Below are 576,716 nucleotides of genomic sequence, written 5' to 3' on the forward strand. Positions count from 1 at the left end.
ATAATCCAAAAGGTATGCCTTGAAGCAACAAAATTTCCAGTGTTTTAAAAGAATTAAGTCTGGATAACCTATAAGGAATTCAGATTTCTAGTTAAGAAGAAGTACAAAGTGGCAATATATATAATGTACAAAACACTACTAATTTCTTATGTTACTTTTTTTTTTTTTGCATTCATATTTTCTGTTGCAAGTACAAGAAGTAATGCAAGCAACATCTTACACAGCAAACAAAAGTGTTAATGCTTAAAAACGTGTTTTCTCCCCGTATAGTATGTCCGCATAAAACATGCCTCTGAGATAACACCACTGTTGGCTATTTAGGCTTGAATTGCAGTGTTATCATCTTCTTTTATGTTTTGATTGATTGATTGTTTCCCTGTCACACATACTGCTAAGGGAGTCTTAGCCTAGGAAAGCCCATACCCCCTGACAGTGCAACTGCACCATTAGAAACCAACAGTACAAATCAGGAGCTGAAGCTACAAGAATAACTTCAGTAATTCAAAAGTAGGGAAAAAGGTGAGACCAAATCATTCAGGCTTGGCAGGAATTAGACAGGGAAAACTAGAAAATGACGCCTTGAAAAGGCAGAGGACGTGTTCACACCTTCACGAAAGAAGGTTGACTGCATATGCTTATCTGCAGAGGTTAAGTATCATAGCACATTTATAGTGAAGATTTTGTTTTGTGGTTATTTGATATTGGCAATAAGGCAACAGTATGGTAAGGAGAAGACGCTGTGGAAAATGTATTTAATTCTTTCTCAAACTTTACAAGATGTTAATAGTATATTCACAGCACAAGAGGGTAACAAAGTCTAAATGCCATTTCATCGTGCTGTATATGCAATTAGCAATGTTTTTTAATAAAAATAACAGGAGTAACTTACCTAAATCCTCACATACAATAAACTGACAGATATACCTGATTTGTTTTATTTTCTATTGCATAAGAGTATTTCTCTTTGTAAATATTATTTTGAATTCACAAAGGGAATAACACTTTCCAGACTTGAGGAGAAAAAATGAAGACAAATTCAAGTAAAATCCACTTACATTAAAAATAATCTTCATCATATTCTATTTTGATAAAGAAAGTTTATGTATTAATTAGCTTCATAATTAGACTATCATATTCAGATTACTTTAATCAGACTTCACATAATAATCTGAAGCACTGGAACAAAGATGAGTAAGTCAACACATTTTTAAAGTTGCATTAGAAAAAAACAATATTTGGATTCTTCCAGAAAATAGACTATAGTAGTTGGGGAGGCCATATATACACATAAATCATTATATTATTTGAACATTTAAATCCAACATATTAGATATATTGTAAACTGTATTAAAGATTGCATTTTAGAGACAGAGCAGATTTCTTCCTCAGACTGTCAAGACTATTTTCTTAAATTTTATTAAAAAACCCAGTCTTTTTAAATACCCAAATGACAACAAATTATTTTTTTAATCATAGAGTCATAGAATGGTTTGGGTTGAAAGGGACCTTAAAGACCATCACCTTCAAAATTCCCCTGGGCGGGGACACCTTCCACTAGACCAGGTTTGTCAAAGCCCCACCCTGTGGAGACAGTGTTCTCACAGGAGAATGGATAATTGGTACATAAATTCTGAATAATCCTGAAAGATACAGCAAGACCATGAGAGGCCCCGAGGAAGCCTAAACAGACAAGGTAAGAAGAAGCTCGATTTCACTGAGTTAATGAGCAAGCTTTAGAGGTCAAGTTCCCACACCTGTGCTTAACCAATTATATGTTAGTTGCAAAGGGTCTTCAAGGCATGTATCCAATCATAATATGCCAAATCACTGTAAGTGCATGTAAGAAACAGTATTTAAGGGGTTAAGGCTTTGTAATAAACAGCTTTTGTCTGATCATATTGATCTCTGACTGAGTCCATATATTCTCTGCAGCACCACCCAACCTGGCCTTGAACACATAAGAAACTGAGTATTGCTGCTATTACCCTATTTTGAAAATCTGTAACAGCATGGAAGATAGACAGTTCAAGCTATCAATCACTGTACATTGTGAATGACCATTTAATCCAATAAACCCCCCTTTTCCAGTGAATGCACTTACTGAAAAATATTATTGCCAATCAATCTCAGCAATCATGAAGGCAGTACAGATCAAGTTTTACTGTTTGACAAAACCATCTAAGGTCAAGAATGACATTAAGAGGATGATGAAATTCATGCATCTTATGGTTCTTCAAGGGATGTGTCAAATGCTTCCTAATATACTACACTTAGTCTTTAGACTTAACTGTCTGTATCAAAAGCAGTATGAATGAGGGAAAATATTACTTATTTCATGCTTGCTGACTGACAAACATCTATTTTCTGGAAAGGTAAACACATTAATGTTCATTTTGTTTTTGAATATAAGTTACATGCTGCTTCTGTTCGAAAGGGTAAAATTCACCTATGCTAAGATTTGCATGGAAGGTGCACCTGAAGTACCTTTTCAGGCAAATAAATCATAAATACTTGAGCATTCAAAAACCCACCATGCAAATCCAGGCACTGCTTTAATACCCAAAGAATCAACACCTCAGGGGAAAAAACAAAAGCAAAACCAAAAATAAACAAACCCACGCTCTGAATTTAGGATGTTTTAGGAAGAAAACAAATATTTTTTTTTAAAAATCATCTTCAAGCAATATTTTAACAGCTTTCCAGTAGCAATTGTTGCAGAAGCTGAGCTATTTTCTATCTTACAGAAGAAAAAAGAATATGAGGTGTACAGTCTACCTACCCGTCTGCTCTCCATTGATTCTTCATCAATCCCCAGGAGAGCTCCATGCATTACTGGTGCTCTTTCACACACAGGGCAATTTCTTTCCTTACCTTTCTTGTTTGCCCTTCCTAAAAAGCATGTATCCATCCATCACAGTGCACCATCCATGTGACTATGTGTTAATAAATGTCCAGTGAAGTGAAATGTTACAGATTTTGTTAGGCCCTTGAAAGTACTAACATACTGAATTAAGAAAAAAGATAAAGTACCCAAGAGATACCACAGATTAGCATACTGGTACTTCATGAAAAGTAATAAAACACTAATTTCATGATTAAGTCCTCCTCTCTACCTGGTGCCATTCTGAAGTCTCCATCTTAAGCATTCTTTTCTCATTTGAACACACACTCTCCTATCCAGCCTTCCTTAGATGAATGACACAGAAAATTAAAAACCACGTTCAGAAACTGCAATCTTTCCTTAAAAGTGACTGTTTTTTCTCTATAAAAATCTGTGGCCCCCAGTCAGGAAATTACTGACTGAAAAGTCTGATGCATCACCAAAATACCTATCAAAATTAGTAAAAATAGTTCTATTTTAAAATTTAAAATAATATTTTGGAAAAAAAAATCATATGAACTGTAATGTTTCATGGCCATTATGGTTTGAATATAAAGTAAATAATTTACCTTTCTTGATTTCAAAAAATTCAAGAAAAAAAATCAAACCTTCATGTTTTCAGAGGATTTCCTTTAATGTGTGGTATACCTGTATCTAAAGGATACTTTCCAACAACTTGCAATGAAAATAATCTTTTTTTCTTCTGGAAAGAGTGAGAACATGTGGGGTTTTATTACAGCAGTACATGCCAGATCTCTGAGCCGTCAAGACTCATAATTCTACCTGTGCATGTTCTCCTTCAGAAAAAATCTTAAGGGATTTAAGTAAAATAGACACAGTGTGGAAGAAGTCTGCCATATTTCACTGCCAGCGTTCAGCAATAAATCAGGGAACATGTGTTTATGTCCAGCTTAAGGTTTTAACAGCACATCTTCCATTAATTGATTTTATTCTCAGTTGCACCAAAACCCTGTCATGGGAAAACGAAAAAAAACCCAAAAAAACAAAAAACCAACCTAAAAACCAAACAACAAAAAGAACAACAACAACAAAAATGCAAAAACAAACAAAAAACCAAACAAAACAAACAAAAAAAAAAAACCCCACCTTTACCTTTGAAATCATAAATATCTTGGTAGCCTATTTAAAACCTTAATACCTTAAATAATGCAAAAAAGGCAGTTGTCATTATGTCAGTTACAATAATATCATCCAAAACAGAAAACCTTTACAGATAAAACCATCTTTAATATTATTAGAATAGAAAATTTACTAATACCTTTTTCTCTGTTGCTACACTCATATTTCTAATACCTATCTGGGTCCTAAGGCTGACAGGGTCACCTTTCTAAGGGATAGTGTAAGGGGAGGAGTGTCAAGATGACTTGTCACTGTCCTCAAGCCTCAGTAAGGATACATTCAATGCTGTTGGTGAGGTCTTTTCCTCCTCAGCTGTGGAGCTCCTTTGACTTTCTTTTCATGCATTTTCTTTTTGTCTTATATATTCTACCATGCTCCCTGAGCCCTGGACTCTCAGAGAAGGTGTGGAAGCTGTCCCACAGCATCCCCACAGGGTCTATTTGTCCCCCAGGCACCACCTGGGTCTGTCAGCCCCTTCCACAGCAGCATCCTCAGAACTGGAGCTTAGACAGGCTGGAACTCAGACAGGTTGGGCAACAGGCACTTGGCCATGGGATGCCTGGAAAACCCAGCTCAGCCCTACTCAGACCAAGGACAGTTCAAACACTCCCCTGGGACCTGCTGCAGCCTGAAGCATGCTCCCAGCAGTGGCAAAAATCTAGCGCAGCACATCAATCAGACAAGCTTTGAAGAGTAATAGAAGAATCATCAGCAAAGTGAGAACATGTCTTGTTAACATGACTAAGATCTTTCTGAGAGGATAAGACAAATATCTTTAAGTTATTTCAGCACTAATCCTGCAAGTGTTCAAATATATATTTCCCTAAACTGCTGGAAAACATGACCCTCTGATCATTTAAATGTTTTTAAGTCAGCACCTTTGTCTTTCTGACAACATTAATAAACTAATGCTGGCATTCATGTTATAGGAAATAATTATCTTTAACATGATGACCAGTTGTACTAGTACCATGTCATATGTCAAAGAATTTCAAGAGTGTCAAAATTCTCTCACTCAACCCAAGTGCAGTCACTCTTTAGCATCTGAGGCAAGAAAACAGCTTAAACCTAGCACTTGGATTAATCTAGACTCCACTTGTCTGACAGAAAGAGGTTTATGAAATGTCACCTAGCCTTTTTTCTACCATGGTTTTTTCTTTGTCCTCATTTAGGATGCTGCTAGTGCCTTGGTGGTGTTGTTGATTTTTGTACATGCATACATACACATATTTATATTTGTAAAATAATATGAAGATTTTGGCAAGTGAGACATGTAGTCTGGAGATTTCTCATCAGGTATTTCTTGATTTTTCAACACTAATATTTTCAGTCTGATCATAGCATTTATCACAACATTCAGATAATCTTTTCTATGATGAAGGAATACACTGAAAAAGACCACTGAACAAAAATAGATGGAAATTAATTCAGAAAATAGCCCTTCTCATAAATAGCTGTTCCCAAACCTGCTTCTGTTTCCTATCAATAGTCTCTCTTCCTCCACTCCCACCCCCTACTCTCACTCCTCCTCCACAAATAAGAGTTTTAAGAGCACTAATTGGTTCACTTCAGGCAAAAAGAAAAAGCTTCCATCTGCCTATAAGCTACATGTAGGACGTGTCATGCTGGGTGGTTATTGACAGAAGTGGAAGTGGGTGATGGTCTCTGCTGCTGCACTCCCCAAATCTTTAACACATCATTTAGCTTAATCTGCCCCCAGGTCTTTCCCTCATGTTTCTAAGGAAGAAGTGTTTCAGTTTGGTCTCCATATCACTGAGGTAAAAACTTAAATTTTGTCACTGTACTGTTAAGATTTTGAGATATTTAAATTCTTCCTGTCATCATATCTCAGCAAGTAAAAGAACTAACAGATCATCAACTAAAATATGTTTGGGAGTGAGCAAAATGACAGAAATAGCACCCCATTTTATTGGTCTGTTTTTGTCTAAAGCAAAAATTAGCCTTATTTAATAGCATTAATTTAATATTATCAGTTAGATCACCTCAGCATTTTGAAGACCTGGGTTCAGCTGTAACTGCTGAAACCAGGACAACCATAACTGCAGCTATCACCAAATGAGGAGGAAATAGTTTTTCTTTTTACATGTGCTAAATATCAACCGAATTTAATTCTGTCACTTTAGCCAAAAGTCCTACTTAGTTTTTTACCCTGACTAAAACAAGTGAACTCATTTTTTTAGGACAACAATGATGATAACAAGCCAAGAACAGGGTAAAATTTGAAAGCAACTATTTCATGCTTATGTCTTTAGGGGAATTATTGATAAGGGAAACAAATCTAGATAATGATCATTAACAGTGGTATGCAGTTACTGTCATTTGTACATATTTTCTTATAGAATGAGGTTCCCTAAAAGGTGACAGGAAAAAGAATCTAGTGTTGATTTGAAACAGATTAATTTGTGTTATGTGGGGACAAGACGATGTTTATATACAAAATATTTTACTCAAATACATAAGCTTTCACGTTGTTATTAACAAGACAAATAAAAATTGATCTCTGAAGACTTCATTCCTCCCCTTTTGTGTCTCTTCACGTAAAATCTATTTTGCACAGGTAGGATAGTCACTGAGCATTCCTTTTCTTTTTCCTTGAAGTGGAGAAATTGGAATTGCTTTCTAAATGAAAAGTAAAACCTCTCTTTTGTTGTCACCGTGCTTCAGATTATTTCAATTGCTTTTTCTATGGTTTAGTTATATTGACCAAAACTTTCAGACTTTAGTCCTGTAAACTGTTAAAGAAGTTTAAAGTTTATTTAATTTGAATTATTAACATAAGCATAAATAAATATATTAACCTGTATTTCCATAATAGGTCTACAGACCTAATTTTTTTTTATTACAATAAATTATTAATATAAACAGTATTTAAGATGTCAAGATTCCCTATATACATTTTTATGATAAGAACTATTATGATAATACCAACCACATTATTTATAAGCCTAGTGAATCTGAATGGAAAAGCATTCAATTCTTCCCAAGAAATGGTCATTATAACTAATCAACATTAGTCCCGGAAAAACTTCAAAATGAACAGAAATACTTCTTTGATAAAAGAATACTGTAGATCCATACTTTTTAAGACAAAACTCTCTTCCTGAAATTTCAATAGAAGTGTTACATCAAATTGCTTTTCAAAACTGTCATTAATGCAGTATCAACTCTTTTGGTTGTGATACATGCAACTTTAGAGCAGAAAGACTAAGGCTGGCATTAATATTTCACTTACTCTTGAAGATTTCTCATTAGTTCCTTTGTGTTCAATTTTAAGTAACAGATTCATAGAATCATACCATCATTTAGGTTGGAAAAGATCTTTTAAGTTTATCAAGTCTAACTGTAAACCTAACACAGCACATGAATAACCATGTCCCTAAGTGCCACATCTACACATTTTTTAAATACCTCCAGGGATGGTGACTCAACCACTTCCTTGCGCAGCCTGTTCCAACTCTTGACAACCCTTTCAGTGCAGGATTTTTTCCCTAATATCTAATCTAAGCTCCCCTTGTGCAACTTAAGGCCATTTCCTCTTGTGCTATCACTTTTTATCTGGGAAAAGAGATTGACACCCACCCTACTTTCAGGTAGTTGTAGAGAGAAATAAGGTCTCCCCTCAACATCCGTTTCTTGAAGCTAAACAACCCTAGCTCCCTCAGCCACTCCTCAAAAGACCTATCCTCTAGACCCTGCACCAGCTTCACTGCTCTTAGACATACTGCATCACCCTCAATGTCTGTCTTGTATTGAAGGGTCCGAAACTGAGCACAAGATTAGAGGCATAGTCTCACCAGTGCCAAGTACAGAGGGACAATAACTTCCCTGGTCCTGCTGGCCACAATATTGCTGATACAGACCAGGATGCTGTTGGACTCCTTGACCACATGGGCACAAGCTGGCTTATGTTCAACTGGCTGTGGACCAACACCCCAGGTCCTTTTCCACTGAGAGCTTTCCAACCACTCTTCTGAAGCCTATAGCATTGCATGGGGTTGTTGTGGCCCAAGTGCAGAAACCAGCACTTTGCCTTCTTATAGCTCATGCAGTTGGCCTCAGCCCATCAACCCAACCCATCCAGATCGCTCTGGAGAGCCTTCCTACGCTCCAGCAGATCAACACTCCCACCCAACTTGGCGCTGCCTGCAAACTTACTGAGGATAGACTCAATCTCCTCATCCAGATCATTCATAAATATATTAAACTGGCTTCAATATTTAGCCCTGGGGAACATCACTTGTTACTGGCTGTCAACTGGATTTAACTTCACTTATCACCTCTCTTTGGGCTCGGCCATTGAGCTAGTGCATTACCAATGGAGCATATACCTGTCCAAGCCATGAACAACCAGTTTCTTCAGGAAAATGCTGCCATAAACAGTGTCAAAGGCTTTACTAAAGTCCAAGTAGACAAAATCCACACTCTTTCCCTCATCCACTAAATGGGTCACCTTGTCATAGAAGAAGATCGGCTTAGTCAAGCAGGACCAGCCTTTCATAAACCCAAATTGACTGGGTCTTATCACCTGATAGTCTTGTATGTGCCATGTGATGGCACTCAAGATGATCTGCTCCATAACATTCTGTGGCACTGAGGTCAGACTAACAGGCCTGTAATACCCTTAACCCTCCTTCCAGCTGTTTTTGTAGGTGGGCATCGCATTTGCTAACCTCCAGTCAACTGGGGCCTCCCAGGTTAACCAAGACTGCTGATAAATCATGGAAAGTGACTTGATGAGCACTTCCACCAGCTCTCTCAGTACTCTTGATTGGACCCTGTCTGGCCCCATAGACTTGTGTGTCTCTAAGAGGTGTAGCAGGTCATTGACCATTTACCCTTGGATTATGGGGCTTCATTCTGCTCCTCATCCCTGCTTCCAGCTTGGGGGCTGAGTTCCTGGACAACAACTGGTCTTACCATTAAAGACTGAAACAAAGAAGTCATTAAGTGCTTCATCCTTTATCTCATCCTTTGTTGCTATGTTTCCCCATATATCAAATAAAAAACGGAAATTCTCCTTTGCCCTGCATTAGTTGCCAATGTATTTATAAAAATTTTTTTTTACTTTCTTCTGGAGCAGTAGCCAGATTAAGTTCTAGTTGGGCTTTGGCCTTTTCAATTTTCTCTCTGTGGAACCTCAAATTATCTTTGTAGCCCTTCTGGGTTACCTGCCCCTTCTTCCAAAGGTCATAAACTCCCCATTTCTTTCTGAATTCCAGTCAAAGCTCTCTGTTCAGCCAGGCAGGTTCTCTTGCCTGCCAGTTCATCTTTTGGCACATGGAGACAGCCTGTTCCTGCACCTTTAAGATTTCCTCCCTGAAGAATATCACAACACTATAATACTAATGAGGGGGCGGAAGGAGTAGGAAGCATTTAGGAGACAACAACCATTACCTCTCATTTCAAATTATTGTCTTTTGATTCTGAAGGCACAATTAGTATGTTCTATTAAAATCATGACTTTCATTTACCTGTTACTGTCTCCTAGTATACTTCCTGTATCAGATAAAGCATGAACAGTCAAATATTAAATGAATATATGCTGCACCTGAAATTTATACAACACAGTTATTAAACTAAAAGGAAATAAAAGCAGTTGCAAGATAACAGTTGAAATAATAGGTTGTTGCAGAATTCCTGTTTCCGTTTGTGAAGCGAGTAAACAGATACTGGTTTTATATGTTCTGTATCCAGGTCTGTGAAGTAATTTTTATGTAAGCTAGTCATACCATCACAATAATCAGTGGTGCTCAGCCACCAATACTGAAAATGAAACTGTGGTGTAAGCATCAGCATCTAGGAACATCCACCAACCTCAGTCTCTATGCACAGAGTAGATGCACAGATCATATAATGATAACAAAACCTTTCCAACAAATCATACAACAAAACCCTTCTTAAACACAGAAGCTTAGAGACTGCCTCTTAATCTTTTCTTAGGTTTCAGAAACATCTACATTACTGTGCTTTTTTAGGTCAAGCGTTAATTTGGTTGCTTTTCTTTCCTGATAATTTTTGCTTGCACTTCTGAAAAGATCTTTTGAGATATCCATCTAGTTGGCCACTAAAGACTGCATACAAAAGACTAGCAAATAACATCATTTTGAAAATTCAGAACTGAAGTACATATGCAGAAAATTCTTTTTTTATGAGTAAGTTTAACATATAGATAGTTTCACACAAGGCAAAGGGACCTCATGTCCTGTTACACCAACTGCATACTTGCATTAAACCACCAAACCTCCAATTTCAGTTGTGCTACAAGTGCATAGAGAAAAGTTACTTTTTCTGCCCCTGAATTTGCAAAATCTATTGTGCTTTCTCAGATATTAGAAAGCTTCCATAAGATAATTCCTATCTGTTCCAGGCAAGAAACCAAACAAACGGGGAGTCTTCTGTAGCTGACTACTTCAGGAAGCTTTCAAAAAGTAGGAAAATTCTTTCCAATTTGTATATATTTTTTAAAAGAAACTAGAAGAAAACAACAAGGGTAGTATTGTTTCAAAGGCAGAAAACAAAAAACAACTCTTGGATCAAGGAGGTGGTTCTAAATTGTTTTATTTAAACTTCTTCTCAGTGAGGGTGACGGAACACTGGAACAGGCTGCCCAGGGAGGTTGTGGAGTCTCCTTCCCTGGAGAAATTCAAAACTCGCCTGGACACATTCCTGTGTAACATTATCTAGGTGTTCCTGCTCCGGCAGGGGGATTGGACTAGATGATCTTTCGAGGTCCCTTCCAATCTCTAACATACTGTGATACTGTGAAATAAAACAAAAACACATAATTCCTCTCTAACTAGTAAAATCATACAAGTGCAAAAATATTTTTTACCTAAACCCATCTGCTTGCTGGAATTTGTGTGCAGGTGCTTGTTTTGTGACTTGTTTTTCTTTTTTTTATTAATGATTTGTTTTCTTTACATTTACTAAGGACTTCTGAGGTTTAGAATTCTGCCATGTCACTCGTACCTGGTTAGGTTACGTAGAATAATCAATGCATCATTATAACTCCATTTCTGGATGATGTATTAATGTCTGCCATAACTGACAGAAATACATTAGGATATTTCTGCTTAAATTTGAGAAAAGGAAACCTGAGACAAACTTAAGAACTGTTCACACTTTACAAATCAGAAGTATTTGTCTGAAGTTTGACCCATGTATGCCTGAAGCACTGGTTTCAAGGAAAGCTAAAACACTTTTTCCATTTGCAAAGTTTTAGAAACTGTAGGAAAACTATGGAGACTTAAATTTGAAAATTAAATCCTGATGCTGTGAAAACATACAATTGCTTAACTATGCATCTGTAGATTTTCTACTATTCCTGCATATAATGACAAGCACAGGCACATTTCTAGAGCTTTTAATTGATTCAAGTACTTAACTCTAAGAACCTTAACGAAATTTGGATGTAAGAGATTTTTCAATGACATACACAAGATTGAATTTAGGATTTTGTTATGTTATGAATGATACTATTTTACTGTAGTGTATGGAATTTCACATACTGAAACCAGAATACCTGCATTAAATTTGCTGAATTTAAAATTAGGCTGGTAAATTCTATTGGTCATTTTAACATTATTGCATAAAAAAACCCAAAAACAAAACAAAAAAAACAACAAACACCAAGATTCTGACATGGTAATCTGTTAAAAGCCAAACACCTCTCTTCATACTCTTAGTTTTAACCTTCTTGGACCTCTTGTCCTGTAGTCTGTCTCCTGTTGAAGTGTCTTCCCTCCTCAGCTGTAAATTTGATTTGCTATCAGAATTTTAACTTGATTTTCTTTGTCATTCAGACCACCTAACAAACAGTGAAACACCAGCTTATTGTTGGTCAAAAGAACAGAACCTTAGGAAAGAGCTACCTAGCAGATGCAGTCCTAAAGACTGATTCCCCTCATACACACTGCAAATGCTCTTAACCATACAGTGTCTACTAGAGATTACCATTAGCACACATTCATGTAACTCATGCTACCATAAGTAGCATGAGTCACATGCTAAGCATTTTCATCATTAAAAAATTCAGTCTGTTATATCCCCTTCAAGAAGGGGAAAATGGATGACCCGGGGAATTACAGACCAGTCAGTCTCACCTCTGTGCCTGGCAAAATCTTGGAGCAGATTTTCCTGGAAGGCATGCTAAGGCATGGTGGAGTTTTTGTTTGAAGTGATGACAAACATACAGAACTGGGTTTCTGTCAAGAGATAGAATGAAAGACTGGACTTTAGCCTTGAACTACATGGGTATCAGTTTCAGAAGAAACACTGAAGGGGCAGGAAGGGGAGAGGAGGGGAGGGAAAGGATAATTTTATACAGAATCAGAGAAACTTGCTTAAAAAAGAATAGCCTATTTACACTTTAGTATTTGGAAAAGTGTGCAATCTCTTGCTGACTTCCTAAGCATGCCGTTAGAAGTCTTAATGAAATCAGTAAGGCTATTTATATAAGGAACATAATGAACTTTTTTTTCCCTGCTTCTCATACAACACTAGAAATTGTTTCCATATTACATAAGAAATACAGCTCATTTTTTTCCTTGTGTGCATAATATGAAGCTTAGAAATACCTAGCCTCGCACATACACTTGTTTGTTAGAAATATTTTTTAAGCATTCAAAATGCCTTGTCTCTTCTGTTCTGGCATTTATTCTATCCATTACCTATACTGGTTTTCCTTGTGTTTTAAACTCCTTTAAACTAGTTTAAATAGCACATAGTTTACCAGTTTCAGATTTGCAACCATTATATTTCAAGAGATATAAAAAAAGCTAAAAATAGTTTAGCTTTTTATAACTATCATTTTTAGATCTCCATTTGTCTACAAGGTGTTTGCAACAAAATATTAAGCTGGCAACCAAAAGCAATGAAGTAAAAGACCCCTGGTTTTATTTTCATCTAACTATACACTTTAAAACAAGTGGAACATGTACATGAAATAGAAACTGTTAAATTTTACTTAGTATTCATTGTTCAGGCTTCAGATTTGCACTTGGATAAGTTGCAACAGAGAGCTCACAATTCAAAGGTAATGAATATTAGTCAACTATTGTGAAGCCAACCGTATCCTGGGCTGCATCAAAAGGAGTGTGATCAGCAGGTAGAAGGAGGTGATCCTGCCCCTCTACTCTGATCTTGTGAGACCTCACCTGGAGTATTGTGTGCAGTTCTGGTGTCCTCAACATCAAAAGGACATAGAACTGTTGGAACAGGTCCAGAGAAGGGCCACGAGGATGATCAGGGGACTGGAGCGCCTCCCGTATGAAGACAGGCTGAGAAAGTTGGTGCTGTTCAGCCTGGAGAAGAGAAGGCTGCGTGGAGACCTCATAGCAGCCTTCCAGTATCTGAAAGGGGCCTATAGGGATGCTGGGGAGGGACTCTTCATTAGAGACTGTAGTGACAGGAAAAGGGGTAACGGGTTAAAACTTAAACAGGGGAAGTTCAGATTGGATATAAGAAGGAAATTCTTTCCTGTTAGGGTGGTGAGGCACTGGAATGGGTTGCCCAGGGAGGTTGTGAATGTTCCATCCCTGGCAGTGTTCAAGGGCAGGTTGGACGAGGCCTTGGGTGATATGATTTAGCATAAGGTGTCCCTGCCCACGGCAGGGGGGTTGGAACTAGATGATCTTAAGGTCCTTTCCAACCCTAACGATTCTATGATTCTATGATTCTATAAATGTACATAAATTACCTCTTACCATAACACTTTTAGGGAGTTTCAGTCTAGAAAATCGTATTTAATGGTGAATTTTAATACATTTATGAATACTGATACTATTGTTAGAAAAAAAGCAAATATCAGACAAAAGCATCCTTTTTAGTTATGTTACTACATGACACTATGTACTAGCAGGAAACGGGGCAGACCTACCTGATATTCTGCCTGCAAAAGGCCTGTCCCATGTAGCATGTATCTTGAAATTTTAAGGCCTCCTTCAAAAAAAGCCATAACTTTCTGAAGTTGTGACATTTATGTGCTTAAAGTCTACAGCGCTGTCACTGAACGAAGCTACCTAAAGAAGAAAAAAGAATACCGTTATCATCAAAACTTATGATACTCATTAAGTCTTTTGATGAGCATAGGTGAATTTAATTGCTCTTCAGAGCCTGAAAGATAAATCATAAAACCTGCAGACAAAATTAACAAGATCACCTCAAGAAACTGGTGGCTCCTTATTGACATCCCTGAAAATAAAATGGTCTTCATATATCACCTGGGAATTCATCACTTTTGAGTAATGCATTCACCATCTGTGCTCATCCCAAACTGCTTCTGATAGATTGTCTGAACTTCATAAATATTCCTGAGTAAACAACTCTCAGGCTTCCCCAGATAAGTGAACAGAGAATTATTCACAGCCCTATTTTTCTAATACAGAAATAGTAAAAGTAATTAGCTAGACTAAAAGCATACTTCAGATCAATAAACACTCCTTAGGCTCATATACAAGGTCTCCAGGTTGCTGTATGAAACCAGCTGGGATATTGCATTCTTCAAAACCTGCTAGGACAGAGTAATATTCAGATTCTATCTTCAGTTTTTATCTGTTTTGGAGGTGAATGCTCCATGTCTGGCATTCTCCCTTATGATCTACTTCTCCAGTCATCTGAACAACTGAACAATTAAACCTCTCTAGGGAGAAAGCAATAGTGCAAAGAATGCAAGAGTTAGTTTAACAATGAACTTACTAAAAACTTTACTTTGGGTATAAAAACAGAGGGAGGACAGGAAAATAAAACAAATATCATGATTCTCATTGTTTCCTTAACCTTCCAAGAAGCCTTCTGGAGTTTTCAGCACCTTGTCCGAAGCTTATAGACTCTCCTTACCACTTTTCAACTCTGATAGTGGCATCGCACCAGAGAAACTTCACCTCTTAAACTTGTTGGTGGCCATCCTGCTTTTAATGCTATGATATTCCATCATAAGAAGCCCTATTGAAAGTGCTGGCAATTAATATAACTGTCTTGCCGCTAACCTTCACTGCCTCCCAAAGTGACATTACTTACCAGTGATAACTTCTACATTGTTGTTATGAGACCTCCCCCACATGCTGCATTCAGCTCTGAGGCCTCCCAAAAGGACATGGACCTGTTGAAGTAAGTCCAGAGGAGGCCCACAGAGATGGTCACAGGGATGAAACACATCTCCTGTGAACAGGCTGAGATTTGGGCTGTTCAGCCTGGAGAAGGCTCTGGGAAGACTTTATAGCAGCCTTCCAGCATCTAAAGGGGACCTACAAGAAATATGGAGAGGGACTTTTTAGAAGGGCATGTAGTGATAGGACAAGGTGGGATAGTCTTAAACTGAAAGAGGGTAAATTTCAATTAGGTATTGAAAAGTTGTTGTTTACTGGCAGTCTGGTGAGAGACTAGAACAGGTAAGACCAAAATGTTGCTAAAAAAGTGATGCTATTTTTCAGTATTTCTAGAAAAGAGATTTTAAGGTGAAGTTTTAATGATATGTAAAAGAAAATACTGCAAGTTCCATCAGTTTCGAAAAACATGGCTTGGAAGTCAATACATAGCTCTTTGCCAAACGTAAGGTCCACAGCTTCAACACAGACAAAAAAGCTACCACACAGGGGTCCGTATTATGAAAAATCATGGTCTTGGGTCTTTCCAGATAATAAAGGGAGTTGGTCAAGCATTTACACATTACAACAGAGCACCTTGGAGAAAGAAAAGATGTAACTACCAAAGTTTGAAGCATCAGAGTATGTTAACACTGTCAAATTCCTCTCTTACAGAGTACACTATTACTCATGCCTCCATTCAGATGGAAGGAATTATACCTATTCAGAATAAAAGTAGTTATTTTGTACAAATAAGGCTATAGAAAAATAAATGTCATATCTAGCACTGTCAATACGTAATGGCACTGCCATATCAGCTATCAGATAAATCTATTTTAGAAATAATATTCAACCAAAGCACACTAAATAGTAAACACATCCAAGCAAGCCCAGAGTACTTTTAGATTTTGAGGAGAGAAATATTCTTACTCTAAGCTAGTTAGATCCGTAAACTGAGAACAGAATTAATTTTATGCCAGGAAATTACTGTTTTGAACAGGTTATACAAGGCACAGAACCATATAATTACCTTACACTTGAAATAAGCTCTCATTCAAATAGAGGGAATGAAGTTAGCTGAAGGTACAGTGTATGCAGGAGGGGGGAAAGCACATCTTATCTGTGCAATAACTTGTACTTTACAGGTGGTTGGTTAGAAAATTAGCAGCTATTATTTCCTGCAGTAATAAATTCTAATATTTGAAGAAAGCAAGAACAGATGTATTGTCAGTTCACTGCTACTTGCCACAGCACAATGAAGATTTAATCTTTATGAAGAACAATTCACCCTTTACATAACCATTGTACTAGCATTCTAGTATTAAGTTTCATTATTCCATTTTAAAGGAGAGTAGTTTCCCACACTCTTCAATTTAAAGTTTGGTTTTATTTCTCTTGATACTATACACAAATTGCTCTAAGACATTTTAGCCTTACTTAAAATACATGTTACCCATCAAATAACTAGTAAAATCACAGAACACTAATATGGTTACAGTGACTTGTGTGCTTATGTGCAGAGATTTTAATCAAAGAAACTAAAAGTCCCTTATCTTTTGGGCACAATTCACTCATTTTTATTTTGCAGAAGTAAAAACAAACAAAAAAATATTTATATTTACAACCATAACTTCTTTTGCTTTAATGAGAATGGTTTCATAGTCTTAATTGAGGAACATCTTCCACTAAAATATACTGGTAGATGGGCAAGCACATCTGTTCGTGACTAAAGTAATATTTTATCATTCCCTAAAATATCTTCCATTTTGCAGTCCCCTACTGTAAAAAAGGACAGAAACATGTAACAGGGGAACTCCTGTAGCTCAGTAGCATTCCAAACTCTGAATCTGAGCCATATGCTTTCTGAATTAATAATTTTTTTTCAATCTGACTTTCTAAAAATCTTTGCAACAGTACAAAACCCCTTGCATGTGACTATTTTTTCCTCAGAGTCACTTGAGCAAACATTTTCCACTATAGTTGCAACTTTGTTTGCAATATTGGTATTCTATTACCAGGCTTTTTGTACACAATGTGACAAAAAATACAGGAATTTAGTCAGCAAACAACAGTGGAAAAAGTAAAATATATATTATTAAAAAGTGAGCAAAGTACAGCATAAGAATTTTCATAGTGCAAAATGTGATATGAAACAGTTTTTACTTTGTTACTTGTTTTTCCTAGAGTTTCCCTTTACTTCCTTGTGCTTGGTTTCCTAGGAATAGTCTTACCAAAAGCAGTAGGGTCCCTTCAGCCCTTGTCTTAGTCTCATTGCATTTTGTTTTGTTGTGGAGCTCAGCCTGCTTGCATTTTCAGCATAACTCCTCTGATTTCAAACCTTATACAGCAGAATTATTAATCTAGAGACAGCTCTGGTGTCTGCCTAAATAGGTCCTAGCTCAACATTCGGGGGCAACTGCTCAGTAAAACTGTATACAAACAGGCTCCATCATCCAGATAGAGACACACTTTAAAGGCACGAAAAAGATAAAGGAAGAGAACTCTGTGAAGTTAAATGCAGAAACTTGAATTAATTCATGACTGGAATCTGGATAGAAAAAAAAAAAAAAGAAAAACAACCCACAGATAAAACCAAAACACGCTATTTTTTTTTTTTTTGCGCTTCTTATGTGGCTTGCTGAAATTTTGCTTCAGGACTGCTTTATTCCCATGAACAATTACAAGACCAGTAGAGGGTGCTGAATAATACCCAGCATAGCTTTAGGCTTTGTAAGAGCAAGGAAATATGACCTTGTTTTTACATTGCAAATAGCAGCTTCTCTTTAGCCTGTACATCAGTTCTTACAAATTCAACTCATAGGATAAAAGTAAGCAAATCACATTACCCAACCTATTTGCACTTCTGCCTTTTTTTCTCAAGTCTCAGTTTTCATCTACTCAACTTAAAAAACCTTTCAAATATTCACACCAATCCGCAAATGCACAGACCACCTCCTGAAACCCTGTAAGCGTGTGAAACAAGCTGAAAAGAAGCACAGATTGAAAGCCTTTTAAATTTCAGCAAGGTCATGATGAGTCATCCTCTGTACACTGTTCTCAATCAAGGCACTGTTCAATCATCCTCTGGATATTTAAGAAGGAGAAAGAAGCACAAATTTATGTACTTCATCAAATGTGCTTTTGGTTCTTTTACACCCATATCAATCCATATAAATTAGAGAATAAATGAGAACATGAATTAGTTTCTTGCTTAAACAAATTCAAAAAGAACTAAAAGGATACACTGTATTTTGAAACTACTAAAATAAATAAATTTTCAATATAGTAAAATCTTAAACTTTGGGGGCTGCCTGAAATCACAATTATTTTTAACAGAAAAATAAGTAATAGAAAGAATTTTAATAATCTCAACAGCTAGAGCCACTAAAAATACTGTAATATGTTGACAATGTATAGAAGAAATATTAATTTTAAACAATCTTTTCTGATCACAGAAACACTCTATTCCCTGTCATCACTTCTGGGAATAGTAAATTACCATAGTCCTATGAATTGAGAAATATGATCACCCTGCAAAATACAGGAAAAATTTTGAGGAAAATCTGCTCTTATATGCTCAACAGCAACATACTTCCAAGAAGGAATTTTAAGGTATGCATTGTGCATTTTGCAAACAAATTTAAAATGTCATTCTGATTGAGTATCCTGATATAGAGGCTGGGCCCAAGACCAAAATTGTATTTTTCAACTGATCAGATCATTGATGTAAGCCTTTGAAAAATAAGAACTTGTTTGATTCCTTGTTGAAACAATCATTAGCCTAGCTTAGAAATATGAGCACCTAATGACATCTGGGGAGAACATGAGCCTGCATCTCTACAAAAACATCAGGTTTTGCAGCTCAGTGACATTTTACACTAAGAATTTTTGTTATTACTGGGTGGCATGCAGTATTCAGATGTTCATTTGATTCCCATTTCAAGGTGCTCTTTTCAGACCCAGTTATGGAATTATCTTTGATTCGGCAGTTCAATAACTGCTGAACTTTGACATTTGCACAGGAAGCATCTGGATGGGGGTAAAAATACCTTTTTCTCCCTTACAGAAAAACAGAAAAGAACTTAAATGTTTCTTGCATAACATGATCAAATGTGGAAAACATTAAGAAAGACAATTATTTAAAAGCTGAGGAAATTGAAACAGAAAAGACATGTGGCTAGAGTAGAACTGTCTTTTTCAGGTATAAAAAAGATCTTCCAAATCAAATATGGCCACTAAATTAAGTTAACTTTAGTAGTATAATACTAAAAAATTATCAGATCATCCAGCTTCTCAAGTTTGGGTGTGTTAAGACATTCATGAAAAAAAATAACACTCTGCTTTCCTAGCAGCATTGTGGCATATGGAAGAAGACTGATACAGGACTCAGTATTTTACCTTTTAGGTTTTACCTCCTTTAAGTCATTTCCTCTTGTAATCAATATATGCAAGATTATGCAGCAAGACCACATATACAACAAAGTCTATGGACTATAAACTGTACAAAAGACAGAGGAGATAGAAATTTCAGATTACAAACATGCAGCAGTAGGAGGAACTCAAAAAAAGGCAAGAAGTTGAGAAAATGGTATTTGAAAAAGATTAAGGTATATAAAACCCTCATTTTGCTATTCAAACCAATAATTAAATTCATTCCATTATAAGCATTGGCATCATGCTTCAAAGATCTACTTTGATCCTAATGACTGGAATGAAATCTATCACTTCATTAATGATGTTTAATATGTACCAATACCCAACTCATTTTCTAGTTCATTTTTAAATGAAATCATAAGATCTGCTGTGTTAACAGTCAACATCATCTATTACAAGTTTCTTAACATCAATACTATAACACTACTTTTCTAGGATTCAGCTTTATAAAAATATTATAGCTGCTCCATGGATTGTTTTACTCTGAAATTGGTGTTGGTTGTGGTTTTTATTTTAAATTGTGAAATTTTTGTCAGTTGAATTCCATATGGACAAATAGGAATTTTGCCTACTGCTCCGTTCTGTGTCTTTTAGCACTACCAACAAACCAGTAGCCTTAAAATTTTATTTATATTCTGTTCCTTTGTACATAGCATTGTTCACAATTTCTTTACCTCTTGAAGCAGAGGTTGTTAAGTCATAAAAAGACAGCAAGTGTGTAGAACTGGTCAGTCTTATGAATTCTCCTCAACATTTTGAGTTTCTCTTGTATTTGAAAGTCATTTCATATTTTGGCAAGTAGATATGATATCGCAGTAGTTCTTAATAGAAAAAGAGATTATTAGCTACCATGTGTCCTGAGTTATGTTATATATGTTATATATATGTTATATATGCTCTGAGTTACCGGCTGGGCTTAAACCACGACACCATATAACTTGCATAAAGTGGAAATATATTTAGCAAAAAATAGTCTTATATGTAGAAATTACAAATTCTTCAGTTTTGTTCTTAAAAAGAAAAATTAATGACATATAAAAAGATTTTGCTTAGAAAAATCAAGGGAGAAGTAATGGGGAAGACACACTATTTCCTAATCTTTCATACTATTTTTTCACCAACTGGTAAGTGATATAATTTCTTTCACCATCAGAGACTTCTTTTTTTTTTTTTTTCTGAATGAGATCATGGTCAGAAATAAAAGTGAATAAGGACAGTAAACTTACTGGTGGTCAGATAAGATAGATTCTTGCCACTTTAATGGTACCTGATTTAATTGATGTTTTCAATTAACATATTACCATTTGATTCAAGATTCATCCTTTTCATTCACCTTCATCTTTTAAACAGCTATCAGCAATACAAAGAACTGACATTTTCAAGTATTCTGCATGCAATATGTTGGTTTATATAAATAAATAAATAAATCAACTGAAAACAAAGGTGCTTACTAAATATTTTCTAAATATATGCAACAACTCAAAAGAAAACTTTATTCTCCAGCAGATATAAAGGATAATCTAAGGTATCTGAGACATGATGAATTATGCAAAGTAAGAACAAGCAATTACAGTTCCCTGTTTGCTAATCAAAATTAAAATTCTTAGAGTGCATATATTTAACCATGCAGCTGTCTACAAAGCATCTGCCCGAGGTACAGCAATCTCACCAACTTTGAATCCTCAAAATCCAGAAAACAGAACCTGAAAAACAAATCATTACATCATTCTAAAAGTACTAATGTTTTAAAATGTGTGTTGGGAACAACCCGCTTGCCCTTCATTTTTTGAGTGTTTACTTGCAGCAGGGTAAGATCCCCACACAGACATAGGGGCAAAAGTTTGAATTTAACACTCAATCCAGAAAGCACTGCAAAAAATCAAGACTTTCATATAACTATTCGAGTAGCTGAGTATTTCTAAAAAGCACCAAAGAGGATGCATTTATCTAAACTCTGGATACCAACATGTAAAGCTCCATGTCTGAGGTAGCTACACTCCATGTTGCTAAAACCTCTGCATGTAATCAACAGAAAGAAATGGGCAGTGTGAGTCTGCAAGACATTCAACCTAGCATCAGACTTCAAAGTGCACGTTTTCTCCTCATTAGTATAAAAGGAAAATAATGGCAGCTCAAATGTAGATGTGGTGAGATAAAATTATTGAATTAGATGAATGTCAATAATCTGGATTTCCAGTTTTGGGGACAATTTTTTTGTGCAGTTACTAGAGAAGATGATGTTCTTGATCTGCTAGTCATAAATAAGCAAGCAGTCTCTAGTGATGTAATAGCTAAAGGCATGCTTGACTGTAAGGACCATGAGACAGTATAATTTAAAGATACAAAAGGAAGACAGCAGACTTTGTCTTGTTCAGTGAACTGATTCAGATGGATGTCATAGTAGGTTGTCCTGCAGGGCAAATGAGTCAGCAACAGGTGTTTGATCTCCAACAACAGTGTTTTCAACCACAAGAACAGCCCCTTCTGATGTGGAAGAAAACAAGCAGATATGGCTTGGCTAAATGAGGAACTCCTAACCATGCTCAAATGCAAGGAAAAAAATGTTTCCAGACAGTAGAAATGGGAACAGGCTGCTTGGGAAGAACACAGAAACATCACCCAGACATGATGCAACAGAATGAGGAAAATCAAACTGAAGTAAAAATTAAAAATAGTGAGGGACATGAAGGAGAATAACAGCTTCTAGAAACAAATTAGCACAAAAATTAAGACAAAGTTGGTATGGTGCTGAATGAAGGAGTTAATCTAACTGACAGAGAATATGGAAAAGGGTGAGATACTCAGTGCCTCAGTCATTTCTACCAGGGTCTGTTCTTAGATCTCACAGGTCCCTGGTGATAATAAAACTTAGGGAAGAATGGTACTCCCCACTGTAGAAAAGAAGCAAGTTAGGTTCTACTTAGGTAAACTGATCATACATTAGGCCTGAGATCCAGAACAATTATATCTGGAGGTGCTGAGGTGTCACTGACTTTGAGATCATTCTATCATCTCTGACAGATTGTTGTGACTGGGAGGCTCCTGATGACTAGAAATAGGCAAAAGTTACACTCTGAGGTAAGAAAGAAGGTCAAGATAGCTACAGGCTAGTTCAGCTCATCTCAGTCCTGGGAAGACTATGGAATAGATCATCATAGAAGCCATTGCCATATATATGAGTAAAGAGGCATGACTGAACAAAGCCACCCACTGAGGGAAAGTAGAGTTCTGAGCTTCATTCTCAACACAACCCTAGACTTCTTATACAAGTTAGCCAAGCCACTTTTCAGTTGCTCAGTTTCTTTTTCTGTATAAGGAGTATTGCATTACCCATCACTCACTGGTGTTTTAAACTAACTTGATTTGTACTGATAACATTATCCAGCTCTTCAAGAAAGGATCTCAAAACTCTCCCCAGTGTCATTACCTGAAGGTATACGTCCTTCAGACACCTTTTTCTCTATCACATTAAATAATGACCTTTATAGAGGAGAGTTCTGTAACTCATGAACTTCAGTTGGTTTAGCACATCTCTTGCTGAAATGTCACATTTAAATTAATATGCACACCATAACAGCAGCCTCAAATCATTAAAGAATTCATATTCAAAATAATTTCAAAGTTAATAGGAGCTGATACCCTTGACTCATCCCCTACTCCAGAAGAATGTACACCGGCATTATAAAGACAGACCGTTTCAAACTTGTGTGGATCATTTCAGAACCAAGAGCTTTTCCAAGCACCTAACATTTTCACTCATGGTAGTCATTCAAGGTCTGTCACTTGACTTTGAAGCACTACAGTCATCCACAAGCTTATCCCTTAGGCACTTGATAAGAGTCATGCTCTGGGTAGTCGTCAGAATAATTTGGTTCATGCCTACTTTCACCATGTATAGGTTTAACATGTGTTTTTTACTTTTCTGACTGTGCTAGGCTACTGTGAGATGCAGTTCTGTGTCAGCTCAAAAAGAAAACGCTCTGCTTTTTCAAAACCAGCTGTTTATAGTCAGGTGGTTTAACTGGCGCTGCCTAGAAAGAAAAAGTACTGTAATCTCAGTTAAACATTGATTTCAGTTTTCCCAAGAGTACTGTACTTTCCAAGACCTGCTATTGCTTGTCTTCCATGGGAAAAAAAAAAAAAAATAGCTAATGATAACAGTTAAGTGCCACAACTGTCATTTCTCCAGCTTTGTTCTGTTTCAGATCAGCAAGATTGCAACTGGAAAACAAACACATAAAAACTTTAAAATAGTTTAAGGGAAAAAAAATTCTTTGCAAAATAAAAATACTACACAAAATTTAAGTGCAGTGAATCAAAAAATGCTCTGACAAATGAGCTGACCCAAGGTATTCATGGTTTATGCTGCGTTTTTTTCACGGGAGCCCAGGCAGTGCTTTGAAATGGACATGCCATTTTACCCATTACCTTCAGTCTTTGCAATTGCTAGATACAACAAAAGTGTATTATGAAAATTGGCAGCTCTCAATTAATTTTGATTTATTTTCAATTATTTCAATTTTCATACATAATTAGTTTTATAATTCCTTCAATATGCTTGAAAATTAGAGTTCTGTTTTCAACTTTCCTTGAATAAAAAACGAGTCTTGAAAATTACATTTCTGTTTTCAACTGTCCTTGAATAAAAACTGAATCTTTTTTCTATTAAAAGCTACAACTCCTTACTTGTACTGGAAGAAAAGAACATTTGGCTTTTATGGCATACTTCTCTACTTGCCATAGCAGTAAACACACTTTTTTGGTCACACAGCCAAGAACTTGTACTTCCTTTTTATGACATAGGTAGACAACTGTGCTAGATTTCTTGTTTGACCTTACCTTGACTGTGTGAAATATTAGTGTTTGCCACCATATTGCTTTTCCTAGCGGTCTCCTCACAAGTTTGTATACTACTAGATTGTTCTCTTTAGTTTAGCATCACCTGAAATTGATTGAAAACAGATCAATCATGAAGAGGCAACTACAAAATAAGCTTGGTGTGATTTTGTACTGGGGGGCTTAAATGTATGCTGCTTACAGGGTGAAACACTATTAACAATAAGAAAATACACATATGATTAAAGATATATGAATATATAAATGACAATGTGAGTTTAAAATTTTATTTAAGCTGATGTTTAGTATTTTTAATACTGTAACCATATGGTCAGGTCAGGGGTTCTCCCATGACTTCTAACTGCATATTTCCCTCCAGGTTGTTGATTTTTGTTTTTTGGGTGTTTGTTTTTTTTCGTTGTTTTTTTTTTTTTGGGGGGGGGAAGGGGTTTTGCTTGTTTGGTTTTTTTTTTGTTTGGTGTTTTTTTTGAGGCATAAGGTAGTGACAGTCTCCAGTAATAACCTTGTTATCGGTGCGAGCTGGAGGTATGAACATATTCTTCTCATTTTATCTTGGGACAGACTGAAAGAGGAAAAAAAAAACAAACTAACCTTGCTTGCTAGTTACAAACACATGGAGAACAGGTTTCCTTTGTTTTCCCTGTACCCATTTGTTTAGGAATTTAAAAATCTGAGGGCATTAATAACAGAGGGACCAGAAAACCACATGGTTATAAAATATAGAAAAAGATGCACAAAATCAAAGGGAAAATAGACAATCACAAGAAATATTAGTAAAGTGTAAAGCTCTCATAAATGTAAGTGAAACGTAGGGTACTAAGAAAGTGAGTGTGTTGTAGAAACTAGGATGGTTTTCATGGTCAGCATGAAAATTTCTCTAACCAACCATGGAAAGAAAGTTTCTTTATAAAAAGAACTAGAGATTTCTTATACCAAAGAGATTCTTTGGATTTAAAATAACTTCACGATTCTTACTTAGCATGCTGAATTGTCAGATCTGATATCATTCCAAGCAAGTCTCACTAACTTACTGACAACCTGAGAGAAGAACATACCCTATCTGGCCATGCCCTGGACAGAACCACAACTGCTGTTGAGCCAGAGAGGACACATTTTTGCTGTCCATAAAGCAAAGCACAGATCACATTCGTCACTAGTTCACAGCTGGTATAAATACCTATTATTCCCTGTTCTTTCTGCTACATGATCATCAGAACACCACATTCCCTTCGGTTTTAACGTAAACAATAGGGTTATTTGCTTTTTTGTAAGGTATTTGCTGTCACTACACATCCGTCTGTACTGTCCAATATCTCCCTAAAAGAAGAGAGAGATGAGAATCAAAAGTAGGTATATGAATGGACACCTTTATAATACAGAAGCAGAAAACCACAAGGACGGTCGGATGCACTCAGCAGCTATACACACACAAACACACACATACGTATCCTCATCACATCACTAAAAAGAGCCTGGCTCTATCCTCTTTGTACCCTCCTTTCAGATATCTATATACATAAATAGGATCCCTCAGAGCCTGACCTAGTCTAAGCAGTTCCAGCTCTCTCAGCCTTTCCCCATATTAGAGATGCTTCAGTCCCTTAATCTTCTTAATAGCCCCTTTCTAGACTTTGCCCACTATGTCCTTCTCTTCCCTGTAGTAAGGAGCCCGGAACTGAACACAATACTTCAGGTAGGAACTACTTTAATTTAAAAAAAAAAAACAAACAATAAACTTAATGTTCTTTAATGTTGGACAGTTGGATGTTCCTAGCCAGTGAGGGAGGTGCTGCCTTTTCTGCTGTAACACTTTCCTCCAAGCTCACTGCAAAACCAGTTTTGAGACTTAAGCATCTTACTCAAAAATTAATTTCAATGAAACGTACTGATCAAGACATTAAGCAGTCAAGGGGAGCACTGCCACTCACCTGGAAATAGGATCCTACTGATTAGGCAAATAAGTCCGGTAGAAAGGAAATAGGAAAAGCAATCTCATCTATCACAACTCAGCATCAATGAATAGTTACAAGACACCTCATAAGTATAACCTGAGGGGCCCATACAGATTGTTCCCCATTCAGAGCTCACCAACAGGCACTTCCTGAGTACAATACCACCTACAAGCAGTCCTCTCCACTGCTGTCAGCAGGCCACAATTTCCATCCTGTGCCCATGTATTGAATAAGATGCACTCCACTGATTCACGTATTGGCACATAGAAATAGCTTTGGTAGCCATAATGCTTATTTAAATAATCACACTGAATCAAGCTGAGTTTTAACTAATTTTGCTTCTGAGAATGGAACAGAAATGCACCACAGCACACCTGTTTACCCAAAACCAAACAAGTCTAAAGAGGCAAACCACATCAGAACTAAAGCTGCTGCTGTCAGAATTTGTTTACATTGTCTGATCATACGGTCAATGTGTCACTCAGAGTTCAGTTCACAACACAAATACATAGGAAACTACCAGTAAATTAGTGTAGGTTTCATTCACTCAAGCACATCTGTCATATCATCACATTTATACTGCTCTTATTGCCTTTTTAGACAAGTGTGATTTTTTGTTTTAATGATTCTATAAATAATTCCTTAAAACATGAGATAGCTAATATATTTTCTGGGTCATTTATTAGGCACAACAAGGGTTAGCCAAAAGCTCAGCAATATCCACAGAGGAAAAAGAAGATAAATCACCCTTTAATAATCACCCTCCTTCACTAGCTGTCTGAATCAGTACATCAAACTGTGGCAAGACAAAGAATTCAGACAAATGAAGCACCACACCACCCCCATTTTAATCTACTAATGTGTAAGCAATCCTTATATTTGAAAGGTTTTTCTGCTTGTGCAACTTGATGCACTGAAGAGGATGACATTGAAAACTTCTTTTTCCTTGTCATTTACTCCCATCACATAATGATGATGGAAATTTCAAATTAACTTCAACACTGTGTGCTTGGCTATTCCCAGAAGATATGATGTTTAAGCAGTCTTAAGCATTATTTTTTTACAGCTATTTTGCAGAGGAAAGAGTGAATAAATTTGAAGCAAGCATGCCCCCTTTCCCAGCTTTCCTCTCCTCCTGAGCAGCCACTCAGGTGTGGAATAACTTTAAAGCAATAACAGAAAAAGAAGGAACTGAATCAGGTCTCTATCAGCCCTTTGATGACCATTTTGGTGTTTTGTCACACTCTTACTCATAGAAAGTATATATCTGTCAGTTTCATAATAGGGAATTTGAGGACCTTGTATTAGCCACTGCTATTTCTGTAGTCCTACTGCCATAGAAACATATTTTACATTTAACTATTAACTTTATGTATCATTCAATAATCCCAGAAAGTAACAGATTTACATTCTAAATCAACTGGAAAACTAACCACTTTGGAGTTCTGTAGCCTCTGGAAACCTACATCCACGGTAAACTCTTCAAGCCCCATGTTTACCACCTCCCATGCTTGTAGTCCTGAGAAAGCAGAGGCAAAAGAACTCATACAGAGTATCCAGCTACCTCAGTAGGACTGGCAACAACAGACAGGCTACATTCTTGTTTTTAATCCCCAGGGTAGGTATACAGTTTCTTGTGACATTATGAATGTATATCTAAATTACTGGGTTTGTATCCCTTATCATAGTGCAAAACACAGGACTAGATCACATCGTGTATCGTGCTTTAAACTCAGTGACAACTCTGTTTCACTAAAACTCTAGAAGAAAATTCAAGAACAAAACACTTCCGATTAGATTTATGAGCAACAGAAAATAGCTTGTTTAGAAGAACTGGTTGTTTTCATAGAGAAGGTATTTGAAACAAAGTCTGCCCAAACACAGCCAAGAAACTCTATGATATAAAGAACAAATAAGGGGAAATATTAAAAAATGAGGACCATCTTACAGAAAATCCTGTCTCTAGAGGTCCAAATTTACATATAATTCAATGAGTTATTAGTGAGATGCTGTAGTTAAAAAAAAAAAAAAAAGCAGATGGGGGTGCTTATAAGCACTGCATATTCCTCAGAACTGTCACAAGGAAAAAAAAATTGTTCCATGCCCTTATCCTAGCATTCCTTTATAGCTTACGTATGGAAAGCAATACAGTAACCTTTATCCAGACTGAAGAACAAATAGATGGTCTTAGGCTGTCTGATTAAATCCTGATCTATCAAGCAGAGGTAGTGCTTAATATTCATGAAACACTTAGGCTATTTTAAGCCTGGGAAATATTCTACAACACTGAGTTAGGCATTAATTGTACATTATGTTGCTTACAGAGGAAAATATTAAAACAATATATTGTGGCTTTTCACCTAGAAGAATTACTCATGACAGGAAAACCCTACACTATATACCTCTCCTGTTAAAATGGATTTTAGCATTGGTTCTACTTGCTTATTCCAAGGATTCAGTAATCATACATTTTGATTGCTATAATTTACATGTACTTAAGCACTAGCTAACTCTCCAAGAGCAAAATTGCACTAACTCATCTTGAAGAAACTTTTCTTCTAAATCACAAATGTACCGGCATACAAATTAATACCACATACATAACAGAAAAGTTTTCACTCCTCATCCACATTATATGCAACAACATAAAAGGTAATATCTTTTGTTTTCCCCACCCCCCAAATAAAATATTAAAGCACTGTAAAAGCAAATTAGAAATTACCAGGTTTATCCTCTATTCCTTTCCACTTCTTAAAGGCATCTTTCTTCTTTTCAGTCTACTACATTTGAATACTTTTAGTTTTGCCATACAACAAATCAGCCCAAAGCCACTAAATCTCTAGGAGCTCAATCAGTGGCCTCTTATGGATAGGACAGCTGGTAAAACTTCTTCCCAAAAAGCTGCACTAAGTTATTGTGCAGCTGGATTTTAACAACTTGACATTTTAAAAAGGGGGAAAACTGAATGAGAATGAAATTAGTAAATTTTAATATCTATTAATTCTGCTTTTCACTGCAGGAATGTCATGGACCTAAGAGGACATCTAGTGAAAGAAGATTCCAGCATGACTTCTGCCTTTGCCTTTTTTATGGGGGTAGATAGATGAGAACCCTCTTGGGATACATAAAAAGAACAGAAAAGAAAATTGTATCTAAAATGAGGTGCTGAAAGACACCTAGTTGTCAGCGAAAGCAAAATAAGTCCCAAAATAAACCTATACTATTTAAAAAGGAAAGAGTACTGTTGGATGAGGCCAAGGTAACTAAAACATGTAGGAGATAGAAGCCTGTGACAGCTACTTATGGGAAGATGATAATAAGTTCTGTAATAACACTTGCAGTAATACTTGCAGATAAAAAGAGAAAGTCTTTTTGTCAAAATTCCAAAACTCAGTTTAAACCTCTCTATTTCTCAACATAAATGGAGAACCAATAAATATCATCCACTTGATCTGTGTAGATGTTGGTGATATTGGTAAAAACCTCGCTGAACAGTATTGAGGTATAGTTCAATAGTAAAAAAAAAATGTAACTGGACAAAAAATACCAACTGCAAGATAGGAGACAAATTGGAAAGAAATTTAGAATATTTAGAAGAAATCTGAAGTGCCTAGGTGAAATATTCATTCCCCCAGAAATTTATGACCTTAGGGAAGAGAGCACTTTTTAGTTACTATCCAAGTAACACAAACAGTAGCCATAACAAAAGAAACAACTGGAGGAACCCCGCAATGAGTTTATACAGACTGAAATGGCTTTTAAACTAGGGTGTGTCATTAATTATGGCCCATGTAAAAACGCCGTTTGAAGGAGATTAAGAGGCACCACAATTTGACAAAATTCCATAGGATTTCAAAAGAAATCAACTTGGAAAAAGAGTGGATATGTTAAGGCAATGACCATTTATGACTGCAAGAGCTGGACCTTCCTGAGACAGCTTCCCTAAATTCCAGGCAGACACTAGACAAGGAGAAAGCAAATATGTTTTCTAGAGGAAGCTTGAGAAAACAGATCAGAGAAGACACCAGGTGCGAGATGTGAGAGACAGAACACATGTTTAAAATTACCTCAGCAACCCAAACCTTGCAGGTCCCTATCCAACAAGGACTTGTGACCAGAATTCTTCCAAGCAGAAGAAACCAATCATATATAACTTTTCCAGTTTGCAGGAATCAGGTTTTGCCCTTGCAATAGCACCTTCATGAACCTATCTTGCCTTAACATTGTTATAAAAAAGCACTACTTCTAAGTTTCAGATTATCCCTAAAAATCACACAAAATTCCTTTGGAAAGGATTTTTACCTTGTTTGTAATGATTGCTATTTCTTCTGCACAAGTGCACCAAGTGTTACCATCAAACAAACAAACAAAAAATCTGAATGATGGGCCAAGTAGCAACATTCATTTTTTTGTCTGCTCGGGAATTCCCACACCTGAGGTTGAAAATGGGAAGGTACTCAATATTTTAATTCTTGGTTAGTCTCTTCACTGAGCTGACCATATTTCTTAACTGCAGTTTGTTTTTTTTTAATTTTAGTGAGGCTTGTGTACATCATACTGTCAGCTTCTCAGCATAAATGGCTTGCAAAAAGCCCCATATAAACTGATTGATGAGTTCCTTATGAAAAACTTACTGTCAACACATTTTCTTATTTTATGTTCTAATTTGTGTCAACTGACGTTGTCAGAAAGCTGAAACAGAATAAAATACAGAGACTGCTGTGGGAATTTTAAATAATTTATTAAATTTATTAAATAATTTATCATCCAGATCTTGGAAGAACAGTCTTCATTGTCTTAACAGAGAATTTGTTACCCAAAGATTGTAAGTGAAGTGAGAAACTACAGAGAGAAGAAAGATTTATGCAAAAGTACTTTAATGTTCACAGGGAAACAGAACACCTGGGTCAGAACAATCCCAGGCACAGCTGCAAGCTGGGCAAAGAGATTCAGAGCAGCCCTGTGGAGAAGGAGTTGGGGGTGCTGGTCCATGAGAAAATGAACATGAGCCGGTTTCAGTGTGTGCTCACAGCCAGAAAGCCAACCATATCTTGGGCTGCATCAAAAGGAGCGTGACCAGCAGGTAGAAGGAGATGATCCTGCCCCTCTACTCTGCTCTCATGAGATCTCACCTGGAGTATTGTGTGCAGTTCTGGTGTCCTCAACATCAAAAGGACATGGAACTGTTGGGGCAAGTCCAGAAGAGGGCCATGAGGATGATCAGGGACCTGCAGCACCTCCCGTATGAAGACAGGCTGAGAAAGTTGGGGCTGTTCAGGCTGGAGAAGAGAAGGCTGCGTGGAGACCTCATAGCAGCCTTCCAGTATTTGAAGGGGGCCTATAGGGATGCTGGGGACGGACTTTTCTTTAGGGACTGTAGTGATAGGACAAGGAGTAATGGGTTAAAACTTAAACAGGGGAAGTTTAGATTGGCGAGGGTGGTGAGGCACTGGAATGGGTTGCCCAAGGAAGATGTGAATGCTCCATCCCTGGCCATGTTCAAGGCCGGGTTGGGCAGATCCTTGGGTGAGATGGTTTAGTGTGAGGTGTACCTGCCCATGGCAGGAGGGTTGGAACCTGGTGATCTTAAGGTCCTTTCCAACCCTAACTATTCTGTGATTCTGTAATTTTCCTGTTCTATTTACTTCGTCTTTTTGCTGAAAGTATGGAGAATTCTTAGAGCAAATAAAAGAGATTACCTCATCTTCATTAGTCTACCAACAATTCTATGTCAAAGGAGCACAAAAAAAAGGTTTTCAACTCATGCATTTGTGAAAGTGTTAATTGCTGTCTGTAAGTGATTTGTTGAGCATAAATCTGTTTAAACTACTCTATTTCTTAATATAAGACACACATCTAGGACAACATTTCCAAGAACAACATTACCTAAGCAACCAAACATTAGCTATTTTTTGCTGTGTTTTTTCAATACTGTCCGCACTTATAAAATTCAACACTCAAAATGCAATTAAGCAAAGAAGAAAAGTGTCAGAGCTGAAAATATATTCCAAAAGATGCAATACAAATCTTTAAATATTTGCATAAAGGAATTATGTATATGAGCAGCATTAAAAAGCTATACCTGGAGGGTATAGACTGTGAATTCAAAAATTACTTTCAACATCATCTACATTCCGGAGGCTATTAAAACTCACACAAAACTGCAGTTTTGCTAGGCTTGAAAACTCACATTAATGTTCTTTCCTTTTTTTATGCATTGTGTGAACAGCAGCAAAGAAAATATTATTGAATGATCATTAAACAACTGAGGAAGATTATGTATAGACTGTGTGTTTTCAGGAAAACGTTTTACTGTTTCTCTTTCTAATATCTCTTGTTCTTACTTCATGGTTAAGAATTAATAATAGGCTTAATCAAAATTGTCAAGAATTTAATATTATTGCTGAGGAAAAACTGTGAGGAAAACAAATTAGTTGTAATATTAAATTATGCAAATAATAAAAGTAAAATAAAATTGCAAGTCATGTATCTTTTTTAAGTTGTTCTTAAACAGGAAAAATGTTCTAAAGTCACCACTCAACATGGGATTTGTACATTCTAATCAATTAAGAAAAATTTTCAACTCCTCAGCAACCTAGTTTCCTAGACACTAAACATGCTTCTTTTTACATCTTACTGTTCAACCACCAAGGGCAGTAACAGTCATTAAAAACTTAAATTGAAAGAAATAAAAATCAAACTTCATAAATAATCTGTAAGATCTAAAGTGAATTGCAGCAAGAATTTATCTGAATAGACACTGATCAGACTGTCATTTTACACAAGCATTAACTGTAAAGAAATCCAAATATATAAAATATACATTGAAAAAGTATTTGAAACATCCACACCAAAATTAAAACCCATTAATTTCATTTAAACTAATTGTTCATGATTTCCCTTCCCCCTGAATGTACATAAATTTAGGACACAAATTTTTATTTCTGCTGGATATTTTGACATGTGCGACAACTACCGCATCACTAAACAGCCAAATCCAAACAAATGCGGCACAAGTGCCATTATTCTTTCATGTTTTAAATCAGGCTGGCAATACATGTATGAAGTTGAAAATCTTGAGTATCAGGTTCAGCTCCCTCTCTTCCTTAAAGACAAAAAAGGAAAGGCTATACAAATTACTTGATACATTTAAATCTATGGAGGACACATGCACAGAGCAACTACAAAGGTTAGAGAAAACTTAGTGTGAAACAGTCTGGGCAGTCATAGAAGACAAAGAAATAGTTGTAAAGCAAAAAAAAAAAAAAACAAAAAACAAACAAACAAAAAAAAGAAACAAAAAAACACCAAATCAAAACCGAAAAAAATAGAAGCATACAAGATCCTATAGGTCAAATTGTATCTCTAAAGCTAACAGTTTCAAAATTCCACTTGTCAATAAAAGGAGGATACAAAGTTCAGAGTTACATTTGAACTTGTCCTTTGAAACCAATGTGAAAAAGAGCTCGATGTGAAGTAAAGAAGGAAATGCCAACTCTTACTTCCTCCTGAAACATGCCATTACAAGCGGAAATTGGGAAGAAAACAAGTCTGATATTTCACAATCTTCCTCTATGCTATACTGCAATATGTGGACAGCAACAACAAAGGGAAATTTCTCTCTGACAGAGGTCTAAGAATGTCACCTTGGGGTCCAATTCTCCCTCTTTAGACTGCAGGCTTGGGGAAGACAAGTTCAGATGAGCATGATGGCAGTGACTTAAGGAACAAATTACTATAGAACTAATACATCAAATAACCAATAACCTAGTGATTAGTAAACACAACACCACTTTTCATTTACAGATACATAACTGTGCATGCTATCATCTCACACAGTTACAAAGCTACTAATTATCAGTCTTAAAGCTTACAAACCACACACAACAAATACCCAAATACAAACCTCTCTCGTGTGTGGAGACCTGCTCCACCTGATCCTCTTAACTCTAGCCTTCCACACTAAGTCTTTCAAAAGCAGACCTGCTTGACAGTGCAGTAGGTTAACCAAGAAGGAGTTACTCCAGGTGGGCTTGGATCTGAGTTGCCCTCTTCAAAAACCTGCACTTCTACCACCAGAAAGTCATCATCTTCTGTTCATCAGCTGACTTGATTTCACCTTCACTGGTATGGGAAATTATTTTTTTAGAATATTCTTTTTATGGGGAAATATTTTTTGGGGGGGAAAAATGTTGGTTTTTTTTTTTTTTCCCATTTCTGGACTGTCCTTTTTGACTTCCTATGCCACCACGTCTCTTGACAAATAAACAACCTGTCCTAGTTTTTCCAATTTTTCTATATCTGTACCTCAAATCTGGCATTTCTTATGCATTAAATGGATAATCACAGCTTTATATGATATTACTGATACATAGTAATACAGGTGTAGTTGCTTTTATGGTGTAGAATGGGGCCAGCTTCTGCCTTAAAGTAGTGGCGAAACTCAGAGCCAAGAGTGAAATCCCTGGGCTGCCGGAGCATAGACTTGCCACCTAGGGCCCATCCCTCATGGTAGGGAGGGAGCAGGACAGGTTGGGTGGAGGGGGGCAAGCCTCAAGTCCAGATCACCATGAGAATCAATAATAAGGCATGTCTGACATCAGACTGGGAAGTCAGGACCAGATCAGGGTTCAGACAGTCAGGTGACTGTCAGGTAGGTCAACAGCAATGAGGCAGGTCCAACATCAAGCTGGGAAGAGAGTTCACAGGTCCGAACAATAAGGTTCACAGCCAGGCAATAGGCACAGTTGTGACAGGGCTGCAGACAGACCCACCTCCAGTGTCAGTGGGCTGATGGCTCCAGCCTGAGCTGAAGTAGGGGCTGCTGGTCCTACAGCAGCACTGGTGGAGGTTTCAGGGGAGAATGCTCAGGGCCAGGAAGCCCCTCTTGGTACCCTCAGAGCTCTGACAGTTACCTAGGCACTGTCTGCTTTTTCTGGTTCTACTGCCCCCAAAAGGTCTCCAAACCATCTGGGTCATATTGGTTATGTTACAGTTTGCCTTACTTGTTCCCCTGGACAAACCATGTTATTTTTTGGTAAGGCACTGGAATGGGTTGCCCAGGGAGGTTGTGAATGCTCCATCCCTGGCAGTGTTCAAGACTAGGTTGGACAAAGCCTTGGGTGATATGATTTAGCATAAGGTGTCCCTGCCCACGGCAGGGGGTTTGGAACTAGATGATCTTAAGGTCCTTTCCAACCCTAACGATTCTATGATTCTATGATTCTATGATTTAGCCTTGATACCCATACCCATCTTTAATTAAGTTTAAATCTTTTGTTACCTTATACACACAGAATCTACATACCTGAATAACATGGTTTTCACACACTTTTGTGCTCCCAAAGCATCCTGCTTTCTATGGTATCTATTTGAATAGGGATCATTGACCTTGAAACACTCCTTGGGCAGCAAACTGGTTCCTTCAAAGGATCTTAGTTGATGCCCGATACTCCATAGGGACCTTCTTGCTCACAAAGTCAAAATGGCCTTCAGAACGTGGCCTGCTGGTTATCTGCCACTGGAGACATAACTGGTATTTGCTCGAAGTTTTTCCATTAATATCTATGTGACCTATGAACATCATGAAAACAACATATGTATTTCAGAACTGAAAAGCAAGCACTCCAGAACCTCATTCTTAACTTGAATTTTACTCCTATGAAACATGAATTGCTTTAAATAAAATATGAAGTGTATTTACAGACAATTACAATGTTTGTAACAGATGAGAAAAGGAAAATTCTCTTTAATATTTTTTCCAAGAAGTTCTCTTGACTTTTTTCAGCCTAATATAGACTTCTAGCAATGATTAATATTTCCAGACTTTTTCCTCCAAAAAAATGATCAGCCCTTCATTCAATGAAAAGATAAAACTACACACCCAGTCAATAAATATTTATTTGGCAATGGCAAGTTAATAAGGAATCAGCTCAATGACACTTATCAGCATTGGCAATTCTCTGCTTCTCTAACAATGTTAAACTTAATTAAGAAATAAAATGTGGTTATGTTTTCAAGAGTCACCCCTCTTCTCATTAGATCCGAACGTCTAGTCACATCATAGTCTAAGTATGCTGGTGGAATGTTAGACCTGCAAAATAGATCAGGAGGATGCTCAAAACCACATTAAATAATCTTTTCATTTACCAGGGGAAGCATTAACTATTTCTTTAAGGTATCTATCCACTCCAGGGGACACACCTGTTTCACAAGGGTTCATGTAACTAGATTGGAAAGCTCTGTTCTTTGCACCCTTGTTTAAACTTCTGTTTCAAATAATACAGAGTCACAATGTCTATTAAGTGTATGGAAAATGTTCTCGACCATCTTAAATTATGCAGTGACCCCCATGACATTCAGGTAATCAACACTGCTTTAATTTCTGTGTAATCTTCATTAATTAAAGAGGTCAATCTTTCCACTGAGAGACAAAGTTGCAGCATCTTCAAGAACAGATTCAACAACAGAGGACAGTGACAAAACAGACTTCTGTATGCAAATACTACAAAATCAAAGGAAATGAAAAAATTAACAAACTGTCCAAATTTTTAGCTAAGGGAGAAAGCAAAATGCAACCTCTGTCTTCAAAAGCATATTTGACAATTGAGCTATGCAGTTACTTCAACTTCAGTTCTTTTTCTAATTATTTTATTATTATTATTATTTGTTTGTTTTTTTTTAGTACAGCTGTAGTTATTTCAGATTAGTTAAAACAATCAAAGTCAAGCCATTACCTTCCTGAAGTACAAACAACTTTAGTAAATATTATTCATGTCCCAACTATATCTGGGAGACAAGAAATGTAACAAAACATACCCAAGAAGAAGAAAGAAAGGGAAAATGATGTTTCTAAGAAGTGCTGCTGAAACGACTTTCTGAAAAATCCTGAAGATCTAGAACTGCCATCCTACTAAAATTTTTGGACATGACAATCCATTTCCCTCTGTGGTGTCCAGACCTCTGATCTTTTTATTAAGTAAAAACCTCCCAAGACTAATGAATTGATTACTAACAGAGATCTAAGAAACAAAGGATTCTAGAAGAAGCAGCGGGAGAAAGGACAGTTTAAAAAACATTCTGCAGATATTCTTACCAAATACCATGTAGCAATTCCAATCTGTGAAACCCCAATGAATAGAATAAATTTACCCCAAAGTCCCAGATTACTTTTCCCCAAGTGCCGCAGCCAAGAAATACTGATCGGTTTGATATACTATATGCATAATACCACATAAAGTTCGCAGTTGATACAATGAATAGAGCTTTGCGATGTACTTGTGGGAATATTACCACTGGAAGTGGAGACGTTCCCATCACCACAGAATCATTGGGGTTGGAAGGGACCTCTGGAGATCTTCTAGTCCAATACCCCTGCCAAGGCAATACATGCAATACATGTTGAACAGCTCAATGTATGGAAAACCATTACCTATGAAATTTCTATTTAGAATCATAAAATCATTTAGTCTGGGAAAGACTTTTAAGTTCATTGAGTCCAACTGATATCCTAGCTCTTTAACATTCACCATTAAACCATGTCCCTAACTGCCATGTCTACCCATCTTTTAAACACCTTCAGGCATGGTGACTCAACTACTTCCCTCAACAGCCTGTTTCAATATTTGACAGTCCTTTCAGTGAATAAAATTTTCCTTATACTCAATCTAAAGCCCCCCTGGCACAACTTGAGGCCATTTCCTTTTGTCCTATCACTTATTACTTAGAAGAGACTGACACCCACCTCACTACAACCTTCTTTCAGGTAGTTGTAGAAAGTGATAGGGTCTCCCCTCAGCCTCTTTTTCTCCAGATATTACTACACAGGTTTCAGAGATACTGCTGGAATTTACACTCTATCATGTTGATTCTCAAAACAGCACACTTTCTACCAAGATACAGAAACCATAAAGATGAGAAAGGAATGAGACAGGGAAATGCATGTATAACCGTCTGCATTTTATAAGAACCAAGGCACAGAAAAATAAAAGTGATTCTTCCATTTAACTGAGCACAGAAGTCAGCAAATTTCTGCCTCCTACAGAAAGTAAAAATAAAAGATGATGAAAAATATTAATCATTTCACAGCATGGAATTAGAGGCCTGACTAAAGTTCAATTGGGTGTTCTGATCAGAAAGGACTTCAGACCTTGATACTATATTTTTGTAGAAAGAAGGAAAATAAAAGCATAAATATAAAATGTTCTCCAATCCTTTTAAAATTTGTATAACAGAAAACTTTTAATCAGTGTCTGGAACATACTGCCTAGGTCTTTACTGGACATCCTTAGTACTATATCTTTCCTCAGTCTGAGGAAACTTTTCTCAACTTGGAATGTAAGGGAAATACTTTTCTCAACTTGCTTCAGTGACTGCTTTCCCTTCAAAGAACAGCTAGACTAAAAATTCAGCTTATATTTTCAGCATTTTCTGCTCTGATACAGAGAGAAGTGTGTTTGGTGCTAGCAGGGAACAATGCATATAGTTAAAGAGGCAGGTGAAACCATTAATCTGCTACCTAGCAGAGTCTCTGTCTTCGATACCAAAATAAAATTCACGTATGGGCTATAAAATTAATATTAAAACTCCCAGCAGAGAAAATGTGCTCAAAGAAAAGTAATTTTTTTTCATTAGCGTAGGTACAGACAAGGAATCAAATTCTGGCCAGGACACAGAGGAAGGGTTGAGGAAAGAGCACCATTTTAAGATGCTTTCCCAGATTCTTCCTCTGTTACTTCAACATGCTCCTTAACCGGTTCTTATAAAAGACACAAAGTAGAAAGAGAAAAGGAGGAAAGAAAGAAAGTAGCAAAGAAAACAGAACTAGCACCACCCACCCCATGGATCCTGAGATGTCTTCTCAGTCAGCGAGTGAAGCCTTTTCAGCTGTGGTCCTTCCAGTTGTAGTACTTTTGTCTGTGGTCAGTGACCCCACTCGGGTCCAGGGTGGAGGAACAAACCATGCAGTTGCAGGACAGTGCCTTTTTACAGGGTCCGGCTCTCCGAGAACCCTCCCACAGGTCAGACTCACCCTCAGGGATCTGGTCATCCCCAGACTGAGCTCACGTTGTGCCCTGGCATGCGCTGCAGCCTGTGCCGCTGTCTCCAGACAGTGTTTGTTGCCCAGGCGGTTGATATTCACGGCCTCAGGGCAGGCAACACAGGGCAGCATCCTCCACCTTCGTGGAGCAGGATACCCCATCTGTCCCCCGGCCGTGTTCCCAAGAGACAACGAGCTGCCAGGTCCTTTGTTTTTTGAGTTGTTCTGAGACACACGCAAAAAAGGTCTCTTGCCCTTCACAATGCTGTGTAGGTGATCACGCAGAGATTATCTACATCACAGAGTGTTGCTGGAGCAGAGACTCTGAAACCCTGCAGAGTCTGGATCATCACTACAGAGGCTATGCCCGCTAGACTAAGCTTCACAGTATATTCGGTGTACATTTGGCATTGCAACATTTCTAATTCCTTTCCTAAATGTTTGGCAACTCCAAAAAATGTAGCTTTGTGATTAACAAAAAAAAAAAAAATCCCCACATCTAGTTAAGAAAAACATACACACCATAAACCAAAATGAATCGACTTAGGAGGTGTCCTGGATTTAGCAGTAGCAGTCTTTTTTTTTTCCCTCCCTTTCTTAGTAGCTGGTGCAGCACTATGTTTTGACTTTCAGAATGGGAACAGAGCCGATAACTCTGACGTTTTTAGGTACTGCTCAAATGTTTAGGCTGGCCAAAGGACTTTGTGAGTCTCATGCTCTGCCAGGGAGGAGGGGAAGCTGGGAGGAAGCAGAGACAGGACACCTGACCCAAACTGACCAAAGAGGTATTCCATACCACAGCACGTCATGCCTGGGAGGTAACTGGGAGTTACCTGGAAGGGCACTCTCTTCTTGGTCGGGTTTGTTTTGGTGGGTGGTATTATATTTTCTTCACTTGTTATTTCCCTTATCATTATTGTTATTGGTGGTAGCAGTAGTGATTTGTGTTATACCTTAGTTACTGGACTATTCTTATCTCAACCTGTGGGAGAAAGAAAAGTGGGGGTGGTGGGAGTAGAAACTGTGTGGCTGACTGACTGGGTTTAAACCATGACAGGAAGGCAGAACAAAATTTTGCTCCAAATAGATTTTATTTAAAACAATTTCATCTGTTTTGGATGTTTTGATCAGCAATACAATAAAAATAGTTATAAATTTAATCGGGACTTTATACTGAGCAAACTTTTTACAACCAATGGTGGAGCAGAATCATACTTATAAAGCTAACAATTCAGGCCATCTGCAAAGTCATGCAGGTGGTTTCTTACACTATTATAAAAACCATACATATTTATACTTAGCTTTTTTAAGTACTCAAAAAGGAATGGAGTTCCATTACTGCTCACCAGCATGAATACTGACCTAAAAGGATTCATAAATATTAAGCTTTATTTCTGGGACTTGAGCCACACTGATTCCAAATACCACGTCCTAATCCACTAGCACCTCTGTTTCTGATCCAACAGAGTGCTCTTTATATTAAGTGCTACCCTTAATATCTCACAATTGAATATGTGAAAATTCTTAAAAATGAATGGGAAAAACAGAGTAACGTAGGATGGGAGCTAACACCAACAAAAGAATATTTAATTTGTAACAGAGCAAAATATTCTGAACCCTTGCTATTTAATGTAGTTTAAAAATGATTTATCATTTATTTTATATACACACTATCTTTAAGAAGTTATACTTTCGTATAAACATGATCACATATGCCCTTATCCATTTCAGAGTGAGAAATAAAACCTACCAGTTACACCAATTCATAAACTGCAATCAGACCAGTTTCTTTGCTGTAATTGCTATTAAAAACAAACAAACAAAAAAAACAACAACAAAAAACAAACAAACAAACAAAACCAAAAGAAAATCTCAGGCTCAATACTTCTTTAGTTTCATCTGAAAAGCAGATTGATACAGAAAAAATTATAGAATCATCAAATGGTTACAGTTAGAAGGGACCTCAAAGATCATCTGGTTCCAACTGCTCTGCCATGGGCAGGGACACCTTGTATTAGACAAGGTTACTTCAAGCTCCATTCAGCCTGGCCTTGAATGCTTCCAGGGATGGGGCATCCACAGCTTCATTGGGCAACTTGTTCCAGTGCCTCACTATCCTGACAATAAATAATTTCTTCCTAATATCTAATCTAAATCTCCCCTCTTTCAGTTTAAAACCATTCTTCCTTATCCTATAACTACATGCCCTTGTAAAAAGTCCCTCTTCAGATCTCCTGTAGGTCCCCTTTAGCTGTTGGAAGACTTCTGTAAAGTCTCCCCTGAGCCTTCTCTTCAAGCTGAACAAGCCCAGTTCTCTCAGCCTGTCTTCACAGGAGTGGTGCTCCATCCCTCTAATCTTCATGGTCTCCTCTTGACTTGCTCTTGATCTAAACATCCTTGGTAATTCTTTTTTTTTTATTATTTTTTTGAACAGACATCACAAACACCTGTTTGATATATTTGTAGAGCCACAAAGTATAGGGACATATTGCCATTTGAAACAATTACTAACATACTTGCACTAGCATAGTAACAAGATACCTCATTGTGTCAGCACTGCCTGTATTTCAGTGAAATTTGGCAGGAGCGGTTGCTACAGATCATCATGTTCAGTGAAAGATGCAAGATCTGTTGTGACATAGGATGTGCCACATGTAAGAGTAATAGAGTATATGTAAGAGTATAGAGGAGGAAAGAAGACATGCACTGTAATGATTTAGAGCAAGGCTTCCTGTTTGCCATTTAGAATAATAATTTGAACAGAACAGTTTCAGAAAAGGCACACGTTCTGACAACCCTGTTCATGCTGGCACTGTTTTATGTCAGGAGCATTCAAATGAGATTCTGAGGTATTATTTGTACTTAAAGCAGTGTTCAAAACATAGACTCTGGCCCACAGCACTTTGGGGTTTAACTGACAGGAAGGCTAGCTTAAAGTATGCAATTAATTCCTAGCCCTGGTCAGTGCAAGGAGAAACTAAATCTGTTTAGTTTATCTGTACAGTCTACCACTGTACCAGATTTAGTATTATGGCACTTGTGACGGGACCTTTCCTTCCTCAAAAGTTCCTACGCAGTGCAAGACCATAGCTTTCCATTCACCCCAAGTACAGGTTCAAGGGGAACGCACACAAGCTGAAGCTCAGCACCAGAAATGCCACTTGCTACATTACCATAGTTCATAAAGCACATAAAGCTTTTGTTGCACACAGTCACCAGTTACTGAACCAAGGATAGCCAAAGTCTTCTTTCACTTCTCTTGTTTTCAGAAGAAAGACATTAATAAAATAGTTGTCTTCTCAGTTCTCCATGCCAGCAGGTCATTCAGATACACTCCACACAGTAACTATCCTTCAGTGACTAGCCAGCCTTGCTCTGATTTATTTTGAGAGTTATACAGCTATCTAGTGAAGTGCTCATTTTATTCAAAGCATTTTACAGAGCTGGTTTTTGAGTAGGTTATGTCAGACATCTTCTCCAAGAGAAACTTATTCTACCCCTTCATCCCCAATAAGGAAAATGTCTTTATTTGAGGTTACCATGAGTTTGTACTTTTTACTAACTAAACTTCACTTTTTCTGGGGTTTAGATGTAACACCAGCTACAGCATCCCAGCCTGGTGCAGCTTAAGATCAAGAATCTTCTTGTGTCAAAGTAACTGAAAATACCTCACCTAGCTGTTCTTCCACTCAGTATCATCTGAAACTAATAAGTCACCCTACATTATCTTCCATATCACTAATTAACACAAAACATAACCAAAGAAAGGTTGTCACAGAGCTTCTTTTGTTATATTGTTTCAGAAGGTGAGTATTCCAAACAAATTTTCTATTTGTTCTTTTCCTCATCTTGAAGAAGTTTCAAATAGAGTATGGTCATGAAAAACATGGTAAATTCTACAGGTATACCCTGTACTAGTTTTCTTTTCTGTTTCCAAAGCTTTCATATGGCCTTCTTTTGTAAAATTTTATTTTCTGTTGTTATTTTCACTAAGTTTTAGCACTACAGCTCAATTTTGTGATTGTTTGTTCTGGTACTTTATTGTATATTCTACAGAAGGATTTATAACACCTTAGTTCACCCCCCTCTTTTCTGCCTCAAAAAGCAAAACAAAACAAAACAAAACAAAACTAAACCAAAACCACTCAACCAAACAAACAAATAAACAAAAAAAGCAAAATATTGCCTATGGCAGGGGGGGGTGTTGGAACTAGATGACCTTAAGGTCCTTTCCAACCCTAACTATTCTACAATTCTGTGATTCTATTTCTCCTCTTCCTTAATGTGGCATTTTACTTGAGATTTCACAACTTTATTAAATATCTGGAGATGATGTTCAACAAGCTCAACTAACTTAAAAACCTTTAACTGACTTAAGCATTTTCTAAATCCTTTTGCCTTAGATAAAAATGACAGAAGCTTGTTGTCAGCATTTGTTCTGTTAGACACCAGTCGTAACCTATTAGTACAGACTGGAGCAGAGCAGCATTAAGCACATCAGCCTTCATCCCCTTATGCACAAAGAGACGTCACATTCTGCAGTCCCACACTGTGGCAGTGCCTAACACTTGCTGGTTAGTCATTTTACTGCTAATGTGCTTTTAGATTAAATGGGTTGTTTTCTTGAGTTTTGTTCTTAATCTTATTCTGTGCTTTGATCATCTCAATGTTGAAATTACAGAAAAAAAAATGAAAAGAAAGGATTAATTTACTGTCCATTATTTGCTTTTCTCTCTTTATAACTCTCATTCTGTTGATAACCGGTTATATACCTTTGTAGTGCTGAAATACATAGACACTTGATAATCATTTATTTGTAGAGAGCAACGACACTGCAACAGGGAAGTGCCAGATCCCTCATGAGTTAACATACTCATGCAATATGCAACACTGCAGTTGGCCAGACTGTACACTGGCAAAACAAATTTTTGAAGATACAAATGTAAACTACTTTTTCAGTTGGAAAGAGAGGATTAGTTCTGAGTTTATATTATCAATTGCCTCCAGCATTACTTTTGAAACCCATTCTTTTATAATATATTATTGCTTCAGGCCCAACAGTTGTGTCTAACAAATTATCATAATTCCCTGAACCCATTATTTACCAAATATCTCTTCTGTCTTAGCACTGACACTGTCTCTGGTGTCAAGCTGGCAAAGTCTAACACCTATGTCAGATATCACTGATAACCCATTTTGCATTAGCAATAACCTTCCCCATTAGCCTGTCTCAGCAGCTGAGGTATGCTCTTCATAAAATTAAAAAAAAATCTATTTGGGATTAGGCACGTAGCACCACTGTTGGTTATCACTCCGAACACACAGCTATTTGCACAGCTTGATGCTCTCTCACACTTTGATAACTGTCCTCACTAGAAGCCTTTGGTCAGTCCACAATCTATAGGAAGATGTGTTCCCTCGACGACATTGCTCCTCTTGAACACCAAATGCTATTTATAGCTCCAAAGAATCAAAGATTTTTATTTCAAATCTCCATAATTGACTCTGTTCAGCCTCATGCTGTACAAATCCTGGGTGGTATAAGCATAACACAATTCATGGTGCAACGTAGATGAGACTGCTGGATTAGAAATTATCTTCTTCATTGCAAAGTGAGACATGGAACTTCCTCACAGCAGCAGCTGGAGACAGCCAATCAACCTATTATAAACTAATTCCCAGAATGGCTCAAATTAATACAGTGTTAATGAGGAACCCTCCCTGGGATATATTCCCAATAATGTTCATGACAAATATGGATAGATGAAGTACATTTATAATACAACTATTAATTTACAGCAGTACAGTTTTGCAGACTGTAGGCTAGAACCATAGACAACGATAGACTGTGCTGTGAGCATTTTTTCTCTCAGTGAGAGTTTTAATTCAGTTTTCCACAGTTATCCATTTCAGTAGATTCCACTACCACAGCTTTACATTTCAGAGTAACTGGAAGAATTTATTGAGAGTATTATCACTCTGAAACAATGGCATTGTTAATGCAGCTACTCTGTTGGAGGTCACAGTTACTCATAATTTCTGTATATATTAGAAAATCAACTACTTCAACCTTCCAGTTTCATTAACACTTAATGACTAATGACATTTTCTACAGGAATGAGCAACCATTCAAAATATTTTGCCAGTGTATTATTGTTTCTTGCTTAACAGAGCTCCAGTTTTCTGATTTAGGAGCAAACCCCCATGAATTAAGCAAGCAGTCACATAATATTAATAGTGAAGATTCAAATCTCAACAACAATTTTTTTCCCCACACAAAATCTTCAATAAACTCTTGTAAAATTCATGTTGATATAAATATATACGTGTTCATGCATCCATGTATAGGTAAATGTCAGCATTTAGTTATGACATAGGAAAGGAAAAACAGAACTTTCTATCAGAGATTGTTCAAATCTTTCCATCTATTTAGTATCTATATAATTGTTTTGCTCTAGTATTAATTCCATCCCTAACTCATCCATGTACCTGGTGGTTATGTTCTTGTTGAGTACCTGAATGTTTTCTACATGTAATTGTTGAATTCCAAAATAAAGGTTTTATTTCCAAAGTCACGCATTTTTTGCGGTTGATCTAAAGCACCCCCATTTCAAACTTTATATTTAAATAAATTTTACTGCTTTTTAAAAAAGTATGAAGTGTACAATATACATGTTCTTTCAGAAATGTTTTCTAAACATATAGCCATGACAGGCATCAAGGGTTCTGGTAAACATGTAATTCACAGGGTGATCCCTGCAACAGTGTTGTGTTAAACCATCTTTTTCCTGCATTTTCCCACTCTTTTTTAAAATTTCCAAAAATTTGAAAAGTATACACCAAAAACCACCTAAAAATCAATACTTAAAAAAAATCTGAACTACATTAAATATGTCATTTATTTCTTCTGCAAAATGACAGCCAAGGAAAAGTCATAATCAGGGTAATGTAGTTACCTTGTTAACTGGTCCAGATCCAACCAAGAGCTGCATGTATTAGCACACTGAAGCCACATATTTCTCTTAGACAGTAGACAGCTATTCTCTCAGCTAAAACTGATACCAGCCTTTCTAAGTCATCTCAATGCTATTCATATACCATTACCCATGCCTAGACCTTAGTATCAGAAAGATGCTGGTGCATAAGGATACTGCTCTGTCCATTACAAGGCTGAATCTCACAGAATACTAAAATGGCAACTGCTTCTATTTGGTTTCACTTTGGAAAAGATAAGACAATTTGGTGTTAATGTCTTAGGGAAGAATGCCAATGTTTTGGCTTTCTTCTTTTTCTTATTTTCAAATTTCAGTTCAAGTTGCTAAAATAATAGAAACTACTATTATCATGTCCAGGCATAAGACTTCTTCTAAATATGTGTTCCTCTTCACTATCATTAGGTCTTCAGCTCTTTCTTGATGTTCATTAGCCACGACAAAAACTTTGTATTTATTATTATTCACTATAGTTAGAGGATACTATATTCAAGATAATATTGCCTGCAATTTGAGCTACCATATTTGCAAGAAAGTCTGCAGCCATTAGCCTTTAATCCACTTCCTGTATGTGGTACTTTACACTTCTGTATTCTGCAAGGGAAATATCTGCTAACAGCCTTTTGTATACAATAACTGTTCATGCACATTAAAAATAAGGCTCTTCTAAACCAATTCAACAACCAAAAATTTTACACATCTACTGCTTAATCAATGTGTTAGCATCAGAGAATGCTGGTACTGTAAACAAACCACTTGCTGTTTTATTGAATGAAGAGTGCCTTTGATTTCATGTCCTAGAATATTTTTTTTTGTGCCTTTTTTTTTTCCTTAAGTATTTGCTTAAATGTCTTAAGGGAGGATTTCTCTTCAAACATTTTTACATGACTGAAATTGCATGCCAGGGTTTTGTAGATTAACAAAGGTGAAGTATAACTTATAAAAATAATATTTATCATGTGCATGACAACTCTTTTTAAATAACAGCTACTCTCCAATCTTCTAGTATTCTAATATATTACCCATAAAAATACCCTTACTGCACAAAAGAATGCAACCATTAATGTTCACAGAAATTATGCAGGGCAGGTTTGAGCTTTTGTGTCTTAGGAATCATAGTTTGATCATAAATGGAATTTGGAGCATGTGAAGGATTCTGAAATTCAAGATTCCTTTGTGGCTTCTTTAAATATTCTCACCCAAGTAGTCCATTTAAAATAGATTAAGCTATAAAAGTGCACAGAAGAATAGTGCAATTTTGAATATCAGCAAATAAAATTTGACTATGTTCTATAAAAAAACAATTGAACTCCTTGCTGCTGAATATCTTCTTATTCAATAACTGTGATAAATTACCCCATGCTACACGTACTTGGCAGAATGTACATGCACTTTGCTCTAACAGCTGTCCTATTCATCTTTTTCAGTCATAAGAACTTCTGATCACAATTATTTCAACAACTAACTATAACAGTGCAAGCAGATTATATAGACAAAATCTCTTCCAGAACAACAGAACAAACCAGTGGGAAAAAAAAAAAAAAAAAAAAGTGATTTGCAGGGATATTTAATTAGCATTCACCTGTGGTAATAAATCAGTCTGGAAGGAAGCTAGCCAAATACCTCCTCAACCTCAACAAGACTTGAAGTTTTACCTTTAAATAGCAACTTATTACTGCAAGTTTTAGCAACTACACATGCAGTGCTGCCAATATATCCTAAGATGATGTTGTGAAAGTAAGTGGCTTAGGTCACTTAAAGAGTCACGAAAGGTATTAGAAAAACAAGCCTTAATATAAATTTACAAAAGCACAACAAAGTTCGTTGGCAAGATTTACCCTACTTCTTACTGCATGAGTAATGCATATAAATGAAAATCAAATTAGAACCAATTAAGAGTAATTTACACAGAGGCTGGAATGAAAAGGGGTAAGGGAAGAGTCCAGGTGCAGCTGGATTCAATCTTAGGCTCAGACCCAGTTAACAGTTTATGTCTAAAGGATTTAACAGCACTTAATCATAGCAATGCTTACATGGTAGATTGACCATGGCAGATAGACCTATAAACATAATAATAATAATAATACTATAGATTCAAGATAACAACAGATATACTGTATTTTTTAGAGAGTCTTCAAGTCAATACACACACATGCAAGTATGTATAGACAGATGTACAAAGGTAACACATATTCATATGCATATATATATATATAGGTAGTCCTATTAAAAATTCCACTCAAGAATCAGTGAAATACTCACCTCTATTGCCTATTTTTTTTTTTCCTTAATGAGGGTTGAGTCTCCAGTAATGGGGACATCAATCCAGGTCCCATCATCAGCCAACAGTCCTCCTTTCACGATCTTGAGACTTCATGCACTCTGAGAGGTGCCCCATGCAGCAGGATATACTGGTGTAGCCTACTGCAGTCAAGAACAGCTCAAAGAGTCTTAGGACCACTGTTTATAGGGTTGTGAGATGGTTAGTAAATTCACTTGGACCATTCAGATAAGGAATGTTCCAAGGCTATCAGGGGAATGAGTGCCCTTCCAGCCCTCATCCCACTCAGCAGTTCCTGATACTGGTCATGCTGTCCTCACCTTAGCCTTGCAAGAGATCCCAAAGATTAAAGGATGCTTCATTGGCAACCACTTACTCAAAGACTAGGGCTTCACACAAGTTATAGATATTATAGAACAGGCCTAAGAAGGCCAGAGGGAGGGTGGGGGGAGAATGTACTACCACTGATGTCAATATAATTCAAAGGTTTGAATAGAACAATTTATTTAATCTGTTACTGAATAATGAAAGGATCATATGACCTTTTAAAAATTAGTTGTTATAGTAACAATTTATGATTGTGCACTGGTTTAGATCTACAAACTGGGGCAACTGTAATTACCTAGATAGAAGGTAAGCACAGGATTATTTACCGGTATACGGAAAAAAGAATGGCTGGAACTATTTTTATGTCAAATATATTTTTTCATCTATATATAAACTAAAGAAGTTTGCCATATTTAATGTACACTGGAATCTAAAAGGTCCACGTGTCTCTAAGAGAGGGGGGCATGAAAATGTTGCAGCCAAGATCAGTACCAAAGTTTTATCTCACTTCAGCATCAGGTCCATAGGAAATACCTATGAGGGAAAACACTTTGTATAGACATCAACAGGTAATCAAACCTGTATGCCAGACACATGCCACTGGTAAAATTTTAGAGTGAAGGTAAGGGAACATTTTGTTTCTACAATCAATACTTCAAAATTTATGAAATTACATTTATTTAATAATTATAATTTCACTTCCTTTACATTACTGGATTGCCATGGTTTAAACCCAGTCAGACAGCTTGTTCGCTCACTTCCCCCCCTTCTTGCCCTCCCCGTGCTCCCGGAGGGACCGAGAGGAGAATCGAAAAGAATGCAACTCCCATGGGTTGAGATAAGAACAGTTTAGTAACTAAGGTATAACACAAATCACTACTGCTACTACCGATAGTAACAATGATAAAGGAAATAAGGGAAGAGAATACAACACCTCACCACCAGCCGACCGATAACTTGCCCCCCCGCAACCCGACCAAGCACTGACCGATACCTCCTCCAAACCTGCAGCCCTAGCCCTTCCGGGTAACTCTCAGTTCCATCCTGGGCATGACGTGCTGCGGTATGGAATACCTCTTTGGTCAGTTTGGGTCAAGTGTCCTGCCTCTGCTTCCTCCTGGCTTTCCCTCCCCAGTTTTTTTCCATTAGCTTTTCAGAGTTAATTTCAACAAATGAATCCATGTTCAAAGCTCACTGTACTGTACAAGATTGAGCCCTAAATCTGTGAGGAATATTTGACAACAGTAAAGAGTTTCTGGGTTTATTTGTCATGGTTTAAGGTAAAAGAATTGAAAAATGAGTTATGGTTGTTTGACATTATGGATACCCTTCAGCTTATATACTAAAGATGTCCTAATTTTTCAGCAATAAAACTACTTTAAAGCCTTCTATCAGAACTATGTAGCTCTGAGTGGCTTCACAGCATACCCACAGTTTTTAATTACGGGTAGCCATGTTATTGCTTATTTTCTGATTTAAAATTAGAAAACAGTAATGTAAATATTTTCATCATAATACAGACTTCATTGAGTATATTGCTGAAACTGAAGTGATTGACAGTTACAAATGTGATACAAAAAATAAGGAACCTGGAGTGTTTAACTCGAAGTAACACAATCTTTACTGCCCATTTCTCTGAACCTTTTCCTTAAAAAGGCAAATACTTTCTACAGATTACTAGAACTCACAGGAGCTTTTAATAAAACTAGTTCAACTCAAAAGCATAAGTAGTTTTGCCATGAATATATTTAGATTTTCAATAGCTGTAAACTAAAACCTTCCAAACGGGAAGACTACACACTGATGTGATAAATTATTAGAGGAGCACATATTTTTAAACCAATGCACTGAATATGAGAACATCTAGATTAAGCCATTGAAGCTGACATACTTGTGTTACAAAAATATGCAAACACACGTGTTTTAATTTACCAGAGGCCCATTTTCTAAATGCAAAAGATGAATAATATTTCTTTCTCTATTTGCCTATTGCATGGACTAAGATTATATAATACTTGGAACAAAAGAGATCTTTCAGAATTTGTTAAAATGGATACTCAAATCTCTAGTATTTTAATATTAACTACAATTTAATATTAACTACAATTCAAATTATACACCACAAAAATCCTAAGAACTCCAAATCTGTAGAAAGTAAATACTAAGACATCTTCCTGATGTCTTTAAGCACTTTTTGTAAGTTTTCTTGAACTGAAAAGTCTAACCATGTTAGAAGAACATTCAGGAAAATGTACAGGGATTTCAAATACACACAGATGTATCTGATCCAAATTCACTCAAACCAGTCATAGCCTTAAAGCTTAAAGGAAATAATAACTTTTATTATTATTGCTCTTTAAATTGCAGCCAAGAAGATTGCATTAAAATCTTGATCCTGATGACACCAGTGGGAAAACTCTGATAATAATGGGGAATAGCTGACACATATGGTTGTCTGCATAAAGTTTCTTTATATTCAAGGCATCACAACAGACTTGAACTACACTGAACAACTTTTCTTGTCATTGAGACATAACAGTCCCTCAGACCTGCATTGTAAGCCTCTTGATCAATACAACAGTTAAACTAATTTTTATTCTTTGCTCTTGTCTTTCCAGGTCCTGAGAAGCTCCCAAGAGCTTCACTCACAACTAAACATGGTTTTGAGCATACAACTTCAGAAATAAGCTGTAGGAACTGAAAGCAATACATAGCTTTCGAAACAGACCCAAATGCGTTTTTTGTTCATTTTGACAAAATTCATCCACCTACTCTAGAGGAAATTAGGTACATACTTCTGATTTAGTGTAATGAACCCAGAGCTATGCATTTAAAAATTCTGGAACTAGCAGTGTGGTAAAATATCATACCTAAAGTGCACAAGGGGTTATTTTGTTTGGGGTTTTTTGAGTTTTGGTTTGGTTTTTGTTTTCTTGTTTGTTTTGTTTCTTTTAAAGGAGACATACTTTTGGTGGCAAGAGACTTCTCAGTTAAACTGTAGTTGCCTACTCTAAATTTACTGGGCTTGATGAGAACAAACACAAAATCTATGCTACCTCTAGCACCATCAATCAAAGTGCTAGGCAGTAAAACATTGCATCTTAAGCTTCTTGATTGAAAATTCCTCATGTGCTTGCTTGCTGAGATGTGCAATGCATACTGATGCACCTGTGGAGGAGGAAAAGTAGTGTGATAAGCCAGTGATTTATTTCCTTCAAGATCAAAAGTATATTGAAAAGTGTAACAAATAAGAGAACTAGTGGGACTAGGAAATATTTTATTAAAAAGTCAAAGGCATCATTACCTTATCTTCTGTAATTTATCACTCTTTTCTCTCAAGACTATCTTTGCAAGACAAACTCAGAGGTCTGGAAAATTTCTGTAAATTTGCCCTCTAAAACTGAACTAGTACTTGTACCACATGTAAAGTTATTCCAGAATCACAAGTAGTGAGTGCAAATAAAAAAATACCATGTTGAAAAGCTTATTTTTCCTTAGAGAAAATTAGCTATCAGAAATACCTTTTGCTTAGATAACTTTTTTTGTGCATGACTATATAAAGCAATATGAATTCTTTTGGTGGTTTCTTTAGTTTTTTTTTATATCTACCATATCACCCAGTAAATATATTTAATATTGCAGAAACTTAAAAAGGCACTAACATGATCTAGTGGACATAAGAACAGCAGAAACAGGAGGAACGCAGGAACTCAAGGTATTCCTTGAAGAGAAAAATCCAGTGAATATTCAATTATGATTATTAAACATAAGGATTTCATGAATGTTGTCTTAGGTAGAACTCCTCACTACCCCATGCTGGAGAAAGTCACACAGATGTAAAAAGAGTAATACAAAAGACAATTCCATGACCCATGTCTCTGCCAGAATGTTGACTGTACAAGACTTGAAAATATGGCAGCATTATTACCCTGTCATGCAAACGTTTGTTTTCACAAGTAAAAGCAGTCATCTGGGGCTTTTGACTGCACTTCTGAAACTAATATTGCCCATGAATCTTTTTAAAATATGTCTCTGTAACAAAAAAAAAACATAGACATTTTCTCATTTTAAATTTCAGTGTACAAAAGCACAAAAATTAACCATCTTTATCTTAAATTATAAAAATATCAAGAGTGCTGTCTCCTATAAAAAAGTTTGAAACTATTACTGATACTATGAAAATAATTTCCGTTCATTGATGGAAGAAAATGGCCAGACCCATAAAATACAATTTTTTTTACATTTTTAAGCTATCAGCCTAAAAAATAAATTTAAAAAACAATCGTGTAATTTCTCAAAAGGCAGCACAGACATAATTACATAAAAAAATATGGGCACGATCTTCTCTCATTAATATATTCCACAGATAACACTGATTTCTACAAAGCAAGTTCTAAAGTAATGCCTTTATTTGAAAAGTAACTGAACCTCCTCCTAAAACCATCATATTGCTATATGGTAAGTTAAACATACACTTTGAATCTGTAAAATGTCAGAGACTACATTCATAAATTTTCAGTGATAAAGCTACCAGAATTATTCTATTTAACTTGAAATTCTACTTTGACCACACCATTGTCCATACTGCTGTTATCTTCCACCTTGCTATATTATTGGTTTGTAACTTTATCAATCTGTTCGCAACCAGCAACTGTGCACAGCTACAGAATTTTAACTGACCAGATTAGATTCCAGGTGTGCATCAGTGGCACAGGGGATGCTCAGAAGCTTTGAACAACAACAAAATATGTCTTTGCCTGTAGTTTGAAAGCAAGATAAAAGTAAACGTTTTCTACAAGCTAGAAATGGACACTGTCCTGGGTTCAGCAGTAGCAGTCATTTTTCTCCTTCTTGGTAGCTGGTGCAGTGCTTTGAGTGCAGTGTTTTGACTTTCAGCTTGGGAACAGAGCTGGTAACAACGATGTTTTGGTTTGGCCAATGACTTTGTGAGCCTCATGCTCTGCCAGTGAGGAGGGGAAGCTGGGAGGAAGCAGAGACAGGACACCTGACCCAAGCTAGCCAAAGAGGTATTCCATACTACAGCACATCATGCCCAGGATGTAACTGGGAGTTACCTGGAAGGGCTAGGACTGCAGGTTTGGAGGAGGTATCGGTCAGTGCTTGGTCGGGTTGCGGGGGGCAAGTTATCGGTCAGCTGGTGGTGAGGTGTTGTATTCTCTTCCTTTCTTATTTCCTTTATCATTGTTACTATCGGTAGTAGCAGTAGTGGTTTGTGTTATACCTTAGTTACTAAACTGTTCTTATCTAAACCCATGGGAGTTGCATTCTTTTCAATTCCCTTCTCCGTCCCTCCGGGAGTAGGGGGAGGGCAAGGCGGGGGGGGAAGTGAGTGAACGAGTTGTCTGGTTTGGTTTAAACCATGACAGACTCCCATTGGTAAGCCTAATTGAAGACAGTTCAATAGTTGAAACAAAAAATTACATCTATTCTTGTCAGAACTTTACAGATGAGTTCTGATTATTCATCTCATGCACTTACAGCCATGGACAAATTTCATTAATTTTTTCATTTAAGTTTGTTAACAAAGTCCACTCCCCCTTACCAATCAACTCATATTCTACAGTTATCACATTTCTTGAAGCATTTCCAAATTGTTCTGCTTAATTTCTGTTGATACAGAAACACGGATTCAAACCTCCTAAGTTTCCTCTCAATGTAAGCACAGCTATCTTGAAAACAGTTACATAGGCACAGCTTATTAATACAAGTGAAAAACAAGTACTCCTTGCATCTTTACTGTTTGCCTGTAAAACGTTAACATTGAATATTCCTGTAGTATTACAATTACTACGGTTTTAACTGTCTTTTTTAACTGTGTTACATTCCTATTTTTCTCCAAAGTTTTCTGGGGGAATCACTAACTTTATTTTTCTAACATGCTCTGAAGTTTCTAGTCCACACAGTAAGACAAAGCCAGAGATGCATTTATTATTTAAAGAACATTCATCCCAGACTAACATCAAAAGATGTTAATAACCATACTTAAATATCTGAAACTAAGTATGCAGGAGTTAAAAAGAAGTGCAAAATCCAGGAAGATAAGTAGATTCTTGTCCTATTTAGAGTAGAAAAAAAATAGTAATGTCCAGGGCATTAGACTTTTTTCCTCGATACTGAACAATATAAAGCATCTTGTTAAGGAAGGAAAATCATCGTTCTCTGCTGTGCTAACTAAAAGCCTGCAATACAGGATAATGCAGTCCCAAGATTATAACTAAATTCTATTAAAACCAGATACCTACTTAGCCTTTAAGCACAGCTGTTCACATACAGAATATATTGGTGCACACAACAGCTGGACAGAAAGGTCGTAAATTGGACATATTTTTTTCAGGGGAGAGTTCTTCCTCCCTGCACTAACATAAGCTGCAACTTCTTAAAAGCTAATGCTGAAAGCTAAGGTCAATAAAATATTAATTATAGTTTTAAAAAACACAGTCATAGAAAATTATTACACTACAATTAACTGTTTTTCATATTTTAAAAATAGTACTTACAGGTTTTGTCATTGAAAACTCAGAAGTAATACAGCACTAATTATAGGCCTTGGTAATACCCATTTCAGATGGGAAGGAATTTCAGATTTTCCTAAAGACAAAAGGATAAGAATGTTCATCTTGGTAACTCTATCCAAAATTCCTGTGGAAAGATTTCTACAATTGTCAGAAAAAAAACAGTATTTTTAAAATTTCTATTACAAGGGTCAAACAATTGCTTGGTTATCTGTTTTATATCTCCCAAAGTTATTTTCTTTCAATCAACAATAAAACAAACATAATACAAATGTATTTATTTCCAGCTCTTAGCCATATACGACATATGAAATTAAAGTATGTATAAAGCATTTTTCTGCTTCAAAATACACAAAAAATAAGATACTTTTTAGTTATGTAAATATCTTTAATTATGACCATTAGTATTGGTTTCTAAAACTAACAGCATAGTTTTACCACGTTAAGTTTTTTCTGCATTATTATCAATAGTACCATACTCTTGTTTTCCCACATGGAATATATTCACTTGCATTTTTATGCATTGATAACATTAATAAGTGACATATTTTACTTGCTACTGACTTGATAAAAAAAGGAAATTAAAGGTTCAACCCCAAATATGCTTGATGAGACAATGAGACTTCTTAATATGCTGTTATAACAATAGCTATATGTTATCACCTTCAACTCAGAATTCCCAGTAGCTTAAGTCCAGCTTTCTTACACTAACACATAAAAGTCAAAAGTTAGGAATTATCAAATGTAACTCATGTAGTAAGCTAGTCTCTCACATGAAGAAAAGCATATGTATGGTTCTAACTTATGAATCTCCCATGGAAGCCTTGCATTGCTTCACACATCTCTTCAATATTACTTTCTCTCAACAGGCTTGTTATGCTTTAAGTCCAGCCGGTAACTCAGAACCATGCAGCCGCTAGCTCACTCACCCCCTCCTTCTTCCCCCCACTTCCAGAGGGATGGGAGGAGAGTCAAAAGAATGTGACTCCAACAGGCTGAGGTAAGAACAGTCCAGTAACTAAGGTATAACACAAAACCACTCCTGTTACCACCAATAAGAATAATGATAAGGGGAATAACAAGGCTACCAACAATAAGAATAATGATAAGGGAAATAACAAGGGAAGAGAATACAACCACTCACCACACACCAACCGATACCCAGCCCAACCCGAAAAGTGATCTAGTTCTTCCGGGTAACTGCCCCTAGTTTATATAGTGGGCATGACGTGCTGCGGTATGGAATACCCCTTTGGCTAGTTTGGGTCAAGTGTCCTGTCTCTGCTTCCTCCTGGCTTCCCCTCCTCCCTGGCAGAGCATGAGACTGAGAAAGCCCTTGGTCAGAGTAAACATTACTGAGCAATAACTAAAAACATCGGTGTTATCAGCACTGTTCCCAGGCTGAAAGTCAAAACCACAGCACTGCACCAGCTACTAAGAAGGAGAAATATGACTGCTACTGCTGAACCCAGGACAAAGCTTTATTTTTTTTTTTATATTACATAAATATATTTTGTTCATCAACAGTTTATTACAAATTATTTTTCTTGAATCCTTAGGTTCATGTATTTAAAAATGAGACACAAGAACCTCAGAAGCAACAAAAAGCTTCCCAAAAAGCACTCAATTTTAAAAGGATACAATTTCCATTCATTTGTCTCATTTTAACTTCATGTGCATAAATGTAAGCCTTTGAGTTGCTTAAAAATATCATAGCAAACTGGAGTACAGTGTGCTATACCTGCTAACATGAATTATACCAGACAGGAGCTGTAGGAATACAGGCACAGCGTGCTCCTAATGAGAATTATGTACTATCAGAATATATGGAAAATAGTTACGCATAGTGCCATTTGGTTCAGCTCATTTTCAGCAGAGCTCTTGCAAGTTACTGTGGAGTATGTCTGCATGCTTAACTAAGTGCATTAACATTTTGTTTTAGATCAGGAATACATTTCGAACCAAACATCTAATCACCTTTCACACTGCCTTGGTTTGCATTGCAGAAGAATCTCAGAGAACAAAATTACATCCCTTCTGAATTAAGGTAAACTGACATTGTACTTCAGAAGAATCTAAATCTTCAACTGCTGTTGACAGGACCAGGGCAGAGCCAGTTTGAGGTAAATCCCTGGAAACATGCATAAACACATAAGCATGCAGATTTCAGCTCTTTAACCACAAATACTTTCATTATAACTTCACTCTTGTTGTACTACAGTATTTACTAATCCAGACAAAGCCTTTACACACCTGCAGCAAGCCCAGTATCCTTAGTGGAGCTGCAGGCAATACCAGCACTCTGATCATAACAGGCTGGGCAGACACTGAGACAAATGTGTATAGGCTGGCCAGCCCTGGTAAATTAAACATAATGCCATTGTGGTACTTGAGGTAGAACCCATCTGGATTTCTGAAATGACAGGAGATAGGAGATCCTAACTGGTGTCTTTGTTGGAGGCTGATGTGAGCATAAGAGGAACAAATGGCAGAAGCACCTTATTGCTGACCAGCCCAGATGCTCTGGGCATCCTTGGTATAGACTACCTCAGAGGAAGATACTTCAAGGACCCAAAATGGTACCAGTGGGCCTTTGGTGTAGCCACAATGAATATAGAGAAGATTAAACAGCTGTTTACCTTGCCTGGCCTTTCAGATGATCTTTCTGCTGTGGGATTGCTGTGTGTCAAAGAACGGTGTGTTCCAACTACCACCATGATGGTGCACTGGTGGCAATACTGCACCATCCAAAACCCACTGCTTACCATCCATGAGCTGATTCATCAACTGGAGAATGAAAAGTCATCAGTGGGACTTAATCACCCTTTGATATTCTCACAGTGCCAATGCAAAAGTCTGATGAAGGGTGGAGATTAACAGCAGACTATTGTGGCCTGAACAAAAACACTACCATTGAATGCTGCTGTACCAGACACACTGGACTCCAATACAAACTGAAACCAAAAGCAGGTAGGTAATATGGCACAACTGATGTGGTCAAAGCTTTTTTTCTCTGCTCTTTGGTAGCAGACTGTTGGAAGCTATGAAGGGAGCAATGAATACTGGGACATTCAAACACTGTGATGCACATTTTCTATAAGCCACGTCTGCTAAACACTAGAGTATCTGCTAACACAACTGGTCCTGCCCCTGTAAAAAAAAACCTACATACAGTGGAATGAGATATAGCTTCTGTGACACACATAGGGGACTGGCTGAGAAAGTGTGGATTATTGCTTCCTTGGGAAAAGGCAAAGCCATTCATGGGACAAGTTTTGCTCCAGGACTCAGGTGCATTTGGTGGTTAATGCAAGAAGATGGCTAAATCTGATGAGTACCTCCAAGACACCTAACCCTGGAGGAAAAATAATCTGTCATTTGAAGTACCACAGCAGGAATTATTCAAACCAGTAAAAGATGACCTTTGTAAGGAACCTGTTCAGTGCAGTAGTGATCCAACCTGAGTTGTCTTCTGCATCCAACAATCCAACACATAACTTTCCTCTCAAATGACCACCACAACAGGCAAAGCCCAAGTTATGTATTTCTTTCTTGCCCATACCACTACAGCTGTGGGACAGCGGTGGCATGAGGAAGAGATTGGTGACTGCTTAGTTGTCTGGATTCAATCCACAATAGCTTTTTTTTTTTTTAAGACAGAATCAGATCTGATATATTCATACAAAGTTTATCTAGAAATGGGATGATAGCATTTTTTTTGTTTGTTCTGGAAGCCATTATTTTAGCCAAAGTGAAAGTGGCATGCATTTAAATACCTTTTATTTTCTGCATTTACCCTTTAGTGCTCGCTTGCTATGAAATATCACATACATACACATGCTGATATAATTTTCATGCAATCAAACAATTTTTGGTTCTTATAGCTCACATCTCCCTGCCCAGTTTAACAAATGAGAAAAAAAGTAGTTAGATAGAAAAATCTGTGTGTACCAATACAGCTGAAACCTAACTTAAACTTAAGGTCCCTTGTAATCATCTATTCCTACAATATGCTCACCCTTTAAGCAATTATAAGATTACCGGGAAGGAAATAAAACATCTAAACAACCTTTACTGCTTTTCATTTCCTACTGGGCTTTCAGCGGGAAGGAGATATTTCCTTCTCACTTTATTATCTTCTTTTCTACCCACTCCTCTGTCTCTTCCAAATTATTTCTATACTACATACATATACCAAAACATGAGCTTTTTGCCAGAAAATGTCTTAACTTTAAAACTTGACCAAAATTGTAACAGCTATTCCTGCAAGTTCCCATCAAACAACCCTGTAACTAATCACCTGCTTCCTTGAGGGTCAGTGTCACTCAGCATAAATCAGAGAATGTGTTTTCTTATTTTTAAAGTAAGCATTTATTTTATTCCTTATGAAAGGAATTTTTTCCATCCGAGATAATACAGTACACAGACTAAGGAGAATGAAGGTACAATATTTTCATCCTCATAGCTGAACAGCCCCCAGCAATTTTTTTTTTGCTACACTAATATTTAAAAGCCTGTTTTTTAGTAAGTACATAATAACAATAGTAATATAGCTGGTTCGGATATAGAAAGTTTCATGCCATAGGACAGTAAACATCTAGAGATTTTTCCACTCTGTCTCAAAGCAAAAGCTGAAACTTTTTTCCCTGACAGGGAAGGTTTTTCTTCCCTCTCTCCACAAAGTGTTTGTTCAGACTCCTGAAAACTGTCCCATTTTCTGCAAGGATGAAAGCTTTCCCAGGGTAGTTTGCATGGCCTGGACCACAAGCACTGGATTTACCAGCACTTCTTCAAGGTGTCTGGGGGAAAATTTTGGTAAGATCCTTATAAACAGCTCTCTTTCCTTCAAGCATTTTTTTTTTACCTCATTCCCTCAGGAGCTCTTCTCACTTTCACTATGTAATTGATTCTGACTTGAATAGAGCACATAGACACATACAGACTAAACTTTAGCCAAATTAGACTGATCCATTATGCTGGAGATGCAGCAGTACTAGTAGGATTACATACAATAAAAAAATTTCCAAGGAATATCTGGGGGTTTAAGGACAAATCAGGTAATGCATAGAATTCAAAAGATTATTGTAAAACCACAACAAACAAATGCCAAGGGAATCCTTAAAGAGACTGAGACAAAAAAAAAAGATCATCCTCTCCCATAGTAACTTCCTACATACTTAAGCTGTTAGTCCTCAATAGCACACTGACATCCTATTTCAATGATAGGGAGAAATGAAGTGGTACACGGGCGTCTCATACTAAACTACAGTTAGCTACATAATAGAATAGTTTGCGTTGGAAGGGACCTTAAAGACAATCTAGTTCCAACCCCCCTGCCATGGGAAGGGATACCTTGCACTAGACTTGATTACTTAAAGCCTTGTCCAACTTGGCCTTGAATACCCCCAGGGATGGGATATCAACAGCTTCTCAGGATAACCTGTTCCAGTGGCTTGCCACTCGCACAGCAAAGAATTTCTTCCTAATATCTAATAGAAATCAATTTTCAATTTAAAACCATTACCCCCTGTCTTATTGATACATGCCATTGTATAAAGTCCCTCTCCAGATTTCTTGTAGGGCCCCTTTAGGTACTCGAATTCTGCTATAAGGTCTCCCCAAAGCCTTCTTTTCTCCAGACTGAACAAGGCCAGCTCTCTCAGCCTGTCTTCATACTAGAGGTGCTCCAGCACTCTGACCATCTTCATGGCCCTCCTCTGTACTTGATTCAACAGGTCCACGTCCTTCTTGTGCTGGGGGCCCCAGAGCTGAATGCAGTACTGCAGATGGGGTCTCATGAGAGCAGAGCAGAGGGGAATAATCGCCTCTCTCAACCTGCTGGTCATGCTCCTTTTGATGTAGCCCAGTATGTGGTTGGCTTTCTGGATGCAAGCACACACTGCCAACTCATGTTGAGCTTCTCATCAACAAACACCCCAGTCCTTCTTCTCAGGGCTGTTCTTAATCCAGTCTCCATCCAGCCTGTAGTTCTGCTCGGGATTGCCCCAACCCAGGGACAGGACCTTACACTTGAACTTTTTGAGGTTTGCACTGGCCCACCTCTTAAGCCTGTCAGGGACCCACTGAATGCCATCCTTTTTCTTCAGTGTGTTGACAACACCACACAGCCTGGTGTCATGAGCAGACTTGCTGAAGGTGCACTCAGTCCCATTGTCCGTGTCACCAAAGATGTTAAACAGCACCAGTCCCAGTACCAACCCCCTGAGGAATACCACTTGTCACTGATCTCCATTTGGACATTGAGCCATTGACCATAACTCTGAGTGTGACCATGCAGCCAATTCCTTATACATTAAGTGGTTCATCCATCAAATCCATGCCTCTCCAGTTTAGAGGCCCCATCATAGGAGGACACCAAATCTGTCAGGCATGATTTGCCCTTTTAGCACAGCTTGGTGTTATCTATACTTACATAACTGTGCATCCAAAAATAAACTCCCAGCATTTTCACTCCTGAGAACATACCCCTTGATAAAAAGCACATTAACAGGCTAGGAAACTGTGTATTTTCTTTTCAGTCTTGGGTTTGAAACTTCCTATGTCTGTGAAAGGTAGGATAGGCATGAAAGGTATTGCATGGTAGCTGCAACAGGATGTAATATCATTTGATGACCTAGAAAATCCCTTCCCACTACGTAACTCCAGCCCAATTAGAGTTCAAATTACTAGGCAGTTCTCATAGTAGACATAGTAAACAACAGTGTGGATACTAAGTATCCAGTATTGTCTCAAAATACAGATGTTTAGGTTTTGACCTTGAATAAGGGATAAAAAGAAGCAAAGCACTCGATGAATAAGTATCCCCATTTTTTACATTAACCTTTAAGAACAAAATCAGCAATGCATATGATTTAAATCCTAAAAAATCCTCTAGTTCCAGGATTAGACACACTCATGCTCTGCAACATTTTCACCTGAATTGCTTTCCCTGTTATACCATGGAGTTTACACAAAGTTACACCAAACTGCCATTTACAGCACCTGAAACAACTACCCCCAGAGCACATTTCATAGCAATGCTAATAGATCTATGTTGGAGTCGCAGGAGACAAGCCTCATGCTCTCATGGTCAGCAAGTCTCGTTTATTTAGCAAGATACAACCCCTTTTATAGCCTGCAGTGTTAGATACATTTCCTGCTAGGATACAGCAAAATCATTGGTCAGCCCGTGCTGACGCAGGGGCCTCCCAAGCAACCGTGACCGCCTCCTGCTTCAACATGCCTCGACATGTCCCGGCTTGTCCCAGCTTGCCCAAGCATTACCGTTGCGCTATCTCAGCAAGATACCGTGGCGCTATCTCAGCAAGATACCGTGGCGCCATCTCAGCAAGATACCGTGGCGCCATCTCAGCAAGATGTACATCCTGTTTCTTGAGCAACTCAGGGTGAACATTAACCACAAGATTACCGTAGCCTTGAGGCCTATATTTCCACCAGCTGCACAGTATCATGACCTCTGTTACTTAGCCATTCCATTGTTAAGCTCTCTACAATCTACATTTCAGAACTGCCTTAATTGATCAAAATCCTGTAGCTAAAGGATGAAATGAATGGCTAACTACACCTTAGTTATTGTTTTCTGTGCAGGGGCTGGAAGCAGCAGGGCAGGCACAGATGTACAGCAGACTGCAGTCTCCTATAGTCCTTACGTAACAAAGTTACTCAGCAAGCCCTGTTTATAATAAAGTAACTCCTTAACCTCAGTTTCATGCTTATTTTGCCAAATAATCAGAAATATTAAATGCAGGTAATTCAACTTTGTTTTCCAGGATTTTAAATTCTCACTATAGGCTCTACAGGCCTCTTCAGTTATAAAAATCTCATCAGTTTACAACTTGTTATTTTTTAGGAATTAACACAGTATGAAGCACACAACATTTCAGTCTAATAATTCATTCATATTATCATGTTTTATTAAACAAAAGATATATTTACAGTAATGTTCTATTTATTGGCTATAACTAAGAAAGCAAAAAGTAAAACAGATTATTAAAACAATCATTCCTGAGGCATGATACCATCACAAGATCATGTAATCCTTTTGAGAAAATAACTCTTCTTCTATTATCAACAGATATATTAACGTGTTCAGCTTCAACCCAAGTAATTACAAGATGATCAACAAAACTTGCATACTTAAATAAGACCTGTATATTTAGTTGTATAGATAAAAAACAAAAAAACCACCAACAACATCAACAAAAAAAACAAACAAAAAAAAACAACACAGGACTTTGTTAAAATTATTTGGGGGTTTAATTAAGTTTTTCCCTATAGTTCTACTTTCATTTAATCACTCAAAAAACCCCGATTTTCCCAGACACTAGTTTTCCTACCCTAAAACCACTCACTGAAGACCTCAGCAGCTGCACATCCTTCTCCACAATCCCCTCCTTCTCTCCATCACAGCAAAGCATAAGGCACTATTTGTGACAACACCAGATCTTTCTACCTGATGAAAAGTTTTAGAGAAATTAGCCTCCTTAGCTAGTTTCACTGGACCTCAGTTGTTGCTGAACAACAAAAAGCCTCTGCAATTTTGCTGCCTGCTTATTGGCTGAATACATTTAAGTCACTTTGGAGAAAGACTGAATAGCTACTATTCTGAAAATAAAGTGCACCCATTAAGAGTATCCCTACAGGATAACTTTGCTCTTACCCACACAGGGAGCCATGGATTTTCTAACAACCTGACAATCACATTGCTTGGAACAGCCACTAGTGGTGTCTCAACAACAAATTGGTATTGAAGCTACCACTAGCCAACAACTGTCATAACGATAGCAACAGGTGGAGCAAAGAAAAACAGCAAGGGACCATTGTAGGCTGTAAGTGCTTTTTTTTAAAAAGCGCAAACACTATTAGGATCATTAAAAATACTCTTAATGAAGGAAATATATTTTCCCTATGTTATGAAACACTAGTCTACTTAGGCTTTTACAACAATGACTTTTACAGGTGTAATTCATGGGAAGATATTTATTTTCTGGGTCCATGGTACACATATGGATATTTACACATCCCAAAAGGCCACTACCATGTATGTAATATACATCTTCACGAAATCAACACAACTATAGAAGAATTCTGTTTTAAATTCTAATACATATTTTTATAAAACATTAATCACAGTTAAAATATTTTCAACTACACAAGCAATGCATCATACCACTTGCATAATCTCTAGATTAAGGATCAGCAGTCCAGACTAATTAGTTTATAACTTGGGGAAAATAAAGTTCAGCAGAGAATAGCTTCATTCATTAAGAGCTTTCCAAAGTATCTAATAGCCAACTGTGTTCAACAGATTTTTTTTTTCTAATTGCAAAACATATGTTGATTCTATAAAAGACTTTCATTACAGATAGAATTCAAAAGGAGGAATTCTCAAGAGGAAGAGGGAGACTACAACCAACAATTAAGACAGGCAGTGGAGCTAAATGGTCAAAAGTAAATGGTGTGGGGCAATGAGTAAAAGACCTCAGTAAAGACAGAGCAAAAGTCTGCTTTCCTCAGACTTACGTACAGCAGTGCCCAAGGTCTGGGAAAAAAGAATGAACTATGGTCACAAAATTCTGACTGTGGGAATAACACAAATGTGTTGGAAGATTTTGCATGACTAGAAAGCTGTGATGGACAGACTCCAAGTCTTCAGGAGTGACAGACTAAAAAGACTAGGGAAGGGAACTGCCTTCTGTGCAAAAGAGTAGCTATGATTCAGAGAACTTTTCTATAGGATGGAAGACAGTCTTTTTGAGAGCTCATGGCTTAGGACTGGGTAAGAGGCTATTAAGGGTGAGATCATGGTGGGAGTCTGTTACACGCTACCTAATCAAGGTGAGGAAGCAGATGAAACCTGAGGAAGTCTCTGTATCGCAGAACCTTGTTCACATAGGCAGCTCTGACTTCCCTGATATCTGCTGGGAATGCAATATAACAAGACACAAAAAATCACAAAAGTTTTTGGAGCATGTCAGGGGATAATTGTCATATCCCAGGGGTGCATGCTCTGGGTGCAACAACCAAGGATGATACTCACCTGGATCTGCTACTCACTAACAAAAAAGAAACTAGTAGGGGTTGTGGTAATCAGTGGTAATCTTGGTACTTACTACCTTAGCAACTATCCACACAAGTGAAGGTGCATTAGCAGAGCACAGAACCTCAACTTCAAGAGAGCAGATATCACTTTATGCAGAGACCTGGTAAATGTGATCCCATGGGCAGCTTTTGAGCAGCAAAGGAGCTGAGGAAAGCTGGCTGATCTTTAAAGACCTCAAGCACAAGGAACAGTTCATCCTTATGCTGCAGCAAACAAGCAGACATACCAAGAAACCAGTGTGGCTAAAACAGGAAACTCATGGCAGACATCTGGCTCAAAAAGGCAATTACACAGAAGGAATTCAGAAATACTGCTCAGGCATTTAGTAATCCTGTCAGCAAAACTACAGCTTGTCTGCAGCTGAGCCTCACAATGGACATTATGGGCAACAAGGAGATCATCTGTTGCTGCACAAGCACTGGAAGGCTGAAAAAGGAAAATGTAGGCAAATTTCTGCATCAGAGAAATGATATAACAGCAGACAGATAAAGTATTAGGTTCTCGGTATTTTCCTTGGCTCAGACCTCAACAACAAGATCTCCTAGGCCTTTCTGCTTAGTGGAAGTTCAGGAAAGGAAAGTACCAGCAGTGGATAAGGATTGAGTCAGGGATCACTTGAGAAAGCTTGACCCATACTAGTCTGTGGGATCAGATGATCTACATTAAAGTGTGCTAGAGAAACCACAATTGTCTTTGCAAGGTGACCCTATCATCTTTCAAAGGTTGTGGAGATCAGGGAAGATTTTGATCTAGTGATATAGAGCCAAGTGATCCAGCAGTGCAAATAATTCGACTTCAAAACTGTACCATTTGATCCAGTGAGGGCAAAGTCTACATAATCACTTAAGAAAGACTGGCATTTTGCAGATATTGGAATACAAGAACACATAAGACTGACTAAACTCATGAAATAATCATTAACTGTAGGAATTGGCTGTTCTGCTTCTGATAACTGAGAAAATCCAGATAATAAAACAAATATTAAGACAGCATTTTCCAATCCCTAAAGCATTTAATGAAGTTTTTGCAATATAAACCAAAAGCTCTGAGTCTTGAGCATCCAACTTATTATTAACTTCTAATTTCAATTTAACACAAGCAGCCTGTGTATCAATAATACAAAGAAAAATGGAAGTGACAAACTGTTATTAATATGATGTACAGGCCTAAACCAATAATGACAAATTAATCCAGTCCTTTCCAGACCATACATTACCAAATTCACAGCTGAAGAATCCCATATGTTTTCCATAAACAAAATGATAATCTTTAGAAGGAAACATTAATGTTAGATAATGTGCGCATTTAAGTTTATAGTATTCACATTTCAGATCATGAATTAATAAATGTAATTTTAAAGAAAAAATATTGATAGAGCTACTTTCAGTACTATGTTACAAATTAAAGGTTTAAGATAATTTTTTTGGAATTGCAAAGAAGCAGAAGCTGACTGTAAAACATCTCACTGTAGGGTATTTAAATGTCTCAAGCAAGAAAGTTTCTCTGTTTCCCAGAGCTACATGTAGAAAGCTGACTTTTAAAAAGGTTACTAACACCCAATGGCATGCCTTTATCCTTACATATAAAATCTGAGGATGACCAGTTATGATGGAAAGAACAAACATCAGCAGCCATCCATTAAGGACGTAGACCCTTCAGGACTCTGCTCTTCCATCACAGTGATGAAATCTGCTTTTAAATCTGTCTCAAAGGAAAGCTGACAAGATGCACACATGCCAATGTATGCTACAAATCCCTGCAAAGGCACTGAGTGCTAAGGGAAGCTCCTGACGAATTAATCTCTTTTGATAACTGTAAGGTTTTGAGATGATGGAACTTGTACTTTCCTGCACTGAACACCTTAAGGTCTTGTGACATATTTTTAAGTTCACATTCTCTCAAGAATTATTCTTCCACTAGCTTACATCCTTCTACATCTCTCCTGAAATCTTTAAATAAATTAGGTTTTATGGATTTCAAATCAAAACATCACATTTTATCACAAATTACAGCCCAGAGTAGTTGATTATATAGCTGTAAAAGAGGCACCAGAGATTTCACCAAGTTTTCTTCCAGCCTCACTATTCTCATTAAGTCTTCTATTCTGCTAAACAAGGGAATTGAGATAAACTGATGGAACAAAAAATGCAGAAGCTAGGACTTAATTCATACTGCACCTGTTTTAATCAATCTTAGAACAAAAAAATGTCTAAATTATAGCAAAAATATCTTTAGAGTATTTATTTGAAGTACAGTTTCCACAAAACAGTCTTCTACTCTAGTGTGGTAAATCAAAACACCTATAGTTTATATTTGCTATAACTAGCAACTGTACCACAAGTAGCAATAATTATGCCCAAAATGGAGTGTTTGCTTGTTTGTTTGTTTTTCTCCTAAAAATTTTTTTTTCTCCTAAAAATGACTTAGCAAAAATGCTTCTTAGTAACAAGGGTAGTCCTAGGCCAATATTTGAAAATATCCAGCATCTTCATATCACCAACAGGACATGCACCGCATATTTCAGAGAATTGAGGAATGGCAATATATTTGAACTGAATCCCAGGCACAAGACTGGTTACCTAAGGACCCTTCCATACTACTGTAGAATATGGCTGGGCCTGACACTAGCAACAGGTTTGTATAAAATAGTTAACAAAAAGTGGTGGCTAAATATTTTACCCACAAGCAAAACCCAGCTATTAAGAGAGCTAGTTAAGCTCAGTCTTAAAAGTATGCAGCATGTTGTTAAGTATTTTGAAAAGACAAAATGCTTTTTCAATTATAGAACATAATAACAAATTTGAATATCTCACTTCTTGGGGGGGAATGTATTGTTTATGTTTCCAATGTGATGTGATTTCAGGTGGTTCTATTTTCCTAGGTGGCATAATACTTCATAATCTCCAGAAACTGCTGAGCAGATACACTTTAAAAAGCAGAATCCTACACATTTTTTTAAGTATCTATTTCTGAAAATATAAAATGTATTTACATAATGGTCGTTATTGCTGTCAATGTGTTTTGACAGTTTCTTGCACATTTTTCAAACTCCTGTTTCCTCATTTCCCATTTGTAAAATTAGACTCATTGAATTTAGCTTCTTCATTTGGTGGTGTGAAAATTCATTAGCGTTTGAAAAGCACAGTTTTGGTTTTTTTTCTGTTGAGCTCCTTAAAAGCCTGTTGTGCAGAAGAACCTACCAAGAATCAGTATTTACCGGCCATTACAAGCTATTTAGTATAGAAAACCTGTATTACTGACAAGCACAGATGTCACAGCAAGGCACAGGTGATAAGAAAATTCTAGTGGCATCATTATAGCAGTCATATGACACAAAATATCTATCAATTCATTAAATGACATGGAACTACTCTGAAATATTATGGGCTTGCCAGACAAATTTGGCCAGTTAAATCTCAATTTTGCAATAAGTTTTATGCAGCAAAATCCTTGTGGTCATGTAGAATTTACTGCAAGACAACAATGAAGGTGATCATTGTTAACTACACACATTTCAACTCTCATTTCAAATTTAATGCAAGAAACGGTTATATTTCTCACAACACCTCTCTGTACATCTTCATTTTTCAAGTTAGTCATTTCACTGCAATCCATTGTTGTGTCTTACTACAAAGCAGAGGCCCACATACAGAAGTTTTGTTGCTGTAGCCCCCCAAAAGGACAATCTCAGGCATAATATCATATCCCCATTTTTAGTTTCTGCTTCTGTTTTGTTCAGAAAGCATCATACCACCGTACTCAAGTCAGACATCTGCATTCAAAATATATGAATGAACACAGCACTTCTGGTTCCCATTGCAGACCCAGCAAATGGGTGCAAAATACCCCAGGCATCTCTGCAGCAGGATCTTGCTTCTCTGGAAGACCATGTTACTTGTTGCTTGGGCTGCAAGAACATCAAGTGAGGAAGGCAAGCTCTTAAGGGAGGAGAGTTGCAGGTAAGATCTTCAGGTCTGAGATACAGGTGCTCCAACAACTCCCAAATATCAATCCTTATCACTACAGAACCATAAACTTTTTTTCAATTTGCAGAAATAGAAAACTAATCATTTACCAAAGCAGACACAACAGATCCTTAAGTAGAGATGTACCACTTCCTGGTTTGTTTGTTTTTTTTTTTTATTATTATTTGTTTAAGACTAAAATTAAATCTATTTAAGCTGATGGATTTATCTTTTCTATTTTTCTTCCAAAATTAGGGACTGCACATGCAATGCAAGGGAAGACACCTCTCTAGTCTCACTTCTAACCTATGACCTTTCCCCAACTACTGTTTCAATTAAATATGATGTACTCGAGTATTCAAATAAACTTAATATAATGAAATGCTGGGTTAATCATTATGTTAACCTCATTAGCATGAAATTAATGTAGTGATAAATAGATTGAACTGTCTTTAACTGATGACAAACTGAAAATAGAGCACTAAAGAATTCCCGTCACTAATTTAAATAAGAAACCAATTTCAGTTTTCTAATGAATTTAATGTGCTATGAAAGCCGTATCTAGCCTTCAGTTAAAAAAAAAAAACCTGCATTTTTCTTAGTTCATTTTAAATACAATTGTACATTTTCTTATTACCAAGCAGATGCTGTTACATTTACCTCTTATCTACCATCATTAGTCTCCTTATTTTCTCATATAAACTACAACTACACAATTTCTCCCATAGAGAGAAGAGAAACCTGGAATTCTGATCAACAAGGAGTACAAAAGGAAAAAGACTTCTGAAATCAAGAGAGAAGAATTCACATAAAATTCACATATGTTCTTGTAAATCCAATGATAAACACCTCAGTTCAATATTAATTTACCCTAAAATGGTGCCTGGCACTACCAGTAAAGCAGATGAAGTTATTCTACAGAGCCAGAAATGAACACTACTAGTGGCAGAGCACAAATTTAAAACCTTTTCTTTAAGGTAAATTTCCAAAGGAGATACCTTCTAATATGGAATATATTTGACTGTTACATCTTCAATGGCTTAGTCCCACTTCGTTCTTCTTGCACATCACAAGTATTTTTGGTCTTAACTGATTATTTCTTAATTTTTTTACACATTTTTCAGTTTCATGAATATCTGTTACTACTATGTAGTGTGAGATGGCAAAGTGCTTAAAAGCAACTAGAGAAATAAACATCCATTTGATGAGATTGAAATTCTGTTTGGAAGACCTTCAGAAGATTTGTGGGAGTGTGGCAATACATAGCTGTACAAATACATGGCTAGCAATCTCCAGCGAAACTTCAGTGTTAAGTATATGTTGTGGTTTAAGCCCAGCTGGTAACTCAGAACCATGCAGCAGCTCACTCACTCCCTGCCACTTCTTCTTCCCCTGCTCCCAGAGGGATGGGGAGGAGAATTGAAAGAATGTAACTCCCATGGGTTGAGATAAGAACAGTCCAGTAACTAAGGTATAATACAAACCACTACTGCTACCACCAATAAGAATAATGCTAAGGGAAATAACAAGGGAAGAGAATACAACTGCTCACCACCTGCCAACTGATACCCAGCCCAACCCAAGCAGTGATCTAGCCCTTCTGGGTAATTGCCCCCAGTTTACATACTGGGCATGACATGCTGTGGTATGGAATACCCCTTTAGCCAGTTTGGGTCAGATGTCCTGTCTCTGCTTCCTCCTGGCTTCCCCTCCTCCCTGGCAGAGCATGAGACTGAGAAAGTCCTTGGTCAGAGTAAATATTACTTAGCAACAACTAAAAACATTGGTGTTATCAGCACTGTTCCCAAGCTGAAAGTCAAAACCACATCACTGCACCAGCTACTAAGAAGGAGAAAAATGACTGCTGCTGCTGAACCCAGGACAGTATATAAAGGTATTCTCTTTTCTCTTCAAATATATGTAGATGAGATTTGTGCTAAGACAACTCCCCTGCTTGTACAGGGTCCTTATTCATATTTTGAGCTGGCCTCAAGATGCTACTTGCAGCACTCCAAGTGGCAGGGTTAGATGCTCTAATTATCAGTTCCATTAAGTCCCATCAAGTTCTGCTGAAGGATCTGGATCCTTGCCACTAATGCAATCTGCAACTTCAAGTGCTACAAGCTCCCAAAGTAAAAAGCAGACCTGGACTGACTTTACATCATCAATCATGGTGACCTTTATATTTAAAGGCTAAATCTGAGACTCTGAAGGTTGATTTAGGGGTAAGAAGATGGAGAATATTATTGATTCTGCCAATAAATGCATGAAACAAAAAAGCCAGACACCTGCATAGATTTAAATTTTCCTTTGGAGATTTCTGCAGTACGATCCCAGAAAAAAAAAAAAAGCAAACACAAAAAAAAACCAAAACCCAACTCTAATACAATTGGATGTTTCTATTAATCACTATAAATTGTAAATTGTGAAGATAAAATAGAGCCACAGGTGTATCTACTTCACTAAATTGATATAAATCCTCCTTTATAGAATTTAGTATGTTAAACTCAGGACTAAGATGTCAAATTGCTTCAGGAAAGAAGACAGTCTTAAATTCAGTACAAAGACTATATCGTTTGATATCAATTTGAACAAAACTGAAACATGGGAAAATAGTTCAATGGCTGACAATGTAAATCAAATTGGTTTCAGTTAAATAGAACAATGCATAGGAGTCTTCAAATTCCAGCTGGATGTAGTGTCTGACCCACAAGGATTTAATTGATTAATCATAATTAAGGCTGATTTGACAACTCTATATTTAACCAAAGACCATCACATTTTTCTGCTCAAACTGCAGAATGATACAGGGCTTTTCTCAGGACCACAAAAAAAGTATACCCAAACCAACCAACAAATTCTTCATCTGTGGTGCTGGTTACAGAGGAAGTTACTGTTCCAGGAAGCTGGCTAAATTAACATGAGGTTACTCCGTCTTATTAGAAAAAAAACAAAGAACTCCTGCTAGAATCAGTTTTTTTATACACTTGTTTTCCCAATGATACAAAACACTGAAGACAAACTGTGCTGGCAATTGGAGCTTGGATAACTATTCTGTAAGCCTTGCACTGGCTATATGTATCTCACCCATTCAAGTACACTTTGTATGGCTATGGCTTCAGATGCCAGGAAAAATAAACATTTTTATAATTGGGCACATTTTTTTTTAGAAAAAGCAGCAGCCAGGGCAACATCTTATTCAATTTTCTTGATGTCTGGATATTTTGATTAAACCTACATACCAGATCTAAACCACTGAGTGCATAACACACTTACTCTTTTATATCATAGCTGATTTTAACACCCCACAAATGTGCTACTGCATACCTCATGGAACAGCAAAATACATTAATAACAGCAACTAAAAGGGTTAAATGCTATTTGTATCTGACTTATACTCCACATCAACAAGAAAGTTGCCAGGAAACAAGAAGAGTATTCTAAGTACAAGCTTTATGACTTTATGGATGTATTTACTGTTATGATGTTTCTAAAATACGATAATGCTATCTTATTATTGCATGATCAATAAAAGACGTTTTCCTGGCCTCAGCCAGTATACTACCTGGGGGGGGGGGGGGGGCAGTAAAAAAGGGGGTGGGAATCTAACTCAATACATCCATAGGGGCGAGGTTTTTCCTTTCATCCACTGACAAAGAGTGACCACAAATTCATCACTGGTATCTTAGAACTGTTGTAAAACAAGACTGAGAAACTCTGCACACAGATGTAAGACTTGAAACTTCCTCCCTTTTACTAACATTCCATTTTTCTGCATTAATTTTTTGGGACAGGAGTACTTGTTATGCTTGTTTTTTATAATGAAGTGATCTTGATAAGACTGCATGACCAAGGAATGCAATATATTGACAAAGTGTAAACTGGAAACCAGGCTCATATATTCTTACCACCATAGTGGAGCTCCACAGAAATTAGCATTTGGAGTTTTTTTCCCCTCCTTTCTTAGGGTTCTCCTGTAAAGCCTAAATTGTATCTTTCACTGAATCCTTGTTTTCAATACTTAAAATTTTAATTGAGCATTCTGAATAATGCTGATTTTGCTGAATCATTGAAAAGAAATTATTAATCGGTCTTCTGCCTCTGTGTGGCAAAACAAGATGTCACATTGAATAGTCTCAGCAATAAACATCTTGGCACTGTAGTTAGAGAAGCTAGTTTTCACTGATGGATCAATGCTTTGACTCATTTTAATTAGAGGTTTTTCTTCCCACAAAAAAAAAAAGATATTGAAAACACATACAACCCGGTGTAGCTGTATCATGGACATCTCAGCTGCAAGTGTTGGGAGAATGCAGATATTGAACATTTATATAAAAATAGATATAAGACTTAGAGAACAACATACAGCATGAAGGCCCCTCTCCTACCAGATGCAATAGAATTTGGATTGATGCACAGAATTCTATCCATTTGTAAAGTCACCCACTAATATGAAACAGGTTTTGTGACTGGGACTGTGGAAGCACTTAGACACACAGGTAGCCATACTATCCACCTCACAGATTCCTAATGTTGTCAGTGGTAACTAATAGCAGAAAATATTTGCCATTCCTTGTTATTAGCTACTCTTTAAGTAACAAACACTATAATAAAGACACTCATTAACTTTTGACTTGTTATAAGTGCTTCCTCAATTTTCATTCCAGCAGCCTTACAAGACTTGCTCAACTGAACCAATTGAGGAACCTCAAAGTCACACAAAACTTTCTGCAAAAACCCACACACTCTTTTCTTGGAGATCACATACTCTGACAAAGACATTAAACTTTCCTGCAATTTGTCAAATTCCATCAATAAAGCACAAAAGTAAATAAAATTGAACTAATAAGGATTAATCACTTGGAAAAGTCACCTTATTGTTGTTTGATATTGTTTTCTCAAATTCTCTATAAGCTGACACAATTTTTATATGAGTCCTACTATAAATTTAAGTAGCTCTGATGCACAATAAAAAAAAAGTAGGAACTCCTATTTTGTAACTTAGCTTTATTCCTTTTATTCAGTGCTTCTGAACAACCAGAATAGGTACATATTGTGGTAACAGTTCAGAATAAAAGTGACCTTTACAATGTCCTTGTTCCAGTAGAACACATTTTCAGAACTGGGTGACAGACTACCCTCCTGGGCACCTGAAAAATCCTAAGAAAAAGACCATCACAGAAACAGTGGGAATTTGAAAAGAGAATTAAAATAAATACTGCTATGCTGCACTGTATGGTCCTTAGTTGCATAACTTCTTTCAACAAAATGAAAATTCCAGTATTTTTTGGAACCTAGGATAAATATAGAATATTTGCATGCATTTTTTAAGTACTTGTTTCTAGTTAGCACTGCACTAAAATCAAGTCATGCTGAACTGATAAATACATCGAAACAATGTAATCTAATTACATCTGAATTGTGCTGAAGTAAGATCTCAACACTTAGATGGATTCACTTAAATTAAGCATCAGGAAGCTTTTAGGGTACTGTTGAAGAACTAAGTAAAGCTGGTTTGAACAAGAATGCATGACTTCAGAGATACAGTCATTGCATAAAGTGCATAACTTTTGGTTAATGGGACTGTTAAAATCCCCCAAGTAGCTGTAGATCAGTAATTTCCTCCTTGAAGGTTTTAGTAAAGAACAACGTGATCAGCAAAACTGCTGCACTTGACACTATACACAGCCAGAGCCTCAAACCTCCAAGCACTGGAAGAACCCAAGGTAATAGCATTGACTCTTACCTTTTAAAATATCAGTACTTCAAACACTGTTCTAGCCTTCCATTTATTTTCAGACTGTAATGGAGCCACACCACACTATAGGTGCAGCTTAACCTTTGTGGTTGTTCCTGTGTTATGAGGAAACCAGTGCTTCACAGACCTAGCTGTCTGCAAGGCAAAATGCTCATCAACATCTTCATTTTGGACAAGCCAAGCTTTGACACTCCTGACACCTACTCTGGGCATCTACAGTAAACAGTTTTGCAATAATGTCCTCTTATTAAAAATATATATACACTTAATGTTATTCTATTTGGATACCCAAATAAATTGGTAGACTTTGGGAAACAAGCACGCCAGTAAACACATACGATTTTGTCTTAGAGTGAAGGGTAAAAATCTGACATTATTCTCTGCTTCTTGAAACAGATTTTGTAATCCAATACTATATTAAGACACAATGTCATTTTGAGGGATGAAGGAATGTTTGAAATTAGTGATGATGAGAGCACATGAATTATTACTTGGCCAGCTTGATTCCAGAGCTCATTAGGGTACCACACAAATTGTATTACTTTTGCATAAATATTTGCATGAGTTTTGCAACTCTGTCATAATTCTGGCTGATGAGAAAGCTAGGTTTATAGCCCTTCTGGTTTTGCTTGCTTCTGAAACTGCATAGTTACAGTACCCATTTAGCCTTTAAATTGCATGGGTTTATTTTTAAAAATGCTCATTGATGTATATTGTCACAAATCACCAGATCTTAGCTTGCTACGAACTTCATACTAAAATATTTGGATAAGTAAAACCAATATTTTTGAAATCTTGATAAGTGAAACCAACAGTAAAATACCGAGCAATTTTGAGCCACAATTCCAAAAGTATTTGCAACACTGTTTATCATGAAAAAAAAAACAACAGTTAAACAAAACTCCTCACTACTGTACCCTTACAGATGGTAAAAAAAGCATCTGGCATTCTCTGAATACTGCTGTTACCCCTAATTTGAAAGCAATTGATACATTTGTGTCTTTCCCTTTTCATCCACAGAGAACAGGCTGATGATGTGAAAGCACCTTGCTGGCCTTGCTTTAGGAGTAGCTGCTGCATCTCCCAAATGTATCGATACGTTTCCACTTTCACACATTTCATAACCAAACAGTATGTTCAGTTACTCCAAGTTCTTCAATCTTGTTTCCAGGGAACGCTTCAAAATAAGTACTGAAGTGTAAAAGTAATGTCAATGAAAGTAAATTAACGCAATACAACCATATGAGTCAGGAGAAAATGCAGTTTGCAAAGGTTTGAAGGCTCTGTAGAAGTTTACATATGTAACTGTGAATGCTAATAAAGCAGTACGTTGAGACACAGATATATTCCCTTTCTTCACCTTTGCAAGATTTGTAATTGAATGAACTTTTTCAATTCTGAGGATGAAAATGAGGTTAGGGAAAGAACTTTGGCATCAAGGAGGGCATGATTTATTCCAGGTACAGGAAATCTGTATAACAGTGAATAATAGTGAATGGGAGGGTATTTTAGTAGGTTATATTAAGCTGCAATTAAATATCTAACAAAGACAAGCAACATCATTAACATTACTGAAGAATCTCATAATAAAGTTTTGCTTTTTTTTTTTATCAATTACTGCTTGTAATCTTAGTATTATTTTGACTGTGACCCCTTATGACCCTTTCCTTGTATCTCAGGAAGCAGTGAAGCAAACATTGATATCCTGGGGAGAAAAAAAGCCCACACAAAAGCCAACATTCTTCCAACTTGTCACAAGTGAATAAGCATGGCTTTACTGAGTCCACCTACTTTTGCTCCTGCCTACAAAGGAGACTTGCACCATTTTGTGACCAAAAAGTACTATGCTCAATGAAAGTCCTTCTGCATACTCACCCCAGGCATAGTAGTCTGAGCAAAGCTGAGGCAGTTTTAATTCTACTTCTACCTAGCCCCATCATGGGCAGGTCAGAAGATGTATGTTCTGAGTGTTTTTCACCTAAGTTTTAAGAAAAGCTCTGTTATGAGTCTTGGATAACCAAACACTTATCCACACAAGTAGCCCAGAGGGAAAGAAAGAGGTATATAATACAGCTTTTGTTCACATAACTATTGTAAGACTTGACTTGGTAGGCTAACATGTCTGGGAATTAAATTTGTATTCTGATTATTCACTGTTATACAAGCTCTTGACACTACCAAAATATGTACCTCTAGCAGTAAGTCACCATCAGGATTGCCATTACTGATCTTTAAAGTCAGTAACTAAATCCATCTGTAGGTTTCTGTATGATCTATCTTGATTTTCCACAGCCTCATCCTCCTACCTAAACCTATTAAACTGTCATCTGTGGGTTTGTATCATTTTTACTTGAGGGCCCAAATAAATTTTGCAGTTCTAATGTTTAAATGCATCCAAAACTATGTTATTGCATCCCCAAAACTCCAATTCGCTTCATAATTTGTCTCCTGTTATCTTGGTCATGAAGGATAGCAGATTTAATAACTTTTAAGCAGTGGGATATCAGAAATGCCAGCATTAGAAATATTTAAATTAGACATTTGATATGCAATTCTTCACTTCCCATCAAATGTCTTTAAGCTTTTGTTGCCTACTTCAGCAAAGAGGGTTATTTTAGTCACATTTTTAAGGTGTTTTCTTTGATGTGCAAATAAATGAAAAAGTTCAGATAAGAAAATTCAATATATTTTGTGTACTTTACGTCAGAAAATCAAATAGATGATGATAAGTTATTTTGTACTGAAGGCAGAAAATGTCAGAAAGCATATTTAAAATTAAATGTAGTAATTGCAGGAAAATGTGTGTTAATACGCTATTATAATAACAACAGGAGACTGCAGATGAAAGGGTAGAAATACATTTAAAATATCTCTGTTAGTTATAACTAAGCACAGCACATGGAAACAATACGTTTTTTATAGGTACAGAACCACTAGACATACTTTAAAGAAAGCCATCTCATGTTTTTCTTGAGAATTTAGGTACTATGAAAAACTGAGGTGATTTTGTTTTAGTTACAATGTCCATAAAGACAATTATGTCTATTTAGAGTGATTAATTAGTACTAGACTTGCACTTTGAGCAACCTAAATTAGGCTAAAAATAAAAAAGTTCTGACCTATAAAAGTTCCTTTTTTGCCTACATTTCAGCTATTCAGTTGGGCTATATTTAAGTTACAGAAACTACTTACAGATGTTTTTGGTTCCTGACAAGGTCACAAAATTGCTATCAAGTGACAAGAAGTTTCAATAACCAAGTGGGTAAACCATAACAAGAGTCACATCAGAATCATGAGATTGTGCTGCACACTGGATTCTGGATAGATACTCTGCAATTAGTTTAAAGAGGTTTGTGAAATGAATGATTTAAGAACAAAAGCCCCACTAATACAGCTAATGTTTTCTCTTATAACTTGTTCAGGATACAGGATTTAGCTCATCCTGGAGCTTTTATTATTATAGACAAGACTGCAGATTCCCTATAAAGCCATCTATCTAAATCTTGAGCTGAATTGGGAATCTTGTTCTGCTGTTCCTCTAATCCACCCTCTAATTAGTGTGAAAATACTACAACACTGTTGTTTTTTTTTTTCCCTTTGTAACCCATACTATCCAGGGACAGGGATGCCTGTAACTGCAAGGATTAGTTGCAACAGGATGTTTTGAATATGAATATGTAAAGTTTATTAATGCTTTAGTAGTCTTTAGTATTCCATTTCACCTGTTGTATTAAGTCATATTGATCCCAAATGTGTATTTCACTGATTGCTGGCTAATTTTTCATCATTAATAAATCACTAAATTTATTAAACCCCTTTAATCCTGATTTGGTTAGCCGTATTAACCAAGCAGTGTTTGCCTGGGACAGGTGCCAGCCCAGCAAATGTAGAAGCGATTCTTAGAAATCAGAATTCATGTAGGTAAAATGTATTTCCTCCTTTTATTCATTTACATGCAAGTCCAGCTTGAATGGGCAACTGCCACAGGAGACCCACTACTCAGATTTAGTGTGCTGGCCTTTCTCTAGCCTTACAGAATTTCTAAACGGGAAAAAAAGCCTTCCTTTCTGGATTGTAGAGGATAATTTCATGTAAAATAAAAAAAAAGTTGAAGTTTGGCGTTTTTTTTTGGTTTTGTTTTTCAGCTGCTCCAGGTCAACATTTACCTGAATTTTTCCAAGAAGGCGAAAGATAAATAGGCATATTCCAAGCTATACCCTGAGTATCAGGAAAAAGGTATAAGAGATGAGCTAGTACAAGTTAGAAATCCTGAGTACACCAAAAGAAAATATGTCTCCACAAGTGTCTCACACAGTACTTCCATACAACTACAGTGATGCACTGCAGCACTGTTGCTGCAAACATGTAGGCTTCTCAGATTCTACTGCCTTAAGTCTTACTGTGATTAAACAGTTGCTCCTTAGAAAACTGCTCTGGATTTTCCTACTCACTGCTGAGATGAGGAACTGAAGAAATAACTTATATAAGATGAAATTGATATTGATCCATTTGATTTATATTTCTGGAAAGTTTTGTATGAGCTCATAGCTCATATTATGATTCTACACAATTTCTATGTAGAATGTGTATTTGTGACATTTAGGAGCAGAGCAGTGAAACAGAAACATCAATTTCCCATCAAACAAAACTCTCTCTGAATTACTTCAGGCATAGAAGCAACTTGTTAAAAGACTTAAAAATCAACATCTGTCTCAGAAAGCTGCCATGGAAAAATACTGAAGATAAAACATCCTAAATAATGCTCAAAAAATTTGGTCATAGAATTACTGATCTGAATTTCCTGTATTTACCCTTAAGCATAAGTTAATCAAAACATCTATGGAGAGGGGAAAAGTAAATCAGAAGAAGAAAGCTAGAATTTTTAACTGCAAAAAAATATTTAAGGTTTTGTTAAGGTAAGTGCAAAATTGCTTCCCAAAATATTAAAAGCTATTAATGAAAATCTGTAAAAATATGACAAAGATTGCATACCATCCACTGGTTTTAATGACTTACCTTCCTTTCATCCTTTAGGTTGAAATTGTACCAGTAATATGTGATTTTCTGATTCTTCTAGCTGCCTTGAGTGTTTTCCGTATCTAATGGTCTTTGTAGTGCTTATTTAGTTCTCCCAAAGCTTCCACCTTAAAGAAGACAAGCATGAATGCTGGAGGCTTATTAGTTTTTTTCTAGACCACCATCTGTGGTACTTCAAAGTCACCAGGCATGTTTAAATTGCTAATGGAAAACAGCAGTGATCCAGAGTGTGGTATGCTCTACCAGCTTCCAGATGCTTCAATACTTAGAGTCATGTACTGAGATGAACATTCCCCCCAAAGATTTTGGTGTGAAACATCAATTTAATCTGCAGACAGATCAATTTGCAATAGCAACAGGAAAGTTGAAAAGTGACTATAAGATGTTTAAAATACTTCAAAAGAAGACAGACAGGATATGATGGGACTACCTATGACAAAAGTATAGAAGGTACACTCAGGAATATTAAGGATGTAAGCAGCTAACAGCTCAAAATGATGGGGAGTTTTCCCATATATTCATTGAGAAAGAGTAGAGGAAATAGATCAGTTTGTACGCCTTCTACAAGGAAAAAGAATTATTAAATCAAATAAAAAAAATAGATGTGGAATAGCAGCATTCATATAAAAACCCTTAGGGAACTCACACAGCAGCTGCAAGACTACAGACTATTGCTGTGCCCGGAGACTGCTACACTTGCCAGGGTAACCCTTGTCTACCAAAATGGATTTTCGGGGGATTCCAGGAACTTCTGACTGATGAATCCGATTTCCATCTCTGGTAAGGTAGAGAGTCTACAGCGAAACATACAGTCAGAGCATACACATAAACAGTTTGTTTAGAAAGGGACAATCTGTCTTTCTGGCAAGGGAAATCTCTCTCAACAGTCCGCCAAAGCTCTTGAAAGGGGTCAGATATCACATGGATATCCAGCAGGCATATCTGGATTTTCAAGAAGCCTTTAACAAGGTTTCACAACAGAAATTGCTACAGAAACTGATCTGCCATATGATTTGGGATCCTTCCATAAATTAAAAAGCCGATTAAGGGAGCAGGAGTGAAGGAAGAGCTTACTGATTACTTTTCAGGGCAGAGACAAATTAGTTCTGAGGCTTACAGGCATCAGTGCTCTGACTGATTCATTTTATTCACCATTCATTTCAGAAAAGGAAGTGCACTGTCAGATTTTCAAGTCTACTGATAACACTAAGATTTTCCAGGTAGACAGATGCCATAACAATGGTCAGTACCTCCCTAAGCTGAGCATGTGAGCATCAGATGGCAGGTGAGCATCAGGGCAAACAGCTACAAGATTGTACACAACAGAAAAATTATCTGAAACATGCCTATGTGATGCTGAACTCTGAACCCCAGACAGTTCTGGATCCTGGGGCCACCAAAAGTTTTACTGAAGTTCCTTGAAATCTTTCAGTCAAGGTATAGTGGCAGACAAAAAAGCCAACACATCTGGCATCACTAGAAAGAATATAGGAAAAACAACAGAAACTTGCATTGAAGGCAGTTCTGATGTCTATGTCAAAATGCAGCTTGCGCAGCTGCCTCATAAGGAAAAGTTAGAAAAGTCTGGAACCTTTCATTTTGAGGACCAAAAAGCTAAAGGGGATGTGATTATGTTTCAAAACATAAAAATGTTGCATGCCGTAAAGGCAAAACTGTTCCAACCAAATCCTGCAATATTGGAAATAGGGGGCACTTAAATAGATTTATGAAATATTACATAGCAGACTGTGAAATTCAGGGACTTGGTTCTGTCAGGTTACAAATGCAGGCTCTATGTCCTCAGTTCAGCATAGCAGGTTGAGAAGGTGTTTGGATAAATTTAAGGCCCACAGATTCGTAAATGGATATTAAATCAGACTAGGCAAGGAATTAGCCTCTGATGCCCATAACATCATCCTGGACACTATGGGACGGGAATGGAGACAGTAAGGAGTTTCCCAAGATAAACAGCTTCTTGTTTTGTCACTGGGCATAGGAAATTGGGCTAGCCAGACCACAAGTCTGACTCAGTAATCCTTAGCTTAGGTTCTTATTTGTACAGAGCAGAAGTTAAATCACTGAAGTAAAAAAGGGGCTCCTCTCCCTTTTTACCTTAGTTATGCACAACTGCATCTTTTCAGCTTACAAGTGAAATGGCATGCTTCAATTCCAGCCTCTGGCATGTGATCATGAAATTAGTTTGCATAATATGAAAGCAAAGCTCAATTCGTAAGGCATGCTCATGTTTACATTACTTCCAAGTTTTAACAACAAGTTTATAGATTAACAAATTCATTTTGAAATCCACTGTTGTTTTTTCTTTTGTTGTTGTTTTTTGTTTTAAAGACCTTGATTCCTTTGAGAAGTTTCTTTTAGAAATGCGGTCTCTACTGAGTAACCAAAACTGGTTACTCTACTGAGTAACCAAACCTGGCATCAAACATTAAGTTACTATTAAAAACTATTTAAATTATTTAAAGTCTTCTACATATAAGATCAAGTAGCTTGAGTGCAGAAAATGCCTACTCAGGAGTCAGGGATAAAGGAAAAAAGCACCAACAGATTTATAGAAGTCTTATTTCTTGGGCTGAGTGGAGAGGGAAAAAAAGAACAAAAAGAAAAAAAAAAAAGAAAAGAATCCAAACCAAAACATCACAACAAAAACAGGCCAATCCATAGCACTGGACAAAGGTAATTTTGTTTAAACTGTTCGGAAGCATGTGTAATGTTAAGTAAACATGCTCCTTTCAGCAGATGTCCTGGTAAACACATCCCATTTCCCTGCAGAAAGCTGGCAATTGTTGGGTTGGGGGTTTTGGAGTTTTTTGATAGCTGCAATACTTCTATAAATTTAGTAGGATTAATGTTCTCTTTCTCATATTATACCACAAATCTTTACTGAACAGTTATCAGTTTTATGTTCTAAGGCTTTTCTTATTTTTATCTTAAGACATCACACTCTCCTTCTGAATCCAGGCTGCTTGTAAGACCTCAGTAAATTTCAGGTGGCTCCTCCACTAAACGACATGCCTAACAATATCTGTCACATATGAATGGAAACAACAAAAGTTAAATGCAGGCTTACAATCAAGTCTGTACATCAAAGAGTCAAAAATAATCAAGCAGGTAGTAACAGCAGAAGTTACCACTCTTGACATTTACAGTAATGCTTAAATAACTTTCAGTGAAGTGAATTTCCAAATTCTTTAAATGACCACAGACGTTTTACTTGGCAATGGTACTGGTAAACATTCCTTTAAATGAAATTACTTATTTAACTATGTTCTAAATACTGATCTACATGAAGATTAATGTTTTTCCTTCAAGTCATTTGCCTAGGGTTTTCCTTTTCTTTTGCACAGTGACATTTTCTTTCTGAACTACAAGGGCTAATCAGCTTTCCTCTGATACTTTCAAGTCCTCAGAAGCCCTTACTTTTCCCACTGATTGGAAAAATGTATCAGCCCTAATAAAGACAGTAATTAGTTTCCTTTCATCAGAAGGAATGAAAAAACAGCGCACAGTTGAATGACTGTGGTCACTACTAATGAGCACTTATGCCAGCGATGAAGACCAACATTTATTCATGGCTCATGAATAATCAGTTCTCAAAGGCAAGTGAGAAAAAGGTAAAACCAGCAAAGTTTCTTTAGGATACAGCACACATTACACCGATAGAAAATATACTATATGAAAACCTGTGGAGCCATTATCTGATCTACCTCCTTCCGTTTCTTTGCATCTCTGGTTTTCTTTATGGACCTAAGTTCTTCAGAAAAAATCAGATGTGTAAAACAGAAGAAAAGACCAGAGCTAATCATACGTCCAGCTGCTTTTGAAAATTCCTGCATAATCAGCTGAGCAACAAGATGTCATTAAGTCAATTGAACAACCTTAACTCTCCCAATCTCAGGGATGTCTGCTGCATAGTAGAAGAGAAATATCTTCCATGATATTATTCAGCAAATAAAACTCAGATGAACATAGAATGTCAATAAAGCATTCCAATACATTCGTGGTAAATCTTTTCTGACTTGGTATTAGGGACAGAAACTCTGAGAACAGATGTAAATAACCAACCTTGTTAATGTCTATCAACATAGAATCTTGGCAGTACAAAAAGTTTGGTTCAAATAGTGCTCTGGGAACCTGACGTCAAGTTTTGGGACTACTACCTACAAGAAGTGTAGGATTTGGCCAAAAGGCTGATTAAGACAATTCAGAAAACAGAATGCTAACACATTTCTAGCCACATATCTCAAGATCATTAACTCACAGTGCTTTTCTCATGGCTTCTCAATTTTGCATTCAGAGAAGGCATAAGAGAAATTTTAATTACCAGTCACCTATAATGGCTTGTAAACCACAACTGAAAAGGAAATAGAACTATTTTTACAAATAACATTGCTATTACCTACAAGTAGTTTTGGAAACATCACAGTTATGAATATTTTTGCTAGATATGTCACAGCCTTATAAAGGCATCTACAAAAATTATTTCCATCCAAATTGTGATCATTTTGTAGAAATAGATAATAGCCTTGGCTAGTTTTAGGGCTAAGTTATATTAAGAGCTGTTAAAAAAAGCAAAGTGTGCTGCTGAAAAACATTCAATACATTCTACCATAGCCTGAAACATGACTTAGAGGTAGAGCAGTACTAAGATAGATTTAGAGTTCTAAGGTATAATTTGATAAATATATTCACAGATGAGAGAAACTACTTTTTATTATTTTAAGTACTAATAGGAAAAATCCATTACATTCTAATACTAAGCTCTGTGAAAGGACTTTAGCACCCACTAAGCTAAAACAATCCATTAAAGCACCTAAATAAATATGATTATCACAACATTTGAACTCTAGTGCAAAATAAACCAAACAAAACAAAAGAAAAAAAAAACACACACACATACACAGAAAAAACCCACACAAAAACAGAAAAAAAAAACAAACAAACAAAAACAAACCCCAAAGTACAACCAAACAACCACAAGAGAATAAGTTTATTATGAAGCCTGACCGGTCACTTAGGTGCCTTAACCAGAACTGCAGATTGAGGAATCTAGGACTACAAGAAAAAAAAAAATCAATTACAAAAATTTTCCTCTAGACTCTTTCTATTAACTTCTGATTTATCTTACATTTGACTTGCCTTTCTGTTAATGTGATCACACACAATGTGCTTCTGTTCTCAACAGTATTCCAGTAAGTTACTCTAGTTTCCAGAAATTCTCAGAAATATTTTTTTTTTCAAAATTTTGTGATATATATAAAACTCAGATGTTGCAAATTTATTCAGGGGAAAAAAAATTATTGATTGATTGATTGATGGCTTAACTTCACAAACGAAGGTTTGGGAAGGGCTTCCCCACACTTACTACAAGCATGATGAGGACTAAAAGAGCAAAGTGGGATAGGCAAATCTGCTTGGAAAATAGGCTGCTTGATCATTCAGGATGTTTCTGAACAAGACTGTCATCTCCTGGGTCAATCTTGAGCGACCAATGTCCTAAACCGCCTGCATGCAGGGTTGGGTCTGCGACTTCCAGTGCACCTTATCACCTGTTGTTTCATCCCTCAGCTGTCACTACAGGGCTTTGCAAGTGTGGGTAAACCCTTCTAGCCTGCGCAGTGGATTTTTTAGGTGAGGCACAGCGTGCGTGGAACTGGCCCCACCCTTTACACTTGAGGTTTATCTGCCAGGGCCTAGCGAGTTTGGACGATAACAGCAAAGTCCTCAGGTCTTAGGTTTGTTACTTAAAAGACATCACAACCATCATTAGAAAATTTAGAAAGCCCATTTGAGCATAAGGGATTGCATTTTGCCACATCTAAAATATTTATTGTAAGCATAGATTGTTTAAAAATCAGTTCTCAATGAGATAAAAGACTTGATAATAACATTGGTTTATGTGTATTATTTCTCCTGTCCCCAGAAGATCATTTTGTTTTTGCTGAAAAGGAAAATATGCCACCACAAGTACAGTTAGAAAACAAGGAACAGGAGAATTTAGCTTTCCTTGTGTCTGTCCTCATCTCCCAGGATTCCTCCTGACAACTCTTATTGCTGCAAAAAAGGACATGGGCCTAGGCAATGGAAACTCATAAAGGAATCCAACTGGTGGAGAAAATTTATCACACTTTTAACTGTAGCTTCATAATGACTAAACTAAACTTTCAAGTTTTCTTAAGCTTTCATCTCTTTATAATTTTAATTCATAAAGATCATGTAAGGGAACTGAATTTCAGTACCAGACTGAAAGTTCAGGTATAGAAATGGCATTGATATCCTAAGACACATTTTCAAAGAAAGATTCCTATTTTTCACCCATCGCATTCTCTCCTGGTACAAAGAAAACTAGTACACAGATAACCAAAAATTATGCTTTTAAAAAAATATTTCAAGATAATGAAAGAAAATATAACCTAATAATGCACTAATAAGCAAAAGTTTACCAAAATACTATTTATGTAATGAGAAACACTTTTGGCCTTGAGCCATTATAGACTGTATGAATCTTTTGAAATGCAAAAGAGCAAAAAAAAAAAATTATCAATTCTCAAGCAGGACAAAAATAATATTTTATATAGAAGGGAGTACAGACTTACACACAATCTCAATTAACCCTTGGCCTTTTAAGCAGAAAGAAAACCTAAATCATTTCAGGAAGCTATTTCACCAGCCAAGAGCAATAGGAAAGCATCTATTTGTAAGTGACAGCATTACAGAAGGTGTTCCCAACATCCATGAAAGTTCTTAACATCAATAATCAACTACAGAAACTCCTTAGTCTTCACTGGTCTGAATCTAACCACAAAAGCAGGACTTAAGATTATCACCATCTGACTGCTGTTCAGTCACACACATTTTGAAAAAAGATTTAACAAAGTCTGATGAAACATAATGAGCAACTTATTACCATTTCACATCATGAATACACTACTGTGCGCATCTATGCATGCACTTAAACAGGTTAGGTGAAAGATAACTATATGCTTAGGGTACATGTAAGCCAGATTTCAACAAATCTTTTCATGAATAAAAATTTAAAGATTATTGTATTTGTGGTCCTGTTCTGTTAGCACTGAAGTACACTGAAAGGAATTTGCTATTTTAGAAAATGAAAGCAAAAGCAAGAAGCTTTCATTCCTAAAAAAAAAACCAAACCAAAACAAAACCCCAAAACCAAACGAAACCCAACAAACTCACAAACCAAACAAAACTCAAACGTGCTATTACAGCATACGAGAGAAAACAGACAACTTCTAGAAAATACAACACTTGGAAGTTTCACTGACTTAAAAACTGGAAACCCCCAACTGCCACAGTCAGTTTCTGCTGATCTTTTCCTTAAACCACAATTCAATGAAGCAATCACCTGTTATAGTTTAAGTAGAAATATGTTGTTAGGAATAAATGATTTAGCAGTAACTATTCAAACTGAAGTCAGACTTTTAATAACATACCTAGCTTGCTTTCCATGGTCAAGATTTTCATTCTACTCCATTTCATGTCACCAGAAAGAAATCTTTTAGCCTTCCTGTTTTCTTTCTCCATCTGCCTTTAAGTTCAACATCACTCTATAGCAAATCTCATGGAATAGCATATCATGGCCTTTTTTTACATCTACACACATAGATTTACATTTACACAAGTAAAACATATCTGACACATTACACATTATCATCATTAAGAGTGGGATGTATACATCATCTTATAGCAGTAAGCAAAAACAAAGATTGCATCTTGCACATTGCCAGACTGATGATGAAAAAAAATTTTCATTCTGGAGCAGCTTCAAGTAAAAGCTTTATCTTTCACTGTTTCCAAATAACATATTGGCAAGCTAAAAAACTCTCTCAATGCATTTGACTATTGCTGATGAATGAGAATCTAAAGCCAAATACAATGTCACAGTGAAGCTGTTCATAATCCCAAAATCCTACCATTTACTGATGTAATCAAACTTTACATCACAGGAATCAAGATTTTTTCTCTGTAAGTCTTCTAATATGGAGGTTTACAAGTTACACCTCCTTTATCATATGGTATGTTGGCACAAACATCAGAGATGAAATTCATTTTCCCAAGGTCTTCTCTAAGAGTGAGCCTAAAGTCTGAGATGTTACAAGGCAGTTCTTTATATTGATATTCTGGACGTGCAGATAATACTGCATGTATAAAATAAATTTCAGCACTAGATACTACATGTTCTTCAAAAGAAAAAAAACAAACAAACAAAAAAAAACCACCAAAAAAACAAACCAAACCAAACCCCAGAAGTTTTAACTGAAAATGAAGTACTAATCCAGATAGCATGATACTAACCATAACATTAAATTGTTTTTTACCTTTTTTCCTGTTAGGGTGGTTGTCTACTAATTTCTGTGTAGAACCAGTATTACATGAGCTTCTGATCACTGCTTTATTTTCTTCTGCAATTACATGTAATTAACTCAAACTATACAAAAGCTAAAGACCAGTAGCGAGGAGAGTACAAAGAAACCAATCTGGGAACAGCATAGACAGCTAAAGGAAAAAGACAAATGTCATTTCAAATGCTTCCTGAAAATGCACTTCATGATCAAGCCTGTCATGCTGCAAGTGTTGGGTTTTGGTGAGGTTTTTGATAACACATTAGTGTTGACACAATCTGACAAATATAGACTGTCTACTGCTACTAGGAACAGTAATTTTTGTGATCAGCTTTTTATGTAAAAAGTAGGTCGGACTGACCCATGACATTCTGGTAGGAATTTTTTGAGGAAAGTTTTATAACACCAGTGCAAAATTTTACATTAACGTGAATGGATTCTATAATTCAGTCATATTACTTATGTATGAGGCAGCAGAACAATCTTTGATGGAAAAAGATTTAACTGTATTTAAAATACAATTAAATAAAATTAAAGAAAAACTTGATGAATGTTTGAGCCTGTTATCAATTCTGCTAGAGAATGTCACTGACTAAAAGATTAACCATCGCTTGCAGAAGCACAGATAAGCTCATGTACTGCATATAGACTAATCTCTAAAATATTTCTATCAGTTACTTGGAAAGCTTAATGAAGAGTTTAAAATTCACTTAGTCAGAAAAGTCTCAGGTAAAAAACAGAACATAATTCTACTTTCAGCTTAAGAAAATGACATGTATGCAACATACAGCATTATAGATAGTAGTAGAGTTTTCATAGACGCTTTTATAGATGTCATACATGTTTTCATAGATGTATTTATTTACTTGTTACTGGTGCACTGTACACTCAAAAAATGTACTAGTCAAAGTATTATCCAGCATTTGAGAACAAAGAACTAATCAACACTGTTATTCAGAGAAGGACAGCAGAAAACAGACAGCATTGTATGTACAATTCAAATGAAAAAAAAACTAACAATCTTTGTGCTCTCTGACAAATTCAAATATCTTAATGCAGGTGAACAAAAAATTACACAATATAGCATACTATTCCACTTTTAATTCTTTTTATTTGTAAAGTAAAAACCAGTTTCTCAACATGCAAATACTGTATTGGGAAAGATAACAGACACAGTCTTGGGGTTTTTACACTGGCTAAACCACATATTAGTGGCCATCTTGAAGTCTGGGCACAGTCTGAGATTACAGCTCATAGTCTCATAGTCTGTGAGCTGCACTTCAATTAGATACACAGATCGTAACATCACATCTAACAGATCTCGCTGATACAGGAAATGAAAGATGTCTAGATTCTTAAAAAGAGTTTCTTACGGAAAAAACTTGAGTATCTTATTTTCAATGAAATTTATCCCACACCTATTTTCAAGAGTAAGTGTTTGTATTTGCAAGGTCATATTTCTTTCCTCCAATACACAAAGCTTCATCAGAAATACAAGTTAGATTCCTTTAAGGACTATTCACAAATGTAGTTCCTTATGACTCTAAAAATGAATAACCATTTCCAAGATTTTTCTAATCCAAATAAAGTATGCAAACCATTCCAATAAGGTTCTTAAAAATTTTTTCTTGTATTTTCCCTGCGCTAAATCTCAGGAGTGTGTGTGCGCTCCTGTAGTACCCTCCATCTACATGAATGTATGCTACATCCACATTAATGACTTTTTAAGACAACTGCAATTAACATAAGACTACTCTATTCATTAAATTAAGCATGTGACCTAATGTGGTTCTAATACCATTTTCAAGAAAGAATGCCTTAAACTTATTCCCAGGTTTGCATATTCAACCCATAATTACAAGGTGAAGACTTCAATCCGGATTTTAAGTGAAAATAGTTTTAGAAACAATTGGAACAGAACATACAGAATTACTTCTTCCTGCATTGATTATTTAGGGCAGAATATACATAAAAAATAAGTACAATGCATATATATATAAAGCATATGGCACTGCCATGACCTGCTAAATTTTTATAGATCATTTTTTTAGTAGTGAATATTTTGTCTCCTGGAACATATTATCTAAACCTCCTAATTCTTGCCAAAACAGACTCATAACATTTATTTTCCAGGACACATCCTGTATTTGGTGTTCAGTTGTAGGATGGAAGTCAGAAAATAGACTCCAAAGACACATCCATCCCCAGTGTTTCTGGGAAACAGTTAACTATTCGAACTATATGAAGGTAAAACAGTCTTCAGGTAATGATTTACACTTAAATTACATGTGACCTCTGAGCTTTAGCTTTGTGAGATGAATTCTCACAGATTTAATCTTACTTTTTACTTATCTTAGAGCACTTTGGTGTGGGTTGGTTTCTTGATTTTTTTTTGGTTGGGTGTTTTTGTTGTGTTTTTCTTTTTTTTTGGTTGGTTGGATTTTTGGGGTTTTTTTTTTTGATTTTTTTTGGCTTGGGGTTTTTTAGGAGGTGTTTTGTTTGTTGTTTTGGTTTAGTTTTTTCTCAGCTCATTTATTTGGACTGCTGGCTGGTTTTAAAAGGCAGAAAGCTTTCCTATTAAGTAAAAGAGGACCTTATTTTCAAAATTTATTATAATTTACTGAATGTAAATACTCACACTTATGACTTTGGTTCTATTTCAGCTAATGGGCAAAATTCCTGAAGAGTGCAGAACAATAAAGTTTTGAAGCTGAGAATGCAAATAATATACACTATATCCCTACATTCGGTATTTCTTTACAGTTTAAAACCATGTTTGGTTCTTTAAAGGAGGTTAAAAAGGTGCAGGTTATATTTTCTTTTTATGTCAGTAGGCTTTCACTGTTTCACAGAGAGAAAATGTCTTCCTCATGCAGAATTTAAGTAATTTTTTATTTTTTTTTCTCTATCAGGCCCAAGATGCAGCTTTCAGAATTATTTCTGCCATTTCAGATTTGTAGAGAGAGACAATTCAGAAAATTTTACATTCAAAATGTTTACTCCAAGAGTATATAATAGAAGGTTTCTATAAGGAATGAAGATCACATTGTGCTAAGTTAAACTTGATTGTATTCATCATAAACAAGAAATTGTGCTAGATGTGACATTTAATCCACTAATATTGCTAAAGAAATTTTTACTAATGAATTCATTCAGTGGGGTACAGAATGTATTCCTGACACTTACCAGTCTGAAACAACAAATGTATTAACTGAAGACTGCTTAGTTCTGGAGCAACAACACTGAATGTATCTGGGTACTACCAGACTCCAATTAGGGTTCCGAAGTCTCACACAGGCCTGAACATTTGTTGTAGAAACACCTAGAAGAGAGTTACTGAAATTATAATATGAAATCTGATTTATGTGAAACTTCCGGCCACTAAACGTGAGATCACAGAATTTAAGAAGCATTTTGGATTCATCAAAGCTTTTTGTTTCTATGACTGAAACAAAGGCATTCAACATTTTAGGTATTTGTTTCTCATTTCCTGCCCTATCAACAAATTGAGTACTGATATAAAGTGCTAAGCTTGTAGCATTACAATGTGTTATGATTTATCCCTGTTCTTCAGAGGATTATTCTTTTTTTCTGTCCTCTGAATCTGTTCGAATACAGTTACTTAGTTTTTAAAAATTGAAAAAAAGGCTTTCTTAAACCTATTAATAGAGTTTCTATTTTTCAGATAAAGCATTAGTCAAAACCAACCATTTCATCAGTATTTAGCAGTTAAAGCTTATTAAATTTTAATTATTAATAATTAAAATACTTAGGTTGTAGTTAAAAAATATTTTCATCACACATATAATTTAGCAAACATTTAAAATGTCATTAAGAATACTAGGAACAAACTCTCTTTTGTTCCATATCCAGAGTGAGAACTTCAGTGACGTCTCCATTTTTGTGATTTCTGAGAACATTACATTGTTTCTCAGTCTAATGAAGTTTGTTACACTCCAAAAGGCATTTAAGGTCTACAGACTTTCCTCCTTACAAGGGAAGGATGTTACAAAGTCAAAATCATATACTGCATAACTCAGTCTTAGTCCTAGATCTATATCACACTTCTCTGTACAAAAATAAACAAAAAAAAAGTTTATAAATATGCTGAGAAAGTAACAATAGAAAGAAAGAACAGCAACAACAACAACAAAAAAAGGAGATCCACAAAGGGGAAAAAAAAATAAAAACCCCCATTTGGCGGATATTACCAGTATCTAAATGCTTCATCAACTGAAGAGCATATGGGTTATGCTCTACTCCCTAGACTGAGTTGGAAAAGCATCACTGTTCATTTTATAAGGTATTTCAGTGATTTAAAGCCTTACTGGAAGAGCACTGCATAATAGCTATAATGCTTTGTACTCTAAGCCCAGCATCAGTGAAATTCATTCTGAGTAATTCTTATTCCTCCATCTAAGCAGTTCCTGGAATAATACAACGCATCAGAGAACCTATGGAAAGCAAATAAATTCAACACCCACAAAATTACAGTCCCAGGAGTGTATTATGGAATCATCTTTTGGACATAAATATTAAAAAAAAAAAAAAATCCTTTCATAACATATGCTTCATGCTTTATGTCTCTTCATTCAGCTAGAAGTGGTCCCTGTCACTACTACAAAATGAGCAAGCTCAAAATAAGCTTGTATTTTCTGTGAGTCATTTTCCAACTGTCACCTCCTCTCTTGTTTAAAGGGAAGATAACAGGGAAAAAAAAGCTTTGTATTTGTCACTTGCTTTGACTGAACATATTTATTATGCCATGTTTTCACTGTATGCTATTGATCAGACAGCTTCCTACCATCCACACGCTCAAAGACCACAGAACATCTAAAAGCTGGAAGGCATCTTTGGAGATCATCTAATCCAATCATCTGCTCAAAGTACCACCGAGGCAGGGCATCCAGGACAATGCCAGTCAGGTTGTAAGCATCTCCAAGGATGACAGTATCCCTTAGGACAGCCTGTTCAGCTATGCAATCACCAACATAGTAAAATATGGGTTTCTTATTTCATTTCATGTCCATTGCCTCTTCTTCTAACAAGACACATAGAACCACTGACAAAAACCTGGCTTCATCACTTTACTCCCCACCCCATCAGGTGCTCATGCACATTGACAAATCTTTCACACTCAGAGTCACACAGCTGCAGTATATCAGAGCTGACCATGAGGACCAGCAGCCAAATCCAGCAGGGTAAGGAGAAAACACTCCCAAACACCATTAGTGTACTTACAGATAAAGGAATAAGGGAAGGGAACATATTTTCAAAGTTTCATGCAGAGGCGTCCCTACCATATCTCTGGAAACTTTAATTCAAATTACTTAGCCCTACAGTTGACAAGCTGGACACTTCATATCAGCAACAGCCATAAAGCTGTATGTACTGTTTGGTCAATCAAGAGCACAGACAACTCAAGTGGAAAAATTAACAAATGTAATAGTCTCTAAAACAACTGACCTTAATAAATAGAAGAAAATCAATATGTCTTAATATAAGTATATCAGAAATACTCCTGTAGGATGGGCTTTATATCATGTGTACTGGCAACAGAAATCCTAAGCAGGAGGACACAGCTGAGCACCTGTCCAAGACCAGATATCTCAGTTCTGGTACTTTCCTGCACTGTGAACATCTGCTCATCAGGTGTTTACCCATGCTGTACTCTGTCAGCAAAAGAAAACAACCGTTCTTGCTGGTTTTTTTTTTTTAGTGGCATCAAATTAGAAAATAGAGGAAGATACTCATTAAAATCATAGAAGGACATAGAGGAATCTCAAAACTCACCAGTAGTTTTGAGGAAAACTACATATTTGGAAAATACTTAAGTCCTATTTATTATTAAAACAAACACCACCAAACAAAAAAATCCCAGTGAACAAAACACTACTTTATCATCACCTTATGAACACGGTAGATCTGGAATGCGCTCACAGTACATCCTTTGCAATTTATTTTCTAGCCTTCAGTCCAGTAGTTTCTCCATTACTCTTGAAGACTGACTTTTTAGTGGTATGTTAAAGCCCTAATAGTTTAAACAGTAAATAGAGAAATAGAGTTTTTATGCAGCAACACCATTCCTCATTCCACCGTATTCCTGCTTTACACAATATTACCTCTAGCTCCCAACATTTTTAAATTATCTGCTTCCTGCAGGAAATGTTTATATCCACACTAACTGTTGAGAAATACTAGAGAGCACGTTTTCTACCCTATTTTTTTGTTGTAATTCCTAATTAAGGTGATATGTGACAATTGTATCCCAAAGCATAAATTATTGCATGTGATTAAAATCACAGGGATTCCGAGTTATTTTTTCTCATATTTTTCCCTTTAATTTCTAAATAATTGTGTATTTTTTGTTTCATTTGGATGCTCCCAAAGTTTCAATTCAATCTGAAAGTCCCAAATGTCTTACAGAAACAAAGAATACAGTTAATGTCAACTTCGTCTACCCAGAAAACCTCATCTATATTACTCAAAGTAATACAGTGTAGTTTGATAGCATTAAATGAGATAAATGTAATTGTGGAGCAGTAAAAAGTTCAGAAGAGACAAATATGTCTATGGAAAGGCTAAGTCATGCCAAGATGATGATCATCAGAGTTTCAGACACCGACCAAAAAGATGGGAGAGCTCTTTTACCACACTGTTGAGAGAACAGAATGCAAGACAGGTTTCCTATCAAAGAAGGAATAAGGCATGACAATTGTTCACTAAGCAGTAAGTGCAACTAACTGAAAAAAAAAAAAAAATAAGGGAGATGAATTACGATTTTTGAGATGCAACCACTGTGGTATTTTTATCTCACCTCCAGCACTGAGAAATTTATAAATGAAGCCAAAACAATGTATGCTATGAAAGACAAGAGATTCAGTTGTCTGATACATGTTTTACTTTTGTTACCTGAGTCCTTGGTGCTGATTATAGCTGAACCAGAAGCTTTTAATGGGGAAGAAAGAAGTGTGCTACTATAAAAATTGCTATCCAACTGCCCTGCTCATCCCATTTAGTAAGATCTTGGATACTCTGCCACTATGTGGCATAGTTGTGTCCTGTCGACCCATCTCTGGATTCTCCTGCAGTGATGTTATATCAATTCTCCTCAAGAATGCCATTTCTGATCAACTCCAAAGGTAACAGATTTACTAGATTTACTAGACCTTTAATTTCAGTCAAAATAGCTGCTCTGTCTTAAACCTAACCTGAACACAGTATCCACATGGAACAGAAGTTTTACATTATCATATGCAATATTTCATGTAAGGTTCCAAAATTCATACGTGTCCAAACTCAACTCAAACCATCCACCTTCAAAAATTATGACGCAGGCAGTACTTACAAACAGGAAATTACAGTATAAAATACTTCTTAAAAAGGTATTTTATAGTGCATGGGAATTCTTCTTTGGTCCAGATGTAATATTTCAAAGGAGACACTACTGTGGGGGATACTGACAAGCAGATAGCAATATTTATTATTTTTATTGGCAACTAATTAGTGAGACTATCACTCAGTTTATTTGTTAAAAGACCATTTAAAATTATAATGGGAAGCATTATATGTCATTTCAATTCACAATCAAAATGCTTATTACTGAACACCTACTGAAAATATCCACTTACGCATGCAATATTTAAATGCAGATAAAGACCTCCACACTTGACAAACAGAACATCCCAGAGAAGATAAATTAAATATACCTACTTATTATTCTTAATTAGAAAAACAAAACCCTCTTTGAAAATTTACTAGGATAAACCAACAACTTCTGCTGATGGTTTCTGGAATTTAGCAAAACAAACTTTTAAAAGTGTTAGTGAAACACCTTGGAAATATTTGCTAATCGCCTTTTTGTCTCACTGATCTCTAAAATATAAATATAAATATCTTCTAGGATACCATTATTCTCATCAAAGGATAGATTGTGCCAGAAGCTTTTCTCACTAAAATATCAAAAGTATATTGCCTACTTTTCCTTTGTGTTTCTTTACGTAGTAACTGATTACTGTTCCTCACAATGGCAAGTGCAAATTATAACCATGGCTTTTTGGAAGATACAGGCCTATTACAGATGCCTGTTCTAGCGCTGAGAATCTTTCTGTTCCTCCTCCATCTAACGCCTACATATTAAAACATTAAAAACAATGTAAAGGTGAAATAACAGGTAAGAATTAATCTTCAGATCTCTCCTTCTACAGAGCCTCAAAACCATGCATCTCTTAATACTCCTACCAGAGACTGCCCCTGCATTTTGTGACTATTATCCCTTATTTCTTTATGACAGACCATGGACAGAAATACAGAACACCACCAGACCATACATGAGAGTAGCTCTGTGCACAGCTCTTCTGTGTACAGAATGGCATCACTTCAAAAACATTTGGCCAATATACTGAGTAGCTAAGTAGCCTCGGCAGTTGAAATGCCACTGTTCTGTACTTACACAGATATATCAGCCATTTACTCTCTAAATTCACACGTTCAGTACCTCATCTACATTGTTCTTCAATGATCCATGTAGGGAGTTTTGCTATGTCACAGAGCTAAACTAACATACAGAATCAGTAATTTCTCCCTCTGTTAAGAAAAACAAAAAAACCCAGGGCTCTCCCCTTCCTAGTAAATGCAACAGAAAAAGCTTAACTGAGAAAAAGAATCAATATATGGTTTAGCCCTGATTACAAAAAAATATTCATAGAGAAAATTGGTGCAATGCATGACACGTTATTAAACACAATTGCAACACAACAGCAAAAACACCCTTTATAATTATTGATTGAATTATTTTGAAATATTCAAAGATTAGAATATTGTATTATGTATTATGACAGCTATTATGTAATTATACCAACGCATTAAAATTTTTACATATGTTAATAATTCATAACAGATTCCTCTTTCAAGTATACAAAAATCTAAGTTGACAATACAGTAATACAGAACTTGTAATCAAATACAGCAAAAAAAACACTGCCTTATTTGAAGTACTTCCATGGATGCCATTCATACCACACCTGAATACTTCAGGATGTGAATGTATCTGTCCTCAGAAGAAACTTACGATAAAGAAAATTATTCCAATCTTTGATAGAGCCAGCACAGCAACAAAGACTGTAGTTAGAAAGCATTTAGGAATAATAACCTTTTTTTGCCACACGGGAGCATTCGTTGCCCACGGCAACCTGGGGTCCACCAGGATATCACCACCACTACCCCGTGCCCCTACCATACCTCCGTTTCCAAACTGCTTTCTAGTCTGTCCACTCCAAGCCTGTGCTCAGACAACAGGTTACTCTTCCCTTAAGTCCACACTCCATCAGTTTGCTAATTGTGATGGGAGACAGTGCCAAAACTATTGCTGAAACCAGCAATATCCACAGCTCCCCTCATCCACCGAGTCAAGTCAGCCCATCATACAGACCTATTGGATTCATCAGGCTCTTTAGTATACCAAACTCTATCATCTATGGTCACTGCAGCAAGACTGCTCCAATCTCCACATCCTCAAGCAGTTCTTCCTTGTTTTTAAGTAGCAGCTCTAGCATCTTCCCCCATCAGCTTCTTCATCACTAGTGTCATCAATACACTCCAGAAACCTTCTTCATAGCTTATGTCCCACTATGCGGCCCCCTTAACAGATATGAGGGTGGTTCAAAACACACCTCGGCCAACACAATACAAAACATAGACCTTTAGCCCTTTGAGAGTCAGTAGTTACTTTCATACTGAAGTCCCTCTCCATATTGTACGCCAGTGATTACACAGGCCATTAAATATTACAAAAAAACTCCACACCATGACTTAGGTCATTCATTCATGTAATTAGGATAAATTCAAGTGTTGGAAGATTTTTTGCATTCAATGTACAATCCTATATAAAAGGATAAAGCAAGAAATGATTAAAAATACTGAAAAAAACCTGTTTTCAGTGTTGCATCCAAATAGATTTGATTGAGGGTTAAATAAGCTGTATTTAACCTACTGTCTATCAAAAAATACAGCACACTGGATGAGTCAAGGCTGTCTATATAATTTATGAATAGCAACTTAGTCTATTCTTTGTATGAGAATAACAATGATATAGAAATACAAAGCTCAAACACTTACAGAATGAGACCTTGTATAATTATATTCTCAGACAATCACTGTGTGTCTGAATCTAAGTTCTATGCAACTGTTTCAAAGCCTGTTTGCACCAAAATCCATATCACTTTGCCAGTAGTTTTTCCATACTTTGGCTTAAGTATGCACATATTTATATTGTGTTGTATACACATACTTTTAAATACATGGTGTTTACAATACATACATGAGCATGTGGGTGAAGAATTTGACAAGTTATGTTGCATGAATTGAAGTAACCACTCCAGTTCGATACATGCATAAATACAAAAGTTGAAGACCCTCTCTAACCAGCTAGCAGAAAAAAAACATGTGAAACCCTGCTCAGAGATGGATGTGGTGGGTATGGGACTAGCTCTGAAAAGCTGTTGTATTATTAGCAGTAATAGGTATTGGGTTTTTATGTATTTTATGTTTTTGTTCCTTGTCTTTTAGTGCTAATCTGTTCCCTTATAGACAGTATAGTATATAAAACTGTAGTATGGATGGTAAAATATTTGTTTGTTCCAACCACAGACCACGGGGTGGCATGTGTCAGGCACAATAAATAATGGTCCGTGGTGAAACACACAAAGATAGAAAAGTACCGTTTGTCCATTTTGGCTCCTCCCTGGAGAGTCCTGTTTTGGCTGCTCCCCGGAAAATCCAGCTTTGGTTCCTACCTGGAAAGTTCCACTTCAGAACTCCGTGGAAAAGTCTCGACCCCTGGAGACCTTTCTAGGTATTGCTGGCTACTTCTTCCGAACTAGGCTGGCTCCCTGAGTCAGAATGAATGTGCAATTTTGTCAGTATAAAAGCTCAAGCCTTATGCAATGTGGGGGAGGTAGAATCTCATATCACCCAGGTCAAAGTTGGCTCTGTGGGGACGCTCGCTAAGCTTGAGCCTGCCACCTCACACTGTGATGATGATTCTCGGAGCTGGTTTCCTGATCATCTTCACAGGGTCTTTGGGGTTGGTAAGATATACACTCTTCAGAAATACACTTTACTGTACCTGTTAGATTCTCTATATTTTCCTATATTACTAAGCTAGTGGAGAGTTCTCTATTTGTCTCCTGTTTCTCTCTCACCTGGAATCCTTGAACTCTGGAACACATATGCAGAAACATTTCAGTTGTTTCAGCAGTTCAGCTGTAGATGCACATATTTAAAGTATATAAAAGCATATATAATGCAACATATATTTGTGTCTACATCATTCAAAAAAGCTACTTGATTACCTGTTAGAATGTAACTACTTACAGAAATCCCACATTAACAAATTGCAGAGAAGTATCATTAGAAAAGAAACTATGAATTTCCTCAGTTAAACATAATTTACTGCCTCCTCTCTCCATTCTTCAAAAAAAACCCAAAACATTCCAATGTTACAAAACTGTCAAAAGCTATTAGAGAAAGTTATTTGTGAATTGATGTTGTATGGGATTTACTTGAAGGCAAAGATTAACATAAATTAGAAATGTTGTACTTTTATCCATTTTTTCATGGAAACATAATTATCACACATGCTCCTAGGCTAGTAGGTTACGTATGACATTTCAGTTAGAAATAATTTTTCAAACAACTTTTAGGTCCCTTGGGAAGATAATCTTCAAACAGCTAAAATGAACACTCAATCAGAGACTGCTACCACTGCAACCACAACTAATCCAAGCATTGTGTATTTTCCTTTCAGATTACAGAGAGTTTCTAGTAATACACAGAAAAAATTTCCATATATGGCACCAAAATTGCAAGTTTTTATCTATGCAGCAATTTGAGCTATTGAATCTGATTGTTATTGCACAATGGTTTTTAATTGGAATTCTTTAGTGAATACAGTAATTTATGTTCATTTTGTAATGCTGTTACCTATGTAATATCATCTACAGGGCCTGCCCACTACTACTACCAGATCTGCCCAGGAAACCTATTGCCATATACCATTTATATCAATATTGCAATTTAAAGTGTGCAGAATTTTAGACAAGATTTGCTAGGCCTGCATTCAACTTTCTCGATGAGAAAAATCAAGATATAGTGTGCTTTTTCTCCCCAGAATATATTGATTCTGAGCTCCCAAAACACAGGCAATCCAAGAAAACACCCATTCATCTGCAGGTAGTCAATGAAAAAGAAAACTAGTAATATTTTGTCTTGCCTAGGACACAGTAACAACTGTATGTTGGCCTGGCTGGTCTCTTCCACTGGCCTTTCTGCAGTCTCAGGAGAGAAATTTCTGAGGTGTATCAGAGTTCAACTGAGTGAAAAAAAGAAGTCATCACTCTTTTTAGGATTCCTCACATTAGGCAATAAAAAGAAAGAAGGTGAAGCCTAGTTGCAAGCATTCAAGTGCATCACTGTCCTTCCATGCATCTAGGAAAGTACATAACATACATGTCCTACTAGCTACAGCTCTTTCTGACAATATTCCATAGCCACAAAGAGCTAATAGAAAAGTCTGCCACTAGATTCCAACATGGAACCTGGAATTGCCTAGAGCAAACAGCAGCAGCCCTAAGAGATATAAAAATCCTTATAGGAATCTGACTAGTCATGGTTAAAAAGAGCAACACAGAACAAGCTTTTTCATTCTGACCAGACATATAGGGGGAGGAAAGATTCATAGTGACTGACAATGACTGCAACAAAGGCCTGAGGAATAAGATACTTTTCACTGAAAAAAGATAAATTTCAAAGGGCAATATTGCCAGGGGTACCATTTTTCCTTGACTGGCAAAGAAAATGGGAAGAATCAGCTCGAGTCACTGTTGTAGACACAAAGTCAATTTTTGCAAATGGCAAGAAGCCACCCCAGTGTTAGATTATCAGATACTGCACTAGTGTGATTATCAGAGTAGCAATCATACTAAAAAATAAAGTGTGCATGACAAAGATAAGGTTGTCTAAAGTCAGGCGAAACTATGATAAAATATGTTTCATTAGGACACTTAGTATTCACTACATTTAGAACAAAAAGTTCAGTAATTTCAATTTTATTTATTTCTTTCTAACCCTTACATCCTGTACAATCTCTCTTTCTTCAGAGACAGTGAGCTTTAGAGTCTTATGTGTGAACAAGTTCCTTATTTATAAGAAATAAATAGCTTTGTGCACTTTCATAATATGAATTTGTCAATGTCACAAAATTAAATATTTAAATTGGTCTCCATGAATTTTTAAAAGCTTTAGAGACATTAATATCTTTAATAATAGAATTAACATCCGATTTTATGAAACCTCACTGTCAAAATTTTTTTCCAAGGTATATTAAACCGTGCTCACAAGAGTGTCTTGTCAATTAAATTTCCAACAGGGGAATGCATCCAAGACAAAAAAATTGATTTTTTCTACTCTTGCATATTTGTAGAATTTAGATAATTGATTTTTTTACCCTTAACTGCTACAGTAAACTCTGTAATCAAATTATCTTTACATGGAACTCAAAGAACTTTAGTTTTAATCTTCCGTATAGAGATGTTTCTACCAATTCTTTCTACTTTGAACCTTGCATCCAAACAGGCAAGGGCACAAACTGCAGCTGGAGTATTTTACAGTCAATTACACAATGCACCACACTAGTTATTTGACTCAGTCCAGTGTTTCTTATAATCAGCAAGCAGTTTCTCACTGATATACAGTGATAGCGTTCTTGAAGAGTAAAAATTCATGACCAGGTTATTTTGCTTTCTTTTCTTATCTCTTCTATAAGTAATTTATGTTTCCATACCTCAAATCATTGGATTATGATATTTTCTTTCTCCCTTGACCAACCAGGATAAAACAGAAAATAAAACAATAAAACAAGGTTTTTATTCATGTGAATGTCCCTGGACAGTCTCATACTGGCCAAACATCATCTAGGCTTTAATTCCAAATTGCCTGACAAAGAAAATGTGCCAGCAGCCCCACACTCCCTGCTGACTTCAAAATCCATCTGTTATAACAAAAAACCCAGCGTTAACAATCATCCTGCATCTGTTCTTTATCAAAATTACTCCTATTATTTTGAACTTTAAGGGTTACCTGTAAGTTCCTTGAAGCACTTTCCAATTTTTTCCTACCTGTGTCCTACCTGTGTCCAAAAATTAAAATCTGAGTGAAAACTGTGTTCATAATCCGTTAACAGTTGCCCACAGACAGAATCATGACACTTGGTATAAGCAGGCAGCTATTTTTTTAGGTTTTGTGAAGTTGTATAAGGCAAGTACAAAGTCCTGCCCCTGGGGAGAAGCAACCCCAGGCACCAGCATATGGCTGGCAGTCATGCAACTGGAAAGCAGCTTTGCCCTGAAAGTTCTGATGGTCACTTAGTTGAACATGAGCTAGCAATGTGCCCTTGCAGCAAACAAGGCTAATGATCTCCTGGGCTGCATTTGGACAAGTGTTGCGAGCAGGTGAAGGGGCCACACATAGAGGTGATCCTTCCCTTCTACTCGGCACTGGTGGTAAGGCCACACCAGTAGTGTTGGGTCTAGTTCTGGGCTCCCCACTGCAATAGAGACATGACTATACTTAAGAGAGTCCACTGAAGGGCCATTAAGATTAAGGGACTAGAGTACATCTCCTGTGGGGGAAGGCTAAGAAAACTGGAACAGATCAGCCTGGAGAAGAGAAGGCTCAGGGAGAATCTCAATGAATACAAATACTTTTAGAGAGGTTAATAAAGATGAGAGCCAGGCTTTTCTCACTCATGCCCAGTGACAGTACAAGAGGCAACTGGCATACTGAAACACAGGAGGTTCCATCTGAACATCAGTAAACCCTTTTTTTCACTATGAGGATGACTAAGCACTGGCATAGATCACCCAGGGAGGTTCTGGAGTCTCCCACCTTTGAGTTAGAAACCATCTGCACACGGTCCTGCATATGGTGGCTGTAGGTGGCCCTGCTTTAGCAGGTCAGACGATGTCCAGAGCTCCCTTTCAACCTCAACCGTTCTCTCATTCAGTGAACTCTAAAACACAGGACTCTGGCATGTTCCTGTTTTGAAGACCATGTTTCAATGAGTATCTAAACATATACTGGTGGAAGTTACTTCTACACAAGGTTTCATGCAACACACAATGTAGTTAACAAAGCTAGAAATGGATAAATCAACAAAAATCCCACTTGGCTACAACCTGATAGCACACAGGATGGAAAGAGCTGCTCATGCAAAACTCTGGGATTCAGCTGTGAGTGCTTCTGGTATTCAGATATAAATGCTTCCAAGCAGAAAGAAGCGAGGTGTACTAATAAACATTCAAGTACATGGTAGAAACAGGTATTGTTAATGAAGCCTTCAAATAGATAAAATGCCAGGTTCTATTTACATCTATTAGTATTTATTGACAGTTTGAAAAGGTATTCCACAGTACCAGAGTGCCACAGGAATCTAATGTAAATATTAAGACTCACCAAGACTACATACACTAATGAGAAATTATCTTCACAAGTGAAGAATTAGAAGAAGTGTAATTCACTGCTCTGTTTTCCAATGTCTGACATTGCGACACTCACAAGCATCAGCACATGGACAGTACAAACACTACCCTCACAAAAAAAGGAGATAATCACCTCTTCTTTGAATTAAGATTTAATTAAGAAAAAATTAATTAAGAATTAAGAAGAAATTAAGATTTACAGTAAAACTACATAAAATCTGTCTAAACCATTGCAAGGTACCCTTTTTTTTTGTAAAAATGCAGCTCTTGCATATAAGAGAGGTCATTGCCTGCGTTTCAGGTTCTATTATGCAATGACAAACTTTCAGATACACCCTTTATAGATTTATCTCTTGATCTGGCTGATTACAATGTTTTATTGAACAAAGGCAACAAGCAAGGTAAATAATAAAACCAACAAGCAAAACCTCAGTAACTAGGAAAACATCAAAGCAGGAAGGAAGAGCTTAGTTTTCTGCAGACTTTTCAACTTGCACTATAAGCTCAGTATAATATTATTTATCAAATTCTTTTCCATGAAACACATCTTGCAAAGTACAACACACCCTTATGGAGCTACTCACAACAGCAAGGCTGTGATACTGCATATAGCAGAGGAGGGGTAGCATGTGAAAAGCAAACCACATAAAACCTGATACATGGTACTGCAACACAAAAGTAGAGAACAGCTTCTGCGAGAGAGTGATCAGTGCTTACTTTGGTTTTATTCATGCATGGGTACTTCATCATCCTGATGAAACAGGCCTTCCAGCTTTTTTTTTTTTTTTCTTTTTTAATACAAGTGATAACACAGCACAGTAAGTGTTATTATTGTAGCTACTTCATCTTAAGTCTCACACATGGAGCATAAGTACGACCTTACCCAGATCAGGACTCCCAAAACAATAATCAATACAGATATTACTGCAGCATTCTGCTTGCTTTATTCTGAGTCATGTAAACAATTACCCAAGTCAAATTGCACATTTTATCTGAGCAACAGGAACAACAGTTTCTGTACACGCTTGAACAGAGTTATACCTTGGCTATACCTTGTTTTAATTATTACGATAAAATCTTTACAGTTGTTAAAATCCCACCGAAATGCTATTTGGGATGCAGCAGCATTTCACTAGGCTGCAAATCTTCACAAAAACCTCAACCCAATTACACTCCAGTGAATGCTTCTCTTTTGCACTCACATTGATCAGCCATGGTGTTAAACAGAGAGCCAAAGTAAGATCTCTTTCATGCAATCCTGACGTTTCCAAGTAGTTAAAATATATGAAAATACATTTTATTTGCCAGATAACCACACTGAACAGATCACTGCTCAAATACGATTTAGTTTGTTTTTTAAATTAATATTTTATTAAAGCACCTGTTTTCCCACTGAACATTTCTAATTTTGTGCTAAATTTTGTGCCCTTTTCTCCCCCTCATTTTCCTGAAATGGGCAGGATTCTTTTGTTAATCACAGTCTCATATACTGACTACTGTGATAAAAGCAACTCCTGTAAGTATACTACTAGGTTTCAGTAAATAATACAGTTGAAATAAGGTATTTGGATGTATGTAGCCATATAACAGAAGTTAATCAACAGTCTGTCTATCAACTGAGGCGCATCTCAGAAAACAACCCTTCATACTGACGCTCATTTGTAGCTGACGGCAATAATTTAAAATTTGCTAAAATCCTCTCAGCGTTTGCTATCTGGAGGAGACTGAAACAATTTTTAATATCAACTAAATGACAAAATTTCTATAGTCAGCCTGAGCTCTTAGAACTGGTCTTTCATGTTGGCATAATGAGCCAACAAAGGATTATTAAGTTTTACCTCAGCTTTGAGTCAGTTTTATTTTATGCAGCACTATTCACTAACAGATTGGTTACTGCTTTTAGTATGTATTATTCTAATAAATTTACCAAGAAAGAAGGTAGAAATAAATACTGACAAGTAATGTGACTGAAGAGGTAAAGCAGTGTGTCAGATATGTCAAAATCTGTATGCTACTTTACCAGAATACATATATTAGCCTGCCATGTGAACAGTATACCACGAATAGAACACAACAGAAAAGGAGGAGAAACACATTCCTTCATCAGCAACTCAGAGCAGCCTTTGGATTAGCTACAAACATGGCATTTTTCCTCATCCAAGAGGTGCCATACCAGAAATCTGCTTGTGTGCCCCAGCAGGATGTGGCCCATGAGGGCACACTGTATTTCATGGGGGAAAGGGGACTTCTGTGAGTGCTTAAGACCATGTTTTTTTGCACATTCTTATAAGCAAAACAGTCATAGAATGGTTTGAGTTGGACCTTAAAGTCACCTAGTTTCAACCCCCTGCCATGGGCAGGGACACCTTCCACTAGACCAAGTTGCTCAAAGCCCCATGGAACCTGGCCTTGAACACTTCCAGGGGTGGGGCAGCTACAACTTCTCTGGAAAAGCTTGTTCCAGTGTCTCAGCGCTCATGAGACACTGGAACATAAAACATCCCATGTTTTAGCTGTTCAAGCTGAATGCAGCAACACTGACATCAACTTTTGAGGAGCTGCACCAGGCAGCCATTATAGCCAGTGACGCAGGCAAAGACAGCAAAACATATTTTTCTTTATTTTTTGAGCTTTTATTTAAGGCTATATCAAAACTTCAGCTGCTTTATACTATTTTGAAGTGCTTTGAGAATGCTTGCTTGTGAAACTGATTTAAAGTTGCTCCTTATTTTCAGGGCATTGCAAATTTGATGTATATGATCCATTTTTTCCCCCGGTCATCCTTAACACTGTTGATTTTTCATGGTCTCCTGCAGTTTATTGCACATTTACTTCATTAATTTCTCCTAAACTGTCAAAAGTATAATATAAGATTATAAAAACTTCACCATTTTCCAGCCTATCTTCAATGAATTGAGATGCATTCAGGAATTATAAGAAGGAAGGAGGGAGTGTCATTTTTTGTCTAACAACATGTATGTGAAAGCACATTGTATATCTGTGCTAGACATGAAAAAGGTTCGAGAAGCATAGGCTTTCAAATATTTTATCAATTAATAGTTTAGCAATGAAATTAAGGTCACTAAATCAGTACAATGAATCTTAGAACAGGTGGACCTAATGTCTAGCTCTTCCACATGGTGAAGCTGGGTATCTGAAAGAAACAGAGTCTTACCTTATCTGAAGGCTGCATTTTAGATTAGCATTTAGGGGAAACTAAGTTAATAAAATTCATCTGTCCTAAGTATATCCAGGAAGCTTCCTCTGATGCTTACTAAATGGCATTTTTTTTCAGATTCTCAAACGTCAGACCTTCATGTTCTTCAGAAACCAATGATAAAAAATGAGCTCTTTACAGTTAGCTAAAATATAGGCAACAACTCAACAGTCATAGTTAAATTTGTTAAAGATGTAATGCACTGTCATGGTTTAAACCCTAGCCAGACAGCTTGTTCACTCACTCCCAGTGAGTGCTGCTGGGCTGAGAGCAATCGAGGCCCCCCCCCCGCCCAGGGCTCTCCCCTTCCCCGCTCCCGGAGGAACAGGGAAGAGGATCGAAAGAGTGCAACTCCTACGGGTTGAGACAAGAACAGTCCAGCAACCAATGTACAACACAAATCACCACCACTACTACCAACTACAACAATGATAAGAGAAAATAACAAGGGAAGAGAATACGATACCACTGGCCAAGAAACGAGTCCCACCCGGAAGCCCGTGTCCTTCCAGGTAACTCCCAGTTACCCCCCACCCTGGGCATGATGTTCTGTGGTATGGAATACCTCCTTGGCTAGCCTGGGTCAGGTGCCCCGTCTCTGCTTCCTCACGGCTTCCCCTCCTCCCTGGCAGAGCATGAGCCTCACAAAGTCCTTCGTCAAGGTAAACATCACTTAGCAACAACTGAAAACATCGGTATCACCAACACTGTTCCCAGGCTGGAAGTCAAAACACAGCACTGCACCAGCTACCACAAAGGAGAAACATGACTGCTACTGCTGAACCCAGGACATGTACACAACTGATCAAGGATTTAAGTGATCCATAAACTGACTCACCAATAAAAAGGCCCTCTACCATAAAAATAACGCTTGAAACAGCTTGATATTTGACAGTTCAATTCTAAATATGTTGTAAATGCCCTGCATCTGTCGTAAGTCATCCTGCTCTTTATTCCTATAAAAACCCCTTCAGCTTTAATTACCGAGTGAGAACAAATGCCCCTTCACTGTACACAAAGTCAACTTATATCCTCCAGGAACTGGCAGGACAGCCCAAGAAAACTGGAAGATAGTATTCATTGGGCTTGCTTCCTTTAGCCTCCAGCATCCATCCAGTATGGCAGATGGGAAAATGGCAAGGCACAGTGCTCTTAGTATGACCCTGACAAGTACAGCAAGAGAATGTTTAACTTGTCTATTTCTGATAGGAAAATCTGAATACTATCCCTACCTCAATGAAAGAAGGGCTTGAAGGCAGAGTAATTGCTTGATTTTGTAACATTACAGGCACTTCCAGACTTACAGAGGTAGTCATTTCTACTTAGAAAGAAGTGTAAAATTAATAGCCAGTTTTATCAGTATGACACTGCATACATATGAGGCATAACAATCTCAGGTATTTTTCTAAATCACAACATCAAAACATTTCCCAAACACATATAAAAAGACAGGTAAAGAATAAGTCTTAAAATAAAAAGGGATAACCATTTTGTAATTTAAAATAGACATTTCTACAGAAAAAGTTTCTGAGCATCTAAGTGTCTGCGCTAGTGAAACAGTTAAATATTTTTACTGCATGTCTTAAAGAGCATAAACCAACAGGTTTGAAATTTACTCAGCATCCTGGTTTATTTCAAATACTAGCTTAGGCCTAAATCACATGAGATTAATTTATTTCAAACACAAAGACACCATTTCTGTTTTCTTGCAAGCTTCCAACTCCAATGGCATACTACAAGTGTAAGAGTAAAAAGTAGTTTTTATAAAGGACTAAACAAATATTACTACCCATAGACCTTGTTTGATCACTTCTAGTATTTGGGCAGAATCCATCTCACCTAACTTACCTATCTTTAAATACCTACCAAAGAGAGATAATCATCTTCAATTGGAGGTTTCTCTTACTCTCCACTGATCATGCAGAGCCTAAATGATTAGCTAATGTGGAAACATACATTTGAAATAACATCTGGTAACTGAAGCGTATCATGCTCTTTTCTCCTTCCAGAAAGATAGTTCAGAAATAAATAGTTTAAACACACTCATAACGTCTGGAGGACAATGACAGTTTTACTGCAACATAAATAAATTTTAAAAAGTCTTGCTGCCACCACTTTTTTATGTGCTTATCCTTCCTAATTTTTAGTCAGTCTTTCAAAATACATGGACAAATACAGAGGCATATACCTACATTTTATATGCATCAAACATGTTTTGCATTCTTCAGCTTCTATAGTAAATACAAAGGAATTGAAAAGAGTTTACCTCAAATAAATAAAAACTCAAGTTCTCCTTCTGGACCATTTCAAACCCCAATCCCCCTTAGTGAATATACTTGTGTTATTAAAACCCACTTTCTTGTCAGAGGAAATGGATGATGGCTTTGAAAATTCTGAAACTTGTAGAGCTTCTTTCACTCTACTACATGAAACTGCTTAGCATTATGTGTGTCTTCAAGACACACTGGTCTTCAGCATAGTAGCCAACATTTGAAATGCACTCTTTTACTGAAAAGAACCCTTATTGGATTTTATCCAAAGTAAATGTATACTTCATGCATGACCATTGAATTCCACTGTTGTTCAAAGATAAAAGATTCAGAATTCATTAAATGACAATTCCATTTTGAAAATGTAGGTAGGTTGTTGTGTCTTTAGAGAATTACTCAGGATCAATATTTGGTTAAGTAGAAGAATAATAAAGCAACTGACTGTTCCAATTAAAAAAAAAAAGGGGTGGGGGAGAGGTGAGAGATGGAAAAGGATAGCATATCTTACCACACTGTCTTAAAAAATTCCTGCTTAGAGCGTTTCACATTTCTAAGGCATGCTAGACTCAGAAGGAGCCTCTGAGACACAACCACAGTAGCATAAAAAACTCTCACATCTTGATATATTTAAAACAGACCCTGAAGGTCCTTACACACAGGTAGGTCTGGTATACTGCCTTAAAAGGCCAGCCATAACCTGAGGTGCAAACACTTTACTGTGGGATTCTTTCCCCATTTTAAAATTCACACTATTTCCTATTATTTTAAAACCCCTCAGCAGTAAAGTTGCATTTCCCTGAGTCTGTTGAAAGAAGAATCTGCATTTTTCTCACTGCTATGCATAGCTCCTCTCTGAACAGCTTAAGAGTCATTAGTTGCACAAGAAAGCGAATGACAGCTTAACTACATATACAGAAAACTTTTTGAAATAGAAAGCTAAAAGGAGACATCCTCCTTTGAGGGATGGGAACAGCACTGAACCAGCAGTGAGAAAAACTAGAGTCCGGCTGGATCTTTTCATCATCTGATCCAGGTGATGCCAATCTGCCAGTTTCCTCATTATAAGAGCCAGGAAGCTTGAACAGAGCCTGCTTATGGATCAGCAGTCAGAATAAAAGCTGAAGGGGTTAAAACTGAAATGCAAAACTGAGAAACTGAGACCCCATAATCACATCACAATAAGCACATCTTAAAATACACAAGCAATAACAGTCTGTCCTGGGTTCAGCCTGAACCCAGGACACAGTCACAGGCAAGTCACATGACCTAAGAACTATATTATAAGAACATGTACGATTCTGTCATTTAGAGTTTTTGCAGGCCTCCAATCAAAGGTCATTCTACAAGTCAGGAATGTGTATTTCAATTATTCATTAGACAGACCACTTCTGTTGTTCAACAGCATGTTCCCTAATGGACAGTTTCTCTAGCTCTCTTACATAACAACCACAGATGTTTTAATCTAATCAATACCTTAAAAAGGAACAATGACAGGAATTTAAAACAACCAGAATATTTTAGTTTTCTTCCATGTATGTCACAGGATAGGATAATTTAGTCCATTTGATGTTCCCTTCCCTCCCCTTTCCCCACTCTGGGATTCCTATGACCAAAAAACTCAGTGATTTCTATTAAAAATTCTCTCCTACATTTTCACTTTAACATGCTGTTCCACTTCTCTGAACATTGGTGCAGTAAGTATTTTCAGACTGTTTGACCTTTCTTTAAAAAAAGCAAGGAAAAAAATCTATCAGAGCACAATGATTTTTCTTCTCCCAAAACCACACCAAGAAGCTTGCAAATGTATTTGTGATGAGCATTACCAGTGTTACTACCTTGTTATCAGGCTCATGTATAATTACTTTCTACGAAACTCAACAGGCTGCAATCTCTCTGCTGCCTTTGATTCCCAGGTGCCTTCCTAGACACAGGCTCTCCATCTGTCAAAGATCCACAAGAATACCAAGACCCAACCACCTTCACTGCTCAGGCACTTAACTGTCCAAAGCTGTCTCTTACAAACATTTCTGGAGGTATGCATCAATGAAAACAATTAAGCACAGAAGTCAGCAGCAAATCCCAAAACGTCAGGTCAGAAGATTTGCAAAATTACAAAGGCATTTCCTTGCATCAGGTCACATACTACTTTTGATGGTCCTCTGAATGCTAGTCCTTTAAGTCAGAGCCCTTAACTCTGTGTAAAGTTCACTCTACAAAGCACTGGATCCCTCTCCTATAAGGGAATTCAGGTAATCTCTGTAGCCACAACAATGGAGAGAAATAAAAGGGTAGCTGAAAGATAGATTAGCACACAACAACACTGTCAATATCAAACAGAAAGTATCACAAGAAGTCTTATTCACCAGTACACAGCAGCACCTCTCCAGTGCCTGTGCAATGAATTCTGACCACTAGCACAAACTGGTCTTTCAGTAATGTCCAGAGAAAGTGTTACCTACACTAATCAAACTAAGATAAAAATAGCATGCACATACATCTAACCACATTTTTATTTTCCTATTAAAACATGACTGTGAAAACTTTCCAGTTGACTTGCCAATACTGATCAAAAATTCTCTAGATTCACAGCTTCCTGACAGGTGATACACCATTTGCTTACCTTGATTTTCAAGTTCAGACCTGAAATTTTACTATATGCTAGTAAGATAAAGAGTAAAGGGTAGTTACTTTTTAGAAACTAAAAAGGCCAATACCCATCTTTTATCCAAAGCATATTTCATTTGAATAAACAGGTAAAATTAAACTATCCACTATCATTAGCTCTGTAGCAGGTACAAGACTTTGTTCTGGCACCTCCTGCGAATTTATCTCAGTATGAAATCAGAAGAAAGGCATGCCAGAAAACAAAATGCACACTCAAATTTCAGTTTGCAGTCTGACATTGATGCACAGAATTCCTAACGCTAAGAAAAATTAATTCACTGTACATAAATGCATCTCCCAGATTGTCATGATAACATTACAACAAAAGGTATAAGCAATGTTCTCTTCAACTGACATTTAAAGCACTGTATCATTTGTCCTGACAATCTGCATTTATTGTGCTCAGAATATTTTGATGGCTCAGTACTTACAAGCATTGTCAGGAGTCAACAGCTCCAGTACAGAAGCAGTTTACTGCTGCTTCTGCTGTAGCTGAACCACAGAAAATTTATTTATTTGCTAGCTTTCCTGTATATAATCAAGGCTTTAAAATATGTGTCCAGCACAAATGCAATGCAAGCAGCCGAATCTGGCATACAAAGTAAAATGCTTAAACATGTAAAAGCACATTGCACACATTCAGGCAGAATCTGTCATGCTTCAGGACCTTATCCAATACTCACTAATCTTATCTATGTCATCTACACTGAATGTGAATCACTAAGATGGGATGTTTCAAAACACACTTAACTGTTCTCTAAGAGAAATGCAAGGGTTAAAATTACTTACTGCCATTTGGCACTGTTCACAGAAATCATCCCTGCTGCTCTGCACAAAATCTGAAAACATTCAGATTCTTCTGTGGGTAGCATAGAAGTTCAATCCAAATATGTTTGCTGCTCCTGTATTTACTGGATTATAGATCTGATTTTAAATGTGAAATATTGGCAAATTCCAATAACTAGATTGGATTAAGAATGTTGAATCTTCCTGAAGGTACAGTGCAACTTTCATACTGTCATTGATGGCAGTATCTTAACTCCTACAGACAGGATTCAAAAATCGAGGTATAGATTTATCTTGATCTTATGCAGACAAAACTCCTGACAACTTCAATGGTGATACTGTCGGTACAGTCTTCAGCATCAAGAGCTTCACCAGCAGAAAACAATTAGATACATCCTGTGAAGCTGAACACTTACTCCTTCATACTGCCTCATGCCTGAACTTTTCTTCAAAATCCTTTTGACAGTTACTGTAAGGATGCTATAATACAAGGGGGCAGAAGGATGGGGTTTATTTAATTCTACAAGTTTACCTTCCAGCCTGAGTAATGTGTTGTGGTGAATTATACTAATATGACTAATGATAGCATTCTACCCAGGTTTCCTAACTGGCTGCTGGGATGCACTCTGTTTCTTGCTAAAATAAGCTTATTTCTCCTTTACTAAAACTGCTGAAGTGCAATAAAAAAGAGAAATAAACTATGAAATGCAATTTTGATTTTGTTAGAATTTATTTTGCTGGAAGGTTTGAGGGGGTGAGAGCATACATGACTTTTTCCAGGAAGACCAGCGATAAATTGAAGCATTGTCACCAAAACTGCACTGCTTTTGATTCTCTGCCTCTAGAAGTGCTTTGACTGCATAAGTATATTCTCTGCATTACATTATGGATTGTGGTGTTAGTCTCAGTAGCCCAAGGGAAACAATGCAATGTACAATAGCTTTCTGTTACATAATAAAGGTCATCTTCAGCAGCATGGGTATAATTGGTAATTCCAGTCAACAGTAAGCAATGTATTTCAAAAATGTATTTAGGTAACATAAATAAGTTCAGTCTGAATATCAACAACTGCAGGTCTCCCACATTGCTTTGTTACTCTAGAAATCTGGGATAAATTGTTCATGGTTTTGTTTGAGAGCACTGGCCTTGACTGCACTGTATGTTTCTCGTCTAAAACACACAATTCAAGTCCCAAATAAATGTTTTCATTACACCAGGTACTGGATTTTATTTTTTTTTTTCTCTTCACAAGCATAATACTTATAACCATCAAATTTTTACCGTTTACCTAGCTGAGCACTGAATTCATTCCCAGAAATTATGAGGCACATTCACCTGTTATCAGAAGGTCTACAAGAGCAGCTTATATTACATTGACACAGCCTGCCTAGAAGCTCCAACAACCTTATAGGTAATGGAATATCCCTGGGAATGATAATAAGCTCTTCTCACTTTCCTATAAACAATAGTGACTAAAGGGTATCTGCCTAAAAGCAAATCTACACACATCCTAATTCAGTACTCAGCTCACCCTCTTAATTTACGCTTTTTGTCCTTCACAGGTAAAAAGCTACCAGCAACTGCTTTGACTGAAGTCACACGGATACCACTGAAGTGCAAAGACACACTAAGGGCTCCAATCCAGTATTTAATACAACCCTGACCTTGAGAGTAATAGGAAGAATTTCCATTAATGTCTACAGGAATTACATATGCATGCCATGAAGAGCATGAACCTCTAAATGCTTTTATTGCATGATTTAGAATCCCCTTAAACCAAGTATCATGGTATTTTAAGGACTAATTCCTCTCCCCTCACCCAGCCAAAACTCACATAAGGAAGAAAGGTTTGGACTCATAAAGCATACTGAATTAAAGCCTATAAAAGAAACCAATTGCTTACCAGAGTGATTAAAATCAGATATGTTTCCACAGGGAAAATAAGAAGCCTCTTTACAAAAATTCACTGCCAGTGGGAGATAGAACTCCCTTTAAAGATATTCACTCTTTGTTTGAAGTATTTCTAACAGACAATAAGTAGGGGAGTCATGAAACCTAATGCTTTCTTTCCTTTTCATATGTATACCTCTTTGCCCCTCCCCTGCTTCTTTCAATGTACTTTTTTATTTTTTCTCAGAGAGAGCTATGAACACATACACAAACATGCACAATTTCCCCTCAAAGTATTGCAGACAGTTCTACAGGTTTTAGCTTGTAATAATCCACTCCTCTTACTCACAAACCTCCTTGTCAACAAATATTTTTTCTCCATAATACAGTTCTATTTTGCAACCAAAGATTTGAGAAAACAAGAGAAACATCACAATTGTGCTAAGTTTTCATTGTATTAATGTATATATTAGACCAACATTTCATATTGCAGCACACAGTTGTGAAGGCATTTGAAAGAGGCCAATTTTTCCTCAGAAAGCAAAAGAATTCTCAGCACCTGTATTTTGGTTTTGAATACCAAATTATATTAACCTGTCATTTCAGAATAAAAAAGGTTTACTATGAAATGAAGTTTTACACTCATTTTTATGTCAACCATTAGTATTTTATCTGTTGTTTCTATTTTGTCCTTTTCCAACATACCAGAGTTAGAGAAGACCTAATTCATTTTGTCTTTAAAATAGTTCATTTTCAGCATCTTGTAACATTTTTGGGCTCCAACATTATATTTGAAAGTTGTAGAAATATCTTTATCCTTCACAACATATCCTGTATGATTAATTTCAACAGAATTATACTCCCAACATCAATTTTTGTTACACTTGCAGCACAAGAAGCTCCTTTCATTACATGTCACGGATCTATGAAATGGATTAATTTTTAAACTTATTCATCATTGCACCTATAAGTAATAGAAGTCATGATGTTGGAACAACAAAATTAAGCTTTTTCTCAGAGGTCTAACGGAAATGTTCAAGATTAGGAAAATAATGTTGTTAGACCTCCTGTCACCCCCACTTTAGGCAAAATGATCACAGAAGCCATAAGAGACATTCAAGTAATTACCTATGAAATAGATCTATCTCTGCATTAGCAAACATCAATAAAGCCAGACATTTGAATGATGCAAAATTATGACTGTTCTTATGTATTCATATAAACTAGTGCTTCCCTCAGCCTTTCACAGCATTGCCAACTCAGCCCTAAGTCCTTGCATGCTGGGGCAAGTTTAGGCAGTTGCAGGCAGGTACAACAACATTGAGCAATGTGTATGCTGACTGGCTGGTCAAGACATATGCCCTCATCAGCCATCTGGCTTTTACTCCTAGGCAGGACCGAACTTGTAATTGCTCTTCCACCAATTAAATCCTCAGTTCTGATCTCCCTCCAAGATTTTCTTAACTTTATGTCCTCAAGTCTTCCATTCAATTTGGTTCAAACCTAAACGCGATTTCAAGAACAGCTGATGAGCAGAACACAGTCATATATTAAACAATTTAGGAAATGGAAAATATGCAAGGCTTCACGATACCATTAGGGACTTCATTAAGCACGTGTGATTTAGAAAACATGAATCCTAAACTAGGAAAAAAAAACATAGGAAAAATAGGGAAAAGGAAGAAAGGAATATGAAAATGTTTGGGTAATATATACTAGGGCATTTCTTTGTCTTAGTTTAGTCATACATAGGATTAGTAGCACACCTATAATGCTATTTTTAACAGCCTTAAAAAGAATATTCTCTTTAAAGGAGTTACAATTCCATTATCTTCTTTATTTTTATAACTAGCATTATTTCCTCTGTCTCTCATATCTCTAATCTATTTATTTGAAAGCCACCTACAGTAATACTATCAAGTCAACAAAGAACACATAAACTGGAAGAGGACAAAACCAAACTGAGGTATTCATGAAGGAAAAACCAAAAGGTATGTTTTCATTATCCATACTCCTTGAAGGAGTAATATAATTAGATTATTTTTGCCCAACACATACCCTCCAAGGAGCCACAGAAGTTTACGAACATGACAGAAATTATGCCTTTTGAAATCCTTCAAGGCAACTGATAACCAACAACTATGAAATCTGATGCTTCGTGAGCTTGATGATCAGAAAAAAAAAGAGAAGATATTGCTCAGATCACACAGAGAAGCCAGGAAGTTCCAAATTGGAAGCAATTTTCAAATGTGTATACATGTCTTTATACAGTATTGTAAATATAAAAGTCTGCTCCATAGAGCTATCTGTGTTACTATTTATCATTCCTCTAGAGGCACACCAACTCAGTGAATAGCTGAACTTTCTCTTAAGAATAATAACCTTGAATAAAATTTGAATTCCGTTCAGTCAAACATCACTAATAAACAAATGGAGACCTGCAAAAAAATGTTTACTGCAAAACAGTACTTAGCACTTTACAGAGTTGAGTTTCATATTCCATCTATCCCTGCTTGCCAAGCCCAGCAGCAGATCAGCAGTGAACTGCCTGAAATCAGCCTGAGCTCAAAACAAAGCCAAAGCCCTGCAGCTGACTCTTTGTACTACTTGACATACAAGAGTTTCCTTGCCAGAATTTAGTATGTTTACATTCTGTACTAATTTGTAAACAGTGGATACTAAGACACATATATTGCCATTTTTCCTGAAGGCTCTACTAGAAGAGAAAAACTTCTAGTGTCTTTGCTGAAGATCACTGTGTGCAATTATTCAGTGGCAGCCTTAACCATTCCAACCTCAGGTCAAGTTCAGTTATTAGCCTTAAAAATGGAAGAGTGTTTTTCTGCTTTGGGAAGACAACTAAAATGCACCAGGTGGATGTTAAAAGCCAGAAGCCATTTTCTTTGGTTCAACGGGCAAAACTGTTAGTAGCTTTAGGTAAGGCTGAGTCCATAACTGCTCACTATTCTACATTTGAACCACAACAGTGTGTGTGGGGGGGAATTTCAAAGTCATACAACTTTATTAAGAGTATATCTGCTCTGCTTTCATGTTCCTTGAACACTTGTTACTAAAACATCAATAAAGACAGAAGGTATAGGTTGTGATTCAATTACTACGGCCCAGCAAGAAAGGTCTAAAGGATGTAAACTGGTGCCTCTCCTCTGACTGACTTCTGGCGACCTTCTCTTTCCTAGGCTAAACAATCCCAACTCTCTCTGCCTAGCCTCACAGCAGAGGTGATCCATGCTCATCTTCATGACCTTTCTCGACCCTGCTCTGACAGGCTTGCATCTATCTGCTGGGGGTGCCAGAGCTAGATGCAGTACTTCAGTTGGGCTCTCATGAGAGTACAGGTGGAGAATCACTTCTCCTCCTGGCCATGTTTCTTTTGATGCAGCCCAGGATATGGTTGGATTTCTGATCTGTAAGTGTACATTACTGGCTTATGTCCAATATTTTGTCCATCAGTATTCCCCAAGGCCTTCTCTGCAGGCTGTTCTCAATCCATCCATCTCCCAGTTTGTATTCATACTGGAGATTGTCCTGGCCCACATACAGGACCTTGCTTCCTGAGGTTCATATGGGTCCCCTCCTCAAGCCTGCTAAGGTCCCTCTGCATGGCGTCCATTCCATCTAGAGTTTCAACCATGCCACTCAGCTTGGCGTCATGTGCAAACTTGCTGACAGTGTGCTCAATTCCACTGTCCATGTCCCCAGGAAAGATCATGGGGGTACAGGTGAACCCCCTGGGGCCTGAGGGAAAGGTGCATTCAAATATAAGTGAACAAACTTCTGGACAGGGGAGAGCAGCAGGCCATGAGCAAGAAAGGCAGAATGTGCTTTTAAGAAAGGAGCATGATTTCAGCATGGTTGATCAAAAAATAAAGCTGCTGGGAATAATGGCTGAATTCCTAGGGCTGCTGGCCATGCTAATGCATCGTTCCTGGTATCTATGGGCTTGGCTCCAGGTTTTGATCATTTACTCCATGGAAAGAGGTAAAAGGCTCAAATCAGAAACATCTGCTATAATCATCAAGTAACTTGTTTACTGAGTCAAATAGGAAAAGCCTGCATTAGTTCAGTTGTTCTCTTTCTGTCATAACTGGGAAATAGTATTTGATTTCATGGGATACAAAGTAAACAGGGCAGTGGAAGACATTAGAATGTAAGCCTCCAATAGGAGCTGACTTCAGGAAGTTTGTTTTCTATTTTCCACAGAATAGATTACAAGGTGGGAAACAAGCAGCTCCACATGTCTGGATTTCAGTTTTTAAAGAAAGGAAAACCAACAGCTAACTATTGAACAGACATGTTTATATCAAGCCTGAGAAGTTGATGGTATCTTTGGTCTTATTTTTCCTAAAGTCAGTTAGCCCTGAGCCTCTTGCAGACTGCAATTATGGCATGAAAAAAAAAACCCACAAAACTTTAATTTGGAACCAACACTTTTTCCCCACCTTCCAGGTGTTTACTGTCATGCCAAAAATGAAACAAATACTAAACAAGCTCCAAAGTTTAGTACTGTATAAAATGAAAAGGTAAAATATTAATCCATGATAAAATCCAAAACAACTTGTGCAGGCCTGGATGGTTTGGACGATATTTCTGTTACAGCAAGAGGCCATTTGGGAGCACACACCAATAGGTTTTATTGGGATATTCTTCCCTCACTGTTCCTTGGAAGATATAATGACTTTTTCCCATCCTTTTTGTTTGTATGTTTTTCTCCCATCTCTTAGTACACAAACAGAACATTGAACAGAAACATGCCTACTCTTTTAAATTTGCTTCATGGGAAACGTGGAATTAATTAAAACCAAAACACAGGAACAATCACCTGTCATGGGATGGGAGAGGTGCACATACATACACACACACTTGAAACTCAAGTTTCTCATTATGAGCAAGCTAAGAGTTCTCAACTGAATCTGAGAGAAAGGATATGCTGTCCTTCCAGGTGTTCAGTTAAGCATCTCTTACCAACATAGGAGAACTGGATAGAAGGTGATCCCTGTCAAAGCAACTGAGTCCAGATGGTGAGGAATTTTTTGCTTCTCTTGATGTAACAAAAGAAATCCTAAGGGACAGTCTTTAAAGGTTTTTAGAAATTTTCTAAAATAAAAAAAAAATAAATATGCAGCCAAAAAAAGACTACAACTCTTTCTATATTGCTATAGAGAAAGCTCTTAACAGCCCAGCTCCTTTTGGGGCTAAGCTATTAAGTAGTTAGCTAGAAAGATCTCATTAAGTCCTGGCAGAGAAGTCTCAGGTGTAAAGGGTGGGGCCAGTTCCACCCCCACTGTGCCTCACCTAAAAAATCCACTGCACAGGCTGGAAGGGTTTACTCACACTTGCAAGTAGTAAGCGTGGGTAAAGCCCTCCCTAAATCTTAGTTCACGAAGTCAAGCCATCAATCAATCAGAAAGATCTAGATTAAAATAGTCTCCATGACCAACAGACACTATTTCTTATATAGGACACAAAGGGAGGTACACAAGCGTTGAAAACTCTCAAATCATTTAAGTGAGAGTGGTCTCTGAACAATACCCACAGATACTTTAAAAATACAAACAATGCTATCTCCATCCTCAAACCCAGTTGTTTTGTGTTTGGGTTGTGTTGATTTTGGTGGGTTTGTTTGTTTATTTGTTCGAGTTTGTTGTTTTGGATTTTTTTTTTTTTTAATAACCAGCACACTCCCCAAATAAACCACAGAACAAAAAAAAAGAAAAAAACAAAGAAAAAAAAAAAACAAAAAATCAAACCAAACAAACATAAACCAACATTGCAGCAGTCAACATCATTCTGAGAACAGAAGAACAAGAGCAATAGCTGCAAAAAACAGGTATTTGTAATTACATCGTAAATTCCCTAGGAACTCTAAATAGACAACAAAAGACCTATGGAAAGTGTTATTCCAGATGTTAGTTAGACTCCTGACAGCTGTCAGCTGAAGCATACCTATCTTTATCAAATAAAAAAGAACCCCGTATGCAAAAAAAGATCCAAAATCATGCAATGGGACAACCTTCTCAGTGTTAACTTCTTTAAACTGAATTTGCAGAGTTTCTCCCCCCTTTCCCTATGAACTGTGAGTAAGGTGCTCTTCATACCTGTCTGCAAATAATTAAATGTGTATTTTCAACAGGAAGGATAGGATGCTGGTGGTGAGGTCCAGTGAGTTGTTCCAGTGTTAGGTTCTACTCAGATTTCTTTGCATACATTTGCTTTCTGAGGCCTGCTCCCAGTTAAAGCGTGAAAGGTGCCCCACAGCCCCCCAGTATTGCCAAGGTCTGTTTGCCCCCCAGGCAATACCATATTTACTGGGTTCTAGAACATGAGTCTCCTGAAACTCCACCTGTGTTGGGTTGGAGTAATTTTGGCAGTATTACCTCTACATACCTATTTGTATAAGGCCACTAACCTTCTGTTCTCTGGTTGCAGGATACAAGGGAAGAGACTTTCACCTAGCATTATAGAGATTCATACCATATAATATGGCAGAAAGAATACACTATTTTGTTCATTTGTTCACTTTCTCTGAATTATTTTGTGACAATGTTGAAAAGCAGAACGAAAGACTGGAAAAAGAACACATAAGCAGAATCCTGACAAACCCCAGAGCCAGGAGAAGTAAGCATGGAAAAGAGGTACCAAACAAAATCAATTCCATATGCTTTTGCTCTTTTAGATTACACAAGGCTACCTGCTCTAATAGATTTATTCTAGAGGTGTTCCCCAGTATAATTCATTTGCTAAATAAAAAGATTGGCACCATTTGAAATTTGTGCTTATAGACACAATGAGCTGGGGAGCTGTATTTCATAGTTCACTGCCTGAACTAGTTTCAGCACCTGCCTGCCAGACTTTAAAGTTGCTCAGGATTATCAGTCTCTCACTTTCACCCTAGTTCAGTAAGAGACTTAATCAGGATAAATCCTGTTGGCTTCAATAGGATTTATTGCTTAAATTAGGCAGATGTTTAAGACGAATTCAGTAAGGTGTTTAGTCATTAGAGCCTGCCTGTCAAAATAGTATCCCTAATGGGAACAGTGATTAAGCAGTTATTTAAACTCTCAAATACATATTTAATTTTAAATTCATTATTTTAGTACTGTTCTGAATAGAAAGGAACATAAGCACATGCTTAAGCTCACATGATATGTGCTTTGCTGCATGAACTTCGTATTCTTAAATTAACAAGCTAGTGGAAGGATTTGTGAACTCTTTTACCTTTTTCCTGATAGCCTTATTGGGAAATATGCTATATATACACACATATACACAGAAGCTTTAGTTAAAGGGGAAAAAAAATCTTACATTTTTTATTAGTACTGGAAGAGGCAATAGATTAGCATTTTGGCATAGGAGGAGAGCCCTTTACTTTGTTATGAAGCTGTTCATAAAATAGGCAAAACTGAAAACTTGGAAAGACTATAAAAATGTTATTACCATGATGAACTTACTTGAGCAGAGATGAAAGTCAGCTCAAAGTTATCAAAACTTTGATTAGTGCTGAAGAACTGCAGCACTACACAAATACCTGTTTTTTATTAAAGAAGTGGTGTACAAGGGGGAAAAAATGCAATTCACTCAGTATTTATCAAAGCCCTGATGAATAAAGTTTTTAAATGCTTGCTCACGTGAAATGTCTTCATTTTAGAGTCACTATATGGGGACAAGGACTGATTAATAGGCTTTTGGACATCCACACTTGCTTCTGCTTTGTTTGCTAGTAGGAATGCTCATTGTAGCAAAGCGTATCCCTCATGTCGCTGCATGTAAACTTAACTTTCTAAATAATTTATAATATGATATTCCATTACTTATCTGTTTAATAGATAACATCATAGAAATATTCCTAGATAAGAAAGGGTGCAAGAGTATTATTAATCATTGTTGGGGTTTAAGCCCAGCCAGTAAATCAGAACCATGCAGCTGCTCGCTCACTCCCCGCCATTTCATCCTCCCCCTAATCCTGGAGCGATAGGGAGGAGAATTGAAAGAATGTAACTCCCAAGGGTTGAGATAAGAACAGTCCAGTAACTAAGGTATAACATAAAACCACTGATGTTACCACCAATAATAATAATAACGATAAAGGAAATAATAAGGGAAGAGAATACAGCTGCTCCACCATCTGCTGACCTATACACAGCCTGATCCAAGCAGTGATCTAGCCCTTCCAGGTAACTGCCCCCAGCTTATATACTGGGCATGAAGTGCTGTGGTATGGAATACCCCTTTGGCAAGTTTGGGTCAGGTGTCCTGTCTCTGCTTCCTCCCGGCTTCCCCTCCTCCCTGGCAGAGCATGAGATTCACAAACTCAGAAAAGCAAAAATGAAAGATAATGTCTCTCTATGTCACATCAGATGAAGTGTGTTTACTGTAATGACACAAGTCAAGAATATATATATTTATCAGGATATGATAGCAATAGTACTTGTTAAATCGCACTGTGGAATTACTGTAATTTCTAAAATTTCTGTTGGGATGCCATACCTCACTAATATCAGCATTTGTACCAATAACTTCTGCGTTAATTCCTTTTCATGTAAAACCACATACAATTTAAAATTTTAAAAGTAGCCAGTTCTCAATGAATCACAATGAATAATAATGTATGGCTAAAGACACAGCAACAAAATGCACAATTACACTTTTTTGAGGCATGTGTAAATGTATCTAACATAATAGGGCCCTGTAATACAGTTTGCCAAGCCTCCCCCCATCAGAGCACAAACATATGACAATAGAAAAGGTTACTAATTTTTGGCTGTGTCATCAAAATTTTTCTCCTTTAAAGACTTAAAGACTGAAATCAACAGGCAATAGTGAGTTTGAAACTACCACTATAAGCAGAAGAAGAAAGGCAAGAACTTTTCTAAATACTATATAGTTTTTAGTATCTAAAACTACATACATCTTAGTTTTTGTTGGAAATCTGAATTCTGCCAGTGAAAGCCCAAATTTATTTTTGTTTATTTATGGCAATAAAGGCAGATAAAATTCTTGGTGAGCCTGTAATTTATGCCTTAACCTGTAGACAGTTACCAGTTTTGAGTTCTAAATATCGTCAGCAAAGGAAATATATATATTTTTTTTTCAAGTACATACAGTTATTTTTATATTTTGACACTTTACTGGTAAATTGCTTCAGCAGCAATCACATTTGCAACTCACCTCTGTCAAAACCAAAGTAGACGATAGCAGGTCCAAAGCCACAATCAGTGAAGTTCTGTTTTCTGTGGCTGTCCATGTTATCTGCAGAAGCATTGTTTCAGTAAATCATGTTATCTTCAACTGAAATGCTCCTGAAAAGCTATGTCTGAATTATTCTGGGAAGTTCAGACTGATTCAGAAAGTGACTACTGATCACTTTGCATTTAGGTTAGTGCAACTTTCTCTTATTTTCTTTTTCTTGTTACAATAGCTCAATTAACAGTACATTTCTGAATTTTCAAGAACACATAGTACTTTGAAGGTCTGGTCATCTCATCTCTAGCTTTGTCTTAAGATTGCAAGAAAGTTTCTTGTAATTTGAACATTTTTGCATTGGCTTCTTATAATTGTAATAATATACTTTCTCTTCATAGAAAAGAAATTGAAACAAACCTGTTCAAAATTTTATCTTTGATTTCTGTCTTGTCTAAATAAAGGTTTAAGCTTCATAATTTTTCAGATACTTTTTCATTCTTCAGAAGTAAGAAAACCAACAGATTTTTTTTCCACATTGTTTAAGAAAAAAGTGAGAAAACAAGCTCTCAAGGATATGAAGGCACTTATATGAGCCACAAATATGCCCTGACAGCAAAGAAGGTGGTTGGATTGCTGGCGTGCATCAGGTAAAGCACTGCCAGTAGGTGGAGGCAGGTGATGCTTCAGCTCTACTCCGCATTGGTGAGGCCACACCTGAAGTGCTGTGTCCAGGTCTGGGCTGCCCACTGCAAGATAAATAAGGGCCTATCCCAAGAGGAAAGGCTAAGAGAACTGGGACTGTTCAGCCTAGAGGAGGAAAAGCTCAGGTGGATCTTATCAACATATAATTGTAAAATACTGGATCTTTGCCACTGCAATCTTTTCCTCATACATTTTACACCAGTACTTTTGCTTTTTTTTTTTATATATATATTTTTCTGGTAACATCTTTTACAAACTATCCTCAAACTAACATTGGGTTCTGAAAAGTTAGTTACTGACATTTTGACTGCACGGCAATACCTAGCCTACTTCCAATACTGTGATTATGTAAGCCCACTTCTGCTAGAATTCATATAGCCCTCAACAAAGTCTCTATGGAACAGAAAATGGGAAGAAACGGGCATTCCTACAATTTCTACTTCTAGTCCAGAATTATAACAAAATTATAATTAACATGATGCCTCTCATAATTTTTGCCTATATCACCTATTTAGCTTAGCTAAACTAAACCTCCTCCTTGTTAAATGTAAAGGAAATTACTGTTTCCCTAAATTGCATGGGGGGTTTTATTTGTTTTGTTTTAATTCCATTTTCACTCAGGAAATTGTTCATAATTATACAGGTTTCATCTAAGAGCGTTTGTATGAAAATCTGTGCTTTCCCTCAACTTTCAGAGTACAAGATACCCATAAAGCAAATTTCAGATACACAAATTTCTAAAGGTTTTCTTTTTTGGTCATTCACCTTGGGATGTTGTACATTATACATTATGGAAACAAGAATATCCACACTCATTTTTATCTACAGTGTAAATTGTATTGTCTAGCAGCAAAACATTATAAAAGTGTATGACAGAATAAGAATGTAGTTGTTCTGTTATTCTAGGTCTTGTTAATCAAAATGGAGTGTTTTTTTTTCAGCCCAAACACACTGTTATCATAGGATTAGAGGACATGCGTAATCAAATGTATAGATGTATGTAAATATATACAGATACATGAACACACAAATACACATGCTCCAACAGTTGTGCTTTGTAGAACAGTCTTAGTAATGTGCTAAAATAGAGTAGTTACTGAGCCCTGAGCAAAATCTGAAGTAAGAAAAGTAGCAGATTGTTCCATCAAGAAAACTTTTCAGGTATATCTCTCCTGACCTTCAGGCTTAGGCCTTTGCTCAGGCACGATTTAGTTCATCTCCTTTAAGAATGATTCACAGAATTCTGAGCCTCAGTCATTGCACATTTCTAAAAGAAGTCTATTCCTCTCTGCTGTCCTATTTTGATTCCAAGCCTACTTATGCAGACTTATTTTAACCTTGGCAGATATTCAATTTTCACCATTACCTTTAGGGTGGGGAGAAGAGGGAAGGAAAGGAGAAGGCATCTAAAATTTTATCTGCTCCACAGAGGCAAAAGACATTATACACTCATTTAAATAAAACTGTGATAGTGAGCCTGTGTATGCTACGTGACTTGTCTTCCCTAATCGGCATTACTCGGTTTGACACTAACGTATCCTAACAAGGACAGCCAGAAGTTGTGCAAAAATAAAGAGAGATTTGGCAAAGGGCTAGAGTTGTCAATAAAATCTTACAAGTGACTCAAGGTTACTGTGTCAAATAACACACTTCAGCGAGTGTAGAACTACAAATTGATGTGGAGAAAACAAACACTTTTCAGGACCTCTTCCTTGCCTGCTTTTAAAGACAGATTCCAGTCAGTGTTCAAAATGTTGTTTCTTTTTTAAATCTAAACACCAAAGCATCACATTTCCATCTTCTATGTAATTTCAGAGAAACAATGCTTCATTCAAAACTCTTAGGCACAGCCCCAAAACATGTTCTCTAATCCACCACTGTAAAAACAAGCAAATGAATGAAACATTAAAAATATAGAAAGAGATACAGAACCCTAGGGTAAGATAACAGTGATCTCACATTTTATTCCGATGACACAAGAAAGATACAAATAAATGGTAGAAATTTCAGTAGTATATTGCTTTAAATTACAAAATAGCAACAGAGGCTTTAGCTGGAATTTGGCTACCATTCTTCACATGACAGACTTAGAATAAGATTTAAGAAGAAGAAGAAACTTGTTAGCTGAAATAAGCTACAGGTAGAGGAAAGAACAAGAGAAGGTAAGTGCTGAAAATGAAAACCATAGCATAGAATAACACAGACAACTTGTGTATAAACTGAATAAAGCATCTCTGTCTTGTTACATAAACATTACACAAAAGTCAAAATTACTTATAAGGATACTGACTCAGTAAAACAACCATCATTAAAACCATTTCTCATAGTTATTCTGTTCACTATGACCCTATGGAAAGCTGGGGCCTTGAGAACCATCAGATTGTATTATCAATGCAATCATATTTTTGCTTACTTTGTCCTAAGCAGCTGTATATATGCAATTATTTTTTAGATTTAATCCTTATAGGTGAACTATCAACAGATGCACAGTCTAAAAAGGCCTAGGTGAATGATTTGGAGGAAGGAGGGGGATATGACACCAACATGCTATTGATAAATTCTATGCGTCTATTGACAGCTTGGAACACTAAAAAAAACCTGCCTGTATCTGAGATTTGGTGTAGTTTGAAGAAGCTGTATTTGTAGCAATTTTCCAACCTAATAAGAAACCCAGCAGTTAAAACAAAGCTGGTTTTGAAATACAAAAATCATTTGTAAAGAGATATTTTAAATAGTCTCTAGTGCTGTTGTGGTTTTCTCCCCGAATGTTATTTCTACTCACAGAAAGAAAAAACAATTAAACCAGCCTGTTTTATCTTGAAAGGAAGAAATAAAATCCAAAGCGAACAATAAAAATGGCCATCCAAATTCATTTGTTTAGATAATGTTTAGAGAAGTATCTACCCATTAAAAAAGAGAAACAAAACATTTTGGTAAATTAAAAGCATCTTTAAACCTACATTCTGTTTGTTCTATCCAGCCCCCCTCATCAAATACCTGTAAGTTGTTAGCAAACAATTTCAGAACAAAGCATATTAGCACAAACTATTAATCTGACATTTATACTGATATTGGGTCAATTGCTGAGAAGAGCAGCTCGAGAAAGAGGGCACCTTCAACACCTGAGCGGGGGGAAGCTCAGCATCCAACTCAGCCTCAACTCACAGCACCAAGAGGGCCTGAAGTCTTCCACAGGACCTGCCCAGGTGCCTACAGCTCAGCTGACGCAAGCAGCGGACTCACAGGGGGCGGAGCCAGGAGGGGCGGTGGCAGATTTAAACCCGCCATCGTAGACCATTACCAGTCAATTCTTGAGGTGAGCAGTTCGAGAGAGGACGCCTTCAACACCTGAGCGGGGGAAACCTCAGCGTCCAGGAGCCTCAACCCAGAGCTGCAAGAGCCACCGAGGGAGTCTCAAGTCTTTGACAGGACTTGCCCAGGAGCCGGCAGCTCCGCAGAAGCAAGCAGGGACTCTCGGGAGGAGGAGCCAGTAGGAGCGGCACCAGCCCTGATTGGTTAAAAACTCGCCCCAAGGAGGGCGGAGCATCAGTTTGCGTGGGCAGATGAGCGGTATGGTGAGCGCTCACCTTATAACCAGGTTACAGTTTGGGAGCTCTGCTCTGGCTGCCCCGGCGGTGGCCAGCGTAGGCACCCAGACAGAGCCGATGACAGGGGAGGCTGCAGCGCAGTGCTCAGGGTGTCGGCAGTGGTCTCTTGAGACAAGGGTGCACAACGGGCAGGGCTGCACTTGGTGCTTCCTGGTGGAGGTCCTCCTGCAGCAGGGGCTGAGCTGTGGGGTGCTGTCAATAAGCTAAAAGATGTTAGGGAAGCTGAGAGGAAGCAGGACTGCTTGACCCAGGCCCAAACTGTGCAGGGGCCTCAAGAGTCCACTGTAGCTCATGCAGGAAAGAAGGAAGCCATTAACCCGGGAAGCTGGGAATTAGTAACAAACAAAACAAAATAAAAACAACCAAAAAAAAAAACCACCCAAAAACCCCCACCAACAACGAAAAGAGAAAGAGGACAATTAAAAGCAAGGGGCTTTCTCCTAAATCTGTTGTCCCCACCCAGAACAGCTTTGCTGTCCTGCAGGGGGCTGATGATTAAACACACACCTCACAACATGAACAACCAGCTGATGCACTGATAAGAAGATCATTTACTGGTGCTGCCAAGAAAAAGTGGCAGGTCATAGTAGTAGGGGAATCTACTTTGAATGGAACAGAGGTACCCACCTGTCAGCCTGACCCAGTCTAAAGGGAGCTGTGTTGCCTACAAGGGGCTTGGATCAGGGATGTTGCAGAGAGGCTGCTTGATCTAGTAAGTCCCACTATTACCTGCTCCTTGTCATCCATGTGGGTGCTAGTGATATAGACAGCAGTAGCCTAGTGAACATAAACAAGTACTACAGAGCACTGGGAGAGGTGGTTAGGGGCTCTGGAGCTCAGAATGTCTTTTCATCAATACTCCAGGATACAGGGGAGGACCTTAAAAAGGCTAGGTGAATTAGGCAGGTTAATAAATGGTATGAACAGTAGTGCCATAGTCAGGGGTTTGGGTATTTAGAACATGGGACTTGATTTGGGAGGGCAGGTCTACTGGAGGTTGATGGAGTTTTGGCAGGCTGTTTGCCAGACTGGTCGAGAAGGCTTTAAACTAGATGTGTTGGAGGAGGTGGTTTCATTCCATCCCAACACTCCCAATCAGTTGCCAGAACCTATAATAAATGCTGGGAGGGGTTTCGAGATACTTCAGCCACTCCACCCAATGACTTGGCTTCACTTGGAGCTTGGCTCAGATGCCTCTATACAAAGGCCCATAGTATGGGGAACAAACAAGAGGAATTAGAGATGTGTGCACATCTATGGGGGTATGATATAATAGGTATCACAGAAACATGGTGGGATGGCTCCTATGACTGGAGTGTTGGAATGGAAGGTTACAGGCTCTTCAGGAAAGAGAGGCCTGGCAGAGGAGGAGGAGTTGCTCTTCATGTTAGGGATAGGCTGGAGAGTATGGAACTCTGTCTGGGAACAGGTGATCAGTCAACAGAGGGTTTGTGGGTCAGGGTTAAAGGGAGAACAGCGATGGGAGACATTATTGTGGTGATCTGTTACAGACCGCCTGATGAAGAGGACTCTGTGGATGGAGCGCTCTATAGAAAGATAGAAACAGCCTCACGCTCAGGTGGGGGACTTCAACCACCCTGACATCTGTTGGAAGTATGGTATGGAACAGCACAAACAATCAAAGAGGTTCTTCAATTGTGTGGAAAACAACATCCTTCTGCAAGCTGATAGATGGACCACTCGGTGGATAAAGAACTGGCTGCATGGCCACATGCAAGGAGTTGTGGTCAATGGCTCAATGTCCAGCTGGAGACCAGTAACAAGTGGTGTCACTCAGGGATCGGTGTTGGGACTGGTCTTGTTCAACATCTTTGTCAGTGACTTGGACAGTGGGATTGAGTGCGCCCTCGGCAAGTTTGCCGATGACACCAAACTATGTGGTTCAGTTGATATGCTGGAGGGAAGGAATGCCATCCAGAGGGAGCTTGACATGCTTGTGAGGTGGGCTGATGCCAATCTCATGAAGTTTAACCATGCCATATGCAAGGTCCTGCACCTCGGTCAGAGCAATCCCAGGCACAGCTACAGGCTTGGCAGAGAAGAAATTCAGAGCAGCCCTGCAGAGAAGGACTTGGGGGTGCTGGTGAATGAAAAGATGAACATGAGCAGGTAGTATGCGCTCGCAGGCCAGAAAGCCAACTGTATCCTGGGCTGCATCAAAGGGAGTGTGACCAGCAGGTCGAAGGAGGTGATCCTGCCTCTCTGCTCTCATGAGACCTCACTTGGAGTATTGTGTGCAGTTCCGGTGTCCTCAGCGTAAAAAAGACATGGAACTGTTGGAACAAGTCCAGAGAAGGGCCACGAGGATGATCAGGGGACTGGAGCACCTCGTGTATTAAGATAGGCTGAAAAAGTTGGTGCTGTTCAGCCTGGAGGAGAGAAGGCTGCGTGGAAACCTCATAGCAGCCTTCCAAGTATCTGAAGGAGGCCTATAAGGATGATGGGGAGGGACTCTTCATTAAGGACTGTAGTGATAGGACAAGGGGTAATGGGTTCTAACTTAAACAGGTAAGTTTAGATTGCTTATAAGGAAGAAGCTCTGTACTGTGAGGGTGGTAAGGCACTGGAATAGGTTGCCCAGGGAAGTTGTGAATGCTCCATCCTTGGTGGTGTTCAAGTCTAGGACAGAGCCTTGGGTGACGTGGTAGAGTGTGAGGTGTCCCTGCCCATGGCAGGGGTGTTGGAACTAGGTGATCTTAAGATCCTTTCCACCCCTAACTAGTCTATGAGTTTTGAATTGATGTTATTTTATATTCCCTGATCATTTATGAAGACAAGGGGGAAACATTCATTAAATAAATTATTCATTAGAAATAAGTCACCAAGTCTTAAGAACAGATGGCCTTTATATATGTTTTTGGATAGTTCATAACTACGTTGAAACTTCGAAAGTGGTCCTGAAAACTCCAAAGATTAAAAGCTCAGTTTACATAATTCAGAAATTGATGGGGAACTTTAAGCCACAAAGAGGCAGATACTTGGCTTAGGGTTACGTATATAGAATCATAGCATAGTTAGGGTTGGAAAGGACCTTAAGATCATGTAGTAGTTCCAACCAATGTGCCATGGGCAGTGACACCTCACACTAAACCATCTCACCCAAGGCTTTGTCCAACCTGGCCTTGAGCACTGCCAGGGATGGAGCATTCACAACTTCCTTGGGAAACCCTTTCCTGTGCCTCACAACCCTCACAGTAAAAGAACTTCCTCATTATATGCAATCTAAACTTCCCCTGTTTAAGTTAGAACCTGTTACCTCTTGTTCTATCACTACAGCCCCTAATGAATAGTCCCTCTCCAGTATTCTCATAGGTCCCCTTCAGACACTGGAAGGCTGCTATGAGGTCTCCACACCGCCTTCTCTTCTCTAGGTTGATCAGCCCCAACTTTCTCAGCCTGTCTTCATACAGGAGGTGCTCCAGTGCCCTGATCATCCTTGTCGCCTTCCTCAGTTCCATGTCCTTTTTATGTTGAGTGTCCTCAACTGTACACAGTACTCCAAGTGAGATCTCACAAGACCAAGAGTATAGGGCAGGATCACCTCCTTTGACCTGAAATATATATATTTTAATATAAATATTAAATTATTTAAGATTATTTAATATATATTTAAATTATAGATTATGTATGGAATATTTTATGTTTATACAGTCAGCCTGCTGGACCAAATAAACAAAGATCCTTGAATATCAACCAAGAGTCTTGGGTCCCCCCTGCCCTCTAGGGCTGTACCCCATCCAACCTTACTAAGCAGGTTCCTGAAGTGGCCAAAGTCTGCTCTCTTGAAGTCCAGGGCAGTAAGCTTGCTACACGCTCTTCTCACTGTCCTGAGGATCTCGAATTCAACCATCTTGTGATCGCTGCATTCAAGGCTGCCCTGAATCATCATATTTTTGAGCTGCTACCACCAATGATAATAATGATAAAGGAAATAACAAGGGAACAGAATACAACACCTCACCATTTCCAACGAGCCCTTCCCTGTTGGTGAGCATGAGGTCAAGCATGGAGCCTCTCCTTGTTGGCTCCTCAATTGCTTGCAGAAGGAAGTTGTCTTCCACACAATCGAGGAACTCCGGGCTTGCTTGTGCTGGGCTGTACTGTCCCTCCAACAGATGTCAGGGTTGATAGTATCCCGCAGCTCAGCCACCTGCTGCAGGAGGACCTCCACCAGAGAGCACCGAGGGCAGCCTTGCCCATTGTGCACCATTCCCTCACCAGACCAGTGCAGGCACTGTCTAGACTCCGAGCTCTGCACTGCAGCCTCCCCTCTCTTCGGCTCTGTCTGGGTGCCTACGCTGGCCACGGCCGTGGCAGCCAGAGCAGAGCTCCCAGACCGGGTCCTGGTCATAAAGCGAGAGATCACCATCCCACTCACCTGCCTGCGCAAACTGCCTCGACCCGCTCCTGGTGGCCCGCGCTCTCTGGGTCAGGTTTTTACCCACTCAGGGCTGGTGCCGCTCCTCCTGGCTCCGCCCCTGTGAGTCAGCTGCTCGCTTCGGCTGAGCTGCCGGCTCCTGGGCAGGTCCTGTAGAGGACTTGAGGCTCCCTCGGTGGCTCTCGCCGCTCTGAGTTGAGGCTCCTGGATGCTGATGTACCCCCGCTCCAGTGTTGAAGGCGTCCTCTCTCGAGCTACTCACCTCAGTAATATAGGTGTATATTTCTCTTATACTCTTAGTTCCAGTATTTTTCCTTCTGTAAGCTACCATTGCTTAAATTATCCTGTTAAAATAGAAATAGAGAGTGGGAGGAAGACATGTGAAGGTCCTTCCTGTATTCTTTTATTTCAATTACTTGAATATGCTATTTGGAAAATGGGATAGAAGATGTAGACGGAATAACATTCTTACTGAATTTCAGACTATATGTTAAATATCCTATAATGATCTCAAACCAATCCAAGAGGAAAACTTCACCATAAAGCTGCTGTAAAATGCACATTTCAATTTAACCTTCCGTCATACCGCAGATTTAAATTTATAAAAGGTCATTAGCAGGCAGTGTACTCTGAGACTGTGCCAAATTGTTCCTGTGTTACCTCTGCGGTGTGACTACTGATCAGGACTTTTAAGTGAAAGCAAAGAGAAAAACTATATTGTATATGCATAGATATACATACATATATATATATGAACATACACATATGGGTGAGTATACATATGCACACAACAGTTTATTGAGTGCATCTTCCTGATGAACTACTACTCAGCTGAGGTGGGAAAAAAGTAGACCTAACAGCAGGTTATGTGGTCAGGACTGACTGACTGTTTATCTGGTAAGCGTTGTATTTTACATTATAAATAGAATCATAGACTAGTTAGGGTTGGAAAGGACCTTAAGATCATCTATTCCCCCCTTCCCCCGCCATGGGCAGGGATACCTCATACTAAACCATCTCACCCAAGGCTCTGTCCAACCTGACCTTGAACACGCCAGGGATGGAGCATTCACAACTTCCTTGGGAAACCCTTTCCTGTGCCTCGCAACCCTCACAGTAAAAGACCTTCCTCATTATATGCAATCTAAACTTCCCCTGTTTAAGTTAGAACCCATTACCCCTTGTCCTATCACTACAGTCCCTAATGAAGAGTCCCTCCCCAGCATCCCTATAGGCCCCCTTCAGATACTGGAAGGCTGCTATGAGGTCTTCACGCAGCCTTCTCTTCTCCAGGCTGAACAGCCCCAACTTTCTCAGCCTGTCTTCATATGGGAGGTGCTGCAGGTCCCTGATCACCCTTGTGGCCCTCTTCTGGACTTGCCCCAACAGTTCCATGTCCTTTTTATGTTGAGGACACGAGAACTGCACACAATACACCAAGTGAGATCTCACAAGACCAAGAGTAGAGGGTCAGGATCACCTCCTTTGGCCTCAAATATATATATATAAATATAAATATTAAAATTATTTAAGATTATTTAATATATATATTTAAACTACATATTATGTATGAAATATTATATGTTTATACAGTCAGCCTGCTGGACCAAGTAAACAGTAGGACCAGATAATACCAAATAAGACTGTAATCAACAAAAATTTTCAAACCAAAGAAAATAAATTAACAGGTTACATAAGTAAAACATTAAATGTATGTCATTTTTAACATTATTTATAGTTTGATGCTTCTGAATTCTGAAGCTGGTTTGGGTTTTTGGGGGTTGGTTGCTTTTGTTTTGTTTTTCATGTTTTTCTCTCTCAACTTATGTTTTATCTGATATTTTCAGTTTAGGATTTCATGGAGTTCCAATGGACACACACAGATTTTTTTAAACAGTCTACAAATTCTCTCTTTTTTTTTTTCTCTCAGATGACAGGGGTTTAAGTTTTTCTCAGACCTACTACAGTTTTTGGGTTGTCATTAACATGATTTTCATATGAGAAAATTGGCTTAGAACATGAAGACTGGTCATTTCAACTTTATAATAATGTATGGAAACATTTCTGTAGAGTTGAGTTTGAACTGAATTTTAGGTTTTATTGATTTTGAAAATACTGTTTTTCTTGAACTGTGAGAAGATGAAGCTATTTTCTCAGTGCTAGCTGGAAAAAAAAATATTTATCTCATAAGTGTAAACCCCCCCCAACAAATTCCTGTAGATTCTCCTGCCATTCCCTTCTTCACCTTTGTGAACCACAATCCATGTCATTTTAACCAAGGGGCCCAGCAGAAAGTCAGAATGGTGAGTGAGTACAGGCATTTGGCATATGTGTATAGAAGTACACATACATGAAACATTTCTCCAGAATGGAAATATTTCTGGAAATACATAAAGCATTTAGCATTATGTTTTAGGCTGCCCACAGAGAATCTTCTTTTCAGAATGTTAAGGATCCTGATGATGTCTGTGTATATGGGTCCACAGCTGCTTCTCACAACAGCAACACTGGCTTACATGCCTGCCTATGCCACCAGGAGCACCCTTGTTTGCTCCTTCTTTGTTCTTCTCTGCAATACTTCACCACTGTGGGGAAGCCATGGACAATCTTTTTCCCTCTCACTCTTTTTCACAGGGGGAAGAAGTGAAAAGGGATGTTCAGAGAGAAGGAACTTATTTTTCTGACATGTGAAAAAATGCATAGAAACATATCCAGAAAATGCATACCCAGAATTACACAGAAATGCCCTTCCATGCTCAAACATTTTAGTTCAAGTTGATTTAGTATCTGAAGAGTTAATCATTTCCAAAGGCAGAAGTGAAAAAGAGTGAGTTTAACACTGAGTTTCTTTTGCAATTGGAAAGAGACTTGAAAATCATTCATATAGCTAATGAACAGAACCAAGTCACTGCAGTTATTTACTGTTATTTCTTCTGTATCACAGTTTGTATTTCAACAAATATAAAATATTAGTTGTTCATACAGATGAAAATGGAGAGGTGTTGTGGTTTAACCCCAGTTGGAAAATAAGCACCACACAACCACTTGCTCACTCTCCTCCGGTGGGATGAGCGGAGAGTCAGGAGGTAAAAGATGAGAAAACTCATGAATTGAGATAAAGGCCATATAACAAGTAAAGTAAAAGCTGTGCACACAAGCAAAGCAAATCAAGGAATTCATTCACCACTTCCCATGGTTAGGCAGGTGTTCAGCAATCTCCAGGAAAGCAGGAGCGCTCCAGCTTTAAATTTACCCAGTGTAAAGACGAACATCCATCTGGAATGCCCAGGACATTGGGAATGGTTGTTGCAGTTTCAGTCCACACAATTCTGAGCAGTGCAGTCTTTGCAGAGGCTGAGCCTTTTCTGCTCAGAGGTTGGTGTGAAGCTATTGACAACTACCTTCCCTGAGAGTGAGTGCAAAGAACTTACCTTGGTACTCTCCAGAGTTTCCAATGAAGCTGTTCTGAAGAAACGGCTGAGAGGGAATTCCCATTGATTGCCTCAAGGCCAATGGGTTCAGACAGAGCTGGATGTGGTCAGCTGTCCTCCCAACTAAACCCAAGCACCAGTGGGAGTGGCTGGGGCACCCCACTCTGTATCTAGAGTCCTCTTACCCATACAAAGAGGGATGGATCTAATAGCTGTGGCATCTTATCATTCTTTCTTTGCTAATAGGAAATCACATGCCAGTTGAACAGATCCTGACATGGGCTAATGTTGGATCAAAGAAGGTTATTTTCTGACTGGAAAAAGAAAGAAAACAAACCCGAAACTTCTTTCTTATGAAACAACTCTCCAGCAGCTCACTAGCCAGCTTTTCATTCTGTCTTCCTGCTCCATTTTTTTTCTTGCTCCATTTTTGACATAACACAGCGAGCATCTAATATAAATTGTTTTGTATTTCTAGCTAACATATTATGTACACTCCATTTCTATTTAAGTCATTTGGAATGTCATTAGGATGATAACTAACTAAGCAGTGAAAACTTTTCTTCTCCCTCTATTCAGCTCCCCATGCTTCTGCACATGTGGAGGATGTTAATTATCTTTAACAAAAGGTAAAAATTATTCTAAGGTAAAAATTATTCTAGTGAATGTTAAAAACTTAAATGGGTTTAAATTAGCATACTATGTCAACTGTTGCATACTAGTAAGTTTATTTTAGCTTAGCAAATATAGCATACCTAGCTCAAAATACATGAACATAAAAATCTTATGCAAGAGCTGCAGTGAGAGGGAGACCTATTTATAAGCCAGCAACTACTATAAAGTACCAACTGTGGGGCATACAGCAATTCATCTTCTGCACACAGCTTTTTTTTTCTATCAATCAATGTGAGAGGAACCTGGGAGAGATTGCAGTATCAGGAATAGGTTATACTTGTATAAAGACAGATCTACTGGATTTAAGTGCAAGACATCAGAGAAAACATGCACAGCAAATAAACATTAATAGTGAACCGTGTCCATTATCCTTTCCATGCCTGTGGAGTAAGACAACAGAAAAGAAGCTTGTTTCCAGACTCCTTAAATGCGGTTTGAATTTGGTTCTATTAGAAAAGTGAAGTTTGAGAAAATTACTACTAGTTATTGAACACACTGAAAAAATTTACTTCCCTTTCATCTCAATGGATTTCACAGCGTATCTGATATAGTCTTTCTAGTTTTGCTTTTAATTGTAGGTGGTAAAATCTGTGATGGTTATTTAACAATGCTAGAGACTGACTTCATTCATTTATGTCATGTGGGACTCATAACAACTTATCTGGGATTTTTCATATTCCTATTTTCATTCTCATGTAACACTGAAACCTTAGCACAGATGGTTTATCTTTATAATACTGTAATTGAATGTGTATTATCTCAGATATTTTGGCAGTTCTGGATGGTCTGAGGAAGTTGGCTGGCAAAAGAAGTCAAGCTGGTACAATATTGTGATGAAAAGGAAGCAATTACGATGTTTATTTCTGAAATATTTTGTAGCAAGTGATGAATCTAAATTCATGTGTAAGTACCGATTTTTCTCACTGAAGAAATTAAACTGTTAAGAAACAGCCCCAAACAAACAATCCATATCTGTCTGTATCTAACAAGCTAAAAACCTTTGCTTTGGGAACATGCTGTGTCTTTATACTGTAACAGAGTAACATGGAGTGGAACATAAAAATACAGAAGAGAAGCTGTGCCTAGAGGCTATGCATAAGTAATCTGCATCCATCTCACCGTAGATGTAATAAGACCTTAAATTATACTGATACTACATTTTAATCTTAACCAAAATAACCTATGAAATCCAGATATATGGCACATCTTAATTTAAAAGCATTTTAAGGGCAATTACCATTCCTTGAATTCCTAAATGCAGCATGTTATAGTTATTTAACTGTAGTAAAGAGATTTTTAAGTCGTGTTACATGGTCATTCTGTAAGCAGGTCATTAGCAAGAGCCAAGTAAATGGGAATCAAATTAAAAATAAATCAACCCTATTCCAGTAGATAAGTTTGTTCCAATAGAAATGGTAAGTAAGTCAAATGAAATCATTTAACCCCTTTATTATGGCTTTCTGCAATCACAGTAGCCAACTGTGTACTAGAGGCCTAATCCATATTGTTAGAGAAACTCAAGTAGCACTCAGCTAGCTTGCACAGTCACTTGTCACTGCAATACAGCACAGTTCTACTCGGAGACAACTAACTGTTGATAGAGTCTGAGAGACTCTTCACCTACCTTATAACTGTGAGGCACTGTGCCTGTACCCTTAGACAACCTGTATATATTGTACTCTTAACTGCTTCCATAAAAATTCAAATTGAGTAGACATTTAAAAAGCCTGACAGCCCACCACCACATCCTCCCCCAGTCCACCAGACTGAGGAGGGCACATCTCTGTGAGGAAGCAGCTGCTAAGAAGTGCCACCAAAATTTCCTAATGATGCATGTGTTCTGGTGTGCAGCACGCTGCTATGATCTCTCTACTTGCTCAGCTAAAATGACTGAAGTAAAGCATCGAAGTTCAAATACAACCTGTCTGTCACATTTTTGAAGTTGAGGCCATGGAGCTGTTTTGACCACAGATATGGCAAGAAGTGGACATCATGCAGTAGGCATGAATGAATAGGGCCATCAGTGGTCCAAAGCCCCAAGAAAGGGGATGTGCACACAGAGAGGAAGAAATGAGGAGCAGTATGCTTCTTGTGTTTGTCTTTTTTTTAAGATTCAAGTTTGACAGAGAAAAACTCACATAGTACAATAAACATCCAATTACATAAATTGAGTTTAATCCTTCTCTAAGGCTACCATAAAAAAAAAAAGCATAAAAAAACCAAAATGCATGTAATATCATTTATCTGAGCTCTGCAAAAACCCCACCGCAGGCAGGGCTTTGCAGCACACCTAGGTGCTCCATTCTTGTCAGTAAAATTAGTGAAATACAGTCTGAGAGGAAAGAAATTAACTGCTTGCAGAAAAAAGGGAATGTTTCAGTAACAGTTTTGTGTTCAGTATTAAAGAATAGGCTCAAATTATGCAGGTCAGAATCCTGGATGAATATTAGAAAAAAAAAACAACCCAAACCCAAACAAATAACAACCCGCCTTCATCCCTCTGAAATAAACAAGCATAAACCCCACCAAAACAAAAGAATTCTCAAAGAACAGTGTGGTTTAGTACAGTTCATCAGTTATACCTTTCAGTGGCTTCACCATTCAAGGCTAAAGAATGGAAAAAGCAAGAAAACAGGGTTTGTCTTCCTTTGCTGCTTTTCTGAATTCTGCTTTTAATGAATCATGCTGTACACCCATCAGTTTCACCAGCATACCAAGGTAAGGCAGGACCAGGACTTCACTGAGAATCTGGAACAGCTACCATCAATGTGCACAAACAGGAAGACCAGAGCAGCTAAGAAGGAAATATCCTCTGTGTGAAAGCCTTCTGTTCCCGCTCAAAATTAGAAATAGAGTGACAAGATATATCCAGAAAATTAAGAAGAATTAGGATAAACTTCTGCTAATTACTAATTGGGACTACCAGTGAAAAGTAGCAGATCAGGAAGTTTAAACCTCCAGATTTAATAATTTCCACAGACATCTGCCCATGTCCCCAACACTGCAGCGCAAGTTAAGTTTTCCTATGGTATCTATCTAACATTTCAGTCTTCTTCAAGTCGGTGTGATAGATCTTCATATCACTCGCTTTTAAGTGTTTAAAACAACCCTATTTTCTGCCAGCAAATTAGGATTTTTGGTTTCACTTAAATATCTCCCACTTGTTTCTATCACTAACCTTCTAATACATCTTTTGCCTATTTCTACACTGTTTTACTAAAGTACTTCTGCTAATTTCCTCACACTTCCCACTCCTCTTCAGAATAAAAATTATTAAACCCATAATTTATGCCCTCAGTACAGATTTCCCATTGATTTATTAAGTCAGCTTTCCCTCCTTCCCCCTCCTCTGCTTTTTCTCGACCATTGCCTTTTTTTGTGACTGTAATTCTGTTTCCACACCACCTCAGCCTCCTTGTGGCTTTTAGATATTCCACCAGTACAAGCTGCTGTATCTAAACAACAAAGCTTGTTGTTTGAAAAAAAGCTTGCTTCTTACAGTCCTTCTACCTTTTCTTAGAAACAAGAGAGAAAGCTATAAGAACTTAATGTGCTTACCTCTGGGAAAGAGTGTAGTTGCACCAGCCATTTGCAAAAGGGTCCCACCTCACTCGCATTTGTTTAACCTCTTTGAAGAAGTTACAGTGCTGCCCTCAAAAAGGCCAAACAAGGAAAAAAAAACCAACACCAAAAAACAAAAAAAAAACCCCAAACCCAACCAAAAATACACATCCCTCCGCCAAAAAAAAAACCAAACACCACCCCACCACCCCCAACCAACCAACAAACTCCAAACCTAGAAGAGGGTAATTCTGCAGTTACAGATGGTTAAGGATGTTCTCAAAAAGATGTTTTGGGAAATACTGCGAATAAGTTTATGTTTCTTTTGCTGTTATGTTACTTAAGTATTTCTAGGGGAAATTTGGGTGGTAAGGTATAGGGATGAAAGTGTCTCTAATTTCTTAATAATAAGCTAATTCACGGTTGCCCTTTCACATAGAAATAACTAGCATCACTTCAGAACAGTATGTCTCAACAGTATAATCTGTCAACACAGCATAGGATTTTGAAGCTAAGTATAGACATTCAGCTTCTAGTAATTGAATAAATAATTCAGAATTCATTGGGGTAAAATTAATATCACAATTAAAAATGAGTCTGCTTTGTTTAGCTTACCACTCAAATGTCATACAGAGAAAGAATCCTCTGCCCAGGAATTGGCTATTGCTCTCATGATCAGATACATTAAAACACCAGCATACTAACACTTACAAAGTGGCAGGAAAAAGATTTCTCACAAGGCCTAAGAAACCCCACTTCTAATCTAAGGTTTAAATCTTGCAAACAGTTTATGATTGTTCTTGTATTTATTGCAAGTAGTCTCCCTGAAACCAGGAAGAAAAATAGGTGCATAAATCTTCAGCACAAAACAGACAAGGTGAGGAAAAGAAACTACTCTTTCCAGGCAATTGATTTGCTCAATCCAAGCAACCAGCACCCAAAATAGAAATTGGATCCTCTGACCCTTAATTCAGTGCTTCAGCCTTTTTCTCAGTCAGTCTTTTGCTCTCCCACTAAAGACATATTACAAAATAGGAGCTTATCTCCCACGGATCTCATACAACAAAGCAATCTGCAAAAAGTACAATTAGTCTACTTGTAGCACTATACTTAGCTGAGAAACATGCTTACTGTAAATCGCCTAAATGATCGACTTCTTATTGCTTTAACATGTTGCTGTGGGCATTTACCCAATCCCCATCTCTAAAACTTTTTTTTCCTAAACATTTAACCCAAGTCTGAGAATATCTAAACTTCTTCTTACCCCTCTGTGAATCTTCTATCCAAGCCCTGATAGCCCTGACTGTCCCTGTCTCCTGACCCCTGGAGCTCCCCTCATCCTGTCTGTAACACAGGGCCCCATGTCAGCCTCCCAGGGACATCAGCTCCTGCTCCAGCAGCACCTTAGGTGGGCCTGCCCCCATCTCAGCAAGTTGATCCTGAATACCTGGCTTGACTTTGGCCCTGCATCGTCCCTATGGGCTCACTGCAGCTGGGGATGTCCCACATGACTCCTGCAGCCACCCTGCTCTTCGCGTGGGAGTGGTGCTGAAGCCTCCTAGAGCCCGCATTGGTCCTGCAGCACCCTGTCCATTGGAGCTGCCAGCCCTCATGGCACCCTGACACTAGTTATCTTTCAATAGCATCAGAGAAATCGAATACTAACTTTTACTTGATTTAGGTTTTTAGTTGTTTTTTTTTTGTGTGTGTTTTTTTTTTTTTTACTTAGTGACCTTAACAGTAAATCCATCAATAGCTGATAGACTTGCTTCGATTACTTTTATGCCTTTACATTATTGCTTCCCTCTCATGCCTGTATCCAGCAGATAAAGAGTGGAATTCTCAGAAATCCTGGACTAATACTGGAATCAAACTCACAGGAAATTATCAAACACTTCCCTTAGTCACATATGCAGCATATTCAGGTCCCCATCCTTCAGCATAAGACAAAAACATGGGCCTTTCAGAGGGCCACAGGGTGTTTCAGCTTCAGGAGTTTGTCATCTTGGTGAAGATTACAAGTGACAGTGTACACGGCACTGATTATGCAAGTAGTGTTTATTTGCTTTCTTTTACTCAAAGAAGCAAAAATGATATCTAACAGAGTAAATGACTTCATTTTTTTAAAAGATACTACTTTCTATTGAATACATACTTTACAGACTGAAGGATAGAACAAAACGCTGCAGCTGGGCATGTCATCAACGCCAAGAAGCGCAAAACCATTCCTTCGGTGCAATAATTAACACTTGCATCCCATTAGGGAACGGTCTCATTACAAAACATGTCTATAATGAAAAGCTTTGCATAAGTAACCTCTAACACACATCACCACATTCTGTCCTACTTATCACTCAGTAGTTTGAATTTCATTGCAAGAGCCCCGTCAATTAAACTTGCAGTACACTGTGCAAGGAGTCATTACATTCTCCAAATTCTTTTCTTTTTAAAGGTATCTATAGTTCACAAATCCACCTGAAAGCAATTCTTTAAGAAATCTAATGTTTGGTTTCTGTTGCTTTGGGAAGTGTCATAGCAGTACATAGCACTTGTTTTGTGGTTAAAGCACATGTTTTGTGGTTAAAAATGATTTAGTCCTTCAGATACAAGTAACTGATTATTTTTCCTCTACTCTGTGATAAAAGTAAGTAGCAAAGTAAAATTCATTTGTATTTACTGCTTACCTGTAATTTGAAGGAGGACCTACCTTGCGGACAGTGCATTGAACTAATTGACTCTTGAGATATCTGAACAAAATTTATCCATCACTGGATGAAGCCCGGCTTTTTTCTGACCAAGACGCACAACTATGTAAAACCTTTCAGTGGTGCACTGATGTTAACAGGACACTGAACCAGCTCTCTCAGGCTCAGTTTTTCAAAACAAGGAGACCTATTTTCTAATTGTTAATGCTGACACTGGCATTTAGGGAAGCACATGCCTAAGATGTCTGCAAGGTCAGAGTTTAAGGATCTGTGGAAGGAAAAGACATGGCTGTGAAGACTTTGTTGGGGAAAGCATTATTTTTTATCTGTGTACAGCCCTTCCATTCTTTGCCTGGTGTGGTTTGCTAGAGCTTATGTTGCACTTAGAAAGCTGATGCTTAGGCCCAAATACAAAATCTAGCAAGTTTCCATGTGAATTCAGTCTCTTAGAAGGTCTAATTTTATTGGTGGTAAACCAGAAGTGATAGATGTTCTGCCATTTCGGGGAAGAGGATGAGCTGTATTGTCTGGGGTGTGCTTCACCCTTTCTGCATCTTAGTAGAACACAAACTAGCATTGCAGTAAAAGCCTATTTCACTGAAGCCTGTGCCCAACCTGTTATCACCAGTTCCTGGTAGTGCTAACACAGATAAAGACTTTTTGAAGACACAGAGGTTAGCAAAACAAGCTAGCTTCTGCTGATAATAACTTCTGCTGGCATACTAAATACCTTTAAAATAGTGCATTAATCGTATTAATTGGAAAAAAATTATCTTTCAACACTAACATTTAGGGGGCTGATCATAATGGGCCTCAAGCTCAGCTGGAGACTCAGGATGCTACAATAGTAGTTTTTAACAGCAGTGATGTATTTTGACAGAAAAGAGAATCACTAATTGTAGGGCTGTTTGAGCATCACTGAGTACTTCTATAACGGGGGGGGGGGGGGAATGTTATGTTTCTTTTTGGCAGAAAGACTCAGAATGAATGAGACATCTTTACAGAAAGACACTTAGCAAAAATAAATGTAACTACAACAGTTCATTAAAGTAAAAGTATCTTTACTATTAATATACAAATGGTGAAGAGTGACAAATAATTAATATACTTTAAGCCATACTTTCAATGTCTTTCATAAATACAAAACCAGCATCTGCAATATTACTTCTTTTTACAGTATAGAGATATATATATACACAGCATTTCATAGGGACATAAGATTTTGAAACAATAAACAAACTAGCTCCAGTGGTAGCTAACTTAATATATAATTCAGGTGGTATATATCGCAAGTGGGCTGTTGACAATGTGTGGAATAACAAAAACAATATATGGTATGCTTTAGCTTATACTGTACACAGCATACAAATACATACCGAGTGCTCATTGTAGCAGGAAAGCTATTTCTTTTTTTAAACCTTGTCTAAGTAGTTCAAAATTCTTAGTGAGAACTCTACACCACGAGCAACACAATTATCTTCCTGGGGAGTCTGACTGCTTTATATATTTGTCACTGATCTATAGAGACTCTGAGGGTTTGTTTTCCCTTCCCCCATCCCTGCCTTTTACGTTTAAAAAAGTAGCTTACCTATATGGCAGAGTTAAAGGATACAGCAGAGTTAATATTCTCCCTCCTCTGGTTTTCACAGCTTGCAGTACCCTGACTTTGGCAATGGCCTCTAGCAGCCTCTCTTGTTTCAGCAGCTCCCCACTTTTCCTGTCACTGCTAAGGACATTCCCAATATCTGAGCAATTTCTCAGCTCACTCTTTGGCACCTGCTCTCTCTGGTAGTGGCTTTCCTGAAATGCCAGCACTGTATCTGGTCATCTTGCCCGCTCCCAATCTCACCTACGACTTAAAAGCTGCCAATACAAATTTGGCAATAAATATTTCATTCATTTCTCTGGGCTAAAAATGGCCAATATTCAAGTTTGAAAGTCAAACATCATGAGGCTTACAATGCCTGTTAAGAGGAAAGATAGACTTGTAAACTATGATTTCTCAGAACCTAATCCAAAGCCAAATTTGTAATAGAAAGGCTTCTTCTTGGCTCAGGTTCAAGTAAAATGATAAAAGAACACATTAGTATGTGCAGTGGAAATATTGAAGATCACTTAAAACTTAGTGAGTGGTATCCTCCCACCACTACAGAAATACTGTCGACTGGGTACTCCAGGAAATGATATGAAAAAACCTGGAAAAGGGGGTGGATCCTCTTTTAAAAAAGCCTATTCAACCATAGTAGCTTTGCATCAATTGGCCTGAGTATCTGAAGTTAAATAAATAGATTTAAGAAGAAATTCTACTTAGAGTGTTTTCATCTTTGCCTAAAGAAGTACCACAATTGCAATGACTTATTCAGTGGAATGTTTTCTTTTTCTTCTTTTACTTGTGGGCAGCTAGTAATGTATGGGATAAAACTGTGATCAGATATTTTTATCAGCATTTCCTGATCAGTAGAAACTCCTGATGGGAAAACCTCCTCTAAGCAAAATTTTAGCAGGAACCTGGCATGGCATTTAAGTTCCACTTACCCCTTAAACTCCAATCTGCAAAAGTGACTTGATCAGCTGAGGACATGCAGAGCCTCGCTGAGATGTATGGATGAAACTCAGGCCCCAGTGAAGTCAGTTTGAGCCTAGTGATGCCTGGATTCTACTGTGGCCCTTCTTGCAGTTGCTCTCAGCACCCCTCCCTAGATCAATTTGTAATAGCGTTCTTGAGTTTCAGTAAATCATCTTTTTGGAGGCCCTTTAATCAGGAGTGAATGTCATACAACAGATGCTACAGTATCTCTACAAAGATACTACTTACTATGACAGTTTACAGGGATGGTGAGGCCACAGATGACTGCAAAGCAAATATTCACTACAGTTTTATTCCAGAGGTAAAATGGTGGGAAGATGCTCCACACAATCTTTCAAATTTAAGAAAAGATTTTAATGTTTTAGGTCTAAGTAAGTACATAAATATAACTAAGGAGACTTTTTATCTATCTGACTCTCCAACTTGATAAATTGGTCAAAACACCCCTACACACCCCCATGTGTGTACTTGTATCTTTCCAGTAGTAATATACCCACTATGACCCTCACTAGAACTGTGATCTCAATAGATTTTTGAAAATTTTAGAATATTTATGTGACTTGAGAATACTACCTCCAGTTTACTTCAGATGAGTATTTGAGCATATTTGAGCAAAGTATGTCATGGTAGAGCTTTTAAATATTTTGAACAGGCTTTGTAGACAAATTACTAAAGATTTTTCTTTAATAAAGCAGAGTGGCATGCTATCAAAAGGCACAAATACATTTCCATTATCCGGTCTAGGAAACAGAAAAATGGCATGATTATTATACTACAGTTTGATGATTGGCACTTAAATCAATAATCAAAGTAATTACCACCGTAAAAGGAAAGCCACTTTTTTTGATAAACATCAATGCAGAGGCTGAAGACAGCAGGTGGAATTCACTATACGAGGCACTGTTGTCGAACAGCCTTTGTAGATGACTGTCATTGTGTGATTATGTTGTACATATCTATGAAGAGATAGTAGGCCCAATCTTGCAAGGTCTCTTATGAAAGTACATCCATCCTCCTGCTCACATCAACCCCACTGGTGTCAGTGGGGTAGCATATGAGGGTGGGTTCAGCCACACTAATTTCTTGCAAGACTGTGGCCTAAATAAATTAATCTTTGTCACAATAGACATTAGCATCACCAGAATATTAAATATTTTTGCAACCACAAAAAAATTATAAAAGTAAAAAAAAAAAACAAATAAACAAACAAAAAAAAACAGACCCCCCCCCCCGAGCACTTTTGTATACTAAATTGTTAAACACTAATTAAAACTTTTCTTACTGTTATGGTAAATCAGAACGCAGGTCTACTAAAAAAATTAACAAGAAGCTCAAAGTCATTTTACTTGATTTTACTCCTTACTTTTTGTTGAAAAGAGATTGTCACTGCCACATTCTATATCATTAATTAATTCAATAGCTCCCTCCCACCCTTGTTCCTAGAGTATGTTAGTGTAACAATTCAGATTACTTTTACAAATAGTTATATTTTGTCAACTCTTCTGACATTTCATACTAACACTTAAAATTACTTTTAGACAGAAAAAGTGACATTTATACAGATTTTTTTTCTTTTTAGTCTAGAATAGTAAAAGAAAGTAAAGAAATGACGTTATTCCACTCTACACGTATCTTACAAATGACTATGCGCTGCCCCTCATTTTGAAATATTTTCACATATCAGTGTTTTTAAGCATTCTTTCATAGTTATAGTGTGGCTTTCTCCTGCAGCGTAGTCAAAGCACAAGAGATAACAGACCAAATGGCATGCCTGGACAGTCCATCAGTAATTTAGAACTGTTTAATTCTCAGCCTTCACATAGGCCAGCTGGCAGGAGACTTAACAGCAGGAAGAAAATAAATACTCCTGGAAAAAAAAAACTTTTCACTTGTAATCCAATGTAGTGGGAAATGCTTTTGCTTCCAATATTGAAATAGTTTTGCGGTACATTTTACTTGTAAAAAGCATCACAGACATATCGATAATAAATGTGCTGACAGGACCTCTTAAATTTTCTGATTCCTTCACACTGTAATTAGAGGCCATATTAGAAAGCAAACAAACAAACAAACAAAAAACCAACAAAATGAACCCCCAACCCTGAATATATAGCTGTTAGGCTATAAAGTTTTTTTGTGTAAATCTCAAGAAGAAGTGCTAAAATTTGAAATGCATCTACAGTCGAGCCTAGATACTGTTATCTCTGCCCATATTGTATAGAAACCTTGTTGTGCAGATGATCATGCTGGATTCAGAAATAAGCACCGTTTGCCTAGCAAAGCTTAGCTTGACTTATGTGAATATGCACAGCACCACCTAAGTTTATGATGACAGGCAGAAGAGGAAAGGATGTTTCCTACCTTCATCCCTGGTAAAAATACTGCATGAGATGATGCGGGCTGCCACATTATTTTCAACTGCTGGAATTTTCCAGGTCCCTTCCTTGCATTTTGATAGAATAAAAAGCCCAGATGCTAATATATACTTCATAAAATAACAGATTTTCATATATAAGAGACAACTGTTCCTTTTAATTACTGCTTAGGGGCAGTCCTGCTCACTGTGTACTTAGGAAGAAACAGGACTGAGATTTAATAAACACGCAGCTACTTGGTAGTACTGTCTACCCAGTAGTGGGAGTATGCGGGAGCAACAGTGAGAGGTCATAAAGGAATGTCTTCATGTTTCCTTCACCCAGAAATAGTGTCTTAGTATTTAAAGAAACTTCTTTTCAGCACTTTCAAATTATTCTCCTTCATGACTTTTATCACACATTTCTACCTCCTCTTACCCATTATTTTCACTTTGGTACTGGTTTTGTGGGAACTTGGCCTCTTATCCTAGCCACACCAGTGGTTTATTGTTGTTACTTTCTAAAGTAAGGAAAATTTGTAAAAAAACCCATAAAATGACTTGGGTTTGAAAAATAAAAATCCCCTACGTGTTAAGTATGTCCTCCTCAGCAATTTCAAATGCACTAAAGCTTGGTTAACATGAAGGTTAACCTGTCATCTTCCTCAAATTTAAGGACACTCTGTTACATTTCACTTTCAGCTTTACTGCAGAAAAGTCAACCACTTTGCCATGACTTTGAAATATCAGCTAAGGGTTGATGACATCCTCTGGGAAACTGGGAAGTAAAAGAACTTCAAATATGAGCAAAATTCAGATATAAGTGAGGATAGAACATGATTTACTGAGTAAAGCTACACTTAAACCTCAGGTATAACTTAGATTTGGGAAATCCATAAGGTACTCTACAATTTACTCTTTTAAATACAATTTTTCAATCTAGTTTTCTATATTGTTTATCAACCTCTTTCACAGCAAGATTTTGAAAAGTTTAGTAGGTGTGAATACACTATGCTGAAATAGAAGCAAAATATATTACTCCAATTAGTGGCACCATTAAATCAATGGAAATAAATATGAATAAATTTTGCATCAAATAAATCAAATTTCAGTGATGCATGTTAAGCAGAATAATAAATATAAACAATAAAAAAAAACAACTTAAGAAACACTAGACAGGGAAAAATGTATTTGGTCTAATACCAAATTAGCTTGTGTTTATTGTAAGGTTTCATTTAAAGCCAAGGTTATGATTAAAAAAAGTTTTATTTTCACACCTTTGCTGTCCTTTAGTTCACATGCAACCTCCAAACCTTTAATACAGTAAACCTGAATCACTGACATGGAGTCTTTCAGAGTCACACTCATGTAGCCAGGATGAGACCAATATACTGCTACAAAATAGTTAGCCAATATTATTTAAGTCTCTACATGGCCATTATCAACTTTTTATTTTACAAAAAACCCCAGGTGAAACTACAGGTGGAGCTGGCTCTGTGTTTACTTCCAGTGATAAGTACAGCTGGAATGACTACTGAGTGTCTGCCATTGCTAAGGTCTTAAACTTTATACTGAGACTGTTTTTTCTTTAAGGACAACCTGCACTTTTTTTTTTTTATTATAAATGGAAACAAACATAGTAGTAGATGTCACTTTATGTATGTAGCTTGTACTGTAAGATCTGGAGAGATCTCGTATGTTGTTTGTGATTAGGGGTGCTTTATAACTGTTCTTCTAAATAGACAAACTTTATCATATAATAAATTACAGTCCTTATTCTGCATATTTTTCAAATTTATACCATGGGACTTGGTGTCAGCAAAACTACATACTAAAACCATTAACCAAAAAATAGAAAGGAACTGTAGACAGAAACTGTTTCATCATATGTACACATGTACTAACTATTCCAAGCTTAAGTTTCCCAAGAAATTAAGGTCAGCTGTAAAATTTTGGTCACGGGGTTACTTCAATCCAAATGCATTATCCAGACAGCTGTCGTTTATCTTATTATGCTTTGCTATCATCTTCTTTTGACTGGATGATGTCATTAGCAACTTTGATTTCTATGTTTTCTGCGTTTAAAGCTTCTTTCCCATTCTCCTCCTTTAGGGGCAGCTTCCTATCGGAAGAAGAGAGGAATCATGGTAACACATAAATAATGTGTAAACTGGAATTTAAGTCTATAGCGTACATATTGCTTATACAGTTCACAGTGTTTCTAAAAACATAATTTACATAATTTATTGACAATAATGTATAATTATTTATATTATGAGGTTATTTGCTTTTGAAGAAATTCATATTAACTCTTCCCATTTCTATAAAGCCAGAAAAACCTAAATGGCACATGACAAAAACATTGCTGCTGCTCAAAATGCAGTTTCTGCAGTAAGACAAAAGAAGCAATATAATGCAAATAAATTGACCCAAGACAGTATAGAGGTATGAGTTCCTTAGCATACTGTGAAACACTTAAAGGCAAGCCTTTTGATGAATCTAGATTATACCCTTTTTTATGTCTGTATCCAAATATAATTTATTATATTATATATATATATATATTATAATATATAATTCAATTTTATATGAAATAGGAAATCTATCATTGGAGATTATGCCAAGACATTGGTAAAGGAAAGAACTTTTTATAGCACAATGAGGTAATGGAAGTTATTTTATTACTTAGAAAATTCTAAAATTTTTTTTTGCTACATCACATTATCCAGCTGCATTAATAACTTATAGCTGTTTTAAGACTAACTTAGAGAAAACTCAGAGGAGCTTTATGATCCTTAATTCCAGTGGCAACAGTGTCTCCACCGTTGCTTTACAGGAAAGACAAGCACTGATTTCATTCAAAAGGATCTGGAAAATCATTGATTCCCTGCTGCCAGTAGTTAGCTGTCAAAAAACATTAAAAAAAAACAAAAAACAAAAAACCCAGAAGCTGTCAAGATATGTATGGTTTACTCAGATGCTCCTGTAATAATGTCTCCTGGGCATAACTGCTGTTAATCGTGATTTCAGTTTGCATTTGCTTTCTGTTTTTAACTAGGGAATAGTATGCATATGCCTTTTTTATCCATTATAACCGGTAAATGTTTCAGTAAACTTCCACTGTGATTGCTTCGATGTCCCAAAGAGCAATATACTGTTCAAAACCTGTCTAAGGAACCCCTTAGGAATGTCTTCTAATAACAGTGTTTAATAACAACAAATAAAATACTGCAATACTCAAATTACCAGTCTTATGAAACTTACACTGTATGAAACGAACTGCTGTTTGTCTAGAGGTTAAACAGTGAGCACAACCTGTATCTCAGAGAAATCAAAGAGAAAACTAACTTGCTCTATTACAGTAAAGTATGTGGGATATATATCAGCCGTCTGGCTTTGAACACAGACAAAGATCTCTAGTAATTGCCTGTTTCACGTGGCACACCCAAAGGAAACAGATTTCAGCCCACAACACAATGCCTGAAAGAATGGAAACAGCAGAACCTAACACTAGTCTGTGTTTAAAAGATGATAAAACATTGAGGCAGAGGAAGCATGGCTCATGAGAAGCATTTTAGGTAAGCAGGCACCTGTGTTAGCACTTCCACCAGTATTTAAAGAAAGACTGAATTTAATCTAGTTTTATATAAAGGCAAAGTAATTTCTCAAAAAATATTGCTGAAAGGGAAGAAATATTTAGTCAAAGTGAAAACTGGCCAATTGACAGAATATTCTGTTTTGGAGAAGTGAATTAAGAGCATGTTACAACTATTTTCAAATTAATTGAAATATGAAGATTTGTTAGAACCCTGCTGAAGGATACTAGGTATTACTGAAATCCATGTTCATGCAGTGTGATAAAATTAGCCTTGCTTTCAGTCAGCAACAAAACAACCAAACTACAGACAAATCAAATGTTTTGCAAGTTTTCCTCATCAGAAAGTTCATCCACCCATTCCTTAACCTGATTGTCTTTAAAAACTTGTAGGCTTTTTTGGATATCAGGTGAAGTTATCAGTTTAGTTGTTGTTCAGCATTATCCTTCTGACTATGACAGAATTTTTGGGTTTGGAATTTTCCTCTTGTTTCAAATGTTAATTCATATTTAATCTTTAGTGCAGATTCAATCATTTTCTTCTTTTAATTAACTAAATGAAGTTTAAATGTTTTAATTACACCGATTTTCCTATACCTAAGTTTTCTTTAGCTACATCTATTCAAATTAATTTGATGTTTTACAGCTGGGCAGACTAATCCCTTCAAATCTTAAAGTATTTTCTAATGAAAGCCTTTTTTGAAAAAAAAAAAAAGATACTAGAGAACTTTAAAAGGTTCTTTTGCTTTAATCAGATGTTGGGTGTTGTCAATCATTAATAATATTGACTTCGCTCAGTGCTGCAAGTGGCCTAAATGAAATGCTGATATTACCCATACAAAACTTTAACTAGAGTATTTATACTTTCCTATTTTACAGGAGAATGGCTCCCAGCCCTTTTCATACTGGAATTCACCCAGCTTCATTAACACTAAGAAAAACTCAACTAACACTAAAAACACAATAATGTCAGAATTTTTACATTAATTAGTGATGCAATTAGTACCACATTTCACATGGTATTTTAATCATATCACAGAAATGTAATACGAAATGCACAGCTCAAAATGATTTCCTGCCAGCATTATTAAACCTTCTTGACTTGCAGGTGAAAGTGCTTTGTGCTCATCTGTCATGCACGGATTCCAAACCTGGCTTTGAAAAGAATCACCTGAGTTAAGGTAAAACACAGACTGCTGAATAACATGCTGACCAATATAATGAAAATATTATTGTAAAATGAAGTAATCCCTTTATTAATTATTTTCCACAAATGATTAAATTGTATTTAAAGTTCTAAGTATAATTTGGTATTATTCAAAATAATTCAACTAATTATTCAAAATATTTAATCCAATTTAAACTGAAGGCTTACCTCATATACCTTTAAAACAGCTATAATTACTCAGAATGAATCCTACCATGTATGTACATTGCCTGCCTGGAATGTCCTTGAAAGTCTTCCTTCCTGCAAGCTAAGCTCTTCCATTCAAGATTCCTGCTGGTCATCCTTGCTCTGCCCATGATATGCCTAGGTTTCAGCTTCCAGCTGATAGTACCTGTTACTCACAATGTGTTTTGTTAACAAATCCTACTTGTTCTTCCTACTGAGGGACTTCCACCCTATTGCATCCTCCTTTCCTTTAGTAGCATCTCACCCGTACTTTATATTGCTTCTCTGTTTTTTCAGTTATGACCTGTGAATAAGCAGGTTTTTCCATGTTCCTTTAGTACCAGTGTTCCTTCATATGTCTTGGCTGCATGATGCTCTATTTATCTTTGGTTTCCTAAGTGACTCTGTCCCGAATCTTTAGCTGGCTTCTGTCCAGCTGTACCTTGGACTGCTGCCTTTTGCCACTGGTTGTTGGACAAGAATTTACCAAAAGGAAACTCTCATCATTATTAATATCTCTTGGTAGACCTATTCTCCCAAGGACATAATACCTATTAAACTCCTTATCAGTTGTTCCTATGCTTTAATTATTTTTTGTGCCACCCACTGACTGATTCTTTCCCCCTCCCCCAGGAGTTTGATAAGAGTTTTGATTTTAACATCCTCATAGTTCGCTCATGTCAGCTGTTCTAATGACTGGAACAAGTAGGAAGAATTGAACTGGATTTTTCCTGCTATCATGTCCCTTGCTAGATGCATCTCTCTTGTATTTGCAAGATTTGGTTCTACAGATTGTCCTGAAGTACAAAAAAATGTGGCCCTGGCACCTTACCCACTAACATATCCGAGTCCTGCTGGACTTTTACAGTGTTTACTACTACATTCCCCTGACTCCTCAGATAACTGTGGGTTCTCTAAAGTGCCCCTCATTATAAGTTCTAATATGAAGAGCAAACATATCACTAGTCATTCAACAAATTCCATAATTGTTCAATTAACACAACTTTAAAGTCTTCACGTACAGGTTCTTTAAGGAAGTATATAGCTTATTGCACTGTTATTTTAACACAACTTCCAACCCCGTTTACTAAAAATGCCACTGACAATAACACAGGCTTTCTTCTTATTAAAGGCTCTGTGGAGTTCTAGACAATGTTAAGAAAAGCAATTTTCTTGTCATTTCAGAAATAGACTTGTAAGAACATCTTCTCCTTTCAAATAACAACTGTGATTTTACCAAATAACCAACAGGTGATTTTTTTAATATTATTTTTTTGACAGGCTGAGAGAGATGGGGTTGTTCAGCCTGGAAAAGAGAAAGCTCAGGGGACATTGTATAGCAGCCATTCTGTACCTAAAGGGGGCCTACAAGAAATCTAGAGGACTTTTTACAAGATCATGTAGTGACAGGACAAGGGCAAATGGTTTTAAACTGGAAGACAGAAGATTTTGATTAGATATTAAGAAGAAATTCTTCACTATGAGGGTGGTGAGGCACTGGCACAGGTTGCCCAGAGAAGTTGTGGCTGCCCCATTCCTGGCAGTGTTCAAGGCCAGACTGGATGGGGCTTGGAGCAACCTGGTCTAGTGGAAGGTGTCCCTGCCCATGGCAGAGGGGTTGGAACTAGATGATTTTTAAGGTCCCTGCCAACCCAAATCATTCTATGACTTTGTGATTCTATATTACTACAGAAGTGTCTTTGTAGCCATGACACCTTTAAGTTTTCATGAGGCAGGAGATTTTCACAACACATGAAAAGCTTTGGGCTCAAAGAAACTAGAAGCTTTCTTTAATAATTTCAAATCAATTGACTTTTGAGGCTCAGAAATGAAACTCTTTAGCAATCAATTAATGTCCTTTAATACCACTAGGTGGGAACTCTATAGAAAGAATGAAATTGTCAATGCCTTTGTTGAAATACTAATTTCTCTTCCAACTGAATTTTCAGAGGAAAAAAAAAAAGCATATCAGAAGCTCTCATTGCAATAGTAAGCCTAGGAAAATACCAGCTTGCTTGTACCCTATCACAAATGCTACTTTATCCTCCACAGAGGTTTCGAGAAGTTATTCAGGTACAAACACCAGGTACTCTACCCAGTTTAATTTGTTCCAGGAGCTGCAGCAGCAAAGCAGAAGAGATGACCTGACCACCAGCACTTGGGATCCCCCAGCCCAAGGCTGGTCCTTGTGACTCAGGAGGCAGCCAGAGCCTTGGCAAGAACTGCTGCTGTTGTTTCTGTGCTGAGAACAGCTTTCAGGGGTAGGAAGAGGGCATGAGGAAAACAAGCAAAGTGGCTGCACTTCACCACTATTAATCCAGTTACACCACATGGATTTAAATACTGAGCTAAGCTCCCAGTTACATGAATGAAAGCACGAATGGTCCACCCCATAAGATGCTGGGTTTCTGGAGCATGGAATCACTGTGCTCTACTTACAGGGGGTGTGTAGGGATGTGTCTGTGTCTCAATCTAAGGCTATTTCTGAGAATCAGGATATTATTCCTGTGGAGGGGTTAATAACTGCTGGAATGTGGTAAAGATCAGCTGCACCTGACTAAAAAAATCTTGGTACTCAGCCACCACTGCAGGGTCAGGAGAGCTGGATACTTGCTAACCTCCATAGAGGTCGTAGTGTAATGATACTCTGCAGAATTGCTGCTATTATGGTGTTGTCGTCCAAAGGCTGGATAATGCCCAGATGTGGTTGTACAGCTGTACACTGCTGCAGCACACCACTCTGGTGATGCTGTTTATCTCCCTTTCAGAAAGTGTGAAGCCCAGTCCACTCTTGTAGCCAGAATGATCTTGTGTGAAACTCCAGGGAATGTCAGGCTACTTACTCTGGTTCTGTGAGGGGAGTTGTCTCATTTGGCTCATTTACAGGACTCCCATCTTCATGGTTGGTAATTCTTTCATCCTCTGTTCTCATTTCCACTATTGGCTCTTTTGATCCATCCTTCCTAAAAATTATTAAAAGAGTCTTAGTCTTATATCATCATATTAACCACATACATTGCATATAAATAATTACCAAGATCCTTTCTCTCAAAAGTCGGCGAAGAAAAGGCAGAACTAATTATCAGTGACTAACACCACTGAGACACATTTAACAGCCTGTTCCAAATTCCTTGAAGTCTTCAAAGCAGCCTGTATCTATGGTTACTTGCCTAACTCCACAAACATCATGGATTAGCATCTCAAAAGAGCATCTAGTTTATGACTAAATAATCAGATGATGGCCTCTTCATGGCAATAGATGTAAACTTTGCTAACCTAGTATAATAAATACAGGACTTGATGCCTAGTTATGCTTGAACTTTTTAGGCAGTATAAAGAGCCTTTATATTAGTATACACACGGCAGAACTCTAATATCCTGAGACTGTGATAATCCCAGCTGCTAAAACAGCATAAAGAGCCCTTGTGTGATAAGAATCTAGCCCCTTCTGCTTGCACTAGTAGAAGAAACTCTTTGTTTCTATGTCATATTTCCCCCACTTTAGGAACAAATGCTAGTCTTTCACATGTAAGTAAAAGAATAACTTTTGTGCTAATTGGACAATGAGTTGGAAGATGGAGCAGTACTGCCATTATGCTTTTCTTGATAATCATAGAATAGGTTTGGGTTGGAAGGGACTTTTAAAGGTCATCTAGTCCAACCTAGGACTGCAATGAGCAGGGACATCTTCAACTAGATCAGGTTGTTCAGAGCTCTATCCAACCTGATTTCCAGGGATGGGGCACCGATCACTCCTCTGGGCAACCTGTTCCAGTGTTTCACCACCCTTGTTGTTAAAAAGTTCTTCCTTATGTTCAATGCAAATCTTTTTTTCTTTCACTTTAAAACCATCACCCCTTGTCTCATCTCAACAGACCCTGATAAAAAGTTTGCTCCATCTTTCTTATAAGCCTCCTTTAGGTACTGGGAAGCTGCTGTAAGTTCTTCCTGGAGCTTTCTCTTCTTCAAGCTGAACAACCCCAGCTCCCTCAGCCTGTCTTCATAGGAGAGGTGCTCCAGCCCTCTCATCATGTTCACATCCCTCCTCCAGACTTGATTTAACAGGCCCACGTCCCCCTTGTGTTGGGGACCTCAGAGCTGAACGCAGTACTGCAGGTGGGCTCTCTCAAGAACAGAGCTGAGCAGGAGAACAACCTCCTTCAACCTTGTAGGTCGTGCTTCCTTTTGATGCAGCCCAGGACATTGACAGCTTACTGGGTTGCGAGCGCACACTGCTGCATCATGTCCACCTTTTCATTCACCAGTATCCCCAGGTCCTTCTCTGCTCTCAGTAATATGGCTATGATATGGAAATAGCTTCTCAGTGCTACAGAAGTATTAATAATATTAGTACTAACTAACTTGCATATAATTTTAATCTTAAAAGGTAGATGAAAGGATACCCAAGATATATTTGATATTTCCAAATAAAAACCTCTTTCCATGTAAATATTTCACCCCTATTCCTGTCATCAGATCAGGAATTGTATCCTGGAACTTCATCAGCCACAGTCTAGAAATACAGGGTAACTGAGTTACAGATGAATAATTACTTTTATATTTAACAGACTATTACCTGGACCTGTGATATTCTAGAAGAAGTCAGACTGCTATGTGCCATAGGAAAGAACTAAACCCTCAATTCATATCTCTGTGTTAAACAGGTTGTTACAACTGTAATAATCCAACTTCTCAGAAAGTACCTTGAAAACTCTACTGTCTTCCGAAAGATATCCTCAAGGAAAGCCTTTGTAGGTTAAAAAAAGTCTGGCACAAATAAATATGTAGGCAAGAAGTCTAAAAGATTCTGGTTATTTAAAAAAAAAAAAAATCAAACCAACAATCCAACCCTGCATCTGCTTCTTCACTTCTGCAAGTGAAATTCTACTTTAAGATACACAAATGGTTACAATGCTAATTTCTGTTGATGAGACACAAAACTGTCATGGTTACCTCACATCTGTCAAAAGATTACGGATTGCATAGGACTGGTGGAGGGAATAAGAAGTTCAACTTTCTTTGTTTGTATGTCTACGGTTTTACAGATGAACATAGATTATTGAATGACCAAAACTTAAAAAAGACATCATTTGCAAACAGCATTCATATAGGACTGAAGCACTGCAAAACACCTAAAAATTCCACAGCAGGGAAAGTGATCTGTAGGAAATGCATGATGTAGTTTTTGTTCCAGGTGTCTGTACGTTACATGCATTGTACCATCTCCATTCATTACATATGGAACATAATTACTAACTCTCTATATATCCTACAATCAAAATGTAACATACAACTCTCCCATAAACCCACTCAAAAATTCAGAATGCAAACTGACATATTTAAAACATGGAAATGTCAGTGTCTTTTAGGGAACAGCAGTTGGCATGAAATAAATTAAAATTCTGACTCTTCAAGCCTGTCTTGAATCAGCCTCACAGTTTATTTATGCAGACTAAAGGCTGAAATAAGAACAGTACCAAATTCTAAGACAGATTGACTGAAGATCATCCCAACAAGGAAAGAAATCTAATTAAATATGGTAGTTGTTCTTGCAAAATAAGTGTCATGGAGGAATTAATGTTAAGTGACCAGGCTTAATGCTTTTCTGGGAGAGCATGGAATGTCATTTGGGTATGAAAGGAGAGAGCAAGGTATAAACTATTGTTAAATGACATTTGCAACTTTAGCTCCATAAGTTCTTCCCATTCAGGAGGTTATATACACCAATTTGTACTTGGTCACTTCTTGAATGGAAAATTAAAACATAAACTGAAGTGCTGTGCTCAACAGGAAAGAACAGCCAAGTCAGAGTCAGAAGCTTCACATCTTGATTCTATTGACCTGGACATGCTAGTTTCATGCCACAGAAAAAATACTTTCTTCTCTTACTGTAAGCTGTGGAGAATTAGGGAACATCTATTTTATGACATAACTTCTATTCAGAAGCATTATTTGATCTGGTTTTGTTCCATGGAGCTGTTTCCAAAGACTTGAGAACCCAACTAAGAAATGATTACCTAGGAAAGACATAGTCTCCTGAATCCCAATAGTCAGAACTAAAACCAGAAAAGACACAACAACAAAGCTTGATACAGCTATAAATAATGAGGGCTGCAAAATCTGATCTCCCAGGAGCTACAGCACACAGGAATTGGACCAGTAAATGTTATTTAAACCACACAAAGATAAAATTCTCACAAATATTACAGTGTATGAATAAGAAATCTATGAGATGAACATAATGAGGAAATTAAGCATTTCTTAAGTAAAAAAAAAGAGAGACTGTAAGTAAACCTCTTTCTGCTTACCTTTGGAAAACCCTGTAAATTCTGGGTCTTTAAAATATGATTACTTTATGCAATCAGTACTTGATTTGTTTTGCCAGAGATCTCATTATCCACTCTTATCATTTAAGGGAACATATTTGCACATAAATGATCAGTTTATTCACATTTGTTTGATGAATTAGCCACTACATGGGTGTTTGTGAGGATCAGGACTGTTTAATCCCCACTTATGTTTAACAATCATTGACTGTTGCTATGAAGAACAATAACGGTCCTGAGTGTTTCACCCACATCCAAATCAGCACTCCTGTTTTTAAAAATCAACAATACTTTTTATTCTTAAAGTCTATGGGCAAGAAACAAGATTTTCCATCTGAGAAGAAAAACTTCACGGATCTTCTATAACACTATGTCCTTCACTCCCAGATTTACTGGCACTGCCACAACCATATGCTGAGGTTTCGGGTATTAGCAGCTCAAAGATGGATTTGTAGAAATGAAGTTACAATGATCTGTTCCTCATGGACCAAAGATGTGCCTATAACTTACTGAATTGCAATCGATTTCCTTTGTGTGAAGCTGCACAAAAATGCCATCTTAAAGCGAGATACTTTAAATGACTTTTTGTGCCTGTTTTTCTTTTAAGGCAACATTTGACCACAAACAATGCTATACATTTCAGAGGAACACTTTCCAAAGTAATAGAAACGTTTTAATAATTCCCTTTGCCATGCCACAAAATGGCCATGAAGTTAATATAAGTTGGACAGCCAAGTTTCTTTTAACGAAGTTTCCAAAATATGTGATTAATACTCACAAGTAAGCGGCCTTTCCTTCTTCCAGTTCTTTGCTTTTTCCACTTGAACCACTTTTTTTCCCACAGATCCTCCTGGTGATGCACATTAGCAATCCACATTGTCGTACAAAGAAGCAGGTAACATCAGTCACAACCAGGATTAACAAAAGGGCTGCCACTCCCAGGCCAATGACAGCACCAAGTCCAAGACCATTAAAAAGAGTGTCTTGAAGGAAAGAAAATTAAAATTAATAAAATTCAACCAAAACAACAGCATCTCATGAAGCTTTTAAGGTGTTGGCCAAGAAGCTAAAGGATATTTAGAAAAGAACCATTCAGAAATTAATGGGAATAAACAGTCTTGAAGATTAAGGATGTATACAACTTAAAAAAAAAATCACACAAAAAAGAAAAAATTCTACATAATATTTTCCCATTGCCAAAATTCCAGTATGGTCACATCTTAACATTCCAAGACTGAAATTATCAGCATGCAGCCTAAGAAAAACTTTTTAAATGCTCAACATAATAGTTGATATAAGCTGTCGTTTTTCACTTTTCAAATCGAATTATCAGGGTTGCTAAGCAGAACTATGAAAGGGTTAAGAGAGTGCCAAAACAGTGTTTATTCTTGTAAAGGTCATTTTCTGAATTAAAATAGAATTCAAAAGTCTTAAAAGAAGATAATTAAAGCTATTTAATCTGCCAACAGTTGCAGTCTGAAATAAATTAATATGAGGAAAACTATGGGTATTATGAAATGATTATAGGGTTAAGACCTCATTTTGTACAGTCTTGTACCTTGAAAATACATTCATACACTTCAAAATGGACATATTCCCCACCTGATCTTGTTTGCTGTATTTTTATTATGAAAGATGATGCCTAGCTAATTTTAGTTCATTACTAATCTCAGAAAAAAATACTTCGTTTTGATGCACTGACATTTCCATAACAGAGAGTAATGCTACAGACTGTTTTGAATAGTGTCATTCTCAGAACTACTGTGTTTGTGAACTCAGATGACCCTTATATAGGAGAGAACTTGTATCTTATCAATAAACTGGGCAAAAAAGACGACTCATTAAAGTTCATCCACACATCCAATTCAAGGTCTCAGTCTTGCTTAGAAACTGGCTAGAGACAATTGCCTTGTGTGATGCTATGTTCTGAGCAAACTCCTCAGAGGAATGGAACTGGTTTTTGTGCACGCTGATTGCTCACTTAGTGTTACTATACCTTGATTGACGCATGAGTCAGCAGTGCAGTGGTGCATTTCCATTTGCAGCTGTACCTATACCTTTTGCTAGAACAGGAGCAAGATTTTTTTGACAGGAGATTACTTGAATAATATTATAACAAACACCAAACCATAGTATAATGCAATACATTAACTGTTTTAATTGGCCCCCTACTGTCATCTCTCTCTTTTTATTCTTCTGCCTCCCTGATACACTGGGGACTATTTTCAGATTAAGAACATAATTTAAGATTTCATATTTAATCTTAAATAACTTTTAAGAAAATGTCTATTTACCCTTTCAAATATAATTTAAAAAAAAATTCCTGAGGACTTCTAAATCAGTACATACTAACAGAAATACACGTGTTGTTAGCCTACGTGATAGAACGCTTAAATGGAAAAGAGGAACTTTTTGACTTCTTTGGTAATTGTTTTCCCTGTTTATTATATGAGTTGTATTATTATAGAACTGTTCCTCAGAATGCTATTATGCAGTAAACCAGAATTCAATGTATCTATTTACATGGATGGGCAGGCAGACAAACAGACAGATACTGTTTTAAGTTATGTTGCTTTCAGAAGACTTAAAAAACCTCTATATAAATAACAATATTATCTATGGATTTAGGGGTTTAAACTTAAACCGGGGAAGTTCAGGTCAGACATAAGGAAGTTCTTTACTGTGAGGGTGGTGAGGCACTGGAACAGGCTGCCCGAGGAAGTGGTAAATTCTCCATCCCTGGCAGTATTCAAGGCCAGGTTGGACAGAACCTTGAGCAATATAGTTTAGTGTGAGCTGTCCCTGCCCATGGCAGGGGGCTGGAACTAGATGATCTTAAGGTGCTTTCCAACCCAAACCATTCTGTGATTCTATGAGTCTAAAAATAATAGCACAGCAATGAAATTATGTATCATTTATGAATTTGCCCTGTCAGAAATGTTGGAAGTTAACATCTCAAATGAAGTAATCTTCTTTCTTGTTTTTAAAATCAACATCCCAATTTAAATATTATAATTTCTGCTGCCTCTTCCAAAACTCGCTTTACCCATGCATCCACCCATTTATTTGATGACTTCCTATGTATACTTCATTTGCACTTACCAGTCTGAATTGTCAGGAATATAAATAGATATTTAATTCAGTTTATTGAAAAGCTCATACGTTTCAACAGATATAATACCAATAAATTATGCAGTCTAGTTCTAGAGACCTTACAGAGCCAAGCTTTCCTCTATATCCCTTTTCAACCACTAAACAGAACGCTGAAGAGAAAAAAAATAGGGTAGTATGATCCTTATTTTAAAGGGATTTAGGATGGTTGTGTTGATGTTGTGTTTTTAGGGTTGTTTGTTGTTTTTTGTTTTTTTTTTTTATAATTCAGTGTTAACATACATTTTTCAGTTCCAGTATCACTGGAACATTGTTCACACCCTGAATGATTTAGTGACAGAAATGCCTACACAATATTTTCACTGGCAAGTGAAGGAAATGTTTATAGTAACAATATTGCTCCTATGTGCAATAATATACATATTTATTTGAAATAGTTGTGAGGAAGACTTTAATCTTGGTATTGGTGAGATATCTGAGACCTAATTATTTGACTGCCGCATATCTTTCTACCTCTTTATGATTGATAATTTCCTTTTCATCAGCATTCCTCATCCTTACTACTGCCCTACATGTCCCATTTTCCCTCCTTGCAACCCATTTGTTCATATAGGTTTCTGCTTCACAATGTTTTAAGTATGATTTCTTATGATCGCCAATACTTTTCCAACATTTCTTTCCATTATCTCCCACACCCGAAAAGGCGACAGGAATGTGGCTGCACTTTACAGTGTGTTGAAAGGTATTGCTGTCATCAGCCTTCTCACCTTGTCTTAGGCTCTTTACGTACTTTATTCTTCTGAAGACAGACAGAAATTGGACTGGTTTGTATTTTAAAAGTATATGTGTTATGGTTTATTTTTAATATTAACTAAAATATATACAAATATTTTTTTTAAAGTTAATCTTTGGCTTCTGTTCTTAAACTGCTGCAACTTTGAAGCAGTTTATCTGCTCCTACAGAAGTCAGTTGTAAAAGTAATGACAATAAATACTGAAGCAGATTTAGGCCTGTCCAGACTGTTTTCAAAAATCATATCCTAATGCATCTATGATATCAAAACTGGGAAATTTTGTCTTAATATCTTATGACATCAACAGAAGTACTAATTCTGGGACTGGATGAAAAATTAATGTCATACTACATATAGCCTTTCAAACAACTCTGCAAAACACCATTGTTATCAAAAAGTTTTGCCCTAAATTGGACTGAAGTCAACTTTACTGTAACAATTTTTTAATGATACAAAAAAATACGTTACAAGCAGCAATGATTTTAAATGTTTGCTGGTTTTGTTTGTTTGTGTTTTTTACAGTGATCCAATATGTACTAAATGGACTCAAAATGCTAGTTCTACTTTGTGCTCTACAACAATATTTATGTACCTTTTTTCCCTAGTTGAAAACACACTTATTTTAAATTTTTAAAAATCAATGTTAAAGTGACTGAATCAGTTATTAATAATTTTGTGAAAAAGGTTTATTGTACAACTTACTAATCTAATCGTAGTGGAGTCTTTTAAAACACTGTTTGAAAAAACAAAAATGTGTAAGTTCCATAGTCATAAATGAACTTTAATTATAATATTTCAAAAATATGACCCATTTTAAATTCCATGCTTTGTGTTACATAAATGTGGTAAAAATAATACCTTCTTATGATAATGAAGGAAACTGCCAACTTTAAACAAAGTCACTTAATTCTTCCATTTCATTCTTCAAACAAGCGTTTATCAATGAATACTTACAGAAATATACAAAACTTTCAGAAATGCAATAAAAAGAATTGAAGCAAGTTTCTATAAATGTCATGGAAAGTGCTGGCAATTTTCAAGTTCTCTTTTATTGACTAGGTTGTATTTCTAACTTCTGTTAACAATAATTGAGCATTTTTGCTCAAATCATTATTTGAATAGGAAAGAGCAATGAAGAACTTGGCAAGTAAAACAGAATTTCCCAGTGAAGAAAACTAACTGGTCCTTCAAATGTAAATTCAGAGTTAATTCCTTTAAGGAATCTGTATTAGGTACTGTAAAGGGATGCAGGTGTAGAGAGAAACACGCCATCTACATATGTACACAGTGTACACGTACTTCGCACCTGGAAAACTAAAACTATTGTTTCTGCATAAAGACACAGAAAGTTAATATGCAACATTCATATATTTTGCCTCATGCTACATTAATATAAACATATGAATTTCTCTGACAGAATTTCTCTGTACTCTTACAGAATCACATTGTATATATTCAACTGCTGATGTAACAAATGCTGATCTACTTGCAGACTTTACAAGTACTCTGCTTGAGCAGTGGGCTTGGACAAGATGACTTCCAGGGGTCCCTTCCAACCTCATTCAGCGATTCTAAGTTTTGTTGAAAAAAAAACCCCAACCTAGCACTGCTTTGTGCCTTTCTTCCTTTCCCCTCCTCCTCTGAAGGCATGTGTTAAAGGAAAGATGAAAGATGATTCTACATAGTCCTTAACCTTTTACAGTCATTTACATTTTTAAGAAAAAAAAAGCAATGATAAAACCCATTTTCCTATGCTCATACAGGAGCACAAGGCAGCTACACTGGAATTTTTGAGAATGAATATGCAAGAATATTATGCATAAGTTTGTCCTTTCTTTCAGGTCAGTCTGAAGCTAAAGTAGGAACTGCTCTCAAGCTAAAGTAGTTGAAAATTATGAGCTAAAGAATGAATTTGAAAATATTGGACTGGGTACTGACAGAAAAAATTGTACTCTTGTTTATCATCTTCTTGATCTGCGCTGTTGTACTAAGTCTTAAAAAGGCTGCCCAACCATGATGGTTATTTCTGCTCTGTATATGGACATTGTCTTTGATTTGGAACTTACTTAGAATCAAAGGCTTACAAGATCTATACACTTATTCAAAACCTCTAAAAAGACAGAAAACACAGATCTTCAAAATTATCATTCACTGATGAGCATCCAAACAATCATAATGTAGCACCAAGAAGTTAAAAAGCTCTACAAGGTTTTTCTACCAGTTACTATTATAATGGTGGAAGGCCAAGACCATTGCTAGAACAAACACTGCGAAGCTACAGATCTGGAGAAGGGAATAAAAAAAGGGATACACATCCGATCAACAATCATACAATGATAAAAAAAATAGCAAACCCTAAAAGATTTACCAGATATGTTACAGAATTCCAGACTGGTAACATGCATCTATAATACAAGTTAACCCCAGATATAAAAATGTATACAAACACTATGAGGGGGGTGTTGGAGGCGGGGCATCTCAAATACTCAAAGTACAGTTCTTCATTTTAATCATTGCAACTATTCATTTGTTTCCAGATGCTTTGAAATTCTTCCTTTATTTATTTTGTTTGGGGATATAAGTACATTCAACTTTGTACAAAATAAGTGGAAATAATTTCTCAACTGATAACAGCTAAAAGAAGCCATTCTTCTTTTATAAATAATTGTCTGGTATTTCATTGACTTTTAATGCTTTACATTTTCTTGTATTGAAAATGGACACACCTAAAGTGTGGGACTTGCACAGCTTTGCTCACTGACTCTGAAAGCATCTTCCTCCTTAATTTTCCAGCATGAAATGTCTAAGAGGGGTTTAAATGGAGCAGTTGAATTCTTCAGCTCCTTTGCTGCAGCTGATCAGGACTTTATGACACCTACCAAATCTTACAAGTTACAGGTACCCAGACTGAACCGTACCTTAGGTAGCATGTGAAAGTAGCATGTACCTAGTATTTTTTTTAGTGAGAAGTGTCTATTAGAAGAGGAAGCATTTCTTAGCTTTGTAAAAGACCTTCCCATTACTAAGCACTCATGTTCCTTACTGAGATAAAAATGATGGCAGGCAAAAAGGAGAAAACAGACCAAAGATCCCTCCCTGCTACACAAATTTGCACCAATACTTTGGCTGCCACAGCCAAACGTGTGAGCTGCTTTTAGCAATTTAAACCAATAAAACTTGGCTCTTGAGCCAGGTAAGTGCCCAGCAGCTACATGTCTACCTTCAGATGAAATAGAAAATCAATACAGTTGTAGCATCAACTTTTAATAAATTATGATGATTTTATGCAATATTTGCTGGTGAAACATATGATGCAAGAGACCATGACAGTCTTATCCCATTCCTTAATACAAAAAGATGCTAACAACCTTATAATTGACATTAATTTTAATGCTTTTTCTTCCTCAGTGATTTTCCCTATAATATTCTGCTAGAACAGATACTGCTGAAGGGCAGTCAGTGTACAAGCACAGGAGGATATGTGCTCTGTACTGCATGACTGAGTAATATGTTCTGACAGATATGCTTGACACACAGCTTTGAAAAATAAGGAGATAGTGTTATTGATCCTGATGTAACTAACTAAATAGAAGATTTCCTCTTTCTTCCACCCATAAATGACGTATCTTCATTGTCTACCATCTCCAGTGAAATGTGAGCCTGATTGCAGAGCAGTTTCAATGTTTTCACTGGCAGCAAGAGGAGCCATAAAGAAGAGGCTGTATACTACAGAAAACAATGCACAGGAGGGATGGGCATTCACAGTCAGGAGAGTCTGTGGTGCCACCAGGATTATCAGTTATAGAAATGCTGTGAGCTACTGAAATGAGCATACCTAAAATGGTATCTATCAGAAATGCTATGCTTTTCACTACTTATGTGAATGAGGGAGCTATCTATCATAGCAGAGACCTCTTGCCAACAAGTTTTCTGAAATTACATTTTTCCTCTAAATTTTAAAGAAAAATTCCTTTTGGTATGATTCTTTCTGGGTACTGAGTAAAGTAGGATTTCAGTTCTCATCCACACTAATGGCCTTTTACAGTATTTTTCATATGAAGGTGTCTTAAGGCATATATGAAATAGCTAGATAAAACAAATACTGTAACTAGCAACTTGAGTGCTCTTGTCAACAATGCCTTGTCCATGTCCACGGAAGTATGAGAAGGAAAGGAAAGTAGGCTCTATTAGCTAGAAAAAGTATGCTGGGTTTTGAAAATACTCTTTGGAGTTGTGGTTTACTATTTTTTTAAGCAAAGTTTTTAAAAATTATTCCTGGCATCATCAAACTATCCCTAAGTAGCCTTCAGAAGCAATTCTAATGTGCCTGAACATTTATCAGGTAGCTACTGCCCCTTTTTTCATGCATTTACTCAGCCACTGCAGGAAAGAGTATTTTTTTACCATTGCCTACTTTCATGGGAAGCCTTAAAGAAAAGAGAGCAGAAAGATCCCAGCCATCCTGCGCATTGAGGGGGAGAGGTTGCACAACAATGGCAGCTTTGTGGAGTTTGCAGATCTGCACACAGGTTTTAGAATGTCTTGGGGAAATGAGAATATTTCTGTGTCCCAGTTTCCTCCATTCAAACTGACAGCAGATTTACTGAACATGTCTCTTGGAGGAATTTCTAAGAACCTGTGCAGACTAATTAAGATTGACATGGGGATTGAAAACATACACTTATGTGTGGTTTCAGTACTGCTGTAACATAAAAGGGTAAATTATTTTAACTGTGTTATTTAGAAAAATTCAAAATCACGCTGTGCACATTCCACAGAGACCTGAGGATTTTTTGCATCTTTATACTGGATGACAGCTGTAACCAGAGTACTGTAGTCAGGAGACTTGAAAAAAAGATCTAACTATGTTGGGACTGTATCTGAATTGATAAACTCTTTCAGATTTGACAGGACTTTCTTATAGCTCTTTAAGACATATGTAAATGCAAACACAAGAGTGCTGAGTATTACTCAGGATACTATATTTAAAATGTATAATTATTTTATAGCATTAGCTACAAAAAGAGAAGTTATAATAAGTACTGCATAAAATACATAAAAACATGGTGCATGTTTTTACTTGAAATAGTTGCCCTGGTGCAATTGCAAGTCTCAGCAGAGTTGTACTTGCTGTAAAAGTGTCTTGTACCATTACAGCTCTCCCCAGTATTAAAACATCTGCCTTTTGGCATACAATTGTTTCAAGCAGGAAGGTTAAATCAGTATGGATCTAGTGCTCACACTGCATATTTATACAGATATTTCACTACTTGCCCCATTAGAGGAGCAGCACCTAATATGAACAAAATTAAGAACTGAGGAATTAATGATTAAGTAATGCTTTGTTGGTTTTGTGTGGGATTTTTTATATCCATTATTGGAGAAAACAATTGGAGTTTTACTATTGAAACAAAAATACTGACACAATCTTAGAAAATCTCTTCAGTTACAAAATACTTAATGTAGATAATACCAGAAAACCATCATTCATCAGTAATAAAGAAAATACAGATAGAAATACTTTAAGTCAGTTTTCTTTATTACAAAAATGAAGACAGAAATTGCATAAACTAAGATGAACTTTGAACAACAGATGAAAGACTCACAAAGTTACATACATTTCTTGACAATGTGTTTGGAAAGACGCTGAGGGACATTACATTTATACTATGCACATGTTCTTCAGAAAGAAAGCAGAGAGATGACAGCAAGTACTGCATGCATGAAAGAAATCAGTGGAGCAAAATGGTAGTGAAACATAAACAAGATGAAGAAAAAATGCCATTATTTGAGAAATTAAAATAAACTGCTTTAAACCCAGATTTTTATCATATTGCCTTTCATACTGTTTTTGAAAACAGAAACTTACAGAAACTGCAGTGCTTGTAATATTTTTCACACTAATAGTATTTTAGTACACTGTATATATTTTCAAATAGATTTTGTTGGAAACATACACTGAGTAAGGAAGGTTTACTTTGCTTGTAATTACAGCTCACTTAACATGTATTATAATTAAAATGATGCAAAATTAAAATATTCACTAGAAAATGCCTCTACAAATGTTAAACATAAAATAATTATACAGAACTATTAATGAGGATATCATCCAACCTAATGGGACCATGGGTGCAAAAATTACTACTGCGGTTTCTCAGAACATATAAAAATGGATATTCCTACCTCAGTTGCGAGTTTATGTACATTTTACAAGATGCTAGTTGATCTCATTCTTGTAAAACATCTAAACTTAACATAGCTCTCAAGCATTCAGCTTCCATACAGCTACTGCTTCTAAACAGGCAAAGTTGCTAGATCTGCTACAACTGGTATTTGACACCATTGGCTTTATTAGGATGTTGTCATTGGCATTACAAGGAATAGGATTTTCCCTGTGAGCTTCCATCACTTATACATTAAGCCTGGTAAACACGTACCAAACGGAAACTGAAGATTCCTTAGATGCCTGGAGAAATGGTATAGATGAAGTACAATGTAATAAACTCAAATGAACTCTAGATGTAGCAAAGATTTCAGTGATGTCTTTATAAACCTCTGAAACACATTTGTCTTTATATTGTTCAAAATACTTCCTAAAAGAGGTTTTTCTTATTATTTTTCTCCTAAAAATCGTGAAATAATGAGCAATTAGAAGTCATCAATATACTGGACAATGAATGGACTGGAGACTATTACCACAATCAAAAATTGTATAAAGATCTCCATTACGTCTTATAAAAAAAAATATTGTTTTGTTAGGCTTAATTATTTAACTTTGCATTTGTATACACATGAGCAGAGCTTTTAAATTTAGTCAGTAAGATTTGCATGCTGCAAAGATAATGCATGGAAAGGCCCAGGAATCTCACCAAGAGTTGGTCATGTGGTGGTTACTTATGTAATTAAACCACTATATCTGTTTATCCTTTAAATATCTATTTTTCATATGCACATCATATTTTTAATGTCAGTTGTTGGCCTTATACTTCGCTTAAAAAATTAAATGGAATGTTATTTTGTTTCTTTGTATGAGTATGTTTTGTACCCCACATAAAAGCACACAAATATATTTTGTTTCTGGGCAATATTCTTCCTATATATCTAGACAGTAATTTATATTCTAATACTCTAAGAAATGATCACATTTTAATTGTATTATGTAAATAATTTGATTCATGAATAATTTGTAAATGTTAGGAAACTGTTAAAACTCCAGAAACAAGAAAAACAACAAGTAAAATCTGATTAGGACAGAAGTCAGCCTTAGACTCAAACTGTTGTAAATCAAAGTTTTAAAAAATACTGTTCCTTTGAGATATACTGCTATATCACAGAATGATCATTGCCCTTCTTAAGCTTCTGTGACACCAATTTGGATTTTAGGCAAAAGATCAGCATAGAATAATTTAGGACTTCAGTCTAACAGATAGTTGAATATTAGCATTTCAAAATATGCAACAATTTTGAAAAACTGGTAACATTTTACACTGTCAGTCATAAGACCTAAAATCCCTTTTACAATTACTACATTTAAATGAACAAATTTACTTATCTAATATTTAAGTACTAATAACAGCAGAATATGAAATTCAATTTGTGAAGACATTCATAATTTTAATACAGTTTAAACTACACTTTTAAAGCTGTTCAGTATATACCTACCAATTATAATTTAATTTGCAAGTGTCTGTTTTCACTTTTTCCTCATTCTGGTCTGTAGAGAGACAGGATGTTAAAATTTTCTGTATCTTCCTACAGATTGTAAAAAATATTGTAAAATAATCCTGCTCTCATTTTTTTAAAAGGTAGAATTATGAAAAAATCATAAACAGAAATACAGACAAAACTGTATTATTCGTCTCAGGAGATACATGACAACCCAAGGACATTATTCTCTTCCTTATTTTATTTCTCATTACAGAGGTTTTGGAACATTGCCCAGAATTGCCTGTCTCTGCTGTCACAGAATCCCTATAATATTGGTTTAAGTCATCCTCTTTGGACTTTGATGGGAAGAGTAGGGCCAAAAGAAAAGGACCATATTCAAAGTACCTGATAACCTCAAAATGCATAATGAAGAAGAATATAAATTGCAGCAGACCTAAAATGTCTCATTTAACAGGGGAAACAATGTAGTTTTCAGCTGAAGCTACTATCAGTTGGAAAAACTGGTAAAGTGATCCAAATTTGTCTCTATCCCACTGGCACTGTGACACTGAAGATAAAAGCCAACTTGTCATTTATAACGCATATTTAGCTTCTAAGATTTCTCAAGGTTTTTCATTAGCTCTTTCACAATGTATCTGGAGACCTCACAGCTGATCCCTAATTCCTGTCTTGTCTTCTTATATGCTTATCTGCAATGTTAGAATAATTGCTAAAATAATAAATTTATAACTGGTAATGAATACTTCAAACATCTAACCAGAGTAGGAAAATGATTTAGAAATTGTCACTACTTTTATACATACCTCTAGTGTGTGTGTATATGTATATATATAGGTATATAGTATATATCTCTCCTGTCTTGCTTTATTAAAAAAATTAGAACTTTTTTTAACAGTATATGACATGTAAAATATGTAAGAAAATGTTTAGTAGAGCTTCTTTAAGGTTTAAAATTTTAGGAAAATGATGCAAAATAATGATATACTAGAATCAGACTGTTTGTGCAACCTTAATGAGACTCTATGTTTCATTCTGAGACTGCCTAAGTTTTACTTAAAATCTTTTAATCCAGTGGCAGATACTCACTAGTTGTGATTGTGTCTGCAATTTGGTTTTCTTTATTCAGAACAGCAGTCTATCTCTGTTGTGTCCACAAGAGAAAATTGTTTCCTTATATGCATCCAGTCCCTATTTTACAATGGGATTGGAATGCAGAAGGGACATGGCTGCAGACAACAGCCTCTGAAAAGAATTTCCTGCTTCCCTGGTCCAACAAGGGGCCCTGGTGTTTGTGCGTCAGTGTGCTCCTGCAAATTGAGAAAGAGATCCTGGCAGCAGGCAGCAGTGTGCTTGTGCTGAAGCACATTCTCTGGAGATCAAACTATTCACTGTTGACCAGTTGTGAACTGAGATTTTCAGAGGCTTCCAATGAGGCCAGACAGGGTTCTTTTTTACGGTTTGTTTCTTTGCTTTTCCCTTGGGAATACAAGCAGCATCTACTTACTACATACATACATACATACATATATATATATATATATATATATATATGTATATATAAAAGCAAAAGGTCAGTTCTCTGATTGTATGTAAAGATGTACTTGCAGGCTTTTTGTTACCACAGTAGAATAATAACAATAGTGACAACAACATACATTTTTACTATCTAGATTTTAGAAATGGTTAGAAAAAACTGAGGCCTCTTGCAAAAGTTCCCGCCTAAGATGATTCTTCCCCCAGAAAAATTTAACATAAGCAATAACACTTGCCTAAATTGAAAATGTGTTCTCAAACCTGAAAGTTTCTGATAACTGTTACATGCAGCTAGCAATTCCAAATCCTCTGTTTTACAGTTAAAGAGTGTCATTAAAGAAGATATAGCTTAATGTTAAGATCCCTATCCTTCATTAACTATTGTCTGTAGGTTCAATAAGCACATAAGCATTAAACAAATAGGTTTTGTTGTAAGATTAACACTTATTAAACTAAATAAAAGTCAATGCATATATTGACAGTGCTGGTGCATGGAAAAATGTTTTTACATGACTGACTCTGACTGTGTGAAACCAAAATTTTGACTCTTAAAAAATTGGAATAGAAATTCCATTTCTTCACCATACTATGGCCAGGCACATATCAATTTAATTAATTTCAAGTTAATGGCACAGCATTAGCTTAAGGTGATAAAAAAATGTGTCAAGGGCTCCAGATGAAATAGCAGCCCCACTTAACACAGTGAGGGATTTTCTACAGAACACAATGAAGCCAACAGTTTTAGAATGTCATTTGTTTGAATTTCAGGTGTTTCATTATACTACATACATAAAGTTTTTTACAAAAGTATTCGTGTCAATATATTAAGTCTTCAAATTTATACAAATGCATTCTGAAGAAATCTTACTTGTGATATAGGCCAGTTTTATGAAATTATTGTTACTGGCTTTAGATGGTTAGTGGTTTTATTAATGATGCTCTAGAGTAAAGATTTCCAAGCATAAATTGAAACTGGCAAAATTGACCATAATCAGTATTTCTAAGAAATAAGAATATAGTTTACATGGGCAAAGATACATAAAGACTTAAGTTTGACCAACTAATTTCAAAGTTATAAGATAACAGTATTAAATCCAAGAAGAAATTAACTATAAGTGGAAAACCAGACATGTACAGTTAATCTACTATTTTTTGTTATGTTTAGTAACAATTTGAAGGGAAGTATTTTAAAATAAATATTTAATTCAGCCTTAGCTGTAAGCACATTGCTTTATTGGGTTATTTTGTACGCACCAGATGAATCAATCACAATTATAGTCAACTGCATGAAATCAAATATATGCTGTACAATGTCTTTGTCAATTCTTACTAAATGAACTTTTCTCTGAGGTTTTCTGTACATTGTTCTAGTTAGAGCTTTTAATCCATTCTTTTAATGTCTAAAATAGGGAAAACTACATTTCCCATTCTACCAAAGGTCAAAATTGAGTCTCCTGAAGCTTCAAGTCCAACGAATGCCATGAAATGAAATGTGGCACAAGAAGTGCATTTGGTGGGCAGGGACCTATTTTATATGCGGAGGCATGGCTGGAGAGAGACACAGAAAAAATATGTGAAACTAAATACTATGAACTAAAGCAATTAATATATTACAAATTAGGAAAGAAATGTTTGTTAAAATTCCCTAGAAACTATAAAATATGTCTATATGAAGCATACAGTGTTAAGTGCATCATGGAAGGAGCTAATATAAATACAACTCAGTGAAAACAACTAATACAGAATAAAAATGCTCTCATGAAAGACCAGTTGGTGGTGTATCTGGAAAAACATGCAGCTAAGAACAGTAAGGTCACTGCATAGATTTCTTATAATCAGAATATAGTTGAGAAAGTATAATAAAATCATATTGAACAAATTCAGTAAATCACATGGTCCAAGTTCTGGCAGACAGAACAGCCAAGTATCAAATGCTGAATTTATCACAGAACTTAAAAGTTTTTCAAAAAGCCAGATAAAGAAATTTGCATGCAGAGATTGAAATAATTACACTATTTAGGATCTTAACTAGGAATGAAAACTCTAAAAGAGCTATAGAAAAGTATAATTTTGTATACAGGACTCTGTTTATTTTCCCATAATTATAAAATCAAAAGAGAAAGGAAGAAAATGTATTGCTTGCCTTATCAACAGTATCAAAACATGCACCAGAAACATATGACTACAATGAAAGAGAAACCAGCAGCATTCAGCTGCAGGGACTGGCCTCCATTTTCACGTCTAGTAGTTTCACAGCAGCTATCTGTGTAGATAAGAATCATTACAGAAAATCAAGAGTGTGAAAAAAAGTAAATTGAGATAGAAGTTAAAAATCTGACACAAACATGAAAAATAAAGCACCAAAAGGGAAAAAGTTACAATGGGAAAGAAAAAAAGAGAAAAGTAATGAATTTAATATTTATATTGTGGCAAAGACAATCACTTGAAAGATATTATTCTAATAAAAACATCAAATGATTAAATTTTGCATGAAATGCTAACCACTGAAGTGCTCCGGACAAATTTGGATAATAAAGTACTCAAACTATGTACCTTAATAGTAGCAACGTGTGGTTCTCCACAGCAGCTGAAGTGCTAAACTATTTGGTCGAACTTGAAAACAATTTATTTAAGCACTTAATCTGAAGCATGACACCAACTCTCGTTTCACCTTGTGATTCAAAACTAGTCAGCCAAGCCCAACCTCAGTACAATCTTTCACACACCTTTTATGCTGGAGGTACCTGGAACTCAGGAAACTACAATGCAACATCTATCAGAAAAGGTGACTATTTGAAGCAACAACAAACACCAGCCCATTGACTAAGAAGAAACTGTAAAAAAAGTCAGTAATTACATAAAAAGAAGGTTCCAATCACACATGGAGATAAAGAAGAGAGAAATTTCTTTAGCTGTTTCTTCTTCCTAAAAAGTTTAACTTGTTCCTGAAAAATCACAGGAGTCCAGAATGGACCACTGTCAAAAGTGGCATCAATAATACGAAACCACGTATGACCACTGCAATTAGCACAGGCAGCTGAGTATTTACATATTAACTTTAATAATAGGGTGGGAACAAAACACAGTTGCTTTTCAAAACTTGCAACTTCTTAGAAATTAAAGTCATCACAATATGTCTGGATGCAATCCAGTGCAAATGAAGTTTGTATACATTTTTTTCTACTAATATTTATATTTCAAGTTCACTTTTTGGCATATAATATAGTCAGGTTTATGCAATACAGCACATGTTTAAACATCTTAATCTTCTTGACTGAATACTATTTTTTTGTCAGCTACAGTGACACAGTAATTATACAGACAGTGACTAATATCAGTGTTAGGCTACTGTTTCAAAACAGACTTCAAAAGGAACTGAAATGTAGAAAACACTGGGTAGCATGAACAATAACCTCGGTTACATCTTGATTTACTCACTTTAAAAAGTGAACTTTACTAAGCTATAATGGATGTAGATGAAAACTGTTAAGCCCCCATCTTTCATTTAGATTGTATTATATTGGTACCTTATAAATTCAAGCTTTAAAAGAATTTATTTAAGGTTAAAATCAGTGTAGAAGATGGTTTGTGACATCTTAGCACAAATATATTGGAGTATGCCTCTTATTCTAGAGAGCTGAAGAGAAAGGCAAGTGGTAGATAAATAATTCTCTCTTGCCATGGAATTAAGATACAGAATTTATGTGCTACTCGAAAAATCAAAGGATTTTTAGGGTTTAGGATTTGAGTCTTTCAGGGTTTTTTTTTGCAGCACACCTCAGATTTTGCTTAAATCACAGAACTGTTGCTTTGTGAATATGTTCTGGTACGAAACATTCTTTGCGACATGGATGTGTTACCCTCCTATAACATGAATGTCCCTCTTCTTGCACAAATATACATCTCCCTGTAGGTAACTATTAAGTAGAAAAGACAGTAATATAAAAAGACTAAGAGCTATTATCAACTTTACCCCACCCTCACACATATTTCTACTGTGGTGTTTTCAATGATACACATTTTAAAAGAAATTATTATTGCTTAAGATGTTCAAAATTCACAAACATTTCTTTTTATTAAGACTTAAATAGTTGGTCCTTATATTCCAAGCAAAAAAAAACCAAAAACCCAAACTTTGACACATTGAACTTCCCAAGTTATTTGAATGACAGTTTAAAAACATTTTTAGAGACTATATCTAACAATTTAACCTTTTTACCTGGCATTTTGGGTTTTATTTGATTATAATGTTAGCAATTACTTACAATAAATATTCTAGGCAAATAAGAGTACCATGCTTATAAACTGGGGCCTAGCATTTCAATATTTTAACATCTGTAAGGGTTTTATTTTTTCACATAGCATTCAAAAAGATAAGCAAGCTTAAATTCACAAGTTAAAAAGTTTAAAAAAAAATTGCTTTTCAAGCATAAATTCTGGGAATACAGAGTAGTTCCTTGACTTTTTTTTTTTTTTTCTAGCATTCTACTGTATTTCTAATATTCAGCAGCAGTTAATTCCTGTGTCAGCTGTTCTGTAAGAACTGCATTTTATAAAAAATGTTGGGTTTTTGTCTATGAACATCTCTCTGATGATACTTTTTCTCACTCTTTTTTTGAGAGTTCTATGATTTTTTTGCTAGCAACTTCTATCCCTTTTTATGTGAAAACTGTCTTTGAAGGGAATGGAGCAAACACAGCTGTTTTCAGCCTACAGCAGGAACATGCCCTGTCAGTTACAACAATGCTCATCTCCAGGATTTGATGAGAAATGGCTCTCACTCAGCAAATTCTAATACTGGTATGCAAAACAAAAACAAATAGGCTTTGTGGGTGCTGTCATCTTTCTGAAGTTTTGGATATTAATTTATCTGACTGGTGGGATTCCAACCAGCTCCTGTTCTCAAAGCATGACACCACATGACATTTAAATATGGTGTCAAAGCATGACACCAGAAAGACACAATCTCTCTCTTCAGAACTTCAGAAAATAAAAAAATTCTTCTTACAATACAGGAGTACATGTTGAAGACTTTGCTTTATATTTTTAACTTAGAATTATGATCTGAACAAAAGTCAGAAAAAAAGTCTTAATTTTCAAGTTCTAATTTTGGAATAAAAATATCCTATAGACTATGAGAAAATATTGCAGATAACTTCACAAGAATAATGCTGCAGCTCTTCCTTGCCTTGGGAATATGATCAGAGCTACAAGAAGACTAACATCCTCAAAGCTTTCCTTTTTGACTACTGCATTTTGTTCTTCATTTTAGATGTAACTAAAAACCTAACTAGTCAAAGCTATAGAGATAGACTAAGGAAACCTGTAAAACATAAAATTGTTCAAATGAGGCACCCGTTATGGCCTTTAAATTTCTGATCCTTGCAGTGGAGATTTTTTTTTTGCCTTTGGAAAGATCTTCAAACTTTTGTGTTTTTCTTTTTTTTCCTGGTATAAATTTATTGTTTCTATCCAAGCTGGTGCAAGGATCAAGGAGCAAAAAGTTATAACTATTCTTTCCAAAATTATTTTGATTGTTAAAAGTGTGTAAATTTCTAATTTAATATTTTTCTTATTCAGCTACAAAGAATATTACTTCTATCCTCAGATACCTACTTTAAAAAGGTTTACAGGAATGTATTATTTTTGAAGCCTCTGTTCTCTGGCAAATTTAGTGAAATTGACAACTGCATTCAAAAGTTACCAGAAGGCACAAACTGATGGATGTTTGTTCAGGTATACATACACATATACATGGACAGGCAGTGTGGTCACAAGCCATAGGCTGAAAATCAGGACAAAATGTTTTTCCTGAAGAATCAGTATATAATTCAATTCTTTTTCTGGCGATTTAAACACACAATTTGAAAGCCACAAGTAATGAATTTTAGTCCTAGCTCAGGTAACTACTGGCAGCCTTTTTCTTTGTAAATAAGACCACAAAAGAAGCTCACTGCAAATCCCCACAGTCCTCCTAATTTAACTTTTAATGATGCAACTTAACATTTCCTAGAACTAAGAATAAGTACTAGAAGCCAACTGCTGAAACTACCCCACAGCTAACTCTTCCTCAAAATGTGGACCTTTTCCAAAATAATACACTGTACCTGAAAAGGGCTTCTCTTCATCTGAGCTGGATAAGCAGACTGTGAGGTGGAACTGAAAACTGGTTGAAAGGCTAGGCCCAGAGGATGCTGACCAATGTTGTCATATCTAGCTGGAGTCCAGTGACCCCAGAGGTCAATACTGGGTCCAATCCTGTTCAACATCATCAGTGATTTGGATGATGGTGCAAATTTGCCTTGTGACTTGGCTGTATTCAGGTAAAATCTAACCAAACAGATCTGAAATTATCTGAAATCTGAGGAAAGTGCTTCAAAAGACACAAGAACTATTCAGATTGAAATTTTATTTATTGTTACGGTAGGTCAACAAACATTATGTACTTTTGTGGTAGGGTACAGAAAAAGAATGAAGAAGGCTGCTTTTTAGCTTCTCATAGCTGATGCATGGCCAGGGTCAAGTCAGCCCTTTGGAGAAAAGGAAGGTTATGCCTCCTTTCAGAGCTAGGGATACTATGTCCCAGGGATTCTCTTGCAGCCCATGGGTCAGGGTTGAAGGGATGGGAGAGACAAGGAGAGGACCTGCAGCAGGAGAGTCTTTTGTTTGGCAGGAAGTTGTGACAGGAACGATAACCTACTCCAGATACACAGATGGGATCATACAGAATTATTTTCTATCCAAAAAAAAAGTCAATGAATTGTTTGGCTGAGAGAAAAACCAAATGACTCACCCTGAGAGAAAATTGTGGACATCAGGAAAACTTATTTACATTTTTCTGTACTTAGCCATTTTCAGTTTCTGGATGAAAAAGTTCATTACCCTAGCTTCTATTCTAATAAAACACTGTATAGTTCAAACTCCCTACTTTGTCTATGCAATACATCATAAAATATATATACACAAATTTAAATACATACATATACACATGTACCTGAAGCACTGATAAGAACTATTTTTATTTTTCATTTACTTCAACACCACTGGAGATCCTAATGCTTCATTTTTGTAATACCTACTTATAAAAATAACATTTAGCGTGCAGAGTAACATTTTTGCTAGTAGCGACGATGAGAGAAAAATACCATGTTTTAGATTGTTCCTCTCTGCTTTTCACTATGTGATTTTAAGCATTGGTAAGAGTCATGCATAGAAAAAAAAAAAAAGTAAACAAGATGCACAAGTGGTTTGTCTCATTTTTTTCCAGTGATGTTAATAAAAGAATACTCTGATAATTCATGCAGCATTAGAAGCTAAAATACCCCCAAACAACCAATATCACAAAGTGAGAAAAATAAGTCTAAGGGAGTCTTATTGCAAAATGCTTTTCTCATTTTCCCACTATTGCACCAAGTTATTAATTTATAATGAAGAAGAAAAGCTTGGGATGAAACACAACTTGCAGGCATTTTTAATATATCTAGTGGCCTTCCAGAGACACAGCACTGACTGGATAAAAGTCTTTTGGAAGACGGCACCTGTATAAATCTTCCGCCTCTAATTTCTGAATTTTTTTCTAACATTTGAAGAAAGTATCCTCCTTAACACCTTTCATTTAATCTTCTTTTAAGATTCACTTAATATAAAACTGCAGATGTGTTTTTAGTTTGCAATAGTAATGGTGCAGAACGCCAGATTTGGACAATTTTGTACCAGCTGCACAGTACAAAGACAGGATCTCTATCTATCTCTGCCCTGCTAAGGAGCAAATGGAGCCATATAAATGGGCTGTAGTGTTTGCTCTGGCAGCTGATGGACTTTGGTTGTTCTTGGCGGCACCTAGTCAGAGGATTTCTTATGGCTGCTGAGGTTAGTCTATGCTGTTTTAACACTGAGAAAGAGCTAAAAGCTAAGGCAAACAGCTCCTTTGAGGTTTTGTTTTTTTCTTTGTTTTTTTTTTCCTCACAGGACTAGAAGCAGCTTAACACTATATATTTTCTAAAATACCACAAATCAGTACTGAAAATCTGGTAAAGACTTCACTCAGAGGCAATCACTGTTGAGAGATGCACCTGCCCGCAAGTGCTGCCCACTAGGATCCATAGTGAGATTTTGGAATACATAAACCACTATATTTAAGACTATGCCACTCTTTCTTCAAAGCATGATTGTTAAATACATGCTCATATGCCTAAGTAAAAAGTGAAATACAAAGATGGAATTGTTGACTTAAAAAAGTGGAAAGTAAAATTATATATACATAGATATAATACACAGTCATGTGTATCTATAAACACATATACACATACATGAATATACATACATTTATTTAAGGCTGTTTCAAGAACGTGGCTTGTTTAGTATTTCTCAAAGTCAGTGCAACGTTCCACCGGTAAACCCTTCAGTAAACCAGGAAACGTGCATTAGGATTACAAATTTGAAAAGCAAATAACAAATTTGTGGGATTCGGTAAATAGAGACTGTGTTAAAGGCCTAGGAACAGAAATTACAAAATCAAGTAGATCTATAGTTGGAGACTGCTAAGGCAAACCATGTGAAAATTTAAAGGAATGCCTGTCTCATTTATATACCTCACTGACGCCAGACAGCAATTTTCAGTTTCAAGCTCCTTCCTAGACCTAAGATTGCTGATGGAAGATCATCATATTGTGTTATTACAGAATTTGACTGCCAGCCAGGAGCTCGTACATGTGCACTTCCTGAGCAAGCAGAAGTTGTGGATTCGGCGCCCAGGTAAGTGGAGCTCTGACTTCCACTCCCTACCCTCAGGCAGGGAGCCGGCAGCTCAGCTAACGCGAGCAGCTGACTCACTCACAGGGGGCGGAGCCAGGAGGAACGGCGGCAGATTTAAACTGGGCATCACCAACCGTTGCTGATCAATTGCTGAGGTGAGTAGCTCGAGAGAGGACGCCTTCAACACTGGAGCGGGGGGGGGGGGGGGGGGGGGGGAAATCAGCGTCCAGGAGCCTCAACTCAGAGCGACAAGAGCCACCGAGGGAGCCTCAAGTCCTCGACAGGACCCGCCCAGGAGCCGGCAGCTCAGCTGACGCGAGCGAGAAGCTGACTCACACGGGGCGGAGCCAGGAGCATCGGCACCAGCCCTGACTGGGTAAAAACCTGCCCCAGGGAGCGCGGCGAACAGAGGGGGTCGAGGCAGTTTGCGCGGGCAGGCGAGCGGGGTGGTGAGCGCTCGGCGTGTGAGCAGGGCCCAGTCCAACAGTTCTGCTCTGGCTGCCCCGGCGGTGGCCGGCGTAGGCACCCAGACAGAGCCAATGAGAGGGGAGGCTGCAGTGCAGAGCTCGGAGTGTAGAGAGTGCCTGCACTGGTCTGGTGAGGGCAGGGTGCACAATGGGCAGGGCTGCACTCGGTGCTCCCTGGTGGAGGTCCTCCTGCAGCAGGGGCTGAGCTGCGGGATGCTGTTAATAGGCTGCGAGATGTCAGGGAAGCTGAGAGGAAGCAGGGGCCCAAACTGTGCAGGGGCCTCGAGCTTCACCTCTACCTCATGAAGGAAAGAAGGAGGCTGTTAACCCGGGAAGCTGGGAATTAGTGACAAAAAAGAAAAAAAAAAACAACAAAAAAAGGAAAAGGACAACCAAAAGCAAGGGGCTTTCCCCTAAATCCCCTGTCCCCACGCAGAACCGCTTTGCTGCCCTGCAGGGGGCTAATGAGGAAGCGCACTCGAGCCAGAAACAGTCGGCTGATGCACTGCTAAAGAAGATCTCTACTGGTGCTGCCAGGAAAAAGCAGCGGGTCGTACTAGTAGGGGACTCTATACTGAAAGGGACAGAAGCACTTATCTGCCATCCAGACCCTGTCTCAAGGGAGGTGTGTTGCCTGCCGGGGGCACGGATCAGGGATATGGCAGAGAGGCTGCCTGCTCTAGTAAATCCCACGGACTATTACCCACTCCTGGTGATACATGTGGGTGCTAGGGACATAGATAGTAGTAGCCTGGGGAACATAAAGAAGGACTACAGAGCCCTGGGGGAGGTGGTTAGGGGCTCTGGAGCTCAGATAGTCTTTTCATCAATTCTCCAGGGTACAGGGGAGGACCTTAAAAAAGCTAGGAGGATTAGCCAGGTTAATAACTGGGTAAAAGGGTGGTGTCATAGTCAGGGGTTTGGGTCTCTTGAACATGAGAGCCAAGCTTGTAGGTCAGGTCTAGTGGGGGCTGGTGGAGCTGGTCTGATAAAGAAGGGAAGGAGCAGTTTTGGTAGGAGGCTTGCCAGACTGGTCAAGGAGGCTTTAAACTAGATGTGTTGGGGGAGGGGGGCATCATTTCATCCCAACACACCCAGTCAGTTGTCAGAACCTATAATAAATGCTTGGAGCAATGTAGAGATACCCCAGCTGCTCCAGCCAATGAGCCGGGTTCAGCTGGAGCTCGGCTCAGATGCCTCTATACAAACTCCTGTAGCATGGGGAACAAACAAGAGGAATTAGAGATGTGTGCACTTCTACAGGGGTATGATATAATAGGCATCACAGAAACATGGTGGGATGGCTCCCATGACTGGAGTGTTGGAATGGAAGGTTACAGGCTCTTTAGGAAGGACAGGCCTGGCAGGTGGTGAGGGGGAGTTGCCCTTTATGTTAGGGATAGGCTGGAGAGTATGGAACTCTGTCTGGGGACAGGTGAGCAGTCCACAGAGAGTTTGTGGGTCAGGGTTAAAGGGAATATAGCTATGGGAGACATTACTGTGGGGATCTGTTACAGACCGCCTGATCAAGGAGAACCTGCGGATGAAGCACTCTATAGACAGGTAAAGCCTCATGCTTGCAGACCCTTGTTCTCATGGGTGACTTCAACCACCCTGACATCTGTTGGAAGGACGGTACGGCCCGGCACAAGCAATCCAGGAGGTTCCTCAATTGTGTAGAAGACAACTTCCTTCTGCAAGTAATAGAGGAGCTGACAAGGAGAGGTGCCATGCTTGACCTCGTGCTCACCAACAGGGAAGGGCTCGTTGGAAATGGGACGCTCCAGGGCAGCCCTGGATGCAGTGATCATGAGATGCTCGAATTTGAGATCTTCAGGACAGTGAGAATAGTTTGCAGCAAGCTCACTGCCCTGGACTTCAAAAGAGCAGACTTTGGCCTCTTCAGGAACCTGCTTAGGAAGGTTCCATGGGATACAGCCCTAGAGGGCAGAGGGGCCCAAGACTGTTGGTTGATATTCAAGGATCACCTGCTGCAAGCTCAGGAGTGTTGCATCCCAACCAGAAGGAAGTGCAGCAGGAGGGCCAGGAGACCTCCTTGGATGGATAAGGAGCTGCTGAGGAAAATTCAAATGAAAAAAGAGGCTTCTAGTAAGTGGAAGCAAGGACAGGTGGCCTGGGAAGAGTACAGAGATGTTGTCTGAGAAGCTAGGGACCAGGTTAGGAAAGCTAAGGCCCAGTTAGAATTAAACTTAGCTAGAGGTATTAAAGATAACAGGAAGGGATTCTACAGGTACATAGCAAATAAAAAACAGACTAGGGAGAATGTAGACCTCCTCAGGAAGCTCTCGGGAGAACTGGCTACACAGGATTTGGAGAAGGCTGAGGTTCTGAATGACTTCTTTGCTTCAGCCTTCACTGGCAAAGGATCTGACTGCACCACCCAAGTCTTGGAAGGCAGATGCAGGGGCTGTGAGAATGAAGACCTCAGGCCCACTGTAGGAGAGGAACTGGTTTGAGACCATCTTAAAAATCTGAAAGTGCACAAGTCCATGGGTCCTGATGAGATCCATCTGCGGGTCCTGAAGGAGCTGGCAAATGAAGTTGCGAAGCCGCTGGCCATCATATTTGATAAATCGTGGCAGTCAGGTGAAGTTCCTGATGACTGGAAAAAGGGAAATATAACCCCCATTTTCAAGAAGGGGAAAATGGATGACCCGGGGAATTACAGCCCAGTCAGTCTCACCTCTGTGCCTGGCAAAATCTTGGAGCAGATTCTCCTGGAAGGCATGCTAAGGCACATGAAAATCAACAAGGTGCTTGGTGACAGCCAGCATGGCTTCACTAAGGGGAAATCCTACCTGACCTATTTGGTGGCCTTCTGTGATGGGGCTACAGAACTGATGGACGGGGTAGAGCAGCTGATGTCATCTACCTGGACTTGTGCAAAGCGTTCGACACTGTCCCACATGACATTGTTGTCTCTAAATTGGAGCGACATCAATTTGATAGATGGACCACTTGGTGGATAAAGAACTGGCTGCATGGCCGCACACGAAGAGCTGTGGTCAATGGCTCAATGTCCAGCTGGAGACCAGTAATGAGTGGTGTCCCTCAGGGATCGGTGTTTGGACTGGTCTTGTTTAACATCTTTGTTGCTGACATGGACAGTGGGATTGAGTGCGCCCTCAGCAAGTTTGCTGATGACACCAAGCTGTGTGATCCGGTTGATACGCTGGAGGGAAGGAATGCCATCCAGAGGGACCTTGTGAGGTGGGCTGATGCCAGCCTCATGAGGTTTAACCATGCCAAGTGCAAGGTCCTACAGCTGGGTGGGAGCAATCCCAGGCACAGCTACAGGTTGGGCAGAGAAGAGATTCAAAGCAGCCCTGTGGAGAAGGACTTGGGGGTGCTGGTCGATGAGAAAATGAACATGGGCTGGCAGTGTGCGCTTGCAGCCCAGAAAGCCAACCGTATCCTGGGCTGCATCAAAAGGAGCATGACCAGCAGGTTGAAGGAGGTGATCCTGCCCCTCTACTCTGCTCTTGTGAGACCTCACCTGGAGTATTGTGTGCAGTTCTGGTGTCCTCAACATAAAAAGGATATGGAACTGTTGGAACAAGTCCAGAGAAGGGCCACGAGGACGATCAGAGGACTGGAGCACCTCCCGTATGAAGACAGGCTGAGAAAGTTGGGGCTGTTCAGCCTGGAGAAGAGAAGGCTGAGTGGAGACCTCATAGCAACCTTCCAGTATCAGCAGGGGGCCTATAGGGATGCTGGAGAGGGACTCTTCATTAGGGACTGTAGTGATAGGACAAGGGGTAACGGGTTCAAACTTAAACAGGGGAAGTTTAGATTGGATATAAGACAGAAGTTCTTTCCTGTTAGGGTGGTGAGGTGTTGCAGAATGACTCTAAGAGCAGGACCACAGAGCCCTGGAGGACTGTGCGAGCAAGGCAGGGGGTGGCCCCCACAGGTAACCGGAGACCGGACATGGGAGGAGAATGTGGAGGAAGCGGTGTGGGGCTAACCAATACTGTTTTGCCAAGGAGGAGTGGCTGAATACCACTCCTATGTATATGTGAACTGCGTCACAAATAAAGTAGAAGTTTGCTTATCACCCATATTAGGTTGGCCTGTCTGCTTCTTCTCGCCGTTTACAAATGGCGCCCGAACAGGGATGCGGACTATAGGGCCCTGGTCACTGGGGACCCGGATACAGGGCCCCGGTTTAACGGGGACCCGGAACGGTGAGTGAGCGCCGGCAATGCTGCTGTGGTGACGTGACGGACCCGGGTGCTTGGACTAACCGAAAGGAATCCGCCACTGGGGCGAACCAGACACTGCTGCATCGGGAAGCTGATCCAGAGACCGAGGTTACAGGACGACCCAGAAGAAGACGTTCCGGAAAAGGCCGGCCATGAAAATGGACCGAGAGGTAGCCCTGGACTTATTACAGTGCTTTTTATAAAAGCAGGGAATTGAGCCTGAGAGACTAAAGCAGCTAGCAGGTCTAGTGGCTGTATGGAAGGCTAAGGGATTTTTTTTTTGTAGATCCTAATACAGTTTTTGAGGAGTGAGTGGCGAAAGTTTGGTGATGAACTATTTGACTCAGTGCTTAATGATTATAAAAAGGCAAAGAAACTCGGTAAACCACGGAGGGAAGTAATAAACTGTATAAAAAGATACAAGGCAGAAAAGAAAACTGCCGCAGTAGCAATGGAGAAACTAGGAACAGACGTCCCCGGTCGGTTGAAACCGGGGGAAGATTACAACTCGTCCCCCCCCTCCCCCAACTCGCGGGAGCACAGGGTTTCCCCCCCCCCCCCCCCCCTTTTCTTCCCCCCTTTTCTCCCCCTCCATCAGAAGGTGCCGCGGAGGAGGTGTAACCCCCTGCTCCCCCACCACCCCAGTTCCGAAAGTAGGGGCTTTAAAAAGGACAGAAAGTATATTAGAAAGTATATGCATGATAAATGTCAAGGAATCTGAAAGAGGGCGGTGCCTCGGCACCGGATCGATTGAGGCGCCATTTTGAAGCACGCAGTAGAAAATAGGGATCATGCGCTAGCGGGATATTTAAAGGAACTGCGAGCCTCTCCAACCCACTATGCCCTAGAGTGGAAATTTTTAACTCAGTCGCGGAGGAGCCAGGTCTGCAGATGGCTACATACCGAACGAGATACATCTGATAAGAAAGACACAGCTGCGAGCAACGGAGACCCTGAGTTCGGCGCAGGATCAGCCCCCGAATCCCCTGAATCTGAGCCAGATTTATATCCTCTGCTTCCAGACCCTGACTCTTCATCTCCCGGGTCGGTCTGCTCAGACTTACTGGCCCTGGAGACGCTCAGTTGTAACAATGGGTAACCAAGGATGCGATCATTACTGGGGAATTTTCTGCTATGGGCATCTTTGCATATCCTGTGTTTACTACACAGCAGGGGGCTAAAGAGTGGGAAGCTCTTGATCTCAAAATAGTTAAGGAGGCCTGACAAACAGTGACCACGTATGGGTTAAAATCCTCTTACACTCAAGCTGTATATGTTATGTTTTTTTCTTGCAATTGACAGGGGGAGCCCATACAGTTTCTCTGTGATACTCATGTACTAGAAGTTGGTAAATATAAGTATGTCCAGGTTTCTATCAACCCTTGGAGACCTTTGTAGATACTGCTGGCCACTTCTTCCAGCACAGGCTGGCCACCTGTGTCGGAATGAGTGTGCAGTTTGGTCAGTATAAAAGCCCAAGCCTCATACGATGTGGGGGAGGCAGAGCATCTGCGGGGACGCCTGCTAAGGTTGAGCCTGCCACCTCACACTGCAGTGATGCTTCTCGGAATCATTTTTCTGTTAGCCTCCACAGGGTCCTTGTGCCACGTTCTGTACGTGGGACTGTAGTGGGAGTAATGATTGTCTGGATTTTGTGCTGCAAATATTGTAGTTGTGTGGCGTGTGTTTGAATGTGTGTGCTGAGGGCAGACAGTGTTCTGTGTATTTTTCTTGTTGTTGGGTTCATGTAAAAGCTTTCAACGGGTAGCTGTTTAACATTTCGGGCATGAAAGGGTTAACGTAAAGGTGCGGTTGCCGGCGGGTATTTATGGTTGGCAGGCAGGCCCCTATAGTTGCTGCCCAGCAGGATGGCTTTTGCAGGGACTAAAAAAAAAAAAACAAAAACAAACAAACAAAAAAAGGGGGGGGAGAGAGAGTAATGATGCTGCGTTTAACCTGTCTACTTCTCAAGAACTGAAGAACTGATAACCTGGGGGAGGGGGTATATTTGTGTCCTCCTGCCTACAGGTCCATGGCAACTGCCTGCAAAGTTTGTGAAGCCTTGCTGTGAGCTGGACAGACGAATGGAAAAACCTGATGCCTCAGCTACAGGAGCTGACCGTGAATACCCCAAGCAGAATGAGATACAGGAAGAGAAAGAATGATTAACTGCAAAACATCACTTGGGGACAACTGAAAAGTAACATCTTGAATATGTGTGCTTGTAAAATAGCTATTATTAGAGGTTGTGATTTTGTGTATAAAACCACCTGTATTTACTAGCTAGTTGCTAATAAGAAACTGCACCTTGTAGTGTATAGATTTGTCACTTGTAAAAGAAATGTTAGAGTATGGAAATTTGCAGTAGCTGCTAGAAAAATGCTAAGGCAAAAGCTAGAAAAATTTGAATACAATGGTAGTGTTATAAAGCAGGTGATGGAACAAATTAAGAGGGGGAGAGAATTCCACTGGTAAGAAATTTCTTTGGCTAGTCCTTCACTGCCATCAGCATCTTCAACATGCTGCTGCACCCTGTAATAGTTACTCTGCTAATGTAAATTTGCGTGTGCCTCGCTGTAGTAGCGACTTGTTACTGGATGAAGCAGGTGAAACTGTGCATTGACAACAAGGTGCAAGGACTGAGGCTGACCAAATGCCTGCTACCACAATCAAGGGCAAGACTGGGTTGGCTTCTGTGTTTGCCACCAAGAAGAACCTTTAGCTCCGCTGTTGGCTGCAACCCAGCAGGCGTGGAGCGGTGGGGACACATGCCATGCCAGACCTTGATGTGAAGGATCAGAGAGCCATACAGCAGAAAAAGGGACAGGCCCAGGCAGCCTCTAGTTGGCATATGTTGGAGATACAATCTAGCCCAGATCCCCTGCTCAAGTAGGGTCACCCAAACCATATATAAAACATAAAGGGGGAAGATGTGGAGACAGTGTTCTCACGGGAGAATGCACAATTGGTACATAAACTTTGAATAGTCCTGAAAGATACAGCAAGGCCATGAGAGGCCCGAAGAAGCTTAAGCAAGCAAGATAAGATTGTGTTTGACCAATTATATGTTAGTCACTAAGGGTCTTCAAAACATGTATCCAATCATAATATGCCAAATCACTGTAAGTGCTTCAGCCGGGGCCTTGGCTCAACTAAGCAGACTGGGTTGCTGAGTTGCTAAGCAGACAATTCTACATTGAAGGCAATTTCTGATTTGTTTTAATGTTGACTCTGTAAGACATGCAACACTGCAGAACCTTTTGTTGTTGGAACAGGGACATGGATGTGAAGAGTTTGATGAAATGTGTTGTATGAGTCTCTCCGATTATGCTAATTCGATGCACGCACAGCTGAGAACCCTGGCTCAGCTTACCCAGCAATACTAAATGAACAATATCCTAAGAATAACTAGATGGTTGTCTTCACGGGGCATTACAGGTTGAGTCAAACACTGCTGTTTGAAGTATTGCACTTATGTATCATTGATTAGGTTAATCATCGTAGCTATTAGACTTGCTTATAGTTGTGGGTTATTCTGTTCACCTGTTGTATCACACAATGCCTTGCTCGCACAAAGGAAAAGGGGGGAATTGTTGCAGAATGACTCTAAGAGTAGGACCATAGAGCCCTGGAGGACTGTGCGAGCAAGGCAGGGGGTGGCCCCCACAGGTAACCGGAGACCGGACATGGGAGGAGAATGTGGAGGAAGCTGTGTGGGGCTAACCAATACTGTTGTGCCAAGAAGGAGTGGCTGAATACCACTCCTATATATATGTGAACTGCGTCACAAATAAAGTAGAAGTTTGCTTATCACCCATATTGGGTTGGCCTGTCTGCTTCTCCTCGCCGCTTACAGTGAGGCACTGGAATAGGTTGCCCAGGGAGGTTGTGAATGCTCCATCCCTGGCAGTGTTCAAGGCCAGGTTGGACGAGGCCTTGGGTGATATGATTTAGTGTAAGGTGTCCCTGCCCACGGCAGGGGGGTTGGAACTAGATGATCTTAAGGTCCTTTCCAACCCTAACGATTCTATGATTCTATGACTGCCAGCCAGGAGCTCGTACATGCGCACTTCCCGAGCAAGCAGAGGTTGTGGATTCAGTGCCCATGTAAGTTTTGGCTTCCACTCCCTGCCCTCAGGGATTACTACTTTTGCCTTAAATCCAATGGCTCTTGAAAACATAATCAAGCTCCTTCTGCAGCAATTAGAGCCAGTTTTATTTCTTGTAATAACTCCCATTTCCCTCATAAGCACATGTTGGCGGAAAACAAATGTACCCTTTCCTCCATTCTCTCTCTAGTTCTCTAATTAATTTCATTAGCGTCCACACATTTTCACCAAAATAGTATCCTATACTTTGACGATCCCCAAATTGTCTTGGAATAAGTAATATCCATGAGATTGCATATACAGGTTCTACAGATATCTTGTTTTTTTAATTACATTTAGATCAAGACAGAAACAGTTCAGCTGAACTGTCATAGAACTGGGCACATAGATAAGAAAACCTTTGGGTTTTCTAGTAATTACATGAATAATCAGGAAAGGTATCTCAGTCATCAGAATCTGCTAAGTGAGCACAGGATAGGTGATGCAGATTGAATTCAAAAGTCACATTTCATTCCTGTTGCCTATGTCTTTATTAGGACCTTGTTGTAGATGTCTAGCTGCAAATACCTAAGGCTCAAAGCAGACAAACAGTGCATCATCCAAGTTGACTAATACCAGAAAGTATTCCCCTCGAAGCTGAGCATTTTATATGCATTATCTATCAAGTTTAGAAAGAGTAGGTTCATACATTTGCAAGGTTATATATATGTATTATATTCCAATAATAATATTATACCATTTCAAAACAAGATAACCATACTAACTCATGAATATGAACATTAATGTTCCACTAATTCTGTCTTTTGACATACTTTAAAAATCACTTACAGAATGTGCTTATAATGGGAATTTCACACTCTTTTCAGTCTTTGCAATAATAGCTGTCAAGGAAAATAATTAGTTCCACAATTACAATTGCAATAAAAATTCATATAAAAAAATCTTGATATTAAATAGTGTAATAGGCTTCTTACAAGTACTTGAGGTTACAGGACAGCACTGGAAAAAAAAAGCCCCTAAATATCTATAAACCTGTGTTTAGATAAAAATGTTCTGTCTTCTGAAACTAAACTAACTACACTGCTTTTTACTTGAATGTCTAGAGACCACTTCCCTTATCATTTACAGAGGCATATCATGCTGCTCACAGTTACAGCAGCTGTGGCAGTTATGTGGAATATTTCAAATAATAATAACAGGTTCAAGTTAGATTGTATAGCTTACCCCTTCCATTTACCTAAATAGGGTTTTATTTATTCTTCTGCTTGACAAATATTTTTATTTCCTTTGGACAACAGTCTTTCCTACTTTTCTTTTTCTGAATGATGGCAATCATGAGGCACTGTGTTTAATCTGTTTTTAAAGCAATCCGTTTAAAAACAAGTACACAGGGCCTACTGAGGCCCTGAATTTCAATCAAAATGCAAATCACCTCTCACTCCTGCAATTCAAGTGCCTAAACCAAATATCTGTACTAGAACTGGCTCTGAGCCTATTATTGCATTACAAAATCCTATTCCTTTCTATGAATGCAAGTAACAATGCTTCCACTATCAACAAATTGTTGCACAGACCTCGAGAAAACTTCCCTAAAAATATATTTGAAGAAAACTTTCAATAAACAGAAAAAAAAAAAATAATCAAACTTTTTTGATGACAAAGTAGTCTTTGACTCAAACTCATCACCACTTTACTAAGATCAATGCTTGTCAGATGTTCAAATACAAGCACAGGTAGTGATATAGTCTACATTTTAATATATGAACCACTATACTTATTCGACATGATCTTAATTTGATTCTAATACTGCAACAGTTTAATATATAGCATACAGAAAGCAGTTTGTTAGAGGACCTAGCACCTGATTTTGAAATGGTAATGATGACACTGATCTAATTTGGAATTCATTATTAAAGATATCAGCTCATAATTTAGATAAAATGTCTGAAATATCTTCCTCATAATATATGCTTTATAAAAATTAAAGCAACCTGTAATACAAGAGAAATTACCATCATATTTTAGGTTTATTCTGAATGAAATAATTTTGCACTGTTGCACCAAAACATAATTTTATGTTGGGTAACATTAAAACTCAATAAACTAGTTACGATAGCACGCTCACTCTTAAGTACTAAGCAGTTTTCCTTAAAAAAATTCCAAACCTTCTTATTTACACACTTAAAAATACAAACAACATTTCTGCAGATTTCAATGCTTGTAAATGGGCCTAACAGAAGGCTGTATGCTTACCGTTTTAGGGTGAATCAATAAGACAGTATCCAAACAAAACTATTTGAAGTCTTAACCTCATCAGACCGTAAAATAACTACCTTTATTACATGTGAATATATATACATATATATCTTGAAGCGCATGCAGAGACAGAATTGAAATCAAGAAGTCTAGCAACTAAGTTTCTTACAGTAGACAAATTGAATTTGTCTACTGTAAATACAGTAGACAAATTGAATTTGTCTACTGTAAATACAGTATATACTGTATATATAGTAAATACCGTATTCTTTATTACCTGTCATCAACTGGGTTGAAGATTCAGTGTTCTGTACTTACAAATGACTTTATTACTAAGACAAAAGTAAGAAAGAGGGTCTCATTCAAGGGTTTTGAATCAAGTCTTTGCTGATAATACAGTATGGTGTCTCAGGCTTTGTCAGTTAAAGAAGACTTCAGTTACCTTATGTTCACCTACATATATTTGTGTACTATGAGTAGCAAACAGTTTATAGACAGAAAACACTCCAAAATTAACTTACCTGTAATAATGTTGGGCTTTGGTGGCATACTGAATTCATACAATGTTGGCTCAGAATAACCCAGTCTGTTGGCAGCTGTAATTTGTACTTCGTAACCCATGGTCCACTGAAGATGCTCTAAGATGATGTGGTCTCTACTACCCTGCACTTTTTTCTCTAGCCACTGGTCTTCCTTATCTTTCTGTAAACATACAAATATTAGTTTAAATTCTCAAAATCAAGAGTATTGTAAGTATTATTTGTACAATACACATAAACAATGTGTCTACACGATGCACAAGAAATATGGAGTTTCATTTACAGAGGTTATGAACATTCAAATAATCTAATTTTGGAGTTCTGAGTAATCAGGCTTTTGGTCTTTTGGCAATTTTGAACACTCCAAATCATGTTTCCATAATGTGGATTTAGGGATTTTGTAGGCAATCTCTTTAAACCTTTTGGCTTCAATTTATACATTGCTGTAATACTGATGTTTATCTTGGGGAACAGCAGGATAATTATTTACTAATGCTGCTAAGAGTAAATTCTGTAAAAGGTTTACTTTATATAGATGCTTTGATTACATTTTGATCAATGTGCTTTAAGAGAAACCTGCCATTAAATCCAAACTTGAACTGTTCATGAATGCAAGATCATACATTAGTTATAAAATGAAAATATACACTAACTGCAGTAGTATGTGGTACTATAGTAATAGTTTGCAAAATAGGTTGTATGTGACAGTATAAACACAACTAAGTATGCAGTCCTATCTCTACACTGCTGAGACACATGTAAATCATTAAGATGGTGTTCTAGAGAAAAAAAAAGTTTAAATTCAGATAATTAACTGTACAAAGGAAACAAATGAGGACTTCAGTTGCAATCTTAACTCTGGAATTTCATAAATTTGGAGTACTTACCTTTGCAATTGCTAATTTAAGTGTATAAAATATTTAATTATTCTTTATACAAATGAGAACCACTGTCAAACACAAAAGCCTTTTTGTTCAAAGGAGTATCACTAACAGTCAGTAAAAATCTGTGTAGACCTGTTCTTACCAAACACTGAGGTATGATAAAGTGGCAAAAAATTATGGCTGAGAGCCATACTTCCAACTCATACAACAATACAGGCCAGTCAGTGGATAAAAACTTTCCAGCAAAAAAAAACCTTCACGTGTAGGGAGCATAACTTTTTGCTGCAGACTACTATGCTTCTCAGCAGCTTAAATTTAGGGTCCTTGCTAAAGCACTTTACTCTTGACTGATAGAGGTATCAAAGAAGATTGAATCAAAATTAGACAGTTCAGAGCCTAGTCATGCTCCTTGTACCTGTTTGTCCCAAGTCTGGAGAAAATAGAGTGACAGACTAAACTCCCTTATGCGCATTACTGAAATAACTTATTAGCTATCAGCACTGAATGTGATGGTTTCTCCACACTGACTTCACCTTTTCTTAAACTCTTTCTTGCTGCTTTTGTATTGGTATTCATACTGACATGACAGTCCTGAGAATGATAAAAATAGAGTAAAACATCTTTCCAGGAATCAGTAAGTCTTCTCAGAAGACAATCCGATAGTTTAAAGCAGTGACTTCACAAGAATTCATTACATCATGTTGATGCCTTTTAGGTCTGTGCAATCTAGGACAAATACTGAACAAAGCACAAAATGGCTGATAATGTACATAGTCTTAAAATGCACAGAAAGTCCAAGAATCTGGAAAGGTAAAGTCCAAGGTAAAATGGAATTTAGAGATAAAAGAAAAACAACAACAAAAAAACCCCAATGATTTATATGAATACAGCTTAAAATGTGCAACACCAGCACCTCATCATGTGTGCCCAACCAAATTTAACAGCACTAAAAGCAGGAACAACCAAAGAGTAGCTTGAGTTGGTCCCCACTGAAATTACAGTTACCATGAGAAATGTGGTTGGGTGGTCACCTCCTGCATTGGATGGGATGCTTGTCTAATGAATCCCCATCTCTGCTTTTCCCACCTGATTAGTGGGGAACAGTTTTCCCTCACCTTTCTCTCTCTCCTCCTATTCCATCCTAAGGTAACTTTGAAGACATTGTATGCCATCAGCTTCAGGCTTCACCAGGGAAGCTTTGAAAGACTGTCTTCACTATCTTTGCGGAAGACCAGGAATCAATTTGAAGCTGCTGCTCATAAAAATTGCATAGTACCTGCTTCTCTGGAATACAGACCAGGAAGTGAAGCTTCTAATTAAGTTATTATAATAACTACTGCCCATAATATAAACAAAGTGACGTTAGGAAAGCAGTATTTGACAGAATGAAACATGATTTCCAGAAAAACATAACTTACCAATTGCCCTAAACCAGGCTAGAAAATTGCTGCATCTTAAAGGCTGTCCTTCCAGTTAAAAAACAAAAAAACGGACAAACAACAACAAACTCTGCATGAAAATTTAATACAAGGGAACTAACTATTAGTAAGACATAGGCTGTTAGGAAAAACAAAGAAGAAAAAGACACTGATGTATAGCTTGTTTTCTAATGTGCTCTTTAAATAGGCAAGCAAATACATTGGTCCAGGTGCTACTAATGAGGTTGGCAAGAGTTATAGGAAAGCTAATTAAATACAACCAATGGGGAGATAGAAGAGAAGCAGTCAACAGATAATAATTAAGAACTTTAAATAGCATCCATTCATTCTGATTAAACCATAACAAAAAAAAAAAAATCATACTCTTTTGCTGTAGGATGGTCTTTAATTTAGTCAAATCATTTTTTCAATTGGAAGCTTAAGTAGATATGGATTTGAGGTCCAAGTAAAAGCTTTCTTCTTCAGCAGCCTGTTAAGTTTACTGTTACTGCTTAAACTGTACATTTATCTTTCAACAATGCATGCAAAGAGTGATGTTTTAGACCGTAATATTGTACTTTAGTCAAAACACTAGATGAAAATCAGGTTTCAAAATATATTCAGGATATATCCAAAATCATTTAGCTTATTTAAGTTACAGACACTGATTAAATTCCATATACTGCATTCATATATTATGTCCAAGCAATTTATTTTCTTCTTTTTAGTTATAAATACTTAGAGGCATTGTTACCTAAACAGGAAGCTCAATCCCATAGAACTGTATTGTACCTTGCACTGCATATTATACTACCCTCTCTTCTTTACAACTACTTTTCTTTTATGCCAGCTGCACTCACTAGACTGAAAGTTGTTTAAGAAGGTCAATTAAGATGTTAGGATCAGTGATATCAGAATAACTGCTGTTTATGTCCTCAGGCTACTCTCAAAAACTCTACCAATTTTTTCTCAATTGATTTGGAGCTAGCAATCTTCTTTGATTACCTTATGAAAATCATACTATATGCCAGGTTTAGCACTTCGGCAATGCCAGAACTGCCATCAAAGAGTTACATTGTAGGAAAAATCAGGAAATGTGAAAAACACTACTGAAAATTAGGAAACGGCTTTCCTTTTTTGGGAACACTGAAACATGTTGTGCAATTAATTTCTCAAAGATTGCTTATTTCTGTTAAATACAGTCATCACTAGCTTCTATTTAACATGCCTAAGTATCTGATGTTACATTCCCAGTATCTCTTAGACTCTTGATATGGACATGTACATCTGCTATTGCACTCTGGACCTTTTACTGGATCTAGTCTGGTAAAAATAGTATAATATTCCTAAAAGAACACAAAAAAAGTTATTAGAAAATGCCAACTTTTGAATTAAATTCTTTGCTTTTACCAGCTCTATAGTTACTTCTTCAACCCAGTAATTTCTAAACATAGTAAATCAGGAAAGGAAGGATATTTTAGCTAGAAAGGTGTGTTTTCTAAACTTGCCAGATTTAATGAGAGTACACCAAACAGACTGTAGGTGATCAAAGGCCAAAAAAATCTGCACAATGTCTGTTAAAGAACTGATATGTACACTGAAACTCATGAAAGTCCTAACAATTTTAAATGATTTAGCTTTTTTAAACTGAACCTTGGAATCTAGGAAGACAGAAAATATGAAACATGAACAGATAATGAATTTAATTTCAAATTAATATGGAGCATTGGAGTATAGCTTTCTAACTGTAGGATACTATCTATCAATACAGATTCATTTATAAAAGATTATTAATTTGCTGCTCAAACAACCCTTAACTATGTAACTTCAATGTCTGCTAAATTAATGCACTTTTTAGATGTGAACATGAATGTTCCTCATTTACCACATAACAAAACAGAGAATACAGTTTTCTTATTAGAATGACCTCTCAGTTACACGTTTAGAAAGAACAGGGTGCTTTTGTTTCCTTTTTATCTTTTATTTTATATTCTTGCATTAGCAACCTAGTCACAAAAGAAAACACACTATACTATATCTTCTTTTTGCAGTATGCAAACCATTTTTTCACATTTCAAATCATATGAACAGTCTTGGACGTATTAAAAGCAGATATTACTAAGCATCTGAAATACTTACACTTCTGTATTTGACAATATATTCCAAAATGGGGGCACCTCCATCATCTTGTTTAGTTATGCTAAGTTTAAAACTCTTGCCACTTTCTGGTTGCCCATGAATTGAAGGGGGACTTGGCTCCCCTAAACAAGGAAAAAAAAAAGTAAATGATAATAATAATTCAGCAAAAGATAAGTCTTAAATTACATCTGGGAACTTGTCCACAATGTTATTAATCAAAATCTTTAAAATCAACATAGTACTTCCAAGCACTGCAGAACAACCTTAATAAGTGTGTTAAATATTTTGCTTAGAGTATGTCCTAATGTGGATTAATTACCACATAAAAGGCAACAAAATTATGTGAAGTATGAAAGAAGTACTTAAGACCTTTCATCTTTTGACATTTTCAGATGTAATTTACTTCAGAAATGATTTAGCCATCAATTCAGCTAGGTTGGCAAGTTGCAAGTTGCTACTCACACTGAAGTTTGAGGGTAATATTAACTTACAGAAAAGCACCCTTAATATCAAGCACGAGTTCTAGTCCCATGTGGAAGACTGTAATATAGATATAAGGTAAATCACCTCTTCAATAAATGTGCTGAGGCAAAATTAGATACTTTTAGAGTAGTCTGTATTAACAAGAAATTTAAAGAATAAGATTACCAAAAGCAAAAGCAACTTCTGCAATTTAAGGATAAATATAACCTTAAATGTACAATGGAAGGGTTAATAGCCAGTTTAAGTCACTTAGCTAATTTAAATTCGCAGACTAATTATCATTTCTGTACACAATACCTTTTATAAAGTTTAATCAGATTCTAAATGAAAGTGTGTTGTTATACTTGTGTCTTATCTTCAAAATATCTGTAAATTTACATCTACATAGAAAGAGATGGTTCCTTTAGAAATATTTGTAGTAATTGTGTAAAAGCGTGTAAATGAGAAAAAATCCTTAATTTAATATGCTTCATGGTTTGTGATCCTAAATATAAACCACAAATTTTTCTAAGTTTCAAAATTATAGATAATGGGATAAATTTTCCAATTTAAGTTCATTCATACTATTTGGTGGGAGGGAATAAGAGGACAAAACCATGATTTCTGAGAAACAACGTAAAGACTGATGTTATGCACTTAGGAGTAGTGTGTAAATATAAAATATGTTATTCACAGTGAATCATAATTTAAATTATTAGCTGATCTGGAGATAAAATATTCTATTTACATTTTCATTTAACAGCTCAAGTATTACTCACGGACAGGTAAGGTCTGAAAGATCTCGATTTTACTATACTCTCCTTGCCCTTTTCCATTTACAGCAGCTACTTTGATTTCGTATGTCGTATTTGGTTCCAAATTGCTGAGAACAACCATTGCTAAGAGAGAAGAAAAAATATGGGAACAAAATTCGATGAAGCAATATATTAAAAAAAAAAAAGTCTGGCAATTTCATAATTTGCTTGTTTCACTTGCAAATTAATGAGTCCCATTTTCTCACAATCCAGAGGTACCAAACTTAGCTTTCTTGTTAATAGCTAAGAGTACCCTTTTTTTTTTTTTTTTCATCTGCATAAAATCATTGTTGTGACTGAGGAAGTAATGCATCTGAAGGAGTTTATTGTCAGTGTTACAGAAGCTATAGGCAACAATTAAGGACCTTGATGGGGATTGATATTTTACATTCAGATTGTGAGCACAGGAGCCATGAAACTGGCAAAAAATTATCACAGTTTCCATTCTTCTAGTTGGCAATAGGCATCTCATGCACATTGCAGCCATCTTCACAGAGTTCACAGCTTGCCATTTTTCCCTCATGCACAGCAGTATAAACCGTCCTTGGACAACACTATTAAATGCATCTCCACGTAGACTAGTGGTGTATTACTGGTGTTAGGCTTTGCCAGTTCAATAACGTATTCACGACCTAAAATGACAGATGGCTATGATGATTGAAGGAAGAGTTCTTAATTATCTACTGAGGACCTGAAAGTGAATTAGGCCTGTTTGTACAGACTTAAGAGGAAGTCTATGGAAATACATATTAATTATAAGCAAATTAAAGTGTGAGCTTCGGACTTGCTTTCAGAAACCACGACTGAATCCCTGGCAGAAATCTTTCACACAGCTTGAACTTCTCTCTATGATTCTACTTGAAGAAGCAGAAAGCATCAGAAAACAGTGGAAAAAGCTTGCTAAAAAGAATGCCATACAGCATTAAGAATATTGTTTCTTTAGTGTACAGTAAGAAGTCTAGAAAAAAAATCCAGAAAAAGGATGTTGGATCCTTTATGTGAATGCAGTATTATATATTACCATAGTACTGAATATGGCTAATATCGATATAGAATAAGTGCTTGGAAACTTCAATCCACAGAGAGCTTTTGGACCATTACCCTGCCTTTACAAAAAAGCTTCCTTTTATTGTCTCTACAGCAATTGCCTGCTTGCTGTTTGCCAGCTCTGTGAGGAGCTCTCCAGATGTCAGATTCACACTGGGGAATGGACATAAATCGGAGGGACTTTACTTCAGAAAAGCACATCAGTATTTGTCTTGCCCAAAAAAGCAGGGGCTGTATTATCTTACAAAAGGATAAAGAACTGTGATGTCTTGAGAAAGAGCCAATAGTCTCTTTCTCAGTCTCTAGGGAGCCCGCTTTATTTCAATATAGAGAAATATTTTAATAGTTGCTTTAGGCTTGGTTTTCAAGTTATATATAATGAAAGTGCAATTACTTCTGTCAGTACTCTGTTATTCTTTTGAGTCCAGATTTATTAGAATTTCTATTTCTTTAGTTTCCGCACCAGACAGAGGTCCCATTAAATGTGAAGCTAAAGGGATTTAATGAATTTTGGAAAAACAGTAACTTTTACAATTCACACTCTATTATGAACACTTTGCATGAATTTGCCATTGAAACATAACTGCTTTCTTGTAAACAAAACAGTAGAACTGTGCCTTCCAGCGTATTTTATCTTTACCATATTTCCATGAGATTTAAAAACATAAAACTATGAAGCATAACCATGTCATGAAAAACTAAAGTACCATCATAAGAGTAAGAATGGAATTAGGAGGATTATTATATATAAAATTCAGTTACGGCGAGATGAAACTTAAAAACTAAATCAAGCAGTAGCAGAGTTTGCCTTGCCTTTCAGCCATGATTACCTTTCAGAGGCTGAATAACTTCACTGAAAATAAACCTTAAGGCATACTAAAACCTAGTGTTACTGTAAATGTTTTTAAAATTTAAACAATATAAAAGCATGACTATGAGTCTACACTTAACAAAAAACAAATGTGTTAACTACAGAAAATCCAAGGATCTGATTCTGTAAACACTTAAGTGACTCCTGGGGCATTATCTAAATGAATAAAATTACATCTACATGCAGTATTTAAAGAATCAGTATCTATTTTAGAATCCCCTGCACAGCACTATGTATGTAGACACAATAACTCTTACAAACATATTTATGGAATTAACCAAACTAAATCTGATAGTAAAATACATCCTCAAAAACTGGAACCACTTGGTATCAGTGATGGTATTATGTGAATATATTTTATACATTGGAAAAAAAATCACAACTATCTACTCCTGAAAAACAAAGAAAAGAACCATTCTTGATCAGAATACTTCAGATACTCCAGTTGTAAAAGATATCTAGATTAAGAGTAAGAAACTATAGTATGTAACAAAAGTGCAGGGCTTAAAAGTAATCTAAGAGTAGTGAAACTTTCACTGTTTGTTAAGTAGTTTACATTTTTAAAATATGATCAGAATGGAAGAAAACAATGACACGATTTTTTCTTTACGGTGTGTATCTGTCATGTAAGTATAAAATCAACTTACTCATGTTTGCATATACAAACAGAATTCTCTTGCAAGAGTCCACAGCTCACACTCCTAGACAAAATGGGTATTTTGTTTACAGCTTTCAATGATACTGACATAATTAGGTGTAAAAATTCCAATAATATTCTAAAAGAAATACAGGATTTTCAGAATATGAATGCTGAAAAAAATGGTCCACTGCATACCGTATGCATAAATTATGCCATCTGTATATTCACTGGCATACATCATCCCAGATATAATGAAAATGAAATTCTTTTTATTCTTTCAGATTTGAATTTTTTCAGGTTTTTTTTCTACCTCTCCTGTAAAAATATATTAGGTAGACAGACAAAAATGCAGGACTCCATCCTATTGCAAACAGAGTATAAGCATTTCAGCTAGAAAAGTTGATTTTATTATTGCAGTATTTTAACTGCTGTCAAGATGAACCGTAGGAAAACAACATCTGACATATGATTTGCTGTGAAATAAATTGTACCATAGATCCAAGTGAGAAAAACAAAACCAGAAATCCCCAGCTGCATTTCTGGTCTAGGGGTAGATCGTTTATATTACCTTATTGCTGTAGAATGAGCTGGGAAATGGCTAGAATATTAAACTGTTTTTTCACCAAAGGAAAGCTACCTCAGATCTCTTCTGAGGACTGTGATATATTACATAAACCACCACCAGAGCAAGGAAGGTTAAGGGAGCCAGTAGCAGTTACATTACATTAATCCCAGAGTAGAACTTATATGAGGTTAATTAACAGAAATATATCAATACATTCTTCTCATTGGAGATCTATCTGTTGTATAGAACAATGTTATTCCAGTACCAAATTCAATCCCTTGAGGATGCCAGATCTAACTAAAGGAGGCATAAATTTATTTTGAAACAAAGTAGCTGAGACATATAACTGCTGAAATACCATCTTTACTCACAGAAGACAGTGACAGCAGTGTGAAATTTCTGTCAAAGATGCACTACAAGTTTTAGGATTTTTTTTGTCCTATTTCTTTCCCTGTAGTCTGAATCTCCATTACCACATACTGAATGCAGACTAAATACTGTGCAGGTTAGTTAGTGGAATGCTTTGATTTAGCAGCATTTTGCTGCACCTTTTACTCATTATTTTACTACTCTCAGGAAAAAACTGAGTCCACTGGAAATACTGGAATCTTTCAGAGTTAAAAATGAATAACATTTTCATGAAGCCTACACAGCTTTCTCTTTGTGATGACTCATGTTCTTTTAAGGACAGAAAAAAAGACATGGAAAGATGGGAAGAGAGCAGCAAGGAACTTACGGCATTCAGTATTGAGGTTCTGTACAAATGTCTCAGACTTCTGTCGATGTCACACAATCTGAGGAACTTCTCCCAAAACCTCTGTCTTCCTGGGATGAGCAACACTGTTTTGTTTACTCTGTATGTTTGCACAGTAGGAGGAAGAGTATAAAACCTCTTTTTCTAGCTTCTGTGTGCTCACAGGAATGTTGACAAAATTAAGTTAGACACTGCCACAGCAGAGAAATACGGGGCGGGGGATGACAACAGGGAAAGGGACAGGGAAGAGGATTTTGCTCCAAATAGGCAAAATGTTTATTCACATGCAGAAACAGCCACACTGCCTCAGTTCCACCTGTCTGCCTTGCCCGAATAAAGATTAATTTCATAAACACTGATTCAAGCATCTGTCTATAAGTCAGAATTCAACTAACAAATATATGAACGTTAATAATTAAAATATTTCAAGTTGCACATTATATGAAAAAACATAATGATAGCAAATCCTACTGCCAGTGAAATCATTGGTATAACTTCCATAAATATATATGGAGACAATATCAAGCCTTAAGTAATTCCCTAAAATGTATACATAGAAATAAAAGTAACCATTCTAAAAATTACAGAGAATGGCTTTATCTGGAATTTCCATAATTCTTTGCACTATAATGTAATTGTTGCATTATCTTGGAATAAAATTTGTATTTGCTTAATTAACTGTGACTATAAACAATTACCTGTGAATAAAAATATACAGTGTGGTAGATCAGGTATAATTAATATAATGTTCACTAATATGAATAACTTCCATATAAAATACTTTTCAGTAGTTCATATAAAAAATGCACTTGGTAAAATTCGCTTTAATATTTTGTGTTCAGCCCCCAAATCACAATTTCCCTGTAAGCTCCTTTTCTCCATATATTTAATCTTTATTTTTACTGGGTAGGAATCAGGGATGTCTGTATATAAACTGAACCAGAAGTGGCATTTTTATTTAAATAAAGCAAGTAAGAAAAGATTAAATAATCAATAGGATAATCATAGTTGCAAAATCTGAAGTGCTATAAATTAATGAAAATAAAGCAAGCAAGAGTGTAATCCAAAGTCCTTAGAAAAGAACAAAGTTTTGGATTGACAACACAATTTATAACATATTGAACCAGCATGAATCCAGAAGATGGGGTCTGTCTTTTAAGATATCTATAACAATGAATAGGTTTTCTTTAGAAGTTAATTTTCTAATTTATTTATTTAAAAAGGACATGTATTTAATCTAAATCACAGAATAGCACACAGTATTAACAAAAAAAACAAACAAACAAAAAACCAAACCAGAAAAAAAAAAAAATCCTAGAAGAAATATTCCTGGAACAAAAGTAATTTACTGAGACGGATCACTGCGCCAGTAAACTGTTCACATAGCTTTATTTAAAATAAAACATACTTGAATGCACTACGTATCAAGTAATTTATTTACACATACTAATGTTAAGAAAAATGAAAAATTATTAATTGTCTGTAATATTTTAGGCTAAAGGCTAACAAAAGATATTTGTAATTCCATTGATAAAAGAGCCCATATTATCATATCTTCTTCAATTATTTTGTTATACCAATTTGACAATAACATATTTAATGAACAAATTCTGCTATCTGTACTGATTATCCTCTTGTCCTGTAATAATTATGTGCAGCTAGGATCTAACTGTGGTAGACATATTTTGGTTCTTATTCTCGTTAAAAGTGGTGCTTTTTTTAATGTTAATCTTTTTAGTGCACTTTAAACAAAAGCAATCTTCCATATTTAAAAAACTGCCAAAATTCCTAGGATATGTGAGGTATCACTACTAATTTCAACTTACTGGTGTTCTTTTCCATACAGAAACCTTCTAACTAGGCTTTAAAACCACAGAGTTTAAAGACATTTCAAAACCAAATGCTCTTATAATAACCTAATCTTTAAAATGTCAGGCATCCTCAAGATACACAGTAAACCGTTATTTTATTTATTAAATAATAAATAATACATTATTTTAGAACAAGCTTTTAAGTATTTACTTTTTGCAATCTTCTTTTGTGCATAGGATTGTGTGTGTTTGTGGACATTTATTTTATAATAAATTAAACAACTTCCATTATACTAAACTAGTAACTGATTACTGGTTCAAATATCTTTTTATTACACACACACACACACAGAGGCAAGAGAAAACTTTAAAGAAAATGCCTTTGAAGTCCAAGTTTTCTTACCCATCATGCAATTATCTAGTTTTCTTACAGTATTACTAAACTGCACCATGTTACAGATACAACTAAGTGATGGCCTTTCACAACCAGATAGACCCAAAGTACCTAAGAAAATTTATTACCCTTTATTCATTACTACAAATTTATCAGTACTCTTACAAAGTTCCAAGACACCAAGACTTCAGGCATTCTTAATGCTAAACCTGCATATGATAAACTCTGTATAACTGCAGAGCACAAAGGAACAAAAATTCCTAATACTGTGCTCAGGGAAGTAGAGCTAGTTGGCAAATTAATAGAGATATATTAGGCAAATTAATATATGTTAGCAAGCGCTGCATCTCAGTTAAGACTGCTATTTAAAATTTCAAGACTTTGAATTTTATTGTAATTCTGTGGACTAACAGTAATAAACAGAATATATTTATACCTACTTGTCTTTTTCTCCCTTTTACCTATATACAGAGAATTATGTACTATAGCATACAACTGAATTCATTATTAGAAATTAAATACATTATTTTCTCTTTTCTAAGCTACTTATTTTACCTGGTCGATTTTATGCTCCAAACAAACCACTTAGTCTGAATGCCAACAAAAGTAGTCTCCTATACTCTTGAATGGTATATTATTACTCAACAGATCTTTTAAAATGGAAGCTCTCATTAACACTAATTTTCCCATAACCAAGGCATGTTGCTGCAGTCTTGGAGCTACCTAGGAAGGAGGTTATGACACAGTACTTCTATCCTTTGCTCCTGCAATCCATGCAATTTTCAGCTCTGGAGCACTCAAAGTGTGAGAAAAAGACTCTACTTGCTCTGTTATGAAATGCAGGGGCTGGCAAAAACCTAACCACTACCATTTGAGGGAAGAATAAACCAACTCCTGGTGACTGCTCTCATCAAAGAGGCCATCCTCATAGTGACAAGCAAAGAGACTAGAGCATGATCCAAAATGTCTTCTAAGTCATTCACTACTGTGAAAAAGCAAAGACATCAAGATGGACATGAATGATGATTTCAACAACTGTTTTTTTCCATCCTATATGCAAAGATAATTTTAATTAATATTTTTTTCATCCTCATCCTATTGTTGCACACTATATTTCTTGTTAATGGAGAAAGAAAAGAGTAGAGAGAAAAGAGTTGAAAAGGAAATTTGTTTAATGATATAGTGAAATGTAATATAAATAGGGCTGTGCTAGTCCTCATTATTGTATGTGGCAAAAGGAAAACTCCATCCATAATTACTCTGTCATTCAATGACCTTGAAAATACCTGGAGAATACTCTCTTCCCGAGGAATACTCTTCTGTTTTGTATCAGTAATTGCAGCATAAATTTATATACGCATATAAATGCATATAAACATAAATGCACTTTACCTCTTGTAAGCAGATTGGCAATGAAAAATAAATGGAAATGAATACAAAGGCAGATTTGAAAGGCAAAGTTTGCAGCTTCACCATGAATCTCATTTATCACTTATTCTTATCCAATATTGCATTGCATCATTCTTTACTTAATGAGATTTACCTTTACAAGCCAGATCAGCATGTTAGCTGCAAATTTGCTTGAGAGCATGCCATCTTAAAAAGACTGAAAAGGCCCAATTAGGGATTAGCCAGGACTTAATAGAACAGAGGAATACTAGGAGAAATATATTTGGAATAACTGATTTTCCATTTAATTGCTTATTAAAATATTTATTACATATTTCTTGCAATTGAAGTATCTTGCACTTATTCTTACAGCTTTTCAAGTCTGTGTCTTTAAAATAAACACCACAAGAACATAAATCACATTTTGCAGTGAGCTTTGACTGTTTGACTAAACGCAACTGCAAACACAGAATTACAAGCTATTGAAAAGAAGAGTAATCTTGTATATTGACAATGCTTATATCTGCATAACACTCAGCTGCTTTTAGATATGAACTCATGCTGTGAAGTAAATTGTCTGGGTTTTCTTCACTACTCATGACATTTTTTTCACCTTTGACTGTGAAAAGTACACTTCATTCTCCTGATGGTTTAGGTCTGCATAAAACCCTGAAATATTTAAACCTAGCTTTCCCTTTACGCTTCTTCTCGCTTTCTAGGTTCTCTAATCCATCCATGTAATTTAGTTTAAGGCATTTATTTATAGTCGAACTTTTCGATCGACATGAGACTTTTACAGCGAAGATTAAGCTGGATAGAGGCCTCAAACTGCCTGCCTACCAGACTGCTAAATGGAGAATCAGATGCTGACGCTGAATTCAGAACTCAGAAACATGTTCTGAATTACTTATGGCATCATTTAACATGTACAAAAATCTCTGAGACTTCACGTATAAATTATATGGGGTTCATATCTCTCAAGAATCCATCTTAAAATTCCCAGTTTTATGGTGAAGTATTGTTACACTGGGTGTTTTAGTAATCAATGGGTACATACTATCATGCTTCAGTACAAAACAAGCAGGAAGTACAAAACCTATAACCTAAGATGTAGTACATGTGAATTCTAACCCATGTATCTATTATGTACACTGGCATGTACATAACTCCCTTTAAGGACATGTGTATTAAAAAGAGTATCAGTACCAGGCATAACAGAGCACAGCAGTTTAAAAACGTATCTTGGGTAACAGAAAATAATTTCTCAAATATAATACTACTCTACTATAAGATTTAAACGCATATGAAAATATAGTACAGACAGGACCTTCTTTAAAAATCCCCTTATTTCACAAACAAGCCACTTAATACAAAATTTCCATGTATAGAGATATTCAAAACTCAAGACAAAGCCCCAGGAAAGCTTTGAAGCTGGCCCTGCTGTAACCTGCAGGGGTCTGGAGCAGATGGTCCCTTTCTTTCAGAATTATTCTATGATTTCATGAAGCACATGAAAATTAATGCACTTAGATGAAAAAGAACTGAACCTGCTGAGATTTGAATGCGAAATTACAAATAAGTACTTCTTTCAGATTTGATATCCAAATTGTCAAGAACCGGAGAGATAGCAAAAAGTTATGCTGAAATCAAATACAAGCAGTAGTGGTTAAAGTTTGAGAACATGTTCATAGCTAAAACTAAAATCATAAACATCGTGGTCTTCAGTTTGCATAAGATTAAGATGCTGTACACACTTCCTTAGTATGTTTTTTCTTAAAAAAAAAAGAATTATTTTTGTTTGTTATACTTATTTTTCAGATATGCAGCTAAATGCTACTTGTCCACCAATCAGTGGATTTCCTTGTCTTGTACAAAGAGTGAATATTTCAACATTTCTTAGGTTTTAATATTTTGCATCTTTTCATTTTTCATTATAATGGAAAGTTGTAAAAACACGTTAAATAAAGATTTAACTGTTTTCCATACACAGCCTGATTATGCTGCCATATGACTTTGAACATTATTGTCTCCTTCCATAGAATATTCAATAAAAAAGCATATGTCGATAAAGCATCTCTGATGTGTCTTGATATTACTGCATGAAATACATTTACAAGTAATGCATTCAATAATTAATCATATATTTGGCATGTAATTTCATAAAGCTTCTGCTTTCTGCCACCCAAAGAAAAATCTCAAATGTCAAAAGAGAAAACATACTTGACCATTAAGCTTCAAAACGCAAACATTCAGAAAAGTATGTCTTACATTAATTTTCTGGGGTTTTTTGTTTGTTTGTTTGGTTGGTTGTTTTTTTTTAGAAATACCCCATGCTTTTGGAAATATTTCCATTGTAAAAAAAAATTTTATGTTAATGTCCTACAAATGTTGAACTAAGTCCAGGAATAATTCGGTCAAAAGACTTGAAACTCAACAGAACATCTCCTGAAAAAAAACCAAAACTTAAAGACACTAAAAAAGCCCATACATTTTGATTTGTCTGGTGTGTTGTGTTTGTTTTTTTTTTTTTGTTGACTGATTTGAAATAAAGTTTTTTGTATTCCTGTTTAAGACATACAGAAGTTTTCAGAGCATGTTTTTTTTTTGGGATTTCAAGTACACCTTCACAGTGGTTTAGGTTTGTGTATAAACTAAGTCCTTTTTATTATCCTTTTCAGTATGAATGCATTATTTGCTGCCTCTGAACCAGAATTACCAATGTTTATAATTCTATTAAGACAAAACAAGAACTCAATTGCTTCACTATTAGAGTTATACCAGTGAATCTCACAGGCTTTTAATAATGCAGGCTTTTTCTTATGAGGTCTTTGCTGATTACTCAGAAATGGAACAGGAAACCTCTCCTTTTTTTTTTTTTTTTTTTAATAAAATCACACAGAAGATTGTGGTAAGTCAATTTTTCCCAGCACAGGTATCTTAGGCCTTCATGCTGGTTTCCTTGTGTCTATAGAGAAAAGCATGGCAAATGCGCTTCACTGATTGTTACCCCCTTCTTCATGGTGCATGGGCAACATCTCACACTCAGGGATTTACCAGCTGTCTTGCTGAAAGGATGAAAATGCTCCTTAGGGAATGAACCTTGCCTGTATTATCTGCGCTTCTGTTACTTCAAGATCAATGGTCTTCTTCACACTACTGACAGGGTTATAAACATCTGGGTCCTGAGAGCACTGTTAGCCCTGACTGTCCCTACCCACCCACCTTCCCTCAGGACACTGGCCCACAGGGAGCTCCGCTGCACCGTGACTGTAAAGTGCAGCTATCCTTCAACAAAACAATTCTCATGTTTAGAAGAGTACCTAACAAGTGGAGAAAAAAATCTGGCTACCTTTAGCTCATTGAACTCTTGGTGAACTATGACAGTAATGATTATGACTTTTATAGGCTGAAGTTGGTGTATCAGATTTATTGATTGCTCCTTCAACAATCAACAGCTCCTTCTCCTTCAACAGCTGCAATCCGCAGACTTTCAAACAATATTTTCTTCATTATCAAAGATAATGGGGAGGGAATAAGGAAACAGGTATTCCTGGCTAGAGCTCCAAAACTGGAATTTTCTCCTTAATTTGACCTGAAAACAGTTCAAACTAATACAGTTAGAGTCAAAAACCACTGTTTTGAGGGATTCTTTGAAGAAATCAGCGTTCTTCCTAGATGAAGTGAACTGCAGGCTGATTGAATAGATTTGCACTGAATCTATTTCATACAGCTTATTTGTTCTGATTAAACTTATCTATATTTACTGGACTATTGCTTACATAAGTATGCCTAACAATTTTTGTAAGCATCTATTGTATATTTTGCATAGAAAAACCCAGAAAATTATGATTCTACTTATAGTTATTAGACATAATTATAGGGTCATAATAACAAGAAAATTAATGACTTAGTAGCCTCAGAAGAAATTTCTTTTAAAAAACTTTTTGAAACATCTATTAATCTTTTGTTATCACTTTAGTTACAAACTAACTTCCGTACAGACATTTCCACATTTGTTTCATTGAGGAATACAGTTTTCATAAATTTTATGAAGACAATTACACTATTCCTTCTGCTCATAGTAGAGAGGGATTGGAAGATGCGGTTTAGCTTTCACAGACCCTGTACTGGAAGGCTAACAGTCTTCTAGGCATAAGTTTCTCCTGCATGTAGGTTTTTCTCTCTCTTTCTTTCAAAAGATGGTTTCAGAACTTGCATATTACCTACACTGAAGAATGGCAAGAAAGGGCTGCAGTGCTGTTTTAGCACTTTCAAGTTAAATCAGTCTGATAAAAGGACATCCTGTGAAATTTCAGCATAGTTTATCTTTGGCTGCTGGGGAAAAAATTATGACTCATGCATTATGTATGCATCATTACTTGAGATGTGCAAGCAATTAACTGTCCCTGTGTAAACAGCATTTACCTTTGAATCTTAGCCATAAACTTGCCCCTAAAATGTGAACAGATGAAAAAGAAGTGATTTTGTTTCCATTAAGGAATATTGACCAAGTGTGGAAATTATGATGACCCAACTACAAATCATAATACAGAATACTGACTGTGTGTAGCCTAACATCCTCCTCACTCAGCTGAGAAGATGTTGAGGCACACAGGGGAAGTGGTTCTTAGTTACCAAAGTAAGATGAGAAACTGTCTGAAAAACATGCAATTTCTATTATAATTCAAAAGACTTAAAAGTATCCTAAATGTCTCAAAAAGCCTAAAGAAAAATGAAGAGCCTTCCACTAAGAAAAGCCTCTAAATTTTTCTTTACGAACTGAAAGTAGGGAGTTAGAAGAGGATATCTCAATGTTACCCTACCCTGACACTCTAAGTAGGCTAAAACATAAATGGAGAGATTAATCAGATGTTTCAGAAAACTTGCTGGAAACAAGCAAAGACTGGTTTTTTTTTCAGAAATATTCCAGCTACACTTAGCAGTATTTTTGTTTTAATAATGGTCACTAGGAGTGTTTTTTGACATCTTCAACTGCAAAGACTTTGTTCTGGGATGTTCAGTATGTGTTCTGGTAGCACATCTTATTTTTCTGATTTGGCCCTAAAGTACCTCACAAATAGAACAAGCTTTTAACTCATTACAGAATATCTGCAAGAACTTCCAATAAATGCGGCTGGGTCCCTTTTGATTTCTCTATCAAATTACACAGTGTAGCATCAACATTTACAAAATCAAGATGGTTCCTTCTTAGCAAATATTTGAAATTCTGAAATACTTTTTGATTTCTAAAGCAGTTCAGAGATAAATTAAGAGAAACAAAAGATAGACAATCTCAGTCTTTCTAAACAGGGGTATATGAATAGAAATTTTAGAAAACATCATTAATTAAATATGGATGTATCATTAATTTTTAATACTGTCCAATGTCCTCTCAGCAAAGTTTATCTTCCCAATATTTAACTATTACTAAGTATAGCTGGATGTAGACCAAGATGACTTTTCAGGTTGTTTTCATATTTACTAGGTTTTGTCATCACTCAGAGTAGTCTTTGGTAATACATTCTATTCAGAGGTACCTTTAAGATGTTCAAAACCGGTGTGACCTATTTTGTTTTCTCAGCAAAATTCTCAGTACAACTGGGGGGACAATGAAATGAAGAGGAAAATATGTGGTTGAAAGAAGGCAAACCCCCTGAAAACTTCCAAGTGAGAAAGGAGAATAAATTACAAAAAGGCAAATTGGAAAAAGGAAGACACAGGGAAACAACATGGCAGCATTTAGAGACTTTTTCTCAAAGAAGCTGTATATTCACTTTTATTAGGAACAGCAGCAGAGATCCTAAATACCCACAATCTACTTCACAGTGGTATTTTCTTCATGATGATTGCAGGTTTCTGTACCTGCCATTCTACTCTGTTTTTTAGAATAAATTACAATTCAAACAGTTATTGTACTGTTCCAAAAGTTCCAAAAAGATCAAATCATGTTATACAGAAACCTTCAAAATTAGCTGTTTACCACTTAAGGCCATGTAACACTGAAAGAATGTTTCAAAATCAATGTGAACTTTCACAGGAAGCTACAGGCAACTCTAATAACAAGAGTCTGTCAAGTTATACATCTTTCCCTAATGTAATCAATTAATCTTTTCATAAACTTCACACTAATAGAAATAATAGAAAATAAAGCTTTATGGGAAGCAACGCAAATACACTTTTCTACAAAGTTAACATAGAACTTTTTTTTTTTTTTTTTTGTTCTGGCTTCACATTTAAATTATGCATCCATATGATTGCACTCCATAGTTACCGGGCTTGGCCTCATTTGAGTACACTGCACCCTATTACTCAGACTGGTCACTCCAGTTTTTGTATTTGGTATAGTGTAGTTCCCATCAGAGAAAGTTATTGCCCATTTGCTGAAGGAAGCAGCTATGAGAAAAAAGTGTCAAACTTGATCTGAAACGTAACATGAAAAAAAGGGAAGAGGTAGACTAATGTTCATTAATGTGTATGCCCTGCAACTGGAGGAAACATACTGTCTTTAGATCTTCTAGTACTGAAAGAAAAACTAGCTTACTGGACTAAAATTAATGCTACTATGATTTACAGTATTACATTTATACACACAGTTTCTGTGTTTGGTTAAGAAAAACAGAAGATACGAAGTCTTTCTTTGAATATATGTTAACTACATGTTCATTAATTTTTCTTTAAAATGCTTCCATGATTTGGAACATGGTCTGCTTAGTAGAGCATTTTTGTGTGTGGGTTATGGGATGCAAAAGGCAAAGAAATAACACACATTAGATCATATGCTATACTACATTTTTTTCTCCCATCACTGTGCTGATAGCTGCAAAACTATCATTCACTTCCTGCTGTATAAATCAGAAGATGGTTGGGGCTGCTTTAACTTGCAGTGCCTGTTAAAAAAATTGAAGGGTAAATATGGATGTAATGAAACGAGGATCTGTTGAATGTATTATGTTAACATTGCTCTATGTAAACATCCCACCTCAGCATGTACTTGCATTTATTTCTTGTGCACTTACTTTGAACTCCATGGGAGCGAACTATTTTCCAGGTATCTGAGGCTACCTCTTTTACATCCACTTGGTAATGATGAATGGGCACACCTCCATGTGAATCTGGCTTATTGAACAAAACTTTGGCAGTAGTTTGTGACAACTCTAAAACTCGTACTCCAGAAGGATTTGATGGCACATCTAAAAAATTACAAACATTATTTAATAATCAGCAGCAACTAGACAGACCTAAACAGTTGATAATTTACCCCCAAAAGTTTCCTTAGCATCTTAAAATGTGAAAAAATAAATCTACAATATGCTGTAATAATGTTTACCTTAGATAAACAGCTTAAGCTTTCTAAGAGAGAGCTGTAAGAAAACCGCATCTATTTTCTTGTATGATAAAATTATGCAAAACCACTTTCAATTTCTGCCTTTCTTTTATAATACAATCTTTTTTAACAGCTAATTTCATCGTAGGGCAATGTAAGAGATTCATTTGTTTACTGTACAATTACGTGAAAGAGAATAACAAACTTTAAATCCAATTTAGCAAGAGGAACAGTTATGGCTTAAAAGATCATTCAGAGTCTGAATTCTTCTAAATAAGATTAAGACAAAAATGTACAAATAATTTAGCAATTTTTATGAAACTCTGAAATATAGCTGAAAACATGAATCCCTTTTTTTTTCAGAAGACTAGGTTGAAAGAAACATTTTCTCTGAAATCAAAAGCAAGTACATTATCTTTCAAAATAGAAAAGAACTATGAAATAAAGCAGGTGCCTGTAGGTGTTGAGATGCTAAATACGAAACAAAAGCACAGAAATAACCTTGGGATCTGTACATCTTTGAAAAGAGAAACATCATGTTACTTTTACAATGTAAGACCAAACTAACACATAGAAGACTAGAGACTAACTTTTCTAATTGTGCTACATTTTAAAGTGTAATAACTACAAACAATTTAAAATACTAGGAAGAATTTTAGTTCTGCGGACAGAATACCAGGGATCTGAAACACCATGAATAATTTATTTTCTGATATACCTGATAATTTTGTTTCATACCTACTTACAGGTTTGGCATTACTTTTGTCTGCATGGTATGGAAGATATTTTTATAAGGACATGTAAGAATTTGAGCCAAAGACTATCAGTTGGTTAGTGGGCACTGAACTATTTACATGAAATGTGGTCTTTATTCAAGGGCTGTCAGAGAGTTGAGAATAAACAGAGAATCAACATGAGCTTCACCCAGTATTGTACGTGAATGAAAATGAGCCAAAAAATGTTAATAAAATATTTAAGAATGGATTACAGGACATATTCAGCCACAAATTCTCAGGAAAAGGGCACCTTCCAAAGCTACTCTGAAGGGGCTGATCTGTATAACCTTTTAATATCAGGCACCTAATTTTTTCCAGTTGTCAGAGTGTATTAATGCTAATATCATACCTCTTATAGTCAGCATTTCTGAACACAGGTCTCCTGACACTTCTAGTGCTTGGTGCTTATTGGGTTAAAACCAGCATAGATTTATTTACATGGATGAATAATTTTGGTATTATTTACTTAAAAGACCCAACTATATCAATCCATGATATTAAAGTTTTGAGTAGAATGCAAATCTCTGCTTGAGGGGTACAAACCCTCCAATCCTATCTTATTCCAGGAAACATTCGTTTCATCAGGATATAGAATGTTGAAGAAACAGTTATGAGTTGCTTGCTGCGTAAGCACTGATCCCCAAATCAGAAGAGAATGAGGATTAGAACCAGCCTGTGACTCCTTTCCTGCAGGTTCTCATTATAGCTGAGAGAAATGTTATTCTTTTTCCCTGATAGCCACAGTATCTTAAGCACCATTCTTTCTCTCCCTAGCTCAAATTACTGTTCTGACAGAGGTGGGAAAAACAGAACATAAGAATGCCAGCAAAAGCAATCCAGGATAGACGAAGTGAAGAAGTATATCACTGTATGAATGAAGTGGATACCAGTCACTTGGGAAGATTAATATAGTTCAGCAGTACTGAAGATAAATGCTCTTTGGATTTAACTGCATATCCGTTAAAAGATTTCAATATGAAAGAACAGGTTTTGTTTAAGGCTGAATAAATATTTGGTAACACACAGAAGTGTGTTATTTACATACAATTTGTTCTTGACTTTCATAATGTTAAGGAGATCACTTTTCCATGCATCTTTATATTTGCGTGAGATTAACTGTAATAAACACGGCATAGGGAAGAAGACATTCTTCAAGAAGAACCTTATGTTTCCTACTGCTGATATGCAAGTACTCTTTCAAATCTAGTACTACAATTACCCAACTCATTCAATAAATGACCACCATTCTCGGGATTTTCTTTTCAAGCTATTTTTCCTGATAGTTTTATGGAAGAGAATTTTCCTTCTGAGAATTTAGCAGTCCTGGTGTAAATGGAGAAAAGGAAGTGATAATGTGAGAGTAGGTCGTGGGGTCAGAGATTCATCTTCCAATTAGCTTTTGTTTCCTATGTCATGTCAATATGCTCCTAGCGCAGTTTTGCAGCTTTTCCTGTCTCTGTATATCTGGCATATAGATATTGAATAAAAGTAACTATGTCTAAATGCTGAACGTAAGTAGTATCCGGAGCAGGGCAGGGAAAGAGATGGGGCTACAGACTAGACCTTTGGAGTCAAAAATGTCTGTGAAATAGTACATGCTTATACTTCCTTACAATTGAGAAAAATTTCAATATTAATTCTACAGGTTAGGCTCATAGCTATTTGTTAAACTATGTTCACTGCCTATTAATACAGTTTCTGCCAGCAGTTGATCCTGTTAACACTTAATCTGTACTGAGTGCAGTTCCAGGCATGATATTATAAGATCAGAATTTCAACCTTCATTAAAAATGAAAGTATATTCTACATGCAAAGACTGAAGAAAGACTGAGGTAAAAAAGATGAATCAGACTATTTATCTGAACTTTTAACCCCTTTGCTATCCCAGAATACAAGAAGGGGTAAGCAAAATCTAAGATGAGTAAGGCTATGAGACATAGAAGTGAATTGGGATTTATATTTAAGGATCTCTGGATTCAGTCCAGCTGTACACTGCTATGTGCAAAATAAACATTAATATTTAAAACAAATATTTACTTGAAGAGTCAAGTTTATCTCTAAAAAAACATTTAAAATAACAGAAAGGAAAAATATTTTGCTACTTAATACCATCTCTCTGCATACTGATATTTCACATAAACTATGACTAAGCTACAGCTGGGCAAATCTAGGAACATCTGTGCTCACCTTAGGCTCTGAAAGCCATTGGGATAATCAGCCAAGCTCACCTGGCCTGCCAAAGCCTAAGCCTGTCACAGATAAAAAACAGAGCCTAAGAAGGCTTCTAAAAGTTGTGGTTGTGATGTGAAGTAATAAATTTGCAGTGGCAAGAAATGAAGAAGACTGGTTCTTTTCACATTCTACATGTTAGTTATAAAGCAATTTAAATGCTTAAGCAATGAAAAAAGGAGGATGTCAACCATATGGTATTTTCAAGAGCTCATCATCACAAGTCAGGTGATTAAAAGGTGATTAAACTTTTAAAAAATCACAGAAGTTTCTCAGCATTTACCAGTAAAGGCCAGCACCTTTCAGTGTGAAACCTTAGACAGGCTGCAATTCTTCAATTGTTTTGAAAGGTTTAAAGTGTTTGGAATTCAGGCTGATCCAGTAGGTCTGGCTAATTTGAGTGAAGAGCTATAGTTTTCTTTCCATACAACATGGTATGGTTGCAAATCACGTTTAAATTCTGAAAGAAAACTTTTTCTATTGTTGGTAAGTATAATATTTTAAGAAGGGCAACAGAAATAAAGATAATGGCATTGTGACAGTACGATTACATTTTAACTAGTAATAAATTAAAAAAAAGAGGTAGTTTGATTCTGCTGAAAACTGGCAAAGCAGAAAAATGGAACAAAACACAACGCAACACATCATTCCTGCAGAATTTTAAGGAAACTATTCAGTAAAATGATAATTATTTGTAAAATTTATCCTACCAGCAGACTTTGCTTAATACTGTCTCCAAGCTAGAACTAGTATTTATTTTTCCTGACAGAACCATTGTGAAAGCATGCTATGCCCCGGCATTAGTACTTACAGTCAAAGCCAGAAGGAGATCTGTCTGTATTGAAATGTACGAAAAATTTTTATGGGTTTTAATTCATTAGGGCTTCCTAATCTACCAAAGTGAAGCAACAAAGGTAGTAAAACTGGAAAGAAAGCTGCATTTGACATTTTATATCTGTAATTATTGTGGTGGCTTTATCCTCCATCTCCCTGGTTGCTTTTCATTTCCAGTTTATTCCAGCTTAAGTGCAAAACTTGTAGCAGTGAACTACATTCGTTATTTGTAGGTTTTTATTTTTAAAAAAGTCTATTTAGATGCAAATGCTAATAATGTAAACCTTTCAGAATGCTGAAACATGCATTACACTCCTGTAAGTAGTGCCTAGCATAATGGAGCCTGACACCCCTAGCCCCACACAAATTCTACACTACAATGTTAAGGATACATACTCATTTCACATCATTATATAGAATGTCTATATATAGCTCATGCTTTTCATAATAACTTCCCGTAATTCTTTATTCATCACATACTCACTAAATATACCCTGACTGACCTTTTCATAATTCCAATACTTTTTTTTTAAGCATTCATCAAGCTTTCTGAAGAACAAAAAAAATGTTGCACCATTGCAATAGTAGAAAATAGTAAGCTGTTTGAAAACTGCATCGATAACATTTCTGTTATAGTTGTATTAAAAACCAAAAAAAAAAAAAAAAAAAAAATACGGCTTGCATGGAGTTATTTGCTCTTTCTTGAATTTCCAGGGCTCTCATGTGAGAATATGCTGAAGTACAATACATAACCAAAATATTGTGTTCTTTTCTAATTAATAATGAAAAATACTTTTTATTAAAATTAATTATTAGAATAGTCATCATGGAGTACCCTGCACTGCAATATTCTCGGACATTGTTTTGCAACTCTAAGAGAAATATTATCAGATACAGTATGTGCTGAGATGCTCTTGTAAATACATACAGTTTTATGAAAAGACAGTGCACAGCAAAACCCATAACCTGAGTTTCTCTGTTTTCATTGGCATTACTGTTCCATTTTCTCATTTTTTCTGCCCTGAGAAGGAAGACACCAGAGAGGTGCAAGTGGAGTTTTTCCTTCCCATTCCTATCCTGATTTTAACACTGAATTGTAGTGGCAAGTCTTCTGTCTTCCAGACTAAGAAACTGAGAAATTATTATGGCAGATTTCACACTGTACTTATACTGCTTTTCCCTTCCAGTGAAGCTTCACACATAACAAATCCTAGAGATGATACTCCAGAGACAAGTGTAGCACCTAGCCCAGCAGGACAGGCAGAACCAGGGCTGCTGTTGAATTTACAGATGCACGTGTTGTCCTAAAGAGACAGCATGCTACTGAAGAGAAACAGATGTAACTGACTAAAAGCAGAGGGTTATGTACAGTCCTAATGTTTGATGAATTTAATATAATTCTGCATATTGTATGCCAGCCACAAATATTTATATAATCATGCCCTGAGATTTTTTAGAGAGCTAAATCTACTTCCTAAATTCAATGATGACAGAAGTAATATATACATAATAGATGTAGTTTACCTGTTCAAATCAATGCTAACTTCCTTCACGTCTTGAGATTTCTTAATTACAGACAGAATAGAAATTAATAATGGAATAGAAATTAGTTCTTTTTCCTTAAAATTTAGAGCATTTCAATTACTACGTCAATTTTGAACATCACAGAGAGTATTCATTTTTCATATTTAATGTCACATGTAGTACTGATGAGCTGCTCATTAGTACTGATGAGTCGTAATTTTAGCTCCGTTATGGAAACTCAATTGTTCAAGTAATTCCACTGAAATAAATGGGATCAACCAGTTAAACAATCATGAACATGACTGAAGATTCTATAAACTGTTCACTTTTGGAATTTCTTTTCAAAAAATAAAATTATTCTAGGTATAACTAAAACTATGTGGTTCCTTATATTGGTGAGAGATTTGTAAAATAGAAAGTAAAGACTGTATTATATGAAATTAGGACTTAGCTGGGGCTAGGGATGGTTACATACAAGAGAAAAACCTAATATATTTCTCATTAGTCACATGTAGCTATCAAAAGATCAACAATACAGATAATATCCTCCAAAAGTTCTAAAATTAAGGGGAATGGGTCTTCTGGATAATGTAAAATCGTAGCACATAGAAATCTGTTCTGTCAATAAAACTCCACATTTTCCTATGATAGGAAGCTCAGCACTTTTGATCACTATTCAAAGACAAAAAAGTAGTATAATATACATGGTAAAAGTGTGTGCTAGTAATCCATCCTTTAGAGGCAATGAGAAAAATTTTACATGCTGTGCACAACTAAGAAATTTCTTAATAAACAACTATTCTTTATAACTCCTGACAAAGGAAAAGAAAATAATCAACCTATTGAGGAAAACTGTAAAAATTAAAACACCAGGCTGAGTAAGAAAGCCTCTGTATGACTGGATGTGTACATTTCAGCAAAGTACCCCCAGAAGTCCTCCTAGCAGGGCTCAAAAGAGATTATTTTATTATTTAAAAAAAAAAAATAATCAAAAGTTACAGCTGAAACACTGAAGATCATAAAAAATATACAAGTTCCTTTTTTTTTTTTTTATTTTAATGTACAAGACTTCGTTTCTATCTGTCCCCATCAATAAGTATCAGCCAATCTGGCAGTATGGTATGACCTGAAAGTTACATGATGAAAATAAGTCTGTAACAACACATCACAAGGGGTGTATACCTTTCAGTATGGCTGTACCTTTGGTACTACAAACTGCATTATTACTCCATAGATGTCATTAAAACTGGAACAATTTGCCTTGTCTATGTAGATACAAATGTTGGGAGACCTCAAAGCTTGCTCAACAAGCATTAGTCCATTCCACAAGAAAATATACCTGAAAAGAATACTAAGAAACTCTTGTTTGCTCTCAGTGAACAATTATTTCTGTCAAAGAACAAACATACAATCATATTTTTATATTTCCCTAAACAACTACAGATGGACCTAAAAATATTCAGAAATTCTGTAACAGTCGGTTGTAGAATATGTCAGAACTTAAATTTAAACCTAGCATTCTGGGTCAAACTGTGCTTTTAAATAACTAAGAGTGCAAATGAAGACAGAAGAACTTGAGTCTTTTGACATCCTTAGTTTATCAAGAAAATATCAAGGAGAAAAAGGAAAAAAAGACTTTCCAAATTCTTTCTTATTTTTACTGCCTGCAAACCATATCTCTCCAGTGAAGTAATGAAAATACAGTTATAAATGTAGGATGTAGTAAGGGCAAAGGAAAAAAGTTACTAATTTATTTTTTCCCATATCAGAAGGCCTTACAATTAAAACCAAAGAAGACTCATATTCAGAGGGAAATGGTTTATTTTACTTTATACTGCAACTCAACTTTCAGAGAATTAAAATTAACTGCCAACATTCCATTGAAATAAAATAAACAGAGAAAAGTGGCTCTGAACTTAATTTTGATTAAAATATAAAAAAATACTTAAAGAAAAGGGAACAACTTTAAACTTACCAGCTTGACCAAGTGTATACTCTTGATATCTTGTTCCTATTCTGTTTGTGGCTGTACAATTATACCGTCCAAAATCACTGTCAGATGTGGGAGCAATCTTTAAAATGAATATGGTTTGTAAATATTGGTTTCTAATTAAATATCAAAGTTAAAAAAAAAATCAGAATGAAAAATGGGGACATAGCTCAACTTTATAATTTTAAACAAAAAAAATCTAATAAACAGATTTTTTTTACATATGCTATTTGCACAAACTGATATTTTTACTAAATAAGCAACTAAAGGTCTGAAAATTGTCGATTCCTATAGCTGCTGCAAGAATAATAATTTACTTTTTATTGTTTGCAGGATTCACAATACACCAGATATTGGAGGGGGGGAGGTGGTGTGTGTGGAGAAAGTAGGTGTAACAGGATGTGGCTCAACTGTAAATTCAGTTGAGTTAAGGATTTACAACAGAATAAATCATGGATATCATAGGGAGGTAATGCCTCACTGGAATCTAGCTTACCTGACCAACACTTCAGGTGACAGTAGAATGGGAGAGCCACAGACTGTGAAGCATATTTTATGTTGTTAAGCTTTACTTAACAACATAGGGTTAAACAAAACCCTAAAGATGACCTTCAAACAAGAGTAAGACTATATTTCTTAGAATATATATCCTCTACTAGAGAATCAAGGTTACTTGCTTGGACTTTAGGAAAAAAAAGTTGGGTTTTCTTTTTTCAGTGCACTGTAAACCTCTTGCTTGGGATCTGAAGTAGGTCCCCCAGTCAGCTTAGCTTTATAGCTTCTCAGCCTTTTTTTTCCCATGGCAACTGAGAAGCTTACGCTCAGACATAAGCCTGAAACTAGACAGAAATGAAGAAAACTAACGTCTTCCACGTCTGTGTAGGAAGACAGTATGTCATCCCTGTAACAGGTGAGACTGGGGCTGGAGACACCAGTTACACTCTGTTGTGAATTAATTAAGGACCATGGTTTGCTATACACTAATTTCATTCCAAATTTAGCCAAGTCAATAAAGTAAATTGATAATTAAGATGCAGTCTCTGTCTTCTACCTTTCTCATGTTTTGTTCTTACAGGTACCTTTAAGATAACAGCAGCTTAGTTTATTTTTCCAATGCCTCCATGAAGAAACAGCTGTTACAGCCAATTGCAGTTCCTTACCACTTTACCCTTCTGCTTTGTTCTTGGCTGAAGTCACATAAGGATACAAAGGACTTTGTATATACATGTCACCACGTTTCCCTTTTACAGTTACATTTCACATTTCCCTTTTAAGCCTTACCTCTAGAATCAGCTTTCTTCCTGTACTGTAGGTCTTCAGATGTGTTGTGTTTTTTACCGGTAAAACTGATTTTCCTCTTCTCCACTGAACTGAGGCAGACGGATTTGCTAGCACCTCACAGCTTATATTGATGGGATTACCTTCCCAAGAGTAATACATAGTTTGATTTGACACAAATGTTGGAGCATCTGGAAAAAGTAATACATGAATACATTAAGTGTTTTAGTAAAACAAACTATATACCTTTATCCAAGCATGCATGTTCACATTAAAATTTCAACTGATTGCTTTGTCAGTTTATTATGCACCATGAAAACATCTGTATTCAATCTTGAGTTTCTTAAGCCTTTATTTTGTTAGCATTCTCCTCTCCTGAAACCCCTTCAGCTGAAATTCTCAGGAAGAGAATACCTGCTAATTATATTTAGCAGGTATTTAGCATTTAGAAAGACATTATCTCAGAAATTACAAAGAATGTTTATTCCTGAAGATGAGGAGCTCTTCAGCCAGATACTGTATCACAAAGGGAGGTGATCTCTGAAATTTATAATTTGTTAATTTGCTGATTTTATAGTTTCTTCTTTTGCTATGGAGAAATTACACTCAGTCTCCAAATTTTCACAGATGTGTAAGAGCTTCAACCCCTTCTCACTGGAACTCTTACAGTTTATGAAATGTTTCTGAAGAGAGATGTTTAGTTGTGTGAATAAACCTAGAAGAAAATAAATAACAGAATACCTAAAATGTTGCAATATATTCTATGTATGTCAGAAAAAAAGTACTATGTGTATCAGTACTTAGGATAATCTTTACACCACTTTCTTATGAAATCAGAAAGCTACAGACAAATAAAAACATGGTGCGTCTTCCTTAAAAACCTGCCTATAAATGGCTATGTTAATATTAACTCCAAACACTGAGTATGACACAGAGGAAATTGCTGGCATGCAAACTAACTATGACTTTCAGATCACAATGCCACCAGGAAAAGAAGTATCTCTTTTAATCACTCTTTCTCTAAGGTGCAGGAGCAGTTTAACGGTCTCTAGAAAATGAGAGGCAGTAGAACTTTCCCTGTTCTTCTATTTGTGTCCTGGGTAAACCACATTTTTAGTCTATTCAATATTTGCAAATTTTTTTTTTTTTTTAATTTTAATCCCACTTGTATTGTATTTAAGAAGTATTAAGAAAATATTCCTTACATTACTGCAAGTCAGGGAAACTCTCTAGCACTTCAATACCAAAACAGAATTATCAATTACAGCTGGTGTCATGGTATCTCTTTCAATATTTAAAATGCATCTATTTATATTTTTTTTTCCATAAATAGTTCCTAAATATTTTTATATGTGTGTCTGAAAATTCTATTCTAATCTTCTTGAAATATTTTTGGGTAGAAAATTACTAGTAGGTGTATCAGAGACCAGAACTGAGCACGTTTGACTATGCAGTAAAGTTTAGCATTGGGAATGGTTTAAAACACCTTTTTATTTTTTTTCTGCAGAATTTTGCATTTTCTTGCATGCTTTTCATCACTAGCTGTAGTATATTATGCTTAAGTGGTTACAGAATTACTGTTAGTATAACTACAGAAACACACAATATGTATGGGTATGAAAAAATAACCAACCTTAAAGCTAAGGCTTTGAAAACACAAGGTTGACTATTTTCTACGTCTACAAATCTGATTCCTCCAGTTCTCTAGAATATCTAAGAAATGACTAAATTAATAAACAGAACATTTATTGAGAAAGTCTAGCAACTGAAAATGAAGTATAACCAAGTAGAAATGAGAAGATGGACCTTGTAATATATTAATATATGTTAAGGATACTTAAACAGAATATATTTACAGTATGAAATGAGAAAAAAAGCTCCCATCAAGATCAGTAAAAAAGGTTAAAACCATTAAAAAATAAAAAATATGCTCTGCTTATCTTCTAGATAACTCAGGGTTAATTTATGCCTGATCAAAAAAAAAAAAGAAAAATCAATCCAGGGTGTAAATGAACTGTTCTTTTTAAGCTTTTGCACACAGTGTTCTACCAGTTAAGACAACATACTGGACTTTTAAATAGTTATATACAGAATTAGAAGATTGAATACAATCCAGTGTTTTAAAAAATGCAATCTGATGACATTTATTGTATCTGAACCTCATGGCACTCTACTAAAAAACCTGAAAACCTTCAGGAAAGTACCAAAGTTACTGTTCATATTAGTTAGTATAGGCACACAATAAATCATAGAATCATAGAGTGGGTTGGGTTGGAAGGGTCCTTAAAGATCATCCAGTGGGCAGGGACACCTTCCAATTGACTAGGCTGCTCAAAGCCCCATCCAGCCTGGCCTTGAATGCTTCCAGGGATGGGGCAACCACAACTTCTCTGGGCAACCTGTTTCAGTGCCTCAGCACCCTCACAGTAAATAATTTCTTTCTAATATCTAGTATAAAACTACCCTCTTTCAGTTTAAAGCCACTACCCCTGGTCCTATCACCCTTGTAAAAAGCCCCTCTCCAGCTTTCTTTATAGGCCCCCTCTAGGTATTGGAAGGCTCCTGTAAGGTCTCCCCGGAGCCTTCTCCAGGCTGAACAACCCAAAACCTCTCAGTCTTTCTTCATGGGAGAGATATTCGAGGCCTCTGATCATCTCTGTGGCCCTCCTCTGGACCTGCTCTAACAGGTCCATGTCTTTCTTGTGCTGGGGACTGCAGAGCTGGACATGGTATTCCAGCTGGCATCTCACAAAAGGTGAGTAAAGGGGAAGAATCACCTCCTGTGACCTGCTGGTCATGCTTCTTTTTATTCAGCCCAGAATAAGGTAAAGCTTGTAAGTACTGCTATAAGCTTAAACTGTGAAAGGTTATTATTTTTGGACACATGAGGCAATCCAAATGAAAAAGATGCCTAGAAGGAACAAAGACAACATCATAAAGGTACAAAACAAAATAAAACTATTCTATCAGAGTAGGATTCTGTAAGCAATTATAACTTTACTATGGCATTTTAGAGTAGTTAATATTATGGCACCAGTACCAGCTAAACTCAAGCTGTTTGTTTTCCCAAACAAGAAAGAAACTGACAGGTCAGAACTCCAATTAGAAGTAGTTCTGGATAACCTGCATAAGAAGACTATGAAAGAGAAGTAAACTCTGGCCTGAAATCTGTCTTTAGCATTTAGATATCCTTGTTAGGTATAATATCTGAGAACAGTGATTCTAAAACAGGCTAATACATCATCAGTCTCATCCAGAAGTTAATTCAATTAAGAACTTCAACGATCTGCCTCTGGGGTATGTTTGACATTATACACAAAAGTGGATATGGCAAATTACCTGATTCAGCACATGTGTCCAGACAACTATGAAAAAAACCCTAGTGTACAGAATCAGATTTGCACTTCTTAATTTAAGGATGCAGGTTTTCAAACTTTTGGCTATTTTTTCCTCAAATAATTTTGTTTTCCTGGTTCACACAATGAAAACATAGGTCTTAGACTGCCAGGTCTAAGATGCTGGGGCTTTTCGTATAGCATATTATTGGAAGGCTCTCTCTTAGAAAGTTAATACCGGCATAAGCTTCCTATCATCAAGGACTTTAATAAACCACTTCATCTACCAAATTTAGTACTTTCCTTGCCATCAATGCTGTAAAAGTACCTTAATTTTTTGTAAGTCTGCCACAATTTAGTTAAGAGCCATCCATCTTTCTCTGGTATATTTTCCCCCCATACCTGTTTTGCAGTAGTTAATATTTTATGTTTTGGGATGAATAGCTTTTTCTTGGAGATAAAGTAGAAGAAACTCTCCAGGCAGGGAGTTTGGAACCAGATAATGTTAAGGTCCTTTCCAACCTTAACCATTCTATGAATCTATGGTTTTTACACACAGTGCTATCCAGAAAACAACAACAAAAAAAATCTCTAAGAAACATTAAGGAACAGACTAAAAAACCAAATGGAATTGTTTAAATTACCCTGTATATCCAACTCGATTTCCAGCATGCTGCACCCCTAATATACCTGTAACTTATATCCCTCAGATCTCCAGTACAGTGTACTCAAACTCACCAGGTATTTCCCTCTTTACATTAGCCCTGTGCTTCTTCCAATGTGTTCAATAACTGTAGCTCAGAGGCAGGCTCTGTGGTGTGAGGGACCTGGCCTCAGATAACTACAACCAAAACTACATGTCTCAGGTTTACTCTAAATATACTGAGGTCTCTCTTTCAACCTAAACTTTAAGTAATGCCAAGTATTCTGCAGTTAAGGGAAGTTAATTGAGGAAAAAAAAAGTGTTGAGATTATAAATCTCAATTTAAGGTATTTTGTTCAAATTTCAAAATTTCAGAATCACACTTATCATACCACCTGATGATTTTCTTCATAACTCTTAGGTGTATTGCTTGTGCTCTGCTGGATCTGTCTTGGAGGTACAGGACAAAGGCTATGTTGATTTTTTTCACTCACAGGTCATCACTGTATAACACTTAACAATGACTTGCAAAATTCTGCTGAATTTTGGAAGTACAAAAATCAGTTTAAAATTTACACATCAATTATCAATTTAAACATTTAACATTTTTAGCCTGTAAGACCAACTCAAAACTTAGAACCATCTTCAAGGAAACATCAGAAAATTCTTTCTTGCCTTTTTTTGTATCTTTATTTTTCAGAATTGCATATGTGCAAAATTATGTCAGTAAGAAAGGATGCTGAGGCATACACACCTATTAATAGTATGAGTAAATAATCAGAAGAAAAACAGAATAAAAGCTAAATATTGTATATATTCCAAATTGCATTCTTCTATTAAAAGAAAAATAGCCAACATGCTATTAAAGATCTACTTTAAATGACATTAAGCTCATTGTAAGGTCAATAAAAACATGCCGTATAGAGCTCTATTAGGTAAAAATTTAGAGAAATTCCTAACATGACTATCGCATTTTAACAAGTCATGAACTTGACAAAAGTTTTTATGGTGGAATTTCTATTCTAAAAGTATTTTTACACTCTCTTGCCCTAAAAAGTAGGTAGATTTATTATACAGATGAACAAAGTATCATTTTAGCCACTTTGCCACATTTGCTGTTGTGACGTCAGAAAAAGACATATGCATTCATCTCTGCCTCAGTACAGTGAGTTTTGATTAAATGTTTTTTGCAAAGTGACTTTGTGCAATAAACCTCATCTTTTGACCAGAATTCAACGTTCTTATCCCCTTTAATTTACAGCAATGGCATACCAAATTTTCTTCTATGCAAATGCACAAGTAACCAAACGAAAATTGGAACTCTTACAAGTGACATTCATGAGCTCCAAAGACATGTCAAAATTATCACGTGCATTTCATGATGCTGAAGACTGACCTTTTCTGTGTTTGCTTTCTCATTTTAACCTATAAATTTGACAGAAATTTCACTAAACCCATTAGTATTGTAATAGAAAACATGCATAATTTTCCAGAATATTTCAACGTTTTGTTTCTCTTGATTGCTTTTCCTGTCATTTGTCTCTTTCTTAGGCCATATGATTGTGTTTATCAGTTTTGTTTCCTGTCTGTTAAAGTTAGGGCTGGGCTCTCATGATTAATAGCTGAAGAGTAGGTGAAAAGATGGAGCCAGGCTCTTTTCAGTTGTGTCCAGTGACAGGACAAGAGGCAATCACTTCCAATCTCACCATCCTGTGATTCTGTGACTAGTGATGGTATGTTGCTAAACTGATTTCTTTCAACAGAAATCAAATCCAAAGTATGAACTGTCTTCATTTATTACAGTTTATGATAGCAGCAGGTAGCTGCAACATTTGTGACATTTGTTATGCTTGTGACATCCTGCGCGCAGTAGTAGTATTTCCACTGATTCAAAGCCTTGCTTCCTTCAAGTTAAATGGAATTAGTAGCTCTGCTTGTTCAACCTGCTTTTAAATCATGCTGTTTATTTTTGTAAAGATGTAAAATCAAACAGCATGAATCCAAGGCATCTGCCTTAACTGCAGTGCAACTGCAATACAGCTAACTAACATAAAACAAAATGAAAAGTCAGAAGATTAATTAACTCAGGAAAAAAGTTCAATATTTTAACAGCAATGAGGTTCATTTCAAATTGTGGTAGGGAAAAAAAAAATCTTTCTCTGATGAGCAATGCAGTAGCATAATGAACACTGCACAGGTTTCTTTACAGGTAAAGACAATGTTGCACAGGCTATATACAATTTTTTTTTGGTTCCATCAAAAGTACCAGCTGAATGTTGGCACTTAACTAGTAAGAAACATAACTTAAAAATTCAGGTTTGCATGAAAACCAGAGGTAAGAAAAATTCATTTTTGTTAAGACATTTTAAAATTATTAAAATGTGTTTTTTTAGAAATTGCTTTCTAAGAAATATTCTCTGTGGTAGGAAAAAATGCACCATATTACTGAATGTAACACATTTATCATAGTTGATTATATTCCAAAACACTAGTCTTTGTGTACAGTGTGGAAGTAGGCATTTTTTGGACCATTGTGCGTTATCAATAATGAAACTGGGGAGTTTTAACTGAAACAGAGTGATATGAAAACTGGTAATTACAGTTATCTAAGACTGCAAGTTAGGATGTTTCCCAGGTAGGATACAGAAAAGCAGACTTCCAAAGAATATGGCTTAATATGTTTTCTCCAGTAACAGAAGCATTCTCTAAAGGAATTTGTACTTGGTGATAGAGAGCAATCAGAGAGATCAGCATCTTGCACAATAATGTGCACCTAGGAGTACAAAATAAGTGCTGCAAATACTTTGAACAAAATGAAGATATAACTGTCAGGGCAAGTAGAGAACCACTTTCAAGGATCACAGACTGCTTGCCGTTACTGGCTTGTTTAAATCCTTTCCAATTTATTAATACCATCAGTGAATCCTAACGGCATAATACTATGAAGAATGATGTAAAAATAATATTCTTTTCATTTCCTAATACTAATCAAAGCAGTGAATAATTTGTGGAACCCAATAAATAATGTGTTCTCTCATAAGAATTTTTCTTCTTTTAGTCAGGTCTGTATTATGCGTTCTAAGATTCCTTTATAATCCTAACATATATTTTTCAAAATAATTACATCTCAGCTAAAAATACAAAAATGCCATATAGAAATGAAAATATATGCATAGGAAATCTCCAACTTTGAAAATAGACTGATACTGTTACATGTACAAATCAAGTGATAATTCACCTGGATTTGTACATTTAGCTTCCTTGTGTTCTTCGGAAAACCTCATCTTAAAGTATGTCCTGCTTCATCTACTATGTATTTTTATCATGGTTTTTATCACTAAAGACACATCTTTATTGCCAATACCTAGTATATGTCATATATGCCATCGCACAGTAACTTCTATATCAGTTAGTTATTATGAGTAGGAATAGTAACTATTATTATCCAACAGACGCTACACTTCATATGTATAATCAAATTTCACAGTTAATGAAATCCATGAATAAATACTTTTAATGATACATTTTTTTCATGTTTTTTTTTTTATATACTTAATATTAGGAAAACTAAACATAACTGTCCGTGAAGATGACTTTGTAGGAAGAAAGCCTTACAAATGCCTCTGGGTTCCCTATAATTCCTGTCTGCCTAGCATTTACTTCAGATAAAAGGTAGGGTTAACTGGGCCTATTTGGTATCAAACCCAATAATCTCTTCCTCTCCGAAAGAACTGCTCTTATCATCAAGAGCAACCCTAACAGAGAACAAGGATAAGGTACAGAAAGTCTCTGCAATCCTACTGTTGGTTTATGTCTGATAGGGGTCACTAAGTAAAAGAATGAGACAGTGACACCAGAGCACTCTGTGCCTCCATTAGGATTGTTTAACTGCACTGACATTTAAGGATGTGATGGGAGTGTGCTCCTCTCCTGACTACAAAAACTTTCAAATATTTTGAAGTATAAAAAGAGAACTGTTGTAGATTTTTTATTAACTTACAGAATGGCATAGGTGCATTGATTAGTCCTATCTAGGAGATATGGAACAATACAAAAAAATAATGTCTCGCTTATTTATTTCTGTTTTAATTTTAAAACAGTTATTGAGGCTTATACTGGAATATTACGAAAAATAATAAAAATTCTGCTAAAACTGCTCACTAGTTATTACACAAAGAGGCAGCCATGCCAGAAAATATTCTTCTCAAAACTGAAAAAGAACTGTTAGCACTGATGACAACACAGCATTGTATGGAAATGGTGATAATGAGGTACTAATAGAGTCTTTGCAGAAAAGTTTATGACAGACACTAGGCTGATGAGAGATGAGGCTGCAAAGAAGACATTTCCTCTTGGGGCTGCTATTTAAAAAAAAACAGAAGTTTTCATCATTAGACAAGTGTTTTCTTTCCTAAGCAAGACAAAAAGGCTATGCCTGCAGTTCATACACCAGGGCAAAATTATTTCCAAGGGAAGAAAAAAAAATCCTCTGACTCACTAATCAGAATATTGCATCACACCCCAAATATTTCTGCTGCATTATAATACAATAATTAATGCAATTTATTTCGTTATACAGTAAAAATAGTCATTACAGTGATGATATAATATCTATGTTTTAAAATTTTTCTTCTCAGAAGATTTCTGAACTCTAGAAAGTTTTATGTTGCATTAAGAAGTGTGTCTAAACAATATGCTATTATATTTTCTCAAACACTATATCTGATTGTCTCCACACATATTCAAGATTAGGTCTGCAATAACATAATGAGAATATGTCACTTTAAAATTCTTAGCAACTGTTCTAAAACACTCACTTTGAAATGTGTCTTAAGACTATAATAAGGTATCAAGGATTTTATTATGTCCTTTAGTAAGAATTCTGTGCTGTTAATAAATTCATAAACTCCAGTCACCCATGTTTTATAAAATGTGGTCTATACTCCCCTCAATACAAAAATTATTAATATTTGATTTCAAGGCATAACAACCATAAAACCTTATAATATATACAAATGTTATATGTTACATGTATTATATATATTATACAATCTATAAAATACTTCATATTAGTGTGTAGAATAGGATGGGATTTTATATAAATTTTACAGAAACTTCACTAACTTGCATTTTTATCTAGCAAAATATTTTCTTTAATTTATATACATATAAAGATAGTTATCAGTGCACCAGTGAACCTTAGGATACGAGCAGAGTACATTAGTATGTTCTCAAAAGAGTAATAATATTTTGCAAAGTTTCAAATCCTTTCATAGGTCTATTTTTTGAAGAGTAGCTATGTAAAGCTATTAATAGTATATTTATTTTTTAGGTCTCATGGGTTGGGAAATCTCTCCATTCCTAACATCCAATTACAACTTTGTCCATTTCTCATTTTCCTTGCAGATTTATTTCCTGTGTCATAATGCATTACCTGTCAAAAAGATGGAACATGCAACTGTATATACTAAAGCAACTTTAAGAACTCCTTAGGAAATCACTCAGCAGTTTCCAACTGCTGCTTATCTTTCTGTGTCACAGATCCTATTCCAACATCTGTCCTCCCACTGGAAAGACATTTTCTGTCCAGAGTCTGAATCTCAAACAGGCCCACTCAAGCCATATTGGAAATGAAGAACAAATTTCTCTGGAAAATCTCTAGCAAAACAGAACAACAATGAAATTGAAGGATTTTTTGTCTTTTTTTTTTTTTTTTTTTTTTCCTTTTCTAAGAGCTTTGCTTCCTGAATTAGAACAGTTTGAAGAGATAATTTTCCGATGAATTTTTATGTATTTAAAATTTGTATTCTCTGATTGCCTTCTAAAGACCCTCTAAGCAAAATATAATATCCTTTTCTCCTGGATAAAATTCAAAGGCTTTGAAGAAAGACAATCTCTAGAAGAGATTGTCACAAACTTTATAAATCCAGGAGGGGTTATAAGAGGAGCTAGAGACTTGATGGGGATTAGTAACTTAGAGAACTAGGAAAAAAACTGACCTTCCATTAAGAATGTACTTATTTTTTTATTTTTTAAAACAAATCTAAAGAGAAAAAGAATATTAGAACTTACATTCAATATCAAGGTACATGCTCTTCTGGTGCCCACCAATTCTACTTGCAGCTTCACAGTCATATCTCCCTGAATCTGACAACTTCACATCTTTAATATGCAGTGACGATTTTCCACGCTGCCCTTTGACTTCTATACGGCCATCTGGGCTCTGTTTACATTGATTCAGGAAAAAGAAAGGTTTATATATATATGTATATTTATGTATGCTTTACATTTTAAACACCATTGACAACTATGACTGAAGGCATCTCTTCACCTATGGTGAAGTTATTACAGACAGCTAAGCAACTTCTAAATTATCCAAATTAAAAAAAAAATAACAGAAAAATATGTTCTGTTTCTAGGCATGATAATCAAGGGAGTAAGTACATACTTAAAGGAACATTGTCAAGATAAACCACAAGAAGTATCCATTTATGACTGGGATAGTGAACTGCAGACTCTAGTCATGAAAATGCATACAGTTAAAATCATAGTATCTTAGATTACAGTTAGCATTAATTTTCTTGTCCTTAAAAATGTAACTGCGAAACTGAATAGGATACCCCCTCAAACAATGATCAAAACACAAATCCAATCATAGATTTATTTTCACTATTCACATTTTCTTGTCAGAAGATCACATTTTTTTAACAAATGTTAAAAAAAAAACCCGTTATCATAAATGCAGCTGGAATTTCTGGATTTCTTGTCCATAACATTGCATGGAAAGAGGCAAAAAAAACCAATGAATGCTGGATTCTGATTTTCTAGAACATAAATTTTATATTTAGCAATTTCATAAATATCCTCATCCCTAACACTTCCCCACCTCCTCCCCAAAACCTATTTGAATTCCAAAAGTATGCAAATACTAGGGAAAATTAAATAAAACAATAAAAACAAATCCTCTGCTTGACACTTCAACCTTCATGGAGTACTTTACCTGAGAAAACTTACTTAATCAGGCTCTACTCTTTAATTGTTTTGTAGCTTTGGGAAAATTTGCTTTACTGTTTTTTTTTTTTATGTAAAAAAAAAAAGCTGATAAAAAATACTGATATTTACCTACTTTCTTTATTGAGGAAGTTGGAAAAAGGAGGGAAAACCAGTAACTATTTCATTGTATCACATCTAAACTTGAAACATACTTTAATGTCCAGTCCTATAAATACATATACTCGTTTACTGATTTTTACACTAAATACCCATCAAGTGGCAGCTGATATTTAATTGATAGCTTTAACTCTGCAAAATTGTTTCTTCACTGAATACAAGAGAAACACACACAATTTAGATCTTAAAATATTTGACATAAAGCAAACATATGAAGCATTCTATATATCATTATTTGCACGGAAAGAAAAGTATTCTGATTCCCTCATCAGAATCCAAGAACACTGAATTTTGTTTCTTGTGAAAGCCTCAGAACATAAGTTACTATGTTAACATAGTTAGCATAGGTTAACTAACATAAATTAGTTAGGGAATTGTAACACTAGTGCAAACCTAAAATCCTCTGGATTGGTAAAAATTAGTAACTAAGACCACTTAGTTATCTTTTATGTAATTCCTAAGGCTGACAATTATGTCTTCATTATACCTTTATAAAAAGGAAAGAGAAAATTTATTAAGTTCCTAGGAAACATGCTACAGTAGTGAATGTCATGGATTTTGAAGGGAATTCTTGGGATAATGAAAATGCAATTTCTTTAAAATGAAAGAAATTGTTTTTGATATACAGGGTACTTGTTTTATTTAAATATAAAACAAACACTTTGTATGACACAGTTAATAACAGTATAATTTACCTATGGATTATTTGCTTCTTTTTTAAAATATCAAGCATGTAATACAACAGTGAATCTATACTATTCCTATTTAAAATGTACATTCCTACCTAAACTGTATACTTCAGTGATTTTATTTCTGATTTTACCTTGATTACAAATATTTCCCTAAGAAGTCACATTTAAAACTTGGGAAGACATATGCTGAAACAACATGTAAGTATGAATCACAGATAAACTACAGGATACTGCATTAGTGATTCATTAACAGTTGCTCCTGTAGCACTAATGTAGCTCTATACAACAGAGTAGTAATAGAGAACAGGCATTGTCTTTGACCTTCCAATGACTTAGTTTGACCTACAATAAGAAGCCAAATTCATTCTTAGTACCTTCTCTTTGCACAATGCAATATTTCTTTCTGTGATATTATACTGAATTGTAACAATACATTCACTCAAGTTTGTTTACCATGATTTTCCAAATTATATTGGAGATTGTTCAACTAGCCCAATTTTGTTTCCAATAATAGGTTACTAGAAGCATATATGAAAAAGAGACAAAAAAAAAGAAAGAAAAAAGAAAAAATTCAGTGGCAATGCTTCACTCTCTGAAAAACAAATATGTACCAGTGGAACCTTCTGTGCAGTATGGTCAACAGGATTCCTGTAAAAAGAGTTAAATTATTTATAATCCTTACTGAATTCCCTAAAGGTATTTTTACAGAAGTATAAATTTTGCAGTGCTATTTTGTACTTCATAACAAAGGAAGATGGTATAGGTTCAATACTAATCCCAAATACTATCATTCACTATATAATTCACTGTATATTTAATTATAATTAATTCCATGTATTCCAACTCAGATATGAGTGTTAACTGATGTTAAAAAAAAAAAGTAATTTAAAAAAGCACAAAGAACCTTAAAATTAAATAGCTTTTACAGCATCTTCTCTCTATTGTTTCTCGTTTATCTAATTATTTTCCAATACTGCTGGAAAAAATTTGGTCTCTGAATACAATGAATGATAGAATATTCTGCATAGCCACATCATCTATTCTCATCATCAAATATATGCTAAGTAGCATTTTGAGAGGGATCTACTAGGTTAAGCAAAATCCACAAAACCAAATAAAACATTCAACAATTGTAGACAAGAATATTTGCCCCAAATTATCATAAAAATACACATTATTTCTACTTTTTCAAAATTGTCTGAAAATTATTACAATAATGTCTTTTAAATTACTTATAAAATAATGTAAAACCTATAATGAGATGTTTTCTACTGCAGTGCTCAGAGTGTGTATTATACTGTGGCTTCTTTGTGAAGAGTTTAAGGCCTGTTCCCTTGTCCTATTTTGCAGGTTGATTAGTGTACAATTCTATTACCTCTTCTGCAAAGATGGTGCAATACGTGATTAAAATATACTGACTTTCTTGAACACACAAATATGTGAAAGAAAACAAGAGTGTAAATACAGACCAAGAAAATTTCAGTAATAAATAATCAAATAAATAAATAAACTAAAATGCTTTGAAGATGTTGCTTATGTCTAGAGAGGGTTCCCAGAACATCACAGAATCATAGAACAGTTTGGGTTGGAATGGACCTTACAAATCTAGTTACAACCCTCTGCCATGGGCAGGAACAAATGCTAGCTAGTATGATGAATTTTCACAAGTATTTAAAAAATACTAGTGTGGCTGTATTACACGGTTCTGTGGTATAACTCAGTTAATAGAGATCTGGGTAAATAAATCAAGGACATATTGTGATGACACAAAAAATACAGTAACAGTTCATTCATGCTGAAGGACAGCTAGGAACAAACATGAGGTAGAGACATGGAAATTGACTACAGCAAAGAGCAATGAAGAAGCTGAGACAAAATCTGAACACACTGCGTTAGCCTGAAGCAAAACCTGAAGCTCCTTATATTTTCCTGCTCTTATAAAGAGCGCTAACATACTAGAATATTCAACAAAGCAGAAGCCTGCATTCATACTGATTCATAACGTCAGTCTTCTTGCTTAAGTTTGAACAGCAAATTCACAGTCAAACAGGGGCAGCACTAACCTTGGTGTCTGCACCCACTATAGCTTTATAATCCTTGGTAAAATCTTTCTGAGGCTTATTTCCCTCCTGCACAAAGTATGGAGAGCATACGTTAGCAGCATGTCTGGCACAGTAACACAACAGAAAGAGACAGCACACGTGGGAAACAAAGTACACTGCACCTGCCCAGCAGTCCTCAGTAGAAATCTCCACCAGGAAAAAAGCATTGGAACTGCCATTGGTGACAAGTCAAAAAACAGATACAACCTCTACAAATTAGTTATGTCAAGTCTGCCTGAAATAATCATGGACACCTGCTAACTGGAATATTCTTTTTTTTTCCTTTCAAAGGTTATAATGGGACAGATGTTAAATACATACTATGGTGTTTTCTGCTAGACTGAGTAAGCACATGTGCTTTCTTTTTTTTTTTTCCTTAGTAATAATAAAGAGTATAAAAAGTAGACAAAACAAAAACCTAAACAACCAGAACTGTCTCTGTGGTTCAATACTCATGAATTCTGCTCACTCACTGAATTACTCCTTATCACCTATCACCATGGAGCATGAATAAGCAGTGAGGTCTGAAATACATCTGTGGTCAATGCAGTTCCATACAGATACATACATATTTCTTAAGAAAGATCAGTGAGCAAGTATGTTGACAGGTGTTTATACCGTAAGACTTTGGAGGAATCATTTCAATAAACAGACCATTGTGTGTCCTGAAAATGGTAAAGAAAAACAAAGTCTTTAGAAGTTACCTTTTTACAGCATTTTGAAATTCACAATAACATCTTAGGAAATCAAAATATTTTTCATCATTAATGTTAATGAGAGAATCTCATAGAATTTAAAAACAAAAGCACGGTTTTTTTAGGGGCTTTGGTGGTGGGTTTTTTCACCAGCATAAAGGTAAAACAAAAAGTGATAAATCTTCAACAGAGACTTTTATAGTGTTTTACTCAGGTAAACAAATGGGACTTTATTACTTTATCCACATTAAAAAAATTGTTACTTCATCCACATTAAAAAAGAAAAAAAAAATCCCTAAGTTAAGAATTTAACATTTCATTGAAAAACACCTTTTATTTTTAATACTGATAGCAATCTATTTTTCTGCCATTGTCAAAGAAAATAAAATTCTTCTATACAGGTTTCCAAGTAAAATTGTCCATAATGACAACACTGAAGTATAAAAAAGTGCCTTCTGGAAAAAAAAAAAAAAATAAAAACAAACCAACCAAATCGTAAGAACTTTCTGCACTTGCAATATTCTTACTCAGAACATGTAGCTTAACCCAAATAAACCCTAAATTAATCATAAAATGGGAGATATCTCATCACTTGAGATTAATCCTACAGATTTTGTAAACATACATTTTGATTTTGATAAAATCCTTGTCACGCTAAATATGCTATTCTACTACCTGACTTCTTTCCTCTCCTGCTCTTGTTTCCCAAACTTCTCATGTGTGTTGTTGTTGCACACATGAATATTTCTTGTCCTGCTCTTGTTTCCCAAACTTCTCACGTGTGTTGTCGTTGCACACATGAGTATTCCCTAAGTCCTGACAGGCTGATGCTGACCCAAAACAATGCTCCAGGGCTCCCAAGGCAGTACCGGAATGATCATAACCGTGTATTTCAAGGGTTCCACTTGGAGAGATAATAGGGATATGATGAAACAACATCATCCACAAAGACACAAGAACAGCTGCTGGCACAGAGTAACTTATTTAGGTACCATGGAATGCTCAATCTGCACATTTCTATTGTCACTGTAGTAAAAAAGTGTAATTTTTCAGAAGGAGAAAATTAGATGATTACGATGCATAGAAATTGGCATTCTTTTTCAATTTTAAAAAGCTGCACTTGGGGAGAGGTGGATGGAATTAGTTATTGAGTTTGATTTATCAACCGTTTTGCCAACTCATACTGAGGAACTGTAGCGCCAAATGAGATGAAACTGCATGGCTGCCAAAACATGCATTTTGGGCTGGCAGAAAGCAGGAGTAGAAGGTGAGAACAGATGCAGAAATTGGTGACTCGCTTGTAGCTGGATTTTGGTGACATTACTTGAATGGTTAGAGCAGCTGTGACTGTGTTGATTATCTTCCCTCCTACAGAATTTACCTTTTTGGCTGACAAAGTACTCTTTCATCCCTGGAAGTCAAATTGCAAGACTACAGTCAAAAAATCCCTACATTTAATTTGAAATCTGGACAAGTTGAAATATCTTTATTTGTTTTTCTTCTAATGTTTAAAGCTTATTTGTGATCTAAGTCCCATTACTGTCCATAGTAACTGAACATTGCAGGTCAGTTTTGCCTGTCACATATTTATAAACTATTCTTCTGACACATTGTGTACTTTAGTGATCTTTTGGACATGCATTGCATGTGTTAACAACAGAAAGAATGAAGAAATGGTGACTTAGAACTGAGTGTGCTTTCTTCTGTAAAACTTGGTGCAATATACTCAAGAACAGTCATTGCAAGAACAAATAACTTGAGTAAAAACTGCAGGACTTTTTCAAGTTCCTCCAAAGATGCTGCTGCAGATGTACATGGTAGAAGGTCCTCACACTGGGGAGCGGGGGGACAACTTGATCCTTCTTCAGGGTAAATTGTCAAAAATTGCCAACTCATTATGTTGTCTTGGTCATGTTCTAAGTACACATCACTGAGTTTTCAAGGAGAAAACAAATACTGATCAATAGAATCATCTTTGGGATTTCATCAATACCATTTTTTAGAAAGCTTTCTGATCTCAGGTTGCGTTGATATCCACATGAGAGGAAAACTTCAAATCACATACTTCAGGCTGACATTTCTTCTATGTGAGATTTAAAAAGATCATGATTGCTCATGAAACTGTTCCTTGAAGCAGCATGAAAAATAAGAACTTCTGCAACCTGACATGCTGATTCTAAATGGTGATGAAATTCCAGAAGTCTATTAAATACAAGTGACCAGCAATTCCTAGTCTGAAAATCTACCTTTGATGATGAGAAAGGGCTGTTAGTCAGAACAGCCATCATCGTGTAGAAGCTGATGGAAGCTCCCTTCTGGATTATGGATGATATATTCACAATATTTCCCATTCTCTTCAGGTAAATATATTCTATCCATGCACCTGTTGGAGACAGCAGAAAATTCCAGAGTATTGCTACGTGCATATGCCTTAATGTCCAGCGAATAAGAATAATGCCACAGCAGTGTCTTGGACTTCAGTGGCTTTTATAGGAGACCTTGTGATTCTTTTAGAACTGCAGCTTGTTAAATAATATATGTCAGCATGCTGCAAATTCCTGAATTTGTCAGGATTTTTTTTTTCCACAAGGAAGAAATTGTTGAAGAACCTATTGTTTGTAGATCTATACTGTAACACCAGGGAAGTCACAGAAAACTAATCTTGACAAAAATATCGCTGTTTTGATTTTCTGTTCATCTGTAGACATAGCAGTTACTTCTAAAGAATTTAGACTGGAAACAGTAGCAGGTTCTAAGCAAGTTGTTAACAGCATGTACAATCTTGGGAAAAATGTACTCTTGAAAGCTTCATATGACTTTCAGAAATTATGAACTGATATTTGATTGATTCAGGCTGTTTGATTTCAAACTTAACTTGTTACAAAATGAAATGACACAGGATATCTAATACACCAAACCCACTTACTAAGACCAGAAACAGATGAACTTTCCTTGATTTGTTTTTACTCACAAAAGATTATGAGAGAAAAGTAATAAACAGAGATGACTACTTCCATTAAAGATGTAAATCATAGGAAAGAAATGATGATTATTAATAGTAAAATATTAGCATTATATGAAAAAATCTTTAAGAAGAAAACAAGCGTTAGTATTGGCCACAAAAAATAGTACTAACCACAGATGAGTGTTTGCAAGTATATCAGAAATATTACAATGGTAATATTTACATATGTACTTTGCAACTAGAGATTCTGATACACTCATAAATACTGTATTTAATGGTTTCATGACTAAGAATTTTGCTGATCTGAATCTACTCCAACACTGTACAATTTCATAGGTGACTCAGATAGATTCAGACCAGCAAGATTCTTGGGAATAAGACCATTAAGTACAATGTTATTATTCAAGACAGACTTTACATAAAACAGTCACCATAAGTAATGATTTTACTATACAATTAAATCTTAATTTAGACAATCAAATATTATTGTAACTTGATTCTTTGGTTAAATGAGAATGAGGCATAGGTGATTATACCCCAGCTTTGTAAATCTTTAAAAAGGTTGCAAAGTATAACTTCAGTAGAAACTGGAGAATCATCTTTTTCAAGAAGACCTGCAAGGGATGAATAAGGGAAGACTGAATCTGTAAGGGATCTAGGACTGCTCAGTCTTAAAATACTAACTGTGATTTGCCAGAATTTATTCTTCAGTGACTACTCAATCTCTGTGCATCTGACCAAGAATAATCACTATTAAATACATACAGCATCAGTAGCAACAGTATGGTTATTCAGACTAGGAACCTCAACCTGGTCCTGTTTCTGTTTAGGTCAATTCAAATTTGAAATAAATATTAGTTCAACTGTAGAAATAACTAGTAAGGTGAAACTATACCACTGTACTACACCAAACTGCCCATAGAGTGAGTTACAAAACTGTGAAAGAACAAGGAAACATTAGCACTAGGATCCCAGCTTTCCTTCATGTAGGGATTGTAGCCCACTAAATATGATTCTCCTATTACTAGTAAAAACTCTGCAGTGCTCCAGAGCAGGGTCTTGGGACCTGCCAAGGGGTTGCCTTGGTCTGAGGTGATTTCAGTTTGCTTTATGTTTACCCTAGTCATCAAGTACTATCAGAATTTGTTCCCACTTAGCTCTATGCTAGGTACCACATATGGCAAAGGTCTAAAAAAAATTAGCTCTTTAATTTAAGTGGGACTGGAGAAAGCAATTTTGTAACTTTAATAACTAAGGTGAAAACAGGAGGGGGGGAGGAAGAAAAAAAGAAGAAAGAAACCAAACCAACCTCTAGCTGCAAACACATGAAGACAAAGCATCTAAGCTGACTGCAGTACAAAATGGACAAAACCAAATTCAAGTTAACCCAAGGAAGCGTTAATTTTCGCCTTCTCCCCCCCCCCCATATTACTTAGAGCGTTTGTATCACTGTATCTTGAGTGAGAATAATCATTTATTTTGTTTAAACTGCTAAAATATTGCTCGGACTGATAACAAGTTCTTGGATAAATATGGGTTGTATGCCCACAAAACTCTTCTGCAAAAATATAAAATAACCATTAAAATGACAACTACACCAAGAACTTAAAAATATTTTCACAGAATTCAGGTTCAAACCATGACATAGTTTAGCTTTAATTGCAGGAATAACTGATGCAGTGAGGGTATGCAGTTATAGAACAGAGAGCAGCATAATAGGTGATTTTTTTTTGCCGGGGGGGGGGGGGGGGGGGGAGAAACAAGATTTGAGCTTTTATTACTGGTTTATTCATCAGTTGTATGTAGCTTGGAGTCCTTTCCAGTTTTCTATAAAGCTGATATATATTTTTTATTAAAACCACTATGACTAGACGATAGGATGTTTGTCTGGAAAATGGGATGAAGTGGAGCCCTGCAGGGGCTTCTTTAGGGGAGGGAAAGGCACAGAAAGCCAGAAATTAGTAACTTGAGTCATGAGGAGATGGGAATTGTCTGCAGGAGGACACAGATCCACATCTCACAGACCAAAAAGTCTTTGCTCACAAACCCTAATAATTCTGTAGGGCTTTTTGCAACTATAGAAATAACAGCAAACTATTGTAGTAGCAAGAAAAATGGAGACAATGAGCTAACCTGGACATATCTGAAAGAGCACAGAAATATTTGTTTTCATGTTATTTTATGAAATCGGTATCATCCAATCGAGTTTCTCTATTTACATTTCTAAATATATTTTTATATATGTCTATAAATGAGAATTATGCTGAACATATGAGTCAAATTGGGGGGAAGCTGTTATGGAAAAAGTAAAGTTTGAAATAAGTTGGAAATCAGAAATTGCAACATGGCAGCACAAAAAATATATCATTCTCCTAGAGAAAGTAACACTGAGAAGAAACAAAACCCCAGAACAGATCTACATCTTATTTTCAGTTGTCTTAGAGCATTTCCTACTCAACTGCTCAAGTTAGGAAACTCAAGGAATACATGTTATTAAATTATCAGAAGTTGTGCATAGTACATTGGTGAAGAAGCAGATCTGTAACAACTGCTAAAGACTGAAGAGACCACGTGGATAATTTAAACACAGCTAAAAAAATTAGTCACAGTTCTAGGATTCTCAGGTACACAGGCAAACTGTGAAGGAGTGAGGGAGGCCTGGAGAAAGATAACCATTTAGTGGGAAGAAAGGAAAGGAAAAAGAAGACTGAAGAAAAGCACTGAAAACCAGCCCTGAAGCCACAGGTGTGCTCCAGGCGTCAGAACAGAGATTCCCCTGCAGCCCGTGGTGCAAAGCATGGTGATGCAGGCTGTGCCCCTGCAGCCCATGGAGGTCCACAGTGGAGCAGATATCTACACTGAAGTCCATGGAAAACCCCACACTGCAGCAGGTGAACATGCACCCTGAAGAAAGCTGCTGCCCATGGAAAGTGCACTCCAAAGAAGGCTGCTGCCAGAACCTGTGGCCCATGGGGAACCTGCACTGGAGCAGTCTGTTCCTGAAGAGTGGCACCCTGTGGAAAAGACACTCACTGGAGCAGTCAGCCGATGGTGTAAAGAATACGAGAATGATTCGTGTCAAGAACTTGGAAATCATTGTTACCAATGCACCTGCAACCAGTGTACCATGTGTGGAATGTATAAAAACGACCTTGATTATAATAAATGTTGCTGTCAATGTAATGATGGGAAAGAAGAAGAAAAAACGGAACAAGCTAGTCCCCTCTTTAATCATTTAGACTGTTAAAACAACAAGGAATGCTTTTAGCTTTGTTTAGCTGCTTGAATGTTTTAAGGCGGTTAAGTAACCAAGGAGACACATCCTGCTAAATATACGGGTCTATGTATTACCGAGAAGTTTCAGTATGTTTCTTTACCTGGAGAGAAGACCCCAGCAACAGGACAGAAACAAATGAAAAGGAGCCACATCGAGTTTCGGGCAAAGAAGACAACAGGATTAGCTGGAACTCAAAACCAGGAACTGAAACCCTGGACTGAGAAGTATAAGAGACTGTACCCCCAAAACCCCGGTGTGCGTTGTTGGCGGAGCAGAGACTCCCCGTGCACCCAGCGCTGCTTGCTTATTGGCTCTTGATATTAATCAATTGTAATAAAATAATTAAATCAGATCATGGCCAAGGCTAAATTTTTAGAACAATGGGAAGAACCCATGTTGGAGCAAAGGAGAATAGGGACAGGAAATGGTCTCTTGGTGGCCTGCTGTTAGAGGTAAGAGGTTTCTTTCTCTTTTGTACAGCTACTAGCTCCCAACATCTAATACAGTTTTTAAAAAAAAAAAAAAAAAGAAAAAAAAAATCTCACAAAAAAAAATACCAAAAAAGACAGTTGCTGAGGTTATCTCATGAGAAAAAGCCCATTATTTATTATTTTGGCATCTGCTACAAGGTGAATGATGCACGTGTAATCTTTTATAACAACACAATTTCATTTCAATAGATGTGATGATAAAGGTAATAAAGACAAAAGGACTAACATGTTTATGTAAAACTGTACATTTTTATACAGAATTTCTATAGATTTTTTAACACTATTGGGGCATATTTGCTAAATACGATGACCTGTGAGTTCAGAAATTCTTAAGGAATATCCATGAATCTTAAAGTTCTAAGAGATCTTAATTTTAAATGCCTGTAGTATTGCTTTTGGGTGAGATGGTGATAATTCTATCTTAATAGGGCTTACTATAGTTTTGGTGTCACTGACATATCTTTGAATCTGAGATAAGAAAGCGCTAGTAACTGTAGTCTAAATAACATTACGTATTCCATACTGTAAATATTGTTTGTGTAACCTGAATACATGCTAATTCTCTTTTTTTCCCCTCCCACATTTAAAAGCCCTAAAAGAAGTCACTGTAGTTTCTGATGAGATTCTGTACTTAACATTTACTAAATTACAATAGAAAATATATTTTGATCGACAGACTATAACTCCAAATGAGGCTTCTGAAATATGCTGGTACTACTGTATTTATTCAGTTTGGAACTCTAAATATTCACAGTATTGCATTCTTACCGTAAATTTCTATATCAAATATCCACTTCTGTATACTACTTTAAGAGGAAAATTTCAAGAGTAGTATGTTCAATCCATTTTTACCAAGTAATATAAAGCTGAGGGCTTTAACATTATATATCTACTACCTATAAGATATACTAAAGAATGTTATACGATCAGTTTGCAGTAAGGTAAAGATTACCACATACTATTAATTCATTGACCTTTGGCATAAATGTCACAACTTGATTTGTACAAGCAGAAATTTATAGAAAGACAAAAATATCTTATTGTTGATAACATTATTTACATCACTGCAACATTCAGAAATTTCAGTAACACAGATTAAGTCTATGCATACGTGGGAGTTATTTTAACCATGAATCACAGCTCATACCTATGGTTCGGTTATGCAATCCTAAGAAATGTTGTTTGCTGAAATTCAGAAGCTGAATTTCAGAAGTAAGGGATGGTGCAAACAGCCTTCACTTTTCCCAATGCAAAGAAATAAGACTCTTGCATTATGCTTTTGGTTAAGTTGCACAGCCTCCTTACTATCATAGCTGATAGACATATACTGGTCCATCAGCACTGTCATGTTAAACTGCCATAACTTGACTGTGTTTGAAATCTGAGAACTGGTGTTAACAGGAATAGTGTACCAGTTGATGCACCCAGGGAGAGTAAAAAAGTGATACGAAAATATGGGGGTTTAACAGCATACTAACAACATTAATAAATTATTAAGTATTAATTATTAAACTGAGTTTAAATCATTTGTTAAACAAAAAACAGATTGAAAAATAGAATCCAGGCCACTTGTTGTCATCCCAGTTTTGCCAAAAGTCTAAATACTTATTTTTTCCTAATATATAAGCATACTCAAATTGTCTTTCAGGTTAGGAAACCTGCTGACAGGTTTTAATAGCATAAAACAATTTTGCCGGCATTGCACTGCTGATTGTGCCATTCATTATGCGCATTTCCTGACGCATTTTCAGGGTACGTAGAAAATGTAACATTTTCAAAGTCTCTGGAGAATGTCCAATAGTACATCAGTGAACACTACCCAATGACTCCAGTGTCTGTATCACTTAATGTATCATCCCATGCAGGATCTCTATTTCATCAGACAACAGCTATTTAAAAGTTATTAAACTGTTAGCAGATAATACAGCTCATACTTAGGCAGAAGCTCATGAAATGATCTTTTGTGTAGCGGAATGAATGAATGAATATTCAAGTCCAAGCTGCACTATTGTAGGAAATGTTGGTCCATAAAAATTCCCTGATAATTTCAGTCTTCATTAGTGTAACAGACAGAATATCATCACCAATGACTAAATGGAAAATGCTAATATTGGAAGGGAAATAAATGCCGTTTCCAAGGATGTATGGCTTTATTTCAGCCAGTAAATACTGCACCAAAACCCACAGGAAGTACTCCAAAATATCTACTTTGTGCATAGATAGTACATAAGCAAATGGATTAAAGGGGATACAACTTTTGAGTTTGAAATATAAATTAGGTAGAAATATTATCCATTTACAGAATAGATAAAACCTTTGTACTTAATTTAAGGTGTAATATTAAATGGTTAAATTTGTGAAGTTCCTAAATAAACATCCTTCTTTCCCTAGGTTGTTTATAAACTTTTAATACAGAAGAGGTATTCAATTTTACATTTCCTTGGCTTTTTGTTACCTTTAAAGAATCAACAACTTTGTCTCTGCTTACTTAATTCTGTCCCAGTGGAAAGTGACCTTAAAGTTTTACTGAAAGGAAAAAAATGCAGAAATGAGAGTTCTGAGCGAACATAGTATCAATACAGTCATCCACACAACACGAATACATACTGTGTATGTACAGCCATTTCAGTCTACACTGCGTAACAAAGCACACGACTTCTCTCCTAAAAGAGGAACAAATCTGAAGGTCCCTCTGGCCATGTGGCTGAGATTTGTTTTTTTTTTCAGTATAACCACCAACCAATCCTGCACTGCAGAAGAGACTATGGTAAAACAAAATAATTTCTAACTGCAGTTTTGGCTTCATTTAGGAACCACTTCAGATATTGTTACCTAAAGAAGTGGAGCTCAGATGACTGACTGGGCTACTTAAGGACTTTGAAGTATCACATTAGCCTGCACCTTTCCTACTGTAATACTTCCTCAGCTCACACAGGAAAGTTGCTCTTTATTTCTAACCACATATAATCCTACCCTTCCAGAATCAATCTTCCTGCTAAAATACTGTCACCTCCCAAAACTGTACACTCTGCTTTTAGCTCCTTCTAGTTAAGACACTGTCCCAACTCCATATTAGTACAGCTGAACATGCCATAGAGAAGATGGAGCCCCAAAACATATGCAGCTTTCTACAGATCAGATGACTTGTGAGAGTATGCTATTCAGAGCTCATATGTGCTCCATGTTTTGCAGATGTCATAGGGTATAAATATATATATTCTCAACAGCACTATTTACCTAACATTTAAGGCCACCTTCCTGCTTCCTACTCACTCTCAATTCCATTTATTTACCTTCTCCTTCCAGTCACAATATTCTCCTCTTTTATTTTATAGCCTTAACATGTGCAGCCCATGACTCATTTGGGGATTAAAAAAAAAATAAAATAATTCTTTGATGCCTGATTGTCTGCAGAGTCTCAATTGCATCATCAAACACAACTGCCACTAGCTACATAAACTGTTCTGGCCTGCAGGCTTATGCTAAGATTACAACAGCAAAAATATTCTATGGTATTGTAAGTAGAAGCTGTTCACACACCATGTAGGTGAAACAGGTTAGAATAATTTTCTTCAACAAGTTAAGGAGACTTGACCTTTACATTTTTACAACTACTGAAAGAAAAGTTCCTGAGATTAATTTACAAAGACTGGGATTTGTACAGCTCAGAAAATGTAATAAATCTCCTGGGATTAATAAAATACCCTCGATATATCTATGTTTCCTCTTTCGGGGTGATTACTTTCAAATAAAGATGTGAACCTTGAGGAGCAAGAATGTAACAAAACTCTCACTACTATCTCAAAAGAAAGGCAACACAATTTGCTGAAACTGCAACACTGCTTTTTGTGCAGTGACAATAGTTTACACCAGGAGTAATTTTTTTGTTGTTGTTAACATTTGTAATAGTTGAAGTGGAGTTAAGAAGCTTGGGGGAAAACAGCTGACCTTTACAAGAAAAAGATAAAACCAACCAAATTCTTTACCTTTGCCTATTGTATGATCATAAAAGCTATGAAATTTCTACAAGCTCCAAATAATTATGATTGGCATGCCAATATAAAGGAAATTCCAACTTGGAAAAGAATTTAATTGTTGATCTGAGCTCCCCAGTGCTCCAGTGCAATCAACAATGCCACAAAAAATTTCACAGGGATACCCAGATTATTTTGGGAGGTAGATGTGGAAGAAAGCAGAATTCAAGCTATCTCCACAGTCATCAGTACAAAGTGGACAAAAGAAGAACTGTTTAAGTCATTTAAAAAACATCTGGTAAATCTGTAACAAATACATACAAAATATGCTATCATTTAAAATCTTAAATCCGGCACTCAAGTTGCAATATGTTTTGTTTGTTTTTTTTTTTGGGGGGGGGTCTTTTTTTTCTTTGGGGAACGTCAAAAGATAAGAGGTATATGTGGTTTTTCGTTAACTGGTTACCCCATACATGAGGCATTATCAAAACTGAGTAACTGAGTATCAGACACTGAGCTGTGACCTCCCTGCACTGAATTATTTCATTCATTTTACATGTTTAGATCATAAATTCTTCAGGGTAGATTGCATCTTTGGATGCAAGCTACATATAGTGGAGCTACTGTCTTGTATCAAGCCCCATCTGTTACTGTCATTTTAATTCCAAAATAGGGCTTGAAATAGTAATTACGAACACTGGTCAGCTTTCATATTTCTGCTAGAATTAGATACTAGGAAAGCAGAGCAGGAAATTCTGCCCTTATACTTCTGCAGTATGTACAGGAATAATTGACATTTTTGTGTTGGAGAATCAGGATATGCTCTCCTTTAGGGATGTGTGTAGATATGTATGTACATGTCCAAAATCCATTTTATAAGTGATTACAGCAAATCAAATCCAGTCACTATCCTTCCTTCTGTTCTACTAAAAGCAGCTCTTCTGCCTTTTTTTTTTTTTTTTTAACTGGGAAAAAAGCCAGGCCTGCTGAATGCAGAGATCTGTAGGAACACACCATTTTGAATCACAGATGAAAGACACAGGGACACGCTGGCACATTAGTGCAGTGCTGGGGAGTCTGGGACTAGAAGTTCAGAGGCTGAGTTTGTGCACCAAGAAGAGTTTTGGCTTGATGCTTCAACAGCAGATGAAGCTTTGGTCTTGGACTAAACCTCCATTTCCATTTTCAAATCTTTAAGGCTGAGCCAAACACCTTCTGTTATGCTTAATCATTCATTTACTCAGGCTTACCCACTGTCATGTATTTATGGGGTATAAAGCTATAAAAGGATTAGAAGTCATCTAATGTGAGTGACCATAAAAACTTTCCATTTAAACTTTCAAGAGAGGTCAGAGGAAGGGGAAAGACTTTTTTTTTTCAGTTATCAGTGACAGAGGGACCACACACCGTGTGGAAGATTGTTCTAAAGGCTAACTGATAAAAGGACAGAGGAAAAGGCTTCTTTGCTTCCAGTTTGAACTCACTTAGCTTCAACTTTCTCATACACACTTCTGATGTACTGAAAACCCTTTATCAAAGCTATATCTTCCTGAGATAATTATAGACCTCTTACTCGTTAACTTTATCCTCCTTAAGCCCAGCAGGGTTATTTCTTTGATCTAAGACTCTGGTGCATATTTTCCATTCTTTTGGACATCATAATTTTAAAACACATGAAAGCCTATGTCCTTGTTATAAGATCTATCAACCATTTAAAAGAAAATATTTTGAATCTGTGCAGGGTAACAGTGATCTCAAATTCAGCCTTTTTTCTTATCCGCATGAGGTATGCTTGCATTTTAGCATAATAAGAATGCAATGATTGAGGAACTACATACTAAAAGTAATAAAAGTATCATTAAAAATTAAGAACACTGTGTTTTTTAATTATCATCATGTTTATCTTATAGTTAGAACAGTTCTTCCACCTTCTACGGAAAATATTAATCCCCTAAAATATTCTTAATTCAATAAAAATGCTGGATAAAGTGCAGTCTGTACCAAAAGATGTTTTAAAACTTGTACAAAACTCAAAAGCTGAATTCACTGAATGTAGATGATAATTTTTATGTTTATGCAAGTATGTCTAGTGATAGTCATGACTTCATATAGCCATATAAATAACAAGATTATGTTACAACTCCCCCCATTTTCTTCAATTCACCTTTTCCTTCTTTTTCTGTATGCAAAACATTAAATTATTCAGTAATTTAATTACTGCCAATTTTATTCCCTATTCACCTAATTTGATAGGAAAGCACAAGCCAAGGCTTTGGCACCACAGAGCTGGAGGACAACAGGGCAAATGCAGCAGCATATTTTATAGCTCAAGAACCTCCTCAGAATTTTAGAACATTTATTCACCATTCAGCCAAAGCTCTCCCAAGAGCAATACAGAGTTCTTTCGCTGGCAAGAACAAAAGGGAGCCATATAACTGCATTTATACTCATTCTTTTTATCTTCCACGTACAGTATGTTAGCACACTAGTAGAAAGTGAGTATAGGTTTTAGTCTGGTTGTCAGTATTACTCCGTTACACCACAGTTCACAGAACACTACAGTAAAGACATCTAGACAGTTTAACCACCTGGTGTTTGAATTAAGAATGTAACACTGTCCTTTTTAAGCACTAGATGAATTTCAGGTTTCAACTGCAACGACATTTTTCAGCGTCTACGATTTCCTTTCATTTTCAATTTCTGTTATAACAAAGTTATTTTAGGAACATTCCAAACGTAAGTGAAAGGCTACACTTGTAACCATTGAACCACGTGTAGTCTTCGTGGGCAGAAATATAACCTTTGACTTTAAGTAATTAAGGATAAAAGAATCTGATTTATTTTAATGTAAAGCTATTATGGAAAAAAAAAAAAATAAATAAATATGTGTGTGTGTATATACACACACACACACATATATATATATATACTGACATGCTGCTCCAAAATGGAAATCACAGAGCAGGCAAGGGTAGACAAACTTCACATGTACTGCCTCAATTCCAGGAAAGGTCAAGTCAGAGACTGGGCCAGATCAGACATTCTCCTTCAGAACATAAGCAATAGCAGCACATAATTCCTTAATATACAGCAATTCCCTATAAATTGATGGACTTACTATGTGTCATATTCCCTCAGTGGGATGATTGCTATATAGGTCTGCCAAATGTTTTTATAACCAACAGCTATGAATATGCAAACATCTGCAAAAAGAAATTATTTTCCTAATCGATTATCTGGAGTAAAAATTCTGAATCAGCTGGTCAGAAAGATGTTATCTTGTAATTTAACCAGCACAGAGAAATTCTGTGGTTTATGTAAGGAAACTTAAAAAAAAAAAAAAAAAAAGACAAACAAGCAAACAAACAAACAAACAAAACCCCAACAACAAAACTTGTTCAAATGCTAAAATTATTTAAAAGAAATGAAAAACATCTCTGCAGAAACTGCATGACTAGGAATAAAACTACACCATTCCATTTTGCTTTCACCATTCCATCTAACAGCAGCTCTTTTTCCCACAACTTTCGCATTTTCATATTATAGTCTTTCTCTACTCAACTTACTTTTGTAATAAAATATGAAACAGGAAAACAGACTGGGAAAATAGGCTCAGTTTTTAGTTACAGACTACTTGTTCTGTGTGAGGAAAATAAATAAGAGAAAAATAGGAAAAAAAAAAAAAATCCCAAACATCAGAAGCAGGAAAGAAAGAACCCCAAAATATTAAGAACTTTTTATTTCAGATTTCTATATGCTCTACTGCATTTTGAAAAATGCTGGACAGAGTTCAGAAATAGTCAAGAACAGATATGGGTAACCATTATGATCAAGACAAAGCTGAAGCCCTTAATAGGAATTACGCATGAAAATTTAGGCCTGATGAGATGAATTCTCTTTCAGCACTTTAATTGCTTTTTCCATTGTTGTTCTTCCTTTTTTTTTTAATTTAAAATTTAGAATCTTCTCTTACTACTTTGGAAAATATCAATTCCTTTCAATTCCAGAGGAATCTAGAGTTAATCTGTTTCTAAATTAATTTTCTGCTTACAAAAAGATGATTAGCCAGAGAATATACACTTAGATATTTTAGACATTAAAGGCCGATTTACCTTGTCACCTTCAGAGAAAGTTACTCCATCAATGGCCCTTTTCCAAGTAATCTCTGGGATGGGTTCTCCTTCTGCTTCACAGATAAGGGTGGCTTTCCCATTCTCAAACGTGGTTTCATTTTTAAGTTGTATTATTTGAGGCTGTACTGTTAAAAATACAAATTATATTACTCATGCTGCACAAAGAAAGTCATGTCAAAATCTATTTTACCTTTATTAAAGGCTTAATATTACCATCTATAAGACCAATCAACTTTCCAGACTTCGAGTTGAACAACAACCATATCTGTATGCCTGATGACCTGGACTCCTGGTTCAGTACAGCTGACATGCCCAGCAGTGCCTGCTCCTTTGCTGGGGTTTTGTGGGATGGATCCTGGCTGATGAAGCCCCTGCCTGGGTGGCTGTGTTTGTGTGCTCTGTTCCTGGCTCACTATCCCTTAGGGGCATCCTCACTAATCTCTGGCACTCAGAATGATGCAGAGATTCAACCATAAAACAATGGTCCTGCACCTGGGCAGAACAACTCCATGCACCAGTACAGGGAGTACTGACCGGCCCTCAGCTCTGCAGAGTGGACCCAGAGTGTCCCCGTGGACAAGAAGCTGACAATGAACCAGCAATTCACCCTTAAATAGCAGAATTTGCATAAATACCTGATAGAGTTTAGTAGAGATAGAGCCAGACTCTTCTCAGTGATGCCAGGTTACAGGACAAGAGGCAATGGGCACAAATTGAAACACAGGAAAGAAAAAACCTTTTTTACTGAGAGGGTGACTAAACAGCAGAAAAAAAGCTGCTATGGAGATATCCAGATATATCACTGTGGAGTCTCCATCCTTGAAGATATTCAAAACCCTGCTCTGACTGACCCTGCTCTGAGCAGGGGGCTATACTAGGTAGTTTCCAGAGTTCCTTACTGCCTTAGGCACGCTTTGATTCTACATAAATCTGTGTTTGTCTTCAAATACAAATTACTGGGGGGGAAATAGAAATATTAGTATTCTTAGATTTTGATCTTTAGCGATGTCTGTCTTACACAAATTACTGAATTTAACAAAATCCCCAGATAACAAACATACTGTTCTGTAGTAACACTATAAAGAACTGAAGAGCCAGAATTATTTATAAGTAAATTGGCAATAAGATACATTTTAAAAATTCCAGATATTGTTTGCATTCTTCAAATCGTTCCACTTTATAGCAACAAGTACACATCAACTACAGCTCTCAAACTACACCATACCTCACCAGGTTACTTACATATGCAATTGAATTTCTGCTTAGAGGTGAACACTTTTATTTAGAGGATTTATCTGTACAATATCATATACAAACTCTCTTGTAGAACTGTGCATAGAATATTACTGTCTTCCATGACATTCAAATACCTTAAAAAATGTTTTGGTCCTATAAATTCATTCACATGTAACTGTTAAGAAGCTTCTCTGAATCCATCCATTTTACACATTAAATGAGACACACCACTGGAAAACCTAGCATGTTATTATGCAATAAGAATATGATTCAATATATTTACACACAAAACCAGTAAAGTAAGTTTACATGAGTGAATTAAATTTTGACAGCTCTTAACATCTATTGAAATTAATGTATTATCTATGTAGTTTTCCCAAGTTTTGCTTTTGAGGAAGAACTACTATAGTATATTCTATATGAAGCAGAAAATAAACAGAGAAGTGTCCTATTTTCTAATGGGATTACTAAAGTATACACTATGCAGAAGAGTAATACTGGCTTATGTTAGTGGATCCAAGCGGGAAAGAGAATAATTTAGATTGGAAGGGACTCTAGGAGCTCATCTTTACCAATCTCCTCACCAATACAGGGTCAACAGACCTTGTTCAGACCAGATTTCTCAGGGATTTGTTGAGCATTATCTTAAAAAACGCCAAGAACAGAGTGTAGAGCCTTTCACACCAGACTGTTGCAGTGCCTAGCTGTCCTCATGGTGAAGAATAGTTTACTACATCTAGTTTCCTGCTTCATTTTATAATGACTTTCATTTATGACTACTGTCTCACATGCTCCATTCAGCATCACCAAGAAAAACAGTAAAACCGGGTTCAAACCTGCTGTATATCCAGATATATCTTCCACCTCTCTTTTAAACATTTCCACCACACCATTCTTGGTCTTACTTCTCATTCCTTATCTCCACATTCCTGTTGCTTATCTACTGCCTGTTCATGCTTGACTACTACAGTAAACTATTGTTTACTGCACAGAGATGAAAAACAAGTAATATTTTGCCTAACAAAGTTCTGAACTAACATCCTGCTTCATTAAGGTATAATCTATGGTGAGTGACATCATGTGCAGAACAAAAATACCCTGTGTGATCAGGGACTCTTGAAATGTCAACTGGATCCAGCTTTATGGGATGCACTAGAAGGCAGTAAGCTAAACATTACAGCAGGACACCAATGTGGCCAAGAAAAGCTGAAGTTCTCCTCAGTGGTATAGTATAACAAGGGATATCAGTTGAAAGAACTACAAAAGAAGAATTAAAAGTAAAGGATAACTATGTTATCTTCAAGATAACTTCAGTTATTACTCTCACTTTCAGGATCATCCAAATGCATACGAAATATATTACCGTGGTGCTCTATTTCTATAGCCATGTCTCCTGGCTACAGTATAATACGTTCTTTCCTTTGTCACTATTGATATAATACCATTTCTGAAAACAAGGAGCTATTGAGCTATTGCAAATATACCGCTCATTTAAAAAAAAAGCATCATACATAGTATTTTATATCAAAAATTTGCAAAATTTTGAATTACATTATTTCCATCAGAATGAGAGGATTTCCCCATCTGCACCCCATGACAAACAATATGATCTGTTCAAGATGATGCATGTTCTAAAACAAGTAAATAATGCTTTTTAGTTTTTAATTTTAGACTTACATTCTAAATTACTTTAAGGCCTTCAAATGGATCACTACAAGACAAAAAGGTTTAGCTTGACATTTTAGACATGAGCAGCTGACATTTAAAGGAATAAGCACTGATTAATCATCAAATATATCTAGATGACAGTTATTACTAAGAAGAAGCAGAGTGCTCATACGGGGGATATTATTTAGTTGCTTCATTTTTGTAGGTCAGAAGTCATAACTTGCTATTGATTAGAAATTTTTACACTGATACTTTTTATTATGTTTTGGACATTGGAAAATATCAAAATACTTTTGCGCACATGTAAATAAATATATTTATTTGAGAATGCCAAGAAAGAAATACTGAAACAGTTGTTTGCTGCCCCATCTCCAATCCCTTAACTGTTCTTTTTAAACCAACATGGTCATTTTCAAACTGAATTGGTATTTTCTTGCTGTACTCTAGTAAATATAAACCAAATTAAAATACAGGGTCTTGAAGTGTAACCCCAGGAAGCCTCCAGGTATTCGCTGCTTTTTTTCAGACAAGAATATTTGTATTACAATGTACTTAAAAATAGTAAACTGCATGAACTGACTGAAATGAAAGAAGGCTTGAATACAGAAAGGAGTTATGCTTAAGCTCCATTAAAATTATTTTATTTAGCAGGTAGAGGAACTGCTTATTACTAGACATGCATTTTTTAAAATATTAACAAAGCAGTGCAGCCAAATAAATAGTATTTACTGGTTAGAAAGTTTGCTCTCTGAGCAGAGAAGGTTGGTTTTAAGTTCTCTAACGCTTCTTCAATAAACAACTTTCAGATTACTTCCTTGGTCTCTTCTGGATTTGTCTCAGACAAGGGCTAAGCTCATTGCTGTGTAACTACAGCCTTCCCAAAAAAGCTTAAGAAGAACGTGGACGGCAATCTGAGGTTCTGGATTTGTTACTGGTTGCTTACAACTGATTTACTGGAAAAAGTGCACAATTTATTGCATTCACAGAGTTATACCCATATCTTTGAGTTTTATCAGATGTGTATGGTTTCATCAGAAGCAGCACATATATAAAACTTAGACGGTCCTGATTATATCTCATTAAAAGAACTGTTTTAAGCAGTTTTGTTAATACAAACATGGATTTACTGTTAAGAGGTTTAGTATATGTCTGTGTTGATGCCTGATTGGATTTCTTGATTAATATGATACATAAGGAATCATACTCTTACACTGTCTTCCTGTACAGCCACATTTGAATCATGTAGCAAAATTGCAACCATGTCCTCCTGGAAATTGCCTGAATTTAGTAAACAAGCTAGAGCCCAACAAGGAAATTACCTAAGAAAGAGATTCTTGCACCTTGATTCCTGACATGATAAGGATTTATACACACACCAGTACAAAGTGATTTAGTGCACGATAAGCCTGAGTCTTTGTACATGTTAAAATGCTATTACTACTTCAGACTCCAAGGGATTTAAGACTTGCCTTGTGAGAGAAGTCGCATTTATAGATTGCATCACTTTTTATTTTAAAAAGTAGAGGAGTTCTAAACAGTTAAGGACGTAACAGGAAGGAAGAAGTAACACAGAAAATGCATGAACTTTTGACACTAATCTTTAACTAATGCATTACACTTTGTGAAGATGAATTTGGTATACTTTATAATATCTGGGATGAGCAGGAACAGGTAGTTTCATTCACAGATACATGGGATCCCCTTCCTAGATTTATCAGTGAATTTAAATGAAGAAATTCCATGTCTGTATTGAAAAGTATCTTAGTGGAAACAAAAACAAAACACAAAAAACCCTCAAACAATGACCACCTAATTAGGTGTGCACCAGGCACTGTAAGTGTAAGAGGAATGCAGTCATTAAGCCTGAAAATAATAGAAAAATTTAGGCAACTTCTCATCCCAATCTCATTATAGACTCACTGCAGCCTTTTTGCTTACAAGATGCATGGCTTTCAAAGGCCTAAATGTTTTGATTTTTAACATTTGAAACACATCTAAGAGTGGTAAGACAGGAGAGGTCTGGTACATTTCCCCCCATCTGCTTGATGACAGATAATAAATTAATAATACTTTTTTTTATTTACTTTTCTCAATGAAATTTACATTGAACACAGCTGCAGAAACTTTCCTGTTATACAAAATTCAGATTATTCTTAAAAATACAACTAGAAAATAAAAATAGTATGTGCTTAAACTATACTATAAAGGGTCTTTTGTAATGCTTCTTGAGGTATTTTTCCCTCATCTGACTTTCATGAAATAAATTGTCAGAAACTACTGAAATGCCAGTGAAATATTTTAGATACATTTAGAGTACCCTCTCACTGATTATGTAGGCAAAACACAGCCTACAGGACTTCAAATTAACTTATGCTAGAGCACCTTGAATTATTTTCACCAAATCAGATAAAAGAAAAAAAATATTTTTTCTCTTTCTAGAAATAGAAATTATTAGACATAGGAATGTTTCTTTTTATGGCATATGTACAGAAGAAAGAAAACTTACTGAAATGCTCAATTGTTTATGCATTATCAAACGGCAGAACCAAGCATATGAGTGATTACAGAGTGGAAATGAGCAGTTAAAAGAACAAACAAAATGAAGATATAAAACTATGCCCAGAATATAAGCACTATTCTTATAAAGCATAACTATACCTTTAGCAAATTAGCTAAAGGTAATTTTGCTTCATTTAGCCTGATTAGACATTTTTTATTAGTAAGTATATGCACACTACTACCGTCACTCTGAAGAATGATAAATGAATGTTTAGATCTGAGAATGTAAGATGATGTAAGAATGCTTTTAAAGTATCAACTCTTCTTGTCTGCTCCTAAATCAATTGCTTGTTACTATGTTATTTGGGAAATTTTTATTGGGATGCCCAATTGTTTCATAATTCAAAATGCTAATGCACGTGTATCTAAATGTATATATATCTGTGTGTGTATCTGTAGATCTATCTATCTATATATATCTGCTGCCCAGCAGAGACAAATACAAAAAATATATATAAAGAATTCAAGTAAGAACACACATGGTTTCAAGCCATTCAGAAGGACTAAACATAAATGAATTTGTGTCAAAATCCTTAGCACAAGTCCTAAGCATTAATATGAATGAGATCATTTAGGTAGTAATAGATAATGTGCAGAGAGAACTACTGCACGCAACAGGATGACAGACAGATGAGCAAATCATGATCAGTAAGAAATCCTCTAAGGGAAACAGGGCTTTCTTTACTCTTTCATGTCTTATTAGATAGAACAGATAAAAAGCACAAGATGAAGAATTTGCGAGAATGGGATGTGTGCCTATAGGTTTCTGTACATGAGTTAGCGTTGCAGAAGAACTGTCAGAATAAGAATTTGATATCAGATCAGCTTTTTTTAACACTGATACTGGAAACAAAGTTGTTTAACAAAAAAATCTAGGTCATGCATGGAAACAAAACATATGCAGCTGCTAGATGGCACTAAAATGGGCATGTCCATTCAAAAGTGCAGAGTACTAAAATTTTAAATGCTGAACACTATAATTTTATTATTATTTTTATTGCATTATGGTTACATTACTGTTATTACAAATTTCAACCCTGCCAGAGCCCTGTCATAACAGAAACAATAGTTGTTGCCCCAAGGAGTTTACATTGTAAATTAAATTAAAGATAGCAGGTATGTGAGACAAGCAAACCAATGAAGTGGGAAAGAATAATGCAATTGAATAGGTCATTTTAACACGAAATAGCTGTTTATGAACTATTTAGCTGTAATAATCAGCCACCTGCCTTGGCATTTTCAGGCTGATGTTTTTTGAATATATTTAAGGTGCGTAAAAGTAAGACAAGTTGCTGGCTCCATATATGACTGAGTTTAACCTGTGTGAAAGAGACAAAAGAAAAAGTAATCTTTTTTGTAGGAGAAGATACAACTCTACTCCATATTTTCAGAGTTAAAGCAGAGGTGAACCTTCTAAATTTAATATTATACTAAAAATAGAGTTAGCTTTAGAGATTACAGAGAAGGTAATAGGCTTAATTTACGATACTATACCCTGAGGTGCCTCGGTTTCATCTGGGATAAAGTTAATTTTCGTCTTAGTAGCTGGTATAGTGCTGTGTTTTGGATTTAGGATGAGAATAATGTTGATAAGACACCAATGTTTTAGTTGTTGCTAAGCAGCATTTACAGTAAGTTAAGGACTTATTCTGCTTCTCACACCACCTCACCAGCTAGTAGGCCAGGGGGGAGGAGGGAGGAAGGGGGGGCATAAGAATCTGGGAGGGGACACAGCTGGGACAGCGAAACCAAATGATCCAAGAGATATTCCAGACCATATGATGTCATGCTCAGTGTATAAACTAGGGGGAAAGCTGTCGGGGGACCACTGCTTATGAACTGGTTGGGCATCAGTTGGCACTTTTCATGTTTTAATTTTTACACTTTGAAACTCAGATCCAATATTTTTGTTACTACATCTGCAATCATGAGCTTAAATAAAAATCAAGAAAGAAAAACCAATTAAAAAATTAGGAACACCTCTGCCTGATGCCTTCTTACCAAAAAAAAAGTACACTTTTTTCCCCCTTTCAGAATTATCCCCTTTCTCCTCTTTTCTTGCAAGCATCCAGATTTTAAAGTAAAACCAGAGTGATTTAACAATTTAACACTGTTGTATTGTATCTGAGTAGTAGAAAGCAAATGATGAAGATAGCCCTTTCTAAATTAAATTCAGGAGTAAAGGTTGAAGTAGCCAACAGGAAAGAAAAAGCTGTAAAGTTAGACAGTGGTTTGCTGCACCAGTAGATACCTTGCAGGAATACTGTTCCACTGAAAAGTGTGGATTATCACCTCAGCCCCCTAATATTTACATTTAAAAAGGAAGAATGGAATGTACTATGCAGTACTTACCAAAAACTTGAAGGATTGTCTGTTTTTTATCATTTCCTGCTTTGTTTTTAGCATTACAGACATAAGGACCCGCATCAGTGTTCTTTATATCTCTTATTGTTAGTTCTGTATTGCTTCCTCTTAGCATGTATTTTTCATTTTCTTCAATAAGTTTACCATTCCTAAAAAAAAATAAGAACAATGTAAAAATCAACCAGTAGGTTCCAAACTCTGAAGCAATGTGCTGTGAATGCATCAATCTGTTGAAAATAATTTTTGAGGGAAGAGACTTCTATTATGCTCAAAAATGCAATACCTCACTTAGTATAAACTGGCAGCATGCATAGAAGGGATTTGATTTTAGCATAACCAATACTGTTCTGCAGGATGAGAGTGTTTTTTCATGAGAATGTGCACGTTCTAGACACAAAGCATTCTGAACTGCATTTTCATGTTCAAGACCCCAGGTTCATAAATTTATTGCCATGTTCTAAAACTATATACATCTTGAAAATGCTGTATCTTTATTCTTAAATGTTCAATATTGACTTAGTGTTAGAGAAATGCTTGTGAATAGAACATACAGCTTACACTCAAGGAAGTGCAGAAGGAAACTGGTTAGACACACATACCTGTATGTGAGGAACATTTAAAATCAAATTAACTAAGTGTAACTGTTGCAGTTCATATAAGTAATAATGTACTGACTTAGAAAACATATTTTAAATCTCACACAAGTGGAGACTATTGGCACACCCTTTCCAATTATTTCCTCTCAGTTGTTGTTGGCTAGCCACTACTTAGTAAGCAGGCATATCTCCAGATGTCAGAATGAGTTCTGACCAGATGGTACAGAAATAATAAAACCTGTGAACAACTCTGAGGGCTGATCAAGGCTTGACCAGTCCATTTGAGCATGTTGGCATATGCAGAGTTATAAAAACATCTCCTTTTTCAAGAGCGCAATTTTAACTTTTTTAATTTCTTCTCATTCTGCCTAGTTTGCTACAAGCTCCTTTTGATCTTATTTCTTTTGAATCCACACCCCCTTCTCACAAGCACCTACGTATAAAATTGACTGATTTTCATAAGCACTGATAATCTCGCTGACAATTCCAACTTCTTGAAAACAAACTATTTAACGATTTATAAAATGAAACCAATATGCGTTACTGAAATATTCTCTTCCATTCAATATGCCTAGTTTAGAATATACAGTTTTATTTCAAGATTGAAGCAACAATGATTTTCATGTCCTTCTCACATTATGCTGATAACTATGCAGATTTCATATTTTATAAAATTGTATTTTCCCTAAAAGAAAATACTGCTTCTTTCCTGGAAACACTAATATCTGTTAATAGGATTCCCCTGGCATCTATATAGCTTACATTTCAGTGTCATTTTGTAAATAACTAGTCAATTTATCTGTCTACTTCAAGACATTACTGTGATACTTGATCGTCTCCTTTCTAAAGCAAATCATAGGAATTGTTTTGCAGAAAAGAAGAGATCTAATTTTCCACAGTTGGTTTCACCAAAAAAATTTAGTGATTTATGTTAAGAGACAGAAGTCTATAATCAACGTAAGAAGTAGCTTCCAAATGCCTGTTATTATAAGCATCACCTATATCTATGACAATTTCGAAGCAGAAATGAGATTATAAGCATTTCCTTGGACCCTCTAGTGAACAGGAGAGATTCAGACTGATGCTCTGACGTTGGAGAACAGGAAAGCATGAATAACACATTGAAAGTGGATTATTTCTTTTGTCAGATAATTCTATGTCCTGCCACTAAAGATAAAGGGAATAATCCTTCTAAACTCTACTAGTGTAAATTATTTCCACAAACATAATAAAACATCATTTTTCAGCAGGACTATTCAATGAGTAAAGATTTCCAGTTCATGACCTGTATCTTTGTATCTTTATCTTTCAGTTCTGGCTAATTTAAGTTTATTAGTGTATTGCTTCTTTTCAGAGTATATGCTTTACACGAATGTAATCAGCTTCAATAAAGATATCGGTTAAGTGGTGAACGAATTAGATTCTCTAGGTCCATGAAATATCAACAAAGTGAACATGCATACTAAGTACAGCAGCAACTAAACCTCGCTGACCTTTCTTCTTGACTAGATATTTCAAACTGACTAATTTGTAAGTGAACTAATGTTTTTTGTTTTTTTTTTTATTTTTTAAGTAGATTGACACATTAGTTAAGATGCCTCCATTTCAAATTTACAAAGCCTTAAACATTGTCATCACCTGGAAATGAAAATGGTAGATGCAAATAGTTAAAGCTTTTCCACATTAGCTACTGTCTTAAGGAGCTTAAAGTTTGAAGCTACTGTTTTGTCCAGCATCTTGCAGTCAACACAGAGGGATATATATAAGCCAGCTGAATAATACTGTCATTTATTTTAAACATACAGTTATTTCTTCATGACCTAGCTGAAGCTGACCTGTTATATCAGTACACTGGATACAATTCCACTTGTTTGTTAAAGAAAGAAACACAAATTTGAAGTTAACTTACATTCAACATCAAAAAGTACACTAAACAGAAGGAAATTTGGAGTATAACAAGTTGGCCATTAATATCAATTCAATTAGGTTCTCAATGTACAACAAGAATTTTAATATTAGATAAATCAGTTTTGACAGACTTTCCTACCACTGATAATGCTGTCTAGATTTTTCTCAAGATCAAGAAAGATTATGTTCATCTAGTTTTCCTATGCTCAGTCTAATTTCTAAAGAAAAGGCATCTTATAGGAAACTAAAGCTTTTATCTTAACATATCTGCAAAATAAGTTGAAGGGGAAGCAGAATATATCAAATGATTTTGAATCCTCTTAACCAGCTACCTATATGTGAGTGAAAAGGGATATGAACAGGTCGGGACAGAGAGCTCAGAGATTTGATGCAGAAATTTAGTACTGGAGATCAATGTAGAATAAAGTTTGATTCCTCTAGAAGAAATAATGTAGCTCCTCCCATCTTTTTTCCTTATTTGCAGATCAATAATAATATCCTGTCATGGACACCAGGGGCCTTTTCCACCTGCCACTTCACAATATCTCACTGTCAGCAAATAAAAAAGAATATTTTCAACTGCCAAGAATTTATAGCCCAATAAGACAAAATAAAAACAGAATGAAAGGGGGGAAGAAAACCCCAACAAAGCAAACAAAATAAACAAACAAAAAAGCACCAGCAGGGAAGGGAGGTGCATAAGTCAATATTCCTCACTATGAGATAGCTCCCAAAATAGGAGCAGAACAGAAGCTTCCACATTTAACATTCAGTAATCAGTACACAAGCCTGTTAAGCTTTTGTAAAATCTTTACAAAAGATACTTAATGAATGGTTTAAAAAAGCTGCCTCAGGGGCTGGCAAACCAGAAGAAAACCCTTCAGTAGACTCTGATCAATAGACACAAAGTCTGTGTCTTTCCAAGACATTTAGCCTGTGTAAATACTGTAATATTTATAAAATATTGACAAAAATCCACAAGTGTAAATAGAGATATTCACAAGCTGTGGAAATTTACGCATTCTTTCTTAACAGCATAAAACATTAATGTTGGCTGTCTTACATCTTTCAACAAGGCCATTTAGGGTACACGATTTCAGACAACTCTGAAGAATTTTGGCTGGGTAAGACAGACATTGTAAAAAATTACTTTAAAGACCTTAAACTATCAGAACAGTCAACCTTCATTTGAATTCGCTATCAGTTTTTTAATCTGGGCTCTGCAAATTTTGCTTTGCTTTTTCTTTTTCTTCACTAGATTTTTAATTCTAAGCCACATGATGGAATTAACTTTGCATTCTATGTATTTGCATATCTTGAGATTCAAATTGCACAAGGGAAAAATTTAAAATGAAGTATGACTTTTGACATGTTAAGATGTAGGTATCAGTCAAAGGAAGCTAATATTAAAAATGAATCCAACATTGTTCGAAGATTCCAAAGGAGATTAAGAGCTGATGGCAATCCCTTCTATGAAAATGTAGTGACCTTTTAATTCACCTGAAATAATGTAAGTAGATGAAAATTACTCAGGTCTAAAATAGAAATGTGCACTGGTGTGAGGTGTCTGAGATATTTTATATCCCAGGACTGATACATGTATCTTTGTTAAAATTGAAAGAACACAGAGTGTATGGATATTAATTTTTTTACAAATGTTATATGGTAAGTGTTCCCAGATGATAAAGCTATATTATCTGCATGTTATTGATAAAAACACACATGAGCTTTAAAACTGGTTCCATTTTCAAAACGTATTACATTTTAAAAATTACATAAACCACCCTTGAAACTCATGCAGTGAAACATTTCCATATCCTATGGGTGTCTAAAGCAATACCTCCTTATGAATCTCATTGAAACAGAGAGTTAGGGTTAGACTATTTTTACAAATGGGGAAAATGTTACCTTTGTTATCAGTACTGCTGATCTGTATTGGATATCTATTGCATAACTGCATATGTTTTCACTTGATGTATTCATGTGCAGAAGTTATGAGATTCTTGCTTGTACTGAGATACAGACTCATTGCTTCAGCTTTATTTATTTCCACTTAGATATGAAAAATCACATCAGTATGCTATTTTAGTTGCTCTTACATTTATCTCACTTCCTGGTAACCTGAGTGCAATTGTATTTGTCTGAGTTCATTCACCTACTAATGCTGCATCTAGCTTTAGAAGTCAGAATAGAAATGGACAGCAAATGCTCCTAAAATTCAGTAAAAAAAATTAATTAAGGTTGCCCAGCTTAATGGACCATGATAGAAAATCATGGCACATTAAAACAATGTGCTCTGATGTGCAGACTTCAACTAAACTTACCTGTACCAACTGATTTCAGGTGGAGGTGATCCAGTGGCTCTGCAGAATAAAGTTATTGCCTCTCCTCGATCTGCAGTGGCATTAAAAGATTTCTGTAGCAGAGTAATTGCTGGGGGAACTGAAAAATAAAACATTATGGCCTATTAATGGAAAATAAATTATTTTATGTGTTTCTAGAAAAATCTAAATCACAGGACAGGATCCTTTGCTAACTTTGGAATTTATAATTATACTTAGGAATCAAGTTAAAATATGAAACACTGTTACTAGTATTTCTTTACTTTTCTTAAACACAAGAATTTTAATCATTATCAGGTCTTTTTTTTTTACTAGAATATTTTTTGAAAGTCTTTTTAAGTAGTTCTTCAGTCTTTTTGCAGAACATTTTAAAGTTCTGTATGTCTAAAGCTAGACACAGCATGCATAAGACATAATAAAGTTATGATGACCACTAATTTAACTTCTTTTTTCTTTAATCTATTCTTTTAAAACAGGTGCCAGTATGTAGTAGTCTTTCATCACTGGCCTTGCAGAACTGATTCGTGGCTCTGCAGGCCAATAATGAAAGACCTGTAACAACAGGAGAGACACTGGAGGCAAGTACGGCAGCCCAGTCTTCACCACATATAACAACAACTACAACTAGGGTGAACTGAACTACTAGATATTACAATCTGAAATTCAGTCTTGCAGTCATTGTCAGTGTTCTGTAAATGATTAAAAACAATATTCCAGGTTTTACATATATATCATTTACAGTGATATAATGAAATGCAATGAATTCTATTTCCATGGTGTATTTTTAAAAAATATTAAGAATTACATTTATAGGAAAACAATACGAAGCAGACATGACAACTATATTACCCAGTTCAGTCAGGATATTTTAGAAGCTGACATATTTTAAAATAGGCTATGATAACCAAGTAAAGCAAGAAGTCAATCCGACAACTTTTACTGCTTACCATTCACAATAACAATTATGTCCCGAAAGTCAATTTCTCCTCTTGCTTCCACTCTTCCTTCACATCTGTATACTCCTTCATCACTTTTATTGATGTTAAGAATTTGGAGATTATTGTTTGCTAATACAGCAAATCGATCTAGAAAGGCAAGTAAGAGATGAAGTGGTGTTAGTAAATCAAGACAACATGCAGAACGCTTACTTAAGTGAGTAGTATTAATGTACTTCCTCTATAAAATCATAATGCTCATTGACAAAACACTCATTAATTTAAAAGTAAAATGTCAGCCAAGAAATTTGTTTTTTTTTTCCCCAGTCCAAAATACATTGCCATTTCCTAAAATTCAATCTGGATTTTCTATCCATAACTTCCTGCTTACTCTAAGGAGTCATAAAATATAAGTTAAACTTATAAATTACTGCAAAAAGAGTGGAATATTCATGAACACCTACATAGAATTTGAAAAGATTAGAGATGGAAAAAAGATAAACCATTTATAATAAAAAAACACTTCTTCCCTATCTATATTAAGCAACTTTGTGCCCATTTTATGGCACTATGCTTATTCATTTCTCAGCTTGCTTTCTCTCCTTCCCTCTTCCTGTTCCTTTGCTCATTCACTAATACTCATTCATCAATGTATCTCACCATAGTTTAACACTTCACAGAAATGGGTACGAAGACATAATCCAACAAAGCAGTCTACCTTCTGCAGAGTGCAGCATAAACTGAAATTCAATGGACTTTTTGAGTAGCTCAAGTTAATTGAAAAAAAAATCAGATTCTGAATACATGTGCATGCATTTTCCTGCACATGCAGCAGCAAAATTATAACCTGGAAAAATAAACTGAATCTGAATTTATTTTATTCTTTCCTTTATGTCTGAACTAGTGTATTGAGTTTACATGTCAAGACATTGGCAGTAGGAGGGCTGCAGGGCAGCCTCTGTAAGGAGCAAGCGGGGCTGCCCTGCGCTGGATCCAGACAGATCCAATGGACCCACCGCAGGGCACGGCTGAGCCCTGCAAATGATGGTGGTGCCTGGGAAGGCCCAGTGGAGGAAGGGAAAAAATAACGATGTGCTCAAAACTCGAGAGTCAGGAACGAGGAAAACATGACAGAAACAGCCCAGCAAGCACCAAGCTGAGAGAAGGTTCAAGGGGAGGAGGTGCTCTAGGCACCAGAGCAGAGACCCCCCCTGCAGCCCCAGGAGAAAGCATGGTAGAACAGATATCCACACTGCAGTCTGTGGAAGACCCCATGCTGGAGCAAGTTTATTCTGAACTACTGCACCTCATGGGAAGAACTCATGCTGGAGCCATTATGGACTGACCACAAGCCCATTGCCCATCTCCCTGTACTGCCTGGGGTGCAGGAGGTAGAGAAGTCACAAATGAAAGGTGAAATTGAGCCTGTGAAAAATAAATGGGGTGATGCTGCATTACTTCTCTCTTTCTGTTTCACCATCCATCTCTACTTAACAATAAATTCAAGTAATTTCCCCTCACTCAAATCCATTTTGCCTGAGCCGGTAATTGGCAAGTAATCTCTCTGTCTTTACCTTGAACCATGAGCTTTTTCACCTCATTTTCTCCCCTGGTACTGTTGTATTGTGTTTAAGTGGCAAGGTGGCAAGGTTTTGCTGGTCGTGTAGGAGGCTGCAAGTGTGGCTTCTGCTGGAAGCTTCCCCCATGTCTGATAGAGTTAATGCCAGCCGGCTCCAAGACAGACCCACTGCTGGCCAGGGCTAAGCCCATCAGTGATGGTAGTAGCACCTCTGGAATAACATAGTTGAGAAAGGGGAAGTTGCACAGGAGAGGAGTGAGATTATGTGAGAAACAGCTCTGCAGACACCAAGGTCAGTGCAGAAGGAGGGAAGAGGTGCTTCAGGTGACAGACAGATTCCCCAGCAGCCCATGGTGCAGGCCATGGTGAGGCAGGCTGTGCCCCTGCAGCCCATGGAGGTCTATAGTGGAGCAGATCTCCACCTGCAGCCCATGGAGGACTCCACACCAGAGCAGGGGGATGCCTGAAGAAAGCTGTGACCCAGTGGGAAGCCTGTCCTGGAGCAGGATCCTGGCAGGACCAATGGCTGGCCCTGTGGAGACAGGAGCTGGAGCAGGTTTGCTGCAGGATTGTAACCTGTGGGGGACCCATGCTGGAGCAATATGTTCCTGAAGGACTGCACTCCATGGGAAGGGCCCATGCTGGAGCAGTTCATGAAAAACTGCAGCCTGTGGGAAGGACTCACATTTGAGAAGTTTGTGGAGGATTCTCCCACAGGAGGAGAGGGTCCCAAGGGACCCCATGCTGGAGCAGGGGAAGAGTGTGAGGAGTCCTCCCCCTAAGGAAGAAGGAGTGGCAGAGACAATCTGTGATGAACTGACCACAGCCCCCATTTCCTGTCCAATGTGCTGGTGGTGAGCCCAGAGAAGAAGGGAGAGATCGGGGGGAACGTGTTTTTTAAGATTTGGGTTTACTTCTCATTATCCTACTCTTATCTGATTGGTAATTCATTAGTTTTCCCCAACACTGAGCCTTTCATTGTATTTTTTCTCCCTTGTCCAGCTGAGGAGGGAAGTAACAGAGCAGCTGTGATGGGTACCTGGCATCCAGGCAAGGTCAACCCAGGGCGCCTGTTGAGGAGGATGAGACAGTGGATGCGGGGGTGCCTTGAAGCTGGCCAAGGTCAACCCCCTGTAACTAGTCAAATTCATGCACTTTTTTGAGGAGAATTACTTCCTGCATTTCACTGTATGTGTTTTTTTAACAACTTGCATACTTGTTATTGAGCTCTTTCTTATTCTATTTGAATCAGTGTCATTCTATCAGTATTGGAAGAGGACAAAATTTACTAGCAATTTACTAGTTTTAACTAGCAATCGAGTGTCATTTTTCACTTTGCTTTCCTTTTTGATTCTGCTAGATTTTTAAAGCATGTTAGATTTCTCACAACACAGATATTCCAAAACAGTGATAAACAACACCTGGTAGAAAAGCTTTCACATAGAGTCAATTCAAAGAGCATATGTAGATACACAGTTACAAATAAAACAGCTTTTTATGCCGAGTTCTATTTCATTGCCAAGGACTCTATCAGAAAATTAAGACAAATGGAAAAATAAAATTTAATTATGCTTCACCTGATAGAGATTTACAGGATATCAATGTCCTCAACACATTTACACTAATTATGTCTAGTTTATTAAAGTAATGCTTGAACATTAATGCTATTTCACACACTACCACATACAAATTATAAAATCTTTTTCTTTCCCATCCCTACACAATTCTAAGAAAGCTGTGCTTTATAAAGGTGAAACGTAGCCCCTCTTTAAGCATTGATAACTTTTTTCCTTCATTAACATAAATATTTAATGTACGAGATGAAAAAGAGGACTAGAGACCACCCTAATTTCTTAATGTTTTATTCTTAATGTTTTATTCTTTGGTAGGCTTGTTAAAGAATAGTTCATGCTGCTGTAAAAATGCCACTAAGTATATACAATGATACTATGCTCATTCAGCGGGAATAAATTCTGCATAGACCACATGGGTCAACCAAAGCACTGAAACCTTGACAGGAAAAGGTTAGATCTTGTTAGAACACTACTCACATGTTGTGTGGAACATTAAGTTGATTCAAAGCAGTAGAATAAATTGGTAACACAACATGAACCGCTAAGATGTTGCGCACACAAGTAACGTTCACTGTCCCACAGTTATCCTAATAAAAATTGTCCCCCATATTAAATAAATTACAGTTTGTGGATGTGGACAGTGACTCAGCAATACACTCCTCTAGCTCACTGCTATGTTCTGGACTCAACTCACTGAACTCCAAACGCCTGATTTAGAAGAACGGTCACACCACCTTCCACTTCAGTCAGATGAGACATTAAGTGGTATGGATGGCAAGAGGGACTGCCCACGTCTTTTCATTTCCTCTGAGCTTGAGGAAGTTTTGGCTTATGATTTGCAAATTTTACTGTGTTCTAGGGCATGTAGCAGGCTAGGACCCACAATGTCTAACAAAAAGGTTAGGCATAGCTGTTCATTCTAAGACTAGGACATGACTAAAGATCCGTTGAATTAAAAATTAAAACTTTCAGAAAAAAAAAGAAAACTAAGACTTCTATGACATGTGTCCCTCATACAACTAAATCTGTCATTCTTTACAGAAGGGACTGTAATTTCTTCTTTTAGACCAAATAAGAACACAGCATGTTCACAATCTTAAACACAACTATCTTTGAGATGAGACTCAGCTGAGATTATGCTAGACTGAGGAAGCCATAGAACTGGATGGCCACAGCCTACCCATGATCTAGAGAGTTAGTCTGGCTGATTTGAAGTCTGTTTTATCTAGTCTTTCAGAGTAAGAGAGAATGGAAGAATGGTCAAGAATATAAAAAAGAAAGAAGTCATGAAATTAAAGCACTGACATTATCCTATGCTTTTCTATTATATCAGTGCTAGAATGCTTAAAATAGAAGCTGCTTTCTCATGTCCCCCAAACGAACTGCAATATAGAAGCCAATCTGGATATGAAATTATTCAGTATTTTAGCTTACTATGAACTAAAACCCAACATTTATTTACTTCTTTTTTTAATAGGTGTCATTTAAAATATGACAGACAAATTTCATGCTATTTAAAGTTATGCAAAAAGGTTATGGGTACTGATCCTTCATAGCGGATTTTGAAGCTGGAAATGTAACATAAAACAGAGTAATTTTATCACCCAATGCCTGAAAAAAAATTCTTAACTGTAAGAATTTGACTATACCCTTTTTCCACCTGCATTACAAACCCATATATATGTAGCCAAAACTCACAAAGTTCACAATGTCTTATTTTCAAATGGTTTAAAATGCTGCTTCCACACAGGCATGACTGGGATCTCACTTGGATAATACTTCAGAACACAAGGAAACTATTCTGGTGTTTAAATTACAACTGGTTTCTATCATTATACCTTTTTAAATTGCAAGCACTGTGAAAGAAAATGGTTAAAAAGACAAGCTGACATACTGAAATTTAAAAATTCCTAATTTTCAAAATGTATGATTTTGAAAAAGAAAGGAAATTTTGCTTTATTCCTTTGCTAATCCAACAGCAGCAAACCTGATTGGAAAAAATAAAATGAAAATAATGAAAAATTTGTGACAGACCTTTGATGCAATTTTACTTTTTCAAGCTCTAAGCTGCATTCTGTGCACAGTGAAGTTTTATCTGTGCATGCTTTGGAAACTTATTCAATTCCTATATGGCAGCTCAGGAAGAGTTCCTGCAAAGAAGTTCCCAGCAATCTTTTGTGTGTTTTGACCCTCATAATACATCTAGACAAAACTCCCAATTCGAAAAAATGATATATGAGGGAACCCATTGCACATGGATTCTCTATAGAGACCACATGACTTGGTGAAATTCTACTTATGATGACATGCTAATCAAAATCCTCCACTATAATGTGATGAGTCTTCTTTTACAATAATATTTTAAAATTAATTAGAATGTATAACTTAAAGAGTTACCAAAATACTAACTGTCAGCAATAGTTGTGACTTCCTCATTCTGATATAACCAGCTGACAACAGGAGCAGGTGAACTAGTAACATGGCAAACAACTTCTGCATCTTCTCCCTGCCTGAACTCTTGTGGAGATACTATGTCTTGGAAAGTGAGTTTTTCTGAAAAGGAAGAAAACAGAATATAGTAAGTGTCTTCCAGCTCACTTAGCACTGAAATGATATGTGACACCAAATCAGATAAAGATGACTACTAAACATTCTCATTGTGATAATACATTTAATTTTTCCAGATAGGGCTCAAGTGGTCCTGGACACATGATTTCCACTCTGTAGAAATTATTTCACAATAATTTTGCATTATGAAAACGTTTATTTATCTAAAATGAGCATGTTTTATAAACATATTTTCCATTGTTCCAGAGCCCAGTTTTGAACCCCTATTTTTTTAGATGTTTATATATTCAGGTTAATAGTCTATTTACTCTGCTATTTACTCATTATCTTATCACTGAATTAAAACCTCATGCTTTTATTCCATTGAAACTTCCATCAAAACAACCAAAATTATTTGGAAGAGGTGGAACTTTAGGCTCATTGACTGTGAAAAACATCAGCTGAATAAACAAAAAAATTTAAAAGCCAGTGGGAAACTCTACAGAAAAAAATGAGTATTATTAAGTAATAAGAAATTTTAGCATTTTTTGGAGGGAAATAATAAGATATTCTTAAGCCTGATGAGGCTTTTAATTTTTCCAACCGCAAATAACCAAACTTGATATTAATTTTATTAGTGGCCTGAATAAGTTCTGTATTATTAGAACTTAGTGTTAGAAGTCCAAGACGACACTAATCCATGATGTCATACAAGATCTAATGCAGAAACAAATTTGGAAGATTGCACACAGAACAAACAAACTGACCTATGTTCTTTAGGATCAGAAACTGCCAACTACATTTTAGGAAACACTTTGGAGAACATAAGTCAGATGCAATTCCACCTCCACTTTTTTGTATTGGTAAAAGTTTAGGCTCAAATAATCCACAGTTCCCATAGCAGAGGGAGCACACTTTTGTTATATACATCCCTTACATACTTGTATAAATTATTTTTATGAAATATTTGAAGAATGTGACCTTATATAAGTCAGAAGAAAAACTCTCATAGGCATCAGTGAGTATTGAACCAGACCCTAGTATCCTGCTTTTTCCTTACAATACATCATAAACACAATGAAACCTTTGTATGACTGTTGCCACAAATCTTTCTATGTCTTGTATAGGTCTTCAGGTTTATCTAGCCTCAGAATTATTAAAATTACCACATTCAAACATTTCAAAAGATTTCAGCCTTGTTCAGCAGTTTGCTAATGGAGTGACTGGCAGTTTTAAGCATACAAATAAATTCCACAAAACCTGAAATCCTTTGAACGGCCAAATTTCAAGCCATCTTGTGATGACTTACAATTCCTATCACCATTTTAACGATTGTTTTATCAACAGGCTTCCTTAAATTGTATTTTTTTAATTATCCTAGTTATCTGTACCTTTCAGAGGTAATGCTTTATGATTCTACTCTGAATTTAATGTCCATTGCAATCCTTAGCGCTCAGCCCATCTAGAAATAAATTTTATGACTATTAAAAAGCTATTTTCCAAAGAAATTAGAGAATAACTCAGTTGAAAGGCTACTAGCAATGCCCTACTCTTTCACCAACAAAAATCTTGCCTTCTATCTTCACTATATACTAGTTTAATGTATTGCTTCTGATTGAGCTAAAGAATACAGTATAATGTAACATCATTTAACTAATTTGATGAACAACCCACAGCCAAACAAATAAAAACTCTAAGAAAATCTCTTGCCACAATGGAATGTATTTACTTTTCAAATCTACTCCTCAATTAGTTGTTTGCAATTGAAATGCATTTTGGATATTCATCACTGTAATCTTCAATTCCTTATGGGAAAATGTCATTATAAGGCCAAGAATAGAAAAGACTGACATAAAAAAACCCTAATTCAGTCTAAAATCCACCTTTTAATGATATATATTACACTTCCTGCCCTTTTATTTATGTACGTATTTGTAGCATTTTGTAGATATTTTTGTAATTAAGAATTAGGTTGACATAACTTTTTTTCATATTTCCTGTTTTCCATGAGGGACCTACAGTGCACTCTCATTAGATGGCATCCTAAGGAAAAGTGAGCTATAGTATTATAAAGTAGCCATCCATTTTATTTAAGTCTTTGTTGTAATATCTATTAACTAATCTGCAGGGGATGCAATTATTTGGAAGATAAGGTTCAGAGCCTAGAAAGATATTTTGTATAGGCTTCACTTTTTCAATAGCAGTGGCTTTTAAAACATAGTCTTTCATTTGATAATATTTTACTTACGATAAATTTCCAAAACAACAGTAGCTTCTTGAGTTTGTCCTTTAGCATCTGATGCTTGACATCGATATATACCAGCATCTTCTATATCTGCATTGTAAATGGTCAGACGTGATCGAACACCTTCTTTCTGAACAACCACTCTTTGACTAGAAACAATCTTCTCCCCTTGTGGACTGTACCAATCTATGTTGTCAGGCTCACCAATGGCTATAAACAAAACCAAAAAACAATCCAACATTAGAAGTTCAGATAGACATGCTTACCAAATGCACAATGTCTACGCAATGTCAGAGAACTGCTAAATTCTTGAGAGTTGTGAGAAAGTCTGTAGAAAGACAAGCAAGGCAAAACTGCAGGCAGATGTCTTATTGTTGAGACTAGTAGCTCAAGAATTGAAGAGGGAAAAAACCAGAAAGATATAAAGTCTTAAAAGAAAGAAACAAGCCATTCAGCAGCCACTGATCAGCAGGTCAAGTCATCAGTCAGTTGCACTGTCAATGCAGTCAGGCCATGTGTCATTGTCAATGGAAGATGGCTACTCAGCAACATCAAGGATCCTTATCAGCAGCTGCAAATGCAAACTCTTCTCCTAAGACCTGGCTCACCGCAAAAAACTTTTTGGGTGCCTCATTAGGCTGGAGAGGATAGTAAAGCTTAGCCTAGTAGCTTATTTAACTCTCTAAATTAGACAAGTGAAACTATTTTAACTAAAGAAGCATCCTAAAGTATACAAACTACCTGTATTCATACAGACAATTCAACCTGAGCTATTCAGTCTGTAAGAAATAGTTTCTAGACTGGAAACCAATGAAGCCAATGAAGATCAACTATTTATCACAATTTTCACAAGTCAATGGAATATACAATAATACACTAACTTAATACTGTGAATCAATTAAGACAGTTTCAAATTATGTACCCTAACTATGCTATGATTCTATGTAGAAGGTTCAAAATACAAAAAAAAAGTACCTACAAGAAAAGTGAATACATACCCGTGCATGTGAAGAACTTGGATTCACCCACACTCAGCTCAACTTTGCTAAGTGAAATTGTAACTTGAAGTAGAGCTGAAAAATATAAAGTAGGTTATGAACACATTTTGGCATTTATCAGTTAAAATGTTATATTTTCAGGTTTTGTATTTTCTGTTTCTATACTACAGAGCCTGTGCAACAAATCTGAAAAGTTTCAGCTAAGAATTGTATCTTTAGAGCTGGAGTATACATAGAGGTGGAGAAAAGAATCAAAATAAAGATGTTACATGAAGGATAACACCCTCAAATACTAAAACTTATGACAAAATTAGAGAAAAAAAAAAGTAGAAGGGATTGAATGACACATGAACCAAAACCTCAGTGTGTATCTGAAGTTTTAAAAAACACTGTTTCAAGAATCTGAGGTTTCCAGTCTTAAAATGTAATAATTATGGTTTATTATGTGTATGTGGAAATATTTCACCTTGGTGAAAACTGCAACACGAACATTGAGTATACGCTGTATACTCAATACCCAAGTCCCAAGATCACTAGATTATTTTTATATAATTGGTATGAAAGTACACAGGATTTGGAGAAGGCTGAGGTTCTGAATGACTTCTTTGCCTCGGTCTTCACTGGCAAAGGCTCTGACAGCACCACCCAAGTCTTGGAAGGTAGATACAGGGACTGTGAGAATGAAGACCTTGTGCCCACTGTAGGAGAGGAGCTGGTTCAAGACCATCTTAAAAATCTGAAAGTGCACAAGTCCATGAGACCTGATGAAATCCATCTGCGGGTCCTGAAGGAGCTGGCGAATGAAGTTGCTAAGCCACTGGCCATCGTATTTGAAAAATCATGGCAGTCAGGTGAAGTTCCCAATGACTGGAAAAAGGGAAATATAACCCCCATTTTCAAGAGGGGGAAAATGGATGACCCGGGGAATCACAGACCAGTCAGTCTCACCTCTGTGCACAGAAAAATCTTGGAGCAGATTCTCCTGGAAGGCATGCTAAGGCACAGGAAAAACAGCAAGGTGCTTGGTGACAGCCAGCACGGCTTCACTAAGGGGAAATCTTGCCTGATCAATTTGGTAGCCTTCTATGATGGGGCTGTGGAACTGATGGACAGGGGTAGAGCAGTTGATGTCATCTACCTGGACTTGCGCAAAGCATTCAACACTGTCCCACACAACATCCTTGTCTCTAAATTGGAGAGACATCAATTTGATAGGTAGACCATTCAGTGGATAAACAACTGGCTGGATGGCTGCACACAAAGAGTTGTGGTCAATGGCTCAATGTCCAGCTGGAGATCAGTAATGAGTGGTGTTCCTCAGAGATTGGTGTTGGGACCAGTTTTGTTTCACATCTTTGTAGGTGACATGGACAGTGGGATTGAGCGCGCCCTCAGCAAGTCTGCCAATGACACCAAGCTGTGTGGTTCGGTTGATATGCTGGAGGGAAGGAATGCCATCCAGAGGGACCTTGACACACTTGTGAGGTGGGCTGATGCCAACCTTATGAAGTTAAACCATGCCATGTGCAAGGTCCTACACCTGGGTGGGAGCAGGCACAGCTACAGGTTGGGCAGAGAAGAGATTCAGAGCAGCCCTGTGGAGAAGGACTTGGGTGTGCTGGTCGATGAGAAAATGAGCATGAGCCGGCAGTGTGTGCTCACAGCCCAGAAAGCCAACCATGTCCTGGGCTGCATCAAAAGGGGCATGACCAGCAGGTTGAAAGAGGTGACCCTGTACTCTGTTCTCATGAGACCTCACCTGGAGTATTGTGTGCAGTTCTGGTGTCCTCAACATCAAAAGGACATGGAACTGTTGGAACAAGTCCAGAGAAGGGCCACAAGGATGATCAGGCGACTGGAGCACCTCCCGTATGAAGATAGACTGAGAAAGTTGGGGCTGTTCAGCCTCAAGAAGAGAAGCCTGCATTGAGACCTTATAGCAGCCTTCCAGTATCTGCAGGAGGGCCTACAGGGATGCTGGGGAGGGACTCTTCATTAGGGACTGTAGTGACAGGACAAGGGGTAACGGGTTAAAACTTAAACAGGGGAAGTTTAGATTGGAAGTTTAGGGTGGTGAGGCACTGGAATAGGTTGCCCAGGGAGGTTGTGAATGCTCCGTCCCTGGCAGTGTTCAAGACCAGGTTGGACGAGGCCTTGGGTGATATGGTTTAGTGTGAGGTGCCCCTGCCCATGGCAGGGGGGTTGGAACTAGATGATCTAAAGGTCCTTTCCAACCCTAACCATTCTATGATTCTGTGATTCTACAAAAGGACAAACATCTCTAGAGGTGAGAAGTACTAAATTCCAAACTAACTTTTTGGTGTGAAAAAACTTAAACTATTCTTAACATTTTGTACCCTGCCCTCCATAAGAAAATGACTAAGAAGAAAAACCACAAAAAGCCCCCAGGAACACATCCTATTTCAGGCAAAAGTAAATGCTTGTGTGCACTCTGTTTGCTAACGTCAAAACCTGTCAGTCCATAAAGACCATCAGGAAGAAGACATGACTACCTAGAGGAGACAAAGAAACTGAAGTGGACTATAAAAATGTTGAACCTAATACCAGAGCACATACTAGTACCATTTTCTTTGCAATAGCAAGGAAGACAGCGAAGGCTGCTTTGGAACACAAGCATAGCACTGACAGAGAAAGAGACTGATCATTCTCATCTGTCGCGTTTACGTCCGTGGTACCAGAAGAAAGGCCAAACTTAAGAATAGGAAAGGAAATGCATTTCGAACAAAGTTTTATTTTTGTCTTAATAAGCATCAAGGAGTAATAAATCAACTAGGAGGCTACTCAAAGCCCCATTTCTTTATTTACCCGTGAGGCTAAACTCCATTTTAATCTCAGGACATACAACTGTTTGGTTGGAAACTGAGGTACTAATCAGTCCATTGGTTGGAGAATTTCAGGAGATTATAGCCCAGACACTTATTTCAAATCACAGACTCATTTTTTTAGGTCCTGTGCCACCACTTATCTGTATTTTTTTATAAAGTTTGTAGTCTTGTAGAGTTACTTCAGAAATGCATATGTCAGCATTTCAGCAGCATTGCTTCAAGGACAATTTCACTTCTTAGTTCCAATCAGTAAGTGATGTTGAACTACATAAATGTAATAGATTAAGTAAAAAATGTCAGGTAGAAAGTAAGGAACTGCATGATAAGAGGTGAAAAGTTAGAAAAATATATTTTCCTGATCAATGAAATAGGTATTTGAGTCTGTAAAACACAGTTTTGGCAAAGGGCTGAACTCCACTTAAAATTCTTAAGTACAATTATAAACTCTGCGAAGACATGCTAGCTACATCTCTGAAACCAAAAGGAAATAATATTTTCTACATATGATACATATATATATATTTACAAGATAGAAAAATATAAGACCATCTGTTCATTTTCCCCAGCTCTGCTTCATCTAAATAGAGCAAACCAGAAAGGAAAATTTTGCCAAGTGATTAATCTAGCAATCTGTGCTTATTAAGTAGTCAGGCAAATAGTTCAATAGTTTGCTAGTAGAAGGATCACTCATCACTTACTGAAAGTAAAATACTGCAAAGAAACAACCCATCCAGAAAGTTTTATATTACTTTCAAATTTATTACAAGTAGAACTACGTAAGTGCATTAGAGCGCTATAAACTCTGATGAAGATGGCATGCAACGTATGCACAATTCAAGTCACTGCTGTACACTAACAGCTAATGGATTAATATAAAGGGAGTTATTTGTACAGACTGGTCAGAACGTCTTTGAACACACAGGTGAATGCTTATTTTATCAGGTCAGCAAAGATGTTCAAAAAAATTCAAGTCAGTAGAGGCTCTGTATAGCTATGTTAAACTAAGTCCAGAAATTGATAGTATCTTCTTGACAGATGCGACAAAATAGTCCCAAGCTTCATAACTAGCTGCAAAGAATAAATAAATAAAAAATCAATTAAAAAAAGGCAAGATCTAGAAGATGTCTTCAGGTACACTGGAATGTAATGCTACTGTAGTATAGCTGTTCTGTGAAAAAGTAAAGTCAATCAGGGCTTCTTTTAGTCTTCAGTACATGTTCAGTTTTGTAGCAAAAAAAATCCAAAACACTATTAGCACTAGGGGGTGCAACCAATCCCTTCCCTTTTGATCATAGTCATTATAAAAGAATTATTATCAACTGTACCACACTAAGCAGATTCTGTTGAATTATTCCTTAATGGGTTTAAAAATCACTTAGGAAGATAAGTAAGAGCAGTAATAAGAGGTCTATTTGTTCTGTTAAACATGGAGACAGGTGACTATTCATAAGGCCTAATATGCACTAGACTAATTGATTTCAGCACCATTTGCAGGAGTATCCTTTCACATTCAGATCAATAGATCTGAATGCATTTTTGAATTTACTGTTGAACAAAGAGACAGCACTCTGCTACAGAGATGTCCTTCTAAATATGTTGGGCTGCAAACCCACTGAAAGGGAGAGGATAACGTGAAGGCAGTAAATAGGAATGGGCACGGCTATGAAGACAAAACAAAGCACAGCCTGGTATCAACATGGAACAAAGGAGAGGAGCAATAGCTGCGGAGGCTAATTTTGATGGCTTTGGCAGTGACTTTTAGGAAAAACAAGTAGACTGCAAGATAGCTGAGGACTGTATTCTTTGCGAAGGTCCTAATTCAGTTTTCTGACCACAGTTACACCCTAAGCTATTACTACGCTTTGTCTTCAGGTAGAAAGTAAACTCACTTGGGTGATGTGTTTTTTCTTTCAGTAAATGATTACAATAGTATTTAATATTTAATATGTTTAGAAAACTTGCCTTCATTTTTTGTGGGCATGAAGAAATTAGTATGTTTTTAATTGGTATCAAATTCAATCCCAGAATCACCCAGTTAATCCTTTCCTCCTTTATTATGCATGCTTCTGAGAATACTCTGCTTAAATCCACTGACTCTCAGATAAAAGCAAATGGGCTCTGAATGAAAATTACACTTGCAGAAATGTATTCTCCCTTAAATTTCTAAGATTTTCTAGTTTAAATATATTTTAAACACCAAAAACTGTGCTCTGTTTTCTTTTATAACACTACACTTTACATCCATTTGGACTGCTAAGCTGAAATGAGAAAACATAAATTATTAAATGTACACTGAACTTGTTAAGTAGCAGACAATTTAAGGGTATTTTCCTTTAGGGCAAATGCTTTTTTAGGTCCTTTTTAAAAAATCTCAAACAGTTAACATATTTCAACTATTAATTTAGCAAATTCTGAAATACAAAACCATTATACAATCCATAAAGTTACAGTTCTTTAAGAGAACGTCTGATTTGAGCTGCTTCAATGAGTAATCTAATAATGGGGAACCATACAGCTCTGCCCTAAAGAACACCATTAAACCAACAGTACAAAATAGAACTGAATTAAAGTCTGTTAAGCTCTTTGCACTCAAGAGACAGAATCAACAAATAGAAATAATGTTCATAGATATCTTAAGTGACCTAAGGTACTCTTTTTTTCTTCATATGGACAACGAAGATGACTTCAACACTGTAGACCTTTTGAAGAAGAAACAGCATGCAGTCAGATGTTACAGAAAAGAACCGTTAAAACTAATGGCATCATTACTAAAATGATCATCATTAAACAGCAAAACTTCAACAAAAGGTTGAACAAAAGCAACAAAATGCTAGAAAAAATAAGATTTTATCACATAGTGACACATTTATATCTAAGTGAACTGTCTATGGGGAAGAAGTTCTCTCATCTGCATACCCAGTGAAAAGGAAATAATGTTCTCATAGAGTTTGTGAAGACTGTGGGACTCAGTGTTTTAAAACATCTTATACACTTGTAATCCTTCAGGAACAAAAAATAACGCTAAAGATTTGGGTTTTTTTACTCTGTGTGTTGGAACCTAGAGGGAATATTTAATCCACATAGCCTATTCAAATGTAATGCACTCCAAATGTTATCATTTAAATGCACTTTTATGTTCTTCTCAATTTGTTTTAGCAGTTTAATAAGCCATATATAGTTGTTTTTTTCTTTAATTCAGACAGCATTCTAATATCCTGTAAGCACTATAACCTTGGGGTTTTTCCTTATGAATAAAGACATATTAAGTGGCGCAATCATAGCCTGTCTTGTTTTGCAGAAATATCTGAAAGACAAACTGCATCAGCAAAGCCAAAGCCCAAAATCTAGGGAGGATGGTTATTTTTCAGCTCTGTAGTGGGCAGGCTACTGCTAAATCATACCATACCACTTCTCTAGGGTATGACAGTACTGAAAGATATTTGTTACATTCTTAATTGCTTGACATCGAGCTTCATAATTAATTAAGTAGTCCAGTATAACTGAACTTTCCATTTCATAACATAAGCATTAATTTGGATTTGTCAGTAGGAAACACAGGCCTGATACAGTTCTAAGGTTTTAGTTGAATCATTATGGATTCTTTGTTGAATTTCTATCTTATAGAACACAGAGTGGTTTATTTTTAGGTAGACAAAACAGTCTTTGTGTCATCATGAATTCATTTCCTACATCTGTTGAAGTGTCATTTTCACTGATGAGAAGAGCTAGAAGTCACACAAAGTTCAAAATGACTTCTGAGGAATAACAGATGTTACAGGAGTGAAATGCATAATGCAAGATAATCAACACGATCCAGCTTTGTGCAACAATGGTCAAATACTGAAGCACAGTCAGAAAATCCTGTTTAATACTCTTTTCTATGACACTTGCAGAAGAAACAGTAAAATAGATAAGCTATTAATATCTGAGTAGAGACTACAACAAAAACAGGACATTGCTTAAACAAAGTCTGCTTGTTGTAACATTATTCTCAAGTCTTATCTCAAACAGATGTTACTCACTACTGCCCCCTCCCTACCCCCACATTAAGGAAACTGTATTTCAGAAAAAAAAACAAAAATGCGAAATTGTGAGTTTTATTAAGATTTCCCAGCAGACCGATATTGGGAGCTCAATTCTCTCAAAACTTAAGAGAGGGGAAAATGGTATAAATATTTAAAAATAGATCTAGAAGCTCAACCTTATTCAGATATTCTAAAGAATATGTCATCAATATTTAATCCTGATGTAAATTTCTAATCATGACTTAGAAGTTTATCTCCAAGATCAAGATTAAACTACATCCGATTAAAAAAAAAAAAAATGGAGATATCTAATTTTATTTACTTGGAAGTCTGTTTTTTGTCAAGAATGATTTTCTGTAAGTAAAAGGCATGACTTTTGGAAGACTTTAGCTACAAAATGTATTCTGACAGACATGACATCATGGAGATATGTAATTCTATTTAAGTTATTTTAGCTAAATTTAGTAGAGCTTCTTATTATGAATGAAAAGTATAGTGAAGTTTAAAATTCATTGCTTAACAGAACATTACACTATATTAACTGTAAATAAACATACCAGGGAATCTTTATCATACATTGATCTCATACATAAACAATTAGGTATGTAGGAAAGAATAATATAGAATAGTATGATTGTACTTATCAAAGCTTAACACCACCGTAACAAAATCTCACACTGAAAATGTTTGGGTTTGTGTTTTTTTTTGCAACAATAAACAGAAAGAACTATTTTAAGAGCTTATAAATTTTAAGAAACATGCTTCCTAAACTTAAAATTACACAGTCAGTGAATTCTCAACTTCAAAATTTCTCCTACACCCAAGATAGAATATCCGAAACACCCAAAAGTACCTTAATAAACCTGAAAAATTCAGACCTTAATCTTCAAAGTAAGTTTTTCAGTAACAGCAAACTACGATGAGCGATGCAGAGTAAATGGGAGGGCTGGCACATGCTTGGTAGATGGGCTTATATTCAATCTGAAAACTCATTTCCTAAGTAACAAGTCAATTGCTGAGGTGAGTAGCTCAAGACGCCTTCAACACCGGAGCAGGGCGAAGCTCAGCGTCCAGGAGCCTCAACTCAGAGCGGCGAGAGCCACCGAGGGAGCCTCAAGTTCTAGACAAGAGTGGCCCAGGAGCCGGCAGCTCAGCTGACGCGAGCAGGGACTCACAGGGGGCGGAACCGGGAGGAGCGGCACCAGCCCTGAGTGGGTAAAAACCTGACCCAGGGAGCGCGGGCCACCAGGGCGGGTCGAGGCAGTTTGCGCGGGCAGGCGAGCGGGATGGTGATCTCTCGCTTTATGACCAGAGCCCGGTCTGGGAGCTCTGCTCTGGCTGCCCCGGCAGTGGCCAGCATAGGCACCCAGACGGAGGATGAGAAGGGAGGCTGCAGTGCAGAGCTCGGAGTGTAGAGAGTGCCTGCACTGGTCTGGTGAGGGGAGGGTGCACAATGGGCAGGGCTGCGCTCGGTGCTCCCTGGTGGAGGTCCTCCTGCAGCAGGTGGCTGAGCTGCGGGACACTGTCAATAGGCTAAAAGATGTCAGGGAAGCTGAGAGGAAGCAGCAATGCTTGCTTCCTGCCCAAACTGTGCAGGACCCTCAAGCATCCCCTGTAGCTCATGGAGGAAAGAAGGAGGCCGTTAACATAGCAAGATGGGAAATAGTAACAAAAAAAAAAAAAAAGGGGGGGGGGGGGGGGAAGAGGGCAGTTAAATGCAAGGGGCTTCCTCCCAGATCTGTTGGCCCCACCCAGAACCGCTTTGCTGTCCTGCAGGGGGCTGATGAGGAGACGCACACCACAACCAACCAGCTTGTGCACTGCTAAAGATCTCTACTGTCGCTGCCAGTAGAAGCGTCGGGTCGCAGTAGTAGGGGACTCTCCTTCTGAAAGGGACAAAAGCACTCATCTGTCGGCCTGACCCACTCTCAAGGGAGGTGTGCTGCCTACCGGGGGCACGGATCAGGGATGTTGCAGAGTGGCTGCCTGGTCCAGTAAGTCCCACGGACTATTAGCTTCTAGTGATACATGTGGGTGGTACTGATATAGATAGCAGTAGCCTGGGAAACATAAAGAAGGACTACAGAGCCCTGGGGGAGGTGGTTAGGGGCTCTGGAGCTCAGGTGGTCTTTTCATCAATTCTCCAGGGTACAGGGGAGGACCTAAAAACAGCTAGGAGGATTAGCCAGGTTAATAAATAGTTAGAACAGTGGTGCCATAGGTAGGGGTTTGGGTGTCTTGAACACGAGATCGAAGTTAGTAGGCCAGGTTTACTGGGGGCTGGTGGAGCTGGTCTGACGAAGGGGAGGAGTGGTTTTGGTAGGAGGCTTGCCAGACTGGTCAAGGAGGCTTTAAACTAGATGGGTTGGGGGAGGGGGGCATCATTCCATCCCAACACATCCAGTCAGTTGCCAGAACCTATAATAAATGCTTGGAGCAATGTAGAGATATCCCAGCTGCTCCAGCCAATGAGCTGGTTTCAGTTGGAGCTCGGCTCAGATGCCTCTATACAAATGCCCATAGCATGGGGAACAAACAAGAGGAATTGGAGATGTGTGCACATCTACAGGGGTATGATATAATAGGCATCACAGAAACATGGTGGGATGGCTCCTATGACTGGAGTGTTGGAATGGAAGGTTACAGGCTCTTTAGGAAAGACAGGCCTGGCAGGTGGGGAGGGGGAGTTGCCCTTTATGTTAGGCATAGGCTGGAGAGTATGGAACTCTGTCTGGGGACAGGTGAGCAGTCCACAGAGAGTTTGTGGGTCAGGGTTAAAGGGAATATAGCTATGGGAGACATTACTGTGGGGATCTGTTACAGACCACCTGATCAAGGAGAACCTGTGGATGAAGCACTCAATAGACAGATAGGAAAAGCCTCGTGCTCGCAGGCCCTTGTTCTCATGGGTGACTTCAACCACCCTGACATCTGTTGGAAGGACAGTACGGCCCGGCACAAGCAATCCAGGAGGTTCCTTGATTGTGTAGAAGACAACTTCCTTCTGCAAGTAATAGAGGAGCCGACAAGGAGAGGTGCCATGCTTGACCTCTTGCTCACCAACAGGGAGGGGCTCATTGGAAATGTGACTCTCCAGGGCAGCCTTGGCTGCAGCGATCTTAAGATGGTCAAATTTGAGATCCTCAGGACAGTGGGAAGATCGCAGCAAGCTCACTGCCCTGGACTTCAAGAGAGCAGACTCTGGCCTCTTCAGGAACCTGCTTAGTAGAGTTCCATGGGATACAGCCCTAGAAGGCAGGGGGGGCCAAGGCTGTTGGTTGATATTCAGGGATCACCTACTAGAAGCTCAGGAATGTCCCATCCCAACTAGAAGGAAGTGCAGCAGGAGGGCCAGGAGGATGGATAAGGAGCTGGTGAGGAAAATTAGAAGGAATAAAGAGGCTTACACAATGTGGAAGCAAGGACAGGCGGCCTGGGAAGAGTACATGGATGTTGTCCAGGAAGCTAGGGACCAGGATAGGAAAGCTAAGGCCCAGTTAGAATTAAACTTGGCTAGGGATATTAAGGATAACAGGAAGGGATTCCATAGGTACATAGCCAGTAAGAGATAGACTAAGGACAACGCAGGCCCCCTCCGGAAGCTATCAGGAGAACTGGCTACTCTGGATCTGGAGAAGGCTGAGGTTCTGAATGACTTCTTTGCCTTGGTCTTCACTGGCAAAGGCTCTGACTGCACCACCCAAGTCTTGGAAGGCAGATGCAGGGACTGTGAGAATAAAGACCCTATGGCCACTGTAGGAGAGGATCTGGTTTGAGACCATCTTAAAAATATGAATGTGTACAAGTCCATGGGACCTGATGAAATCCATCCGCGGGTCCTGAAGGAGCTGGCGAATGAAGTTGCTAAGCCACTGGCCATCGTATTTGAAAAATCATGGCAGCCAGGTAAAGTTCCCGATGACTGGAAAAAAAAGAAATATAACCCCCATTTTCAAGAAGAGGAAAATGGATAACACAGAGAATTACAGACCAGTCAGTCTCACCCCTGTGCCTGGCAAAATCTTGGAGCAGATTCTCCTGGAAGGTATTCTAAGGCACAGGAAAATCAACAAGGTGGTTGGTGACAGCCAGCATGGCTTCACTAAGGGGAAATCCTGCCTGACCAATGATGGGGCTGTGGAACTGATGGACAGGGGTAGAGCAGTTGAAGTCATTTACCTGGACTTGTGCAAAGCAGTCAACACTGTCCCACACAACATCCTTGTCTCTAAATTGGAGCCACATCAATTTGATGGATGGACCACTCGGCTGGATGGCCGCACGCAAAGAGTTGTCGTCAATGGCTCAATGTCCAGCTGGAGACCAGTAACGAGTGGTGTCCCTCAGGGAACAGTGTTGGAACCAGTCTTGTTCAACACCTTTGTCAGTGACATGGACTCTGGGATTGAGTGCGCCCTCAGCAAGTTTGCCGATGACACCAAGCTTTGTGGTTAGGTTGATATGCTGGAGGGAAGGAATGCCATCCAGAGGGACCTCGAGATGCTTGTGAGGTGGGCTGATGCCAACCTCATGAAGTTTAACCATGCCAAGTACAAGGTCCTACAGCTGGGTGGGAGCAATCCCAGGCACAGCTACAGGTTGGGCAGAGAAGAGATTCAGAGCAGCCCTGCAGAGAAGCACTTGGGGGTGCTGGTCGATGAGAAGCTCAATATGAGCTGGCTTCAGTGTGCGCTTGCAGCCCAGAAAGCCAACTGTGTCCTGGGCTGCATTCAAAAGGAGGTTGATCAGCAGGTTGAAGGAGGTGATCCTGCCCCTCTACTCTGCTCTCGTGAGACCTCACCTGGAATATTATGTGCAGTTCTGGTGTCGTCAACATAAAAAGGACATGGAACTGTTGGAACAAGTCCAGAGGAGGGCCACGAGGATGATCAGGGGACTGGAGCACCTCCCGTATGAAGACAGGCTGAGAAAGTTGGGGCTGTTCAGCCTCAAGAAGAGAAAGCTGTGTGGAGACTTCATAGCAGCCTTCCAATATCTGAAGGGGGGCTAAAGGGATGCTGGGGATGGACTATTCATTATGGACTGTAGTGATAGGTCAAGGGGTAACAGGTTCAGACTTAAATAGGGGAAGTTTAGATTGGATATAAGGAAGAAATTCTTTCCTGTTAGGGTGGTGAGGCACTGGAATGGGTTGCCCAGGGAAGTTGTGAATGCTCCATCGCTGGCAGCGTTCAAGGCCATGCTGGACAGAGCCTTGGGTGATATGGTTTAGTGGGAATTGTCCCTGCCCATGGCAGGGGGGCTGGAATTGAGATGATCTTAAGGTCCTTTCCAACCCTAACTCTTCTATGATTCTATGATTCTATAAGTGATAGGATGAGAAGAAAGCCTGAGGTTGTGCCAGGGGAGGTTTTCATTGGATATTAGGAAAAATTTCTTCACTGAAAAGCTTACAAAGTACTGGAACAGGCTGCTCAAGGGTACTGGTTGAGTCACCCTTCCTGGAGGTATTTTAAAGATACAGAGATATGGCACATAGGGAAATGCTTTAGTGGTAGACTTGCTAATGTTCTCTTAACAGTTGTACTTGATGATCTCAAAGGTCTTTTCCAACCTTAATCTGATGGGTTGTTTTTTAAATCTAACCTAAAATGGATTTAATATATTTTTGCAAATATATTTTGCAAAACTTGAAAGCTTCTAGGCAAAGAAAGTGGTACAAGCTGACTACAAAACCTTAATAATAATACTTTGCTCTTAATAAACAGAAATCATGGATGGTACAGCTGGTAATATTTAGTTGAACAGGAATATTTTTAATCTTAATAAAATGTGTTTTAATACATAACCTCCTTTCACCTCCTGTTACCAGCACTGGTCCAGGCTTTCTTCATGTAGAAGCAGCTGATAAACTCTATCACAGACATACTGTATCGGTATCACAGACGTGCTGCAGCCTAAAGTCATCACCTGCTGTGAGAGGCTGAGAGATCTGAGTCGGTTCAGTTTGGAGAAGACTCAGGGTGAGTTCTCATCCATGTGTATAAATACCTGATGGGGGGGTGCGGGGTGGGGGGGGTGTTAAAGAAGACGGAGCCAGACTCTTCTCAGTGGTGCCCAATGACAAGCAAGTGGCAACATGCACAATTCAAATACAGGAAATTCTGATTAAACATAAGAAAGCACTTTTTTTTTTTTTTTACTGTGAAGTTGGTCAAACGCTTGCACCAGTTGCCAATTCTGTCTTTGTTGATATTAAAACCCCAACTGGACACCATCCAGTAGAAGTAGAAACTTTTAAAAACTACATTTCTTCATTGTTTCTTGGTAGTTAGCAACAGTTAGTTTGATAATATGCCAAGACAGTAAGTGAACATGTACACCCTAATTGAAGAATACATTCATACTGCCTTCAGAGCAGCAGCAGTAAACATGATACTAGAACAAGGACTCAGAAAAAAAACAAAAAAAAAAAACAACAAAAAACCAAAGTGATTCACTGCCAAAATTCTCTCCACAAAACCAGGTAATAGCACAAGTGGTCATTCAAATTGCAGAGAGGTACAGGATTGAGCCAGCATTCTAAGTACTTGGCCTTTGCAATCTATATCCAAACAACATGCTTTTCAAACTTCTAGTTAAAAGTTGTCTGTAAGGATTTTATTGAATGCAAAACACATTAACCCTTCAAACGATCATGCAACCAATTCAACATCACTAACCTAACAAAAAGGAAAAGAAAAAAATACTGGAATCTTATATCTGTATCAGCAGCACAACACTGGGAAGCTTCTTCGGAGTCTGGCAGACCCTGCAATTTCAAAATTCTTTCCTACAGCTTGGACATTACAAGATACTGGTTGATCTATGTCCCTTATGATTCTAATGAGTGGTAGAAGATATTGTGAAGAATAGATTCCTTCATGTATCAGTGGGAGCCAAAAGTTTTCCCATTCTTAAACAATATACAACCCATGCTCACAAAACGCCTGCTTCAAGCACATTCTACAGAGGAGTCATATCATGTTTGCTTCTAATCTGGAGTATGTATTCAGAGATTTCTCTAAAATGAAAATATAGTTGCCGAAAGACAGTAATAAGATAAGGCAAGAAATCAGATCACGTAAGTATGGAATCAATGTATCTTGGCTGATGAAAAAACAACAGAACTTTGAAGTGAAAGGTAGTCAATCCCTTCCCCTCAATTCTCACCAGAAAAACACTGAAATTAGGCTTTGAGTTCAGAAGTTATTAGGTGAGATTAACAAACTAGTAGATGGCTTGATGCAGCATCTACTACAATTGAATACAACTTGTCTTTTGGCAACTGTTGCTAAAAACATAGGAGTGTCTATAAAATATACCAGTAGCAAATAAGTTAAATTAGAACAATAAATAAAGTCAGCAACAGAAAGAGCAGTATATAATTAACTTAGTCTTGAATAAAACACACCGACTAATCAATGTTCTATGTAGCCGAACCGAGAGCATTTTAACCCCGATTCCAAGAACCTCTAAACAACCAGCTGCACTGGCTTTTCTCACAGATTTGTCTTTTTTTTTTTTTTTTTCCTTCTGAAAGGTGACACATCCAAAAATTATCTGTTTCAGAGAAAGAACTCATCTAGTAAAAGCATATTGTGCCTCAAAAATCAGTTACAGTTTCTGTTCAGGGTTTTCTTTAAAACAAGTTCATTCCCATGTTTTGGAACTACACAAAACCCCACATTTTTAAGTGTAAGAGTTGACAAAGACATTGTAGACATGACCCAAAGATGTTAGTTTGACATATCAAGAAAATTAATTTATAGCTCAAAGAGAAATGAATTGCCCCATTCACAGTCCATTTCTGAAATCTGCTATCCTGTTGAAGTCAGACATCATCAGGGCATGGAGAAATGACTACAGGGACTTCCTGCTGCCAGGCACATATACCTAGGCAGTGTCTAAATTCAGATTTAAGAACTTGCTCCCTTCCTCTTGGCACTAGTCACTTTGCCTGCATGCTTCTTATAAAACGTAGGTGTTTCTTGAGACACTCCAAACTGGCTGGAATTTAATATTTGTTTGTTTGTTTGTTTTCCCTGTTCCTTCCATTAAGTCCTTGAAAAACTAGCACCTGCAGTTTGAAATGCAAGAGTCCACAATCCAGTACTCAGTATTTTTTTTACTTTTCCAGTATTACTAACACATACAGGACTTCAAAATATTATCAACTGGGATTGTTGTAACAACAGAAATATCTGCATCCACCACTAATTCTGCTTAGAAAGAAAGAAACTGGAAGCATAAGATGGAGAATTAGCCATTTTGAGACATGTTTCCTCTATACAGTCCTTTCTGCTTCGGGAATTTACAAGAAAATTAAAAATGTTAGAGTACATAACTTTGAGTATTCAGACAATCTTAGTCAGAAACATCTTGATATATAATTATTTGTATGAATGCATTTTATCTTTCATTGAAAGCTTTTAAAAATACTACCTTATTTCAATGGCACAAAAACCTAGAACTACTGTTGCATGTATTTTTATCTATAATTTAAAGGTATCCTGTTGGTATAGTTTAAATAATTAACCAGTCAGGTCCACAATGTACTTGTCTCTATGGCTGTTAAAATCACAGTCCTTTGCAAAGACAATATGCTTTCATGCACAGGCCTCCACAATGCTGAATGCTCCCAATCCACTTTTAACAAATGACATATTACTGCACCATGTATATTTAATTTAAGAATTCGTCTTGCTGCTTCAATATATAGATCAATATATTAAAAGGATAGGTATATTAAAGTATAAAGAAAGGATAATCTACACACAGAAATAATTCAATTACCTTACAGGTAACTATCTTTATTCAGCAAAAAGCTTGTCATCTACAGAAATTTCTAGGCTAAATCTGGGATGGGTTGAGCTGTGAAATTTAATTATTTTTCTTTATAGCTCTGAAAAACTGAGACAAAATCACAGAATTATTTACACTGGAGATGACCTCTAAAGACTATTTTATCCAACCTCTGTCTCACAGCAAGGCTTAATTCCAAACTTTATTAGTTACCTTGGTCAAATAAGAAAACATCTGGGTGTAAATTTATTCCATAAAAAAGTATCTTCAAAAACATTAAATTACATTGAAAGAAAATTTTCTGATTTATTTTCAATTATCTGAAAAAGAAAAATAATTATTTCTGAATGACACCTGGGCAAATACTTTGAATGAAGAGTTCTCCAACCCTCTGTTCAATGCTGGTAAGGTTACAGCTGGAGTACCATGTGCAATTTCAGGCATCTAGTTCAAGAAGGATACGGAGAATCTGGAAGAGTCCAGCAAAGGGCTTTGATGAGCGGCTTAGAGCAAATGTCTCATGAAAAAGTTATGAAGGAAACTGGCTTGTTTGTTCTGGCAAATAAAATGCTAAGTATCGAGCTAATAACTGCATACAACTTATTGGAACAGAGTTACAAATGTCAGAGACAAGCTCTTTTCAGTATGCAGGTTGTCAGACAACCTAGTAATTGAGAAGACTGCAAACTGTGGACCTCATGAAAAATTAAAATCGCTAGAAGCATGTAACATCAGAAAAGAAGTGGCAGTGTCTATATCCTTGGAGAGTTGACTAGTCAAAGCTGAGATCTGACTGAATGCTTGTGACAGTCTTGCTGTAAAGAGGAGATTGGAAGAGATGACCTCCAGAATGCTTCTCAAACAACATTCCTATTATGTAGTGATACTAAGAGAAATACCATAAAGTTGGCAGACAAGACGACAAAATAAAATTATTTTGCCTAAGAAACAAGCAGAGATTATCCAGTCAATATGAACAAATGATAGCTCAGAGAAAACCTCTTAAGAAACACACTGATTTAACAAGCTAATAAAATCTGAATTAAGTATCTCTGACAGAATACGAAGAGTCTTATCACATCCTGATATACAAAATTACTTATGCTAAGCCAAAACTATTGTATGCATGCATTTTATACCTAAGGAAAAAAATCTTGAAATATTTTTACTTAATATTGCTGTCTTTTTCCTCTTCCTGTAACAGAAAGTTATCATTCCTATCTGTAAATCGTTACAAATTGAGGTAGCGTTTTTATAAAAAAGATCACACAGGAACGACGCATCTGGTATTGGTCATAATGTGCAATCCTAATGCTGTATTATCAAAACCACAATTGATAGAAGCCTACATATCAGAGTATCCTGTGATTTAAGGCATCACAGTCCTATATTTTAAGAATGTGGAGAACAACTGAAGGATGCTTTCTCCTGTAACAGTTGTGAAAAAAAGGCCACATCTTCAGCTGATGCAAATAAGTGAGAACCAGTGAGAACCCTCCTCTCTAATTATGTAATAAACATGTAAAATGCAGACAAGAAGAGTGGATTTCTAATTACACTGTTTCCCAGTTGTCAGAAAGCTAGGCAGTTCAAGTACAAACCACATCATACAGCTCTTAATCTTTGGATAAAAGTCAAAAATATTTCTGACACACAGAGTACTCCATTACAGCAAAGAAAGGTTTTATTTTAGATATGAATTAACAAAGTTTTTCTTCCATGTATGCTCTGGTTTTTCAAGACCCATGGAATCAGAAAGGAAATACCAGATTTAAGAGCAAGATCTGACACTGAATTCTCATGTGGGAAAATACAGCTCCTACTTTAAGCATCCATTCCTGTATTTCAAATTCTAAAAATCAAATTGCATGGGACCTAATTTATAATTACTTCAATCTCACTATTGAAGCTGTTATAATAACTAAAATATTTGAATGCTTCCAAAACAGCAATTAACGAATAATACATCACTCAGGAAAACAGAACAGTTATCTGGGAAACATGTCAAGAGACAGAACTCCTATTGGTTGCAACAAGTTTTGCTGCTGTTTAACTGAATACTAAACAGATATCATGAAGTACTTAACAGAAAGTTTATTTGTTAATATTAAGCAAAATCTGGCAGACTTCTCCCTAAGCAAGATTTCAACTGGTATTATTTTTAGTCTTTGATCCATGCAGCTAAGTCACGTCTAAGACAACAGGGAATTAAGATGTGTTTAAAGAGCCTCAATAATACATTATAGAAGTATTATCCTGAAAAAAGTCCTATGAGTAAATCAGTTGATTTCTAATTATACTTAACATCCTCCTTGATGTTAATAGCATTGATTATCTTTGTTAGGAATATTAATCCCTCTATAGATATTGAATTGCACAGGGGTAACTGCTTATCAGAGAAAAGCTAATCATCTATGTGTTTTAATAAATGACTGACTTAGTCCCTCATAGAATGCATAGGGAGAAAAAGGCTAGGGAGGATAATTATTAAAATAAAAATAGTTTTAAATGTTTCCAATAGTTTCCATCAAAGGATAGAGAATTTGTGTTAGAAATGACACAAAAGATAGATATGATAAGCCTTGATGAAGAAGTGGAATGAAGTAATTTTTTTCTGTTCAGTTCTGGATGAAAAGGACAGTATTTATGAGATAGTGCTAGAAGTGTATAATTTGTACATTCAAATGCAAAGTTTTCACTGGGTCTCCTTGTCTCTTTAATAAAGAGGATATCTATAAACAAAAATGTGAAGCCATGGACCTGTAAACTACAGAATGCTGGCAGGGGCAGGCCCCTTGCCTGTGTCTGCATTTGCTAGCAGTGCAGCACTGTAGAAATACTTCAGACTGACTTCCTGAAGCCCATGATGTAGGAGTTTCAGAAATTTTCTTTTGGACTAGCACTTGGTTAGTCCTCTGAGCTGAAAGGCCTTCACTGGGAAAGAGTTCCTTAGGCATATTTCAGGAATGTTTATTTCAGTTCAGTTTCAACAGAAATGAACCTAGTCTGCTTGCTCTGGCATCATTCTGTGACATGAGTATAAACATGGTAGGAACAGATATCTAGGAAATAAACTTCTGGTGCCCTTTGCTGATTCGCTGCTAATGTAGAGCTGCAGGGAATTAGAATTCTAATAATGAGAACTACATAGGTCAAGAATTGTAAATTAGGATTTTTTTTTTAATATTATTTTCCTTACCTTAAATAGTTTTTGTTTCAAATATCTTCACTGATTATTTGAGATAAATGTTTGCAAAGTTTTAGGATACTTTTGTGAAGATGACCTGAAATTTCAAAGCTTAAAAATAGCAAAGAATAGACGCTATCACCAGGTATTGGAAGTATTACTGACCAAGAAAAAAAAAAAAACAAACACTTTATAGTTAGTCTACCTCAAAGAAGCAGCTGCCTATTAAGAAATTCTGAATAACTGAGATTATTGCTCTTAATACAGTTAAAGTATTCTCTTTGACTTGTGGAAAAATGTCAGAACAGCCTTATGTGCCCTGTCTGGATTATAAAAACAGTCTCTGGCATAAATATTCTTTCTGTTTCATAAAATTAAAATTTCAAGGAAATGCTTATATATAAGTGACACTGCCAGAGATCATAAGAAATCAGACTGGCTTTTCAAGCTCATTCTTTTAACCCTTAAGCTCTTTGATCTTTGAATGCTATTGTATGGGTACTACCAAGTTCCCATTTTTAATTATTTTGATTTAGGAAACTGATTTTCTGTCAAAGGATTGCTTTGAAAGCTTTCTAATTGAGAACCAACAGGGTTGCAATTAATATGAAATTAGCAAGACAAATTAATAAGCAATCTAATGTACAAGACAATCTTAAGTTAAAAATTTAAAAAAAAAAACAAACAACCCAACAATCTTTTCATGGCATTAAATACATCATTATCAAGGCTGTGATAATTTTTTTGATTAAATCTTCTACTGACAAAGTTACAGCTAGTTTAAAAATTATAAGTGTTTTAGTTTGAAAGCACAAATAAACTCTGAATTTCAGACTAAAACCCATAAGTCAGAGGTCCAACTAGGCAGTACTGCAGTTCTTAGAACAGTGGAAAAAAAAAAATAAAATATAAGGAATCAGCACAAATTTGTACCTTTTTTTTGGTTGTAGTTTTGGGGGGTTTTAAGGGGAATTTGTTGGGTTGGTTTTTTTTGGGTTTTTTTTTTTTATTCCCCACTCCATGTGTTGGCAGTTTGGCTTCTGAAAGTCTGTTTGAAGCATGCAGTTTTAACATCCCCTGCAAGATCTACCCTGTTACAGCACCTTTAGTACCATCTAGACTCTTAAAACTCCTGGCTTCCTCAACAACTGCTGACAATTAATAACATTATCTAATTTTACTTTTCCAAAAAAGAATTCCTGTTCTTCAGTTGGTCCTAGATTCTTTCACTGATATATTTTTCCTCTATTGTGAGTATAACAATTTAAATAATAATCTCTTGTTCCCTTCCTCCATTAGTTCTTGATTTTATAGAATTCTACAATCAGTCTTTTCTCTAACTGAAAAACAACTCTTAGCCAGATCCTTATTAGGCTGATCATTGCATTAGGGCTTCCCAACTGACATACCAGAAGAAGGCTGAACTACAGTTCCCAGGAAAACTATACTTTTTCAAGATGATATTTCATGTTCCTAAGCATCATGCCAACACACCTTTTAAATATCTCCAAGGATGATGACTCCATCACATCCCTGGTCAGCCTGTTCCAATGCTTGACAACCTTTTTAATGAAAGAATTTCCTAATATCCAATCTAACACTCCCCGGTGTAACTTGAGGCCATTTCTTCCTGTCCTATCACTTGTTACTTGGGAGAAGAGACCAACCCCCACCTCACTAAAACTTGCTTTCAGTTACTTGTAAACAGTGATAAGGTCCCCCCTCAGGCTCCTTTCTTCCAGGCTAAACAATTCCAGTTCCCTCAGTTGCTCCTCATAAGACTTATGCTCTAGACCCTTTGCCAGCTTCGTGTCCCTTCTTTGTACATGCTCCAGTACCTCAACGTTCTTGTAGTGAGGGTCCCAAAATTGAAGACAGAATTTGAGCTGTAGCCCTACTAGCGCTGAGTACTAATCCTGCTGGTCATACTATTTCTGGTATAATCCAGGATGCCTTTGGCTTTCTTGGCTACCTGGGCACTAGCTGGCTCATGTTCAGCTACTAACCAACACCACCAGGTGTTTTTACACTGGGCAGCTTTCCAGCCACTCTTCCCTACGCCTGTAGTGCTTCATGGGGTGACTGAAACCCAAGCACAGGACCTAGCACTGAGCCTTGCTTATCATTTCCAGTGGCTAAACCTCTAACTTATTATTCCAGCACTTACATTCCTTAACTGAAAGCCTTTCCTCAGAAAGATGACTATTCTGCTGGAGATTAAAGAAGTATCTTTAAGGCCTCTAGGATTATGTCAAGTCTGGTTGAAATTTGCCACTGAATTCCATATATATTAAAGGGAAATAAAAAAAAAGTAAAAAAAAAAAATGCATAAGCCTCATTTTCTAGGTCTGTAATTTTACGCAGTTCAATTATATCATCATTTTGCTTAGACACTTAAAATGTAAATACATGATGTTGGCAAAGAAATCACCAAAATAACTACTGTGCCAATCCACTCTATAATTAATATTTATCATTTCATTACTAACCTGCCAGACTTATGAAATATCAGAGATGTCTCTTGGTATGGGTTAAGTGGGATGTGACACTGTTTTGAGTCTTGATCTACAAGCCCCCTATTTTTTCAAAACTTACTTAAGCTCAGTGAACACATGCTCACAGAATGTACAATTTTTAGATTCAGTCTCTTACTACCTGTGTAAATACACAAGTAAATACATTTGCCACTGCTGGAAGCAGGCTTCAGGCTGCAGCAGGTCTAGGAGGTGTTTGGGCTGCCACTGGGCTGAGCTGGGCTTACCAGGCACCCCATGGCTGAAGTGCCTATTGCCCAGCCTGTCTGAGCTCCAGCTCTGAGAGTGCTGCTGTGGAAGGGGCTGACAGACCCAGGCAGCCCTGGCTGGACAAACAGCTCTTGAGACTATGGGGCTTTGGAATAGTTTTCACCCTTTCCACCCATTGGCATAACAGGTAGAGATAAGAAAACAAAAATAAACCCATGTATACTCAAGACTGATTAGGAAAAAAAAGCATCAACTTCACGCTCCTTTTGAAACAGGAGGATGAAGTCCCACTTTGTGGGCACTGAACTCCTCCGGGCAAAGACCTCAAGATGCTGACAACTTGTCATGAACACCATCACCTCCCCTTCTTGAGTACTGAATTTACCAACCTTAGGATGCAGACAGTAAACTATCAAAAAGCGATAAACACCAGGAGGGTTTTTCATATTACAATTTTTTTTTTTTGCTAGTTAGGATTGCCAAGCAGTTAAAATTTAACAGGACTAATAATAAATCTTTAGTGCCATTTATACAATATACTGCCTTTTGCCCATAACAGGTCTGAATGTCAACACACAAGGAGATTCGAATTTTGACCATTCATTTTTAAAGATAGTATCTCTAACTCAAAGCTACAGGATGGTTTGAAGCACAGTGCTCTCAGTCTTTCTCCTGAGGATGTTTGCTTTGCATAAATAATTATACATACACTGAACAAGAACTGGAATCCAGGTTTTCTCTCTTTTACATTATTATCTTAACATGCTACAGAGCCATTCTCAACTTCAGACTGAAACTGGCAAGCAGAATTCCTAGCAGATATCTCTACATGTATGATTATTTTGGTCAGACGTTATGTTATCCCTTTACAACTGTAGGAAAAACAGACTTTTATTTTTTCAGTATGTTTTTGTGCATAAGAAAGAAATAAATACAATAAAGGAATTTTACAAAATTCTTCATTAATATCATAGCATACCTTTTACACAACTTATACATACTGGTGAGGCAGAAAGTTCTGTAGGGTAAGAAATTATTCCTTTATGAAATGGAAATAGCAATAAATTTATCGTATGCTTCTGTAAGTGTTCAAACTTTCCATGCTGCACTAAATTGAAAGTATTTCTTTCACTGATATAATTGATATTTGACTTACTTGTTTTATGAGCCTTTTACTTTATGAGGTCATTGGCCAGATACTTTATTGCTCTCTGATGAGTCCTGAGACCCATACCATGTTTTTCTGTATGATGGCTCTTTTTAAACATGTCTCTCAGATAAGAGGGAAGGAACAGATCTCTGTTGCTTGCTACTAACAAAATTAGTGAAACCAGCTCTAGGACCCGAGTACTATATGACTTAGCAGTTTCCCAAACATACAACAGAATTAGAGACATGCTCTGACATAGAACAAAATACTAGGAATATCTGCAGACGAAATCTATCTTATTTCCTCCTGTTTAGATAATGTCTATCCATCATCTTAGGTAATAAAATAGGCAAATTATTAAAACTTAGTTTGAATTTCATTAACTATTTTGATCACTTTTAGTTATCCAAAACAACAACTGCAGATCACAATAATCTACAATCTACATTACTGTAGATAGAAACACTGTACCAGTTACCTGGCCAAATCTAAATGACCTTGTTTAGTTAAATGCTTCAAATGACATAGAGTCAGCTGAAGGACAGAAACACTTAGTCCACTTCACTGTACCCTAAAATAGGTATCCAAAATGTACCATTGATTCACAACCTCCAAGTGCTCCTTCCTTTTTACAATTAGCTGAAAAAAAGAAGCTGAAAAAAAGAACCTGAGTACGCTAACACCTCACAAGAACCAAGATATTAAGATACTTGATATATTTTCGTGATTTCTATCTTGATACGCATTTCATACATATTTGATTCTTGATATATATCAATAATTGATATATATTTGTCAGATAACTTGAAAGGTTGCAATTTACAGAAGTGCTGAACAGCCAGCATTTGAAAATGGGACTATGTTTCCATATATTTTGATGAAATACACAAAATCCTTGATTGCATTAGAAAATGAAGCTCCATCCATGCATGATCAAATATATTTGGAATGTAATAATAGTTCTTATACCCACATATATATCTGTATCTCACACAATACATATTGCCTGGCTAGATTTCTCACCATTTCATTAATAGTCATCTTTACTAAATAGTACTTAGGTCTAATCCTTAGCTTACACATGTTAATGAATAGGGAACAGCAATATTCACTACTTGTGTTTCTGCTACATACAAAATCATATATAACTCATTACTGATTTTCTCACACCTCCTCTGCCATATGGTTTATAGAAAAGGGTAATGTCCAACAGCTTAAGCAACAGAGGCTAAAGTTTGTTGTAATATTAAAAACTCCCATTCAAACCACTCTAAGGAAAAATGCAGATTGTTGTTATAAAGACAGAAATACTGGAGTTCTTTCCTAGTATGAGACCTGCAATTTCCCCACATGCAGGAAACTCAAACGCTACAGCTGAACCCAGGACATACAAGCAAATTAAAACTAGAGATACCATAACGTTAAAAAAAAAAATCCGAAAATGCTGTCTTAACTATAAAAAGAAATCCCCCAGAAATTCCCACAGATCTTAAACATACTTTCAATTTTTATGAGTATTTATTTTGCCTACTGAACTAACAGATTAATAAGGAATCTCCAGTTTTACTTAACTGACCTAATCCATTATGATAAAACACTTTTTACCAGCTCATTGCCTGAGGAAATCCAGGAAGAGCTAAATAACTAACTGCTCCTTTCCACAGTTTAGGTATATTATGTAATAAGTGCTGACATTAATTAATTAAGTACTTGTCCACATATATAATGATATATATGTTTTTTTTTTTATTTTATTTTCCAGGAATAATGTGACTTAAAGAAATCGCTGGGGCTTAAGTTTCAGCTCCACTGCTGACCAACATAGACAACTGACTGAAGGAAACAATAATGTTGGAAAATAGTTTCAGAAATGCCTTATTCTTGATTGCAGGTCCTAAACCACAAAGAATCTGAATTTGAAAACTACTAGAAGGGACTACAGGGACTAAAAAAACCTTGAAGATGTTTCCATGTCAAATATAGAAATGTGGCTTTCATTTTTTTTAGTGAAAATGATTTATTAAAAAAAAAGGGGGGAGGAAAAAAAAAAGCTTTTAAAAAAAAAGGAAATTAGCCATATCTATGGTTGGAGCTCAGAATACAGTTACCATTTTTAGACCCAGAATGGAAGGTGTTCCTCCTATGAGACTGGCTACCAACCCTTACAAAGTGTTCAAGTTCTGTACTAACCAGTATTAACGCAGCTTGTTAACATAGCCCTAACACACATCAGGTGTTGCTCCTCTGAGTAGGAAACATATCTTCCACAGTCTTGCTTATCCTACAGATGTTGTTCCACTGGAAAAATCACTTCAGTGTATCAAATCAACCTAAAGAATCTAGTCCACACAAAGAACCCTGTGAAAAATCAAATTGTTACAGGATATGAGTAAAACTAATTTTTGTCCCTGTAGTGTTCAATTATAAATCCAGCTTGAGACTGCTTATTTGTACTAGGAAAAACTATAGGTTTTGTACTACAAAAACCTATAAGCATAAGACAGTCTAAGCTAGTTTAGTAAGAGATATCACATGAGGAAAAAGATGTGGTGCTTGATATCAAACAAAAAAAGAAAAAACTTAGTACTGTCCAGTGTATTCTGATAAAATATAGCAATGAGCGAAGAAATCCTTGAAATAGCCTAGATTTATATTAAAAAAGTTTACTGTATTGTTTTCATATTTAATCTTCTGAAAAAATTAACATAATAAAATCAAACAATTATCTGTCTTCAGAAAGTATTACAACTTGAACAAATGGCCAGTGTATATCTTTAATTCTGCAGAGTTGCCCTCAATCATATGGTAAACAGCAACTGGTAAAACCCGAATACAGACTAAGCAGTAAGATCTGTCTTAACTATAAATCCCCTGAAAAAAACCAGATATTTGACCAACTTCAGCTTTGTGTATAGAAAGGCTGTGAATTCACTAAAAAGTCTTAATTTTCCATTCCATTTCCATTATATATTTACCACATAAAGAGATAAAAGCCTTATTTTTCTAATGAACTACATGCTTGAAGAAAATACAGTATGCACATGTACGTTACTGATTACAACATTTTATTAGAGCATCAGTATTTTTCAAAAGAGTAGCATAAGCCAGAAGACTTATCACATTAAGCCAATCCATTTTTCAACATAAAACAAGATATTTAATCTGTATTTATGTAGACTGAATTAGGTTTGGAGACTAGAGGTTCAAAGAAGTGAAACTGCTAACGCTGTTTAGGTTTGCAAGCCAGCACCAATATTAGAAATGAAAGAGCCTAATCAGATTCCGAAAACTGATTATCATTTTGGACTTCTGTAGAACTACATACAATGTAATCTGCTCTAACTAGTCATTTCCCTGGGGAAAAAATAAAATAAAATAAAATAAAATAAAATAAAATAAAATAAAAATCAGGGGAATATAATACTAAATAAGCCGTGTGTCTGGTTGTGTATAAAAGCAAGCACTATGCATATAACAGATAATTTCAAAACTGAAAGATAAACTTCTATGTCCATATTACTATCATTCATTGCAGAATTGTTTAGTAACACTAGAAATCTAGTATGTTGCCAAAAGAGGCTCAAGATAGTCTTTATAATGCCTACTTTTTAGAGGAATGCTAAATAAAAATTGCATACATTTCCTGACAGAAAGCTTCATATGAAACATCAGAGAATTTCTCATCTAAATCCTTCTTCAAACTGCTTGAACCCTTATACTTTGACTTCCCAGTGATAGTTTCAGTGATATCTCATAACCCTTTTGTATTTCTGGAGCTTGATTACCTATAGGTAAACTGTATCAGAAATACAAAACCAGAAATAGTCAGATGGCTTGTGCTGGGTCTTCCCTGCCACAGGATATAAGGAGAACTACTTATTCCCTACCACTGAGTAACTTATGCATATTTATTAACCTCATGAGATGTGCATTCACTGTGTGCATAACTGAACATCAGAGTTGCTCTGTGGCTTTAACTAGTTACAGTCAACTCCTGAAAATATGAAGAATAAATTAAAAAAACCCTCTCTGTCCCTCTCACCAACAGAATTCCAGAGGTAGATGGTCTTGGAAAGGCTTTGAGACAGATGAAGTGCAAACTCATTCAAAGTGATGCCTATCCAGTGATTGCACATGTCAAAGTTACTAGCAAAAAAACATCTCTTCAGCATTCCAGTGGTAGACCAGACTGGAAGTACATCTCAGAATCTTTAATTGAAAGAAAATGAAAAAGGGAAGGAATACACTCCTGTTTCATTCCTGAATTGATTGAGGTTGGCAAGGGATTTGATAAATTGCTTCTGGAACACCTGGTGGCAGCTTAACAGTTGTCACATGCATTTCTCACTGGTACCTCCCATCTAGTTTGAACTCTAGAGAAGTGCACTCACTTTCACTATGAATTTGGAGATCTCGTAGCAAGCATTATCGAATTAGAGTCTCAGAATAGAGATTACAGCAACTTCTTAGCCTTCAAAGGAACAGCCTTGGAAGTATTTTTAAACATTTCAAGAAGGCATGGGAGAAACACCTTGAAACCCAATCCCCTAAATGACAGGCAGAGTAGGAAGGATAAACTCTGTATGCATCAAGTTTAGAAAAAGGAGACATGGAAATTAATTTCCTGGCTCAGCTAGAATTCTCAAATCACCTTAGGAGAGCTGTAAATAGCTTCTACAGGGTACTTTATCCAGAAATCACATGGTATGTAAGAAAGTAACCAGAAAGTTCGACTCTTTTTCAACCTTCTCATATAAGCAACTGTGATCAAAAAGGTCATTTTCATTGACATGAATAACTGTAACTAGACTATAACTGTAAGTGAATCAGTAGAGGTCAGACTGCCAGGCATATTGGGTTTGACTGTCTTCCCCAGGACTGCAGCTCTTTTACTGGTAGATGTGCTATAACTGACCCTTCAAGAATCTGAAGGCACCCACCAGGGTAAGCAGTGGCTTTTAAACTGAACCAAGATATAAATCAGACTTCTGCTCCATTAAGTGAAATAGGAAGGTAGAAAATGTTGTGTTTCCTAGTAAGCAGACTTATAGGAGCAGCAGACCCTATTAAGTCAGGAGAAAATTCAGTAAATTCTGGGTTTTTGGGCGTGTTTAATACAATTTTTATTTAAGGCCTACTAGCACGGGAAGAGATGAAGTGATTAAAGCAATTCAGCACTTCAGGCCATGAGGTAGAGCACTGAGAAAATCTAGTTTAGTAATCAGTCTCATAAAATCTTATTTGGAAGAGGATAGATAAAGGAAGCCAGCTCAAACCCTTTGTGTTCCTATGATGTGGATGCTGAGACATCTTATTTAATTTTTTTACCCTCTTGGTCTGTCTGCTTTAATATGGGTACTCCCATCTCCTATATTTTTGATATGGGTACTTGCGTTGAAACATCTCACATAATTTTAAAACTCTGAGGGAAAAGTACAAAAGCCTGTCTCAGTCCTGAGCTCCCTGTGCAAAGGAGTTAAATCTTCACTTCAGCCTCAAAAACTCATGTCCAGAAAACTGTCTGCTAATAACTCTGAAGGTCATTTCTTTTAGTGACAGGTCCCACTGCCAGATACTAAAAATAACAGAAATAACTTACTTCTCTTACAAAAGTAGTTCAGAAAAACTAAATGATGATAGATACATGAATTGGGCTCATGCTCCAAATGTGAGAGAGAAGAAACAAAAATAAACACATGCTTCAACTGAAAAAAGGCATGCATATGCACAGCGTAAGTGTACACATGAATTCGGTTTTATTAAGACTAAATCTCTGAAATATGTATGAATACATATCCAGAAGTATACATTTCAGAAGTATATGGAATTACACTTCTGAACCCAAAGAATAAAGTATTGTATGAGTTGACAAAAGTTTTCAGAGCCTGTTTTTAGAGAGCTCTTCTTTAAAAGGAGATTGTTTTGTGCACAGGAGAGAGAAAGTTAGAGACTGTGCAACCAGAAAGTTGAAATTTGCTGATGACACATTCTATTACCTTGGGAATGACCATGCTAAAATCTTCATTGACCTCTCTGATGAAGCATAGATGCTTCCAGAAAACTGACTTGAATCAGATGATCCTTATCTGCATTGCCTTCATCTCTTTTTGACTGAATCTCCAATTGTTACTGCGCTTTGCAGTGCAAACACAGAGATCATAAAGAGAAACTTCTTATGTGACACTGATTCAACTTTGGAAGCAGAACTGCAGTCCTAACATGCTTTAAATCCTAAACTGCACTCTGCAATACCTGCTTCATAATCACAAAGCAAAAATCCAGAAGATTCAGGAAAAGAAATGACAGTATAACAAACAGATTAGCACACATTAACCTGTGCATATTACAGGTTATCTTCAGCAGAGTGCAGCCTTTTGCTACATTTACTTACAAATCTAAAAGCAAATTAACAACTCTGAAACAAAGAAGAGCTAAATCTAAATGCTAAAGATAAGCAAATACATTAAAAAGGTAATCTTTCCAATTTCATATTACTGCTGCTCAGTGCAACACCATTTTTTATAGATTTAATATAGGTCACATTCTAGAATCCATGATAAAACCAAACTGTAAATATTAGATTTTGCTTGTTAATTAAATATTTTTAATTTAGTTTCTTAGGATAAAATGAAAACACACTTATATTGCACAGTAATAAAAGTTAAAAAGATTGATGAATATCCCTATAAATTGTGTCTACAGAAATTAAAATTATATGGAGAAATACATCTAAGGACTATTTATGTGATTTAATAAGCAAGTAATATTGACTGCTTTGCAACGTGTTCACTATATACAAGTGGCTTTGTTAAATTTACTACACTTTAAACTAGTGAGTCAACTCTATCCCCCTACAGAAATGAGACAAAGGCTGCTTTTGGCATCTATTCCATTTTTTTTCTTAAATGAAAATCAATAAACAGACTGTATATTATTGACAATGATTCATTTGCCAGATCATTGTAAAACACATACCATTAATGCTGCCTTTCTCCTTAATATCTCAGTAAAAAAAGTAGCCATATTAAAACTACTCAAATTCTGAAGACAGAAATGTCTGCAAATAATTTCCAAAAGTTAACTGGTACATGAAAAATTCTACTACTAATAATCTAAAAAAAAAAGATAAGAAAAGTCACTTTGGTTAAGTCCCTTAACTAGTCACTATCCTTGCTTTAGTATTGCACTGTGCTTACACATTTTTTATTTAATCTGAATATATCAGGTTTAAACACTAGACAGGATTCTCTCTTGCACAGAAATGTGAGATTATCAGTTTTCTGAGCCATTTGATTTATCTGCCGAAATTATGTCCAGGTATGTGTGAAGTGCTGCATTATGTTTCCTTTAAAGTTTTTCTGACCTTCGCTCCTCTTACTCAGGCCTAATCCCAATCACATTTTTTCCTTGTCCACTTATTCTCTTGAGGTCAGGATCCACTTCTCATTCCCTCCTGAACTTTGTTTAGCTTGCTGTCCACCAGTACACACAAGCCCTTTTCAGCAAAGCTGCTCCCCTTCCAGCAAGTCTCTGGTCTGTATTGTTGCAGATGTTTAGACCATTCCAGGTACTGGACTCTGCATTTTTCCCTGTTGAATTTCATAAGACTCCTGCTGGCCCGTTCTTCCAACCTGTTCAGGCTTCTCTGAATGAAAACCCTGCCCTCCAGCTGCAACACCAAACTGAACGGTGCACTGTCTGTTCCGCCAAGTCACTGATAAAGATGTCAAACGAGAAAGGCCAGAACCCAAAGGAACTCTACTTAGAAATATGCCTCCAGGCAGAATTAAAATCAATTACTTTCTTTTGAGCCTAATGATCCTGCCAATTTTTAATCCACCTGTAGTTGAATGAGTTCATCCAGACATAACATGCTATCCAGGATATAAGGATGTTATGCGAGACTATGTCAAAAAACTTGCAAAAGTCAAAATCAAGAACATTCACTGGTATTCTCACAACCATGGATCTCAATTTTATCACAGAATGCAACTGGACAGGTCAAATAAAATCCATTATTATTAAATAACTGCTGACTATTCCCAATCATCTTATTCCCATTAATGTGCCCAGAAATGGCTTCTGAAGGAACTCATTCCAAGATTTTTCCTGGGATTAAAGTGAGGCTGAGCATCCTGTAATCCCTACGATCATTCTTCCTGCCCTTTTCTAAAGACGGCTGTAACATTTGCCCTTTCCAGTCACTGAGAATCTCCCCCAGTGTACATGGCTTCTCAAAGTTGATACAGTGCATTCTTACAATGATATGAGAGCTTTCATATCCATGTCAAGAACTTCCCTAGGAGTTTACTTATTTATTCCATCTATTCCAGAGCAATATCAAAAGTCAGCTAAAATAGCTCTCCATACACTGTTTTCCTCCAAATAGTGTGCAGTGGTATTCTAAGCTTCTAAGCAATAAATGAAGACTCACTAAAAACACATACCGATACACATACTTAGCTGAACCCTGTATTCTACGCTTCCATAGGGTGTCTTTAGCTATACCTAAATGGTTCTGGAACAATCACAAATAAAATTATTTCTCTGTTCCAGTAGATACTCAGTATACGCCTAGGACATGGTAAGCAATATAAATTTTTCTCTATCTTCCATTATACTGTACTTATGAAAAAAAAAAAAAAAAGAAAATTCACATATTCTTTCAAAATTTCTTTGACACTTCACAAAAGAAAACCTGCTCACAGTGAGGGTTTTACTGCCCTTCAAAGCAGCTCTGACGTGCATCCAAAGACTTTTTTTTTTTTTTTTTTTTTAAGACTAGCTTGAATACAATGCTAATCTGTTAATTCTGTATAACAGTATTTTGGTATTAATACATGAAGTAAAGGAATTACTTTCTAGGCATGCCACCCAAACACAACATTCACTTCCATTTGCCTAGAAAGACTGTACTAATAATTTGCTCTGCAGTACATTGTTGGAGCAATCCCAGGCACAGCTACAGGTTGGGCAAAGAAGAGATTCAGAGCAGCCCTGCAGAGAAGAACTTGGGGGTGTTGGTTGATCAGAAAATGAACATGAGCCAGCAGTGTGCGCTCGCAGCCCAGAAAGCCAACTGTATCCTGGGCTGCATCAAAAGGAGCGTGACCAGCAGGTTGAAGGAGGTGACCCTGCCCCTTTACTCTGCTCTCTTGAGACCTCACCTGGACTATTGTGTGCAGTTCTGGTGTCCTCAACATAAAAAGGTCATGGAACTGTTGGAACAAGTCCAGAGGAGGGCCACGAGGATGATCAGAGGACTGGAGCACGTCCTGTATGAAGACAGGCTGAGAAAGTTGGGGCTGTTCAGCCTGGAGAAGAGAAGGCTGCGTGGAGACCTCATAGCAGCCTTCCAGTATCTGAAGGGGGCCTGCAGGGATGCTAGGGAGGGACTCTTCATTAGAGACTGTAGTGATAGGACAAGGGGTAACAGGTTCAAACTTAAACAGGGTAAGTTTAGATTGGATATACGGAAGAAGTTCTTTACTGTAAGGGTGGTGAGGCACTGGAATGGGTTGCCCAGGGAGGTTGTCAATGCTCCGTCCCTGGTGGTGTTCAAGGCCAGGTTGGACGAGGCCTTGGGTGACATGGTTTAGTGGGCAGTGTCCCTGCCCATGGCAGGGGGTTTGGAACTAAATGATCTTAAGGTCCTTTCCAACCCTAACTATTCTATGATTCTATGATTCTACATTCCGCTACTTCATAATCCCCGATCCTTTACTCAGTAGTTTGATACTTTCTTTTACTACTTATACAGAATCATAGTTAAGATTGGAAAACATCTTTTAAGACTGAGTCCAACTGTAAACCTAACACTGCCAAGTCTACCATTAAACCATGTTAAGTGCCACTTCCACATGTCTTTTAAATACCTCCAGGGATGGTGACTCAACAACTTCCTTGGGTAGACTGTTCCAATGTTCAGCAACCCTTTTGGTGAAGGGTTTTTTTTTCCTAATATCCAATCTAAATCTTCCCTGGTGCAGCTTGAGGCCATTTCCTCTTATCCTATCACTTGTTATACCCACCTCACTACAGCTTCCTTTCAGGCAGAGAGTGATAAAGTCTTCCCTCAGTCTTCTTTTCTCCAGACTAAACAACCCCAGCTCCCTCAGCTGCTCCTGATAAGACTTGTACTTCAGACCCTTCACAAGGTTCATTGCTTTTCCTCGGACACATTCCAGAACCTCAATTTCTTTCTGGTAGTGAGGGGCCCAAAACTGAACACAGGATTCAAGGTATAGCCTCACCAATGCTGAGTACAGGGGGACAGTCATCTCCCTGGTCCTGCTGGCCACACTATTTAGGATATAAAATGTAGCAATTTGTAAATTAGTAGTTTGTATATGTATATTCTGATACAAATATAGTATTACTGAACAATGAGGAGGACGTTTAAAGACCTTTCCACAGCCATTTAACTTGTCTTAGTGAATTGAGAAATACACAGACCTATGCAGTGGTGCAGCTGATAGCAAACAACTGTAAAATAATGCAGTATTTACATTTTACTGATTATAAACTCAAATCAGTAAAACAGGTTAGAGATCTCTCCCTATGCTGAACAACTGAACCAGCATATAACTGTTAGCACAATGTTCACTATTTGTAATTGTGACCTCCATTCCACACATTTTAAGTAAAATTGAGCTCTGTGTTGTAAATTACTCATTCAGGTCTCTAAGGAGACTTCCACAATGACTTTCATCCTTTCACATTTATGAATCTTTTTTTATGAACATCTGTAGTATGCGTAACAGAACTGAAGCATATCTTCCTAAACCAAATATCTTTGTTTGATTTCATAGCTTTAAAAGCTGATACTGTAACTAGAATTTGCTAAGTGCCTTCCTGACAGACTGTAAGTGTTTGAAGAAATATTCAGGGTTTTAGATTAATTAAGTACAGAAGATTATTTCATCAGCCTGACGCTGTGTACATTAGTCCCACATCACCTGCTGAGAAACAAATCAACTTCATGGACAAATGCCTCTACTTTTTGCTGCAGTAATTCAAGACACTTAAGCTTCTTGCAAACTCCCAAGAGGCACAAGTGGGCAACAAAAGCAGAGAAGCTGAAAAATGTTATTTGTTGCTTGCTCCATGGATTTACCAATCTTTAATTTACAGGACTACCCCTGTTTTTAGCAGAGTTTTCAGGACAGCAGTATCAGGCCTTTGATATGTGAAGAACATAAGGAGCAACTACTCCATGAGCAGCAGTTGACTCTTAACAATGCCACTCTAATTTTTCTTCATGCAAGTTAAAAAGCAGTTAGCTTCCTCGATCTTTTCTTATTACAATGAAACAACTCATCATCACTATACACAAACTAACCTGGAATTAACTACAAATATACAATAGCTAAATCTAGATTAAAAAAATAAAGTAAAACTTAAGACTTGCACATAATTATTTCTATCATGGTCAGTTTTTCTCATGTAGTCAAATGCTGCATGTGCTAATACTGAACAGTTCAGCATTATAAGGGCTAAAGCTCTTCAATTCTTTCAAATGGCAGGTGTAATGTATACCAGGACAAGAACAAGTCCCATTTCCAAAGAACTGATTTCATCAAAAAGCCAGATTTGGAAAGAACTCTGGATTTGCAGTCTCACTGATATTCTGCAGCATAGAATATGTGCAGAGTCTCCACTGATTCTGAACTAAAAAAAAAAAAAAAAAGCATTTTTAAACCCTGATATCATTATTGATAGCAGGAGCTAAAAACAAAAACAGAAACACCACCACATGGAATTTGAGTATGTTCACACACTTATATGCATGTGTACATGTATCTTCTGATGTGTATACATGCATATATGTATTTTTCTTTTACTTGAAAACTAAATTAGTTCCCTCAGCATTCACCAACATTCAGAATGGTCTTCCATCTCAGTGAAAGCATTTTGCTTTGTGAAAAATATAATCTTAATTTCAGAATAGTGGCTTCAGACGCCTTTAGGAATTTCCCCTGTCTTGCCCCTTCCCCCCAAAGTAACAGCAATGAAGAAAGCACCAATTCTATTCACAGGCAAATTCTGGATTCACTGCAATCCTACTTCTTTAATTTTGAAAGCAGCCAGAGCCATTACCCTGGAATCTGGGTTAGGCATGCTTTTTACGAACAGCCTCAGAGGAATAACCATGCTGTGAATAATAGTTTACGTCACAGGAACAAGTTACGATGTTATGCAACTTCAGATTTTGATCTCTCACTCCAGAGTAACTGATAGTTATCGATGACATCCTCTATGTTATTATTTAGGAAGAATGAAAAAGTAAACCAGTTAACTGAAGAGCCTTTACAGTTCCTTTTAAAGTTTTATTACTGAAGCCACTGCCTTTCTTTCTGAATTTCTTTACTCTTGCTGGAATAAATATTTGTTTTGCCAGCTCAACAAGGTTTTTTTCTTCCACTTGTGTGAATCAGGGAGCATATAGGGAACAGCGTATTAGACATAGCAATAATAACCACATTTACACAGCTATTTGTTGTAAAGGATTTTGTATAAATAGTACCTACTGAGATGATTTGACCTGTACTTAAAAGACAGATATTCTGTGGGCAACACAGATGCAAATGGAAAACCTTCCTGTGACACCAACATGTAATGGTTACATTGAAGAAGCTACTCCTTAGCAAAGGAAATCAAAGCAACACAATGCAGTGTTTTCAAAGCCCTGGTAAGCCAGGAATATTTCCTTATATTAGGTCTATGCATGAATTTTAGCCTGAAGAAAATATGTGTAAGCCAGTTTTAAAACATGGCAATAGGGACTTAAGAACAATTAGTTGTACAAATCAGCATCACCCTTTAGCACTTTGACTCTGCATTCTCCATTGTTCTGGAATGATTGCTTTTGAAAAATTTGGCTTTATTTTCTTTATTATATTTTAATATAATACTGGCATTACTCTGAGTGTTCTGGCAATCTCTCCTACCTGGCTGTTATCTTTTCGAGTTGGTTTCCTTCTACAGCTATTTTACTTACCATTAATTCACCCTGTCACTTTCCCCCCTGTTTTGAAGGCTGCATTAGAATGTTTCAGTGCTCACCTTTTCACTTCAAAGCAATTTTTGCCTCTCATCTGTGTGCCTTTAACATACAAAAATGGAAGAAAGGCAATCAAAATAAAAGAACATTGCTACTGCTGTGGTGCATGCTGTCAGCTACACTGTACTGATACGATGCTGCTCCTATGACTAACATGGCTTCTTTCAGAGGTATTTCAGGTTATGTTTTCACAACATATGTAACTGTGAGTCACATAAACTGATAGATGAGTTCTCAAAACATCACACAAAACATGAGAAACGCTCCCTCAGAAAATGAAGATGTATCATTGCATACATATACACAATACCACCTACCTAAAAGTAACAGGCATTTATTACAGCTATTTTTTTTTTTTTTTTCCTGAAACAGGTAACAGAACTGGAACAGGCACTGCACCAGTCAAATAGGCAGAGTCCCCTCAAACTCAACCTGAGTTTTCACTAACTCTGTGCTCTCTGATCACTGATTTGCAAATTCCTCATGCAGGTCGAGCGCTGTGGCCTCAGTTCCACACACAAGAATGTGCTTATCTAATTCTCCATACAGGAAACAAACAAGTTATAAAACAAACTCATTTGGTAGGACTGAAGAAAAATGGGTGAACTGAAGTGGAAGTTGCATGTAGATGTCCAAGCGATGTTTAAGAATTCAAAGCAATATTTCACAGTTTAGAAATCACTTTTCTAATGATTTTCTCTCAAGTGAGAGAAAGAGAATGTAAGAACAAGAAAGTCTACAATTCCCTGCCCCACCTGGGAAAGTGGTTTGGGAGAAGAAGCTAAGGATCAAAGATTCATATATATAAGCCTCCCCAGATATTAATCCTGAACATGTATAATTTTAATATTTCCCTAACATGGACATGGTATATTCAGTTGAGTATATTATTTATCCCTTTTTATATAGTACTTAATTCCCCTGTTCATCTTTAAAAAAAAAAAAAACTTGCATACAGATTCAGTATTTGCTAGTTATAGAATCACTCTTTTGATGAAGCACAAATCAAAGTAGATTAATCACAAGATGTATAATTGCAAAACATAGCCTTTTCTGTGCTCTGAGTAAATATGCATGATAAGACAAGTTTTACTCATTTGTATTAGTTTTCAGACCACAAAATCTATCTCTGTTCCTGGGTAAAAATTCAGTAATAGAATATCTGCAATCGAGTATGTTCTGGTTACAAACGCTTTCTGAAATAGACCTCTGCATCTGCGTCAGACAGAAAATTCTATTTCATAAACAGCTTTTTCTCCCACTTTTTGTTGATTTTTTTTTTTACTGAAATTAAAATTTATTATAATAGCAAACCACCAAGAATAATCACATCTTTTCAGCCTCCTGTAATTTCTGCTGAAGAAAACTGGCTACAAACCACAGCAACTGTGGTACCAAACCAGCCTCATTATGAGAATTAACAGCACATCCTTTGATTTCCCTGCTGCCTAGCTCATTATTTAACCTGCTCATTATAACTAATTTCTTGTATATGGACAAAATAAAAATTGAGAAGCTCAATCCAGAACTCCTCAGTTAGTTTACAGATTAAACACATGAAAGACTAGATTGGAAGCAAAAAGATGAAGTTCCTATGCCTTATTGTGCTTTGTCTGCAATAGCTCAAACAGAACCAGCACTGCACATCCATCCCGTTTTACATCCCCTCTGTTTACAACAAATAAAAGATGGTAAAGCACGTCATGCATCAACCAATATTAAAAAAAGAAAAAAGACGAGCAAGTGCCTTACAAAGCATTCCAAAATGCTATTAAGCTTAACAACCTTGGAGAGTCAGACTGTCAGTGTGCAGGGAAGACAAACTTACTTTGAATACAAGAACAGGATTATTTATGCCATTCTATCTTTTCAGTGCATTCCCATGCCTACCTACTATGTGCTATTTTATACCCATTCTGGAAGTGATTAATAATTAAGCAACATAAACTCTCTGTTTTTTTATGTATTACAATAAGAACAGAGGGTAGTTTTATACAAGTCAAGCATTCTTGGAATCAAAATGGTAAACTTACTGAAATATGTCATTATCTACATACATACATGGAACCTTCATTAAATAAAGGAATGATGTATCTTTCAATTTCTATAAAAATGAAATGTGATTACAACACATGATCTTGTCACAATTTAGAATGAGTTTCAGAACATGTTACAATAATTTTAATTATCTTAAAGACATTTTCAAAACTTTTTTAAGAATTATATTATTATTACAGTAATATTTTTAAATATCACAGATGAAAGATACATATTGTAAGGATTGCCCTAAAGCTGAAAAACAGAAAATGGCATTTAGGAAGATGCTTACTATCAAAATTGTAATGGGTCACACATTATGTTTCCATATTGAGCTAGTATCATATTTATTGGAATCTTCCCTCTCATCGCCAAAAATAAAACTATTACAGAATACAGTGTAATAAAAGAGCATTAGAAAAGTGAAAAATTCCATGAAAAGTATATAGTATTTAGTAGTATTTTTCTCTTTGGGACCAACTTTCTTAATATTGATTGATTGATGGTTTGGCTTCGCGAGCAAAGATTTGGGAAGGGCTTTAACCACGCTTACTACAAGCACGATGACCATGGGCATGTGGGATATGCAAATCTGGTTGGAAAAAAGGGTGCTTAGGCAATCAGGAAGTGTCCGACCAGGACTGACATCTCCTGAGCAATCTCGAGCTACCCATGCGCTGGTCTGCCCGCATGCAAAGCTGGATCTGCAGCTTCCCATGCACCTTGTCACCTGCCATTTCGACCCTCGCCTGTCCATACAAGTACATATTAATGCAAGCCTCTTTCTTTCTAAACAGAATTTGGAAAACTAAGGTGTACCGTAGTCTCATAAAAAAATCTCTTTAATACTTAATATTTAAACAATAACAAGTGACTCTTTTTCATTTTTTCCCTTAATCTGAAGGTTGTCTTTGCTTTCTAGATCCTACACAGAAACAGCTAAAGAATTCCAGACAACAGGAATTTTGATCAAGGACACTGGGCCTTCACCACAAGTTCAAACATGCTGACTTCATACAGCTGCAACTCTTCAAACCACACGTATTTCAAATACTTAAAAACTTCTGTAGTATTTAGAAAAGGAAAAGCTTCTTTCATAATAGAGCACAATCTTGAAATCTAATTATTTTCCATGTTTGTTATAAAGTTTTGTGTAAATCTCAAGAAATTTAATATTACTTTGATTTTAAATACAGAGACTGACAAATGTAGAGGAAAACAATTTAGATGTTTCTTTGTACAGAATACATGGATTGTAAAATAGCAGTATTTTGTTAGTAAGGAATTTTCACAGTAAGTGGCAGTAAGCACACAAAGATTTTAGTAGATTTCTGACAGCTTTCCCTTAAGCTTTATTTTTAAAACAAGTTAGCATATTGCCTTTAAAAACAAGGAAGTAATAAAGAATTTGCTTGAATAATTTGGTCTACACGAGTTATCCCAAAATCATCATTAGAGAAGGAACCTATAGATGCTGTCCTCTTTTTATTACATAAATAAACAAATTTAAAAAATCAAGAGTCTTCCTGGGTGAATTTTGATGTAAACATCTCTTTTCTACACCTCTCTTCTCCTGTCTGAAGCGGAAAATTTCTCCCTCCCACTTAAATAAAATAGGTATCTCATTGGTTCATATCCGCTGTTCTCAGCATATGGAAATTGCATGAAATGCTGCAATACATAGTAGAGTATATTGCCTGAAATAACAACATGAGCAATGAAAAATAAGCAAGTGTGTTAAAAAGAATTTAAAAAGACGGGTAAATAATTGTTATTTTTGCACTAGCATAGACACTATTAAATGAAATTACCACCAACAGAGCAAATTTGTACTTTTCCGTTTGGAAGATTGACTTTAGAAAGACTAAATAAAACAGCACAGCTAATGGGAGAATAAAGATTATTTTTTTAAAGCTGAAGCTGCCTCCAAATAGAAAGGATCATAAACTCTGCAAGGTCAAGTGTAGAAATAGTCTGAGGCAGTCAAAAAATAATAATAATTTAAAAAAGGCCTGAGCAGCAGCTTGGAAAAGACAAAAAATATTAACAAAACCTTGCTCAAACACATTGAAGAAGAGGACTTCCAAAGTATATACAGGACCAGTGTATGATCACAGGATAAAGAAAGCATTCTAAGAAGCTATAGTGATGGAGGACAGATATTTTGCTTCCGTGTGTACCACAGAAGAATTTTACAGCAGAAGCCTTCTCTATAGGAGACACACCTAAGGGCTTCCCCCAAATCAAAGCACAGTGAAAGCACTTATGGAACAAATCAACAAAGCGAACACGAAGAAATCACCTATAAGAGGGACTACTCAACCAAGTTGAGAACAAACTCAGGGATGAAATAGCCTAATAACTGCTACATGTAACCTCCTTCTCAAAACTACTTTGATACCTAGGAACTTAAAGCCGACAAGTGTCATGCTTATCTTAAAAAATGGGTTCGAGGAACACTGGGAAACTATAAAATGATCAAGACTAACTTCTGTATTGGCCAAATTAACAAACAGCTTGGTATAATACAGAATTCTCAGAGCAGGGATTCAAAAATCATTTAAAAGGATTCAAGTTTCCAGTTACATTTACTGTTTCGCCAGTTAGACACCATCCTTGCATCACAACAATCAAAGATTTATTACTAGATTCAAGCAATGTGAGAGCTAGCAAAAAGCCTTGCAGTCAGCAAAGTTAAGAATAACAGGATGTTAAAAAATCTGCTTAATGCAACTCCTTAATTGCTTAATGTTCTACTGAAGTCTAGCTGTAGTTCCCAATAGCAGCGATCCTTAACATTATTCTTTTTTCCTGACAAATATGAACTAGTAACAGGTTTCAGTCTAGGCTGGTTGTAGAGCAAAAATTATTTATACTAATAAGAAACAAGAAGGGGAAAGGAGGATAAGAAAAATGTTAGCTAAGGAAGTTTTTAGACAAGACAGTGACCAAACCTGGATTTGGCTCACTTGGAATACACTCCAGTGTGGTTCAAATTAAGTCCATAAAATTTAGGTGATGCCTAACAATGAGGCATTACTCTAATAATACAAAGACATGCTGACATGCTAATGACAGAAATTCTTCATGATATAACACCATGGACAAATAAGAAAGTAAACATTCCATTTGTGTTCTAAAATGACAATTTTACTCAGAGAAGCAACTCAGCAAGGAATAACAAAGATATTTTTATTTACTTGGTTAAGTTGAAGTTTCTTCAACTGCATAAATTCTCAGATTTTTTATCAATATATGAAAATATAAAAAGAATAGCAACTCATGTAGCTATGAAACATCTATGCCAACTCCTCATTCCAACTCTGTGTGGCATCTATTATTTTCATAATAAAAAATTGAAGACTTTGTCTTCTGCTATGAAAACATCTACATGGTAAACCTGTTGCCTGCCATTGGTCCAACCCTGCCTCAAAACTTTTAACAGGCATATCTAAATAATCACAAACATCTGGAAATTATTCACGTTTCAAAGCTGAGAACTTTTGAAACACAGCCAATGGAATGTGATTTTGTCTCAAATTCATAGAAAAGCCACACAAACCAACCCTTGGATCATTTGCCCTAAAATTACAAGCTCCTCAACTATGAAAATTAGAAGATTTCTTTTGATCTTCCACACAGACAACGATGCAAATCAGATCCCAATATCTCCTGCATTTTCTTTTACAAGGCATTTATGAATTATTTAAAGTCATATGCACTGTTATTTAAAAGCATTTTAAATTTTCTGTGTATTTTCTAACAGTTTCTAAACATTATGGGTTTCAAACACTTTCTTCCCTGTTCAAGGGAAGGTGTGAAACCAGATCACTGAAGTCACATAGCAGATCTGTTATGCAAATATTTTCTAAAGAGGAATTTCAATTCTTCTTACTGTAAACCACATTTGTACATATATCAGAGTTATTTGCATTCCAAGTTTCTAGACCCTTCTCTATCTAGCTGATAGCAGATTTGTTCCCATATTGACTTTCACCCTAGTGCCATCCTCTATGTCCTTCACTTTTTTTCTTAAATGGCAACTAATATGAAACTCATCAATTTTTAATTTTTCAAACAATATTCTCCTTGACTTCTCGGCTGGGGGAAGGGGGGGAAGGGGGTGGCAGTGTTTACTGCCTTGTATAATTTCTGATAGTAACATTCACAGCCCTTTCCGTTCAGACTAAGAAATCTGCATGATTTTAAAGCCTCAAAGCAATATGCTGCTATACTGCCCATTTATTTTTCCTAGTGTGCAAGTTAAGGGGTTGGAAGTGTTGAGACTGTATCACTGTTGAGACTATTTCATGTACAATTACCAGTTATGCATGAACAGATTTTTCATTTTCACTGACACAGCAAACAAAGACAAACAGCAGTAAAATGTGCCAAACTCTAAGAATATGAAGAGGGACAGGAGGAGAAAAAACACTTTGATGGAAACTCTCTTAGTTTTAGTATTACCTATTAATGTAAGCTAAAATAGCTTCAACTACAATCCAAACGAATCAGTGCAGTCAGAACCAAAAAGGAGGATACTGACTGTGACAGGGACAGAGATATAACATATAAGCTATTGCTCCCTCAGTTTTACAATGAGCATACTCCTGGCCAAAAAAAAAGGCAACAAAAACAGGTTGGCTTAGACTTTTTTCAGACAAAAGGAATCCTCTTTTTTTGAACTGTGAAATTTCACCCATGATATTTCTTCGAACATTTGGTCTCTGCCACTTAAAATAGATTAAATTAGAAAGATAGTATAGAGTTTAATAATCAAAATACTCTTTAACATACCCATGAATTATAACCCATAAATTTCATTACTTCTTAGTGTTCCTTCCACAGAATATTTCCATCACTAAAATTATGACATTTTTTAGTGTTAGTAGTGGTCTACAGAACTTCACACTAACATATTTCCTCTTCACAGGTAACAGCAGACTACATATTCATAGTAGGATACATATACATATAATCAGTACTATCAAACCCCAATACAAATTCTCAGAAATTATTACTGCCACAGAGGGTGAACAGACATGGTTTAACTTCTTACACCAGTTTTGGATGGTGATTGGCCCAATCACCAAGATAGGTAATTAATCCAATTCAGTGCCTTCACAAACAAAACCAAAACCAAACACATTAAAGCCCTGAACATGAATTTGTAAAACTCATTATTTTACCCCTAGTTTTGTCAATTTAAAAAGTTCTTCAGTGATTACTGAAGAACCTGTATAAACTTCTCTCACTTTCAAACAGTGATCAATGAGTTTACAAACTAAAAGACAGATAGATTTAAAACTCCTGGTGAAGTCTGTAGTTGGTAGCTTTCCTCTTCAGGGCAATGAAAGTTTTGACATTAAGATTATCGTGTGACTGCACACCAAACAGATTTCATGAGCTTGGATCAAGACCAGAAAACAAAAGCCTCCAGAAACCCTATTTTCTTAGTTTTCAGTTCTAGGTATGTATCTCTGGCCTTGATCCTCCTAAAAAAAATATATATGCCAGAATACATGTGTATGCATGGCTGCATGCACATAAACTAGAAATAACTGTAAATAAAGAAACAAAAAAATCTCATATTTTTCTAGGGAGAGAACAAGAATGCTAGGTGATAATACTTAACACTTCATATGCAGCTGCATGGTCACCAAATTACACAATATCAGTATAACCAGAACTAGCAAAATACAGTAAAAGCAAATTAAAATGTAAGATCATTCATGTATGACAAAGTCATTCAGCCACAAGAAATACAGGGCATTTGGAAACATAAAGGATGTTGTGTCAGAAAACAGTACTGCTTGTTTATAGTTATAAGCTTTTCCAGAAAAGACTCATTCACGCTTATTGCCAAGAAGAAAATGGACCTTGCTTTTCTTTAGTGTGCCTCTTCTTCTGAGTATATTCCCAAATTCTCTGAAAGCCCTTTAAAGGGAAACATTAGGCAGCTAAAATATCAGAGACATTCTGGATCACAGTTTTGCCTTGTTTTGAACATATTCACACTTCCAGTTCACTCTTCTATTTTCTGAATAATAATACCAAGAAGTTTCACCTGACCCACTTATGTGATAGGGTAAACTGACAAGTGTTATCCTCATACATTTTACAGTCAGTTTTGCATATGCAATATCATCAATAAAGAACTTCAGAAATTCTCTCCTTTCCTGTGAAAAATACCACTTACGGAAAGGAAATATTTTTACTGAGATTAAAGTAAGAAGTTACTGTAAAAAGTATTTTTCTTAGCTCACCATTTCATAGCTCAAATTTAACACTAAAAATCCTCAATTTTATGGTTTGTAAACCCAGTTAAACTAGAAAAGTTTAAACAGAAATCTCCCCCCCCCCCCATAATTTTTCCCACAGCATTCTGCCTCTGTGTTTACATGAATGGCACATTTTCAGCTCAGAAAATTGAATTGTACTCTTAGTCCATCGCCATATATGTGTACACAGGCTCACAAAAAAAAAAAAAGGCTTGACATCTAAGGCTATAACTCAGTGAAAAACAGTTACTTTGTATGCCCTGGTAGCTTGAAGTGTTGAATTTACTAAATATGAGAAGACAGGCAGGGTTAATCTTACAACTTAACAATAATAACTATGTTTTTAAGTGGTTGCATGGAACTGTTGACACAAACAAAATAATCTTATAGGCCCTTCTATCCCTTTCTTATTATTATCTAAATATGGAGTCATTAGTAGTTTATTATCTTTATACCGAGTGCTCCTACTATGTACTACCATTGCCAAACAACGTTATGGTCAACAGTTCTAGTCCTCATATTCAGCTGTAGCATCTGGATCACAATGAAAGAAGCCAAACCACCCCCACATACAGATAAGCAGATTAGCGATCTCTAACCTCTGCATTTCTGTGGTTATATAATCATTAACACTGACCTAGTTCAACTGTCTTCTCCCAGACAAAATTTTAATTGATTGCTGTGGACGATACCTATTTTAAGGACAAAAGGAACACAGCACATGGCATGTACAGACACCATTAAAGTAAATTTGTTAATCAGAAAGACAAAAAGTTACTTGATATTGACATTAGCTCTTCTAAAATAAAGAACAAATGTTGGAAATATATACAGAGCAGAATGCCACAAATCCTACTCTGCCGACAGCATTTAGGCAAGTTCTTGTTTCAAGGACAGACTTCATTTCAAAATTCAGCTTACCAACCAGTCTCCTCAAAATAGAAGTCACTTATCAATCATCATTGCTATGATTTGTCAATCAGTCATTGCACATCTTTGTGAAGCTAACACTTGCAAAGCTTCAACATACACAGCTTATAAAGTAAATGTACTTAGAAATCTTTTCCTCTCATTCAGAATATGTAACTTTTATCTATGTAGTTTCAGTTCAGTTTCACTTTAGCCATTATAAAATGTAAAGTACTAATGCCCTGTGTAGGAGAGCAATAATCCATTAACTTCCTATCTTTGGAAAATTGTACATGACACTATTTTTTTCTGGTCTTGTCACTTAAGTTAGTAATGGATTGCTGTAAGAAAGCTTGTTTAAGACCTTAAACCAGATGTTCACTGTGAGGAGGAATTTTCTAAGTAGAAAAAAAACCATGGACGAATAATACTGGGAATTTATGTGGAAACCTATGGGTATGACAACCTAGTGAAATAGTCTGGAATAAAATCTGCAGTCACAGTGACATTTTGCTGGTAGGAATGGAAAATTTTGAAATGCATAATGCTGACAGAAGAACAGCCGCACACTGCACAGCAAGGCTATTGGACATTCTTGTGTACTGCAGAATCACTGGGCTAGTTCTAGTTCATTCTCACAGAAAGTGAATAGAATAATTCATACTCAGTAAAGCTTTAAGAACTCTTCTGCTAAGGAGCATAGCACAAGTGAAGTGTTCAGCTGTTTTCAAGACAAATCAACTTGAAAATTTAGTAGAATTGTCTTTCAAAGTATTAGAACATAGTCCTCCTCCCTCTCCTTCATTTCGTCCCCACCTAAATTCTTCATCCGATTGCAGAATGTAATTTTAACTTCCGTTAGGTGGAAGCAATATCATCTCACTTGATTTTTATTACAAGTATTTTGATCTATGGTCACTTGCAGCTTGTGAGTACTAGTATTACACATTTCTGCCATGGCCGGAAGGCAGAACTTTGGATTCCCTACACGTACATGTTCATAAATGTGCCCTATTTTTAGGATGCTACAACAGCTCTTACCATTGACAGTAACAGGAAGCACGAGGATCAAAGAGATACAACATAACACACAAAAAGAATTCTTTCCTTCACATGTAGTAACAAGCTTTACTTTTAAAATGCTCTCACAACTCCAACCAACCTGTCACCCCGCCACATACAGAGCAACCTGGAACAATAAGAAAAAATTTGAGGTTCGGGGGAAATCGTCAACAGCTTATTCAGTACATTTACTACTGCAAGAATTCACATTAACATTATGGTTGAATTGAGAACAGGAAGAAATCTGACTGCTTCTGTTGCCAAAGGCTATATAGAGAGTAACAGGGAAAAAGGCTAGTAATGTGCGAAGGTATTCAAAATAGACTGTTTATCAATTCTCCTGCTATTTAGGAAATCCTTGTGGCAGTTGGTGCCCCACCAGCCTTTTAATTAAAAAAAATGCAGTTTAATTACAATTTCAATTAGACTACCAGGGACCAAGATACATAAAATGTGTTATTGTTCTGACCAGCATTAAAAAAGGCTGTTTTATTTACCTTTCCAAAGAAACCTAAGCCAGCCTTCTTATTACAAATGAGTAATACATTTCGCCTCCTAACACTAGGATAAAAAAATGACATTATGACAATGTGCATCATGTGAAAAACTATTAACAACCTTAATGATCATGGAAAAAATACATCTTAAAACCAGACAGAATATCTCAAGAATCATGCTAAAATTGCATGACTTAATGATTTTAAGTTATCAGTCATAAAAGCAGTCATGTAGGCATAGTAACACAGGTGTTGTGGACAGCAGGAAGACATTCACTGAACAGAAAAATAGTGATTTCCAGAAGACCCTACTTCCATGTCAGTAGTACTTAAAACTAGGTAGAGGTTTCAACTATTGAAGTTGTAATAGCACTTAAATATATCCTGATTGCATCATTTCATTTCTGTGTGCCAAAACATCTGCATTCTTAAGAGAATCCTTTGATCCTATATTGAAAAAATAGCTCACAATGGCACAGTAGAGCTCCTTTTCTCAAGAGACATCTCCCACTTCTATATCCACTTTGAGTAAGGCATACAGTGGTTCTGGCTTGCTCCTCAGTTCATTCCTCCTGCTCACATTAATGGGAAGAGAAAGGCTGCATCATCCTGAATTTCATAATTACAGTTGTCTCTCTTTTTCTGATACTAGCATTCTCCTAACTCTGCAAATCTACCTTTTGCCCACACCCACATAATCCTCTCTTGCTTGGACCCTCTCCTGATGTAAACCTTTCCACTATGCTGGCTACTTCAGTTGTTTGGTTTTGCATGTGGGTTTTGTTTGGTGGTTTGGTTTTTAACTGCTTTTCTATGTTGTTTGGGCATGTTCCCTTCCTTCTTTTTCACCTTCATGAGCCACAGCTCGAATTTCTGGGGTTTCCCATCCTTCTGTCTTCCTTCCCTCCCAACTTGCTCAGTGTTTCATTTTGTTACATACGTGCATGGATTAAAATGCTATCAGGTGAACAATTCAGATCTTAACCAAAGACCTCTCTCTTTGTATATTTAAGTCTGTACTTCTGACCATACTTCTGGGGTTTCCTCGTACTAAAAAGCTTTCAATTAATGAAATCAACAATAAATAGAAATTTCCAAGAAAAATGTACTTACACATACGCGGACTCCACTGAATTACTTTGGACAACTGGACTTGGACATTTGAATTAATAACACAAATTTAAGAACTCAAATAACACAGACAAATAATAGGGAAAAAGTAATCTACTCAGTTGAACTGGTTTTGCCCATTAATGAAAGTTAAAAAGGAATTCAGAGTTATGCACACATACAAGGTTTCTTTTGCAGCCTCTCTGTATCAAAGTGAATCAAAGTCCAAGTTCACACTGTACAAAGTCATATATTCTTCTTGCTTACCTTTCTTGAGTATCTTCAGATTAATTAATTTCACATAATACAATTATGCTGTGACATTTGCAGTGGTGGACACCCATTCAACAGCAAAGAATTTTAAAAAACCTTTAAATTATACCTGCATGATTGTATCATGCAACTACAGTTACTCTACAAATTATATATTCTTTCAAACTTTCATTTTTCCACTCATACAAAATGGAGATAAAATTTCTTATTATTAATTATATAACATATTTAACAGTATCTCAAATGTATGGCTATGTATAATGCAGGAATGCCTCAAGCCGATCAATCACTAATAGAAAGTAATATTAACTGCACTTTTAAAACTAGCATAAATTATGTAACTTATTTTTCCAAAAATTAATCAAATGCAGAACAGTATTTCTGCAGGCCAGTATACTTTGGCTATGTCATGCATAAGAAAATTATTCACTAGTCATTTACAGTTGTTCTAGCTTAATTTCTTCAAGTCTGGAAAGTTCATTTGCCATTTGGACAAGTAGCAAAATGGCTTTGTTCCCCATTTTTCTCTTGACAGATGAGTCTTCCAGTTCATAGGAAAAAAATAAATGGAAGAATTTCCACGTACCCAGCAGTGCATATGTCTGAGTATATTTCTCAGCATTCCATTCAGTTTGGTTTGTAATGATCTAAAATATTCTTCCCATAGGTTCTGCTGATGATTCTATTCTTACTGATGCAGAGACCTCTAGCTCTCTTACAAAATATTTAGGACATTTTTCTATCCATCTTATTTATTACTATATTATTAATTATTTCAGCATTTCTTTCTTCCATTTCAGGTAGAAAAACTACTGAGATTCAGTCACCCTTTCACAGGATCTATTCCTTGTAGGCTTTTTCCATACTTCAGTTCATTGGTATCTACTCTCAGAGCAACACTGAGTTTTATATATCTTTTTTTATTATCTTTCCTCTTGTTTATTTCATTTCAAAATGCCACAGCTTGTAAAGCAAGTACTTTTTGTTTCCTGCTATTTATTTCCTTCAAATTATTTTTCTGGTCAATGTATTTTTCTACTTTGCACATCACTCATCTCCCTCCAGACTTTAATAAGTTTCTATATTCCTCCTGAGTTCCACATTTCAATTAATACCTTTTGTCTTTCTTTAATACCTTTTCCCCTTAATGATGAATATCAGAGACAGTCAATGAGTCACTGCTCCAGTTCTGGTAGGACAAAATTCTAGATAATTGTTAAGTAAGACCTTTTGCAATATACGGATGTCTCACAGGCAGAAAATTCTGCTTCCTTGTATATTTCCTTCTGTAGCATAGCTAGGCTTACAGTCAATGAAACAAAGTACAACTGTGTTGCATTTCAATTCTGAGTGCATTGGAGGTATTTACTAAGACAAATTAAAGGTGAACTTCCTTTAGAATTGTCATGTAATTACAAAGTCAACAACTTCTGCTTACCCACTAATTACAGAAAATTGTATTTGATAGCTGCATAATTTGATCATAATTGCAAATATTTGCTCGTCTTTAATGCTGCTCGAAGAATATTTCAAGATGTCTGCTCAATTCTTCTGATTTTAAACATATGCATAATGTAAATAAAACATACGGTATGTCAATGGATTGCTTTTACATATCTGCCAACTTCATTTCCATTGCATTAATTCTTCTGTTGAACACAATTTCCTACAGTTTCATCTCTTTCAGATGAATACGATCCATCTTTCCAATAGTATGAAATGAAGGCCAAAACATTGCATCATGCCAAACAGTTGAATAATCCTACCCAGTTTAGTCTACTTTGGCCTAAACTCAAATAGATTGGTTCAGACTTGCACACACGTGCTCCCACACGTAGAATCACGCACAAACACAAACTGAAGTGCCTGCAAAGCCACAGTTACGTGTCTAGCTAGGAGAAGTAAAAGTTCTTTCCAAAGAAAACCTAAAACACACCCACGTAATTTTATTTCCATAGTTGCTATTTTATTAATGTTAGAACTCGAGACTAGCTAGAGAGGAATCTAAATCTAAGACACCACAATCTAATGCTCTGAAAGCTCCTGTGTCTGAAGATCAAGCAGGCATCTGTGCCCCAGCACTGGAGAAGCGTCTGCAGAAGCTGTTGGATTTGGAAATCCATTCTCTGGACATCTCTGTAATGGCACAAGCTCACGGCAGATGGCTTCATGGGGTTTAGGGGCATTCTGGTGATCAAACACAGTTCTTTAGGTAGCTGAGGATCTACATTCATGCCTCCTGCTTCAATCTCATCATCTGCAACTGAGCTTCACAGAAAGAAAAATCTCATCACTGTTTAAAGGCTTCAGAAAAATCCACCCCTTTCTAAAAAGCTTGATTAAGTTGTGCACAAGTAGAAAAATCCCACTGCCATTTGCTTTCAAAGATTTTTATTCTTGCAAGTCTCATGGACTCATTTGTAAGTATGTAATCCCTAATCCTCATCCTACATGACAAGAAGAGTTTGGCTGTTACAAATGTAACAGACAGAAGAAATGGATTTGAAATGAACAGAATTAAATATTCTGAAAAGAAAATGCATTTTATTTGAATTTATAATGGGACTTTGCTACACTGCAAGCACATCTCTCCAAAAATGTTTAGTAGTTTCTCATGCAGTTCTTCTACTGACTTTCAGACTATATGAATTTTTGAAAAGCTTTTTTTGTTGTCATAGACAATGCTTCTCTCCTAGGACAGACCTTCAACAAGGACTCATCTCAACTGAGAATTAATCTATATTGCAAGATTATTAGAATTAGTTGGGATGCTGAAAAAGTGAAGTTTATACAGAATGAATGCAAAAGAAGAATACAAAGTACAGCAATGGGAAAACATATTCCAAGTGTTAATTTTCCTAGAGTGCAGAAAATCAAAGCTGCCTTTATTTAAAATTCACCACTTAGAGTCAATTCAGACACATTAAAAAAGAAGCAAAAGCAGCAAAGGCACCACTGACTTCATGTGAAATATAACATTATAATGTTAAGGTGTTCTCTGATTTGAATTATTCCACTTAATCCAAAGAAGTAACAATTCTACCAGGACTATGGTTAACCCTACAGCTGCACATGTCACCTGTTATCTTTATAGGTAAACGATCCATCACTATGGGGTTATTTTGTGAAATAAAGATCTTCTTTATTTGTGTGAGCAAAATACACATCTTAATGAACAAGTTACACTGCATGATTATATTGGTAATATTGTCCAGATTAAAAAGTAGATGTATAGAATTTACTCTATTATTTTTTTTTTCCGCAGAGATCCTTCATGAGCAGAAACCTCTGTGGCCCTCTCGATTCAGACCAATGTCTCAATCTACATAGACTAAGACATTTCTCCAAATTGGGTACGGGAAAACCTATACAAGTAGTAAAATCTGGAAGGTAAGATCTAAGGACGTAGGGAAAGCAAGAAAGCTGTTTTATAAAATGAAATAATCCAGCAGGGAATGTGGGATGGGTGCCTGGTACCACCAGAGTAGACCCACTGAACAACCAGAAGAAATGTCTGACGGACACAGAATAATACTGCAGCATAAGCAAGAAAGATGCCTGGCTAAATCAGAGCAAGCCTTGGTCCCAAAACCAAGATAAATGAGGTCCAGAATAAACAAGAATAAACCAAGATAAATTCGGTCAGGTGCAGACCTGATTTTTTTTTTTTCCCCTGCTTCGAAAGCCATATATTAGAAAAGGTTAATTCTGGGAATAGGGAATATAGCCTTTGTACATAAACACATATGTATTTCTGTGCGCATATACTGTGTCACTATAAACCCTCATACTGCTGTAATTGACGCAGTATCTCCAGCAGAAGAGATAGGAGACAGAGATGAACGGTTTCTTCCTAAATTGTCAGCTGCTGAGCTGCTCATTCACGTTTACTGTGCTGCACCCTGTTCTCTCCCTTCCTCAACCCTCATGCAAGTTTCATAACTAGGATGCAAGTAACAGGCAATCTAAGAGATTACAAGGACATGAGACAGTGAGGCTTCAGCTTTAAAAAAGAGTGATCTGGATTTAATGTCATGATGATGGATGAATCTTTTGGGGCTAGATGTAAAATTAAATTTCTGGAAGCAGAAAGCCTCAGGCATTTCTGTTACATTATACTGTGTATGACATAAGAAACAGATGTTGCTAATGGGATTATTACACATTAAAAATAGATACTCCAGAATAGGCTCCAATAGCCTGTTTTAAATAAACTTTTATTTTGCAAAACTGTCATCTCCCTGCCCCCATGGCTTTCAGACATACTGTGAAACATTACATTTTCATTCTTGTTGTTGAAAATGCCACGGTGAGTTCAAGAAGAACTTAAGTCACTGCAACTATGTAAACTGAACAATGTTGATTTTCTTTTTTTAAAAACAGTAATCATTTTTTTTTAAATCATAAAAGAAAAAACAAACCCACTTAACAAGACATATTTGTTACCTTGGTTTGAAAGCAAAACTGAATAATGTTATTCAGTTGTTATTTTTCAAGGTTATTTCAAAGTCCCAGTAAGCAGGGCAGATGAACCCTTTGCATTTAAAAGGAAAAATCAAACATTTCAAGTTCAAATACTTAAAACCAAGTTCATAAAAACCTGCTTGGTATATTCAGGAAAAACTAAGTAAATGTAAATACCACTAAACTTTAACTAATGACTCGTGATACGCAGACAGACTCCAGAACTCATTAAAGTTGTAAAGTAGGTATGATTTATTCAGTGCTGAGGCGCATGGGGGATAGCTCCTCCGAAGGCATGTGTACCTCAGCATCATTTCCGCTTTATATTTATCCTCTAAAGTTACACATATGTGTGAGGTTGCAGAACACGCCTATACATATTCATGTTCTATCCCAGCTTCGTATTATAATGAGCTAAGAAGTCCTTTGCGCCTGTGCAATGTCTCCTAGTGGTCACTGGCGAGGGTCTCAAGATGAAGTAAACGAGTCTTCCTTGAGCCTGAACTTTTCACCTGTAGTCGTTATGCATGCTCCCTGGAGGCCTGGTCACTGTCCAAAGCGCAGAGCCAATTTCAGCCGGCTTAGGTGTCCAAAAGATGGGAATCAAGTCACAGTCCCTACCTCGTAACAATAGCCACGTCCTTACATCTTGTTCTAGCATATACGGCAAGTACAATAAGCATGAATGAGTAGCAAAATTGTTAAGCATGCAGCTTGATCTACACCCTTGTACATTGCAGGTACGATAAGCATGAGCAAGTAGTAACACTTAAGCAAGCAGCTTGACCTACCCCCACTGTACATCAGTTAACCCTTTGGATTACATGCAGAAATGAAATTAAGAAATGGCAAAAGTTTACTCATATTTTCCATCTCCTGCATCTTTCCAATATCCCAATATGTACATCACATCACTTCAAAGGAAAGAAGGTTTGACTTGGAGTTTTTTGTCACCTTCAGACTTACTAGAGTGACAGTCATATACCGATGGCACTTATGATGGTCAGTGACAGGTATCAGCAACTGCTTTCTTTCACATAGGCAAGTTATTGGTCAAGAATGTGACAAGTCACTTTTGCCTGCTTCAGTAGGTTTCCTGAGTGCTCCACAAACCTCTGACTGAAATGGAACACTTCAAAAATCCAACAATGCAAAAGAAAGATCTTAAGAATACTTGATATTTCAAGCCTGAAGAAACAGATTTGCCAGTAAGCAGCAACAGGCAAGAGGGGTTATAAGACAGGGAAAAAAAATATATATTTTGACGCATTCTCTAAAAATCTCAGACTAAAATGTACCTAAATATATATATAAACAAACAAACAAAAAAAACAACAAAACAAAACCAACACTTCAGTTGATTTTTTTTTTTTTTCCCCAAGAGGAAATTATAGGTGGAGTCAGTAACTTGACCAGACTGCATCTTTTATTTTAAACAATTTTATTGGCATCAGTATTTCATCCCTTAATAGCTTAAGGCAGAAATTGGGTAAATCTTAGCAAGACTGCCTTCATCATATTCACCACAATTAAAAACTAATGGCCACAGGCTAACATACACAGTGTTATTGTTGAAAGGGCAATCATGTTGTTAACAGGTAGTGTCTCCTGATAAAATTCTTCATTCCACAGAAGGGCCATTAGAAGTGTCACTATTGGCTGCTATTTAGTTTCAAATACAATCCAACATTTTGCATCTTTTCGGAAAGAAGACATCAATAAACTAAAATCAAATTCTTATGTTGAAATACTACAGAGTTATTTAAATTGCTATATTCCGAGTAACTTTAATATATGTGGTTAGAAAATGGCACTTTATATTGCACTACTGTCAAATATACATATAGAGTTAAGGGCTGTAGAAATTCAGATGTCCAGGATCTCAGACAGAGAAACTCCTTATTACAGTCAGATCAGAAAAGAGCCTGACAGTAGGAGTTACTGGAACAAAATTCAAGGCACATAATTTAGATTATCTGTTGTTTCTAAATATAACACTAAGAGCAACTTGATTCATCACTAACAGCAAGAATTTAATGCCTTGTCCTTATAATGACTAAATTCATCTGTACAAATCTCTTTCATTGTAAGGCACGCATGTACTTCAGAATAATAAATCAGTTGATTTTCTCAAAGTACTTCCCTTCACTGCTGATATGAAGAGTCGAGAAAAATATGTCCAAAACCAACTGAATTCATCCCACCATGTGTGCTTAGAGTAGTTTAAATACCCTGTACCCTGCATTAAAAACTACAAAAAGTATTTTAGACAGAAATTATCTATCGCTAGAAAGAGCAGTTGAGAGCTTTCATAGCATATCTTCCTTGGATTTAGACTTGTGAAGATAGTTGATAAATTATCTGTCCTAACAGTCTGAACACTTTCACCTTTCTTATCTAGTATTTATTAGCTTTTGGGGGTTTTGGGTTGGTTGGTTGTTTTGAGGGGTTTTCTTGACTGTACATGGTAGGCTCTAATAAACTGCTAATGAAAGGCATTGTTTCAAGCTGTGGAAAAACAGGAACTTGAACACTGAGTCACAGATTTGGGAAGTATGCTAACGCTTCTGTCATCAGAACTTCACAAAAAAAAACTGTTCTGCCAGAAAGAAATTCAATAATAAGGAAAAGAAAGGAGAAAGTAAGGATGTATTGTTAAATAAGCATTTGGCATCATTTTACCCTGCAGTAAAGTGGAGAAAAATCAGAAGGTAATGTAATCTGACTGATCAGAAAGTAAGTTATTTGAAGATGATACATTATTTAGTGTTGCAGGAATTCTGATGCACTGTTTAGTGTTATCAGTTCATCTCATTTATTGGAAACCTTTTTTCTATCAAAATAAGTATGTTGATAGTCACAGTTTATCTGTCAAAGAAAGAAAAATCTTTCTTTTGAGGCTGCAGCAGTGAAAAACCAACAGTCATTAAAAAACTGATCTGCATTTCTTTTAAAAAGACAGCACTCAGTTTCTAGAGAATGTGTATTTGTGAATCTCTACTGGTGCTGCTAGGAAAAAGCGACGGGTCGTAGTAGTAGGGGACTCAACACTGAAAGGGACAAAAGCACTCGTCTGCCAGCCAGACCCTGTCTCAAGGGAGGTGTGTTGCCTACCAGGGGCACAGATCAGGGATGTGGCAGAGAGGCTGCCTGCTCTAGTAAGTCCCACGGACTATTACCCACTCCTGGTGATACAGTGGGTGCTAGGGATATAGATAGTAGTGGCCTGGGGAAAATAAAGAAGGACTACAGAGCCCTGGGGGAGGTGGTTAGGGGCTCTGAAGCTCAGGTGGTCTTTTCATCAATTCTCCAGGATACAGGGGAGGACCTAAAAAAAGCTAGGAGGATTAGCCAGGTTAATAACTGGTTAAAAGGGTGGTGTCATAGTCAGGGGTTTGGGTGTCTTGCACAGGGGACCCAAGCTTGTAGGCCAGGTCTAGTGGGGGCTAGTGGAGCTGGTCTGATAAAGAAGGGAAGGAGCAGTTTTGGTAGGAGGCTTGCCAGACTGGTCAAGGAGGCTTTAAACTAGATGGGTTGGGGGAGGGGGGCATCATTCCATTCCAACACTCCCAGTCAGTTGCCAGAACCTATAATAAATGCTTGGAGCAATGTAGAGATATCCCAGCTGCTCCAGCCAATGAGCCGGGTTCAGTTGGAGCTCGGCTCAGATGCCTCTATACAAACTCCTGTAGCATGGGGAACAAACAAGAGGAATTAGAGATGTGTGCACGTCTACAGGGGTGTGATATAATAGGCATCACAGAAACATGGTGGGATGGCTCCTACGACTGGAGTGTTGGAATGGAAGGTTACAGGCTCTTTAGGAAAGACAGGCCTGGCAGGTGGGGAGGGGGAGTTGCCCTTTATGTTAGGGATAGGCTGGAGAGTATGGAACTCTGTCTGGGGACAGGTGAACAGTCCACAGAGAGTTTGTGGGTCAGGGTTAAAGGGAATATAGATATGGGAGACATTACTGTGGAAATCTCTTACAGACCGCCTGATCAAGGAGAGCCTGCGGATGAAGCACTCCATAGACAGATAGGAAAAGCCTCACGCTCGCAGGCCTTGTACTCATGAGTGACTTCAAACACCCTGACATCTGTTGGAAGGACGGTACGGTCTGGCACAAGCAATCCAGGAGGTTCCTCAATTGTGTAGAAGACAACTTCCTTCTGGAAGTGATAGGGGAGCCGACAAGGAGAGGTGCCATGCTTGACCTCTTGCTCACCAACAGGGAAGGGCTCGTTGGAAATGGGACGCTCCAGGGCAGCCTTGGATGCAGTGATCATGAGATCCTTGAATTTGAGATGCTCAGGACAATGAGAAGAGCGTGCAGCAAGCTCACTGCCCTGGACTTCAAAAGAGCAGACTTTGGCCTCTTCAGGAACCTGCTTAGGAAGGTTCCATGGGATACAGCCCTAGAGGGCAGAGGGGCCCAAGACTGTTGGTTGATATTCAAGGATCACCTGCTGCAAGCTCAGGAGTGTTGCATCCCAACCAGAAGGCAGTGCAGCAGGAGGGCCAGGAGACCTCCTTGGATGGATAAGGAGCTGCTGAGGCTTATAATATGAGGAAGCAAGGACAGGTGGCATGGGAAGAGTACAGGGATGTTGTCCGAGAAGCTAGGGACCAGGTTAGGAAAGCTAAGGCCCAGTAAGAATTAAACTTAGCTAGAGGTATTAAAGATAACAGGAAGGGATTCTACAGGTACATAGCAAATAAAAAACAAACTAGGGAGAATGTAGGCCCCCTCAGGAAGCTCTCGGGAGAACTGGCTACACAGGATTTGGAGAAGGCTGAGGTTCTGAATGACTTCTTTGCCTCGGTCTTCACTGGCAAAGGCTCTGACCAAACCACCCAAGTCTTGGAAGGCAGACGCAGGGACTGTGAGAATGAAGACCTTGTGCCCACTGTAGGAGAGGAACTGGTTTGAGACCATCTTAAAAATCTGAAAGTGCACAAGTGCACGGGTCCTGATGAGATCCATCCGCGGGTCCTGAAGGAGCTGGCAAATGAAGTTGCGAACCCGCAGGCCATCATATTTGAAAAATCGTGGCAGTCAGGTGAAGTTCCCAATGACTGGAAAAAGGGAAATAAAACCCCCATTTTCAAGAGGGGGAAAATGGATGACCCGGGGAATTACAGACCAGTCAGTCTCACCTCTGTGCCTGGCAAAATCTTGGAGCAGATTCTCCTGGATGGCATGCTAAGGCACATGAAAATCAACAAGGTGCTTGGTGACAGCCAGCATGGCTTCACTAAGGGGAAATCCTGCCTGACCAATTTGGTGGCCTTCTGTGATGGGGCTACAGAACTGATGGACAGTGGTAGAGCAGTTGATGTCATCTACCTGGACTTGTGCAAAGCGTTCAACACTGTCCCACACAACATCCTTGTCTCTAAATTGGAGCCACATCAATTTGATGGATGGAACATTCGGTGGATAAAGAACTGGCTGGATGGCTGCACACAAACAGTTGTGGTCAATGGCTCAATGTCCAGCTGGAGACCAGTAACGAGTGGTGTCCCTCAGGGATCAGTGTTGGGACCAGTCTTGTTTAACATGTTTGTCGGTGACATGGACAGTGGGATTGAGTGTGCCCTCAGCAAGTTTGCCGATGACACCAAGCTGTGTGGTTCAGTTGATACGCTGGAGGGAAGGAATGCCATCCAGAGGGACCTTGACACACCTGTGAGGTGGGCTGATGCCAACCTCATGAGGTTTAACCATGACAAGTGCAAGGTCCTGCACCTGGGTCAGAGCAATCCCAGGCACAGCTACAGGTTGGGCAGAGAAAAGATTCAGAGTAGCCCTGCAGAGAAGGACTTGGGGGTGCTGGTTGATGAGAAAATGAACATGAGCAGGTAGTGTGCACTTGCAGCCCAGAAAGCCAACTGTGTCCTGGGCTGCATCAAAAGGAGTGTGACCAGCAGGTTGAAGGAGGTGATCCTGCCCCTCTACTCTGCTCTTGTGAGACCTCACCTGGAGTATTGTGTGCAGTTCTGGTGTCCTCAACATAAAAAGGACATGGAACTGTTGGAACAAGTCCAGAGAAGGGCCACAAGGATGATCAGGGGACTGGAGCACCTCCCGTATGAAGACAGGCTGAGGAAGTTGGGCTGTTCAGCCTGGAGAAGAGAAGGCAGCATGGAGACCTCATAGCAGCCTTCCAGTATCTGAAGGGGGCCTATAGGGATGCTGGGGAGGGACTCTTCATTAGGGACTGTAGTGACAGGACAAGGGGTAACGGGTTAAAACTTAAACGGGGAAGTTTAGATTGGATATAAGGAGGAAATTCTTTCCTTTTAGGGTGGTGGGGCACTGGAATGGGTTGCCCAGGGAGGTTGTGAATGCTCCATCCCTGGCAGTGTTCAAGGCCAGGTTGGACGAGGCCTTGGGTGATATGATTTAGTGTAAGGTGTCCCTGTCCACAGCAGGGGTGTTGGAACTAGATGATCTTAAGGTCCTTTCCAACCCTAACAATTTTATGATTCTATATGGTGAATGCATTGGTACCAAAACCGAAAAGCAGCCCACATCTATAGTCCTCTTAATTAAAAATAGGAACAGCAGAAAAGCTGCTCTGGAAATAAATTTGGCTGGTAAAATAGATGAAATTATTAACTCAATTTAAAAAAAAAAGGGGTCATGGGAGATTCTATTTATTAATTCTAAGATATTAGCTAAGGACAAATCAACACATTATGTTTTTATTGCATATTAACTTCTTCAGTGCAAAAAAGAACTTCTGCTGTAGCATTTAGAATTTACCCACTAGAGTTTTTTTGGGGTGTTGTTTTTTTTTTTTTTAGTTTTTTTCTTTTTGGCTCTGCAGTGAGAGGTGGGGGAAAAAGCATCATAGTAAATATAATAGATTATAATGATTTGAACAATAGCAAGGACAATATAAAACCTAAAACCAAGTAGCTATTTTGCACGACAATAAATATGAAGGTAACATTTTTCAATCCAAACAAGAGCTTCTAAGGAATAGAAATGATGGGATCATCCTGGTCTGTCTGCTGTGCAAGGAAAACACAAACCTGTACTGAACTTATGATTAGAAAGAAATAATGCAATGCTCAGAAAGAAATAATGCAATGCTCAGAAAGAAATAATGCAATGCTCAGAAAGAAATAATGCAATGCTCAGAAAGCAGCCTTAAAAATTCATACTGAATTCAAAAATTATTAATTCTTCACATACAACCAAATATTTGTATTAGAGAAAAATCGTTTTAACTTACCTGTTTGCAGTAACAGTCAGGACATTATCAGCCATATTGCAATTCAATGAAAGACAAAAGTTAATTTAAATAAAAAAAGAGAAAAAAATTATTATTCATATTATTCAATCATCTGTGCTTTTGGTGCATATGAATAGCCACATTTTTTCTTCTTAAGGTGCTCTCTCCTACTTTAATGCCTCTTGATCTTGAAAATCATGTCTTGTTTTAATTTGCAACTGAGGAATCAAAAATGTGACAAATAGTGACATATCCATCAAGATGATTCATATACTTACACTTTACACAGGGCTAAGAACTTTTCTGTAGCAACTATTCCATTAAATAAACTCTACCTTAAGTTACCACACCATTAAGACACTTCCTAATTCTTACAGCATTTTTAACAATATTCACATTTTTTAAATGAAATACATAACAATTAAATATTTTTAGAACTAGTTTAATTAGTTTATTTCCAATGCTTAAATGTTCAATTACTGGGTCTTTAGTTCTTAGTCTATAGAGAATTACATGGTATAGTCCAGAAGTGAGACTTCAAAACCATTCCAAAACGGTTTCTTAGAATTTGTCAGTTTGTTAAAAATATTTGCAATGATGGCTCAAATTAAATTAATTTCTAAAACAATGATGATCCCTGAGGTCCCTACCAACCTGGTATTCTACGATTCTATGATCATCCAACTCTTTAATAACTTCAAAGGTAGGCTAACAAAACCATAAGCACTAATAATTCAGATGCATTTCAAATTAAAACTTCTTGGTACCCTGGCATTCATAAATCTATTTCATCTTGTAAAAAATTTCAAGATGTCTATTCTTATGTTCAAATTGTAATGATCTAATCTCTAAAACATCACAGAATTACCTTTCCCAAAGCAATTTTATAGTTATTAGTAGTTTAATACAGTGCTAGTTCACCCAAACACAAGCTATTAATCTACGTCTCTACTCTTTTCTATAGGTTATACATGATGAAAGATGTCAAGGGTTATTGCTTCAAGAACATAGCTCTTCATAAAGTCCTTAATCATAGAGGTGCACTAGCTCCATGGAGTAGAACTTGACACAGAAGTCTATTAGATTTTTGTCTACTACTGCTCCATCCTCATATTAATAGGAAAAAAAAAAAGAAAAAAAGGGCAGAAAAGTCAAGAAGAGTCAAGCCCAAAAAAAAATTATTCAAAAGTGCACTTGTATATAAAGGTTTTCTACATTATTGAGCAATTAAACAGATACACATTCATTTACACACCCCTCAAGCAAAGCTTCTAAAAGCAATTTTGTGCTGCAGGCATGAAAAGACAGACACCCCCCATACCCAGAAACCACTCCCTTTTGCCACAGGAACTGTAACCCTGGCATCTGTAGGCTAAATGATGCATTTCTCCCAAATGTTTCTGAAGGATGTTTGCTAAAGGCTGCTAATAAAAATGATTAATTTTATTTTGCTACTGCATGAACAATCCTGACCTTCTTACCAAAGCCTTCCATCAGACCCTTTGTCCAAATTTGTTAATACACCTGCTAATCCTGATTTGCCTTTTCAAGATTTACCTGATTTTCTGACGAGATTTCATACGAACAATCTCAGTTCACTAGATATTCTGCTTTTCTCAGATTGTGCAGCCTATGAACTTACATTCACTATTAAGATTTAAAATGGATCAAATGTAAGCAATTTTAGGTGTAACAATGTCTAAGAAAATCTCAGTAACTTAACAGGAACTTACTAGATATTTATATTACTGAAATATTCATCTTGGTATATATTTGGATATCCACGAGATCAAGTACAGCACAAGGAATTCAGTTAAGGAAAGCAATATATTATGTTTCATTTGCTCCTCCCCCTTTCCCCCCTTCTTGGTGAACATGCAAATGACAGTTATAGGTGATTGCATCTCTATTTATATACCTTTGATTTCTACTTAAACTACTTTTTGTCCACTTACAGCTTTCCTATCTGGAGCAGAAAGAAAAGTTAAAAGATTATTTATATAGACATTATGCTTAATTTCATAACCATCCTTACTGCTTGTAACATGCAACCTGGACATTCGTATATGTAATATATCTTTTGATTCTCCTCTGGATTAGGAAGATTTTTCCATTTTGCTTGCTCTTGCTAACGAATCCACTCTATTAGGGTTGTTTTAGATATAAATAGAAACACTTCTACTTTATGCATAATTTTACTTAAACTTCATATGTATTTCATATTCTTTCTTCATTTCTTTCACTAAATATCTTCTCTCTGTAATATCTTGAATTTGAAAGAACATCGTATAGAAAAGCATTACGGGTGACTATTGCTGTGCAAATACCTATGCATAAGTAACATTTAGTTTTGATCACTCCTCTGACCAGGAAACTATAAAAATGCTTGGGAGATCTAGACATTCCTTTAATATCGATTTTTAAATGCTCAGAAGATTTGTATTTTCTGGATTTATCTGGGTTTGATCCCTCCCTACCCCCTGATTTGTCTTCATTAAAACACTTGCCTCTATATATAGTTTCCCAGATCTTTTTATACCCCAAAGTGCAAGTGACAGCTAATTCAGGTGCACAATTGATTTCAATTAGAAAAATGTCAGCAATTAATCTAACATGACAATAGTAATGCCAACCATAAAGTACACTGTAGCTGTTCAAACAGATGACGTATTTAAAACCTAAGACTAACCTTCCAAAAAAGGCCACAGTATGTTAACAGTGGTAACTCAGTGTCAAAAGCTTTTCAAAAGAACACCCAAAACCGTAACAATTTAGACCCTGCAAACCTTTCAATTGAATGAGCAGTCACTTTAAAAGAGAACATACACAATTCTCAGAAGTGTCTCTATTTGCTTAATCTGAAGTCTTCTAACATTAATCACTCCTCCTTAGCCTGCAAAATCATAACCAAGGGGGGAGAATTAAGTGTTTCTTAAGTTAAATGATGCTCATCACCTTATCCATTATGCCTTTAAAGAAGCAGTCCCCTGGTAGAGGGCTAATAACATAACATTACAAAAAACAGAGCATTCGAAGACACATTTGACATTAAATGTACTGATTCACATTTTTCCATGCATATTTAAGTAGATGAATAGGTTGCCAAGCTGAAGGTGGTTTACTGCATACAAAGCAGATACCATTCCCCAAATGGATCATTACTCCAAGAAACTTGAAAAGCATGGTATTAACTAACCAATAAATTATCTCCAACACTAAACAATGTCAACATTTTCGCTTATCTACCAATACTTTAAAAATCAATAAAGTATATATCACTGACCCCAAAATGTTTCCTGAAGTTTTCAGTTCTCCCTAACAGACAGAACCTCTTTAGTACCTACAGTCATGACACTGCAGCAGTAAACATGAACCTTTTAACTATCCTCAAAGTGACACTGACAACTGGTATAGTTGATGGAAACACAGCATCTTAAAAAACATATGAACTCTTATTTTCATCTCAATAAACCATTTAAAATGGGATAATATGCATTTGATTGGACACCACAAAAAAAGCTGTCTAGCCTTATGATGCAGCATTGCTTGAGCAATTCTAATAAAGCCATTAATGAAACATGAATAAAAACCAGACTGTTCATATATTAGTCTTTGATGGTGGTTGTTGCCTCAATAGAGCATCTTCCTCTACCAAAAGCAGCTGTAGAATATGCTTTTTCATTCTAGAGAGTGAGCATTTTCATGCGTTTCTCTGACAATATTTTCTCTCTTACTCACTGAGAGTGAGGTTGAGTTTAGGGCTGCTGCTGGAGAACTGTGGTTTAGGTAGACAACCTGAATATAGCCTACTTAGTAATTTTATAACTCCCTCTTACTTAACTAAGCTAGTAAAAAATCCAATTAGACTTCTCATTCCCACAAAACTGTCATAAACCTAAGTTTTACTATACCAACAGTGTTGAAGTAAGTAATTCTTTCTGAAACATACCTAATGTTGTATTACTCACTGCCCATTGACTTCTACTCCCATTACTCTATCTTCATAAAATTTTACAAAAAGAGAATCACAGGTTTAAAACATCAAGCCATTAATATTTTCAAACTATATTTTATTATTATTTGCACCCCCTTTATAGTAAGTGACCCTCTCAGAGCTTTTTACATAGAGAATCTGTACAGGCATCTGTACAGGGAATGCATGTGAAGAATACTATAGAGTAAGATTAAAACAAAGGTACAGTAAGAATCTCCCATTTTACTCTTTAAACTGAGGCACAAGGATGAAAAGCATCTATCTTGTCAAAGAGCTCAGAACAACTTATTGACAGAGCAAGGAACAGAGCTTATGTATCTTTAACAACCAATGACCAAAGCAGTTGAAGTAATTTACCATGAGTTCTCCTTTCACCTCTGTTTCCTCCTATTCAAACAGGCTTTGGCTTTGGTTTTGATTCAGAGCCAATTTAAAACTACTTCTTAGATAATCAGGCAGAACTGATTTCCTACAAGAATTCTCTGTCTCTTGCAGCAGCCATAGATTTTAGTAAGAATGTGAATGTGTCTGTCTCATCCCAGCTTCCCATTATGTGATGTCTTCTGTCTTTTCTGTATGGCACCACTCCTCTTCAGACTGTTTTAAGCTCACTGGTGTTCTCTTTCTTGTGTGTAACACAGCTGCAAGAACTTGCAGTCACCTAATATATCCCCAGGTACTGGAGATAGGGAATGGAAGGATATGCAGAAAGCCTCTAACATTCTTCCTTCAGTGAAGTGTCTTTAAAAGGTAACATAAATAGGGTAATTTTCATTCCTAAGTGCTTCTCTAATTGACTAAGTAGCTTCCAGAACTAACCACTGCATCACGCACAGGAAAATCAGTCTTCATTTCCCTGGTCCAGGTCTAATAAAGACTCTAACCCACAACTGCCAACCCTACTAACATGAAAATACACTGTTCTAATTTGCAGGGATTTGCAGTCTTCTAAATTAGAATTTGAAAAACAATGTATGTATGGCTACTCCAAAGACTTCAGAATAAATAAATAAAAATAATAATAATAATAAAAACCCACAAAACCACACACTAAAAGCAAAATAAAACAGAAAAACCCCACCCTCCAGGTTGTTCACATGTGGTACTAAAAGCTACTTTTTTCTTTTTTTTTTTCTGTCAATCTGGATCAGAAAAGAAGTGACTGCAACAAAAGTTTTTGCAACACTTCTAGCATAGCAAAGCTTTTTCAGACCTTATCCTGTGATTCTACTCATACTTCAGGAATTAAAGCAAAAAGCCATTCAGCCTAAAGGTTGTTCTCTGGACTCACATATATAAAGTTTAGAAATATATAAAATGCAAGATGGTATTTCCTTTAGATTTTGTGGCTTGCCACATGTATTAGCCAAATCTGTATAACTCCTATCTTTTTTCCCCAAACTCCAACAAGCCCTTAACAGGTTACAAAATCCTTATGAACTGCAGAAAGTATTCTAGCTTTATTCCTTGTATTCTGGATTAGCAGCACCTCTAAATATACATACCAATTTGTGTTGACTTGTCAAAGGAAGTAACAGGTCTTTTCAGTAAGAATTTTATATCAACATAAATCAGTATTTCCTGACACATTATTTCACATACTCAATATTTACTCAGGTCTTTGATAATCAGGTAGGGCTAAGGAATGCTTAACAGACTAATACAGAACAGCTAGAATTCATGGAATTCTACGTGTACATGAATGATGAGCCAACTGAGAGTTTATGGATGAGGATTAAGAAGAAAACAGGCAAAGATTATATCCTAATTAGTGTCTGCGCTACAGACCACCTATCCAGAAAGAACAAGCAAATAAGGCCCTCTACAGGCAGATAGGAGTAGTCTCACATTTACAAGCCCTGGTTCTTGTGGGGGACTTCATGCCATTATCTGCTAGAGAGACAACACAGCAGAGTATAAGACATCCAGGGGGATACTGCGAAGTATCAAAGACTACTTCTTGACCCAAGCAGCAGGCCAATGAGAAAAAGTGCTATGCTGGGCCTCAACGTTGGAAAAACAACAGTGTATAGGGTTAGTCCTGGCCTACGTAGACAGAGAGTATGTTGTTTGGAAATGTGGAGCTCTGTTACAGCCACATTTCAGAATATGTCTCATTTCTAAAGTGGTGAACAAGCTTCTTCATTAGAAGTCACATAGACAAAGGACAAAAATGTTTCATTTTCATTATAGATCCCTGCCACAGTACAGACATGTAGCATATAAAATATTTATGACAATTTATTAAGTAAGGTAGAACTTCAGTGAGGTAGAACCCTGGACATCCTCCTTCAGAAGGGCTCCACTTTGTGATAACTACAAAAAAATAAAAGTTCCCCAAATGGCTACTACAGCTTTAGGTTTCTCTTTATAGCTTTAATTCTGGCTACAATACTAATGGAGTATTTTAAAGAACCCTTCCAAGTCAGCATATAAGTGTGCCTATAATCCAACATAAGGTTTCACAGCTCTTTATAAATTGAATTTAAATGGTATTAAATGCATTCCAGGTAATCAGCTCCTGGCCGCTCATCCTGGTTAAGCTGACAATCCTATTTTCTGAATTCTGATAAAGCAGTGCCACCTCTAATACTCTTCATTTGCACAAAACCAAAGCTACCTTGGTGCTAGCAATCTCTATTTCCCGATAGGGACTGCTGATACATTCTCCAACAGCATTCCCAAAAAAGCATAAAACTAAGGAAATTAATTTGCTTATCCTAAAGCTGTACAAAGAAACCTGTCCCTTTTCTCTCCCTGAGAAAAGTCGCTATCTTCAGTAGGACTCTTCTTATAGAAGAGACTTAAGAGGCAAGCTTGGCTAATCTTGACATAACATAACAAACTTGCAGTGTGTGTCTCTGTGTGTATAAGAGTTTAATTTACAGGGTAATTTTGCAAGAAGCAAAGTATATTAAAAAAAATTGCCTTTCTTTTCTAAAAGATCTGTTGGGTTTTACTTACGTTTTGCCAAGCTCAGATCTTTTACATGCACATAAAGGTTAAAGTACATAGAAGAAGAGATAATCGGGTACAACTGGGCCAGTCTGAAAACGTATGGTAACTGGACAGTTTATTCAGACACTGCTATTCAATGCTACGCACATTTTCTATATGTTGCTACTCTAAGCAGCAATCTAGTCCTTCCAGGCAACTCCCCGCAGTTAATATTCGGGCATGATGTGCTGTGGTATGGAACAGCCCTTTGGCTAGTTTGGGTCAGGTGTCCTGTCTCTGTTCCCTCCCAGCTTCTTGTGCCCCTCCTCACTGGCAGAGCATGAGACTGAAAAGGGTCTCATCAAGGTGAGTGCTTGATCAGGGTAAATGCTGCTAAGCAACAACTAAACCATTGGTGTGTTGTCAGCATTGTTCTCAGACTAAAGCCAAAGTACAGCTCTGCACCAGCTACTAGGAAGAAAAAAAAAAAAACACAAAACAAAAAAAAAAAAAAAAAAAAAAAAAAAAAAAAAAAAAAAAAAAAAAAAAAAAAAAAAAAAAAAAAAAGAAACACCCAAAAAAGTTACAGCTGAAACCAGGACAATCTCCAAATAAAAGAACAGCAAGTTTCAAAATGTGCCAGTTAAAGCTTCAGTTCTCTGGTACAGTTACTTGGCTCTGAAAGAAGGTCACATTTACTGAGAAGAAACTGATTTATGGACATAAAGGGATTTCCCTTGGCTTACAAATTCTCAACACCAGCTGCTCACAAACCATCCAGAAATAACAAACTGAATCTTTATTTTGAATCTTTATTTTCTTTGATCACATTTATTACAAAGACAAGAAGATAACTGTATGGATGCCTGTTCACTGTTGAAAATTTTATGGCTGTCAGTTTCCATCACATTGAAGAATCTTAATTCTTAAAGTTCAGATTTTGTGATGGTTTGATTTCCATGAGATAAAGAAACATTCAGATGAGATGTAGAGAGGACAACATGATGTGTAATTTAAAATTAAGCACTTTTGCTTATTTACTTCAGTTCACCAATGGTGTTAAGTTTCAATCTGGGGACAAACCAATAATACATCCTAAAGAAATTTTCTTCTAAGGACTGCAAAAGTAAGTTTTTCAAATTCTTTTCTGTCTCATTCATTCCTGCACAACCTACAGATATCACTGAACACTAAAAGTACCCTGGCTACCTCTGGAAAGGTAATCAGGGATGCTAAATAGATCTGAGCTCAGTAATTTCTTGGGCATAAGAAAATCCCAGTACAATCAATAACCAAACCTACAATCAGCCATTGGACCATTATGTACTTGACTTCAGCTGTGCACAGCAACTTAAGAAATACAAAGATCATTAGGATAGCCTAACTGGAAACAAAAGTTTAAAAACTGGCAATATAGATGGTTATGGGTCAGTAGTCTCATCTGCCTGTTCTCACATAGTTGCACCTACCAGCGACTGAAAACAGAATGATTACTTAGGTGAATGACAAGGCTTGAAAAACATCTTAATCACAGAAATAACTCCACAGATGCATACAGGCATTAACTTAAAAGCAAGCAAGAAAAACACAGTCAGTGAATCAGCTACATTTCAAACTACATTAATTTGGTAACACCTGTGAATATAACATAATGTGGTGATTAAAAAAAAAAAAGTCCTTTTTTTTCAATGATTATGGCTAATATTATTCAATGCTAAAAATGGAAGAGAGGGAAAGGGCATGTGGTAATTGCTTACATTACCATAACAGCTAAGGACAGACTAACCAACCAATTCCTTCCTTATTTTCTCTTTCATCCCCTAAGCCCACCACTGTGATGACTTTTAGAAACAAACCCCATTGCTTTAAACTTGTCACTAAATAAATAAGTCACCAATCCTTTGATTATTAAAGTATCTTCAGTGTCTTAGTTTAGATTTTGTTCTGCTTCTCCCTTTTTTCCTTTTTTCCAGTCAGTAATGAACATTCTTTCAGAAGTGAAGGGGATTTATTCTCCTCCTCCTCTATCAGAAATCCCACATGCAGTTATGCATTAACTACAACAGAAGATTAGGGCACTAAATTATCTCTTAAGTCGTTCATAGACCACTGATGATCCCCTGCATGAAGATGAATTTAGTACTCTTGCTAATAATCCATCATAGGCATAAACAGATTAAGTATCAGTCCTGGATTTATTTTTATTCATATCAAGAAAGAGTAGAACAGAAACTAAGAAGATCTAGCCCCAGTGTATGTGAGAGATTACTCCCAAAATGTCTCTTAAAGAATGCCTTTGCATCTCTATACTTCACTTGGTTTAATAAAATATTTGCAACAAAAATTAGCCAACAGCACTCCTGATTCTAGTAGTCACTAACAGAAAAATGGTGCCAGCTAGTTACTGTGTTCAGATAATGAATTTTTAGGAAGATGAAGAGAATCTTCCCTTTTCCACCTAAAAATTTGACAATTCCTCTGTATTTCATTCTCATTCCTTTTTCCTAACTTCTTCCATTTTTCATTGAATATAACATCCTTGTCAGTCTGCCCATCTTCCTAGCCAAAGCCTCCTTTCACACACTTGTCTAATCCATGTATGATTTTTTAAAAGCTTTCTTGTCACTTAAGTGTGTGTGTGGGTTTAGTGCCATAAAAATAAATTAGAACTTAGGAGAAGCACAGCATTTTAAAACTTCTGTATATGATAGCATTGCTGCTATTTTTAATCAGAAAGTAAGAGCTGTTTCTGTCTTATAACACTTGATTTAAAAGAATATTACTTTTAGACATTATATGACCAACATACTAAAACCAAATATTATTAGGAAAAAGTATTTTTCCCTAACTTGGGAGTTCATTATGTAGATATTATTTCTAACAACAGACGAAGCTGGCTGCTGACCATACTAAACAGTTTCTCACACACTGTCCAGTTTTACTACTTATATAGTAGAGACATAAGGAGGTACTCAATTTTAGCATGCAAAATTAATTAAGTAATCAAAAGTTGCTACACTGCATTTCTCTAGCAATGCCACCTCCTAAAGAACACTAGATTATTTTGTTCTTAATACCATGTTTCTTAAAACAAGTATCAGTATCTTTCTGAAGTATCATTCTTCTCTGACAGCCTCAAACTGAAAAGAATAGACAGCATTGCATAAAAAATGGACATTAGGACTCTGCTTCGTGACTGAAGAAGTACAGACACGAGCTACATTTTATAATGTGACGTTTGAGAAAAAAGGGATTTGTGATATTTGTTTTTCCCCAAATGGAATCTACTATAGTTATATGGATTAGTGAGGCAATGCAAGCCAGCCTGTCACAGAGGGAGCTTTAAGAGGAAGCTTGAAGCCAGTGTAGGGAGACACTGTTGCTAAGGAGCACTCCCCGCTGTGGATCTCTGTACAGTGGTGGTGAGCCTCAGTCACAGCCCAGCCTGCACCCCAAGTCTGTGATTTTGCTGGAAACTCAGCCATCCCTTTTCTTTTCCACATCCTCTAAACACAATGATTCTAGATACTATTTCCTGAAGCCTCAGATTTTTCAAAATACCACAGGGAAATGCAGATGCATGATACTCAGCCCTTCTTGTCAGAATCAGAAAAAACAACCTTGTAAAAAACTAGAAAAAACTAGAGATTGGGCAAATAGCAATGGAGCAATCCTGTTTCATTAGTGGGGTAAAAGAGTCAAAGATAATATATAAAAGAAAGTCAATATAAAAATTGAAGGCAAGGCAGAACACAATATTAAAAGCTGGAAATACATCCAGTTGCATAGACATTGTACTTATGATTTAGGCACCATCTCTGTAAAACTTAACCTGCATTTTTTATTTTGTTTAAGTGCAAGTCAAAAATTTTGCATCATAAAAATAACTCTGTTCTGGTTATTACTTTAATGGATTGTATGCAACATGAGAAAATTGGCTTTTCACATGTTTATTCTTTGGACTTGTTCAGTAGACAAAAAAATGTCACTGAGAAAGAATGCCAAATTATTATACTTCTGATTTGCCTCAGACTTCTGCATGCTATTTTATATACTTTTTAAAATTATAATAACAACCAGCATGGAATTAAGAAATGTGTCCATCAAGCCAGTTCCTACCCGTCTAATTTTGCTTAGATAACAGCCTTGTTCATTTTTCTTAGTAAAATGTGACAAACCATGCCATCAAAAGAGACCCAGATTAAACTACATTGAGAAAGTTCTACACCGCTAATTAGATTTCATAAAATTGGCTTAGCACAGAACTACCAGGAAGAGATGAACCAGAAAATCTTCCAACATAAGCACAGAATGAGAATATTTTCTTTATGTGGAAGATGATCAACAAAGCAAGCTACTACTGAAGAAACAGGTTATAAGCAACATAAATGCTTCCTGGCACAAAGTGTCAGCAAAGACTAGGAGACAGAGAAGTCAATAGTACCTCTTCCAGCCATTTCTAGTTTTCAGGAGGATCTCTTTCACTTTTTTGTTAGGCTCAGACTATGACATACATTGCATTTATCCTTGGAAATTAACCACAGATGCAATATTTCTTACTGTGTGTCCCTTCTCTGACAGTTTGAGAATTATTTGCTGATGGGATTAGATACTTGGAAAAAATATTAAAGCCCTATCACCTTGAACTCCCACGTTCTTCAGCAGCCTGTGGTACCAGCACTGTTAGAGCTCTTTCTGAACAGGTTAGACATGTATGCATTCATATATGTGTGTTAGGCAGGAAGGGTGTGATCTTGTGAAGAAGGAATATTGTTTGGGGTCCTTTCTAGTTTTGAGTTTGGTTTGGTTTTGTAATGTCTTCAGGATTTTTCAGTGTTATTTCAATGAAATAGCAGTACACAAGACCCACTGACTACCAAGTAGTCATGAGACGGCTAAAACAGGTCTTTGGATACAAACTTGAACCCACTGAAATACTCAACCAAATATTTTAAATCATGTTTAAGCTATAAGGTAACATGGTTCTTTGTGTATTAACTTCTCTACCCACCACAGTGCTACCAGGGTATGATTAGCCAGTGTCTGAGTTAGATTTAGGTGTGTCTGTGTTTTGCTGTGTCCCCTTTTTCACCGTCTTCTATGTTTCTTCACCGTATTTTCTCAGGCTCAGTTATTCTACTAACAATTGCATGAAATAAGACTGGACTGCAAATTATTATTTTTGCTATAAGAATCTCAAAGTCTTTTAAAATTGGGAAAATGCCATACCTTGAATAAGCTTCATTCAAAAGAACCACACTGCTCCAAGGATCATAAATACGTCTCAATCAGCATACTGAACCAATTATTTTAAAAATACAATTTGGCCTTAGGTATAATCAGTTGATTAGCTATCATAAAGAAAACAAAAAGCACCTTCATAGCGTTTTAATAAAATCTGAGAAATGAACTAAATTATGAACTCAAAAGTTTCACAAGCACTTTAAGAGAATTATAGCAACTGAGTGATACAGCAGAGAAATAGGAGGAACAAAAGGCAGCAGGTGCAAGTTATTAGTTATAATAATTATCTTGAACTGCCATTTTCAATAAACATTGAAATCACTTCTCTATTCTTCATCCTGATGAGCTTCATCTTCTTTCTAAAACCTCCTGCATAAACATCCAACACCATACATAGTAATTCAAGAATTGAAAAAAGAACAATCATACTTAATGTCTGTCACGAGGTATGTAATATTTTCAAAAATACCCACTAACATATCCTATCCTGCCGACAGCACTTATTTTAGAAATACAGATTTAGTTTTAATCGAATCACAAAACAGTTTGGTTTGGAAAGGACCTTAAATGTTCTAGTTCCAAACCTCCTGACACACCTTTCACTAGATCAGGTTGCTCAAAGCCCCGACCAGCCTGGCCTTGAACACTGCCAGGGATGGGGCATCCAGTTTCTCTTTATTAAGGGCTTTACTAATGTTATTAATGGTCATTAAGTCACTTTGTGTTGGAAGACCAGGGAATATTCGAAACAAAGCAGGACTTGTCCAGATGCACAACTACAAAGCAGAAGCTACTTTCAAATCTAGGGACATAACACCTAGTAGAAGTGATGCATTAACTGAATGGCCTTGCAAACTTCCCCAAAGATAATACAATGTGGGTCTGGTAAGATGAATTAAACTAGGGAACCTACACACACAACCAAACCGTAAGCTTGCCTGTGAAAGAATGACATACAACAACTTTCACACTGTTCTTCTTTGATAAAATGATTCATGCAATTTCCTCTTGCTTAAATGTGATTTTATTTTTTTTTTTGCAACAGAGAAAATCCTCCGTAAGTATGATAGACAGTGGCCTTTAAAAAACTGCACCCCTTAGAATGCTAAGAGGAAAGCAAAACAACTCAGAGCTGCAAGTACAGCCATTTTCAGAATAAAGGTACTTCAGAATGTTAGAATAAAATCCTATTTATATAGCACTGAGGTTCATACTTCACACACAAACATTTCAAAAGAAGTTATCTATCACTGAGAGAACTCAGGACAACTGATAGCAAACTGTAAAATGAAGTCTGAAAAATAATTTATTAGAATGCATTAGCATGTACAAGTGGATCTATTATGCTGATTTTTTTCCAAAACTTCTGTTACAGATATGTTCTAGAGTAGATTCAATATAATGGCTCTTCTAAAACATGTACTTACAGCTGTATCACTCAAAATTTTTTATGCACATGCAACACCAAAATTTTAACTGACAAGGGCCTTAAAGTAAAACCTTATCCAATCTGTATCCTGTTCGAAGAGCCTCATGAAAATTTGCCTTAAGTAAAAAACAAGTTGTGTATTCTCACACTAAATTTTACTAAGCACATGCATGTGTCTTATGTTGCTACAGCTTTGTAAAACTCTTTTCATGTTCAGAACTCTTCCAAATTTATTTCAGAATGAAATAAGAAATGAGTGAACAGGAACATGAACAATGTTAGGGATGATTTTGAATGCTCTGCACTGGCACAATTACCTGAGGGAGGCACTTCTACTTTTTCTGTTTTTTTTCACTTTAAAAGGAATTAATTTATAGAGTTTAGCATCAGGAACAAACACTACACCTGAGCTCCTGAGAGAATTTTAGTAGAAGAGCACTTTTATTTAAAATTACAGAAATAGCCAAAGATGGTTAAAAAATCACCTAATAAGAACATGGTGATATGTCCTGGACCATGACTTATGTTTTGCTTATGATGCTCCTGGAGCAGCCTAACTTTTCAACAATGCTTACAGGATTTCTCTTGGAACTGAAAGACACATCAAACTTCCAACAATCTATGCAAAACAGCTGTTCTTAAATGTAACCTTGGGTGCCTGGTACAACCACCAGGTAAAATAATTAAGGGGTACAAGCCAAGGGTATGCTGTTTCAGTAGGACCTTCTGTATTATGCCCAAAATTTGTGGGGACACCATCTGTTCCAAAAACAATGGGATTTTGTTTGTTTGCTTGTTTGCTGTTTCCTCCACCCTAACTCCCAGCTGAATGTTTTCTTGACCTATGACTGCAATATGACTCTGGCTTTGAAACTTATGCACCAGATACAATAGGAAATGACCTTATCCAAGAGTTTTGCATTATCTAGCTCATAGTAGGGAGCACTACTACAAATTAAATGACAAACACACAAAGTTATTTAAAATGTAAAGCAAATTTCATTGTTCAAATCCACACAAATAAGTCCCCTAGCTTGTTCCTCAAAAATTAATGCTAAAGCATTTATTTATAACTACATGTCCTTCTTAAAAGACTAACAATTACCAGACTTTAATGACATCTCTTTGGAGCCTATGGACATATAAAACATATAAATCTAAAATAATCGTTTGGCTGGAAGCCTAGTTAAACCACAATTCTGTAAGCAAAAATTAATCTTTCAGATGAAAACATACACTTTTTCTTCACAGTACAGTTAAATTCATTGTACAAGTCAAGCTGTACTTTGAAGTCAGCAATTTGGAAAAGCATTTGACAAAATTTTGTTTCTTCAAAAGTAAACCAAAAAGCAATAAAACGATTACCATTCGAACTAGCTGACATCTCTTACAGTGTTGGAAGAAAATGACTTTTGACAAAAGCTTGTAATAACATGCATGGGAGAAGGAAAAATATAGCACACTATGGAACTAATGTTAATATAAAATTTACAAAAATAACCTTTTTGAAAAGGTTCATATACACCCTTAGTGAAACTGACAGAGATATCCTGTTCTATGAGTTGGGAGGGGAAGTGTGGGAGAAATGTACTGTTCTAGAAATATGTGAACTTCCACCATTTCCAAAGAAAAAAACGTGATATAGGCATCAATCAGATGGACATATTTTTAGCAGCACAATAAAAAAAAAAATAAAATGGGGCCGCAGTATTTGGTCACTGCCACTCAAGAAAACTACTGAAAACAGTACCCTGTTTTCTTTTCCTTTTCAAAGAAAAGTATTCATTTTATTTTCATGTACCAGTGGTTTCTGACCCTCCAAGTTAATTCTTTCACCACACTAACAAACAGATCTGCAAGTCAAAAATCAAACTCATCTCTGGGGGGTGGGGCAGAGAGAGAAACTAAGGGAAGCTCCTTAACTACTTTTATTCAAATTTAAATCCGGAATAGGCATTTTAAGGCTGCCATTCTCTAGTGAGAACTCTGCGATCTAAATTTCTGGGGGGCTTTCATAGCAGCATCACTACCCCATCAAAACATTCTTATTTTTAAGTAAACTTTTGACACACTCTCTAGCACAACTGTAGTTTTGATAAATTAGGTTAAGATACACATATCACACTCAGTTTCAGGAACTACACATTTTCTAATAAAACACTTAAAGTATGCAGCTTATACTATAGTTGCAGAAAAATCTGGATATTTTCATGGCAGGAGGCAATCCTAGATAAGAGTTTACAGAAGAGGAAGCAGGTTCAGGAAAAACAGTGTCTTTTTTTTGAGGTATAACATTAAAATATATTTACGGAACTGTAGTGATAGGACAAGGAGTAATGAGTTCAAACTTAAACAGGGGATGTTCAGGTTAGATATAATGAAGAAGTTCTTTACCATGAGGGTGGTGAAGCACTGGGACAGGTTGCCCAAAGAAATGGTAAATGCTGTATTCCTGTCAGTGTTCAAGGCCAGGCTTGACAGAGCTTTGGGTGACATGGTCCAATGTGAGGTGTCCCTGCCCTTGGCAGGTGGGTTGGAACCAGATGATCTTAAGGTCCTTTCCAACCCTAACTATTCTATGATTCTATGATTTACATGAACTAATTGAGCACAAGTTGATATTGAACTTGTTTTACCTCACTCTAACCTCTTAGCCATTTTAGTAAGAATCTACAATGGTGTTTCACATAAGAAATCCACATTTTCCAGGTGAACCAACGCTGCTAATTTTCCAAGAGTTTTGTGTTCCAATAAATACATTGAAACACAGCTGCAACCTTAAACTTAGTGTGCTCATTCCAAACAGTGTGAAGTCTTCATGGGAAGTCTATGCTAGATGAAAGCTTTCAGCTACGAAGAGGCTTCTTCTAATCAGTCTAGTCTCAACCTATATGATATCTTCCTAAACTCATGGAAACTGCCTTTTTTTTTTAAAAAAAAAAAAGCTATCTTTACTATTGAACAGTCACATGAAGTCTATGTTTGTGGGGTTTTTTGTGGGTTTTTTTTTTTTAGAAAGTTGATTTCAGATGGGCAGATTGAAACAATATACTCAATTCTACTGAATAATCAAAGAAGAGAGATCTCAAACTATTATATACATTTGCAAAAATCTGAATGAGATAAGAAAAAATACTGAGAAACACACCAACTATGTACTGCCTTTTCTGAGATTTAGCTATTCTAATAAACATGAAAACCTCAGGTTAAAAAGCTTATGTTGAGTTCTTATCAGTAGGCCAAATGACTTCAGCTAGTCAATCGATGCCCTAAGACACAGTAGAAGACTGAAGCATTAAAGTAAATTCTACCAACTTAATGTACTTTCTTTCATTGATAGACCAAAATAATTTAATTTTTCATCAAACCCGACATGAACAGAAAATTCTGTGTGAGGCTCAGAATTAAGGCAGAAGAAGTTTTTCTTAACATTATCATACTGAAAGAAGCTGAATGAGTTAGAGTAACAGCTGTCTAAATCAAACTGCAAATATTAATAATTTTAAACACGGAATAATTTATAAAGGAGTTTATCTGGAAATTTTGTAAAATGTTAAGGCTTTATGGTTTTACCCTTGAATTCAAGACTTTACTGCAGTATAATCCCATAGATATGCATCTGGTTTGCTTTTTTCCTGCCTTCGGTGTCTCAGACACTAATAATTAAAGCTAAATAACGCAACATGTAAGACATTTAATAAGGCAAACACTGTCTCATCAATATGTCAAAATGAAAGTAATTTTTTTAAAAGCCATTTTGCATATCTTTCTGCATTGAACTATTCATCATCTATTTCTACTACTGATATTACTATTCACACAATATTTTCTATATGCAAATGCTTTTGCATGTAGTTTTAGAGGCGAGAATGTCAATCTTTCAAGTATTTCAGCCCTTCTTGCGTTAATGGACTTATATCAAAACACTGCCATGTAGACAGCATCATTTTCCATTTTAGGGGGAAAAATATGAGTGACTTAAGCTATACTCCCCATAGCAATGGAGGAAAACTGTCCAGGTGCATGAAAAGGTCACAGAAGGAGAGACTCAAGCATCCTTGGTTGGAAAAAAAAAGCCAAACAACCCTCCCCCCCTAAAAAAAAACCTTCACAAAAAACTGAAGCCAATAAATATTTTAAAGTTCTGTTAGCAAATAGAAGGAATAGTTTAGAAAATATTTAAACACCCTCCACTTCAGGTTATGGATATATGCTGACAACCTGTACATCCGGTTTGCTGTCTCTCCATTAATTCTGGCTGATGTGGTTTAGTCATGTGAAAACTGCAGCTCTTCTGTGGCTCATTTCCAATGCTTCACACAACAGCTAGATTTGAACTCGTATGAGGCTGCACCTGTACAGTTTATGTAGTTCATGGCATCTGTTTAAAGCTGGTATAATGTTTGAACTACAGAAGAACAGCTTATCTCTATTATGTGGTTTTATGTGCAATTCCAAAAACTCTTGCTTAAATATTTGTATAATTACAGTGATAATTTCCTACTAGACATGACTTTTTAACCATTCATGCAATTGGGAGACACACATAATACGCTATTTGCACTTTTCCATGTTGACACCCCCTCACCCCTATTATAGGAAAACATCACTTCATTTACACACTTACTAATTGTTTACATTATTTAAAAAATATTCTATCAACTCTCATATGATTTGGGACTGAGACCCAAAGCAACTACTTACTGCAATCCTACTATTAATATAAGTGCCAGATAAACGTCAAAAAAAACTGAGGTACATATTTCTGGTTCTAATTATAAGTAGCCTCTTTCAGGATAGGTAGAAAAAAGTCTGCCTTAATCAAGAGTATTAAACTCAAAACTCAGTCCTAACTAGATCTCACTGATCTTACTAGATTTTTCTGCAACGACTACTGAACAGAACTTCCACACACTCAAGAGAAGGGAGATGCTATGGATAACAGGAGTCACAAGAATACATTATTGGGAAAAAAAAAAAGCAAATAAGGACTTCCTTAGCTGAAAAATGTGCAAACATACTGAAAAATGTGTAAAACAGTTACTGAAAAATAGTTCTATCTAAAACCACAGTTATCCAGTATTTCAGAACACATGGGAAAACTAAACCGCTATAAATTATATGAGAACATTTTCACAGATTTTTTAAAATTTAATAATATGCTTTCCATAAACAACAGTACTTGTCTGCTGATGTGCATGTATCACATACACATTTTACATCTAGATCTATAACCAAACAGGAAATTTTCACAGCTATCTTATGGGCTAAAAGGATATGCAGATGGAATAAGGAAGGAGGGGAAAGCTAGAAGTACCCCAATCAACATAAACATTCTACTCTATTGAAAAGAAATGGTCAAATTCTGACCATTTTAAAGAAAGTTAAGAATCCATTCTGGGGTCCAAATTTTTACCTAACCACCCAGGCACTATGAAATTGTCACTGTGAACAAAGAATGGAAACCATGAGTTTAAGTCACTATTTAATTCCTTTCACAGTTCATTCATTGGTCAACAACCAGGTAATGGTCAGGATAAATACCAATAATATTTCTCTTGTCATTCCTAATTCTAAACCCAGTCAGGCAAACTGCTCTACAAGGTTTTTCTCTAGCAGTCTGCTACAATCAACCCTTTCTAATAGAAGGATTTTCAGTTAGAGCTGTTGAGAGATATAAAAGGCATGGGTTGTAGATCAGAGACAATTAGAAAGAGCAGGAAGATGAAGGAAAAAAAAACAAAACAAAACGAACCCCAAACCAAAAAAAAAAACCAAACCCAAGAAATTCATACATACCAGTTCCAAAACTAATAAGAGTATTTAAAGTAAACCAACAGCCCAGCATAATGAAAAAGATCCTGTCTCAATCTGGTGTAAGTGCTGTATAAAGACTTTTAGGAAACAAGAAATCTTAATATACAGAGACAGTAATGGCATTGCCTACTTTTATACTTATTCAAATCTCTTCCTTCTTTTCCTATTTCAAGTAATGGAAATAGTCACAAGATATTTTTCCTCTTGCTTCTATCCATAAAACAATGATCTTAAAAATTATATAATGATCTCACTACAATCACATGCTGAATCCAAATGCACTTGTTTTAGTATGTTGTTTAGACCATTTACTAGTCCTAAGCAACAATGGAAAGAGCAAGAAATAAACAAAGTGGAGAAAATACATCACAGATAACTAAAGGTAATGTAATTTTTAAGATCAGATTTTGTGCAGAAATACTAAAAAATTACAAAAACACAAAGAATTTTTGTCTATTACCTACCCTATTGTGATGGTGAAAACCCTTTTTTAAAAGATTTCAAATTGATAGTTCCCAGAAGATAATTAATATGGGAAATGCAAACAGGGAAGATAAACTAACAGAAGTACTAGAGCAATTTTAAAGATGCAAAGTTCTCTTTGTGCATATATTCTCCATTCATAACAGCACCTGCATTTAATGACTCGTGCATTTTTATTCCTGAAGTTTCTTTCCATAGACCTTTGACTTTTATTAGAGGCGTTCAGCAGTGAAATATATATAGCCAAGTCTGGAATAGAAGCAAGGTCTGCATATGTGAATCTAGAAAGCACATAAGTAAGTTTCCTTTTACATAATGAATATGGTTGTTCAGTCATATTTGCAACTGATTAACGAGAACCTCCCCAAAATAAAAATATAACAAATACTTTTTAGGATTAACAGAAGAGGGAGAGTATTTCTCATGTGTTAAACAAAATTCTGGGATACTTTAATCTCTAGACTTTCTTTAATAAGTTATATTAATGTTAGATTATTTTCTCATATTCTGCACAATATTGTTTCTGAATGTATAACAATCTACAAAAGAAATCAGTAACTTCTGTTAAAAAGCAAACACCCAAACCAACAAAAATATTTTCTGCCTGTAATTGTTTCTATCTGGTCTCCTCTACATGTGCCTGCTTCTCCTTCCCCTCCTTCTTACTTCCTCTTCTAATCTAAATGTGAGCACCAGGTATTCAATCCAGAAATAAAGAAGGAACAAAACAAATAACTTATTTCAAAGCAATGCCACACTATTATACTATAATAGGCTCCTTAACCTGAGCATAGGATATATCGGTACTCATCCTACTGAACCAACTAGCTTCTGCTTTCTATGATTAAAGATGGACTCCTACCTACAATGCACCACCATCTATTTTAAAATAATACAGAAAAATATTAACTTCCATGATAAATACAACAGGGTAACAAGGCCATGGCATACTCACTGGAATTTAGATTGTATCTTTTCTCTTCAAAGACACTACAGACCCCTTTTACTGGATGAATTTATACTTTCCTATTCTTTGCCATCCATTAAGCTCTGGGCTGTTCAGAAGAATGATTTGTCTTGTATTTCACTTCAAGTATTCACATGCTTAGAGCATGCAGCCCAGTTATTCAAACTGAAGTTAAATGTCAAGATTGATACCTTTGCTGATTTCAACTCTTTATAAGAAATACAAAGTGGATTAACTAAACTGCTAGTTTAGTTACCATCTGTCAGCCTGGTCAATAACTCATCTCCTTTTGCTCTCCAAGACAACTCTATAACTTGAATCAGAAAAGTGTTCCTCAGAGAGACTCAGTAGTTTGATCTCTTCTCCCTAAAGACATGATTATCCTACATTGGAACTGGAGGTGGTTTCTGTGAGGCACCTATCTGAACCCCGTAGATGTGCCTGGCTCAAGGATCCCTGGCTTCAGGTATTGCCAGAACATCAGTAAATGGAATCATGCAGACAAGTCTAAAAACTTAGTAAGTATAAACAGGACATAACCTAATTAAGGATTTCTATGCTCAGAAGAAAGACGAGCATGCATGCACCACTGAAAGCACACCCAAAAAGTTTGCAGTGCTTAAGTGGATATGAAATAATTTGTCATTTCTTGGAATAATTATGTCTTCAGTTAACACTTAAACACAAACAAAAAATTAAAATTCCAGGATGACTTTATGGAAATGCTTAACAGTGGCTTTGGGGGAAAAACAAACAAACAAACAAACAAAAAAAAAAAATGAAAAAAACAACCACCACATAGAAGGACTATCAGGTTAACTAAAGAAGTTAGTGCACAGGGTAAGTTACCATAACTGACTAAAGTCAAGCTGCAACTTTTTAATCTCCATCTACTACCTCTCATTATTATCCCTTCAATATTTTGTGACTGTAGTATAAGACAAAGTGTACTTCTCCACTGGAAAAAGCAACATGTACTAGCATTTTTTTTTAATACAAAAGTAACAGCATGAAAATCTGTGAATGAAAAAAGGATAGAAAAGAATTAATCATTCCACGAGATATACTCCTAGGCAGAAGAGGGGTTCAGGAGATCCCTCAGATAACCTGTGAGAAAAAACAGACACTGTCTGAGTGTGTAGGGTCGGAGTTAGGAAAGCCAAAGTGCATCTGGAGCTGAATCTGGCAACAGACATGAAGAGCGACAAGAAGGGCTTTTACAGGATCCTGAGTAGCAAAATGAAGATCATGGGAAACATAGGCCCACTATTGAATGGGTCTGGGTACCTGGTGTTGAAGGATATGATAATGTTTGAGGTACTTAGTGACTTCTTCACCTCAGCCTTTACTGAGAAAATTCACCCTCACAAATCTGAAGCATCTGACAGCATAAAGTTATAGATCAACACAGACATATCCTTGGTCAGGGAGGATCAGGTTAAGGTAACATTTAAACAGACTGGACACTTAAACATCAGTCCATGGGGCCTGATGGAATGCACCTACGGGTGCAAATGGAGATGGCCTGTGTCGCTGAAAGGCTACTCTTGATAATCTTGGAAAGACTGAGGTAATCAGGAGATGTGCCTGAGGACTAGAAGAAAGCAAATGTCACCCTTATCTTCAAGAAGGGCTAAAAGGAAGATCCTGAAAAATACAGTCGAGTCAGCCTCACCTTGATCTCTGGGAAGATGATACAACAAGTAATCCTGGAACCTATTAGCAAACATACAAAGGACAAGAAGGTGATTTTGAGTAGTCAGCATGGATTTATGCGCATAAATCCATTACATTAAACATTCAGAACATTCTGAACACATAACATCCTCATAAATAAACTGATGAAGCCTGGTGTTAATAAGCAGACAGTGAGGTCAGTCCAAAACTGCCTGAGTTTCTGGCCTCAAGGTGTGATTAGTGGCACAAAGTCTAGCACTAGAAAGGTACTCCCAGGATTAGACAATAGGGAAGAAACCAGACCTAATGAGACACCTGTGTATATTTCATTATTGCATGTAGAACATTTATCAGTAATTATATATTTGGGACTTTTACTGCTTATTTCCAAAATTGTTAAAACAATTTCAACACAGAAATTAAACTGTATCACTCACAGAAGCTGTCATAACATTACTTCCATCTACCCAGATATACAGACTTTTTTCATGTTTTTCAGATAGCAAGTTATGTCGTTAAAAATACAGTCAAGTCATGTATCAAGCTTTGATGAACTAAAGATTGCATTCCCTAAAAGCCTGAAAAGCAAAGCTGTGTAACCTCCTACCAAATCTAAAAGGACAAAGACAAGTAATTATTTTAATCCCTTTTTAAATAAACAATTACTCAAAAACTGACTCTATGATATTACCTAAAATCAGACACTTTGATATGACTCATGAAATTTTTCTAAAGCTTTTTCTCTGGACTTCAAATGCTTAAGCAATGACATACACAATCAACATCTGCAACATAACTGTTTGCTAAAGCTTGTAAGTATTTTTTCCATGATCAAAGACTTCTATAACATTTTTTGAGTTATTGTTCCTGAAATTTCAAACAGATGAAACTTAAAATTTGCCAGTTGTTGGTTCACACCAGTGACCCCTCTTAAATACACTATGTAAATACCATACTCTGGATCTGAATGCCAACTTGAACTTGAACACAACATACGTACATAATTTTGCAATTCTTAGCTTAAGAAACAAACCTAAATTAGTCCTGTATTTTGCACAGGTAAATACATGTCTGATCAGTCATTTCATTTTTGCTTTTGATTTGATAACAAAGTCAAATGTCTGCCAAACACCCTCAAATATATTTTACTTATACTTTCATGGGTTTAAACATGATTACCCTTTTACATTTATTTGCACATACAGAAAGTGGAGTCACAACCCTTTCTTAATCATGTGCAGTATGTCATTCATGAAAACAAGACTCTAAGATGTAAAAATGGTACACAGGAAGGGCAGTAAATGCAGCTTGCTGGGCAGTAAGAATTTCTCTGATCCTAAGGGCTAACCATTTACTTATTCAACTTCAATTCAACAGCTACCTGTTGACAGCATTTATCTTCCCTGTGAGAGAAAATGGCTTCTCTGAAGGACCTGCACAGAAATAAATGTTCAGGGACATGGTACAAAATTATTTGGGAAGAGTAAGTTAAAAGTGAACAAAATGAGAAGGATACTTGTTTTGGACCACAACAAATTAAAATATTCTAAACAATGAATATATGTTTTATACATATTTTATTTCAATGTCCTTGTGCTAAAGGCAAATGCAAATAACATAATTTACATGCAGACTCCAACATCATCTTTTCATTCTCAAATGACAAAAATCCATCTTTCACATGTAATTTAAAAATCTTAGTTTTAATAAGGACTTTTGACAAGAATGTTTCAAATGTACCTATGGTCTGATTGGGAGCCTGCAATACAGATTATTAAAGGCTGTTTTTGTTGTTTCAGATGGTTCCTTTGATTCCTAAGTGAGGTTTCTTTGCAGTATTTCTGCAGTCAAACAACGCTTAAAATTCAACACATGCATTCTACCCTTACGAAGAAGGGCATTAGTGACTTCTACATAGAATTTTACCTTTAAATTTTAGCTATCATTTTTTATAGACAGTCTGATGCAATTAGATCAGGAGGTCCACAGTTCTTAAATTTTTCTATTTTTTTTTACCTTGTTGTTCCTTTATTATTTTTATTTCTCTATTATTTCTGTTACTTTAATTTGTATTTTGTTTTTAATACAGGAGGAAAATTAGTAACTCCATCCTCCTAATAAATACATCCAAGTATTTAAGATACTATGAAAAAACACACGGAAAAAATATATATAGCACTTTTTATATAAAAATATAGTACAATCACCACACAATAATATAATTGCTTGTAACAAATAGTAACATAATGAAAATATTATTTAAACATTCATATGTCTTCAACATTTAACTGGCCAATTGCACACCCTCTATTAATAACATCGAGATTCAACTATACAGAAACCCAAGTACAAAATACTTTGAAAACGGAGCCTCAGATTATAAAGTAGTTATGAAGAAAAACATTTTAAAATAAACAAAAATATCAAGTACATTAGAACAGTAAACCTATAATGCTATGAATTCTTTTCAAAAGATTTTTTAATCTAAACTTACAGTTTAATGTCTCGTCTTTCAGAAACTCTTGCAGGAAAACACAAGGGATAAAAATCATTATATTAATTTTCCATTGCAACAGCTGTAGAACTTTACTTTCTTTCCATGTTATCATTAAATGCTATACTAAAATAAAGTAGTACCTTATTAGTATATTTTTATTAGCAGTTTTTTTTTCCTCATGAATGCATTACGTTCTTTAAAACCTTGTATGCCAAGAAGAAACCAAAACGGGCTCTTACTTCCTTTTTTATTTTAAAGAGAAAAATATAAGAAAATTCTATCATCACTTCTTTGGTGGGTTTTCAGTTGATTTGTTGTTGCTTTCACTACCTTGGCTTGCAAAAGCCAAAATCTACCAATGCTTACAACACAAGTTAGAATAGCTGAATTACATTTCTAAATGCAATAGCATTCACTTTCAAGAAAGACTTACAAAGACCTTATCTGCATTTTACTTTCTCATGTAAACTGAAATATAGAACTATATTAATAAAGTTCCACTCAAAATCACCATGCCATTAAAAGCTCAAGTAACTAGAAATTTAACAGCAGTTAAGATTGGCTAAATTAAAAATATGCCTTTTAAAAATTCAGCCCATGAAAGTGAGTAACATTCACAAACTTTAGACATTAGCTATAAAAGCCGCAGCTGCTTGTCAGCAGTCTCCAAAGAAAATACAGAGCACTTTTCAGTTCTGTTAGTTAGTAAAATAACTTTATTCTTTCATATATAGCAAGTATTGCACAAACAAAACACAGGAAATACTTCAAATACTTTCTTCAGGATGGCTTTTTTTTCAGATACTTTGTACAGCTGAAACCCTTCTTTTTAATCACAAACTGATTAGTGCAAACTTCCCAAAGATTTACACAATACCCTTTTCAAAGGGATTCCTTTTTGTTGCTGTTATAAAAAAAAGTGAATCCGAACTGCTTTCAACTCAGATAATGGCTTATAGGAAAATAATTTAAGTGACCACAATTTGCCCTGTTTTGGTCTTGTAGCAATTACTGTAAGAATGACAGAAGAAAAAAAAAAGTTCCCAATGCTCTTAAAAGCAAACAACCCAATTGCTTAAGCATTAATCACATTTTTATTTATCACAGATGTATATGAATGCTCTAATATATATATTTGCAACATTTGAGACCTTAACTCCTGCTTTTTGTGATCTCATTTTATGTTATATTTCCATTCTTTCAATACTGTACCAAACTATAACCTTACAATAGTTGCCAAAAAGGTTGTACTTTAAGTCACGGAGATTTTAAGAGAATTACTGTATGTGCTTTAGCATTCTTTACAGAAAGGAAATATGCAGATGTCCTGGCACAGGCATTACGGTTATGGTTCAGCAGAGCATTAAGCTCCAAGTTGAAGAACAAGATACACAGAAGCTAAAGACTCAGGTGAGAATGTAGTTTCAGGAACCAGCCACAGGATGTTGCACGTTTCATGGACTGGTGACTTCTGTCAGTTCATCAGCATTTGGCCACTTACAAATATGAGACTGCAGTTAAAGAAATCATCCCATCACTCCCAAATAATTAGAAGTGCTGCAGAATTTTCACTTTTTTAATATGTTTATCAAAAATTTTTAATTAGGACATTAAGACATGAGGTTCAAATGTTAATTACAGAGCCTACCACCTCAATCTACAGCATGTGCAAACTCTCACTTTAGACTTCACAGTTCAGCTGCTGTAAATTCTTAGAGGTTCTGAATATTATCTGCCAAAGGCAGAGTTATGACATACCTGGGGGCTTCTGGTTAACATAGTTAAGAGAAATTACATGAAACACTAAGAGGAGTTAAACAGACTAGCAGACATGCAGCACATGCCACTGGCTGTTAATAAAGTAGAATGTTTCATAATCATAGAATCGTTAGGATTGGAAAGGACCTTAAGGATCATCCACCTCCAACCCTCTTGCCACATTTCAAAATAAGAGTAATTAAATTGTGCAAAGACTGGAAAAAAAAGAATATTTTTTTGCTAGTAGCCACTCCAGACAAACTTCCAAACTTCACAGGAGAGGTGCTCCAACCCTCTGAATACCTTTGTGGTCCTCATTTGGGACTTGCTCAAGCAGGTCTATGCCCCTCTTGTGTTAGAGCCCCAGGCCTGGACACAGGGCTCCAGGTAGGGTCTTCACAAGAGGAGTAGAATCACCTTCCTTGACCTGCTGGACACGCTTCTTTTGATGCAGCCTAAGATACAGTTGGCTTTCTGGGCTGTGAGCGCACACTGCTGGCTCATGTTGAGCTTCTTGTCAACCAACACCCACAAGTCCTCCTCCTCAGGGCTGTTCTTAATCCAGTCTCCGCCCAGCCTATAGTTGCTCTTGGGACTGTCCTGACCCAGGGACAGGACCTTGTACCTGACAGTGTTGAAATTCATGAGGTTTTCACTGACCCATCTCTCAAGCCTGTCAAGCTCTCTCTGGATGGCATCCCTTCCCTCCAGCGTGTCAACCACATCACACACTTCGGTGTTGTCAGCAAACTTACTTTCACTACAGAGTAATTTCAAAGTATCTGGGATCTTTTTTGCATAAATACTAATATAATTGTCTACTCCAGTACTTGAAAAACTGGCTGTAACTCTGAGGTGTAATTAAATTAGCCTTCTTCAGAAATTTGTCAGCTACTGGTGTTGAAAAGATAGTGCTGTAATAAAATAACAAAATACTGAATGATTTTATATCAAAAATACCAGGCACTTCCTTAGCATTGGCTGTCACCTGTCGCAGAGATATTTTTTTTCTCAGAAATCCAACTGAGGAAAAGGATAAATCACCTTTCTTACGTTATATATACACTTACTTTATTAACACCTCCAAAAGAGACTGCTTATGTTGGTCAAAAATCATAGGTGAAAACTGATGTCAGCCAGGCAACACTACGTCAAGCTGATTCCTGCTGCTTTTAAAAGTATGCTGTCAAAGCACTTAAGAACTTCAGATCTCTAGAGATGAAAAACTTGTCCATACCATACCAGGATCAAAGCTTTCTTTCCCTATTATGAAAATGAACTGGAGTCAAGATTGGAGGTGTTGAAAAGTCAACTACTGTGAACACTTGCCAAAAGGTACTCAGATCAGCCCACTGATTATGAGCAGGACTGATTTGTTTTGATTTTGAGAAATCAATAGTACATAAGAATTTACACAAGTAGGTTGTTTCTTGAAGAAGGAACACAAACAAGTTGATGTAACTTCACAGTTTTCACTGTGCTGTTCTCAGTGATCTTCAGTTCAGTTTCTGATTGGAGATAAATGTGTCAACTACAGTCATGGAGTGTGACTGCTGAATCACAGGCTTGATGAATTGGCAAGGTTTCATCATTTTATTGTTAAGCACTACATAAATCTTGGTATTGAATCTGTCTGCCTTAAAAGGTTTGCCAGCTCAGAAGTATTCATCTATGACAGTCAGAATAAAAATTATGGACTTGATTTGGCAGATGCTCATATTACTGACAACTGAAGAGAGTAAGACATTCACTATGGTAAGAGGAAAACTTTGTGATACAGCTACCTCCAATCACATAAGATACTCAGAATAACTGGAAATGACAACAGTAGGTTAAACCTAGACTGGTTCAAGAGAATCATGGCAGAGTTCATTGATGGCTGTCTCACAGGCAGAATGTGCCTATGAATGATTCAAAAGACTGAAACACAATCTAAAAATCGGAGAATTTTTAAAGAAAAATTACTGTAGGCTCCTGAATTAATTAATGCACATGTGAATTTAAATGCTTTCAGGTTAAAATTAGAGCAGAGCATGAAAACATGCAAGATTCACGCAACAGAAATAGTGGTACTCAGCCTGAGGAGGTAGGCGAGTCTAAATTACTGACTGTAAACATTAATTAATAGATTAATCTTCACACAATATCACTGTCAGAAAATTTAATGGGAATTACAGCAAGTTCAGTAGATTTTACAACTAATGAAACCCAAAATTTATTTCATTTTGACCACCATTTTTCCTAATAGCCAGAGCTCATGCACTAATCAGGATTCAAGGTGAGTAAGATCAACTTGGAAAGTTTAAACTCGATTCAAGCTCAACTCTGAAGGAGAAAAAAACAAAACAAAACAAAAAAAAAACCACTAACCCAAAACCAAAACAAACCTAACAACCAAAAAACAACACCCCCCACAAATAGCATTTTTTTCCCTAAGGCTTTGCTACGCTATTCAAAATTGATGAACATATTAACATATATATATTTAAATCTCATCAGTCAAGACAGTACTAGGGTACAGAATCTATGTATAAGGAGGATTATAAATGGAATCATAGAACGGATAGGGTTGGACCCAACCATTTCATCTCACTGATGACTCAGTGTCCAAGTGGAGACTGGTAGCGACTGGTGTCCCTCAGGGGTCAGTGTTGAGACTGATCCTGTTCAGCATCTTTGTTGGTGACATGGACAGTGGGACTGAGTGCGCTCTCAGCAAGTTTGCCAATGACACCAAGCTGTGTGGTTTGGCTGATGATGCTGGAAGGAAGGGATGCCATTCAGACAGACCTGGAAACATCTGAGAGGTAAAGCCTCATGAAGTTCAACAAGGCCAAGCGCAAGGTCCTACACCTGGGTTGGAGCAATCCCAGGCATAGCTACAGGTTGGGCAGAGAGGAGATTCAGAGCAGCCCTGCGGAGAAGGACTTGGGGGTGTTGGTCAACGAGAAACTCAACATGACCCAGCAGTACATGCTCAGAGCCCAGAAAGCCAACCATATCCTGGGCTGCATCAAAAGCAGTATGACCAGCAGGTCGAAGGAGGTGATCCTGCCCCTCTACTCTGCTTTTGCAAGACCTCACTTAGGGTATTGCGTACAGTTCTGGTGCCCTCAACATAAGAAGGACGTGGAGCTCTTGTAGCAAGTCCAAAAGAGGGCCACGAGAATGACAAGGGGGCTGGAGCACCACCTGTATGAAGACAAAATTGGGGCTGTTCAGCCTGAAAAGAAGGGTGGGTGGAGACCTCATAGCAGCCTTCCAGTATGTGATGGGGGCCTATAGGGATGCTGGGGAGGGACTCTTCATTAGAGACTGTAGTGATAGGACAAGAGGGAATGGGTTTTAACTTAAACAGGGGAAGTTCAGATTAGAAATAAGGAAGAAGTTCTTTCCTGTTAGGGTGGCGAGGCACCGGAAAAGGTTGCGCAAGGAAGTGGTAAATGCTCCATCCCTGGCGGTGTTCAAGGCCAGGTTGGACAGAGCCTTGGGTGACATGGTTTAGTGTGAGGTGTCCCTGCCCATGGCAGGGGGGTTGGAACTTGATGATCTTAAGGTCCTTACCAATCCTAACCATTTTATGATTCTATAAAACAAAAAAGCTGTATCCAGGTGAAATAATATAAAACACATTTAAAATGTATTTTTTTTAAATCTATCTTCTTACACAGAGTGCTTATGGAAAAGAGTGATGAGATTAAATATGCTTTGTGATGAAATATCATGGCAGTAGATTTTACTGCCGAGGTTCAGACTGAACCAATGTGAATGACAAATATTTTGGATTAATATGCAATGCATATTTTCTTTTACTGTGACAAAAAGGATTCATTTCAATAAATCAAATTAAAAGGTTGTCAGATTTCTTCTCCTATAACAAGGTTCTAGAAGTTATCATTATAACATGATATGCTATTACTGCCTTAAAAAACCTAGTATGTGCATATAGAAATCAGTGAAAGTCCAATCATATTTTACTTTATATTTCAACCATGGAAAGGCAGATCCTTGCACAATATATATTCATGTATCTAGCTATTTCCAAGGTTTAAAATTTCTATGCAACTATTCCTAGAACTGGGATGATTCTTGCCCCAAACCGGTTACTTGAGCAATGCCTTCTATTATCTGGATGCATGATAATGAAAAAGTATTTCTTTCCTCTTGCATTTCTTTAGGCACTTATGTTAAGCAATTCTTCATAATGCCAACTAAATATGTTATTTTCATTTCAGACAAATTGTGAAAGACTTCCATTTTTTACAGTAATTTTTTATTTAATAAACTTTAAGTTATCTGTTCAAATGAAATTGCTCACTTGGTTCACACTTCAACATACGGATTGTTTTTATTTTTTTTCCTCCCAAGAGCAGTTGTTATCATTGGTTTTAAGAGAAACATTACATGTCTACTTCCAGCCCCTTTTGCCATCACAAGATTAAAAATTTACACTTAGCTCAAAGTTTAATACAGGGAGTACTCAGGCAAGCACTGCATATATGTATTAATATTGTACTAAAATACAAAAGAGTTAATTGTTAATAGTAATAACTTCAGGACTCACAGGTGTTAATAAGGGCTTTAAAAGGTTATTCAGCTTAAAATTCTTCTCATCCAAGTTTCTAGAAAGCCTGAAAAAGGTATGGCAAAGCGTCCAATTCTCTGTTGATGCCTGTCATATTAAGCTGACACCAGTAACCCCTGGTAGGGAACAGAGCTCATTAGCGGTAATACTTAAAAACAACTGTCATCCTCTTGAAATACTCAGTCATCTTTCTGCCTAACACATAGTATCAGATTTATGCCCACAACTAAACTTCTGAAAGCAGAAATCAAGTCAGAAATATAAGGCAAAATTCACTACTTTTTGGGTGCTATATTCCAAATATGTGTTAGAATGAGATGAAGCCCCAAATCATCTACATTCAGCACTGAAGCAGCAACATAACTAATAACACATTTAGTGAAGCTCCCTATTGTAAAGATTCGCATAGGGAGGACAGGGGGGAAGGCCCAAAATCCACTTAAGGAGAAAACACATACACTGCATAAATTTCTCAGAGCATCTTAACTGTTGGTTGCACATCTTTATTCTTTTTATTCCTGCAGTAATTAATTAGTTGCTAACAATGACCTTCATTCAATGGTTACGTTTTCTATCAGTGTGTACAAATGGGTTTTCCTATGGGGAGACAGAACGCAAAGTCCATCTCATTTACATGAACACTCTGTTATTCAATGTTTTGTAGAACCATATTGGCTATTCTACCTCTTTTTCTATATTAATTTGCTATAGTTGCAAAGAAACACTACAAGTATTGTGTTATTAACCGTAACAGATCCAGCACTGGAGAGAGAAAGAAACTGAAAGTAGTAGCAAGGAAAACTGACATCTTCGTAACTGATGTTAAACTAAATATCAGGATACTTAAATGCCATCACTGATAGCCTGCTTACTGTTTTTTGAAGCGTTTAAGATAGAAATTCAACAAAGCAATGTTAAAACTTCATATAGAATACACTTGCTGATCACCCACATTAGAAAATGTTAACATTGTCAGAGAACGGCTTTTTGAATGCTTAGGGAATGGAAATCTACCCCATGAAAAGAATAATGGTGTGGTGGGGCTGTACAGTCACTCCTGTACACTGTAGTTAGAAAGAAAAAGAAGCCGAAAATAGCAAAACATAACCAGAGAAGGAAATTTGAAAGTTTCTTATCACTGGAGAATGAGTAACTTTGGAATACCTTTCCAGAACAGCAGTGTAACATAAATCATCTATGGAAAGGGCTCTGTTTAAATAATCTTGAAACCAAAACTTTGATTCATGTGATAAACAACTGATTTCATATGATTTATATCCTTCAAGAGGCAGGTGGTTATAGTCTTGCCTTCATTTCTGAGTCCTGTCTGTTTCAGGATCTCTTCACCTTCCCATTCTTCAGTTGCTATAGAAGTCAGACACACATTTCTCTCCTTCCCAGCCCCCATTCATATATTTTGTATGGATGGTTTCATTTATTGGTTTCCATAGGCATTTAGGATTGAATAAAGCAAAAGTATGGGTGTCAGATTATGTTCTAATATTCTCTGAAATCTTAAAAGTTTTCTTACAGAAATGTGTCTACTATATTTTGTTTGTCCCTTCATGTGGCATGCATCTGTTTTTAAACTCTAAGATCATAGCATGAAATACATATCTTTAGTATAACGTCCTGGAATATTTTGTTCACTAGTCATGAAAAAGCAGTAGTTAAAGACACTCAACGGTTACTTATTTCTAGTCTAGTGTTACACAGAAAAGACAAAACTACTTCAAAATACACCTGCATGATATATTGTCTAGAATCAAGAACTAATCTGTAGAGTTTTTTTTCCTCTAGGATTTGCTGGTAACACACATCCCACATTACCAACAAAATTGGCTCAATTTCTTGAAAGCAATGCCTTGGTGAGAGAAAAATATACCCACAAGATTATAGGCTTAACAATCAAAAAAGAAAAATGAGGACTGCAATTGCTGTGTGCTATATTTCCTTATTTCTTGGAAATTATTCCCATTTACTTTTTTAGAGTTGCTCCTGTATATAAAAAAAAGGTAGACTTTTACTAGAAACAAGAATTTTAACCCCCATCCAAAACTGTATCACAGTAATAGATACTATTTTGGAAAAGCACCTTAAAGGTTTCAGTAATGTATTTGAAAGCATCACTCACAAGCATGAGGAGGAAATATTTTGGATACCTCAGAAGATATTTCTGATGAAGTTAATACATTATTTACATTATTTTTTCAAGTATAGACACTTTTTTTATTCATTCAAATAAGTAATATTGCTGAAACCTAGAAACTCATATGCTATACTATATATTAAAACCACTTGTGTTTACAAATACTCCCTTTACAAAACTAACTACAGTACCATAGCTGTACTACAGTTACTATTGTTCTTATAGCAGACAGTAACTCTAACGACTTTTTACTCTTAAGGCATGAATTATGTTTACTGCCTTCTGCATAATTTGCTGAGTGTTGACTAAAGGTGAAAGGTGATCCTGTAGCCAATTGTGAAAAATAGAAACTCAAAGAACCTTCTGCTCACTTCACAGCACTTGCTCTTAAAAGATGTAAACTACCTCCTCAGAACACTACAAATCTAAATATGGGAGTACTACTGCAGAACTGTACATAACCAACTACAGATGTTAAGGAAAGACAACCAAGGGATTCAAATATGTTTTACTTGAAAGTATTTAACCTAAAAAGATTGCTAGGAAAAAAAGAAAACAACAACAAACAGCATGGACATAAAACTGGGGAAAAAAATCTATATGTAAAATGAAATGTCAGGAAGTTGTAGAAATTATTATGGAATTCTTGTCCTTGAGGCAGTTTGAGTTCCAAATTTATATTGTTTTATGATACACAACAATCATGGTATCATGTCTTGGAGCAATCTACTTCTAGGGCTGCTCACATCTGGAAATAGCTGGCTTACTATGGAAATATTTCACTGAACGTTATTTTGCAAGAAAGTACTTAATTGAAGCTTGCAATTCTGAAGTATTTTAATCATGGAAGTTTACAGCAAAACTCCTGTTTCATGTGTATTTAACAACTTGCTGTTATTAAATAAAATAAACCGCATTTCACTTCAGAAGAAAACCAACATATTCTGTTAAAGCTTGGAGTGTTTAGCACAGAAATGATACTGCAAAGTGCGTCTGCCAGCTTTTTGTAATTCTATTTCTGTCCATGAGAAAAGAAAGGCAAGTGTTTACTCCCCTCTGAGTAAGTTTGGGATTGAGTTTTACTTAGGATTTTAATTATATTTCTCCTTAAAAACAGCCATGCTACAAAACAATCTGGTGTCCTTTTGACAGACAAGAACAGTATCAGTGAAATATAACTGAATGTTAAAATAATATTTAGCTGTTTTTTTTTTAGCAAACATAAATGAAACATCCTGTGGTGTATGTTTGCAATTTTGCCGTATATTTGGAAGAAGCTTCCTAAGGAAAATTTCACGTTTGTGCCCCTGTACAAATTTTTATCCAAGAGCTTCAGATAGCTGTTCTCTTTTTTCAACCTTTATGTGAGGGAGGGCATTTTGCCCATGTACAGAATAAGTTTAAGCCATATCTAAAATTCAAGCTTTTGTCTCATAACAAAAGAATTATTCTGAGCTCCATGGGGAGAATGATCACTGACAAAGACATGATCATAGCACAGTAGAATAATACAGATTGAAAGGGAACTTAGATGATCTCCAGTCCAACCTTCTGCTCCAAGAAGGGTCCACTATGAGCAAAAACTAGACTGCTCCAGGTTTTATCCAGTCAAATCTTGAAGGACACTGGAGATGGAAACAACACTTCCCTAGGCAGCCATCAAGCCAGGAGAGATCTCAGGACAGACCACTACAGTATTGCAGTTGCTACTGCCTTCTTGTAGAGTACAGCTTATTAACCTCTACCCTCTTGACCAGTTTTCCATAACATGGATACAACTTCACAGCTACAGCATCAGCTTTCCAGATTTTCTAGTCACATATGAAATTGAAGGTGGGGAGGAGAGAAATAGAAAATAACCTCTTTTTTGGCACGGGTGGAGTATGCCCGTTTCACTTGTGTACATCTCTGCATGATATTAAAGATGCTCTTGGTCTAAGAACTGAAATCAAGACCCATAATTGTAATGGACAGATTCCTTACCTTTCGCCATAATGGAAACTGGATGCATTCTGATTTTAACTCCAAAATATCTGAAAGCTCTGTTAATTGATTTGAAGAGAGGAAAAGTAGACATAATAATGAAACAGTCTCCGAGAAACAGGCAACACAGCAGTGAGGGCAGACATCCACATATTTGTCATAAAGATATTCAAGACCATATGTAGACTTAAATTTTAAGTTTTGGATAAAATAGTTTAAAAATTAAACTAAAATACAGCCTTACAAAGTAAAATGGTTCTGTGATTTGTATTTCAAGAATCAGCATTAACCAACAGTTACCATGAGTTGGCTTTAATGATGCTTTAACTGACTCCTGGAGGATACAGGGATAAAATTGTTTCATTAAACTCTGTCAGGGCACTAAAATTTGCAAGGCATTTTCACCCTCTTTTGATTCATCTAACAAGCACATGCTTGTATATATGAGTGTAAGAAAATACACAAACTGAGTTCCTATGGTTTATCTTCCTTCTGAACTGTACTTTCAGTACTTTCCAGGTAGCCCTTTTCTACAGTGTTCTAAAGATTACCATTAACAGTATTTATGAGGTGTATTAGCAAAACCAATTTCCTTCATATTAATTTCTAGCCTTCCAACACTGAAGAGAATCAGTTTAAAGTAACCACTATTTTATTTCAGTATCATTTACCAATTCTGAAACAGGTCTATATGTAATTTTTTTTTAATTATTAAATTTGCATGGGGAAAAGGGAGAAAACAGAACAGCACAAAACTACACAACCGCAGAGAAGCAACAAAAAAATTTAACGCTGATATGGTTTCTTCTTATGGTGTAACAGTTTGTCTTGGTGGCCAACAGGAGGTCATGAACTGCATAAGTGTTTCCAGTTAACAGCGTCCCTTATGGACCAGTCCAAATATTTAGACATGCAGATAATGTGCTGCATCAGCAAAACTACATAGTATCAGAGTCAGCAATTTTAATGAACAGGTTTTCTCAAAAGAGAACAGCAGAACACAGCCTACAAATTCCTGGAAACAACATACTGCAACCTGCACTATAACAGACCAAACTTATATCCGTCCATCTAGCTAACCACACCACATACTGGTAAATAGTGGCAACAGCAGTGCGGTTTTGTCCACATTTACACAGAAGTGAATGACAGGAGCTATTAGGCCTTCACACAATTTGTGTTTAAGAAAAGCAACACATCTCCCAAAAATAAAATAATCCAGAAAACAAAAAAAGCAGAAAAATTAAGTGCTGAGTAATAAACAACGATGTTGATTTTCTGAAACTGAAGCTGTTAGCATTTATTCATAACAAATTACCTTTAAGAAAAAAATAATGCTACAGGCACAGATGAAACTGCATGTTCACAGACATGGACCACAGTGTTAAAATTTAATTTTGCAATGACTGGAGTGAGCATTTGGGCCTGAACTAGAAGATTACATCTAACCATTCCCCTTTTCTCAAGCCTTCGCCTGTATGGAATCATAGGCATTCATACAACAATGTCTCTTCTATCTAGGTATGTGAGAAGAGTAATCAGATGCTATTGGCAATTTTGTTCAACACTGCCTGTACTTCTGTTCAGATTTCCAATTGCATGGAAACAATTTGCTCTTAGACAAATCTAAACACGAGATCATTACAGTAATCTGAAATGAGAAAGTAAGATGAAACTAAGGAGATACTACAGGGGGAAAAAAAAAACTCAGTTTCCTTCTATTTTTATATTCAGTATCATGCAAAATTTTGTGGGGCTTTTTGGAGGGAGTGACTGCTGAAGGGACTTGCTTGGTTGGTATTGGGTTGTTTAGGGGTTTAAAACTCATTAAGTTCAGCTTCATTCTATAGCACTTGTCAAAAAATTACTTCTCGTTTTCATCTAAAGAAAATATTTCCCTTTTCATCTAGTTGAGGACCTGCAGAGATGACAAATACTTTACCCTTGGCTGTTTTGTAGCTAAGCACTGAGATGGCACCCCAAATGGATCTGGATGTGTAAGCTTACTTAATACACTTCAGGTCACACACACACAGTCACACAGTACGCAAGAGATTGGAAGGGACCTCAAAAGATCATCTAGTCCAATCCCCCTGCCGGAGAAGGAAAACCTAGGTAATGTTACACAGGAATGTGTCTAGGTGGGTTTTCAAAGTCTCCAGGGAAGGAGACTCCACAACCTCCCTGGGCAGCCTGTTCCAGTGTTCCGTCACCCTCACTGAGAAGAAGTTTCTTCTCAAGTTTAAGTGGAACCTCTTGTGTTCCAGTTTGTACCTATTACCCCTTGTCCTATCATTGTTTGGCACTGAGTAGAGCCTGGCTCCATCCTCATGACACTCCCCCTTTATATATTTATAAACACTTATAAGGTCACCCCTCAGGCTCCTCTAAACTATAGAGACCCAGCTCCCTCAGTCTTTCCTCATAAGGGAGATGCTCCACTCCCTTAATCATCTTCGTTGCCCTGCGCTGGACTCTCTCCAGCAGGTCCCTGTCCTTCTTGAACTGAGGGGCCCAGAACTGGACACAATATTCCAGATGCGGTCTCACCAGGGCAGAGTAGAGGGGAAGGAGGACCTCTCTCGACCTACTAACCCCCCACCTTCTAATACACCCCAGGATGCCATTGGCCTTCTTGGCCACAAGGGCACAGTGCTGGCTCATGGTCATCCTGTTGTCCACTAGGACCCCCAGCTCCCTCTCCCCTACACTGCTCTCTAACAGGTCGTTCCCCAACCTATACTGGAACCTGGGGTTGTTCCTGCCCAGATGCAGGACTCTACACTTTCCCTTGTTATATTTCATCAAGTTATTCCCTGCCCAACTCTCCAGCCTGGCGAGGTCTCACTGGATGCCAGCACAGCCTTCTGGTGTGTCAGACACTTCTCCCAGCTTAGTGTCATCAGCAAACTTGCTGATAATAGACTCAATTCCCTCATCTAAATCATTGATAAATATATTAAATAATGCTGGTCCCAGTACTGACCCTTGAGGCACTCCACTAGTTACAGGCCTCCAACTAGACTCAGCCCCATAGCCTACAACTCTCTGGCTTCTCTCCTTCAGCCAGTTCACAGTCCACCTCACTACCTGATCATCCAGACCACACTTCCTCAATTTAGCTGTGAGGATGCTGTGGGAGACTGTGTCAAATGCTTTGCTGAAGTCAAGGTAGACCACATCCACCGCTCTGCCATCATCCATCCACCGTGTTATTTCCTCATAAAAGGCTAAGAGATTGGTCAAACATGATTTCCCCTTGGTGAAGCCATGTTGACTGACCCTCATAACCCTCTTATCCTTGATATGCCTTAAGATGGCACCAAGGATAAGGTGTTCCATCACTTTCCCAGGGATGGAGGTGAGGCTGACCGGTCTACAGTTACCCGGGTCCTCCTTCTTGCCCTTTTTGAAGACTGGAGTGACATTTGCTTTCCTCCAGTCCTCAGGCACCTCTCCCGTTTCCCAAGACTTGGTAAAGATGATGGAGAGTGGTCTAGCAATGACTTCCACCAGTTCCCTCAGCACCTGCGGGTGCATCCCATCTGGACCCATGGATTTATGGCTGTCCAGATTGCTCAACTGGTCTCTAACCTATTCCTCATCGACTAAGGCAAACCGCTCCGTTGACCTGACTTCATCTAAGGTCTCAGGGGTACAGGGCTCTTCAGGACTGCCTGCAGCAGAGTAGACAGAGACAAAGAAGGCATTCAGTAACTCTGCCATCTCTGTATCTTCTGTCACCAGGGCACCCATCCCATTCATCAGTGGGCCTACATGCCTCTGGTGTTAGTTTTATCTGCCATGTATTTGAAAAAGCTCTTTTTGCTGTCCTTGACCCTTCTCGCCAGGTTTAATTCTAAGGAGGCCTTAGTCATCCTAGCTGCCTTCCTACATCCTCTAGCAGCAGCCTTATATTCCTCCCAAGTGGCCAGCCCCTCCTTCCATGACCTGTAAACTCTCCTCTTCCACTTGAGCATACCCAGCAATTCCCTATTTAGCCACGCAGGTCTCGTGGCCCTCTTCCTTGACTTCCTACGTGTCTGGATGCTCCGATCTTGAGCTCGGAAAAAGCAATCCTTGAACGCCAACCAACTATCTTGGGCCCCTTTACCTTCAAACAGCCTTGCCCATGGGATTTCCCCTAGCAATTGCTTGAAAAGGCCAAAGTTTGCCCTGCTAAAGTCCAGGGTTGCAATTCTACTTGCTATTCTACTAGTCCTACCACACAAGATCCTGAACTCCACCATCTCGTCGTCGCTGCAACCAAGGCAGCCCTCAACCCTTACTGCTTTGACCAGACCCTCCTTGTTAGTGAGGATGAGATCCAGCAGCGCTCCTCTCCTGGTCGGCTCATCCACCATTTGCAGGAGGAAGTTATCATCCATACACTGGAGGAACCTCCTGGACTGCGGCTGGGTTGCCGAGTGGTCCTTCCGGCAAACATCAGGGAAGTTAAAATCCCCCACGACGACCACGGCCTGTGACTGTGAGGCCGCTCTCAGCTGCCTGTAGAAGGCCTCATCAACTTCCTCACCCTGATCTGGTGGTCTGTAACAGACACCCACAACAGTATCGCCCCTGCCAGCCTGCCCCTTAATTCTCGCCCACAAACTCTCAACTTGCTCATCAAACCATAAACATGTCATACCTATGCTAAATATAGTAATTTTTCAGACAACTTCTATGTTAATTTAAAAGGATGGTTCCAATCTTCAGATGGATCTAGGTGACTGTATCTAAAAATCTTCTTCTACCAATCTATTTTATCAAGATTACTTTCAGTCCTAGGATGCAGATTATACAGTTCAATATCCTCCCAAGCTTTACATTAAAGACCAGCTTATTATACAGTTACAAATAAAGTATATATCAAAAAGGCTTCCCAAATTAGCATTATCTTTCTGCCAAAAAAAAAAAACCTGATTCATTAAAACCTTAGAGAAAACTGTTATAAACCTTAGAAGGTAACAGGCACATACTAATTTTAAATGCAGCCATAAAGCCGTGTCTGTTTGATAAGATACTATGTCATTATCAACTGTGGGGCCACCATGCTCATTTCTTTCTTATGTCCTAAAAAGCCCTTAGTCAAACATACCCTCTTTGTTTTCCATGAGTTTCCAGTCACAAGCTTGTATTAAACCTAATGGAGTTAGACAACCAAAAAAGTCATGATTTTAAGAGAGAGAGAAGTTTTGAGGAAGTCCATGGTAAAATATGCCCCAAAACCCAATTATCTTCCCTTTCCACACAAACAGCAACAATCAAAGAAAAACTGTTTAGTAAAGCTTTTCTCCATAAACTCAGATTTAAGGAATACGACAACTATCATCACTGATCTACTAAATACAAGTTTAAGTCCACAGAGTTATCCAGATTCCATTTCCTTTCCTAATTGGACATTACCATTCCCTCCTCTTAGTAACTCTTCAAGCTTGGGTAGATCAAATTTTGCAGTTGTTTGTCTACCGCTCCTCCCTGAACAGTAAGCCTTGTTCAAGCTTAACTTCACTCCTGGTAACCACAGCACAGATACTATCCTTCCCCTCTTATCCTCTGTCCCCTTTTGCAGGACCTTAGAAACCAAATAAATCTAGTGCTGTTTTCTGGACCTCAAACAAAATGCAATGTCTTGAGTCCCTGCATCAGTGATAACCATTTCAAATCAGCTTCTGCAATCTTTATACATCTTCAAATTGTCAAGATCTCTTTTTGTCACAAAAAGAATTTCCTAGTTTCAAAAGCCTTCTTTGTCTGGATCTATCACTAGAAAACAAGCCTGCAGAAGCCTGTGTAAAAATAATGACAGCATCTCCTAGCCTAACACAAACGTAATAAATCAGATTCACCTAAATGCACACCTCCACAATTTCAGGAATCATCAAGTTCTACATCGATCTTCTATAATTTACTTCATGAAATTTGGAAACAAGAAAAAACAGCAGCATACGGATTACATTGATTTTAGCATTGAACTTTTAAATGTTAACTTCTTAAGAAAACAGTCAAGATGATAAAATGTTGGACATACATCTACTGAATGTCCAAACTGATACAACTTAAAGGTATTCTCAGGAAACTCTAAGCACAGACTTGGGGAAGATAGAGTCCTTTAAGGTTTACTCGCCTTAGATGCCCATAAATGACTAGTAAGGCAGCCTTTAAGAATTTATAATCAGATTGTTTCTTATTCTCTGCTGATGCATCACCAGGTTTTAGTAGATGAAATTCAATTATTTGCTCATTCATGCTACAAGTAACTTCTACCTTGTCAAATTTGATGTACGACTTCTGAACAAACTGCAATAATATCAGTTCTTTAATAGTAAACAAACATCCATTCAAAACAGTTAAAACAGTTGCAAATTCTGCAAGACCTGAATATCAAAACATTTCAGAACATTCAAAACACTCTGGAAACTCAGTCTACTTAAATAGTGTTTTCTTAAAGACTAAAGAAAGTAACCCCCTGATTTGTTTCTGACAACAATTTTAGAAAAAAAAAATCTAAGGAGAAATAACTTAATGTTTTTTTGGTCATGTCCTTAATATTTTTGTTGATATTTCTGAAGCACTTTTTCTTATTAAAAACAAAGAGGTATAATCACAACTAATTTATAAAGATCTGGAAAAAATTATTCTCTGAAAATCTACCTAGAATGCCCTGTGCACCAAATCATTGTCTGTAAGGTAGATGGAAGAAGATAATTCCCATTTGCAGTCTTGTCCTCATGAAATACTGCTTTTGTCTGATGGCAAGTATTTCTTAATGACAGCAAAGTTTTTCAGCATCATACCATTTGGGGAAAACAAAAAAAGTCAGCAGAATCTGGTTTTTATGATGTTTGGGGGAGGAATATTATTATAAATTCTTTGATTTGAATGAACAACTACTTACTCAAAAGTCTTCAGTGGGACCATAGTATTATACAAAGCAGCCTCTATAGCAATGCCAATCTACAATGTTTTCTAGGACAGAGGAATATAAATAAAGCTTAATACTTTCTGTACTAGTCTTCTCTTCTACAGTTCCTAATTTTCATAAAAATGAGAAAGAATGTTCACTTTTTGCAATACCAAGCTTCCAAAGCAAATGCCTCCCAGAGCGTAAAAGTGCTTGCTTTTGAAAACATGTACTCATAGAAAATTTTACCTTCAGGGATTTATTTCATTTCAAATACTCACTGCCACGGTGAACACCCTCACACCCACACTTTGCTCACTCATATGTCAGGGAAAATTTTATAATAATCAGCTAATGTCACCTATATTCTTCCTGAAGTTCTGGTGATTAGCACAGCTTGAAAAGGGAAGAAGTGAAAATAAGATGGTTAATCCTGTTAGGGTGCCTGTACTAGAGAAAGGCTCACCTAAAGAGGAATTAAAACCATCAGACCACCAAATATGAACCTATTTGTCATAACTAAGGATGTTTCCTAGTCTAGCCTTGTTAGAATAAGGTCAAGCCTTTGTGCAACCTGGTGTCTCCTTATGCCTTCTTCCACCTGGATCCAAGGAGAAGCACTAACTGCACTGAATAAAAGAGAAGTAAATTTATTCTCTCTATGCATGTCTTAAGGCTAGAAAGCTAAAACTATTTTTTTATTATAAATTACAGCTCAGTTGAACAGCAATTTACTAGGAGGAAAAAAAATAAAGGCTCTGCACTTGCAGCATGAATATTAGCTTTTGATGTTAACATCTTGAATGTCATTTCTGAAAGCTTACACTCATTTACTAAATTACAGCACTCAATTTTTCCTAAAACATTTCATGAAGAAGCTCCACAGATGTCTGCTAAAATAGTGAAAAGGAATATGTCCTCATTCTCATGAATGAGTTTATGCAGCAGGTTGCCATAAGCAATAAAGAAAGTTGCATGCAACAATCCCAGTGGATACTAATACAGAGGCATTGCTAAATACACAAGTGGAAAAGCTCAAGAAATTCAGACTTTAAACAAATGTAGAACACATTTATTGCACATTCCATCATGACTTAATGATCTAGAATGAAAATACAGTCACATTTAGGTATCACAGTTACCCAAAAGATGATCTCATCTTTAGGGCACACAGGTGTATACATTACGTCTCTCCAGCCACCAGCTAACAAAGGAAGAAAAAAACACAAAAAAAAAAGCAACAAAACAAAACCAAAACAACACAACTTCTGTCTGCCCTTCCCCAGTCTCCTTGTTCTCACAGGGCTGAGACTGTTCACCTTCCTAGAGTTATTCAAAAGGAAGAAGAGATACTTCTGTTCTCCCCAAGTCAGTAAATACATAGAAATGTGCCATGGTCTCAAGCTAGAATGAAAATATTATGTACTCAGAAAGGACCAGCTTATCACCTAATATATTAAAGATATATAACTATGAGATTAATACATAATATATGTATAATATATAATACCAAATATACACTTCAATAAAAAAGGGTCAATAAAATTTAATAAAATACTTTTCAGGCTTATTGGAATAGAACACAGTAGTCAGTGACGAACTTTAAATCCTGACTGCACACTTCTCAGTGAACACAGGTGAGCAAGAGTTCTCATTATTTCTTCACAGAAGTGTACGCACAGACTAAACTCTGAAAGTTTAAGATAAAATATTTAAAGAATAAAGATTATAGATCTTTATTATATAAAGAATAAAGGTTTTTAAAAGATAAAATCCAAAACTACGGAATAAAGTCCAGAATAATGCATTTTCTGAAAAATACAGTATCTTAGAGTTAGGAAAAAGATCTAAACAGAGAGAAATGACTGTATGAAAGAAGAGGTGGAAGGGATGAAATATGATACTGGAAGCAGAAGTAACAAAAAAAAAGTAAATTTCTGTAGCAAAATGATGTGACAGACTGAGGTAAAAGCAATCTGCAGTAAGCAAGCAAAAAAATATAGAATGAAGAGGAAAACGCATTTTAAGTCTGTGTTGATGTATATCCCTTTTTTGTAAGTAAACAAGTAATATTTTTTTATATCCTTTTACCTTCTACAGCAGTATCTTTTTGAAACTTATGTGATCTTAACAGCCCTGACTAAATGCTTCTTATTTAAGTTAATTTTTGAAAATGTGAACAGTTTTATACAGACATGTAAAAAGCCAACGTTTTCAGAAGTTACTGAGTTCTAAACAAAAGAAACAGAAGAGCCCTCCTGCATTATCACTGAAAATTTCCTCTTTCACATAACTAACCATAAACTTGACAAGATCTACTTTCCCTTTTCCATCCCCCAGTAACATTTTCACTGAAAGCCTATTTTAGAATCAGACTTGGTTGGCAATTAGCAGCTTCCCTTCCAATTTCCAGACAAATTAATTCTTGGGAACTGGCTACCTTTTTATTACTTTTTGTCATCCCTTCTGTGATTGAGAGGAATCATATTTAAACATAATATTTATCTTGCTGAGCTAAAAATCCTAAAACTCTTTCTACCCAAGAGGGCTGGGGTAGGTGAAGGCCCCACCACTACATCAAGCTGAATGTGAAGCAAACTGGGGGGGGACGGGGACAGGGAGGACGGACAGACCGACCTAAAAGATGCAGGCATATTTAGTGTTCTGCTTGAGTTAATAAAATGGCACAGAGTCACTCAACTTCAGCACATTCAGAGCCACCCTTCAGGTTTTCTCATGCACATTCTCTGTTACTCCTTTTTTACATTCCTCTTCTACATCTGTTCCAATTTCTTAAACCCATCAGAGTTCTTTAGCATGATGACAAGTGTTCCAAGTGAAGTCTTACCAGTGCTTATTTACAGAGCAGCAATAAAGTGTGGAATCACCATTAAAAACAAAAAAAGGAAAACCAACCAAGCAAAAAGAAAATCAAACCAGAGAAAAGAAAAAACAACCACCATGATCACAGACTGAATCAAGGTGAGAACCTTCAAATTCTTTCATTTAAGTACTGGGCAACACAAAGTACTTGAATATTTTTAGCTGTAAGACTGTAAAAGTTAATTCTAGAGTTTTGTCTCTCAAAGTAATGTTTGCAATAGACCTCTTTTATAAAGCACTGTAGACACTAATAATAGGCAAAAAAAAATTAACTCTACTGATTTCATTTTATGATCTAATTATTTGTTATACTAGTTTCTTAACCTCACAGTTTTCCATTGGCAAGATAAAATTATCTAGATGGCTTTGCAGTTTCACATACAAGCTGAAAATGTCACCGTAATATCAAAATATAACTCAAATCATACTTAGAACATTATGGATTTACACAATGCTGCTTCCCCAAAAATATCTGATTTCCATACTATTAATCAGCAATTTTTGTGTAGTGCTCACACCAAAGGCTTGAGCTTTTCTTGTTTTAGCTCTAATGAGCTACAGCTGAAAGCTAAACAAACTGGAATGTGAAGTATTTTCATTCTCAGGTATAAAGTAGAGCTACATAACAGTGGCTCTTTTCAGTGACAGTACCTACAGCAGCACCTTGTCTGCAGAAGCAACAAGAAACAAGACTCTAAGAAAGAATATGAAAGCAACAAAACTTCCTCAGCACATCCACAGTGAGCAACCCATAGCACGGGCTGCCTGAAGCAGCACCTATAGGCTTAGTCATAAAAAGTACAGCGGCATCAGAATGATAAAGAAGCATTGAGCAATTACAACAGATGTGCATTCTAAACAGCTGCTTCCAAAACGTTTGTTCAGACCAGTTACAGACGTTTTTAGCCGATGTACACTTAGCATGAGGTTACAGTATCACAGTATGCTAGAGATTGGAAAGGACCTCAAAAGATCATCTAGTCCAATCCCCCTGCTGGAGCAGGAACACCTAGATAAAGTTACACAAGAATGTGTCCAGGTGGGTTTTGAATGTCGCCAGGGAAGGAGACTCCACAACCTCCCTGGGCAGCCTGTTCCAGTGTTCCGTCACCCTCACTGAGAAGAAGTTTCTTCTCAAGTTTAAATGGAACCTCTTGTGTTCCAGTTTGTACCCATTACCCCTTGTCCTATCATTGTTTGCCACTGAGTAGAGCCTGGCTCCGTCCTCGTGACACTCCCCCTTTATATATTTATAAACACTTATAAGGTCACCCCTCAGTCCCCTCTTCTCTAAACTACAGAGACCCAGCTCCCTCAGTCTTTCCTCATAAGGGAGATGCTCCACTCCCTTAATCATCTTCGTTGCCCTGCGCTGGACTCTCTCCAGCAAGTCCCTGTCCTTCTTGAACTGAGGGGCCCAGAACTGGGCACAATATCCCAGATGCGGTCTCACCAGGGCAGAGTAGAGGGGAAGGAGGACCTCTCTCGACCTACTAACCCCCCCCCTTCTAATACACCCCAGGATGCCATTGGCCTTCTTGGCCACAAGGGCACAGTGTTGGCTCATGGTCATCCTGTCATCCACTAGGACCCCCAGCTCCCTCTCCCCTACACTGCTCTCTAACAGGTCGTTTCCCAACCTATACTGGAACCTGGGGTTGTTCCTGCCCAGATGCAGGACTCTACACTTTCCCTCGTTATATTTCATCAAGTTATTCCCTGCCCAACTCTCCAGCCTGGCCAGGTCTCACTGGATGGCAGCACAGCCTTCTGGCATGTCAGCCACTCCTCCCAGCTTAGTGTCAACAGCAAACTTGCTGCACACGCAATTCCCTCATCTAAATCGTTGATGAATATATTAAATAATACTGGTCCCAGTACTGACCCTTGAGGCACTCCACTAGTTACAGGCCTCCAACTAGACTCAGCCCCATAGACTACAACTCTCTGGCTTCTCTTCTTCAGCCAGTTCCCAGTCCACCTCACTACCTGATCATCCAGACCACACTTCCTCAATTTAGCTGTGAGGATGCTGTGGGAGACTGTGTCAAATGCTTTGCTGAAGTCAAGGTAGACCACATCCACCGCTCTGCCATCATCCATCCACCGTGTTATTTCCTCATAAAAGGCTAAGAGATTGGTCAAACATGATTTCCCCTTGGTGAAGTCATGTTGACTGCCCCTCATAACCCTCTTATCCTTGATATGCCTTAAGATGGCACCAAGGATAAGGTGTTCCATCACTTTCCCAGGGATGGAGGTGAGGCTGACCGGTCTATAGTTACCCGGGTCCCCCTTCTTGCCCTTTGTGAAGACTGGAGTGACATTTGCTTTCCTCCAGTCCTCAGGCACCTCTCCCGTTTCCCAAGACTTGGTAAAGATGATGGAGAGTGGTCTAGCAATGACTTCCGCCAGTTCCCTCAGCACCTACAGGTGCATCCCATCTGGACCCATGGATTTATGGATTTATGGTTCTTACATGAGGAAAAGTATTCCAGTGACACAGCCAGTAGCCAAGGTCAAGTGTTGACATGAGTACAGCTGGCAGATTTAACTTTCATAAAGACACATGAGAATATGACTTCATATGTCAAAGGGACAACTCCTCAGATCTCACCACCACTAACACATTTATGAAAGAAAGAAAAGAAACTTAAGATACAGTGATGCAAACCAAGAAACTTATCATACAGGAATAAATTTAGAAATTATCTTCAGTGATATGATGAAAAAAACCCACACAGTGAAGTGTGATTTGATTAATGACAGCAAATATGGATTCTGACATGGAAGGCTATGCTTAATTAACCTTCTGTAGTTCTCTGAAAACAGAACTGTTAAAGAAAATTTGGTGAATACAACATAGATTTAGAAGGAACACTTGACAATGTTTCTCATAATAGATTTATCACCAGGCTAACAGCTATGCAACTGAAATAGGCTACTAAATAGGAATTTGTTTTTAAAAGTGAGAAAGGTGCATAGTGACAAGTACATTATCCCAGTAATTTTGAAAGTTTTCAGAACCCACTCACTCACAAATATGTGTAGCTAATTTAGTCCTGAACTCCATAAACGTGACTTTAAAGAGGTGTATTTGTAGTGTTCAGTATGAATAAGTATTAGCAGTGTATCTGGTATTATTAGTGTCTAATAGCCCTCCAGATAAACTGTACTTTAATTTTTGGAGCATAAGAGGAATTCATTAAGAATAACATGATAAAATTCAGAAGAATGTGTTTCTAAAATTAAACACAGAAGTTCATAACAGAAGCTGGTAAATACATTTAATCACCTACACCAGAGAAAACATGACACCAGCTACCAGCTCTGAGTGACAGACACACTGTAATACTCCTGGTTCAGTGAGATACATCTGAAGTTTTTAGAGGGAAGCTGAAGGTGATACAGTTAATTTATGTACCTCACTGCCAGCCCTGAAGGTATCAACTTCAATTTTCCTCCCCTGCAAGATGCAAAGAGCAAGCCAAGTAGAATGAGATCAACAAGTCTGAACATACAGATTCCTTTCAACACACATCACATCAAAACAGAGCTCGTATTTTTTTCTGATGTTGCAAATGTATCACTAATCCTGTGAAGGTTGAAGACTGCATTAAACAAATCAATTAGATATTTGGGTACTCACACAAGATGTGTTTTTCTGTCATAATTCATTAGTCATACAGAATAAAATACTGAGTTAGGACACAAAAAGTGAGTTTAAAGTGTCAGAGGTTGTAAACAAGGGAAAGGAATCATAATACAAATACAGCAGAGGTACGTAGAGTTAAGTTTAAATTCAGTTTGCCAAATCGGTGTTTTCTAGTTTCACAAGTTACTTTTTTTTCCCTTAAGCATCTGTATCAGTTATAACCATACTAGTAAAAACAGATTTTCAGTTTTGTGTTAACATGTCCTTTTGTCTTCACATGTGATAAAGACAAAACTTGTAAAAAGAATGAAGGTGCTCAGGAGGAGAAAAATCTCTGCTTCTTAGTATCCTAAGAACTCGATTTCTGGTTGAAATCCAGTATCAACTAGACTTAGATGTATGAAATTATGCGGGATACCATCTGTATCTGATGGTACTACAGGACCACCTATAATATATTCCCTGTAGGTAACCCATATTTGCTTACAAATACTTGTTTTTTTGAAGTTATCTTACATAGCATCAGACAGAACTCTCATAAAGCAAGACCTTGCAAAAGGTAGCAAATGGTACTGACCCCTCAAAGATGAAAACATTATTTAAAATACTAATGCTTGACCATACTACTTTTATCATAGATACTGCCCCAGGAAAAATGCTTTTTTGAAAGATGTCAATGAAAGCGCAAGTTCAAGTACCAACAAGAGGTTTTGTTGAAAAGGTAAGATAGAGTGGTAAGCTGCTATGCATTTTGTAGACCTACAACAACCACATCAGCTTTTCTCTATGCTGAAATCAAAGGAGTAGGATTCAGTCGTTATCTATTTTGTAACTTGAAGTAATGGCTCTTGCATTGATACAGAACTTACATAAATAATATTAAAATATGTACACTATACATAAAGACATATACATTAACACTTGAATTGCTGAGGTGAGCAGCTATTGCCGAGGTGAGTAGCTCCAGAGAGGACGCCTTCCACACCGGAGGGGGGGGGGGGGGAAGATCAGCGTCCAGGAGCCTCAACCCAGAGCGACAAGAGCCACCGAGGGAGCCTCCAGTCCTCGACAGGACCTGCCCAGGAGCCGGCAGCTCAGCTGACGAGAGCGAGCAGGGACTCACACGGGGCGGAGCCAGGAGCATCGGCACCAGCCCTGACTGGGTAAAAACCTGCCCCAGGGAGCGCGAGCGACGCAGTTTGCGCAGCAGTTTGCGCGGGCAGGCGAGCACAATGGTGAGCACTCGTCGTATGAGCAGGGCCCAGTCCAACAGCTCTGCTCTGGCTGCCCCGGCAGTGGCCGGCGTGGGCACTCAGACAGAGCCGATGAGAGGGGAGGCTGCAGTGCAGAGCTCGGGGTGTAGAGAGTGCCTGCACTGGTCTGGTGAGGGCAGGGTGCACGATGGGCAGGGCTGCGCTCAGTGCTCCCTGGTGGAGGTCCTCCTGCAGCAGGGGCTGAGCTGCGGGATGCTGTTAATAGGCTGCGAGATGTCAGGGAAGCTGAGAGGAAGCAGGAATGCTTGCTCCTGGCCCAGACCCTGCAGGGGCCTCGAGCTTCACCTCTACCTCATGAAGGAAAGAAGGAGGCCGTTAACCTGGGAAGCTGAGAATTAGTGACGGAAAAAAACAACAAAAAAAAAGAAGGAAAAGGACAACCAAAAGCAAGGGGCTTCCCCCTAAATCCCCTGTCCCCACGCAGAACCGCTTTGCTGTCCTGCAGGGGGCTAATGAGGAAGCGCACTCGAGCCAGAAATAGCCGGCTGATGCCCTGCTAAAGAAAATCTCTACTGGTGCTGCTAGGAAAAAGCGGCGGGTCGTAGTAGTAGGGGACTCTACACTGAAAGGGACAGAAGCACTTGTCTGCCATCCAGACCCTGTCTCAAGGGTGGTGTGTTGCCTACCAGGGGCACGGATCAGAGATGTGGCAGAGAGGCTGCCTTCTCTAGTAAGTCCCACGGACTATTACCCACTCCTGGTGATACATGTGGGTGCTAGGGATATAGATAGTAGTAGCCTGGGGAACATAAAGAAGGACTACAGAGCCCTGGGGGAGGTGGTTAGGGGCTCTGGAGCTCAGGTGGTCTTTTCATCAATTCTCCAGGGTACAGGGGAAGACCTAAAAAAAGCTAGGAGGATTAGCCAGGTTAATAACTGGTTAAAAGGGTGGTGTCATAGTCAGGGGTTTGGGTGCCTTGAACATGAGACCCAAGCTTGTAGGCCAGGTCTAGTGGGGGCTGGTGGAGCTGGTCTGAGCCCACAGTTTTGGCAGGAGGCTTGCCAGACTGGTCAAGGAGGCTTTAAACTAGATGGGTTGGGGGAAGGGGGCATCATTCCATCCCAACACACATAGTCAGTTGCCAGAACCTATAATAAATGCTTGGAGCAATGTAGAGATATCCCAGCTGCTCCAGCCAATGAGCCGGGTTCAGCTGGAGCTCGGCTCAGATGCCTCTATACAAATGCCCATAGCATGGGGAACAAACAAGAGGAATTAGAGATGTGTGCACATCTACAGGGGTATGATATAAGAGATATCACAGAAACATGGTGAGATGGCTCCTACGACTGGAGTGTTGGAATGGAAGGTTACAGGCTCTTTAGGAAAGACAGGCCTGGCAGGTGGGGAGGGGGAGTTGCCCTTTATGTTAGGGATAGGCTGGAGAGTATGGAACTCTGTCTGGGGACAGGTGAGCAGTCCACAGAGAGTTTGTGGGTCAGGGTTAAAGGGAATATAGCTATGGGAGACATTACTGTGGGGATCTGTTACAGACCGCCTGATCAAGGAGAACCTGTGGATGAAGTACTCCATAGACAGGTAAGAAAAGCCTCACGCTTGCAGGCCCTTGTTCTCATGGGTGACTTCAACCACCCTGACATCTGTTGGAAGGACAGTACGGCCCAGCACAAGCAATCCAGGAGGTTCATCGATTGTGTAGAAGACAACTTCCTTCTGAAAGTAATAGAGGAGCCAACAAGGAGAGGTGCCATGCTTGACCTCTTGCTCACCAACAGGGAAGGGCTTGCTGGAAATGTGACGCTGCAGGGCAGCCTTAGATACAGCGATCATGAGATGCTCGAATTTGAGATCCTCAGGACAGTGGGAAGAGCGTGCAGCAAGCTCACTTCCCTGGACTTCAAAAGAGCAGACTTTGGCCTCTTCAGGAACCTGCTTAGGAAGGTTCCATGGGATACAGCCCTAGAGGGCAGAGGGGCCCAAGACTGTTGGTTGATATTCAAGGATCACCTGCTGCAAGCTCAGGAGTGTTGCATCCCAACCAGAAGGCAGTGCAGCAGGAGGGCCAGGAGACCTCCTTGGATGGATAAGGAGCTCCTGAGGAAAATTCTTATAGTATGTGGAAGCAAGGACAGGTGGCCTGGGAAGAGTACAGGGATGTTGTCCGAGAAGCTAGGGACCAGGTTAGGAAAGCTAAGGCCCAGTAAGAATTAAACTTAGCTAGAGGTATTAAAGATAACAGGAAGGGATTCTACAGGTACATAGCAAATAAAAAACAAACTAGGGAGAATGCAGGCCCCCTCAGGAAGCTCTCGGGAGAACTGGTTACACAGGATTTGGAGAAGGCTGAGGTTCTGAATGACTTCTTTGCCTCAGTCTTCACTGCCAAAGGCTCTGACTGCACCACCCAAGTCTTGAAAGGCAGATGCAGGGACTGTGAGAATGAAGACCTTGTGCCCACTGTAGGAGAGGAACTGGTTTGAGACCATCTTAAAAATCTGAAAGTGCACAAGTCCATGGGTCCTACTGAGATCCATCTGCGGGTCCTGAAGGAGCTGGTGAATGAAGTTGCGTACCCGCAGGCCATCATATTTGATAAATCATGGCAGTCAGGTGAAGTTCCCAATGACTGGAAAAAGGGAAATATAACCCCCATTTTCAAGAAGGGGAAAATGGATGACCCAGGGAATTACAGCCCAGTCAGTCTCACCTCGGTGCCTGGCAAAATCTTGGAGCAGATTCTCCTGGAAGGCATGCTAAGGCACATGAAAATCAACAAGGTGCTTGGTGACAGCCAGCATGGCTTCACTAAGGGGAAATCCTGCCTGACCAATTTGGTGGCCTTCTGTGATGGGGCTACAGAACTGATGGACAGGGGTAGAGCAGTTGATGTCATCTACCTGGACTTGCGCAAAGCATTCAACACTGTCCCGCACAACATCCTTGTCTCTAAATTGGAGCCACATCAATTTGATGGATGGAACATTCGGTGGATAAAGAACTGGCTGGATGGCTGCACACAAACAGTTGTGGTCAATGGCTCAATGTCCAGCTGGAGACCAGTAACAAGTGGTGTCCCTCAGGGATTGGTGCTGCGACCGGCCTTGTTTAACATTTTTGTCGGTGACATGGACAGTGGGATTGAGTGCACCCTCAGCAAGTTTGCTGATGACACCAAACTATGTGGTTCACTCGATACGCTGGAGGGAAGGAATGCCATCCAGAGGGACCTTGACACACTTGTGAGGTGGGCTGATGGCAACCTCATGAAGTTTAACCATGCCATGTGCAAGGTCCTACACCTGGGTCGGAGCAATTCCAGGTTGGGCAGAGAAGAGATTCAAAGCAGCCCTGTGGAGAAGGACTTGGGGGTGCTGGCTGATGAGAAAATGAACATGGGCCAGCAGTGTGTGCTTGCAGCCCAGAAAGCCAACCGTATCCTGGGCTGCATCAAAAGGAGCATGACCAGCAGGTTGAAGGAGGTGATCCTGCCCCTCTACTCTGATCTTGTGAGACCTCACCTGGAGTATTGTGTGCAGTTCTGGTGTCCTCAACATAAAAAGGACATGGAACTGTTGGAACAAGTCCAGAGAAGGGCCACAAGGATGATCAGGGGACTGGAGCACCTCCTGTATGAAGACAGGCTGAGGAAGTTGGGGCTGTTCAGCCTGGAGAAGAGAAGGCTGGGTGGAGACCTCATAGCAGCCTTCCAGTATCTGAGGGGGGCCTATAGGGATGCTGGGGAGGGACTCTTCATTAGAGACTGTAGTGATAGGACAAGGGGTAACAGGTTCAAACTTAAACAGGGTAAGTTTAGGTTGGATATAAGGAGGAAATTCTTTCCTTTTTGGGTGGTGAGGCACTGGAATGGGATGCCCAGGGAGGTTGTGAATGCTCCATCCCTGGCAGTGTTCAAGGGCAGGTTGGATGAGGCCTTGGGTGGTATGATTTAGCATAAGGTGTCCCTGCCCACAGCAGGGGGTTGTAACTAGATGATCTTAAGGTCCTTTCCAACACTAACAATTCTATGATTCTGTGAAACACCTGGTAGTCTCTTTGACTTACATATACTGAAATGATTGATCAAAGCATGACTAAGCACATACTTGGGCTCCAGAAGCAACTCTTGTTGAGGGCAGAGTTAAAATTTCAAAATAAAACATAAAGGAGGTATCACCCTCCTCTTTCCCTTGCCAAATGTTCCTTTGATGCAATTTCTACATAGAAGCAAATACACAAAAAAAATTCTTAATAAACAGGTAAGTGGAAAGATTATGTTTCCGAATACCTAACACAGTAGTGTTGTACAATAATTTTAGAAGTTAACCGTACTTCAAATCTGCCTCAATGAAGGCAGTAAAAGATCCATTACAATGAATGGGCCTTAATCATTTTTATGATCTTGCTTCACAATGAAGTCAAGTAAAACTGCCTGCTATACACAGCAAGGGTCAGCACCACACAGTGGAGAAAAGCCACCAAACCAAGACAAACCCACCTCTGGGAAAACCAAAACAAAAAACCTACAACTGCATCACGAAGTTCAAGACCAGACTTGTCCTCCCTCACTCTTGGTAACATTCTGCAAGTTATGAGTTATGAAGTAAAGCTTTATATTAACTACTTTTTTCATACAGCACTTGCTCTTCTTAAACTACTTGTGTTGCACTAAATAGATCAGAAAAACTTATCCTCCACAGGCTGCAGTGTGGATACCTGCACAGATGTGCTGCACCAACAGTATCTTTCATGGCATGTGAGGGAGACTTTGCTCCCACACCTGAAGCACTTCCTCCCTCTTCCTTCTCTGACCTTGGTGTCTTCAGAATTATTCCTCGCACTTTTTCCCTCTCCTCACTGCCTGTACAACATTTTGTCATTTCTTAAACATACTTCCATAGAGGCACCACCAACTTGCCCGATGGGTTCAGCTGTGTCCTGCAGTGGCTCCAACTGTGTAGCTGGCCACTCTTCTCACAAAAGCCACCCCTCACAGTCTGCCCCCCTCGCCCAGTACCAGAAGTTTGCCACCTAGACCCAACACATTCTTACACCAAGGTATGCTACCTTTCATCTTCAGAAATGTTCTTGAAGTCTATGTTTTGAAATCTTTCTTCTCTGGAAGCGCCTTTGAAAAGTTTTGAGCGAAATGCAGCACATACAGCTATTAATTGTCTTTAAAGGATTTTTTTTTTTTTTCAAGATATTGCTTAAAGACCAAAGCCTGCAATATAAAGACCTTAGCTGAAGACCTAGTAAAGAGTTCAACAAAGAAAAAGAAAACTGAAAGTCTTTTCATGTTCACACTTAAACAACAAACATTTCTTTCTTTAATATCTCCAAGCAGCAAAAAAAAGGAGAACTTGGGAGAATATGGTAAAAAAAAGTGAGTAATTGACTAATAGTACTCTAAGTAATATATTACTCTAGATAGAACTTTTCTGTATTCTGGCCTACAGGAGCCAAAACCAGACACCCTTTAGATTAGTTTAGAAACAGATTTGTTTAGAAACAAATAAAAAAACCCAATTTATTGCCCTCCCTGCCCAGGCTTCCAGAATGAATGCAAAAGAACTCTTAAAATTATCACAACATTACTGCATAATTTATACACACAAAGACACTTTTGTTCTAATTTGATCTAAATGATTGCTGCTAATTTTCACCCATCCCTTGTGTTTCACTGAAAAATACCCTAACAGAACTTCAAAGATCCATGAATGACATCTTTAAGAAAACTAATCCTAAACCACTACCAGTTCAGCCTGTACTAGAGTGTTCTTAGTATATAACTAACCACCAATGTGGAGTACTCACCAAATAACACCCATTATCACATAAATATTCTGCATTTGGTGTTACTCATAGAAGTAATCAGAATGTTTAACATTAAATTTGAACATTTATTTTCTGGTCTTCCCCATCCTCAGTTTCTCTGCAGAAAGCAGGAACTTAAAATAACTTTCACCATTCAGATTTCCAAACACCCTCAGAAGGGCAGCAAACAAAACATCTGAAATAGCATTTATCTGGGCAAGTTGGTTTGAAATGTAAAAATCTCAAGTATAACCGTAGGTTTAGCATAGAGAGAAGCTATTTCCTGGAAGACAGGAAAGTGAAAATCAGCTAATGACAGTCTTTCATAGCATGAATCCTTTAACTGTCAACATACTTTAAATTAATGTTTCCCTATTTATAGAGAAAGATTATACATTAAGCATACTACATTTTACAGTTTAGAAACAACATATCATGTTTTATGGTGACATTAGGCCAGCATCAATGTTAATTCTAAAACAAACAAACCCCATACCTTTAAAAGCACTCTTACAGAGTGATTTACACACATGAGCAATTTAACTAGTATAAAACAAACTGTATGTCAATTACCAGTGAAGGACTAATCTTGAGAAGTAATTAAAAATGTGGATTTTTTCCCTCATGAATGATCAACAAAACTGTTAGATAATAAAACCTGATAATTATGGAAATATAACATTTCAGTTTTGGTCACTTTAATAATCATGTATGGATATGCATTCTATATCTAATCTTATTTTAATAGAAAGACGGATCCTCTCTGATACTTCTATAAGTTTTTTATCTATCAGTAGGAATCAAATTAGTCATATTGCTGCAATTGTTCAGACTGAAGCTGTTCTACATGCTTAAGCTGTCCTTAAGTTGTGTATTACTTATCCAAAGGTAAAATTATCCTGGTTATTGTTAGTAAAATGCATTTATTTTCCAACTAATGCTAGTAGCAATTCCTTGAGTATAAAGCACATAATGCTGCTCAGAGAGATAAATATGGATAATAAAAAAAAAGTGGGTGTAATCTGCCCTTCCTTTCAGTTTAATGGAAAAGTGTCATGAGGTCATTAGGATTTTTTGAAAGTGTAAAGAAAGGAAAAATATGTTCATTGAAAAAAATAATAAAAAAGGCAGCAAAGTGTTTCTTCGCCCCACTTAGTCAGCATGTGGTATAAGTCACGTATAAAGGAGTTTACAAGACCTGAAATAAGTCCTTCAAATTGAGTGCCTGCATCACATTACTTAATCCAGGCACTTTATTCCTCTTCAGCATATTCCTATTTCAGCATTATGAGACAACCCTATTTGTTACATTGCTTCTGCATTCTTTATGTCCGTCTGATGCTCTTGTGCAGTGTCAAGATCCAATAAGATTACATACATAAAAATATTCTGATACAATATTGTTGTAAATCCAGGAGGAAACCAGTAACTTGATTACAACCCTGTGAGTGGAGATCAAAAGGGTTAGGTATACAGAACATCCTCTTATGTCCTACTGCAAAAGTTTTTGAAAAGGTCAAATCAAACTCCGATCCACTACATGCACAGCAAGCAATAAAACCTACCATAGGTTCTTGCCAGCTGATCCATTGTAAACCAAGCTACAAAAACATTATTTTCACATTCAGCTAATAAGAACACCACTTCTTTCACACCTATAACCACTTCTTTCACACAAAAAAGTGTGCTTGATGTGTTTCCTGCTTAAACCATTTTGTCACTGCATTAAAATATCTTTTCAGATGTGTACAGACTGTTTCAGCTCAGTTTGGCTCTGTTTTTCTGTTACTCTTAGAAGATTAGTGTTACATTCACCTTTTCCCCTTCCATCCCCATTTTAAGAGGTACCATCGTTTTTCTCAAAGCGCTACAGAATTCTTTAGGGCCTATATACATACAAGCCACAGTGTGCTACATACTCAGTGGGACTCAGCTGCCTAAACACAACATTTTCAATTACTTAGAATATCCCACTCAGCCTCAAAGAGGTGCTTCAGAATACTAGGAGTCTCCTATTCATCTCTTATGTCTTGTAGTTTTCCAGAGCTGACTTATAACTTAGAGGGTCCCAAGGTGCTACTAGATGGTAGGATCAGTTGGCTAAATGGATAACTTTTCTGAAAGAAGAACTGAGTATCTATCACACATACCTTATTAAAGTTGTGTGTTTTACAGACTCTCATTTGACAAAAACGTTCACATTATTATTTTGAGAGTACTCTTCCAAAATTTTCTGCCCAGAAAACTAGTGGTAGAATACATTAAAAAAAGTCAGAATAGTTCAGCAACATGTAAGTGGATTCAGACAACTGCCAAATAGCAGAGCACCAGACACACACCAGTTGTTTTTCTCTAGGAAAAAGAAAGTAATTATTATTTCAAATGAATACGAAACAAACAAGACCAACTATTAATGCATTCATAAAAGTTACTTAGGCTACTCATCCCAAAAATGAGGACTTTAGATTATGTAAAAACCATTACTGTCATTGGAAAGAAAAGGTTATATGTTGCCTTAAACACTACTATATTCACCAGCCCTTTGTTACCATTCTCAGTGGGAAGAATCTGATTTAATTGTTAGATAACCTTGAAAAAGTCCAGAGATGGGCCATGAAGATGAACACAGGGCTGGAACATCTCTCCTATGAAGACAGGCTGATACACTAGGGCTTGGAGCAACCTAGTCTAGTGGAAGGTGTCCCTGGCCATGGCAGAGAGATTGGAACTTGATGATTTTTAAGGTCCCTTCCAACCCAAACCTTTTGATGATTCTATGAGGAGCTGGAGCAATTCAATATGTACACGTATAATACATAGGAGTAAACAAATGCAAGTATCTAATTTACTGTTAGAAAAGGGTAATATAAGTTAAGAGAAAAAGCAATGCAATTCTATACATCCAACTGGCTTGTGAAATATTATGTTGGAGGTTTACAGAATACACTAGCTGAGCTATATGTATTTAATCTTCATTTTACATGGAATGGATTACTAAGAACACTAGAAAATATTATAAGCACAAGTCTTAACATGATTGACCAAAAATTTCACTATCAGCTCTTACTATATTTATCAGCTGTTTAAGATATTTATAAATAAGGGTTTCATCAATGTACTCTGTATTAGACTATTCAAATCACTTTTCAGTGCCATTCTGGTTGCTTTTGTTATACACTAGAAACCACTGCATATGCAGAATTACAGCTGAATAAAAAAAAAATGCATCAAGTTCACTGCAGTAGTTAGCAGTCATCTCAAACTTGCATGTAATCAAAAACTGATGTTAAATCTTGAACCAACATTATAAGCCCTACCAATTAAAATTGTGTTTATCACATTCATTCATTCACTCGTTCATTTGCTGTTCCACAGATCCAAGTAATTCACAGTTCTAGAGCTACACTTTTATCACAGCAATGAAATAAAACACTTCACCAGCAGGAAAAAAAAAGAAAAAAGAAAAAAAAACAAAACCCAAAACACACAGTAATGAGCTTTTAACAACTGTTCTATCATCTAAAAGAAATTAAGCAGGGCAAAAGCAAAACAAACAAAAAAAAACCTCCCAAGAAAGTAAATGAAAAAGCACATCTAAGAGGGAAGCAGAAGCTATTATGATTTAGAAACACCATGAAAAACAGGTCTACCTCCTTGCTGATGATAGCCTATAAGCATGAAAGCCTCTGACAATTACAGGCTTATTAGCACCACATAAAAGACTAAAGAATAACCAGAAGGTACAGTTATACCATAGAAAGTGAATGTTATTGGGGAAAAAAAAATATATATAGTTTTGTTGGCCACTGTAAGTGGTAGAGTGGCAGAAAAAACATTATTGTTCCTTTAATATTAGAGCATTCACCTTGAAACATTAATTCAGAGAAAACTCATTTCCTCTTCATCTTATCGACCTGCCCCACTCCTGTTCCCATCTTCAGACTTTAGACTAAAAGTTCTTTAAACAATTGAGAAGTTCAGTGAATGAGTATTTGTCTGTCTTGACAGATTCTTATTATTCCCATGTTGGTTTTAATTCCAAATAGTACCATTCAGATAGATAAACACTAATATATATTACTCAAAATTAATGATGCACAAAGAGGAAAAACATTCAAGATTCAGTGTTAATTCCACAGAATCAAATCCTAAGTAGAAAACATAGTCTTGACAAATATATAAGATAAATGCTAAATCATACTTCAAGTATGCCTTGTTCAGTACTGTATGTTGAACATTCATCAGCATCTTAGTTGAAATCTTAACGTATTGTATGCACTGTAAATATTTCTACCTAACGATCTCAGTATTCGTCAGGAGTAGAATTACTGATAGATCTGTTTTAGATGAGGATGGTACCTTTGTTAATCCCACCCATCCTATATCCAAATAAACTACTCTCAACTGCAATAATGTGTATATCTTTTTCCTTCTGTAAAATTTCTGTATTTCCTTAGTACTTAACCCTCCAAATCCTCCTTTTTCCACTGCTGTCTACAGACTTATGCAGGTTATCTGCAGGTACCATTCAGAACAGATCTGGATCAAAGCTCTGCATGTGCATTCATGTCCTCCAGCTATATGTCCTATCAGAAAACAATGAAACTCATCATCTCTTTTCCCCTTCAAAAGATGCATGTAGACATTTCCATTCTCAGATGTGTTTTGCAACATGGTTATTTGCAGATAATGAATTTCATATTAAATAACATTTGGCATATATACCAACTACTGACAGTTTCACAATATAAATATGAAGCAGTTTAGGAATTCTTACTGCAGCTTCCCTCTTAGGGCTGAAGTATATCACTCCATCCACAATACAGCACAAGATTTAATTCTAAGGTACCTTTATCACACACACCATATTATTTCTTAAAGTCAAGGAAAATATTTTCTTTTGTTCTCTTAGTCTTGTTTTCCCCTGCTAATCAGAGCAAAGGAAATGAGAAATCCAAAACAATCTATATTAAACACTGTGGGCCAACATTTAGTATGCTACAAAGCAACCAAATTCTCTATAAATAATCAGGATACTTATGCAAATGACATCTTTAATAATATTACTAGCATTATTAAACACTCAAAATATTAACAGTTTAACTCTAAGAAATACAAGATTTTAATGTTACAGTTGCAGGTATATGAATGATATTACACCAAGGAAAAACTTGTCTTGGCATTTCCCATACAGCAGAGAAGTTGGTTACATTTTGTCAGTGCCTAATACAGGAAGGAACCAATGTAATGGGAAAGAAAGCCAAAAGATTTTCTGAGAAAGCAAGTTAAAGCTTTAGAGTCTAAAGTATTCTGTTACCTCAACCTGCTTTAAAAAAAAAAGTTATTTTGGCAGAAATATTCCTATGCATTAGTTTTCTTTAAGTGTTCCTTTTAGTCCAAAAGACTGTTTGCTTTGGTGTTTTTGGTTTGGTTTTGTTGGGGTTTGGGGGAGGAGTGGGTTTTTTCCTGTTTGTTTTGTTGACTTTTATTTTTGTTTTTAAATGGGCCCAATTTGCAAACTGTTTAATCATTATAACATATTACAGGTAACAGTTGTGAGCAACCAAATTAGTACAACTTAAGCAATACTGAGGATGCAAGAAAAAATAATTAAAAAAAAAAAAGACTTGTTTTCTAATGAACAGGACAACTCTTCTGAAAAAGGCAAAAATGTAATGATTGGTTACAGTCTGCCACAAGAATGTCACATACTATCTATTAAGAGCACTACATCATACCCACACATGGCAAATGTACTTTGTTTCCCTTAGTTTTTCTCTGCTCCCTCATGGTTTCCAGGAAACTCTGGACTAGAAAATTGAGGTGTGTCCACATTAAAAGAAAAGCAGAAGGATGTTAAAGAAAAGTAAAACTTCCAGAAAGGCAAATATGAAAGCACAAGAGACAAAACATTATCTGAAGAACAATTTTTTATAAAATAGTTAAATAGCACCCCTATACATAAGCAATCAAAAGTAGAGACCGAGTTTGAACACATGACCATGGAACATTCAGAAAGGAGAAGGATACAGCAGAAAACAAAAAGAATTCTTGGAAATCTGTTCAGTCTGGGAAGATCCCTATGTTACAATACTACTATAGAGACAACATGCCATAAGATGCCTCTGTAATGAATGTTTTAAATGAAGCTATTGAGGAAATTAAACATTTAATTGTTCCAAACAAGCTTTTGGGATAAGGCAGCATTCAGCAGAGATTCCTGGTAGAATGCACAAATGACATAGCTTGATGAAATACAAAACAGCAGCCATTACAAGGGGAATGAATTAATGTTATCTGTTAGCATTTAGGACTCTATGCCACTGTTGCTAACAGTTTACATATATACATGTAAGTTAAATATCTGCCACTATCTCTATTTACTCCAGTAGAAAAATATCTGAAACTACAATATAGTATAGCACTCTGAAGTTGCACTGAATTTCAGACTGAATGCACTGCGTGAGGTAGTAGAAGCACAACTACATGTCCTTTCCAGAGTCTAAGAGAAGGACCTTGGAGTCCAATCAAGAAGGCTGACAACAGCCAGCTATGAAGCACAACTCACAGAAGCATTAAGGGATCTCTGGAGATCATTTAGTTCAATCCCCCTGCAAGGCAAGGTCACCTACAGCAAGTCCCTTCATCCAGGTCATTGATAAATTAGTCAAATAAGATGAGGCCCAGTATTGATCCCTGGTCAATGATGAGATCTCACAAAAATCACACTGCTAGGCACATGTTTATCTTTTGGGGTGAGAGGAAATATTTAAGTATTGCTCATGATTTCTATAAATATTTTTGATTTATGACTGTACATACTAGTTCTGGCTGGGACGGAGTTACCATTCTTTGTATTAGCTAGTACAGTGCTGTGCATTGGTTCAGTGATAAAAACTGTGTTGATAACACAGGGATGTTTTAGCTGTTGCTGAGCAGCGCTTACACAGATCAAGGCCTTTTCTGCTCCTCACCCCACACTACCAGCAAGCGGGCTGGGGGTGCACAAGAATTTGGGAGGGGACACAGCTGGGACAGCTGACCAAAGGAATATTCCATACCTCATGTCATCATGATCAGCAATAACAGCTATGGCAAGAAGGAGACATTCAGAATGATAGTGCTTGGCTGAACACCTGCCTGACCATGAGAAGTGGTGAATGGATTCCTTATTTTGCTTTGCTTGTCCACACAGCTTTTACTTTACCTATTAAACTGTCTTTATCTCAACTTATCAGGTTTAAACTACAAAATTGCAGTATCATTATTGAAAATAATAGCATATGCCTCAGTTTCATTTTATGCAGTGTTATTCCACATCAGAGCAATCTAATTAAAAATAATTTCATAAATGCTAAACAAATATGGAATTGTTACTCACTGTCACAGAACCATCAATAATCACACAGAAGTGTTCATTAAATTATCATGGAGAAACAGAAGGGGTCATGTAGTCAAACCATAATGATAGCAGTAATTGCATTTTAAAGTATTGCCATTTAAGAAGTTGTATTATACACATGCTTCTGTGTATAAATATTGATGCTATGTTAATTAATAGCGTAAAAAGAAAGATCACGGAAAGTTAATGTTTTAAATTCATTTTCTAACTGACGAATTAAGAAGTCCTTATTACAAAATGCCTTGCTATATCGACAAAGTATGGTACATCTACTCAAGGGTAAGCAAACAAGAAGCATTAACTGAACAGCAGAATATCAACCACTAGGTAGCAGCCTCTCATGCTTCAACCCTTCTTTCTTTCCTATTTATTACTTATGACACCTGCAGTTTCTATGGAGATGGAAAGAAAGATCCATTGAGAGCATCTTCTGGTATTGTCAGATGCATTAAAATCTGCCCTTCATCTTTTCCTTCTCCCCTTCTCACTTTTTTGCAATTTCATCTGTAGAACAGAACAAAGGCAAGAGATCTTTTCCTTACACCTTTATATCCGTCAATAACAAACAGCTTCTGGCCTCAACATTTGGCATTATTTCAGGTTCTTACGCCTTCAGCAGCATCAACAAAAAGCACTGCCGACCAAAGGCTTTAATACTTTCAAGTCTTCATACATTGCACACTTTTACATTACTTCATATAACACCTTTCATTCATGAAGCTGCAACATAACCTTACTAAAGCCCGTAACTGGCCTCTGCAGTTATCTGTTGAGGTTTCAATTCTTTTCGCAGTCTGAGATTACACTGTGGCAGTCACATTCAACTCAGGAAGCCCAGAAACAGACTGTGCAAGCAACTTCCATCTACTCCCTTTTTGCTCAGGTAATTTGATGTGTACTTTCTTCTGGGAAAACTATTTTTTTCTATTACTCCTGTTATTCTTGATACAGATTAGTGAGCTGGAGGAAAATGCCAAATAACTTTTATGCCTTCCTATGAAAGTGGTTAGTGCACTCATTATGTAAATTGAGATTATGTCCTTAATTACAAGTTAAAACCTAAACAGCCAAGGAACATTTTAACATCTCTGCTAGTTCCAACAATGCATTATTATATACAAAACTAATTCCTCAAGGCACCAGAAATAGCTGTTGAGAAGGACTACAATATAGTCACAATACATTAATTTTAGCACATGTTTATGCATTTGTCAAGTTTCTGAGCATTCTCTGAGAAAGTAGATTTCTTTGAAAAAAAAAAAAGTGGGGGTTTGCCACTGCTATTCAAAGGCAATTTTCCTGAAAATCACAGAATGCAACTGGAAGGGATCAACCCCCCCCCCCCCTTAAACAGGACCAGATACAATCCAGTTGCCCAAGATCTACATTAGTTGTTTCTTTTTCTGTAATAGCAACAGCTGTTACATAACATATATGCTACATAACATTTATTTTACATAACATTTTTTTACTTTTTAGCATCACAAGGCAACATGCTGTAGTATACCTCTTAAGAGATAATCAACTGCCTAACCATAGAATAGGGTGGCATGGGAGCCTGCAAAATTGCCCGACCACAAACGCTCCCCAATTAGTTTGTTACAACAATTTCAGTGACTACTGTAACAGTAAAATTGGAAGAATGTTCTTACATTCTTCATTACATGCTTTACTTTCTATTAGCCTCCCTCTGACCAAAACAAATGGTCAACTTCTTTCACTAGATTTTCCAGTCTTTAGTGAACATTTTGTTTGTGCGTATTTCTAATTGCTATAGCCAGTAAAATCACTACCTAGGTAGGTATTCAAGTCATGAAGTTCTGTGTTTGTAATTAAAACCTAAAACCAGGTAATGCTCAGCCTTGTCACCGAGCACTGAAGTAGTAAATTCATCTGAGAATTGTATTTGTCATCTTCACCTCCAGTCAGAAAATTACATCTTCCATTACTGTCGTGATCCTGTTTGGCATGCAAACATAAAGGGAGCAGAAAAGAGCAACAATTACACCACTACCAAAAAAGCTAAGCTGATTCTATTTTGTACTCAGAATGAGGGGTAAGTGAAGAAGAGAGCTCATTGTTTAGATGACACTGCTAGGTGTATAGGCATACTCAATCTTCCAGTTCACATACATTTCAGAATAGAAATTTTGATAGACTCAAGCTCAATCATAAACTATTCGCAATGAGAGAATACATACATTTCAGGATGAACAAATTTTCAGTTAACTAAATTTATCAATCATCTTTATAACCCAGTGAGGTCTCCCAAGAATTTTCTGTCCTTCAGGTTAACTCTAATCATGAAATAGCTCAAAATAAACTAACAAAATTCTGTTGCAAATTAATCTAAATACTAAATCTAAAATCCAAGCCTGCTACTGTGTATATAGAAAAAAAAAGCAAAAAAAAAACCCCAACCAATATGCCAACTGATTTTGAGAAAAACACAATCATGCTCATTGAGCTGAATTTGTCTCTGATTTCAGAACAACTGACTTCCTCCTTTTTTTCTAAGATTTTACATGCATTTTTTACCTCCTACTGGGACTGATTAGCTTCTGTTTATTTAAGCTTGTTTAGCTTTTTTATTTCTAGAGTGGTTTTGTTTGTTTGGGTTGTTTTTAAGATGTGAGCATTTTCTTACATTTTAAGTGTAGCAAGCAGTACATCAAAATTCACTACTATGAAGCGTCAATTTAAACATGATTTCTGGCATAACATTATTAATCTTCAGCAGATAATCTGTTTTGATTCAGCCACTATGAAGGTAATGCAGCCTAGAAAGTTAAAGTATTTGAAAGTTGCAAGTATTTTTCAACAACAACAGAAAGATACATTTCCTTTTTTTTTAATATATGAGTGGTATCATTTCCACCAAACAAATGAACATTTGAATTCAATTAAAGTAGTAATTCCTACAACCAACAAGTAATCCAAACATTTTCAAAAGTGAGGTTGCTATTTTTCCTCATTATAGCAAGTATAGATAACAAATGTAAATTTTTTGGAATTCTCTGAGACAATTTTAGCGAAAACAAAAACGTAACCTCTTTGTGGTAACATCTCAGAGCAGGGAAAGGATACTTCTTACAACAGGCAACTCTTTCAGGTAGTGAAGGTCCAATTCTTACTCTCAGTTATAATGATTTCAATGAGTGTTTATGGTATTAGCTAACTGCATAGTATTTTAAGCAAAATTACATTTAATTAAGAAGATCATAATAGCTCCAACACTAGCTAAGCATCAATAGGCTAATCCAACATTTCTACACAGCACAGCAATTCTATAAAAAACAACCCACACGTTAATTTTACAACTACATTCAGGGAAAAAAAAAATGCTGTCCTCAAAAAGATGAGTTTTTCTTACCAGTTCAAATATCTTTCACATTAAGAGTGGCAAAGATGGGCTGAAATTTCTCTCAACAAGCTTCCTTTCTGATAGAAAAGGAAATAACTTCATAATGTTTCTATTACATTTTTGGCCTTGGTAATAAATATTTCATCAATAATGTCATCTCTTTGTCAAAGAAAACAGAGGATACATCAGAATATGGACAGAGGTGGGCTAAAATACTTTGCCAACGATGGTGCTTGCGCAACTTTGGTTGTTGGCCAGGTACAGGAGCAGCCCTTGCAAAGGAAAATTTGAACAAGGCGAGACTGAATGGCACTTGAGCTGGCTGTACCTCGCCTTTGGAGTAAATAGTGGTGCAATGCACAAGCAATGGGTACCAGTCAAGAAGGATGACTCCTGCAAGTGACAGTTACCTGTTTTTTGACCTGACCCATGGGCTTGCTTGTCCAGAACTAAGATCTTGGACAACAGCAGAGGCTGCTGAGACTTACCCATTTCTAAGACCTAAGACCACTTCCCTTAAATGCTTATTCACATGGGTACCATTAACATTGACAGGGGAGATCCTGAGGGTCACTACAAGCTCTGAACACTTGGGTGAAGAACCTGGGAACCCATGCAGTGCTCCCCCTCATCCTGTGGCCAAGGAGAATGGCTTAGGAAAGAGGAAAAATTTCCTATAGGTTAACACACCACAAGATCCAACTGAAGAAGGGGGATTCCACTACCTTTGCAAACAGGTTTCCTCATACTGTCAACTAAGATAGTTTCAGTCCTCTAATAAATTCTCTAGAAAACTGACTAATTTAATTTAATATTTGAAATTTTCTAATCCACGTTCCAGATCATGAAGCTAAATACTAAAGATTGCTTACATCACATTAAAAAAAAGTTATTGAAAGTATTTCAAAATACAGCACATGCAGTAACAGATTCAGATGAAATCCAAAAACCTGTTGATATAATTTTTAAGCATAATAACTTATCATAGAAGTTACCAGAGACAGGTAAACATTTACATTTGTGTCTAATACAGAAAAGAATATACTATTCAGTAATTCAGCTGATCTGATCCCACTGAGAACATGCTCACAGGTTAAGATTTCATTTAATTATCTGTATCTTATACCCACTTTTGAGTCAGCTCCCCACAAAAACATAAAAGGAAATAAAATATACAAGTCAGGTTATGCTAAGATATATTATTACAATTTATGTTCTACAGCAACACAAAATACAACAGTGGTATAAATGAACATACTTCTTCAATTTCATACGCCAGAATTAGCTGGAGTGAAAACATGCAACTCAACTCAGACTTACTCTGAAACTACTGTCAAAGTTAAGTCAACAATGACTGCAACTTTTATGTCCTTTGACATTTGCTTGATAGACAAAATTGCATTTCAGGATATTAAATTCAAAGAGCATATTTCTGTCACTGAAATCACATCTTCCAATGGGACCCTCCTTTCTAGATCCTTCTCCAGTCACTGACCAGCAAAACAAATATCTCCCCACTTAATCCACATCTGCTTCTTACAGACACTTTAACCAAAATGTTACTGCTCTCCACTGCATTTTCAGTAATACAATGGTCAATTAGCATCATTTCCAATAATACGTTCATTTAGCAGCTCTTTACACTGGAACTTAGAAGATGTGTTTTCCTTTATGCTTTTATTCCCTGTTGAGTTATTTGATCTCAGCTTCTTTATCAACCAGACTGAATTTTAGAGCTCACAGCTGGATTTTCTCCATCCAAAAATATCACACAGAACCTAAGCTGAAATTTCAGTGTCCCTGTGGCTGGGGAAAGAAAAAGTATTTCTCTCTTTTCCCTGAGATGATATCACTAAAACAGCACCAAGTACAAGCTACTGTTTAGTTGTGGTCAGACTAGGGTAAGAGAAAGCAGAGTACTAACATTTAGGAAAGCCGTTCTCCTGCCATCATAGATGCTTCCTAGAAGAGGAAGAACAAGACCTTTTCAAGTTGTAAGAAATTTTATAGTAAGTGCTTGCTAACTCACAACGTTAATATACTGAAGCTTAAACAACATAAGAGTTTTTTCCTGACCATATGAGGATGGGAAAGAAAAACTGTTTCCCTTCCCTGAGAAGGGAAACTTACCTAATCAAATAGGATTGCCTTAAGAAGTACGTGGCTTGCTCTATTTCTTGACTTCAGTATGAGAAATTGAAAATCTGAACACAGAAATTGCCCCTATTTTGGGTATCACTATGAAATCTACCTTGTTAAATTAAGGAAAAAAAAAAACACACAAGAATTTTATCTGTCTCTGTATGTGTGTACGTATACACAAAAACAGCAAAAGTGTTTTACTATACCCGACATTTGTCAATTAGAAGGCTAAAATGGCAGAAATGGAAGAGATGTTAGGTGACAGCAGAATTGGACAGGTCAGTTAATCATTTTAACATGGCTTAATACTAGGATTAGCATTAAGTGAGTTTATTTAGATTTCAAATTGGTATACTAATAGACACCATTACTATAAGTTTAGACTGCTTGGTACAGAATCTTTTTCTTGCTATATTACCAAGGAACAGGAACTATATGAATGTACCACAGTCACGCAAGTTTTTCTCTCTCAGACCCTCTCCTGACTTTCTGCTCAGGCATACATGTACCTAATTTAATATAATTAAAAATACAGTAATATAAAATCTTTGCAAAGTTGAATCTCAACTGTGTATCATGAAGAAATGTTTCCAGTCCTAACGCTTTGACAGCCACAACTAGCAGCATCCAGATGTGGAACAATGATATTTGAGTTCTAATAGTGTTGAAAGGACTACAGTCCGAGTTCGCATCTAAGGAGGGCCTGAAAAAACTCAGTCTGTTTAAGAAACCTACCAACTCCCAGTTCCTCTATGCCTTATATTCTTTTTTTTCAGACAGCACAGATAACGTCTGAATTTATGATGGCTGCCTCTGCTCTACTACTTGCAGTTGAAGAGGTTTTTTAAGAATTAGAAGAATTTTAACAGTTTGAGTATGCAGGTAATTGAGGCAGCATCAAGACTGTCAATAGGAAGAAAAATGACAGCATGAGTACAATTTCAAACATGACAGGAGCTGAAAAAAAGAGTTTGCAATGAAAATTAATTCTACTTAAAAATATTTCACCATTCTCAATTTAAAATGTCGTATGGTGCATTTGTTACACTTGGACTCCTGTACTGTGATCAACTCAGAGGTACAGAATTCAGTAGGACCCTTCGGGTTCACAATCACACTTCCCACAATTGATAGTTGTTAGTGAGGGTAAAATACACTGATTTGACTTTAAAAAAAAAGCAACCCTAAAACAAAAACAACAACAAACAAAAAAAACCACATAAAACAACAAAGAACAAAGAATAACCCAACAACCCAAACACACCCAAAACCCCCTGCTGACCACAGAAGATTTGGAGTACTTCTAATCATCACTGATGTTTTAAGAAATAATATCAAAGCTAACTCAAACATGTCTCAAACGGGTAAAGGTGATTTGAAGGAACTGGCAGAGTTTTTGAAGAATGTGCCCAAGAGAACTCAAAAGTACAGAAAACTCCTAGCTGTGCTAGTCACAAATAAGTCACAGCAGACTTTATTGAAGGCCAATTAACTTTACAACTTACTTTTTTGATTGAATTAGATTTGCAAGGGATCTAGCTACCTAAAAAGCCGCCAGGCCATATTGCATCTAAAGAACAGCATAAACAGATACCTAGCTGAAGAACTAAACAAATAACATACTGTGGCACTTTCAAAACTTCTGTTTATTCCCCTAGTGTATCTTTACATCTTGTGCATGTTTCTGCAAACTGTGCTCTCTCATTGAATTTAAGGTGCCAAGCTATTACTGGAGTTTTAAATGAAAAGGCAAAATAAATTACTACCTGGCAGAAACAATGAATTGCCAAAGGTCTCCTGCAAACCAAAAAAAAAACAAACTGATTGTCAAAGCAACGACAAAATGTCCAAGGAACACTAAGGTGTGCTTGCATGATATCATTTGCTCTTTCAAGCCATTTGTGAAACTGATAAATAACTACTGAAGCTGAATTTCAGATGTCTATCAAGTTACAAAAGTAAATAGTGAGAATGTCTTTCAAGCACAGACTTTGCCTTTAACCACTGTCCATACTGCTAACTTCATATATGAATAAGCAGACCTCTATATATACAATTAATAGACCATAGTCAGTATCTCACAGGTGCATTATAGTTTTAGTTCCTTATTTCTTATTTTCTGACTGCAGGTGAATTTCAAGGGAATAAAACTGAAGTATTGGAATAATGATTTGTCGTGGGTTCAGCAGTAGCAGTCATGTTTCTCCTTGGTAGCTGGTGCAGTGCAGTGTTTTGCCTTTCGGCCTGGGAACAGAGCTGATAGCGATGTTTTGGTTTGGCCAAGGACTTTGTGAGCCTCATGCTCTGTCAGGGAGGAGGGGAAGCCAGGAGGAAGCAGAGACAGGACACCTGACCCAAACTGACCAAAGAGGTATTCCATACCACAGCACGTCATGCCCAGGATGTAACTGGGAGTGAGCCGGAAGGGCTGGGAGACTGCAGGGTTGGAGGAGGTATCGGTCAGTGCTTGTTGGGGCTGAGGGGGGCAAGTTATTGGTCAGCTGGTGCTGAGGTGTTGTGTTCTCTTCCCTTGTTATTTCCTTTATCATTATTATCATTGGTGGTAGCAGTAGTGATTTGTGTTATACCTTAGTTACTAAGCTGTTCTTATCTCAACCCGTGGGAGTTGCATTCTTTTCGATTCTCCTCTCTGTCCCTCCGGGAGCATGGGGAGGGCAAGAAAGGGGGGGAAGTGAGCGAACAAATTACCCGACTTTGTTTAAACCACGACATGATTCAAGCTTTACATTATCAAATATTGAAGGCTGATTGCAAGCAAAGCCATTTCCATGTTTTGGATGAACTATTATTTCATGGGAAGTAAATGGTCAATGGCACCCTTTAACTTTGATTATCTTTTTTTTGTATTGAGACTAGTTGAAGGACTTAAAATATGTCAATTATCTGTTTAACCTAAATTTACTTTATGAGGGAGAAAAAAATTAGAATTTTTCTCTAAACCCCCGAGTTCTTCTGCTCTTTAATGACCACAATCACCACTCAGCTGAAACAGAAGGGAGATACTCCAATAGCAGATCTATGCATTAGAAGAAATATCTATTGTAACATCAAATAGCATTTTACACCAAAGGATGAATTATCATGGTCATTACCTGTCATGCAGATTTGCCTAACATAACTCCCGCTTGGAGAAAGTGACTTTTAAGAAAGAACTAAGCAGCAGGCAAATTCAAAATTATCTGCTATTTTTCTCATTCTTTGGGGAAGTGGATCATTTTTTCCACTGGCACTTGTAAACTTACCTCCCTGTAAATGTTAACTAAATCTTAATCTTTCACTGAAATAGGTAATTTTTCATGCTTTCTTGGAACTACTCAAGAAATTCATAAAGAGAAAACTTATGAATTAGAGTGTAAACCAAAAAAAGGAAGACATATAGCAAAAGTTAAGCACAAAGAACTAGACACATTGATTGATCCTCTTTAAAATTAATAGATATATAAAGTAAATATGTTTTTTACATTAGCGTTTGGGGAATTGATTTCTCTGGATTTGTATTGGCCTGAGCTGATTTTAGCTTATTTTAACTGCAACAGTAGTCATCTTAGTGGTCAGGTGACTCTTCTAAATACATTTTTGCTTTAGGTGAACTTCTTACAACCATACTGCCTATGGCTAGTCAACTCCTCATAACAAGTAGGGATTCTGCTGATGTCTGTAAGGATAATTAAGAAAAACATTTAAAGAAAAATAAAAATTGTTTTAGAGTAAGCTTTAAGAATACTCCAAGCAGACCAAAGACTAAGGAAGACCACACCACCACAGACACAGTACTTCTGCTGGCAACAACTTTGGAATGACAACTAACCCTTTCTTTCCACTGGTATTAAGGGCTCTGGAAGTTGCTGACCTTAATATGAACAAACATTTGTTCCATTTTGGCTAAACTGGCAAACATAATTAGAGTAATAATAAACTGACTCCACATACAGGGCATCTTCTTCTTGCCTTTAACAAAATTTCAAGTGTAAAAGGGCAGTTTAACATTAGTACTTCTCCAATTTTTCTAGCAGGTGACATTTAAAGAAGTAAAGAACAGAACTAAGGACTGAAGGACAGACTTAACATTTTAAAAATACATTATTACTGCAGTTTTTGATAAAAATCAATGGTATACTACAGGATGGTAAGAAAATACTTCTAATTAAAAAACAAACAAATAAAACCACAAACAAGCAAACATCCAATGTACAAGATCAAAATATCAAAGGTCTCAAAAATATATTTATTCTCAAAGTTTTTGTCAGTTTTCCCATTTGAAAGAAAGCTTATTTAACCCTTGTTTAAATTCATTACAGCAGAGATTTAACCATAAACACCACTGCTCCCCCTTCCCATATTTTACACCTGCAAGGATTAAATCTATCTAGTGTTCAGTCAACAGAATCTGCATCACCAAACTATGTTAAATTTTCCCATTAGGTAATGGATGGTATTCACACTGCTGTAATGCCTAACAGTTGAGCAAACAAAGCCTACAAGAACAACTGAAATGAACTAGATCATCTAAGAACCGGGACCAGTTGCTCCCTGGTGACCAGGATAACCATATCACCAGCATAAATGGCAAGATTGAGCCAGCCTGACTTATTCGAGAAGAATGACAAAGCAACAGGCATTCTTCTTGAATGAGAAGAGCCACACATTCCCCATATGATTGCTCGATGTTGTAATGCATGAGGTTCAGGGGTCAATGAGAACCAAGGATGAAGGCTTGAGCCTTCACTATGGCACAGAAATGGGACATCAAAATTTTCAGAGCTTCTCAAATTTCTTTGCTTTCTGTACAACCCTCATATTCATCACATATGGCAAACTTAGTTTCTGTGCTGAATCTCAAAACATCTTTCAGATACATTCCCTCAAATCTATCCAGAGATATAAAATCCTACCCTACTTCATCCTCTTAGACCTGTCCTGTTTTACCACTATTGCGACTGACAGGTTAAAACCTTTTGAGTACCTTTAGCAAAGATCTTGTTATAATATTGAATTGACTACTGCTCATTTCAAAGCTAGAGATGGAAATACATGTATTTTTAATACTCAAACTGATCACGCAAGCAGACTGCAAGTTTAATGACTTCCTCCAATTTATAATAGTAAAATTCCCTCTTTCTTTTCAGAGGGACAGATGGAACTCAGTAATTTAAGTTTTTCTGCAACTGGAACAAGAGTATGACTACCTTAATGTGACCAGAGATGTATAAAGGAGCATGCTTTACTTACTGGATGCAAGTATGATCATATGATGGCTCACATCAAATGAAGTCTCTCTCAGCACGATAATATACGCACCAGAACCTTCAGATGATCTTGGTATAACACATTAACTTATTCTTGCTGGAATCAATTAAAGGACCCAAAGACAAATTATTTCATTTCCAAAACCTTCAAATCACTACAGTCTAGAACTCTGTTGCTGTATGTACCTTGCCACTCACCCAGGGGGGCACAATACAAATTCTGACTTCTGTGGTCATTGACAAGAAACCTCAAAACCACAAGACCACACAGAACTTCAGTATAGGCTATTAAGTGATAAAACAATGCAGACTGAGCTGCAGCTTTAAACTATTGTTAGTTTTACTACACCACAAATATGGCCATAATTGGTACACAGAGGAAAAAGGGGGAACAAAGTAATGAATGGCAGCATTATATATTATACATATATGCAAACAATATAGGTATGATTTCCAAATTAATTTGGAACACAAAAGTGAATCCTAGCTAGGTATTCAGGGTAATCCCAAAAATATTCATTTAAATTGAGAAGCTGCACCTGTTACTGACTTTTTACAAAATAAAAGCTTAGTAACAGTTTTCCAGGAATGCATAGTGACTTAACTGAAATTTCAGCCTTATTAAAAGTATGCACATACTTCTCTATAATAGTGTAGCTACCTACTTAATTTCAACACTGGAGGGGGAAGAGGATGCAGAAACAGTACAGTGTTTCACACTAGTACCTGTGATAATATTGCTATTAAAGAAAATTTTGTTTTGACCCCAAGCACCAAAGTGCCAGGCACTATATTGAGACACACCATGAAATACACTTGGATGAACTCCAAGATTGAGAACCACCAGAAGAGCAATTGAGTGTTTAAGTGTTCATCTGTCTTCCTGACATAGTATGGATTCAGTCTCCCCCATACGAAAACATTCTGGCAACATCAGCAATGAACTAGCAGTCCTAGTTTCACTCCTTTAGTAAATAAGTGGTATTGTAAAATTCAGTTCATTGTCCTACCTTGACTTAGAAGCCAGAGAAAGGTACAAAACAGGAAGTATGTATTTAAAAGGGTGCTCCACAACCATGATTATTTTAAAAAGCATTACATTTATTCATAAAGATTTCTCTGTAAGAACACAGTAAATACCAGGATTTAATTATGCAGTAACAGTTAATTAAAATAACCCATACTAAATAATGGCATATTTGTTCAGGAAATTGTTTCTACAACTTTCAGATGTGTAAGATCTGGTGATCTGAATTTCTGAAGCAGTATTAGGACATCATAATAACCGAACTTGGGCCCTAAATTTCCAGCTGAAGCATTCTGTCATACAAACCAAGCCTTACAACAGATCTTCAGTGTTTCTTATTTTATCACTTTTTAAGATTAAAAGTTAAAAGTAGTGATAGCTTTTTATAATAAAAAATTTGGAACCAACAAGGCACAAAATTTATTACTTAAATTCCACTTTCATTAATGAGGATAGTTTTATCACATTACTTACCCTATAGCTGATACTTCCTAATATGGTCAGTTAGAGCTGGTCAGTTCAACAGCTCCATGCTGAAATATAGTCTTACATAAACCAAGAAAACAAGAAGATAATTAGCTTTCATTATTCGTTTCACTTTTCTAGCTCATAAATAACTTATTGATAAATTCAGAAATATGTCTAGAAACTACCTGATGGACCAAAGAACCCGACACAAAAGTTTTTTTTTTTCAGAGAAAAGACACCCCAATAGAAACTTTTCTAATTGTATTAAATGAATGCAGTGTGACAAACCACAATAGTATTCCCTTATTTAGCGCTTGTAAGAGACTGGTTGTTCTGCTATGCAAATATTATCTTCTTCATTGGGATTCTTTCCCTCTCTCCTTTCTTCCATGAATTCATATTTTATGCACCTCACACTACAGAAAAATAAGGTGAGTGCAATCAAACATTCGAAATCTCAGCAGACACAAACAATGCTTTCAGTGGGTAACGAACTACCTTGTTCTTTCTGTTTAGTGCTTACAGACCACAGTTTCTGTGGCCTATTAAGGCTGACTTCAGCAAAGGTGAATTCTTTAGTTCTCACCCAGAACAACGATTTAAGCAGTATTTTGTCTACACACAAAAAAATAAAACCCCTACACACATGCATCAAGTAAAGGTCTGAGAACACAGCATGGACACAAAGATACAAGCTCCCTTTGAAATTGTTGCCAGCCTATTTTGATTTGCTTCCCCACTCCCCATTTTTAAGAACAACTTTTTAGCTTTCCCATGAGGTTCTCAAGCTGGAAGTTCTTTACAATTGCATTTAAACCAATAAAGAACTCATCACATCAGTATACTTGGTAAATAGCTATATCAAAATAAATACACTGCATAAAGACTGTTCAACTAAGTAACATATGCTACCACGTAAGCTCAACCATCAAAAGGCTGACTGTTCCTTTGCAAAGGGAAGAAGTCTATTTAATAAAATAAAGGTATTTGAGTTAGTGTTTACAAGTATAACAGAAGACAAATAATGCTACTTATAAAATAATAAATTTCAAAGCTTTTTTAATCAGCTGTCCTGGGTTCAGCAGTAGCAGTCATGTTTCTCCTCCTTGGTAGCTGGTGCAGTGCAGTGTTTTGACTTTCGGCTCGGGAACAGAGCTGATAGAGATGTTTTGGTTTGGCCAAGGACTTTGTGAGCCTCATGCTCTGCCAGGGAGGAGGGGAAGCTGGGAGGAAGCAGAGACAGGACACCTGACCCAAACTGACCAAAGAGCTATTCCATACCACAGCACGTCATGCCCAGGATGTAACTGGGAGTGAGCCGGAAGGGCTGGGAGACTGCAGGGTTGGAGGAGGTATCGGTCGGAGCTTGGTCAGGCTTGGGGGGCGAGTTATCGGTCAACGGGTGCTGAGGTGTTGTATTCTGTTCCCTTGTTATTTCCTTTATCATTATTATCATTGGTGGTAGCAGTAGTGATTTGTGTTATACCTTAGTTACTAAACTGTTCTTATCTCAACCCGTGGGAGTTGCATTCTTTTGATTCTCCTCTCCGTCCCTCCGAGAGCAGGGGGAGGGCAAGAAAGGGGGGGAAGTGAGCGAACGAATTACCTGACTGGGTTTAAACCACGACATCAGCAAAATATGATTTACTACAAATTCTCAGCTGCTAACAAGCTCTGATCAAAATATGTTTTGACATTACGAGTTAGTTTTTGGGGGTAGAGAAGAAAATCAACAAAGTAAATATTTTCATGACCACTGCAGTTTCAGGCTATAGTAACTGGTTTTGGAATATTTTGACTTTAATATGGAAATGCTTGTATAACTTCAAATATAAAGCTTCTTCTGACAAGTGTAATATGAAAGGTCTTACAGGTAAGGTCTTAAAAAGATATTTTGATAAGATAAATTGATAGTGTGCTTTTTCTGAAAACCCTTCTTTTCTTCACTGAAGAAAACCAGCAATTCAGTGCTTCAGCAAAGAGCATTTCTTTGCAACAGACTACAAAAATAGGCATCAAGAAAACAGATTATGCAACCTTTGCACAACCTAAACCATAGTTTGTAACTGCAGGAATATACACAAAACTTCTGAATCTTGACTTTATCCAACAAAATGCCTGCATTGCTCTTTTTAACAGAAGTAATGCAGGCATTATTAGAGTTATGTTAAGGGAGCTTTTGCCAACTGACTCGAATTTCGAAGGTACTTATCCATGGGATACTCATCAGTTAAAAATCCATATAGCACATCAGATTACACCCATGGCACCACACTTCAGCTTTAAAATATTTCATGCATATCTACAAGCTTCTTTTAAGCAATGACTCATTTGATTTAACTAGCTTTGATGATATGTTTCTGAAAACAAAAGAGAAAAAGTGCTCCGGTTGTTTCTCTGTTGCTAGTTATGAGATACTGCCACCAGGTGGAGATAATTTAACAAGAAGCTACCTATTTATGTATACAGACAGCAGCAGGAATTCCACACTCGAAAATTATTGTAGATGAAACAATCAATGAAAACAGAACCTGAACAACACTGCTTGACTCTGGCATATACTTTGTGCCTACTGCCAATATTAACATATATAGAGGCCAAAACTGGATTAAAAAAAAAAAACTCTGAAAGATCTCAATTTGATCTTAAAAATTCAGAACATACAGAAATTCATTATAAAGGCTCAGCAGCAGTCACCAAGCTAGAGAACCAGTTCAGGTGCAATTCTGCAGCATTCTATTATTCTGCCTGAAGGAGGGTGTGTGCCTGTGAAGGACAGCTTAACAGAAACAAAACAACAAAATAATTTGAATCATGAGACTGGTTAGACAGAACTGCTACTTCCCTACTTTCCCTAAGGAACCAAACAAGTGTGCATCTCCAGTGACAGCAGTAAAATAAAACCAATTCTCAAAGACAATACATGGCTACTCTCTTCACAAAGACGGATTACAGTTGTTACATGGGAATACTACATTATTTTCCTCAGCATCTGTCACACCACTGTCACTACATATCTTCACAATGCAATATGCATTTTAAGGGGAATACAGATAGCTTTAGGGGAAAAAAAAACTCAAAACTAAAAAAAAAAAACAAACCATAAGCAAATACCACACTTGAATGATGTAGTAGAGTCACCCTCCCCTTTTCATGATCGACGCTAGCAGTGCAATCCACTCACATGCACTTCCCCTGCTTCAAATAACAGGAAGGAGAAGAAAGCATTTCTTTCTGGATGTAACTAATAAGGACAAGAAGGAAAAGGCAAAGGCAGCTGAGACACAAGGAAGAAAACGTATCAGCATGTGGCCCTCTAGAGATTTCCAGTTAAAGACACTGCAGTATGTAGAAGACACTGTCTTCTTTGTAAGCTTTCTTCTTTTCTAAGGGCATACACCAGTAGAAAAGATTTGCTATCAGGAAAAATATAATGCTTTAGGCTGGTGAAGCTCACAACTGGCTCCATGCCAAAACAAAACTAAAAGCATCAAACCTCCAATTTAGCTTTACTACAAATTGCATTGTAAAGCTAAGATGGAGACAGCTTCTCATATGAAAAAATGTCATTTTTACATATCTAGCTGTGGACTTACATGGTTTTTCAGACAGTATTACACAAAAACAAAAAATAGGGCACCAGTCTTTTCATATTTAAGATGTCATTTCCTATTCTTCATTACACTTCAATTTGGTTTAGTCTTTCAGGCCTACAAAAAAAAAAAAGTCGTGTCACCTTCATATGCAACTGCCTTGAAAGCACCAGGTTCACATTCTTTTAAATTAACCTTTTTGAAGCATTTATTTGTGAGTCTTCCTTTTGCTTTGACTTGTAATATAAAATCTCCTCTCTGAGCAGAGAGAAAAATATAAAATACATTGATATCATAAGAGATATGAAGATACGATATGAAGAGATACCCATTTAAAAATACAGAATTATACTAAAATGGAGAATAAATTATCAAAGTGAAGGCTGCATGTTTCAGAGGTGTTTTTAAAAGCAGTATATTATTTCTAAATTAAAAGTCTCTTGCTGAATTAAACTTAGCCTACCTAACATTTAAAGAATACAGGTAGAAATCCTGTGGTTAGTATTTTGAAAAAGCTAAAGATTTAGATCTAACAAGGAATCACTGATGAGATATTTAAACTAAGGACATATTAAACTGGAGTCATGATGTCATTTAATGATTCAATGTCAGCCTGGAAAAGCAGTTGAACATGAATCAGAACTAGAAACCAATGTTGCCAGGAACTTGCAAACACTCATTCTCTATTAAGTACTAAAATAATAGGTACACAAGGTTGAAATGTGAAAAGTAGTTACATAACAGTGATAAATTAGCATCTTATAAACCTGAAAAAGCTCACCTACCTCAAACTGTCATCTGTGCTTTCTTATGCTACAGTAGGCTCCAAGGTTAACGCTCAAGCACAAAGGCATTCAAGCATTTACCAGGTGGTGAACGAGACTCAACAGATTTGGGGGGGAGGGGGGCAGAAAGAATGGAAAAAGTTGTCTGCCACAAGCTGTAACTACAAATAAATGATCTACTTTGACATATACAGGGATACTTCGATGTACTTCCAAATCATATGAAGTATTAGTAGAGACATGAATTTCTTTCCTCCACTGATTATAGTAATACATGTCAGATGCATAATATTAGAAAAATGTGACCAATATTGCATGATTTGTGTGTGTGTGTGTTAACTACTGAAATCTAAACGACAAAACAATGCAATTTTCATTTACAGCCTAAGCATCTTTTACTTGCATGAGCAGAAGACCTATAAATCTAAGCAGGAAATGTTTGTCAAGCTAGAAGATCTTCCACTGCCAAGAATACTGCTGCTTCAGAAGAGAGGATATGAAACATTCCAGACTAACATCTCTTTCTGTTTGTCCTTTCTTATTAAAGAGTGTATGGAACTAGACTTTGACATGTTGATTGTCAGCTACTTGCTGGCACTAAAATTCTCGTATGATTCTATGATTCATGCAAAGTTGCTTCTCTAGCATTAACTGAAACCATAAACAGAAATTGATGACATTACAATAGAAAGGAATGCAAAACTTTGTCAGGCACACATCAAATGTGGATGTCTGAGTTCCAGCAATTGTACCTTGCCCTCCCAATGCAAACTGGTAGAACCTGGTTAGTTATACACACCACTAATGCCGAAATGGAGACTACTTACCACAGTGAACAAACACACAAAACTAAGTACTTGTTGCAAAGCTCTTACAGCCCAGGAAATTACCATCTAAATTTCAGACTCTGAATCCTCCATGATATATGTCTATCTATGGTGTCTTTTTTAATCAATGCATTTTTCTATTACACTCTGCTACACTCATAATTCCTGTAAATTAGAAGGCATTGATTCTGAGGTCCTTTATGAAAAGGTCTTATGTAAAATATGCTCAAAAAAATAAATCCATTTTTCCCAACTTCTTCCATCTGTAATAATTTGCCAGATTCAAGTAATTTTATATTTAATAATTGTTTTATGACTAATGAATGGAATTGGTAATTCTGAATACTTTTCTTTACAGATAGTAAAGTGATTCTACAGCACCTTATCATTAATTGCTTAAAAACACTCACAAAAGTAACATGTAAAATTTCGTGTCTTCAAGATTAGTCACTTTCTCATATCATATCTGCAGAGAATACAAATACTGATCATTTGATTTTATGTTTTCAGTGACAGCTTGGTGAAGTTTACTTGGCTATGACTTCTCTAAATACCAGACTCTCCTTTAAACATCCCCAGAATGTTTTTGTCAGTTCCATGGAAATTTGTCTTTCTAATGATCTCAATTTCTATTATTTCCACTGCTTAAGAACAGCTACAAACATTTAGAAAGCATTTCTTTTGGTGCATAAGAGTAGACTCTACATGCAAATCTTCAAGGTACTAATGAAATTCTACCTTGTTTTAATCTCAGATTTTGGACTTAATTCATCATCACTAACTCATAATGAGAACATGACAAGAGTGAAAAAGAGTTCATTCTCATTTCAAGGTAAGTCATTGCACAGATTTTACACATCTGAAAGTTCTAGAAACAATTTCCTGAACAAATTGCTATCATTTAGTATGGATTATTTAAATTATTAACTGTTACTACATAATTAAATACTTAAATTAAATATACTTTTTATTTACCAAATAAAAACTTAAAGGAGTAAGTTCAGGGTTTAATTCCAAAAATAACACTAATCAAGCATGCAGGAGAACAGCATATTTCAGGTAAAAATTCTAGTGGACTTTAGTGGCACAGCGTTACAACATCCCTCTCAACTCCTCTTTACCTCCTTCTTAAAAGACTTAGATTTATACAACCATTATTTTAAAGGCTGTTCCACATCTTCCTTGCTCTTTATGGATGAAAGTAATCTTCACATTTTCAGACCAAAATTGTTCAGGCAGTTAAAGCCCATTTCTTCCTTCACCAAACATACTTTAACTTAAAGAATAATTCTCCCTCCTTCCACTCTGGAATTCGAGACTCTAAACATATCTTCTCTCTACTTTAATTTAAACAAGCCCATATTCTCTCATGCCCCAATGCCTTCTTTGTCATCTTGCACCAAACACTTAGTCTTGAAAAAGGATTACCAGACTTGTATACAATATTAAAACAAGGGATTTCATTGGAATCTGGGACAATGGCATAACTACAAAAATAATATTATCTGTATTTGAAAGCTATATGAGATATATATACATACATATATATATATATATACAGCTTTGCATACCACTTGTGTTAGAGAAGCAAGCCTCTAATGGCCAGAGATCTTCCACCTTTTAAACAATGGTACAGCATTTGCCACCAAATCTTCAGTTCCACTCAAGAACACAGAATGGATATTATCTGAGGCTCATTCATTTTGGCTTCCACTTTCAAGGCAGAAATCTTCCTGTCATTATCCCTACCATTCATTTTGTCTTTGCCCTTTTTAATACCTCCTTCCCCTCCTTACAAGATCTTGACATTGCAATAATTTCAAAGATCTGAGATTAAAGAATTGATGGGATGTGTTTCTCAGCCACCAGCATGCTCAAGAATACAAAAAGTAGCAGAAGGAAATTACGAAGGTTATTGAAACTACAGAAGGAGCTGGGCTGTAAGTATAACACAAGTCAAAGATGGCATGCATATCACATTGGAATTAATAGATCTCTTAATTTATGTATCTCAAATTGGTTTGCTTCCCAAGGCTCACAGATCTTCCCCAATAACATGACGAGGCCCTGTCTTCTACATGTATGCTGGGTAAGTGTAGGGTAAGCAAACAAATCCCACTCATGACTCACAACCACTATTCTACAGATACAAATTACTTGACAAATATAAAACATTCTGACTAATGTATAGGGGAAACCACTGTCTGAAGTCCTTTTTAAATGAAAAAAAGGTGTAAAAAGGAAATAAGGGAATGAGAGTGGGGGTGGCACAGGGCAGGAAGAATAAGTGCTGAAGGACTGGGACTGTAGATTCACAGTCTGTACTATTAGGTGTAAACCTTACATTCTGCATTGGCTACACCACTGTCAATAAGTTGAAAGGTAACATTTTATTCCACAAATCTATACAGAAAGTCTATGATTTCTAACTATGCAAAGACCATCTCCCCCCTTCACTTCCTTAAAATACCTTTTATTTTAAAAGCTAAGAAAACAGATTTTTTTTTCAAAAGTTTCTTTGCATTTTAAACTTCACCCAGCAGTATAGGTCATTGTAAATCGTTGCAGTTGCTATTCTGTTTCAAAGTACACATTCTGTATGATCCCAGTTTGCACTTTCCAGAGGGTTTGGTTTTGTTTGGGGTTTTTGGTTGTTTTGTTGGGTTTGTTTTTTTTGTTGTTTTTTTTTTGAGGGGGTTGTTTTTATATAACAATATAAATTTTCTCCTCATTAGTTTGCAGACATTTCATTGCATGGCTTCTCCTTGTTCTGCCTAATAGCACACTCAACCCTTTCACTCACTGCAACTTGAAAATAGCAGGGCTCAAATGAGCCAGTCAACAAAAATAATTTTGCATCTCTGGAGAGTTTTAGCGCCTGTCACCACTGTGAGAAAACAACTGAATCGCTTACGCAAGATAGCAGATATGACACCTATTAAAACAGCATGGTTTTTTTTTCATTTCTTATCAGTATTTTCATGTTATGCTTGAGATACAATATACAAAACTACACCTTTTAAATCAAAGGTTAGAGGGAGAAAAGGTCTTACATATACTAAAACTTCAGCTTGAATTTCAAACTTTTCTGATGGGTTAGCTGATCTAAAATGGGGGGGGAGTAGAAAATAAAGGTCAACATGAAGCATGAGGGACTAATTAAGTACACTGTGGTTTTAAAATATTTATAGCAAACCGTTCACTTGCAGAGAAAAGTTTGCCAAATAGATGGGCAAACCCTGAATATGAAATTGTTCTCATTTGGTGCAGTTCGTGATTAAAAAAATAATAATTTGAAAATGCATATCTCAGGAGGAAGAGCATCATTAACTCACCCCTCTAAACTGCAATTTCATACTTTGCTCTAGACGATAACTTTCATACTCTCAGGTTCTCTGAATCAGTTAAGGAATTTTTCTTTTTTGAGATATTCTTTTTTTTAGAAAGTATATCATTCTAAAGAGCTCAAAAGAGATTTCTTGTAGGGTTGGGTGTTTGAGAGTTTCAGGGGCGTAGGAGTTTTTTGGGGGAAGGGGAGGAAGCAGTTATTCTGCTTTTCACATGAGAAACAGAACTTAAATACTGAGTTATATAACCCTTTATTGAAAAGTACCTGTAACCACAATTTCATCAGATAAGTTCATTACCCAGCAATCCGGCATGTTTTGATTTTAAGAATCATGTAAGTATTTTTGCCTACCTAAAAATCCCTCCTAGAACTAAGGGTTTTTTTTCTAAATTCTCTCAGTAGTTTTAAGAGCCTGAATATTTTAGATACAAAATGTACAGTACTTTCATTTGAGCTGTTCCTGCCTTTTAAACTAGCTGTTAACTAGTCAAGAAACAATGAATTGTATTTGTTACAGCTGACACATTCAGAAGTTAATCGCTGACACAGATTTGGCAGCTATCCCAGTACAGGGAAAAAAGAATGTATGGATTAAAGCTACTTTGCATTCTGGTCAGAAAGACACTAGTAACATGACAACGAACTTTGCACTCAAAAAGATCCCTCTTTTAGAAGGCTGTGTTAAAGACTGGAGATTAAATAGAACATCTCGTTTACTGAAGTGACAGATTTGGTCTGTAAAATCAACAATGAAGATTAGAAAAGCCAAGGTACATATTACAGGCAATAAACTGCAATTTCTAATAAAGTAACTGTTCTTGTCAAGCAGCTTATTTAAACATGAGGAAATAAACATTTTCATTTAAAAGTATCCTTTTTGTTAAAGCTACTCACATCATTTCCAAGAAGTATTTAAGTGACAAATTTTAAAGCATTTACAGTGTTCATCTTTCTCAAAAAATCAGAGAGCCCCATTAGAGAAGACACCAAGTAAAGACCAGAGAAATTAGAAAATATGCACTGAAGATCCAACAGAATAGAGAAATTAAAAATATTCTCAAAAAAAAAAAGTCCCTGTATGCCTGACCAAGTTGCGTTACCTTTCTGTCGGGAGTTACCCAGTGGTAAATGCTAACAATATTAATCATTGTTTAACTTGTTTAGGTCAGCATAGGTTATACGTTTCTTCATCTGAGTAGTCCCTATGCAAAGGGTGCAAGAAGCACATTTGTTTCAGCCCTGTGAAATGCAAGAGAGGAGCAATGCATCTCAGACTGTGCTAACGGACCTCTGCAGAGCTAGTATGGAGCCACCTGACTGTGCCTCTCATGCCATCACAGTGGCTGCAGGCAGGGAAGCTTCCCAAAGCATTCCTTTCAGTACCTAAGTGAGAGGTCACTGAACAAAATCCAACCACTGCCAAAGTTAAACAGAAGTTATGTCATTGACTTCAGCATACCAGCTATATATATCCATTTGAAAAGTGCATCATCATTTCAGTAAATCATCTGGGGAAGAAGTATGAATATTCATACATACTCAGAAGGAGGTGGTGATTGATTTTATGAATTCATGAAATATGACTGGTTTAAAATACGTAATTTCAACAGCCCTTACACACAAGTTTAAAGCTTCCACTGAAATGTGGAGTTGCAAGCTCCCTACATTGCCAATGGTTAAAACATAAAGAAATTCTAGTGTATTAAAATATATCCAGCTATACATAAATTGCCTACATGCAAGTACAGCTGCATTCTCTGTAAATCTCTTTACAGTACCCTTACTGTTCTTCCACTATTCTTTTCCAAGTCTTTGAGACATGACCTTAAATAAATTATGCTACTGTTTATATAGCTAATCCAATTTACAGCAACAGATAACCTCTTATGTGTACAAACAATGCACCAAACATAAATTTGGCCCCTCTAATTACTCCATTCTCTCATTTGTGCTAGGGGATCAGGGAATGTGTGTTTCAATCAGCATTTCAGAGCACTCCCATATTTTTAGTGCTGAGTCAAGAATCCACACAGCTTGTACCAGCATTTGGTGCCCTCTAAAATGTCCACTCAAAATGTTTGCATAAGTAACATTATTGCCTTTTTTTTTCTGTTAACAGATTACAGAATTGCTATCATTATTTTACTGCTTCTGTATTTGAAACTAATGTCACCAGTAATTAATTTAACTTTTTTGTACTAATATTTCAATGTGTTTGGGGATCATACAAAGACAGCTATGTAACATCATGACACTTCCCTTTGAAAGGAAGCAAACTGAGGAACACTAAAGGAGGCCCACCTTAATTCCAAAAATAGATACAAAACCCTAAGACTGCAGATATCCAGTCTGACAATTTTAGTAAATGCAATTTGCAAGAAAGAAAAAAGAGCTTAGGCAGATTCTGAGTCTATCAATACCGACAGTATCTTTCTCACCTAATGTCATCTACTGAAAGTGTTACCAGTCCAGCATTCACAACCAGCCTTGAACACTAACACACAGCCTGTTTGGCCATGGAAAGAAAACTATTTGGTTATTCACTTTCATTCTTCAAAGAGATAACCAATGACAGCTATTATTCCAAAACTACAAAAAACATAAACTTCTGATGCAGTGTCTGAGTAGTGAGTGGGGTACATAAACACTTAAACACAGATCTTCCAGAGTCTCTAAGGTGGTTTTCGGGTTTGTGTTGGGATGCATTTTGTGGGGTTTTCTGCTTTGTTTTCGTACTTTGGCTCCCCCCCATCCAGTCTTTCACCAGAAAGCACCATCTATTTAGTTTCCTTGTCATCTTAAAAAGAAGAGCCAAGCATTTCACTTGCTAATCTGCAGATTTAAATAATGACTTCTGGGGATACTCCTTAGGATCTTAAAAGGATGCCAAATCATCACACCCACCAAACACTAGCCTCAGATCAAGTCCATTTAAAATACAGCTGCTGAAATCAGCATGCATGACCCTAAAGAACAACAATGAAATCAGTTTACAATTCCTGCATGTTTTCATGTCAGTTTTGACTCCGTATCTTAACATAAAATGAAAGCAAGGTGACTGTTAAAGCACCCCAATGAAATCAGGACAGCTGACTCAATCCTGGATTCATAATTCACCTTGATCAAGCCTCTTTACATTTCATTTCACATCAATAAAATGGGGAATCTTGGTACAATTAAGGACAAGAGCATCCACAGGAGCACGACTTCTATCATCTTATAAATAAATACTTCATTTTCACATCCTGGGTTTAATGCAAAAAGAGAAACAAGTTTTAGCAAAACCATGGCAGTAAAATTAAGGTATTTCTGTTTCACAGAGTGACAGAACTAAATCAAAATCCAACATATTAAGTAAGGATTACTGTCTAAGATGCAACATTAACATCTCCTTTTTCTTTCTTATGCCAAACCTAGTTGATTGGGCCATAATAACAGGTAAAATTGCTGAGGGACATAAAAAATTATTTGTCTTAAGTCACAAAGCTTCACATTGGAAGAACCCAGCTACCTGGGTTCTTCCTACCTGCTAGCTATGTTCTAACTAGAAACCTATAGTCTTTCATACTTTTTCATAAAATTGTTCTACTCTGTTTAAATGGATACCTATTCTATTGTCTAGAAGTGGTTGTGATTCAATCTATCAGTTTTAATTGTTGATCTTAGTTGTATGAAGAACAAAAATATAGTTTGACTGAAGATAAAGAGTAATGACCTAAATTTGAAACACTAAGTATTATGATTTAATAAAGCTGTGATTTCCTTTCTCACTAGTAGCTAACAACATCTCAGTTATTCCTATTTGAATCTGGTACTGGACTGGCTTTCAGAAGGATAACGTTCAATTCTTCCTTCTTGAGTATTAACTGCATGGGTACTCTCAGAACAATGTGCCACATTAAGTGCCCCTAATAAAGTTAGCATAAAGGTCAGTGTGGCTTTCTGCAATTTAGAGTAACATCAAGCATCCAAAAAGATGATTCAACTCTTAGGGTACTACCCTAAAGACTCAGGAGACTGAATTGCATTTACTGCTGTGTGACATCTCCCATACTTAGATCACATATGCACACTTGTGGACCAAGCTAGCTGTGCCTATGACATCAGCAGCAGAAATGTGAGTAGGTATGATGCAGAGACACCTAAAGTCTGGAAGCAATATACGTTATGTCAACATGGCCACAACCTATGGGAAATGAAACTAGTAACTAGGAGTCAGAGGTCTTCCTCCAGTTCTGTTCCTGACAGGAGTGGGCACTGTGCCACAAGGTCGATGTTGTGGTTTAGGTTTTCTTTAACTTGAAGATCTTTGCTCCATCCTGCCTTTATCTTGCTGTGGGCACATCAGCACAACCTTTGGCAGGCAGATGCAACACTCTAAGATGGCCAGATGCAACCTAATGGCAATTTGTGTATCTGTAATTACCACAACAGTATACTAACATTAATAAGCCTTAACAGTTTCTTCAAGCATTGTCACAGGAATGGCAGTTTCAGGTTTTGATGCGGGGCTAGTTTGTCTTCAGTTAACTGGGAGCATGCACAGGTAGAGTTTGAATCTGCCTAGAAGAGAGTAAGTGGACATACCTGCTAGCTTAATCCCTTTATTTTCCAATAGTGAGGCTGGAGGTATTGTGAGGATTAGTATATGTCACACTGACAATTCCTCACCATGTTATTGATACTAAGCAGCATACATGTTCCAAAGACAAGTATACAGAAGTAGTTTTAGATTTCATCAGCAATCCTGAACAGATAATTGTGGAAAACACAGGAGAAAACCTTACAGAAAAAGACAGTGGTCTTTCTAAACTAAAATCCAGAAAGTTTCCATCCTCATTTAGCTTTCTTCAGCTTCTCTTTATGATAATAGATTTCTTTATGCCAATATCTAACTATGACAACAAATGAACATATATTTTTAAAACAGTTTTTAAAACACAATAGTGTATTCTGAAAACAAGAAAGGTTCCTTGTTATTACCAGCAAATGATGTACTTCATTTCTCAGTTGAATGAGCACTTTTTATTGCAAGGTAGTAAACTGATTATCTGCATTATCAAAAGTAAGACACTGGAATGAAAAATCTTACCACATAAATATTTACTTCCCTAACATCATACCTCAAAAAATTCAGTTTCAATAATGCACTTATGTTGCTTGATGCAAGTGAATGGAAACAGTGGTAGAGAAAACTTCTGCCAAACAGATGTAGGGCAAAGCATAGCATTAACTCCACAAGTCTGAGAAGGTTAACTGTTTCCACTCTCATGTTAGTTCTTGTAAGACAGAAGGAACTCAGAACTATTTTTATAAAGTTGTCGTGGTTTAAACCCAGTCAGGTAATTCGTTCGCTCACTTCCCCCCCTTTCTTGCCCTCCCCCTGCTCTCGGAGGGACGGAGAGGAGAATCAAAAGAATGCAACTCCCACGGGTTGAGATAAGAACAGTTTAGTAACTAAGGTATAACACAAATCACTACTGCTACCACCAATGATAATAATGATAAAGGAAATAACAAGGGAACAGAATACAACACCCCACCACCCGCTGACCGATAACTCGCCCCCCAAGCCTGACCAAGCTCCGACCGATACCTCCTCCAACCCTGCAGTCTCCCAGCCCTTCTGGCTAACTCCCAGTTACATCCTGGGCATGACGTGCTGTGGTATGGAATACCTCTTTGGTCAGTTTGGGTCAGGTGTCCTGTCTCTGCTTCCTCCCAGCTTCCCCTCCTCCCTGGCAGAGCATGAGGCTCACAAAGTCCTTGGCCAAACCAAAACATCTCTATCAGCTCTGTTCCCGAGCCGAAAGTCAAAACACTGCACTGCACCAGCTACCAAGGAGGAGAAACATGACTGCTACTGCTGAACCCAGGACAAAAGTGAAGACTAAAAGAAATTAAACACACTTCTTTACATAGTTAGGAATTAAGCCTTTACAAATATATGCCATGAACAATTAAACTCAGACTGATAATACAGATGTTTGTGTTGTATAAAACTGTTTACTGTGAAAAGTAGCTTTTACTTCACCATGCATTTTTTCTTCTCCCCCCCCCCCCCCTTCCCACTTACAGAAGCTTATATTCTCATTTTTGCTGGTTTAGTAATTCTTCGTCACAGATGTGCACCTATTTTTAGGACTGCATTTCAGAAAAACTTCAGGTAACAGAATTTTAAGATATTACTTTTAAAACTGAATTGATAAGCAAAATAAACTTGGAACATGTATTTGCAACTGTGACTACAGTTCAAGGGAAAGATGAAAAGTGAAGCTATTCTGTTTTTATGAATCTAATGAACACTTGTGAGAATGCCTAATTACCTCTTCCCAACACTTAGAAACCTTATGATAATTTCTTTGCATGGAAGTGATCAAGGTTGCCTAACAGTCTATAGTAGGTAAAACAAACAGAACTAGATGTTAACAGAAAATGACGCCACACAGTATGTCATGATGTCTGCAAACATGGCTCTTAATATGCATTCTATCTCCAGGAAACAGTCCAACTGACCTTTGTTCAGCCTTCAGTGTTCTTATGACAAAAAAGACAACTCGGTGCTAAACACAAAAAGCCTGTCATGCAGAAGATAACACTGGAAGACAAGCTGTACTTAGAGTTAAGAATAAAATTTCAGAAACATCATGTGAAAATTTGTCTGATGCTTCAAATCACACCTGGACTATGAAAACATATTTTTACTTTTTAAACAGGCAACCAATTAAAAAACCCAAACAAAAAAAAAGAACCCCAAACAAATAAGGAAAGAAGTGTCTCCTCTTACAGCAAAACATGCAACTTTAACAAATATTAGTTATTCTTTCCTTCTTGCTGCTTGCATTTCCTTTCCTCTCTCCCCCAACATTACAACACTTTCTTCTGATCAAACACTCAAAAATGTATTTAAAACAATTCATTATGCTATTTTCATAGGTAAAAATAGAACATCACTGCAGAAACAGATTGTTCTATAGGTTGGCAGAGATATTACTTCTTTAATATCTGTAGGTCACATGAAATAGATCCAGTGTAGTTACAAACAGTAAAAGGTTTTTCTCTCAGGCTAACTTTGATTGATTGGGGTGTAACAAAGACTACCTAGAAAACTTTCAGGACTGTATTAAGTGAGCTTCATGGTCTGGAAAAGTCACAAACAGACTGAAGATGCATTAAAGCAACAGTAACATTTGCTAGTAACAACAAATCAAATAATATTCTTTAAAATTATTTTTATAATATTGACATGATTATAAAGTCTCTTTTAATTTTTCAGTCCACTCAATGGCTACAGTTGCCACCCCTAGTTTAGGAAGAACATGGAAGAACAGATATCAGAACTCCATCTAGGAGCAAAATGACTCCTGAAAAGGAGTACTTCTTGGTTTTGTTTGGCTCTGGATGGTTGGGTGTTTTTTTTTGTTTGGCTTTTAAATAAGGTCCTGATAGCCAAAAATGCAAAATAAACAATTCATGGAGAAGTATATTTATTTTCATCAACATTTTTTACAGATTACTATTTTTTCCCCAGTCAGATCTGCTCTTGTATACAGCAGACTTGTTCACTCTTGTACCTATGAAAAAACACAACCAAAAAAAACTATCAGACTGTGGCACGTAAAGGGCTGCACCGAATCAAACAGGTGATTCCTAGGGTTTCAGAATACACCTAGGAAAATTTTGATCAATATTAATGTTTACAAATGACAGAAAAAAGTGAATAGAAGATCAAAATACATTTTAACATTAGCATCATGTAAGCAAATCAGAACTGAAACCAGCTACTGTGATACTAAACAAACGTGTAAGTTTACTTCTAAGACTGGTAAAATCAGAATAAGTCTACCATGAGTTGAGGAGAACTGCATAGAAAATATCACCTATGAGAGAGTTCTCAAACCCAGCAGCATAAATTCTGTATGTAAACAGGCTGTATAATCCAAACGTAATGCAAAAGTGCTGGGGAGGATTATTTCAACTAAATGCTAAAGCTGTTGAACCCCGTATGTGGAACTGCCGTAAACTGGCACAAATCCATTTAACATCTGATCACTCTTGACAGTACACTTACAGTCCTACAGGCACGATCTCAACACGGAACAATTTTGACTAGCATCACAAAAGGCACAAACCAAAGCCAACAAGTAAATCAAAACTCTCAAAAACACTAAACCAAATTATTAACTTTTATACTAAATGTTAAACTCTCCAACACAGCTATGACTTGGGCTGCAACAACTAAGTGACTATAATGATTAATCATGCAAAGCTCAACTTTCTCATACATTCCCAGAGGGAGGTTATAAAATCAGTAGCTTACAAATATCTTTGGTTTTATTACAAAAAAAAAATAAAAAACCCAGAAGAATATCCTTTTTGTCTCATACTATCTTGAATTGAACCTGGCACAACAGAACATCCCTTTAGTTCTTTTGCTGGATTAGTGCCACACTTTTTCAGCAGTACTTTATAAACATGCCCACTACTTAAATGCGCATAAAGTCAGAGCTTTATTTTCTGTTCTTTGCTAAATAGAAATTCACATATACTCACATGGGACTTATACACCTCCCGAAAGCTTCAATCAGACCCTGAAAGCTGCCATCAGTACAACCCCTGAAACAGTACTCTTGGCACACAAGCATCCTATCAACTTCAGTGGGAGTTCCGTGGCTGCAGGGTGTGCTCAGTTCTGTCAGCAGAACTCATCTCTCACAACATGATTTTCTTAAGCTATACAGGCTAGAGACAGATAGTTATAATATGGTATATGGTTTACATGGTATAATAATTCATCTTATACTATGGACAGCCTTCACTGGAAAAAGTCAACATTCGGTTTTCCATGTATCTAAGGTTAGATATTATTCCCCAACACAGGAAGCACAGGAGCCCACTAACTATTGTATTTATTATCAATAGCAATTCCCAGTTGGCTATAATTCATCTTTAATTTCAAATCTCAGATAAGGTTTACAAAATTATAATTCAGGAACAAAAAGCAAGCTGAAAGCAACAAAACCAAACCTATTTTGAAATATGCATGTCATACAAAAATCAGAGGTGATTAGCAAAAAACAGTGTTTCATTGTACATTTTTTGTCTTGGTACTTAATTATATATGCAAATAAATAATTTAAGGCTGCATTTTCTAACAGTTTTAGACTATTTTCAGTAACATGATATTTTTCTTATCTTAACAAACAAAAAGTAAAAAACATTTGAAACCAGCATCTAAATCTTTTTTTTTTTAGCTTTTCCAGAAAAAGAAATTGTACAGAGTATTTTTTCTTTAAATGTACAGAAAACATCTAACACCACCAACAGATTTGCAACAGGTCCCAAAGAACACTTAGCAATTCTTACTGCATTAAGTAGCAAGATCTGTTATCTAACACCTATTAATAGATAAGAAACCCTCAATTATATTTTCCAGAAATCATCATTCAGCAATTTGAAAATTATTTTTGATCCATGTCTGAGATCCTTTATATGACGAATGCCTTAGAAGCACATCACTTGAAGGGATCTCCTGGGACATTTGAGGGACCCATTAAATGTAATACTTTCATAAATTAATAAAGAACCATCTTAAGAATAACCACACTCCTCTCTCTCCTGTAATGCTCCAGATTCACTGCTTTTACAGACAGAAATTAGTTTTTATCCTGAAGGGTTTTTTGTAACTAGTTTACATCCATTTACTCATATATCATGCTTTCAAGTACCTCTGCAGTCTCTATGTGTTCAATCCTGGGAGTCGTCTTCCCAGCAATCAAATATCTCTCAGTTTTCATTTTACCAGGGTAACTGCTCCCTTGTAAGTCAGCATTTCAAACACTGATTAGAGAGCAAAAGAGATACTTATGAACTAGGAGGCATTTTGGGTTTGGGCCATTTTTTTTTTTTTAAATTGACCTGATGCAGATCAGTTTAGCATTTGAGCACTTCACATCATCATTTGTTAAATTAAGATTTCCATTTTCAAAAGGCTAGGAAAATAAATAAAGTATTAAAAAAATGCTAGGAAAGAAACAAACAAAACAAGACATGTAAAAAAATGATGGAAAGTCCGTAACTATAATGTAGTTTGGAGCCTGACACACAAGAGGTGGGCAGCTTGTCTTCGGTACATACAATTCTGGATGCCATAGAAGAGTTGAAGAAGGGAACAATATTACTCCCCAACTTACAGTTCAGCAACTAAGGGCCTGAAGTTTATTTTTTTTTCAGGCTTCTTTCCACATTTTTCCCTTAAGTTGCTGACACAGTGAACCAAGTAGGTCAAAGTATTGACAGATACACGAACAAATTCACACAACAAAGATCTGCCAAGATTATTTAGGAAGATCACATAGATGTAACCCGACATATCCCTGAACATTGTAGCTGCACTGACAGAAGTAGCACACTCTTCTCATTCTGTATTTATTCTGTTCCCTTATGACTCCTGTCTTGAGTCTCTGTTGGATCAAGGTCACTGGAGCACATCGATCTTTGTTCTGATCTCAAAGCATGTTAGTTTACAAGTATGGGATGTTCAAGAACTGTAAAGATAATGTTATGTTATTCCTGTTAACTGGTCTTCAGAATACTTACATCCCCCTTTTCTACCCTCTCCCCAAAACCAAGGATCTTTATTTTGTTTTGACTAATTAAGATAAAGTGACATAATACTGACATAGTAATACTGCAGTTTTGATCACAACTTTCCTGTTATTAGGAAGAAAATTTTATATGATAGGTACAGAAAACTACTCATATTAAGAGACAGAATTACCTCTCCCTACCTGTTCATGCCTGTGACACATGCCATGAGGATTTCCATATGCTGCTTTATATCTCTTTTTTCAGTATTTTAAGTACAGACCTGACTTCACACAAGCCAAATACAGCTGCAGTACAAAGGTCCATGAAGTTAATGGGTTTGAAATTGCTTGCAGCTTAACTGAATATGGTGCAATGTGTTTTAATAGCAAGAAAATTGATGGCAATGATTTTATTTTTAAACTGAATTCACAGTATGCTCCAAATGGCACCTCTTGGACAAAGCACAGCAACTTCTTCTATGAATTTCATGTATTAATTGAAAGTATGAATTTCAGGTCATAGCCAGTCAAACAACTGGTATTGCTACCTAGGCTACAACTGCAATGTAAATAATTCATTTAATATTATCTAGCTGGAAATGTAATTTTGAAAAGGGAATTTTCATTCACACCCTAATAAGTTATTCATATGCTACAGGTATATTATGTATTACTTTGAATTTTGCTCAATTATGAAGTTATTCATCAACCTTGGTCTACTTTTTACCAGTTCTAGTTAGGTAATTAGAACACTAAACAATAATGTATCCTTCTAAAGTCACAATAAAAATTCAGGTAGGACAACAAAACTGGGCAAACAAAGCCACTTCTACTCCCCTCTCCATTTTTCCTGGAAAAGAGCCACTATGTCTTAAATAAACACAAATTAACATGTCAATGCTTTACACTCTTTATGGAAAGCTAGTTCTTGAAGGAATTTGCTTAGGACTTGTATAAGAGGAAATTTATTTCAGTAATGATAGGCAGGACCAATGAAGAAGCTGACTAAACCCTCATAGTACTTAATGTTGCTTCTCAAGTTTTATCTGGATGTTGACCATCCACAAACTATTTCAAATAACATACCTATCATGGAACCTGGTGGCAAATGACAAGCTGGTGTGTATCATACGAAAGAACAGATGAAACCAAACAACTGTTCTTTTTTCCTTTTCTAAAAGGAGCAGGTAACAGGTAAAACATTTCAGGAGGTGTTTGGGTTTGTTGATTTGGGGTGTTTTGTTTTTTCTTTTTAATGGTAGCAATATTCTTAAATAGGCATAAACCACATAATGAATTTTTAGTTGATATACTTCACCGTCTGCCTCCTTCACAAATTAACTTGAGACACTAAAATAACTGCTTTTAAAGAACTGGTCCTATTTCTTTCTCATGGAAACACTAACTCAAGTCAATAGAAATCCTCCTCTGACTAAAGTCAGTAGAGTTTGGCCACAATGGTCAGTCATGTTCATATTTAATAACTACATTATATATACATCTTATTCTGCAGTAGTCTTCCTTTATAACTGTAGTTCAAGTCATTATTCCTGTGTCATGTCATTAACGCATCCATGCATCAAAACCTAGATCAAAGCAAAATTTTCTGTTACTCAGTATTCCTTAAATTATAGCAGCAGCATATATATGGATAGTATTGTCCTATCTCATCCCATTTCAAAAATGAAAGCTGTTTACTTCCTGCAATTTCAAGAGGTATTTTCCATATCCCATAGTGACAAATCCTACTGAAGTCAACTGACTCCAGCTTCACATGTCAGCCTCTGGATTAATTTAGCCAACAGTGCTTTCATGGAGCTACTCAAACACAGGTTATTTAAAGACTTAGGGGTCTTGCTAAACAAGGCTTCCTAAAAGTAGACTTGTGTATGCATATGTATTCTTCATTTCCTTTCCACATACACTTTAAGTAACTTTTTAAAGTATTTCTTTTCCAGTACAAAAGTTTTATATCATAAGCTGTTACCACAAATACTTGTAGCCAGATAGATGACTCCCCCCCGTTTATGTTCCTTTATTCCTTTCATTCAAGAAATTAATGGGTAGATTCTGAGTGCATCCATAGCAAAGCAGATCAGAAAATGTCTTCTCCAATTAACAATGTCATCAGTCAAATTATAGCAACTAATATAAAAATTCAGCCATATAGCAAAAATAAGAAGCTTATGCTTGCAGATGCCCCATTGAAGATGTTACAGTATAAATACAAGACATCTGAAGAATATCTTGCTATTTTATATTAACTCTTTTCATTTCCTTGATATCCTTTAAAGAGAAGCTGAGCTACAAAAGCCATTAAGAGATTTTGTGAAAGAATGCAGAATTATGTTACTGAAGATGGGCATACCCAGACTCTTCAAGTAACTGCAAGTTGCCTTCAGATTTGAATACATTAGTATATCCATTAAGTTCTCTCATGTCTCTCCCATTTCTGAATTTCAAAGGAGGCTGATTAAAAAAAAATTAAAATGAAATTACCTGTGACATGTAAAGCCTTAGGATATGCTTCATCAAGTATACTGCCCTTCTTTTATAAAAAAAAAGGTGCTAAAAAAACCCTCCCAAATAAAACCATATGCCATCAATTAGTCGTTATAAACTGTTTTAAATATGCATATCAGTCATTATCCAGATTCTTTATCTAGAGAAGTCTATATCCACTCTCGCTAATGGATTTTCAGCCCACAGATACAAATTACAGTGTGGTTAAACCACATGTTCCCCAGAACATCTTATTAACTTGACTCAATTCATAGAATCATAGAATAGTTTGAGTTGGAAGGGACCAAAGGTCTTCTAGCCCAGCCCCCCTACAACAAGCAGGCACATCTTCAATGAGATCAGGTTGCCCAGAACCACATCCAGCCTGGCCTTGTATGCCTCCAGGGATGAGGCATCCGCCACCTCTCTGAGCAAACTCTGCCATTACTTTACAATCCTCATTGTGAAGAATTTTTTCCCTGTCTCCAGCCTGAATCTCCCCTCTTTTAGTTTAAGCCCATCACCCCTCATCCTATTGCAATAGGCCTTATTAAAAAGTCTCTCCCCATCTTTCTCACTGTCTCCTTTTAAGGACTGAAAGGTCACAATAAGGTCTCCCCAGAGCCCAGCTTTCTCAGCCTCTCCTCGCAGGAGAGGTGCTCCATCCCTCTAATCATTCTGTGGCACTCGCCTGGACCGCCTCCGACAGGTCCATATCTTTCCTTTACTGAGAACTCAAATGACATGTGCTAAAGGCAACAGGCAGATTACTGGAGTAAATTGGAAGAACATCAGTAAGTAAACATTAATCACTTGGGAAAGCTGCCCCCAAGAAAAAGGTCAATGAAAGGGCAAAGAAATACAACATTTGTTCCCAAAACACTACTGAAGGTGGCCATGAAACAGAGAACGTACACAAATCAGTCCTAACACTCCAATAACACTCCCATAGATAAAAATAATTAGTTACCTAAATAAACATATTACCTATGCTTTAAGAGAAGACAAAGTCAAAATTATGCTATTCAGTACCTTAGACTTTCAAGCTTTATCTCTATGACTTTGTTTTTCATATATTTCACAATGTAGAGCTACTTCAAACAAAAATATTTCTAACTCCATTTTGTACAGGGGTGCATGAAACAAAACTCTATACATTTCTCAACCATCTATTCTTAAGCAAACTTTTTACAACCCCTCATCAGTCAAGGTTTTTTTTCAGGAAGATTTTGATTCTCATCCTCACCTGAAGCACATCAAAAAGCAAATCAAACATTACTTCTTTTTTTTTCCTTCTCTTTTGAATGGTGAAAAGGAGAAGAGATTAGATGTATTTTAAATGTATTTTAATCTTAATACAGTTGTATAAACCAACTTGTATTAGAAAACAGTGGTTAAACTGAAGTCCCACAATATGTTTCAGATTCTGGTATACAACTGGAGTAAATTATTAGTTCCACTTAATCCAGTAGACAAACTGATTGATTTAAGAAATTCAGAATTTCCAGGACTCCCCACACAAAAAGCATAAAGAAGCAGGCTTCTAGAAAGTGACTGTGTGAATAAGATGCACATGCTGGCATCTCTTTCTGGGGGTGTTCCTTATTAACAAACAGTCCCTTATAAGCACTTGTAAAGAGGAACTCTTCAGGAAAAAAATAACAAAAAAAAACTCAGTATCAATGCAGTGCAAAGAGGAAACTTACAGCACAATGACTGAGTAAGTACTCACTCCTATGAAATTCCTGGATGAGCACAAAATAGATTAAATTCTACAGCAAGACATTTTCTACTGCACCTTAAAATTTTGCTAACCTCAAGAAATGCATACTATGATAAAAGAAATAGGATTTTGCAATCTGGAAAGATGTCCATTTTATCCACTTTAAGTCGGTCTCCCCAGACACTGGTAAAAACCAATGAAGTTTCATCTTCCATCACTACATATGTTAAAAAGCAGGTTTACAGAGTGGAGTAGACTATTTTGTTGGGAGTGTAGGGGTGTGTTTTGTTTCACTTTTTTATTAAAGCAAAGCTAATTAAATCTGGGCCTTTTAGTCTGGATGAATTTTCTGTACAGCTTTCAAAGGTTAACAAAAGAAACCAATCCTTTTGTTTTACCATAACAACACTGCCAGTTAAACCTCTCCCCTTGTGATGAAATTAGTAGAGAGAATACCCAGCCATGGAAAATAATTATGACACTCAAGCTCTTAACTTTATGCAGCTGGGGGAAGGGTCTGCTGTCTGCTACTGATTTTCAAACTTCTCTGATTTTCTAGAACAGAATAAACACACTGAAGGTCCCTCTTCACAGTCTTTTAACACCACTACTTCCCAAAGAACAAAAAAATCAGTCACTCTTCACAAAATCTACTGCAGCTGTATTCTTAGAAATATAAATCCTTAACCTAAGACTTTAATATCTCCAAAGCAAACAATCCAAATCTAGTTATTTACTTTTTCTTAACCATCCACACTCCCCTCTATCAACATCAAAAAACTTATAATCATTATTTAACAATCAGATAACACTGGGCGTCTTAAAAACAAACAAACGACCCCCCCAAGCACCAGAACCTTTAGTTGATGATATGTTCCCCACCACTGCATTCCCAAAAGATAAATCCCAAGAGCTTTTGGAATAGCCTTTCAAATTCTTTTAATCACTTCAAGAAATTGTCAATCACTTAAAGGAGGTGCCAAAAAGAAAATAAAAGATGCACAATAAATCCCTCACCACAGTGATGCTTCTTAAAATAAAAGAATAAAAAAAAAAAAAGCAGCACTGAAGAATTTCCTTCTCCCACGGCACCCTGAATGGCAAGTTTCCAGATGCAGATTTTTTTTCTGCTCCCATTTACTATCCCCTTCTGCAGACTGAGGCAGCATGTTCCTGTTATTTCTGCAGCCAGTTCAAAAACCTTACTCTTCCCCTCACCAACACAACACACTTCCTTTATTTGGAAAAAAAAAAATAGATGCTTTTTCAAAATTTAGTCTAATATAAATTATGATCAATATTAGACATATTCAGCTTTTCTCACGTTCTTTCCATCTACCTCCATAGCTATCCCCCTATATTTTTTGAAATCTCAGCTTGGTAGCATTTAGCATTTCACTTCATTATTTATTTCCTGACACCTCTGATAGTAAAACACCAAAACTATGTATGTAATCCTCCCACGCTGCAGTAATCACACTTCAAAAACTAGCTTGCTACCGTTCCTCCATTATAGGCACCACATCTCTACACACATTACACCTAGGTAGATCAATGCAAAGGAGGCTTTCCAGTTCTCCTCTTTCTTTGCCGTCCTCATACTGGCTATGTTGAAAAACCTCCGGACTGTTTCTGAATCGCTGCTAATCAGGAGACCTCCAGAGCTCAACCTGAGGTGTCAAACACAGAGAAGCATTTCTATATAAATTGAGAGCATCTGGTGGCTCTTTGCTTCTTATCAACGAGAGAAAACGTCTGTGTAGTATCAAGGCCCAGCGATAACTGCACTGAAGAAGACCTTCAGAGCTGTGGTCTTAATACCTCCAGACATAATAACCCCCCTCACCCGCCCCTTTTCTCAAGTGCAACAGATCTCGCTTCTCCCATACATGACCCGGCGGAGGCTCGGGGCGCGGCATCCAGCTCTGGCGCCCAGAAGCGGGGGTACTCGCGGCTCCCGTCGCCTGCCCGACTCTGGCGCCCGCCGCCCGTCCCGGCGCGGGGCACTGCCCGCGCACGGGCGGCCGCCGTGGAGCTCTGCCGCCCCCTGCTGTAAGGCAGCTGCACCAGGGGCCGAGGGACGGTCCCCGCCGCTCCCTCCCGGGGGGGTTGGAGGATTGGGGTTTTTTTTCCCCTCCCATAAAACCGCCCCAAACAGCCCCTCAGGTGAGGGCAGCGCAGCGCCTTGGGCGCCTCACGGCGGGCTGGCGCCACGCAAGAGGCACTGAGAGCACGGTCCCGCTACGAACAAGCGGCAGAAACTTGTCCCAGCGGTTATCGCTCACCCTGGGGCACCCGCGCCGAGCCACGCCGCGCTCGGAAGCCCTTCCCCGCCCCATTCCCTGAAGTAGCAGAAATCCTGAAGTGACCACACCGACGACATCCAGAATAATTAAATAAATATTTCTTAGCACAAACACACCCCAAAAAAGCCACGAACAAAATATATCAGCTACGGCACAGCCCCCGTATTTTACGAAGCGCTGTATGTACGCCCGTACACAGGCACATTCATATGCAAAAGCAGAACCGCGCCCAGAGGCGTAACCTCAGCGCGCCCGTCTCCGCACACACCTGCCCTCGCCGCGCTAATTCATCTCACAAACTCTGCTTCCTCGCAGACGTCCGTGGTTGTGCCGGTGCCACCGCCACCAACCCCAATCCCCCGGGCCGGCGGACTCTGTGTCCCCCGCAGACCGAGAGGAACGGGCTTCGGAAAAGGAGACACCAACCCCGCCAGGCAGACTTTATTCAGGTCGGAAGGCTGCCTCCGCCGACAGCACTTCTCTCCGGCTCTAAAAGCGAAGCCCACGCTGCCTTCCCCTTAGGCAGAAGCGTATTTTAAAGCACGATCCCTGACAGATATATATTTTAAATCGTTTCATCTCCTTCCCAGATTTACCGCCCCCGAAAAAGACGAAACCCCCATGCAAAGCAGCCAAGTGCACTTAGCACCTTCTAGCTTGCGTTTTGAGGTTTTTCCCTCATAAATGATACCTCTTGAAGACTTAAAAAAAAAAGAGGGAAGGTGAAGGGGGAAGCTATGAAGCAAGTTTTACACCCCTTTTAATTCGGCGCCAGGGTCAAACACTGCTTTATTTTTTCTCCATTTTTTTTACTGGTTCTATGTTAATTTGAGCGAGCGGACTGTATAGGCAAGAATAATAATTAAAAACAAAACCAGGTAGCCCCGCTCCTACCTTGCCCGCTACTGAGGAGCAATCCGAGCAGGTAGAGAGGCAGAAGACTCATGTTCAGCAGCTCGCACCGGTGGACAGTTCCAAGTTAGAGGTGCTCAACCAGATCAGGCAAACCCCCGCTGCCGTCCACGCAGCCACTCCGCACCCGCGGAGCGCACCTCACCAACTGCCTACCACCTCCTCCCCGTGCCGCACTATATCTGGGAGGCAGCGACCGCCGCGCAGGGGGCGGGCACACGGAGGACTACGCGTATCCCTCCGCGCCGCACGCAGGAGCGAACCGCAACCGTGGAGAGAGCGTAGTGCCGGTGGATTCCTCCGCTGCGCTGAAAGGCGGCAGCGGGCTCGAAATGTCCCTGCATTCGTCCATCTGTCAATCCCCGCCCGCTGCCAGCACCCGGGGGGATCGGGGGGAAGAGACAATTCCCCTCCCACGCCACCGCGGCCCTTCGGAGCCTGTTTTCCCTCACCGTCGCCTGAGGGGAGACAGTCTAAAGGGAGAGTTGGATGGATGGGAGAATCCTACCGGGAAGCCACAGCTCTCCAGGGCACGGAGAGCCGAGAGCGGCTCTTCGGCCGTGAGCGCCAGCGGGGCACATCGAGGGGGCTGTCGCCCCCTGCCGCCCCCTGCCGCAAGGCACCGGTGCGCTTGAGCGGAGCAGAGCGGAACGGAGCGCAGGGGCGGAGGTTGCGCGGGGGCTGCACGCGCGGCCCTAACGTTGCCCCGCGCCTCCCTCGTTGGTACAATACCGCAACGTCGGTGGAAGCGGGTGCGTCTGTAACTGGCCACGTTGGGCATGTACCTATTGGTTTGGATGTCTGGAAACTCGGGGATTGGGTAGTTTTTACGTTTGCTGTTAGCACAGAGGGGAAGAATACTTCTGCTTTTTACGATGGTGAAATAAAACCGTCAAAAAATAAATTACTTACCTTTTCGATGCCTCGGTGCCGTCTCACCGAACATCTTGCTTCGTGAGGAAAAAACAAAAACTAAACACCCCCCCCCCAGAACGAAACACACACACACACACAAGCAAAAAAAACCCCACCTAAACCAAAAAAAAAAAACTTTAAAACAAACAAACAAACAACAACAACAAAAAAAAAAAAGAAACAAGCCCGTGATAAAGAGTTGGGGGTATGTCTAGCTCGACTTTGAAGAGGGACTTTTTTTGCGGGGGATTGAGGGAGTGTTTATGAAGCTGTAATCTCCAAAGAAGCTTCTATGAATTTCTGACCTTACATCTGTATGATAAAGGAAGGAGATTGAAGTGGATTTATTTTAATGTGAAGCAGCAATGGTAGTAGTTAATAAAAGATTAATCCAAATTAACACATCCCTACTAATTTTTACTTTTTTTTTTTCCCCCAGACAATTTGGGATTTGGAGAGGAGGAGGGAGACAAGGGGTGCCTGTGCTGAAAGCTAGTGCAAATTACATGGTTGGTATCCCACCTTGACTTACGCTGCACAGTAGTCTTACAGAATCATGAAATACAGGAGGAAGAAGTTATGTAGTCAGATCTTGCTTGGATTGACAAGATGGATAATAAAACTGGAAGATGATGGTTTAGGACGCTTGGGAACACGTGCAGAAAATGCTGGCAGAGGGGAAAGCGAGAGCTTTGTGCTGCTGGTTGGTTAATCCACATCACATAAATCAGAACCTTATTGCTCAGCTACAGACCACATGGCCCTGCTCTTGAACCTGAAGGTTTTTGTAAACTAGTATAAAATTAATAGATTCATTTTTGAGTGTGTATAAATGGGAGTGGAACCATTATTCCTCATATGGTTTTGGAAATCCAAAATATGGCATCATTGGCAAAGCCTTTTAGGTGAGAACTGGGTTTCTATTTAGGAGCCATTCCACTCTTGAGTGTCAGAAGAGGTGCCTAATAGCAGAAACTTGGCTGGAGCCTCTAGAGCAGGTTCAAGAAAGCACAGCAGAAGGAAGTATTTTGTTGAAGGAGTTTTCCCAGGTAGAAAGAGTCCGTCAGCCCCACTACCCAGCTACAGAAATAGACATCATTAAGAGATTAATACGGAAAGATGATGAAAGCAAATATTAGATAAAAACCTTAATAGAAAAAGAAATAGAAATCTTAATGGGCAAAAAGTAAGAAACCCTCATTATGAAGTGGGTAGGATGCCAAATTAATCTTTTTTTTCTATTGCATTTGAAGCATTACCATCCAGCAAAAGTGGACTAAATAAAGAAAAATCAAAATAGTATTAATAAATAAAATGAAATAAGTTGTGCTCAGACTTTAACATCTGTTACAACCTGCTTTAATTAAGGGCCAAAAGCAGTAGAAAAGTACTTTGAGAAGTGTGGATGCAAAGATTGAAATCCACGTAAAGCAGATGCCCCACCGAGACACAATATGGAAGCGAGTGGGAGGGCTCTTCCTTCACAAGAATGAAGCATAACAAGGAATGCTACTATCCCAGTCTTACTGGTTTTAAATAGTAAATATGATGAGAATTTCACCAGTGGCCAGTTCTTGCTTCTTTGAGAAGGCATGAGAGTGCTTCACTTACAAACAGGATTCCGTGTCCCGAGAAATCTGCCTAGTTACTTGTCTGCAGCAGTCAACAGAGCCCACCACGCAGGCTGTCCATGCCATACTGCTACAGGACTTGAAGAAATCTGGTTTTAGTCTAGCTTCTCAAGGAGAAAAGGGACATGCTCTTTCCCTCTCTGAAGCAATGGATATAGAACAGAAGATGGATATATATCTAGAAGATAATTACATTCTTGTAGTGCTATGGTAAAATGCAGAAATGTCACTGAAAGAAGAGGCAGCCCCTGGTTTGTGTGTTGGTAGACGTGTGGCTCTAAGTACTCTTGTCACATCCACCACATAAAAGGTATATCTACCCCTCCTAAGACCATGCAGTGGAGGGAGGGAGAGGAGGGGAGAAAGTAAGAAGTATGCAGGGCTTCATTGCTTCTGCTGCTTATGAAACAGAAAAAGTCATTTGTCATGGAAGAAAGATCTGTTAAAAGTATATTATAGTGAACCAGGGCAGCATATCACACTGAGGTCATGCAAACAGAGATTAGAAAGGTGTGGGAAAAGTGCTCAGCTTTTCTGCCCTCTGTATGACTCCTTGTGTTTATGATCATACATTGTGAACCAAAAGATGAGCATTTCAAAGCACTGTAAAACACTAATCAAACAACACAGCTCTAGTATTTGCCATTTCTTTGGCTAATAGCAGTTTTCTTTAGAGTGTGCTGTTTACCATTGGGGAAGCCTGACATGGAGTTTAGTGGCTATACTTAGACTAGGAAATTAGAAAACATGATTTCTGGATAATATCACATGCATAACAAATATGCTGGCAGAAAACGAACACATTTTCATGCAAAATAAGTTTTACAAATAAGACTAGGAGTAAACTGCAGTGGCTATTATCCTGTGTGAACAACCAAGAGGTGCAACATCAAGAAGTAAAATAATCATTCTGTCAGGGCAGTTATTCCAAAAGTGCGGAAATCACCTTCAATAGGTACTCAGAGCAATTAAAATACAACTCGGTGACTGAAAAGACTTTCTGGAAAAATCTGAGGGGAAAAGAAAGGAAAATACTACCTAATATTACATACATGTTTGATTAATACCTTAGATCTTTTGGGATACCATGCTCAAAATCTAAGTGGATTTATTTCTAAGTTCTCGATCTTTTATCTGCCATACAATAGCCTCCAGCTTTCACAACTGTACTGTTATATGCAGCTTTTCTCCTACAAAGTTCTACTACCTGTGAATTTAGCAAAAAGACAGCAAGAATTAATTTTCCCCCATCTTACTGACATGTTTCGTTCAGCGACATTGTTTATACAGTAGCCTATCAACCTTTATGAATAAAAGTGGCAAAACTGGGCTCTGGCAGGTGAAGCATTTTAAGCTATCATCACTGCATTTATGTCAGTTTACAAGAACTGAGGATCTGTAAACTTGCGGGGACTGAACTTGTTTGTCAAGAAACATCTCCATGGTATTTTTACAAGTATTACTTTATTTTTAAATTGATTGATGATTGCATGCTCAATGCAAATGTGATTAAATACAGAAACGTAAATCTTGATGATGATTTCATAATGGATATTTATACTGAAATGCATGTTTCCCTGTGGACACCCAAGTTGCCAAGAGATCCAGCTGAATTTTTGCTTACCTGCCTTACATAAACTGAAATGTTAAGGAAGCACCTTAAAATAAGAAGAGAATTTTAGGGCAACTTATGATAAGGGCACAGTTACAAAGAAAACACAGAGAGACTATATGTCTAGAAATAACTGATGAAGAGTGGTAAGAAAATTGGCATGTCCTAGAGCAATTATCAAATGTATTTTGGGGACAGGAAAGGAGAGAAAAGGAAAAGAGAAAAGACAAAATGCCCCTCTTGCAAACCCAGTATGTTGCACTTGCGGGAAAATGCCTTCTGTAGATAGGGCAATTTTCAGAGGTGCTCATGAACCAAATTGCTGATCATCTCCAAAGTGAGTAATTATCCCAAATAGGATGCTTTCCCGTGAATACTGAAAACACAATTAAAGTGGCACTAAGATAAATTATACAACAGTGAACAACAGCATTATTGCGGTGAGGAAACGATGCATAATAAACAAAAGAGTTTCATAACTGTTTGCACCACTATTATGTTTCAAGTTCTTAACATCTTACAGAGATTTTCATAAAATCTAAAATTACTAGCATTTTGAATTAACATTTTATGAAAAAGAGTCAAAACCATTGTTTCCAGTATGTTTCGAGTCACCTTAAATAAAGAACTCTCCTTCCTGGTAGAGAAACTTGATCTTGAAATTATTCAGATACTAAGAAGAGACTCATGGATTTTGTGTAGGGAGGATAATTCCCTGTATGATTGCTGGAACTAGACAATGACACGGACATCTGTAAAATGATTTTGCCCAGGTACAGATAACTGCTTAATTTTTGAAGATGACAGGGTTGCTTGAAGTACAATGTGCTAATTTGGTTACAATATAAAATATTGTGCTGACAAAAGAAATCAGTAAGCTGAATTTGTATGTCTGAAGGAAGCGTTGAACACCTCTATGTCTAGTGCAGCAAAAGCAGCACTTGAGAGATGAGACAGGGTAACTCGTGTGAACTGTAGAGCCAGTTTTTTGTATCTTCCAGCTTACCGCATTTTTAGACATGTGGTTCTATTTCTTTTCTCAGATGAGTCGCTCAAAAAAATTAACCCTCAACAGTTACTATCCCATCACTATCAGCTTTGGATATTTGGGCAGGGTTATGGACACACTGTTTATTTTACTTCAGAATGAAACTTCCAATGCTGAGGTGCTCCAGCTGGCTCAAATACAGCTGCCTACACATTCAGCAACATGGCAGTTGTGTACCTCACTTCTTTTATGGGCTGCATATGCATACACTTTTTTTTTTATGCTAGCACCTTTCTTTCCTATTAGTTAGCAGGGTTTGATTTCATACAACTTCCAGAGCAAAGACTCTGATTTTTTAAGTTTGGGAATATTGTTATTGCAACCCAAAAATGTTTTGTAAATTTCTACAGTTCCTTAGCATGTTGGAACTGTCACCTTCATGCCTGACAAGTGTAAACACAGTTACCAGCCATTTGCTACTGTATCTTAGATAAAAATTATTCCTCCATGAAAGTACTGATACCTGGTGTAGTGCAATATCAGTTAAGTTAATTGGAGGGACCTTCAAGAATATTTTATTATAGACGCACTGGAGACAAGATTCACTGGCCTTAGCCAACATGTGCACAAGTTACTTCAGCTTGTGGAATGGCAAAGAATGGTTGCTACGTGGTGAGAATTTGCAAGTAAGTTGTTTTTAAAGTGGTTGTGTGCAAAACACAGACCTTTCTCTGCTGCTGTTCTGTGACTGTGAAACTTGTTCCCTGAAGTACTTTGCATTATGATGAATTTCAGAGACATTCAGAAGAAATCTAAATCACACTTATTCAGCCATCCATACTTTCATTAACAGCAAAAAACTGAAACCATACAAAGCCCCAGACCAAAGAAATAAAATGTATCTGTAGAATATAAAATTAGACGTAAAGTGAAAATTATAAAGTGTATGGATACCTTTGGGTTACAGTTCTATATCATGATATTAAATGTGCTTCAGGTTTTAAATGCTGCCCAGATTAAACAGAGTGTCTGGGATTCAGAGCCATCTGACTACCTTGATCCACCTCACTGTTCCAGTTTTCATTGGAACTGGGTAGTGGTTGGTTTATATGTGATACAAGCAAGCAAGGAGATGTGGTGGCTGATATGAGGGATGTAAACAGTAAGTGAAACCTTTATGGAAATAAGTCTTTATTTATACACATAAATAAGATTGAGAGAAATGGAACATATAATTTTTAGAATACTGATTTCTCCAAGTGATGAAAGATCTGTGTCCATATCTCCAGTTCTCAACATGGAGGAAAGGTCATGATGAAAGTGTTCAGCTGTGAATTCAGGAAGAGATTACCAACTAAGCAATTATGGAAAATTCAAAAGAATGTGGATTTTAACTCCACACTGTTATAAAGGCATGTGATCTACAACCATAGTTTATGCCAACACTTGTCTTTTAATTTCATTTCAGACCCACAACTTCAGATGTTCTTATTCATGAGGACACAGCTGCTCCTTTAGAGATTCTGAGCTCTTGGCATCTTCTAGAATCTTGATACAGCAAGCAGTTTCAAAGGTTAGCAGTGTCAGTTACACAATTTTCTTTCATTAGTTTTAAATTTGATGAGTTTTGAAAGATAAGATGCTCGGTTTGGTTCCACTAGATGTTATACTATAATAAACATCCTCCTATATCTTTTTCTAACTGGGGTAATCCAGATTGATTCATTATCTCATCTGCTTTTCTTCCTGCCTTTCTAATATGTTTTTCATTGTCCTTCAATGTCTGTTATAACTCTTAGTAAAGTAAGGAATTAAGTACAGGACTACAGATAAGAATGAACTCCTGACTTACAATGAATTATTTTTACACCCACAGATAGTGTTCTTTTGACAGGAACTACTTCAGTCACATTTCAACTCACCTCAAAGACAGACTGCAATAACACTTTTAAAATTGAAATAAATTTCCCAAATCCCTAAGTAGAACAGGCAACTTCTTTTTCATTGCTTTCTTGTTCAGATTTTCAGTGTAAATAATAGATGCTTTGTAATAAATAACTATTTGAGTTGGCAAATGTCAGGGTGTTATGACATTTGTCTTAAAAAAGGGGGAGGGGGGGACAGAATCTTGTATTGTTAAGCAAATCTATGCTATCCAAAGTACATAAAATAGGTTTTTTCTTTGTGGATACATAATTTTACAGAGTTTTTTTTCAACCATTTAAATTAATTTTCTTTTACCCATATAACAGAGTGTGGTATGGCAAAACAATAGCTATGGAGAAGTAAATATTGTAGTGCATTAAAAATTCTCTGGGCAAGGAAAAACTCTACTTGGAAAGATACTTAATTTCAAATAGGGAAACAAACAACTAGCAGTACATAGATATGTTGCCAAGAATCACACTGAAATTAAATGCATCTAAAATAATAATGGTTGTTTTTTCAATGCATCTGATTAGTCCTTAGGATTCATTTCTTCTGTGCAGGTGTAGTTATAAATTAATAGCAAGGAGTGAAAAGTAAATTTTGAGAGAATTTTCACACCAGCTTTAACAGAGTTGAAGTTTGAATTCACTTTTTGCATTGCATGAATAATTAATTTAATATATTGGTATGGAAGGTGTTGTATTTGGGAATTTTATCATACAGGGAAACCTGTTGCATGGATCTGTGTGTAATAAGCTGAAAACTTGTGAAAAATATAGCTGGGAAATAAACTTTAAAATATGTGAAGGCCTAATTTTCATGACTCTTTCATGTGAGCAGACTTCAACCTTCTCAAAGCCTGACTGGCACTGTAAAAGCCCAGAGATCTCCTTCCGCTGAAACAGTTGTGAAGTTGGGTCCTCAAAGATATAGTTTTCAGGTGTTTCAGTTCCTGTTTTCAGGTACACATGATGTCTATGCATATATTCAGGCTCTTTAAACTTAGGTACTCAGCATGATAATTTATTTATGCCCCAGAACAGCTGGGAGCACAGTAAATGAGATCAGTACTCAGAATTAAGCTCAGTTCATCCTTCTGGCAATTTGTGCTGTAATTTAGACCCAGCATTTAACAATATTTTTAAAATGATAAGAAATCGCTCTTACAACTTCATAGGTAGAAGCCTCTGAGTTCTAGACACATTCTTGGAAAATAAAAAGAACATTTTAAAATCTCACAGTTGCCACAGATAAAGCATGGTGCTACAGAATATTTACATTACTGCAGAAGAAGCAAGATCATCAGGGAAAACAAGCTAAGAATTTTTTTTTTTTTTTTGCAGCAACTGTGCCAATAACACTGATTAAATAATCATTTATGTTTTTGACAAGCAAAAGAAATCAGTATACTGTATATATTGTTGTGCTGACTTGTACTTCATAGGAAAAAGAAAAGCTGGAGGGTTGGGAAAGATCAATGTCAGAAGGAGAGTGAGAAAGGGAAAAATATTGTATAAGGGATTAATAAAAAATCACTTTTAAGAATATTTTTCTTGAGGATTTTCTGTTTGTTTGTTTAATTTAGCAACTCAGCAGAACATAACCAAAACCTGTAGAAAGAATCCAAAACTGTCTTAAGATTGGATAGTTCCCTTCACTCACAGAATTAGAGGCAATCAAGACCCATTGGAGGGATGTGGAAATAAAGAGTAGTACCTCCATGGCATTCATTGTCTGCTTTGGATCCAGGGTGCTTCTTGGGATAAAAATGATATTTTTTTTTTTGTACTTGGGACTATCTATGTTGGTGGGAAAGGTCATAAAGGATGATAAATGGGACACATTTGGAGTGCTGGGTCCAGTACTGGGTTTCCCAGTACAAGAGAGACAGAAATGTCTGGGAGTATTCACCCTGGGACAGAAAAAGTTTTAGGGGATTTTATCAGTGTGTAAAAATAGATGATGGGAAGAAGCTGGAGCCATACTCTTCTGAGTGGTGCCCCGTGACGGGACAAGATACAGTGGGAGCAAATTCCTGAAATATAGGAAGCACCATTTAAAATGAAGATAAATCTCTTCTTACTGTGAGGATGATTTCCTATAGAGGTTGCTGAGTCTCTTTCCTCGGAGATACTCAAAACCTGACAGGACACAGTCCTGGTCAACCTTCTTTACCTGACCCTTCTTGGTCAGTGATGTTGGACTAGATCTCAAAAGGTGCCTCAGTCATTCTGTGACTATCAAATGATCCCCAAGCTGTAAGAGAAAGAATTCTTTAAACCTTTCTGTAGTATTTTCTCCTAGAACCCTGGTTGCTTCGGGAACCTTTCTTCCAATTGAGTGACTTCTATGATGCTACAGATAGCAGCCAGATAGCAGTGGTAAGAGGTGTTCATGTTTTTTCATTTACATTAATTGCCAACTAAACCTCCACTTGGAAACACTTAAGCACAAGAAACATGAAACTATTTTCTACTTTTTCTCTTCTCTAATAGCATCCTTGTTGTGAAATTCCAAACAGTCATAAATGATTATGAGTATGAACTCCAGTTGCATTTTGTATGTGTGGTGAATTTAAATTATAATAGTAATGATTAATAAGCTGCAGGACAACTGGCAATTATTTATTAAAATAAAATAAAAAAACAGAACTAGTAAAGAAGAAGGAATGGCTCTTTGAGCCAGTTGAATCATACTGTGTTAAGAATGTGACTTAAAACTTAAGTTACCCTAAACAGCTCAGGCTTTCTGTAGCTCCAGTAGTAAAATAATTTTGGGAAAATCTTATGGAGAATTATGAGATATAGAACAACTACTCAATACTTTTTATTTACTCTCCAGAAATAGCTCTAACCGAAGTAATGGTTTAGCCCAATTTCAGGGGCAGGGCAATCAGCCTTATCCTATGCTATATATGCTACCACACAACAAAACTCTTCTTAAAGTGATTCTTTGATAAGAGCTAATAGATACACTCAAGTTTTGACCTTTGGTGTGCATATCTCAGTCTAAGTTCATTATTTCTATGCATTATTCTTCCAATAGTCCCATTTTAATTTTGTTTCCTTAGCATCCTTTGACTCCTATAAAAAATATAATTTGCCTGCTATTTGTGACTGCAGTCACTGTTTGCTCTTTATTTTTATGCTGCCAGAGATCATGTTTTGGTCAGAATTTCACATTAGCTGGATACTCAAAATATTTTCTCCCCCAGTTTGTCATCCACAGAGCTAACATGACTACTGAACTGGAGTATGCACTTGTAAAAAAGCTTTCTGACGGCCTGAGCACGCAAGAAGTATGTTCTTACTCTTCGTTACAAGGACAGATGTATAGAAGATGGCACAGTGATGCACTGTACAGCCCTAATTCACATGTTGGGGTAGAGCTGTAGTACAAGAAAACACAAAAAGAATTCTGGAAATCTGGACTGGCCACAATATTAACATATATCAAGATATTTTTATAAATATTGCAACTATATTTGCCAAAATCTCATTAATGGTACATATGACTTAAAGCCAAACTTCTTATTTCTCATGTTGTTTATTTAAAATGTCTCAAAATCACAAACCTGACAGCCAGTAATGTATTGTACAATGGCACTGAACATTTTCTGATTATTTTATTGCCCTTGCTTACAGCATTTCTACTTGGGAGTCAGCTTGACAGAATTTTTCGGGGTGAGTATTTTAATTGTGGTCTAAATGGGATTTGGAATTATGGATCTGGATTTTTCTTTCTGTGATCAAGTAAAACCTCTTGTGGTGTCTAATGTGATTTCAGATTTCTTTTCCTATTCACAGTGAATAAGATTTACAGAGCTGAGAGGGTGCCTTTTCATAGATAACACTTTCCACAAAAGTCAACAGAGCAGTCATTCTCTGAGGGTTTTGAAGGAAAAGAGAGGGAAAACATTGGAGATTTGCTTTTGCTTTGGCTTCACAGACAGAAGGTTTACAATAATGTGTTACTGAGACTTCTATAAAAAACAATGTATCCCTTTTTATCTGGGAACTGGTAATGTACTTATTTTCTTCTTATCTATAGTTTTTCATTAGAAAATGTTTTCATGGGGTATATCCAAGCAGATGCCCTTTTGTTTACTGTAGTGTTGAAAACATTTTCTCTAACAGTTGAAGTGCTAAGTTGAACATCTATATCTTTAAAGCTATGCCACTTTAAATACAAAAATGATAGAATTTCTTCAGCAGTCTGTTCCATGATCTATGCACACACAGCACTCAAAAAGAGGAAAAATACTAATCTATAAAAGAGAGTATTTTCAGAAAAAATATGAACGTAAATAGAGAGTCAAGGCCTCTGGAAAATTAAGTTTTTATATATGTTCAGAACAGCTGCAGTATTTTCACTTAAGAGTCTACAATTCAAGCAAAGCAAGTATTTCACTTCTCTGCATGTACTACTAGTTATATGCTGAGAAGCAAATGACTCTTAAATGGCTGAATGTAAGTACTTACTGCCTTAGTGTATGGAAAACCTCAGTTGGGAAACGAGATACAGTTCTCCTTGAAGACTAACAGATGTACGTGCCTATGTACGTGTATGTTCACACTTAGGAAGGAGTTACCCTTAAACAGCTAAACTGAGAAATGGAGTTTCATTTGATTCTAATTGTTGTCAGTTTTTTGTGAGTTTTATTCCTGGAATACAGAGCTCTGATATTTCCACTTAATGTAATTTTAATCGTTTCTAGCTTGGACATTGGCATCGTGATTTGCTTGGAATACAATTGCACATCATGGAAGCAAAGAAAAAGTTAGGTTGAAAGCACCTCTGGAGGTCATATAGTCTTCCCTTTTCTACTTAAAAAAAGGGTCATTTCAAGATTAAATTAGATTACTCAGGGCTTTCTGAAGGCTATAGAGAGACTGCCAGCCTCCTGAGTAGCACATAAAAGATAGGTGTTTAAGGGAATTGTAGTCTATTAAGTAGAGAGGATCAGCACTGACTACTCTTCTCTGCATTAGGGGAAAAGCAGTTTTTTTATGGTTTTGCTCATTTGGAGGTTTTTAATTATTTTTTTAAATTGCAGCACATTTAGAAACATTTAAAGACATTGTTTGGTGTAGGGACATTGGAATTGCCACAGTAGAACAGAAGATTTGTCCTTTTAGTTCTCTATCATTTGTGCATAGATAGAGATTTGGGATAGGTGGCCAACTCAATGGACAGCTCAAAAAAACTCCAAACCAGCAGTAGGAAGTCTGATATAAGTCTAATACTTTCCAAAATATATAGCTGATAATTGCAGATATTCTTGCTCACATGAAAGACTCATTCATTTAAAAAAAAATCTCTTTAACTTTCCACCTTTAGTAAAGCTTTATGGAAACTAGTTCAACAAAGTTTTATAAGAAAGTATTTTCTTTATTCAGTCTGAATTTGCATATCTTATTCTATCACATATAATGGTATCATGGTATGATTTACACTGCCTTCTGTCATAATGTCTATATTAAGCAAAGCAAGGATGTTATACTTTCTCTTGTCTGAAAATATCCGGGGCTGTAAATTGATCTATGAAAAGTGGAAGGTATGCTTAATGATAAAATAGTCAGATCTAAACCAAACAGCATTATGTTAAGTAAGTCTGATTACTTGGAGGTTATCTGAAGAATCAATAGTATGAAAAACAGAATGACCAAGCACTCCAGAGTTCTGATCAAAGAAGAAATTGCAAGTTTCCGTCCCTATGGCTGCCATAAGAAGAGTTAGAATACAGATCAGTCTCCCCAGTTTCAAAAATCGTGAAGATCAGTTAGTCTGTCACAGTATAGTTTTGATTTCATATACTGTACCATAAGGAAACTGGGCACTATATCTGCTGTAAAGCAAAGACAGAAGAAATTCACAGTACCTCAGTCCATTCGCACACACATTCATAACCATAGAGGGAAACTCTTGAAAAATAAAGATATTTTGACAGTAGCTTCAACTGGATCATATTTGAGGTAATGGCATATTATTATCAGTCTGTTTCTATTGTTTCTTTTCCCATGATTTTAAGTCTTAAACTTTATTTCTATCTTCATTTGTAAGAGTTCTGATTCTTGCTAGTCATTCTAAAACTGTTATTTTCTTTGTGTCTCACATAAGGATAGACACTTCTTTTTATGATAAATTATTGGTACCTTTATAAACAATTTCTCCAATGATAATAAGGTCCACCATTAGAGCAAATTATTTTTTTCAACTATACATAAGAGTCTGCTTTTTTTGAAAATGCAGCTAAGCCTTAGCCAGGGTATTTTTTAAGTCTTTAAAAGAGGGGAAAAAGCTTTTAATAGCTGACAATTTTAGGGGGGGGGGCGCGAGAGAAATTAACCTATTAGCAAATGTTTTACATTGGATTAACTTTACCAAAACAACTGACTCAAAATTATGTTTCACTAAAACAGATATAAAAATGGTTTATTTCAATTAACAATATGAATTAGATACCTTAAACCTGCAAAAAATTTACAACACACACATTGACACAATTGCGCAATGAACGGGCTTGGGAGAATCCTGTATGTTCATAGTGGGCTGTAATTTGTACCTTACTAATTTTCTGCTGAGGAATATTCTACTAAAGAACAAAAGAGGTTCTTTTTGTTTCAACTTCCAGCCTAGAGGCTGTGGTTGTATTTGCAAGAACAGTTTTTATTCTCTGAAAAGAAAGAAACAAGAAGAAAATGTAAAATAGGCCATTAAAACCGAATTTCTTCTGTTTGTATCTTTCCTGTTCATCAGAAACCTCATGCCCTGTAATGGAAGCACTTGAGTTGCTCTACTATGGTCCATCTCTAACCCAAGAGATTAATTAAATATAAAACAATAAATTTAATCAAATCCTGGAGTAGTGTGGGTGAAAAGAAGAAAAAGAAGCTACTGCAAGATGTTTGGTCTTAGGTGCCTGAATAAGAGAAGTGGACTTGTGACTGCTATGGTAATTCTGACAAGGCACCCTGCTCATTCGGTGCAACACTGTTTTCCATCACGCATAATTTTCACACCCTGTGTTAAGGGCACTCTTCAATTATCAGTTATAGGAATGATCTGTTGAATTCCCTGAACTGTGTGCTGAATGTTTATTTCTTTTAAATTATCTTAGGCTTTAACACACAGACAAAACAGGTGGTTGCCAAAGGCATGGAAATATTAAAGGCAGCAAAGTATTCACTGACCGAAAGAGAAACTGCAGTCCATGAAGATCACATTTTCTTTAATTTCCTTTTGGCAGTAAAAAACTGAATTGAAGTTGGTTTCAGAAAAAGTGTACAGAATTGTGTCAGGAAGAAAAGACAAGCCATGTTTAGATACTCTTTTGTGTTTATCTGTTACAAGACAGAATGATTCATTCTGGGTAGCATATCTGTTTCATTAGACACAAGAAACACAATTTTTAACATTTAGTAGAAATAAGCACATAATCTTTGTGCCTCCATGTGCTTTTATGTGACTGTGTGTGCAGGTTTATGTTTTAAAATTATACATAAAAACATATTTATATATGTATATGTACATATATAAAGAAGAATATGTTTATGTCAGTTCTCTCTCTTCCTGTTCATACACAGAATTCATTCTGGAAGCAATAAGGTGATTTCTTATTTATTGAGAAGGTCCTTCTTTGACTGGTTCCAAACTGTAAAAAAATCAGAAGCAGAATTATGCTCATCCTTCAACATAGATGCTAATCAGGTGCAAGGAGACTGCTTCTGCTGCTCCTCAAGAACAGAGTGAGTTAGTCCTATAGTTTAGAAAGTGATGTAAATAACTTTTTCATAAAATATATAAACTGCAGTAAAATGGACTTATGTACAGAGCCTTCAGGAGAACTGTAGTGGCATCTGCACTAAGAACATAACCATTATTTAGATTTTTAGACAGTTTATTATTAAAGTTCAGGTTACACCTGCAAAATTTTCAAAAATTCATATAACCTTAGTAGACACTGAGGTTCACTTTCTTCTCCATCTCTACTTAGCCCACAACTTACTGCATTTTGTTATTTCATAGCACTGGCATAGGAATGTAATAGTTGGGTTTTGTATCAGTCATCTAGCTGAAGTATTTCCTCCTTCTAAGTCTCAAAAGGGCAAACACAAACCAAGCATTCTTACTAAGACTGATGCACTTTCACTAAAAGCAAGGGAGTTTTTCAGGAACAGTTTGATCAAAGACACATGTAGAGAGGTTATTCTTTTCTGTTGTGTGGTTAGGGGTTTTTTTACCTTTTTTTTTTTTTTTTTTCATTTTCTTTTTTTTTTTTTTTTGACTCAGGAAAGAAACCCATAACAGGAGAGACACTGGTGCAAACCAACTGGAAGGGAAGAAAAAGACAATAAGCAGCCAACTGCACTTGCAGTTTACAGTGCCTCTAAATGCTCTTGCATCAAGCAGACACAAAGACCCACCCTCAAAGAAGCACACTGCAAAAACCCTTTTCTAATTCAAGGGTAAGAGCTCAATGTGAAAAGCTAGTCAAGATTGGTGGCCTTAGGGAATGCCAGAGAATTCTATGGCACAATAAAATGTCTTGAACTATTTTCTGCAGCAAAGATCACATTCGGATCTATCCTGGGTGCATAAACTCTATACTCACATTAAAACATAACTGTGGATTACAGACCTTCCCTCGGTTTTGGTCTGCTATGTTATCTCTAAGAAAGCTGTTAATAAGTTTAGTGCACAAGAAGACTTCAGTATCTGGAAGAAGTAATGATTTTTTTGGAGTGGACATGATTAAAGATTAATAAGTTCTTTTATCTTTTATATTTCATGTTTCTTTTTCTGTTCTATAGGATATTGTATTTTTCCTCTGGCTGTATGGCAGATACTGTTTATTGCAGTTTGCCTTTCAAGCATAGGGGAGTATTGCAAGCTAATATAGATGGGAATATGAGGACTAAAGTGCTGCAATTTCTGTTTTTCCACTTCTTTTGCAGCCTTTGCATATAAGTTTTCATGTTTCCGCACATGTTTAAGCCTTTACTACTCAAGTATACACAAATAACATGTATTATCTGTGTGTACTTCACATCCTCTCTATGCATCTACAGCTGACATGCTACGGTGGGAAAACCATGATCATGTATTGAAGACATTAGCCCACATTACTTCATCTCAATTCAGCTATTCAGTTAAAAGTTACAGACAACTGTTCAGTTAGATAAGCTTCTAAAATTAGACATCTCTAATATTTGCTGCTCCAATTCACCCTGAAATAGAGTAGTACTTCTGGGGTTTTTTATTAGGCTCTTATGCAGGAAAGTTGAAATCTTCTACAGGGGTGTGAAAATCAAGCCTTTATAGTATTTGCTAATCATAAATACCTTGTTCCAGGGGTTGCTTATTTGGTGTTTTATGTCATGATGTGTCACAGTGAGGCTTCAGCTGTGAGAAGAAATCACATAAAAACCTACCATAACGTGTTTTTCTTTCCTTTTCCTCACTCTTTCTTCTCCAAAGAAAACACTTTAAAACTATTCTGAGAGAGCAATATTCCTTGCAAAATGTGAAGGGCAGTTTTCTCAGACAAATAAAAAAATAAACTGTATTACTGAGAAGACCGGTTCAGATTTGCACAATGCAGTACTTCGTGTTTGCTCCCTGTACTGTTTTGATGCAGAGACAGGCATTGACTATATTAAGAGCATGGAAGCATGGCTCTCTAAAGACATCACTGAACTGGCAGAAAATAGAATCATATTTTGTAACTAGGTAGAACTGGCATTTCTGAAAGCATGCAGAGACTGGAAGGATCTTGGGGAAAAAACGACATATTGGGTAAATTGCTTGATATGTGAAAATGAAGGGAGCAGGGTAATGATTAAATAAAATAAATAAAGCAAAAACCAAAAACCAACAAAACACTAACACATACACACACACCCCCCCAAAACAAAACCCAAGGAAACAAGATTACATTTCAAATAGCTTGACTAAGTATTTATCTCCAAGAAGTCAGATGGCTTGCTCCAGTGCCTCAGTTTCTTTTTGCTAATATAGAAGTAATAAACATTACTTCTTACAGGATACTCAGAGCTGTTGCAGAAAAAAAAAAGTAGCTAAAATGTAGAGCTAGCACCTTAAATATTAGTAATAGACAGAGTAGACAAAACTAGCAGCTTAAACATTAAGAGCTAGCTTAGACAAAGACTATAGATCATGGTATACGAACTGTAACAGCTGTATTGCAACATGCCAAATAGCAGACTACAGAACTGGCGAAAACTGACCTAAAAGGATGTGATACTGCAGAAGAACATGACATTAGCAACTACTTAGTAACAAAACAGCAAACAAAACCAATAAAAATCAAGACCTCAGATCTTAATATTAGTCTTGGTCCAAATTATCATGTGAGAGGTGTGGAACTTAGACTGTAAGGATATAATTACCCAGGAATCTTTTTGTTCATGGTCCCTCTTGAGAAGCACCCAGCTAGAGCTATAGCACTATTAATAAAAAGTGCTTTCACAAAGGAAACTATCTTTTTGCTTATGCAGAATCCTGGAGTTCAACACTGTTATGGTGGCTGGCACATGTAATTTCCATAACTCATTAGTTATTATAAAGCATATATGTCTTCACATAAAAGGTATTACTGAAGTGCAAGGGCATTATTATAACATAAAAAGAATAAAGTGTGCAACATAAAACACAAAACACTTCAAGCACAGAAAAGAATGGGAAGTGTATCAAATGTAGTCAAAGGAATAGAAAACGAATTTTAAGGAAGTGTGAAGCCAAGAATGAAATAAGATTACTTCAGAAATATTAAAGAGAGAGGGAGTCTCTTGGAGTGGGTAACCTTTGAAGAAACAGTAGGGATAATTTATTGGTAGATGTGACTGTCACCGCGGGTTGTTTGGATGAACTTGTTGCTTCAGCATTCTCAAAGGAAAAAAGGCTGAAGAGAACTAACAGGGAAATACTTACACCAAATCACAACATGAGCAAAAATCTGAAGGAGCATAGCATTTACATGAGGAAAAAAAAAAAAAAAGAAAAATTTGAAAAAAGAAGCATATCTAAGAAAGACACTAAAATCAACAGAACCCTTTCTAAAACACAGCAGAGGGAGGAAGGAAGTGGGACATGACACAATAAATGAGACCGTGGAATTTTTCCCAGTAAAAAGTAATACTGGTAAAAAAAAAAACCAAACAAACATCCAAGTTTGGAGTTACATAAAACAGGAAAGATAATGCTGAGTATAGGTAGAAGAACTAACAGTAACATTGTTTAAGGATTATCAGGATGGTTTCACAAAAGATCATGGTGACAAACATACAAGTTATATATGAGCAAATAATACACAGGATTTGTCAGAGATTCTGGACAGAATGTACAGCCTTAAAAGAAACTTTATGAAATCTCTATTACTACATCACCACCCAGAGATGACTGCCATCAAGGTCATCTAGTATTGCAGGAGATGTATGCAGTTTATAGAGATAAAGAGCTATGTTAAGGAGTAAAGATAAATAGCATGAGTGGGAAGAAACAAGCAGAAATAGAGATATGTGACAAGTACAATATTGCAAACATCAGTATTGTGTCCTGCTCTCTTCACTATGCTTGGCAAGAGAAGGATGGTCTATTTAGTCACAAAACATAAAAAGGAAGCAAATGAACAGCAGCAAAAGAGTCGAATTAAAAAAAGTTTGCAGAGAAGAGCAATTATACTTAAAATAGCCTGAGTAGTTAACCAACTTAAATGCAATTAAAATGCTTTTTTTTTAGAGATTGTCAGAAAATGTTATTAAAATATAGTTCATTAACAAAAATGAAGAAATAAATCCTGAAATAAAATTTTAAATACAAATTAAAAAAAAAAATCACTTTCTTTGAGGTCTAAAATAGTTTGGGAATCATACTTTTTCTAGTAGTGAGGACAAAGTAATTTCACGCATGATCAAAAGATCAAATCAGGACTGAGTATCTAAATAGTAAAAGAAATTGCTATATAAAGCTAATTTCTTTCAGGACAAGGAACAGTTATTTTATGGGAAATTAGCAGGTGAGTGATGTAACTTTTGCAATAAAGACTGTATTTAGGTCCAAAACACTGTGGACATTTTGTTAAGTCAGGTCAATAAGTTAACCATTATTGCAGTTTCTTGTATCTTGCAAAGGTAGAAAGTAGCATTTCCTTGATCTATGATAAAAAGAGATTATGGCAATGTTGTGGATGTAGTGACACTCTTCACTTGTAAAAGAGAAGTAGCAATGTGTTTACTGATGTAAAATAGTGATTTAATAAAGTCTGTTAGTAAATGTGGCAGTGATTTAACAAGATTTGACAGCAAGGTGCACTTATTTACTGCCTAGAGGGAAGGGTCAGACAAAACTCTCAGGGTGACCCTCCCGTTGTCATGAGTTGCAGAAAGGACCCCCTTATGTTCTTAAGCTCCTATTCAGAGGGAGTTTAGGTGCAGCTGGATCCAGACTTAGTCCCAGACTTGGTCAATGGTTTATGTCTAAAGGACTATGTATGCACAATCAATCCTTTATATCACTTAGTTAAGATTTCAAAGTTTAACATGCTAGTAATCACTGAGAATCTGTTGTGCCAAGGGATCTCTCAACATCGAGGTTGTAACTTGAGAAGTAACCTTGAGAGGTGTCCCTACTCAAGGGGAGATCCTGCAGTGTAACCCAGTCTCCTGCTGTGCAGGAGAGCTCAACAGGACCTGGGCTATCAACTGTTTATGGAGTAAGATGATTGACTCATAGTCATGTTGCATATCGACTACAGGAACTTGGCTTGAGTCAGGACTATGGTTGGGGGTGGTGGTGCAATTTTTCAGATTAGCCTTGGCTATCATGCTGTTTTCTGTCTCCCCCGAACTGAGTTGGATGGGCCACCATGTCCCAGAGGCATTCATTACTGACAGCAGTGATGGTGGTGTCATTTGAGCAGAGCTGGGAAATAAAGGCCAGGTTGGAGGGGTCAGGGGATGGACACTGCCACATGAAGTATTTACTTACGTAGGTGGAATGGAGAAATGAAGAGGTGAAGAATCTATTCACTTGAAAGTATTTTCTCCTTATCTGCAGATCGTAGACTTTTTCCCTAGTAAGATTATTTGTGTTTTGCAAATATGGCATAGTTCTAAAAGTATACTGCCATGTATCTTCAGGTGCAATCACTGTCATATGAAAGGGGAATAGTAAGCATCCTTTTCAGACATTCTATTTTTTTTTTTTATTTTGTCTTTCTTCATTAACTGTTTTGGAATCAGACATAACTTTGGCAAGTTTGAACCATTCAGTAATATTTTTTTTTCTTCCAAAAATACCTACGTATCCAGTTCTGTGAGGCACTTGGGAGTTTGTCCTGATTGTGTTTTACTTTAATAAGAGTTTTACTTTAATAAGAGGCTCTTTCTGTCAATACATTGCCATAGAACAAAAAAATACCAGGTCCTGACCTGTTTCTGCTGCTAGTTTTGAAGTATTTCTAATAAAACATGTTAGTGGAGAGCTAGAAGGAAAATGTAGCAAAAAGGAGTTATGAAGCCACATTGCTGAAGCTTTATAGCATTACAACTAAGACTTTTGGAATCCAAGATAGCTTGAACTAATATGGAGAACTACTGACTTTTTTGGATTTTGTGTAAAAGAGCTAACACTTGAAGTCATTTTTTACACTGCATCCAAGAAAACCATACAGTTCTTTAAAATGCTTTGTATTGCTAACAGAGGCAGCCAAAAGATGCAGCAATTTGAGGAGCAGGGCACACTGGAGGAGGCACAGAAAGGAGAAGGAAGTTCTGCAGAGGGCAGTGTCCCCACATACCTGCCTGCAGCAGTGGTGGTGAGACTGCGGAGCACAGCCCCCAGCACCCCTGTACTCCAGCTACCTGACGTACTGGGGACATGGCTCCACCCAGCTCTGAGAGAGAACGCAGCTCTACAGGTTTGGGACTATGGGGACAGCGGGGGCCTCCCACTGTATCGTTAACATCCTGACTATATCCTTTAGTTATGTAAATAAATACTTATGGATTTCTCAAGCCCTGCCCACCATAAGTCAGTCACTTGCTTAGGTTTATACAGGGAGTCCTGCTAAGGAACACCCAAAGGCAATGGATGAAATCAATACAAGAACAAATACACTTAAATATTCATGAATACAAATGTTTAATGGCACATGGTCTCAGTTTAGTCTGAAAAGCAGACAGGGATTCCAAGGATTTACTTTTTTCATATTCAAGAAAGCACCAATTTCACAGTGAAGTGTTCATTAGAAATGGATTAGATTAGATGAATACAAAACTGCACAAATAACTACATGCTCTGTAAAAAGCCTGGCACCATTATGTTCTGTGGTGGCAGATGAGTGGTTAGAAAGAAGCAAGCTGTACAGCTGCTTCACAAGCCTCACAGCAGACTAAAAGTTGTAGGGGCTACAAAATCTCATAACTTCAACTCACTTTCTGTGGGACTGATGAAAGAGTACCATATTGTAACATGTATAACCCGTAATTTACTCCCCCCCCCCCCCCCCCCCCCCCGATTCAGCAGCAGTTCTTATTATAAATGAATTTGTGTTAAATATGTTTCTCTAGATCCCATTTCTTTCCCAAAGTTCCTAATCTCCTTACTCCAGATGCTTTGTGAGTCACCCAATAATGTGGTTTACATTCAGTTATTCCAAGGAACACTATTTTACCTGGCATGAATTGTCTGAGGTGCAGATGACGGGTATGAAATTTCAGTCTCCATGAGGAAAAAAAACTGTTGAGGTCTCATTTCCAACAGATTCACATTTCCTAAGCATTTAACTAACTGGGACAGACTAACATTTTCTGCTGTTTCTGCATGCACTTTAAAATCTCCCACAGAGTACTTCAGTGCCAATATGAGTGCAATTCCCATTAGCAGCAGACTCTCTTTGATGTTATGCAAAATATCTTGTTAGCATTTGGGCTAATAAAAGCTATTAATAGTGAACTTGTGACTCTTCAAGTTGTGTTTACGCTGATGCCTGCTACCTGTCTTTATGAAAGTTGAGTAACAATAGACAGTGAATTAAAAATCATTAGCAGAAGACACAGAGACATATTTCCAAGTCTCCCCAAAGCCTTGATGTCTCACAATGTCATAAGCTTCCTTCAAGGGCCGTTACAGTAGTACTTTTTGAAATTCAGTCTCTTCACAGGTGCAGTCACTATGAGCAATCATTTCCAGAATAAGAATCCTGAAGAGGTCTATTCTGTATACAAGATCATGGGAATGTTTTGTAATTAAAGCTCAGCATCATGTCTTATTCCATACTGAAGACTAATAAATAATACCATTTAACATTCTGTAAACTGGAATTGAACAATGATTACCCTATAAAAGTAAAGCGTTTTAATATATTTTCTAATGAAAGTTTGAAGGTAAATTAAGTAATAATATTACCTTATCTTGTCTGTGTAGTAGAAATCAGAAAATGCTATAAAATTTCTCTTTAAGACAAGCTAATTCTTAGTCTTTAAATGACTATAAGTCATCATTTTCAGAAGAGTCACTGACTTTGTCTACTACATTCTCTCTTGATTTAAAAATCTGACCTGCTGTGTAAGAATTAATCTGTGAGAAGCTAACTCTAGAACCTTTCAAAAATTAAGTGAAGTATTTCAAGAATTTGTCTGTATAAAGGAAAACTTGGCATATAGAGGTGCACTCTTAAAAACATAATAGGATTACATTATGAGTGTTGGCTTTTGGTGAATTAAACTGCAAACGTAACTTTTTTTTTTTTTCCCCACAAGAAAAGTGGAAGTATCCCTCTTAGAAGTTGCATCAGTAAAACCATAGTAGAAAAGCCGTGATTAAAGTTGAAATTATTCTTTATTTCTATCTTGTTTCCATGTATTAGAATAAATTATTGCTTATATTTAAAATTTCTGAACTCCCTTTCGCACCCTAAAAGCATTTTGGAAAACTACTTTGAAAGATAAACATTCACCTATCTGTTGTTCATATGTGAAGACTCATATCTACCAGAAATTTTTTTCCTTGTGTTCTTTTTGTCTATACTGAAGCTCAGATGCTTCAGTAATGCAGACGGCTTACTTTTAAAATAGTCACAAATATTTAAAAATAGACAAGCATACCTATGCCCTACTGGACTCCATAACCACAAGGGGGCAGAACAAACATTAATCACAGAAAACCAATTCTACCTTATTTCAAGACACGTAAAAGTTTCATTCTTTAGGCACAGTACCAGATTTCTCTTCCAGCTGGATTAAAACATCTTTGATAGAGACATTTTTCCAAGCAGTTTTTACGTCCTTATCTTTAATGATTATAATACATTAAAAAAAAAAAAATCATATTATTTCCAGAAATCTTGAAAGCACTACTTTGAAACTAAAGGTGATTAAGTAAAAATGAATTTTTTTTTTTTTACCCTATGTTTTCTCAAGTGGAAGCATTTCAGATTTAGATTTTTTATTAGGAAAAAAGAAATAAAATATGAAAATGTTCCCAATTTAATCCTGAAAGCTTTCTTTTAATTCTGAAGCTGATTCAGAATGGAATGTGCCAGTACTTTAACCCTGGGAAGGCAAGTAAGACATTAGAATGATTATAATATGACTTATATTCATAGTTCAAGAGCTTGTGTGGTCTTTTTATAGTGAATGTAGAATGTGTGTGTTAAAGGAAATTAAATAGTGTTTTGTTTGTGGGGTTTTTTTGATGCATTACTCCCTGACTTTATCCTAAAGCTAAAGGCCAAGGTATCTGGTACTGTACGGAATATTCTGTATTCACAGTTTGCATTATATAAGAAAAAAACATAAAGAAAGGCTGGCATTTGGCATTTAAATGTTGCTTGAGTAGGCTGTGAGTTTCAATGTTCACAGCTCTTTACCAATGAAATACAACACAGAAAAAAAGAAGGAGGCGGATGGACTAGAAGTAATCTGCACCCAAACAGTAGCAAGTTCTGTTTACAAACATAATCTGTTTCAAAGCAGTTGGAGGTTATTTTCATAGAAATGTTAGCAGACCAATTTATGGCTTACATTCATATTTCTCTGCTTGCCAGACAATAAAGTGGTAGCCAGACCGAGACGTGTGCCGACTTCATTCTTGCTCCCAGGAATATGCTATGCTGTAGGCTTCTATGGAATTCTGATGAATTGAAGAGAACTGGGATTGTCTGATGCATGGCAGGAGACCAACCTGTGTGTTAACACACATACACATAGGTATATATAAATATATTCAAACACATGAAAATATGTAAAGCTTCACACACAATTGTTCTGACAGAAATGAACTGCATACAGAATCACGTATTATTGTAGATCAGCTAATGGTCAGACTGAGAATAATGCTGCTGCTACTGCTAGACAGACAGGCTGCAAATTGCTCTGCTCAAAGAATGAATTTTTCTCATTTTGATATCATACAAAATATGGCCTCAATTTCAGGGCATTCTGTGGCATTTTGAGAATGTGCTGCTTTCCATACCAAGACGGAATCATAGAATCATAGAATCATTAGGGTTGGAAAGGACCTTAAGATCATCTAGTTCCAACCCCCCTCCCATGGGCAGGGACACCTTACACTAAATCATATCACCCAAGGCCTCGTCCAACCTGGTCTTGAACACTGCCAGGGTTGGAGCATTCACAACCTCCCTGGGCAACCCATTCCAGCGCCTCACCACCCTAACAGGAAAGAATTTCCTCCTTATATCCAATCTAAACTTCCCCTGTTTAAGTTTGAACCTGTTACCCCTTGTCCTGTCACTACAGTCCCTAATGAAGAGTCCCTCTCCAGCATCCCTATAGGCCCTCTTCGGATACTGGAAGGCTGCTATGAGGTCTCCAAGCAGCCTTCTCTTCTCCAGGCTGAACAGCCCCAACTTCCTCAGCCTGTCTTCATACGGGAGGCGCTCCAGTCCCCTGATCATCCTTGTGGCCCTTCTCTGGACTTGTTCCAACAGTTCCATGTCCTTTTTATGTTGAGGACACCAGAACTGCACACAATACTCCAAGTGAGGTCTCACTATTCAGACTGTTGTTCTTCTAAGTTGCTCTCTTATTTTCCTTATTGATATATGAGAAATAAAAGTGATATAAGAAGTGATGTAATTAGCCCAGGGAACCAGATGCATCACTGCTTAGCAAGAGCAGCCTTTGAAAACAGGACCAAGTAGCCTTTGACAAAAACTGTGGGCTTGCTCTATCAAATCAGAAAAATAAAAACATTCTTCAATAAGATCGCATATGATCACAAATGTAGAGAATAAGATCTTTTTCTAGCACATATAGGAAAGAAAGAATTCTCTAAGAAATGTGCAAAAATGTGGTAGCTGAAACAGAATATTAGACCCAAATGATCATAAAAAAATACAGTTTTTGCAGAGTGAAAGGAAGATAATAAAAGTTTAGGGAAGTTTTGTGGAAGAAGGAACTACAAATGAACATAAGTGTGTATGATACTATTTTTATGTGTAACATGAAATCTGTACCTGGCCTGAAGAAGAAATGTTGGGTTTTGAAATAAATTAGAATTACAAAGAGTCTGTGATAAATTAAAAAAGTGGTTAGGAGCATTATCATAGTCTTTAGTGACTGATTTTAGTCATAAATATCTTTATATTTTCAGGGGAAAGTTAACTAAACTATGATTCCATAGGAATTACCACAGCATTCTTTGGGGAAAAATTTCAACAGTTTCACAAGAAAACTTAATTGGCGTAGATGCACAGTCTGAACTTCACTTTGGCAGTTAAATTATTAAAGCGCTGCCTTATAGATTGATTTCAGTGAATTACGATATGTAAACCTACCTCTTTGATGGTCACCTTTCAGTTGACCAAACAAACAACACCTCTGCCTTTTTTGACAATATTATGTTGTTTGTCAACTCAGTAATTTGAAAATATAAAATACATTCAACCCTCAGTCACATTCTTTAAGCAAAATATGAAACTGTGAGGATAAGGATTGTACTGAAAGCATTTCAGGTTTTAAGCAACTGGTTCGGTTGGATCAGTGTTAAAAGCTGTTTTGTAAGCCACATGTTAAAAACTTGCCTCCATGTGACCCCAACTGTTGTCCTGTCTCCAAAAACATTGCTGCAGGGAGTTCATTCTCCCTGCCACTTGCTTTCTTAAACCCATCTCCATAAAACCCCTGACATAAGACAACTAGCTATTCTTCATCCATCTAAACAGCAAGAAAAAGACATCTAGATGTATCCCAGCTCTTATGGGCTACAAAAAGATTTTCCTTAAAGTGAGCATAGGAACATTGCTCATAGGATTTGGAAACAGGCAAGGAGCCACTCACTACAAGGAATCCACTCTGGCTGTCAGAGAGAGGCTGAGTGGCCTGGCTGGGAGGACAAGCATCCTGCATCTCTAGCAGTGGTGTCATGCAGGCAGTCCTAGTCAATCTGGCCCTAAAGCTCCCACACTACACAAGGCCAAGGCATCTTCAACCAAATGGCAAAACCTAGCAGTATGGCAGATTAACCCCTCCTGATTTTCTACTGTAACTTGGCACTTTCTGGCTACAGTTTTTTGCCCCAGTTGTAGTTGAGTTTAATACAGTTTGGACAACCTGATAAAAATCTAGAGTGAGTTGAGAGAACAGACCATTTTTCTTACCACAGAAAAAGTGAGTCAGATGTTGACTTAATGGATTTGGAGAAGGCTTGGATGAGTCATTCTTCTCCCAGTTAATTGATATTGCTAGGACATGCTAAATGTATCCCTAAATAGTGAAATAATTTATAGAATGTGCTTTTCTGGCTGTTAATTGTGCAGCTGGATAACTGCATTTAAAAGCTCATCCAATTCTCTTGAAATCACTAGAAGGTTTTCCACTGACTCAGAGGAAACTGAAGTAGCTTTTGAGGGACCATTGTCAAAGGGAAGTGGTGATTTGACTGTATAAAGTCCTTCAGGATCTTATTATTATAAATGTATCCTTAGGGTTTTTCCAAAGCCTCAAGGACAGAAGAAACCTCCTTTATCATCCTTCTACTTTTCTAAGAAGGATATAAATCTGCTGTTTCATTTGGAGTTTTTTAAGGACTCTGACCTTTTCCAGTAGCCTTAAAACATTTTGTGCATACAAACTGAGGGTCACAAAGCAGCTGACAGTTTAACAGTTTGAATAAGAGCTCCTTTGGGTCTTAAGACTTATATGGTATTATCTCCTCTTGATGTATGTCTTCAAAAGTGCGTATGTTACAAATATTTACTATAAGCTTTTTTGTGATGTTCTCATGTTTCTTTTCTCTGATGCTTAAACTTTTTTGTCCACTAAAACTCTAGCAATAAATATGATAAACTTGGAGTGAAAAATACAAATGAAATTGTCAAAATTCCCAGAAGCAATGAAGTTACTTGGTCATTCATTAATTATTGGCATGAAGTATTCATTAACCTAATTCCCTGGGAAAGAAGAATAATGTCTTCTCTAGTGCTATTTAAGACAGATATTCTGAATGGCACTAATACTACAATATATCAAAATATATGTGCAACTATCCTACTGGGAAAACAGGAGAACAAACATATTCAGCAACTGGAAGAAAAATACAAAGCTACTGGGAAAACAAATTAACATTATCTTGTGTAAGAAAATATTTTGTGGTACTTACTCTGTGAGACAAGTTCAGTTTTGAAAAGGCATGCAAAATAAATAATCAAAGAGAGAAGACCCTTTGTATTTGTATTAATGTCAGCTCTGGCTTTTGTTATGGCAGTCAAGAATTGAGCAAAAAAGATCAGAAGAAAAAGTAGATATGGGTTGCTTTTTTTTAAATGTTTAACATTTGTTTTTTTTTAATCTGAAGGTCACTAGACTTGAGTTCTGATAAACTGCCAAAGGAGGCAGATTCCAGAGGCAGTCCTCTGAATGGCACACTCAAATGAGACATGAATTTTCTTCCAGCTTATCTCAGCTGAAATAACAGGATTGTGGTCTATCCAGAGTTTTAAAGGTCACAAAACCACCTTGAATTGTACTAAGAATGTCAACATGAAGGTTTGCCTAAGGGTAAAATATTTAATTGCCTGTGTAATGAGAAGTCATCCATCATTCTATCCATAATAGAGTTTACAGTGTGAAAGTCAGAAAACAGTTAACTGATTTTTCAACAGGAAGATGTTAGGAAGACATGGTCACAGGGCTCATTCTCAGATGATGTCAAGTGATCAGTGCCGTAAGAGAGTATTGCAGTAGAGATGTCTACAGTCATATCCTGTGGTTCTCAGCAGGGAATAAACCACCAAAGGATCCCAAAGAGCAGGGAACGGAACTCTTTTGGGAGCTACTCATTCTCCAGCTCATGACAGAGCTGTCAGAACTGCCTGTTTTATCAAAATCAGACCAAGGAAGCATACAGACTCAGACTTACATATCACCTTCATTTAAGTAAACAGAGATATCAAGTAGCTTTTTCACACAAAAGCTTGAAGAAATATTATTTCACTGACTTACCAATGGGAAACTGAAATTCAGAAGTTATGTAGATGCCTAGCTCCATAACAAGTGTATTCTTCCCTACAGAATGTAGTTGGGTTGTCTGTAAACAGCCAAAATTTTATGGTCTCTTTTACTCAAGCAGCATCATGAGTACTCAAGCAACATCTTGAGCAAAACAACTCAGCATGCCTGTTCATATGAACAAATTCCATAGGACAGTTGGATATCCATAGCCAGAAATACAGTAAAGACCACAAAAATGTTTTGTCTAAAAACTGTATTTAGCTCAGCTTTATCCTATTCGCTGTCATAGGAAAACAATAATCTTCTTCAGCTTCTGACAGTGTTCACAGAGAGTAAAAGTGACAAGCAAAACCATTAATTTCACTATTTGAACACTTTCAGTATGTCAAAACCAAAGTACTTAATTTCTGAACCTCAGTTATGCTGCTGTATCTCTGAAGTACTTTGTACTCATTCTTATCTACTGAACCAAGGAGGTACATTTAAAGAGATACTAGATTTGAGATCTTTTTTTCCTTCCCTTGGCAAAACCGAGTGCCTTGGCAGATTTGAGCATTCTCATATCTGCATATAATATTAATAACTTGTTCATTATGGCAGCATCTAGGAAACTAGGAATTATTACTTTCATTTTACAGATACAGTTAGAGTATGGGGGAGGCCCAGTGAAGTTTCGTGTAAACAGCTTCCCAAGTCAATGGGAGCTTCATTTGCACAGCATTTCTGAAATTTGAGTCATAATTAATTTAACAGTGAGACAGGACAAATTAATTACAAAACCTGAATTAGTAACCCTTAAGTACAGCAGAACACTGAAAAATAAAACTTCTTTGATAACGACATGGCAGTTTGGTTTGTTTATGACCTTTATTGCTTGCTATCTGAAAGCATTTGAGTGAATGGATTACTGCTTGAATAAATGTTTTAATAAAAAAGCCTGTTTTTACATAAAAATATCCTTGCTACCACATGAAACACACTGTCCCTATGACAATAGGAGTTTTCATCATTCTTTCATTGCAAAATGTCTTTCCTCAGTAAATTAGTAAAGCAGAACAATGACATGAGACTTAGGTGACTGACAGTACATAATGATGTGCCAATAGCAGACAGTGAATTGCCAAATGACAGCTCATCACCTCCTCCCTGTCAGCCACAATCCCCCTAGGCTGACAGTTCTGAAATCATTATACTGTTTATAAATGATTTGTGAATGGAAGGTCTGTTTACATTGATGGTGATCATTGACAATAAATGATCACCATGACCAGTTCTTCCAAATTGTTGTTCACATCAGGTCATGGTACCTTCCACTAGAAACTTAACTTCAAATACTTTGAACCTTATTGCAAAGCAGAAGTGAACTGTATTAACTACATGTTTGCACAAAATCACAAGGCCTGTTCTGAGTTGTTACCTTGTCCTCCAGCTATGTATACTTCAAAACTTTCTGCAAATATTTTTAAAGTGATATTTTTCCCAAACCTTGAGTATCCAATATTAATAAGGCCTTGAGCTAGCAAACCACATGTATATTTTTTGTTAACTCTATTGTTAAAATTGCCTCACCACTCTAAAACAAAACTTGTCATTACGATGGTTTACACGTTAGACATTACACATATACTTTATTTCAGTAAGTGCATTCCAGGTACCTTATGAAACCTCACCTCCCACTCAGATGCCAGAGAACATGTAGTCTTGTATGAAGTCTACATCTTAAAAATGCTAAATATACAAATGTCCAATTATGCAAGGGAATATTGATCCAAAATATAACTTAATGTGACAAGCTGTAGAGCCTGGTTTGATTCATCAATTAAATGTACATAAGACATAGGATTTACTTGTCATTTACAGTTTATTTTGAGGAAGACCACAAACTGATGAGAATGAGTTTGATAAGAAACTGAACATGAGCAGGCAGTGTGTGCTCACAGCCCAGAAAGCCAACTGTATCCTGGGCTGCATAGAAAGAAGCATGTCCAGCAGGTTGAAGGTGATCCTGCTCCTCTACTCTGTTCTCATGAGACCTCACTTGGAGTATTGTGTACAGTTCTGGTGTCCTCAACATAAAAAGGACATGGAACTGTTGGAACAAGTCCAGAGGAGGGCCATGAGGATGACCAGGGTACTGGAGCACCTCCCGTATGAAGATAGGCTGAGAAAGTTGGGGCTGTTCAGCCTGGAGAAGAGAAGGCTGAGTGGAGACCTCACAGCAGCCTTCCAGTATCTGAAGGGGACCTATAAGGATGCTGGGGAGGGACTCTTCATTAAGGACTGTAGTGACAGGACAAGGAGTAACAGGTTCAAAGTTAAACGGGAAGTTTAGATTGGATATAAGGAACAGGGGAAGTTTAGATTGGATATAAGGAGGAAGTTCTTTACCGTTACAGTGGTGAGGCACTGGAATGGGTTGCCCAGGGAAGTTGTGAATTCTCCATCACTGGCAGTGTTCAAGACCAGGTTGGACAGAGCCTTGGGTGACATGGTTTAGTGTGAGGTGCCCTGCCCTTGGCAGGGGATTGGAACTAGATGATCTTAAGGTCCTTTCCAACCCTAACTATTCTATGATTCTAACCTCAATGATGGATTTTTTGGTAAACTGAAAAATAAAATTCAGTCACATTTCTTCAAAAAAACCCATTACACCTTCTGCCTTGGAGTGGGAAGCAAAAATGCTAGAAGGTTATTGTTTTTTTTCTGTTGACAAATTGAAAACAAATAAAACCAACAACAGCCTCCTGCCCCACAAACCCTAAAAAGGGAAAAATGAGAAATAGATCTTCATAAGAGATGTATAATACTGTTTGAAAAATCATGAAATTAACTTCGAAGTTCTCTTATGACCAAAATATCGTTTCCAACTGCATGCCTTTTCAAAAGATGCCTTTTATTAATTACTTTAATTATACTGCATAGAGCTTTCAGTTATGAAACTTGTTTGATTTTCCAACTCTGAAAATGCAGCTGTATGGTGCCAGAAGTTTTATCTAGAGAAGAGAGTGTAAGAGAACTAAAGAGGTAGACAGCATGTGTGTTAATGTGTGGAAAGTTTTTCACACACTCATGTAAAGTTAACCAATTTATTGGTAACAATTAAAACAAAAATTATGACATAATGCAGAAGGGTTTATTGCACCATGGTTGTTTTTTTTTACTAAAAACTAACACCACTTGCACCAGTGATGCAATGCAAAAACACTAAAATTGTAAAATCATAGCATCATAGAAGAGGTTGGGTTAGAAAGGACCTCAAAGATCATTTAGTTCCAACCCCCTGCCATAGGCAGGGACACCTTCCATAAATCATGCTGCTCAAAGCCCCTTCCAGCCTGGCTCTGAACACTGCCAGGGATGGGGCAGCCGCAGCTTCTCTGGGCAACCTGTTCCAGTGTCTCACCACCTTCATAGTAATACCTAATCTAAACCTACTCTCTTCAAGTTTAAAGCCATTCCCCCTTGTCTTGTCCCTACCTGCCCTTGTAAAAAATCTCTCTCTAGATTTCTTGTATCCCACTTTTAGGAACTGGAAGCTGCTTCTCCTAGACTGCAGGACATGTGAACACTTGCCAATTGCCGAGTCCAAGCAAACAGCAAGGTGTGTCCTTACTGCATCCTGTTAGGACCACATTCCAGTCTCTTTTTCCTCCCAATGTTTTGTTTTAGTTGTAGAGAAACACGTACTCCAGCAAGGATGTGTTAGAGAGGGTGAAGTTTTTACAATAAAATAATCATATAAAATAGTAAAATGATTATATTTGAGAAATTTATAAATCAATAGTGAGGCTTTGTATATTAGAAGATGTTGTAACTTTGCCATTTTGTATCATAGTTACTCTGTAACTAAATGTTACAGTGGTAATCTTGGTAGCAAGAGCTAACATAACTGTATATGGTGAGGGGCGTATGGGTGTATGTATTGTAAAACTCTACCCAAGCAGAACCTAAGTTTAAGATAGCCAAAAAGGGCATACCAGAAGCATCCTGGCCAAGATAAGAGAATGCTAACGTCCACAAGACGATTGGGACCTAGCCAAGTAGAGAAAAGGTGAAGAGGACAACCTGAGGAAGACTTCTTACTTCATCTGAGGAAGACTCCTTACTTCATCAGGGCGACCACCGGAGGGGGCTGCGCAAGAGCAAAGGAGGCTGATGTCGTAATAGACTGATGTAGCAATCCTTGATGCATATGTATTAGTCAATTATGTAATCTGTGTTGAATATGTATTAGTTACGATGTGACGGGAGTCAGAACCAGATTTGGGTGCGTACCCCTGGTTCCCGGCGCCTCAATAAAGCACCTCATATAACCATCCCGGTGGTTATGTGTTTGTCTCGACACTAACAGATGGACTTGTGATGCACCCTCTGGAAGCAAGATTGCATTACAGGGCACATCTTCTCCATGTCTTTTTTCAGAAGTCAGGTGTTGGTGAAGGTGAAGCACACCGCAAAATTTCTATGAACTTTGGTAGTGATAGATAAGATGTGTTTTATGACAACTTGGCAGTTTTCTTTAGGCAAGCTTATTTAAGGGAGAGCTCTCATAGGATATCCAAACAGTGTCAAGACTCAGGTTTATGTGATACTGCTTGTAGTATATAAGTGTATATGCACTCTTTAATTAGTATTACTGCAAGGAACATAAGGCTTCTTATGGTCCTCAGCAGGAGATGAGGCAGAGGACCTCATCTAGACCTAGTGAGACCTGCTGTAGCTACTATTTGTGTTTAGAAAATTCTCAGAGTCTGCGCTGGCGGACCCTAACCTGGGCAGACTTCCAGCTGCAGAGCTCCTAGACAAAGCTGGGCAAAACGAACCCAGTTCCTTTCCCTCAAAGGCAGAAAGTGGTGGGGAGGTAGATTAAGAAACAAGCAAAGATCAGCCCACCCTGCAAAAAAAGAAGTCTTTTCAGACCCTGCATCTCCCAGGGCACCTTCCAGAAGCAGGACTGATGTGCTGGATCCATGGATATTCCTGAAGTTGATGAAAACAGATATCCTGTGAAGCTGCAGTGGAGCGTCCGTTTTCCCAAGGCTTAATGCAGGCACAGATAAAGATCTTTGTCCTTTGAGAAAAGGAATGTAACATGAGGCAGACAGATTTTTGCCTTTCTTGCTAATCTTTGGGGTACTTTTGGTTGCTGTTCTACATGTGGACTTTATGAAAGTCTTATCAGAAAAACAGAAGACAAAGCTCCATCACTCAACTAAGAGCTGACAAAAAATATTCATCTACATGGTTTTTTTTGCTTTCTAAAGCAATGAAAACTTCAGATGTTTTTTCAAGATTCAGAAGATGACTGTCCTCGGTTGAAAATAAACCTGTAATTTCATCTTGCTCCTTAGACTATTTTCCCTCTCTCTAACCACCACATCTTACTCACATTTAGTTTGAGCTCCCTGGGTTTCTTCCAGGTGCCAATTTATCTAAAATATTAGGACAGCTGGGGCACAGCAGGGAAGAAAATGAGAGACAGGGCTGACTGTCTTACCAGATGAGTTCTGTTCTTGCTCTTCCAAATGACTTGTATAATATTGGGCATGTCACAACCTTTCTTTATCTCAGTTTATATGCTTTTAAATAGGTAAATTATAAATATTTCAGGGTTGCTCTAGTGATGGATTTTACACTGAAGTATCTGTCTGAGAGCAAGTGCAAGGGTGAAAATCACTCTCCATAAACAAATTATTCAGCACTAACAACCCTCTAAAAAAGAATTGATGTGTTTATATCATCAGATGTTAGACCAAGAAGTATTATCTTTTTCGAAGTATCACTGCAAAGTTAATGAATTATCTTTTTGTTGACTACTATATGTCAGGATACTATCATGTCCAATATAACTAGTGTATAAGGTGCTGCTGTGCCGATGCACTTTGAATACAGATGCACAGAACAGCTATCATCTGCAGTGAAAAAATCTAAAATTCATCATTGCAATGACATCTTTTTAGATAATATATTAGATAAAACATGCATTTCCTCAGGTGCACTCTAAAGAGTGCATCTAGGGAGTTAAATGCATAAGTCCTGCTGTTTTGGAATTAAAAAAAAAAAAAAAAGAAACAACTGACAAGCTGCAAGCCTAAATCAATTCAGGGAATACTGAAAATGTATTTTGGCTTGTTTGGTTACTATCTGGGTTATTGAAGCATAATGAATAAGCATTGCTAACTACTTCATTATCATCAGAGAGCTATGTGAATTCAGGCAAAAAGATCCCGCTAACTGGGATCTTTTCCTATTTGGAAACCAGCACACTTTTTCATCTTTTCCTCTTTTTTCTCCCTTTTCTCTCTTCTCACTCTGTCCTATAAGGAAGGAAAATTAAACTTGGAAACGAACAACAGAAAACAACCCAGACTCTAGAACTAAAACTTAGAGTTGTGTTTGTTCTCACGTTTTGATTTTGGAAGCTCATTATCAGTGTATATTATAGTCTAGCACCTGCTGTCTTTACTCAGTTTGTTGGCTTGAAAGGCAAGAAATCACATACTTACTGCCACAGAGCTTTGACTAGTATCCGATATTCCTGGTTTCTCCAGGCTTACGCTCTTGCTCATCAGACTGGTGTGCTTAAGTGCCTAATCTCCCCTGAAGAGTTAAAAATGAAGGAAAGAACATAAACAGAGATATTTGAAACCAGAGAGAGAGAGAGGTGCAGTATAGAGAGAGGTGAACAAAATCATTGTCAGTAAATAAAAATTAAAAACACAACAGCAGGAAGATGGCTTTATATCTCCTGTAAATCTGTTCAAAACACAAGAGAGAGAGTAGGCAGTGAGGAGTAAAAGAAGGGATGAGGGATGACTGCAGACAGTTTTAAGGGAGGTGCAACAATATTACATCTAGGTACATCTGTGTCCTTATATGACTGAAGCAGGTTGCAAGGGCTGTTAGACTTTGCCTAGTGTCGTGGTTTAAACCCTAGCCAGATAACTTGTTTACTCACCCCCCCTTCTTTCCCTCCCCCTACTCCTGGAGGGATGGAGAGGAGAACTGAAAAGAATGCAACTCCCACAGGTTGAGATAAGAACAGTTTGGTAACTAAGGTATAACACAAATCACTACTAATACCACCAATGATAAAAATGATAAAGGAAATAACAAGGGAAGAGAATACATCACCTCACCACCAGCCAACCAATAACTCACCCCCCCCCCAACCCAACCAAGCACCTACCCATACCTCCTCCAACCCTGCAGTCTACCACCCCTTCCAGCTAACTCCCAGATACATCCTGGGCATGACGTGCTGTGGTATGGAATACCTCTTTGGCTAGCTTGGGTCAGGTGTCCTGTCTCTGCTTCCTCCCGGCTTCCCCTCCTCCCTGGCAGAACATGAGGCTCACAAAGTCGTTGACCAAACCAAAACATCATTGTTATCAGCTCTGTTTCCGAGCCGGAAGTCAAAACACTGCACTGCACCAGCTACGAAGAAGGAGAAAAATGACTGCTACTGCTGAACCCAGGACACTATCCACCCCTTATTCCATACTATTCACGTCATGCTTAGATCCCGCATTTTCAATATACCATCACTCTTATCTTAGTGCATGGACCAGTCCCTATAAAGCTGCTGCGTCCATCTGGTCCATGATGTCAGGCTCCATCTCTTGTTAACAGTCTTTCAGAGCAGGAGAGGCTGTGTGCAGTGTTCACACTCATGAATAACCCGGGCAATAGTGTCCATTGCCAAGTCCACCCCTCGATCATGAGTCCATCTCTGTGTTGCATCTCTGCTCTGATGGCCTGAAGTGCCATGGACCCACCAGGCTCAAAATAATTCACTGTCCCCTTCAGCAGTTTCTGCAGCTTGTTGCTGGGGACTCCATACAGCTGCCTTCCATCTCTGACGCTTCCAAAGCACTGGAGGGGCCCAGTGGACTAGATACTTGCCCATACTGTCACACACACCCTGCCACTCATGACTGTCCAGCTTTGGGGAAAATCTCCTGGTCCCCTATATCGTCATCTAACCCCAGACAAGACCCAAACCCGACTCTGTTTAACTTTTGAGATCAGACAAAATGGTTGTGGGTAAAACACAGTCTGTATGTGTGCCAACATGCTGATCCCCATCACAGTCAGCAGGCAGGTCCCAAGGATACCCAAAGGCCATTCAAGACCTTCAGAACTCTCAGTTGATGCTGCTGTACTTGTCACTGGGGCTGGTGTAGCTGCTGTGCTTGCCGGCTCTCCCACCACCAGCTTCTCTCTTTCCTGAGTCCAGCTCTTCCTCCTCTGCCTTGCTGGGAAATGCTGCGTGGTCTCCTGCATCCTCCTGGGGCTCGGCGGGCGGCTTCCGGGGAATGCTCTCGGCCGTCTCAGGGCTGGGCTCGGCTGCGGAGCATGGCTCCTCCGCGGGGCTCGGCTCCTCCGCCGCCTTCTCCCGCTGCTCGACAGCCGCCTCCTTCAGCTCCTCGACCGCCCCGACCTCCTCCACCGGCAGCCGTCACCTCGCGGCCTTTGGGCCCCCACCCGCCGCCGGTTGCTCCCCGGGGCCGCTCTCCCGGGCCGCTTCAGCAGCCGCCGGCTCCTGGGGCCGCTCCCCCTCGGCTCCCCGCGGCCTCCTGAAGATGGAGGCGAGGGCGAGGGCCAGGACGGTGAAGAGCAGCCGGACGGCCAGGTACGAGTCCACGGCCACGTCCGTCCCGCCCTGCTGCTGGAGCCCGCCCGTATTACAAGCCATTGCCATAAAGCACAGTGAGACAAGAACCTTAGCCCAAGCCCCACACTTGATAAACACTAACACAGCAAATACCGGCTCTAAGTAATGTACTGCATTCTGAAGCTGTGAGATCAAGAAGAACAGCTCTGAGAGCCAGTAAATCAGCATTGTGATGAGTGACTATTAATCCAGTTAGACCTGTCGTTATCTCAGCCCTTGGAGCCCCACGTTGGGCGCCAAAAAAAGAGCTGTTGTGGTTTAAACCCAGTCAGGTAACTCGTTCACTCACTCCCCCCTTTCTTGCCCTCCCCCTACTCCTGGAGAGATGGAGAGGAGAATCAAAAAGAATACAACTCCCACGGGTTGAGATAAGAACAGTTTAGTAACTAAGGTATAACACAAATCACTACTGCTACCACCAATGATAGTAATGATAAAGGAAATAACAAGGGAAGAGAATACAACACCTCACCACCAGCCAACCAATAACTCACACCCCCCCCAACCCAACCAAGCACCGACCTATACCTCCTCCAACCCTGCAGTCTCCCAGCCCTTCCGGCTCACTCCCAGTTACCTCCTGGGCATGACGTGCTGTGGTATGGAATACCTCTTTGGCTAGCTTGGGTCAGGTGTCCTGTCTCTGCTTCCTCCCAGTTTCCTCTCCTCCCTGGCAGAACATGAGGCTCACAAAGTCCTTGGCCAAACCAAAACATCATTGTTATCAGCTCTGTTCCCAAGCCGGAAGTCAAAACACTGCACTGCACCAGCTACCAAGAAGGAGAAAAATGACTGCTACTGCTGAACCCAGGACACCTAGCATGGGCGCTGACTGCAGCACCAGCAACAATTTTGACTGCAACTGAAGTGGCTGCATCTTCTGTGTTCACATACAGTGTTGTGAACGCATTGGTGTTTATGTATGCAGAATTGAATGCATTGGTGTTTATATATGAACGTATTTACATTTCTCACTCATTCCTTTACTATTTCTGATCCCCATCTAAATATTCTTAATACGTATCTTCTTTCTTAAATGGGTTCATAGATCATGAGACGCTCGAATTTGAGATCCTCAGGACAGTGAGAAGAGCGTGCAGCAAGCTCACTGCCCTGGACTTCAAAAGAGCAGATTTTGGCCCCTTCAGGAACCTGCTTAGGAAGGTTCCATGGGATACAGCTCTAGAGGGCAGAGGGGCCCAAGACTGTTGGTTGATATTCAAGGATCACCTGCTGCAAGCTCAGGAGTGTTGCATCCCAACCAGAAGGCAGTGCAGCAGGAGGGCCAGGAGACCTCCTTGGATGGATAAGGAGCTGCTGAGGAAAATTCAAATGAAAAAAGAGGCTTATAATAAGTGGAAGCAAGGACAGGTGGCATGGGAAGAGTACAGGGATGTTGTCCTGGAAGCTAGGGACCAGGTTAGGAAAGCTAAGGCTCAGTTAGAATTAAACTTAGCTAGAAGTATTAAAGATAACAGGAAGGGATTCTACAGGTACATAGCAAATAAAAAACAGACTAGGGAGAATGTAGGCCCCCTCAGGAAGCTCTCAGGAGAACTGGCTACCCTGGATTTGGAGAAGGCTGAGGTTCCGAATGACTTCTTTGCCTCGGTCTTCACTGCCAATGGCTCTGACTGCACCACCCAAGTCTTGGAAGGCAGACACAGGGACTGTGAGAATGAAGACCCTATGGCCACTGTAGGAGAGGATCTGGTTTGAGACCATCTTAAAAATCTGAACATGCACAAGTCCATGGGACCTGATGAAATCCATCCGTGGGGAAATCCTGCCTGGCCAACTTGGTGGCCTTCTATGATGGGGCTACAGAACTGATGGACAGGGGTAGAGCAGTTGATGTCATCTACCTGGACTTGTGTAAAGCGTTCGACACTGTCCCAGACGACATCCTTGCCTCTAAATTGGAGCAATATCAATGTGATGGATGGACCACTTGGTGGAGAAAGAACTGGCTGGATGGCTGCACACAAACAGTTGTGGTCAATGGCTCAATGTCCGGCTGGAGACCAGTAACAAGTGGCGTCCCTCGGGGATTGGTGTTGGGACTGGTCTCGTTTAACATCTTCGTCACTGACATGGACGGTGAGATAGAGTGCGCCCTCAGCAAGTTTGCCAATGACACCAAGCTGCGTGGTTCGGTTGATACCCTGGAGGGAAGGAATGCCATCCAGAGGGACCTTGACACGCTTGTGAGGTGGGCTGATGCCAACCTCATGAAGTTTAACCATGCCAAGTGCAAGGTCCTACACCTGGGTTGGAGCAATCCCAGGCACAGCTACAGGTTGGGCAGAGAAGAGATTCAGAGCAGCCCTGCGGAGAAGGACTTGAGGTGCTCGTTGATGAGAAAATGAACATGGGCAAGCAGTGTGCGCTTGCAGCCCAGAAAGCCAACCGTATCCTGGGCTGCATCAAAAGGAGCATGACCAGCAGGTGGAAGGAGGTGATCCTGCCCCTCTACTCTGCCCTTGTGAGACCTCACCTGGAGTACTGTGTGCAGTTCTGGTGTCCTCAACATAACAAGGCCATGGAACTGTTGGAACAAGTCCAGAGAAGGCCCATGAGGATGATCAGGGGACTGGAGCACCACCCATATGAAGACAGGCTGAGGAAGTTGGGGCTGTTCAGCCTGGAGAAGAGAAGGCTGCGTGGAGACCTCATAGCAGCCTTCCAGTATCTGAAGGGGGCCTATAGGGATGCTGGGGAGGGACTCTTCATTAGGGACTGTAGTGATAGGACAAGGGGTAACAGGTTCAAACTTAAATGGGAAGTTTAGATTGGATATAAGGAGGAAATTCTTTCCTGTTAGGGTGGTGGGGCACTGGAATGGGTTGCCCAGGGAGGTTGTGAATGCTCCATCCCTGGCAGTGTTCAAGACTAGGTTGGACGAGGCCTTGGGTGATATGATTTAGCGTAAGGTGTCCCTGCCCATGGCAGGGGGGTAGAACTAGATGATCTTAAGGTCCTTTCCAACCCTAATGATTCTATGATTCTATGATCACTGGAATTCAAATATAAGGAAATAAATAAAAAGAATACAAAACTAACTAAAAAACCCTAGTCAGTTTCCCATTCTATTTTTAAGATGGTGCGCTGATCTCACACAATAAGCAATGCTTTTGCAGACAGGATACACAATTAGCTCTTTACAGGAGCAAATAAGGACCAACTTGTCACCTTGAAGGAGTCACTCTGCTTAAAGGCAACCAGCCATTGTTCAGCTTGAAGCATACAGATGTTAGGATCAAATAACCAAGAAGACAACAATAGCTGAACTAATCACCTTAAGGCTGCCTTTGTAGTCAGTCGAATGAAGGAGTCAGTCTTACATGTGACACCAGGATCTGTTGTGTCCTGGAAGTGCATGTTTATTTCATGGACATAAGAACACCATGGGCAGCTAGCTTCAGAGACAGATGTTTGTAATTTTGTTTATGTCAACTACAAAACACAGACAGACATTTCTAATGCACTTGGATTTTTCGATCTGTGTTGTAACTAATGCTGCTGACCTGTAAGTAAATGGTATGCTAAACTTATGCAACAAGATATAAATTTTTAATTATTCATGCAAATAGCTTTGAAGTCTGACCTAACACAATTCTGTGAAACACACTGTGCCCAAATACTGCACTGGTTACTGAAATATGTTATTGGAATTGGTGCAATTATGTATGTGGTTCTACATCTATTTCATGACCCAGGAATTTGATTCCTTGTTTTCTTATTAAATTGTATTATTTGTTCATTTGCCGCATTCATATCTTCATTGTAGGCCTGGTGATGAAAATAGTGGTGGAAAACACATACAAATATCCAGATATTGAGGAATTCAAGCAAGCTAGCTTAGTCATGTAACTATTTAATTGGTATTTACCTTACCAGAGTAGATGAACACATTGTATATACAGTTCTGTATATGACCACATAAACAGTCTAAAATACCAGTAAGCAGTTACAGTAGGTTCAAAGGCTGTCACTGGGGCTTTTGACTCTTCTTTATTCAGGGCCAACTAAAGAGGTCATGTAGGCTATTGCTGTTAGAGAGAGGAAGAATGTTCTGATGGAGAAACACAGAAGGACTAGAAGAGTGATAAAGAGAATCACAGTCTCACAGGCAGGCAGGCAATAACACTTTGAAGGTAGGATGAACCTTTCCAAACTTGATACCCATTTGACAGGCAGTAGGCTGGCTTCTTCCAAGCAGTAGGTTGCACGATTTAAACAGAAGGAAGCCTCCTATGGTTCATATAGGTACCATATATCCTTACAATATATCAGACCAGACATTGTTCATATACCTAGATGGAAGTGGTTCTGCCACCAGTGCCGATTTGGAAATGTCTGAGAAATATTTTAATTCCTGGCTCAAACACATACCTCTGTGATCTTCATAAAAATTTGTATCTGTAAAGTGGAGGGAGCATATCCCATCTTCACAACAAGATAAGGACAGAGAAATCAGTCAATGACTCAACAGCTCAGATAGTAACAGACATATGCACAGACAGATCTAGCAATGGTTAGCTCAATACTGTCGGAGACCACAAGTACACCAATGCAACACTGGACATAAAATTCACAAATAACAATATGTATTGTCATAGGTGCATGTGTGACAAGGGATTCACCCTCCAACACCAATACCCATTTTATTAACCTGGCATGCATAATTGACCATAAGTACCTAAAAAACTCTAGAGGGGGTCCAGAAAGCAGCAAATATGATTCACAGTGATAAGTTTTACAATTTAGGCCCAAAGTTTTAAAAATAAGGTGATCTTTGATATAGCTACAAATGAATTTAAAATGTTCCACAGTAAGCAGTTCCACCCAGGGGATGTAAACAAACTGCTTCTACAATAATAAAGTGTTTGCCTTGCATCTAGAGCTACTTAAAATTTAAAAAAAAAGAAACTATAGATTTTATGAAATGCCTTATTAGAAGACATTCACAGGGGGAGAAGGGGTGGGGAAATGTGGAATCTGTGTCAAATGTAGTAAGTTAATAAAAACCAAAGAAAATCTGTAAGGTTTAAACAAAGCCTAATGCATTATTCATAAAGATCTTTCCTACAGAAAGTTTAATTCATCAACCTGTTTACTGTATTTTACAGCATCAATTAGAAAAGAGGGATTCTCTTCCTCTCCAAAGTTAGCAATAGTTTCACAATAAAAGAATATCTATTATGGCATTTAATAGCTTCATGAGAGATGCATAAAAGTAAACTGGCAAGACTGAAAGAAAATTAACATGCGAGAAAGAAAAAGCAATTTCTTCATTATGAAACTCATTCAGTTTCCAGTGATTAGATGATAGCAGCCCAATTTTTCTAGTTTACTCATTTTACCTAAGCTGTGACTTTGTGAAAGAGGAAGTTGCTTCCCACTCACTGCCAGTCTTTTCATTTTCCAGTATAGGGCCAGATAAATTGTGGACAGTGGGTGGGGGGAGAGATAAAGAAAAGCACAAAAAAGAATTAAGAAACATGTAAGGAAATTTTTCTTTAATCTCTTTTCAAATTAACTACTGCTGCAGACAATACCCGAACTCTATATCTGGGCTACACAGATCTACATAGGCTGTAACTGGATTTTGAGTATTATTGATATGCTTTCTTTAATTATTTCTACAAGTTCCAAATATATACCTGTGTCCTTACAGAAATATTTTACTGGGCTGGCTATGTAAATATTTTATGCTTACAGATTTGTCTTGTGCTTTTAAAAATGTCCTTCAGCTTTTTCTTTTTTTTTTTAGTAAATAAATTTATAGGAAAAAGCAATCATGGAGTTAATCTTTCAAGCAGCTTAATAAATGTATAGTTTATGGATAAAAAATAAAAAGTAAAAGCTAGACTATAATTAAACACACATTTATTTCTATTTCCTTCCAATAATATTTGAATGAAATATTTCATATTCTTTAGTATAAAACTTTAATATTAACTTAATAATTGAATATTAATTTCATACATGTATCGCTGATGTTGCAACCAAAGTATAGCTTATCAGAAAGTTCCATGGTAAGATTAACACTTATTAGAAATCAAACATTCATTTTCACTATAATTTCAATAATACTGAAGTTTTAAGTCAAATGTCATTTAATTTGCAATTTGTACTTGCTTATTTTTTAATCTTTATAGTTAATTATTAAATTAATAGATAAAAAATACAAAATGCTAAACTCATTGAGTGAGAGCCTTCTGGCTTGTCTGGAAATTCTGAAATCAGCTTTAGAGGTATTTTCCAATTGAAGCTTTGGGATCTTATCCTAACATTAACTGTGACTTAAGGGGATAACAAGATAATAAGGAGAAAGTAGAGAGAGATGTAATAGAACTATCATTAACAAGAAAGTACAATTAATGTATCATTAAAATCAAGGACATTATAGCATAGCGTTAGCTATTTCATCAGTGAGTACCAAGGAGTTTAAAGGAGTTTTGTTCAAATAAAAAAAAAGTCAGTTGGGAACTGTACCCTAAGCTAATTTATGGAAGTCAGTAATAATGGGTCCAGCCAGAAAAAAAATGAAACGATGGTCACACTTACAAATAATTCAACCCAGTTCCCCTCTTCTCTACACTATAAATGCAAGTCAAATGAACAATTCACAGCAGCTGGTTAGCACATACAGTCCCAATAGTCTGATGATTTTCTACTGAAAAGTTAGGAATTATGGAATATCTAAATTATTCTATTCACCTGACTCAACTTAATGATAAATACTGCAATTTAACCAAAAATTACCTAACAAGTCAATTTTAAGGTTTTAATTTAAAATAGAAGTTTCAAAGAACAGCAGAAAAATGGGAACAGTGACAAATCCAATTATTTTGAAGATTCATTGTCATTTGGCAGGACTTCCTTACATTTCAGATTAGAAAAATAAGTATTTAAAAAAAAAAAAACTCAAAACTGTTTTCCCCAGTATTATTGTAATACTTAGCTTGATTGCTTTTACAGATAAAGCATCCAAATACCTTCATTTGCTTTAGGTTACAAAATAAGAAAAAAGAAAATTCTAGCTAGTGATTTAATTCAAGTCTTAAGGTAACATGGTGCTGGGTATATTATAAATACCTAGATATGTTATTACCACTACATCAAAAAGCATCTTCTGCCAAGAAAGGCTGAACTCCCTGAAAACCATTTCTGATGAATCAGCAAGTGATAACAGTTGCATTACATGAGACACACCCTTCTTAGGAGATCTAAAATCAGTACCTTCTCTGTGATTTCAGACTGTTTTCTCAAGTAACATACTGGAGTTGGTAGTTCTACACTAAAAATTAATTTTGCTCACTATGTCTGGGGCTTAAACTGCAGCAACATAGTTAATGATACATGATATCACTAATAATTTCTTCTATGAAATGGCAAACGAGCTAAAAAAGATTACATGATATGACAAGTGCCTATGAGGTTAAGAATGTTTTAAGACCTTGGCAATTATCCTATGACTCCTTCTTTACATAAAATTTGGAGGTATCTCTCTTGGCACCACAACTGGCAAATATTGTAGTCACTTAATTTGACAGTACCCGTTTTGGCAACATTCTCATTTCAAATAAGGAAAAAGCTGCTTCACATTTCAAAGACATGCACAATGGAGCCTTGTGATAAGAATACTACATCCTTTTATTTTCTGTTCTGATTTGTCACCGTGGGACAAATGCAGAAGGCTGAAGAAATCAGCTTCTTTCTGTACATGCTTTATTTTTTTGCTATCACCACATGGAGGCAGAAGCTATTTTCACCCACATTAGCTGTCAGCCTAAAGAAGCCATATTTTAAGTTTTCTAACTATTACTAGGTTCTTGGAAAAATACAACTTTTTTTTTCTTTGTAGCATGTATTTATTTAAAGTACTATACTGATACTAAAGTATTGCATGAAATTTTAACATATTTAATTACTCAGAAATAGCATTCAATACAATGTCATAAAACAATTTTATGGCTTTAACCTAGCCCTAATTGAAAAAAAAAGCAAAACTCAGATGTTTCTTCAAGTATAGAGGACAAAGATGACTTAAGAGTTCTTGGCTTGGTTCTCTAGCACAATTACTTCATTTTTCTGCCTGTTAGTCTCTTTAAACCTGGTGTCACAGGGCAAAGCAGTTACCCACTGTAGTGCAGGCATGGGTTAAAGTTCCAGGTACAAAGATGTTACATGTTACTTTTATCATCTGAATCTTGAGTATTAGATTCAGTAGAATGGAGGTAGTAAAAAGAAAACTGTTGTGCACACAGACAGTGAGTCGAGACCTGAACATCCTCCTTACAGCCACATCCACGGAGCATTTGCCAGAGCAGGTCCAAGTACTCTGGCACTTGGTCCTGCTTGATGGGAAGATATGTGGTCATCTTAGCTGTAGTGCCTCTTCATATTGTTACAGGTGAGAAAAATCACTCTGGTAAGGCATAACAACAGATAAGGCAGTTGATTGTCAATAAGTAGCTTTGCCCTGTTTTCAGACAAATTTGGAAAGAAACCAATATAACCTGTTAAAGCCCATCCAACAGCCATAAGAAAGTGAACTGGTGCACAACAGACCTTTACTAAGCACAAAGGCATTATGAAAGTTCTAAGCAATAGCTATTTCTAAAAAGGGGGAAAAAATCTATAGAGGCAGACTTTGTGTATGATTTTAATCATACTATTACATTATCTGCTGGGGCAGAATCCTGTTATGCCATTTTTATTCATGGTGTACTGATAACTATATTATTGAGGTTGGCCTCTTCCTCTCATTTTCAGGAAGCTTATTCTCTGCACATATTTTAATGAGAGAAAAGAGGACCTGTTTGAAAAACCCAGCTTGATACTTATCATGTTGACAGATGGTATTAATTTGTGTTGATATTATATTGTACTGTTACTAGCAATTGACACTAGAACTGGAGCTTTTGTTTAGCAAAATACACTGGGTGTACCATAGATGCCAAGCTTATGATCACTGAAATAAAGCTTGCTTAGGGAAATATTTTAAATTAAAACTAATCTCTGAAAAATCAGGTTAGTAACTAGTCCCATCAGTTTTCAGAAATACTACAGATAGTACTGTAAGAAAGTGATAAACTTTAAAGATTAAATATTAATCTCTAATAGTCATACAGCTAGTGTATTATACACTTGGATTCAAAGAATAAACAATTTTAAAATATTAAGATTTCTTAAGAATATGTTTATTGCCTTAACCATGTCACATACTATGAAGTTGTTCAAATGAATATGGTTAGTGAAGAGAGCTCAACTCAATATTTTTTTCCTTCTATCTTCTTAAGGATTGATTGATATATTTTAAAGATGACAGAGCTTTATTTCCTTTTTTTAATCTCTACTCTTCCTCTGCCTTCCCAGATGTGCAGTTATGAACATGCAATTCATTTATAGTCAATAAAATTCACTGATGGGTCCCAGAGACCTCTGTGATATCACCGTGCTAATATGATAATAATCTTTGCCACTCTGGACGTATACCTGTAGTTACTCGTTTTCTCTCTAAAATGAACACAATATATGAAAGGCCTCAGTGCTAGTGCATACCGTGACTAGTAAGAATAAAGAAAGTCTCAGCTTTGGTGCCCCTTTTTTTATAATTCCTGTGTCAAATGTAAGGATTCTTAGACAAAAGCAATTTGTCTATGTGACGGTATTTTTCACTGTGTTGTTGCCTAACTAAAAATTTCACCCAGAAAAATAATAGACTTTATATTATCACTTTAATTTTCAATTTCTGTATTTTTCTGGTAAAATATTTCATATGTTTTCCTTTTTTATACATTGCCCACTGTGATGTATGCTCCATCAGTCTGTAATGATGGTTTTAGGAAAGGCTCTTAAAAAGGTATACTGGAACCTCTCTGAGAGCCAGGTCTTTTATTGGGAGAAATGAGGAAAAGAAGTTATGAAGGCTTGTATTCTGAGATCTTTTGATTTCTTCCAGTGCAAAACTAGACCTGTGCAGAAGAAGGTGGTGTATCATACATGGGAATAAATACTCAAAAAAAAAAAAAAAAAGACAAAAAAAAACCACAGACAGGAAGACTTTTGTTTCAACCACTGCTAATCTATATCTCACAAGAGAACTTATATAGATAGACAGACAAACAGCTGTTTGAAGACACCAATATATCTCATTCATGTTTTGATCAGCAGGCTTAGCAATGATAATGCAAAGTAGAAAGTGAGAATGTACAAGTCAGATTAAGTGAGAAATACTAAAGGAATAAAGAAACATAAGTAAGAAAAAAAGGGCGGTTTCAGCAGTTAAAGATCTGTCATAGGTTTCCCATTATGACAGCAGTATTACTGTAACAGAATATAACCAGGAAGCCATTTGGAAAACCCTAGAAAAACTTAAGAAAGTGTGAAAAAATGAAACTAACTGAAAATACAGATGAAACAGACAGGCAGTAGGAAACAGAAGGAGAGACGTTGCATGCCTGAATGATGGTAATGATAAATAAATCCGTATGAGTGAGAAACAGGATACGAAAGAAATACAATTAATGCTTTAATCTCACCTATTTCTTCTTCAGTGACTGAGCAGTGAAGACAAAACAAATGAAGTACTATGAGAACTCCTGTTTTCTTAAGTAGAGCTTTCTTTTAGTCTTGCTTACTGAAAATCCATTTAATTTAAAATATGTATGAAGAAAATGGAAAAGCTATTAGTCCAAAGCCATGCACAGGAAGGTTCAATTTGAAGCACATTTTTTATGGCCAAATTCCAAAAAGCAGTCGAATGGGATTTACAGCGCCAGTGTTGACAAGATCTTAAGCATAACAGCATTAGATAGCTGCCACCATAACTTTTTGGATAAAGATGGCTGCAGTAAGTTGTAGGTTACAATTAGAACTCACTCATTACTGCTTTCTTCTTAACATTGAAAAGGTTAAGGACTTAGGGATCTCAAAGCCACTAAATTTTCTTTCTGGCTTAAACCATGCCTAAATGCCACAGAAAGGTCCAAGGAGTTATTTTTCTTTCTATGAGGGGTGAATTTTTTTGGTATAAAGAGGTCAAAGGACAGAAAAATAAGCAAACTATGACTAGCTGCAACAGACTTGTCTTTCATTTAGCCCAAAGACCTTCTCTAGGTCTTGCTGTATGTCTATTCTACAGATATTCAGAAGCCCTTTTTTTATTTACTTTTTTTTTTAAAAAAAAAAAAAAGAACAACTAGAAAACAGCCTGCACTCTTTTGGGTTTTTTGTTGTTGTTGGCTTTTGTTTGTTTGTTTCTTTTTGTTGTTTTTTTCCACTTTTTTTTTTTTTTTTTACCTATTTTCTATTTAGAAATCTGGACTGACAAAAAAAGCAAGTAAAATGCTGGACAAGAGTTTAACCTGAATATCACCAGCTTCTGTCTGAGAAGTATCATTTCAGGTGGCTGACTGTTATACACTCCTCAGAATCTGAATTCCAATCAGCTAATTTAGTAAGAATTTAACAATGCATTATGCAATTTAAGAAAACATTAGATGGATATTTCAATGAGACAGTTATTCTATTTTGTTGGATTCTGACAATGAATCATCACTTCCTTTATATTACATGTTGCTAGATGCATATCTAGTTGACGGTAATCTGGATCTGGAAAGAAAATGCTTCATGCTATTCTAACATAAGTCTTACAATGTGAAAAATAAGTCAGCTGTAAATTTTCCATTATGATTTTGGTTTGGCAAGAGACACTATGTCAATCTGAATGTTGAATTTTATCAGTTTATAACTGTTAAGTAAACCAATGTTCTATTTTTTCACACCCAGTACTGAATTTTCATTTCAGACAGTAAACTCTTAGGATAAAGCATCCTTAGCAGAAGCAGTGAGTGTCATGTCTGTGCCAAGATAACTCATTAGCAATGGAGCCCAGAACACCCAGCAAACTAGCTTCCCTTAGGATACATGTAGAAAACATACTTTGACATAGTTTTCCTGACATGGTTTTCCTGCTTATCATTAAATAATTACAAGCAAAATCACTTTCTATCTGCTCAATGTAGGAATTAAAAAATAAAACAAACACAACCCACCAAAACTACAACTGTTCATAGATTTAAAAATCCTAATGATAGGCAAGGTATCAATGGCACTCTAAATTCTTAAAGGGAATAAATGTGGAGAAAACAGCAAAAAAAAAAATGTAAATCAGAGCTTACAGGCTCCTTGCACTTAGCCACCCACTATATACTATTCTGGGGAAGGATTCTTCAGTCCATACTACTGTCCAATCTGTTATAATTAGTCTGATATTACATTTTTTTGTTTTATTTTTCTTGGAACCTTCAGATAAGACAATTTTCTAGAAGCTGTTGTTCTAGAAAACTCAGAAGGTATTTCTGGCTTCTAATGTTCTGGTTTTCTAGATTTAGGCTTGAACAATGTTGCTCATCTCATAGAGGGTGAGCAGCCACTGTCGAAGGATATTCAGAAAAAAAAGTTTTCTTGAGTAAGTGATAGAAGAGGTTTTGGAGCAGAGATTATTTAGGATTATATTTGGGTTGAAAAGTATTATAATGATTATCTCTAAAATGTGAAAGTACCAAGTAATGTGGAAGTACTTTAGAAAGTACCAAGTTATGATAAAAAAAATACCATATTAATTCTGCAAGACCTCCCTTTCTCTCATGCCACACAGCTTCACTTTATTATGCATGTCAGAAAAAGGACGTTGTTATTGCCAGGAGATATCCCTAAAAAACTGTGACCATGATTTTGCCTGACAAAGAATATCTGTTGACACCAGGAGCTGTACAGAAGTCAAGAAAACACTGGGGTTCCTTCCTAGAGGTTACAAGAAAGTACCAGATACTGTAAATATAGCAGTTCTTATGATAATTTAAGATTTATTATGTTTTCTGTGTAGAGTACTTAATAATTTCCTAAGTGTCTATTATCACTATGATTTTTTTTCAAAAGTGTTATACACTGCCAGCCATTTTTTCCAGTATATTGAGGTCTGAAGAAAACCCAGAGAGAAAACAAACAAACAAAGAAACCTCACATAGATCTAAAAATCAAGCAATGAAATTACAGCAAGTTTCTTCCTCAATTGTAAAAACATAATCAAAAGTTACTAAGATGGCAAAAACAGAGTACTTCTCTTCACAAAGCCAGTATGGAGCCAAAGACAGCATGTCTGCCGAGATGAGCTTCAGCTTATGGCATGTTTGCACATCTCCAGATTTCAGTTCTTTATGATTAATGAAGTTTATTTTCTAAAATTCTCAGTCATTTAGGGTAAGTGTGCAACATACCAAACTGTAAAACCAGACAAGCTCATGAATAACAAAACCTAGATAAAAAATTAATAGGATGCATTCCCTATTGCAAATACCATAGTATCTACTGCAAGATACCAGCAGACAAAATTTTAACTCTCCATGAGAGAAGCCACAGAGTTACATATCAAATCCAAAGGGATTTTCTATCTGACAAACTAAAAATAATTACATAAATAATTTTTTTTTCTGAATATCCAAATGTAAATGTTTTTACAGACAAATGCCTACATGCTATTATTCCATACATTAGCTTCAGCAATTCACATGTTTTTCCCACCCTTGTAGCACTATATGCGACAGTGATTTAACAAAATTTCTCATTATAAGACAGAATAGCTGAATGGAGCTACTGCTATGTCAGTTTAATTGCCCGGATTTGTAAATGTTTTACACCTTGTTACTCAAGCCACCTGTAGCAAGCTATGTGTGAACCATCAGCTTTGCCAACAGGTAGAATGTAACAGGGATTTAATTGCTTTCACCTTTGGTGACCTTCACTTGCAAGGGATAGCAACTGTTATTCAAATTATAAGACAGAGCAGGTACTTAGTGGTCTTTCACCTGGAAAAGGATCAAGACTCTAAATGTTAATTAATCAAACTTCTCAATGTTTCAGCCACTTTTGACTTGTTCTCCAACACAGCAAGATTCAAAAGTTCTTCTGGAAGAGTGCAAGCCTCAGGATCTGTAGTAGCTTTGTGGGTTTTGACAATGTGGGTTTTTTCTATAGTGTCAAACCCACTAGTAATTAGAAGGTGACTCTTGACCTCCCTAGGTCAGAGGCAAGGAAAGCATTATTGGCTTCAGCTGCATGTTTGTTATCCATTTTGGGGTAATGTACAAGGTCTTTGCCATTTCCTAAAAATTGATCCTCAGAAAAATGAAGTATCCCTAGCATCTCTGCACTGAGCTGGCTGTTAGGTGTCCTGAGCAGTCATTTCTCCTAGTACCGCAGAAAACACATTATAGCAGACTGTCAGAACAGTCCCAGTTACTAAAAGTTATGGCACATGTTCTCCTCATCACTAAGGTTTGTAATCCTGTCCATTGGCATTGCTAATAGTGGGCCATAAGCCCTGTACTTAATTTGCAAGGCCTCAGCACTGAGTTTTGTCAGTTTTCTGCATGAACCTTTCTTGACCTGCCTGCAACTTCATTGTACTTGGTTTAGCCGTTTCCCTAGTTGACCAGGCATCCATGGCAGTTTGTCCTACTTCTGTTTATCTTTGCATGATACAACTGCAGGTTTTCATAGGAAACAGCAACAGTTACTCTGTTCAGAACAAGATATTTATGACTAACACAGTGTAGGGAAACATAGTCCTGTTAAGACAGAGAAGAAGCAGAAAGGTGTAAAAGTGTGTTATCAAACCTATAAAAAATAACCCAAAGTGGATTATAGACCAAGGAAAAAGCAACTATCAGCATCATATTCCTGCCAGTAAAGGACTGCAGATACTGAAGAACAACACCCCCCCCCCCTCCCCAAATCTTCCCTTTTACAGTCTTCTCTCAGCACCAGCATGAACTCCCCAGCCTCAGGACCCAGAAGATTATGGGAGGATAAGCATAGCTTCCCATAGGGTAGAAACTGAGAAATGCACATATAAGGATTTTAATTAAAAGTGCAAGGTCCTACACCTGAATTGGAGCAATCCCAGGCACAGCTACAGGTTGGGCAAAGAAGGGATTCAGAGCAGCCCTGCAGAGAAGGACTTGGGGGTGTTGGTTGATGAGAAAATGAACATGAGCTGGCAGTGTGCACTTACAGCCCAGAAAGCCAACTGTGTCCTGGGCTGCATCAAAAGGAGCGTGACCAGCAGATCGAAGGAGGTGATCCTGCCCCTTTGATCTTGTGAGACCTCACCTGGACTATTGTGTGCAGTTCTGGTGTCCCCAACATAAAAAGGCCATGGAACTGTTGGAACAAGTCCAGAGGAGGGCCACAAGGATGATCAGGGGACTGGAGCACCACCCATATGAAGACAGGCTGAGGAAGTTGGGGCTGTTCAGCCTGGAGAAGAGAAGGTTGCGTGGAGACCTCATAGCAGCCTTCCAGTATCTGAAGGGGGCCTATAGGGATGCTCGGGAGGGACTCTTCATTAGGGACTGTAGTGATAGGACAAGGGGTAACGGGTTCAAACTTAAACGGGAAGTTTAGATTGGATATAAGGAGGAAATTCTTTCCTGTTAGGGTGGTGGGGCACTGGAATGGGTTGCCCAGGGATGTTGTGAATGCTCCATTCCTGGTGGTGTTCAAGGCCAGGTTGGACAGAGCCTTGGGTGACATGGTTTAGTGTGAGGTGTCCCTGCCCATGGGAGGGGGGTTGGAACTAGATGATCTTAAGGTCCTTTCCAACCCTAACTATTCTATGATACTATGATACCATGATTTTTATTAAATTTGAAATTATTTGGGGAATGTCACTGCTTTTAATAATCTAATAATTTCTGGATTAAAAAATAAGAGTTTTGTTAGAAAAAAAGCTCTTCAGAAACATTTTGACGATGCTTTTTGTTTATTTTCCATTGGAAATATATATTTGCTTCATCAAAACTTTTAACTTGGAAAATGTCTCTTGACAATGATGGAATTTCTGATCAAAAATAGATACAGGGGAAAAAGCGGGGGAAGAAACTACTGGCTAATTTTCTGTTCTCTTGAGGATCTCAATCTCTCTTTGGAGTTATTGTTCAAAAGGAGAGATTGAGTCTACAGTGATCAAAACCCCTCAGCTAATATATAGAATATTCATGTTCGAATTTCTGTCCCCAAACTTTTTCCATTTTGGCACTGGAAAAATGTTTGAAATGCCTAGATTTCACAGAATAAATAAATTCTTAAGAAGAAAACTAAAAATTAGAGCCATAATACACTACTTACAGCACAAATTCATTACTTACGGCACCTTTTATATTGACTTGTCACTACAGTGACAGACTAATTTTTATGGAAAGTTCATCTTTTTTCTATGAAAAGTATGAAAAATTGTCTCCTACATAATGATAAAAAGTTTCCATGATAAAAATCAAATGGACCAGTTTTGAAAGTGAAGGAAAAAGAGTGAGCAGTGTTTTCCTCTTAACACAACTCCCCTGCCAAAAAAACCCCACACTTAAAGATAATTCCACTATGTGGATTATATCATCTTTGTAAAGCCACTTTCTGAGAAGTTAGGGAATGTCCATATAAAACCCACCTATGTATGTTTGCCCTCTCACTTTTCTTGTGTATCTACTTGAAAACAAGCTCTGGCTTGTGTAAAAAAAAAAAAAAAAGTTCTGAAATAAAGAAATACAGGTGTATTTTAAAAAAACATGATACTGCCCACTACCTGCACAAGTCACCATGTGTCAGAACTTTTTGGTCGACATCACACACCTACAACCCAGAAGCATTGGTGGCAGCAAGTTGTCCTGAGAGATCAGATACTGAAAGCTCTCTTTACAGAATGGAGATGGCTGGCACTCAGTATATTTTCCTTTGTAAGGCAGAAGTAAAGTTAAAAATACTTAACCACCCAAACGATTTACTGTTTACACTACTCTGTTACACAGGAGATCTTTTTAGGAAAAATGAAAAATGGTTCAAACCAGAAAATTTCTTTTAGCTCATGGAAAAAAAAAAAATATCACACATCAAACAAAAAAAACAAAAACAAAACCAAGAAACAACAAAACCCCAACCCCCAAACATAAAATCTATTAAAAAATCCCCATGAAAATCTGAACAGTGTAACCAAATTCTGCTAAAAATCCAGTGCTTGTTAATGTGTGCTGGTAGTCTATGTCAAATACATTTACATGTATCTTTGCATACCACTATGTGTACTATTTTGCCTCTTTCATATATACTAAAGGTTTAAGAATGAAAACCTTGACAGAAAGCTTCACATTTATGAACAGAACATATATAATGGAAGCAATAATAATGCAAACTTTCAGAATTAATATAACTTCTAAAATTACATCGGGGAGGACCAAGTACTAATTCGACCTGCAGGTCTTTTCCCAGCTTCCTCAAAATGACTAGCAAGATCTATGCATTACACCTTTTGTACTACTGTGCACAGTCTGCACTTCCTTGGAACCTCTGCTGGCAAAAAAGGCAGCAAAAACAGCTGTGCAAATGCAATCTGTAGCCCCAGGGCTACAGACAAGCAGTCTGTTAGCAAGGACAAAAAACTGTCTAGACCACACACCTCAAGCACTTCAGTTCTTCCTTGGCGTATGCAACAGGACTTTATATTTTGCCTAATTACAAATATTGCAGACTCTACCGTTCCAGAAGATTTTTCTGAATGAAAGCAGCTTCAAATAAACCTTAACCATATCTCTTAATGGTGGGTGCAGGGGACTGACTTTTTCCCCTGTCAGTAGATTTATTTAGCAGTCATGTGAAGTCCTAAAACCTTACAGAAGAACTGTAGAAAATAGTTTTCAAGTGGGTATTTACTAAGAAACCAAGACAGGACTGAGCTGCACGTATAGAGTGCCACAGTTCTGCTTCTCTTCTCATTCTGTGGTTTTGAAAACTTAGGCTACTGAATTAAACATTGGATACTAACGGGTATGAGCAGCAGCAGTACAATTCTTACTGTGCCGTTTTTACACATTCCTTCAGCAAAAATAAAATAACCAACTAATTAGAGAGCTGATTTTATGAGAGCTATGGAGCATTGCTGTGGATATTTTACTTCAAAGGTCATTTATAGTGCAGATTTTTATTGCAACATAGAAGAATGAAAAAAAAGTAAAAAGAGAGCTCCTTTTGTCACTATCAGTGTCAAATCAGTTTCCCTGAGAATGTATTTGAGTGGCACGCAGAACAAACAGTTACAGAAAAACATCTCATAGCACTAGGCAAAATAATTCCTTACTGTTCTTTTCTTTTATTTCCACTTCCAGAAATTTGCTGCTTAAAAGTTTTGCAGAAAATGCTTTCGTGTTGTAAGTAACTGCAATTCTGGAGAAGAAACAAGAGGATTGGGAAAAAAAAAATACACTTATTTACTTTAAAGTTCAAAGAAATTGCTCCATTATTTCAATTTGTCACTTTATTTTTTACATGAGTGGTTCTTATTGAAGTCAAAGCTATGTAATTTATAGAAATTAGAGTGATAGAAAACCTTTCAATGGCTAATGCTTTTAATATTTCCTCTTGCTGCTAAAGTGATGTAAAAACACAGCCTATTGACATGTATACTACCATCTTCTTCAGCATACCATATAGTAAGTTTAATAATGATAACGTCTACAGTCTTCTAATTTTTCTGGGGTATGACCTATGTTTGTCATAATCCAGAATGTAGATTACATTTGACTCTGTCAAAAAATCAAGAAGACTGAGATATTCCCGACTGATATCTAGATAAGGAGAGAAAAGTAAGCATCCTTCCTTTTTCTGATTTCTGAGTTGGGAGAAAAATAATTGGGCTCTTCTGGGGGCTGTTAGATGGTGCAGTTAAAGTGATATATTCATCGCGTAAGAGCTTTCAGTATATATGTTTTCTTTGCAGAAGTATTTACAGTGTGTTTTCCAGATAGGCTGGATCTTTGGAATTCAGTTGAAGTCAGGAGGAGATGGTGATACTGGAAAAGCAGGCTCAAGTCAAATATGCAGTATATGCAGACGTATATATATCAGTGTAATAAGGGCAGCAGTAAGTTGGTAAGGAATAAAAATAACTATTTATTCTCAGAGCTTCAGGCAATATACTTCCATCTTAAAACCTTCTTTTAGCAATAGAATTCTTATATACTAGCTAGGATTACTTTTGACAAGAGTAATTTTGTATGCTATCACATCCAGCCTCAACCGTTTCCCTCCAAACTTCTACGTGACGGAAAGATCTACTCATGCAGCTTCTCAGTTTTTCAGGCTATGTCTTCTCATTGAATAACCTCTACTTTGCATTTACCTGTTGATTTGTTCTCTACAGGAATCTTTGGAAATAGTATTGCCTTGATAGACAGCTACCACTCTTGGGGAGTTCTTATTACAAATATCATAAAAATTTGTGATGATCTGATCTGTTCATCTTCAATTTGAAATGTACAGACTAATTAAACAGAACTTTTTTCCACATGCAAGCCAGCTTGAAAAGTAAATAAATCTCTTATTTAAATTTTGTATTCCACAGATATTTAAATTTTATATACCACAGATACCTTTTGTAAGGAGAATACTAATTCCATAATATTTCTAAAAAAATACATGTTTATAAAGTCAAATAATAAAAATCGTAGCAATCACAATACAGGCACTTAAAATTATAAATTATTTGCATTAGAATTGCCATTGAAGTTCTGCATGCATGGTTTCTTTTTTTTTTGCTTTGTTCCTCCTGCAATAGGATCTCATATACTGTTATATATTTTTGCAACGTTTAAAATGTTCAGATACGGCTGACATTGTAAATCTTATGAGAAAAATGAAATCAGCTTCTAAGTGGGTGCTAGAATAAAAAGATCATAATTTCCACTGATTTATGTCTTTCCGTCAATTGATTTTAAGAAGTTATGATTAGAGCTTATCCTGAATGAAGAACATTTCTAAGAGCACTTGGTGTGGGTGAATTCCCTAGTAACTAAGAAAGAATGCTCCCATGATATGTGGGAGGAGAAAACATCCACTTACAAAGCTTTTTTAATACACTTTTTCTATTAAATTTGTGGATATTCAAAGTTTATAATACTTCTTTTCCCTTTTTGTTCAGATATTAAAAGGGAAGTGACTGACAGACACAGTCATCATGTTATGAGACTTATTAAATCTAAAGATGTTCTTTCAGGAGCTAAGTAGAAGCTGAAGAGGACATTTCAGGGCCACCATTTTGGACTTTGAAAGCTAAATTCCAGTGTATCCCAATTCAAGCCAAGTTCTTTCACTACATGGTTAAAAACCCCAAAAACCCATATAGTCCCCAAAAATGTAGCTTCTGCCCCGCCCCCCCAGCCCTGCCAACTCCATTCCATGTAGCTTTGGAAATGCAGAATGTTTGGCGCACTTCTTTTGATATGGTGCAATCTAATTTTCAGGCTTGTTTCTCATTTTCACTCTCTAAGTTCATATCTTCAATAACACTTATTCACAACTTGTTTGTTAAGAAATTGCATCTTCTCAAGCTGTTTTATATAATGAGATTTGGGCTGGATGGTCCCTGAGGAAGCTCCTGGTCCAGCCTCCTGCCCAAAGCTGTGTCAGCTCTGGAGACAGGCCAGGCTGCTCAGGGCTTTGGCCAGCCAAGTCTTGAAAGCCTTCAGGGATTTAGACTGTGCAAGCTTCAGAGAGGAAATGTGTATTTCCGTACATCACAAAATGCAGGTTTGGATATCATTTGATACAACCCAAATGCCAGAAACTACTGGTTCAGAAAAGCTCGAAGAGTAGAAAAGTATATCCCATTAGCCATAATGGACATTTACGTAAGGGTAAGATTTAGCAGAACTAAGTGAAAGCTTGGAAATTTAAGCTTTGGATAAATTAAGCTATAATAGTAACAAATTAACTTTAGAAAAAGTATACAAAAAACACTGTATCCTCTACAAAACTGAGGTGTCTAGGCTTTGATATACTTTCAAATGGGCTAAAAAACTATAACCTTCCAAATGTTCCAGCTGTGGTTTTGTACCAAGTTTAAGATGTGAAAAGCACTGTATATGACAGCAATATAGTTGTGGTGGTGTCTGGATTTATATTGTTTTCACATCATCCTTATCCTGAAACAGTGTGTAGTAACTTCTGAAACAATTTCAGAGAATGGTACATTGTCTGAGAGGGAAAGCAAGGCAGCTTTCACTGTGCTGTGTGCTGCTGTGGCAAGACTGTGTGGGCAGTAAATGCAGTAGAGCTATGAAACGAATGAAACATGTTTATAGTCAGCAATAGGAAGAAGAACAGTTTCCCCTCTCTTTCCACATCCACTCCCCATGAATATAATTTTGGATTGGAGACAATCAAACTGAGGAAATCTCCTCCCACTAGCTGTGTTGGAGCTTCTACTTCATATCACTATATTCAGATGTCTGTTGCCAAAAACCACCTTTCAAAACCTAGTGCCCACACCTGTGTTTGTGTGTACATTAAACAGAGGTACATTAATAATTTTTGTTTGGTCTTGAAAAATGTACATTCTTAGGCACTTCAACTCGTATATTCTTCTAGCAATGTATTTGATTTGATGAACTTGGGAGTTAGCATTTTTTTCTGTAAGACACATCTTATTTTCATCCATAAACAGCAAAAAATTCAAAACAGAAGTCAGTGTCAAACAAATGGCAATAAACTAAACTAGCTAACAATTACCAGTTTTGTACATGCTAATTTTTAATAGCAAGCCAAGCAAGTTTGTTAGCCTAGATTCACACACACTCATAGCAGTGTTAAGCATTGCTAATATAGCTTCAAGTTACCTCATTTCTTGGAGAGAATTTGAACAGCCAGCAGGAAACACCCTAAAAATACCCCAGATCCAAACAAAAGAAAAAGCCAGCTAAATAAACAGCTGACCAATATGGAGAATTAAATTGGCAAATAAGAAATGCAATTGGAGGAACTAATCATTAACTTTTCTGGTCTCCCATGCATACATAAAACTAGAATTCAGATCCCAAACTGGTTTCTGCCCTTCAACACATAGTACTGTTTTTCATTTCAGTTTGGATATCTGCCTTACACTTTTCTTTTAAATATATGATTACACTAGGGGAATTTGTGGTGTCATCTGTTTCCATCATAATGTACTGACCAACTACACAGAACGTGGAGCTATCTACACAGAGATGTTTGTCTTCCTCTTTCCAGATTTCTTTCTTTCTAACGTTACAGGGAAGAACAACTTGCAGATGGCAGAAAATTCCCAAACACTCTGAAAATAATAACAAATATTTTTCTTTAGTAATTTGATTTGTGAGTGGGCTCCATGCTGCTTTTTGTTCATTGGACACAAAGAGAAGACATGAACCACACATTTACCACTGTGCTTTGTGTAAGATGGGCAGAAAACAGAATGAAAGCTAATTTCATACATACTATAGTACATGCTGCTCAACTCAGTAACTTTTTTTTCAATGGCATATAGGAAATAGGAGACCTGGAGCCTTGATTATTTAATAATTGCATTCCGGACTGTATTTTATTAAAAAAAATAAGCAAGAAAAAGCAAGTTTTGTGAGAATTTCTGATGTTTGCTAACAGGTGGATATTAAAATGCTAAAAAATATTTGACAGAATGTTCAAAATAATCCATTGTATTTTCAGTAATAATGTAAGTTCATTCCTACACAGGCTATACTTGAAAATCTGTTCTGTAGACTAAGAAAACATTAAAACAAGAGAAAAACTTAAAATAGTCATTGGGAATTGTTAATGAGATATCCACAAATATGACTGAGAATTTTATGATGCTTTCAGTTTTTAAAGATATGTAAAAAAACAAAATGTAAACCAGCATATGTCTATAAATTAATATTTTGTATATGCAGGGAATTACGTTAGTTCAAAATTTAAGACTGGTGAGATGTCACACTAACACATCTATTTCACAAATAAATGGAGCAATGCCGTGCTACCAATGGCAAAATACTGGTTAAACTACAACACTAATCTTACTCATGTTTAACCCATTAATACCAACATTCATTTCCCATGTTAGAAGAAAAAAAAAAAAGAATCGCAGACATTCTACTGTGCTCAATTTATTTTTAATTACAGACTTTTTTTCCCATTTCAGAGTTATTTATAAGTATCTGTTCAATTTTGGAAAGTGTTATCTATTTTATATAAAGAAATAGAAAAAAAAAGAGAAGGAAAGAAAAGCAGGCAAAAATTAAAAAGAAGGCACCAGGAAAAAAAATCAACAGCCATAATAATTTGAAGATAAATTTCAGATGTACTTCTCTGTATAGCTTCTGAGGCAGTAAAGATTTTTTTTTTCAAAAGTGGCTTCTCCACTGCTTGTGATATTAATCAATTCCTTTCATTATACTGGATAGCAGAATTATTACCTTAGACACTTCTAAGCCGTACGACTATTCCCTTAGGAAAAATATCTGAGGCACTGAGTGCCATCTGAGGATTGGGTTCTCTTTTTTTATTCCTCCACCAGGGAGTTTTACACCGCAAGGATTAACCTTATAATGGGACAAGTGTTGGCAGCTCCTGAAGCATTTGCCACTCTTCCATGTAAGTTACACCTTTCTGGCCCCAGAAATAACCATCACAAAGACCCTAGGGATGTAGAAATAGGCAACTGACATGGAAACAAGGCTTCTCCTTCAGGTTCCTGTACTGACATTAGTCCCTGCTGTGCTGCCAAAGTGGGGTACAGCCAGAATAGAGACGCACTAGCTCTATACATTTCCTAGGAGCACTTGCAATCTGCAGTCCAGAACATGTTTTCCATTTCCTCAGCTGCATTTTCAATTTTATTTCAAACTTTCTGACAAACAGTACTTTTTTTTCAGTCAATTGACTTCCTAACTCAGCACATTACCACTACTCTTCAGTTTTGGTATCTCAGTTGGAATAGTAGTATTTAAGGCTATTAAAATGACATGCTACTTACAGGTCAATGCTATTATCACTTTTATGCCTTGCATGCTTATATCTTTCTTCCTCACTAATACAAAATGAAACATGTAATTTACATGAATTCAAATATAAACTCAAGCTTGGGAAAAAAAAAAAGAAGTAGTTCTCTAGGGTAATCCAGCAGCAAACACCATCTGCTATTCTTCAGCTGAGAAGCATAGCATCATATTCCTGAAATTTCATGATTTTCAGTGTCCATGGATAATTACCTGAAGAAAATTTCACATGATGCATGTACATTATAAGTACTTTAATATCACTAGTACCACAGGAAAAAAAAAACCCAACTCTTTCAACTATGCCAAATTTTCAGAAAAATATCTTAATCTTACCAAAAATACTTCTTCAACTTGAAGTAACTGCAAGTGTTACCCTAGGATCTTTTTCTCTTTTTCTTTAAGCTCTTATTTATTAAAAAGATCACCCCCCACCCTCCAGTATTTTTCTGAATGTATTTCTGTATCCAAGTACCCCTGTCAGTAGAAATAGGATAAATTTCCTCACATGTGTATATCTGGCCTGCTTTTGAATGGAAAGTTAAGCATTTTTACACACCTAGAACTTCCACAAGCATTCATTTTCTGGCACTAGTCTGCAAACATTCAAACATATACCTATCATACTTTTTAAAAATTTTTCATTTGCTTAAATGATCTACCAAGAATGCCTTACTAAACCTGCCTTTTCTCAGACTGCAAGCACTTCTGTTAAAACATTGGGGTTTGGCTTTTTTTTTTTTTAGATCCATGAGGGAAGGCTGGGAGATAAAAAAATGTGTATTTCAGCTCCAAAAACTGAGATTGAAGGAAAGTTATTTTTACATTTAAAAATAAAAGTATTTTTATTCAGATATTGACTCAGTTGCATGACCATAACATTGCTGCCTTATATAGACTCAATCTGCTTGACTATACCAATTACGTTGTAGACTCACAGAATCACAGAATGGTTGAGGTGGAAGGGACGTCTAGAGGTACCTTTAGGTATTTATGTACTTTAATGTGACACACCCTGAACCTTCTCTGCTTCAGGCTGAACAGTCAGAGCTATCTTAGCCTATGGGAGATGCTGTAGTCCTGTCATCATTATTGTGGCTTTTCAAAACAGCCATAAGGACTATCTAAGGGCTGAACAAGCTTCAGCAGCCTCTCCACAATGCCCTTCCGGAGACTCCGGAATGCAGCAAACATTCCTGGACAGCAGCTTAGATTGGTAGACCCCGACCCCCCACAGCAGTGAGTTTCCCACTGTAATCTCTCGCTTCTTCCCTAGAGTGCACAAATCTTTTTTATCATGAAGTGCTTGAGATATAGGTTTTAATTGAAGTTCTGATGTAACAGTATAACAATAAAGACTGACATTGATCAAAAAGGGGTGATATAGTAGACACAACCTGTGGCGTAAGAGTACAGAAATTTGGTTTATATTAAAAAAAAATAGAGTTACACTTCTACATGCTACCAGAGGTTGTAAAACACTTCCTATACTTCCTTAAATAACAAGAAGTTGAAAGACAAGTGAAAGTAAGGTGCTTATGTGACCTCCATTACTGTAACAGTACCTCTCAGAAGAACTAAGGTCAATAAAGTGTACCCCTATCTTTGCCAGTCCACTGACAGCAGTTATGAGTAACTCCTGTGCCACACACAGTATCACACATCACTCAGTCCATCTAGCAGTTTCTATTTATTATTTTCTTGTGGCTGTGAGCAATAGAAATAGGTACCACAAACCATGGATTAGGCAAAGTCTATATAGAGAATTTCATTAAATCCTTTGTACACTCTTTCTGACTCAGTGACTACTTACCCTCCCAGGTATAAAACTGTGATAGATGTGACTGAGGTAAACGCCATTCCAGAGTAATATGAAGCCTAGTATGCTTCCAGCTACTTCTCAGAGAGGACTGAATTTAAGCTCTCAAAAAGGAAAGAGGCCATGTGAATTGATTCCAGGTGTTATGCGACTCATCTAACTTGTAGAATTTTATGGACTGAGACAAGGGCATAATCCCTTGGCTCCATATCCACACATTGGAAATCAAAGTTCTGTTAATCACACTCACTTTCTGCAGTTAAATCCAACTTGTATACACTTCAGAGTGAAAGTGTATACATATATAGATAGAAAAGTAGGGTTTGTCTTATTATTAGGGTATTTTTTTAGGTATTTAATGGAGAGAAGTAGATGTTCCAAAGCACTTAAACTGGCATTCTTAAGCTAGAGGATGTGCATATTGGCCTAACAGTACTCTAAGAGTTCCATTGCTACTATTTTTGAAAAATGGGACAAGGAGTGAATTGTCTGGACTTGTATACGTTGTGAAGTTCTGCACATGTAGATGGAGCTATAAACAGAAAAATAAGGGGGGAAAGATGAAAGTAGAGAGAATACGAAACAATAGGGTAGTTATGGATTTGAGTATAAAGGTGGCAAAAAAATACAAATATATAAGTATACATAGGATTTACATGATATGTTTGGTTGCATCCATCTGTAATATCATAACATAAATTATTTGCGTGAATAATCTTTTTAGAGCTAACAGAAAAAAATTGTTGAAGATTAACGACAAAAAGAAAAATAAATGATAGGAATAGCAAAAGAGTCTGTGCTTTTAAATATTCAGAGATGCTTTCAGAGTTGAATATTATCATTAATAAAAAAATTCATGTCTTGTTCTATATTGAATGTATCACTAATTCCTATACAAAGTCAAGATAAGGTTTAGAAGGTCACAGTTTTTTAAGACCTTATGTTGATAGAGAGTTAATTTTTCATAAACTCTTGGGATATTTTTTATTCAAATTATAATACCCAATGATCATATAGCACAATCCCTACTTTGAGTTACCTGGCCAGTTGGTGCAAATTCTCAAACAGGCTTTTAGAATGAATTAAATTCTTTCTGTTATTTAAGTCTGAATAAGGTTCATGCACATCTTTTGTACTAGGTTGGCAGACTTCCAACTACTTTCCTGCATTGTCTATATTATCCTAGCATTTCAGATTATAACTCTTCTGCTCTGGAGCTGACTGGACAAAGCAGGTTGTGGACCATTTGCCTTTGCACCTTCCAAGAAACAAATATGTTACTAATATGCACTGGGAAGAGAATAGTACACGTGCATAACAACAGCAGACATGGAAAAAAAGTATATTCTCTAGACTGTATTCAGTGCAGCAAACCCAAGAATCTCAAACAGATTTTGTTCATGGGATTTTTTTTCCTTTCCCCTCTTATTTTACTCTGACAACACTCCACATAGCTGCAGTATAGGGAGGAGTTGGATAAAAAATCATTTTTCCAGAGGCCACCAGCATACTTTACTTTCTGCAAGATAGCACTTAGAGTGGATGACAGCATAGCCCAGTGCCTTAGGGAGATCTTCCATTCACCATTGTCTAAAATGGCACCAGAGACTGTTACCTCATCCAATTATTAATATATCTTGAATTCCCCATGACCCACACTGGGTGCCAAGAAAGAGCTGTGGTGGGTTGACCTTGTTTGGAAATCAGATGCCCACTAAGCCAATCTATCACTCCCTTCCTCAGTGGGATGGAGGGGTATGGAGGGGGGTGGGGGTGGGCAGAATAAAGTGGAAAAAAACCCTAATGGGTCAAGATAAAGGCAGCTTAATAAAGCAAAAGCAAAGGCCATGTGTAGAAGCAAAGGAAAACACAATATTTATTCTCTACTTCCTATCAGCAGGTGATGTCCAGCCACTTGCCAGGAGGTAAGGTTTCAGTATGTGTAGCGGTTGCTCTGGAAGACAAATACTATAGTAACAAATGTCCCACCCTCTTCATCTTTCTTTTAGTTTTTATTGCTGAGCAGATCTCACACAGTGTGGAATAACCTTGTTGTCAGTTTGGGTTAGCTCTCCTGGGTATGTCTTATCCCAAGATCTTGCCTGTCCCCCAGCTTACTGATGAGGGAGAGAATGCTGGAGAGACAGCCTAGATGCTGTGTGAGCACTGTTCAACAGCAGCCAAGACACTGGTGTGTGTTATCAACACCTTTCTAGCTACTAATACAAAGTTCAGAACTATGAGGGCTGCTACGGGGAAAATTACCTCCATCTCAAGCACACCCAATACACCACATAAAACTAATACAACCATTTGGGGTTTCTCCCTATGCTGTCAACTTACGCTAGCCACTTTCCTGCAGTGTCAAACCTGGGTTTAGCTGTTTACAATTAAGAAAAGACTCTCATGTAAAAATTCCTTGTTATATAATACAATAAAAATACAGCAAGGTAAAAGTCATTTTAGCTCTCTCTGTATTCTCAGAAATTCTTATTCTCATTCTTGTTTATTCTCATTCCTAGGTTCAGTGTTACTCAGAGAAACACCAATACATCAAGGTTCTCAGATATTTGCCTGACTTACAATAGTTTATTATTAATTCTAAGATACAGGACTGTCACTGCAGGACCATTGTGACATGCCTTCTGTGGTTGTATAAAACAAAACGTCAGACTCAGAAACCATCCACTGTTGTCTGAATGCGATAGAACAGTGACATGTCTTCCTTGTTAGCTCTTGAGATCTGTAGATCCCCAGCATTCCATGACAATACATACCATGACCTTGGTGCTACTTATAGCAAGTAGAATTGCAACCCTGGACTTTAGCAGGGCAAACTTTGGCCTTTTCAAGCAATTGCTAGGGGAAATCCCATGGGCAAGGCTGCTTGAAGGTAAAGGGGCCCAAGATAGCTGGTTGGCATTCAAGGATTGCTTTTTCCGAGCTCAAAATCGGAGCATCCTGACACGTAGGAAGTCAAGGAAGAGGGCCAGGAGACCTGCGTGGCTAAATAGGGAATTGCTGGGTATGCTCAAGTGGAAGAGGAGAGTTTACAGGTCATGGAAGGAGGAGCTGGCCACTTGGGAGGAATATAAGGCTGCTGCCTGCTAGAGGATGTAGGAAGGCAGCTAGGAGGACTAAGGCCTCCTTAGAATTAAACCTGGCGAGAAGGGTCAAGGACAGCAAAAAGAGCTTTTTCAAATACATGGCAGACAAAACTAACACTAGAGGCAATGTAGGCCTGCTGATGAACGGGATGGGTGCCCTGGTGACAGAAGATACAGAGATGGCAGAGTTACTGAATGCCTTCTTTGTCTCTGTCTACTCTGCTGCAGGCAGTCCTGAAGAGTCCTGTACCCCTGAGACCTTAGATGAAGTCAGGTCGACGGAGCAGTTTGCCTTAGTCGATGAGGAATAGGTTAGAGACCAGTTGAGCAATCTGGACATCCATAAATCCATGGGTTCAGATGGGATGCACCCGCAGGTGCTGAGGGAACTGGTGGAAGTCATTGCTAGACCACTCTCCATCATCTTTACCAAGTCTTGGGAAACGGGAGAGGTGCCTGAGGACTGGAGGAAAGCAAATGTCACTCCAGTCTTCAAAAAGGGCAAGAAGGAGGACCCGGGTAGCCTCACCTCCATCCCTGGGAAAGTGATGGAACACCTTATCCTTGGTGCCATCTTAAGGCATATCAAGGATAAGAGGGTTATGAGGGTCAGTCAACATGGCTTCACCAAGGGGAAATCATGTTTGACCAATCTCTTAGCCTTTTATGAGGAAATAACATGGTGGATGGATGATGGCAGAGCGGTGGATGTGGTCTACCTTGACTTCAGCAAAGCATTTGACACAGTCTCCCACAGCATCCTCACAGCTAAATTGAGGAAGTGTGGTCTGGATGATCAGGTAGTGAGGTGGACTGTGAACTGGCTGAAGGAGAGAAGCCAGAGAGTTGTAGGCTATGGGGCGGAGTCTAGTTGGAGGCCTGTAACTAGTGGAGTGCCTCAAGGGTCAGTACTGGGACCAGTATTATTTACTATATTCATCAATGATTTAGATAAGGGAATTGAGTGTACTATCAGCAAGTTTGCTGATGACACTAAGCTGGGAGGAGTGGCTGACACGCCAGAAGGCTGTGCTGCCATCCAGCGAGACCTGGCCAGGCTAGAGAGTTGGGCAGGGAATAACTTGATGAAATATAACAAGGGAAAGTGTAGAGTCCTGCATCTGGGCAGGAACAACCCCAGGTTCCAGTATAGGTTGGGGAATGACCTGTTAGAGAGCAGTGCAGGGGAGAGGGACCTGGGGGTCCTAGTGGACGACAGGATGACCATGAGCCAACACTGTGCCCTTGTGGCCAAGAAGGCCAATGGCATCCTGGGGTGTATTAGAAGGGCAGTGGTTAGTAGGTCGAGAGAGGTCCTCCTTCCCCTCTACTCTGCCCTGGTGAGACCGCATCTGGAATATTGTGTCCAGTTCTGGGCCCCTCAATTCAAGAGGGACAGGGACCTGCTGGAGAGAGTCCAGCGCAGGGCAACGAAGATGATTAAGGGAGTGGAGCATCTCCCTTATGAGGAAAGACTGAGGGAGCTGGGTCTCTATAGTTTAGAGAAGAGACTGAGGGGTGACCTTATTAGTGTATATAAATATATAAAGGGGGAGTGTCACGAGGATGGAGCCAGGCTCTACTCAGTGGCAAACAATGATAGGACAAGGGGTAATGGGTACAAACTGGAACACAAGAGGTTCCACTTAAACTTGAGAAGAAACTTCTCAGTGAGGGTGACGGAACACTGGAACAGGCTGCCCAGGGAGGTTGTGGAGTCTCCTTCCCTGGAGACATTCAAAACCCGCCTGGACACATTCCTGTGTAACATTATCTAGGTGTTCCTGCTCCGGCAGGGGGATTGGACTAGATGATCTTTTGAGGTCCCTTCCAATCTCTAGCATACTGTGATACTGTGATACTTCTTTATCCTTTGAAGGCATGAACAGCCACCTCCTTCCAGTTGCTTACATCACATATCCAATAAAAGTACTTCCCAGCCCATTGCAGAAGGAATACCAACCTAGTAAATGTATTAAAGGTCTTTTCCAGACTAAATGATTCTATGATGCTATTTCCTAATTCTGTCCCACTTTTCCTTATCTTACAACTTCTAAACATGCACTATGATCTCTGTCCACCCTTTGTTCTAACCAGTGACATGCAGAGTCAGTGGTGGTGAGAGTGTATGAGAGACACACAAGCAGCTCCAAAATTTTCTCTAATAAAAAAAGAAAAAGATATTACTTGAAATAAGTGCTGAGATGCTCAGTAAATTAGGTAGCAGATGACTTATCTTCCAGAAGATAACGAGAAGAGATTATGGAAGAAGTGAAATGTTTTATCAGTGTTCCCATGGAAACTGAAATAGGTGCAATAACAACTTTTTAAATTTCATCAACTTTTCTAAGAACATAAAGTTAGATCCTGCTAACAGCTAAGGCCAAAACCCTCCTGGGCTAGTCATAATATTGTTCAGTCAACCTCAGTGGTCAACTTTCCAGTCTATGCCTAAGAAGAAGAAAGGAGGAGCCTTGCTATGAGGCAAGAGACAAATGATAAAGGAGAAGGACAAGGAGTATGCAAAAGCAGGCTCAAGCCAATCATTTTGCTGGAGATTGTGCTAAAGTATTTTTACAAGCACCACAACCACCAGTATGGTCAGAGCAAAGCTATATCCTTCATCCTACAGTGAACTTTACTTTCTGCAAGCAAGAACTCCTTCCACAGGCTTTTGCCCAGGATGACAAGAAGGATAAGTTCTGAAACTCCCATCCTGTTCTTCAGCAATGACATTTCCACTAGGCATGGAATAATTACTGTAGGTCTAAGTTGTCACCTTTCTGCATGGAAGCCATAACCAAATGCAACTTCAAAGTCACCATGGATTATGAGATGAGCTTCAAATAGGGGGATATCCTAAAGATTTTGGATGAAGAATGCAATCAAAATTGGACAAAGCAGAACTCAATGAGAAAGATGTCTTCGTATCCAGGAACTACATAAAAACAAAACTACATCAGTGTTTTTTTGGAAAGGCAGCTCAGACTTTGGTCCTAGTTTTTGGAGGGGTTTTCCACCCTCTCCCTCTTATTTTACTCTGACAGCACTTCAGATAGGTGCAACATAGGAAGGAGCTGGATATAAGATAATTTTTCCAGAGGCCATCAGTGTAATTTACTTTCTGCAAGATAGCACTTAGAGTGGGTGCTGACATTACCCAGTGCCTTAGGGAGATCTTCCATTCACCACTGCCTAAGGTGGCACCTGGGAGGCTTGGGAGCCAAGATTACTTGGCTATCTGTTCAAGGGGTAATTTTTGTATGTGTGACTCTCACTGCTATGAAATTTGAACAGCTTTGTTTGTTTATAGTGTGTCAATCTGAAGTTTGGCTTGCTTTGCGTTTTTTTTATTCTGACATTTTGTGCATCTAATATCATTAGTAACCCCCTTTTTTTTTAAATGGTAATTTTAAAGGAGGCAAACAAAGTTTCATTAGAAATTTTTCACATTGTCATAGAGGATTAAAGAAAAAGTATTTGAAATTGCATAGTGGTTTAAGAAGAAAAGTTCAATGTTAGAAGATCTCTTCAGCTAATGTACTGTATAATATGCCACACCACACAAAATACGGTAAGCTGTCATACCACAGCATAGACATTGCTCAGCATTTTCATGGCTATTAGATATTTCCATTTCCCTCTTAGTCTTCCAAACATACTGCACTGTGATTTTAGAGCTAGTTTGGCTATAGCAAAATAGGCCTTTCATATATCCAAATGTTCTGTAAAGGATTTAATTAACAAAGGAAGTCAAGAAAAACTAAATCAGACAGTACAGGACTAAGCTCAGTAACCCTTGTATTCAAAAACCACTGAACACCAAGTTCTGCTGTTGGTTTCTGAAAACCCTCCACTTATGATTTTCCTCTAGTCCATGTTATATTAAGACAGTGAATCTGTGACAATAGTGAAACCATAGTAAACAGCATAGCCTTGAGGTACGTTGAAGAAACAGGTTTCACAGAGCTACAAAGCTAGGGAATCTTCACAGAATCATAGAATCATAGAATAGTTAGGGCTGGAAAGGACCTTAAGATCATCTAATTCCAACCCCCCCTGCCATGGGCAGGGACACCTCACACTAAACCATCCCACCCAAGGCTCTGTCCAACCCGGCCTTGAACACTGCCAGGGATGGAGCATTCACAACTTCCTTGGGCAATCTATTCCAGTGCCTCACCACCCTTACAACAAAGAATTTCTTCCTTACATCCGATCTAAACTTCCCCTGTTTAAGTTTCCAAGGTGTCCTCATTAAGATCCAAGTATTGAGAACTTACAAAGATATCAATAAATACCCCAAGACATTTTTTTTTCATTCTTGTGCTTTTGTTACATTCCTTAAGACTTGGTCATGAAATTCCTTCAAGCACAGTTTCAGAAAAACATCCCTCCACCTCCCTCACCCCACTCACCAATACCACCATAAGCAGAGCAGCAAAATTATATCCGTTGCCATTTTTGTCCTTACAGCCAAATACCTTTCTACTACCAACTTTACCTCTCTATCAACATATGCAGCCTTCAATTCATGATTGCCCCAATATCCTTTTAGTCAGTGTTGCTTTCTACATGATTACACCTGTTCTCCCCATTCCCACTTGATTCATACAGCTATTTACACATAGCACGTTACTTTTCCCTGTCTGAAAGGAGCCAGGCTTCCCTGTAGAGATCAGCAGCCCAACCACTTTAATTACTCTACCACAGCAGTCAAGAGGCAATAAAATGATAAATGCTTACTCTCTAAATTTTAGTCTAAATAGCTGCTTTCCCCACAGTTAGATGACACTGCTCTCCGTAATTCCTGTACGGTCCTTCATAAAAGGAAACCAAAGTTAATTAGTTTTAGTTAACAAAGCATGAAGAGAGAGGAGGAAGAAGATACTGAGAAAGTCTGCATGAGCTACTATGTTTTTTTTTTGTTTGTTTGTTTGTTTTTTGTTTTTTGTTTTTTTGTTGTTGTTTTTGTGTGGTTTTTTTTTTCGCTTTTGGGTTTGCAGTATCTACTTGATGTTAATGAGAGCTGCTGATGTGAAGTGACCAGTGATGACTTCACAACTTTAGGGTGGAAAAGTCACTTTCTAGATAAGTCACTAGAAAAAGCGACTATTTTTACTGTGCTGTGGTGATTCAGTCATCCACAGTCAAGCTTAATTTTTTATTTAGTAGATACACAAATGCTTGTATAAGTTTACTCTAAGTTATCTGCACACATTTTGTAATCAGTCTGATAGAAGGCATCAGTGGAGACCTTGAAAGTGTCTGGCGTTCATCACTGATAAACTGGATGATGCAGCAGAGACTCTACTTGCAGCCTAGGTGATATCAACCTGGGAGAAATATTTTCTGAAACAATACACTGGGACATTTAAAAAAGAAAATCTGTTTGCCAGAGTGTGATAAAATTGCAAAATCTCTCATAAGGAAAAATATTTACACAGGCAAAATTCCTCAGACTTGAGCTGAAGGCAAACATAGAGGTGCTTGTATTGATAGAGGAAAATAATCATTCTGCACATCTAGAAAACTGAAGAATCAAACAACCCAGTAGCAGAATTTTTAGGAAGACAGAGGCCACTGAAGTCACCAAGTAGTAAGGTCTCAAATTATGCTAAGTACCCTAAGCATATTAGTTGCATAACAATGCTGAAGACAGCACCTGCATGTGTTACCAGCAGCATAGCAACATGAAAGTGAGAACACCTGCTTACACTTTTTATTCAGTTATTGAACTCTGCATGGCATGGTGGCTGGCCAAGGTGTCCACTGCCTTCTGTGTAGATCTGATCAGAAATATTCTCATAAAGTAATTGAGTTAACCTAGACCAATCTGTCAAAAAATAGTTGTTTTACAAAAAATATTTTGTGCTAAGTTCAATTACAAGGCGACTATCACCACTGTGATTCCAACCCTACTCCATCAATATACTGTTGGAACAGCTCAATGGAAGTTTAAAAGCACTATGAACACAAATAAGCCAATGAAATGTCACAGGGAAAAAAAAAAAAAAAAACACTTTAAAAATTCTTTGAATAAATCCCAGAATCTGAAACATCCCAGTTCTGTTTGGAATGCAAACAATCCAACAGAAATGCAGTATATCAGGGAGGTATGCTTTTGGAGGGGGTGGGAAGGCTAGAAAGAAGTACAACTTATTAACTCTGTGTCGTGGTTTGAAACCAGTCAGGCAGCTCGTTCACTCACTCCCCCCTTTCTTTCCCTCCCCCTACTCCTGGAGGGATGGAGAGGAGAATCAAAAAGAATGCAACTCCCACGGGTTGAGATAAGAACAGTTTAGTAACTAAGGTGTAACACAAATCACTACTGCTACCACCAATAATAATAAAGATAAAGGAAATAACAAGGAAAGAGAATACATCACCTCACCACCAGCCAACCGATCACTCGCCCCCCAAGCTCAACCAAGCTCTGACCGATACCTCCTCCAACCCTGCAGTCTCCCAGCCCTTCCGGCTAACTCCCAGTTACATCCTGGGCATGATGTGCTGTGGTATGGAATACCTCTTTGGCTAGCTTGGGTCAGGTGTCCTGTCTCTGCTTCCTCCTGGCTTCCCCTCCTCCCTGGCAGAGCATGAGGCTCACAAAGTCCTTGGCCAAACCAAAACATCATTGTTATCAGCTCTGTTCCCGAGCCAAAAGTCAAAACACTGCACTGCACCAGCTACCAAGAAGGAGAAAAATGACTGCTACTGCTGAACCCAGGACACTCTGGTAATGAATAGCTAAAAATGAGTTGGGGTGTGAGAATAATGTTAAAAAAATACCTGCATGGAGTAAGTGTTGCTACATATTTACACAAATGTTTGTAATTATGATTTAACAACAGGGGAATCTAAAGGCCAACACCTCACAGGGTATTGCCCCAAGAAATTTCCTGTAAACCTAGAAATGCAAAAGTTTCATCAACTCTGTTATGCTACCAGCAATGATAAGGCAGGAAGAATAATTCTGCTTTTTTGATGACTCTGTATTTTGCAGTTATCCTTTCAGTTATTACATTTCTGTAAATAAAGGCCCTGTTGAGAGTCTGCTGAGGTCAACAGACATCAACCTAGCTTTTGATCCTCTCCTAAAGCAGCTTCTAATTTCGTTACCAGGCTGTAAAAATTTAATGATGATTGCTTCAACCTGTACATATCTGATTATGCAGAAGAGTGTGCTCTTACTAGAATAGTTTTACAGTAAACATGACTAACATATTTCACTTCAAAAATACAGGACTTTGAAGCTTTTGATATTTTATCAGGCGCTCCAAATCACTTGCACTTTTCCATAATTCAGTCATCCTCTCCAGATGAAAGTATACTAGGAGTTAAGAAAGACTTTGGTTTCACTTTTATAATGGATTGCACCTTACCTGGAAAACATTCTCATAATATAATTTCACCTTATTATTTCAAAGTAATGAAAAATCAATCAGATTCCTTTCAATTAATTATTGATATTTATATGGCAGCATAAAGTAACTCAACAATATGCCTTTTAAACATCCTGCAGCCAGCAAACACCCCTTACTTCTGTGAGGCACCAAAACTTTGCCAGGGCCCCAGTGTCTACATAGCAGTGCCTCTCATAGCTACCTGTCATGGTTTAACCCCAGCCAGCAACAAAATCCCACACAGCTACTTGCTCACTCTCCAGGTGTTCACTCAGAACAAGAGAGGTGGTGTGTTGTGTGGAGTTACTGGGCACCAAAGCCAAGTCAGGTGGAGTCACTGCTGCACTTGCACTGCTTCTCATGAGGCTTGTCTTCCATTAGTTCAGGTGGTTCCTGCTATAATGATTCCCATAAGATGCAGCTCAAATCCTGGGTTACAAGAGTTTCATGGTATTTCCATTATAGTATTCACCCAGATCCCTTTGGACCATAGGGTTTAACATTGTAGTGAACTAATCCCCTTACTCCTACACCAGTTTGGACTTAACTGAAGACTGCAGTCCCTTAGGGATGTACCTGCTCCTAGTGTAGCCTTTTCTGAGCCACAGTATTTTCAAGGGTATACCTGCTGCTGCAGAGACTTATCCACAGCCACAGTAGCTTGGAGGTGCACCAGCTCCATTGTGGTCTTATCTATGGGCCACAATGCCTTCAGAGATATACCTGCTCCAGTGTGGCCTTACCCACAGCCATGGTCTCTTCAGAAGTAAAACTGTTCCAACATCGTCTCAGCCATGGCTGCAGTCCTGCCAGGGGTGTGCCTGCTCTGTTGTGAGCTTATCCATGACCACATTTTGAGGTGTTTCAGCATGACCTTGTGCACAGTCACTGATGCTTCAAGGTGTACCTGCTGCAACATGGACTTATGCACAGCCATGGGTGTTTTGAAGTGCACATTCTCCCATGTTGACTTATCGATGGGCCACAATCCCTTCAGAGGTGTACCTGCTGTGGCATAGATGTAACCATGGTCATGGATGCTTCAAGGTGTACCTGCTTCGGTGAGGACTTATTCATGGCCACAGATGCTTTAGGGTGTCCTGCTGCCACATGAAGTCATCCACAGGTCACAGTCTCTTCAACTTGAGTCCATGCTGGAGTTGCAGCCTGTCTGGTACAGCAGCACGGAAATAGCAGTGATGTCATGGCCATCTGCCAGCCCAGGTGCATCTCCATTACTGTTACTGGAATGTTCCCAGGCACAGCAGAGGAAGATGATAAGCAGTACAGCAGTATAGCAAGCAGCAAAAACAAAAAGCAGTCGCTAAGGAGCACTAGACACTAATATACAGTGAGGCTGGCAAACCCCAAGGTAAGCAGAGAAGCCTGCTGATTAATAGCAATAACAGCTATAAATTCCATCTAGCACATTTCTATCAAACCTGTTGCTATTTTAAACCTTTTGAGCCCCACACTGGTCTCAAAAAGGGCTGTTGTGGTTAACCCCAGCTGGCAACTAAACATAACACAGCTGCTTACTCCACCACTGGTGGGATGAGAGAGAGAAACAGAAGAGTAGGAGTGAGAAAACTCATGAGTTTAGATAAAAAACCCCAGTGTAATAGGTAAAGCAAAAGCCATATATGCAAGAAAAGCAGACCAGGGTATTGGTTCACCACTTCTCAGCTGTTCAGCCATCTCCAGGAAAGCAGGACTTCATCACATATAACAGTTATTTGGGATAGCAAACACCATCACTCTGAACTTCCGCAATTTGTTCTTCTAGTCCCAGCTTTATGTGCTGAGCATGAGGCCATAGGTGGAATATCCTTTTGATCAGTAGGGTCAGTTGTCCTGCTGTGTCCCTTCCCAACTCCTTGTGCACCCCCTGCCTACTCGCTGTCAGGGTGGGGTGAGCAGCAGAAAAGGCCTTGGCTCTGTGCAAGCACTGCTCAACAATAATAAAAACCTCCCTGTGTTGTCAGGACTGTTTTCAGCACAAATGCAAAACATAGCCCCATACCAGTTACTATGAAGAAAATTAACTCTACCCCAGCCAAAATCAGCATACTACCCTATCCCCTCCAAACTGCCCAGTTACTCTCTTTGTTTTTGTATAAAGGAAAACAAAAGTCTGAATATAAAGCTGTATTTGATTTTATGAACATTTTACAAACCAGCCAATTAACTGTAAACAAATCCTGATAACATTTATAAGCATGCCTATAATTAATTTGTGGTTACAAGTGGAAGCCAAACATGGGTTAAATAACTCCTAGTGCAGTGGAAAATAAATCTAGGATTATTTAAATATCTGTAAGCTTTAAATGACAACGTTTCCTTCAACTCTGACTATTCATCACATTATTAACACTCTAGACTTTATGAATGAAAGGATTAATAATGAAGTATATTACCTTAGGGTTAACTGTGAGTCTAGTCACTGGGAAATGAGATTGCAGAGAGAGAAGGAGAAAAAAGTAAATAAATCTAATCAAGTGGTGAGTTACCTACAGATTTTGCCTAACTGTTAACACTTCCTATTGCAATTGTAATTCATCTGACTACATGACAAATAGAGCAGGATTATGTAAAAACAGTTTGAGATTATAGATCTTCTGTTTTTTTCTCCACTAAAAAGCAAAAAAAAATTGTATAACTTATTTTTAAACAAACTATTTTCAACAGTTGGTGAGCGAGCGTGTGTTAATTTGCATGACCTATTATCTCCAGCATCTATTTGTTTGTGGTCTTTGCTTTTAGAAGAATTGGCATTAATTATAAGTATGGAAGTAATTTGAAATGTCAGCTCAGAATTTTACAGCTTGGAACAGCTCATCCTTCAATAATTAAGTCAATAAAATTAACTTAATTTAATTTAAATAGTCATGCTTCTTTTTAGACCTTATGGAGTGATTACAATTAGTATTTCATAATTAGTATTTTATTGATGTCCATACACTGGGTTGCCAGGCATCATCAAGATACACCGATGATTGGAAGTAATTTGATAAACATTCCGAACTGTTGCATTAATGACATGCCTCCCAATTATGTACTGAGTTAATGAATGCATTTAAATGTTACGGAGATGAATTTAAAGGACAGCTCAACCTTAATTACTATACCATTTCCTCCCTCTTCCCAAACATTCTAATTACAACTTTAGTAGTAACCACCTTTTAAGTATACAAGTATCAGGTTCCTCCATAAATGCAGAACTATAATATTTATGATTTTTTTTTTTTTTTCCCAGGTGTGTTAACAGTGCTAAAATAACAAGGGGTCATTTTCCTGTAAAATAAAGACTTCTGGAGACTGGAGAATGATCTTTTGCCAGTCCTTCCTAATTCATATTTAACTTTTTCCAAGACTAACAGGCAGGACAGTGCAGACAGTGCAACTAAGTGAAGCCCTTTCCAAAAGTGTTTTGAGTTTTCCCCCTAAGAGTGGAAAAGTTAGCATCATTAGAAGAGTCAGTGGAAGAGTTAGCATCATTATCCATAAGCAGGGTGTTTGAAAGTGTGTGCAGACAGGTAGGATAACTTTTTGCAGCTCTCTTTCAGCATAATTTAGTAAATCTAATGTCAAGAAGACCAGGACTGAATGCTTTGAAATCCATGACTGCCAAAACCCAGAATGGTCTCACTCATACATGGAAATTATTTGGCCATAGAAGCAACTGTCACTGCACTGCTTTTGCAAGAGAGAAAGTATATCAAGGACAGTAGTCTTGAGCTCAATGAATCCCCTGAAAATTTATTCTCTTGTGTACACATGCAAACCTAGGTTTTAAGGAAAGCAAAGCAAAATTGCTGTCTTTAAGGGACAGAGATGAATCATCAGCTAGCAGATGGCTGATTTATGGTTTCAATTTCTTAAGTTTGCCATGTTTAAGGGGACAGCTGATGGAAATGAACGCCAGGAAACATTCCTATAAAAGTTGACTATGCTGCTAGAACATCCCCCTTTTCTAACTGCAAAACCCACTTTAGCACAGAAAACAGACATTGGAAGAATATGAGGGTTTTTCTGTCAGATATGATGTAGCTTTAAAAAACAGATATGGTTTGCACAAATCCCCTAATGCATTGTAGTACTGGAAGGAACAGAAATGTGTGATGTCCAAGGAGATTATGACATTACAACCTGTCAAAAATAGTCTGTTGTGCTTCTCAACCTCTTAACATTTCTTATATCTTTAAAGGTCCCGATTGTATACAGTGAGTGTTATCTGCATGAAAATAGAGTCAAAGGAAAATTAAATGACATGGCTTGAGTGGAGCTTAAAATTTATGACCTCTTACTCTGTCCAGCTCCCTATTACTCTCTCTCCCTTCCCTTCTTTGTTTTTTGCAACCTAGTTTCTTACAAAACTCTCATACATTTTCAGACATTTTTATTTGTTTGTGGGATTTTTTACTGTTTTTTCAATGTATGCTATAGATAGAAGAGGGCAAAAATGAGTTGAGAGCCATTCCACAATAGGCAAAGAACTGTTTATGTCTTATGGCTAAAGGTAGTGGAGAACCAAGATACTGCCCCTCAATGAAGATCTAAAATCTAACTATTCCCATCCCTGCACAGCTAACGCAATACTGTCTGTGGTGAGAGACTCTCCCTCCTGTGCTGAAAAGGCAGGGTCTGGAAGACAGACGCCTGCACAAATGGTACCAAGAACAGGCAAAGGCAGCAACTATTCAGCATACCACTTTATGTGTCTGCTTCTAATTATGTGTGTGTCGTGGTTTAAACCCAGCCAGCCAGCTTGTTCACTCACTCCCCCCCTTTTTCCTCCCTCTTTCCTTCCTTCCCACCCCCACCCCTGCTCCTGGATGGATGGGGAGGAGAATCGGAAGATGCAGCTCCCACGGGTTGAGGCAAGAACAGTCCAGCAAGCAGTGTGCAACACAAATCACCACCGCTACCACCAATGACAACAATGATAAGAGAAAATAACAAGGGAAGAGAATACGATACCACCCGCCAAAAAATGAGTCCGACCCAGAAGACCCCGTATCCTTCCGGGTAACTCCCAGTTACCCCCCCGGGCATAATGTGCTGTGGTATGGAATACCTCTTTGGCTAGCTTGGGTCAGGTATCCTGTCTCTGCTTGCTCCCGGCTTCTCCTCCTCCCTGGCAGTGCATGAGACTCACAAAGTCCTTGGTCAGGGTAAACATTACTTAGCAACAACTGAAAACATCAGTGTTATCAGCACTGTTCCCAGGCTGAAAGTCAAAACACAACTGTGCACCAGCTACCAAGAAGGAGAAAAATTGACTGCTACTGCTAAACCCAGGACAGTGTGCATTCTCACTGAAGAAGCAGGGCATGTAAAGAAGGTGATCTAATATGAATATAAATTTATTGGACTCTACAGGCTTCTCACTGCACTTGCATAAATCCTTGTAAATTCTTTGTCCATTACACCTGTGCAATTTCTTGGAGTGCAGTGAAAAAGGTGCAGATAAATTTATCTTTTATTATTGGCTGTGACAAACATGTTGGGAATTTCTTCTTGTTCAAACACATCCACATGCAAGAGGATTGTGTGTGTTCTGGTCCCTTCCCACCAGTCAGGATGCCTTGGATATGCACCACTCAACAGAACTCCGTGGGTATTGTGAAAAACAACAGCTGCACTATTCTAACTTTATTGAAAAGATAGGGTAGGAAAAGAGACCTAAATGTAGATTTTTCTAAATTTAAACCGTGATTACCATTGTGTTCATCTTCTATTCATAGACTAAGCCACAATCCTCACAAATGCAACAAGAGTGACTGTTCTATAACACTTGGAAGAAAACATCTATACTTTACACTCCTACATGAAAGTGCAATTTGTCTTTCAACATTTGGTGTTATCCTTAAGAGCTTGTATTTCTGATCAAAAAAGAACATTGCACTTTGCTAACGAGGGGTCTAAGAGATGCAACAAAATCACAGTCCAAGTATATCCCAAAGACACTGAAACCAGAAAATCAGCAAAGGCAACTCTGTTTTCAGAAAGTGAACATAACTGACTTAAAATATTTTGAACTTTTGAGATGGGGGTTAATACTTTTTCTTTATAAAACCAGTACTACGTGGGGGAGTGGCACAAGTATTCAGTATAAATAGAATAGCTACACTCAAATGTCAAATGAATGCAGTGTACTGATTTTGGGTTTCAGGTCAGGATTAATTTTAGAAGACATTCATCCCATTTTTCATTAAATACACATTCAGAATACTACATTTGTATATTACTGTAGGACTAGGGTTCTATAGACCAAAAATACTTACTTGTTGCTTTAATCTAAACACAACAGGGCCAAACCAGTAGGTTAAAAGTCAACAGTTTTTCCTGCAGTTTCTAAAAATTAGGAATTATATTAAAGTCAGTGAACAAACGTACCTTTCTGGAACATCAAGATCCTAAAAGTTTTGAAAACGATGTAACAAAATTTAATGCAAGCTCTTATAAAGGGGAAAGGGTTTTTGCTCTTAACTCTTTAATCAAGATGACTTTCTGCACTCAGAAGCACTAAACAATGCATCTGGATGGTCTGGCCAGTTTGTAATATACAACATGGAAGAAAAAACCCCAACAACAACAACCAAAACTCAAAATAAACCCAGAATCTGACAGGTGTCAGGTCCTCATTGTGTTTCTGTAGTACCTCTTAACTGCTGACAGATCAGCTATAATGTTGTCCTACCATGGAGCAGACTTTCTCATCTTGATACAGGCAATATTTCTCCATTTTATTACTAGGAACAGCATCTTGGGAGCAGTGTCCTGGGAATTGTATTCTCCATTACCAACACAAGGCATTCTTAACCCCGTTAAACACTTATTTGCACATTCCCATTTGTATTGCATTCATACTGATTCTTATTTTTTACAAATCTCTACAGAATTACCTTTTGAATTCAGAATGAAGAATCATCATCTTATGAATCTCCTGCATTCCATTCTAACACAGGGTTTTTAAATTATCTAACTTGAAGCTAATATTTCCATTAGGTTGAAGTTCATTAATATTCAACAGTTTCACATTTATAGATATAACCCTCTTTAAAAGAACAAAAAACCCCACCCACAGAATTCAGCTCCACAGTTTGGTACAAGCTCTGATCTACCTTCAAATTCTGTGAAACACTGTGCAGTTAACCATTCTTGGTTTTATTTTTGTGTTGTTTTTTTTTTTCCTTGTAAAACCTGTGTTTTGCCTTGAATCCAGTGTATAAAATCAAAATGTAATAACAAGCTCCGTGAGCAAAATGTCATTCTGTCTGGCAACTGAAGCTGCAGCACCTAACTGTGTTAACTAGATCACTGACAGTTCAACACTGTCAATAAATGACAGTGTTGGTATGAGTAATGTGTATACTTAAGGTTACATGTAATGGGAATAAAGTGTTCTTCTATTGTCAAAAGTATATCATTTCTGACTCTTCATAGTAGAAGCTTGCTTGACAACTCAGCAGGCTAGCAGACAAGGACGCTAACAGATAAAGACCAATGCAATGACAGGTGTAGCTGCTACATATTTCTGGAACATCATGATATAACTGCGACCTTATTAGAGGAGCAGAGGAAGAAGGAAAAAAGAAAAAGAACTAAAAAAAGGGCTTTAAGAGGAATTGCCTCAAGCTCAAGTGTGGCACTACATGTACTGGAGACACTATAATGCTCATCTCAAATAAGCAAGAATGACAGACTAAAACCTGCAGATGCCAGACAGCTTATGAACAATCATAAAACCTTGATTTTGTATCACTTCCTCAGCATTAAATCCAAGTTAACAACCTACCTACCAACCAACCCTCCCACAAAAGACTTTTCCTTAAGTAATTTAAAAAGCGTATGGAGTACCATCTCTATATGTATTCTGGCAGTTTATTGTTGCTGATGATGTTCAAATAGCAGGCCTACTAATGCTAACTAGAGTTTTGGAAGTCATTCTGTTTTCTTACACACACACACACTGCCCCCAACTTCTTCCCTCAGCTGTTGAGGACATTTGCAGCTACACAGGGAGCAACATAATATTGCCTCTATACTGTTTGTCCTTTATCCAGTGGGAGGAGAGCTAGAAGAGATTGATATGGAGAAAACACCAGGAACAAAGTTGCCAACAAAGTTTTCAAGCTGACAAGCAGGTATTCTTTATTGCGGCGCCAGGAGACACAGGGTATAGCTCCTCCTAACATGTGTCTCCCCATTGCCACACAAGCCGTCCTTTTATAGCCACTGGGCATACATACATATTCATGAGGCTACATATGGATTACATAATTTTCCAGAAAGTTCCCCGCATGCGTACAGAATTGTGGTGGTGGTCTCTGAGGGTTGTTGACTTCTTCCAACAATCTTCATCACTTCTGACAGCCTCTGAAGCATGTGCAGTAGATGCTCATACCAGTTTAATTGGTTCGTTAGCACCAGAGACATAATAATCCTCCTATCCTCCTACTTATCAGTTAGTTTAACTGTAGCCCATCCTGGACACCTGCGGTTCCCAGATACTCCTTATCCCTGTGTCCTGTTCTTCTAGACTGTTTTTCTTAAACTATGTCACAACTATAATGATTTATCTTGTGAGAATTCTCAGTATGTTCTCTAGCTGTACTCTATTTTTTTTTTCTCTATGTATCATGCACCTCAGTAATTTTCCATTGTTACTGTTACAAAGCCATCAACCTTAACATTACTTAAATCTAATTCTAAAGGTTTCTATATTCCATTTTGTGATTTTTGTGCCCCCTTGTTTCAAGATGCATCTGGAACTGACATCTTAAGAAAAGAGAGTGTGAAAGTGCCTAGGGAAAGTTTAATTTGTTAGAACAGCTGTCCTAGTTATGCCTCTTTCCTGGCTACTGATTTACCCATTATATTGATCTCCCTCAACTTCACTGAGTGAAGTTTTCACACTCTGGTAGGTTGACCTTGGCTGGCTGTCAAACCTCCACCCAGCCACTCTTTCACTCCTCCTCTTCAATAGGGCAGAAGTGGATAAAATGAGCTGGAAGAGCTCATGGACTGAGATAAAGACAGGAAGTGCTTATCAGTTGCCACCACAGGCAAAACAGGCTCAATTTGGAGTAAATTTATTAAATTGATTGCCAATTTAAAAAAAGAGTTGGATAGCAAAGAAACAGCAAAACAATAAAGTATTTTCCCTCTGCTTCCTAGGCTCAACTTCTTTCCTTCATCCCTGACTCTTCTACTTGTCCCCCATCCCTGAATGGTGCAGGAGACATGGGGAATGGAGATTGGGACCCATGGGGTGTTGGGAGCCATGGGCATATAGGACAACATATCCCTTAATGGATTACATATTATATTTCTTTCCCTTATTTCTGGTGTCAGTTTTCAACAAAATGATACTGAAAGGATATGGCAATAGCTTAAGACCTACACAGGTAGGTCATGTTCAATACGCTTCAAATGTATGCCTTTACCCTCTGTTAGGAAGTCTTGAATAAGTGCAACTGTTAGCAAAATAGGAATCCTTATGACATTTTCCCCTAGCTTTTCTAAGGCTTTAAAGAGTAATGTTACTCAACTAGGGGCAAAAAAAAAGTTTCTCCCTCTGATCAGCAAATTTACTAAGGAAAATCCTGGGTTTGGAGTTGGGCATTGATTATTCTCCCAATGAAGTTAAGCTGAGAGACTTTAATACGATTGCACTGGCAATACAAAAACAAACAAACAAAAAAACCATATTGGATATCAGGTACGTTTCTCCTTTGTTCTCGTTAAGCAAGTAGTATGTTCTGCTCTCTATCTAGCAAGTACATCCCTATCCCTCAAAACTGGAAAAAAAAAAAGGAGGGGGGAAAGCCCTTTTCCCCTCATTACTGTAATCATCCATGTGTATTCTTTACTACATTTTGTTGATCTGATGGAATTGACACTAAGCCTTAAATGACCCTCATGAAACTTCAAAGTATCAATAGTTCCCTTTATCAAAAAAAAAAAGATAACCTGATACAAACACCAGCCTAAACCTTCTCTCCCATTTTGGTTGCTTTTGAGCTCTGTTGGATCAAATGTCCACATAAGTCTTATAAGACTGTATTTTAATGCTTCTCTCTGAGCAGGAGAATGTAAAAGGCCCTTATAGAGTTCAAGCTTCTGTTCCTGGGGCAGAACAGAGAAGGAGAAAGAAATGTTATTTTATGGAAGTGTGTGTTTTGGGGACGCGTTTGTTTGTTTATAAGGTTTTGGTTAAACAAGTACACAGCCAGCAGATTACTTGAAAGAAAAGAGTCCGTGTATTTAGACAATAGCTGGGAAGTGCTCATCACTGTTCTCAAGTAGTTCATGACTGCTTAAAAGAAAACAAACCCACACACAAGCAACACACAACCACACATATTCCTGAATCACCCTGAATCATTATTTTCCAGTGAAAGAGGAAATACGAATCAGAATTGAACAGCTCCAGAAAGATATGTGTATTTATGAGTTTAGGGTGACAGTCAGTTATACAGGACTAACATTAAGATATAGGAGATAGAAATGAAGAAACCAGACAGAGGTCAGAAGCAGAGTGCTAAGAGATTTAAGTAATACCACATATAGACGTGAGATTTCCCACAGAGATTATTAAGGAAGAAACGTGAAATGTGAACATAAACCCTTGCTATTTACAGGATCCACCTTAAAGAAAAAAAAAAAGGTGGAGGGGAGTAGAGGGAATGAATTTTAAAACAAAATGGGAATGCAATGGCAATATAAATTTAAGGAATCTGACATCAAGAATTGCACAAACAGAGAAGGTATGGATATAGTGTAGATGCTTTGGGAAAAGCCTCTTAGAAAGTGTTTTGCAATGGGTATAAGATTAGGTAAGTTGAATGGAGACTGAAAAGAAGCTACAAACAGATGTTTTAAGCACTGAATTCAAAGGACAAAAATAGAGAAGAAAAGTTATTATTTTGCAACAACAGACAAATGTATTTTAAAGAAGGGAAATATCCACTGTGCTTGTTCAGTTTGTCAGACTCAAAGAGGCAACTGGATTTAAGGATGAGATTTTCAAATTAGATTTCATTACTTTTAGTAATTTTTCAGCACTGATATATGTAACAAGCAGAAACCCAAGCATACCTGCTGGATAAATCTCAACTGGTGTGTTAGGAATGGACCTCTTTAGAAGACTTTTCTGAGTAAAGTTTATATGCTTACACCATAGGATGTCATCACATAATTTTGATAATGGTACACATTAGTTGTACTATACTGTAATATTCTTTATAAAAAGAATTTATGTGCTGAAAGAAAAGTCAAAATCATGCTATTTAGTAGCTGTTAAGAAGGAGATATCTTCACAATGGCGTTTTCAAATGAAAGAATATTTCTGTCTTAAACTTAAAAGAAACCACAATCCCTGTGTCTTATGAATCAAACAGAAGGAAAAAAAAAAATACTTGACACTTGTGTGGGATAGCTTTTTGCTCTACAAACACAGATGAACAATCAGAAACCTGATGTAGAAAAATCCCTGCATTTAAATAGTACTATGGTTCAGATATAGGCAACCCCCTGCAAATTCAAAAGTAACATCATATTTTAAATTACATATTTAAATTTGAAGACTCTGGATTTTGTGATTTGCTTTGATTGTATGCTCTGTGGCTTTTCTCTTTTGTCCGATGTTAATATCTAAAATATACTTTACACAGTTTCAAAAGGTTGTGAAGCAAACATTCAGTGGCAGCCATTCTAGCCTCCTGAGATGACGGACAGATAAATGATTCACAATAGCTGAATTTACACTGAAGATTTTTTAAAGGTTTACAGTTGAACTGGTTAACACAAGTTTTACAACATATGATTTAAACAATCTTCAGAGCTCTTGAGTATAGGTATTTTGGTAAACTTAGCTACTATATAAAAGCATTTACCCCTATGGACATTGCAGCTCCTATCCTTTGTCTAAATCATTTCATTCTGTGGATTACAAATCCAGAGACAACTGTTCCAAAGGCAACATGAGTATTTAATCTTGATCCAGTTATTAAGCATATGTCCTAAACTGATGTGCCTAAATATCATTATGAAATTTTGATTGCATAGAAAAAAGCATTTCTCAAATTAAACAGTGTTTTTCAATTCTACAATACCCAAGGGCAATCATTCATGTATAGACTAATGGTCTGTAAAATTCTGCTTGTTGACTGTTAACTACAAAATTCAAGCAATGTGTAAGGACATAAAGGGCTTCCAGTATAGCACTGCCTTTAACTTACTGTATTTAGTTCTTCACCCTTGTAGATCAATATACATTCCCAAGCTTACTTCTTGGATTTACTTTGGTATTAAGAGGAGTAGTAGTAGATATAGTGGCTTGCATTAAGCATTCACCTCACTACCCACAACTTTATCGCATCCTTGAAATAAACTTCAGTTAGTTAGGGTTAGTATCTGATACTGTGAGTGTGCATATTGCTTTTTGATGTGAACATCAAAACAGAAGAATTTTTCTGACTGCGTAAAATTCATGTACTTACTTATAAATATAGAGAATGCATGCACACATAGAGAATATGTGCTAGATTGCTTCCTTCCCAGACAACTTGCTGCTGTAGAGAAAACTAAATACTTTGTCACATCCGACTGTGTCCATATATCAATATCAATGTTATACTTGGTGTGTTTTCTCATCAGTTGACCTCCCCCTATGAGTTGATGTTCTGTAAAGTAATACAGACAGGTAAGTTTCAGCAGAGCTCTGGGGAAGTGGGGGAAAGAAAACATGGCATGTGTTATGACAAAACTTTTGCTTAATTGTTCACTTCAATAATACACAGGATATCCTTTGTAGGAATTGTAGCACTGAGTGGATCTTGAATAAAACTGAATATAAATGCAAAAAACATGGAATGGTATCATGGATTTGAGGTATGGGGGTTTTGATCTTTTTTTTCTCTGTGGTGAGTTTGCTTTCCTAGAGTATGACTAGAAAGTGAAATGAAAGGTAAAACTTCCTTAATTCAAGTACTTTGAGATGATCCTTTATCTTTGAGGATTTCTTTTTGTGTGTGTGTGTTTTTAATTATTTCTTGGTTTTGCTGTTTTTAGTTTGGTTTTGGTTTAGTTTTACCCTCAATTATTTACTTATTAAAAAAAGTAGCTTAAAAGTTCTCCTTTTTTAATTCCACTGTTTGTGTTTGCATAATTCTTTTGACACTTGATTTACATACATGCCCACTAAACATCACTAGGTTTGCCTAACCTTATGGGAATTTTACACACCAGCTACCTTAATAGGTCTTGACTCTAGGATTCTGCTGAGTCAGCGAGCCAACAGAGAAATTCTTCTATAGAATCGTACAATAGTTAGGGTTGGAAAAGACCTTAGGATCATCTAGTTCCAACCCCCATACCATGGGCAGGGACACCGCCCACTAAACCGTGACACCCAAGGCTTCATCCAACCTGGCCTTGAACACTGCCAGAGATGGAGCATTCACGGCTTTGTTGGGCAACCCATTTCAGTGCCTCACCACCCTTACAGTAAAGAACTTCTTCCTTATATCCAATCTAAACTTACCCTGTTTAAGTTTGAACCTGTTACCCCTTGTCCTATCACTACAGTCCCTAATGAAGAGTCCCTCTCCAGCATCCCTATAGGCCCCCTTCAGATACTGGAAGGCTGCTATGAGGTCTCCACGCAGCCTTCTCTTCTCCAGGCTGAACAGCTGCAGCTTTCTCAGCCTATCTTCATACGGGAGGTGCTCCAGTCCCCTGATCATTCTCATGGCCCTTCTCTGGACTTGTTCCAACAGTTCCATATTCTTTTTATGTTGAGGACACCAGAACTACACACAATACTCCAAGTGAGGTCTCATAAATTTCTCTATATTAATAGCGCTACAGCTTGAGCCGTGTGCCTCCAAAGAGGGACCCCAAAGAAACCTCTGGGCAGTTATATCCTTACAACCTAAGTAACATCGAGGTCTGAGAGCTTGTTGCTTCTTAGTGGTTTGATTTGTCTGTTTCCTTATTAGGCAGTTATCTTGTTACGCTATATACAGTGCTTCTATGTCCTATTTCACATCCTCTTAGGTTGGTTTAAACAGGTTCTGGGGTTAGCTCTTCGTCATGTTGTAATCTGGTTGTTACAGATCATGTGCCATGGCCTTTAGGCTTTGTCTACTAATGCAGAACTACTAAGATAATGGTTCTTTCCAGAGTAGTTTTGCTTTTGTTATTACTAAAATTCCTGTTATTTGTTATATGGGAGCAGAATTTTTGTAGCATCTAAGACATGAGCACAGCTGCGTATAACAAGTGTTACACATTGAATACAAACAAACAGTATTAAAAAGATTATTATAAAAATCAATATCCCATAAAGAATTCATTTTGCCCAGGCTCCTAAATCAGGTATCCAGGAGGTAAGCAAAGTCCACACTTCTGGGAGTACTGCTGAAGTATTACCCAATTGTACTTGATGCATTAATTTTAATTGTTCTCACAGCTTCTGGACATCAGCTGAAATCCTTCCACTTTGGTACATGCAATAACCTGTATTAATAATTGTACATATAACCCCTTCTGAGACTAGCAAATAATCTAATATAATTCTATTTTGCAATGTAATTTTAGAGAGTTGTAAAGCCTCTTCTTGTAATGCTATAATTACATCAACAATATTATTGCTGATTTTATTCTACAGTGATATTATTGCTGTAAAATTTCTTTTGCTGCTGAAATGTTAACTAAGACCTTTTCTAATTCACTGGCTCCCAACCAGGGAAGAAAAAAATCTAGCAAAGAAGTAGAATGTGATTGGCCTCTCTACTAGTGGATTACTATGTCTGGTCCTATGAACAAGTGTTTGTAACCACAATCCTGATTCCATGGTTAGAGTTAAGAACAGAAATATTCTGAGTAATGGTTCCTAAGGTTTAAATTCCCTGCCAATCTCTTGGTAATTATTGCAAGCTCAATCACCATATACCCAAACCCACCCGTTTCCCTCAAGTAAAAGCCAATGTACTGGACAGGTCCTCAGGTATTCCCATTATTCCCGCTTTCATTGCTTACCATCATTAAAATTGCCCACAGAAGTAGTATTACTGCATAGGAGCTTAAGTTGACTGGGGTCAGCATGATGTTTTACGTTTTGCATATTTGTCTTTGCTTCTGGGATTGCCACCTTCCATGGCTGTGAGTCAATGTAGTCTCAATGCAAAGTAGTATTTGTCCACAAGGTAGTCCATGATATGTTATTTTGTATGGGGATCCCTAACAGGGGAACGCTCAAAGCTGAGTGACTTGGAGGGTAAGTGCGTATCCAACGGCCAGCTTTATTGGTAGCTTGGACTTAGGTGATAGGTTGAAATAGAGATTTTATTTTTTTTTTTCCCTCCACTATTAAATGAGGCTGTATAGATTTAGATATTCCCTCTACCTGTGTAATAAGTATGGTTAAGGTTAGTAATTTTACCCATAGAATTTCCATAATTTTCTCAGGCACTTGGAAATCTCACATTCAAGTAGCTCTGGAGAAGAAATTCAAGTGGTTTCAGTTTCTAGAGCAGTGGTTGTAGTAGGTTCTTCCTCCACTGGTTGCTATTCATCCACTAAATGATCCTCTGACAACTGAACCACATGCAAGTGGTGGATCCAAGCTTCCTTTCCAGTAACTTTCACAACAAAGTAAGAACATAATAATGCAGTATACAGCCCCTCCACCTGGATTGCAATTTAGATTTATGGGAAAATACTTTCATTAAAACTCTACCCCCATTGCTGCAAATCAGGTACCTGTGTCTCCAGAGAGATGGGTTGGTGCCACTGAGCGTGACACCTTTGAATATTGAAACTGTCTTGCAAATTTAGAACATACTGTGTTAAATGTTCATTTCCATTCAAGAAGATGGTTTTGGCTGGAATATAAGTCCCTTGTAGAGTTAAATATCTCCCAAAAAAGACTTAGGCAGGCAATAGTCCTAAGGTAAGTGTTGTTTTAGGGCATTTTGAATGGCCCATAAGGCTAAATTTAATGCTTCTGTCCATTTTAACCCTATATATGTGTAAATTTTATCTATTTTCTGATTAGTAATTTGATTTTCCTTTCTACTTGCCTGTATGCTTGAAGGTGATAAGCATTGTGCAATCTTTTTTCTATTTCTAAGCTTTTATATAGTCAGTTGATTATTCTGCTGTGAAACACAACCTCCTGTCCGATTCAATAGATCAGGGTACTCCATACCTAGGAATAATTTCTTTAAGGAGAGCTTTTATTACTTCTTCACAATCTGATTTTCTTGATGGGTAAGCCTCCACCCATCCTGATAATTTGTCTGCTATCACTAGCAAATATTTAATACATATACTGTAGGCATATCAACATAATCTACTTGCAACCTTTGGAATGGGAAAAAAAAGCTCATTGTTAACTTTCGAATTCACACATGGGTTTTAGATGAGTTGATCTGACATGTAGGACAGGCATTAATCATTGTTTTAGTGGCTGCATAGATGCCTTGTGCCACTTATACTTGCTGTACTTGATTAGGCATTGTTTCCACTCTTAAGCTTTATCATGCAACCATCTGGTTATAGTCATCAAATATTTTTTCAGTAAGACAGGTTCCCCCCCCCCCCTACTGTCCATATTGTCATCATGTTCTACTGCTTTCCATTTTCTCCACTGGCCTTTTACTTCATCTGTCATATTTAGTTGAATGTCCAGTTTTCTTGGATGTTCAACACTGGGCCATGAGCTCTCACCTAAAGTAACTACCATAACCTTTACTGCAGGCTGATAAGCTGTGGCTTTTGCTACAGCATCAGCTAAAGCATTCCCTTTGCTGATTACAGTCGTATCCCTTGTACAGACTGGACAGTGAATCACAGTGGTCTCCTTGGGAAGTTGGAAAATGATGCATCACTTCTCAGTAAATTGCTGGGAGCTACTGAACTCAAAGGACTTTAACTGAATTGGATCTTATCACTCAGCCTCTTTTGACAAATTCCCCCAACTGTACAAGGATATTTTAAAATTTTTATCCAAATCTCTTCCATTAATTGATAGATAATACAGTGCTTAGTAGATCAGAACTCTACAAAGACTGCTTCTGTGATAGATACCTGAAGTCTTATATTGAAACTTAGCCCAATTTTTGTGGCTACAGCATAAGACAAATGCATTTCTAATCTGTTACTTATTTGAACTGCCCAAAACATAACCGGCTGCAAGTGCTGACATTTCCTTAGGAGTTAATTATTTAAGAATGAATGTTTTCAGTATTCAGTCAGCTTTACTGTCTACCACCAGTCTGCATCTCTATTAGAGCACATTTACCATCTCCTGCCTCCTTTGTACATTTTAGTTTCCATTTAAGTCACTTGGCTTGCATCTCTGTTAGCTTCTTTGTTCTCATCTTCTCAGTTGGCACTACCAGCTCTTCCCAATTTATGACAAGCTGTGAATGTCATTAACACTATATCCCCCTCCCACCTCCAAAGCAATAATGATGATGGTATGCAAATTTGCAATTCTATCCTACTGAAGTAATTAAGAGTCTTAACTCTGATTTCAGAGTTTGGGATTCAGTCCCTGGAGAACACTTGACAAGTTTTTCCACTTTCATACAAGTACTTGAGCCCACTATTTACTTTTTCAGACAACTCTAATACAGGCCAGTATTCCAGAGTGACTTGCATTACAGTTTGAAAGAATGTTTCCCCCACCCTCCCCAATTCATTGAAAAAAATCAAATCAAAATTGAAACACATTTCTTCTAGACATTCAAACATTGTGTTGGTATTTTGGGAAGTTTATTTTACAAATGCAAGTGTTTACTGCAAATCAAAGGAGTTGCATGTTAAGAACACTTGCAATTTCATAACCATAACTATGAAAATCTAGTGTAACCTGCAAAAATGTGCTGTGAGTATTTCTGCACTTTTCAGTTGGCTCAGGAAGGACTATAAAGTTTTGTGGGTTTGTTGTTTTTGGTTTTTTTTTGGTTGGTTGTTTTTTTTTTAAAGCAAAATCCATTCTTTATAAAATTATGACTATTATGGGACAGCAAAAAAAGTATTATTTTGTAGTGGCACACAGAAACTGCAATCCATGCATCTGACAAATAGCACATAAAAAGAGGAGAATCTGTCCATGCTCACTTCATTGCCCAGTTAGGCAGCAATAGCAGTCATCTGCCTGACAACACATTAGCTTGCACACAGATTTCTACAATGTAACCTTAAGAGGCATATAGCCAAGGAAGAGAAAGAAGAGTATCATGAACATGATTCACATAATTTCAGATAAGAATGCTAAAAAATTCTGAGACTGATCTCACCTTTAAGACCTGTTCACTGACCATAACAAGAACCCAGGATGGCTCACTCAGACATTCACTGTATAATGCTTACAGCCAGGTAGGAGAGAACAAATCCTGTCCTCCTTCCCTTCACCTTCCCAGAATTTAAATTGCTAAGAGGAACAACAACTTCATCTGAGACTTGGCAGCACAACATAGGAGTTCCAGGCTCTTTTTCCAACTCCGCAACACCTACCTATCTCTACCTGCCAGATCTCACTGCGATGCAGATGCAAGTTAATTGTTTCAGCTAGCTTACCTTATCTGAAATCAAAGCGTGTTGCCCAAAATTTTCTTGGCTTGCCCAGCACAACTGAAGAGAACATACAGTAGAATTTTTATAATTTAAACACATTGTGTATTTATCATACGATGGAAAAAAATCATGCTACTGGACAGTAGTCACCACAATGAGAAGACTGTCTATAATTTCTACCTCTCTGAAAACGACTTTGTCAAATCCGCAAGGTAATGAAAGAAAAGAGTACATGCTTTTTTGTATACACCAAATATTTTAATTATCCTGGCAGACAAGAAAGTAAGCATTTAATTAATTCAGACATTTAAATAAATTCTGGAGTAATAAGTGTTTGCCATCACTGCATCTCCAACAGAACATCTGAATTTACCAAAATAAATATTTTTATGACTTTAATTTCTTGCACATCAATTTAGTCAGTCCTTTTGTTTACACCCCACCTTCTGCTAGAGATAAACCCCCTGTCTCCAGATAGCAGAGCAAGCTAAAAAAGCACTGAGTTCTTTTCTTTTCTTAGCATACTGAGCCCACCCATACTATATCTTGTTTTATTTCCTTGTGATATTAAAAGCTAAATAAATACAAGACTTGTATGCCAACATGAGTATATTACTTTTTCTGGTTTACAGCATCTATAGATTAATTCCATTCAAAGATAGTTTTTATTTCCTGAACTCCATAGTTCATCCTATGCTGCAGACATTCCTGTTAGTCTCAAAGCTTCTTGTAGTATTTCCGAAACAGCTGCAGTTCATTATGATCACTTGCACAGATCTCATACCAAATGTTTATCTCAGTTCCTGTACTGTTATAGAGCAGCACCCAGGAAGAGTGGACAGTTGCCCAGAAATAGGACATAAAACAGAAGCCTGTTCCTCTAAAGGCAGTGTAGTCAGAACTGCTCTTCCCTAATGTCCTTTTTCCCTATTTATAGCTTCATGCATCCTTCTCCACCCTTTTTAATCTATGAAGTGGTATTCATGTTAACCGCTTCTTGCTTTATTTTCAAACTACAGCCTTCATAACTCCAGCTGTTCACGTCTCATACTTTCTCCTAGCCTCCTGCTTCTTCTTTATGCCCAAGGAGCCTCTTCCTTGTTCCAATAACTTGTTTTCTTGTTTCTATAAAACTGAACTTTGTCCTGTCCTTGAGACATATCAGCATTGCCTGTACTGCCAAGGAGCCTTTAGCCAGCAGCATTTCTGAGACCAAGGTTAAGATAGCGCCTTCCATCTTTAAATAAATACAGTACTGTTACTCAGATCAACAGCATGAGAGGGAGTGTGAGCAACCTCAGAGGGGCTATTTTCCAGGCAATACCTCCTTCCTGTGCTGGTTGCAAAAACCTCTCCTTCCTCCTCCTGATCTTCAGGTCATTCTCTGACTAGGTCTCTGGGTTTTTGCTTTCTTGGGACAGAGGAGGAAGAAGGGAGACCACTAAAATAAATAACAGAAAAACCTCAGCCAACCCCAAAACCACAAACAAGACAGGCACCTTCCTCCTCTACCTAAAAAAAATAATAAAACCTACAGACCTATATCCCAAACCAAAGACATCCACAAATGTTCCACAATCAGCCATGTATACTACTGGAGGAACGGTCTTAAAAGTCTGGGGCAGTCAGCATTGTATATCCAAGATGATTGTCTGTTACTTACTTGAGAATTTTTTTCTCTGTGGCTATTGCACACTCCCCAGTCTAAATTAGATACAGTTACTGGTAAGCTCAAAGCAGACAATAGCTTGGAAGAAAGAAAGGAAAGTGAGGAGGTAAAAAAATAAAATAAAATAAAGCAAGAAGCTGTGCTTCTGCAGCATCTGCACTTGATGTAATGGTATTGAATTATTCTATGCATGCACCTCTATGCAATAATCACTAGATAATCCCTGTTGCCATCCACAGGAGTCATGCTTCTACACAGTTGAAATCACAGTAATGGGAAGATGAAAATGATTCATTCGACAAAAAAGAAGTTTATTCTACCCAGAAGAAAAGCAAGCCTCTTGTTCTAGTGCATTTAGAAAATTATTTTCTGAAAGGAAGAAAAAGCATGGTTTTCTTTGCCTTAAGTATATTATTCCATCTCAGGTACTAAACAATCTACAAACAGAAAGGAGTGGATAATATATCCAGAATGTTACATACTGTATTATCATCTTTATTGAATGTATATCCTCAATAGTAACACTTTGAAATGCTGTAAGGGGGAAAAAGAATATACAAGGACATGCTACTGCTGCCAGAAGCTGGTGTTCAGCTCCACTGACTCCGAGCTAGCTGTACCTGCTGATGCCAGCAAGGACTATAACCCCCAGTCACTCTTTGAAGAGTAAGAGCGCAGGATACAGGACATGCAAGCATACTTTTATTTCCGTAAGGGCTTTAGCACAATCTGCATGCAGTGTGTGAAATGCAGCAAAATTGTTGCCTACTGAAAGGTTGACAATGTCCTTTTGCTAACCTACTTCTTCAAAGCAATATTCTCTCATCAGCTTATCCATCTTCTAGCCCTCTGCTTGAGGTCTTTGTCCTCTTCCCCTCTTCTCTACTGTGCATTAGAATTGAGCTCTGTAGCTAAGCAGACTTCTCCAGAAGCCAACTGTACAAGCTAATTTTATATTCTTCTGAAAACCCACACCCCAGTGAAATGTGCTTTGAGGTAAATTTGAGGTGCTTTTATGTAGTTTCACTCCTACAGGTCTTTTACTGCTTCTACCACCTCCTTCAGTACTAAATACTTTATTAGGCTTCTGGTGAGTGCAGGCTACTCTTGTTCCATTAATTGCTTATTCTGGAAATGAAAAATTCTTTGTTAGGACATGGACATAGAGTCAAAGGCAATGATATTCAGGGCTTGGGGCAGGCAACAAGGGAAATATTGTCAATATAAGAACAACTACAGTAATAAAAACCTCAAATGTTAGTATTGCTGCTAACACTGATACACTGTGGCTGCAAATACTTAACTTCCCCCAAGTTAAACACTTTAAGGTCTTATTCCAGAATCCTTGCTAACATTATGCAGATGACCATAGGTATCATTCATACATACAAGGATTATTAATATTTACAGAGCTTAGACTACTTTTACCACAAATTCTAATATTTCATTGTTAGTTCATTGCTTTTTGTCAAGAATTATTGTTCATTGTTGGACCTCTTGAGGCCTTTGCACCCCTTTATTACATGTGTGGCTAAAAGGTGGCAGCTTTCTCCCTTTTCCTTCCCAGCCTCTTCCATCTTTTTCAATAAATATGTTTTCAATTTTCCTCTCTCCTCCCTTGTTTAATAGAAGAAAGGATTTTATTAATTTTATCTCAAGACTTCCTCACTCACCTCTGTCACTATCAGTTTCCCTATCCAAAAGAAGCTGCATGCTGGTGAAAAGCATCTTGATAGCCGAGTGCTGTAAGAATGCAGAACTGAGAGTGAAGCATTGCAGGTTGCTACTTCAAACTCCACATCTATACCCATTAGTTACTGTTTTTTTTTTTCTCCTCCACTATATAAAAGACCAGATCAGCAGCAGGGCAGAGAGAGATGTTGCTTTCAAGGGATCCCCTGCCATTTAACCTAGAGATATATCAGCAGATTTTAAGCATACATGACAATTCTGCAATTTTCTCTGCTATGACAAAGTACATAGATTCCCCACCCTTTAAGGAGCTATAGGAAAAGATGACGGGAATGATTCAGATCCATATTGAATCCTCATGTGGAGTCAAGGACATAACATTTCAAAGCAGAAAACCCTCAGAAGCACAGTGCTGCTATAATGTCCTAGTTCCTTGCATGAGAAGTCCCCAAAGTTGGAAAACTTCTTTGGCTTGGGAGTGTTTCCAGCTTTAGATCTTATGAATTGAATAAGAAGCAAGCTGCTTCTGAAGATGGCAAAACCATGATGCTCACAAAGTGAGTAAGGAAGTATACTCACTTCTATTAACCCTGCTAGACATGCTGGTGTTCCCATCCAGAGACAGGAAAGAAGACAATCGAATTCAAACCTATTTTTAGTTTTAAATTCATTTTTTCAAGGAAAAAGGAGCTTAGAAAGTATTAGAACACAAGGGTTCATACCACAAAAAAATTACCACTGTATTTTTCCTCCCCTTACATCTTTAGTATTTCACTAGACATTACCAATACAAACATGCACTACAGCAGCCTACTGCTGACAACACAAGAGCTGGATATCAAACACTGTTTCCCCCAGTATTTGATAAGCGCTGCAAATGAATTCTATGCCCTTGTGTTACCTCTTTTCAAAGAGGTTAAAGCCTGCTATTGATTAGATCAGTATATCAATAGAAAAAAAACAACCAACCAACCAACTTCTTACCTCACCAGCTTTCAAAGCATCAGCCCAGCCATCCAGTTTAAACACAGTCCTGAGCAGCACTACAAGTATGGCTGCAGAAATAGCCCAGAAGTCCCACATATTTCCATTATAGCAGTACCATGAAAGGTTTGCACAGACATTTTTGTAACTAGATTTTCAAAGGTTTATAAAATGCCTACTAAATCCTCAGCGTAATTGCCAGACAAGCAAGAAAAGAAATCTACTAAAATTAATTGTCAAAGTTAATTGAATAGCTAGAGCAAATTATTTACTTGAAGCGAGTTATCTATCTTCCTCCTGTGTCTTAATCTGGTTATCTTCCCACATTGACTGCAGTAGAAATCTAAGAAAACTCATAGCAACTTGGAGCAGGATTTTTTTTTTTTTAGGTATCTGGGTTATCTGCCTCAAAAAAATCCAACAACCCTGTAATTTCACATAACTGTCAAAATTGTAGGTACATTTTGACTCTGCTTGCATTACAAGACAGGTAAACAAGTGTGGTTTGGAACAGTACCCAAGCACGCATCACCCAGGATCTAGATGTCCACCTTTCGTAATGAGATTTGATTTGTTTAAAAGGAAACTGGAGTTGTGTTGTATGCTACAACAGTACCCTGAGATGGGGCAACTGGAAGAGTAGGACTGCATAAAACACCACGTGTCATACTGAGCATAACATCCCATCTTATTTTGCACAAGAGGAAAACAAAGTGGGTAAACCTGTCCACCACTTCTCTACCAGAAGACTGCGAGTGTACTGTTTTCACAGTAATATACCATTAAGCAGGAGGTGTCAGAAAAGTTACCACAGGGATAACTGGCTTGTGGCAGCCAAGCGTTCATAGCGACGTTGCTTTTTGATCCTTCGATGTCGGCTATTCCTATCATTGTGAAGAAGCATTCACCAAGCACTGGATTGTTCACCCACTAATAGGAATCGTGAGCTGGGTTTGGACCGTCGTGAGACAGGTTAGTTTTACCCTATTGATGATGTGTTGTTGCAATAGTAATCCTGCTCAGTATGAGAGGAACTGCAGGTTGAGACCCCTGGTGCGTGTGCTTGGCTGAGGAGCCACTGGCACGAGGCTACCATCTGTGGGCTTACAACTGAATGCCTCCAAGTCAGAATTGCACCTAGACACTTGATGTTGTGCTGTTGCATCATCGGTCGCTCAAGATTGACCCAGGAGTGACAGTCTTGGTCAGAATGTGTGGATTAAAGCCCTTCCTGAATCTTCGTTAGCGAAAACAGGCCTTCCTCATAGGAGAGGGAAAACTCCTATCTTCAAACCTGGGCTGATGGAGCTCATCTACCCTTGTAAGGTCTTCCATCTAAGAGAAGGACACTCTCACAAAACCTACGACCTGAGGACTTTGCTGCCACCATCCTAGCTAGCCAGGCTGTGGCAGTTAAACCTCAGGTGTAAAGGGTGGGGTCAGTTCTGCACAAGCTGTGTCTCACTTAAAAAATCCACTGTGCAGGCTGGAAGGGCTCACTCTCACTTGTCTGTATGAACAGGCAAGGGTCAAAATGGTGGGTGACAAGGTGCTTGGGAAGCTGCAGATCCAACCTTGCATGCGGGCAGACCAGTGCATGGATAGCTTGAGATTGTGCAGGAGATGTCAGTCCTGGTCAGACACTTCCTGATTGCCTAAGCACCCTTTTTTCCAACCAGATTTGCATATCCCACATGCCCATGGTCATTGTGCTTGTAGTAAGCGTGGATAAAGCCCTTCCCAAATCTTCGCTCATGAAGCCAAGCCATCAATCAATACTATCTGCAAATGATATTTTACAAATGCATCTGCAAAAACACAGACAAAACCATACACAACAAAAACCCCAAAGAAACAAAGAAAACCAAAACCACCAGCGTCTGTGAAACAAAGTTCTGCGATTGATGAAACTAGGAAAAAAATGTCATAAAGCTAAGCTTCAGTTTGTATTCCATAATATTTAGTAAAGCATAAGCTTCAAGTCAAAGCTTTTCTCTCCTTGACAGTCCTAAACAGATACTCTTTCCTGTCCACCTTGTCAGGAAATGAAGAAAAGGCCACTCTATACTTTAATTCTCTTGTCAAATTTGTTTGGAATTTGCTAACTCAGTCAGAAGTAACTTAAGGATGATTTGCAGCCAGAAAGACATGCTGCTTTTACCAAGGAAACCAGGGTAAAAAATTAAATCTGTTTTCAGATGACAGGACCATTGTTGATGTTTGAAGCTTTAAGGATGCTGATGGTCAGGAGCTTAAGAGGCTCTTGTCCATCTGACAAGACTTTACACCCTCTTCATTCCTTTCACAGGAAGAGATACTGTTCAAGATTTATCTTAGTGCGAGAAGTCCAATACTTTGAAAAACTTCAGAACAGTGTATTTAAAACCAATAAGACACCATAAAAACAATAAAGGTGATACTAGAAAGTTGTAACAGTACTGTTAATACAAACCAAGTCTGGTTGTAAAGACTGAAATTCAAAATTTTCCTATTGTATCTTGTACTACATCTCCAGAGTTTTCCCAATCTGTATGGAATCATTACTCACTTGATATTTCTTAAAGCACAAGTTTCTGATGTCATACAAGTAACCTAGAAATTTATTTTTCAAAAGAGGAAGTTTCAAACATACCACATGTGTAAACAATAAGATTGATATCATCAAGCGTTCAAGAGCCTAAAACTAAGCCTGAACTCCCACTAAACTTAGTATTTCTAATTTTCTTTTTCCTAGATTTTATCTTATAATCTTAGATACTTTTACCTAATACAGTATTCCCTAATGCATGAATTTCTGTACACGGCACTTTAGCCCTGGATCCTTACATGAAACCAATCCCTTACATGATTGACAAGTAAACCTACTAATTAGTTCAGAAGTAGGGTTTACTTTTGCTGAAAGAAAAAACAAACCAACAACAAAGCAAAACACAGGTCAGACACACTACTCTGAATAACCCTGAAGTGCCATGATTTTGGTGGTCTGTGGTTAGTCGAGCTTTTAATTAAAGCCCAAGATCCTAAAGACAAGAATTTTAATCTTCCTTTTAAAAGGTAATCAAGCTTTCCTTGCTGCAGGAAAGTCTGAAAACATGCGCTAAATATATGCTAAAGGGTTAGAAGCCAGTAGGTTTGTAAAGAGATTCCTCCTCCCTCAGATTAGGGGCTTTTTTTTTTTTTTTCCCCCACATTTAAAGCTAGCCAGAGGATTCTGAACCATTTTTTACTGTCTTTGTAATAACTTTCTCTAAAGCTTCCTTTTTTCCTTTTGAAAGTAAACACCTACCATTTTATCCTGTATTTAAAAAACAAACAAAAAAGCAACAGCTTTTTGTAAGCTAGTTATTGATTTACTTGTGTAAGATAATCGGATAAGTGTATTATTGCTATACAAGTGTCTTTTCCCCTCCATCTTTCTCATCATATCTGCACGTCCAAATTAGCTAGAAACTGGGAACAAATTGGCTTAAACTACCTACTATAGGCATCTTTTCAAGATGACAAAATGGTTTTCAAGTTAAAGGTATGTTCTCTTAGGCTATGAACAAGAGAGATGTTTTTAAAAGGTAGACATTTTGAAGTGACTAGGCTAGAAAGAAAAATACTTAGTTTAAATACATGGCTGTGCCTATTTGCCCTGCTTTCATTTTAGCTCTTAGTAGCTGGTGGTGTGGCTTTAGTCCGAGAATAATGTTGATAACAACACTGAAACACCAGTGTATTAAGCAGTGCTTACCCTAATCAAGGACTTTTCAGTCTGTCATGCTTTGCTAGTAAGAAGCAGCACAAGAAGCTGTGACAGAGTAAGGACAGGACACCTGACCCAAACTAGCCAAAGGGGTATTCCATGCCACAGCACATCTTCTCCGTTATATAAAGTGGGGGAAGATGGCAAGGAAGGACTGATCGCTACTCGGGGATGGGCATCAGCAGGCAGTGGGAAGTTGTATTGTGTATCACTTTCGGCTTTTTTCTCCTTTTTGTTTTATTTCTCTCACCTTATTTCCCTTATCATTATTAGTATTATATTATAATTCAGTTATTAAACTGTAGTTATCTTAACTTGTGGGGTTTACTTTCTTTTGATTCTCCTCCCCATCCCGCTTAGGGAGGGGCAAGGTGAGCAAGTAGCTTCATGACATTTGGTTGCCAGCTGGGTTTAAACCACAACAGTATTCTATCCTTACAGGCAGGTTCTTGTCTCCAGCTTGATGTCAGCCACTCACCAGTGCTCAGCTGTTGCGAGAAACAGTGCAGTATCCCATTCAAGCCCTAGGAAGCTTTACTTTCCCTTACACTTCCTGCCTGGCTGGCTGATCTCTGCAGTTCCGGGCTGTTTTTCAGGCTCTCCAAGCTGAAAAGACCCCATCTCCTTACAACATATAAAAAAAAACTTTATAAAAGTACTAATCTTGTGTATAAATGCCAGTCAAGCATCTTTTTGATGATCAAAGGCCTAGGAGGACCTGCCCTATGAGGAAGGGCTGAAGGAGTCAAGTCTTTTCTTCCTGGAGAATAGAAGGCTTAGGCAGGACCGCATCTCACTATTCCAGTATTTAAAAGACAGCTACAAAAAGGACAGAGGCTGTCTCTTCACAGGGAGCCACATGAAGAAGGCAAGAGACAACAGGTACAAGTTGCACCAGGAGATGTTTCACTTCAGTATAGGAAATAAATTTATTTTTACAGTGAGAACACTTAACCACTGGAATAGTTTCCCCTGGGACACAGTAGAGTCCCATCACTGTATGTTTTCAAGACTGTAGAAACTATTCAAATTGATGCTGCAAGTGTCAAGGCCATTAATAACCCAGTCTTGGCTCTACAACTAGGAAAGCATAGCTCAGCTGAAGATGTTATTTAATGAACATATTTCTAATGTACCCACACATAGGTATATGTACCCACACGTTACATAGCTACAGTTAGTACAAGTTTTGCTTAATAACATATACTGCAAAAGGCCACTAAAAGTTTTATTGGCTACTTGCATTGACTAAGCAGGCATAATCCACATAAAACTCACTGGAAATATGTGGAATTTCAAAAGCTGCTGTAAACAGTCTGCAGAGTGCTGTTTCTTTGATTGGAGTATACCAAAGGAGAGTTTGTAATTCCTGTATAGAAACATTGTCAGAAACTTATGATTACATTTTCCCAGTTGTGATATTCTTTACTTCAGGTAAGTTTCAGAATCTGCAGTTTCTCTAATATTTAACCTGTGTTTTGTGGTCACAATCATTGCATAAATTTCTTGCAAGAATTTTTAAAAAGGTAAGATTACAGAACTGCAGAAGACACCACAGGTCTAGTAACATAAAATCAGTCAAAACGAAAGCAGAAGAGAACAGCAGTGAACATTGTTCTGGCAGACAGGGCTGCACCATTGGAGAACATTAGTTTTCTTTTAAAATAGATTTCTTGCCCACTTTTCCTCACCCACCCTCCCCGCTACCACTTTCAGTAAGTCAGGTTATGCAGTTTCCTCTTTTTCAGCATCTAAGTTGCCCAAAGCAAACACATTATTGCAGCTCATACATATAAAGGCAGAAAGCAGAATATTTTTTGGATTAGCCAGGTTTTCATTGCTGACATTTTTCCCTAAAGGAGTTTTCAAAATCTTCTTAGCATGTGGGACTTTTTCATGCTATCACTTACCTCAAGCACACCATTCAATTCTGTAGCCTGTTCTGAAGAATGCTTTTGTTGCACATTTTTTAATCCAAAAAATCTATTTCTGTAGAAACCGCTTCCAAAAGCAGTGTTTTGCAACAAACTCTGGAGAAAATTAAACCCTACAAGATACTTAGCAAAGGACACAAGAGCTGTGTTCTCAGCAAGATAGCGGAATTCCAAAAAAAAAAGAAACCCAAACCTGACACACCACTTTAAAATTCTATGCATGAATAGCAAATATTTTTAAATAGATCACAAACACATCTGTCTACTGGAACATTTTCCAGACATTTGAGGTTTTAAGCAAAACCATCTTAGAGTTTTCAAATGCATTCTATGACATAAACATCTTTCTATAGATCCACCTTCAAAATGATTAAATCATTACAACTCTGAAGGCTGAAGAATTGGCTGTTGTGCTTCGATAGAGCTGATTTTTTCCACAGTAGCTAGAACGTGGCTATGTTTTGCATTTGTGCTGAAAAGATTGCTGATAACACAGGAGTGTTTTAGCTATTGCTGAGCAGTGCTTGCACAGAACCAAGGCCTTTTCTGCTCCTGACCCCACCCCACCAGAGAGTGAACTGGGAGTGCACAAGGAGTTGGGAGGGGACACAGCTGGGACAGCTGACCAAAAGGATATTCCATACCATATGGCCTCATACTGAGCACATAAAGCTGGAGGAAGAAGAAGAGGGAAGGGAATGTTCAGAGTAGCGGCATTTTGTTTCCACAACTAACTACTACATGTTGATGGATCCCTGGTGTCGTGGAGATGGCTGAACACCTGCCTGCCCTTGGGAAGCAGTGAATTCCTTGTTTTGCTTAGCTTGCATGCACAGCTTTTGCTTTACCTATTAAACTTTTTATCTCAACCCATGAGTTTTCTCTTCTAATTCTATCCCACATCCTGACATGGAGTGAGGGGAAAGCGACTAGTACCTGTGTGGGCTTGGTTGCCATCTGGGTTAAACCACAACAAGGGGAAAGGGAAAACAAATAAGGTTAAACAGAACACTGTTGAAATCCATGCAAATCCTTCCAAACTATTAAAGACGGCAAATTAGTTAACCCACAGTGTAATTCTTGGCCTTAAAGGTACAGAAAACTTGAAAACTCTCCTTCCACTTTAGATCCTTGCCCGTTTCATCTGTCAGTGGTAACTCTGGAGATCATACCACCTTGTCCTTTTTTAAATCATTCCTTAAAACATACCTCTCCTATGATACCTACAAATCGCTGACAGATGGGACTGTTCAGACTAATGGCCATTTGTAACTAACTCTAGCTAATGCATTTTTCTAAACCTTCTCTCCTTACCTTCTTTCCCCACCCTCAATCTGCTTACTTATTTATTGCCTACATAATCTTACAATCAGATATGGCAAAAAGTTTCTTTTACAAATAAAGCTGCCCTAATGATTTCATATCTGACAATAATTAGTATCTGGAGACCTGAAAAGGTACCTTGGAAAAAGAAAAATAACAAGGAGGCAAAACTACTATTTAAAGCATCCTGTAAGAAAAAAAAAAAGTCCTAATTTCACACTTTTAATGGCATTTACACTTAAATATAACCAAAAAATTGGAAATAAGCAAACACAGAATAGCATTATTGCTCTGGAAAGTTTGGGTAGTAGCTTTTCATTTTTACACCCTCTTTCCTTTACCTGAAGGATAGGCAGATAAAACAACATGAGAGAAGCAATGCTTAATATGAAAAACTAAAGCTGACAAGGGCATCTTTCATGACTTTAAATAAGTTATGCAGAATCACTTCTACATTATAAAAACATTGACACTCACAATTCTAAAAAGAAATCAAAAAAACCCACAATTTTTATGTTTTCATACCTTATCCAGAGCTCAGCAAAAAGCATGAGAAACTACTTAAAGTAACTATATGTTACCAGTATTATTTTTCTTAACACACACACACACAAAAAAAACAACTTAAAGACTTTTTTAAGTCTCAAAGATATCTAAAACAGCATTTAAAAAAAAACAAACAAAAACCCAAGACAATTTAACAAAAATATTATTATCCTCTGATGTTCTCATCCAAGTAGCTATCAGCCCTCATCCTTTCAGCTCTTCAGAAAAACATCCTCCCCCCCTTCTTTCCCCATTAAAATTACACAAATTTCTTCACTTTTAAAGTGTTTCTAACTACAAATCAACAACCCAACCAACTAATGACTATTCAAAATTCTTCTTATATCCTGCTGGAAAGGAACAGGTGCTAAGGATAAACTTCCAGGTGGGTACATCTGAGTTGATTTGAAAAGGGTGCCTGTGATGTAGGTGTTTTTACATTGTAGGCTGCATGTTCTAGCCTCAAATAATTATTACCTTGTATCAGTGCTAGTGGAGGACATGGCAAGCAAGAAGCCCTGTCTTATGCGTGCAAGGAGAGATTTATTGAGCATGTTCAGAAACAACCTGTATCACAGGTGTGGTAAGACTGGGCTCTATGGGTTACATGTGGTAAATCTATTCTTCCCTGTGTGTGTCCGGGGCACTTATTCTGGTGTGGTGAACAGATGTGCCTGGTGTTGAATTTACGGTGCCAGGGGTAGGCTCAGGGTTGGAGACAGACATGTCATAAGAGCACGCAACATCCTTCCATGAAGTACAGTGAGGCGAAGCAGGTAGCAAGTAACTCCAAGTTCTGCCTCACTACTGATCCCAGCTGCAGCCCTTATACATAACTACCTCTTAGAGTCATAGACCTGTAGAATGATTAAGGTTAGAAAAGACCTTTGAGATCATTGAGTCCAACTGTTAACCTGGCACTGCCAAGTACCTCACTAAACCATGTCCATAACTGACACATCTACACATTTTTTAGTTTCTCCAGGGATGGTGACTCAACCACTTCCCAGGGCAGCCTGTTCCAACACTTGACAACCCTTTTGATGAAGAAATTTTCTCTAATATTGAATCTAAACACCCCCTGGTGCATCCTCTCTCCAACCTCCTTTCAGGCAGCTGCAGACAGCTACCCTCAGCCTTTTTTTCTCCAGGCTAAACAACCCCATTTCCCTCAGCTGCTTCTCATGAGACTTGTGCTCTAGATCCTTCACCAGATTTATTGCTCTTCTTTGAACATGCACCACCATTTCAGTGTCTTCCTTGTACTGAGGGGCCCAAAACTGAACACAGGATTCAAGGTGCAGCCTCATCAGTGCACAGTACAGGGCGAGGATCACCTCCCTGGTCCTGCTGCCACACTGTATCTGATACAAGCCAGGATGCTGTTGCCTTCTTGGCCACCTCAGCACAAGCTGGCTCATATTCAGCTGGCAGTCATCTTCTTAACCACTCCAAGTACATAAAATATGCTAATACTGCTTATTTTCCTAATGTTCGCAAGACATTACCAAAGTGCTAAATATTTTATAGTGACAACAGCAACAAAAATAGGTATTTGCAGAAAATAAAAGACAGCAGACAGAACAATTTTGTGAGCTTTTCTTGTACGTTTTCATGTTTTAAAGTGTTCAGTGCTGTTGCTTTACCCCCTCAAGCTATAGTTCTTTACAACTTGAGCACTGAAGTGAGAGTAAGAAGAACGGAAGTGATTTCTGAACTTTCCAGGTACTGCTAACAATTTGAAGTTAACTTAAAACCTCTGAAAACAAATTTTAAGGAAAATGTGTCCAGACAAAAAAAAAAACCAACAATCCCCACCCCAAACTCTGATTCCTATACATCTGTTAGTTTAATGTTGTTTCTGTTTGTTTCTTTTGGGTTTGTTGGTTTGCTGCTTTGGGGTTTTTTAGGTGCAGAGATTTTTAAGTCAATATTTTCTTTTTCTAGAATGAGGCTAGGGAAAAGGGATTTTATGCTTTATAACTTCTCCACATTGTCAATACACTGAGACCTGTATGAAGACTTAGAATTCTGTGAAGGCAGAGAACAGAAGGAAGAGAAATAATATGAAAGAGAGAATAAAGATTAGAGCAAATATTGTAGGGAATTGGCTGGTACCTTTCTGTGTACTCTGTTAACATCCAGCTGAAAAAGCCTTCTAGCATATGAATGGGAAATTCTTCTAGAAGGGCTTCACAACTGGAATGAAGGAAGCCAGAGGCTGTAGTAAGTACAATAGGCTGAAGGCAGCAGACTTAAGAACCATTTGTAAAAAGATTTTAATCTTCTGTAGAGGGACATATTAAAACAGTTCAATAATTTTGAGTTGAAAATGCAGTTCCAGCAGTATTTAAAAGTTTCACTTTGCTCCTGTTTGACTTGCACATCCTCAGGTGAATACAGTATGCTATTAGTTTGCATTACCTTTCCATGTTATGGATATGTTTTTAAGTCTAAATGCTTCTGAATATTTCATGCTACACAATAATGAGATTGTGAATATTCAGCATAATTTAGTACTAAAGCAAATTTAGAAATGACAGAATTATCTCCAGTTACCATTTGTGTAACTGAAAAGGCCAGAGGACTACAGATAAAGGAAAAGATTAATGTTGGAGTCCAGGCTATATTTTCTGTTCCAGCCAATTTCCCAGTTTCTCGCCCTCTGACCTCCCCAGCTCCTGGTCCTAATTTGTCTCTGTTTGTGATTTGCCTTGGAAACAAGGTGTGATACTCTTGCTCATGGGACTTGGATGTCAGTGGTGCTCAGGCAGTAGTGGAAAAGCAGCAAGGGTTGAAACATAAGGCAAATGCTGAAGTGGGAGTCTTGACAGCCTGGGAATTGTTATGCCAAATGTATGAAACCTCTGGGAGGTATAGCTGCTGTGGAAGGGGTGTACAGGTGAACCAACATGTTTCTCTCTTCTTTGAAATTGCTAAACTCTTTTGTGTGAAATTTTCTGACACACTTGTATGAGTATGACATCCAGAAAGTGAACAAATGCGTGTCTCAGTAGAAGTTTGCCAGAATTTCAACCAACTGAAAACATGACCTTTGGAAGGAAAGTATCAATATCAATAGATAGTTAGCAATGGTATTAAGTAGCTCTAGGGACTCTACATCTGATGGCAGAGACTAAGATATTTTTTTCCTTTTTAGTTTAAAAGGTACACATTTCAACTGCAAGTAGAATTTTTTAAGGTTATAAGTGAGATTGCAAAAAAGTATGGACAGTTTGTAAAAGCAATTAGATATTTTTTTTCAGAAGAGGGGGAAAGCATTGGCTTGAAGTTGCTTTAGACAATAAAGTTGCCTTGGATGCTGATTAATTAATTTCTAGAGACTGTGTTAGTAAGAAATTCAATTGAACAGTTAGCCGCATGTGAGAGTTATATAGGTTAGGTATAAAAATGTCTCTGCCATTCCTTCTAGACCCAATTAGCAGATAAAGCTCATGGCTTAATTTCAGGGAGTCTGAAAAGATCTGTTTGCTTATTGAATTTCTACTACTTGTACAGATTCAACATCTAATTTGTTCTGAGGACTCAAGAGACTCGATCTTGTCTAGTGTTTTTGTCTGTCTTAAGAGGGTTTATGACAATGTGAACTGTTTCAGCAGCAGGAAAAGTTTTTCCGGTTATGGGTTATGACCTGCAGGCAGCAGATGTGACAATAATCTGGTGAAGTAAAGGTTAGACTCACAGTGATATGTTTAGAATCTAAAGAAAAGCATCATGTGATTATTTCACAGGGGGAAATCACTAGGCAGAAAGCTAATCATAACCTGTAAGGTTTATTATAATAGTGACAGTACAGGGTATGACAAGTGATGATGTGCTATTTTTTACATATGGTAAATGCAAGAGAATGAGTTAGGTTGAAACAATCTGCTTTAAAAGGCTAATCACTCTATAACTTTCAGCCCCAGGACTGAGTTATGCAGGGTTTAGTTGCAGCACAATTTTTGACCTTGCTGTGTTTTGTTAAGAAATTGGTGTTGAAACAGCTTTCCAGTATCTGAAGGGGGTCTACAAGGATGCTGGAGAGGGACTCTTCATTAGGGACTGTAGTGATAGGACAAGGGGTAATGGGTTAAAACTTAAACAGGGGAAGTTTAGATTGGATATAGGGAAGAAGTTCTTTACTGTAAGGGTGGTGAGGCATTGGAATGGGTTTCCCAGGGAGGTTGTGAATGCTCCATCCCTGGCCGTGTTCAAGGCCAGGTTGGACAGAGCCTTGGGTGGCATGGTTTAGTGTGAGGTGTCCCTGCCTATGACAGGGGGGTTGGAACTAGATGATCTTAAGGTCCTTTCCGACCCTATCTATTCTATGATTCTATGTTAGAGCCATACAGCATAAGGAGAGGTTAAAACATAGACAGTTGAGAAGTTAACATTTGTCAACTCAGTGATTCAAAAGAAAAAACACCAATATAAAAATTTACTTTAAAAATACTTATAAAACACTAAAAAAAAAAAAGGAAGAAATGCAGGGAAGTAGTATGTAACAGCATCAAGAGCCAGACTCTTCAGGGACAGTTGAGGTTGACCTTTGCCTACTTGACAAAATCAGCCTGGGCTTGCCAGATGTCTCACTGGTGGTGGTAAGCCTATTACTTGCTTATATTATTACACAGACAGCATATAGCTTGGAATATTAATGGAAAAAATAATGTTTTGTGCTCTAAATTGTATACTTTTCTTGCAAAGTGTTGTGTACATGGAAAAAATTAGTTCCATCTATGAAAAGTGACCCAAGGAAGAAAAGTTAGAGCTGAGCCACTTGTATATATATACTTCTTGAAAGTGCAAGTATAATACATGTAGCTGTTTGATAGTTCAATTGCTTTATTATGAGTCATTAGTTTGAAGAAAGAAAAAGAAGGCTCTATGTGTATAAAATGGCATATAAGGAATTACTTGCTGATGTTAACTCAGTATTAGATTTTATCATCCTATTGAATGTATGTAAACATAGCTTCTGTTTTAGAATGTGAAAATTTAAGTGAAGTAGTGGAAGAGAATGAGAGTCTTTCATTATGAATACAGCTAGCCGTTGGACAGCCTGTCAAGGCATGTTTTACAGCTGTCAGTAGTGAATTGTTTGGTGCTAGACAAGACACGATGCACTGGGGATGTGTGTATAAGCCACCAAATCAGTCCTTCTTCTGTGCTGAGCTGGACTAGATGACTCGTTAGAATTTCAGGCTTTTATTAGCAGTTAAATAAATGGAAATCTTCAAACCTCAGAAAAAAGAAGGGGGAAAAAAAAAAATCAAACCCTGTTCCACACCTGTAATCATCCAGAAGCAAAGTAGGTATATGCGTATGATGAAAAAATGAAGTGGTAAATTAACAATCCTGCAAGAAATTAATTTAAATTTCATTTTCTCAAAGGATTCTGTTTGTTTGTTTAATTTATTTCATTTTGTCATTCTCCATTTGGTAAACATTATTTAGGTAAGAATTAATAACTAAGGTCTGGCTTAATCAAAAACATATTTATCCAAATATTTTACCACAAAAGAAAGGTATAAGAAAAAAGATAATGGAAAAGGGAGAGAGTAAGAAATAGGTAATATGCAAGAAATGTCCCTAGAGAAGTTAAAGATATACTTAATGAATAAAATGCATATATTTTACAGCCACAAAAAGAATCAATCTTCATCCAGCTTTTCTAAACTAGTGTTCAAATCACTGAAAGCAAAACAGAAGTGCTGGGTTTTATTTTTTTTTGGGGGGGGGAGGCTAAAGGTAGGAGAGAGGTGACACTAATTATTGACAAAGTCAAAAGCCAAATAAAGGGGTTTTATGAATATTTAAAACTTCTCAGAAAAAATATATCTGTATTAAGAGTAAAGCATATATTTCATCTTCGCTCTGCAAACTTAACTTCAGTCCCAAAGGAAGTCTATCGACTTATTACATGGATAGTAATAAGTTCTTAATGACTTACATGGATAAAGAAAACCCCTATATAAGCCTTATAAACATTTACTTTTTAAGTCATTATTTTCTTGTATAATGAATTCATTGGGTGAATTCATTGAATTCAGTGGGTGCTATAAAGCCATAGTCTCACTTTTACAAGTGAGGAAGGGTAGGAAAGTGTTTAGTCTGTCGTGGTTTAAACCCAGTCAGGTAACTTGTTCACTCACTCCCAGTGAGTGGTGCCGAGCTGACAACAATCGAGGTCCGTGTCCGTCTCCCCCCCTCCCCACACCGGGGCTCTCCCCTTCCCCGCTCCCGGAGGAACGGGGAGGAGGATCGAGAGAGTGCAACTCCTACGGGTTGAGACAAGAACAGTCCAGCAACAAATCACCACCGCTACTATCAGCTAAAACAATGATAAGGGAAAATAACAAGGGAAGAGAATACGATACCACCGGCCAAGAAAGCGAGTTCCACACCGGAAGCCCGTGTCCTTCCAGGTAACTCCCAGTTACCCCCCCACCCCGGGCATGACGTGCTGTGGTATGGAATACCTCCCCGGCTAGCCCGGGTCAGGCGCCCCGTCTCTGCTTCCTCACAGCTTCCCCTCCTCCCTGGCAGAGCATGAGCCTCACAGAGTCCTTGGTCAGGGTAAACATCACTTAGCAACAACCGAAAACATCGGCTTCACCACCACTGTTCCCAGGCTGGAAGTCAAAACACAGCACTGCACCAGTTAACACAAAGGGAAAACATGACTGCTACTGCTGAACCCAGGACATAGTCGTACCTTTAAATCTTGTTGTTTGCTTTTTCCTGAGGAGGAAGGAAGTAATAAACAATTATTTAAATATTAAAATTTCTCATTGAGGCCTTTCTTTTATCATTCAGAATAACTGCAATTTCCACAACACACTCCTTTTCTTACAGTTCTCCCAGAGAAATCCTAAACACGATTTATCAACTAGGTTATGTTTTCATAACAGAAATATAAAAATCAAAAAAAAACCTTTCAAAAGCAGAAACAGTAATATATGATAATATGTGCTAATGCAGATTTTTATACATAGAGACAATTTCAGCTGAAGAAATTTAGCAGTTTCCTAGTTATATTTGTAATATTGTTCACTGTTGATGTTTAATCAAGAATTCTCTTCATATTTCTTGTCTTTCAAATATTTGATTCCATATGCATGTCTTACTGTAAAACTTTAAAAAATAGTTGAATTTTAAGTCAGAACCTGAACATAATTTAATGTCTTAAAAAGTATTAAAGAAAATAAAAATATTTTCATAAGTGTTCTTATTGATTAATTTAGTTTATTTTAATGCTTAGCTTTAGCCACATAGGCTTTCACAAACCAGTATTAACTGTGGAAAAAAAATCTGGTTCTCCCTTTCCTCTCCAGGAGAACTTCTACACTACTATTCAAATGATGGAAAGAAAGGAAAACTTTATGTTACCTGGGGGCTGTGAGATGGGGCTGGTTGGGGAGGGAGGACACTGCAACCACTCTGATGGCCCCATGGTCCCTGCAATCCTGGCATCCTGGGCCTTGCTTGGCTGTGGTCTGTCACAGTGTAAGACTTCAATTTCTGTTCTTATCCTTGCAAGATGTTGAATAACTTGATTAGCACTTACCTGGATTCTCACTGATTTTTTAATATGGCCAAAATGTAATACATTATGAGCAGTGTGAAAAACACACTTTTTTTAGTTGCTGTGACACTCAGACTGTCTTCGACCTTGAGGGGACTTGATTACAAGTACACTAAATCAATGTGAATAATAGTATTATTCCAGAGAAATTGTTTCTAAGTGGAATGTTACACTGGGAGATTTTTAGATTAAAACCTGAAAAAACTTAGAAATATTTTAATATCTGTAAATAGGAAAAGACTTTGTTAGAAAGTGTAGAAGCATGATGATTTAGGCACCTTGACAAAATCTGAGGTGTGCATTTATGCAATGTTACAGTTCATGGACTTGCAACTGTGTTACTCAAATTTTCTGAAACACTCTGATCCTGGCACATTCTACCCAAGACAAAATTCAGCTTCAGATGAATTTCTTTCTTTCCACTGCAGAATTTTGGCAGGATCATCAAAATAAGCTAGGATTAGCATTAGATTTTCAGGTTCAAATGCCCTAACATAGATTAAAAATCTGCCTCCTCTACACGATAATCCAGATGTTATACCCAGGAAGTATCTCACCCATTAATTACTCAAAAGCTTGAGGAAGTATTCGTCTCTATGCCCAATATATTATTATTCACTTTCCCTAAACATCTGCTGCCAGCCCCTGATTGAGACATGCTTTTGATGTATCTCAAAATTGCAGATCTCAATTGCAGATCTTGCACTCTAGAAAGAATATTATACTCCTAAAATAATTAGGAATTCTAAAAACTCTCAGCTTTTCAGCAAAGCTGACACTAATGACCTTACATAATGATGACACATTGTTATAAAAACTTACAGTCCTCTGTAATGCCCAAAATAAAAACTAGCTGTACCTATTTCGTGTACATGAAAATGTACATAAAGACATGGATATGGAAAGATTTATGAGCATCTGATATTGCCCAAGGCATAAAACTCGGGTATATTTCATGCACTGAAAAGTGAGTTAATGATACTGTTTCATAAGGGCATTTTTAATTGATTTTTACTACGATGTTACTACTTGTAGATCTGTAGAGCAGTAGCATGGCGAAAGGCTGAAATGTACTAAGGTTGTTTCAGTGGAGAGTAATTTTATTTGGCTGGCAAATTTAATTTCTTTTTCTCTGGGTGGTGGATTTGAGATGTAATGCAAGTTCAGTCATCTCCATCAAATCCAGCTATGTTGAGAGTGAGACTTATTAGGTATTTTGTGTAATATATGCTGGTTTAGGTCTGATATGTCATTTATCTTCACTTCCGAGGAGACCTTAGAACTCACTTGTGGTAATGTCACTGATGATTTATTAGTCTCCTCACTTGTGAAGATAAATGTCATATCAGACCTCAGTCACCATGCCTTTGCTCTACATATAAATCTAGATTTAGAAAAGAAAGTGAGAAAGGAAATAAGGGAATATTCCCAGATGGTTTGTGGTTAAGGGATGTCAAGCTTTCTGTGGTAGAAATTGGACATTTACTTTAATAATTCTTGTTGTTCGAACATTTCTTCTTTGACATATCCCTTCAGGCATATGCCCCTGAAACATTCAGGTGCTTCACTTCATGCTGCACAGAGGTTTTTTTTCTAGGAACACCAGCAGTGATTGGTAAAAGCCCTTTTAAAAGCTTTACCAGAGGAAATGGCTCGCAGACAGAGAGGTACATTTGTCAGATTCACAGAAGGGCAAAGTCCCCATTTAGAAAAGAAACCTGAATGCCACTTACATGTATCTTCTGTCCAATTTTATGGGCTTTCATATATCACTCAAACCTCAAAGAAAAAACTGTGCACAAAGTAGACGAAAACAAGACTGAAGATTGAACACCATTCTGGTTCATTTCTAAGCTTCCATAGACACTATTTTACAAAGGATCACAAATCAGGTGAATCTGATTTTCTTTTTTGAATACGAGAGACTGGGATCATTCCTTTAATGTACAGGATACAATGCCCAGAATGAAGCTAAACAGTTGTGTGACAGGTTGAAATAGAATTATAAGAGATATGCCACTTGCTATGATAAAGATGTATAGGATGCTGAAAGGGATACAAATAGTATCATTGTAATTTAAATCTTCATTAACTACTCTTAACAGCTGAAAATGCTTAGCTTGTCAGATCATCTGTTTTGTGGAGTGTCTTTCTGATGAACAAATTAATTTTCCTGAGCCCTCAGTCTTTCTTCATGCTGGTAAAAGGCGTTTAGAGATGATCCAATTCATTTGGCCTGATGAGAATACATCATGAAATCTGTACCCACAAAACATCTTGATTTCTGCACAGAAACAATCAAACTGCCCTCCAGAAGAATGTTTGTTGTGTTGAAAGCTATCATATAGCATCATGACAGCTAAGCTCAGCAAGGTCACTCACACCTGCAACCTAGATGTTGCTTGAAAGCAGGATGGTTCTTAAGACTTTAATTTTCCTGCATTCATTCCTCCTGCAGATCCAAGTTTTATGAAGTCCTACCTCTTCTTCTCTGCCCTTACATATTTTTCAGAGGAAAAGAAGACAAGAAAAGAATCCTCTTTTAGCATCCCTTTCTTATGAAATGAAAAAGGAACATTTTAAATGTATATTTTCTGCTTTAGATATAGATGTATGCACAGCATGTCATATACCTGTCCTGTGTATTGCAGTAATATCTTTCTGGGTGCAGTACATGTTATCCTAATAAGAAGACTGCCTTGTGTATACTTTAATTAGTTGACTTTCAGTTAATATGAAAAAAATCTACAGAAAAATAATCAACATACAAATATAAATGCCTTATACCATATGTCTGCCTCTGTATTATTATGATTTAAGGGTATTTTTGACCATAATGTACAAGTTCTTCACAACCTTTTCATGTCAGAGAAATATGCAGGAGTTATATTTCTCCATTTAATGTTGCTGGCCCAAAAGGGAGAGAAACACAAGGTGAGGATGGGTTTTATTTGGACTACCTGAGATACACCTAGAATTATCAGGCTGAGCTTTATAAAACCCATGGTTCTTGTTTCTCATTTTCCCTTTAGAGGGGTTTATGTCTACTTGCCATAGCTCCCATCAGATATAGTTAGATGTTTATTCCAAGAAAGCCTGATATGAGAGATGGGTTATGAGCTAAACCAGAAGCTAGGACTGTGTCTAGAGACTGTCTTTGCAAACTGCAGACATGCAGCGTATATGACAGGGTATTCTGGTGAGAAAGGCTTGGTGAAAACTCCTGAACCTGATAGAATCAGTATGGGAGCTGCCGGACTAGTACTCGCTTCTGAAGCTGTACAGAAATTTGTCACTGTGGGCAAGCTAGCTGGCCCATCACATAACCACATGCTGAGAATGAAGGGGGAATGGAAATGTGCTAAGGCAATGGCTGTTTTTTACAGAAAAGCAGACAAACTCAAGGAAAATCAGCCAGCACAATTTCAGATTATTTTAGCATAAAATCAGCTCTACTTACAAATATAAGACTTAATGTCAGATATATGCCATATATATGCCTAATAATATCTGAATGAAAAATTTGCTGCTAAGAAGCAAGTCACAGGACTTTTCTTACTTTAGGTACAGTCAAGAGATTTCAGTTTAATGAATGACCTATGATCAATCAGTTCACTACAAGCTCAGACAAGATATACTACTTATATGCAGTACAGACTGTTTGAAGAGCAACTGTGAAGCAGAGCTGTGCCATTAGTAGGAAATTGAAAGCTACTCTATTTATGAAAGTTTAGAAGGACATCTGAACACCTAAGTTTTACAGATAATCTCCCCATGGTTTAATTCTGGACAATGCTTTTAACAAGTCAGAAATCTGGTCCATGCTTCAGCAGAGTTAACCCAAACAGCTGAAAAAAAAGCATAATAAGTTTTATTTGTAATATCACCTCAGCAGTCTGCTACTGTGTTACACCATTGTGCTCTTTCTGTAGATACATTAGAAATGGTGTAAGAGAACCAAACAGACCGGAAGCATAGATTCAGGTAGAAAATCTCATTTCTTTTTTTGTCCTCAGTCTTTTAGGCCTTCTTAAGAGCAGCCTGAAAAAATTCAATCTCCAAATCAAATCTGTCCCCTTAATGCTGTCATTGAATGGAATTGCCACCTGATGAAATATCCCAGCAACATAGCAACAGTTATGTTATGATTAAAAGTTAGTCCTTGTTACAGCATAAACTGAGTCAAATCCAAATACTGAGTGTATAACTGATTTTTCAAGCTTAAGGGGATTTAGTCAATACTTAAGTCATTATACTTTTTCTATGTAATGCCATCTTATCTCTAAAATAATTTTAATGCAATGTTCTGTGACACAAAATCTGTTTCAGTGCAAAAGAGTTAGTTACATTCATCCTTTACTCTTTGGAACGTGGAAAAGATTGCTTTTTTTTTTGTTTGGCATGATGTGATTCATACCACTTACAGTCTCTAATGGGCCACAATGTGTGTCAATATTCCTTTCACAGTACTTAAATACATCTAGGGTCTGATCAGTAGAAGTTAATCTGGACTGAGTATTTTAGTGAGGATACATATAAGCGGGTATTGTACTTATTAATGCCAGGGAGATTGTCCAGTACTGTGTGTGTTAGTACCATGCATTTGAATAACCACTAAGAAAAAAGAAAACTTGTACAAGAACACAAGCCTGTCTTCCAAGCTTTTCATCCAGTGAGTTTGGCTGAGGAATCAAAGCACAAATGCCTGAAAATTTCCAGATGAGGCTATCCTTTTTTTTTTTTTTCCCAGGATGAAATTAGTAGTTGTCGTGGTTTAAACCCAGCCAGCCAGCTCGTTCACTCACTCTTGCCCTCCCTCTACTCCCAGAGGGATGGGAAGGAGAATCAAAAGAATGCAACTCCCACAGGTTGAGATAAGAACAGTTTAGTAACTAAGGTATAACACAAATCACTACTGCTACCACCAATAATAATTATGATAAGGGAAATAACAAGGGAAGAGAATACAACACCTCAGCACCAGCCGACCAATAACTCCCCCCCCAGCCCGACCAGGCACTGACCCATACCTCATCCAACCCCGCAGTCCCAGCCCTTCCAGGTAACTCTCAGTTATACCCCGGGCATGACGTGCTGTGGTATGGAATACTTCTTTGGTCAGTTTGAGTCAGGTGTCCTGTCTCTGCTTCCTCCTGGCTTCCCCTCCTCCCTGGTAGAGCATGAGGCTCAGAAAGTCCTTGGTCAGACCAAAACATCAGTGTTATCAGCTCTTTTCCCAGGCCAAAAGTCAAAATACAGCACTGCACCAGATACTAAGAAGGAGAAAAATGACTGCTACTGTGAACCCAGGACATTAGTACTGTTTCACGGCATGAAATGTCAAGATAAGAGAAATTATTTCCACTTTGTGGAAGCATTCTTTCAACTAGAATTTCCTTAGTCCACATCCTGTCTGTATAGACACAAACTAGAGAAAGGGAGGAAAACATCCTCTTGTACCCTCTTGTTGTTCAATTAGCCATCTCATCAGAAATGTTAATGAAGTATCAATACTGAAATACCTCCAATTGCTGCTTCATTAGGACTGACTTTTAATAAACAACTTCTCTGCAATACTAGCTAAAACTCTAATAGAATTCTTATAGTACATTACTGGCTTGCATATAATGTTCTATAGTCTGTCTGTTTCAGAGAATGGTTAGATTTTATCTGGCAAAGCAATGCAACCAATGATAGCAGCTTGTATCTTCCTATACCCAACAAGGTAGTACTTGGAGTACCCACTAACCTGTAGTTTTGGTTTCCTGTCTCTGAATCTATTTTTTTCAGAAAGACACTTCAGTTAGTATACCTATTCTAAGTGCTAATTATTCATTTTGTATGAAATGGTAGATTCAATCTGGTTTCTTTAGAATTGGCTGGATAAAGCCAAATTCACAGCTACTTCAACTACACAATGGATGAATTCAATCACAAGTACATATTGCACTATGGGCATATTGATAGAAATAAATGGCCATTCAAGAGTCTGGTGCAGATTTTTTTTCTTCTTGCAGAGATTTATCCGGTAGACTGAAATCTCTAGGTTAGATTTTGCTGTATCTTGAATTATCTATCCCTCAATAACTAAACATTCCAGATGTTGTCTTGGAGATGATTGCCACGTTAGAAAATGTATCTATGCCTTTGCTGGCTATGTAACATGAATGTATCAGACAGGTTACTACAGTCGATTAAAGAAGTAGGTATTTTATCAGACAATTGGAATTGCAAAGAGGGTGACCTAAATGATGCATTTTTCTTTTTTTTTCTTTTTTCCTGGAAGGTTTAATGGTAGTTAGAAGTCCTTCAAACATAACAGCACCTCAGAAGTGGCAAAATAGGGTGTTTAAAAATTATTCCCCAAAAGAGCAAGACTGAATTTTAACTTGTGATATGCAAGAAGGTTTGTAGTATTTAGCGTGTCTATGAGATTTTTCTTGTCTATTTAGCAAAGTCAGAGCAGGCGCACTGAGAGGGAAGCCAGCCGATGGCTTATCAGAAAACAAATAAATAATAAAGAACTGATTTTCAGATGGAGTAATTTCCTGCTGGCCTGGATGAAAGAGAATTGTTGGGATGAATAGATCAGTATAGAACTGCTCTTTTCAGCATGAGCAGGTACATATACCAACCTAAAGTGACATAGGATCACAACCCTGAAGGGATACTCCCATAGTACTGGGTTTAGGTGAATCTTTTGGTATTGTTTTCCTCTGACTTGCTATGGCTAAGTTTACAGCAATATGAGTTTGATGGTCTACCCTCCAGCTCCCATATCCTAGGCTGAATTGAAAGGCAGTTGCAAGACATTCTCGTTAGGTCACTGATCCATTAAAAATACTACAGAATGGTCTCTTTTTTTGGGATGTCCTTCTATAACCAATTTAGGGAGTTGTTGACCATATGCAGTTAATAGCCTGTATCATTCCTTAAAGAATGAGATTGCTCTCCCTATTGTTATTTTTGAATTCCAAGTAATTGTTCTCTCCCCATCTAAATTCTGACAGGTAGTTGACTCTTTACTAGTTCATATCTCAGCTGAGTTTTGGTCATGGTCAGTGTATCTGTCAAAACCTGAGTAGCTCAAAGGACATGGACAAAATAATCCTTATCTATATCTCAGCTTTATTACAACCAAGATTATATTCAGTGAGAGGTGCTGGTTATGGGGCATACTCTCCCAGCGAATATTTTATTAAATTGAACCAATCACTCCTAACGATATTTTCAATCTTCCCCCAGATATTTTAAATGCAATCCCCTAGACAGAAGAAATTCATATTCTAAACGTTGTTGCCTCCTCTGAATAAGGTTTGGCATTCCATGCTGTGCTGGTTCTCTTGGCTGGGAAGAGCAACGCTTTTCAAAATCCAGCAGCTTTCCCAGGATTATTCTTGAGAAGCATAAGGGATCACTAAGATTTTGTAGTATACATGGCTCTCTGATGCATCTGTTTTGATAGGAAGTTGCACACTTAGGTATTTTTTTGTTGTTGTTTGTTTTTGTGGGTTTTGTTTTTTTTTTCCTTTTGGTTTAGCTTTGTTATTTTTAACATACCAATTGACCAGTGAGGGATGAGAAACAGTAATGTTTAGGGTTGATTTTTTGTTTGGTTCTTTTTCAGAAATTAAATGTTTAAACCAGTGTCAAAGTGATTTTATCTTTGTTTTCTGTGCTAATTTCAGAAAGCAATTGCTGTTTGTATTTTGCAGTGACTTCAGATTAATAGCAAGTATGCACCATCAATTTGCATTGAAACCATTGTTAGATACATAATAATTACTTGGCAAAGTGCTTGCTGAAAATGCAAAGTGAATTAACTTGAGCATTGTTTTACATTCAGCTGTAATTTAGAAAGGATCAATCAGTGTTTTTTAATGGTATTTATATCTTTTCAAACAGCTATAGCATGGAGCTAACATTAAGTACTTAAAGAACACTCTTAACTCCTGTCATTAATCTCATTTCTTTCAAATAGTAAATATCAGCAATTTGATGACATCCAGTAAGTGACCTACTGCCATTAAAACACTCTCCTTATTTTGAATGTATAAAGAGAAATGTGCTGTTTTAATAGTGCTGGGCCAGATCTTTTTGATACTTAAAGTACATTTTTCAGTTAGCAGGACAATGTTTGTCATGGGTGAGAATGAGACAGTGCAAATTCATACCAAGACAAGTACAAAGACAGAAAAAAATTAAAAATGTTATTTTACTTCACAGTTAAATTCAGATCAAATCGAAGTGCTCGCAATTCATAGCATCTTTATAAAAAATGTGATACCATTATCCCCATAAATATGAGTGTGTCACTAAGTTCTGCTAAATAAGGGGCTTAACTTTTGCTTTCGTGTGTTTATATCTTCAGTTTGTGTGCTCTCTGTGGTGGGAAGTGAAAGGGGAGCAAGTGGGAACACAAAGAAGGTTGGAAGGAAGCTTCTAGGTTACAAAATCAATTCCTTGCAGGCACTATATTACTCAACTGCTTTAACTGAGTTTTCTTGTAAGCATTTAGGTTCTTTAGTCTTCATTATTTTCAGTGAGATACTGTTTCAAAATCTGATAGGCAGGAAAGCTCAGAGCCCCTTTCTAAATTAAATCTAAATTTATTCATGTTCAGCTTATGTCCTTTTGTTCTTGTGCCAGTGCTCTCTTCCAGCTCAAGTGGTTATTTTGCTTCCCTTGTCTTCATCTCCTTGTGTCTAAAGACAGCAATTCTATTCCTCCTCATCCTTTGCTTTTCTGGTCTAATGAAACAAGGTCTTTTTTTCATCTATCATGTGAAAAACATCTTTTGTGGATCATCCATTGTTGTACCTTTTACTCTTCAAATTCATTGATCCATTTATACTCCCACTTTAACACTGATAGAGCATTTTTTTCATCATCCTTTAAGGTGGAGGAATGTGGAGAAAGTTCTATATGTACTCCCTTAAGGCCTAGATCTACTCTCTTCAGCTAGAATTTGGCCCTTAATTTGACTGAAAAATTACTAACCACATTTGAAATCTAGAATGATTTCAGCTGAAAAGCTCACTAAATCATGTTAAAGGGCATAGAAAAACACCTACTGATTTTTGCTGGTTTAGATACATTATCTTATTAATTTACTAAAAAATTATGGGTATCAGAAGGCACAAGTAGAGACATTTATCCTCCCCTTGATGCATATGCAGGACTGCAATAAACCCATTAGAGTTGGTGAGATTTATGGGTATTTATAAAGGGAATAACAGGCCCTAGTGTGTGGGAAAGGGGGAGCAGGAGTCTGAACTCGAGGTTGGAAGACAACAGCTTGAGTTCTAATTAATGCTGAGTGAATATTTTGAAACCAAAAAGAGTTAAAAAAAATGTTTTAATTTTTCCTGGTTTGCACATTACCTTCCAGACAGTCCATAATACCAAAACTTTATTTTCAGGCTACTCCTGTTGGGAGAACACATTTTTTTTTGTATGAAGAAAATGTTGCCAAAACTATATTTTAAATACTTCGTGGTTTTAGAATCAGAATCATAGGACAGTTAGGGTTGGAAATGACCTGAAGATCATTCAGTTCCAACCCCACTGCCATGGGCAGGGACACCGCCCACTAAACCATATCACCCAAGGCTCTGTCCAACCTGGCCTTGAACACTGACAGGGATGGAGCATTCACAACCTCTCTGGGAAACCTATTCCAGTGCCTCACCACCCTAACAGGAGAGAATTTCCTCCTTATATCCAATCTAAACTACCCCTGTCTAAGTTTTAACCCGTTACCCCTTGTCCTATCACTACAGTCCCTAATGAAGAGTCCCTCTCCAGCATCCCTATAGGCCCCCTTCAGATACTGGAAGGCTGCTATGAGGTCTCCACTCAGCCTTCTCTTCTCCAGGCTAAAGAGCCCCAACTTTCTCAGCCTATCTTCATACAGGAGGTGCTGCAGTCCCCTGATCATCCTCGTGGCCCTTCTCTGGACTTGTTCCAAGAGTTCCATGTCCTTTTTATGTTGAGGACACCAGAACTGCACACAATACTCCAGGTGAGGTCTCACAAGATCAAAGGGGCAGGATCACCTCCTTTGACCTGCTGGTCACGCTCCTTTTGATGCAGCCCAGGATACAATTGGCTTTCTGGGCTGCAAGCACACACTGCTGGCCCATGTTCATTTTCTCATCAACCAGCACCCCCAAGTCTTTCTCCGCAGGGCTGCCCTTAATCTCTTCTCTGCCCAACCTGTAGCTGTGCCTGGGATTGCTCCCACCCAGGTGTAGGACCTTGCACTTGGCATGGTTAAACTTCATGAGGTTGGCATCAGCCCACCTCACAAGCATGTCTGGATGGCATTCCTTCCTTCCAGCGTATCAACCGAACCACACAGCTTGGTGTCATCGGCAAACTTGCTGAGGACGCACTCAATCCCACTGTCCATGTCAGCGACAAAGATGTTGAACAAGACTGGTCCCAACACTGATCCCTGAGGGACACCACTCATTACTGGTCTCCAGCTGGACATTGAGCCATTGACCACAACTCTTTGTGTGCAGCCATCCAGCCAGTTCTTTATCCACAGAGTGGTCCACCTATCAAATTGATGTCTCTCCAATTTAGAGACAACGACGTCGTGTGGGACATTGTTGAATGCTTTGCACAAGTCCAGGTAGATGACGTCAACTGCTCTACCCCTGTCCATCACTTCCATAGCCCCATCATTGGTCAGGCAGGATTTCCCCTTAGTGAAGCCATGCTGGCTGTCACCAAGCACCTTGTTGTTTTTCATGTGCCTTAGCATGCCTTCCAGGAGAATCTGCTCCAAGATTTTGCCAGGCACAGAGGTGAGACTGACAGGTCTGTAATTCCCTGGGTCATCCATTTTCCCCTTCTTGAAAATGGGGGTTATATTTCCCTTTTTCCAGTCATCAGGAACTTCACCTTCTGCTTTACCAGATATACCGAATCCTTTCTAGCCTGTTATCAGGGAGTACAAACATGGTAAACAAAAGGGTACCCTGAGTCTTTCATGTAAAGTGAACAGAGGGAAGAAATGGAGCTGGAGATTTAAGGGATTTTCATCTTGCTGTCTTAAGACAAAAATGAGCTTTCAGCTAAGTATTGTATGAGGACTCTGGGTTTAATTATTCTTGTATTCCTTCCACAAGTATTTTGACAGATTTCGATTCACTGACTGTCTGGCAGACTTTGAATACACTCATGTCATATTTTCACCAAGTAATTGTATGTGTGTATGATTGTGACATCACTTTCATTAAGTTTTCATCTGATCCTCTTTTGTATGATGTGGCTGCCTGTAGAGACCTGAATGCTTCCTAAATACGGCATTAGTTATCAGTTTATATATTTGCTGAATGAATAAGTTTTAACTAAATACTCGTATCTTTTCCATTTTCTGTAATTATTATTTGCGGGTGTGGTACACTGCTGTTTGCAAAGAATTATACTAAAATCTTATAACATTCTTTTGGATTTTAGAAGATTGTTCAATTGGAAGATTATTTAAATAGTTTTCCCTGATTTTTTTTTGTGTATTAACTAAATTGATCTCTATTTTGTCTGCTTTTTCCCTATTATGGCAATTTCTTCTTGTTTTGAGGTCATCAAATGTATACTGTTTGGAAATTTTTCTGTTTCATTGTTAGGGCGATGGCTTAATAGTTGCAGAATTGCTCACCATGGCTTACTGTCCTCTTAACCTCCCTATGTATGTCACATTATTCCAGCATCTGCCACTTATGCTTGCTCTTTCTATATTCCATCTTCAGTCACTCTAAGTGATGCACTTGTGTGCTTGTGACTGCTTGGCACTGTTCACAAGGGACTTACATCTCTCTTAGTCTACCTTGCAGAGGGTGAAGAGATGTGCTTTGTCCCCAGCACAGTTTGCTTTTCAGTTTTCCAGCAGCAGATTTCAGTGTTATGCCTGTAAAGTGTCTTCTAATATTTTGCCTAATAACATCTTTTCGGCTTGTACAGTATCTAGCAACAAAAATTAAAACTACTTTTGGCTTGATTACAAGCTGTTATATCAGCATTTTCACAGTTCTTTGCACTTATAGCAGCCTTTTAGCCTTACTACTATTAGCTATCCCTTCCTGTTGGGCAGGAAAGTGTAAATGTGACAAATATTTGTCATTTGACTTAAAATCTGACATTTTAACTTTCTGAGGCTGTTAAGTACCATGAAAAAAATTCTTACAGCAAATAAATTAACCAGTATATACAGAACTACGCCTCAGGGACATGAAGTTATAATGTGTCTTTTTATAGCAACATATATGCAAGTTAAGTCTATGCATCCGAAGTTGTTTTTCACCCTATCAAGTTCCTGAGGTGTTTTGTGTAGACAAGATTTAAACTGTTCATAGAACCATAGAATAGTTAGGGTTGGAAAGGACCTTAAGATCATCTAGTTCCAATCCCCCTGCCAGGGGCAGGGACACCACACACTAAACTATGTCACCCAAGGCTCTGTCCAGCCTGGCCTTGAACACTGGCAGGGATGGAGCATTCGCAACTTCCTTGGGCAGCCTGTTCCACCCTCACAGTAAAAACCTACTTCCTTTTATCTAATCTGAACTTCCCCTGTTTAAGTTCGAACCTGTTACCCCTAGTCCTGTCACTACAGTCCCTGATGTGAGTCCTGGCATGCTTGTACGCCCGCTTCAGATACTGGAAGGCTGCTATGAGGTCTCCATGCAGCCTTCTCTTCTCCAGGCTGAACAGCCCCAACTTTCTCAGCCTCTCTTCATGTTTTTTAATACCTTGTTGCAATTATAGATTTCATCCTATCGAAGCTGTTGAGCATTGTATTGATGCTACTTACCATGATCTACAGAATCATAAATTTCAGTGTTGCCTGATATATGTGTTTCTTCTACAAGAGTGCATAGAAAACAGGGACCTCTACATGGACTATATGTTGGTCTAACATTTTAAGTTCGATTCAAGTCCAAAGGAAGATGCATTCCCTAATTCTGCTATAGTCAAAATGTGTATGCATTCATTACCAAGTATGAATATACTTTAAGGAACTTCTGGAACAACTGTACCTTAACAAGGCATTTTAGGAAGCTTACACGAACAACACTTTGATCTGACACACTGTTTAATCTCATAAAGTAAAAATTATTCTCGAAATGCATGCTATTTAGCTTCTACCTTAGTGCACAGGCCTAGCTTATTTGCTGAGGAAATGATGGAGTTTTCAGATGAATTAAAAAATCTGTCAAACTCTATTAAATAGCTCCTGATTATAACCTGATCTATGTGAGTGCAATTCAAGTGATCTGTTTTGGAAAGTATAGATATTGTCTAGTTTGTTTGTAACCTGAAGAACATATATCTATAGGATTAAAGATCTCACTTTTCATAATTTTTTCTTCTTCAATAGAGAGTAAAAAAATGAGTTACAAATCTTGTGTAGCTAGTGACTCGGCCTTTCAGTGGAACTGATAACAACTTAAGCGAAAGTGAGTTTGATTGTAACACTTTTGATTTGATTAATCTATAAGACTAACTCCTGCAGACTTTGACACCATTTAGCTGGTAATTGGCCTCTGCTCAGGGGAGGTCTAGAGTTGGATCACTGACAGTGCTAATAGTCAGGTACTCAGTAAATTCTCTCTAGGGCTTTCTGTGCTTTGATTTAGCTCAGTGGTAGTGATCCCTCAAAATATTTTCCCAGGGTTTAAACTGAGACATGCCTACTCTTAGATATTCCAGCCCCGCAGATCAGAGCTGTGGTTATGGTCTTTGCAGGTATTTTGTTACCTGCTATATTTAGTCAATCACCAGCAAACAAAAAGCTGTCTTTCCACTTACCTTCAAAATTTTTGTATAGTTGATCCTAAAGATAAATATTAAAGAAATAAGCCTGAAACTTGGATGAAGTCAGATATGGTTCAGTTCTCCTTCACCAACACATTTATCAAAAAACAATTAATTTTCATAACTGAGTGGAGGTCTAATTAGTTGGGTGCTAGCAATGTTTGGCCTCTGAAGATTAAAATAGCGTTTCAGAAACCTCTCTGCTCTCCAAAATCTATGCCATGTCAGACAGCTTTAAATTCATAGAAGGAACATGATATAATATTCTAATTAAAAGAAATTATGAATACTCTAAGTTACAGGAAGTCCCCAGGGTGTTTTATGCACAATGGAACACTCACTGTTTGAAGGCGTTCATAAGGAATTGTTTCCAAATTAGAGATTCCCATTCAGGAATTATACTACAGAAGAAGTCGTTACTCTAAAAATATGTAATGCAGCAATAAAAATATGGGGCTGCCCTTGTCAGCCCTTAGCTCAATGTAATACAGAAAACATGTTTGGAATCAGTTGAAAAGGACAAAGCATAACATTCTTCTTTATTTTATTTTAAATCTGGTAATTAGTAATTTGATTTTGCATTTTAGACAATTGAAACATATCCTATGCTCCATCCAAATCTTGTCTGGTAGTACAAATGATTTAGGTTAATCTGGCAAATACTGATATTCCATGCCATGGGTTATGATGAACATAATAAATGTGTAAAATTAATGAAAGCGTGTCTTTTACCCAATACAGTGTTGATGACTGACAAGTTCTGCAGGTTTTCTCCTTACTATACCACAAAGGACTAATTCAAAGAGACAAACCATGAAAACCAAGTCATGAGTCAGTCAGAGTAACCTGAGAAAGCACCAGGCAGAAACGTCATGGAAGGCACAGAGCAGCAGGAATGAAGTTGAGGAGTGAAGGTTTCATGGCAGATATACCTGCCCATCTTTTAGTTCACAGTATTTTTTACCCCCCTTAGATTTGTGCTGCGTTCTCCTTAGAGGTCCCACAACAGACAAAAAAGTTCCAAGAACTTTTAAGCTTAATCATTAGATCAAACTGGCACAGCTGGGTGATAGACTGTAGTCTACAACCAGGAACAGAGAAGACAACCTGGTGCAGGAACAACTTGAAGTGCCACAGCTGAATCTTCAGAAGTTTGTCTAGTAGAGTGATACTAACTAGCTCCCAAAGGCATTCAAGTGCCTAATGTTCTACTGACACTTTTCCTTTTGCTAAGATTTTTTAAAGCTGCTGTGCTTTGCCCTCATTGACAAAGTTCAATTACTTTGTCCCTAACACTGACATTTTTTCAGCAGCGAATAGCAAAATATCTTTGGCTAAGATGAAAAGTGGAAAATGCAAACCTGTGAATATAAATGAGTTTGTAAATTCCTAGAACAGGATCTTATTTTAACCTTCTTTTACCACTTCATATATAATAGAATCATATTATAATTGAACCACTGATTGAAAGTCAATACTTCATAAAACTAAGAGACATAAGCTAATAATTAAAGTAATTAAGCAGATATTGTTGCTGAACTTTTAAACTTTCACAAGGAGAAAAGCTATAACATATGAAGCCTGAAAAAGGAGGGTGCAGTAGAATTACTGGAAATGTTAAGGGTACCATTAAAAACTAGTCAACCAAAAGAAAGATGACAGACATAATTAATAACCTTACTTTCTGTGTGTATACTGTTAAGTATACAGTAGGATTAGCTTGAAAATAATTATTTAATGATAGTCGAAAGAGTATGCTTCAAATCCTGTGCCAGAATTTTGTGGTGGCTTCTGACTGTCCTCTGCTCGACTCCAATCAAATTGTATGTAGCTCTCTTTTCCTACTTGCTTTTTCTCTACAGACACAGCAAAATGAATCATTTTGTCTTTAATGTGCCAGAAACCTATTGCTTTTGTACTGTATGCATTTCCTTAATGTATGTACTGTCCAAAAGGGCCACTGGTGTAACTTGCAAGAAGACATGAACCCAAATCAGGGCAAGGAAATGAATGCAAATAATCTCTAATACAGAAATGTTCCATTGTAAATTACTATTAGCTTATCTTTACATTACATTGTAAAAGAAAGAAAAGAAATGAAAGGAAAAGAAGATAGGAAGGGATGTGACTACATTGCTTTGGCCAGAGGCTTATAATTGTCACTGATTGCATTTTAATGTTGAGAGGTTTATGTATCCAGAATATTAAAACTTCTATTACATTTTCAATTAAAAACTTATATGGAATACATGTTGTAGTAATAGCATGCTCTCCAAAGAAATTGGTGTATCCACATTCTGAGGAAATGGGAATGTTTTAAATGTATAAACTGAGAGGTTTGCCTGGAGAATTAGCTATACAAGCATCTTCTGCAAACATCCTGGGATAGTGCACTCTCATTACATTTTCTGTACTAAATTCCATTTCTTGAATAATCTCTGTCCCCTTACCATATAAGAAGAAAAGGCATGTGCTCAACATCAAATAAACATTTTACTTCTTTGAAGAGGAATGACTGCATGCTGAACAAGTGGCAAATGCCAATCTAGAAAAAAGATGAGGTTTGGGCATAACTTGGGTGAAATTCTACCTTTCCTGAAATCTCAGCAAATTTCTCATGAATCCTAATGGCATATTGAGTATTGTAGCTGAGGCACTGAAGTATCTCAGTTGTGCTGCGTTTTCTACTAGGTGCTTTTGACACCTTCATTGCCAAAAGAACTGATAAATTATTGAGATAATGTTTGACATGAACGATGTCTTTTCTAAAATAGTAGAAGGGTCCAGTTGTTGAACCAGTGATCCTTCTTAGCTCCTTGGCAATTTAACATTCTTCTGCCACCTCCCTTATGAATCTCAACAGTTTGTTCATATTACATCCAGCAGTTAGTTAGACAGAGGAATTATTTATCCTAAATGGAAGAATTCATTGCAGGTTTGTAAAAAATTCCAAAATTTTCTTAATTTTTATGGGAAAGGGGAAGACCTAAAATAACAAGTTGCTTGGTCGGGTCACTACCTTTTGTGGGGAAAATCAAGGCTTGAGTCCCTGTTCTGTTGTCCTCTTAAATATGAATAAGTTAACATGCTAGATAACTGTGCTGGATGAGGCTACCTGTCTCTGAAGGTAATCTGCTTTAGGCATACTTAACTGTTCATTTGATCAGATTATAAAGTTTCTTCTAGCACCAGTGTTAGGTCCTTCTGCTGGTTCTCCAGGAGTACCTTTGTCACATCTTTCTGGCTTCATCAGTCCATCAGTCTGCAGCTGATGTATGTCTGTGTTAGTATGTGAATGGCAATGGCTCCAGATGGATTAAAAAAAAAAAAAAAAAAAGTAAAAGTCTTGCACCAGTTGTTTAGTTAGGTTGACTGGCAATGCTTATAAGCAGGATGATTTCAACCAGCAGTGCTCTCCAAAGCAGTCTCTGTGAAAGGTGTAGCAAGCTCCCTAGACCTCCTAAACCAAAGACTCAAACCCTACAGTGTCAGTGTGGCAGATTTATACCTAAAAAGTTGAACACAACAGATACATAGTTTCTATGTAACATTTCTCCCCAAGGGCAAAATATGGTAGTGTGGTGCGTTTGAAGGGATGCAGACAGACACACTCTTAGAGGAAACAGAGAGATGAGCTACTAAGACGTAAAACTCATGAAGTTAGCAAAACAAGCTAGGAGTAACCAAAAAATACTGGTACTGTAAAAGAAAGTTGTTCATTTAAAAGTTTCACTTGATAGGGACTAGTGAGTATGACCCTTATTCCAAGTGGACTAAAATTTCACTTGTATGGAAGAGTTCAGGTTCCCTCTGGGGAGAGCAGTAGCAAAGCTGTGGAAAGGAGTCATTTTAGAGGCTGAAATACCTTGTTTCACGTATTTGTGAAAAATAGCAGTCTTTCTTCTTGTCACTCAGGTTTGAACAGAGACTTTTCAGAGTGAAAACCGTCATGCTCCACAGAAACCATTTCCATCCTTTCTTGTTACGCCTGTTAATCTTATCAGATCTACAATCTGAAATGCAGACATAAACTGCTGAATTTCTGCCAGGCTAGTGACTTCACTTGCCACTACCATGACCTCCAGTTTGGGAAGTGCTGCCCTATGGCTTGGACTAAGAGCCTGTCTCGTTAGCTGGGATTTGTAAAATACTTCTAATCTCTGTGACAAATAGCAGCCTTTGAACAGCACGTCGATTTCTCAGAGCACTGAGGGCTTGAAAGGGAGAAAGCAGAGAAATACCTGGGCAGGGAGGAGACCATCAGGGAGGTGAAGGACTGGGGCTGCTCTCCAGGGTGACCTGGTGCAGGCTGAGCTAGGCTCTGTCCCCACAGGACACAGCCCTGTGTGGGGTCAGAGTGGTGACAGGGGCAGGTACCAAAATCCCAGACACAGTGAAGGTTTGCTGACACCCCACAGTCCCCCAATATCCCCAAGCAGCCATTTGTCCCCCAGGCACTGCCTGGGGCTGTCAGCCCCTTCCCCAGCAGCACTCTCAGAGCTGGAGCTCAGACAGGTTGAGCAATGGGCACTTGGACATGGGATGCCTGGTAAACTCAGCTCAGCCCCGCTCGGACACCCCTGGGACCTGCCACAGCCTGAAGCCTGCCTCCAGCAGTGGCAAGTATAACCATGCTTCCTGGGCTATGAGTCTTTTTGTAGAAATTTCCATCACTGAGATTTTGTACCTTCATTTAGGTGAGAACTAATGTGCGAGTGTATGGAATCTGTGAGTGTACTAGATGTCTATGCAGTGTAATGACTACCCTTCCTGGAAAGTAAAAGACAAAGCCAATTCCAGGAAGTCTGGCCTTTTCAAATGTGAAAATTCAATTTACTGTGTTAAGAAGTTTTAAAAAGAATGTTTTAACCTTTGGTAACAGAAGAAATGGATACTTCTGTCATTGTGAGAATCAGAAAAGAAAAAGAAACTTAGAAATTCCATCAAGGGTTTTGTGTAAAGAGGAGGAGAAAAAAGTTAATCAACTTGTGAAAGAGACAGTATGTAAGGGAGAACCTACATATAGAAGTTCTCCTTATACAAGTACATAAGCTTTTAAGAAGTCAGTGTCATTTATTAATTTATTGTAATTATGAAACTCTGTAGACACACCTGAGGATGCAGCAGTTCTCAGCACAAGGTTTCGGATCAGTTTGTGTAACAGAGAAGTTTTTCTGGCTCTTATTGCATTTGTTCCAATTGTTCAAGGCATTTGAAATATAGCTTGGATTGAGTACAGACAAGTGCATGCTCTGCCTGAGGCTCCAGTTTTCACTAATAAGGAACTAAGTTTATAAAGGTCAATTACATGTATTTCATGAGGTTGTTTATTATATCCTAACTTTTAGAGTGAAAGAAGACTGTAGGGCTTAACCTGACTAGATGCTAGTTACAGTTATAAACTACAGTATTAGTAAGGAATTCTTATGAATTTATTTTATATATTCAGCTTTTGACAAGAGCAAAACAGAACTGAGTAGACTGTGATAAATAAACTGGAAAGGATAGAAAAGTTTAATGAAAAGCAATCACAACCAGTCCTGTTGTTTCTGAATGGTGGCACCCATCCCCAGTTGCAACATGTATCATAGCAATGTGCTTACATAAAATTACTTAAACATAATGAATCACTATGCCCGAGATGAATAACATAATCAAAGACAGCACAAATTATACTAATAAACATATATGTATAAGAGGTTGCGAGAAAAAAATAAAATATTAAAATATACTTGATGGTTGATACTTTGGCAACAAAGAAAAAACATCCATAAACTGAAATTATTCTGGTGCACTGGTTGCATCGGTAAAGATTAGCTTAACTCACAGAATCTGTTTTATTTTCTATTTTGATGCAGCATTTGTTTAAATGGGATAATGGTAAACTATAATTGCATAATCCCTGAGACTGTCACACTTTAAAATCAGTCTCTCTCACATTGCTTCTTGTCTGCTTTAACTGTCCACTGGCACTAATCAAAAAGTGAACTGGGATACATCTTGCCTCAATCAGAATTGCTGTTTGATTGATTAAACAAGAGATTGAAGGAGTTTTGTTTATATTTAAAACCTACTGCTGGAGGAACCTGTAGATACTAGGGCTGACAGGTTGACATGGCTGTTCCTGGTATTGCAAACAAACATCTGGACTACAAAAATCCCTTTGGGCTACCCAACAAGAGTGGGTACAAAGGGGGTGCAAAGACAGTGGACGGGAGAGGGGCAAATAGGAAAAAGCAAGGAAAAAGAGGGGAAAACTTGGGTTCTGTTTAGCTTCCTATCACTAAATTGTGGTTTGGTTTTGTTTTGTTTTTTCTCACTTTTTCTTGTGTTTGTCTCTGGGGTTAATTAATACAGCTGTGTCAAAGTGCTTGAATTAAGAATAATTTACTGTATTGAAACTGTGAAAAGACTACTCACTTGTGCCTCACTTTCCCTTTCTTTTAGCAGAAGAATATGATATACAATTAACACCCAGAACAATTTACATTCAGAATTAGAAAACACTCCAGTGCTGGGGCAGACTTGCTGTTTATAAAAAACAAGGCCTATTTCCCTGATAGGATATCTGTAAAAAAATCCAAATTAATCCAGTAAAAACAACAGAATATTAGTAACATCTAAATCTTTGTCTTTCTAGTTATGCTGCTACTCTAGAAGTTGACTCTCCTCTTTTATTGCCACTGTAGTTGCCCCTGCTTCTGGATAAAGTAACCACACGAGATGTTAAATACTGTTGGAAGACATACTCATGATTCCTTCCTTTGCTATTCTACTGCTCTGCCTTTCAGCCTTTCAGTTATATTGCTCTCACAGTTCCATTTGACAAAAACAAAATACATGCACCTATCCCGTGCCCCTCCAACCTCCCCAGACCAGTACAAAGAAGTTGAATGTCCCTTCTAATTTCCAAATAAAAAATACCTGAGTGTAAATAGTTAGTCTATGTTGTACCTTTTCTTTCTCCAGGCCTGGTACCTTTACCCTTTTATCGACTTTTCAACGAAACACAAATAAAGAAGTACCTGCTTCAACTATTTCTTAAGACTGTGACTGCATTTTATAAAGGCAGTTCACTTCAGATAGCAAAGACAGTGAAAAGTATTTGGTGCTTTTCATTTGCCCTGGTACAGATACAATATTGCTTAAGGAAATATGGTTTTGACTCTAATAATAACTGAAAAGCAAAAAAACCCTTCTTCTATTCAATTTTCTAACAATAATTAGCAAACTAACACATAAGCTTATAGTCTTTTTTCTTTTCAAACAACAGCTGAAAATAATTTTTATATGTAGTAAAAAAAAAAAAAAAAAGAGTCTGATGTAGCCCTGTGTTGGATTTTTCTTATTTATAAAATTAAAGTCTTTGCCTCTCTTAATACTTGCATTTCGACCTTTTAAATCTACTTATCTTTGAACAATGGAATTATACAAGCAATTAGGTAAATTCAGATATAATGAAAGTGAATGCAGCTCAGTTGTAATGAATGGATCTTACTTTGCATTTGATTGCAGTTTATTTCAGACTGTAAATAAGCTAATTCTGTTTGTTTTTTTCTCTAAAAGTAACCATATTGAGTCAGATTTTCAAGGCAGCTCAAACCTCACAGTCTGTCTATAGCCAGATAAAAGTTCTTTAGAAAGTAGGCCAAAGCATTATGTGGAAATCTGACACTCACTGTTAAACCATAGCTGTATTAATCTTTGCAGTATAATGTATGCTAACAGACTGCTATATTTTGTTTTACATAACTGTTAGCTTTCATTATCCTCACTAAGTCTGTACTTCTCAGAGGTAGTCTCAACCTGCCTTTGGAAAGTGCTGCATGTAAGGCATCTGTAATATATTTTTCCCTCTTGACATACTAGGTTCCCCCAGATTGTGTAAAAATGGAACAGGAGGGTCTTAGAAGTCAGATCAAGACGCATGTGGGCCTGTCCTTTGTTCCTGAAATAACACTGCTAAGACTTGTACAAAATGTGCCTTAAACACTCCTCCAGCATCAAGGCTAGCTGGTACTACGTCTCTCAGCTTTTATTTATTTATTTATTTATTTCAAATAGACCCCAAATTGTTTAGCATTTACCACCTAAGATAACAGTTGTTTTTGCAGCTGAACTGAAAGGTGTTAGTCTAAACCACTGGGTGGCACAAAGAAGCCAACATACACGTGAGTATGACTCTACCTCTGTTTGCTGTGATTTAGGCAAGATACACTCTTTGTTTAAAAAATTTTAGTGCCTTTTAAAGTGCTAAGCCAATAAGTGAATCAGTGAAGTACAGCTCTTTTATTTGTATAAGTAGGTTGCTGTCATGAGATACAGGGAGTCTGCTTCATGACTGGAAGTGTCAGTGTGTCTGTACTTAGGACAATTTTGAGGGAGGGAGAAGGAAGACATGGGTAGTAATTTTTAAAATATATCTCTGTCCTGGGTTCAGCAGTAGCAGTTATGTTTCTCCTTCGTGTTAGCTGGTGCAGTGCTGTGTTTTGACTTCCAGCCTGGGAACAGCGTTGGTGAAACCGATGTTTTCAGTTGTTGCTAAGTGATGTTTACCTTGACCAAGGACTTTGTGAGGCTCATGCTCTGCCAGGGAGGAGGGGAAGCTGTGAGGAAGCAGAGACGGGGCGCCTGACCCGGGCTAGCCAAAGAGGTATTCCACAGCACGTCATGCCCGGGGTGGGGGGTAACTGGGAGTTACCCCGAAGGACACGGGTTTCCGGGTGGGACTTGTTTCTTGGCCGGTGGTATCGTATTCTCTTCCCTTGTTATTTTCCCTTATCATTGTTGTAGTTGGTAGTAGCGGTGGTGATTTGTGTTGTACATTGGTTGCTGGACTGCTCTTGTCTCAACCCGGAGGAGTTGCACCCTTTTGATCCTCCTCCCCGTTCCTCCGGGAGCGGGGAAGGGGAGAGCCCCAGTGCGGAAGGGGGGGGCCTTGATTGCTGTCAGCCCGGCACCACTCACTGGGAGTGAGTGAACAAGTTGCCTGACTGGGTTTAAACCACGACAGTACTGTATTCTCTTCCTTTGTTATTTTCTCTTATCATTGTTGTCGTTGGTAGTAGCGGTGGTGATTTGTGTTGTACATTGGTTGCTGGACTGTTCTTGTCTCAACCCATGGGAGTTAGTTGTACTCTTTTGATCCTCGTCCCTGTTCCTCCGGGAACGGGGAAGGGGAGAGCCACGGGTGGGGGGGGTGGGCCTCGATTGCTCTCAGCCCGGCAGCACTCACTGGGAGTGAGTGAACAAGCTGTCTGGCTAGGGATTAAACCATGACAGTTCTTTTGGCGCCCAACATGGGGCACGAAGGGTTGAGATAACGACAGATCTGACTGGATTAATAGTCACTTGTCACAATGCTGATTTATTGGCTCTCAAGGTTGTTCCTCTTGATCTCACAGTTTCAGAATATAGTATCTTACGTCCATCCAGTATTTGCTGTATTAGTGTTTTTCAAGTGTGGGAGTTGGGCTAAGGTTTTTGTCTCATTGTACTTTATGGTAATAACTTGTAATACAATAGAATCATTGATCATGAAACTGATCTGGCTTATGTTCCCAGTGTGGTCACCACCTTTATACTTTGGGAGGTATATGATAGAAGTGCTTAGCAATTACATATCTTTTTTCTCCTTCTCAGGTACTCAACCTGTGAAGGAGACATCCTTTCACCCTCCCAGTCCTCCCCCCAGACCATTTACATTTGAGAGTTTTGAATGGCCTTTTAATGCTGTTGAGACTTATTTGCTGATTGTGATGAGGATCACCATGCTAGCATGCATACAGAGTGTGTTTTGCCCACGACTGATTTCAAGAGTTAAGCAGAGTCAGGTTTGGGTGTTGTCTGGGGTCAAACAATGATGTAGGAGGACCAAGAGATTTTCCCTGAGGCTGGAGAGTTATGAGAGGCAGGATGTGTAGGATAGAATGGGCAAGTATCTAGGTCAGTGGGCCCCTCCAGTGCTTTGGAGTTTCACTACCGAACAACTGCAAAATCCAGAAGAATTAGTAAAACACTTAAATGAGGTGTGTGGTCATTCTGGCCATACCAGAGATGGACAAATCATGGCAACGTGCTGGGGCTTGGCCTATGCTTACAGGGCCTTGTTCAACATTATCCAGCACCTTCAAAAGGAAAAGAATGTCGGTGGATCTGAGGGCAAAGCAACAGTCAGCGCAGCTACTCCAGCTCCAGGCACAGCAGCTTCACCACCCCCAGTGACAAGTACAGTCGCTACTCAAACCACAGTGATAATCACTGCAGCCAAACCAGAGGACCAATTCATACCAATATCGATTGCCCCTGTACACAAGAGAACAAGCAAAAAAGAGGCAAGAAGGGTGTAGCAAGATGAAGAAACAATGAATTCACCACCCAGTCTAGCATCCGATCAGGAGTCATCATCACATGACGAAGAAGAAGAAGAAGACGTAACTTCTCGACCTCGGACCTCAACCAAGATACGGAATATGCGAAAAGATTTTAGCCATCAACCAGGGGAGCACATCATTGCCTGGTTACTTCGATGCTGGGACAATGGGACTGATGGTCACGAACTAGAAGGTACAGAAGCCAAGCAGCTAAGATCACATGCTAGAGAAGGGGGAATTGACAAAGCAATTACAAGAGAGAAAAAGTCCCTCAGTCTTTGGAGACGGCTCTTGGCAGCTGTGAAAGAAAGGTTTCCATACAAGGATGATGTTATGAGTCGTTTGGCCAAGTGGACTACTATAGACAAAGGCATCCAGTCTCTGAGGGAATCTGCCATTGTAGAGATGATCTATCACATCATGACGAATAATGGGGATATACCCATAGATCCAGAGGAAGTTGAATCTACACGACCCATGTGGCAAAAACTTACACGAAATGCACCATCATCATATGCCCATTCATTGGCAACAGTAACCTGGAATGACATAGTACCACTAACAGTGGATGAAATGGTTCATAAACTCCAAAGGCCACCTGGTTGGTCAACACCAGAGGATCTGCCAACAGGGCTGGCCCAGCCCAGTCAGAACTTTTACATATTGTAGAGGGGGACAGAGTTCCTGTGGTGCATATGAAGAATTTGCTGGGGAAGACAGTCTGGGTTATTCCTGCTTTAGGTAAAGGCAAACCCACTCGTGGGATTGCTTTTGCTCAGGGACCTGGATATATTTGGTGGGTAATGCGGGAAGATGGGGAAGTGTGATGTATACCTCAAGGGGATTTGATTTTAGGGTAAAACAGCCAATGAACTTAATTGTATGCTGTTGCCTGCTGTGTAATACTTTTATAGCCCATCAACTAGATGTCTCCAGGTCACCAGTGACTAGCCCTGACTTCCTTCCAACCATCATCCCAACAGAGAATGAACTTTGATAGAACCGGATGAGCTCTGCAGTAAAGGAACGATCAGTATCAGCAGGCAACGATCCAATACTGCACACAGCCTTTCCTGCCCTGAAAGACTGTTACAAGAGATGGAACCTGACATCATGGACAGAATGGACTCGGCACCGTTATAGGGATTGGTCCATGCACTAAGAAAATGATCTCTTACTCTTGGTTTGTGTGTATATGTATGTGTATATGTGGGAGAGTGATGGTGCATTGAAAATGTGGGATCTGAGCATGACGTGAATGGTATGGAATAAGGGGTGGATAATGTCCTGGGTTCAGCAGTAGCAGTGATGCTTCTCCTTCGTGGTAGCTGGTGCAGTGCTGTGTTTTGACTTCCAGCCTGGGAACAGTGTTGGTGATACCGATGTTTTCAGTTGTTGCTAAGTGATGTTTACCCTGACCAAGGACTTTGTGAGGCTCATGCTCTGGCAGGGAGGAGGGGAAGCTGTGAAGAAGCAGAGACGGGGCGCCTGACCCAGGCTAGCCAAAGACGTATTCCATACCACAGCACGTCATGCCCAGGGTAGGGGGGTAACTGGGAGTTACCCGGAAGGACACGGGCTTCCGGGTCAGACTCGTTTCTTGGCCGGTGGTATTGTATTCTCTTCCCTTGTTATTTTCTCTCATCATTGTTGTCGTTGGTAGTAGTGGTGGTGATTTGTGTTGTACATTGGTTGCTGGACTGTTCTTGTCTCAACCTGTAGGAGTTGCACTCTTTCGGTCCTCCTCCCTGTTCCTCCGGGAGCAGGTAAGGGGAGAGCCCCGGTGGGGGGTGGGGGGGGCTCGATTGCTCTCAGCCTGGCAGCACTCACTGGGAGTGAGTGAACAAGCTGTCTGGCTAGGGTTCAAACCACGTCAATCTCAAAATAAGCCCTGCTCACTTTGATTACTGATTTCTACTACTTTTTTATTATTATTTTTAATTAGCTGATTTGGTCACATTTTTCCCACAGCTATTTGTCCCCATTTTTGTCTTCTTTATTCCCCTTTCACCTATACTCACCATAAGGGATTGGTATTGCATTCTCATGGGCTACTTGCTAATAGCATGCTTAAAGACATCAATACTTTGTGCTCCTTTGTAGTTTCCAAGCACTTTCACAGTATTAATTATATTATTCTAACTTTTTTAATCCCTGAAATGTAGCCATTTATTTTCTTGTTTAAGGGGTGGAGAACCGAGGCATGACTTTTTTTAAGCAACATGCCCAAATCTGACATAAATCCTTATAGTGTACTGGGGATTTATAATGATATTGTCTTTCACCTCGCTGATCCCATTGACTGGTCCACACTGTTTGTAGTCTTCCATGTTCTCATCAGATTAATTTTCTTATCTTTCTCTTGCTCCTTTTTAATTTATTTCATCTGAGTTTCAGCATTTCTTTCAGCAGATTGAAAGTGTTATTTGTAGAAGAGATTGAAGAGATCTTTTTAAATTTTAAATATCTTGCAATGCTCTGATAATACAATTGGAGTGCGGGACTTATAATTTTCATTTTGTGTTTTGTATTTAAAAAGAATTGAGACCAAAAGTATCAGATAACCATATAGCTATGTTTGCTGTCTCTGGATTTTTTTAGGGTCTTATGAAAAGTACCAAATCCAGGTAAAATGGTTTTATATTTTGTATTTTTTTTTTTCATATTTTATTCCCTTTAAGAAGACATTAATTCTCTTTTCTGAGTGGAATGTATATTTTGTGAAGGTCTGCCTCTTGGTGATCTGTATTTCAGAAAAATCTGTCTCTATAGTAAATTCTTTTGAGAAGCAATTTAGTGATGACATCCTTCTCCTAGTCTTCCTTTTGCTTGTTTAAGATTGATCTTATGAAAACATTTAAGCTATTCTAGTTTGTTCACTCATTTATATTTGGGTACAACAGAGAAATTATCATATGCAATATGTTTAGGGTAGAATTCTTTTCATTCAATTCAAAGTCATGATGTGAATGAAGAGGATTAAATTATGGTTTGGTTGGTCTGTTCAGACTGCAGAAGAGAAGGCTCAGGGGGGATCTTATCGTTTTCTACAATTACCTGAAAGGAGGATGGAGCGAGGAGGTGGCATGTCTATTCTCCCAAGTAACAAGTGAGAGGGCAAGAAGAAATGGCCTCAAGCTGCGCCAGGGGAGGTCTAGGTTGGATATTAGTGAAAATTTCTTTACCAAAAAGGTGATCAGTCATTGGAACTGGCTGCCCAGAGCAAGTGGTGGAATCGCTGTCCCTGGAAGTGTTCAAAACCTGTGCACACGAGGCCTTCAGTGACATATTTTAGTGGTGGACTTGGGAATCCTGGGGTAAAGGTTGGGCTTGATGATCTTAAAGGCCTTTTCTAACTCAGCTGATTCTATGATTCTTTCCTTCGATCTTCATAAATCCTACAAGCTTCCCTAGGATCCTGTAGTTTTAGGTTACTCCATTAACTTTGCCAGAAGAAAGCATTTTTCTTGTTGCTGTTCCTTAATTTAAGACTCTTGAAATTCCAGACTTTGAACTAGCTTGTGCATCTTCTGAGGAATAACACTTTTTGTCAACACAGAAGATTTCCAGGAAAAGTGTTCTGGGGAAGTAGATTCTGAAAGACTTACCCAGAGTCCTGTTATATGAACCTGATATATTGTGTCCCTAGGTATTTCTACGTCTTAAAATTATGAGGGGATTTTGTTTAAACCCCTTTGTTTAAACCCTCTTTATTTAAATCAAGCTGGCAAAGTAGAAGGAAAACTTACTAAATTAATTTGCATTAAAATTTAATAAGAAAACTAAATGTTTATTTTGGGCTGTGTGCTTTGGCAGAGATAGTTGCTTTCACTGGAGATCTTAATGATGAAATGTGACAGTACATTTCCTTGTTTGAGTTCTTTATTCTCTAAGGTCTGAACTTCCCCAACTTACTCATGAGGTAGTTTGTACATTCCTGCTCGTAACTCATGGACTTCCTCACCTCCTTAAAGATGCAAACATTGCTTCTAGAGATCAGATGCTCTGTATGTCTTTGCAGTCCCAAACACATAAGTTATGAAATTAAAGGAGTGCAATGAAGAGTGTTGAACCCATAATCTTCATTACTGACAGCGAAAAACCAAAGGGTGTTGCAGTCTGAGGGAACGTGATACATTTATTTGCTCTGACTTGTAAATTGGTTTAGTTTCCTTTTTAAAATAGATTTTGTTATAGACTTTCTGAAGCAAAGGTCCTCTCTTTTATACATTTTGGTACAAAAGCTGTATGTATTCTTTTTTATGTATGTAAACACTACATAATAACAGAGAAAATAGGCACATCTAAATTTCATCTGAGCAATGCTCAGAAGATTACAATAGAATAGAACTCACTAGCAAAATAGTGCAGCTATACGGTTTTTCAGCCTATAAAGAAAATTATGAATAGTTAAAAAATATATATTTATTTTAAAATGTGTCGACAACCTACGAATTCTAGCAATTTACAACAACGGACAGTTATTTTGGGGAAAAGATGGGGTAATGATACAGCAATAATTTTTTACCTTTGATTTTCCTTGGATTGAGCTCAGCTCAGTACCTGTAGTACATCATTCTCCTGGGTACGATGGAGTAAGACTGTGGTTGGAGCTTCTGCAGGTACAAACCCCTGTCTTTGTTT

At 37.3% G+C, this 576,716-nt stretch overlaps 1 protein-coding gene across 2 annotated transcripts; it reads right to left on the reverse strand.

The window, feature by feature from the left end:
* Positions 1-150,260: 150,260 nt before the first annotated feature.
* NCAM2 (neural cell adhesion molecule 2) lies at positions 150,261-436,487 on the reverse strand. Of its 2 annotated transcripts, XM_057396479.1 has the most exons (18): positions 436,281-436,485; positions 274,328-274,402; positions 273,333-273,539; positions 270,947-271,090; positions 265,397-265,534; positions 264,432-264,549; positions 259,592-259,752; positions 251,756-251,901; positions 232,350-232,500; positions 222,303-222,490; positions 221,007-221,103; positions 213,361-213,534; positions 198,838-198,957; positions 197,597-197,718; positions 193,138-193,318; positions 160,477-160,681; positions 156,216-156,335; positions 150,261-150,506 (listed from the first exon to the last, which is right to left on the reverse strand). In XM_057396479.1, the coding sequence occupies exons 1-18, from the start codon at positions 436,330-436,332 to the stop codon at positions 150,395-150,397; spliced, it is 2,511 nt and encodes an 836-aa protein (XP_057252462.1). In that variant the 5' UTR covers positions 436,333-436,485; the 3' UTR covers positions 150,261-150,394. The 2 variants fall into 2 exon arrangements, with proteins under 2 accessions (XP_057252462.1, XP_057252463.1); XM_057396480.1 differs by lacking the exons at positions 150,261-150,506; positions 156,216-156,335; positions 160,477-160,681; ... (1 more) ...; positions 197,597-197,718; positions 198,838-198,957 and adding an exon at positions 213,118-213,231 and having other exon boundaries at positions 436,281-436,487.
* Between the last annotated feature and the right edge of the window lie 140,229 nt (positions 436,488-576,716).

The sequence above is a fragment of the Pezoporus wallicus genome, unplaced genomic scaffold (assembly GCF_028554395.1).
Source record: "Pezoporus wallicus isolate ANWC-B61680 ecotype Strahan unplaced genomic scaffold, APGP_CSIRO_Pwel_v1 contig_6483, whole genome shotgun sequence".
Classification (NCBI taxonomy): Eukaryota; Metazoa; Chordata; class Aves; order Psittaciformes; family Psittacidae; genus Pezoporus; species Pezoporus wallicus.

Excerpts from the sequence above, each read along its gene's own strand:
- NCAM2 (XM_057396479.1), bottom strand. The coding sequence starts at position 436,332 with ATGAGTCTTCTGCCTCTCTACCTGCTCGGATTGCTCCTCAGTAGCGGG. Across the intron at positions 273,540-274,327 it reads CAAGTTCTTCACATGCACGG|CCATTGGTGAGCCTGACAAC; the intron begins GTATGTATTCAC and ends TTTTGTTTATAG. Across the intron at positions 198,958-213,360 it reads TCGCTCCCATGGAGTTCAAA|CAATGGTTGTTCTCAGCAAT; the intron begins GTAAGTGCACAA and ends CTTCTCTCTTAG.